This window comes from Brachycentrus maculatus, unplaced genomic scaffold, assembly GCF_059751285.1.
Source record: "Brachycentrus maculatus isolate JH-2025_06_01 unplaced genomic scaffold, ASM5975128v1 h1tg000326l, whole genome shotgun sequence".
In the NCBI taxonomy this organism is placed as follows: Eukaryota; Metazoa; Arthropoda; class Insecta; order Trichoptera; family Brachycentridae; genus Brachycentrus; species Brachycentrus maculatus.
Window position 1 is genome coordinate 872045 of NW_028281075.1, and position 437442 is coordinate 1309486.

Below are 437442 nucleotides of genomic sequence, written 5' to 3' on the forward strand. Positions count from 1 at the left end.
TTTACAAAGAAATACATCAACATTTTCAACTTAATATTTTATTACGATTTTTGTATTATGTTGAAGGGATTTTTTTTTAAATAATACAATCTTGCATTTGCCTGTTAATTCTTGTATTTGTCAAGAGCATACTTTGTATTGGAATTGCAATCGTTCCTTGGAGGCCCCATGTGCTCACTGCCGCTAGTCGCTAGTGTCTATTATTATAGTGCTAGTCAGGTAGGGGTGGCTTGGAGTTAGTAGCCAGTGTCTGGGGGGAGGTCGCCCGACTGCACCCCTCAGGAGACACTATTAGATTTACAGAGGATGGCCTGCGCTGGTTGCCTCAGTACACTGGTGCCTGGTGCCGACAGGGCTGTATTTCTGGCTAGTTTATTACAAAAAAATATGGTAGATTTTTTCACCAACTTAAATTAGCACTTAACATAAAATTACTACAAACATTTTGAGTATGTCCGAATACTTGTTCACAAAATCTGGATTATCTCCAATTACAGGAGTAGTTTTCATATTATTTTTTGACATCTCATCAAAGATGAAGAAGAATATGGAACATAAAACAAGCCTATTCGTCAGTATATGAGTGTATGTACATTGTAATTGGCTTTGCTGTCATGTACATGTAAATTTAAATAAATAAAGCATAATATTATGTTAATATTCAATGTTTTAATTGTTAAAAAAAACAGTGCTTAGTTTATTTTGAACTATAGACAATTATGGTATATATTTGATGATATAAATCTGATACTACGAAATATAATAAAAGCGATGTAAAATAATACATATTTATTCATGATATAAAATTAAATAATACATTATTTTAAATCGCTATCGTGTTTCAAAACGTTATTTTATATATGTAATATGCAGTAATGGATTCAAAATTTTCAAGAACCGGTTCACCCTTTAGGTACTACCCCTACCCAACTCCCTATAAAAAAAAATAGTTTTTACATTTATTCGTTTATTTATTTTTTATTCTGCACATTAACAGAACATTCACAAGACAACTAAGAATGCTCCAAATGCTGAAGCGTATATCTTTTTACTAAATGCAGTAACTTAACTGAATTTTTTCACTTTTTTTTTTCATTTTTCCAATATTTTTTTTCTCCTCGTGAGATTCAAATATTTTTACAACGTGGCGGACCAAGTTATTGCTCCGATACATGATCTCAGTCGGAATATTATGTGACAACAAAGAGTTAAGGACCTGTTCGGCGAACTCAAAAAAAAATAGGCACCGGTTCTAGCTAACCGGTGCGAACAGGCTGAATCCCACCACTGGTAATATGAAACAAAGTGTGGAAATTTAAAAGTATCTCTCAATATTTCCCAAGTACAGCCCTCGTTAGTCCAGTAGATATTCCACATCTGTGCACCACCCATTTCAGGTTGTTAAAAACACTCTTAAAGGAATGGAAATGTATCGCTTTACATGGCAGACATTGCCATCTACAGGGTGCTCACAAAGGGATGTCAAACTGAAAGCAAATTTAAATCTTCATTAGGTACTGTTGATCGATTTCTGTTTTGAATACTTGACTATCACAAAACATTAAAACAAAGTCCTTGTTGATAGTATTTTAGTAGCATAATAATGAACTTCTAAATAATTAATGTGTTTACCATTGGGTAATATTTACATATCAGTAAAAACAATAACTGAAACTGAAACTGTTTATCCCGTCTAATAATGCTGATTTTAATCACAAAAAATATACTACTACAACCATCACGCCGTTTCCTCGCAGGGGCAGGCAGAAAGGATGGAACGCAACATTCTTCTGTCCTGACATACACTCCTCGCCTCCTTCACATCCATACATCTAGTCATACATGCCCTCCAATTACAAAAATATAAATATGAGACTTACCAACTTTTTCGTATTTGAACACTGATCTTAACTGATGTGTTAAAAATAATCTTTGAAATAATTTACCACAAACAAAATGGATTACTTTATAATTTTTATCAGTGCCATAATAATGTGACATTTTCCAGAAACATTATTAATTTTCCTACGTTGGCGTTGTGTTGAAACAACTCGGAACGAAATACTATATTTCAAAGAATCTCACCAATATCGTTTGTTAAAAGCTTCTGAAACATTTATAAAAAAGTTCGTCTACTTACCGCTAGATGTACGACTGACTCCTTAACGCGTCCCGGAATTTGAGGTTTCGTATTATGACGTTATTTATGTAGCTGAATTAGTGAGGTTATGTTGTAGCGTTGTGTCAAAACGTATTAATATAAACATGTAGGGTTGCTTTTGAATTTCATTTATTTTGTTGATTTGTGAAATAAAGAATAATGGCTGTTGTAATTGAGACTACACTCGGAGATTTGACAGTGGATCTTTTTACCGATCAGAAACCTTTGACGTGTCTGAACTTTTTAAAGCTTTGTAAATTAAAATACTACAATTTTAATCTTTTCCATACTGTTCAGCATGGATTCATCGCGCAGACCGGTGATCCTACGGGAGAGGGACTCGGCGGACAATCTATTTGGGGCATTGTCGAGGGTCCGGATAAGAAGTATTTTGAAGGTGAAAAAATGCCCAGGATAAAGCACTCCCAGCCTGGACTGCTATCCATGGTGGCCACGACAGAAGGTATGATAGGATCTCAGTTCTTCTTCACTCTGGCTTCTGATTTGAATTCATTAGACGGACAACATTGCGTAATTGGAGAAGTGACAGAAGGACAAGATGTACTGCGACTTATGAATGAAACCATTTGCGATTCTAGTCACAGGCCCTATCAAGATGTGCGCATCACGCATACCGTCGTATTGGAAGATCCATTCAACGATCCAGGCGGACTCCGAGTGCCCTCCAGGTCTCCGTCTCCCTCGGCAGAGAGGCTCGCAGGAGGGCGGATCGCTCCGGATGAAGAGCTGGATGATACAAAAGGTAAAAGTGAACAAGAAATAGCGGAAATGATTCAAGAAAAAGAAGCCAAAGCGAGAGCGACCATTTTGGAAATTGTCGGTGATCTTCCAGATGCCGATATGGCTCCGCCGGAAAATGTTTTATTCGTTTGTAAACTGAATCCCGTGACAACGGATGATGATCTAGAAATCATTTTCAGTCGATTTGGTAAAATAGTCTGTTGCGAAGTGATACGAGACAAGAAGTCCGGAGATTCCTTACAGTACGCTTTTATAGAATTTGACAATAAAAAGTCTTGCGAAGATGCCTACTTTAAAATGGATAATGTTCTTATCGACGATAGAAGAATTCATGTTGATTTTTCTCAATCTGTATCTAAAATTAAATGGCAAGGAAAAGGGAGAGGCGTTATTATTACTGGCGATGGAAATTACGGACACGACGAAAATAGCACATCCAGAAAACTGCCTCATAAAGGTAATATATCCCGTGAAGAGCATAGAACTAAAACTAGTAACAGATATGGAAGAGAAAACGGACCCGAGAGAAACTCGAGAAATGAAATTCACTCTAGAAATTATAGAGAGGATAATTCTCGCTATAGCAATAATCACAATAGCGACTACAGAAGAACAGATGATAGACGCCGTTCACGAGAGAGAGTTTCTACAAATAAGTACTCGAGAAAATCTCCTAATACTCGGAGAACGTCACCTAATGGAGGTAGAGAACGTGAGAAAACCCCCGATAGATTAAGGGAACGTAGAACGCCCGAAAGATCGAGAGAACGGGTTAGATCTCGCGAAAGATCTAGAGAGAAGCAGGCATCGAAATGTAAGGAACGTGGCCGATCAAGGTCTAGAGAGAGACAGAGATCCCCAGAAAGGCACAGAGAACGAAGAAGATCTCCTTTAATCTCGAGGAGACTAGAAAGATCACCCGAGAAGAATAATAAAACTCCAGATAGGTACAAAAGATCAAATAGGTCTCCGCAAGACTATAAGCAGAAGGAATACAAGAATCACGAGGTTGTATCAAAAAAAAGTTTATCTCGTGATAATTCAGTTGATATCCCAAAATCTACTAAAGCAATTGTAGAAAAACAGTATAGAAATGAACATTCAAATAAAAATTCTTCATTTCATTCAGAATCGGCCAAATTACAAACTGATAGAAGTAATCACACCAAAAATAACAACCAAGCTAATAACGATTCCTTTAATAATAAGGTGAAAATTTCTAGTGAGGCTGACAAACACGTTTCAGAATCAAAAAAATCGACCGTTGATAATTCTCACAATGATCCACAATCCTCTAGAAAGGTCGGAAACGAAACTGAAAGTAAGAAAAGGAAGTCGACAGATATCGATGAAGTTTCTGTTGCAGATGAACCACCTAAAAAGAAAAAGAAAAGGGAAGATAGAGTTGAAAAAAAAGACAGGAAAAAAAAGTCTCAAAAACAGAAAAAATCAAAACAGATTTCTGATTCCTCAGATGATGATAGTGAAGATGAAACTCAAAAATCAAAGGCTAAGACGGCAAAGAAGAAGAAAAATGAGCGAAAGCGGAGAAAGAATCATTCCTCCAGCTCTTCGGATTCATCATCCACTGATAGTTCTGAAAGCAGCGATTCATCAGACAGCTCCTCGGACTCGGATTCCAAGAAGAAACGAAAGAAGAAATCAAAACGTTCTAAAGTGGTAAAAAAGAAGCGAAGCAAGAAGCAGAGCTCGTCTAGTAGCTCATCCGATAGTAGCTCTACAAGCTCCGATGAATCCAGTTCCTCTTCGGACTCTAGTGATAGTGGCCATGAACGCTCTAGAAAGAAATCTAAAAATAAAAAATCTGTTCGAGAAAAATTAGCCAAGAAAAAATCTAAAAAGTAAGCACTTAACAGATGGGGAGTATTTTTAGTACATAAATATAATTTCAATTATGTCTTAAGGTGGAGACTAACCGGAGCATTTCGTCATAACATAACATCGTAACATCGCTTGCGGCGAGCATCAGCGAGCATCCGAAACTATAGATGGAGTGCTCGGCTCGCTGTACTGACTGCCTGAATGCTCGCATCGTAACATGTTACGTATGACGAAATGCTCCGGTCAGTCTCCACCTTTACTGTGTAGAGTACTTATTTTACAATTGTCCAATCATTTCAATGCAAAAAATGTGTTTTTTTACCATTTAAGTTGATTTTTTAAAATAATAGTCGATTGTATTCTTACACATTTTTATAAACTTTTTCTTCCAAAAAACTAATCCATGGATTTTTTTAATAATTTGTAATATTGATCAATATTTACAAGTTAAATAATTTTATTACTTCCTAAAAGCTTACAGCAAAAAATGTCATTACGGAACTCTTGACATTTAGAATCATAAATGTTTCTTCCATATTTCCGATATTGCAATCAGACATTTATAGAAATAAGTTCTTCAGGTAAAGACAGTTGCAGCAGTGGCTTTATATAACCTTTTTTATGGCATGCCGATGTATTGTGTCCCTAAACATACGTGGGCTGTCTGAAAAGTTTCCGACCTAACAATGATCCAAGTGTTTTTTTCATCAATTTTTATGTTATTTTTCTACATAATCTCCTTTTACATAAATACACTTCTCCCAGCGATGCTCCCATCTCTTCAACCCGTCCAAATAGTAGTTGGCGTCTTTCCCTGCAAAATAGTCATTTTCGAAGGTGATGGCCTCCTTATTCGATGAAGATCTCTGTCCTCCGAGCGTAATTTTTAGCTTAGAGAACAAAGAAGAGTCGCTCGGGGCTAGATCCGGTGAGTAAGGAGGATGGTCAAGTAATTCAAACCGTAATTTGTGAATTTTTGCCATAGCAAGCAAGGTGTGAGATGACGCATTTTCTTGTTGAAACATAAAATTTTTCTTCTGCAAATGTGGCCGTTTTTCCGTAACTTCTGTATTCAACTTATCGAGTAATGATGCGTAATAGGCTCCTGTAAAAGTTTTTATCCTTTTTCTAGTTAATCTATGAAAAAAACTCCTTGACTATCCCAGAAAACAGTCGCCATCACTTTGCCAGCTGGAGGAACAGTTTTTGCCTTTTTGGGGCCGATTCCCCCTTCGCAGTCCACTGTTTAGACTGTATTTTTGTTTTTGGAGTTGCATGGTGTATCCAATTTCATACAGTTATTATTTGGTGCCAAAAAGTCTGACCCGTTGCGCCTAAATTGCGTCAACAGAGCGGTGCGAACATTCATTCGAACGTGTTTTTGGTCCGGAGTGAGCAAACGCGGCAGCCACCGCGCGGACAGCATTCTCATCCCTAAATCTTGATTAAGTAAGCAACAAACACGTTTTTTCGACATCTTCATAGACTCTGCTATATTTTTAACCTTAATCTGACGGGTTTCCAACACCGTTTGATAAACTTGAGCGATTTTATGGTCAGTGGTTGCAGTTTTTGCCTTTCCCAAACGTTCATCGTCATTTAGCTGGTACGTCCACGTTTAAATTCTGCTGCCCGAAATTTTACAGTGGTAAATGATGGAAAAGAGTCTCCGTACACAGCGTCTAACTCGCCTTTAATTTGCATAGACATGTTGCCTTTAAAAACAAATATTTAATGACTGCTCGATATGCAATTTTTTCCATTTTGGAAAAAACGCTCACGGCGACTCACTCAAACGACTGTCAAAGAATAACTGTGCGATCAAAGTGGTGGAAATTTTAATGAGTACCTTTTAAAACATGCCCAAACACATGCTCAAATTTTTATTGACAACGAATGCCATCTTCATGTTGAGGTCGGAAACTTTTCAGACAGCCTACATACATAATATATTAAGCTTGGATGTGTCCATTCCAAGAAGTCAATTTATATAATTATTCTGTCCCTAATCTCAATATACGTATGTAATTGAAAGCGAAATCGTAAAACCTCAAACGGCAAAAAATGTCTATAGCAGAGGTACCTTACATAAAAAATGTCTTGTCAGCATATTAAAAGATTTATATCTCTGTAATAAGTATTTAACACAAATATTTTTCCAGAATTAAAATTACCTTTAAATTTTTTAAAAGATTACATTTTTTAGTCGATTCACAGTTATTATCACAATTATTTATCTCTTTTTAAAGATTTGTTTTGCATTTAAAATTTTACATGATCAATTATATCTTCAGTCATAGATTGATGTGATGTATTAATATTATTTCCAAATTCTCAGTCTACACCCGTTGCATAAATAAATATAATAATGGAATTAAACTATTTTTAACTACGGACTTCTTCATCACAATACTTTCCTTCATATCAAAAAAACTATGTAATAAACTCCAAAGTATTTTTACTCTTATGTCATATAACTCAAATTTAAAACTGTTAATTATCCAAAAATACTTTTTATTTCATAGATAAAATTCATCGGAGAACTTGTTAGTTTTAAGTATGTATAAAATAAAATAAAACTTTTTGTAAAAATTATTTTTGCCAAATTTATGAACAAAAATATACATTTATTGGTTATATTTGCTTTTTTTGGACTGAATCTGTTTTAATTCCTGTTTTTACAGATTAGCTATGTGACGATGGATGCTATTTGTGGTTTAGAATTTATTTTACCGTACCCTAAAAAATAATCTTCAATAAAGATTATAGCAAAACCGCTGATAAATGTTGAAATACAAAATTTCATTTTATGATTTATTTTTTATATTGGCAAGTATATGAGCTGTTATAGGACATTTTATTGGCATTCTTATGATGTGGCAAGTCTACTAAGTAAAAAGTATATGCAAGAGATGTAGCACCATATTATTTCAATAAAAGAGATTCCTGTGTGTTAAATACAGTATTTATTATCTGTACTCATTTTAAAAGGGTGAATAAAATCGTTCTAATTTAATCATCAAACTGACTTTACTGATTCCAAAAATACAGTTTATTTGATTCCTACATTATTATGGAAAAGTACGTTTGTAATCATTAAATTCTACTTGATGGTTTAATTTTGTTTTTAATATTGCAGAGTTAGCCATGGTGGAGTTAGTCACTTATCTTATTAATTTTTTAGTTATCAGAAAGAAATATGTATTGTAGAATCTTACAAATCCAGCATTAATATAAAAATCCAATCGTGCCAAAACCTGGAACTATCAAATTTGGTGAGTGTTAAGCGAGAAAACTTTAAAATAAGCTTGAAAATGTACACCTATTTGTACTTTTATTTAATGTTTTCTCTATATTTGAATTTAAACATTCATGCTGCATGGGAAATACCAAAATAATGTTAACCTTCGTTTATCGCAACTCACGAGATATGATAATCCGTTTCTCACCATCTTAGTCTGACTCAGATAGTACCAGATCAGTGGATGCCGTAGACAGTGTTACAGACACTTACTAAAAAGGGAAAGGAACATGCAAGTTTGTAAACTAATACAAGTATTATAATCTCTCCTCCCTTGTAAGCAAGTGCCGAAGCGCCTGTGCCTAATGAACATATGTAGGTGCGACACTGGTCATTTGATTAATTAGATTCTTCTCTAATGAATAGATTCTGAGTAAATAAACCCTTTACCATAGTAATTTCTTCCGTTTAAAGGATGTTAGGATTATTTGTCATCACTTTGTATCACAATTTTTTTTTTTATCATTTGTATCACAAGATTATTTGTATCACAAAAATTACTCAATAAGTTTCGAAAACGTATCATGTAATATTTTCAAGTAGAGAATAACATTGTCACTGAAAATGGATAATATGACAGCAGGTTTTCAATTTACTTGAGTGGATGGTAAATAAATTTAATTGATTTCCCAGCTGACCCAAGAGTGTTGAAAATTGCAATTATTAATCAATTATTTCACTCCGTTTCACCTGAAAAACAACATTAAAGTAACAATAAAAAAAACATCATTTTTAGAACATGACAATAGTTGATGCACTCAATCACATGTTTGACTTGTTTTTATCATTTGGGTACATACTTTCCAGTGATTTTCAAAACTCAAAACATCCTGAATAAAATCTGTCACCTGATTGATACAGTCCAGCGAATGGAGAACATGCTGTACTGCTGAATGAATTTTTAAAGTGAAGTTTTGTAAATTAGTTATGATTTTATTTTTAGTTTCCAAACATACTTTTATTATTGATGTGTTCATTGATAATGTATAAATAATTAATTATTTTTTAATGATATGCTTAAATAAATTGTTTCAGTAAATAGCTTTGTACTTAATTTCCCCGTTTGTAATATCAAAAAAATATTAACAGGTACAAAAACCCCTTTCAAGCACTACATCAGTTTGAATTTTGAAACTAGCTAGCAATTTATTTCTAGCCTACCTGTTCAGAATACAATATATTAAAAGGATATTGAAATAACTTCAAACATACACAGGGAATTAAAAGTAACTACATATGTGTAATACAGAATATGTCAATTGTTAACCTGCCCATTACAAGATCACACTGTTATCAGCCAGATGGACATTACTAAGTTGTCATATCACACAGCATGGGTACTGCAGTCAAAGATATTCGGGGCTTTGTGCTATCTACTGTAAGATATTCAAGAAAAACCATTTACCGATCAAATAAATGATGAATAACATCTGGAAAATTTTATCTTTGAACTTCTTATAATCTATTTGTATTATAATATACAACATGTAAAAAGTATATGATATAGGGTTTAATTTATGCCATATCCAGTAAATATGGCTAAGTATACATATTTCATATTTCACACATATTTCCTACATTTTTCATTTCAATAAATCTTCTTAGATAGGTGCTTAATTTTGTAAGATCCTGGAAAATGGTTATCGCCATAATTTTTTTTATTTATTTAATTTAATATTGAATTTGGGTAAAGAAGCATCCCGATCCATTTGAGACTCCTCAGGTTGAGATGGGCTGGACATGTACAGAGAATTCCGAACACACGCGTCCCTAAAAGAATTATGACTGAACATCCAGGTGGAGGGAGAAAAGTGGGAAGACCCAGGCTGAGGTGGGAGGACCAAGTGAGAAAAGATGAGGCACAGCTTCTGCAGGTTGCTAACTGGAAGTCGGCTGCTGAAGACGGAGGGATTGGAGGCAATTTTCAAAGCTCCACATGGACTGTAGCGTTATCGGAGAGAGAGAAATTTAGGTAAAGAAGAGTTCGGCACATCCCTCCCCCAGCCCAGTTATTTTTGAAATATCGTGATTTTTAATTAATGATGCATTTTTATAAAGTTTTCAACGTTCTATAAACTGGCAAAATACACTAAGTAGTTTGAAATATCATATTTATGTGGTTTTAAAAGTAAATTCAATTTTAAGTTTAATAGCGGGTATTTTATTCAGCTTTAAACAACAGTGATTATTCCAACAGGGATTTTCGAGTAAATGTTTTTTGCCAGTATACCCATGATATTTAATTATTATCTGATTTTATACACATTTCTAATTTTTAATAGCCTTTATTATGCTAAGAAAATTCTGTAAAGCATTGACAATAATTTAGCCCAAATGTTTCTGCTAGGAAGTTGAAATTGTTTTTGGAACTGATTTGGTGATAATCTTGGATATGTTTTTTTTCCAACTGCGTAATTAGTTTTTTTGTTAGTTCAACGTGTTAAAAATTTAAGCTTATAATTAGTTCATATTTAAAATTAAAAAAAGAATGGTAGGTTTATCCAACCAAATAAAAAAGTATTATGTACATATATACGTCAATTGTTATGTTCCAAAATGTAATAATTTTATTATTATTTTTACTTTAAAAGTATTTTTATTATACATTACTTTGTTCTCATAACGCTATTGAATAAATGCATATCTGCAAGATTGCTTGCCATAAAACGCTTGATAGTTTAAAATATTTTTTAATTATCTTATGGGCCCAACTACCATACATACTACCCACAATTACAGCCATTCTCTGGCAAAATTTATAAACTCCGATTATGTAACGATCGTTTTGTTTTGGTCAATTGACTCAAAATAAATATACTGATGATTTGGAAAAAAATCTTACACTTGGAGCTGTCCTTGAAAATCACCTAAGTGTGTGATTCTTTTCCAGATCAGCAAGACTCCAGTAAAATGACGATATTTTGCCGAAAAACAACTACGCCCGTTCTAAGGCAAACCGCTCAACGTATTGTAAACGATTTTATCTACGTGCTGTGAACGTTTTATATTTACTTTTAATTTAAGTTTTACTTGGTAAATACCACATTTCGACATGGTGGTAATCTAGTAAAACTTAATTTAAAAATGGATAAATTTTATCACAAAATTACTGCCGAATCAATTAATGAAGCGTTTTAATTTAGTGCTTAATAAATCTAAACAAGACATTATTTTGCACAATTAGTATTATAACTTAACTTGTATTTACAGACTGTTAAATTCCTGTTAAATCTTGTTACATTATCCCTGCTTGGGGTCGAGTCTTATATGGCGTTTTAAGAAGTTCCGGGGTTAACGAGGTAATTTTATTGCATAAATGCTTAAATCTTAACACGTTTTATAATAATATTAAACCTACCGCGAAACTGCGCGGAAGTATGACCTCAACAAAATAGTGCATGATGTCCAGAAATACTCATATCAGGTGCGATTTTGGGATATCCCAATGTTACCGTGTAATACTAAAACAGCGTTAAATGTATCACTCAATTTTGGGTGCTTTGCCAATAATAATAAAAAACAGCGTTAAACGAAACAGTCTATAGAGAGGTCTTACTGTATAATTTGTATTTCCCCTACATTTCAATCAATAATAATCTATGTATAATTTTGTAATATTCATTTTTCGTCTCGAGTTCATACAATCATATTGAAGTGATATACAAATCTCCCTAATAATTATTCGTATACGTTTCTATCAGCCTTGTAATTTACATTACAGTAATTACAAAGTGTCTGGAGGAAATTTCTTTGTAGCTTGACCTGAATAACAACCGCTTTCGTCACTCAATTCGACACTTAAAAGCTATCGCGCGAATGAGAAAATTGCTTTTTCCATAGCCTGGAGAGAAATTACAATAAATATACATTTCGTCTGTCCATAATAATCTAGGGAAAGACGTCATCCCTCGTTCTTATTTCCCGCCCACGTAGAAGGGGTGATTCACTTGTGCAATCTGGTAGAGTTATTCAAATAAAAATGATATCAAAAGGCTATCAAGTGAGCAAATGGAAACGATTAAACCAAAAATCGAAATGTCTTTGTAATATCAATAACTTATGGGCATTGCATGGATCAAATATTGATAAATTACGACCTGACGCGCCGCTTGCTTCCATGCAATCTACCTTTTTTTTAATATTATAAAAATAAACGTAACAGATAGCAAAATCAGTATCGACAGCCCTACTTTCCCAAAAAGAAGGAATATTATTTAGTAACTCATTTTCATCCGTAAGTTCTAGATACGGTCTTATAATATAGACATAGGCGATCGAATCAAATCACAATTTCTTTTTAAAAAGATTATTCATTACCTTATTATTATATCATAGCTAATATAAAAAGGCATTCAATCACTCCTTATCCAAATATTTACTAATTTTACGTATTTAAATTTTATTTTTATTTTAGTATTTTGTCAATACTGTGTAATGCCTCATACCTTTAGGGTACTAGGCATTACACAGTATTGACAAAATACTATATTTAAAGACTTATATAGATAGTACGGGTGTGCCCTAGATATTGTAATGCCAAATGCCCTAGATATTGTAATTCTCATTAACTTAGAATACTTACCATTCCTCCTCCATTTCCTTTCCCATACCATACAGTATTGTCCTTCACCCTGATCTCCTGCATTTATCAATCTGGAGCGCAGGATTGATCACGGTCGAGTTACTACAGCGTCGATTCTATGCGGTACCTTATGCTCCACTTGAGTGCGGATAGGGTCAGAATTATCTACATTCACGTAAAATGATTGATGTTTTACTTTTTATATTAATGTTCTAGTGATTCATTCTGTCAACAATAAGTCTATAATGCGCAAGCTCAGAAAATATCGACAACCACCTTTGTATCCGTCTCGTTTTCGCGCAGCTTTTTCAGTACGTAAATACAGGGGATGAAACTATGTTTGAGTGGGAAGCTAGCAATCCTCGCGATCTTTCGAGATAATAACACCGGCCCCGGGTGATCAGCAACCTGTAACACAAGGAGCTAGAAAGTCACACGTCGCGGACTTCGCTCGTCCAATATGCATTTTCCCCAAGTGCTTTGGGTCATCTGTTCCGTCGTCGTTCTCGCCAGAGGAGCGCCGAAGCCTCCCGGGGAGATGGCGGAACACGGAAATAAGGGTAAGTTTCGCTGAGAGGCAATTCAAGCCATATTTAGCTGGCGGACACACCTGTTTCGAAAGGTCACGGTTGAAGTATGTATACATATACAATAAGCTATTTATTATGTACCAACTGCGTCATTCCTTTTATGAACACAATATTTCTAGCCTTCACTTTTAGAGGATTTACATTGTTGAAATGTTCAATGATAAATTAATCAATTCTCTTTGCCAAATTATTGAATAATATGTTGTGTATTTTACGCTCATTTAGAATTTTTATATTTTTTCTACGTAAAATGTGGTACTATCAATATTGTTTTGGCAACTGTCTCACAGTAAATTTGCGGTATTTAATTATTAAGTCAATTTAATTTATTAAAAATCGATGGATATTACCACAAAATGACTGCCGAATCAATTCATGAAACTAATAAGTCTATTAGAGTCTTTCGCGACATGTTTCAAATTTTGAAAACTTTGTTTGCAGTTTTAATTTTATTTTCATATTATAATGACGATTTTTTAGAAACATATATATTATCTCTCTCTTTGCTCAAACTTTTATAGTAGAGAGCACAGCTTCCCCATTATGGCTGACAATTCACGTCGGCCATAATCTTAGAGTACCTTCTCTAAGACACTAACGCACACTAAACTGTGGTTTAATTATTGGCATTCAAGTTGGGTATCTGAAAAAAGCTTTGTCTAAGTCTTGTTTTCGATTTCGAAGGTCATAGTAATTTTTCCCTTCATTTGTGGTCGAACATAATTTTTTAGATTATTTGGATCTTGTAAGGATGAAGCTTTTGGTCCAATTTAAAAATTCAGATTTATCGTCGCGGTTATTCTGAATCATCTCATCTATGTTTTCGGGCGATCTGGCGGGTTGTTGTATTGATCCTTGAACTTATTTAGTGCCGTTATCTTTCTGACCACGATTGTTATATTAATAACTAGTTGAATCTCTTATACCACCAGTGCGTAGAAATTATAAGTTGTTCCAAAAAAAATTGGCTGACGTCTTTTTTTTATTTATACGGTATTTTTTCGTGGTCTCCCAAATAATAAAATAATTATGTTTTGTTTCATAAAATCGAATAAATATTTTTTATTCGAAGAACATAATACATACATAAAAGTTCATATATAATATTCTCAATGAGCAATTAGAATCACTCATTTTGGGACAGTGGAATAATAATTATGTTATTGTTAGGCACCAGTTTTATGTTTACAATTTGAATATTATAGATATAGGAGATATAGAGGAGGGACTCAGGAATCGGCTTACAACTCAACAGCCCGAATCACCTCCCAACATGTCGGAGGATGTCACTGTCGAACTTCCAGAAAACTGGGACCAATCTAAGGACGACTCGCAATCCTTGTTCCTTAACAAGAGTGACAAGAACGACTTAGAGCCATATCCTATGGCACTGAGCGATGACGGTATTATGAAGTTTTTTTCCCCATATAATTTTCATTTTATAATTTTTATGTTTTTGACAAGTGTAAAATATACTTCAGTAGTTGTACATAGTACCGTAAAAATATTTTTTCTCCACTGAATAAAATCATATCACTAAAGGGGTCCAAGGGATACTAGTCACCCTAGTGATAGAAGTATGTCTAGGAGTAAGTGAACGAGCCTTTAGGCGTTGGAAAACCACAATAATTCGTCTGATGCTAAAATCAGATATACCTACCTTTCAGTTGGTATTTGATACCGTGAAATCCAACCCTTTTAGATCGTAGTAAAGCAGATAGGGGAGAGCTAATAAACTATTACTGGTTCTAAGAGGCAATGGATCAAAAAAGTTTAGGAACCTCCACCCTAGATTATTGACAAGATAAAATTTCCAATTAATATTCAACACATACATATCTGTAGATATCGCCTACCTAATATTTATCGATTAAGTGTCTGATGAGTATTTTTAGTTGTGAAAAAGTACGTAAGTAGACGCTTCAATAGATACGTGAACATGATATCCGCGTCCTATCTTTATACATATTTTTTTGATTGCAGACACTCATTATACGTACTTACATATACAACATTCATTTTAGAATAATAAATTAACAATCTAGACTGCAGACCTAGATCAGGGGTCGGCAACGTGTGGCTCGCGAGTCACATGTGGCTCTTTAAGCAATTTGTGTCACTCTTTCTTTGTCAAATTCAAGATGATATATTTAAATTCATTTAAAGTTCAGTTGAGTAAGGAGATATGGTAATGTAGCATATATGAGCCCTCATAAAACCTTTATTTTGTTAAAAATGTAATCATTGAAAAAAACAACCTTTGAAAAATCACACTAGTTTCAGACCACGTTCAATATGCCAATAAAAATTTTGTTTGATAGTAATCATACCTATTTATACTATAAGGTAGGGACTGACCGGAGCATTTCGTCGTAACGTAACGTCGTAACATCGCTCGCGGCGAGCATTGGTTACCAATAGACAACCAATCTCATGCTCGGTACATAAAAATACTTGTAGGTTCCATTAAACATTCAATAAATTCGATTAAATTATTATAAATTAAAAATTGGTTCCCCAAAAACCGTTTTACTACTCACGTCTGGCTCTTTTGGTCCAATAGATTGCCGACTTCTGACCTAGACTATACCTTCTTATGCAATGAACTATCAGTAACAGCTAAACATAAGGGTGAAGACTGACTGGAGCATTTGGTCGTAACGTAACATGTTACGATGCGAGCATTCAGGCAGTCACTACACCGAGCCGAGCGCTCCATCCATAGTTTCGGATGCTCGGTGATGCTTGCCGCGAGCGATGTTACGACGTTATGTTACGACGAAATGCTCTGGTCAGTCTCCACCTTAACAATCGTTCATTCAGTTTGACATTATTTCATAATATAATTCATGTTAAAGTTTATGTTTGATTTGTCGAATGTCGCGCAACTTTGCAGCCTACGATGGGCAGCCGATCCGAGCTGATGCGGAGATCCCGATGCCGATCCCGAGGCCGGGAGCCCTCGAGCACGTGATCATGCGCTCCGAGCTGTACGGGGAGCCGCCCTCGGCCAGCCAGGCCCGCCTAGCTCTCCGCAGGAAGAGGGCCGACTCCCGCCCGCTGCGGGCCGACCTTGGCACCACGCTCAGCCGAGTCAGCAAAATGGCTCCTAGGTAGGCAAATCATAGACCATCGAGGTGCATCTCAGTACAGTAAACCCCCCTATAACGTTGAGATAAGTACGTCGTTATCGGAGGGAATGTTATATGGAGTTAATGTTTTTTATTTGTATTTTAATTTTAAATTACTCATTTCAGTTATTTCGGGTGGTTAAAATGTAAAAATACAATTTAAAACATTAACCCCTTTTAACATTCACTCCGATAACGCGGTACCTATCTTAACGTTTTAGGGGGGTTCACTGTTTTCACTTATAGGCAGTGAGAACAAGCTAAACTGGCAGTACACAACGGAATCCTGGTTCCAACCCATATGTATGGAAGCATGGAGTTGGCAAAGGAAGGATGAAAGACTGAATGCAGTCAAAATGCGAGTTCGAATGGTGAAATAAGTAAGGAATGCAAAGCTGAGAAAAGCATTATCGATAAAATTAAGAAAGGTGTGTTGAGATGGTTTGGACACTTGTATCGAATGAGTGAGGAAAGAACAGTAAAACAAATTTATGAGGCGAACGTAGTTGGAAAAAGGAGCAGAAAAAAACCTAGAAAAACTTGTCACGATCAGGTATGTCATACACTTTAAAGAGGTCAAGATAGGAGTCGAAATACCTTTTTAGTTTAAAAAAGGACACTGAATGGGAAAATAATGACTAATTTTAACTCTGATACCTGATACCAACACATTTTTATGACATTCATTAAATTAAACATGTGCTGAATATAATATTGATGTTATGTTTTTAGATATTCTACTATCAATAGATTCAAGAGGGAATCTAACATGAGGTCGGAAGACATATTAGCACTTCTTTCCCTGTGGGAAGCTCAACAAAGACGCAACAACGAAGCCTCTTCTTACAACTACTCTCCTGATAACTATTACGGCATCCCCGACTCGTTCGACGACAATAACTCCGAGGAGAGAGAGGAGTCCGATGAGAGGTGGCTAGACGAACCGGCCATTCCGTCGCACTTCACGCGACCCTACTACGCACTGCACGTGCCCAGGCAGGCCCACTACATGATCCCATCCGAGCCAGCCTACTTGCAGAACTTGGAAGCGCTGCGCAGGAAACGGACGGGCTTCGGCAATAGGAACTACCTAACCAAGAGGTTCATGGTCGCCAAGAAACGCTCCGGATACAACTATCGGCCTCATGACGACCTCTACACCCTCAATGAATTACTTCAGAGGTCTTCGGCGAACAGGGATCCAGCCTACCCGATTTCCCGCCGGATGACTTTGTAAACTAATCGATAGTGAAATATTGTCACGCGCCAAACGAATATAAATGTTTGTAGAGTAATAAGAATTATTGTATATAAACAAATGGGAATTTAAAATAGAAATCCCGGTAGAATGTCATATCAAGTTTTCACGTAATTATACATTTCATTAATTTATATGACCATCTGGGTTACCATGACATTATCCATTACAAATTATTCTAGGCCAATATCTTAAAATTCCTTTATATATTCGCGCATATCGATCGAATACATATTGAGAAAATAGTGCATAAGTTTTTTTAGAAAGAATACATAAAATTTACCTAGTCATAAAAATATATATTAACTATTAACTCACTTACAAATTCGAATTAAAAAATAATAATATTTTGAATATTTTCTATAATATTTACAAAAGGAATGAATCTTTATTGAAATCTTTACTATGTCTTTATTGTTAGGTATCCCTCATACATAAACAAACATAAGGCAGCTCTAAATTTTACTATACCCTGCATAGGTGTGTTTTTCTTCATAATAACGTTGGTACATTTCATCATATTGAGTAAAACGTAGGTATATATTTTTGTTTATGTATTTACCAAACGTCATCGATAATGTTATTCCTGTACAATTTTGAAAATCACTAATAAAACTTAATATTCAGTCACATCGATGTTTTATTATGAAATTCATTACTCAATATTTGAACAACACCGCTCCTAATCCGTTTTTTTTTCGAATACTTGAAATAAGTATTGTATCCAACTGATCGTTGGATTCGCAGTATAATTATCAAAAAACAAAGTTGTAATACGTAAAAAAAAACTTATTACAACGAATTTAATAAAAGTATTAATTAATAATAACCTATCTATGCAATGAATAATATTGTGTAGATAGAAATTTTTCTTGTAAATATTCTAAGCTCTAAGTAGGTACTTCTTCCTCACTTTTGGTTGAAACAAAGACTAACTAATTTGGGTTGAAATAGTAAACACACATGTTTTATTAAACTATTTCTATAATCAAAATTAAAAATAAATATCAGATTGTGATGCTGGGATGTCTTTTTTACAAATTAAAGATCACGGACGACTCGAGCTGCTGCAAAACATGAAATTGGAAAAGATATCTACACACACACAAAATCACAAAAACCTGTATAAACCCGCTGGGCACTTTTAACAATAAATACTCCATTGGCACATTAATACTTCGCGGTTGCTATTTTATTACTTCTGTTTTACAGACGCCTCGGAATACATTTTTTTCAATTCGAATCACTCAGAATAGGGTATTTTCTATATTATTTTGAGAAATAAAAAATTAAAAAGACTTTGTTTTTTTTATCCACTCACATTTTTATTAAAAACCAACTAGTTTCGGCAACAACCTGTTGCTCTCTTCAGTCATAAAATAAACCCTGAAGAGGGCAACAGGTTGTTGCCGAAACTAGTTGGTTTTTAATAAAAATGTGAGTGGATCAAAAAACAAAGTCTTTTTATTTCTCAAAATAAAAAATCACTATGAACCATAAGATTAATGCTTTCAATATTCAAAATAAAGGGTATTTTCTATTTATTACTGAAATGTCTAGGTACATTTATAAATAGAAAATAAGTTTTTTTAAAGATAATTAAAATAAGGTAATTTCGGTAAGCAAATATAAAAAAATAAAATGACGAATGAAATTCCTGACTTTTCGGATTTTTATAAAAACAAAGATAACGTATATACAAATAAAAAAATTCCATCCAATATTCATCGCTCGTGAAAATAGTCTTTCGAATTCAAAATTCTAAAATTCCGAAATTGGAAAACATCCGTGTGCAAAAAGCTTAGGAACGTAATCGCGTGAATGAAAATTCAATCGGTTGCTTTCCAACTTCATCCTGTGTCAAATTGACTAAACCGCCATCTGTTGTTGTACAGAAACATTAAAGTTATCTGTCAACAGATGTCTCTTGCTCGTATACTTCATCCTAAACAATATTCATACCCAAGACATTTCGTATTAACATAACCAAAAAATATCGTGAATTATTGTAATATTTCCTACTTTTTTACTCAGTTTTAATAGAATAAACTATTAATGGAGTTATAAAATTTTATGTGATGGTGCCCATGACTGATGGCTTCGCAAATACAACATGGACCCATCATGCAACAAAAGTTAGAGGAAATTGCCTATGATGAGATACAGAAAATACAAGTGAGTTACAGCTTATTTACGACGATAATATGTCTCATAAACATTTGACACTTTACTCCATACCTTATATTGACATATTCTCGTAAATTAAGTTTATTTCGTTTGCTGTAAGTTAAAGATGTTGTCAAAAATGTACGGCCCGCCTGCTGTAAATAAAGATGAATTAATTTGACATTTACAGGTGGTGGGAAAAGGTGCCTTCGGGGTAGTATGGAAAGCATTATGGAGAGGTACACAAGTAGCTGTGAAACATATTAGTTCAGAGGCCGAGCGAAAAGCCCTTAGTGTAGAAGCCAGACAGCTGTCAAGAGTGTCACATCCAAACATTGTGAAGTTGTATGGAGCTTGCACCAAGGGAAATCATGTCTGCCTCGTCATGGAATTTGCAGAAGGGGGCTCCCTATACAACGTTCTCCACTGCAATCCTAAACCTAGGTATAAAGCCGCCCACGCTATGAGTTGGGCAAGACAGTGTGCAGAGGTATGTAGAGCTGTGTTAATTTCTTTTTAAAAAATTCTCTTCTTTTTCTAAAGCAAATAGAATATTCATCCATCCTGTTTTACTAAACCCTTATTATATTTTTACTTTACAAACAAAATACAAGCAAACAAATATTCAACTTATTGCATTGAAACATTTTCCATTCGATATTCCAGTATGTCATTTTTATTTTTAATTTATTTTAATTTAACTTTATCTATCCCTATTCCATTTTAAGCGATACGGTATACGGATATAAACGATCGCTATTCCACTTCGCAAGCATAGTTTGTAACTGTATTTGAATACTTGTGGAGTGATGTGGAGGACAGTGTTTATTTACATTACGTATCTCTACAATGAAATACAGTAAATAAAAAATAAATGGATTATTGTGAATGTCAAATAAAATAGGAAATTAGATTTCACAACCAATTTATGGAGAGTTTGTAGTCATTTATAGTCTTCCTCATTTGAAAATTATTTGAAAAAATTAAAGGCGTTCAATTGTTTTTTTTTATTCCAATTTTGTTGTAGTGCATAGCTAACATCAAACCGATTACCCGGCAATTTCAATGATCTATTACAATATTTATAGTGAGTTTATTGATGTTACTGAGAAATCAAGTTTTTCTAACTATTAGTAGTTTTTTAATTATCAGCAGATAATTATAATACTTAGGAAATATAACTACAAATTTTAAATTCGCCAGCACACTTTGTTTTCAAAGACAACAGGCATACCGTCTAATTCTATATAGTTTATATATAAATATATTCGTTAATAATTCACAGATATGGAATATTGGACAAAGCACCTGATTCAGACATAGATGATACCCGGATGGTTCATTTGATTTAGAGAATATATATTCAGAAAGCTTAATTATGGACCTGATTTTATGTGTGGAATAATATAGCGACACAACTTTGAATGTAACATTGTGAAAAATCTTTAAAAACTATTCAAGTCCGTTTCAAGAAATCATTATTTTTAAAACTTGTTTTCCATATTAAACTGTGTTCAATTAAAAACTCGACCTTAATTCATTCCATGTGACTAACTCAAAATAATAATTAACATTAGAATTCATTTTAATTAATTAATCCATTCCGGAATCCCAGACAATATATATTCTATATACTTTATGTTCAAAAGCCTAAACAGAGAAAATCTGTAAATCTTTACTAAAATAGTAAAACAATAACAATACGAGCACAAAAAAATTACTTCAACTGGTTTTACAAGTAACAAAAACAATTAATTCGGAAAAAAGTTCGTAACCCGAGTTTCCACTGTAGTTTTTTTCTTCCTATTATTTATTAACTTCTTTTCACATTGATTGTTATATTGTTTTTCTTTTCAGGGCGTAGCATATTTACATTCGATGACTCCAAAACCCTTGATCCACCGAGACCTCAAGCCGCCGAATCTCCTGTTAGTAATGGGCGGACTGAGATTAAAGATTTGTGATTTTGGCACAGCAGCGGATAAGGCTACCAACATGACAAACAATCAAGGAAGTGCGGCTTGGATGGCGCCTGAGGTATACTTCATTCGCAGATTAAAAGTTTTTTTATATCTAATGAAACATGGCACCTTACAAGGGCCCAGAGCAGCCGTGTACTGAGCTTTGAGAATAGGTGTTTGCGAAGAATTTTAGGTGTGCGGTGATTTTACTTTGTGAGGAATGAAGGGATAAGGCGTAGGACGATTCAGTTGGCTTGGCCATGCACTCCGCATGCCTCCCGAGAGCCTTAATCAAGCTTGCCTCTCTTACAAGGCATTAGGTTCGCATCACCCAGGACGACCACTGCCGACAATTCGTCGGCAGTTCTCGCCAGAACTTCGGGACGCAGATCTGACTTGTGAGGATGCAAAGGCGCTGGCAGCCGACAGAAAAGCCTGAAGAGTGTTTGTGGACTCCATATGCTCCACTTAGGGAGCGGATATGGTTTAATTGATTGTATTAATAATATGTTTGATGCCAATTTATTACATTTTCGAAATTGAGGGCATTTTTTATATTACGTTGTAAGATCAAAGAGTAACCTTACACATATATTTCACATGTGACATACATTTCTACTGATTACCTTTTCAGGTTTTTGAAAGTTCATCATATACTGAAAAATGTGACGTGTTTTCATGGGGTATTATACTATGGGAAGTATTATCGAGACAAAAACCATTTGATGACATTGGCGGGACGGCTTATAGTATTTTATGGGCAGTTCATAATGGTAAACCCTCTCTTTTATATTTTTATTTTCCATATAAATTTAACACATCTTTGTTATTTGTATGTATGTATGACAATCAAACTCCAATACAATGACCATTAATATTTGCTTGTACCTTTACTCACTACATCCGCGATAGGGAACTGTTATTAAATAAATACATATATATTATTCTAAAAATAAAATAAACGGAATGTAATTTACTTTAACATTTTTAATCTGATAATGTTTTTTTTTTCACCTTCGTCATCTGCACTACATTTCATTGCATTTTTATATTTTTAAATTATTTGTTACAGCTATCGGTATAACATTTTGTGTCCAATATTACAAACATTCCTTTTTTTATCTCTCTTAAATTTATTTTAAGTGTAGCACTTATTAGGCTTTTTAAACTTTAATGACTTTACATCCATTGGTTGTAAAGCAGAAATGGCATTAGATGGCAGAAATCCGTGTTGAATGTTAAAAAGATTTATGATCTAAGGATGCGTAGGACAGTTTATTTTATTTTATATAAACTTCATGTACAAAAAAGAAATAAGAACATTAGCGGGCTTATTGCTAAAAAGCAATATTTTCCAACCAACCAAAAACAGACTAGTGATATTGGTCAAAACATTTGATACCATATTACCATACAGTTATTTCCCAACAATAAAAAAGTTCTTTTCTTTTTGATAACTCCTCGTTCCAATCATTAATATACTTTTTAGAAATATCCAATATCTTCCAAGCTTTTTGTTTGGCGCATAGCCCGCAAGACATTTCTTTATATTTTGGAAATAAGGAGTTTGTTTATTAACAAGATAAGATTTTCCAAAAACAAACCAGTTTCCATCATGTTAGCGCATAGCATCACTATCAAACGAATCTTTTATTTCGTTCCACTTATCTCTTCTTCTTTGTCTCCTTCAAATTTGAATATGTTTTAAATTATTTCATCCATATATTTTTCACTGAAAATTTTCCTGGGTTCAGCCTAAATATTTTCAATCACTAGCCGTGATTGGATCTATATTGATCTTGATTTTCTGGAAATTTTTGTCTGTTATAAAATCAGTTAGGCCAATCATCGGTGCACACAAAATCATCTCGTCTAAATTGTGCCACTAAGTTTTATTTCTGAGCTTGTAAGAACGGACCGTCTATAGAAAATCTGGCAAGCCTGCATTACCAGCAATCAAAGCAATGCTTTGTCCACATCCATATGCTCGTTTAATTTTTTATTTTAGTTATTTCTTTACCACCTGCGAAATATAGAAATCTTTATTTTTTTATAATGTCAGCACCGTTTTCAATGTTCTAGGCAACTTTGTGCAATATTTTTTTTGTTGCACCACATTTAAATTCTCGAATAATTTCAACTTCTTAAATAGAGAGACATTTTCTTTTATTAGCATACATGATACCAACATATGACTTCGTTTGGCACTGACAGTAATTTTGCCTTTAAATGACTAAAATAATTATTTGAAGTTTTGAATGCAGTATATTGGCCACCAATGCAATTTTAACTACTTCACTCTGAATGAATAATATGAAAGAAACCTAATTTATATCACTAAAGAGGCCTTAATTTTGTATAATTATACACTTTTAGTCATCTTTTGGTATTTTTTATTATTCTGTAAATTGGATCCTTAGCTGCTACAAATCACAAATCATCTGACGTTGCTTAGTATATCCGTGAAGCATCCTCGTTATAACTGAGAAATTCTATACGAATACATATTTCAAAACTAAACCTTTTGAGTTTTTAGCTCATATAACCATGATTTGTCCGCCTCCGTAGTGTAACGGTCAGCGCCGTAATGAAGGTCCCGGGTTCGATTCCCAAGGGGGTTCAAATAAATATTTGTGATTTTTTCACTCTAATATTTATTCAATATTACCCTAGAATCGTACCTGAAGCGGAGGGCTGATCACCTTTAATTCCTTCATGTGTTAAACGATCAAGATAACACTGCGTTTATATGATGCAGTGCCCTATGCACAATCGGGGTGTGGACAAGGGTTTGAAGAATAACCGTGATGAACAAAACCGTGCTCTTTATAAATACGTTAGGCTGTAATATGTATATCATTTTTTGATATGAAATCTTGCATTTATTCATAACTATTAACAAGGTCTTGTATTATATTATGTATTATATTATATTATGTTTCTTATATTGTATTCTTATATTCTAACTTTAATCTAAACTTTTAATTTTATTTTTACATTTTATTATTTTTAGTTTCAGTAACTGCAGGTACACAGGCAATGATATGTATATTTATTTTCAAATTTTCTCTAACCTTTAACAATAGACCAAAATCTCATCAATTTATATACCATAAAGTTTTTTTTTCAAATCATTACAAATAATATATGTATCTGTATAAGTGACTCAATAAAAAAATCACTCTAGATGCATGGGTATATGTATGACATTACCAAATATGTTCACCACTTTGAAGATGTACTCTGTATTTAATTTCAGCATGAAGACAGAAGTTGGCAAGGTGTAATCTGTGATAATAATCACTACCTTTTTATACCTATGTAGATTATGTGTTATGATAATGAATACTATGCGTATAACTTCAGTTATTGGCATCATTTGTAACATGGTAAAAAATCTTTTCTGTACATGCTCATTTGGATTTTAGGAATCCGGCCACCGCTCATAGAGAACTGCCCAAAACCAATTGAAAATCTCATGACTCAATGCTGGAAAAAAGTTCCCGCAGAGCGGCCTAGTATGCATGAGGTAATTATATATAAGTCTTGGGTTGTGGTCCCGTTGTTAGTGTCGCGGACTCTCGAGTCAAAGTTTCCCGGTTTGAACCCACTCTATCACAATTTGATACCTAGTTCTAATAATGAGCCGCTTAGGCTCACAGAAATAGTATGAAATTGTAGTATCTTTGTAAACATTAAAAACATAAATACATCTCTTTTTTTTAAATTCCTAATTCACTACTGGAAACTCCTCCACTAATAAAGTAATACATGATTTTATCATGTCCATAACTTTTTTTAAATGTAGCTTCCGAGAGAAATAAGCCGTTGCAATATATTTTACCTCTTATTTTTTAAACTACAAATCTTATTTATATGGAGAGTTAAATTTGTAAAACTATGTCCTTAAAATAAAAATAAAACTACATTTTTATTGTTTTATGAAAATACTTAAAGGTATACTTCATAAGCGTTTTCCCATTAAGATCAGTACCATGGAGGTGCTGTTTAGAGTTGCCCAAGACAGGAATTCCTTTATTTATATATTAATATTGTTGTTTATTTTATTTTCAGGTAGTGGAGAGTATGAACATTCTATGTGAATTTTTTCCTGGTGCAGATACACCTATAATCTACGAAGGAAGCTACTCCGAAGAGTTGATGAGTGAAGACAGAGAGGGGCAGGACACTCTAGACTACAACAGCTTCCCTTCAGACCGGTCTCTGGATGACACTATTTCTACCCAACAGTCTAACGCGTCACATCCGCTATCGACACAAGCTGTCATGAGAAGAAATCATGTACGTTCACCGATCAGACCTCATAGTTTTGTGGAATCTCAGATTAGTAGATTACAGCAAAGTGGAGCCGCTTCCGCCGCGCCTAGACCCCTAAGTATAGCCTTTATGCCGCACACTAAAACTCCCATCGCTTCCTGCGGATCTAGTCGTATAGGTCAAGTGCAAATTCCAGAACATTTCAAGAAAAATACTCAACCGCAAATGAGTCCCGCAGAAAGTACCCTCTCTAATCAAAACGTTCCTAATAAAAGTCCTCATCGATTACTCAAAAGTCCCCAAAGAAAAGCGCCTTTTCTCTCTCCCGACAAGGTGTCGCAGAGTAACAAGCAATCGCCCTCGGCGAATGCTGCACCTTGTTTTGCATCTTCGAACAAACCGCACGTAAACCAAAACCTATCGGGAGCCAGCACTCCGCAAAGTGGTACACAACAAGAAAGTAGATTTATAAACAAAAGTCCCGTGTACTTCAGCGAGAGCAGTTCACCCAGAAGATCGCCCATGTTAAACTACAACGTGGGCAACATGAACCCGAGGCATGCCGACATGGAGGCGTATTGGAACCGAGAGAACCAGGAGAGCAGCAGTAGATCGCCCATGAGAAATACTTTATCTCCTAATCCAAATGCTTACTTCTATCCTCAGAGTCAAGACAACTGGACTAGTAGCCCGGGAGACCAAAGTGGCGACGGGTATTGGAACAATGTAACTTCGTCCAACGAAGGTGGCGTATACACTCACCCATTTGTGAATGGCAACATGTTTCAAGGTGGATTGTTAGGCGCTCCAGAATCTAGATCCCAGGCACCTTTACAGATTTCTGTGGACCCAGTTAGTATTCTTACCTTGACGCCTTTCTACCTCTGATGAGCTTCACATACATGACACCTATACATATCTCATTACTACAATCATTTCTACATTGTTGCAGACAAACACATACTTCTTTATTTTTTGCATTAATGACAGTAAATATAAAAAAACTTGTTTTGCTTGTTGTTGCTTTGATTTTGATTTTAACACATTTAATCCATAATGGTATCTATATCAACTATCATCCACCATTTAGTAGCAATTTTATTTTTTAACTCAATGCAATATGCTTTTTATTGAGTTGTTACCAAATACTTATTTCATATCTATCTATCTATGTTAATAATATCGGAGCTGTCAATAATTTTTTTTATAGAATAAATTCAACTGTTTCCTATTTTTGGATTTTTTATATTAAATAATATAGAAAAACCTGTACAATAATTTACCAAAAAATTTCTTACATATCTATTTTCTATCATATCTCTTGATATATTTAGGGACAACAGATATAACCGACACAAAAGCTTCATGTTAATTATGATTAAACACTCCGCCATGCAGTGCCTTGTGTTTACATCCATAAACATTTTAATTGGGAAAACTAAATATTTCACAAAAAAATGTATGTGTATAATGTATAGTGGCTGTCCCAATTAATTAACTAACTGCAGTAGACGTGTTAACATATGAGGTGTTCACTAGGAAAATTGCTTTCTCCATTTTTTTCAAAAATTGTTTTGTTTCAATCATGTTTTCTACAAAAATATAGTATTTATAGACTAACCATAGCCGGGTTTGCAAGAAAATGGTTAATTTTACAATATAATATCAAATACCTTAGTTACAGTATTATTTGAATAAATCTCTAACATCATTGTTTTTAAGTCGTTTTAACATCTAATCTAAGCTATATTTAGAGAATTTCGTAAATGTTTAATCAATCTCATTCGCACATTATTCTGAACCAGAAAGATAAATTGCAGTTTATTGATATGATTCTGTAAACATAATGAAATGACATTAATTGCATGAGTGTTAGAAATGCATACTTTTGACAACAAATAATTTGAAGAATCGTTATAAATGTATGCTTTATATATGTATATAAATATATTTATAAATATATATATAAATAAATATATAAATAAATATATAATATATATATATATATATATATATATATATATATATATATATATATATATATATATATATATGTATATATATATATGTATATATATATATATATATATATATATATATATATATATATATATATATATATATATATATATATATATATATATATAATGTAGCTTGTTTATCATCCGACTTGTGATATCTAGTATCTTTAGCATTAGATGGGATAAATAGCACCCACTGGTTTTCCTTTGCCAAATATTTTGTCATCAAAAATGAGTCATTACATAAAATAGCCCAATGTGATTGCTATCACGATTGTATTGGCTCAGGTGCCGACCAGTGCTAGAACAAGGAGCCAGAGTGCTTTGATCCATGAATCAAAATTGGCTTCAGTTTAATATTTTATTGCATAAATTATTTCACAAAGATTATTCACAGTTCTCAGCTGTCATCTTCTTATAGAGTGGCGGGAAAAGGAAAACAATTGCTATTGAAAATCATCTAAAATTATTTTATTTTTCTAAACTATTGTTATCAATATGTAAAATAAGGAATTTATGTGTGGAAAATTATATCAGCCATTTGGTCATCTTCAGCTCCTGTTAATTTTTTAAATAGAGTTATTTATTAATAAACAATATAATTAGATGTCTTTAACATATAACATGTCATTTGAGCATGTGTACATTTAATTTTTGTGTTTACAATAGTATTATAAAACTTATTAAGTCGTAATAAGGGTAACAATAATTAATTTTTGGCATTATTTCATATGAAATCATTTAAGACAACTATATAATGGCACAACGGTATAATAACAAATCTCCTTTTTTGACACATGGAGAAAAATATGCCAAAAGTATGTATTGTAGTTACTTTCTGCATACGCAGTTTTAACGAAATTTCCTAGAGTCACCACAGATCCATTTTAAGTAACGTGATTTATGTATACTTTATATGTTAATGTATTTCTTAAGGCAAACTTACATTTTAATTGATATTAATGACCCAACTGGGAATCGAACCTGGAACCTCAAGCGTAATAACCAATCATGTTAACCATCACGCTACAGAGGCAGATAATAAAATCTAATTATATTTGTGTCATCCATTTACAAAGTCGCATGAGTATTATTTGCACGCTCACAGTTATGTAGGCATATCGCATAACGAGTAATTTATGATTGTGCAGACATCATGTTTGTATTCGAGTTTAACAAATTTGAACAGGCTGCTCTTGTGCTAACCGAATGCCCGTTGATTAGACTACTAATTTACGGCTCTTAAAACTACAATCCCAGAACACTTTACAAATAACACATTACTAGAATGGAATGCTCATGTCCTGATTCGTTTTGTTTGTACGATTTAGAACGCTTGGGATTTAACCAACGACGATGACGATGACGGCGCTGAGAGCCTGGAGATGCGGAATATGGCGGGATTTGACCAGATATTGAAGCAAGCCCTGAAAGGTAGGAAATTGTTACTTTTGTATGAAGTGATGCGTTCTGACTGATCGCCATACCAGAAAATATTAAGCAACGCTTATCGAATCTTCCTCCTAAAGTGATCAAGATTGAACTGATATTTTAATCAAACATATTCTACTATTGTTATTTATTTTTCAGCTAACAATCATCTGTCATTAATCATTAGCCTAGTATACTACAATAGTTGCATTTTCCAAATACGGTACTAGGAATGCAGACTTGATATCTAGAACAGTGACCAATCGGTAAAGAATATGCTACCTCATCGATGTTAACTTGATGGTTCGCCATTACCATCTCTCGAACTTACTGAATCATCTTGTCATCAGACTAGACATCTCAGAGAGCCAAACCTCATTCATTCAAACCAAAACCCATTCATTCAGTCGTATGCGCGTTGAAGCACAGCCCCTGTACTGTATTGACTCTTGTTAAATTTTAACTTCCTTCTGACCTGAACAATTGGATTACTTCTCTTTATGCACACTGCAGTTACCTTAAATTTTCTGCTACCCCCTCGGAACAATTTTAACTAAAATATCAAATTTTATTTGCTGGTTCATAGGAGCAAAAATAAATAATGGAGGGAGATTTTTGCTCAAATGTATGTTTTTATTGATTTTTAGTTTTTTAATTCATAATTTACGCACTTTCCCTATGCTACCGTTTGTTTAAGATACGTCAGTCTGTTTTCCCTGTTGAATTCGATTTTATTCACTTTTTCTCGTTTTCTGACCAATATTGGATGAAAAAAATATAATTTTACTCTCTAAAAAGTACAAACACACGCGATGCATATATTGTAAAAAATTGAGGAAAATTGTAACGATTTTTGTTATTTTGAAAATTAATCATTAAATACAATGCAATATCACAAGGATAAAAAAAATACTATAGACGGTATAAAAATACTGTAGACAGGTTTGCCCACCTACCAAAATTTCACGTCGAAGGGGGGAATAAAATTGCCAGTGTTCCCTTGTAGTCGGAGAAAAAAAATATTTTGCCCACTTCCCTGCCCTCCATTCTGTATCCTGAGTACCGTACTCCCTAGAAGACCTCTCTAGCTTCCACTAGAGAAGCGGTACCGCCCCGTTGGAAATCTGCGGTGTGAACTGTAGATAATAGTTTGAGTATTTAACTCCGGAATTCTTGAGTCGAGACTTGTTTATATGTACGAGTATGGACAATATTATCATAGGTTAATGATCATTATCAAATTTCATCAAAATCCTTAGATAAAATTTTTGAAATTTTAATTAAAATTTTAAAATAATTTTCGCTGTATAGTATAAATAGGATTCGTTACGGAGCTGCGCGGGTTTCTCGGTAAATTGGAACCGCGCTATTTATCCGCGTGCGATCGGTATTTATCGAGTGATTTAATTTGGCGTGCTGCGAAATGGTTCCTTCTGCGAATCGGTGATCTCACCGCAAGCGCGACACAAGATGGCCCCCACTCCTACTATCTCACCTCGCACGCTGACCCTCCACTTCTTAAGGCCTCACTCGCAATAATAGAATTCATTGGGCGTCCGGCTGCGCTGAGAGCCGGTCGTCACTTTACGGCCATTTTTAAAAAATATGTACATATTGAATTTTTGTTTTGTTTTTTAGAATATATATTTTTTTAAATATATAATTTGTTTAAATCCTTACCTTTCAACAACTCTTTTCAAAACCATATATTTTATTTTGAAGAAAAACTGATTTTTTCCTATACGTTTGGAAATAATTGATTTTCAGAAAAGAAAAAATCAATTACGTCAAATGTTACCTGAGTTTAAAGGCAATTAAGTTATTTATCAAATACTAGGCCTTAAATACCTCGGGAACGCCTAATAAAGTGAACAGCGAGTGTTTTTGTCTAGAATTTTCACTCATGAATTACATGAAATTATAGTAACTTTAAACATAAAGAGTAAATCCACTCACGAGTAGGCATAGGCTATAAAACTTAAAAAGTTGAAGCCTGAGTAGGGTCATGATAAGCGGTGTTGCAAAGGTCGTAGCTAGATTTCAGAGTCACTCGGACGTTAGGTAATTTAAAAAAAATGTGAACAGTGAAGGGATCACGGAAAAATTATGCTTATTGATACGACAGATTGATCCTAACAAAAGCGATTTGCATTGATGTGAATTTGGACTGAGACGCTAACTTTATCTCGGTTTTTTTTTTCATATTTTGTCTACGGCATCAAAACGGCTGTCTAATTATTATCCGTATTCGCGATTCCTTTTAAAATTTGACCGTGTAACCAAAAGTCCGAACAAAAAGGGTTATCAGATTGGTATTCTTTTAGTTATAGTAATTACCGCACGCATCACCCTTTTCATCTTCCCCCAGGAATCCAACCCCAAGACCACTACCATGATAAAACGATAACCTTCGATAGTGTCGAAAATCCGTTTAATATTTTTTTCTTGCATTCGCGATCTACATGAATTATATAGCTGTTATTATTTTCGTTCGAGGAATAAAATCTTCACTTAAAAGCATTATTCTTTCAATTATCTAAATGTTTTACTAGGATTTTTAATCAATTTTTTTAAACATACTGCGTACTTATTCCCAGTGATTATTTCGAATAACTCATTTTGGGACAGTTTTAAAATCGGTACAATCAGGCACCCATAAAAACGTCAAAACTAATTTTTAAAGAGCCCTACATAGGATAAATAATTGAATTTAAAATAATTTAATCGATTCAACAATTAAACGTTAACCATAAATATAACAAAATAAAGTAATACTATAAATCTAAGAAAAATTACCGCCATCCTTTAAAATATCATATTTTCCTATCGGAGATAGAAGATTCATATGAAGCATATAAGCCTTAGAAACACGTGCTGACAAAATTGACTTTTTTCTGTGGTTTGAACGTGAATAATGTCAGTTAAATTTGGACGTTGATGAAAAATCGAAAACCGTTTTCCTCTAAAACGTAAAAAAAAATTAAAAAGCAAAAGTTACCTTTTCAGTACCAAAAAAATAAACATTTTCCATATTTTTTGTTCAATGTTGCATATATATATATTTAAAAAAAATTGGTCAATTTCAATAATATTTTGTTTAACCTAAATACCCAACAAAAGCATTGTTTTCTCTTTGAATGCGAAATTCATGCAAAACACCTACTTCCGCTAGGAAATTTTATGATGAAGCTATTCCATTTAAGCCAGTGTTTTTTATGATCACGAAACGATGTTTTACAATTAGTTTTTCTTTTTTTCTCAATAATTAACTCGTTTTTAAACTAAATATATCAATTATTTGAATCGCGGAACATCACAAGTAATCGATTTTCGTTGAACCATCGGTAAAAACATTTACAAGTTTTGACGTTGATTTATCTACTTCTGAATTGGCAATACTGTAAACGAAATCGTGTGTTCCTTTTTAAAAAAAACCGGCATCGGTAAACTAGTTTAATTTTAAACATAAATTTAATACTCTGGGAAAAATAGACGAGCTCACTTTATAGCTTCAAAGATCTGAGACTTAACATGTTCCTCGCTCAGAATATTACGTTACATCAATTTCGGAATAGCTATAAGTTTGCGTTCACACAAAAGGATGAGGCACATCTGTTTGTTCTCCGTATTCCGTACAACTGTCAAGAGCTCGCGAATCCGACGCCCAACAAAGGAACGCACACACTCGCACCGCGCTGCGCGTGACGTCATTTAGAGGAAACCCATCGAACACTTTTCTTTATTCAAATGGCAAATGGATTATCGATCTTATCACGCTAATACATTCAATATTATGATACCCTGAACTGGTACCCGATGCGTAGGACCCATTTACTAGAGACCAAATCCTCTATGCTATAAAAAATAAGGAATGAAGAAGGGAGTTATGGAAATACAACATAATATAGTCAAACTAGGTCCCGTGGTTAGTGTCGCGGACTCTTTCTGTCAGAGTTTCTCGGTTCTAACCCTTTTCTACCACAATTTGATACCTATTTCTAATAGTGAGCCGCTTAGGCTCACAGAAATAGTATGATATTGAAATATTTGTGTAAATAATAAAAACACAAATATTTCTTTTTAATTAAAAAATTATAATAATAAAAAGAGTTTTTCCACTGTTCTGACAATATTATTTAATGCACTCGGTCACGTTTTTGACCATTTTAAAAACGTATTTTTTTTGTACATATAATTTTAAAGCCAGCTTTTTCAGTAATTTTCGAAATTCAGAACATCCTTGATGATCCGATCTCTCTAAATTAAGTTGGTAAGTTAATCTCGGTTTGTTATATGTACCTACTATATTATAAAATATGGATTATCCTGAATAACAACCCGTGCCATCAATCTATCACTCCTGAGGTATTCAGCCACTGTTTACGAATATATCTTACAATATGTATTACTCATGCTTTTATCAATATTTTGTTGACAATGAATGCTCATATTGAAGGGCGTAAAGTTGAGATCTCAAACGTACAAATTCAGAACGCGATTGTCTGAGCGAGAAGCCAGACGTGTTATCTGCGCATTTTATTTTCGAATACATATTTATTGGATTTTGATTTTTTTAGAGAACATGTATTGAAAAAATATTTTTTATAATTTTTTTAACTCCTTACCTTTCAATAACAATTTTCTTTTCAAAACCATATATTTATTCAAATAAAAACTTCAATTACGATTAATGTTACCAGGGTTTGAAGAAAATTAAGTTGCGGGCTATCGAATACCCCGCCTTAACGAATAAAAACAATAAAATTTTATATGCGTCTGTTTTCATATAAATAGAATCGTATTAGTAAAATATTTGTATACAAAAATATACGAATACATTTGGAAATTAAATAAAGGACGGGCAGTGCATCACGTCGTTGGCTAATAGCCCACAATACCGCTAACCAACTCCCAACCTTCCCATTTATTACGAACCCAATAACTCATTACATTATTACTATGTGTATTGGCCTGTGTGAATCGAATAACGCTTTATTTAAACGACAGTTTCGTCGTGCATATTCTCCAGTAAATTACCGGCGCTCTAGACCCCACGTGTTAAAAACCCCGAAGCCTCCGTAGAACATGATTTCCAATGATAATTTATATCCATGCTTACCTGTACAATATTTCGTTCATTTTCTATGGTGTATTAGTCCTTTTATTAGTCGATCAAAAAAATTCTTACTTTACGCACGTTTGGACCATTATTTTATTAGAGTTTGTAATAACTACACGCGACCGAATAAATAGTAGGAAATCCCCTAGTAAAAGATTGCATTTTTCGGTTCCTCGGTGAATCACTGAACCGCGCTATTAAAACAGTGTCATAGCGAATCAGCGTAAATAGGGGTGGCGTTAAGCGGGGTATTACTGTGTTTCTTTACAGATAACAACATAAGAATAACAGCGATAGTTTTTCGATATTCATTTAAACATTCTTTTTTAGTAATGAACCCATCCGCATATCAGTTTTTTTTTAAATAAATTGTATTGTTAATATGAATACTATACCTATTAAATGTATCCTCGAAAGTAAAAAAGATGCCCCGCCTGGAGGGGAGGTGACATGGTTTGTCAAACAATGAAGCGCTAATATTTTGCACATACAAACGTAGAAATAATCTTTAAATGCAGAAAAAAATAGCAATCACTAAACAGATTTATTTTTGTGGTATAAATCAGTCCAACAAATCATAACCCTCACGTGTGACTCATACTTTTTGAAACGCCAAAGTGATCAGAAATCAAAAAGATAATTATATCCTTACGGGGACATCCTTGCTCAAGTGCCGTAAATAAATTTGTAAAAAAATAACAGGAAATAAAGCATTGCCAAAACTTTTCTTTACTGATTGGTAGATATCACACGAAAGTATCTTTATTATACGAACTACCCGCGGACGGAGGTGTGGCTTAAATCGCGACTGATATGCGAATGTAATATTCTTAGCCTCCAAGAAAGACATGGCGACTGGATGCCGATGGGTTAAAAAAAATCCCTAAATATTTTTTTTCAGTATGTAGTTCGCTACTCATGAGTATATTAGATATGTTTGCATTCGCGTGAATCATCGATATCGTCGCACGAGCTAGCGTAGAGCGATCCGCCACTGCCAAGAGATGCGTAAGTCGGCTCGGCATTGTCCCGGCGCGTGTGAGCCGCTCGCGGGCCGCCCTTCCTGCCCCGCCGCCCTGCCCCACCGCCCTGCGCCCCGCCGCCCTGCGCCCTGCACCGCCGCCCTCGCGGGTGCATCTCCGCTGCAGCCGAGCAGTCTGCCGCAGTCGGTGACCGGTGTCCGCCCCAACAAACGAGACCGCTGACAATTCGATACGCGCGTATCCAATAAACAGTTCTCTCGCGCTGCACGCAAAAATAAACATACCCCTATCTTATCTTTAAATAAAAACGTTTTTTTATCAAAATCGCATCTAAAATTGTGTGCCCGTTTTGACAAGTTTGTTTTAAGAAATTTAATATTTTTCTATCTTTAATCTTGATGTTCTTCGAGTAATTTTAATGACCACTCAATGTAATGTAATCATACGAGATGTATTTATCATGAGTAAGTATCGTTTATTCAGCAATAAAATATTATTAATGCATGCGTCGACGTCATCTAATCAAACCAATTAAATAAAATTGTCATGTTTAGTTTGAGACATTTTGTTATCTACTGAATTAAAGTTAATCTTTTGTCTTGAATATTTTGCGGAGATACTTCGTGGCACATTTTATAAACTTTTTAAATAAAACAACTTCGTTTTTAACTACCTTTTATTGATACTTTTTTTCTACAACCGATTCCGACAAGAACCTTGTCATCATCAGGGTTAAACATGTACATGATGACAAGGTTGTTGTCGAAACCGGTTGGAGAAAAAAAGTGGTAAAAAAACAATGTTGTTTTATTTTATAATGTTTATAAAAGCTTAATATAATAGTTACAAATAACTAAAATCTCGTTGATAAATTTAAAAAAGTTTATAGCTATAATAAGAAATTATTTATAAGGGTTTTTTATGACTTCAACTAACTATTTTTAAAATAAATTAAAATTATATAGCTCAATTTGTCTGATTTTTTTAGGCAGTAAATCAGTAAGTCAGTACTACTGACATCCCAAAGGTGGCAGTAAAAGTATCGTATTTAATTTAAATTTTCTGGGGTAATTGTTTCCCAGAGACACATATCGCGTCATACATTAAAAATCGTCAATTTTTAGTTGTGGATGTTTTGGGAATGCCCAGAAAATGTACTATATCCCAGCAAAAGCGGCATATTTTTAACTTGATATTTACCCGCTACAGGGCAGAAAGTGTTGTTTTTGCATTTTGAAGAAAGGGTATTGTGTAATTATTTTTTTTAATATACTTAGTATTTTTCAAATGGAGAAAAAACCTTCAGGTTTTACCTAAAAAGATCTGTTGCGCAATAACAAGTTCAACAAGTGGCTTTATATTTATTTTTAATACATTTCATTATATTCTTAAACATTAAAAACGATCTCATGAAAAATCAAGTTTTTTGATATATGACGATGTTGAAAGGAGTGAGCGATATGTGGCTCCGTATAGGTATGGTGGGAAATTATTCTTCCAGTACCTACCACTTAAAGGGTTAGCCTTTCGGGACCAGCACCCTTTAAAGAGGTTTCTCTCATGTCCAGGTCTCTTATATCCGGGCTCGACTGTATAATTTATTTATTAATTTTCTTCTCAATTTTTCAACGAATTTTTAAAACATACTTAAAGTAGACACTTTTTTTTGGTATTTTAATGTATGTAGGTTAAACAATCGACAAAATAATAAAATCAAACATTCTCATTTATCAATCATGTTTATAAATTTTAAACATCTCTTAAAGAGGCCAAAAAATAAAATTTAAAAAATATAATCCCTTTTCAAACATGCTTCGGATTTATTTATTTTTTAACTAAACTTCATTCTTCATTTTACTTTTCATTTATTTTCCGGCAAATCTATTACCGTTAAAAAAAATACAACCTGATTATTCCCAACCCTCTTTTATTTGGCAACACCACTTCTATTATTCTTTCTTCCCTTTTATAGTGTCATAAATTCCTAATGAATGAGTTTTTAGAGGTAATAGAGGCATGTAACATGTGTCGATTATTATTGATATTAGTATAACATGTGATTAAATACGTGATACATTTATTTCGCTAACATTACAAATGGCATATTACTATATTATTTTATTTGCCCAACTGTATTATAATAAATTAATGTGATATTGTATTATACGAGTAAAAATTTTAAGCGAAACCTATTCGAGGTATAAAATTGTTTTATTTTATTTTAATAGTATTTTTTTTTAAACTATTTTTGTGACAGCTGCTTTCAAATGTATACGTCTTTCTTATTATAACTTTAAAATACAGTTCGTCGCTTACGTTGTGCAGTGACAGCTTCTTTCAGATGTGTCAGTCTTTCTTATTACTACACCAAATTACAGTTCATCGCCTCCGTTGTAAAGTGACAGCTTCTTTCAGACGTGTGTGTGTCTATCTTATTACTACACCAAATTACAATTCATTCCCTCCGTTGTGAAGTGACAGCTTCTTTTAGATGTGTGTCTTTCTTATTACTACACCAAATTACAGTTCATCGCCTCCGTTGTGAAGTGACAGCTTCTTTCAGACGTGTGTGTGTCTTTCTTATTACTACACCAAATTACAGTTCATCGCCTCCGTTGTGAAGTGACAGCTTCTTTCAGACGTGTGTGTGTCTTATCTTATTACTACACCAAATTACAGTACGTCGCCTCCGTTGTGAAGAGGTCAGCACGATTGGGTGTACCTTGTTGAAAGTCCCCGGTTCGACTTCCAGTGCGTTAAAAATAAATAAAAGTGATTTTTCACATGTTTTATGTAATATTATCCTTTACTGGCACTTGATCCTTCTTTTATGCATTGAACGATCAAGATAACACTGCTTATATACGATGCAAGTACCCTATGCACCATTGGACGCGGACAAGAGTTAGTAAAAATAAAACACAAAAGTTTATGACAAAAACTGTAAGTACATGAATCATTCATATACTCTTAATTTAGTTAATACTCTGATATTAAATTTCTTAATACAATTTTATGCACCAGCCTTAAGTAATAATAACACACGATGATATGTAAATGACGTGAATTAATCATACTTGTTATGCTCAAATATTCAAACTTCTTTCCTCTATCTATCCCACAAAGATTTTTAAAATCTGTCTTCTAGTTCATACTGTTTTTTTGTATTCAAATCTTGGAAAAAGTTATTTTTTGACATCTCATCAAAGATGAAGAAGAACACTTTACACACGTGTGTAAAGTGATCACTTAAACCAGCCTATGACGGTCGTAAGCCCCGTAAATGCCCAGACTTCCATATTCTTCTTCATCTTTGATGAGATGTCAAAAAATAATATGAAAATAACTCCTGTAATTGGAGATAATCCAGATTTTGTGAACAAGTATTTGGACACACTCAAAATGTTGGAAAAAGTTGTTTTAAATTAATGACTGAAACTCAATTGTTATTAGTTGGCATTGTTAAACGAGAATTATGAAATTTTACATATGTGATCCTTTTATTTATCTGCTTTTTATTAAATTCTTCAAACCCTTATCCGCACCCGATAGTGCATTAGGCACTGCATCATATAAACGCAATGTTACTTTGATCACACACGAAGGAAAGGTGATCAGTCTTCCGCTTCAGGTACCAGTGCAGGGTAGGTAATATTGAATAAATATTAGAGTGAAAAATCACATGAATAAATTATTTGACCCCCCTCCCTCCCCTGGGAATCGAACCCGGGACCACCAGGACGATAGTCGAGCATGCTGACCATTACACTGCGGAGGCGGACAATTAAGAGCTTTTATAAGCACATTAACAACAATATGTTTTCGCCAGAAACGTTGGTATTCATGTGTTGCAATATTTAAATAATGCCATTATAATTACAGTCGAACCTCTCATAACGAGCATAATTCGTTCCAGAATCTTACTCGTTAAGCGAAAAAAAATTGTTTTGACTACGCGGAAGTCCCGCCGTCCTCACAAGAGAAAGTCGTGAAAAGGACTTGCCCTTTTTCTGTAACTCGTTATGCGAAACGTCGCTCGTTAAGGGTGCAAGCTTTTTTTGCTCGTTATGAGAGGTTTCACTGTATTTAAGTTTTCTTATAATTTAGTACGATCGCAGTTCTGAAATATGTATTTTGTCTTATTTACGTTAGATAAAATAATAAATAACCTCGAGGACAAGATTATGTATTTGCATGCGTCATCATATAGGAGTTGCTAGGATCGTAATATGCATTTACATAAATAGTTCTATAATATCATTAATTACTCGTTGTTCCTCGAATCCATGATGCATTATGGTATGCGTTTTATTACGTACGAACCCTTCATGTCTCGCCTTGAATCAGCATCTCGGTTGCGGTTTTCCGAGAAGGACAATAGGTACCACGTGCGAGATAAAAATATCTCAAACAATATTCGGTAACTTGTGTATAATGCGTTTGGGCTACGCATTTTATCGTTTATTCAAATGTTCGCTTAATAGTATGACGTACCGTTTATTTTGCTTAATCTTCTTCTTCTACTCTAGCCTCTGTCCTCCGATGCTGGATATAGGCCTCTTCCGTATCCTTCCATTTCCTTCAGTTTCTACCCCCCACAGCGGCTATGTCGTCGGACCATCTTTTTTTAAGTCTTCCGTCGCCTCTTTTATTCTCCCACGGTCTCCATCTCAAAATTTTGGGCTCTATCTTTAATAGTAACGCTTTTTTGCTTAATATTATGGAGTTTTTATATAGATCCTTGGTTTTCGTAATAGCCTACCTAATTGCTTCGGGTTATCTAGTATACGCTTCAACTCCCCTAATATTCATTACGCGTTCAAACTAGGTCATTTTAGTATAAAATTATCCTTGTGTTATTGTGTGTATTTCTAAATTAAAACATCTGATTTTATTACTCTTCAATGTTAGTAGTTTCAGTAGCGCAGCTTTTCATGTCTACCTATCCGACGTTTCTTATTGATTCGTTATGTGTGATATATCGTATCATATGCTTTATTTTACATATGCACTCGAGAATGAAGCGATACTCAAAAATGCTTGACGTATTGAAAAATGAGCGAGAAAATTTAAACATATTTGCATGAATTTATATGTATTATCATTTTCCTCTCTTAGTTTCTTAAATACATACGCGTGTGTTTAAAAACATTCGGAAAGTAGACCGTATAAATACGATAGTGCAATAAATTACGTAGCGTATTGCGTCAGACACACACTTATATTATCAAGATATTCAATTTGATGGCCTCCCACGATAGCCTTGTTTGCGTCTCGGATGCACGTGTTTACGTCATTTGTATTTTGTGCATAAAATGCGAAACGCTCTTGTTTTTCGCGATTGATGGGTATCAACCCTCGCGAGCGATTAACGCTCTGATTAATGCCACGCGGAAAGATGCACTTGGCAATTTCCAAAATAGTAAACATCGTCAACTCCGGGGGACAGGGATGAGACGGCGGCGGCGGACCGACGCTCTCCGTCTCAGAGTCTGCGAGTGAATCACCAGTCGGCGCCGCGGCCGCTCGTCCCGAATTAATACGATTTTCCGTATTCCCAGAAGTGCGACAGAAACCCACCGCGTTCATCTCGCTCTGAAAAGCTCAGCTCGCACACACTCACACACACACACACGCACACACGCACACATACACGCTCTCTTTACACTGTATCCCAACCTTTGTTTATTTTCAGATGATCGTGCGTGCCTGTTCATTTTTCTTTTAATCGATTCTATGACCGATTGTACGTGTCGACTGACGCGAATGATTCACGGCCGGTACTAGATTAATAACGATGTCTCCGCTTTATTATCGTCTACTTTTTTGTAACTCTGGTTTGTCGGGAGCCAAAAATTCCGTAATTTCATTGAGTTAGTAAAATGATTAATAGACGTTTTAGTTGTTTTCTATACATGCCTACTCAACGTCACCGTTCGATGTAATCACGTTAGAGCTTTGTAGTACTATGCGGGCATGCCACGATTGGCAAGTTACTCGATTACTCTATATATAATGATACTATTGTTTTTGTTGACATGCCAATGAATAAGCTAAAAGCTTAATAATAGTCAATAGACGTGTAACATTATTTTTAAATTTTCTACTTGAGTCTAGATTATAAAAATGATTTTAAAATTTTCGGAAATCATCGAGTTTTCGAACTTTTCAGTCATTTAGTTTTTGTATGTGTTTTTTTTATAAATCACAATTATTTTTCTTTTTGTAGTTTTTTAGCATTGAATTGTAATAAAAATCAATAACAATGATATTTTAAAAAAAATATCTCTAAACATGATATTTCTATGTCCTTTGATACTCTACTTGAGAATACGTAAAGAAATAAATACTCGAGAAATTTATCATTGTATTGTTAAAACGTATCCAAGGCGGCAAACGTAAATACTGAAAACATAAGAGTAGTAATATGTAAGTATATCTCGTGAGATCCACTTATAATATTGGTTGGCATAGCATAGCGCACTTCTCATTACTTGAGGCGAATTACGCTACTTCAGAGAAGGGTTTTTAACTCGTGTCGCTATTCCATCGTTTTAGAGTAATGCGTTCTTCAGAAAGCCGTAAAAAGCTTTCAGCAATGAGTTTGAACCATAGGTGGCCAACATTTTCAGAAGCCGGACCAGATTTTAGAAATGAGATTTCCTACCGGGCCGTAAAAAAAAAATTATTTTATTATTCAAAGCCAACATGATATTGATATATTTATATTGAAATATATATATATATGATATAATATATATATATATATATATATATATATATATATATATATATATATATATATATATATATATATATATATATATATATATATATATATATATATATATATATATATATATATATATATATATAAAAATATATATATATATATATATATATATATATTTATTTATATTATATATCAACATATTTATTAGTTACTTTATTTGGTACTTTTCAAACTTATTCGCATGTTTAGCCTCGCAATGCCGTTTAATATTATTCTTTTTCAAGATAGAAACAGAATCATTGCATATCTGGCATGTTCAATTAAATTCCACGAAAAATAGTTTATAGTCCACCTGTCATAAAAAGTTTCTCAGTTCTTCTGTTACTCTTCTCTTCTTTAGTCCAACGTCTTTACTACTTGACGCCATTATGGGTCTTAAAATTATCAGTATAGTGAAATACTCCCATGATACGAACTACGTACGATGTAATGTTCTTTTGGTGGTTTTGTGTACATTAAAGGAAAATATGTGTGATTTGCTCCGCGGGCCGCGGGTTGGCCACCCTTGGTTTAAACCTATTACCCACTATACTCTCGGAAAACTACTCACATACTATCAGCCTAGTAACAATAATAATCATAAAACCCTTATCCGCATCCCAATGGTGCATAGGGCACTGGTTCATATAAACGCAGTGTTATCTTGATCGTTTTACACATGAAGGAAAGGTGATCAGCCCTCCGTTTCAGGTACCAGTCCAGGGTAATATTGAATAAACATTACAGTGAAAAAATCACTTATATTTATTTGACCCCCCTGGGAATCAAACCCGGGACCTCCAGAACGGTAGCCGAGCGTGCTGACCATAACACTACGGAGGCGGACATTGACAATGAGAGAATGACTTGAGAATGAGAACGAGGTATAAGAACCTATCGGCCTAAACTTGATGGAAATTTTTAATACCGTATCATTTTTTGTCATCTAAAATAGTTCGAGGAAAAGGTCTATTTTGTGAAATGCAACAGTTTGCCGTCCGAACAACCCTCTCGGCAGAGCGGCGTGAACTCGGGAGAGAATGGCTCGCTTTTAGATTTCCGGGAACTGCCGCGCGTGAGTCACCCGGCGCATCCGTCTGTCAGGCAAACGCACTTTGTTTACTTTATTTGCCTAAACTCCACACGGATACACGCTGTTCACGTAATGTGTAGCACTCGTCTAAGAATATCCGTGTTTATTCCGATTATTAACAATGCGAACGGGAACCTAAACGTTCCGCTATCCGTCGGCTCTTGTGATCGAATAGCTTTATAACTTTGTCTTCTGCTCACACGCTATTTATCAACATCATTCTCTCTTTGGAATTTAATCCACTTACATATTATTCAATAATACCCTGGACTGGTACTCCAAGCAGAGGGCTGATCGATCATCTCTCCTTCATGTGTTAATGATCAAGATATCACTGTATTTATATGATGCAGTGCCCTGTGCATCATTGGGGTGCGGATAAGGGTTTGACTTCAAAACACTATCTACTTCCCTGCCGATTTTGTCCGAACCAACGATGCATAGGACACTGCGTCAGAATGATGCAGGTTAGGTCTTTATCAAATACTTCTTCTTCATCTTCAAACCCTCATCTGCACCCGATGGTGCAAAGGGCACTGCATCATATAAAAGCAGTGTTATCTTGAACGTTAACACATATAAATGTGGAATTGTTTAATTGGCTTGATTATTGTTAATGTAACTGTTTTTTATTTTTTTTTTTTAAATTTAAAGCTGTATAATTCCCGAACAAATAAAATTAAAATTAACAAAATAAAATGAAGGAAAGGTGATCGGCCCTCTGCTTTAGATACCAATTCAGGGTAATATGAATAAATATTAGTGTAAAAAAATCTCTTTTACTTATTTGACCCCCTCTGGGAATCGAACCCGGGACTTTCAGTACGGTAGCCGAGCGTGCTGATCATTACACTGTGGAGGCGGTATTATCAAATACTACCCGAAGGTAAAAAGTCCTGGTCGAGAAAGAAATATATGTAAGAGGGAAAACGAGAGCGTGATTGCAATTAAAACGTTAATAATTAAAAACTTTAATTTCTTAAATGTTTTTCCAACTTATTCCAAATTAAACAACTTTGATTATTAATTATGTAGGATTTAGTTTTTGGTAAGGGAATGTAATTAATTATAAGTTTTAAATGTTTTTAATGTTTTAGAATTTAACAAACCCTGATGATGACAAGGTTATTTTTGAAACCGGTAGGTTAAGGTGTACTAATAATAAAAAAGTGGTTAAAACAAAAAACTTTAATATTGGCACGAATGAAAAATTGTTAACTTGTTTCAGATTATTTTTAAACCCTATCCTTCAGTTTTTTAATAGCCCATTACTATCCTTTGTTCTTTAACCTTTATCCGCCTCTATATTTCTCTTGCCTGAATTTAATTTTACAATACAACGCTACTGTCCAATTTCAAAGCGTCGTGGGGGCTTTTAGGAAAATCGTCCAAGAAACCTACGTGATACAAAAACGCGTTTTTTCTTCTTAAAACTTTTTAGGCTGTGATTCGATAATCGACAATTGAACGAGAATTTCGAGGACGCGTCACGTTTATTAGGCACATTTCGTAACATGAAAGAGAAAGTAGAGAGAAGGAGAAATAAAGTTATACATTTATTTCTGAGATTCAATGTGTGTGTGAGAGAGAGAGTATCTCAAAATACACTACAAACGCACTGTACGGCCAACCCCATGGTAGACGACTTCCGGGCAGACCACCAAAGAGATGGGTCGATAGCTGGGAATCGACTTCGCAGGAGGCTAATTCCTCTTAAAAACAGGCCACAAGGCCTACAACAAGATGAAGAAGAAGAAGAAGATTAATACATTTTTCAATGCGCACATTATGATTTCAATGTCAAAACTTTTGTTGTTGTAATTAAATCTATTGTTGCGAATGCGGATGAGGGGGTGTGCGATGTAGGCAAACAATAGTAATCTCCAGACCAATTATTTTCCAGATAAGTACTTCACTTAATGTCAAATACAAAAACTAGTTGTACGTATGATAAATCGGTATAATTTTTTTTTTCGAATGGGTATTTACTGTAGACTCATTTACATATTTGTCATTGGGTTTGTATCCTAGATCATTATTCTTTTTCTTCTTCTAACCCCTATTCGCACCCGATGGTGCATAGGGCACTGCGTCGTATTGACGCAGATTTATCTCGATCGTTACTTACATGAAGGTAAGGTGATCACTCCTGCACTCCAGTCCAGGGTAATATTAAATTAATATTGGAGTGTAAAATCACTGATATTTATTTTCACCCCCCCCCCCTGGGAATCGAACACGGGACCTCCAGCACTGTAGCTAAACACTGTAGCTAACCATTACACCACGGAGGCGGACGTATTACGAATTAAAGCACCTGATCTCTCTCTGTCTTTCCCATTGAATCTCTATTATTCTGTATTTTTTATTTCAGTTTCATTTCATTTTTTAGTTTCATTTCATTTTTAATTCATGTTTTACTTAGTAAATACCATTATTTCTTGAAATCTACTGTGATACGTGGTTCGATGCATTCTGCATCATTTTCAAACATACTAAGTAAAACATTAATTAAAAATGGATAGATTTTACCACAAACTGACTGCCGAATCAATTAATGAAAGTTTCATTTCTATGACGTGTCCGATACTTCACGCGCAATTTTAAAAAAATACGTCTAGGTTTCAAAATTAGACACCATTGTACAAACCTAGGTTTTTCGTGAATCGTTATGAATGCTGTGGAATTGAAGACACGATTTGACAGGATTGACAGGATTGACAGGCTGTGCAATGGACTGTACAATGAAGCGCCTTCCACCAGCGTCGTGTAGCTGTGCGCGCGTGTAGCTTGTCGGGGCCCGTTTTAGCTCGTGACTCAGCGATGTGCATACGCGAGATGCTAGTATTCCCGTGTGTCAACCGATGGTGCATATACGCGGGGTGCTCCTCCGACCCTCGCTAACATTGCAAACATATATATATATATATATATATATATATATATATATATATATATATATATATATATATATATATATATATATATATATATATATATATATATATATATATATATATATATATATATATATATGTATATATATATATATTTATATATATAATAATGTATAAACATAAATTAATAAAAATAAATATTTACAACAATCACTTTTCAAATTTATGTAATATAATATAATATCGTAGTCATGCAGGAGAAACTGACTAAGTGCATTGTTTTACAAATACGTTATCATTGACTATTTCGCTCACTCTTTTCAAGAACGTCATAAATCAAAAATCGACAATTTTAAGTTGTCCATGTTTTCGGAATGCCAAGAAAATAAACTATATCCCAGCAAAAGCAGCGCATTTTTAACTTAATATTTACCCGCTACAGGGCAGCAAGTGTAGTTTTTTGCATTTTGAAGAAAAGGTATTGTTTAAAAGGTATTTTTTTAAATAAACTTAATATTTTTCAAATGGAGAAAAAACCTTCAGGTTTTACCTAAAAAGATCTGTTGCACAGTTTAAAGTTCAATAAGTGGCTTGATATTTTTAATCCATTGTATTATATTTTTAAACTTTAAAAACGTTCTCCTAAAAATCAAGTTTCTTGGTTTATGACGTTCTTGAAAGGAGTGAGCGATTTGATATCTTACTAGCTTAAATTAGCCTAAAAAAATCCCAAAGGATTTTAAACTTGGAATTATAGTATATTGACTAGTTAAAAACTACTAACTGCATTGGTGTTTATTTTCTTGCCGAGCAATAGTGACTTAAATGGCCCTCCTGAACATTTTACGTTTTGGTAGTTGGTCACTTTCTCCTGTACGACTACGATATTCAAAACGAAACACTTGTATTAGACCACAAATTGAGTCTTATTCCACACGACTAGTTTCGAAAACAACAGATGTTTTCATCGACAAGTGTTCACAAAAACTGAATATGTAATAAGATGCTTTTTCACAAATTCTTCAACATTGTTGTATATGTTCCCATTAAATAAAGTCTCACCCCTTAACTGAATTATTTTGCGCTCGTTAGTTTTTATGATCATCTTTAATATCTATTTTGGAGAAGAAAAAAAAACAATTACATCCCTTCGTAGCTAATCATCCGTCTCTCCGATATGATCTTACTAGTCTTTTAGTTTTTGCAATCGTGAAATATTCCATGCGTTATTGTGCGAGACAAATTAATTCGTAATGCTATATTTCTAATATATATTATTCTCTAGTACATAATTCTCGGTTTAGCCAGTCGCTCGCCGGCCGTAAGTTCTTTACCCCTGGATATCGAGGCTCCGTATCGTTTGTAATCAATCTTGTTTCCTCATCTTCTCTACTCGGTGTTCTCGGTGTATCGATTATTACTCCAGTTTTCCTTATCATTAAAGTGACGAGTCGCTCTCTTGTCCGCCTCATCCGTATCCCCCGGGATGCAGTAGAGCCTACCGCGCCGAGTTGCGAGCTCGTGATGCAATCTTTACGAAATATCGGCTCGTCGTCATAGTGTACACGGGGTTATGTTCCTTTTTAATTTATCACGCGCTCGAGAAGTAAATCGAGCATCCTAAATATCTCGGAGCGGAGTCCCGACACGCCGCGCGCCGCGCCGCTCTCCGCTCGACTCCACACTCCGCACGGCAGCGGCCCAGAGATTGCGACACACAAACAATGGTCGCAGTTTTTCTTCCCGTGACTCAGTCCTTCGGTACAAGTTACGGTTATGGTTCGCTAGATCTTCTAAATGTTCATATTTTCGGCGATTCTTTTTTTTGCATAAATTTTGTGTTTCATCGCATCCGTGCCCTTTGAATCGGTTTATTTCCAATTAACGACCCTAATTACCTATAAATCATATTTGACGATATCGGTAAATCGCCGATGTTTTCTGCGTCGAGAAAAACGTAACGGCATCACCGTCGGTCGATAACTACTCTCGAGGAAGGTCGCTTCTTCCGCGGGATTCTCTATAGAGATGCGACAGAAAACGAGCGTTAGTTATAATTTAGAATCGACACGATTGTTACGCTCGCCGAGATAAGGTACGCTCGGGCGCGACGGGACGGCACGGGGCCCGATATAGCCCGTATGCCGCGTGAGTCAGGAGCCGGGAATAGCTCGGCCGGGCGGGGCGCGGGGGCCGCGGGGCGGCGCCGCGCAGCGCCCCCCGGGGGCAGCGCCCTCGCCTCCGCGACACACTTCTCCGTCCTGCGGGAGGAGCGACAGTCCTCCGACCCGCGCTCCGTGGCGCGCCGCGGCTCGGATCCCGCCCGAAGAGCGACCGCCGTGCCGGCGAGCCGCGGGCCGCAGGACGAGCGGCGGGGGCGCTGCTGGCGGCCGCCCGCCGCGACCATGTGCGACCTGCCCGCCGGCGTCCTCACCACCGTCAGGGACACGGTCACCTGCAGCTGGGTGTTCTACAGTGAGTGCCCCCGATAGTGTACCCCACGCGCCAGTGCGTCGCGCCGCACACGACATTCGGATCGCGGGCTGATTCTCCCCGAACGTCGGATGTGTATCGGGAAGCGTAAACAATGTACTCCAAAAAAACACGGACGCCCTTTCGAGAACTTTTCTTATTTCGTAAAACGCCGTAAATCGAATCGTTACAAACTACTCGACTCCGTAATAATACGCCGTTACTATTTTCCGAGTGATTCCTGCGCAAATTGGTACTTCCCGATTTTAGTTTTTCTTTTCGCTTATGACTGAAAAACACGCGTCGCGTTCTAAATACGGACATCAATATTGACGTTAATATATTTTGGATATCTAACAAAGAATCACCTTTAATATAGTGTGCATACATCTTCGAGTACCTACTGGGTACGGATAACTGCGCTAAATTTAAACCGGAACCGTCATAAATATCATTAATTTTACATTCCTTCTCTTGGAAATGAATTTTCGAAGTACCTACGCTTTTGTATTGATCCTATGCAAATAACATATTTGAGAAGTAGAGAACATTTTTATTCCGCGATGGTTTTTTAATAAACATATTTTTCTGAATTGCGTGTTTATGAATTTCAAAGTTTACTTCACCAAAAATAAATATCGCGCCTAGAAAAAATGTGATTATTTCACCATACATTTGTTTATTGGCGGAAGTTATTGAATAACAGAGACAGCGGGACAGTGAAAATGGAGAACTCGCGGTCCATGCATTCTTCATCCCATTTAACCCTCCTTTACAGATGGGCTGAATTGCCTCATCCGCGTTATGGTAGGTGATCCACATACTAGAATACTGCCTAAACCAGATAATTACCAGCTTTTAATTTAGTAGTCATATAACTAAGTATATTTTTTAAAATATGTAACGACAGTAAGTAGCGGATGACATTTTCAATTTTGCGTATTAAACCAGCATTTTGAGAGTTGCTACTTTGGAATTACCTTTTTTCAAACCCTTATCTGCACCCCAATGGTGCATAGGGCACTGCGTTATACAAACACAGTGTTATCTTGATCGTTAACACATGAAGGAAAGGTGATCAGCCCTCCGCTTCAGGTTACCAGTTCAGGGTAATATTGAATAAATATTACAGTGAAAAAATCACTTATATTTATTTTACCTCCCTTGGGAATCGAACCCGGGACCTCCTGAACGGTAGCCGAACGTGCTGACCATTACACTACGGAGGCGGACAAAATTTAGTTTAGTAGTCATATAACTAAGTATATTTTTAAAAACATGCAATAACAGTAAGTAGCGGATGACATTTTAAATTTGCGTATTAAACCAGCATTTTGAGAGTTGCTACTTTGGAATTACCTTTTTTTTAAACCTTTATCCGCACCCCAATGGTGCATAGGGCACTGCATCATATAAACGCAGTGTTATCTTGATCGATAACACATGAAGGAAAGGTGATCAGCCCTCCGCTTCAGGTTGCCAGTCCAGGGTAATATTGAATAAATATTACAGTGAAGAAATCACTTATATTTATTTTACCTCACTTGGGAATCGAACCCGAACCTCCAGACGGTAGCCGAACGTGCTGACCACGGCTGCACGACGTGCTGACACTACGGAGGCGGACAAAAATAAAAATCGATGGATTCGTGACACATTTGGCTAAGTTTGATAAATCAGTTTTTTAGAGAACGAAATAATATTATTTTTTGACATCTCATCAAAGATCAAGAAGAATATGGAAGTCTGGGCATTTACGGGGCTGACGACCGTCATAGGCTGGTTTAAGTGATCACTTTACACACGTGTAACATTCACCAATTCTACCCATTATTGACAACCAGAAACTCTTATATTAGAAATTAAAAATTAAAAAATAATATGAAAATAACTCCTGTGATTAGAGATAATCAAGATTTTGTGAACAAGTATTAGGACACACTCAAAATGTTGTAACGAAATAATAAATAAAATGCCATCTTTATATTATTCCACTCACTCCTGTACAATAAAAAAAATAAATTGAGTTACTAGTTCGAAAGAAACCTCGTCAATCTTCTTGGCCCGCCCTATAAAATAATATGGGAGGAAAATGTATGCATTTGATTAATTTTTATTAAAACTGTACTAGGATTTTAAGAAGAAAAATAAATTAATGAGTACTAATGCGGTGATCATTTTTTGCTTAGCCAAACAGAAACGGCTTTCCACTAGTGACTAATCACTTATTCTAAAATAAGTATAATCAGTAATTATAAAAAAATTCTTATAAATATGTATGTATAATATATATTATTTTAAAATATACCCCTCTCTTTTAGCAGCTTGACTTTGTATTGTAAATATTTTTTTCAAGTTTATAATTAAAATGAAGCTGCAGATCTTATGAATATTTTATTTCTTTATATCAGAGAAAACCAAGGTTTTTATATAAAACTCAGGTCTGTTCATTATTCGCAATTAGATGCATGTTTTTCGCATCAATATACACACCAACAAACAAGCGATTTTTTCAAATGTTTTTACATACAATGGTGAAGTTATATTTAATTTCCATTTCAGTTGTCTTATCGTTTAAAATAGTTGTATTTATTATTACTATTATTATATACTCTTCTTCAAACTCTTCTCCACACCGGATGGTGCATAGGGCACCGCATCATATAAACTGGGAATCGAAACTGGGACCTCCAGTACGGGAGCTGAGAATGCTTACCATTGCACTATGAAGGCGGATATTATTATTATTATAAAATTTCATCACAATTTATGGCTATCATAGACTTTAAAAGTGAAATTCAAAGTGTTTCTAGTGTATATCATTTATGTCAAATGTAAACTATATAATTTCTGTAGGTAAAGCGAAAGGCACTTTAATCTATAATACTCTCTCCATCTTCTACTTTCTCTACGCAGCATAGTATAAGTTTTTTTTTTCAATTTCTTTTTATGGTTTTAATGTCAAACAATTTTTTTGTATATTGAGTTTACTGGGATTTTTTTTATTAATATTAAATTTTACCATTTCCACATTGTTTCCATGTCATGTCATAACTTAAATGAGTGCTTTAATTGGTACCCCCTTTAAAAAAAAACTTTATTTAATGGATTAGTTAAATGAACATTTAGTTTCTGTTAAAATAACCGGGAAACTATTCCTCAACTTATTCATCGGGGGCTTCAATATTTTTCCATTTCCTTATAATAATGTTTTGCTAATGCTAACATTTGGAATTAGAATAGGCTTTATATATATTTTTTAAACATGCATATTGTGTATGATTATTAAGTATGGTTTTATTACAAAAGTTTTTATCATTTCCATTTAAGAATGAAACACAACATCATTCAAATTATTGTTATGGCTGGCCTTACACCAAGTACCCCATCTGATCACCTCAATTTTTCAGTACATTTTCGATTGTTTGGGCTTTAATCTCATGAATGGCATGGCATCTTTGAATTCAAGTTTATCTATCATCTCTGGATGGTTTGCGTAATACTTATCCTCAATGGCACCCCACAACAAAACAGTTCTTAGGGGTCAAATCACAGCTCCGAAGTGGCCAATTGGCACCAGAATTTCGGCTGATTAATAGATTTTCGAAAACGGTGCGCAAAAGTTCGATTGTTATGTTGGCCGTGACATGTGGTACCGTCCTGTTGAAACCAAATGTCGTCTTTGTCATCCTCTTCAATTTTTGGCAGCAAAAAATCATTGTGCATGGCACGGAATGCTCGCCATTGACTAAAACGGCCGCTCCTTGCTACCACCCTTTATAACGGTATCCCAAAACCCGACTACCATTTGATATTCTTCTTCATCTATAACCCAGATTTGTGAACGAGTATTTGGACACACTCAAAATATTGTGAAGAAATGAATAATTCCCTTTTTCAATCATTTCACATTACTGTGATCTACTAATGCCATGTTCATGTTCATGGTTCAGGTCATGTTTAAGAAAGAATTCGCTTAAGCACATTATAAGGCAGCCTATCAGAATCTATTACATATCGCTCACTCCTTTCAAGAACGTCATAAATCAAAATTCGTCAATTTTCAGTTGTGCGTGTTTTCGGAATGCCCAGAAAATGTACTATATCTCAGCAAAAGAGGCATATTTTTCAGTTAATATTTACCCGCTACAGGGCAGAAAATGTTGTTTTTGCATTTTGAAGAAAAGGTATTGTTTTATTATTTTTTTAAATAAACTAAATATTTTTCAAATGGGGAAAAAACCTTCAGGTTTTACCTAAAAAGATCTGTGGCATAGTAAAAAGTTCAATAAGTGGCTTGATATTTATTTTTAATACATAGTGTTATATTTTTAAACTTTAAAAACGTTCTCCTGAAAAATCAAGTTTTTTGATTTATGACGTTCTTGAAAGGAGTGAGCGATATGTGAGAACCTCTTTAACATGATTTAGGATATAAACTGGAATAATCCCTCGAGCATAGCTATTCTATACCAAGCTGGTTCTATCCAATACTGCATTCTGTTTATCTTCATGAATGAATTGAACTATCTCTTGGAGAAAGTACAAAAAATCAACATACTGTTTCTTTTTCATCAGGTAACAGTAGCCAATCCAATGTGGGCAGTGGGGGGGGCGAGGACCCCTCGCGCTCCCCTCCACCGACGGCGGAGGAGCAGGACCCCGCGCTGGACTCCATGCACATGATGCTGGACCCAGAGTTACGGCCGGTGACCCCGGATCCCACCAATGACGCTTCACTGCGAATATTTGAGGAACACAAGCAACTGGCTCAGGAGTACCTTAAGGTTTGTTTCAGTTTCATGAAATTCAGGGCATCAGGCTTTGATGAGCCACCACTTATATCTATAGTACACTAATCTATTACTTTTAGTGAATTTTTCTCATTTTCACATGATCCATGAAGTTTTACTGGGTAGGGCATAATAACAGGTGATTTTGATATAACTGAAAAATATAAGTATTCTATATTTTTCAAATTTATTATCTCTGCATTAACCTGCTTAGTATATCAGTATATCACACATCCAACTATATATTGTAATAAACCAATGAAAGACAATAATGTCCATTTAAACACAAACACAGTTCAGTGCAGTTGGATTCAGCCATCTTCATCTCGAATCCGGTATTTAACACATTCGGACGGGTGTTTTTACGCATGTAGACCGCTGACGACAGGATTTGATAATTATGTACATATAGTTAAAACCTTAACAAAGAGATCGGTATATAATATTTATATAAAAACATTAAATATGTAATTCCTTCTTTTCTGACTTTGAAATAAGGCCGGTGCAGAAGGTAAAAATATCCTTCCCATCCTTAAGCATCGATTGGCCGAACGGGCAGAAAAACCTTTTCTGTCCATAGTGTCTTAAGAGCCTCGATAGTTCTCGGCTGTTTCTCCCGGTAAACTCTACTCCTTAAATAATCCAACCAGAAATGCTCCTTAATGTGATGACAAGTTAAAACACAATGCTTTATTAATGAACCTACCGATCTCTGTACCATTGTAAATGAACTTATAAAAATAAAAATAAAACCCTTATCCGCACCCCAATGGTGCATAGGGCACTGCGTCATATAAATGCAGTGTTATCTTGATCATTTACACATGAAGGAAAGGTGATCAGCCCTCCGCTTCAGGTACCAGTCCAGGGTAATATTGAATAAATATGACAGTGAAAAAATCACGTATATTTATTTTACCCCCCTTGGGAATCGAACCTGGGACCTCCAGAATGGAAGCCGAGCGTGCTGACCATTACACTACGGAGGCAGACAGAATGAACTTACTAATAAATAAATAAATACAACTTTAGGACCTCGCTGAATTATTTTTGATTTAATATTTTTATTTATATTCTGTTAATTTCTTAACATGAAATTACAGTTTAAATTAAATTATTTGGAAAAAAAAATTTTTGCAAAATAATATTAATTTATGGGAACATCGCAATAATCCTGACTAATAAATAATCATGCTTTCAGGTTCAAACTGAACTTGCCTACTTATCACGATACCGTTCGGAGCTCCTTGATCAGCATATCGACGATGAAGTGTTAAGACAAAAGAGAGAAGCTTTGCAATTACAGGATGAAAAGGTATTTATTATTTCCATGTTTCTTAATGAACTTTTCAAATAAATTATTAATTGTGTATAATACCCAATCAATAATGACATCATAACTGACAGACTTCTATTTCATCTTTCTGCACTGTTATCGTCATTATCATTCGGATTGTGGAAATGCAGTTTTTTTTAGAATGATCTATAATTTAGAGCAAAAGTATATAACAATACATTCCAATAAAGGTAATGTCATTAAAAATAAATATAAAGCACGCTGAAAAATCTTGATAATGTATGGTATCTTGATGTGTTAGGTATAGTTAAAAGTAAATAATAAATTAAACACTTGTGTTAGTAATTCTATAAAATAACTTTGTTCATTTCACACATGTCGCTCACTCCTTTCAAGAACGTCATAAATCAAAAAACTTGATTTTTCAAGAGAACGTTTTTAAAGTTTATAAATATAATACAATGCATTAAAAATAAATATCAAGCCACTTATTGAATTTTTTACTGTGCAACATATCTTTTTAGGTAAAACCTGAGGCTTTTTTCTCCATTTGAAAAATATTTAGGATATTTAAAAATAAAATTAAACAACACCTTTTCTTCAAAATGCAAAAACCACACTTTCTGCCCTGTAGCGGATAAATATTGAGTTAAAAATATGCCGCTTTTGCTGGGATATAGTACATTTTCTGGGCATTCTGAAAACGTGCACAACTAAAAATTGACGATTTTTGATTTATGACGTTCTTGAAAGGAGTGAGCGATGTATGGTTTATTCAAATTCGTTTATTATGTTATGACTTTGTTTTTGCAGGATTCTTTAGTAAAACTCTATTGGAACTTAAAGAAACAGCTGGAACTGATGGGCGCAAGTCCCTTAGACGTAGAAGACGACTGGGTCCTAATTCCGGAAGAATCACCTCCCGAATGAAGCGGTCGCCACTCAACTCTGTGATTGCAAAAGGAGTTCCTTTAATCACTCGCGTCCTCCCTGAAGCACGCGAGGAATCCAGCAGTGTTCGTACATCTATTGTGTCCCATCCATGACTATTTCCACCTAAATCGATGAAATGTCCACAGACCTTAAATTCCACAAATTATACATCCAAAGGGTACAAGAAAGATACATGCATTGTCACTCAAGTACTTTACCTCAAATCTGTTTTGAAGTGTTCAATACCCAGTCTCTTATCTATTTATTGTAATTATCTTCTAAAGTTACCAGAGTAAATATAAATAACTACAATCGAGTTATCTGATTTGAATTCTAATTTGAGTAAATATAAAATTTGTTTCAATAACTAGGGACATATCAGGTTTTGATGAAGAGTTCCATTTGGCATAATCAGATCTTTTTTTGACAACTGGGTGATGATGCGCACTTCTTCCCTGTTCCTTTAACTAGCATAATGTGTGTATAAAAATTTGTTATGGAAAGATAGTGCTGGTTTTGAACGTGTTCATTGCATAAGGAATTTAAGACACATACATGACATTAAAAATTGTATCATTAGAAATAAACGCATCCCTAGTACCTTGCACACACACACTGGGCATTATTCTGTATGGACAGACGAACCATGTTCTCAATAGATGCGATTTTCTTCCAACATACTTTTTTGTATGAATTGTGTAAATAGATAGCATTATTATGAATGTATTTGTATATATAGAGCGTTATTTTACCCTACATTTAATATTTTTAAACATATATATCGTTAATATTACGACCCATCAAAATCAGTTTCAGATTTATAATCACTTTTTATTTAAGGGATAACTCAAAAAGCCTTTATTTTAAGAGCTTGTCTGGAATTAAAACACACATTCTACATATAGAAATGAAAAAATAAATCAGTAACATCCAGACCAATTGAAAATAATTATTTCATTTTCCAACTGGCGGGAATCTAACCCGCAATGCCCATTTTGCAGTTGAGCATCTACCCAACGGCGCCTCTCATTATACAAAGTGATCTGATGCAAGTATGGAAAGTAAATATATTAAGTTACCTATTTTTATAGATATGCTATATAATGAGTACTTTTAAATGTGTAATATTTGCGATCATTAAATTGGAATGATCACTCAATTGGATCATTAAATTGTAATCTGATATTTTTTGCTCAGATTGAACCAATTAGCATTCCTCCCAGAAAACATGACAATTGTTGAATTAATTATTTATTTATGACAAAGTGTGATTATTTATTTTCTCAGCTAATACAGTCACATCACCAGTAAATTTTATTGTATATATATATACTTATATATGTAGTGGAAGACATTTTTATGATTCCATAAGTTCAACAATAAATAAATAAATATTATTTATTTATTATTACTATTATAAAGGAGCGAAAAATCCTGGTTTTATACCTTATTTTAGTGTGATGAAATCATCAAATATCAATGAATGTTAACGCCCTTTTTGTTGTTCTTCTATTCAACATTCAATCAAACCCTTTTTGCATCGACAATTGAAAACTATTGTTTTTTTACTTCACTTTGTCTAACTATACAAAACATTCATAAGTTTATAGATCGATGTCAAATAATTGCCGCTCATGTTTTTTTGGTTATTTTTATACAGCATTCTGTATAAAATATGTCATTACGTAAAATACAATATTGAAGCACTGTATATTTAATTTCCAACCAATTATATTGTGATGTGATGATATTGTAATTGTTTTTGTGTATTTATTTACACCAGTAAAAAATACATCAACTAAAAAATAAAAATAAAATAATTATTTCTTGATTGGTTTTTGTCTCTGTATTTGATCATTTATAATCCGAGAATTACTTGTATATCAATATTATACATGTTCATATTCATTGTCATTTTTCTTATTACCGCATGTTACTGTCAATATTTTTCCAATGCCTTGAAGAAATTATATTTTTTAGTATAGTTACACCAAATATTATAGTCTTAAATAAATAGCGTAATACCTTTCATTATTCGGACTTATTGAATAATTTTAGTATAACTTGCTATCAATTATCAATTTAAATATTTTTATTTGCATTCCCATAACTAACAGTCTTTATTTCTGTGAATATTTAACAATTAGATGACCTTTACTGTAGCTATCAGTGGCAAACCAGTTTATACAATGAAAATGTGTAAGCGGATAAACAGCTTGCATATTATTGTCTTTGGGTGCCTTCTCAAATGTGTGAAATCGATGCGGGTATGTAAAATATTATGTATAGAATATCGCCATGATGCATTATTTTCACCTAAGATTCTTGGTAATTTTACAACATCAATTTCTTACGACAGTTTATACAAAACACTATTTATACAAAACATTCCATTGGTCGAATCTACACATTTGAGCTGTCGGTACTAACAGCACATAAAATAATGCCAATATGCTTTTGTAATTATCAAACTGTGATTATGAATCTATTTATAAATTGAGATAAATCAGCTCTGTACAATGTACAAAAGTACATAGATTTTTAAACCATGTGTACACATTATTTTAAGTTAGATATTTTAAATAGGATTTAGTCGTATTATGATATCATACGTTATATATGCTGTTCTGTCATATTTTTTATCTGGTATGTCTAAAACTATGACATTGTCTACTCTTGTTTTATTTGCATAATAAATCAAACACTACATCACAATTCTAAATATCCCTGAAAATATTAGACATGACTCTATAGACCCACTTCAAGTGAATCTGTTCATCACATAATTATTTATGATGACTACTTAGTTTAGAAAAATTTATTCTGTAGAGTTTATAACATTTATTTGTATGTCAAAAGATACTAAAAGCGTAATTTTTACCCTAAAGCAAACCTCAAATTTTCTTTTCCGGCTTGTTTAAAACTATGTGTTTTTGGCTTATTTTAAAAATATATTTGTATATTCAGAATTTTAAAATGTAGAAATAATAAAAAAAATAATAACGGAAGTTCAATAACCATCAGTTAATTTTTACATTCTGTACTGATTTGCATAATTTCAATTATTGTTTTCTAATGCATAAAATTATTCATTTTTTATATTAAAAATTAAGATTTTCTTCTTTTGTTTTTAATCTTGATTTCATGAATATAATGTAGTATGACTATTTTTCGCAATTAACGTATGCATGAGCTATTATTATTAAATTTTCGTGATTATTTAGGATTACATTTCAATTTTTATTTGAATATCAATAAATACATATTGAAAACCATATTCTTTTCTTTAACCACCTTCCTCTGGGTTATCATTTAAAAAGTAGATTAAAAAAACCCTCGTGTTTTCCCCATAAGATTTCTCAATAACAATACTTTTTTACAATGTACCAGACAATTTTTTTAAAATAAAAGACTTATTTATGATTTTTTGCATGTCAGACGTTCCCAACATAAGACATCACCAGACTTTTACAAATATATCTTAAATGTAATAGATCAATGAACATAATCTCGACATATTCTGCAAAGGAGGTAGCCAGCGATATTGATCTTGAAATACTAAACGCACCATATTACGCATTCATATGCGTAAGACGAGTAGGAATAATTTGACATACTACGAGCTATTCTGTGGTTAAAGTAATACATACATACTTTTTTGTACCTGAACGAACAAGATACGGTTTATTACATTTAAGTGATGAACGCGTACACTCGTATTAGTAGGGCAATTAATAAAAAACAGAACTCATAGCTTTCTCTCTTGTTACAACTCAAATAAGCCTTTTAAACTTGTTCCAGTATGATAAAATGAAATTGTAACTGAAAATAATATATGATAAGTGGGAAAAACTGTTCTGAATAAAGCATATGGCACAAAATAATTTACTACCAAATCCTAAGTCTGAACTCTATCTGCACCTAATGGACATTGCATGAAGGCAAGGTGATAAGCATGTGGGTAACGTTGTTTGCCCGATGGCACTGATCATGGGCCCACACGTCCAGTATCTCCTCAAATAAATTAAAATATCTCATAAAATATTTCATAAAATAAAATTATTATCCTCAGATAAATCATAAAAATGTCATAAAATATCTCATAAATTAAAATTATTACACCTTGTTCCATATAAAGCCCAAATTATGAATTATCTTAAAAATTTAGAAATCCAAAGAAACCTAAATTCTAATCATAATTTATTAAATAATATATTGTTTCAAAATTCTTCACCGTTGCTTTCCATTTTTCCTTTGTTTTCAAAATCCGCCCCTTGACTAACCCTTTCCCTTTACTTTCCCCTCTCCTTATTTATAGAACAATTTTATATTTTATATTTTAGTTATTATACAGACCTGAATGATGGAAGTTTAACTTCTAAAACATGTAGTCCATAATAAAACTCAAGTGGTAAAAAACAAGTGTTTTCTTTAATCATCTCCTCAGAGGTTGCAATTTATTACTAAATAAAAAAACATAAGAAAAGGAATGAATAATCGAACTTACTTGAAAATCTACTACCAAATCCTAGGTCTGACCGAAATGACTGACTGAAATGAAATTCTAACTGAAAATAATATATGATAAGTGGGAAAAACTGTTCTGAATAAAGCATATGGCACAAAATAATTTACTACCAAATCCAAAGTCTGACCTCTATCTGCCCCTAATGGACATTGCATGAAGGCAAGGTGATAAGCACTTCTGATCCAAAGATCTAGGAGAGGAATGTATTCAGGGTACAGATGACAAAATAAAGAAACGCGGATGAAGGATATTGCTGCTCTATAGGAAAGAGAACGGAGGACCAACAGTAGGCAGGAAGAGTATAGCAGTAATGGCTCGGCGTTGCATATCCAGGCTACAATAATCTGTCACTATCTTAAATGATGACAATGACATTTGATTTTAAATTAAAAAGCACATTATATCATAAATGAAACAAATATGTAGAGTTTGTTTTCATTTTCCATTTTGAAATACATACATACATTCAACCAATTTGACTTGGAATGCCAGATTAGTGAAATGCCATCGTACAATCAATTTTCTCTCTTAAGATCTCTCTTATTGTACACTTAAATTTCATAAAACACAGGCCAGTATGTATTTATACAAAAATAATTTTCATAATAATGTTAGTTGAGAAATTAAAATTCTCCAGTCGAGGAGTTCCAGGATATTCATGAAAAAATATGTAATTTTTCATGATATATTATTTTTATGCCGTTGAAATTTTAATTATTATTTAGTGGTTATAAAAACATTTTTTGGAATATAACATACCGTATTTTATTTATTGTTTCGGCATTAACTTTGTGGTAAGACATGTTAAAATGATTAAAGAAAACACTTCGTTTTTTACCACTTGAGTTTCATTATAGACTACATGTTTCAGAAGTTAAACTTCCATCATTCAAGTCCATTATACAGACCTGAATGATGGAAGTTTAACTTCTGAAACATGTATTCTATAATAAAACTCAAGTGGTAAAAAACGAAGTGTTTTCTTTAATCATTATAACATACCATGTAACATAATGTAATATACTTTGTTAACTTTATTTTGGCATCTCAACTCCTTTGGATAAATCTATTATGTTGATTGAATTGTGAACATATTCAATAAGTAGGAAATATTTGGTGAAAAAAAAAAAATTGTTTGAATTGGTAGTAAAATTAAGAATATTCCCATGGTTTTTTTTACTGTAACACGTTGACAATAAAATTGATTTTTGCTGTGAATATACATGTAAGTTTGTTCAGGTGGGTATAAAATTTCAAAGCTTAAGCTATTTTTTGTATACAATGATAACATTACTATTTGTATATTTACATACACAATTGTTCATCTGAATTTGATTAATAGGCATATGGAATTACATAGCAAATATGTAACATTTTTTTTATTTTAAGAAAAAAGCCTTTAGATATTGTTATTAAGTTGATATTTTTTGCTTATATTTTTTAATGGAATTCATTATAATAAAACAATAAGTGAAAAAAATAAAAAACAATGGAAGTATACCAAATATTTTATTTTTATCATAATATCTCAAATTTAATTTTTATAGATGAAAATAGCACCATCGTACAAACAAACAATGCCGTCAGTATAAATATTTAAAATATTATCTACAAATCAAAATGGACCAAACAAATCAAAACATGTAAAAATGAAAGTATTCTTTCCAAATAATAAGTACATTTCAATAAAATTATAACATCATGTTAAAAAAAAACATTATTTATTTACAAGTAATAAATAAATAACTACAATAATAATATATTCGTGAAATAATTTTGCAATAGAGATCAGTAAAAATTATTTTCCATTCTTACTTTTCTTTTTTCTTTATCAATAATTTTTTTAAACGGACGTGATAATTTATGGAATGACAATAATGTATAAAATTGTAGAGATCTGAATGGATAGTGAATGACTAAGTAGCAATAATCACACTTTTTGGCAAAATAACAGACAAACTCAGCCTCCTCCTTCTAACTCTCACCCGCACACAATAGTACAGTGTTATCTTCATCGATACCTACGTGAAGGCAAGGAGATCGGTCATGGGCTTCAGATACCAGTCCAGGGTGACATTAAATAAACATTAGAGGGAATAATTGCATTCTGATCTAACTAAGAAAATATAATGATTAAAATATCAATAATCTCACTGTTCCATACGTTTCTATAGGGACAATTTGTATTCAAATCAAAACAATATGCATTTGAGGATTTTAAATAATTTGAAGGTAAGTCACCCAATTCCATTTTTTTTTTATTAGGATAGATCGAGAGGAACCATGAGCATCACTTCCGAATTTACTAGCTTCAAATGTTATCAAAGCTTTCAAAAATATGATTTTCAAACAGCATATAGAGATTCTTAACTGTTTTCAGAAAATGTGAAAAAATAAAAATTGCAATAATTTTTAAAATTCATTAAAAAATCCACTAATAAGTACATCAAGACCTACTTACTGAACAAAACACATTCCACCAAAATTTATGAATTGAGTAAACAGAAAAAATTAAGTGGAGAGATTAGAAGAGAATATGAATATCTATTGCATCTCCAGAATTTTTATATATATTTAGACATTAATTATTAGTTACAAACAACAATAAAAAATATCTTATATTAAAAATTTACAATCCAACCTGGCACCCAAAAATATTATCCAGAAATTGTATTTAACCCTGTCATTCATTAAAGCTTGTTTTATTTAATATAACGCATTGTATTACTGCGTTTTTTTAATATAAATTTATTTATATATACATATATATATATATATATATATATATATATATATATATATATATATATATATATATATATATATATATATATATATATATATATATATATATATATATATATATATATATATATATATATATATATATACATATATACATATATACATATATACATATATACATATATACATATATACATATATACATATATACATATATACATATATACATATATACATATATACATATATACATATATACATATATACATAGATATATATATATATATATATATATATATATATATATATATATATATATATATATATATATATATATATATATATATATATACATATATACATATATATATATATATATATATATATATATATATATATATATATATAGGGTCCGCCAAATAACTTTTTTTTTTTGAAAAAAGGGCGCAAAACATCGAGTGTAGCTTCGGCTGTGTGGCACGTAGCGCCGTCCTGTTGAAACCAAATGTTGCCAATATCCTCCTCTTCAATTTTTGTGAACAAAAATCCGTTCAAATTGTTGAGAACGACGGTGAATTGATGTTGATGGCGCTTCACGCACACTTTCTGCCACAACATCGATATTCTCGGGTGTAAGCACTGTTTTTGGCTTTTCACGCTTTGGTTTATCGATGAGGATGCCAGTTTCTTTCACTTTTTTCACAAGATAACGAACATACGGAGCTGACGGTGCTTCTCTTCTTCCAAAAACCGTACGCAATTTTCGCACACATTCTGCAACATTACCATGATTTTCAAAGTAATGTCGCAATATTTCCCAGCGTTGTTCAAGCGTATACACATAACCATATTCGCTCAGCGGAAGGATAAAACTAATTATCTGTCAAATCAGACATGAGCTAAGTGTTACCATTCACGAAATAAGCACTAGTTGAAAAAAAAAACTTTAGATGGCGGACCCTTATATATATATATATATATATATATATATATATATATATATATATATATATATATATATATATATATATATATATATATATATATATATATACATATAATAGCGCTCATATGTTGTCCAATACTCAGAGCACAAACCAAATATATATTTTTTTTTTATGGCAACAATGCCAATTGTGTATGTATAGTTCACAAATAAATTAATGCAGAAATGGCATTTTGTTGAGTATATACAGTCTTCTGAACTGAAGATCATATTTTCATATAATAACCACCAAAGCCTCCATTCCAGAGGCTTGTCTGTATGTGGGGGAGGAAAGTATGAAATACTAAGTATATAATAATCAAGAAATAAAAGTAAAAAAATTCCGAAATTTCCAATGCATTAGAATCTTAAAACTATCTTTTTGTACTGAGTGAATTTCCCCTTAACTAAGATGACATTATTTACATATGTAGTAAGTAGATCAATATTAATAAAAATTATTCAATTAACTGAGAAAACAATCATTCAGATCAGGAAAGATATCATACTAAAAGTATATACAATAAAAATTATTACTAATAATTTTAGAGTAAGCAAATACTTTAATAAGTAAGTACTTTCACATAAAAAATTTATGCATATTATAAATGAGAGAGGAAAAAAAATACATGAGCAATAAAATAATACATTTGCTGGTATACATACAGTTCACCACTACCAAATGTAATGGTGAACCTCTGATTACAACATACAGCACCAAAACAAAAGACAATATTAATATTTTTTCCACTCCCAAATAAACTACATGGTACTTGAGCAATAATGTTTGGTGTTGGTTGCAATTGTTACTGATTTATAATAGAACCGAGACATTATTCAAAACAAATACATTTAGAAAAAATAAGTTCATTAATGATTTATTAAAAAATAAAATATACCTTTGTGAACTTTTCATTACGAATGTTATCTCAGGAAATACCCAATATCATTAATAAAAGGTACCTACTATATTAGTAAACCTGTATGTTTAACAAATGTTCAAAGTTCAGATATTACGAATAGAACATGTTATTTTGATATAATTAACCTAGAGGTCGCTGTCCTTTATTTGTTTATGACGAGATACAGTGTATATTACGTAGATACACTATCGCATTCACAATTATGAAAATTATTATATAATGAAGTTTAACTACTATTATCTGTGTAAAAATTGTAAAATTACATGTTTAAATTATATCGCTGGTTAAATGCCAAAGGGCCACAACGCAAAAAAAAATTATCTCTTTATTCCAAAAATGGTATCTATGATTCTAGCGTTAGAAATATCCATTTTGTTTAGAATCATGGGTGTCTTTTTCGAATATGAAAATGTTGACAATATAGATACCATTTTTGGAATAGAGTTTAATTATTTTTTTTGCGTTGTGGTCCTTTGGCATTTAACCAGTGATATATACATGTAACGTGTTCACAATAGATACATATCATATAAGTCCTAATTATATACTTTTGAAACTGGACACCTTGGCAAATCAACAGGTGCAACCTTATAAATCAATAATTATTGCCCGAGTTCTTATTGATGAATGGAGAAATAATCCAACCATATAATTAGTATTTGAAGCACTACTATGATTTAACTAAAAAAACAACTTTCTTTAAAGTCACTCTATAAATGTATGTATCTAAGTTAATACTGTCCAGTTTCAAGCCGTACAGCATCTTCCTCAATATTAATTAATAACCAATTTAGGAAAAATTATTATTAGACAACTTACATGCTCTTTATATATTATTCTAAAAGATTTTCCTATGCAGCTAGAATATGATAATTATTGTAAATAATTAATCCCAGTAACTAATTCGGCAGTCACTTAGTGGTAAAATCTATCCATTTTTAATTTAAGTTTTACTTTTACATTTAGAAAATGATGCGGGATGCATCGAAACACGTGTCACAGTAGATTTTAAGAAATACTGGTATTTACTAAGTAAAGTAACATTATCGTTATTATTAGTATTTTAAAACCAGTCAAAATTACAATTAAGTTATAATAAGATACATAAGTATATAGTGATCTAAAAGAAAGATATTTTGAAAGTTATAATATGGATGTAATCCTTTTAAAAAAAACCTCCAGTACGAAAGCTAAACGCGTTAACCACTACACAGAGAAGGACAAAAATATACACAGTGGGGAATAAAATATCGACATATTTGTTTTAAATAGTCAAAATTAATTTTAAAACTTTTACATTTTTTTCTACGATTTTTTTTCAACGATTCGACAAACAAGCGATAAAATACAAAAAAAATAACATTTGTATTTTACAACAATTACAATATAAAATACCTACTTATATAGATTTTTAAGTATAATAATCTTATATATTGCTTTTAAACAATTTAAAAAGACATAAAATTTGTATAGTTTATAAAACATGATAAATATATGTTTGCTTCTTACAAAACCAAAGGTGATTATTAATTTTATGTATATACATTTTTTTATATACATGCAGTACACATTTCATATTATTAATTCGCAAAACATTTTAAAATTTATCCATTTTGGCTGGCAGCCACTTCCTATGAAAACAATTACATTTTCTGATAAAATGTAAAATATGTTATGATAGGTACTTATTTTATTTAGTAACATAAATTTTAGAAGAACATTTTAAAAACTTCCATATATTTTTTAATTAAATTACATAGTAGTATTATAAATAAGTTGTGGCTTGAGAGTGGAAATGGTTATAAATAATTATGCTTCTCGAAAAGGAGACCTGATAATACAAGGAAACCATGTCCACCGCCCAGGTGCCAATTTTAGGTTTTGAACTCCTAATAAGAAAAAATAATTGGATATGGCATCCTATCATTTTAAGACCTAGATTTGCTACCTCAGTATTTTTATTGTTAATTTTTACAAATAACCTAAAAGTACTCTTTTGACTATATGAATCAGTACGGCACCGTAATTTACCAAAAATATGGCCAAAGTTAAAAATATTAGTACAGGCTGACATTTGCCTAAGAAATACCATTACAAATCTATAAGGCACAAATCACTTTAATGTATTCTGTACTCCGCAAGAGAAAAATATGAATTTTCAAAATTCAACACACTTCGCAATAGACTAGGAACAAAAGTTTTTGGTTTTAAGTAAATAAACTGGCAATATTTTAAAACAAATCACATTATAAATATTTACTTTTGTAATTTTTGCATACTTATGCTATATTTGGATAAGTATTATCAAATTCAATATTTTTTTTAAGTAAATAGTTTTTTCTTTATTTTTAAATTACATTTTAACAATGGTCTCAACACAATGAAAAAGGTTTTTTTCAAAGAAATATTACTTAAATGCTTCAAAGTAATCACATTGACACACCACAGGGGCTTTTTTTTATATTCTTAATTTTATATTGCAATTTAAAAACAATTGACACATAAACTGATTTGAATGAAGTGTTTATTAATCTCCAAGATCACTGTCTTTATCTCCGATAACATACAAAAGTTGAAATGCCAAACCTAAAAATGCAGTTCCTAGAAGGTCTCCGAGAGCTGTGAGGTAAGGAATAGCAGAATTATCGGGATCTATTCCCCACTTCCACATCCAGATAACCAAATAGTGGCCTATAGTGAGTAACAACAGTACTTGAGTGATAGCTGCGCACATGTAAACCACAATGAAGATGGGAGTCAAAGAAGTGTGTCCCGCTTGCAGGTAACTGATGGTGTATGTAAATATTAAGTGTCCGGGCACGACCATCAACAGAAGTAACTTGGAGGTTTTGCCCAGAACAGGACCCACCACTCCTCCCGTGTGAAGACACGTGGACAGGCGGGAGGCATGCACGGCAGCCATATTCCCCCCGACTCCGTTGATTACCAGCTGAAACACCGCAATGCCCTTATAACTGGAAACCGTGTAGTCCAGGATCAGACCTCCCACGCTGCTGATTACCATAGCGGATATCACGGGAGACCATCCTTCCTCCAGAACCTGCTTGGTAAAGGTATTCTTAGATGCTGCGTACCCGCATACCGGAACGATGATAGCTCCGGCCACAATAATCATACCCGGCAACACGATGTTATTTCCCAACGACCTGTACAGTAACGATGCGATCCAGGCGAGAGTTGTCAAATCTCCCAAACTCGCAGCGATCGGGGTGGCAACGTTATCGGGATTGATATTCATCTTCTTAGACAAAATTATGACTAGTATCATAATGCAGCCGAGAACGAAGCTGGCCAGCGAGGCGGTGAGCACGCTCGAAGCGCACAGGAGCATGGCGTGGTGAACGTCGAATTCTCCTTCGGGCACCCAACCCATCACCACAGCAGCCATGGCCGCGAGGAATCCAACGAGAACTCCTTGGCACTGAATCAAACACAGGTTCCCTATGACGAGAGGCGCCATGCTGGTATCCAAGTGGCCCATGTGAGCGTGTGTGGACAGACGCGACGCCAAGGTCATCTCCAAATTCCCCTTCAGCCCCAACAGAGCGGGAACGAGAATATAAACCTCCGACACCTGTATAAATACGGGCCAATGTTGCACTCTGTCCAAGAGTAAACTTGCAGCCACCATCCCGAATCCCGCCAACAAAAATGGGATAAACATTTGAACCGCCACGATCCACCAGTTTTCACCCTCTTGAAGATCGCGACCTTTCATGTTACTAATTAATAAATGCTCTCTGTCAGTATCCGAAGAATCCGAATCACATTTCTTTTCGTTATCTTGAGGCATTTTGTAATTATTGTGGCTTTTCAATCTATGCATATTTTTAAAAAATCTTTACACTCATTCACTTTGTATTAAAAACACTAACAGAACAAAAACTAATGTACTTTCCACGATTATCGAGTGTTAACCGGTATAAAAATAACAGCGCTACCTCAAAACTATAAATAGTCAAACACGAGAGTCACAATTTTATTTTATCTTCAAAATGAAGAAAGCGAAATCATTATAATCCATCAACTGAAAAAACTTAACAAAATGTTCACAAATCGTTTAAGATTCATGTAGACTAGATTTTTTTTAATAAACATAAATATTTCTAGATATATATTTTTAAATATTATATCCACTCGATACTAATATATTTGTATTCAATCGAATCCGAATGATAGTATTTTACATAAAACATAAAAATAAACCTAATACAATAGTCATACCGAATATTCATTAGCGTTCTTCAAAACTACGGACCGACTGACTAACTGACAAATCCACGAAACGTCACAATGTTTAATGTTGACAAGTGGTCCTACAGCTGACTAACCATAGACAAACTGTAAATGCACATAGAAATTAATCATTTAATATCGGTCTGCGTTCAGTATCATTAATTTATTAATTGATCTCTAGTAGCTACCTAGCCACCGATATCACATTTTTATAAATAAAAATAAAAAGTGATTTGGCAATCCAAAATTCAAAAAATTTTATGATGTTCTTTTAGTTTTAGTTATTCAGATAAGTTTGTGGCACTGTATTTATATAAGAAAGAAAAAGAGATTCTCGCACTACTACCTCTGCAATTAGTATCGACATACATTTATGTTCTCAATTGAGCTTCGTGTTTTCGTGGAATTAGTGTGCTTCATTTTAAAATGGAGTTCGTTCAATTTATCACTTAATGTCGAGTGAATCATATAATTTATAGATTGTAGATAGAAGAAACTCCGTACTCATAATAATTCCGTTAATGTTAACAAAAACACTATAAAAACATATTTTTTGGACTAACTTAACGTGTTGTATTTCCTCCAATGACGTTCGTCTGCCATTACAGGGACTTTCAACTTTTTTTTTTAATTACCTAACGTCCAAGTGACTCTGAAATCTAGCTACGGCTTATGCAACACCGTTTATCATGTCCCTACTCAGGCTTCAACTTTATAAGTTTTATAGCCTATGCCTACTTGCCTACTTGTGAGTGGATTTACTCTTTATGTTTAAAGTTACTATAATTTCATGTAATTCATGAGTGAAAATCCTAGGCAAAAACACTCGCAGGACTTTCAACTACAGGTACTATGTAGCTTTTATTCCAAAATCATGTGCGACTGTGACTAACCCATATAACATGAATATGATTTTGACCGTGAATATATACGTGCATATTCAATGACCAAGAATTTTAAATAAAAACAGGTTGACATTTTCCAATGAATACTCAAATTAGCTGTTGATGACCCTTGCAATGGTAGGTGAAACATTGAAAGTGAGAAATATTTTCACGGTAGGTTTGGTATAACCTTATTTGTGTTTGCTCTCTTTCTCTCTCTACACACACACACACACATTTATATATATATATATATATATATATATATATATATATATATATATATATATATATATATATATATAAATATATATATACATATATATTTATATATATATATATATATATATATATATATATATATATATATATATATATATATATATATATATATATATATATATATATATATATATATATATATATATATATATATATATATATATATATATATATATATATATATATATATATATATATATATATATATATATATATATATATATATATATATATATATATATATATATATATATATATATATATATATATATTTATATATATATATATATAAATATTTATATATATATATATATATATATATATATATATAAATATTTATATATATATATATATATATATATATATATATACATATATATATAAATATATATATATATATATTTATATATATATATATATATATATATATATATATATATATATATATATATACATATATATATATAAATATATATATATATATATATATATATATATATATATATATATATATATATATATATATATAAATGTATTTATATTTATATATATATTTATATATATATATATATATATAAATATTTATATATATTTATATATATATATATATATATATATATATATATATATATATATATATATATATATATATATATATATATATATATATATATATATATATATAATATATATATATATATATATATATATATATATATATATTATATATATATATATATATATATATATATATATATATATATATATAAATATATATATATATATATAAATATATATATATATATATATATATATACATATATATATATATATATATATATATATATATATATATATATATATATATATATATATATATATACAAATGTATTTACATAACTATAATTAGTGTCGGATTGTGGTCCTGTGGTTTGTGACTCTCAAGTTAAAGTTTCTCGGTTCGAACCCACTCTACTACAATTTAATACCTATTTCTAATAATGAGCCGCTCAGGCTCACAAGAATAGTATGAATTATTTTTGTAAATAATAAAAACAAAAATATTTCTCTTTTTAAAACAAAAAATAATAGCACTGGTTCAAGCAGAAACGAGCAAAATTTCCTGATTGTACTCTGCCTTTTTTATTAATTGATAAAGTACCTACACGTCAACAAATTTATTAGCGGTCAGCAACATTTAGCTACTAGTAGCTTTTTCTTGGCCTTCACGATGAGTTGTCAGACAAAGATAGAGTATGTGATTTGTAATAAGCACAAAGAGTGAAGCACTAGTAACAAATGAGAAAGTTTTCCAACATACCCGTTTGACGTATGAATTTTGCTTCGATGGCTGCTTTTGCGGGAGGTGCGTTCGTTCGACGTGTTATAAATTAATACAGGTGAATGCAAATTTTATTTCTGAATCGCTATTATGCATTTATACAGTTTGCATAGTATCAAATAATATTTTCGTTTAGTGTGCTTCAGTTTAATTCAGAGTTTAGTTCAGAGTGACGCTGAATACTGGTCCTACCTGGCCCATTAAACCTGTATTATGATCATAAATATCTTATTCTGAATTTGAATTCACTTATTTAGCATCATAAAATCGATTATAAAAGTACCGCGATAATTCATTTAAAATTTTAAGCTTGTGTGTATCCAGATTAATTAACCACTGTTTATTATTTTTCTCACTCAGAATCTTGTTTTAGGTGGACTTCAGTTTTTTTTTTAAATCCGCGTAGTCTTTACAATTAAGATGACTTCGTTGCGGTAACATTGTATCGGATATAGTTTACGAATTACTTAGTTTCTGGTTTGCTAGTAGTGTTGTAATTGATACAAGTTTTTCATGACAGTTAGTAGTAGAACAGTGTCGACCTTACCGCTTACGAAATAACCATGTTTCGAAGTAAAATCAGAATCCATACGTGCCGCATCATCCTCCTCACATCTCTAGTGTGGCTGATGATAGATGTAGTTCTCCTGATGTTCTATGCAGACTGTCTCGGCTCCTGGGATTGTGGGAAGAAGCCGGGGGAATATGATGCCATGGTAAGTTTATATATATATTTCCAGATTAAATATCATATTTATAATTTTCTATTTGATATACGTAGTTGCATCTTTGTTGCTATTCATATTTTGCAAATAATGGCTAACTTGTTGAATCCATTTGACGGCTTTGTAACCATCAAACCTTCTCAAAAAAAAATTCTTAGCTTTTGGAATAAATCTGTTGCATATATATTCGAGGTTTGATTAATATGTTCCCCCTGACCTATTTTGGAGTGGATGAGAAAAAGTTTGGGAAGTTAGCGAAGTAAGGCAACAGCATTTTTCAGTGTTTCTGTTATTTCTTAAAATTGGCTAAATAATGGGAAATATAAAATCATTATTCTGCGAGTTTCAACTGCTTAAAAATATAGGTTGGGGTTTATGTAAGTATGAATATGATAGATGTTGGTATACCTATTGTAGAAATATGCAAGCAGTATTTAATATGCTCCAATTACATTGTCGACAATAAGACATAATAAGAACGGCTCATAATATCTAATACAATACTCCATAAATTTAAGCTAACTGTTGATTCAGAAAATAAGTTTTGTTTTCTCCTTATGTATCTATGATGATTTTACCTGCCTACATTAAGTAATGTCATTTTTAATCAATTGAATTTTTAAATTGGCTGTTTCCCATGGTACACGTGTGGTTTTCACATTTCGACTCTTGTTGCTTAACTATTAATTGTCTGTTGCAAGATGGATTTCAAAAGCTAATGTTTATACACTTCTATAAATATGAGTCACACTTGATCTGAGTGTTGTCAAAAATAATTACTTCAACACCTCCAAGGAGGGTTCTCATTTATCAATTTAGTTTTAAAGTGTTTAAAAATTTAAAAAAAAAGTAAAGGTGCATGTCCACTTTGTTTACCAACAATTAGTTCTTTGCAATTGCTCCTTGTGGATACATTCATGCTTTCTAAGCGTGCAATGGTTCGGGCTCCATCGACAGCGATTCACTTCAATCTGGTCTGACGGCAAACATTGTCAGGTTTTTTGAGAACTCAAAAGGATGTACGTTGCGGGTGTACGTTTCTGCAGTTGTTGCAACTGATAAACAGATCCTTAGCTTAGTAGCCTAATCCTTAGCTTAATTCCCATTTCATTTCTTATAAATAAATAAAAAACGATTGTGGATTTTAAAATTTTGATTGTTATGAACAACAACAAAAAAAACTTATCAGTGTTATTTTTTTTATTCCATCAGCAATGATTTTTGTTGTTTTTATTTGTGAAGAGATTAAGTTTTCTTGTTGGAATTCGCTTTCCAGGTCCAGGCTAGTCACTTGAAGTCCGGAGATGACCACAAGTACAACAGTAATGGGAAACGGGATTCACTGGAACACGGCAAGAAGTATAATGAACACAGTGAAGAGGGAGCCATTTATCATATGGGATTCTATCCTCCCTCCCGACTGAAGAGGTGGGATCCGGCACCCGTAGTCACCGAGCACGCCGGCTCCGCGGGAGAAATGGGTTTTTATTTCTTTTTATTATGACTAAAAAGTAAGCGTAGAATTTCTCTAAAGTGAGAATGTTAGAAACTAAGATAACTACTTTTAATGACAAAGTATATTTATGTATTAATTTTAAATCAAACACAGTTTTTTTGAGTCTACTGAGTTGTATTTTATTAACAAAAACACATAAAAAATTAATATTGTGACAATTGTTTCGCCTTGTTAGGGCACTATCAGACGAATGAACGAAGACATTCGTTTGATAATGCCCTAACAAGGCCAAATAATTGTCAGAATATTAATTTTTTATGTGTTTTTTGTTAATAAAATACAACTTAGTAGACTCAAAAATCTGTGTTTGATTTAAAATTAATACAAAAATTATAATGGAGTTCTACAAATCAAACGCCAAATCAATAAATAAACACAAAGTATACCTTACTTTTATTAGTCTAGTATTTATAAATAGTAATATTTTGGGATTGCACCGTGTAAATATTTATTCTCCTACCAGTATGTCAAAAAACTATTGTAGTATCCTTTATTTTCACTCGTCTCAAATGTTGAAAACTTGATAACTTATTTTTTAGTATTTATATAAGTTCCATAAATCATTTTCTTATTTGTTGTGTGTGTATGGGAAATGGTGTTATTCATAGTAACAGGTGGGCTCTTCTGTAAAGTAAACATACATGCATTATTATAATGTTCTTTCAACTGTTCATCATTATAAAAGATATTATGAAATTTCTTAATATGTATAGTGTTATATTTTATTGTTGCAAATTCACATACATTCCGATACTGGCTAGCTAGTATTGATTAGTATGTCCCTTGTTTTTTTCTGGTTATTTTTTTATGTGAATCTGATGTAAAGCATATGGCTTACAACCGATTCACATGATTATAAAATACATCCATAACTCAGTAGTTTGATATATTTTTATGATCAGACAATAATTACATATCATGAAAAAAGTTTCTTTTTTAATATTGAGATGCAATTTTTCCATGCAACACTAATTTAGCTTCTCATCATGCAACATGGATTGTAGTGACACACTTAACTAGTTGAAGATTTCAGTTAGTGATATGGATAATGCTTATTCTCTTAGGTGATTATCTGTATTTAAATACATACAGTGGTAAAATCAATGCTAAATTAATGACCCATTACATATTCATGATCTACATACAGTTCCTCACCACAATATGTATTATGTTAATTGGGAATATCGCTGACTGCTTCAACAAATGTGCTATGTTTCATGCAACTTTACTCCTAGTGTCTCCAAATCTTTTGTTATATTAAAATAGCTTATCTTATTGTATGTTTATACAATTATTATATCTGCAAAGTGACTGGTGTGAATTTAGTTACGTTCAGACTAAAAGTTACCATACACTTTTTGCCTTGGCAATGTATCACCATCGCCTCAAATCCTATATTTTTTTGTATACTCACTCGAATAATTAATATGGAGTTCCATACAGCGGTACGCACTTATTAGTACCATATCATCAACACCTCTGCTTAAAAAACTGAATGACTCGAGTTGAGGTAATGGTGATATATTGCCGAGTAAATAAGTGTAAAATAACCTCAATGTTCAATAGAATTTCCCCGTGATATTTTTATTATATTTGCAAATTAGAAGTATATATTTTTTTTAATATTATTTATAAGATAGTAACACTATAATATTTATTTTTAAAAACAAATTGAAAAGGCATATGCACAGTTTTGCATATGAAGTATTTTGCTTTGTTTTATTACACTTTAGTATTTTTAAACAAAAACAGTACTTTAATATACATATAAAACTTATCAAAACGCTAAAATAGCTGAAAAAAACTAGATACTGAAAACTAGATACTCATAAATTAAGAAAATGGTGTTAAGAAAAAATTAATTTAATTAAACTTAATTACTTTTCATATTGTATACTATAAAGATGAAGTGTAAAATTTCTTCATTGTTGTGTCTATTTATAGGGAAAGCCGTAAAAATACCTCCTGAAAAAGAAGCCCTTATGAAAGAAAAGTTTAAGGAAAACCAGTTCAATTTAATGGCTAGTGACATGATCTCTCTGAATAGATCCCTCGTAGATGTTAGAATGGATGGGTAAGCTGAAAATAATTTCAAACATTTTATTTTAGCCTTTTAATGTTGAGAAGCATCCATGCTAATATTTGTTGTGCCGATAATTTAAAAAAAAAAAAATGATTGAGTTAAATTTTTTGTAAAGATATCTTCATTACAAGTCCATAAGACAAGGTCCACAGAAAATGTGTTTTTTTTCACTTTATTATGTCAATATACTTTACAAGTTTTTTTTTAATATATTAATTTGTGTATTTTTTTATCTCATAGGTGTAAAAGTAAGAGCTATCCCAAGCTTTTACCTACTACTAGTATAGTGATAGTTTTCCATAATGAGGCGTGGACTACTCTGCTGAGAACAGTCTGGAGTGTCATAAACCGATCGCCGAGACCTTTGCTTAAGGAAATCATTTTAGTTGACGATTCTAGTGAAAAGGGTGAGTTTATCGGAAAGTAGAAAGCGGTTTATCCATACATATTTTAAAGATAATTTTGTTAATTGTCATTTTCTCCATCACAGACCATTTAGGTAGACAGCTGGAAGATTATGTCAACACCCTTCCTGTTCCCACCTATGTGTACAGAACGGAGGTTCGTTCTGGACTTATTCGAGCTCGTTTACTTGGAGCCAAACATGTTACTGGAGACGTTATCACATTTTTAGATGCTCATTGCGAATGCACAGGTAAAAATACATCATAACCCAGATTAGAATACACAATGATACAGATGATAAATATGTAATATTTTTTCATCTATGAATTGCTTAATGTTTTCCATTTACATTAATTTAGGCTCATTCATCAAGAATCGGAAGGATTCTGAGAATTTTGTACATATTAATGAACTTCTTTTACTGAATGTATTTTAAAACTTAATAATTTTTTGATAACGTAACATAATAGAATCATTATTGAAAAAAATGCTGAATAATATCATTTCAGTTATAATGAATGAATTTAGTTTACGCAATGAACCTATTGTGCCATATTTCTGTGTATTTGTAGGAAACAAAATAACATCAGCATTTTTAAAGAAAAAATGTAAATACTAGTTGAATGAATTTGTAACCTTTATAAATATTTTTAATATCTAAAATCATCTTACTGAATGTGTTTTGAATTGTTTATTTTAGAGGGATGGCTGGAACCATTACTGGCTCGTATAGTGGAAGATCGCACAACAGTCGTGTGTCCTATTATTGATGTCATATCCGATGAGTCATTTGAGTACATTACCGCATCAGATATGACATGGGGTGGATTCAACTGGAAATTAAACTTCAGATGGTAATCTTTTACTCGAGTTAGTTATCGGAGTCTGCAATTATTCATTCTTTCAGCATTTCTCTTATTGAGTTACAAGATTGTTGGTTTGCTACTTCCTCCTCCTCAATCAACAAGCTCACCTCCATAATTTATTGCTGTGAAACACGATGCAACTGCATAAGCTCTTTGGTGGTCAGCTCTTGACTATGTTCTTTCTCACATTCCTATACACAGGACCAACCTGCCGATAGTTATGCCTGTAGGAAGAGCTACCGCTATGTTGAACAATATCTTATTGTATATTGATCTGTTCCATGTGTCTGAAGGAGTTTTCCGAAGCGGTATTCTTCTACACTTTAGCAATAGTTCTTGCATATCTTCGATTTTAATGGATTTTAATTTATGCGCTTTAAATTTTTTAGTTTGTAATGTATATATTAGCTGTAAATAAATAAATTGAAAGAGAAATTGAATTGAAATAAAGCTCTTCAATATTGTTTTTATCCACTTCGAATCCCGGCGCGAAAGTCCCGGCAATCAAGTGAATGACGTGAAAAAAGGACTTGCCCTTTCTATGTAACTTGTTATGCGAATCATCGCTCGTTAAGGGGGCATTTTTTCTGATTTTTTTTTCTGAGAGGTGCTCGTTATGAGAAGTTCCATTGTATATTGCTACACCCTGTGGCCTCATTACTAGGATGCACTAAAATATGACACAATCAGGTACCGAGTGCCGGATCGTGAGATGGCCCGGCGGAAGGGAGACCGCACGGCCCCGCTGCGCTCCCCTACGATGGCCGGCGGCCTGTTTGCCATAGACAGAGATTTCTTCTACAAGATCGGATCATATGACCAAGGCATGGACATCTGGGGAGGAGAAAATCTGGAGATGAGCTTTAGGGTAACACTTTCGCATTGGCTTTATTTTATCATACATCATTTCTTTCCAAAAACAAACCTTACAACAAGCAAAAATTCTAGTGTTTTGAATTTTGTCAAGATTTTTAAAATAATGAATTTAAGCCGCTGGAAAAATATCATAGGTGTAAATAAATTTATTATATTAAAACAAAAATGCTTTACTTGTAGGGAGAATTGAAACGTCGTGTCAATTTAGCTCTCAATCACACTTTTGACTTATAGGTTTTGACTAGGGTTGTTGAAATCATATTTTAGTATAATTTTTTACTAATTTTATATATAATGACATAGTTGAGTCAGTCATCATATACAAACTGTATATGCAACCAAATTATTAAACCCTATTTTTTTTATTGTCATTTGTTTTAAATAGCTTATTCAAAACAATATTGCGCTCAATTAGGAACTTGTTGCGCATATCCTAATTTCTTTTGTTAATGAGTATAAATAGACTTGTTACAAATGTTGTAGAAAAATTCATTTAATTTTTCCTTCCATTCTTGGCTGGCTTTCACAAATATAATAATTGTGAAACGACTCACTCTTGGTAGTTTAATCTTATTGATTTCATTAATTTTATATATATTTTTTATTTATTTTGAACAATGTTATCACATTTGTTAATCTAAATTTTTTACGTTGTTGTTAGTAAAGGCACTTTGATCTACTTTGGTGTACATTTGCATAATCTGAATTATAATGCCATTCTAGTGTAATGTTTTACAGAATTATGTATATAAAATACATTAACAAGTTATGTTTTGAAAGATTCTGACTTTAAAGAATTTTCCAACGGGGTGAGTGAAATGGGAACAAGCGGTGGCATTAAAGACAACTATTTTCATATTATGGTATTATCAGGTTTTTTTTTTATCAAAAAAAGTTTTAAAAAATCAAAAAACAATCAAGACTCCTTTTCTGGAAATTAAAATCAGAAATATTGAGGATTAAATTCTATTAATTTAAATTCTAGCCAATACACTAAGTTACACCAATTAAACCACTAGTCTCATCTACTGGTTGACTTGCGATCTGTAGGCTATGTACTGTACATTTGCTGCAGAGTTTGCAGTCTCTGTTCCAAATGGATGATGAAGTGGATTTTTTAACACTTGTTTCAACAGCATTGGTACCACCTTACTGAAAACATGCATCATAATATTACAATATGTCACGAACTTACTAAAATACCATTTTTAAATAAGCAAATTTTGCTAGTGAAAAGATTTTTCAGATTTGTATAAATGCAAAGAGAATGTAATATATTCCTTAATATGTGAATTGTGTCAAATCTGATATTACTTCTGAGAGATAATAGGTTATTTGTGGTAACTGTGACATGTTGATGGCAATAGGTTTGGCAGTGCGGTGGTATTCTGGAAATTATCCCGTGCTCGCACGTGGGCCACGTGTTTAGGGACAAGTCTCCGTACACGTTCCCCGGCGGCGTGAGCCGCATCGTCCTGCACAACGCCGCCCGCGTGGCCGAAGTTTGGATGGACGAATGGAGGGATTTCTATTACGCCATGAACCCAGGTTGGCCAATAGCACTGTGTGGGATATAGCCAAACTAAACACTACCATCCTAACAATACCGAATTCAATTTACTAACATGTTGGAACTTCTCCGAAGAAGTTTCTATGATTAACAAACAGTTTAAAATTATTTAATGGTATTTCATTTCCTTCATGCCTTTTGTTAGTCATTTTTGTTTTCAATATCATTTTTTAATAAATATTCATTTTTTTACAATGTCAGTTTGGAATGTTTTATTATCGAGTTGATATCTTTTTTTTTTTAATTCATGATAATTTACAATATACACAGTATGTTCAATTTCTATTTTCTGGCCTACTTTTTTTGTCTTTTATTTATTGATGTGTTTTTTTTTTATTTCTTTGCTTTCTCTACTTTCTGTATGAATATTTTAACTACATTTCTCCCTTTTTAAGTAATAAATGATGGTGCATGTTTACTTGGAACAAACTCTTTCTTTGACTATATAAAAATATGTTTTCTTCTTTTAAGTGCTTTATAAATATATATGTATTCTAAAGCTCAAAATGTAGAATTACTATCTTAGTACATATATGAAAAAGTAATTATGTATTTGTTTATCCTAAATATATTTATTATTATGCATTTTATAGTATACATACTTAAATTAATCTTTTTCTGCTCTTCCATTATTTGCTTTTTTTACTGACTCCATTCCAAACATATTATTTCATCCATTAAAATTATCATTTGTAATCAACTGATTAAAATAGATTTATTTGAGATTTTGTGGTGTAAACCTTAGTGGGTGTTCATGGCATAATAGAAATAACATTTAACAACCATCCGGAGAAACTAAACAAGTGACTGAATGCTTTATTTAGCTGCAGTGGAGTACCAGTATTCATTTGCGTTATCTTATACATGTGCACCTTGTTTGGCTAACTTTTCGTAATCATCCACATAACACTTCATTCCTAATTTTATTGTGTTTGCAGGTAAACCCTATACTTATAATTAATCCTTTATAACATCAATATATTTTTATATCGGCTTGATAAAACATTTTAACTCTAATCATAAAGATATATTGATGATTACTCACTTCCAAAACAGTGACATTAAAACAGTAACATCGAAACTTGGGATAGATAACTGATAATATAAGACTCTATGTACTTTTATTACTCATATTAATTCCGGAAGATATTTCAAAAGTCATCCTCTTAACTACGGGTGTTTATTATTTTCATTGCTGATTTTTCACTCCGCTTGAAATAGTCTGCCGTTTTCGGATGAATTTATTTTCATATTTATTTTAAAAATTGAACAAAATATACAACATCAAGTACATATAAACTTTTTAAATGGACATGACAGTTCATAAACTTAAAATATTTTTCCTTTTTTTTAATCAGCTCTTAACGCATCTGCATCTCAAGTGGTAACATATATTTGCCAGCTACTTGTATTATTAAAATTAATTGATTATATTTTAACTTCTATTTTAGGGTAAAATTCATTTCACTCACTAATAGTGTTGATTATATCTAGCGACACTAACAAACTCCATGATATTAACCCCAAATGAAGGTATGAGGATGATAACCACATACACACCATCCACCAAGGTCATTTTTCTATTTAAAAAATATTAATCTGCATGGACAAAGGAAATGTGTTTATATTATATCAATGCTGGAAAGCATTTTTGCTGCAGTAATAATTAGTAAATAATAAGTTAATATAAACCACTTAATGTGGATAATTTACACAATAAACTAATTAGGTGAAATAACACTTCTTATCATTCATTGTTCACTTTGTATGATACCACTTAAAAATACTACTTCGTGACTTAGTCATAAAGTAGTGTTTTTAAGTGGTATTACACAAAGTGAACGATGAATGATAAGTAGAGTGTTATATTACCATACCTCAAAGTTAAAATGCTTTTAATATACAAAATAAATTTGGTGAAGCTTGTTGTTTACACCAACATTGCTTTTCAGCTATGTTTATTGAATTATGACTAAGTAAGACTCTTATGTAAATTACAAATAACAATCATACGGAATACCCTCGGGTGTGTGGTGGGTTCACGCGGTTATTATTCTCGTACATTAAAAGGAGAAAGCTAGTGGGGAAATTGAGATGCTGTGAGAATACCTGTGTCATGTGGCATGCTAACTCGGTGTAGGTGTGGATGTGCGGGGGTATTCTGGAGATCGTGCCGTGCTCGCACGTGGGACACGTTTTCAGAAAGTCCACCCCCTATTCCTTCCCCGGGGGCACGAGCCGTATTGTGAATCACAACAATGCACGCCTCGCTGAAGTCTGGCTTGACTCGTGGAAGAATTTCTACTACAGCATAAACCCAGGTTTTTTCACTAATATTCTAACGGATTCATATGTCAGCTGCAATAATCCAAATGCGCATTTTTATTGTTTATTTCCATTGAATTTTTTACTTTTTAATCAGAGATTTTAATGTAAAAATGCGATTTAAAAAAAAACTGCCGTTTTGTTATTGCACCTGGCTATACACTTCATTTATATTTTGATTGAGGGTACAAATATGTCTAAAATATAGCTGTAAAATATATAAAGGTACAACCTGATTTAGTCGAAGCTGGGATATTTTAAATTCATATATCCCTCACTCCTTTCAAGAACGTCATAAATAAAAAAAACTTGATTTTTCAGGAGAACGTTTTTAAAGATTAAAAATATAATACAATGTATCAAAAATAAATATCAAGCCACTTATTGAACTTTTTACTGTGCAACAGATCTTTTTACGTAAAACCTGATGGTTTTTTCTCCATTTGAAAAATATTTAGTTGATTTAAAAAAATTATTAAACAATACCTTTTTCCTTAAAATGCAAAAACAACACTGCCCTGTAGCGGTTAAATATTAAGTTTAAAATATGCCTCTTTTGCTGGGATATAGTACATTTTCTGGGCATTTTGAAAACATGCACAACTGAAAATTTACGATTTTTTATTTATGACGTTCTTGAAAGGAGTGAGCGATATGTTACTGTTTTTACCTAAAGTCACCATGAACTATCTCATTTTTTCATCAAAAAAGCTTTACCTCAATAATTGGAGAAAAATTTTGTGTTTTTATTTATTAAATTTTATATTTGTTCCAGTTACTTTAATTTATCTTCAATGTGATCATTGTTACCTATAAAAATATAATTTTTTTAAAACTCAATAAATAAATCATTTCTCATTGCTGGACTGAAGTATAATAACAATATTCATTTATTGTCTAAGTATAAATGTTTTGATTTCTTCCTTTTTGTTATAGAAAGTATTATCTGGTTGCCTTATTTAACTCCTGCTTTCTATCTATATGTTAAATAATAAATGTCTGACAGCGGGCAGATTTTTACATTTAGTGATTCTAAAAGTTATTTTGTTTTCTGATGTTATTTTGTTTTTTGTGCCAATCAAAATATGAATGTCGAGCTAATTTTATCTATCATTTTAACAATGTATCAATAAAAACTACCAATTTAATCACACCATTATTATATATAACATGTAATAATACATCATAATATTCATGTGAAGTATTTAAATTGTATTAACAGCTCCATGTTATACTAACATATTGAATTTTTTTCCAATAATTTATTCATTTATTTTTAAAACAGCTAGTACACCTTTTAGTAACCAAAAACATTTTTCCTTTTTTCTATGATTTAATTATTTTTTTTAGAATTGTCTAAATATTAATTCACTTAAATCATTGTAATTATTAATATTCAATATACGTAGTTGATATTGAAAACAATAGACAGCTAATCGTCAACTTTATTACATTAATCTTTTTTTTTGTTAAAAATTGTTAGTTACATATATGAATTTCTTTAATTAATTTTGGTAAGAAGTAGTTTTGTCACCTAAAAAATAGATACTGCTGGTCTAATAGCATTTCACGTAGATAACTAATACTATTTATGATTATAATGTGGAAAAATAGTAAGCTACTTATTAAATAATTTATTACTAGGTGTTGATTGTATGGTGTTCATGATTAATATCGAGTATTTGCGACCTTTGTAAGATATTGTGCGGATCGCATAATATCACCTTTAATATTTTTTGCATACTTTGATGGTTTTAGTTTAGACTAACTGGGTAGAAGAATCATGCACCTAAAATATTTTTGCTTATAATTTTAAAGAACGCATTAAAATTTCATCCCCTTTCATATAAATTTTTTCTACTGAATTTTGTATTCCAATATATTAAAACTTTTCAACTTTTAAATGATGTATTTTGAATTGTTTGTAATATTTGTAGAGACCTTAAAGTGTGTAAATTTCATATTAATATTTCTTTTTAAATAGGGGCTCGATTGGTACCGCTAGGAAATATAACTGAAAGACAGGAACTGAGAAAGAATCTCAAATGTAAAAGCTTCCGTTGGTACTTGGAGAATGTTTATCCAGAAAGTCAAATGCCCCTGGATTATTACTATTTGGGAGATGTAAGTATCGATTTAATTTTTTGAAAAGCATAAAGGCTCTACATACTAATTTTACAATATTGTATTTCGCTAATGAAGATGATAGCGCTTCCTAAACATTTTTTTTCTTAAACCCAATTAAAAAATTGGATATTTAAATCAATGTGAAACATGTATGTTAAACAAAAATGCCCGAAAATATTAACAAAAGTCATTGAGAGCTTTTATATGTATAAATAATAAGACTTAATCTCTGAATGCATTAGAGCTGACTTTAGTCATTCCAGATACTTGATTACCTCTTGACACGTGTTGCAGTAGCCACGTGGCAATGAAAATGTATTCTTTACATCATCACCTGATCAATGAACTAAACTAACTTCCTCAACTATTTGACATATTGAATGCCAATAGGATTTTTGTAAAATATTAAAAATGTTACAAAAGTTTTGAAATAATTTTATGGCGAATTATTGAGAAGAAGATTGTTTGTAATATAGGTAAAGCTGGACGAATTTTTGAGTAAATTAATAGAAATGGTATTGATCAATTTTCTTCATTCTCAGATCCGGAACTCCGAGACCCAGTACTGCCTGGACACGATGGGGCACAAGTCAGGAGAGAACCTGGGAATGGCGTTCTGCCACGAGCTGGGCGGGAACCAAGTGTTTGCCTACACTAAGCGGCAGCAGATCATGTCCGATGACAACTGCTTGGATTCGGCGCATCCTCGTGGGCCAGTCCGCCTGGTGCGGTGCCACGGGATGGCCGGTAACCAGGCATGGGTGTACGATTCGCAGGTAACTAAAATCAATTACCTTATTTTCAACCAACCTTACTCGAACAAAAATAGTTTAACCATTTACACTCGAATGGAGACAATATGGTTGACATGGTAAATTCCCAAGTAAATCGGTTGGCCACTATACGTTGCCACTATGTACCGTTATGTTGTTTGAATAATAAAAGGTTGGGATACGTACTAACGCAGGTACAATTCTGTCCCGCCAGTTGCTCAATTTTGCTAATATTTGGGTGTGTTCCTGTTGTAAAAAAAGTTTAAAAAGTAAGCTGTAAAGTCTCGAGTGCAAAGGGTTGAAGGCTTGTGAATTTGAAAATGAAAGTGCTAAAATCCAGAAAATATTTCATATTAGCTTTTTTTTCAAATCAGTTTTTATTATAAACAAAATAATGTTTCGGAAGTGGCTTGTGTTTTTTGTTTACAAATTAATATAGAACATCTGTTTTTTTCAATACAGGATTTTTTTAACATCACCGCACATCATTTTGTATGTGAAAAAAAGTAGAAGTATATTTTTTCCCATGTTTTAATTTGAAATATTTTTAGTGTTGGTCTTTTCCATTCGTAATTAACGAGGTCTTCCTCTTTATTTAGGACTATGTCCTGTCATTCTCCGGTCCGCTCCTGGGAGGTGGAAGACCAGCTATCTCTCCATCGTTTAGGTGGTCTTCCTGGGGGTCTGTTACCTCTTGTCTTATTATTTTTTTTATAAGTTTATATTTTTCCAGAGCAAAACCATAAAACATACAAACACGGGGGCATGTCTGCAGCGGGCGGAGCCGGAGCAACCTGCCATACCGGTCCTGCGGCCGTGCACGGGCAGTGCGGGGCAGCAGTGGCTCATGGACACCAAGTTCAAGTGGCAGGCGGATGGGCCTGCGCCACAAAACGCCCACGCCAGCTAGTCGCCGCCCAGCCCCAGCCATATGTGAGTCTTCTTCCCTTTCTATCATTACTAAAAAGTACCTGATTTTCATGCAAAAAGTCATTTGAAACAACCCCTATTTCAAATTTTTGTAATTAAATAAAAACAGTAATCTAAAAATATATTAAAAATCTTTTTACACCGTTTTATATTTGATTATTTCTGAGCTTTTTTTGAAATGTATTATAGCTGTGTTTGTATTAACTGCCCTGCCTATACGAATGTATGTGATACATTAGCTATATTATTGCCCGAACGCAACAAACCATATACCATACGTTCAGGTGTAAAAAAGTATACCCGCAACCGTAGGAACGTTTGTGATATATCAAATTATTCCTACTTGCGCTACGCATATGAATACGTCATACGGCGTGTTTAGTATTTCGAGGTCAATATATTTAGCTAACTCATTGCAGAATATGTCGAGTTTATGTTGATTGCATTCAATGCAAAATATATTTGTAAAAATAATCAATTTCATAAATAAATATGAAAATTTCTGGCGATATCTTATATTGAGAAACAAAAGACATGAAAAATATATCTTTTATTTTTTTTTCTACCAGTGACCGGGTTCATCGTTAACGACATCCAGTCAGATGATGTCAGTAATGACGAAACCCGGTCAAATAAAATAAATGTGGATAAAACTACAGGTGTTTTTTTTACAATATATATATATTGGCGGAAGATAACCATCAACTTGGGTAGAAACAATTTAAACATTGTCTTATTTTAAATTACTTATTTTTGCAGTGGTGCCGTGCGTCAAGTCTCAAGTCTTCCTTCTGCTGGAGAGATGATATGGGGAGAAATATCCTTAACATGTACTTTTATCCTATTACGTAATAAATCATATTTAAAAGACTTTCTTCCATACATACATATTAATCACACTATATTGTATAAATTCAGGTCAGACTTACTATTGGACATGCTTTCTGCCCTTTACTAAGTCATTTTTATTTTGTATTTCATTTTTTTATATGTGAAATGTATATATACAAAGTAAAAATATTTATAAATACTAACTGTCATTTTATGCCGATTTTAAATGAATCCTTTGTACATATTTCCTATAATAAATTGTAATATAGATGGTTGGAAAGGGAGAACTCCCTTAAGTATAAATAAATCTTCCTTTTTTTACTTTTATCTCTTATTTGCATCTTGTTTTTTTTTTTACAATTATCATCTTACTTGTAAATAAATCAGTCAAGTGTGACGTATGCCTCAAGTATTAAAACATTTTTTTATAATGTACATTCCAATAGTAAAATTTATTATTATAATAATTAATTTGCTTTTAGAATTTTATCAAAAAACCACTTAAAAAAAATACATATGAGCCGGTTGCAGTTGTATAACAAATTCTGTGATAGTTATTTTTATTTACAATATTTTACGAAAACATTTAAAGGAAAAATTGATTTTGAGATATTCTGATCAATTTTACCGTATCATTCAGCAACAGTTTTATAACCGGCTCTTATAATATCTCTTTGTCATATCTTTATTCATTGAATATCTTGTAATGATTTTAATTCAAACTTCCAAACGATAGTTTTTGCATCCATTATGCTGCAATAATGGATAGTAAATTAGGTACAAGATTGAGATGTGTAAATATTGTGTTATAAAATTGACGTTGACATCTATAATTCAACATACATATGTAATTAGATATAGAATCTGCTTTTGATTGTTTTATTTTATTAGGACTGATCCTATATTTTGTACTCAAATAAAAAACTAACCATGAAAGTACTTCATGACAATGGCAATAATTGAGTAGGCGTTTTCCTTCTATGTTTTATCTACAGTCTAGTAAAACCTCACTTTACGAACAATTCTACATTTTGTTTCACTAACCAGTATGAAGTCATTAGCTCTACTCATAGTATTTCTTCGAAGATACCCATGTATTTATGTGTAATTATTGAATATATAATAGTTGTTTCATGCATAAATAGTGCAGTATTATCTCTCCAATAACTGTCTTGTCATAGTTCTAAGAAATGTTCTTTTAATTTTATTCCAAAAACTTATTATTTTTGTGTGTACAGCTAAATGTTCGTAAATCGTGGAATTACTACATAGTTTATACATTCATATCTTTATATATATCGCTCACTCCTTTCAAGAACGTCATAAATCAAAAAACTTGATTTTTCAGGAGAACGTTATTAAACTTTAAAAATATATCACAATGTATTAAAAATAAATATCAAGCCACTTATTGAACTTTTTACTGTGCAACACATATTTTTAGGTAAAACTTGAAGGTTTTTTCTCCATTTGAAAAATATTTAATATATTTAAAAAAAATAATCAAACAATACCTTTTCTTCAAAATGCAAAAAAAAACAATTTTTTTCCTGTAGCGGGTAAATATTAAGTTAAAAATATGCCTCTTTTGCTGGGATATATTACATTTTCTGGGCATTCTGAAAATATGCACAACTGAAAATTGTCAATTTTTGATTTATTACGTTCTTGAAAGGAGTGAGCGATATGTTAAGAAAATATTATGTAAACCATTATTATTTCAGTTGTATTCAACACTGGAACCGCTGAGTGGTAATTTTGTCCATTTCTTAAAATTAAAATCGGGGCCACTACATATGTATATGTTTTCAATGTTCACATAACCAAACGTTCAATAATAAACCAACTGTTTGGTACCTTCAATTAACAACTTTTGTTTTTCAAGCTAACTGCTAACTTAAATTATTTTTTACAACATATTTTTTTTTTTTTTATCATGAAATTACTTGTTAATTTACAAACATACTTGCAATTACTTGTTTAACTGTTGAACGGAAGTATGAATGTTGAGATTTTTACTATTTTACAGTTCTGTATATCGTAATCATACAGGAGAAAGTGACCAAGTGCATTTTTTACAAAAACGTGATCATTGACTATTTAATATCTTACTAGCTTAGTATTGCTCTGAAAAAAATCCCAAAGTTATTTTAAACTTGGAAGTATAATATATTGACTTGTTAAAAATGACTAACTGCATTAATGTTTATTTTCTAGCCAAGCAAAAGTGACTTAAATGGCCCTCCTGAACATTTTACGTTTTGTTAGTTGGTCACTTTCTCCTATACGACTACGATACGTATATACACGTTTCTAGGTGTCGGCGGTTCTTTTGTTGGAAAATGCATTTCATTGTTAATTAACATTGAATTTTTTAACAAGTTACAGATCAAATGTTTTTATTGTTAATGTGTAGAATTTAAAAAATAAATTAAAAATTTATGATACTTTCTTTAGTCAATCTTTTTGTTAATTATAAAATATTTAAGAATGTGTATAAATGTATTTGTAAACGTGTTGAGATACATGCATAAATATGTACATTTGATGGACTAATGAAAACTCATCCCACGACTCCCGTAAGTCCGCTTTCATGAAATGTACTTGTGAAAATGCAATTTTACTTTATACATATTTTACAAATTAACTTCATGAACGGTCCTATTAAATTCTCTTTATCAATACATTACTCGTAAGTACTTATTTTGTCCAGAATCTCAGATGAGGGCAAAGGATCCAAGATCACGACATTAAGGTCTGGTATGTTGCTTTCTTTTGGGCGAGTCACCATTGGTGCCTGAAAGTTTTGTCGCCCATGATCTTTATCGACAATACAACATAAAAATCTTTTCTTATTGCATGTATTCATTTAAAGTTGTTTCAGCAAAGAGTTACTACCGTTATGAAATTAAATTGATTAAATTACTGTAGAACCTCCATTTTCTTCTTCTAACCAACCCTTATCTGCACATATGGCACTGCATCATATCGCCGCAATATTTTCTTGATGGTCTATCGCGTGAGTGCCCTCTGCACCATTGGGTGCGGGATAAGGGTTAAAAGAAAGAATGAATAGAAAATTATTGTTTTCAATGATTTTCGATTAGATATTTGTGTAAAACTAGTTGTCTCTCTGATGCTGCTAAATCATGTATAATTTTGAAACTTAGCTGATCTTTTTATACAACCTGGATAAAATGAAAGTTTAGATTCTACTGTATGTAGCTCTGTAATATGTGGTACAATCTGGACGATCAAATGTCAATTCAAACATAATTCACCATTCAATAATTCCATTACCACTGATCTGTTTTTTTTTATGTCTTGACAGTACACCATTCCATAACCCACTGTATTTTTAAATTTTACACTCCCTTATTTTAATAAAACTTTTTAAAATTCATTTTTTAGAATGTGTGATATTATCAACTGATATTAAATATTTGGAGCGGTTTATTGTCGATGGCCCTTCACTCTATACAAACAAGTCAAGTTTTGTTTGTCAGGCAACAATTCTGAATGCAACCCATTATACAAACATGCCCCGCTAGTCTTTTATCTTTTGTTAATAGAAGTTACAAATATTATCTTATTAGGTTTGAATTTAAAACTTTTATTTTTACCGGATATTTTAGGATAATATTTATGGTACAACGTTAATTGACAAAGAAGTATTGACAGCAAAAAATAATCTCGATAAATAAATGGCGACATAGAAAGTGACAGGTGTGATGTTTGAGTAATTTTCACAAGGCATGGCAATATTGTGATAAGATTGGGATACTGCCTATTCGCTCCATAGTAATTATAAAAAAAAGATAATGGTTACTTAAATTCATATTTCATTAATTCTATAAATATTTTACTCATTTTTGTTATATTTCTGTACATACTATATTTTTAATTATGTTTTAATGTATCGGCTTACATTGGGCTTGCTTGCATTCAATATTGACTTTTAGCTATTATCCTGAGGAATTGGTATTATTGTAATCCTCTAAAATTAAACTTAACTTCTTTTGAAAGCTTCCTTCATCAGTATATTGCAATTATCCATACATACAGAGTTTTTGTAACAAGGAAATTGGTTATAATATTAAGTATTATGTATAAACATATTATATAATGTAATCATAATAAGACTCTTGTCTTTAAAAAAGTTTGTATCGTAAAATTGAAATGAATCTGCCATTCAATGTAAATAATATACATATACATACTTATTCTAAATTGAAATTCTTTTTAAACATAGCAATACAATTATTGTTTGTCGAAAATATTAAATAAAATGCATATCATAATTCTTTATAAGTGTATACATATTTAAAATCTATTAATGCCAGAGATTTTATTTACTATTAATTCAAATAATAAGAAATATTGTTATATTTTTTTAATACTCAAACAAAATGCCTTTACAAAAATTTTAAAGGATGATTGTTTGAAACTCTAATAATAGTTTTGTATTATTGTGTTCGAATGTGCTTACATTGTAATATGAACTCCAATGAACACTGAGATATCAAAATCAAAATGATTAGTTACAAATATATCACATACATATGTCGGCCTGAATAATTCTCCACATATTAACAATACATAAATCAATGTTTATACATACATGTTTCATATATATTTGCTCAAGATTTTTTCTAGTAATAAATTTTTTCCAAAAGTAAACGAGATATTTTTATAAAACCTTATTCTTCCCCCAACTACGTGCAGTAAATTCTGGTATCCATTGTATGGTTTACATTTTAAACATACGAAGTAGACTGAATGCAGTTGAAATGCGTACTCTCAGATGAATGCGCAGCAAAATATTGTATGATAGATGTTCGAATGGTAATATTATATGTATAATGAAAGAATTCAAGGCTGAGATAAGCATTATCCATAAAATTAAGAAAGGTGTGTTGAGATCGTGTGAAAAAATAATAGTAAAACAAATTTATGAGGCGAATGTGGATGGTAATAGAAGCAGAGGTCGACCGAAGAAAACTTGGGGCTTGATCAAGTATTTCAAATACTTAAAAGTGGTCAGGTCTTGAGTCGGAATAATCGGCGGGTATGTATGAGGAGATGCATAAAGGCGGAAGAGGTAAAGATTGTTTACAAAGACAGATTGGTGCGGCATTCTATTCTCATTGCCTACCCCTGTAGAAAATTGGCATGATGGTTAGTCAGTTTTAGTAACTTATTGTATTATGAACAACTTCATATTTCCATTCCCTTTAATATTATGAAAAGTCTTTGATCTAGGACAAATAATATATAAAATAAATTAAACTTAAGTCTAGTTTAAAAAAAAATCCTTGCCATAAAGTAACCTTGCCTCCATAGTGCAGTGGTTAGCGCATTTGTCTACCGAGCTGGAGGTCCTGGGTTAGATTACCAGGCGGTTCAGAATAAATAAAAGCAATTTTTCACCCTGGACTGGTACCTGAAGCATAGGGGGGATTGAACACCTTTCAATAATCGAGGTAACGCCACACATATGAAGTAGTGCCCTTGCACCATTGAGTGTGGGGCTAGAAGAATAAAGTAGCAGGAGTGACCAAACTAAGAACTGGGTGAGACTTTGGTAAAAGTCTGGTATAGGAGTGGACACAGCAGGTGCAGTAAAACACGGATTGGATAGTTAGCCAAGTCAGGATAACCACTATGTACTATATTTGCATCAGAGAAAGGGAAAATTTAAGATCCCTAATATAACTTATACAGACTCTGCTGGTATATCTATCAATCTTTAGGAGCCTACTCAGAGTGTTCTTAAACTTGAGGTAGTATTTTACGAAAATGGCGCTATATAAATTATCCAAAATTATTGTTAAGTGTCAAATTCTAACAAGTTTTAAAGAAATTTAGAGAAGACGTTCTGCTCGGATTATGATCAATTTAGATGGCTTCGTATTTATTTGAGATATATTACCTAATATGTACTTTCATCAATGTTTATTTTGAACTTCTTAAAGAAAATTTAAAAAAAAAACATTAAATGAGCGCATATTGGTTTATATTCGATTTTATGTATGATCAAGCAACTACTTTCATGAAAATGATCTATTTTAATATTTGAAATTAAAATTAGAACCCCTAGAAATTTTTTAAACAAAATGCTAGAAAAATAATGTAACATGTACATTTAATTTTTAGTTTACTATCAAAATTTGCAATGTAAAGTCAAATTAAATTTTTTTATCAATATTTTTTAATTTTATATTTGGTCCAAATTTCTGATTCTATAAATTTATTGTTTATTTTTAATACTACTTTATTAAGAATGGTAAGAATTCTTCTTAATAATTTTAATAATCTTCTTACGCTTTCAACAAACTGCATAATTTGTTCTATTTGCCAGAGGGAATGCATCTCTATCCACATAGGTCAGGCTGGAGTGCAGATGGGTGGTGCATGTTGGCAATTGTACTGCAGAGAGCACTCTGTGGATCCCACAGGGGAATGCCAGGAGCAGACACAGCACACAGCCGACCAGTCAAGTCGCTCCCGGGAGACCTTCTTCTCGGAGACCAAGGCCGGGCGTCTCGTCCCTCGCACCATCATGGTGGATCTGGAACCCACCGTAGTCGGCGAGTAACATAGCATGCACCTGGATCTAAAGACACTCGATCCGATTCTAATTATTTTCTTCTCTTGCAGATGAGATCCGCAACAGTGAGTTTGGCAGCCTGTATCATCCCGAGCAGCTCATCACGGGGAAGGAAGATGCGGCCAACAACTTTGCTAGGGGATTCAACAATATCGGCAGACAGATAGTTTCCCCTACTATGGATCGAATCAGGAAATTAGCTGACCAATGCTCAGGGCTACAAGTAATATATTCTATCATTTTAATTATGATTATAACGAGCATATTGTACAAGTTTTTGTTTGCTTCTAGGGTTTCCTAGTATTCCATTCATTGGGTGGAGGTACTGGATCTGGATTGACTACTCGACTTTTAGAGCAATTATCCGACGAGTTTTCCAAAAAAAGCACTCTAGAAATATCAATTTTTCCATCACCAAAGGTAATGCAAACTCACAATAATATTTTTATATTATCGAATTGCATTTTTAATATATTATTAGATTAAAACCAATATTTTTAGCTTTTCCACTTTATTTTTATTTGACCAGCGACCGGGTTTCGTCGTTACAGACTGGTCTGATGATGTCGGTAACGACGAAACCCGGTCGCTGGTCAAATAAAAATAAAGTGGATAAGCTAAAAATATTGGTTTTAACCTAATAATATATCACAACAATATATTTAAACAGCAAATAAAATGAACAGGATAATGTTCATATCCATTGTTTCAGATGTCTAGTGCAATAGTGGAGCCGTACAACGCTGTACTATCCACCCACGGCTTGTTGCCCCACGCTGACTGTTCCTTCATGCTGGATAATGAAGCCATGTATGGAATTTGTCAGAAGCGCTTGCACATTGAAAGACCGACATATTGTAACCTGAACCGGCTAATCAGCACTGTGGTGTCCTCCATAACCGCCTCACTACGATTCGAGGGAACCCTCAATGCCGACCTGTCTGACTTTCAGACCAATCTCGTACCCTACCCGCGCATCCACTACCCCATCACGGGCCATGCGCCCATAATGCCACCGGAATCCTCTTACCACGAGGGTGTAACCGTTCCGGAGATCACATCGCAACTGTTCGAACCGGAAAGTCAGATGGTGATGTGTAAACCGAGTAGCGGAAAGTACATGGGGTGCTGTTTACTTTACCGAGGTGACGTTATGCCTAAGGATGTAAATGTAGCTATCGCCAATGTAAAACTCAAGTCCAATATCAAGTTTGTGGATTGGTGTCCTACCGGCTTCAAGATCGCCATTAACGACTCCGCTCCATCGTCTACGCCGGGAGCAGATATCACAGCTGCTTCTCGAAGCGCTACTCTTCTGGCCAACACCACGGCCATCCGTCCCGTGTGGGAGGCGCTGGACCACAAATTTGACCTGTTGTTCTCCAAGCGAGCCTTCGTACACTGGTACATCGGTGAGGGCATGGAAGAAGAAGAATTCAAGGATGCCCGATATGATCTCGCTACTTTGGAGATGGATTACCGAGAAATGGAATGTGATACTTAAATTGTCTCGTTTAAAAAGTTTTCTTTTGTAAAATAAACAACTAATGTGTGTGTATTCAGTCTTTAATTTTTATTTAAAATCACCAGAAAATAGGATAATTAACCTGTTAACCGGGCGGTCCGCTGTCCAATTACGCAACTTGTAACGGGCGCGAATACTGATTCACTCCGTGTCTTAAATTCATGTCGAGACATGTATGGATGACTAATACCTTTATTGTTCGAAAAATATACGTCCCGCCCGTTCCGGGGCGCAACATATATTTCAAGGACGTATTCATATGTCCTACCCGTACCCGATATTGTTTACGTTTGACGTATTTATGCATCTCGCCCAGTTAACAGGTTTAAGGCATCCCTCATTATCCATTAGTCGTGTTTCGCCAATGCACCGCTAATGGCAATAGATTCGGAGCGTATACATGGGAGCTCTTCTCATATATGGGAGGGGCAACCTTATCCACCAACATGTCGAGCTTTCCTCTTCCAAGTGACAAAAATAAGTCCAGTTATGTGTTTTTGTCTTAACCTTATGGCGAAGAAGTGACAGTTCTCATTCACCACTCGTTCTATAGTGCGAGCAAATTTGACTTATTCTTTACAATAACTCAACCGGAATTCAACCGAGTATTTCATGCGTGATGTCTGAATCCTCTAACATTAGCACAATAGCAAACATTCACATTTGGTATGCAACACTTACTATGGAAATCTATGGAGTTAAAAGTAAGTTCTTAACACGTTATTTATTAAAACACCCAAATACTTCAGCTAAGGTTTAAGATAAATAAAATACAATAGTGAAGTGCGTGGAAATATTTTATTGTATTAAGTTAAAACAAAATGTGTAGTCGGTAAAATGAGTTTACTGGTCTCGCAACCTCCTCACGGCGGACCGCACCGAGTCTTAACACGTTATTTATTAAAACACCCAAATACTTCAGCTAAGGTTTAAGATAAATAAAATACAATAGTGAAGTGCGTGGAAATATTTTATTGTATTAAGTTAAAACAAAATGTGTAGTCGGTAAAATGAGTTTACTGGTCTCGCAACCTCCTCACGGCGGACCGCACCGAGCTCGCCGCCACGGTGGCGTACACCCAAGCTCCTCCCGCTACTACACGCTTGCAGCGCCTGCACGACCAGATGCCTACGCATGCGCGCTTCATGGCTTCCTGCAAAAAAACAACACTAATTAACAACTTTGAAGCACGACTTGTAGTATAGTATATTTGTTTTTATCATTCAGACAAAAAAATTCAAAGTAATGCTGATAGCTAAGGCTTAAATCGCTAAATCTCATTCCAAACAAATGTAATAAAAATATTACAGGGGGCAAAGCCTGCGTGCCCACAACTCATAAATCGCCAGAAATGGCAATCAACAGCATGATGATGATTCGAATTGTGTCACTTACTATATTCATTTTCAAATGCAAAATCGACAGTAAATAATGCAAATGATTTTGATAAAAAGTAAGCATTATGACAACACAATAATTTTTTCATAACATGACATACATATGATTATTTTAGTTTCTTTTCCTTCACCACCATAAATTATATCACCAAATCAATTGATGTCGTTTGGAACACAACACTGAAATGATAGCTTTTGCCACTGATTTGATTGCACAAAAAACAACAATTTGTATGTTGTTTACGCTCAACAATGATAAATTGATGATACATAACAAGTATTAATTATAAAAAAGATTATTCTTTCACATATACTTATATAAAAGAACAACTAAAATTGATGTGAACACATTACTACAAATAGGTCCTAAAAAACTATAGTCAGATAATTTTAAAACAACTGATCTGACATATGGCACTTAAAAATCCGTCGTTTTCAGAAGTACCTACAATGCTATGATTAATTTGTAAAATTAACACACGAAATGCACAGAACGAGTGGTAAAAAAACAGCACTATCCGGTTTGTAAGGTTATATTGAATACCTTTCCACAGAAGGAACATGTATATTTGGCGTGTTGGGTTATTTCCATCTTCTTCACCATTTTACGGAGAGAGGCACCGTATCTGGTGCCATACTTTCCGGTGATTCCAACCTTCTTGGTACGTTTAGCCTGTAAAACAACAATAAAAGGAATGTAAACTGTCAGTCGCGGGAATCGAATATTGATGGATGAATCTATATTTGTGAAAACGAGCCACAGAATCTTATTTTAAAACATTTGTTTTCACGGGATACACAACTTTTTATTGAAAATCATACACGATTAAAGAGATTTTAACGAAAAACGATCCTCACCATTTTGACAGGCGCTAGTAAAAGAATTTGGTCAGAAAAGGGAAGTTGGCACCATAGATTTTCACGACTACCAATTTAACAATCGCAATCGATCGCAGAAAACACAAACGAACCTACCTACTTCTATCTCTTCTTCTTTTTCTTTTTCATGGCTTTTTACCCTTCTTGAGTATTCTAGCCAGTGTTGAATTATTCAAAAAACCTTTGAATGACGATAATTGTTAGCTCTTGCAACCACAAATAAAATGATATAACACATTTTCTGAAAACTAGGAACGTTATTAAGATGGCAACCAAAATATTTAATAAATGGCTCATAAAATAGAAGAACTGCTCTCAATGTAATTACATCAATAGTATTTATCAATATAAATTCTTAAATATATACAATAAAAGGGAAATATTTTCTTAGTTTGCATCTAGTTTTGATATAATTTGCGAGTTTTATGCTCCCTTTTTCTTTCAGAATTACTATCGCATTAATCCTCTTCGAAAATTCCGAACACAGAATATTTTTTTCAGAAAAAAATGTACTTGCTACGTAGTTTTTGTATGGATTAATACATTTTTAATTCCAATAGAGGAAAATGTCAGCCGAAAACACTGATAAGAAACTCACGTATTCTACTGTAGTATTTTTCTATAAATATTTATTTGAATATGGAATATGGTTTATCACTGAGGAGAATAGAAATGTGTCCACATATAAAAATTCGAAAATTTCCACAAAACAAATATTTTTTAAAATTGTAATAAAAAAAGACTCCACATATTTGTTATCCAAGTGCATATTTGTGTTCTAAAAAAATTTTTTTTTAGTTTTTTTTTTATATTTGTGTTCTCAATTTGAGATCGCTTGGTTGAAGTACGGGTAATGGATAGGAAACAATGTTTACTAATAATACTATGTACTTGTAATTTTGAAACGCACTCCTGGCCATAAACGCGACCAAACGCGACATTGCGTCAGATTGGTAAAACTGTAAGCAAAGATATTGAGTTGTCAGATCAAAATTTGTTTAATGGTTCTCAAACCGAGAAAGTTATTCCGTTTTCTGTGCAATTTGGATTACGCGACCTCAAGACGTGTAGAAGGTCGATCGGGGGATATTTTGATTGGGTTTAGGGTCGTTTATTTTATAACTTATTTAAATTAGTGTATAAGAGATGCTTCGAACGATCGCCGTGCGAAACGAGGTGCTGCGGAGTGGACTGAAAAGGGCTATTAGAGGAAATGTAGTGAGATGCATAAATACCGAATGTATGCGGCGGGCAAATACTCACAGGTGTGATAATTTTAATTTATCATTATGAAACTCATTTTTGACACACCAAGCTGTCAAAGTCAATCCATTTTTATTAATTTCAAGGTTCACAAAATATATTCAAGGTTTAATGATATTAATTTAGCGGAGTTGCAAAATTGCATAACAGTTTGGTTGTCAATTTTCGATATGTTACTTTATATTTACCTTTTACATAATTTTTGTTAGCGCTGACGACTCACCTCATACATAGAAAAATATACGTACGCTTTTTTCTTTCAACTATTTAAGATTTATCGTTTTCAAAAAAAGATTTAAATATTTAAAAAAAATCATAGTTAAAATGGGTATGCTACTTTTTTATGATGACCAGAATCTTATCAGAATCTAAGTAAGAACTCAGGCAGATTGTGTTGATCCCAAATCTTGTAAAAAAGATGTACCTATGTTGTCATTATTTATGGCAGTCAGAGTTAGAGGCAGAAGAAAAGTTATTTAATCAAGACATTTTTCAGAGATGTGTCACTATTACAAAAGAAGAGTCAGTGGTGTGTTTGGAATGGAATTCAGATCCGTCACTATGCCGACCTTCCGCCCAACTCCAAAGTCTTTCTTCCCGCTCTATCTCCCACTATGGAACATGGAACCATTATCAACTGGGAGAAGAAAGAGGGGGACCAACTAAATGATGGTAGGAAACGATTAACGCACTCTGATTTAAATAATTGTCTTCTTCCTTCCTACCATGCTGGAGGTCCTAGGCTCGAATTTTCACTGTAATATTTATTTAATATCTCCCTGGACTTGAAGTTCAGGATCAATCACCTTGCTTTTGCATAATTGACAACCAAGATAACATTGCGACATATGATTCAGTGCCCTACATACACGGCTTGGAAGAAGAAGGAAGCGATTCAAATAATTACTGTAAACAGATTTGTATTTTTGTTTTTTTATTAAACTTGTCCAGAATATATGTACATTCGCGGACTCACTGTTAAGAAACAATATCTTACTAACCAACCATAATTTTGTGTGAATTAAGTTTATGTATCAAATTATTGTGAATAAGTTAATGAAATTTAGTTTTTATAAAAATACTACATATTTAACATATAATATAACACTTTCAAATCTCTTCAAACCCTTATCCCCACCTGATAATGGGGAGGGTATTGCATCATATAAACGCAGGGTTATCTTGATCGTGAACACATGAAGGAAAGGCGATCAGCCCTCCGCTTCAGGTACTAGTCCAGGGTAGTGTAATAAATGTTAGAGTGAAAAATCACTTATATTTATTTGGCCTCCTCCCCGAGAATCGAACCCAGGACCTTCAGTACGGTAGCTGAGCATGCTGACCATTACGCTACGGAGGCGGACTGCCGGATTCGTCACTTTGCGGACCAGATAAAATAATACTTGTGAAATAAAATAATGGAATTAGGAATGCAAATTAAAGGTACTAGTTTAAGTTGCCACATTTTCCTGAGATCCAGCTAGAATATTTTCATATTGGCAACTTACTATTTTTACAAATACTGCTTTTTATTTATTTGTCTAATAAAGTTAGTTTATTTTGTTATATATTTTTTTATGCATCACTTTAATATGTGCATTTATACATTTATTTTCTTTTTTAAACACGAGGAATTCACATGTTTTTTTTACAAATTGTAAATACCATACATTACACGTAAAATGTAGGCACTTTGCCAAGGCGAACAATACAATAATAAAGTGTATTTTGTTGAAATTACAGCATGCTGCATTAAACTATTTGCGTTTTTCTGGATGTCTCTTTAGATTGTTTATTTTCTTTGAAATAATTTCTAGAAATACATCCTCGTTTTGCTACAAGCAAATGTGTAAAATAACAGATTTCATTGTTTATACATTGTGGAGATTTTAAATAAATTGTGTAATCAATGAGGATTAGTGTATTTTGTTAAACAAAGATTTTAGTATATTTAAAATTTGCTGGCATTTCTTATGAAATTGTGTTTGAATGATTTTATTTTCTAATTTTAATTATTATTATAATACAGTAAAAAGCAATTCTTAGCCAGTAGTGCCTGATAGCTTGTTCTTTAACCGCTGTGTGTGCTTTTCTGACCACGGAGCCATGAAATATCCACCCAGGAAGCATATGCCCTCACGGTTACTTACAGGGTTACAACTATAAATGACATTAATGATAGTACATAGTCAAATTTCATAAATTTCAAATTTGAATAAATATAGTATAAAATTGGTATTACACAAAGTGAATGATGAATGATAAGGAAAGTGTTGAATATTTACTAATTATTTGCGTGGAAAAGTTTTTTATGTTGAGAATTTATTTTTTGAAGAATTTTTTTTTTTTTTTTTAATATTTGTAAAATATTCATTCTGTAGTGCTCAATTTTCTCACAACATTTTGAGTGTGTCCAAATACTTGTTCACAAAATCTGGATTATCTCCAATTACAGGAGTTATTTTCATATTATTTTTTGACATCTCATCAAAGATGAAGAAGAATATGGAACATTTACGGTCGTAAGCCCCGTAAATGCCCAGACTTCCATATTCTTCTTCATCTTTGATGAGATGTCAAAAAATAATACTCAATTTTCTCATTAATATCTTACTTGTGTAGGGGTTAATACTAACAGATAATGTAAATATGCAAAGGTCAATCTGTGTTTTGCGTAAACTATTGAATTCTAATGAATTGAAGGATTCAATGGTTTGTTATCTGACCAGAATCTGTTAAGAGATATTAAAGAAACAGTAATGCATTATTTGCAAAACTATTTGATACTGTCTTATTTGTACTTTACCATACCATGAATTGTAAATGGAAGAATGTAAATAAAACTGAAATATAAATAATTATAAAAAAATTGTCCGATGTTGATTTAACTATAAGATATGACAGTATATGATATAATAACCTGTGTATGTTACTTTTTTAACCAGATTAAACTTGGTCTCTAATGCTTCTTATATGCGCTATATTAATACTTAAATGCATAAAAAATAAATGAAACAACCGTTTATGCACCGCTCTAATATTGTCACCGTTAATAATAATTATTTGTATCATTGCAGGTGATCTTCTGTGTGAGATTGAGACTGACAAAGCTACCATGGGCTTTGAGACACCATCCGAAGGATATTTGGCCAAGATCCTGATTCCTGCCGGAACAAAGGGGGTTCCCATCGGGAAATTGATGTGCATTATTGTCGAAGATCAGGCCAGTGTTGCTGCATTCAAGGACTATGTCAGTGATGGATGTTAGTAATTTACTTTCACATTATTTACTAACCACATTTTTTGTTTTAACCTTTGATAAGTTTTAATGAAGATTCTATTTGGAAAATGGCAGTTAAAAAAAAATATCAATATGGTATTAAGATATTGGGCGACAGAGTCCACTACAGTTCATACACATAGAACACCCTGCGAAAATACATACGTTCAACAACCTCATAAAATTAGTTTGAGCTATCAGGTACGGGAAAATCGGGCAAAGGATTAATTTTCACTGAAACAAAAATTAATATAATAATTTTAAAAATTTGTTAATTTTGTGTTACATATATTTTTTTTATAATTTATTGTTCGATCAAAAATGTTATGAGGGATAATGTTTTGGCAGTTTATTTCTAATAAAGTTTAAGGAGAATATTATTTATATACTCTTAGCACTTGAAACCCTAACATCATCATTATGGCTTTGCCTAATTTAATACGTGAATATTTTTCTTAAATTTATTTTTACCCATTTTGTGGTTAGACATTGGGTCATAAAGACACGAATGTCTGACCACGGAAGACTGTGAGGTCCTAAAGCATGTAAACTTCTGTTCTGCAATAAAAACCTTTATATTATTGAAACTGCATCGTGCTTAATAATGCCCATTAATAATTTCTAAATGCGTATACATATACTTCCTCAAACCCTTATCCGCACCCAATGGTGCATAGGTCACTGCATCATATGAACGCATTGTAATTGTCCACCTCCATAGTTTCATGGTCAGCACGCTCGGCTACTGTTCTTGAGGTCTCAGATATAATTCCCAGGGGGGGAGGGGGTTCAAATAAATATAAGTGATTCTTTCACTGTAATATTCATTCAATATTACCCTGGACTGGTACCTGGAGCGGAGGACTCATCACCTTTCCTTCGTGTGTTATAACAATCAAGATAACACTGAGTATACATGTACAGTAAACTGAAATACATTAAGCAGTTACTTATGATTTATGCATTTCAAAAAGAGAAAACTAGATAAAAACATCATTATAAAAATGGCATTTTTCCCCAGCTGAGGGCCCGGGGTCTGCGGCGCCCTCCGCCCCCGCTGCTCCCCCCTCTGCCCCTCCGCCGCCCCCTGCGGCCCCCCCCGCAGCCGCCGCCCCCACCATGACCCACTCGGCCTCGCCGCCCCCGCCCCCCGGTGCCGCCCCCGGCTCCAGGATGTTTGTGAGTCCCATGGCTCGGAGACTAGCGGAGGCGCAAAACCTCAGATTGCAAGGTAAGTGTTTTAATTTTAATATATTTTTAATATATCTTAATATATAAGCATTTTATTCACATGATAAAATAGTTTGATAAGATTCAACATCCATGTTTTACCACTTTTTAATTCTTGTAAATAACAACTTCTTCTTGGCTACATCTCAACTTATCGTCTTTGTAGACTACTGGGGTCAGCTCTCCTCGTCCTCAGTTTGTAGGTTCTTCTGTCATGGACAATGTCACCTAGGCCATGTCTTCAAACCATGTTTTCTCTTTGCAGCATCCATGAATTTTTTGGTCTACCTTTAGATATCTTTCGAGAAAAATCCTTTTCTATTGACTGGTTTACAACTTGCTCGGGTTCTCTGTGTCCTATATGGCCATACTATCTCAATTGTCTTTCCTCTACCTTCATATTTATGTCTGGTAATAACAACTGTCTGTCTTGTAAATAACAACTGCTATCCATTTATAATTTCATAATTTTTTTTAGTATCATTGATAAAAATGTTTTTAAAATAACACTACAGTAAAACCTCTGTGTAAGATACCTCTATTTATCGGATATAATGGACAAAAAAACTGGTCAAATATAAAAATAAAAATAAATGCCCTGTTAATACTATACATGCTTAAGTTCAAGTGTCACCGCAAGTAAACAATTTTTAGCAGCCATGATAATCAAGTCAAGAATAAAAAAATATATACATTTATAAAAAAGTGTATATGGAAAAATTAAATGATTGTTAGAGTAAGAAAGTAAAACAAATTAATATTATTTATATTATACATTTTTGTTGCATTTTTCATTGCAATATATCAATTTGTTTTTTCTTCAATTCTTTGCAGCTCGATTAGCAAGAGAAGGAATTACAATGGGTGAGTGGAATCACTTATATGTTTTAAGAATTGATAAGCAAGTTACAAAGCTATGCAATAGTGACACGGGGGAAATATTTATGCTCGGTAATTTAGCATTTATTTAAGATTCTCAATATGGATCTTAACATGAAGAAATAAATCTGTGTTAGTTGTACTTTTGCATGATGCTTGTAACTTGCTAAATTCCAGCATAAGTGATTCCTCTACCTACACTGTACATACTTCTGATACAATCAAATTAAATTTTATATCACTTCGTAATCTATTGCAATATTAACCTGTTAACCGGGGAGTTCACTTCTTAACTACGCAACATACAACGGGCGCCAACTTTTTCACTAGGACATGTCAGTATGTCACGCCCGGTGGACGACAATTTCATATATTGTATTTATGCTTAAAATAAATGAAAAGACTATGAAATATGTCTTTTTTCATTTATCTATATATAAATTACAAAGGAAAATACAAAATTACAAACAAGTAAAAAATAATTCATGTCGAGACATGTATGGATGACTAATTTACCTTTGTTGTTCGAAAATAAAGGTCACGGCCATTCCAGGGTGCAACATATATTTTAAGGACGTATTAATATATCCCGCCCGTCCCCAATAGTGTTAACGTTTGACGTATTTATGCGTCCCGCCCAGTTAACAGGTTAAAAATATCAACTCTTGAAACCAAAAGGTTTTTTGAAGTGATCACTTAGATATAAAATATACTAGGTCCTGGCAGCGGAATCTACGGATCCATAGTCAGCAGCGATCTCGCAGGAGCCGCGACCGCCGGAGCCTCTATGGGGGCGCCACCACCCCCCGCCCCGGGGGCGAGGTACCAGGACATCCCGCTCTCCAACATGAGGGCAGTCATCGCCAAGCGCCTCCTGCAGTCCAAGACGTCCATCCCTCACTACCAGCTGTCGGTGGACGTGAACGTTGACAGAATCAGCAAGCTGCGTGCGGAGTTCAACAAACAGCTGGAGAAGGAAGGAGTGAAGTTGTCAGTGAACGATTTCATCGTGAAGGCGACGGCTCTTGCATCCAAAAAGGTTCCCGCTGCCAACTCCGCTTGGATGGATACTTTTATTAGACAGTGAGATTTTCTTCCCTTTTTACTTTAATTGTAATTCTTATACCATGTTTTCTTACACCATTTTTTTCCTTTTTTTCTTCAATTCCAATTTCAATTTCAATCAAGTTTTTTGATTTATGATTTTCTTGAAAGGAGTGAGCGATATGTGTAATATTTATTAGCAATTATTACCAATACTTAAAATATACTCTCTGATTTTACCATTTTTGTTTTTTTAGATAAAAAAAAATACTTTTTTCTTTGGGAATGTAAAAAATCATATGTATTTTTATTTCACAAATTTAGATTTGGTTAGAATTACTACATAAATATATTATAATAAATATTATTTCACTCAGTCAGTTGAGTGACCTTGAGCATCAAATGTGTTTGTAATTGAAGTTAAATCATTTTCAATTGACTCATTTATTTGTGTATACGTCACACACATCATACACTCTTACAACCCAAACTCAATTGAATCCCAAATGTATAACTTCTGTGTTGAAGATAACTTTTTTTTTTAATATTTAAAGTTACTATTATGTCTCGTATGTATGAAGCTATTCATCATTTTGGTTTATGTTATATTATAGCTTAAAATAAAAGTGAATATTTTAGTTAAAAAATCTGTTGAATATTAATGGTTAAAGCAAATAACTATTACTCTTTTACCTTATTTCAAATTATAATTAAGCGTATTATATGCTTACAGGTTGTTTGTCATGTTTTTAAAAGAAAAAATATGATAAAGTGGTGTCCTGTAATCTACTTGCATTTGCAAATTGCTGAACAGACAAAAATGATCACCATCCCTTTCAAGTGTAAAGTCTCCCCCTGCTGTTATACCACTCGATCAATAAAATATTTCCTTTGTGTAACGCTGGTGTTGGGAGAAAGACGCTTCAGATTGTGTACAAAATTATCGTATGCACCCTCTGATGGATGATAATATATTAATAAGTGTATGATAATAAGTAAAATCGCTTATTTGCAGGTATGACACAGTGGACGTTTCCATAGCAGTTTCAACAGACAAGGGTCTCATTACTCCGATAGTATTTGGCGCTGAAGGTCGCGGCTTGTCAGATATTTCCAAGACGGTGAAGAGTCTGGCACTCAAGGCCCGAGATGGCAAACTACAGCCCGCTGAGTTCCAGGGTGGCACCATCAGCATCTCCAACCTCGGAATGTTCGGTAAATATACCTGTCTGTTTAATGTTGTTTTGGTTCTTGGAAGAAGATCACAAGTTTCCGTATATTTCTAAATGTGTAACTCTGTTTTGTAAGTTTTTTTTTTCAATGTTATGGTTTGTTTTTCTGATATGCATGCATTGAAAAAGTACTGATTTTATAGAATGGTGTATCATGCATTGAATGCTATTTGAATACACAAATAATGAAGACCCTTTAAATAAATATTTTTATATTTTTAAGTTTTGACGGTAATATTATTTTTGTCAATAATGTTTACAGTATAATTTTTATCATACAGAGGTCATGTGCTTATTCATTCTATATGAGAAAAGTTTTTCACTTTATTTGTTTTAAAAAGTTATGATTGTTATCGTCTGCTACTTTTTAGCCTCACTTAAGTCTATCTTTTTATATCTTCTAACCCCAATACACATTCTCACCCTTTCAGATAAAAAAATGTATCTTCTTTAACTGTAAAAATATGTATCTCGTTTTCGAAGTGTAAGCGGGAATAGAAATGTTAGTTATGTTGGACTTACTTTGGGCTAGAAATTTGATGTCTATATTATTACATTAATTTGTGACTTGTCTATTATTTTCCAAACATGTGTTGGTTTACTAAAATTTCACAAAATTATAGGTGTGACGTCATTCAATGCTATTATTAACCCGCCACAATCGTGCATTCTCGCTGTAGGAACTACGCAACAAAGAATAGTACCTGACAAAGATTCTGAGAAAGGGTAAGAACAATTTTTTTTTTAAATATTATCAGTTGTCATTTTAGAAATGTATTTGCTGACTTCAGAAAAGATGTGGAAGCAGATTCTGGGAAAATGTAAAAGCTTATTTTATCTGATTAATTAAAGACTTATTTACTATTTTATACTATTTTAGATGGAAAAAGAGTGACTATATCTCAGTCACTCTGAGCTGTGACCATCGTGTGGTGGATGGGGCAGTCGGCGCACAATGGCTCATGGCATTCAGGAGTTACATGGAAGATCCTTCCAACATGCTTCTCTGAGATCCAACCAGCCGTGATAATGACGATGATAAAACATACAATTTATCAATAACTGCTATTATTTAATACTAATTAGTTATTAAATGATTTTTATGTGGATTATCATCTTCAATATCCGAGAAAATTTCCTTCGATACTTGTAATATAATTATATAAAATATATATTTAAACGAAACAAGGATAGAAATTTGCCAACTGTTTGAATGCATTAAGTCCAAATTCATTTCAAACTAATAGTTAAACGCACTATTATTATGTCGCCTCAGTTCAATCATATACTCAATTCGCAATATCTGGATGTTTTATTATAAAATAAGTGTGATTTAGATCTTCGCAACTAGAAGACGGTAACTCAATGAATGTATTTTATGCAAAATCAAAAACTTAGAGCCGATCTTATTTATATAGGTTTATTATTTATTTTACTTTCATACTCTAGTACTTCTAGCATGGTAAAATGTTATCAATCGGTGTACATAAAAGGAAAATTATATATTGAATGTTATTAAATAATCGGTGTAAATTGATTGCGATCAATTTCCAAAAGAAAATCTCACTATTATTGTTAGTTCTTACATTTCATGGAAAATAAATTATTATTTGGGACTTATTTTATGATTAGAATGTATTTTATTAGCAAACCTTTTACTATCCGGGTATCATCTGTATATAAAAAAAAAATTCCGGAAATCTAAATATTTGTTTATTTTCCATTAAATGTATGATCGAAATTTTTTGTTAATTTTTTTAAAATCATATTCATTTATGCAAAAGCGAACTACAGAATCATACTCGTGTGTGTGTTGATTTTGAGGGTTGAGATATTTATTTGGTAAACCGCACAAGGGAAAAGACACAAACTTATGTTCAACCTGTTTAAATGTATATGGTAATGAAAATAAATATGCAAATCTGATTAATCTTTATTATCTTTTTTGTCATATTCTTGTGGCCTTGTTACATTTTGATATTTACTTTTACGGGTAAAATTGAAATGTTACGTGTTCTAGAAACATTGTTCTAATATTATTTTTAGGACACAATTTGATTGTGTCAATTGTATAATTTTAGCAATACCTGCACCTGAGTATGCTTGTAAATTTATATGATTAACACGACTATAAAGATGTACATGAATTTTTATTTGTCCCTGTAGATTAGAATACCCACTTGCTACTAAATTAAATTAAAATTACTATTTTATTACTTTCATATTAAGAAGAGATTGATGGATCTTCATCCTTTTCCGGTACTGATTGTGTAAAAGTAAAAATGAATGGATGTTCGTGTCCATACTTTAGTGGTTAGTGCATTTAGCTTCCATACAAGAGGTCCTGGGTTTGCTTCCCAGAGAGTGAAGAAAAAAAATACTCTTAATATTTATTTGATATTACCCTGACTACAGATCGCCTTTCCTTCATCTTAATAATAGGGTTAAGTACGTGTCAATCCGAAAGAAGAAAAATTTTTTTTTTTTAAATTACGTATTTAATAAAAATAAAAATTTAAATAATTATTCTCATTTGTATTATTCCTCTCTAGACCTAATATTGTCCGCCTCCGTAGTGTAATGGTCAGCACGCTCGGCTACCGTTCTGGAGGTCCCGGGTTCGATTCCCAGGGGGGTCAAATAAATATAAGTGATTTTTTCACTCAATTATTTATTCCATATTACCCTGGACTGGTACCTGAAGCGGAAGGCTGATCACCTTTCCTTCATGTGTTAACGATCTAGATAACACTGCGATTATATGATGCAGTGCCCTATGCACCATTGGGGTGCGGATAAGGGGTTTACATATAGGAAAGTAGGAATAAATAGGGTTGTCATAAGCATTTATTAAGGATGCATAACAATTATGAATATGAAATGCTGATAGAATATTGTAAGTATGTATGTATTTATGTATGTACATAGGTATGATATATGTATACATATGTAAATCTGAATCACTTAATCCATCTTTCATGAGTGGGAATGGTGATCACAGCTGCCTCCAAACACAGCTCGCCTGTGAGCGATATCCCTCCATCTGGAACGGTTTGGTGCTGCTTCATAGGCACCTGCCACTGATAATATCTGTTAAAGTTATTATTCTCCAAGCTTTCCAGGATATTTTATTCAGGACTTTTTCTGAAACGTATAAAAAAAACTGGAGGATCCGCCCTTTGAACATAGTTGAGTCTCACTCGAATAATATTTGTACGTACAGGTGTTCATGGAATCCGCATCATTCGTTAGCGACATTTCAAAGGCTTTAATTTTTTTCATTTCAATTTCTCTTGGTCCCCACACAACATGTATTAGCACGGAAAACCAAGGTTTTTATCAGCATTTTTTTTTTGGCAATTATATTTCGACACTGCATTTAAAAGATGAGAAAACCAAGATTCAAGAAACAAAAAAGTATTTGTCTAACTTAGTTTAATTACTCAATCAATAAGTTTAGTTACACGCTGCTGTTGACATTTTTTTATTTCCGAAATGATTTTCTTTTAAGCATAAAAAATGCTTGTCCCGTTTTTTCCCCCTTCTACAGATAAGTTTGCAGAAGTGTAAATTTCGCATTTCAAATAATATTTTTTGAGAATATTGAAATTTTCACCTATGTGTATAGATAGACCTTATTTATAATAATCATTCCAATATTGAACTTCATGTCAGATTTTGACATTTTTTCCAACGCTTGTCTTTTTTAAAGTTTATTTTCATTAGATAGATAATGGATTTGTTACACAATGACGATGGTGATATTACGCAGCCTGAAGTACGCGAACCGCTACCGAACATTGTAAACAGAAATGGCGATTTTCAATTTCCCAATGGGGACAAGTATTCTGGCGGCTATGAAGCTAAAAAAGTCGATTTTACAATAGTGAAGCAAGGTAATCTAGGCGTATTTTTTTTAGTATTTATAGATTGCAAGTTTGAGATATTAATACCTACATCGCTCACCCCTTTCAACATCGTCATGTTTAAAAAACTATATTTTTCTGGAGATCGTTTTTAAAGTTTAAGAATATAATGAAATGTATTAAAAATTAATATCAAGCCACTTTGAATTGAATTTTTTGAATTTTTAACTGTGCAACAGATCTTTTTAGGTAAAACCTGTAGGTTTTTTCCCCATTTGATAAATATTTAGTATATTTAAAAAAAATAATAAAACAATACCTTTTCTTCAAAATGCAAAAACAACACCTTCTGCCCTGTAGCGGGTATATATTAAGTTAAAAATATGCCGCTTTTGCTGGGATATAGTTCATTTTCTGGGCATTCCGAAAACATGCACAACTGAAAATTGACGATTTTTGATATATGACGTTGTTGAAAGGAGTGAACGACATTTCTTAATTTCTACTTATTTATTTTCTTGTCAAGTTACCTTTTTTCAAAAGGAAATATTTTTTCCATGAGAATGAATTTCATGAGATTTAAAAAATTAATTTCCATGATATTTTAAAAGTTATAACGACTTTGTTATAACTTTTAATGTTAAAATCCCGTGCTGAGGGCACATGGTTATGGTAATAGTTTATTTAGCTACCGTAATGGAGGCCCCTGGTTTTACTCCATTGAGTACTGTTAAGGGTTAGAAGAGGAAAAAGTGTGATTGACCGTTTCACAATATCATTATCAGTATTATCTGGAAACATATAATATTAAGGGTAAACAAAAAGAAATCCATTATTTTTATTTGACACATATTTATTAACATAAATCTTGCATAGTATCTACTTTTTGCATTACAAAATATATTCTCCTTTATTATCTTAGACTATCTGTCATCTCTCAGGTAGTTTGGACTTGAAATATAAATCTAAATGATTTTCGACGTCTTAAAATATGTAACTTTTTTCCCGTAATGATTGCTCCATTGATCTAAAAATTAAAAAATCAGAAGGAGTAAGGTCTGGAGAGTATGGGAGATGCTTTAAGACATTAAAATGTAGATCGGTTTTTTTTTCGCGGGTCATTTAAGGATTATGAGGCCGAACGTTATCGTGCAACAGAATCACGCCCTTTCTATTGACCAACATTGGTCGTTTCGTGTTTAATTTTTCATTTTGCCTTGATAGTTGTCGACAGTAGACCTCTGCATTTACCGCATCACTTCCTGAATTGACATAATGTTTTAGACTTGACAGAAAAAAATCGAGAGTCTAGGCCCTATAGTAGAAACAGTTTAAACTAAATAATATTTTCAATAGCATAATTGAGGATTACCGTATACTTCGCCTCCCACCGTTTATCATATTTGTGTCGAATCGAGTTGATCCCATTTTGAAGGCGAGGCGTTGGCGATATGGTACTGATAAGTGATACTTGTCCTTAGGTTACTAGGCCTTAGATGCGCGACAACCTTAACGTATCATACCTACCACTTTAATTCCCCTACTAATCTCGTTTACAGGGTACGGGGAATATACTACATGGGATGGCCACACGTATAAAGGATACTGGATAAATGATCAATTCGACCCGAGCGCTGAATTGACGATAGAGTTCAATGATAGGTCCGGCTACCGGGGATACGTGTTGGACGGGAATTATTCGGGGAATGGGACATACACATTTCCAGATAAAAGCTCTCTAAGTGCGGAGTTTGAGAAAAATGCACCGAAACATGATGCGGTATTCGTAGACAAGGATGGCTTCACATGGGTCGGGGGCGTTAGAAATAACACCATTAAAGTTCTGACTGTAAATCGGTTGTTTACGACTTGTCACAAAAAAATAGAAGAGTCGTATGACGGAGAAGCCAAATCTGACGATGATGCAAATAAATTATAAACGATAGACTCATGCACGTCATATTAATTTGTATAATATTACTTCTTGTAAAATTATTTGTACCTATCTCCGTATCAATTATATCACCCACTTGTGTTTTTCAAATTACTTAACGTCCAGCAATAACCTATAAAATGAAGTAAAAGAGCAAGCAAACGAGGCATCTTCTGTAGCTGGATGCTTAAAAAAAATTATGGAGAAATAAATACATGCTGAAAGAGAGTAAGGTGAGGATCTATAAGACCTGCGTAAGACCGATCTTGACATACGGTACGAAAACAAGAGTCGACACCGCGAGTACAAAAAGCCTTCTTAGGACATCCGAAATGAAGACTCTACGACCCATTGCTGGCCTAACACTTCGCAACAGAGTTAGAAACTCAGAAATAAGAAAGTTGAAGATGTTGTGCGACGGGGAAGAGAAAGAAGAAGTTTCTGGAGAAATCATGTGGGAAGAGCGAGTTCCGATCGAGTGGTGAGGATAGCAGCGGACAGCAGCATAAGCGGGATCAGACCCCCAGGAAGACCACCTAAACGATGGAGGGATAGCTGGTCTTCCACCTCCCAGAAGCGGACCGGAGAATGACAGGACTTAGTCCTAGAAAAAGAAGAAGAAGAACAATAAGACTTAACGTCCAAGTGACTGAATTCTATCATTCCGTTTATTGATTTGGCAGTCATTCTGTGGTAATATGTAATATCTATCCATTTTCGATTTTAGTTTTACTTAGTAAATACCACTATTTCTTAAAATCCATTGTGACACGCCTCCCCCCTATTGTCTGTTTTTTTTCACTGATAAAAAATAAACAAATAAAAATAAGAAATAGCTCCTACCCCCTCTTCATCCTTCAACGTCCCAAGGACACAACTCCTTGTTTATTTACATAGACTAAGCTTCACATGCGGTATTTGAAAATTGTAAGGAATGCACTCAAACACGTGTCACAATGGATTTTAAGAAAAAGTGGTATTTACTAAGTAAAACTTGAATTGAACATGACTAAAATTTAGCTACAGCGTATGCAACATCGCTTATAATGTCCAAACTTAGGCTTTAACTTTGTAAGTTTTGCGGGTTTATACTTTATAATATAAGTTACCTACTATAATTTATTGCAATTATTAGGTTTTTCATATTATTTTTTGATACCTCATCAAAGGTGAAGAAGAATATGGAAGTCTGGGCATTTACGGGGCTGACGACCGTCATAGGCTGGTTTAAGTGATCACTTTACACACGTATAACATTCACCAATTCTACCCATTATTGACAACCACACTACTCAAATTCTTGGAAGTTCTATATATATGAACCAATTAAGAAACCTTGTAGTTGAATCACTAGAACTTCACTAGAGACATCTATTAGTGAGACGAAATGCCCAGACTTCCATATTCTTCTTCATCTTTGATGTCAAAAAATAATATGAAAAACAACTCCTATAATGGGAGATAATCCAGATTTGTGAACAAGTATTTGGACACACTCAAAATGTTGTAATTATTAGGTTAATAATTCTAGGCCAAAACACTCTTGTGTTTGTCAAACGTAGTGTCGATGCTAGTACCTAGGCCAGGGATGGTGAACGAGGGATTTGCATGAAAAATCATCTTACCCGCTTGAATTTTAGATAAGATTTTGATTTTATTTAAACCTTTCATTCAATAAAGAATAATAAACAATAAAAAGTTTATCTACTGCGTTGTTTGGATTGACATAATATTATACCTACAATCAGTTACTTTAATGAATGAATTTAATTAACCTTTGATCTATCGCAAATAAAAACTATCAATAACCACAGTTCTGGGTTCAATGGAACCTTATGTAAAATATGGTACATTCTTTACTTGTAACCCTTGTGTATGTTACACATATATTGCTAACCCCATATAATTTACCTATTTCATTGAAAGTTTTAATAAATCTAACATTAACTTCGGTCCCGCTTGGTAGACAGAGGGCTAAATCTCGGCTATGCAATAGATTTAAGTGAAGAAATGACTATTGCATATGTAAGATGAAACACCGCTAAATACATATGCCGCCTCCGCCTCCGTACTGTAATGGTCAGCACGCTCGGCTACCGTTCTGGAGGTCCCGGGTTCGATTCCCAGGGAGGTCAAATAAATATAAGTGATTTTTTTCATACTAATATTTATTCAATATTACCCTGGACGGGTGCCTGAAGCGGAGAGCTTATGACCTTTCCTTCATGTATTAACGATCAAGGTAAAACTGCGTTTATATGATGCAGTGCCCTATGCACCATTGGGGTGCGGATAAGGGTTTAAAGAAGACCTCGGACTGGTACCTGAAGCGGAGAGCTAATCACCTTTCCTTCATGTGTTAACGATCAAGGTAACACTGCGTTTATATGATGCAGTATCCTATGCACCATTGGGGTTCGGATAAGGGTTTGAAAAAGAAGAAGAAGAAATACATATGAAACATAGAAAAATTGTCGTCAGGGATCCGAAAAAAAAATTGCACCGTAATTGCGTGCCGGCCCTGAATCTTGATACGCACATTATGTAGGTACCTACATAAAATGCACATACTTCTTATTTCGATATGGAAAACTCGTGTCACACCTTGATTCCTGGTAAATAGATAGGTATGTAGTTTGTACAAATTTTAACTGAACACATGGAGGAGATAATCACTATCGTGGTTTAGTATTATCAGTCCCTATCTTATCATTTCGCTATTGATGCATTCATTCGCCCGCAAGTCCGCCAGTCCGCCCAAAATAATTCACTCATGGTATGATGTACACGTAAATTATGTTTTATTGGACGCGAATTAAACGAAACCGAGTTCACTGAACATTAAAAAGATTTTGGTGTTTTTAATATCTATTAGAAAATACATGATATGATAATAGGAGAATCAAATACATTTGTGATACGGAACCTGTTCTGAAAATGGGGAAAATTGCTGGTTATTTAGTTTTTGTGATCGCGATTGGAAATGTTTTTAATGTTTTCGGTCAAGGTAATGTTATTTTGATTACACGACATATTTTTTGGTATTTATTTTGTTCTTGGCTGTTATTTTTTATATATATTTTAAACTCAATTAAAATACAAGAAATTTGCAAGTTTCCTGAGTTCTCAAATTAGACATAGTTTCCTGTTTCTGTAAAATATTTTTATCAGTTTGTATTATTATGCACGCATAGACTAAAAAATTGAAAGATTGCCTTCCGCCAATTTTCTATTTGCTCATGACTGCTACATAATTTATGTTATTGACAGTTGACCACAAGACGTTTTTTTTACATACATATTTTTTCCCGTGTTTATTTTTTAACAATCATAAATATTGAATATGATTCTTTCTGAACCACTGTCTATGATTTTTATATGGTGGACACGTAAATGTTCGATCATCAAATATTACATTTTTCGAAAGTAATAATCGATTATTTTGAAAAAAAATATTGAATGAGTATGTTATAATTTATAATATAACTTATATGCTTAATAATATTCCCCAGATGAGTTGTATAAGCGTCTAGTGTGTGTAAGGATGCAAGACTGTAACAGTTGCCATAGAGCCGCAGAATTCTGTCACTGGTGTGAGGATCTAACATTTAATGACAAAAACTACTCTCCTTCCTGCAATGTGAAGAAAAGGTAATTAAGCACAAGAAAATTGAATATATAATTTACCATTTACGATAGTAATAACTGTTTCTTGTATACAAAATATGATAGCCTTTTAGATGAAGGATGTCCACCTGATTCAATTCTGGCTCCTAAGGTTACACGTTCTTTCATCACCGAAGATGAACCGTTTAGAGACATGACGTCCGAAGATGTCAGCAGCGCCAACCAGATCAAGCCTCAAAGGATGTCTATCGAACTCAAGCCAGGTATTGAACGATGTAATCAAAATGTCTAAATTAATCCTCCTAATCATAGATGCATACATGCGGTTTCATTGATTTTTAGGTCTCTTCCAAAAAATCCCAATTTCAATCTACATAATATTATTTCTACAAGCCAGTCTAGATACAATCGATTCTTATGATGAAACACTCTCCTTACCATCCATTGTTTACTTTGTGTAATACCACTTTTTAATACAGCAATGAAAAAGTGGTATTACACAAAGTAAACAATGGATAGCATCCATGGTACATGATAGTGTTTTATTACCACACCACTAAGTTATCAATGCTTTTAATATACAAAATAGATTCATGTGATATTTCAAAAATCTATGTTATATATATATATATATATATATATATATATATATATATATATATATATATATATATATATATATATATATATATATATATATATGTGTATATATATATATATATATATATATATATATTTATTTATTTATATATATATATATATATATATATATATATATATATATATATATATATATATATATATATATATATATGTATATATATACATATATATATATATATATATATATATATATATATATATATATATATATATATATATATATATATATATATATATATATGTATATATATATATATATATATATATATATATATATATATATATACTTTTATATATATATATATATATATATATATATATATATATATATATATATATATATATATATATATATGTGTATGTGTATATTTTTAATTTAAGGAGAAACTCGATCCATATCATTCGAATACAGATTGGCTAAGAATTATCCTCTTGATCTGTATTATCTGATGGATCTTACTTGGTCTATGAGAGATGATAAAGAAACTTTGGTTGGTTTAAAAATCGATCTTCCAGCTACACTGAAGAATCTCACCGATCATTTCAGGTGAGCGCCTCAACATATTAAGATAAAAGTTGTGTATTTCTAATGATTTCGAATTAAAATTGATTTAAAAATATTATTAATTGAATGATTCTTTGATTTGATCAGACTTGGATTTGGCAGTTTTGCTGATAAGCCACTAATGCCTTACACTGCTATGGACGAACGGCATAGAAGGAATCCTTGCGCAGCTGAATACAGCAATTGCGAATCTACATACACCTTCCGACATGGCCTGTCCCTTACAAACAAGGTTGAGTTTACTTTTAAATGCTCTGTTTCAGGGCATTTAATGTACGATTATTTTTTTAAATAATTATCTTATTACTATAATACCATGATTAATAGGTGCTTTATTGTTATTATTAAATATTATTATTTCGTCAACCGTTTTTTAACTTATTTTAGACGAGAAATTGTTTAACTGAAGTTAACCACCATTCAAATTTAATCGCTTCAAGTGTAAGACATCGTTCAACTTGACATTGAATATATGCATGTAAACTGTCTGCATGTTTCCGGCATGTTACGAATACATATGATGTATATATTCATCAGCCATAAATATAATATATATATAGAGCTTTAACCTTATAACTGCTTTTTTAAATTTATTATTTATAGGTGAGTGATTTTGTCTCTGTGGTGAACAAAACGGAAGTTACGGCCAACCTGGATAATACAGAGGCAGCAATGGAGGCGCTGATGCAAGTTGTCATGTGTAAAGATAGATTGGGTTGGAATACTGATGCCAGGAAGATAGTCATCCTAGCCACAGATGGACTCGTCCATTTTGCGGGATTTGGAAAACTCGGTATGTTTAATAAATCTTTTTTTGTAATACTATATCCACTCTACTAAGTGGCATATTGCTTACCTGCCGCAGTGAATACCCTTATTTAGCGATATTTTTTCAGGTGGCGTTGTAAAACCCAATGACGAAAAATGTCACCTGAACGAATATGGGGAGTACACGGAATCAACGACAATGGATTATCCTTCTCTAGCGCAAATAAACAGAATTTTGAAAGAGAATAAAGTAACTTTTTATAACTTTTATTACACGTTTAAATGTATAATTATCCTAAACATAGTGACTTAATATTAATTTTTCCCTTTAGATCAATGTTATATTCGCAGTAACAGAATCAGTACAAGACAGTTATAAGAGAATAAATGAATTATTACCCGAGACCACGTACGTCGGACGCTTAGCGGAGGACAGTTCTAACATCCTAAATCTAGTGAGGCAGGGATATGAAGATTTTGTGAGTGTGCTTAGTTTCAGAGATAATTCAGAAGGACTCATCAAACTGACCTACTTCTCCGACTGTGGAACAAACGGATCTTTAGTAGAAACGTCAAAATGCGAAAATGTTAAGATCAGTCAAACTTATAAGTTCACCGTCAACATTTCGATGGATGAATGTCCCAAGGATGGCCACGGAAAAGTAAGCACTGAACGATATTTTCATTATGTATTGTTATGATTATGTTTTGTGGACTACGATTTTTTTTTCAGGTAAAGACTATTGATATATCAGAAGCTCAAATTGGAAGGGAAGCTTTAAAACTTGATATAGAATTACACTGCCAGTGCGAATGCAACAAACCAAATCCAACCGAATTAGAGTTCTCGACTAGTTGCCCCAAGAATTCCGAACTAATCTGCGGGAAATGTAAATGTCTCAGTGGTTGGTATGTATGATTTATGTTATTTACAAACGTTTTGTTTAGGTAATTGCTTAGTTTAATATCGATAAAATAAAACTAAACGCATGATGGATATTCCAAAGAATATTTTTTTTATCTTTATATTGAGGTCTCTTCTCGGTTATGTTTTCCCTCGAAGGTCCGGCCCCGACTGCGAATGCAACACGAGGGACTCGGAGTCCGACGGCGCCCTGAGCGGCAGGTGCGTGGGGCCCGAGGGGGGCGCGGCCTGCTCGGGCGCCGGGGACTGCGAGTGCGGGGCCTGCCTGTGCGACCGCGGCTACACGGGGACCTTCTGCGAGTGCAGAGAGTGCGACAAGGACCCGTGAGTGCTCGATCAATTTTCATATACGTCTGTCCGCCTCCGTAGTGTAATGGTCAGCACACTTGACTACCATTCTGGAGGTCCCGCGTTCGATTCCCAGGGGGTTCAAATAAATATTAGTGATGTTTTCACTCCAATATTTATTACCTGAACTGAACCTGGTACCTGAAGTGGAGGGCTGATCACCTTTCCTTCATGTATTAACAACGATCAAAATAACACTGCATTTATATGAGTGCCCTATGCATCATTGGGGTGCGGATAGTGGTTTGAAGAAGAAGATATCCGATATAAATGTCCGAATGGAGATGGCGTAAAAACGAATTTATTTCTGGAATTCTAGTTAGACTTTTAAATTTCGAAGGCGTGAAAGAATGGAAGAAAATTATATTTCTCACTTTCAAAATTTTATTTTTGTATACATGTCAAATCATAATTATTTTATTTTTAATGACCTTATGATGGAATGAATATTCCGAAACCGGTAGTCACGAATAGGTGTTCATAAAAGTGGTACTACACAGAGTAAACGATGAATTTTAATACAACGGGTATTTGCGTTTTCCAGAATAATATTACAGTTCAATTTATCAACACTCGACGTATATATTTTTTAAATCAAAATGACGCATCAATGAAATGGATTGATGAAGAATATCCCACGTTACGATTTTTTTAGATGGGAATTGCATTTATTACTTACCTTGCTTATTATGTACAAGGTTTATAGATCATTAAGTGGGTTTTTGTTTCTTCTAACTGATTAAATATGTTTTTATTTTAATCTGTGTTTGGAATGGGAGGGATAATCTAGTTTGGGCCAATCAGGAACTTCTCAGCATTTGCTCATTGCTGGAAGGAAACCACATTAAACTCCTCAGGAGAAGGCGGACTGTTGACTGTCATCAGCAGACCGTTCCACTAGAAGAGGGTTCGGCATTTTGTGTCCTATCTTGGTTTATGTTACCAATGTCCTTCATTATTTTTATCATGTACCCACGTTACGATTGTAGGAGCAACGGCCTGGAGTGCGGCGGGCCCGGGCATGGTGTGTGCTCGTGCGGCCAGTGCGCGTGCAGCGCCGGGCTGGGCGGCCCCGCGTGCTCGTGCCCGCTCAGCACGGAGCGCTGTGTGCTGCCCGGGGACTCGGTCGTGTGCTCCGGCAGAGGCACCTGCAACTGCGGTACGTATTCCTAGCTCCCAGTCGTAAACACGAACATTTGCGAGATGGCCTGGAAAGGCGGAGAAGGCTTTTGGAGGACAATGGATTAAGACTGAGCAGAAACAAGACTGAGTATTGTAAATGAAAAACACTTGTTTTATACCACTTGAGTTTATTTTATTATGACGACTAGTTTCGGAAGCTATGCTTCCATCTTCATGTCTAAATAAAAACTTATTGAGCTTATATTTAGACCTGAAGATAGAGGCATAGCTTCCGAAACTAGTCGTCATAATAAAATAAACTCAAGTGGTATAAAACAAGTGTTTTTCATTTACAATTTCATCATGTCTTTTCATAATGCCGAAACAATAAATAAAAGACCGAGTATATTACCGTTCGATAATACAAACGCTGTCATCCTCCCAATACAGTCAAATGGAGAAACAATATCTAGGGTCAGTAATACATAAGGATGGAGGGTGTGCAGCAGATGTATTGCATAAAATCAGTGTAGAGTGGATGAAGTTCCGATCCGTGACAGGAGTCCTTTGTGACCCAAAAATGCCAGCCAAGCTTAAGGGAAAAGTCTACCAAACAAATGCTAGACCCGCACTCTTCTATGGCTCCAAATCCTGGACGATGTATAATACCTATTCTAGGCAACTAGAAATTGCTGAAATGCGCTGCTGCAGTCAGCTGGAGTGTCCCCGAGACAACATAAAGAGTTCACGCATTCGTGGAAGCCTGGGTGTAACTGATATCTATAGTAAGGTAGAGGAATGGCGATCCAGATGGTATGGGCACATAGGACGTCGAGGATCTGAAAATATTGTAAACCGGGCGATCGCCATGGATTTTCCTCGAAAGACATCTAGAAGAAGACCAAAAAATTCATAGATGCCACATAAAGATAACGTGATTTGAAGGCATGGGACTAGGTGATGTTATACATGATAGAAGGACCTATACATTAAGAATAATAAAAGCTGACTTCAACAGTCTACAAAGGTGACAAGTTGGTAAAGAGCCTGGAAGAAGAAGATATACCTGTTTTAAAAATAAATATGACCTATGTGACGATGTATGTAATAGTTATTTTTAAACACAATAATATCCGAGATTATCGGATATATCGAAGTTGAACAAAAGAAAGTGACCAACTACCAAAACGTAAAATGTTCAGGAGGGCCATTTAAGTCACCTTTGCTTGGCAAAAAAATAAACATCAATGCAGTTAGTCATTTTTAACTAGTCAATATATTATACTTCCAAGTTTAAATCCTTTGGGATTTTTTTCAAGGTAATATTAAGCTAGTAAGATATCTAATAGTCAATGATCAAGTTTTTGTAAAAAATACACTTGGCCACTTTCTCCTGTATGACTACGATATATCAAATCGAGGAGACGGTTGGCCATTTTATGGGCCGACATTTGTCGGCCGGTGCTGACATCTATCGTCGACATCCCCCGATTAATTTGACGATATTTAGAGGTGATCGCAATAAAGTATCTAGTGGTTGTATTGTGTCCTCAGGCCAGTGTCAGTGCTCCCGGAAGGAGGAGGGCTTGCGCTATTTCGGCCAGTTCTGCGAGACGTGCGTCAACTGTAACAACACGGTCTGCCAGCTGTACGAGGCGTGCGCGCGGGCCGCCGCGATGCGCGCCTCCACGGCCGCGGCCTGCGCGTCCGCCGAGGGCAACCTCTATCTGCCCACGGTGCTGGAAGACTATGTCCGTAAGTCGAGTATCATATTTCTCAAACACCATAGACAGTAATAAGTAATCCGATAAATGATAGCGATAAATACCGATTTGGACATGCCGAGATCAACTGCCAAATAACCCCTCACTTCCTCCAAAAAAACCTGTGCGTTGGGTAAAAATGTGTACTAGTTTTTGCTTTGAAAAAAATGGTCACCTTATAATATAATGTCAATCTTTTTTTTTCTTCTTTTAACCCTTATCCGCACACCATGGTGCATAGGGCACTGTATCGTAGTGATTCAGATCGTTAATCTTGATTGTTAATTACATGAAGGCAAGGTGATCAACCTTGCGATTCCTGTACCAGTCCAGGGTGATATTAAATAAATATGTGAGTGAAAATTATCCATAATTATTTTGACCTTCCCCCCCTGGGAATCGAACGGGCACGGTAGCCATACCCGCTTACCACTACACTGCGGGATGGACATTGTTTTTATTCAAGTTTTTATTCACAAGTACAATGAACTTTTGTCTGCCTCCGTAGTGTAATTAATGATCAGCACCCTCGGCTACCGTTCTGGAGGTCTCGGGTTCGATTCCCAGGGGGGGGTCAAAGTAATTTTTCACTCTAATATTTATTCAATACTTCCCTGGACTGGTACCTGAAGCGGAGGGCTGATCACCTTTCCTTCATATGTTAACGATCAAGATAACACTGCGTTTATATGATGCAGTGCCCTATGCACCATTGGGGTGCGGATGAGGGTTTGAAATATTTATTCCATATGACCCTGAACTGGTATCTGAAGCGGAGGGCTGATCACCTTTCCTTCGTGTGCAAACGATCAAGATAACACTTCGTTTGTATGCTGCAGTGCCCTATGCACCATTGGGGTGCGGATAAGGGTTTGAAAACAATGAACTAGTTTTTCTTTTTTTGTAGCAGACGAATCTCATTTTGTGAATGTTTATTTTTTTTAAATTATGTGAAACAATTTAAATTGAAGAATCAACATTTTGCAGAGCCCCCCGAGGATGCCAGTCTGTGCGTTCTCCGCGTCGCAGAGGACTCAAGGAGCTGCGACTATCCGTTCACGTACGAGGTGCAGAGAGACTGGACGGTCATGATCAAGGTGTACCCCAAGACCTGCACCGACTTCCTGCAGAGGGCCATGTTCCGCGGCCTGTGGACGGCCCTCGCCATCCTGCTCATGGGGCTGCTGGCCGTCTGCATGTGGAAGGTCCACCTGATTGCCAAGGAAAAGAGGATGTACGCCAAGTTTGAAGCCGAACTGGAAATGCACAAGACCAACTTGAATGAATCTCAACAGAACCCGCTTTATAAATCTCCCGTCTCCGAATTCAGGATACCCGAAGACTATAATAGAGCTAAGAAAGATTAATGATATATTACATTAATGGTCAGCACACACGGCTACCGTTCTGGAGGACCCGGGTTCGATTCCCAAGGGGAGTAAAATAAATATAAGTGATTTTTTCACTGTAATATTTATTTAATATTACCCTAGACTGGTACCTGAAGCGGAGGGCTGATCACCTTTCCTTCATGTGTAAAACGATCAAGATAACACTGCGTTTATATGACGCAGTGCCCTATGCACCATTATTATAAAATATTAATATTGGCTTGCGACAAGCTCAAATGAGAGCGCGTTTACGCGCTCATTTTATATGGCCGGCCTGGCGAGCACGGAATTGGAGAGCGTGTTAACCCGCTCGTCGTAGCGAACCGGTTAATTACGTTTTATTTTATAGTAAATTATACTGGCAAAAAGCGATATATCTTATAATCCGTCATTGGAGCGTTTTTGTAATTTTATTTTAACTGGTGCATAGTTCACTGCATCGTAGAGACGCAGTGTTATCTTGATCGTTAATTGCGCTTCTTGTATATACAAGTCCAAGGTGATATTAAATAAATATGAGAGTGAAAATCACACATATATATTTATTTTGAACCCCCCTGGGAATCGAACCCGGGACCTCCAGCACGGTAGCCAAACGCGCTGATCGCTACACTACGGAGTTGGACATTGATGTTTTTATACAAGTACAATGAACTAGTTTCTCTCTTTTTTTGTAGAAGATGAATCTTATTTTATGAAAAAAAAAATTGTGTGAAATAATTTTAAGATTTCATTTCTTGTTTCCCCACGTAATCGAGACGTTTTTTTTTTAAATCTAAGGTGTATCAAGATTTTTTGTGTGTCCGGGTGTATGTTTGAGCAGCGGGTAAAAAATAAAAAGGTACAAAGTCACCGTTCTGGGTATTCACAGGGCTTACAATCTATTATTGACTTTTTCAACTATTTACTGTTTTACTTCATAATATGTAATCCGGTAGACAACTCCATTCTTAAAATAGGTATTGAATCACTTCAAATAAGAGAAACCGTCATATGTTTTATTGTAATCATAACCGGACAGTGTCTGGATTCAATACTAATAATAATTCACCGAATGCAAAACCTCGGCAATGATTTCGCGGACCATATTTGGAATATGTCACATCCTTACTATTATAAAGTAATAATAATTACAATATATCAGGCTGATGCATAATTCCTTGTTTTTTATGTTCATCCTTGTTTATTATTGTTCATACTTTTTGATCGAATAATAAACATAAAAAGAGAAAATATATTATTTTCTCATAAAGTTCCTATACATTATGTAATATTCACTCAAACCCTTATCCGCATACCAATGATGCATAGGGCACTGCATCATATAAACGCAGTTTTATGTTGATTATAAACACATCAGGTACCAGTCCAGGGTAATATTGAATAAATATTACAGTGAAAAAATTACTTATATTTATTTCACCCCCCTGGGAATCGAACCCGGGACCTCCAGAACGGTAGCGTGCTGACCATTACACTACGGAGGCGGACAATATAATATACCATGGTATTTTGTATACATTGGCTACGGTCGTTAATAAAGGTAAAAAATATATATGTTAACGCTTCATATACCTTTGAGCATACAGTCAATAGCGCACGTAAAATGTTTTATTATATGTTAAGTAATAAAGTACAGTATCGAACAGATTAATTGAATCAATTTTTTTTTGTATTTTCAAAAGCCTCTAAAAAAATGTTTTGGGGGTGTTACTACTGGAAAACTGAAACTGTCTACTGGAAAAGATACTACCAGAGATACAAAAACGAAGGTCAAATGGTAATGAAATATTTCAGCAGGATTTAACCCCCTACCACAAATCCAAAAAAATATGAAATTTTTCACACAAAAACGATGAACTGTATTGGAGTGATCAAGAATTTTGACAGACATAAACCTAATTGAAAATCTATCGGCAATCTGTAAGAATCGGCTCTCTAAAATTGATTGCACTAAGGTGGAAGAGCTCATTTTGTCCATAATTCAGGTATGGTTTCAGAGTAAAATCTTTGATTCAGCCCAAATGAGATCATATTCAATATTAATTTGTGATATAACTAATAAACAAAATATTTTACAAATTTTTTAACAAAAATACAACAACAAAAAGTTTTGTTTCAATTAATATGTTCGATGCTGTAGCTATAGAATGCGAAAGTAAATTGAAAAATAACTACTGTAATATTATATATGCTTCAGCAATGAAAAATGTATTATATATTCGGATTCATTACGCTATTATTAGCTAACCAAAATATTTTAGCTCTCTCCAGAAATGTACCAAACGATAATACTATTGGAGTGATAAGGCTTACGAAATTTAAGTAAGTAGCTGTTTTTTAAATTAGACCCTTCGAGAGAAAGTGATGTATTAACGTAATGTAGATTATCAAAAAAATGTATTGTGTTATATGGTAACACCGAGGGAAGCCGTGGCGGCCAAATGGTCAATATTATTTTTTATACTTAATGGCATTAAACTTATTTCAAACAGCAATAAAAAATCATTTTAATACTTCCCTTTTTATTTAATTTTTAAGTTCGAATGCCCAGATAATTAAAACATATTATTTACTCTCTTTTTGGGTCACTTGTTTTGAATAAGTTGTTAATGAGAAATGTTTTGATGGTTGTATTAATTTTATGTTAATTAGATCCAACTTTAAAAAATATAAAATAGTACATAGAGCACCGTATCGAATCAACGCAGTGTCAACTTGATCACTAACGAAGGTAAGTCTTGATATTTGAAGGGATATCTGTTGGGTTGTTACAAAAAATGCAAGGACATTTCTACTATATGGCAAAGAAAATGGAGAAGGAATAGTAGGTAGGGAAAGCAGAATAGCAGCAATGGCTAGGGCACTCGGGGCTGTATACCAGAATTCTTACCAGCTTGTGTGACGTGAAAACTGCTAATGTACGACTTCCTTGAAATATATTACGAACTGCAAAAACAAATTGTATAACGACAAGAAATAATAAATACTGCATTTTAAATACGTAATTTAATTTTCCGAATTATAAATATAAGCTTTTATGTATATACATTGTTGACACACCATTTGAAATTACCAAAAATAAAATAAAGAATCATTTTTACCCTTTATATTACCCTACCTAATTATAATATTTTACAATTACGAAAATTTTGTGCAAAAATGTGAGGTTATAGATTTTGATCATAATTGATAACTAACTTATTACAATCTGTATCAAAACTTTTTATTTTGTTTGAGTTGGTATCTGATAATGGCCATTATTTTTTTACACCAACTGAATTTAACTTAAATTATATTTAGTTTTCATATTTACAATATAATCACAATCCTTAATCACAATATAATTTTTAATTAAATAATCTTTATTTAAAAATAAAAATACAACATTAATTTCTTCTCCTTTTTAATCTGCACGAAATACCTACGCATGAAACTGGGATGCCTTGATCGCAAATTACACGAATGCAAGCAGTTCCTAATTAAATGTAATATTATATAGTAAAATATTGTAGTAAAAATACTTATTTTGCCAACTCAGTAGGTGCATGGTAGACAAACGTGATAAATAGTACTTTTTAAATGTCTAGAAAACAATATGCTAGGAAAATATAATGGTATAATATATATGTTTTACCTAGTAAATTATTACAGTGCGAAAAACAATTTCATGTTGCTTTCTACAATTCTCAATCAGCGACAAAATTTTGCAAACATAATTATGTTTACTTATAATTTTATAAGATTTATAGGTTTAATATAATATACGATATTTATACATGTACGAAACATGACTCTCAGTTTTAAATAAAAAAAACTGCTTTTGAAATGAAAATAAATCTGAAAGAGGTATAAAGGTATATCATTATTTTCACACATTAAAACTGAAGTACCTGCTAAAGCTAAATCAAATGACTAAATATTTGAAAAAAACGTGCCTCAATTATGCAATTAACTCATACAAGGTCACAGGAAAATTTAATATTTGTGTAATCTTTACAGTTAAAAAATGCTATATATACTCAATATGTCTTAAGATATGATTTTACAAGAAAAACTCCTAAAGTCAACTGAGCAAAAAATCATTAATTAAAATAAAATTTGATGTGCTTATTGTGTAAAGTATAAAGATTTTAAATGACCCTTCAAGTTAAGGTCCAGCATTCGTTAAGTCGCATTCATTCCACCGGAGACCACCAGAGAGGACATACGTCTGCTCACGCCCGATTTAAAAAAGTGTATATTGGATTTTTTGTTTTTTATAATATATGAAGATTTTTTTTTAACTCGATAACTTTTTTCTTTTCCAAACCATATAATTATTTCGAAGAATAACTTGTTTTTTCAATGCAAAACAGTGTTTTAAGATAATTACCTGGATTTAGAAAAAAATAAGTTACGACTAAATGAATGCTGGGCCTTAAGATTAAAAATTATTTAAATTTTAACACTTAAGCCTCAAAGCGGATATTTCAACCATTTTCGGATTAAAATGTCATACCTTTTTTGGGTTATTTGTTGAAGCTTTATGGCTTTTATAAACTTATCAAAATTATAACCGTTTTGTAATTTCATGTCCCACCCATAGAACCACCGAGCGGTAATGTTGACATGTGGCACTTAAGATTTAGCGTTTGTTTCGAACTGAATTTCACGTTTAAATTATTTATGATGACAAAAATTATACCTTGGAAATGATAAAAAACACCTTATTAATTATAACCTTGTTAATTAGCTTTTGAATGAAACAGATGTGTTATGATTTGCACGTGAGACCGAAACAATACAACCGTATTTCAAGAAAATATATTACAGAAAAATTAACCAAAAGATTTATTAAAAATTGATTATTTTTTATAATAATAATAAATAATAATAAAACCCTTATCCGCACCCCAATGATGCATAGGGCACTGCTTCATATAAACGCAGTGTTATCTTGATCGTTTACACATGAAGGAAAGGTGATCAGCCCTCCGCTTCAGGTACCAGTCCAGGGTAATAATGTTGAATAAATATTACAGTGAAAAAATCACTTATTTTTATTTTACCCCCTTGGGAATCGAACCCGGGACCTCCAGAACGGTAGCCAAGCGTGCTGACCATTACACTACGGAGGCGGACATTTTTATAAAATATTTAATATCCCATTTACTTATAGAACCTACCAAATTTAAAAATACAAAAATAATTGTAATTTCAATTTACCTTACATAGAAATAATAATGCAGGAAATGTGAGATTTTTTTATACATTCGTCAAAATGACCTCTCTGGCAATTCTAGGTATGGAGCACTTAAAAGTAATAATAATCACTTAATAATGTTGAAAAATATGGTTTTTCGGCGCAACTCAGTCAAATGGTTTTCCTTAAACTTTATTGTCATTAAAAGCATAATGCAAGTAGTAAACTTCTACTTTTTTTATATCACATCATAATAATCTTATCTACACTATTACATACATAAAATAATAAATTCAAAATTATCTTAAAAAAGGCAAAACTTATCGACATTTTATTGCAAAGCAAAATTAAATATGTTTTACGTATTGCTTTGTAATATTCTAATATTTCTTTTTACAAGGGTAACAGTCGATAAAACATCGATAAAAAAAACGTTTTCTATTTTAAGTATTATTTAAATGTATCAATTTTTATCTTTTTAAACACACTACACTTTTTTATATCACCATTACTTTTGAAGTTAGCAAAATATATATTGCAGCATTTAAATATATTATTTCACTATCCATGATACTGCATAATCAAAAATTTACAATATATTAATTTCAAAATTATTACAAATTCAAAAAAGATAATTTCAAATATTGTATAAACACATGGGTATATTGGGTGGTTACGAAAAGTCTTACCTTTTTTAAAAAATATATTCGTTCGTGTAGAACTATCCTTAAAGTTACTGTAATTTGTGTTTAAAGGTAATCATTATATTTCTAAACTCCTCTTAAGTCAATCAATAAAATTCAGAATTTATTATCAATAAAACGTTACTGGTACCTATTTTGTGTGATGTGGAACTCACAAAGTATCATTTTTCTGTCTCCAAGGAGCTTAATGTCCGTCATCTTTGCGATTGTGTATAGTAAATATAATGAGCTAGCTTTAGGAACGAAGATAAAAAAAATTAAAAAAGCATTGTGATTCTCAAATAATAGACAAAAAAAACCTAAGCATATTTTTGCTACAAATATCTAAGAATAAGAATTATACGACTCGGTTACTATGTAAGTTTTTCAGTACCTAACCTAAGTTTATATGATAAAATGCTATAAAATAAATAAGTAATCTTCGGTGCCGTATCGGTTCTCTTACGCAGTTGTAAGGTACCGTAGAACGGGGCTACTGGTGACTTGAGCCCAGTACAAAAAAAGATTGAAATCTGTATTTGGTCTAAAATAATGAACGTATCGACATAATTCATTGTTCCCCTGACAGGTGACACTTATTTTCATCGATACCATGATCTAAATTATTTTTTTTTACTGGGCTCAAGTAACACATCAAAGTTCAAGTAGCCCCGTTCTACGGTAGTCATAAATATTGAAGTCAGTTCAAGTTGTTTAATTCTCACCCCACAATAAGATTTGGGAAATACATCAGTGAATACATAAATAAATACGAGTTTTAAATATTTTATTTCCATTAAACAAATTGCTTAGTTTATAATTTATAATATTACATTTATACAAATTTAATAGTCACTTGTATTGTTTGCTTACGAGTACGTGAGTTCAAAGCTAAATTAGAATGTTATTGGTCAGAGTCAATACCAAGGTAATTCATACGTGTGTAGATACATACGTAACGTTCGGTATATTGAATACGGTTACGCAAGAGAGAGTGTAACCTCTCTTTCTTTCTTTCTCGCTCGGGGAAAGTGCTCGATACGATGTAAAAGTTTGTATAAAACTCAATACTCGTAATTGTATTAAATCGATGTGTAGGAATGGATCTAACATTGGATGTTTCCATTTAGGGTTCTCTTTCAGCGGTGACTGTTCTTCTTACTGGCATTTCATTATTATCCTTCTTCCCCTCGATAGGGGAGGATGGCGGGGAGGGAGCGGGGCTGAGGGAGTCGGGAACTGCGTCCGGTAGTATGCGAGTCATCAATTGTGATACACACCCCCACGGGAACATCCTGAAAATAAAACATACGAATATGAGCCCAAAATATGATATTTTCATATTGCAGAATAATCCCTCATTGTCGTTTATAAATTTAAGTTTCATGTATAAAAAAGGTGTAAAAAATTCCGATATTTACTTACAAATAAGCACAATGTTTATAAATCATACGCGCTGGTTTGTTAAATATACATTTTTTTGCTATCGTATTTGTTGTGCAATAATTTTAATTTTACACCATCTTTTTTTTCAAATTAAAAACGTATCATAGTGCAGAGATTAAACCACAGACATACAGATAGACTAATGAGGTAGGAAAAACCTACATTAAGCGTTGGCTCGTTCTTCTTTTTATGTACATCTTTGCAAATTAATAAAACATGACATTGGCCTTTCGATAGCACTCAAAGTGTTGAACCAATCCAATATATATTTTTCTCTTCTTTTCCCAAAATTATAACTATTAAAATGAATGTATAATTTACCATTTGAGTGTCAACAAAAGTCGCAGATATCCCGGGATAATGACAAACTTCTCGTTGGTTCTGACGGCGTGAATTATTCTGTCGGCCACATCATTTGAGTTTAATTGGGGAACTAATCTGTAAGTAAAAATAAAATAATAAATCAATGTACATACATATCAAAGCATTTGAAAAATACATATTTATAATGAAAGAATTAGGTAACAACCACTCGAATGTTTATATACGTTTACAGTATTCATTTACAAATATTTGTGGCTACCCATTTTTTATTCCATAAGATTATATATGAGTAGTCCACTAGCAAACCACGTCATGTTAAAAAAAAATGTTTTTTAGCCAATGGCACCATTCGGTAGAAAATTAAAAATACTAACGTCCATATTCAACATAATCTGCCAAAACTCGTTAAGTTAGGAATAAAATAGAATAGAAAAATCAATACTTTTGCAAAATTCGCTATGCGGATCGACAGTTCACATTAAAAAATCTCTCAAAAAAGCTCAAATCGGTAATGATTTCATCTTATACCGTTTGTCACCATTGGCTAAAAAACTTAATTTTAACGTAAGGTGATATGCAAGTAGACTACTTATATATTTTCAAAATAATTTTTCGTATTTTGAAGCATATTTTATTACATGTAAGTATAATGTTGTTAAAGACAATTTTAAAGCAATTTTGGAAACATTCGGTAAAAAAAGCTGAAAAAATATTAAAATTGTTATACGCAATTTGCTTTTTTTGAACCATTATATTTTTATGGTTGATGAACTCTCGGGGGCATAAGAAGTGCCATGCGGTCAAAGAAAATGGTGTATTACCGTTTCGCGAGACCCGTTTTTTAACCGATGAGTTCAGTAACACGAACTTGACTACAATATTTTATTTTTAAGAAGATAGGGTCCCAAACGAGTTTCACAGGATATTCTGCATTCTGCTTAAAGATCCTAAAGAGTGTGGACTGCAGATGTGGTTTACATTTGTAAATATATGTAATATGCAAATATATGTTACTAAGGACATGAACCTCAAAGGAGGAATTCTCAGGTATGAAAAGAGGGTTCAGAAATGTAAAACGAACTTTATGAAGAAATTTTGTAAGCATTCAAACCGGTTCACTTATTTAAGTTACTTTCGAAAAAAGCTTTTTTTTATAATTTGGTTTTACAAAAATTTAATTATAGAGAGAAAAATACATATACCTTACAAAGAACTTCTGGCTTTATTTTAAATGTATTTTATTGTATTAAGAATTAGGTTAAATCAAATGATGTTCATCAGAGAAAACCTCCATTAAATTTTTAGCATTAAAATAGTAAATTTAAAAAAATATATCTTGTTAATTTCAGAATTTTATTTATTTTTAATATATATATTTTTTTATTTTGTTGTTAATTATTTGAAATTTAACAGAACATTTACATAAATAAATTTACAATAATGAGTAACAAAAAAAACTTGTAATTGTAACATTCCAATTACAAAATATCATAATTGTTAAAAGAGTTAAAAGCAAAAAGCAAGAATAAAATATGAATAGTAAAAGTTAAGAAGAGCAATAAGCAGACTTAATTTAAGGCTAAAGTAAAAAAAGTAATGAAAGAAAACTAAAGCGATAATTATCTATTCGAGTCCAGTTGCTAGTTTCTCGAGATTTTCAATTTTACAAGTGGTCTACGCACGTAAAAAATCATTTGTGCAAATATTCTGCTTACTCATTAGCCCCTAGAGATGAGTGCCTGTTTCTAGGAAACGATCTTACTTGAATAAGTAGGTACCTACCTGAATTGTTTTCCACTAAAATTGCATGCCAAGCACATATTTTTTTATAAAATCATTTATTATTTTTCTACATTATTTTTTATAACAATAAAGTTAAATAATGTATGAGATGTTTAAGAGTTATTCAAATATTTTCTGAAATAAAGCAAACATCGTCTTGTTGCTTCCCACTTGGTGTGGAACAGTGTCCTTACTTCGACAATGCGCCTTTGTGCAAGCGACGAAGAGACATCGTCACTGTCTACGAAAGAGGCAAATTCCTTCATGATATTTGAGAATAATGCAATGAGTTTTCTATAATTAGGTCTCAATAATTTGTACATTTATATAATTTAGTTGAGTTTCTTAAATAAAATAAATCAAATAAATGTTATCTATCCACAAATTTTAAATTATGTTTTGGTCTTTTATTAATATTTCACTGTTACATTTCCAATAACAATATTATTTTAAAAAATATATTTTAATGTGATTTAACTTCGCAACAAGACTTTTTTTGTATTATCGGCTTGTTGTTTCCATATATCCTTTGTTATGTCAATGTATTTAGTTTCTAATAGCCAAAATCACTCGCAAAGGAGTGAATATATATTTTTTAAATAGGTACATTTTAAAAGTAGTCACTTAAAATTGAAGTAGATATTAAATTTTTGACTCGTTAGTAATCCTAACAATAAATTATTACTCATCGTATTTCATACTAAAAAAACCCATAAAATGTTTTTATTTGAAACAAACTGTGATTTAAAAAAAACTCACAGCATCAAATCATAAACTGTGATAAAATAATTCTCATATTAATGATCCTTAAGGGGGTGAAAAAAATTTGAGTATTTTTTCACTTTAACATTTATTTAATATTGCACTGAACTGGTACTTATCGACTGATCACTTTGAGTTGCTTAAAAAATCAATCAAATTAACATTGCACAAGTTTGATGCAGTGCCTTGTGCAGCATTTGATGCAAAAAGGGGATATTTGAATATTTTCAAAAGAAAAAAAAAGGATTCTAGAAAAAAATATCTCTTGACCAAAACATCGTAAAATCATTTATAAATGTTTTTAAAAACTCCATATATTCCTCTTAAAAACCAATATCCATTGAACATATGATTAATAAATCTTTTTTTAAATTTTGGGATGCATAATGGAAGATTACTGCATAAAAGTATTTTTATGAGGATAGGTTTATTTGATATTTTAAGTGATATGAATTTTCAAAAGAACACTTATCATTTATACAGCGATATATATATGATATATATATAGCGATATATATACTTACATAGAGGTTATCTACGTATGTATGTAGGTAAGTTCCAGAAAAATTAGTTTTTTTATGTATTTCAAAAGCATTATTAACTTAGTGATGTGATCATGGTTTTAGTTTTTAAGAAGTTTTACACAAAATGAACGATGAATGACAAGGAGAGTGTTGAAGTAAGTAAATGTTACAAATAAAAATACGCCGCTCGTAATCTTACCCTAGATGATAAACCCCTCCTAACGTAACTCCCTCTGACGTAACCCATACTAACGTAACCTCTACTAACGTACCTTGAACGGACGTCTTCGAACATTCCGGTGCTGGTGATGAAGAAGGGGCAGATGACAGTCGTGTTGACTCCCTTGGCTCTGATGAACTCCAGCTCGGCCCTGAGAGACTCGTCGAAGCCCACCGCCGCATACTTGCTGGAGCAGTAGTCGACCAGCTTGGCCACTCCCACGTGACCGGCCATGGACGCGATGGTCACCACGTGACCCTCGTCAGCCTCGATCATTTCAGGAAGGAATGCCTTTGTCGTCTAGAAAGATAATCACAGTTTAAAAAAAATCATTCTGTTAGTCTACAATTATTTACATCACTTCATATCTTCTTCAAATCCTTATCCGCACCCTAATGGTGCATAGGACACTTCGTCATATAAAAGCAATGTTATCTTGATCGTTAACACATGAAGAAAAGATAATTAGCCCTCCGCTTCAGGTACCAGTTCAGGGTGATATCGAATAAATTTAGAGTAAAAAAATCTATATATCTCTTCCATCAATTTTTCACATTACTTCAGGAAATTTAATGATATTGTTTTTTAATATTGAAAAACCTGAATTTGATGATATTTTGGCAATAACTTTAAAAATTATCGCAAATGCACATGCTTAATATCTATGTTTATATGCGTTTACTTAAAATCATTTGGTCGGGTTTTAATAATCGGTGACTACTTTTAAAAAATGTGCCTTTGATGACATCAATATACTATACTTTAAAACACGACTCAGATTAATTTAGAAGTAGGTATTATAAATATGCTTTAAAAATGAGAAAATAAAAACAAATAAGCTTCGGATGGAATTTAAATCGGATCGAATACTTATTGTCAAAACTATTTCATTAAATTTCATAACTTATAACAAAAATAAATAAGAGTTTATAATTAAATACCAGTTAGGTCAAATTACCATATAATTGATTATGTTGATTCCAATGTTTATTTAATATTACTCTGAACTTCTACCTCAAGTGAAGGCCTGATACCTTGCCCTTGTGTAACCAACGATCAAGTTAATCAGCGTTGATCTAATGTCTTGTCAGTAAGAAAGATTTTTAAAATAAAATATGTATATTAAAAACAAGTAAACACCAGAAATTAATGACTGTAATTCTGAATAAACAGTTTTCTTTGTATGCCTCGAAAAAACTCATACAACATTCATTTCACTCTTCTTAAAGTTGTCAACATTGAAAGTTATTGTATTTTTAAAATGAGAAATTACATCATACGCCCAGATAGTTAGTAAATACTAATTTTTGAGAATGTTAAATTTTTTGGGTACAAATACTAGACTTAACAAACTAACGACAGATCGCAAGTTCTATAAATACCCATACTTCCATATTACCTTCTCGAGGCTTTATTGAAATATGACCAAACATCCCTAATTTAAAACGAATTTCAATCATCTTTTTGCACTAGAAATATTTTACAAAACAAAGTACATTACATAAAACAAATTTTCTTGACCCTATTTTGTTGAACATTTCTTGGAATTTAATATTTCATAATTCGTGAGAATTATTTGACAAGAATATCTACAATGACGTATACAAAAATCGTTTTTCATTTGACATAAATGCATCGTTATATCCCAACATACACTTTAAATAATCTTATTAACCCGAGCGTGATAATAATAATACTTTAAAATTCTTAATAAAGTGAACAAATTTTCTGCAATTTATTCATAATTTAATATTTTTTGCCATATTAGAGCATCCATCTAAGACCCATTAAATTTTTATGAGGTTTTGAAGGACATTATGCAAATTTATTTATGCGCAAAAAATATGATATGTTCATCTTGTATTCGCGAAACGAGGAACGGAGCACGTAGGAAACTTATTTAAATTTATTATAAATTTACCGTTATCGTCAAAGCTCTTGGATCTACTTGAAAAAAATAAATAAAGCTCACGAATAAAAAATAATGATACCAATTTGTAATGAGAAATAAAGTGAGAACTGGTTTCAAAATGTTTTTGGTGTTTCCTTATAATACTTATTTCTGTGCTGGTTGATACCTATTTATTATTAATTTTACATACATATAAATTATATAAAAAATAGATACAAAAAAGCAAATTGTTTACAGCTCTTGTGGTCCTTAAATTATGTTGAACTCCTAACATACTCATAGGTAACCCACAAATGATTAATTGTCTGATCTTTGATCTATAGACATTCGCGAGATTCACGATTTTATTTGAACTATTAATGATATTATTACAACTGTTGTACCGATAATAAACAACATAACTTTTGTGAGTTATTAAGTAACTAATTCAACTTACCCAGAAATGAGCTAAAATGTTGACATCGAAAGTCCTCTGAATAATATGGTCTGGAGTATTCAGGAACATCGTTCCTGAGGCTACCCCAGCATTATTTATAAGAAGCGATACCTGAAAATAAACGAAGGTGATACTTACATTTTTAAAACTTATAATTTGTTAATTTATTCGAAACAATATCCTCGATCAATCGTATGTATAATATGCATACATCAATAGTATATATAATATTGATACACTAACGATATGCGATATTTATTTTATTTTTGTTTTATTTGTTCGGGAATTATACAGTTTACATAATTTTTTTTAAAAGAATAGTTACATTAACAATAATGAAGCCAATTAAATAATTCAACAATTTATGTTACTAAGTTGAACATTAAGATATAAAAAAAAAGAAGAGAGGGTGTGTGTGTGTGTGTATGTGAGGGTGGGAGTAAACGGGTAAGGGTTTGGTATAAAATGGAATTTGCAGGAAGGAAAAAGAGAGGAGAGGAATTAATGAGAGTGGTTAAAGGATTGATACAATAGGCAAATACAAAATAATATATATTAACAAACAAAAAATTAATTTATATTTAAATTAATTTTTAGTATTATGGTTTTACGTTTATATTAAGTTGTAAAGTAAGCTTATAAAATATTTTTGTATGACTTTTTCATTTGATAAAATATACAATCAAGAATCACAAACATATTTTACTAAAAAAACATTCGTAATTAATTTATTATTTATGGAAAATGTTTATCTCCATCGTGCGTCATTCATAGAAGTCAGATAAAATTAACATACGACGAAATCATTTAATGCATTTGGGATTAACGAATTCATGGTCGTTTCAAATCTACGTAAACACATAAAGTATTTGACGTATTTAAAGTATTTAAGCGTTTTATATTTATTTCTTTGTTCATTTTATTTGGAAACGTACATCTATTACATTGACATCTGTTGAAGTTATCAAAGTAAAAAATGACAAATTTATAAGGCAGCGAGAATATAAAATAATGTAGAGGCAAGCTAAAATTTAGCATTATTTTATGACTACAAAACTTATATAAAGTCATTAAAAATATAAACTAAATTTAAAAGAGCTATTCATTAATTTATAATGGAAGTGAGTAGATCTGAAATAGATCGTATCATTCGGTCATGTCGTATTTGATTGTACAAACAATTTTCTTCCATAACATTGTACATAATTATATAAATAAATATTGTAGAATATACGATCAGTATGGGCACATGATTGTACCATAATTTGTTATTTGCAATTATGTTTATAGTGTAATTAAATAAATAAATAAATATATTGATACGGGTATTGTAATAATTACCAGTATCGCACGACTTAGCAGCAAGAGCAGGCAACACCGAATGCTAACTAACTCAGGTCGCTTCGCCGCAGGTGTAAGCAGATAGAATAGAACGCCACACCAATCTTTCTTTGCAAACAATATTCACCTCTCAATATTCACCTCTTTCACATTCATGCATCTCCTCACACATACCCACCGATTATTCTGTCCCACGCCCAAGTATTTGAAATACTTGATCATACCAAGTTTATCAAATATGAATTGACCAACGCCGAATGCCCTAACTATTTTTGCTGTTTTCCTTTTAAAATCTGCTATGCTTCCTCCGTTTTATTTTTTTAGCCTCAATGTTCTTCACAGTAAGCTCCTACATTTATATCTTAGTATCCCATATAATATTTACACCAAATTCTACACATATGTAGTATATATATATATATATATATATATATATATATATATATATATATATATATATATATATATATATATATATATATATATATATATATATATATATATATATATATATATATATATATATATATATATATATATATATATATATATATATATATATATATATATATATATATATATATATATATATATATATATATATATATATATATATATATATACATATATATATATATATATATATATATATATATATATATATATATATATATATATATATATATATATATATATATATATATTTATATATATATATGTATATATATATATATATATATATATATATATATATATATATATATATATATATATATATATATATATATATATATATATATATATATATATATATATATACATATATATATATTTATATATATATATATATATATATATATATATATATATATATATATATATATATATATATATATATATATATATATATATATATATATATATATATATATTAAAAATGTACCACATTCTACACCTATACCCAAGAATCTAGAGCGCAGGACTGATTATTTTATTACTTTTATTACTTCATTTAAGCGAGTAAAACTGCGTCTATCGGATGTGGTGCCTAATGCACTATCTGGGTACGGATAAGAGCAAAAAAAAGTCTCTTCAAAACTGCACTTCAATATGAATTGACCAACGCCGAATGCCCTAACTATTTTTGCTGTTTTCCTTTTAAAATCTGCTATGCTTCCTCCGTTTTATTTTTTTAGCCTCAATGTTCTTCACAGTAAGCTCCTACATTTATATCTTAGTATCCCATATAATATTTACACCAAATCTTAGTATCCCATATAATATTTACAACCAAATTCTACACATATGTAGTATATATATTATATATATAATATTAATATATATATATATATATACATATATATATATATATATATATATATATATATATATATATATATATATATACATATATATATATTTATATATATATATATATATATATATATATATATATATATATATATATATATATATATATATATATATATATATATATATATATATATATATATATATATATATATATATATATATATATATATATATATATATATATATTAAAAATGTACCACATTCTACACCTATACCCAAGAATCTAGAGCGCAGGACTGATTATTTTATTACTTTTATTACTTCATTTAAGCGAGTAAAACTGCGTCTATCGGATGTGGTGCCTAATGCACTATCTGGGTACGGATAAGAGCAAAAAAAAGTCTCTTCAAAACTGCACTTCCTAAACTTCTGCAATATTTTTTGATAAAGGTTTAATAAGCTGTATAGAAATACTGTGTTGACAGTTTTTCGGGTAATTTGAAAGTCCGAGGCAAGAAATCAAATTAAAATGAAGCTTGTTTGCATCTTTTAATCACAAAGAATGCGTTTGATATAGCGCTATTTACCTTGACACACATCATACATATGTACTATAGCGCGTTTACACACATTATTAAAAAAAATTATATACACCATACACGCACAGATCTGCTTTAGGTAAGTTTGATAATTGAATATTGAAATGTAATATTTGCATATCCTACGTGCGAGATAGCCAGAACTTACTTTTAAAAATATTTATACCCTTTTCATTATGCACATTTGCGCTTTTTTTTAAATACTGATATGAACTATTCTAGTTCCATATATATTTGAATTATTTTATTTAATGTTTCGGCCTTAACTTTGTGGTAAGACATATTACAATGATTAAAGAAAACACTTGTTTTTTACCACTTGAGTTTTATTATAGACTACGTTTCAGAAGTAAAACTTCCATCATTCAGGTCTGTATAGTAACTTTAATTCAGTTATTATAAACGTAGAAACGTAGTCTATAATAAAACTCAAGTGGTAAAAAACAAGTGTTTTCTTTGATCATTGTATTTGAATTATCTTTGTAATCTCCCCGTAAATATGTGTACTTAATTAATTAATTTGTATAAAACATCAGTTATAAATTCAAAATTCCATTAACCAATTCCAAAAAACCTTAAATTCCAATAAACCTCTAATTCCATCAAGTTACAATTTCGGACGCAGTGTGTACGTGCCATAATCAACATCTTTTTTAAATGTTTTTTTTCAACAAACTCATTATTTATCTTCTCAGACACCAGCAACATACTATATCCTGACCAAAGAGTGGTTTTTCCACTTATTACTAACTTATTAAACAAAAAAATATGAGTGCTTACAGTACATAAATGGAATGATGAGTATCTACATTAGAGGAATCTTCAGCTAATCGAGGTAGTAACACATGACGTTAAGCATTTTAAATAAATACTCGTGAATTTTCGTTGAAATGGTATATTCGGATTGAAATATGACCAATGTCTGTGCTAGAATAACAAAGACGCCATCTACAGAGATAAGTTTTAACGTCGGCCAATATTTTTTTTTTAAATAGCCAATTATTTTGGTAATCTCATTAAACCTCGCATTATAGTAAGCTTAATTATATTACAATCGGATTCAGAACGAAAAACTCATCACAAATAAAAATCAAGGGCGTCTATTCTAATAAAAAAGAGAATCCATTAACTTCGATGTGTATGTACATAACTTAAAAACACACTTTTGTGTTTTACATTTTTATGTGAAAACTTTTCTCCAATTCGGCAAAAAGTAGTTTTCACTCCTAAAATTCCAAAATAAAAGAACACAAATACAAATAATAAAAAAAACGTCCAAGTTATTAAAAATAAAAGTAGAATTGCAAACGAAAGTTGGCGTTCTAAAACAAATTAAATATATATTTATATAAATTTTGGTTACTTTAACATCCTGACAATACAAATCATCCTACAAGCCGTTTTAAAACGAAAATATCAATAAAAGGCAAGAAGTATTTTATCTTATCTACACTATGTAGTTAATTTTGTATCTTCCGTATGATCTTCTTGCTCAGGTGTAAAGTTAAATTTATCTACATACTTGTGGATAAAGCGTTTAGAATCCTATCCGTCTTTAGATACAGCAATCTATGTTAAGTATTGAGAGACACGCTAACCATGCGCCGCGTTTAAGTAAGGGTTATCCATAATATGTATAAAATCTTACGAGTATTGATAATTACGTTGAATCATTCGGTTATTTTATTATAAGATAATAAATAGAAGTTGACTGATGTGCATGACTTCTTACATTAAAGGATACAAAGACCTCATGAGTACCTACACAATACAGTGGAATGTGCGAGTAAATAATATAACTAATATTAGTGTTTGCATACAGCGAGCGAACATAAGGTGAATGTCAAATCTTGGCCTCTCTCTATGTACACATTTATGTATACATATACAGTGGAACCTCTTATAACGAGAAGTTTGCATAACGAGTAAAGAAATGTGAAATAGTTGCTCCCTTAACGAGCGACATTTCGCATAACGAGTTACAGAGAAAGGACAATTCCCTTCTTCACAACATTTACTTGTTAGCCGGGACTTCCGCGCCAGTCAGAACAAAAAATGTTTCCATTAACGAGTAAGATTCTCGTTATGAGAGGTTCCACTGTGTATGGTGATACAATATAATGTAAAACGATTTAAGTAGCAGTTAATGTCTGAGTCCTTTGGGTAAATGAAGTGATAATAAAGTTTGTTCCTCAAAGAGAATTACTGCTTGCTTTTGTTGCACAAACAAGCTGAAGATCGTTTAATGCAGGTTATTAAAAGGGGTTTTCAAGAGTAACTTGGGTAGGTACGCACTATTGTTTTTCTTATATTTGCAAATGCGTTCTGAAAAAGAAATCTGAAATACATAAGTACCTATCCAACTAACCAATTATTATTATTATTGTTAAAGTTCTATATTTTAAAAAAAGGGGGTAAAATTAGTCCTAAGCTTTTTCGGCATACTCGGTCGTATTTTTTCGTTAGTTTAGTCAGTTTTTTTCTATCTGCATGTTTATTTAATAAAATCCCTGTAACACACAAATCAAAACTAGGAGTGGCATAAGTTGTTTATAAAGTTTATATCATAAGTAATTAATATCAAAATACTCAAATACATCGATAATATTTTTTTTAAACTACAGCCTCGTTCCACTTACCTTCGACAATGCTTCTGATGGTTAACGATTTTTAAAGTATAAAATGTAGTTATTACGTTATAATATAATTTGTTCAATGATCATAAATAATTTAATACCTGATACTTACTGCAGTGTTTATCTAAGCAAGGTCAGAAATAAATAATTAAAGCACTCACCGATACCTGTAATGCGTAACTTGGTTGCAGAGAAATTTTTTTTAAGACCTTGTTAGCTACCATTTTAATACGTCATGATCACACGTAATATATTTACTTTATTTGTATTGTTCAAAAAAATACATAAACCCATATATTTGTATTATTGTGACATATTTAAAATATTTTATTCGCATTTCATTGTTCAGAATGGACTATAGATATCAACAAATAGAGCCGCCAATAATTTAGCAATGTAACCAATATTAAAATGAGTCCACCGTTTCTATGACGTCATTCATTTTCAACTTACGAAAACAACGTATTTACGAAGGCGAATTTTCCAAAAGAAAATGATGAATGAAAATATTGATTATATCGGCTGTTATAAACACAAAACGAGTCTAATACAATCCTTTATAGGTTGAGTACGTTAAATTAGATATTCCTTCCAACATCTGACAACGTCTGACAACGATTCATTAGGTTCAGAAAGAAGGGTGGATACTTGGGTGGGGAGTTGGATTGGACCCTAATTAGTCTGTGTATCAAGTTGTGATAGAGTGGGGATCGAACCACAAATCTCGTTATCACAGGACCACACCCTAACTCTTTACATTTTTGGTGTGATATTTAACATGTTCCTGAACATTTTTTTAGATATTTAGTACCTATGTGTAATTTATATTTAAGGCAACGATGCATTCATCTGATGCAGTACCCTATGTATCAATGGTCAACATTAAATAAGATCGAATCATAAATTTTCGTATAACAATAAAATAAGAACGATTTTTTGTTCATTAATTTATTTTTCTAAATGATAATTATTTTTTCTAGAGGACAATTAATGATTTTTATAATACTTGCTTATAAACAGATATAATAAGTTTTGTTAGGTTCGTATGTATATATTTCGATTTTTAAATCTTGTAAAATGGTGAATGATTAATTTTATTGTGTGACAATAAATATCTCAATTTTAGTCATATTTAAAACAAACAGCATCAACGCTCGGATAGGCATGAAACCCAACAAAAATTCATGGTAAAATATGATTTTTAAGAAAATTGAGAATTCATTTTGTCATGCGATTTTCTCCATGTTAAGTTAGATTGGTTTCAATATGGTTAGTTAGCTGTTATATCACAAATAATGTCTATCATTATAATAAATAAAATAAAAACTTACTCTTCCAACTTCTTTTCTGACTAGACCTGCTGCTCTGTACACATCGTCTCTTTTGGACACGTCTACTACATATCCCTTACATGTTCCTCCTAAACTCGTCACCAGCTTGCATGTTTCGTCAAGACCTGAAACAATAGAAAATAAAGAATAAATACTAGAATTGTGTAAAGTGATCACTCAAATCAGCCTATGACTATGGTAAGTCTCGTAAATGCCCAGACTTTCTTTATATTCTTCTTCATCTATCTTCAAAAATATAATATCAAAAAAATTATATAATAAATACTAGATTGCACATAGTTCTAACGTTATGTAAACAATCGAAAAAATACTTTGTTTTCCTTTATGCTAGTCAAATGACTACGATTCATAGGTTCTAGGTTCGATTCCCAAGGAATTTTAGTAAATAATATAATCACTCTAGTATTAATTAACCTTTTGGCGTATCACATATCGCTCACTCCTTTCAACCACGTCATATATCAAAAATCGTAAATTTTCAGTTGTGCATATTATCGGAATTTCCAAAAAATGTACTATATTTCAGCGAAAGCAGCATATTTTAACTTAAAATTTACCCGCTACAGGGCAGTAAGTGTTGTTTTTGAATTTTGAAGAGAAGGTATTGTTTAATTATTTTTTTAAATATACTAAATATTTTTCAAGTGGAGAAAAAACATTTAGGTTATACCTATAAAGATCTGTTGCACAGTAAAAAGTTCGATAAGTGGTTTGATATTTATTTTTAATACATTTTATTATATTCTAAAACTTTAAAAACGATCTCTTGAAAAACCGAGTTTTTTTTTATGACGTTGCTGAAAGGAGTGAGCGCTATGTTACCCCTTTTCATTCAAAACTAATAGAATTCACGTTGGTAAATCAAATATGTTACTTTTCTTTTTGTATATGGGTGTATAAAATGTACACTGTGAAATTTCATTACATGTAGTTGATTAAATTTTTGTATTTGAACTCGATTAACTCCAAAATTGTGGGTTGTGAATTTAATTATCATGTTACACAATTCATTTTAAATTAAAAGAGAATGTTTCTAAGACAAAACAGCTGGCTATTACGAACTCGTCGAGGTCATCATTTGTTAATTAATAATTTGATACATTTTTTGTACACATATTTTAAAATATTTATTGAAAACAATTATCCATTTTTTCTTAACTCGGTTTAGAAAAATCTGCTCAGTAAAAAACTTCTCTCACCAATAGATGTCTCTATTGAAATTCTAGTGATTCATGAACAATGTTTCAAAATTGGTTCAAATATATAAAGAAGTTCCGAGAATTTGAGTAGTGTGGTTGTCAATAGTGGGTAGAATTGGTGAATGTTACACATGTGTAAAGTGATTACTCAAACCAGCCTATGACGGTCGTCAGTCCCGTAAATGCCCAGACTTCCATATTCTTCTTCATCGTTGATGATGTGTCAAAAAATAGTGTGAAAAATATACTCCTATAATTGGAGATAATCCAGATTTGTGAACAAGTAATTGGACACACTCAAAATGTTTTAAACTCAGTTTGCTATTCAATTTATTTTTTATATTTGAGTGATTGAAAAATGTCAAAATTCATTTTTTTATTATTTCAACTATTGCTTACTTTATAATAATTTATAGTAAGTAATAATATTTTGTAAATAAAGATTGTAAATAAATAATATTGTTAAGAACGTACTATAATGTCATATTTTAGGAATTTTGTGAACAGAATTTCTTAAATGGGTAGATTTTTATTATCTTCTGTTGATTTAATGTCTATGATCTATCAACCAATCCTAAAAGTTCGCACATTTTTAAACCAATAGTAATGTGAGGTTGAAAACCGAAATATAATTATCACAAGAGGCAATACGAACATAAATTTACACATATATGTAATATGTTTAAACGTCTTAGAAATTATACTATAAAAAACTTATATTTTTATTACATACATATTAAATTATGATTTATAAATTTTTTTTATTCTTTGATGCGAATTTTTCTTTCATCCTGAATATCAATTATTAATGATCTTTTAATATTTTTACTACTGAAAATTAACATTTTATTTGAATATCTATTGACGTCATATAATATATATATATATGAAAATAAAATAATGATTTATAAATATCTTTATTCTTAAATGCCAATATTTCGTTCATCCGGAATATTAATTATTAAAGACCTTTTAATATTTTTATTACTGAAAATCAACATAATATTTGATTATCTATATTGACGTCATAGAATTTGCATTTAGGGGAAATAAGAATTCGTATGATAATTTATAGGCTTTTTATATCGCCTACGTGCAGATTGTAAAAGTCGCTTGGATAAAACAACTGATATAAATTAAACTTGGATCAGACAATATTGGATTAAGAGAGGTCACACGAGCATTAAAATTTAATGCTTCTCTTTAGATTAGTATTCTTTGAATGGTAATGTTGATGATAGTTAAGATAATATCACAAAATAACCTTTTTAAATAAATACCTCGTATGAATTTCAGGAAAATATTTTCTGAAACATAACTTATTTTAACGGTTATTAATTGATTTAAATCACAGAGATCAAGGTATCAACATTTTGAGTGTGTTTAAATACTTGTTCACAGGATTCAGACCTCACATTCTAATATAAGAGTTTCATCTTAGTAAAAAGCTTCTTTTTATCCCACCAATAGATATCTCTAGTGAAGTTCTAGTGATTCAACCATGTTTCGAAATTGGTTCATTATATATAGAACTTCCAAGAATTTGAGTAGTGTTGTTGTCAATAATGGGTAGAATTGGTGAATGTTACACGCGTGTAAAGTGATCACTTAAACCAGCCTATGGCGGTCGTCAGCCCCGTAAATGCCCAGACTTCCGTATTCTTCTTCATCTTCGATGAGATGACAAAAATAATATGCTAATTTCAAATGCAATGATCAGGTTGAATCAACGGTTACCAAGTCTTAATAGTACAAGTACATAATCCAAAGTGTAGACAATAAGTACCTGATGAATGCATTATTATAGCCAAGGTAATAAAATAAATTATACGGAGGGCACAAAGCACTACTGAACTGATCGAATCGTAATTCATCAGACCTTTTACTCGTACGTGGCCTCGCAAAGCTGTCAAGTAACATCTCGGATAGAGAGTTATATTTAGTGTGAAGTTTTATTTAATTTGCATGTCAGTAAATTATAAGTTATAAGCTGAAGGACATTCTTCCGAACGGCTTTTACCGAACCCTTCCAAACGGATGATAAAGAGAATGGTTGCATATCGTTGATACGGGAATATCATATTTTTCGTATGTAATCATCGGCGGGTATGTATGAGGAGATGCATGAACGTGGAAGAGGCGAAGAATGTTTGCAAAGACAAAGTTGTGTGGCGTTCTATTCTCTCTGCCTACCCCTGCGGGGAAGCGGCGTGATTGTTAGATAGTTAGTAAGTTATATTTTTCGTTCATAGGTTCCAAAGAAAAAGGTTGCAAAACACAATATATATATATATATATATATATATATATATATATATATATATATATATATATATATATATATATATATATATATATATATATATATATATATATATATGTATATATATATATATATATATATATATACATATAAATATATATATATATATATATATATATATATATATATGTATATATATATATAAATGTATATATATATATTATATATATATATATATATATATATATATATATATATATATATATATATATATATATATATATATATATATATATATATATATATATATATATATATATATATATATATATATTTCACGTTCATGCATCTCGTCATACATACCCGGCGATTATTTCGACTCCTAACCTGACCGCTTTCAAGTATCTGACATACCTGATCGCGCCAAGTTTTTCTCGGTCTTCCTCTATTCCTTTTTCCAACTACATTCGCCTTGTAAATTTCTTTTACCGTTCTTTCCTCACTTATTCGTTCCACATGTCCAAACCATTTCAACACACCTTTCTTAATTTTATCAACAATACTTATCTTAGCTTTGCATTCCTTCCTTATTTCACCATAAGACCATCTATCATACATCGTTTTGCCGCACATTCGTCTGAGAGATCGCATATTTTCGTTATGAAAATGAATGAGAGAGCCTTGAACTCGATGTTATATCTGTCACTAAACAAAATTTCCAGTATATTGCAGTATACTTACTCATTGAAATATGTATAAATAATGTTGTGTGTTTTTATATATTTTTTGTACACAAACTTTTGTAGCGTTTAACCTTTGAGAAATCATTTCCTCTTTAAAAAAAAGTTGATCGTCTCTATTGAGACATTGATAATAAATCTTGATAAAAATTTCATTGGGTGGTTAAATCGAATATGCGTGTACAAATATTTTGACACATTTAATATATCGTTTGTGAAAACATTAAAAAAACTGAATAAATATTTTCAGTTAAGGTGAAATAATTTTGTTAGATTATTACTTGGATCAATAAAGGTTTTGTTCTATTTTTTTAATGAAATTTTATAGATTTCGGTTGTGAGCTTATCATTAGAAACCTTTTCTGTCACAAAGAACGCAAACATGTTCCATTAATTAAGTACTACGAATGTTGAATCGTTGGTTTAATAATATAAATTTTACAGGGTTTAAAGTGATATGAGAGACAATAATCCATGTAAATGACGATTCCTAAATTTATTATAAAAAACGGTTTTGATCGAAAAAACGAGTTGATTTTTATAACATAAATGATTTAGTCAAATACTGTATTGTTAACATGTCACAATTATCTGTTTCAATATTTTCCATACTTCATTGTGATTATTCCTGACCTTCACATATACATAACTGGATTATGTATTATTTTTACGTCATTGGGAAATAATTCCTACAAAGGTATTTTAACATTCAAATGGGAAATATGAACTTGTGAGTAACTGAGTATACCATAAAAAATATATAAATATTCGCATTATGTAAAAACTTGTTTGGCGACTCTCTCTCTATGGAATGACCAGGATCTTGAAAAATTTACAAAAAATATTGATATTTTTCAAATCTTTTGCTGGCCGGTTAACAAGTCGCTCACTCCTTTCAAGAACGCCATAAATCAAAAAACTTGATTTTTCAGGAGAACGTTTTTAAGGTTTAAAAATATAATACAATGTGTTAAAAATAAATATCCGGCCACTTATTGAACTTTTTACTGTACAACAGATCTTTTTAGGTAAAACCTGATGTTTTTTTCTCCATTTGAAAAATATTTAGTATATTGAAAAAAATAATTAAACAATACCTTTTCTTCAAAATGCAAAAACAACACTTCTGCCCTGTAGCGGGTAAATATTAAGTTAAAAATATGCCGCTTTTGCTGGGATATAGTACATTTTCTGGACATTTTGAATATATATGTATATGTTTATATATATATATATATATATATATATATATATATATATATATATATATATATATATATATATATATATATATATATATATATATATATATATATATATATATGCATATATATTTTTCAAAAGTTGTGTCACAAAGGAAAGTGCGAACAAGTAATATTTTTATTTAATTGAATAACTATTCTTTATTCGATCACGTGTTATATAATGTTGTGACGGAAAACTAAACAAAAAATAAATAAATTGACAAGAAATAAAAATTGAAGGTCACGTTAGCATTCTAATGTGTCAATTCATTTTTAATCTCTAATTTTATTCTTATTTTACACAAAACATTCTATTGGCGGTTTTTGAAGAGTGTTATTTTTTGCAAGTGTTGTTGAAGAAGTGTGGAGGTATCTCTACACGTGACAATACGGATATTATCCTTGGCTCTACCCGACCGAGTTTCTCCAGGGTATGCTTGTCTGCGGTAGTTTAGAGACTAGAAGGAATGTGTATTTGCGTACCCATTTTGATCGATTGTTGCTAATGGTCGATAATCCTAAAATAGTTCGGAGCATTGGTCAGTTTGTGCCTGAAAGTTATATAAGACAGGGTCAGCATAGATTGTTTCACATTCCTACATACAGAACCAACTTGCCGATGGTTATGCCTGTAGGAAGAGCTACCGCTTTGCTGGACAAGATCACGCCAGATATTGAACTATTCCATGTGTCTGAAGGGGTATTCCGAAGCGGGATTCTTTTACAACTTTAACAAGAGTTGTTGGGTAATGTATCCAAAATTAAACACGGTTATTGGATTAAATTCTCCTTTTTTTTAAATATATGGTAATTTGTGACGCGTTTCGTCTTGTTAAGAGATTATCAAACACAATAAATAGTATGATAAAATGCGTAATGTTTACATTACTTTAAATGATCCTTAGCCATATATTTACATTACGTTTACACACAACTTAACACACTTTACAGCTTAACAGTTACTTTTACAACCTTATTGAAATATGTAAATTTTTCGCAATATTTACCATCTTTGAAATCGTTATTCTTCTGTGAGAGACACGTTGTATTCGCACAAAAAATTAAAATAATATATTAATATTATATGAGTAAAGAGATTTTTTGCAATAAAATATGTCAATCGTTTAAATCATGCTTGATAAATATATTTATAACATATATAATATAACATATATAACATATAACAAGTGATGAGAACAATTTTTTTTTAAATATAAACATAGAAAATTAAAAATGTTAACAGAGCAAATATCATTAAACTTTAAGACCTACATACGAGTATATGGGTCTATAGAGTTTCTACTATAAATGTGATCAACGATTAATTTCAGTCAACCTCTTACAAGATAACACAAAACGATTGTATTCTATAAATTATTCTCGAGTCGAATTAAAGACGCCTACCGAGGCAGATCCTTTCCATGCTGGATATTAAATTATTGTGTTTTCCTTATAACGTGTATCATTTCCATTTTATTATATGGGATGTAATATTTAAACATAATTAATATATCGAGTATAAGGAAAATAAGTGCGGATAGCAAAATACCTTATAATAAATGCAACATTATTTAAAAAGCGTATAATTGAATTATCCATCACACAAGTGTGGTCGTGGGTGCTGACTTACTGTATTATTTTTGCATTAATTAGTAAATAGAGAAATTTATGACTTTATCATATTTGATATATATTTGCTATGCATCTGTTGATGCAACATTCTCTCCACCATACACATTACGGAACGCAAATAGAACAGTCTTACAATTTCATTAGAAAGGATAAGCCTGTCCCTACGTACCTACAAATCATTCCCTAAATAAAACCAAGGATGAAACTATTATCCTAAGTTTTCATTGATTCCTTCAAAATTGCTTCACTATACATTTGCTTTTGTTCAACATTGATTTCCCTCATTAATTTTTTATTCTTGTTAAATATAATATTTGAAAAAGTTGAAGATTTCAGGATGAATTTTTGAATAGCACTCTACTGCTCTCATATTGGCCCAATCAATCTCTTTTATATATTTTTCTCATATAATATATTACACACATTTATTTTTTCAAGGGGTTAAAATATAACTATTTGCTGATGATCTTTAAGTATGCCAAACTTTTAGAAATACAAAAAAAATATACTCCAAAAAAGTGTTCGGTGAATGGTCGTCGGCGGCCTTCCGGGGCGCCGGAATCCTCGGGGTTGGATGAAGAGACATGAGGGGTTAATGCTCTCAGGTGGCATTCTTAGGACATATCCTAACCGTGTCCATCTTCTCCTCTTCAGGTCTTACAGTATGAGGGGCTGTTGGGTTCTTCTCCTCACGTCCTCATTCCTGATGAATTCACACCATTTTACACCCAGTATTCGCCTCGGGCGGCTGTTTTCTAAACTTTTTGGTTATTTCTTGTATTATTCTAACAATACTCGTAATGCCGATAAATTTATGTACTTCCCAGCATAATATTTTCACCTGACGCGGTAATTATTCATCTTTGCTATACATATATGCTTAAATGGCCCTAATTTACGTTTTTACCATTTACGCCACAACGCCTTTGTATTTCATTGACTCATCACCATCACGAATGGTATTTTACCTTTATCCTGTTTATCTATTGTTCGACGCAAAACTCCGATGGTTAGTATTTTGCACCTATTAATATGGTTTCAAAACCACTCGCAAACAAAAAAGGCGTAAAAAGTGATAGTTTATTTATAGATACTTAATTATAAATTACTTCAACCTGTAAAATAACGTGTTTACACGTATTTCTGCATCGATCAAAAGTAAACTTGATCAAGTTAGTAATAAACAGATCTGTCATTTACATAATTGCTGTAAAGTGATAGCATTGAATTACTAATCCAGTTGAAGAAATCTCTTATTATGTACATATTCCTACTTACTTATATTATTTATTCTTAATTTTTAATACGCCCGTGAAATATTACAGAAATTTTTATACATTCAAATACGTTTAAAATATACAAATGAATTTTAAACTGAAACCGATTAGTAATGAATTTTGTAAACATCTCATCAAAGATGAAGAAGGAAGTCTGGGCATTTACGGGGCTGACGACCGTCATAGGCTGGTTTAAGTGATCACTTTACACACGTGTAATATTCACCAATTCTACCCATTATTGACAACCACACTACTCAAATTCTTGGAAGTTCTATTCATATGCACCAATTTAGAAACCTTGTTCTTGAATCACATGAACTTCACTAGAGACATCTATTGGTGAGATGTAAACTTAAACCAGCGTATGACGGTTGTCAGCCCCGTAAATGCCCAGACTTCCATATTCTTCTTCATTTTTGATAAGATGTCAAAAAATTATATGAAAATAACTCCTATAATTGAAAATAATCCAGATTTTTGAACAAGTAAAAACTTGTCCAAATGGACACACTCAAAATGTTGTAAAATTTGTAGAGACAATAATTCATCTTTACATTTGCCATTAGCGAGTCTAAGATTACTTGATCAATTTAAAACATCGAGTATATACGTCATCCTGTTTTAATCTCTTTTTTATATTTTTTTAGCTGTTATTTTCAAACAGTTTTTTTTTGTGAAACCATAGCAGTTGCCACAACAGTTTTTTTTTCGTTAAAAAAATTCCAAATCCAGTCCTTATTCTATTTTTTAGCGACATCCTATTATTTATGAAATTCGTTTTGGTTCTCGATAAATACATGTATATGATACTCTACAAATCATTCATCGTTCACTTTGTGTAATACCATTTTTATAAATACTTATTCGTGACTACCATGTATGTTTAATATATGACATGCACATAATTCTATAAAATACCCCTTTTTGCTGTTTACCCTCATTATATTGTTAAGTGATAATTAATTTCCTTTGTGTTTGACATTCGGTTTCCACAAGGCGCGCGGCGGTTAGATTTTCCATTTGGCGTTTAGACGAAGCTTGCCCACGGGCATAGAGTGCGCGAGTGCCGGCCTACCGGTACCAGTATGGAGATAGTGTTTCCAGTTCTGAAGGACGCTGGAAAATGTCCTCATCTCCACTAGGTGGGTCGGCAGGTACCCACTTGCTCCGGCCTGCTTCTAATACCATCGGCTCTCAACATGTGCGGAAAAAGGCAACATGTACCTTTTGACTCACCGACATACAATATATACTCGTATATATTTTTTTTATCTGTTGCGTTATTTTCCATTTATTTGGAAAAATACTTCTTTAGTTTGTAAAATGTGTGTAGGTTCTAATTATATTTTTCATGAAACAATTATAAACAAAAGAACAATTGAAAACAATTCGATTTATTAATATGATATTACTGAATTGTAAAGGTATTTTTAAAATGTTTAATATTTTTAGTCTACTTCATCAAAACTTTATTCCAAACTATGTACTTGTATTGAGAAATTTTATATTGTATTGATAAATAAATAGAAAAGAGAAAAAAATGCTTTTTTATAACCAAAAATATATTTTTTTAAAGGAACATTTATAAAATCCATTGAAGACTAAATGGATATTAAATATGTTATATACGGGGCAATTCCATTATTATTTCCAGTTTGCGTTAATAAGAATTAAAAAAATCATTGGTGTTGCGTTATTATTGGTTTGTATTATATTTTTCCTCAGGTCTACTTGATTAAATTAAATGTTAAATTACATTCCATTGGTATTGGTTACTTGATATACTAAGTTATTAATATGGGAATAGAAAATCTGTGTATTTATAAGTCTAGCGACATGTTATTGGCTACTTTGAGTGACCACTTACATATTTCAAGTGATATGAGCTTTTCATATTGTCCAATTCAAATTTTCGGAAAGTTGACAATTGCAGCTTAAGTAATTATAGCAAAAACCTTTACAATATGCATGAATTTCACGCTTCTAGATTTCTCTATTCTCATTTCAATTATTTATTCATCAACAATGAAATAAAAATAAAAATCTTGATAACTCGATGTATGGGATAAATCTAGCAATTTTTAACAAAAAATTGACAAACTCTAAATATTATTTACGATAAAATTTATCATAATTATAAGTATGAAGCTTGCGTTTGGTAATGATAAAAAAACATTATTTTGTGATTTTTTAACGCATTTGATTTTTTACTAAACGCTACTTGGTGGCATTGAACTAAAAAAGTTTGAGAGCCACTCTCCTAATGCATTGCTAACAGGCCCAACATTTTGTTGCTAAATTGTAGCCGCCGGATTGGGAAATGGGCAGCGGAACCTACTTACACTCGTGCTAGCCTAGTACTTGATACCATATAACTAAACACCAGAGCCGGGATGAGACATTTTGGCATTTTGGGGCACTCATTGAAATAGACCCTTTATTCCCCATTGGTAAAAAAATCTTTAATTAATAAGCAATATAAGTGATAAAAGAAAATGTTTGTGTTTTATACAAACATTTTTATTACTTTCTTTCCTTTGCCTTCCTTATTATCATCAATTTGTAATTTATGTTTTTTTAAATGTTCAAGTAGTACCCTCCGATTGCAAACAGCTATATATGGTATCAAACGTTTCGATCAATATCACTTGTCCGTTTTTGGTTGGTAAGGAAGATATTGCTTTTCAGCAATAAGCTCGCCAATGTAGGTACTTATTTCTTTTCTGTACATCAAATTTAAATAAATAAATAAATAATGTACTAATTTTCTCCATTTCTAATTGATTTTCGATCTTGATTTGACGCCTAAAGCACCGACCCTGCAATGCTGAAATAGCTCAGTGTTCAGTCGGTACCAGCTACCAACTACCCGCGCTAGGCACTGCACTACCGAGCACTGATCAGCTCCAATGGAGAAAGAACGGAAAAGGCATTTCCTCATGAATCGTCCGCTACCAACATTGCTCAAATAGTACACTGCGAGCTGACCTTGTACGGTGCAGGTGGTGAAAAGCCGAACAAGATTCCTTGTCTTTATTTCAACTGTCGATTTTTATTGCTTGAATTGGTGTGAAGGAAATTAGCGGACGCATTAATTAAAAATTAATTCTTAAGTCGAGTTCCATTTTTTGTTTTTTCTTTCTCATTTCTGTGTAAATTAAGATTACTGAATAAGGAAGTAAAGCAAAGTCATCTTATTTACACCGTACATTTTAATATCAATTTAAAAAGATCTTGATTGTAAAAGTTTACTGTGATTCTGATTCTCTAAAAATATGTAAAAAAATAAAGGTAGGTATTTCGTATAATAGAACATTCGAGCGGGGTTTTATGCCACAAAAAGGTAGTCGCTTTTTTTTCATTTTAAGGCCTTACTCGTAATAATAGAATTCATTAATCGTCCGGCTGCGCTAAGAGCCGGTCGTCACTTCACGCCCAATTCTTAAAAAAATGGATTTTTAGAATATACATTAAAAACATTTTTAGAAATATATTTTTAACTTCTTATTTTTCAATAATTCTTTTCGTTTCATACATTTATCTCGAAGAAAAACTATTTTATTTAAATACAAAAAGGGTGTTCTAAGAAAAATCTATTACGTCAAATGTTACCTAGGTTAAAAGAAAATAATGTTGCGATTTATCGTATATTGGGCCGAAAGCCTAGGCTTTCGATGCCAAAGAAAATTTAATTTTATAAATTTTTCCCTTTTTACTTCATAAACAAAAAAGTTATATTTTTTGTTTATTATAATAATCACATAACAAAGATTGTCACATTATATATGAGTAAACGTTTAATTATCAATAGGTACATCATAACATCCAGCGTATCCCAAAAATTACGTAAACAAATACGTTGCATTGCATAATAAAATCAAAACATTACATACTTTGTATGACCTGGAGTTAAAAACATGTCACCATGATTTCTAAATATAATTAATCATACAATTGTTATTTCTTGGAAAATCACAAAATAAAATTATAAAAAAAAGGTTTTACATGTAATACTTATGTGTACGTTTTGAAATTCACGAACTCATATAACTACAACATATCTGACAATATAACCTTTACAGCGATGGGATTATTAAAATAAAACGTAAGTGCGTGATAGATGGAGGCATGTCAAATTACAACATTTTCCAAATATTCTAAACCATAGTACAATTGATTTATGAGATAAAATCTAGCATTAAAAATATAATAAACACGTACTGAATAAATTATCGAATCCGCGAAAAATAATTCAAGAATAAATTAAGAAAGATATGGTTACAATACCAAAACGAATTAAGATTCGGAATTTCTCATCACGAATAATTTTAAAACACCTACTTAAAGGCCGCATAGTATTTTGCTATAACAAAGGTAGGCCTCAAGTAGTGTGTTGCTATGCGTTGGATACGATCGGCAGATAATAATTTACAATTTTTCGTTACTAAGGAAATTATTTTTAGTTGGATGATAATGATGAAATTTATCTAAATTCAAAGTAATGCGGAAGCCACTAGGAAATATTTATACCGTCCAAATGTCATGTGATGTCACAGAAATGGACCCAAAGAATCTTTAAACGCTCTCTGTATTGCGCGCTAATGAACTTGCTACTTTTTCAGTCAAAATTGGAAATTCAAAGTCGTAGTCACATTTGGTTGGAGTAGAATGAGACTAAAGTATTAATAATATATTCAAATTAAAGTGAATTTTTCACTTATTTCAGTATTTCTCCTTACAAGCTGATTATAATCGGCTAGTTCGATATATATTTTTTGCTTTGTCTTCATGAAACCCGTAGGATAACAATAAAGTAATGTCATTAATTTCAGTTAGTTTGACTTTTGAAATTTACGGTTGTAAAAGTATTATAATTGTTACCTTATGATTTTTTGACTTTCAATGGCACACAGCGTATTTTATATTCGTTTAAAGTACAAAAAAATACTAGCAAATACATTTGCACATCACGGAAGTGACGAATTAAGTCGAAACGTTAAACTAAAAATCAAACAAAGAAATGTTTCAGTAAGTTGTCAAATAATAACTGTAGCTAAAAACCGTATCGGTTATGGCACATAAACTTGACATAAGCCTAGGCACTATTTACAAAGTGAAATATTTTCTACACAAAATTGATGAAAAAGAACCATTGATTAAATTTTCACATGTTTTTGATGATTTTCATCTAAAAAAAAGTAAAACCTCTCACACAAACCATTTTTCGTAAGTATAAAGGTGGAGACTGACCGGAGCATTTCGTCGTAACGTAACGTAACGATGCGAGCATTCAGGCAGTCAGTACACCGAGCCGAGCGCTCCATCCATAGTTTCGGATGCTCGGTGATGCTCGCCGCGAGCGATGTTACGACGAAATGCTCCGGTCAGTCTCAACCTTAATAACAAGAAGGAAAATTATATTTGCAAATATGGAGAAGTCTCCAATTAGGTACAGAAACGACCGTGGAACTTATACTCGTATAATATGATATCTATGGTATATTTAAACTACTGTTCGACAGAGGCTCAACATCGAATACTTTGGATGAATTTTCGGAATTTTTAAATACCTTTGCCATAAGAGGAATTAAGCGTTGTGTTGATGAATGATCTATGTATATTGTTCACTTTTCACACATTTCCTTTGAAGAGAATAGTCACCATAAAGAATATAAGGCTTCATTCATTAAAAAATATTTTTTTATAATGCATGTGTACAATTCTAAAGAAATAATCGGTTGTAGGTACCCACAATGGCAGTTTAACTAGTGAGAACGTGAGAATACTGGGCATGTGTGACAGCTAACCCAGTTTTACGCTAATGAACATTATTATTAATGATTAAACACGGGTAAATACAATATGACAAAAACATTAAAAATCTTTTCTTAATTATTTTATTTGTACTATATTCAACAATATTCTCTGTATCAAAAGAACTTGTGTTTTAGTCATAAACTACGTGTAACTATGGGGTAAGAATACCTACCTTAGAAGGAATGAAAAATAATTAAGCATTACATAATATCTGGACTATATTTTGAATGAAAAAAGGTAACGTATGAGTTTCCTCACAAAATGCTTTTTCATACTTAAAACAAAATATCATTACAGTAAAGTCCAAATGATAATTTGCATTATGTGTTTTAATGCATTAAATATCTAAGTCATTTTATTGTTACGATCCATTTATATAGGTACCATATATCGCTTATTCATTCGCAGTTAAAAAATATAGATACCTAAATTTCATCTAGTCTATTATCCTGATATCAACATAAAAAGGCTAAATCTGCATATTTTCTAGTATATCTTGCACAGATACGAATATATATCAAAATTCATATTACAAAAAAACATTAAAAATAATCACAAACATCTATCAAAAATATGAATATTCTAGTATTATAAATATTTATGAGCGTAAATATATTTAATATACTTACAGCAAAACATCTTTATCGATTTGTAATTTATTTCATTTTAACCATACATAACATATAACGTTTTTTGTATATTTTTCCTGCACGCGTACGCGACATTTTATTATTGTTTCCTGTATTGTATTTAACATATTTTTTTCAACTTGTTTATTGGAGCTAAAATAAATCAATTAGATGTAGTGTTTTTTTTATTGTTTTGATTATTAGGTGATACAACAAAAATAATAACGAAATATTGGATTTATCCTTATTATCAAAAAAATATATAAAAAAAAAATTACATATATATTTGTAAGAATGCTAGAAATTGGTCAGCGCAAGAGTATGATAAACAAAGATTCTAACGTATCAACATGCATTTATTTGACAACTTTGAGGAATAACATGATGATTTATATATAAATACTACCCCATCCACCTCAATCAATACTTATTGCTCGTTAGTTTGTATTTTCACGTGTTGATAAAAATATTCTCGAGTCTTATTCTCGTTTATAGTTTCGAAATAAGTTCTCGAGTCTAGTCGTGTTAATAAACTTAAAAGTAATATTATTTTACTATTATTATTTATTGTTATTACTATTTATTATGCAAAGGAAATAAAATAATTGGCTTTTAACAAATTCAATAGACCACAGTTTTGACTATAGACTGTAGCCATTTTTTAATGGAATACGTCGAAAATATATGTCTCTATTTTTATAACTAATATATCTGTTTAAAAAAATATCTAAATTTAAAGAAACATATTTCTCGGGATGATAAAAGCTGAAATTTACCTTAAATAATAATACAAATTGAATGTAAATCAAATATATTCAAATCCAAATTTATAAACAGGATGTTTTCAAAATTTTATACTTATACAATAAAAAGTATTTTGAATTTGATCAGTCAGAATAATAATAAAAAAAAATCATAGCTCAGTCCCAAAAACAATGCAGATGGATTAAAATCATGGTTGCTGTATAGACGCCATTTTCATGGTATAAAAATGGGATACTGAAAATGAAAGAGTGTCAATGACTGATTATTAAATGCTTTATTTTTATATTTTAATTCATTTAAAAAAAATCATAGTGACTCCGGGGAATTAATGGATAGAACATATTCGTAGCCACAATATAAATAACATACATACTCGTATTTATAAGAACTGTCACGAATAGATCTTTGTGAAAGATCACAAAGTGAGAAATACTTTATTATTTCAAAATAATTAGAGCTCGTGTATGTACATACCCGTGTGTGTGCACATATATAGCTACTAATTACTTCCCAATTATAGTTCAAAATCCTGTTCTCAAGAAATTGCAATAAGTATTATTATCACCGTATAGCCATAATTTATAATACTATATAATTTTAAATAATTCACAGATAGATAGTATTAGAAATCGGAGTAATGATATCTCACGCTAATATTCTAGATATAGAAGATAAAGTTCTACAACGTAGTCTAATAATAAATCAGCCAGCAGATTCTTTATTATTGCACCATATACCGTAAGAAAATCAAGCACAAACCACTTATATGGAACATTTTCTTCGTCTTTATTCTAGTCTGTATCTGGGTAAATGTTGATTACCACACTGTATTAATTGCATTACCGACATTTACATTTTTATCACGGTGTCTTAAAAAATATACGCATTGTTATGCTCAGTAAGGATGTTATTTTTCAGTTTTTTAAAGATATTTTGCACTGTTTTTCTCTCATTTTCAGGACCATATCTTCACAAAGTATACAGAAAAAATAACAGATTCAAATTCCAGGTGTCAACTTTGTATGCATTGTCATTGATTTTTTTGTCTATTACAGGTCATTTTAGATTCCTACCCAAGCCCTACTAGTCGTTAAATATATTAATGTTTTTTTAAGAGGTATATTTTATTAATAATTACTTTAAACGAAGTACCTATTTGTTTCGAAACCGGTTGACATTATAATATAGTTTAAATAAGGTATATGTATAGTGATTTTATAACAAAATGATTTGTAATGTTTTAAAATGAAAAATCTCAAAGCAGGTGCTTCAAATATTGATTATGTTAAGGATGTCTTCAAAATTATTATGTTATGAATGTGTTATTATATATTAAATCCATTTATTTCATGCCTAGATTTTTATTAAAATTTTTACGAATTTTTAATTTTTTACCCCGTAAATTATATTACTTGTTCAAAAATGTTATTCCTTTACTGAATTTTTTTACTATCTACCTGATAAATAAATTTTATTCGGCATTCATTTCAAACGTGAAGGTAGAGGAGTTTTGCAACTTTTTCTAAAAAACATATTTGCTTAAAAAATATTGACTATTAAAGATTATACGCGATCGGATATTAACGAATACCCAAACAAACAGTAAATATAATGATATTTATGAAGAAAAATAAACACATTTTTAGTTAGAAAATGTGTTAAGTAGTTCCTAGTCAAAAATGAAGGCCAGAGGTTCCAAGGTTGTTTATTTCATTTTGATAATGAATTGTGCTTTATACAAATTTACACATTTTATTAAATTTGTGATTTCCCGCAAATAATTATGTGCTAAGTAACAATACAAGTTTTTCGCACAATCATTTTCGAAGTAATTTATTCGCAAGATGGAAATAAAAAAAATATACAAAGGAGATAAAATAATTGGCTTTTAACAAATTCAATAGACCACTGTTTCGACTGTAGACTGGAGACATTTTTTTAAACGAATTACGTCGAAAATACATGTCTCTTTTTTTACAACTAATATAATATATGTATATTATTATTATAATTTTTTTTTGACATCTCATCAAAGATGAAGAAGAATATGGAATTCTGGGCATTTACGGGGCTGACGACCGTCATAGGCTGGTTTAAGTGATCACTTTACACACGTGCAACATTCACCAATTCTACCCATTATTGACAACCACACTACTCAAATTCTTGGTTCTATAAGTTCTATATTTATGAACCAATTTAGAAACCTTGTTCTTGAATCACTAGAACTTCACTAGAGACATCTATTGGTGAGATGTAAAGAAGCTTTTTACTAAGCAGAAACTCTTATATTAGTATGTGAGATCCGAATCCTGGATTATAATCACACACATGAGAAACGCCAGAAAATACCATTTTAATTTTTATTATTAAGCTTATAATTTGACCAGATAATTTATTTATAGTATTTGGACACACTCAAAATGTTGTAATAAATTATCTAAATTTATGCATTTATATTTCTCGGGATGATAAAAGCTTAAATTCACACCTTAAATAATAATACAAATTGAATGTTAATCAAATACACTCATATCCAAATTTATAAACAGGATGTTTTGGAAATTTCACACTAATACATTAAAGAAAACAATATATTCAATTCGGTAAGTCATTAAAAAAAACAATCATAAACTCAGTTTCATAAACAATGTAGATAGATGGATTAAGGCAAAAATCATGGTTGCTGTATAGACGCCATTTTCATGGTATAAAAATGGGATACTGAAAATGAAATAGTGTCAATGACTGAGGGCTATCAACAACATACCCCGGTTTACCCTACATGTAAATGAAACTGAGAGTAAACCACGCGTACAGATAATACGAGTATCATAGTTGTTACTTAACTGGTTTTCGGTACATTAACCGCTTTACATTCATTCATATTGATAGTTATGCGTGTAGTACCATAATTCCGGTTTAATACTAGACACGTAGCGCAGGTCAAAAATATTATCATTTTTATTTCAATTTTATCGATTTCAAATTTATCGTTTTGAATAAATAACATTTGCGTTGACCTAGGTCCTAAATAATTACAGCATTTTGTAGCAATCTCATGTAACCATGACACAGTGAGTGAATCTAGAAATAGTAGGTACTGAAGAAATATTTATTAGCATAATTTATAAAACTTTTTATCATCTTTCAACTCTTGTCCCAGGCAAATAGTACATAAGGTACTGCTTTGTATTGACACAGTGTTATCCTGATCGTTAATTATATGACAACATGATGATCAGTCCAGCACTCCTGAGTAATATATTATATATTAAACAAATATAACAGTGATAAATCGAGTGATATTTACCTTAATCCCCTGGAGTCGCATGTGTGTGTATGTGTGTGTGTGTGTGTCTGTGTGTGTGTGTGTGTGTGTGTGTGTGTGTGTGTGTGTGTGTGAGTATACACTGGTGGGGTTATTGTTATTAAAAATATATTTTAACCAACAAACCCAGACTAGTAATAGTGGTCAAGTTTTGTACCTTATGCAGCCTTTTAGTATTAGTAGGAGGTTATCATTAGAGTGTTTGCTTTTGGTAGACTTTATATTAGGCACTTACATCGAGGGAAGTATTTTTTTAATTAAAAGATAATTAAGAAATGTTTCAAGAGTTACTCTTATAAAGTTCTGTTGGATGATACGAAACTCGACAAAAATTTATATTTGTGAAATTCATTTGTAGTTATACCCAGATTTGACATTTACTTGTATCATACCATCAATATTTATGATAATCGAAAAATGTAGCGTTATTTCCGAAGAAGTTTTCTATCTGATCGTGTTCCTAAGAAAAATGTGTGGGTTCCTCCTTACAATCAATTTACATAAATAAGTCACGTGGTAACAGATAAATTAACAACAGGCCTTATGTTTCTATTACAACGCGTGTTATTATTATGATCACATTCTTTTTAATTCTACTTCCGATGTTATAATATACGACTTCGGATATACATATGTATAATAGTTATGTATGAGGCGGTTTGACAACTTGTTATAAAGATTTTAATTTGCTGACCAGTTCGAAAGTTTAACCACTATTATCTAAGAAAGCGTGATTAACGTAGTACCAAAAAGTTAAGAAAGTAGTAATTTAAAGTGTATGTGCCTATTTTCAAAAAATAAAGTGTGTCTAATTTACTGCCGTAAAATAATAAACTATACACCTAAATTTGTCAACTGTCAGCTGATTCGTTTACAAATACGTCATGAAAATCTAATTTGACCATTTAAGGGGATACAACGAAACACAGAATCCAATCAGCGTCCGACCTCCGGAGAGTTTACACGTATTTCCATGCCCGATATTTTTAATGAATGTATATTGTTTAATTTTTTCATTTTTTAGAATATATAGAAAGTAAAAATGTTAATTTTTAACTTCTTTCATTTCAATAAATCTTTTCTTTTCAAAATTGTATGATTATTTCGAAGAAAAACTTATTTTTTTCAATGCAAAAACGGTTTTTAAGAAAAAACATTTTCGTAAAATGTTATCTGGATTTAGACTGTTTCTGAACTTAGAAAAAATTAAGTTGCGACTTATCGAATACTGGGTCTTAATAATTTGTTAGAGTAAAGTTTTGGGAAAACAGCGATGTTTTTATAATCATCATAATTTGAAAGGATTATGATAACATGAATTTTCACAATTACTTTAAACGTGTTTTATTTACCTTTAAAAAAGCTGAAACAATGGGTGTTTAGTATCGAGAACTTGTTAAATTATCCTTCATTCAAACTTGTACCGATTTTATATAAATAAATATTATACAATTATAAAAATAAATTTGAAATGAACGAATCTTTTTAGTGCCAGTAAATTCCTTCACATAAAAATACATATGCACCACATAGTTGTGTATATCTTTACTAAATAATATTTTTTAACCGTCATGAAAAAAAACATTAAAAAGCAAATTTAAAATAGTCTTTTATTTTTCATAAATAACGTAAAGTTAAAATAGCTATATGTGACATACACGAGTGTGTATAATTTTAACACCAGATAAAATCTAAACTATAATTGAATAGCTACCTAAACCAGTTGGTGCTATGTTTCAATAGTGAATCGCTCTAGTTGGCCTGGTATTGACTGTAGTAACACAGTCTGCGGGCTGTTTCCTAATGAAAGTGCAAGTCGAGTGTGCGGCGGAACGGAGATACGCTACTTGGCTACTTGCCAGTGGCGAGCATGTATGACGACCCTAAGAAACCTAAACTAATAAGTGGTGTTTCAAAAAACTTTCATCGACTATTTTTGTATTTTAATCTAGTGAAATACTTTTCCGTGTCTGTCTGTTGTGCTGGTCGGGGTTGTGGGCGTCTGTGTACCGGCCAACGCGGGTCGGAATCGGATCTAGCTGACTAATTGTACTAAATTATAATCCCTTTCATTGCCTACACCGGAGTACCTCTAGAAAATTTGGTGATGGATTTACAAACTTGTATTTATTTAGATTGGCAGTGACAGGTAAATTGAAACCTTTAAATGTAAATTCACAGTAAAATCGGGATACAACTTTGTATTGTTTCACATGTTCAATAAATTTCGCAACTTAGTTCAACAACAAAAAAATGCTTTGCAAGAGCAGATCTGTCAGAAAGCCTAGATACTTCTGTATAAGATCTGAGCATGCGGTTGGACAGCTTTCAATAGTGAAATACTTCATTTTTTTAGTTTTTTATATATAAGTACATTGTATGAACCGTTTGTAAAGTATTATCATATTGACACACCGGTTTTGTAAAATTCATATAGATATTGTTTAATGACAATCCATGTTGCATTATTTTTTAGCCATACTGATTAATTTCAGATTATAATAAATAGATAATGGTACATTGCTTCTATAATATTATATTCACCCAGTATTTAAAAAATCGCAACTTATTTTTCTGTAAACCAAGGTATATTTGACGCAAGTAATTGATTTTTTTTTTAAACACCATTTTTGTATTGAATAAAATACATTTTTCTATGGTTTAAAAATGAAAATGAAAAAAAAGATAAAACACGTCCAACCTCTCACGCGGTCGTCTGCGTTTCAACGTTCGAGATTTAGGCCTTTAAGAGAAAATTGAAATTGTACCCTACCAATTAACGTATCAAATCTATAATACACACTGTATTTCAGTAAGGGATAAACAAAATATCAGGATATGGATGTTATCATATCTTCATGAATTTTATTTTACGTTTTTTAGGGAATCAAGTTTTACATAATTTTTTTTGAATATTTATAACATACATTTTATTTTATTATTTAAGCGGAGGGCTGATCACCTTTCTTTCATGTGTTAAGGATCAAGATAACACTGCGTTTGTATGATGCAGTGCCCTATGCACCATCGGGAGCGGATCAAAGTTCTTCCTAGCAATAAAGCATAATATTTGTAACCTAGCCACATGGTAGTGGTTACATTATTGAATATTTGATCACTAGCGATATGCAATACGTAATTTGTTCAATGGTACGCTCGCGGCTGGTACACGGCAGTTAATAGTGATAGGTACTAGCAGGTAGTCCGTCATGAATAGTCGAGTCAGTCAGTAGGTCACAGTAATGCCTGCAATCTGCTTCTCTATCCATTCTATAGGTGGGATAGTTTAATATCGTGGAAGAGTGAAATTTGCAACATTCCGCGCTGCAGCCTGTTTCTTGAACATTCCTTCACCAATGGCAGGTTGCGGCCTTGTGCGCGCTACTCACATACTTACTATTACTAAGTTTACTATTATACAGTCAAAGGTACCTCGCCGGTCTTTATAAATATATATGTTGTATTCATCTCCAAATATCTTGCTGAAAACTTTATATACCTCTCAGATAATGGTCCTTATAATTAAGCTGTCCCACCGCTTTCCCAGATCTGATACAGAAGCATCTCGGCTTCCTGACAGACCGTCTTTTTAACTAACTTGTGAAATATATTTAAAATGTGAATTAAACGGGAAAAACGGGATACAATTTTGTTTTGTTTGTTTCTGATCATGGTCTATCACTTCGTTCTTCCCAAGAAAAAAACACTTTCCATTCCTCGCCATAACACATCATTCTTCAGTTATTACTTCTCTGTCCAAGCGGCCAGACTATGAATAACTTCTTGTAAAAAATGCACCCTCAGACATTACTATCTATCTATCATCAGAATCCTAACTGTCCATCAAACCTCATCCCTCAGTTTTTTCCTCTACCTCCTTTCCTAAACTCCCTTTGCCTTTCTTCTCATCATCAATTTGTAAATTTTTTTTATGTTTCTATGTCATCTATCCTCTGATTGCAAATAGCCATATAAGGTATCAACCGTTTTGACTAATATGTTTTTGATTGCTTGGAAGATATTGCTTTTTAGCAATAAGCTAGTCAATGTACTTATTTATTTTCTTAAATGAAGTTTAAATAAATTATTTATCGCTTGCTTCATTTTTAAATTGTTGATTTTCTCGTGTATATGTATTGGATATGGGGTTAGAAGAGAAGTAGAAAATGAAATATTTATTTATAAATATATAATTGATACATAAGATTTTTTTTAATACCACGCATCATCGACGTCGATATAACTGCGAGTATACCATATGTACGAGTACATTTGCACAGTTAAATTCTTATATATTACCTTTGAAACTTTTTTTGTTTTTTTTGTTTAGTAGTATTTTTGGACCAATTAGTAATATCATTTAAAGTGTGTATGAATTCTTACCGAAATACATTTTTTCTAAATATTTATAGGAAAATAAGAGTATCGCTAGATTAAATTACATTAGTTGTATGGTTTTCCTTAAAAAGATCGACAGAGCGAAACAGATTAAGAAATACTATCCGCAGAATTTAGTGAAACGTGTTTTGAATTAAATATGAAATCAAGTTCTCACGTAAATTCTCATAATAATTCACCCATGTGCGACCTTCAGATATCACAAAGACAAATAGATTTAACGAATTACCAAAGAACGCGTGGGTAAGTTCTAAGTTCACGCATGTTTTAATCAAATACGTGCACAAATATTAATAAATCCTCTCAATTTGAAATCTCATTCCTCAGGCGTTCATTTGTATGAAAATTAATTGGGAAACTTTGAATAGTAAATGTATTTTTTTAATACGCATTTAAAAGTGATTACGTATTTTTGATTTGTTCTAAATACATAAGTATTTTGGTTTTTTTTTTGTTGTATTAAATAATGGTCTTAGAGATATTCTGGATTTAATTTTACCTCAAGGCTTTAACATATTAGGTATCTTATCTTAGAAAGCAAATATCGTTTTTTTTTTATTGAGCAATAATATCGTCGGGTTGGTGCCTTCGTAAGTATGTTAGAATTCTATATGCACTTGATACGTGTATTTTGATTTATTTTTTAAATTACGATAGACGTAGTTGTGGATAAAAAAAGGTTTTCTTTGGCCTTTATTTTCACCATGAAAGAAAGAAGGAAATTACATCCCTGCCCAGTTAAACTTCAAGTATTTACATACATAAATATACATAAAGTACAAAATCAACTAAACTTTGTAGTGACGGTGTGATCTAAAGATAAATGAAAATGAGAAATTATAAAAAAAAAAAATTAATGCAGTGTTTTTGTAGGTTTTTTGTCATACCAATAAATAATTTTGTCACACAGTAAATGTTCGTATTTAAGTAACCAACTAACTGACCATCACTCCACTTCCCAGCAGGGGTAGGCAGAGAGAATAGAACACCACACCGCTCTGTCTTTGAAAACATACTCCGCTTCTTCCACGTTCCTGCATCTCCTCATATATACCCGCCGATTGTTTCGACTCCCAACCTGACCTACCTTCGTATTTTTGAAAAGGTTTTTTAATTTTATTTATTTCTTTCTGAAGATTTAGAGGAGCATATAAAATCTTAGAAAAAAGAATGTGTTTAAAATACCAGTACAATAATTCTTAAGAAAATTTTACAAAAAATGGTAAACATATGGGTACAACTTCTTAAGAAGTACAAACAAGAACTGAAATGTGAAATTTTTCACGAAGCATTTACTAAATGTTTACTTTATGTTTTATGTATTAAACTCTGTCAGTAAATAAACACTATTTGTACAACACAAATGTGAAATGCATACAAATTTTACATTTTTAATAGAAAAATAATAAATCATTTAAGTATACTCATTCTTTCATATTGTGGTAGAAACGCATAAAATAGAGCAATTCTCTTTTCAATAGAAACGCTCTCGCTGGACTAAATTCGGATTCATTTTCAACAATAAAATTATCTTATAAGAAACTTGACAGTTACAATTTCTAGTAAACTAGTTCATATTTTACAACACTATTACTATGTAATGAAGTAAAATGGATTAGATAGTTTAATACTAAATATTATTATATACATATTCAACAATGATTTATTTGATAATTCTACGTGGTTGTTTGGTAAACAATATATAGCTGACTAAATATTACACTAACCGCTTAGTCAAGCAGGAATGAAATTATAATTAATAAATCCATAGTTAACAATATGACAATGGCTACAGCCTCCCCCCTATTGTCTTTATTCCCACTGATAAGAAATAAAATTAAAAATAGTAATAATTCAAGAAATAAATAAAATAAAAAATAAAAAGCTCCTATCCCCTCTTCAACCTTCAACGTCCCAAGGAATCAACTCTAAAATTTAGAATTAGCTTCACATACGGTGTTTGAAAATGATGCGGAATGCATATGACTCACGTATGAAATGTGTTTTGAAATAAATAAATAATTATTTAATTCAAGAAGAACCATTATTTTTTTATTTCAATAATAATAAATAATAAAACCCTTATCCACACCCCAATGATGCATAGGGCACTGCATCATATAAACGCAGTGTTATCTTGATCGTTTACACATGAAGGAAAGGTGATCATCCCTCCACTTCAGGTCCCAGTCCTGGGTAATATTTAATAAATATAACAGTGAAAAAATCACTTATATTTATTTAACCCCCCTGGGAATCGAACCCGGTACCTCCAGAACGGTAGCCGAGCGTGCTGACCATTACACTAAGGAGGCGGACAATAATATTGTTAATCAAAATTTTTAATAATTGTTAAATCATTAAAAACACAATTATTGTATTTTTTTACAAAGGCGTGATATATCGTTCCAGCATTATAATGTATCGTAATTATTTATTATAATTGCATTTTGTAGTATTGTCATAAAGCTTGTTGCCATAACAAGAAGGATGAATAACACGTTTCTGAGAATGTTGTAAGTGAATTATAATGAAGCAATATCAACGAAGTGACAAGATTAACTGTTAGAAATCATATTTCCGAGTCAGGCTAGGCTTGGCTTCTGCAGACGCCGAGTTGACCTCACGGCAACAAATGATTGCATTACCCATCTAAGAGAATCTACGTAATGTACGTGTTTCAATTAGTAATCAAGTGAGATGATTAGATCCCCACTGGATTATTTTCCTTAACCGCATAATTTGTTTAGCTAACTCGCATTTGCATCCTTCTTGATTCTTCAGTTAAATTATTCTTAAGTAATTTATTTTATATTATTTTTTTGACATCTCATCAAAGATGATGAAGAATATGGAAGTCTGGGCATTTACGGGGCTTACGACCGTCTGGTTTAAGCCAGCCTATGACGGTCGTCAGCCCCGTTAATGCCCAGACTTCCATATTCTTCATCATCTTTGATGAGATGTCAAAAAATAATATGAAAATAACTCCTATAATTGGAGATAATCCAGATTTTGTGAACATGTATTTGGACACACTCAAAATATTGTAATTTATTATTAACATTTTGTCACCGCAAACAAACCGTCTCCGTGGTGTAATGGTTAGCATGTGTAGATACCGTGCTGGAGGTCCCGGGTTTTTATTCCCAGGGGGGTGAAAATAAATTTTAGCGATTGTGCACTGTAATATTTATTTAATAATACACTGGACTGGTCACTGAAGCGCAGGAGTGATCACCTTGCCTTTATATAACGAACGATTAAGATAACACTGCGTCAATACGATACAGTTCCCTATACACCATTGGGTGCGGATAAGGTTAAGAATAAGAATAATAATAATAATAATAGACGTTTTGTAAGTAAACTTTACTTTTAGATTCATTCCAAAAGTTACATATTTAAAAATTATATATTAAATCTGAATTTTTTTGGGAAGTCCTAATTTTCTTTTTATAACCAAAAATGACCTTTATACGCTCCATTATCATTGCTTTGCGATCGCTCTGTTTTTAATTGCAAACATTTTTAATCCTCAGTTCATAGCCTAATCTATATTATAGTTTCGAAGGCATTCGACAAACCTAATTATCCTTTAAAATTTTAAGGTTTTCCCCTGAAATGCTATGTATAGTTTAGGAAAAACCGGGTTAACTTTTATTATAATATTTAGTTGATTGAACTTTGTTGATTGAACTAATTGTAAAAAGAAATCAAAGATTTTTTCCTAAATATATATATTTATTTATGACCCATATTTTTTTTAAATGTTGAATTTCTTTGGGTATGAGGATATTAAATATTACTTTAAGATTAGGGTCTGTTTCATTTCGCTCTATTAGTTCATTGGTATATATTAATCGTACAAAAATTAAACAGTTTTCAATAATTACGTATTAAAACCGAAATATTTCTAAAATATACTTAAAATGTAACCTTGTTTTATATTATTATATATATATTAACCATATCCGCTCCCTAGGTGGAGCATATGGAGTCCACAAACTGTCTCCAGGCTTTTCTGTCGGCTGCCAGCTCCCTTGCATCCTCCCAAGTCAGATCCGCGTCCCAAAGTTCTGACGACAACTGCCAATGAATTGTCAGCAGTGGTCGTCCTGGGCGGCGCGAACCTGATGCCTTGTAAAAGAGGCAAGCTTGATTAAGGCTCTCAGGAGGCATGCGAAGTACATGGCCAAGCCAACTGAATCGCCTTTTCTTGACGACAGTTGTGACCAAGATTTGCTGCGTCCTACGCCTTATCTCTTCATTCCTCACAAAGTCAAACCACCGCACGCCTAAGATTCTCCGCAAACACATATTCTCAAAGCTTAGTACACGGCTGCTCTGGGCCCTTGTACATAAGGTGCCATGTTTCACAGGAAACCTTGTTTTATAGTGATTTTAAAACCAAGTTACATTTTAATTACAAAATGGAAAATCACAAAGTTAGTGCTTAAAATATAAATTATATTTCCAAGATAATTTTCACGTTCCACTCTACCATAGTCCAATTTCCAAACCGTAACTGTAATGTTTGCTCGTATTGTAACACACGGTTTTATCTGTAAATCCATAAATATAATGACATTACTAACTGCAAAAAGGACACTCGTCTATGACGTAGAGTTTGTTGAACGATAGTTGCGTCATGCCGACACGAAGGCGATGTTGCTCAACGAACTTCCAAAGAGTTTTTACAAATATTATGTCATTATTTTGTCCTTGTGTTCCTCTTCATTTTGGATTTATGTTATCATTGTGCTAATATTTCATTTTTAAATAGGTGCTCGTTTCAGTAATTTATGATTCCAATACGTCATTTACACGATACATATAAATGTACAACTAATACACCCAATTATTTCGGGTATAACTCAACAAACAATAAAATGGACCGTGACTAGACACTTGGCCGACGGATATTAAGCCAAATGATTTTTTCACTTTGAATAAAGGGAACGAAGGTGGTCTTCCACCTCCCAGAGCGGACCGGAGAATAACAGGACACAGTCCTAACTAAAGAAGAAGACGAATAACAAAGGGATTTGTAAAATAAATCGAATCCGGGGCCTCCAATACGGTAGCCGAGCTTGCTGACCATTACACTACCTTGGCGGACGTTTAGACGGACTAAATCACATTTAGCCACTATAAAATCTATTCGAAAATCATGTCAACGCATTAATAAACGGTAATCGATACACAATAAACGGTAATGATACATTTGCATAAATGAAATGAATTAAAATTATGATAGAAAATATTACTTACCTTACAAAATAAATCTCGTAATTTAAGCTTATTGTGATTGTGACCAAGAAATGATCACAGCTGTGACCAATTCTCTGCTAACGTTATTATTGTAGGAAGCAAGAGAGCGTGCCTTGAATTCTAATAAAATAAATAATTTAAAGTATTGTCACAGCAAGTCCAAAACATCATCGGAACGCATTCGTTCATTATAAAACAATGCGACAATGCCATAAAAGTCTGCCCAGAAATAATGAACTATTGAAAGCGCAATTATTGATTTATTATTTTATTGTAATCCATGTTTTACAACAGTCGCATTTTTTGTTTTCCAAATGAGTCAAGGTCAAACATTTAAGTTACAATTTAGTTTTTCAAGAGAATATAAATACTTTGCATGGTTAAACAATCATTCAAATAAAACCTTTATTATTTTCCTAACAGTTTGTAAATTATATAACCTACATACAATATAAACTATGTTGTATATCAGTTAGTCCGGGTAAATGCATAAAGAGAGAACACACCTATTGATATAAAATTTTCTCGGAGAATCAAACGCTGGATTTCTATATAAACACATAACATGAACCTGAATTCAATAAATTCAAGTTCTTTAATATATTAACAAATTGTTTTTATATCTTGGTAGTAATTAAATTCGTCACCGTTACTTCAGACTACAACAAACGATATAAATAAATATATATGTATATATGTATGTACATCAAGAAAAATATTCCGCATTTGTTATAGTCTAATTATTTTTAAATAATAGCAGCTAAATTAAATTCACAACATTTTGAGTGTGTCCAAATACTGGTTCACAAAATCTGGATCATCTCCAATACAGGAGAATATCGTCGTTTTTTCTGGCGTTTCTCACTTGTGTGATTATAATCCAGGATTCGGACCTGACATGTAAGAGTTTCTGCTCAATAAAAAGCTTCTTTTCACCTCACCAATAGATGTCTCTAGTGAAGTTCTAGTGATTCAAGAACAATGTTTCAAAATTGGTTCATATATATATATATATAGAACTTCCAAGGATTTGAGTAGTGTGGTTGTCAATAATGGGTAGAATTGGTGAATGTTACACGTGTGTAAAGTGATCACTGAAACCAGCCAATGACGGTCATCAGCCCCGTAAATGCCCAGACCTCCATATTCTTCTTTATCATTGATGAGATGTCAAAAAATAATACTAAATTAAATATATGTTTTATGAATATGTGGACACACGTTTTGTTACTGTACTGTACTTACAGTACAACAAAACTATTTAGTCAAACCACGGTTTCATGGTCACTGTGGTCAGCTAACTTTTTGGGATGGAATTATTATACATACAAAACTGAAAGTACACAATCTTCTCCTACAAACATTGCAACATCGCACAGGACCAATCATTATTATTATATTAACTTAATAAACATCAGAGGTCGTCGTTTATTTGCAAAGATCAGAATGAAAATACCAAAGAGATCTCCTTATCATTCATCGTTTGTGTATACCATTTAAAAACTTCTTCTAACCTTTATCTGCACCCAATGGTGCATAGGGTACTGCATCGTATAGAAGTAGTGTTATCTTGATCGTTAAATACACATTCAGGGAAGGTGATCAGCCTTCCGCTTCAGGTACCAGTCCAGGGTCATACTAAATAAATATTAGACTGAAAAATGAAATTAGCCTAGCGTGCTGAACATTACACTACGGAGGCGGACTGCTTCATTACCACCGGTTTCGGAATAACCATTCCATCAACAGGTCAAATGTAGTCTAAATAAGTGTGAAGATATGGTAGTATTTTACTAGACCTATCACTTCATTATAATGTAGTTATTTCTTATACCGACATAAATTTTACTGCTTTTATTACGGTACGTATGATATTAAGCAATTCGACATGTTTTTTAAATTTATTTTCATGAGTCTTGATTATGTCAAGGTGAGCATAGGCGTTCGGTCAATCTCCTAACTGCTTAGCCAATAAGCAGTAGAGTTATGTGCATGAACAAACTTAGTTTTTTTTATACAATTAAGTAAAGGTGCCCGTTTGTAAAATTGAATTCGTATAAAGAGAATCCCCTCTCTCTATTGAATTATTATTCAAATATTATTCAAATATTCAAACAAGTTGAAATGTGCAATTAATCCATCTACGCATTTTAAAATATACAAAATCACACCTACATTATGCAGGAACATTGGACGATTGAAAGTGGGATTTATATTGTGTAATTACTTTATTTTTTGTCATATATACGCCAAGTTTCCTCTACACAAATGAAGTTACGCAACGATATAATCGAAATAAATGCTAATAGATATGAGTATACTGCGAATACTGCAAAAAGTCATCTCATGCCATGGATAAGTATTTTATTATTTCTGAATTATGATTTCAAACCAAGAAAATAATTTCAAACCTTAAACCATAATATTTCGCTCACTCCTTTCAAGAACGTCATAAATCAAAAATAATCAATTTCAGTTGTGCGTGTTTTTGGAATGCCCAGAAAATATTCTATATCCCAGCAAAAGAGGCATATTTTTAACTATGTATTTACCCGCTACAGGGCAGGAAGTGTTGTTTTTGGATTTTTAAGAAAAGGTATTGTTTAATAATTTTTTTAAATATACCTAATATTTTTCAAATGGAGAAAAAACCTTCAGGTTTTACCAAAAAAGATCTTTTGCACAGTAAACAGTTCAGTAACTGGCTTGATATTTATTTTTAACACATTGTATTATATTTTTAAACTTTAAAAACGTTCTCCTGAAAAATCAAGTTTTTTTTTATTTATGACGTTCTTGAAAGGAGTGAGCGATTTGAGCAAGAGTATGTTATAACTGAATTTTGAGAATTTTTACATAGTGACATTATTGAAGGGTAAAACCAATTCCATTCATAGACTTTTCAGACGATAAATTTTAGTGAAAAATACTTGGGGGAAAAATGAAAAGAAACCGGTATTTGAATATAAACGTAATAAAATTAAATGAGACTAAAATACAATATAAAACTATAAATCGCAATGAGAAAAAAGTAAACCTGCATACGTAATTGAGAGACATTATTATCTTTCTCTGGGTATTAATATTTTAAAAGTTTGTTAATTTATTAGTTAACCTTATTAAACCTTACTGACAGAACACTCTAGCGATGTGAAATTTCAAGGTTAACGCCACAATTTCTCAACTTAAACATGAATTATATCCTTAGATATAATAATTTAATGTTCATTCAATCTAAATTCACGTTTGTCTTGAAATGTCAGTTATACTTGTTTGATAGTAATGCAATTATCGCCTTCTAGAATGTATGTCAAGAAAAATATAATTCAAATAACAGGACTTTGTTTAAAAAAAACGTATGTAGTTTTCAATAAAATGAGTGTGCTCTTCTGCAATGACAATCATAACCTTAAACTTCAACAGAGACTCATGAAATGCTACGAGTATGTGTGGTCGGTACTGCTTTATGGCTCTAAGACCTGGAGCCTAGAGGTGAATACGATAAATCGTATTATTTTTTGACATCTCATCAAAGATGAAGAAGAATATGGAAGTCTGGGGCTGACGACCGTCATAGGCTGATTTAAGTGATCACTTTACACACGTGTAACATTCACCAATTCTACCCATTATTGACAACCACACTACTCAAATTTTTGGAAGTTCTATATATTTTATATGAAACATTATTCTTGAATCACTAGAACTTCACTAGAAACATCTATTAGTGAGATAAAAAGAAGGTTTTTACTAAGTAGAAACTCTTTTATTAGTATGTGAGGTCCGAATCCTGGATTATTAAACAAACGATGAATCGAATTGAAGCGTTTGAAATGTGGCTTCACCGCAGAATGCTTCGTATTCCCTGGGTGGAAACGGTCACAAATCGCTCACTCCTTTCAAGAACGTCATAAATCAAAAATCGTCAATTTTGAGTTGTGCATATTTTCGTAATGCCCAAAAAATGTACCATATCCCAGCAAAAGAGGCATATTTTTAACTTAATGTTTACCCGCTACAGAGCAGAAAGTATTATTTTTGCATTTTGAAGAAAAGGTATTGTTTAATTATTTTTTTTAATTTACTAAATATTTTTCAAATGGAGAAAAAATATTCAGGTTTTACCTAAAAAGATCTGTTGCACAGTAAAAAGCTAAATAAGTGGCTTGATATTTATTTTTAAAACATTGTATTTTATGTTTGAACTTTAAAAACGTTCTCCTGAAAAATCAAGTTTTTTGATTTATGACGTTCTTGAAAGTAGTGAGCGAAACGAACAAGTTCTTAGAAGAGCTAGATCACACAGAGAACTCTTGTCGAATATCAAGGTTCGGAAGATTACATTTCTGTGCGGAGAAATACTAAATTCTGCAAATTATAGTGATGGAATAGATAAAAGGATGCCGAGGACCTGGCAGAAAACAAACATCTTGGCTTCGCAACATTCGCGACTGGACCGGGATAAGAATGGTGGAGTTGTTGTTCCGGACGGCGCAGGACCGCGAAACCTTTGGCATAGTGATCGCTAACGTTGGGGGAGACCTGACAAGGCAAATGCAAAGAAGAGGAAGTTAAAGTTTGAAAAGATTAACCCTTCACTGCATAGTGTATCAAATTTGTTACATACCCAATAGTTAGTGTTAAAAGGTTCTTTAAAAATATAAGCAACCATTTTTTGTTGTTTGCTGTTGTTTGTTGTTGTCTGCCTCCGTAGTTTAATGGTCAGCACGCTCGGCTACCATTCTGGAGGTCCCGGGTTCGATTCCTAGGGGGGTTCAAATAAATATTTGTGATTTTTTCACTGTAATATTTATTCAATATTATCCTGGACTGGTTCCTGAAGCGGAGGGCTGATCACCTTTCCTTCATGTGTAAACGATCAAGATAACACTGCGTTTTATGACGCAGTGCCCTATGCACCATTGAGGTGCGGATAAGGGTTTTATTATTATTTATTATTATTTTTTGTTGTTACTGATTAGATACATTCATAATTCACGTATATAGTTAATAATTTTGCCAAAAGACGCGCTATGAACGCCAAAATAATAACTTCACTTGTCTCTCGAAGACGAACTGTCAATGCAGTCATGGAGTCATGCAAAAAAAAGTCATGCAGTGAAGGGTTAAGTAATATACAATGACTCACCATCTTTGTTGATGTCCCACAGCACTACCGTGCACTTGAGCCTCGCCAGCCTGAGGGCCAGCAGGCGGCCGAGCCCGCTGCCTCCGCCCGTGACGAGCGCCACGCCGCCCTGCAGCTCCTTGCTGGGACGCCCGATCACCACCCACACGAGAGACTGGACTATGAACCCCACACAGGCCACTACGAACATCACGAGGTCCATAAGCTTTTCCGCCATACTGCGCTTCGCACGCCACTTCTTGGGTGGCTCGGCGCATACGTGCCCATTCGACATTCCATTCGCGGAATCCATTTTCGCGGCTTGTAAAAAATATATCTTTAGATCAACAGCCCGCGATTTTTTGTTATTTTTTATATAGCCCGCATTGACGCTAAATTGTGATAAATCCTCGGTTATTTATCGATTATAGATAAATCTCATGTTGCTCGTGGCATTCACGGTGCATTTAGAAAGTTTTTACTATCGGCGAATATTGATAGTACGTGTTGAAGTCGATAATGAGCGAGTCGGTTGTTCAGCCTAGCATGAAGAACTTATTATCGTGTCTTGCCCGTGGATTTAAGCCGTCTGTTGTTCGTTGGACGACTGCGTCGGTTGCAAATCTGGGACGAAAGGGAAAAACTTCAAGATCAAACAAGATGGAGACTGTTCTCACTAGAATGCTTTCGTATTGTTTTTATGCACTCGCAGCGACCGCTTCGTAGAATTGTTTTATGTAACTGTAAAGTAATTCTGATGTTTTCTTCAGACGATTCCGATTGTTTTCTACTTCTTCTATTTAACGCGTGCAACCTGAAAGATAATTAAATTAATTAATAATTAAGAAAATGGCCACACGTTGCAATGAAATAGCATAAAATAAGAAAAAATATCAAGCCGCTTAGCTGAAGCCTCCAAAATACAATTCAAGACATTAGAGATATATCAACAGAGATGAAAATCTTTTTTGAAAAGGGAAAATGAAAGTCTGGGCATCTCAAGAGCTAACGACCTGTCACTGACAAGGGACTAAATCAATTTAAAACATGTTTATTATTACCATTCTGTCTACGATTAAAAACCCATATTTACAATGATTTTTAATATTTTGTGCATTACATAATACTTCCTAGCGCAATCCCTTGAGTTTAAAAACTAATGGAGTTAAAACGTTTAATTATGCAGGTGAAATTATCTTTCAAAGAATCTTTTCTGCGTAAAACCTTTCATTTATAAAGTGCGATTGTTAGGTTAACACTAAATGCGGTAAAAAAAGACGCGCATTACTGTCGCTCGTCAAAATTAGGCCTACCGAATTCTATAAGTTGACATACGAATATCCTCGTTTAACGTAAGACGTCCGGTCGGTTAGTGTTTTTCACATTATTCATATATCCGAATAAAGTTTTTTTTCTTCAATGTATCATTTAGAAAGCAAAAATGACTTTCTTTTTTATCTTAAAAGTATTTGATATTTAAACGTGAGAGATTTATTATAATATTAAATAACTTCCGCCTATCGTTAGGTAACCTTACAAATTGAACGATTTAAAGTACAAATATATTTTTTTTTAAAAACAGCCTAGTATATATGGTGCATTACATATATTTGATACATAAAATGTAGGAAACCTATTTCCATTTTAACCAGTGCAATCAGAGTTTTTTTTCACTACACTTAACCAATCAATTAACATTTATTACACATATTACAGCTATTCAGAATCCCATCCTTTAAGACTACTATAAAAAATTAACTGAGTAAGATGTTTTTTTTTTCGATCAAAGCTGTTTTTAAACAGCAGAGCGTTTAGCTTCTAAATAATATTGGCCGATGGGTAAAATGCAGAATACATAGTATATAACAATGTTGTTATTTTTTCTTTGATAAACCAATTAAGAATCAGTTTAAAATCCGCCTTGATTGAATCCGTATTTTGAATGGGTTTTTAACAGGGTGGTACTGACCCCCAGTAGGTGCTGCAAAATAATTCTAGGGAGTAAAAAAGGTCCTAGGATATAAAAGGGAGGTGTAGGAAATGGAAAATAAATAGTTTTCTCCCTTTCTATTCGTTCTTCCGTCGACAAGATTTTTTCAGTGAGGCGGTAGGTGTTATAGCATTAGTGTATGTTAAAATATAATAAAAATCTTTTTTTTCCAGATGATAGGATATGGGAGGCTATCTATTTAATAGCATTTAAATATAAACATTCAATTATAAATAATGCATTCAGAATTGCATCGTAGGACAGGTACTTTTATCATGTATCCGGTGGAAGTTTAGTTCAAGTCTTCGGAATTAGGAAACGTCTCGATAAATCACGTGGACTGCCAATGTCATATAATGTAATACAAGGTAGTCTGCTTAGATCGGAAGCGAATCATACCCTATTGAGACCTACGAATAATTATTCACTACGTATAATTATTATCCAATAAATATTTAAATACGTAGGATTTACCTTCATAATGTACATATAATCTAGAAACTTCTCTTTTAATAAACCATCACTCTTTTGTGAGTATTTTTTTAAAAACTTCTTAGAAGTCCCTAATATTTAAAAAAAAAAAATATATATATATATATATATATATATATATATATATATATATATATTTATATATATATATATATATATATATATATATATATATATATATATATATATATATATATATATATATATATATATATATATATACATATATATATATGTTTATAAATATATATATATTTATATATTTATATATATATATATATATATATATATAAATATATATATATATATATATATATATATATATATATATATATATATATATATATATATATATATATATATATATATTATATATATATATATATATATATATATATATATATATATATATATATATATATATATATATATATATATATATATGTATATATATATATATATATATATATATATATATATATATATATATATATATATATATATATATATATATATATATATATATATATATATATATATATATATATATATATATATATATATATATATATATATATATATATATATATATATATATATATATATATATATATATATATATATATATATATATTTACATATCGCTCACTCCTTTCAAGAACGTCATAAATCAAAAATCGTCAATTTTCAGTTGTGCATGTTTTCGGAATACCCAGAAAATGTAATATATCTCAGCAAAAGAGGCATATTTTTAACTTAATATTTACCCGCTACAGGGCAGAAAGTGTTGTTTTTGCATTTTGAAGAAAATGTAAAAAAAAAAAACTAACTAACCATCACGCCGCTTCCCCGCAGGGGTAGGCAGAGAGAATAGAGCGCCACACCACTCTGTCCTTGCAAACATTCTTCGCCTCTTCCACGTTCATGCATCTCCTCATACATACCCACCGATTGTTACGACTCCTAACCTGACCATTTTCAAGTATTTGGCATACCTGATCGTGCCATGTTTTTCTCGGTCTTCCTCTGCTTCTTTTCCCGCTAACATTCGCCTCATAAATTTGTTTTACCGTTCTTATCTCACTCATTCGTTCTACATGTCCAAACCATCTCAACACACCTTTAATAATGGTTTTAAATATACTAAATATTTTTCAAATGGAGAAAAAACATTCAGGTTTTATATAAAAAGATCTGTTGCACAGTAAAAAGTTCAATAAGTGGTTTAATATTTATTTTTAATACATGTCATTATATTTTTAAACTTTAAAAACGAACTCCTGAAAAATCAAGTTTTTTTTTTATATATGACGTTGTTGAAAGGAGTCAGCAATATGTAGAAACAATTATTGTATCCCGGTTAAAAGAAGTGTCGTCCGAACCGACAAGACTCCGAAGCGCCGAGTACATTCGGCAAAGATTCCTTTCTAAAATAAAGATGAACTCTTTTTGCTGGAAGTGAATTACACTTTCACGGTCGCCTGTAAACCGATTGACCTTTTTAAAGCACTTTCGCCACAGGTACAACGCTGAATGCTCTCGAGTTCTGCGACACGGTGATGCGTGCTTCATACGTCATCATCGCGTAGCGCAATAGGTTACCTTCTTAGTTATTATTTTTTATATTATTTTTTGACATCTCATTAAAGATGAAGAAGAATATGGAAGTCTGAAAATACCTTTTCTTCAAAATGCAAAAACAACACTTTTTGCCCTGTAGCGGCTAAATATTAAGTTATAAATACGCCGCTTTTGCTGGGATATAGTACATTTTCTGGGCAATTCGAAAACATGCACAACTGAAAATTTAAGATTTTTGATATATGACGTTGTTGAAAGGTGTGAGTGATATTTCATCGAAGACTTTTGTTAATATCTCAACATCCTAACCCTTATCCGCACCCAATGACGCATAGGGCTATGCATCGTATTGACACAGTGTTATCCTGATCTTTACTAACGTGATGGCAAGGATATCACTCCGGCGCTTCAGGGACTAGTCCAGGGTAATATTAAAAATCACGATTATTTATTTTCACCCCCACTTGAGAATCGACCTCGGGACCTCCAGTACGGTAGCCGAGCGCGCTGACCATTACACTACGGAGGCAGATAAAACTATCTAAAAACTATCTAATACCTAACTAATTGATTTCTCAACACAGATCTCAAGACATCAATTGAAACGGGAATATGTAAGTCTGGGCATTTACATGTATTACAATCTGTCCTTGGCTGATTTAAGTGACTTATACAATGTGCAACATGGACCATTTCACCCATGATTTACAACAACAAGAAAAAAAGCATTTCTCGAAAAAAACTTCTTCTACTACATCGAAAGTTTATCATCGTGTATGAATTAAATAACTCGAAACAACAGGAAAATCTACCATTTGTAATAAAACGAAAATCGACCCATTCAAAATACTACTAAACTTACTACTTTATTAAGAGCAATAATTACGTCTCTTATCTGAAAATATTAAAAGTATTGCCTGAAATATAATTATTATTACGACACGTAAGCTTATGAATATCTTATTTGAATGTATGTATCTAACCGAATATTTTTTCAAATGCTTCACAGTACTTACTAAGGATACCATTATTTTAACATAAAAAATAGAATAATACTGGGGGTTGTATATATATATATATATGTATATATATATATATATATATATATATATATATATATATATATATATATATATATATATATGTAAATATATATATATATATATATATATATATATATATATATATATATATATATATATATATATATATATATATATATATATATATATATATATATTATATATATATATATATATATATATATATATATATATATATATATATATATATATATATATATATATATATATATATACATATATATATTTATATATATATATATATAAATATATATATATTATATATATATATATATATATATATATATATATATATATATATATATATATATATATATATATATATATATATATATATATATATATATATATATATATATATATATATATATATATATATAAAATTGAACCATTAGAATTTTCATAATATATCAATTAATTTGATTTATTTGTGAATTTTATTTTATTTTAAATAAAATGTTTGTTATGGGACAAAAACATTTCAAATTATTTCAAGTCAATTGCAGTTAGTAATATCTGTTAAATAAAAATAATATGCATACAACCCGAACGATTTCTCAATGAATAGTCTTCTATTTTTTATTTCAGTTTTACTTAGTATAGTATACTACTATATCTTAAAATCTATTGTGACACGTGCTTCCATGCATTCCGCATCATTTTAGAACACCGTATGTGAAGCTAATTATAAATTTTAGAGTTGTGTCCTTGAGTCATTGAATGGTTAAGAATTTATGAAACAGTGGTATATACAAAATAAAACTTAAATAAAAAATGGATAGATTTTGCGACAAAGTGACTGAACTGTTAAATCTTTTAATGTTTTAATAAATGCATATACCTGTTTTGATTTTTTTTCAAAGCGTAATATATAATAATAAAATATATAATTACTTTTGACACCTTGTTTATAGATTACATTTCTTAATAAAATCAGGTTATTTACAAAATCGAGTTGATAGCTTTATGGAGATAGTAATATATGGAATTAGTCGTAAAAATATTTTATCGGCTTACAGTAGCGACTTAAAAAAATAAAGAGAACATTCAAATTGGTATTGCTAATTTTTATTCTCATAATGACCTCTACAGAAAATATATCAACCATGAGTTAGTAGGACACATGCTTATTTTTAATAAAGTATAATAATTACAGTCCAATTCTTATGTAACTTATTCAGTTATAAAATAATAATAATCAGAATTTTAATTTGTCGTTGGGCTTTTCCAAACAGTGGCGTGCATAGAGTTTTTAATCAGAGTAAGCAGCAGGGTTGGGTAAGGATAAGGCATAGTAGGCACTGGTCGTGTTTCTATATGAAACGCGAGTAATCCAGAGAAGGCACTGCTTTTCTGCCTATTTGAAATGCATGCCTCTGCTTCCAAGGCAACATATCGCTCACTCCTTAAAACAACGTCATTTAATAAAAATGGACGATTTTTCAATTGTGCATGTTTTCGGAATGCCCAGAAAATGTAGTATATCCCAGCAAAAGCAGCATATTTTTAATATTTACCCGCTACAAGGCAGAAAATGTTGTTTTTGCATTTTGAAGAAAAGGTATTAAGTGTTTTTTTTATAAACTAAATATTTTTCAAATGGAGAAAAAACAGTCAGGTTTTACCTAAAAAGAACTGTTGCAAAGTAAAAAGTTCAGTAAGTGGCTTGATATTTATTTTTAATACATTTTATTATATTTTTTAAACATAAACAAAGATCTCCTGAAAAATCAAGTTTTTTTATTTATATATGACGTTGTTGAAAGAAGTGAGCGATGTATGCAACATCCTGCAACAGGTCCACATTTGAATGGCCTCTTTTCCTTTAACAATCAAGAAAGTATTAATACCATTGCAGTTGCCTAGAACCACTAGATGTAGAGAAAGGGTGGAAGAAAAAATATTAAGTTATTAAAATTCTTGGGAATGTATGTATTATGTGTGTATATATATATATATTCATACACACAATACATTCATACAAATCACAAAATATTCATGATTTAAAAAAAAACAATAATGGTTAAATACTCGAAAATGTGTTTCGCCAACCCTAGTGTTGTTCTTTTTCACACAAATAATTCAATACTGTTTTTTCATATTATTTTTTGACATCTCATCAAAGATGAAAAAGAATATGGAAGTCTGGGCATTTACGGGGCTGACGACCGTCATAGGCTGGTTTAAGTGATCACTTTACACACGTGTAACATTCACCAATTCTACCCATTATTGACAACCACACTACTCAAATTCTTGGAAGTTCTGTATATATGAACCAATTTATAAACCTTGTTCTTGAATCACTAGAACTTCACCAGAACATCTATTGGTGAGATGCAAAGAAGCTTTTTACTAAGCAGAAACTCTTATATTAGTATGTGAGGTCCGAATCCTGGATTATAATCACACACATGAGAAACGCCAGAAAATACCATTTTCATTTTTATTATTTAAGCTCACAATTTGACCAAACAATTTATTTACAACATTTTGAGTGTGTCCAAATACTTGTTCACAAAATCTGGATTATCTCCAATTACAGGAGTTATTTTCATATTTTTTTTGACATCTCATCAAAGATGAAGAAGAATATGGAAGTCTGGTCACTTTTCAGCAATTTTTCGAAGTATTTCAATTTTCAAAAGTATTATTTGAAAAAAAGTATCTAATAACGCGATTTAAACAATTAAAATATATTTTAATTACTGATTAAACAATATTTGCAACAAAAATATTGAAAATTTTAAAAAACTGACAAATTAACAGAAAGGATTTAATAGAAAAGCAAATAGATAATCGATTTTCCATCGATAAATTTTATATTACACGTATATATAAAATTTATGCATATTATATTCCTAATAAGAGAAACCACGTACGATTTAAGTACGTGATAAATATAATTTTCTCTAGTAATTCACCCATTTCCAATTTTGTAAGATGTGAAGAAAACCTAATTTCACTTGAACATATAAATATACACACGTGTATGGACAGATAGATAAACGCTTGTTTATATTTTATGCAAGGAGAAATATCACAAAAAATTAAGTAATTTAAAATATTATTATGTATTGAATATTTGAAAAATAATATAAAAATAATTAAGAAATTATTATATCTCGATTCAGTCGGCTGAAAGGAATCATAAAACAAGGATAATATATGAGAAATACAGTGTTAATGTTACCACAGAAAATTTGACTTATATCAGGGAAGAGACTTATTCTTAGCCTAAATTCAGATTTTCGGGGTTACAACATTATCGCAATAGACAATATCTCTTGAAAACGGGCAAAAGCCCGTTTTCAACATTATACTGAAAATGGTAATCACCGAACATGTATGAAATATAATTTACAAATTTGTGTTTCTCTACTAAGGAGCTTTTTTACATTTTGACATGAATAAGAATATGGAAGTTTAGGTATTTACAGGGCTTACGACCCGTCACAAGCTTGTTAAGATATGACTTTACTCACGTGCAACATTCACTATTCTTAGCATAATTGACAACCACATAACTCAATTTTTGGAACTTCTACATATATCGTAAATCTCATGACATTTGAGCTTTACATATGAGTAACTAGAGCCATCTATGGTTGGATTGAGAAAGCTTTTATTTAGCAGAGACTCTTTTATTTAGATGTATGGAAGACCCTAACCTGATCCTAACCTTATTTTACATTATTTTACAGCCTGAAAAGAATATTTTTTCCGGCTTATAATATGAGCTATTATTTTATTCGTAACATTTTGAGTGTGTTCCAAATACTTGTTTTTAAATCTGGGTGTTCACAGCATGTACGTATCTTACGATGTTTAAATAAAAAATAAGCCGTACTAAGCCGTATTAATTCGTAATTTTTATTTTAATGCGGCTGATTTTAGATTTGAATAATATTAGATACATGTACATATGCAGGTATATGTATAGTATGATAATTGGATTTAATATAGGTCATTGCTATCGTCAAACATTCACCGAACCATAACAAGAATTAAAAATGGCAATCTAAAAATGTTACGATTTTACTCTGGTGTAATCCGTGGACGGCATGTACCACATATGCGAGTACTTGTACAACTACGCGCATAACATTGACTTTCATTTTTAATAAACAAATGACCTTTTTTACCACGTGGAGAAGTAAAAGTCACGGGTCGGCCAATATACTATGTATGGTATGTATTCTGTGTTGGTCCCACTTCGCCTTGAACCGGTAGCGTCGCAACAAAATTATTATTCCGATGATGCTGCACTCTTTGGCGACCATTCAAAACAAAATTTTTGGTGAGACCGACGAAGAATAATGTCCGACACCGACGCAGTAAAAACTAAAATCTACAGCCCAATAACTAATAACTCTCCTCATCCATTGTTCACTTTGTGTAATAGCACTTTTATAAACACTTATTTGTCACGAATAACGGTTCATAAAAGTGGTTTTACACAATGTGTAAAATGGATGGTAAGGAGACTGTTTTGTTACAATACCACAAAGTTATCAATGCTTTTAATATACAAAGAATTAACTTATAACTGTTTGAATAAAGCGATTCTTGGTGTCTAGAAAACTGATATTTTAACAGTATTATCCTAATATTTAGGCGCTGGATAGTTTTATGGAGACTTGCAAAGACTATTGACAAGTAAGTTTATGAACTGATCGTGAGCAAGTATGTAGAATAGGCTTTGATTGGTGTCCAAATACTCATTCACAAATCTGGGTTTCTCCTCTTAGGAGTTATTTTTTTCATTTTAGACTCATCTATCTAAACATGGATGAAGAAGAATACGGTGAACTCCCAGACTTTCATATTATTCTTCATTTATGTTGAGATGTCAAAGAAGCTTGTTTGTGTGTATTTCCTTTATTAAGAAAAAAAAATATTTCCCTGTGATAAAATGGCAAATAAAAAGGATGTGAGCTAATTAGTCAATTTTTTTTAAATTAACCAATTTTCTCACTACAATAAAAGTAATTTGTGTAAAGCATGCACTAATTTTCTCGTTTATAGAGATAAAAAGCATGCAGTTATCTATATAGAGATGCAAATTGCAGATGTATTTTTTCTTAATGTTATTTTGCATACAGCGAATGTTGTATTTTTTTATTTTTAACTAAACATTTTTTATACTTTAAAACTATGTCTTTTTTTTTAATCACAATATATTAACGCAGTGATAATATCGATCAGTGAAGAAATCAGCTTAGTCCTTAAGACTTACTAATTATTTAGTCTTCAGTGACAAGCTGATAATATAATAAAGTACTCATAGGATTTTTTAAAAATTTATTCGTTAATCACGGAGTTAGTGCATCAAATATTGATTTAAATGTGGTCGATTTTATTGAAGTTGCCTGCCAGTTTCACAAATCCATAAAATAAAAGAGCCACATCGGTTAAATGAAATATGCAATTACAAATAGTTTCAAGAAAAATAGGCACATACTTTTATGAGTTATTATAGGAGCTATTGTGACAGCTGGTTTTAAATGTCAATTTATTATATCATTTAATTAATTATTTTTATTTTTGCTAAGTAACAGTTTATAATTTATATATAGTAAATAATTTATTAAACGCCCAACTCGTAGTCTGTAAATTTTACCGAGTTTCCTAATATGTTAATATTTCTTCTTCAGCCTAGAATAATAAGATTCAAAGAATTTGACCTTTCGGTCAGTTATTGAGCAATTTTCACTCGGGCGTATTTATAAGCACGACACGTGGTTATGTTCATCATACCATAGATATAATTTATTAGAAGAAGAAAAAAACAATATTTATCAATATATATAACGTTATTTTCGTTCTGTTATTTGGTCCAGGATTATAAATGCATATTTTTCTTTTATATTAGACGCAAACGAAGTTTTTTTGGTTCCTATTTCACGAGAAGTCACGAGATCATTCCATTTCATGTGATGCATATTTTCCTATTCGAATACATTTATCAAACAAATTTGCGCATTTAAAAAACTGAAAAGACCAATATTTTCCTTGGCAGTTATTATTTCGTGATTATGAGTTTAGTGATCACGAAAATCATGGAGTTGATACATGACACAACACACGTAACTAATACTAATAACGGATTTGTACAAAAGTATTCTGTGATTCTGTTAAAAGTGACCTCGGCACGGGAACACTTAGTGAAGATACATTATTTTAAATATGTGTATGATGAAATATATTAATAAATAAATAAATAAACACAAATAAGAGTATAGGCCAATCTTCACTCCCTGTAACCTATCATAATCTATTAAAAATAGTAATTTTCTAGAAAAATACCGTCACTCTTAGCTCCATGTACTTAAAAACAAATAATTATTCATTAGTTTTAAAAAGTTTAAAAAGGATTATTCACGAGTACTTGCTTGTAGTAAAAATGTTTATGATTCTAATATTTGGTTCAAAATTACGTTACTTTACACACGGTGAGCCTTTTGTGTATTTGAAATAATTTTATTTTTTTAAAGATGGATTATTGCAAGGACATATCGAGAAAAGAAATTAGTTTATTCCTTAAAAAATAATTTGAATAATAGTTTCATCTACAACATTTTGAGTGTGTCCAAATACTTGTTCACAAATCTGGATTATCTCCAATCATGGGTAGAATTGGTGTATGTTACACGTGTGTAAAAAGATCACTTAAACCAGCCTATGACGGCCGTTAGCCCCGTAAATGCACAGACTTCCATATTCTTCTTCATCTATGTTGAAATGTCAAAAAATAATATAAAAAATATTTTTATCATAAATTTATTTTGTAATCTCTCAACACATGAAACATTGATAACCATCATGCGACACGTGGAAAAAAATAACAGCTAAACAGCTGTAACACCCAAGATGGGTGAAAAGCCATTAAAAAGAAGAAGAAGACGAAGAAGAAGCTAAACAGCTGACGCAAACAACGCATTAAACTCATGTGTAAAGGCAACTAGCCGTAACTCAACTCAGTTGCGTCTGTTTAGCGTAACACGGCTCAAAGCATTCTTATAACTAGCCTCTATCATATACAATCACAGATTTTGCTCTATCTCTTTCCTTTACCGAGATATTCATTATTCAAATAGCCGCAAAATTGTATTAATTTGATATAAGTTTTGGCAAAAAGCATAATCTTAAGTTAAATTTAAACTCGTTTATCTCAAACTACTGTTTTTAACTTGCGGCTATTTGCCTTGTGTTTTTTCTATTTCTTAATGTGAAAAATCACTCATTAAGCTCGTTTTAATAATTCGCTTAGTGTTAAGCAAAAACACTAATTAAATCCATTATTGAAGCCACAAATCAAATCATTATAAGTCGCTATTATGCCTTGGAAATGTAATATGTACCAAGAAACGATAATTAGTACAACTTATTACATTATATTAAAACTGATTCTATTTTGTAAAATTACATGAGAATTATAATTTCAAAATGTTATTTGAATAAAATGTGAACGCAATATTAAATTAATAAACAAAAGAATGATATTTTTACAACATGCAAGTGTATCCAAATACTTGTTTACAAATCTGATTGTCTCCATTCAAAAGTTATGTTTTATAATGTTAACTTCAATAGAGACTCATGAAATGCTACGAGTATGTGTGGTCCGTACTGCTTTATGGCTCTAAGACCTGGAGCCTAGAGGTGAATACGATAAATCGTATTATTTTTTGACATCTCAACATAGATGAAGAAGAATATGGAAGTCTGGGCATTTACAGGGCTTACGGTCTTCATAGTCTGGTTTAAGTGATCTTGTCACACACATGTAACATTCACCAATTCTACCCTTAACCACATTACTCAAATTCTTGAAACTTCTAGATATATTGATCATACTCATAACACAGTATGGGCGAGTTCACTAGAGACATCTATGTTTAGGTCTCTAGGTAGAATTTGTGAATGTTACACGTGTGTAAATTGATCACTTGATTCTTTTCAATTTTTTGTTGCGATGTAAAAAAATAATAATACGATATAAAAATTATTGTATTAATATTGCTGTCGATATATTACAAAGTATTCACATAAATAAACTATTAAAAATTTGCATATACGTTGATTGAATTCGAAAGTCTTTGAAAAAGCGTGAATCCTCACTTAGATAAGTGTGTACAATATCGCAACAAGTAATGAAAAGGCCGTAAAATAATTATTAAAACACTCGTTTCACTTTTCAACATATGTTTTTACACACTTTTCAACATACAACAGGAACAGTATTTTAATTACCAAACGACATCAAAATATCTTATCACGTATTTATAAGAAATAATGTTTCGGTGATATAGTGACAAAAATTTTTAGATGAACATTGAACTGTTTCGAACTTTATATATATATATATATATATATATATATATATATATATATATATATATATATATATATATATATATATATATATATATATGTGTGTGTGTATATATATATATGTATATACATATATATGCACTTACGTAAGTGACCCTCTTCTTAAAAAGAATCAATTATTAGTTGAGATGCAATGATGAAGCTGTTCTTGACATCTTGAGTATTTTTGCAACCGACGTATATTTGAATCTCACTACCGGGAAATGTTATTACTGCAATCAATGTCTTTATATTTTAATGATCATGAATATGAAATACTGTGTGTATTCATTATTGAATGCACTCTTACTATTTATAACTCAGTAGGTGAAAGCTTGCTGAAGGAATGGAAAAAAATTAAGCCTTTTGACGAGTCGTGAAAAAAATCTATCTAATACCTATTTTTTCTCTTTTTTATCTTTTCTCTTAATATTATTTAGCATTGGTACCTTTGCTTTCATTTTTTTCTTTATTTCCGACTGTAGCCAATTTGTGCTTACTAAATAAAATACATGTAATAATTGTTTACAAAATAATGATCTCTTTTTAAGTATATTAAAGATATCGGTATGGTCCGCGAAATCATTGCCGAGGTTTTGCATTGGGCGAATGGTACTGGAGTATTAAATCCAGACATTGTCCGGTCGATTTTTTTATTTTTAAAAGAGAGTGTTTTTATTATTTACACAAATATTTAAATTCTATACTATTTCTCTGAGCCTAAGCGGCTCATTATTAGAAATAGGTATCAAATTGTGGTACAGTGGGTCCGAACCGAGAATCTCTGACTTAAGAGTCCGCGACACCACGGGACCACAACCCGATAATTTAAAGATTAAGTTGAAACTTAATCAATTCAAGCAGTACCCTATGCAACATTGGTTGGGGATGAAGGTCAAAAAAGCGACCAATATTGTTAGAAATGTGTTATGTTGATATAATATAATTTTTAGTGATTATTCAGACGTTCTGTATCCTGAATATTGTGCAAATTAAGTAATTATATTTTGGTTTTAACATCACGTTTCATAAACATAAATAAAAAAGAAATATAATTAATAAACATACCTGCATAGGCACCTTACACGGAAACTAATAAAATTCCAAGCGCAGCACAAAACAGTCGTTTTAAAACGAATTACGTGCTTATTTTTACGATTGTTAAAATTCTCACTTGTGATTTTAATAATCGGCGGGAAAACAGAAAATGTGCGGGAAAATGTCACCGTGATCGGTCAATTTTTGCGCACGCGCGACTGATTCCTTGCTTACGCGCAGCCGCAACGACAGATCGAAACCGACTGACAGCAGCGAAGTCCTCCCCCCTCTTGATATTAAAACGAAAATCACGGAGATTCTTTGCGACCGCCAAATGAATTGAATAAAAGAAAAAACGTGCTCTTTTCTGTTAATACATTTTCCGTTTTGTGCCTGCGAACGACCGGCGATTATAGAAATGTAATCGTTTCCAGGCATCGCGGTCCCGCGCGTCAGTCATTCCTATACTAGCATCCGATGCTAGGCAGGTACCTACTTCAGTAGAACCACAAGTGCTTGCCTACTTGATGCACATTTTGGGGGGCGACCCTATAATCGGCTGCTAAGGGCATAGATAAATCTATATATCATGTAGGTACCTACTCTATTGGTCGAGTAAAATAACAGTGTTTTTTTTCGTTTGATATCTTGCCTGTTATATTACTTTTTTATATTATTGATAAAAATACTTGAAATATATCAGGTATGAAGTTAATTTGAATATAAAAGTGCTGAATTTGAAATCTTTTTAGAGTACAGTAACATAGGATTGACAAGATGTTTTTAATACATTTAACTAACTAACCATCACACCGCTTCCCGCAGGGGTAGGAAAAGAGAATAGAGGGCCACACCACTCTTCAACAGTCTTCGCCTCTTTCACGTTCATGGATCTGTTCATACATACCTGCTCATTATTTTGACTCCTAATCTGACCGCTTTCAATTTCAAAATTAATATATTCTATGGAGTGAATTGTGCATAAAAATAACTACGTACTTTTCTCACATTTGTTTTTGAGAAAAAAATCACATATGTTCATATGAAACTTTTATTTTTCATCATCTCCAATTATCTTGTACAAAATCATACTAAATACAAATATGATATATTTTTTTATAAAGAAGATTGTTTTTTCATACTTACGTCTAAAGGCTTTTAAAAGTTCAGTTATTATTAAAATAAGTTTCACAAGTTTCTATTTAAGAAGCTTGTCTGCAGGTAGGATACGTGGTTAGGAAAGGAAAGGTATATGTGAAAAATATATTACTAGCACCCAGACCAATTGAAAATAATTCTTTCTTTAATTCATTTTGCAATTGGCGGGAATTGAACCCGCAACGCCAGTTTCGCAGTCAAGCGTCTACCGACTACGCCACGGGGCCTGTATTGTAATATAGTACAACATAATAAAAATGTATAGACAAATATTATAAAAGTATTAAATTTATATGTATATAGAGTAATTGAAAATGGTGATACCGAAAAGAAAATATATTTCACTGTTTTTTACTCGACCAGTAGAGCACCTAGATAATATAGAGATTTATCTATCTCCTTAGCAATTGTTTATAAAGTCGCTCCCTAAAATAATTATGGAAAAGGAATTGAATTGAAATAGTATTTTAAATATCAGTACACAGCGATTCGAGTCTCAAAATACCCTAACAAGTAATACACAATAAATAAAAGTATTATACTTCTGTGCCTTGAATAAGGTAGTGTTAACAGTCAAGATTTTTATAATTAAAAGAGTATTACAATTATCCGCCTCTGTAGTGTAATGGTCAGCACGCTCGGCTACCGTTCTGGAGGTCCCGGGTTCGATTCCCAGGGGGGTCAAATAAATATAAGTGATTTTTTCACTGTAATATTTATTCAATATTACCCTGGACTGGTACCTGAAGCGGAGGGCTGATCACCTTTCCTTCGTGTGTAAACGATCAAGATAACACTGTGTTCATATGAAGCAGTGCCCTATGCACCATTGGGGTGCGGATAAGGGTTTTATTATTATTATTATTATTACAATTATTACAGAATTCGTTAAAAATATTAAGTTTCACAATCAGGATCGACCCAAAACCATTGCAATGTATTAATAAACATAGAATCAAGTAGATTTAATGATGCTATTATCTTTATTTCAAAAATAATGATGATGTGTAAGATCATTCATACCAATCAAAATAGTGTTTGTTAAAAACGTTATTATTATTAACAAAGGTTAATATAGAAAAATATACCTATTAAAATTAATGGTTTCTATTGTATATTAGTTGATTAACATCAACATTGTAAAATACATTGTAATACACAATAATTAACTGGGAAAATTTAACACAATATATTATGATCATTCCAGGAATTTTTATTTGAGTACTGCTTTTTTAAATTTATTTCTTATTTTGTACTCAAATTTAACGTCAATTTAAAGATTTTACCCCATTTTACTTTATATATAAAAATATTCATAAAAGATGCTCGTAAAAAAATAAACAGTCAGGTGAAACATATTAACAGTCTATAAATAATTGTTATTCTTTTTTAGAGATGAAATTATTATTATATCTTGAGTTTTTAATAATCAATATTGGTTACTAATATTCTGTATTTTATATCCTTTCATATAATTTTGAATCTTTTAATCTACATCTCTTTCTTTATTTATAAATTCCCATCCTGAAATAATGTAATACATTAAATAAATGTTAAATTAAAACATTGTTTTTTGATTCACTATACAATATTTCAGTCTTCATTCTTTCTGACATCTCATCATACATTTTAAACCCTCTATACATTAAACTATTTTATCCTTACGATTGTTTTCTTAGGTGTTAATATTTTTCCGGTCATGTTTACTTTTAAATTATACTACTTATTTTGGTTTTCAATTAAATACCATATCTTATTGACCGCTCAATAATAACTAACCACTAAATACGAGTAAAAAATAAAAACCATTTGTAATACGTACCTACTGATTATTTCGATACTTGGAATATATTTAATTTATTTACCATAATATTAAATTATGTGCTGACTGTATATAAAATGAAATATAAAATTTAATTGAAACTATTATTTCATTTAAGAAATTTCTTATCATGGTGAAATCACAAAGCAATGATTCTTTTCAATTGAGTTGGTATCACTAACACCTTCTGATCATAATTTTTTTATTTTTTTATTTTATTTTATTTACGTCGTGAACCATTTTTCAGTTAATAATAATAATAAAATTAGGAAAAAATTATGTTCTGTTTACGATAAACCCACATATTTGGTGCATAGGGCACACCGCATTGGGTCAACTTCATCAGTAATTATATAAAACCAAAAGGATCAAAACTCAACAAGGATCATCCAAACCAAGAGTGCAATATATTTGAAACGATATTTTAAAAAAAAAACAACAAAAAAGCATTTGTTTACCAAATAATTTCAATTTATTTTTTTCTTTTAAATTTAAACACAGCAAAGCGTCCCGTCCTTAAGCTAGTTTTTTAAGAAAATGGCGTTATATTAATCATTCAAAATTATTTTTATAAATAGGTTGTAGAATTTGTGCAAAGTAGTGAATGTACAAGTCCCTTGAGATAGAATAGGTAATATAATAAACACCCATGCAGTACCTTCGCGAAAGCAGGTCTCCAAATAATGTTTACATTGTGTTAGTGGTCAACAGTTTTATTTTGTTATAAGAACTTGAATGGTGTGCATTGTGAATTGTGACATCTTTTGTTCAACTATTGGCACATACAGGTACCTAACTAAACCTTAGTTGTCGATATAGTGTTTACCTGTACATCGTTATTACTCCGTCCAAAATTCCTACGTTTACTTTTTAAAATAATTACTAACTGAACTAAATCACATCTTAGAAAAAAAATTAAGATATAACTTGGTTTTAAAATCATTTTAAATATTTTAATATAACTTAATTATAATGTCTACCGGTTAGCTTCGAAACCCGTAGACATAATAATTCAGGTTTCACTGTATTTTTAATTTTCTACCAATTGGCACCATTGGCTAAAAAACTTATTTTTTTAACATAACGTGGTTTGCAAGTGGACTACTCAACTATAGTCACTCACACTACGCAAACTAAGAGACTTGCGTGCAGCTGCCTACAAAATGACAGTATAATAATATCCAACCTTCACATAGGAGATGGCACCAGGAGAATAATAAATTAATATCAGAAAACATAAGTAATACAGTAACGTCGTTATAAAATACACCATATTGTACCGATGTACCATAGATATGTAGACATTGCGTAAAGATCTTGTAAAATCTTTACATGCTTAATGTCCATTTAGTTAATTTTAATATTATTACGTGTAGCGATCTGGAAAACAGCGATTCATGGAAATTGTGCAAAACACAATTATCTTTTAAACGGGTTATCTTTGTATAATTCAAGCCGTCAATTAGAGAAAAATGAAGGTCGTTATATCCGTAGCCATCTCGAAATATTTCGTGACATCCATCGGAGGTGAGCGAAATACATAATTTTATTGCAAAATAGTTAATGAACACTTTATCCTGCATAAAACGGTTGGCTACAAAAATAATGGGAGTCTGAGATAAGCATTATTGATTAACTGGGCTCAGTATTCGTCAAATAGCAACTTTATTAAAAAACAAATAGTAAAATTTAACGTAATTGTAAAAAAAAAACAAATAGTAAAATTTAACGTAATTGAAAGGAAAGGAATTTTAAAAATGTTTTAAAATATTTTCCCAACATATTTACAAAATTTGTGAATATTTCTGATTTTTTATTGCTGCGTAAATTTCAAGAACTAATACGACGTTAACACATACGTCCCGGTTGTCTATAAAATAGATTTTTTTACTTATTTTTTGTCATTGTATTTTGTAACTAAAAAAATGCTTTTCTGAAATACACAAAAACATCGGTCCAAAGTGATACCTTTATGTTTAAATATTTTTTTTTATGACAATAAAATATGAAACTATTGATCAATCTCATCGAATAATTTAAAGGTTATTTATCATATAAATGAATTTCGTACCATTCGGTAAAAGGTTCACTTAAAACCTTGTACAATACTTTTTTATTTATATTATTTTTGATAATACACAATGACGTCATCAAAACATTTTAATACATACATTTTTTTAAAATATTTTCATGGCCTTTCAGACCCTGGGTTATTATGTTAAGTGTCGTCAGCACTTCCTCGACGACGTTTTGGATAGCATTACAGCATCGCACCTGTTATCGTTATCAGAATAATAATTTCGACTAAAGTGATAACGGAAATACCTAGTAGTTGGCATCATCTTGCTATGACGTGGAGTGTCGTCCTTTGGCATTTTGACTTCAGGCGGAATTTATAGGAAAAAGATTTTTCCTGCAGTTCACTGAATTGGAAACTAAGAGTGTGGAGCCGAACTCTATTCTAGCGGAATGGAAAGCCTGTTGACGACAGTTAACAGTGCGACTTATCCTGGGGAATTTTACGTGGCTTTCTCCCAACAATGAGCAAATGCTGAGAAGTTCCTGATTAGCCCACTCTAGATAATCCCTCCTGTTGCCAACACAGATTGTAATAAAATATGTTTTTAGTTAGAATAAACAAAAATCGACTTAATGATCTATAAACCTTGTACATAATAAGAAAGGTAAATAGGAAATACAGATTCCATCCTGAAAAAAAAACAGTTAAGATAGCCAACAATCCCAATGCAACCAATATTGTTTATCTTTTATCTGAATGTATCACGCTAGAAATCTATGTGGCTGGCAAATTTTCAAACTTACATGTAAAAAAAAAGAGTATAGAAATTTGCCGATCTAAAACTATTAACAAGCTCCGTCAATTTAGGAAATAAGGAAAGACAGAGAGCAATTTATCCCAATCATGCCAGTTATCAACATTTAAAAAGAGTTTCAAGTTTCAACCTGTGTAATCGCCTGTGTTTCAACCTGTGTAATTCAACCTGTGTACAGTTTCAGCCTGTGTAATCGCCTGTGTTTCAACCTATGTAAAGTTTCAACCTGTGTAATCGCCTGTGTTTCAACCTGTGTAATTCAATCTGTGCAAAGTTTCAACCTGTGTAATTCAACCTGTGTTAAGTTTGAACCTCTGTAATCGCACTAAATTGTTGATTACAATATGTCATACACATTCACAACTTTTGCCATAAATTACAAAATATCTGGTAGTGTCTCGAAGTTCCCATTTTAAGGATAATTGAAAGGTGATCATTGTTCCCGAAATTTTTCTTAAGCTCTTACCGTTTTTGTGGAAAATAAAAGTTCTGGGATACGTTTATGGGAGAGGGGAACACCTCCTGGAGACAGGACGGAAGGAACTACTCTACTTATTTACTCTTAAAAAAAATATTAATAAAAAATAAAAAATAAAAATAAAAATTGTCTGCCTCCATAGTGTAGTGGTTAGTGGGCTAGACTACCATGCTGGAGGTCCCGGGTTCGATTCCTAAGAGGGTCAAATTAAATTTTAGTGATTTTTCAATCTAATTTTTATTTAATATGACCCTGAAACACAAGGCTGATCACCTTTCCCTCGTGTATTAAACGATCAAGATAACACTGCTTCTATATGATAGAGTGCCCATGCACCATTAGGTGTGGACAAGGGTTAGAAGAAGATTAATAAAAAATGAGTTTAAATAATATAATATGTTTAATTTTCTAGGTTTATAGGGCGAGTAATAAAAAAGCCTTTTTGATTTTCATGTATAATTTCCTATAGTATATTTTCCTGTAATTATCATCAAAAGGCGCTACATTGGATCATCTGTCGCGATTTCGTAAAACTTAATATCGAAAGTTCTCCCATTGTTTCATAAACAACTAGTCAACTATATAGTTCAACTAAAGAACTGAAGATGGCGCTCATGGAATTAACAAAACATATACTTTCTTTCAAGACAGCAATTCGTTTTGTTATTCGTAAATTTTTAAGACAATATAAAACCAGTTGATAGTATCAACCTACTTCTTGAAACAGATTCTGCAAAGTAAGGAGACTCCGACCTGTCTAATAAGAAAAGTGTACGAATCCTGCGTACTGATTTCATTGACAGTACGCAAGATACATCGCTCACTCCTTTCAACAACGTCATATATCAAAAAACTAGATTTTTCAGGAGATCATTTTTAAAGTTTAAAAATATAATACAATGTATTAAAATAAATATCAAGTCACTTATTGAACTTTTTGTTGTGCAACAGATCTTTTTAGGTAAAACCTGAATGTTTTTTTTTCATTTAAAAAATATTTATTTTATAAAAAAAATACATTTTCTTCAAAATGCAAAAACAACACTTTCTACCCTGTATCGGGTAAATATTAAGTTAAAAATATTCCGCTTTTGCTGGGATATACCTAGTACATTTTATGGGCATTCCAAAAACATGTACAACTGAAAATTTACGATTTTTGATATATGACGTTGTTGAAAGGAGTAAGCGATATGCACTAGAGACTATGGCTCTGATAAAGAGAAATGCAGAAAAGCTCAAGTGCACACAGTGATCCATGTTAAGATTAATGCTTGGTCTAAGCCTAATGGATATAAAAAAATGAAGATACCAGGAAAATAACCAATGTATATGATATCATGAATCAAGTGGCAAAACTCAAATGACAATGGGCAGGACTCATTGCAAGACAGGACTCCACAAGATGGACCCCAAGAATTTTGTAACCTTGGGAGAGCGAAAGAAGTGTCGGAAAACCCAAAAAGAGTTGGTTCGACGACATAATCGCTTTTGGGGGGTGAAAACTGGCTGCAAGCAGCAACCGACCGGAGGAAATGGAAAGAAGGGGAAGAAGTCTATATCCAGCAGTGAAGGTCAGAGGGCTCAAGAAGACCTCTTGAAATCCTACATGAATAGATTGAATAGTTTCTCAAGAACTGTCACAAGACAAGGTAAAATCTTACGTTACTGGTAAAAAAATCTTATTACAATAATTATTGTTTTGGTAATATTTTGAATGTTCATTTGTAAGTATTATTATGTTATCTTTCAACTTTGACCGATATTAAATGGAAAAAAGTTACCTTCGAAAAAATGCAAGTTTGATAGTTATTCGTTTAGTTATGTACATTTCATGAATACGCTTATATAGGCTGCCATTATAAACATTTGAATTCGGTCAATATTTTTAAGTGAAGCGCCTATTTCAGTCAATATGGGTAGCATACGTGTTCTTAAATCTATAATACAAAGGAGTATTAATCCAAATGTCACCATTATAATTTGTTTAAAAAATAGCGTTATTTGATGTTTTCTAGTATTCTTATTTTAAAGACCAGTTCAAATACGATATTATTTTTTAGTGAAGCGCCTATTTCAGTCAAACTGGTTAGCATGCATGTTCATAGATCTATAATATAAAGGAGTTTTAATCCAAATGGCACCAATAAAATAATTTCGGAACTGGCGTTATAAAATGTTTTTTTATTAATTATTAATTTTAAATTTTTATTAATTACTAACTATTAATTTTAAAGACCAGTTTATTTATGTTTAATTAATGATTTTTAAGGAAAGAGGAATATTTTTTAAAAATAATAGAGATGAATAAATGATAATACATTTGATTTACTGAGCAAAATAATTAAAATTATTATTGCACATATATAAAACCAAGACTCTGTGTGGGAGTATGTGCGTGCGTGTATGTGTATGTGTGCATGTGCATGTGTGTGTGTGTGTGTGTGTGTGTGTGTGTGTGTGTGTGTGTGTGTGCGCGCGTGTGTAAGTGTATGTATATGTGTATATATATATATATATACATATATATATATATATATATATATATATATATATATATATATATATATATATATATATATATATATATATATATATATATATATATATATATATATATATATATATATATATATATATATATATATATATTTATATATATATATATATATATATATATATATATATATATATATATATATTTATATATTTATATATATATATGTATATATATATATATATATATATATATATATATATATATATATATATATATATATATATATATATATATATATATATATATATATACTTAGTATTGCTATATTGTTCTATTTGTTTTATTATCTCATCGAAGTAATAAATAAATTAACAGAGTTCCACCGTCATTATACATCTCGGTTTTAGATGTTGAATGTATCCATGTATGTAGGTAACGGTAGATTGTAGTTGGCCACTAACTGTGGTGAAAGTGAATGCTTTATGAAAAACAAACTTGACTCTTTTTTTAACATGTTAACGAAACCGTCTCCGTGTGAAATTGTAAGTTGCACGATTGATATTTAAAAGAATTATTAAAACAAACTTACCATATTCATAATAATACCTAAAGAGTGTGTTTTAATTTGGCGTATGAAATGAAAAGCGATTGAATGAATAAGATAATTATTAATTCCGGTTTTGTACCTACACTATACGAATCTCTACGTTTGTTTGAATCAGATACTTTCGGTTCTTAAGAAAGATTTAGGTTAAAACGTTTTTTGTTTCGCTTCTTATTCTAGCCAAGGTACTGAGTAAGAAAAATGATCGTTAATAACAAATAGAAGACATGACGTCGGATGTATTACGGCTAAATGTATGTATTATGTGTAACCACGACACTACTAACCCGATCAATTTGAAAACATACCTCATAGTATACTTTATATCGTATCAAAGTATCGATAAAATTACATATTCGCGATCCCATTTTATGAAATGAGATAATTTTTATAAAATATATTAAAAGCCAAGTATGTGATTTTAATGTTTGCTATTTTTTGTCTTATTACTTAATAATAAATACAATACAGAAAAAAAACACGGCTCGTGTTCGTATGGTAGGTACAGGTTAAGTGTAATAAATAATAATAATGAGCCGCTTAGGCTCACAGAAATTGAAATACATATTTGGGTAAATAATAAAAAACACAAATATTTCTCCTTAAATTACATTTATACCATTTATTTATATATATATATATATATATATATATATATATATATATATATATATATATATATATATATATATATATATATATATATATATATATATATATATATGTATATATATATATATATGTATATATATTTATAAATATATTTTATGGACCATATCGGTATCTGGAACACTGGTCGTGTGCTCATCCTCATTTTTTTTAATGTGAATTGGATAGTTTTTTTTATGAATATATATGGAAAAAATATGTATTTATGTTTCTTTTAACTCCTTACCTTTCAAAAACTGTTTTCTTTTCAAAACCATGTAATTATTTCGATAAATAATAACTTATTTTTTCAATGCAAAAATGATGTTTTTAAAAATGTTACCTGGATTTAGAGCAAATAAAAGTGCGACTTAACGAATACTTGGCCTTAAGTTCAATCGTATTTTAAACCGTGCCTTACGTGCGTCCACATTAAGTGGAATATTGAATACCAGGTGCGGGAATAGAGAAAAGTACAGGAAAAAGAAAGTTGTCAAACGGTGCGCAGACTCCGCGCGCAGAGGCTTTGCTCTTATTCGGAGCTTGCTCGCCTCTCCGCGGCGCTGGCGGCACCTTCCTATGGCGGCAAAACCATTTCCACATAGTAGTTTCTGCGCCGGGCCGAACCACCGCACCGTCCGTCGCGAGTCTCTCGCTCTTACCGCTATTTAGTTTAAATATTTGGATTTTATCTCTCTTTCGTCTTGTACGAACAGGTGAGTTCACCTTCTCTTTACTTACTTATAGATTTGGCGTTTAATTTGTAGAGCTCCGTTTCAATTTATGTATTAAATGTTAAATCAAATACTAATTTTTTGAGCCTACTAAGTTGTATTTTATTGTTAAAAAACTCTCTTCACTTACTTACACAGTAACAGAACAATTAGTTTTGTACTGACGTTACATAGTGGAACTGCATTTTATAGAATAAAATAATAAATAGTTTTATTTTAGTTTTTAATACCAAATAGTTTTTACCAGATAAATTTTACTTGACTAGGGACCGGGATTCGTCGTAACCGATATCATCATATCATTCGTCGTAACCGATATCATATTTGATGATATCGGTTACGACGAAACCCGGTTTATACTTAATTATTTATGTGATTTTACATTAGGTTTATATTATTTGACCACGACCGGGTTTCGTCGTAACCGATATCATCGGACTAGTTTGATGATATCGGTTACGACGAAACCCGGTTGATATTAAATCTATGTTGAAAAAACTATATGATTATTATTTTATTCTACAGAACAATAAATCGGGCCATTAAAACAAAAAATCAGGTTAAATTTGCAACATTTATAAAAAATTTGTAGTTACATTTGCATTTGAGGGGCTAATTTAATGTTTTAAAAATTATTTCAAGTAATGAATTTCTGCAAGTAAATATCATATTTATATAATTGAAAGAAAAATTGGTATATTTTAATGTTGTATTTATTGGGACTGTTTGCATATGTAAAGTAAGTATACATCGTAAACCTTAAATTACACTACAAAACGCTACAATACTACAACTTCTATGTTTGTACAAATACGAGTATTCCCATCGTCTTCAAATGCCGTCGCCTTTTTATTATTATTGGTGGTTTTTGTTTACTTTTCGTTTCGTAAATAAAACAACCTCTTTGCAATTCTGTTTGTTATTAAAAAAAAACCTAAACACAAAAATAGAAAAATAGATATTTGAAAAGATCCCTCTAAAATTAATTTTAGTTTGCCATTCGATTTTGGTTTTATTTTTCATCTTTTATATTATTTGAAAAATAAACTCGTAATGCATACATATTTCCCATGCTACCCTAAAATTCTAGTCTGTAATATATTATAAACCAGTTGATCGACCTTGAACATTTTACTATTTGCTCTAGGAAGAAGAAAATCTTTAACGATCTTGTTTCTAATAAATATTACCATTTTTTAAGTGTACTTAATCGAAAAATATTATTTTAAGTGTGCATAATCCGTAAATATGCGTATATTATAGGTATATAAGATTATTCATGTTAATACTTTGATATTTACGTTTCATATTAACGAAACGTAGATACGAATTCATTATCATACTAATTTTCGTAAAAATGATATTGTAAAGAAAAAAGTTTTGAGACTTTAGACAAATATCTTACTTTTAGTATTAAATGTTAAAATCAACACATGATTTTTTTAGTATACTAAGTTGTATTTTATTGTTGAAAAACACATCAAAATCAATTTTGTGACAATTCTTTCGCCTAGTTTTAGCATTTTCAAACGAATGATCAGTGTTTGTTATGACATTTAATACATAAATTTTAATGGAATTCTAAAAATTAAACACCAAATCTATAAATAAATATCTTACTGTAAAATGATTACAGAAAATCGTTTTGAGAGTTATTTATAAGTACTTACTAAGAAGTTAGTGAAAATAAATGTTTTCAGTATAATTTTACTTCTTGTACGAGAATATCATGAGATTCAAGCCGCAAGATTTTACGTCTAAATATTATTATTTTTTCAACTAAATAATAATGATAATTTTTATTCCGGCTTGACTATTCGCAGCCAACGATATTTAGTTTACAACAACTACTAAGGAGTATAGTATTTCATAAAATAACAAAATAACCAATGAAATAGAAATAGAAATATAAATAATATAGCGTAATTGAGATGATATGAGAAAATCAGCTCGCTAGCAATTGTAGCACTGCCCTCCATTGCTGCCACATATCCAGATCCCATATCGCTCACTCCTTTCAACCGCTTTAGAAACGTAGATACGACGTTTCATATTTCAAAATTCGTAAATTTTCAGTTGTGCGTGTTTTCGGAATGCCCAGAAAATGTACTATATCCCAGCAAAAGCGGCATATTTTCAACGTAATATGCTACAGGGCAGAAAGTGTTGTTATTGCATTTTGAAGAAAAGGTATTGTTTAATTAATTTTTTTAATATTTTTTAAATGAAGAAAAAACATTATGGTTTTACCTAAAAATATCTGTTGCACAGTAAAAAGTTCAATAAGTGGCTTTTTATTAATTTTTAATACATCTTATTATATTTTTAAACGTTTTTAGACGTTGTTTTAATGAGTGAGCAATTTTTTTTGGAATCTGAGGCCGCCATCCACCCGCAGTAGTTATAGAGTCCTGACGGACTCTGTCACCTGCACATAGAGGATAATCTTCAAAATAATTCTGAATAAATAAATAATGCTCTATTTAATTAATGAGGGGGGGGGAGGATGTACGGACAGAGGCCGACACTTCGGGAGTGAGCGATATGTGCTCCACAAGCATAGAATATTCTTCCGACCCGCGTCCAATGGTATAAAGGGCATTATATAGCAGTATACTGCATTATATAAGCGCAGTGTTATCTTGATAATTGCACGGTGTCGATGTGATCAGTCTACTGTTTTTCACTCTCAAATTGATTTAATATCACCAGTCCAGGGTGATATTGAATATATTTGAGAATGAAAAAGAGTTATGTTTGTTTTGATTCTCCTATGAATCGAACCCTTGACCTCCAGCACGGTAGCCAAACGCGCTTACACTACGGAAGCAAACATTTAATATAATAAAAGCGGAGAAATCTAATAATATTTTGTTTACTGTCGTACCATACAAACCAATGCAAAAAATGAGAAATAAAGTAATAAAGTAATAAAATAGAACAGCTAAGACAAAAGAAAAACAAGACAATAGGCCAACTAAGATGTCGTAAAGTTTAAAAGTTGCTAGTGCGTAAAATAAGAAAACTAAGATATATGAGGAAACTAAAAGATGTTCCCCTTTGTAGTGTAGGCCTCAGGTTCGATTTCCTGGGTGGTTAAAATAAACACAAGTGACTTTTCACCCTCATGTTTATTTAATATTACCCTGGATTAATACCTGAAGCGCAGGACCGATCACATTTCCTTTATGTATTTAACGATTAAGATGACACTGCGTATATACGATGCAGTGCCACACGCACCATTTGCGTGCGGATAATGGTTAGAAAATAATTATGAGAGGAAAATAATCATGACATTTCATTCAAACTATTATCCGCACCCATATGGTGCATAGGGCACTGCATGATATAAGCGCAGTGTTATTTTGATCTAAACACACGAAGGAAAGGTGATCAGCCCTCCGCTTCAGTTACCAGTTCAGTGTAATATTGAATAAATAAAAGAGTGTAAAAAAGACTTATATTTATTTGACCCCCCCCCCTGGGAATTGAACCCGGGACCTCCAAAACGGTAGCCAAGTGTGACCATTAAACTACGGTGGCGGAAAAAATACCAAACAAGATTATTTATTTTCTTTTATGCTTTTCTATAGAGCAGGCTGATTATTACTATTATGATTAAGAAGTAATGCGTTGATGTTAATATTATTGTAGAATATTTGACGATAAGTAATGTATGTACAAGCATTTAAATCCCATTTAAGTATGTTTGTTTGTACACAATGTTCTAGATCTAAGTCAGGTTCGGTACGTATGCATAATGTCATATTTTTGTAAGAAAAACAAAAAAATAGACAGAAGGGAAGAAAAATTAATTCAAAACGAAATAATAAATAAAAGTCAGGTATTTTTTTTTCAATTTGACGGCAGCAAAAAACCGTAGACTTTGCCTCCATTTCGATGGATGAATAATAATATTTTATTGCGCAACAAATAAATGAATATTACATGAAAAAACATTATTTCACTAATATTATTATTAGTGAAGTATTAATTGTATAATACTTCGTGTCTTTTTATCTATTATGTATTTAAATGTTTTATCTACAATAATAAATACTTAATTATATTCAATAATTAAATACGTATTCAGAAAAAAATGGGGGTAAACGTCTTGGGTAGACGCTCGACTGCGAATCTAACGTTGTACGGGTACGATTCCCCCCACTTAACGAACCTATATAGATAAAGGTTCAAGATCACGTCAACCGGTACAGACCAACGTCTGTTTTAATTTTTTTTATAATTCGTGAGTAAATTTTCTTACAAAAAGATTTAAGGCGTTTTCAGCGCAATAAAATCTGCGTCGTCGAATTCAACGGGTTAAATTTGGTCATAAAACCTTTTTGGACACCTTTTCTCTTGATTTGTAAAAGAGAGAAGAAACATTGTTTGGAAAAAACAGATATAAGACCTCTGGCTAGCGTTCCGGCGTCGAAATATTAACATATTTAGATAGTTCGTACTCAAACGATATATCTCAATACCAAATTGTGAGTGTAATTTATTCCAGTTTGTAAGAGAATCGTCAAAATGGTGTTACATATTTGGGTGGAACTAATACGATGTATTTTTAGAAATCTTGTATGCTTGAACTCGTATGTTTGTACATATAAATATGTAGCAATTATTCTTTCGGCAAAGTTTCCCCAAATTCGTGTGGTGATATGAAAGAATACACAAATTTAAATAATAATAAAAAAGTCGTTGACCACAAAAAACATTTTACGTAAAATCTATTTTTGATTAAGAAGATTCACGTTGTTTTGCATAATGAAAATTTGATATACTTACTGAGTATTTTATACATTTTTTGAAACTCATAATGATCCATGTATAAATAATAAAATAATAAAACCCTTATCCGCACCCCAATGGTGCATAGGGCACTGCGTCATATCAACGCAGTGTTATGTTGATCGTTTAGATAGAAGGAAAGGTGATCAGCCCTCCGCTTCAGGTAATAATTATTAGAATAATTAATAATAATTATTGAATAATTATTAGAGTGAAAAAAATCACTTATATTTATTTAACCCCCCTTGGGAATCGAACCCGGGACCTCCAGAACGGTAGCCGAGAGTGCTGACCATTACACTACGGAGGCGGACAAAAATGTATAGTATGTTATATTTCTATGCTCATCACAAAGATCTGTAAGTAGGAAATATTAACACATTTAGTGGATTTTTTGTGTTCACAACATTTTTGTGTGTACTCAAATCCTTGTTCACAAATCGCTAGACCTATATTTTCGATTTCTAGTGGGGTTAAAATAAATTCAAGTGATTTAGCTTAAACTTAACTGAATAACTTTAATCTTTATTAAATTTCAACCTCTACTGGTACAAGATACGCAGGACTGATCAATTTGCAATCCTGCAATTAACGATCAAGATAACACTGCGCTTGTATGATGCAGTGCCCTATACACTATTGGATGCGGATTATGGTTAGAAGAATATTTAATGCTTGTGGAGCACAGATGGGATGATCTTGTATATTTTACCTAAATCGCAGGGGGATGAACTTCATGTGGTTAACGATCAAGATAACACTACTTATATATGCGATGCTGTGCCTTATGCACTATTGGGAGTGGATAAGGATAAAAAGAAGACTTTACGTAGGTGTACTGCGCATTTGATAGCTTATACTTATGATGTAAACTAATTTAAAATTCCTTGGTTCATGCTCCAAAGTTCAATTAATAGATTATATTAAAACCCGTGCAAATACTTTTTTTTATTATTTTTTAATATTTTTCCTTACCCCATGTTTATATTCTAACATTTTGAGTGTGTCCAAATACTTGTTCACAAAATCTGGATTATCTCCAATTACAGGAGTTGTTTTCATATTATTTTTTGACATTTCATCAAAGATGAAGAAGAATATGGAAGTCTGGGCATTTACGGGGCTTACGACCGTCATAGGCTGGTTTGAGTGATCACTTTATATTAGTGATCACTTTATTTTAGTGATCACTTTTTACTTTGATTTATATTCTAATTTTATAAAATGAAATAAATCCTTGACGTAATAATTAAGCTTTATATGAGTAATGTAATAAATGTACATGCGTCAGTTCGGAGCTGATCTGGATTTCGTAAGTAGGGAAGCATCCGCAAAAAGAGCAATTGTGTTTGCCTACTGAGAGAGTCCGTTAAGTGAGTGTTTATTCAACGGGGTCACTTGTACCACACGAAATCGAGTGAGAAAATAAGAATTAAAATTATTCCCAAAGTATGCACAATAAAATGCGTGCCAATAATTTTTGATTATTAATTAATTTACCTTAAAACGTCTAGTAAAACATTGCATGTTTGAACGCCAAAGTATCATACTATTGCATGATTATGTAATAATTTGAATAATATAAATATTTTTAGTATTTATTGTCTCTGGTCCTTGAATTCTTTTTTCTGTTTGTTGTTTCAAGATTACGTCACTTCACGCACGACTAGACCTTTATTTTACTACAGTTTATGATAACTGTAAAAATATAATGTTATGAGTTTCTCGTTGTATCGTGAAAATCGTTTTAACCATAAATATTGTCTTTGTGATACGAGTAGCATGAAAATAATTTTTCTCTTTGTGTTTTCTGTCTATCCTTTTTGTTTGATTTGATGAAAAATATCATTTTATTGACTCATTACACTGAAAATTGACAACCATCAGACAAGATAAGAATGAAAGGATGAGGATCCGTTTGACAGGATTTGAGTATGTTAAATATCAATCGTTCAATACAATTCAGGAATGCAATTGATTACTTAATATAATGTATCAACGTAATATGTATGTACATATATGCGTTAATGGGCCATTTTTCAAAAGTATTTAAGGATAAATTTTTTAAGCAACCAATAAACTCTAATCTTTAAAATAATATAATGTTACTCGCTAAATGGTTTTCGTTATTGTGTCTTTTTTTAGATTATTCATAAATATATCGCATGTGTTTTAAAAAAATATTAGATTAGTGAGAAATCGAAAAATGAGAATAAATAGTAACAATAACTATCACGCTAACGCTTATTGAACGTACAAAACATAGAGAGTGAAGTATTGATATAGTTTTCCAAAATTGTATGCAGTTTTAATATTTCAACTTTGTATCTTTGTGTCATTTTCCTGAACTATTGCGAAAACGATTATATTAAATAAATGAGAGTAGCACACAGGGGATAATGATTAATATTTTTTCATGAACTTTTAACATGTTCATAAAATACAAACATATATGTTTTATATATCAGTAAATATTTCAAAACATATTGGATATTAAAAGAACTACAAAAAATATTCTTTCACTTCCATCATATTGCAAATATGCGAATTGAACTTTCTAAATTTATTTTTGAGTTAAAGATCATTCATTACCTAACAGTAATTAACTAACGTTTATAATTAAATTATTACACATTAAAACTTAAAGTATTGTAATTACGCCATAAATAAATTTACTAGATTATGTAGGTACGATACCTTTTATTTTACTAGGATAATGTTTCGGTTAGTATTTAATATTCCTTGATGCACTTTTAGAATGGCACAAAACACTAGTTCACTCGAATACAGTTTGAACGGAATTATTATAATCTAATTCCATAACCAATGTCTTGCAGCTTTAGATAACAAACTGAAATATCTATTATTTACAATCAATTTAAACGTAAAAAATGATAATTATGTTATTATGTTTTGTCGTCAAGGTACTTTGAATAATTTTATGTATAAAGTTATGTCGGTGTGATAATGACCCATTCGATATAAATACATTATCGGTAAATTATAATAATTGATTTTTCATTTTCTCTTACAAATGTGTTCCAGACAGATTTGGTGACCATATTGAATAATGTTTTCATTTTTCTGTTTATTTGGTATTATTTTAAGTAAAGGTCTAATTTTAGCCCCTTAGCTAAATAATGGAACTAAGCATTTTTTTTAAGATTAGACTTTTTTATTCGTAAATATATTATGTGATATGGCACTGTACTTAATAATTATACAGCAGGTGGCTTCAACTGACTCTTACTTTAATAAAAAATGTTTTAGTTTAAATGAGCATTACCCATGTATTAGTTTATAAGAAAAATAAGGATCTTATAGGATACATAGCCATGAAAAGAGTTTAGTTACAGATTACCATCGAACATTCCTTGAAAGTAATCTCGGGCCCAGATTTAATACAGGTAAGTCTACCTTCATTAAATGTAGACGATTTACTCTGATTATCTGAAAAAAACTTGTGTTATTTTATTGGTTGTCGAAAGGGTTAAGAAATATGTATGTCAAATACACAGATGATCCAATAAGACTAATAATATTATGGCAGAACGCCCTTGATATGATCAACACGAAGCAATCTGGGATGAAATGATTATATTGTGTTGGTAGATACTCGTAAATAAGTACCTATTACCGTCTATCGACGGATCAAAATGATCTTCACCTATCTTTAATATTTACACACTTGATGTCTGCATCTCCTACAATAAAACAACAAAAAAAACACAAGGTACCTCCCTTCGAATGCATAATACAAGTAAAATATATACGTACTCGTATATTATATATTCACTTTAAAAAATATTTTGATAATATGTATTTCAATTCTAACCCATAAGGGTTAACCCTATGCACCATTGAGTGTGGTTATCTGCACCCAATGATGCATAGGGCACTGCATCGTATTTATCCAGTGTTATCTAGATCGTTACTTACATGAAGGCAAGGTGATTACTCCTGCGCTTCCGGGACTAGTCCAGGGTAATATTAATAAATATTGGAGTATTTATCATTAATATTTATTTTTAACCCCACCCCCCATGGGAATCGAACCCGGGACCTCCAGCACGGTAGCTAAACACGCTAACCATTGTACCACGGAGGCGGACAATTATCGATAAAATGTACTTCTATTATTATTATTATATATATATATATATATATATATATATATATATATATATATATATATATATATATATATATATATATATATATATATATATATATATATATATATATATATATATATATATATATATATATATAAAATGTTTTTGTCAAATTATATTTATGCTTCAATTGAAAATATCGCTAATGTGCTTCTTGCGCGAAGTCTATGTATGTATTTATTTTTTTTTATAAAAATATTATTGGATGTATTAACATTTGTTTTTTATGTACTAAAATTAGTTTTTATATTCTTTTTGTTATTTTCTTCGTTATTCGTCAAACTAATAATAAAATGCTAAAAATTGTATCGCTTCGTCTATTGTAAATAATAAATACGCAAAAAAATGCATTTTGTCAATATTTCACAGTGGTTCAGTAGATGTTTTTCCCTGGTTTTTAAAAACTCTTTTGTATTGTTGATACAATAATGATAATATTTTGCGGTGGAGAGAATTTAAAAAATTTTCATTTTTAATTTATGGTGGCCTTCGTATGTTTGTTAAGCTGATAATTTGACCTATTGACCCTTCTTACTGTAAATAGAATTGCAAATACACATGCGAAGACACATTGCTCAGGTCCTAAAAATAATACTTGTATTTACGCATATTAACGAAGTCTTATTTGTCGATTCGTCAAGAATGACAATTTCCCAGTTTCTAACGCTCAAATAAAGGTGTGGGTATATTTCCGGCATGTATATTCTTTTCATTAAATTATCCACATTTATATCCAAATGATATTTATTCGCAATTGGCTTTAAAAATAAGACCGGTCAGTAAAAGTCCATACAACAAAAAAAACAATTAAGTAAATCTGTGCCATCCTTTATCCAACCTACATCCAGTTGAAATCATATTCTCTAGTAATTTCCCTGCTGTTTAAACCATTGTTTAGAAAACCCTAAAACAATGATAATCGCCCTAGTAACAAGGTTATATTAAATAAGGGTATATCAAATAAATAAATAATAAATTCGGGGTTATATTAAATAAGGGTAATAATAATTTATATTCCTTCCCGCCATTGCAAAATTGTATGAATTATCTTTCGTGTATTTCCTTTTCCATTCATATTCGTCATTTTAAGCGTGACTGGACCCTTATTTTATTCGAGGGTGTAAAAAAACGTTTTACTTAAATTATTATTTTGATAGTATTGTGATATTTTAACTGATTTTGATCATTTTACCATTTTTAATCCTTAAGAATATTCGGGGAAAATATCTTCAGACTTTATCAATACATACATACAATAGTTATTTAACCGGTCATACTTTCATAAAAAATAAAAATAAAATAATTTTCAAAACACATTACATACGTTAGTCACATTCCCGATGAGTAATTTCTATTTCTCATTTTGGGACATGGGATTTAGATTAACAAGACTGGAACACAAATAATAAAGTAACAAAAAATATTTTTTAAATAACCAAAACTAATACATGGCAAAATATAAAAACAATAAACATGTATAATAAATAGGCGTAAGAAGCATATTAAAAATAAATACATGAAAAAAACATAAGGTAAGAAGCATATTTAAAATAAACAAATGAAAAAATATAAAGAATGAGAAAAAATAACAAATGAGAAAATATAAAAAAACATAAAGTAAAAACAAAATAAGAAAATATGACTAAACACTACATGTATATCTTTCCATAAAGTACATTTTCAGATCATTCATTTTGGATCCCCGAATGGGTTCTATATACTATAGATGAATTCATCGTTATTTGACTCACCACAGCAGAAAAGTAAATAAAAAAATTCAGTCCCGTTTCTGATTGCGTACCGGTTTAAAGCTGTTAAAATGCAATCTGAAAGTGAACCAAGTATGAAACAAAAAATAAACACAAAATATCCTGTTTAAATTTAATTATTTAAACTTTCAAATTATTTCTGAGAGTGTATTCACTTTAAAGAATTTATTAAGTATTTACTGTAATTTCTTCAGTAATCAGTGAAATTACATGTATCAAATGAAAATGATTTTTCTAATGACATCGATACTTTAGCATTTCCTTGACGTAATAAATATAGAATTCATAATACACCTAAATACATTTTTACTCCTTATCACGACTTTTTAGCTTGTATGTAAATACGAGTGATTATAGCTATTGCGCAAATATCTTATATTTGTATGCGTCCATACACAATTGTTGTACGTATTTTTAAACATTTTTTTGTTATTCAAATAGGTATTCTGATGCTAATTTTACGTTTGTTTGTTACTAGTATTCAGATTATATTTTTAGGTTTCTTTAGTATTCATATTTTGGTATGTTACTTGCAATACTTATTTAAGTATAAGGTATCTCAGAGACAAAATTTAATAAACATTATTTGTATTTTAATACTTATATCCTTCGAACCATAAATTTGATAAAAAGAGTTTATTATTGAGAAAATTATTACAATAATATGAAATCATTATAATGAAAAAAACTATTCCGAAACTCGATGTTTAAATATTTAATCAATATTACTTATGTCTCCTATTTTAAAACCAAAAATCGCTGATTATTATTTGAAAAGGTATCACACATTTCTTATTTCACACGCGTCATTTGATAATAAACAATAACCTAAGCATGTGAGCACCTTTGCATTTATGTATACATAATACAAAGTGTATCAAAAGAAAGTTTACATTTAGTGGTTCGATTAAAAAAAGTTAGATATTTAAAGAGAAAATGTATATTAATTATAAAAATACACAGTTTGGGGATATGTTTCTTTTAAAAATATCGTCCAAATGTAAACCCTCACGTTCGGGGCACTCATTTAACAGTAAAATTTATCATGGCGGCTCGTCAGCTAGACTCCGTGATGTCTGCTATTTCGTGATGAATATTTTTTTCAAATGCGCTAGGGAAGTCTTTTTTTGCCTAAACTTAAAATTTCAGATAGCCCCATAAGGGTTAAATCAGGACTGAGCATATTTATCTCATCTCTCTTGAAGATCAGTTTACCAAGGAAAATTTCACAAACTTGTAGCAGAGACGTATTGAACGTGTGACGTTGCTCCGTCCTTCTAGAACCATATTTTTTGGTTATAACCAAGATAGTTTTGCAATTAGGCACCAATAAGTCTTCTAACATCTCCACATAGCGCTTTGATTTCACTGTAACTACACGTCCCCTTTCATCTTCAAAAATGTAAGTTTCATCGTCTTAAAATGTCTTCAACACTTCTCTTTTCTACCGTTCTTCCCGGATATCAATTTTTCAAGTACCGAGTAGTACCGGTTTCTTCAAACTTTTTGACCCGATTTCGAATGAGAGGTATGCTTGGTGCATCATTTAAGTGGCGAAACCCTTGAATGTCGCATAACCTTTTATGCACACAGTCAATGAATCGTCTTTTTTTTGTAAAACTCATGCGTTCTCTTTAGATAGGGACACTCCGCGCTCCATTGGGATCAAATTCACAAAAACCAGGCACCCATCACGCCTCTCGGATTCTTTGTGTTCACCCATCAAACTAAACAAACATAAAGATTCTTTTGAGACACCTTGTATTTTTGTTTTATTACCTATTAGACGACCTAATGCGATATAACATTATATGTTATAATGAACCGTTAATATTCTTATCAGAATATTATTATTCAAAGACAAGGGAACATTAAATGATAATAATAAACGTACTGAAATAATGTATTGAGTTTGCGTATTAACACGTATACCATATACTGTACACGTACATATATTGTTACATATATATAGGCAATATTCCTTTTCCCCCTTTCTATAAAAATTACTAGCAAATAGAAGCACTTACTATCACTATTTATTTAGCAAAAAAAAAGATTCCATTGATTTAGTTACACTCATACAAGGGATTTGACCCTGAGACTCAAATATCACGGTATATTTGATATCTTAATAGAGACGAGGAATCTTTTTGTACGAAATGAAATGGAAGTCTGACCATTCAAAATCACTAACATTCATTATGCTAGAACGTAAACTCTGTGCATGCCAAATGCACAGGGTTTACGTCTACTAAAAACTTGTAGTCAAATAAGGTGGATGCATGTCTGTTCAATACTTACATGGATGACCTTACGATGTGCTTAAACAATACCTAAATCGGATGCCACATAAGGGCTATTTGAGTCAACAACATCAGTTTCTCTGACGACACAGTACTACTGACGCCATCCATCCAAGCAATGCCAGAACACGACGTGGTATATAATTTAACCAAATCTGTCCTTATATTGTATTTAAGCACTCTTGATAAGCTAGAGAGAATGTGATACTGCCATCGGTATATCTACACAATACTTTGGCAACTTCCTTACCGATGATGCAGAGATATGAAGAGAACTTGGACATCAAAAGGCAACGCAAAGCTATTTACACCAGGGCAAGTACCTGCATATGTTGGCAGGAAGATTCTCTTAATATGGAGATGAAGTCAAGAGAATACTCTTTACAACATACTTGACATCTATGTACAATTCTTAACTGTGGAAAACCGCCACGAAATCTGTTTGGAATAAGATAATGATTGTGTACAAAAATGCGTATTAACAATTATTACTTATTGTTTCGGCATTAACTTTGTGGTAAGACATGTTACAATGATTAAAGAAAACACTTGTTTTTTACCACTTGAGTTTTATTATAGACTACATGTTTCAGAAGTTAAACTTCCATCATTCATTTGCTTTCCATTTTTCCTTTGTTTTCAAACTCCGCCCCTTGACTAACCCCTTCCCCTTACTTTCCCCTCTCCTTATTTATAGAACAATTTTATATTTTATATTTTAGTTATTATACAGACCTGAATGATGGAAGTTTAACTTTTGAAACATGTAGTCTATAATAAAACTCAAGTGGTAAAAAACAAGTGTTTTCTTTAATCATTGTAACAATTATTACGCATGCCTCGATATAGCACTGCTCGGAAGTGTTTGCTGGCTAGACTTGTGAACTTTTACTTGTGAATCCAGAAATATATAATTGACACCATTTGGGTCACAGCACAGTGAATACAGCCTCCAATATACAGTATCTACTCAATGAATTAGGGCCACGCAGAATTTCGCGCATTTTCTCAATTCAAACAGGAAAAACTCAGAGAAAACCTTGAATAAAACAACATTGAATTTTATTTACACATGAACACTTTATTACGCTTAAATTATGCATATATTTTCATATAAATATAGATAGTATTTAGTATTTCCACCTTTGGCAGAAATAACTGCCTCAATTCTTTTTGGCATACTTAAAATGCACTGTTTTATCATTTTTTTATTTCTTCGTCTTCTGACCAAATTTTTTGAATATTTTTTTTAGACAGTCTACTGTCGGATTTGGAAATGAGTATACCTTATTTTTTAACATGCTCCATACGTTTTCTATAGGATTAAGGTCCGGAGAATTTCCAGGCCAGGGGAGCAAAGGCAGATTTTTGTTAGACAAAAATTTTATTATTGATTTAGCCCGGTGGCAAGGTGCCCCATCCTGCATGAAGGTGTATGGACCTTCTGTTGGGTCGAGTGTATGGTAGAAGGGCAATAAAATTCGTTCGAGGACCTGCTTATAGGAATTTTGGTTCATTGTTCCTTCCACGAAAAACAACGGCCCAGGTAAATTGTTAATAATACATGACCATATCATTGTTGCAGGGGGGTGTTTGATAACTTTTACCACACAGGCCTCATTGTAACGTTCCATTGGTGTTCTCCTGACGAATCGACGGCTCTCTGTCACGGCTTCTAACCGGCACTCATCACTAAAGATGACCTGAAAAATAATGAAAATTTAAGTTTAATTCAAATATATAAGTTTATTTACTAAAATGATATGTTGAAAATTCAATTTAAATAAATACCTTTTTCCAATCATCTACCGAGTAATTTCGATGTAGCCTGGCCCATTTTAATCGATCCGCTTTCATTCGTGGTGTCAATTTTGGTACTTTTACAGGGCGCCTGCATTTCAGATTTATTTCGTAAAGACGTCGCCTCAGTGTTGATACCGATATATTTATACCCTCTTCTTCCAATTTTATTTTTAACGTTTTTGCTGATGCACTACGGTTTTCTAAGGCACTTTGAACGATTTTTCGATCAGTCCTCGGTGTTGTTTTTCTAATCCTACGACAGTTCTTTCGCCGATTGCTGGTGGCGGGTGACTGATTTTTTATTGATTTTGAAATTCTGTCCACTGTTTGACGAGAAACGTTTTCTTTTTTTGAAATTTCTCTATTAGATAGTATTCCTAATTTCAGTAGCACTATAACACTAGACTTTTTTTCCTCAGAAATGTCTTTACTTTTTCCCATTTTGCCCTTTTCAAAAAAAACACTTGTGCTTACAAAAAATTTTTATACTTTATGAACTAAAATTAAAAATTAAGTTTTTTTCACAAGACACGATAACTATATAACCTCTCTGAACAAAACAACAACCAGAACTCAAGAAACTTCACTAATAAATGAGATAGGACTATTTTTTGAACTTTCAACTATCTGTCTACCTGTGCTAATTAGGGACCTTTCTCAGAAAAAGGGTTTGAAATTTTGTAAAGGCTTAAATAATCCAGGTATATTTTACATATTATTGAAGGTAATATACATGATATTAGATGTCAATAGAAAACTTAAAGTATTTATGTAAAATAAATATAATAATCCAAAAGATTTCAGAGTATTCAAAAAAATAATGGGTGGCCCTAATTCATTGAGTAGATACTGTATACCCAGTAAACAAGATCATTAACCACTCTTTGCCTTATTGCCTTTTTTCTTTCGAATACCACGAAAGATTGTTATTTTCTAGGAGCCAGCATACTAACGATAATAAAATATACTTATATACATTAAGCTTTCCCAAGCCTCGACATCAAATTGCTGGAAAGCTAATTAACAATTTGCTTTCCAGCCATTGATATATTCGCCGAATGAATAAAAGATTTATGATTTATTTACATAAAACACCAGTGGTTTTTATGGCCAAAGTTAATGACAAAATACATTTCTTAAGCGCATAATGGAATAGAAAACCTTTTGTGGAATTTAACCGTTGACATCTTGAAATTAATTTTCAAAAGTAGTTTCTGAAAATATATAAAAATACAGACGTACACAAACACATCCAACGGACGATGTCGAATCTGCAGAAAAATCACTTTACAGAAAAGCAATATGGTTGGCCTAATCCGTAATGTGACCAGAACTGGAATTACAGTGAAAAGTTAGTGGGTTACCTACGCTGTGAAACCGGTCACATTGATCAGCATTATCATAAAGAGAAGTTAAACTTATAGCTCATGTTCTTCCTCTGAGAACGATTATTATTGGTGATACAACATATTTTTAACTAACTAACTAACTTACCATCACGCCGCTTCCCAGCTGGGGTAGGCAGAGAGAATAGAACGCCACATAACTCTGTCTTTGCAAACATTCTTCGCCTCTTCCACGATCATGCATCTCCGATTTGCACGATTTGCACGATCATGCATCCCCTCACCCGCCATTTTTTTCAAATCCTAACCAGACCGCTTTCAAGTATTTGGCATACCTGAACGTGCCAAGTTTTTCTCGGTCTACCTGTGATCTTTTCCCAACTACATTCGCCTGAAAAAACATATTTCTTGGTGATAAAATTTGTTTGTTTTAGATACCTACCTTAACTCTTACCACTCTGTAGGCTAGACATTTTGGCCCGTATGGTTCTAGTAGGCAGCTCCGTGGGCCACAATGTCTGGCCTGGCGCAGGTATAACTTTAATCACTGATTTCTCTATCACCCAAGTATATTCTTCCAAAAAATATTTCAGATAAATACAGTTAATCTTAATTAACATGGTCATTCGAATTGCCAGACAGAGTGTCCCAAAATTAGCCCAAAATTAAATTGGAACAAAAATATTTATTTTAATGGTAGAAAAACGTCGCATTTTTTTGATCAGAGTAGCTGATCAGTTACGAGAAAAAATGGTCAGAGTGGAAAGGGTTAAGGCCGTCTCGTGATTAGAAATACAGGGAGAATGTGGATTCTTCCTGTATTTCTAATCACGAACGTGATAAAATCACTGGTTCTTCGTGATTACCATAGTTAAGAACGTGAGGTCCCCATTGATAATGATATTTCCATCGCACTGTGGCGAAAACATCGTTAACTGTAAATTCATATTTTTTTTTTACCTAACGTCCAAGTGACTCTGAAATCTAGCTACGGCTTATGCAACACCGTTTATCATGTTTTTCAACACCGTTTATCATGTCATGAGTAGTCAGGCTTCAACTTTATAAGTTTCATAGCCTATGTTTTGAATATTGAAAGCATTAACTTTGTGGATCATATTGATATATTATTTCGAGAAATAAAAATGCTTTGTGTTTTGATCCACTCACATTTTTATTAACCAACTAGTTTCGGCAACAACCTTTTGCCTTCTTCAGGGCTTAATTTTACCCTGAAAAGAAGGCAACAGGTTGTTGCCGAAACTAGTTGGTTTATAAAAATGTGAGTGGATCAAAACACAAAGTATTTTTATTTCTCGAAATAATATATTCATAGCCTATGCCTACTTGTGAGTGGATTTACTCTTTATGTTTATAGTTACTATAATTTCATGTAATTCATGAGTGAAAATTCTAGGCAAAAACACTCGCTGTATTTTCATACTATGCTGACGTGCCCTTTATCCCGATAGGACCAAGGAGATGACCAACTACCTGGAGTTGGAGACGTCGGCCGACATGCCGCGCGCGGTGAGCATGCTGAAGGACGTGGTGGTGTTCCTGGCGCTGATGGTCTACCAGCTGGCGGAGATGGCCGTCACGACCCTGCTGGACGCGCTCGGCTGGCGCACCCTCAAGGAGCTGCGGGGGCAGACGGCCGTGGTGACCGGCGGCGGCTCCGGCGTGGGCCGCCTGCTGTGCGTGCGCCTCGCGCGCCTCGGCTGCCGCGTCGTCGTCTGGGACATCAACAAGGAGGGTGTGTACCGCTATATCAACATTTTATATTACAAAGGGAACTATGCATTGACTCAAATTTTTACGGGTCATGGAGCATTTCGAGAATACCTCTTCCGTTTTAAAATTTGACTAAACTATTCATAAATATGTATAGTTTTCGTTCGCCTCCGTAGTGTAATGGTCAGCACGCTCGGCTACCGTTCTGGAGGTCCCGGGTTCGATTTCCAGGGGGGTCAAATAAATATATGTGATTTTTTTCACTGTTATATTTATTCAATATTACCCTGGACTGGTCCTGAAGCGGGGGGCTGATCACCTTTCCTTCATGTGTAATCGATCAAGATAACACTGCGTTTATATAAAGCAGTGCCCTATGCACCATTGGGGTGCGGATAAGGGTTTTATTATTATTATTATACATAAATATATGATTTTGAAAAAAAAAATATTGAATAGTTAAGGTATTTAATATTTTTTCAATACATATGTATTTTCTAAAAAAAAATCAGGTGTGAAGTGACCTCTGGCTCTCAGCGCAGCCGGACAGTATCAGTCTATACAAAATTATGTTTTACAAAAAACTCTTCAAAAATAGTATGTACTTCTTCTAATGGAGTATTCTTAATGAAATGCATAGGATTTCATAAGAATATACAATAATTTCATAAGTATGTACATAAGATTTTAAGGATATTGGTTACATCAATGAAATTTAATGATTGTTGTATTTGCAGGCATTCATTATAAATGTGGAGGTCTTCACCAAAAAGTTACTTCCAAAAAGTTACTCCAAATTATTTCCAATATTGCACAAAAAATCCTTTAAATGCAAATCTGTTCTGTATACTGTATTCTATCGAAATCTGAATTTAAGTAGCGTCAAAACGTGACCAATCCTGTGTAAAACCAATATGAAATCATTAAATCGTACCAAAACGTAACAATTTTACAGGCTAGAATTCCTGATTACTTAAAATCATTTATAATGGAAATGTAACGTTTTGGTGAGGACCTCCGCAAATATACTATAAATCCTAGTAGGTACAGGCAAGGAGAATTTTCTAAGGCAGATATTTTTTAAGGGGGTCAAGGGATCTTGCATCCTTTGTGTCACTGCGACCATATTAGGTCCATTGTGACCTCCCTTTGTGTCTCAAGACCTACGTGAGTCTCACGTCCTGTCTTGGTGTTGGATCGGTTTTCCTCTCTTTCTCTCTGTCTCTAAGTTTTTTTGGGAAAACTGCAGTTTTCCGAATGATTGGGTTTATATTACCGCGCATTTATGATTGGCTTCGGGTCCCAGATAACAATTTATTACATTCTGTATAAATTTAAGAAGTGATAGTAAGCATATTTTATATTTTACCAGCAATACGAAATAATAGTTGTAATTAATATTTTATTGCATTGTTGTGTTGTAGTACTGAAATAGTCACGTTTATTATACTTTTCTGCGGTTATGTTGCCAGAGAGTCTAATATCTAATATCATAATAATAACATTATTTAGAGGCACGATAGTTGCGCATTTTTGCGCTTTTACCTAAGGAAAGTAAATATGTACATCATCACAGTGTGGTGAAACCAAGCATATTAAAAAAAGAAAATCATTTGAAATATTATATTTTGTATAAATGACTGATTTTCCTTAACATTCAATTTTTTTTGTAAGTATGTAGGTAAGTCGTTAGTACATGCATTTTTTGCGTCTTATATGACGGATTATAATCCCACGTAAGTGGCTAGACATCTATATTTTAAAGAAACCAAATTAACTTATGTTCAAGTTCTGAAATTGTATTTATATTCGCCGAAGTTATATCACACAATTGTTTTCAGTCAATTTGTTTTATTTTTTGATTGAATATAACTTAGCTTGTTATTGTAGAAATCATAGTATTATATTTCACATTAAGCACATAAATGCAATGAACCTTTCCTTACATTATAGTTTTTTTCATACACATAACATTACTCACGATGTTGATTTTACGATTGTCATGTACAGGCGAAGACAAATATTGATGATAGGTATATAAATAGTAAAACAACACTTTTCGTAGCTATTATTCTATGGAATTTGTGTTAGAAGAACTGCGAAAAAACTCTTAATTTGTTTCGCAAGTCCTGACACATCGGCTTTTTATAAATTGTGAAAAATATAAATTGATAAATTAACATCTTTTCTTGAATGTTTTTCGCAGATACTTTGTAACACATTTTATAAACTTTGTAAAATTAAACAACTCTTTTTTAACCACTTTTTTATTATTAGTACACTTTAACCTACCGGTTTTGACAAGATCCTTATCATCATCAGGGTATATTAAGTTCTAACACATTAAAAAACATTAAAATACTCATAATTAATAACATTCCCTTCCCAAAAACTTCCACACACTTCGTAAAAAATCCTAAATGCTATTTTAATAAAATTAACATCTATTTATATTACTGGATGAGTTCGAGCAGAGTGTATAGCGAGTATAATACTCAATACAGTGAAAATAATTTAATTTATTATTTGATGATAAAAATATTTAAATTCTTACATTAATTATAATATTGGTACTTTGTTAAGTGTGGGTGGTCACCATAGAGTATGGATGTAAATAAAAAAAATCGCAATTTTAAACCGAGTTGCGTTTCATGATAAAATATTATAACATTGTTTTCTCTCTTGAACTATACACCTATAAAAAAGACATACATTTGATAGTTTAAAAGTGATAACTCTTTTACACCGGTAAGTTTATAATTTATAGTTAAAAACCCCTTTGAATCTTACAATTCTGTCTACCTATTCAGAACGTGAACTCATTACCATTCAACCAAACTATGGCACAATGCTAATTGGTATCACATCGCAGGAGCGTGGAGTCACTGTAGCATTTATCGTTGCATCTCTGGCATTGTTATTGAAACGTGAACTATGAATGCAGAAACACGCAAGAGGACAATTTTAAAAGTAAACCAACAATTAAATCACTTATGAGAGATATGGGCAAACTATAAAAGTCTTTATTGTTTTACCTTAGTAATATGCTCCTTGCTCTTGTTCGCCTCTGTAGTGTAATGGTCAGCACGCTCGGCTACCGTACTGGAGATCCCGGGTTCAATTTCCAGAGGAGTCAAATAAATATAAGTGATTTTTTCACTCTATTATTTATTCAATATAACACTGGACTGGTACCTGAAGCGGATGGCTGAACACCTTTCCTTCTTGTGTTAAAGATCAATATAACACTGCGTTTATATGATGCAGTGCCCTATGCACCATCGGGTGCGGATAAGAGTTTTTAAAAAAATACGCACCTTGTCTTACCACAGGCACTTGGCGTAAGTCCGTTGGGACTACCCTTAACCCAAAAAGCCAGTCACTATGTATGTTTTTTAAGAGAGTGAGTAGGCTGTTTCTTCCCATTATGATTTTATGCATTTTAAATTAATGATAAATAATTTTTTGATCATTACTGTATTCGTTTGCAGGGGATTTAGGCGGCCATTTTTTTCTAGAATGTACTTGTATATTTAAAATCTTTTTCACTCGCATATTACTCAACAGCAAAACATTGGGTTTAAAATTTTATATGGGATTTTTTGCACGTTTCTTGAAATTATTCGAGAAAATCTGCTAATTCCCGTGAATATTTGAATAAAATTAAAAAAGACTTAAAAGTAAATATTTGATATTCCAACAAATACCTTTTTACATGCAAAATAATATGTACAATATAATGTACCTTGTACATTGTCCATATTATTTAGCTTGCAGAAAAAAATCACAAATCTGATGACAGTGCAGAAAAATTTAAGATGATTACAATTATAATACCTTTTTTTCTTGTTCCTGGGACTGAAGGTGGCTTTCTTACTCATTTGTTTATAATTTATTCCTTTTTACAATACATACTAATGATATTATAAGTAGATAAGTAGAATCAATAATTAGAATCCGTGAAAAGTCATTCATTAACATTATGCACATATGTATCCAGGAATTGCAAATAAAGTATAAACATCTGTAAATAAAGTAGTATATCGTGCAAATAAATTACAAATAAAGTAGAAACAATTTCATATAAAGTAGCAAACAATAGAAAACTGTCGAACGACTGCCGATTTTTGAGCATACTAGCAAAGTGCGTACACACATGATACTAAGTAGCATTTGGTCAATAAATGCATGCTCATGTTATAGTAATAAGCATGTGTATCTAAACCTTACCTCGTACTCATAAATTACCTGGAATTCAGCCAAAAGTGTCCCATCAATTGTTGGCAATAGTGTTTCTTGTTGCACTCCTTCTGTGTAGTAGGAATTCATCTTCGTGACCTTCTTCCCTCGTCTACCAGCACATGTGAATCTTTATTCAGGTTACTGCTCTGCGATGCAGTAGGTACTAACAAATATAATTTTTTTAACCTTTCAAAATAGATGAAGAAAAATATGGGAGTCTGGGTATTTACGGAGCTTACGACCGGCATAGGCTGGTTTATGTGATCACTTTACACACGTGTAACATTTACCAATTTTACTGATGATTGACAACCACACTACTCAAATTCTTGGAAGTTCTATATATATGAACCAATTTAGAAACCTTGTTCTTGAATCACTAGAACTTCACTAGAGACATCTATAAATATATATATATACAGTATATATATATATATATATACAGTATATATATATATATATATATATATATATATATATATATATATATATATATATATGTGTATATATATATGTGTATATATATATATATATATATATATATATATATATATATATATATATATATATATATATATATATATATATATATATATTTATAAATATAAATACACATGATCCAATTTCGAAACATTGTACAAGAATCACTAGAATTTTCACAAGTGACATCTATTGGTGAGACGAAGAAGCTGAAACTCTTATATTTGTAATAATCATGGGTAGAATCGGTGAATGTTACACGTTTGTAAAGTGATCTCTCGGTCGTAAATCCCGTAAATGCTCAGACTTCCATATTCTTCTTCATCTATGTTGAGATGTCAAAAAAATAACGTCAATAACTCCTATAGTTGGAGATAATCCAGATTTATGTATTAACAAGTATTTGGACACACTCAAATGTTGGTAACGAATAGAATGTCTCAAATGTGATTTTGCTCGTGTGGATCTCACTAAGAATAATTTGGTGAACATTCTCGTTGCGTATTTGTGGAGTTCAATCAACTTCCCAATAATACGGAGTTGGAGGAGGATTTTTTTAAGATCAGAATCATTGACATGGTAAAGTTACTTTCACCACGAATTATGTCAGACGTACAACGAGTAACCGAGTTAGTACACCACTACGTCATTTATTTTACTAAGTACACCTATCGCTTTTTTTAAAGTTTTATATGATATTTAGACTCTATTTTAGATTCAAATATTATAGTAACAAAAAATATATTGAAACTTTAATCTTTGCAGTTAAATTATATTATATTAAGAATAAAACGTGTAAAAATGTGTGCCTAGTACAAACATAATTAAATTTTAATATTGATAAATAATATACGAGTAAATACCAGTACGTTATGAAATGGTGTAACATACTCTCCATCTCCAGTCTTGACGTTCTACAAAATATATGCAAAGCATAATTGTAGCTAATTTTTCCGATTTTGCAGAAATTATTATCAAATTCAAGACAAAAATTACCGAAGATCAAAATCTGCATAGTCATACCAACGGTTATAGTAAACTTAGCGAGTTATTCAAGGACAAGGATAAAAGAAAACTGCACTATATATGAAATTAGAATAGCAGTAAGGTGCATAGGGCGTGCATCGAATTGATGCGGTCGATCGTTGATGGTAGTATAGTAGTATAGTAGTATAGTAGATTAGTATAATCTTCTTACGAAGAACAATGCACATAACCACTCTCTTATTAATTCCTCTCCCCTCCTTTGCCTTTCTGCATATTCCATTTTATACCATACCCTTACCCTTTACTCCCACCCTCACACACACACTCACCCTCACACACATCCACCCTCTCTTACAATTTCTTCTTAATATACAACAGTATTCATAACATTTATGTGGAATTATTCAATTGGATTTCAACATTGTCAATCTAACTACATATTTATATTTTTTTCAAGTACCATCTGTATAACTCCCCTATAAAAGTAAGAATCATGTTTATTGTGATTTTTCCTCTAACGATTCACGAATTATTGCATTCGTCTTGAAAATTTATAATACTTGTCAATCAAATACAGTAAACCCCCCGATAACTTTGAGATAGGTACCGCTTTATCGGAAGGAACGTTATAGGGGGATATAAATTTTATTTTTATTTTAAATGACTAATTTCAGTCATTGCTAGTTTTTATTTTAAATGACTCATTACAGTCATTTATGCTGGTTAGATTGTAAAAATACAATATAAAACAATTACTCCTTATAACGTTCCCTCCAATAACGCGGTATCTATCTCAACGTAGGGGGATTTACTGTATTCTAACCGTAACAAACACTCGGGTCGGGTGAACGACTTCAAACCACAGCGAATAATAACAATCTAACCTGACATGACCAAATAATCCTGTAATAGAATATAATATCTTTTCATATTATGGAAACATGCCATTATACCACGACACAACGCGCTACGTTCTGAATTAGCTTTCCCATTTACCTGCTCAAATATTATTATTATAAAGTATTTCTTCTTCTTCATCTTCTTGCTCAATGCTGAGCGTCGTGGTCTTCTGGAATGTCAGGCACTTGGTGCACAAGTCCTCTCCATTCTTCCCGGTCCTGGGCCAACTTGATGGCAGCGTTTAGCGAGGATCCTAAAAGTATAATAAAGTATTTAAGTGTATATATTGTACATGTTAACAAATAATACTCGTATTAAGTACTATCGTATAACAGTACATAGTTGGCTCACTATTTTCAAGAACGTCATAAATCAAAAATTATAAATTTTCAGTTGTGCACGTTTTCGGAATGCCCTGAAAATGTACTACATCCCAGCAAAAGAGGTATATTTAAACTTAATATTTACCCGCTACAGGCCAGAAAGTGTTGTTTTTGCATTTTGAAGAAAAGGTATTGTTTAATTATTTTTTCAAATACACTAAATATTTTTCAAATGGAGAAAAAATCTTCAGGTTTTACCCAAAAAGATCTGTTGCATAGTAAAAAGTTCAATAAGTGACTTGATATTTATTTTAAATACATTATATTATATTTTTTAACTTTAAAAACGTTCTCCTAAAAAATCAAGTTTTTTTATTTATGACATTCTTGAAAGGAGTGAGCGAGTTGTCAAAAACAGTACGAAAAACATTTCACAAATAACGATTTTAGATTGAATTACATATGTGTATTTGTTAAATAACAAATGTATTTACTTCTTTACCTGTTTTTTACAATGTTTACTTAAAAATATTCGTTTTTACAGCCATTAAAATGAATAATTTTTTACTCACTCAAATGAGCATTTATACTATCCGACGCGTGATAATATAGGTACATAAACATAATTTTAAAAGGATTTTTATCATTCAGAAGATCGACCACTTGTCTAGTACGAGCATAATAGGCAGGAATATTGTAACTTTGTGCGTGACTTGAGAATAAATTATTTAAATTCGCTACCAGAATACAAAAGACCGGCGTTTCTCAAATCAAGTTTCAGAATGCAAGAATATTATAGATTCACAAGTAAGTATATTTACGCATATTTTTAATTACGTTTTTATTTTTTATCAGTTATATTACATATTACAAATATAGATAAATGATGAATATAATAATATGAACAATATAAACAATATATAAATAGTATGAATAATATATTTTTTATAAATGTACATAACGTGGTAATATTTTCCTTCGTAAATTGGGTGTAAATAATATGTAAATTGGGTGTTTAATAAAAAAATAAACAATGTGTTGCTTTGTAATTAAAGTTTACAATTAAAGTTTATTCTTAATTTATCTTTAAAATATTTTTCTATCTATCTATCTGATTCTGACAGTTCAGAATATTATATTTTTTCTATCTGATGTCTTTTGTTTTATTCAGTGCGATGCATGCGACATCTGGTGGTAGAACTGTTTTATGTAGGTACTATTTGTAAGTACTTAATAAAATGTATAGGTAGGTACCTAGGTATTTTATTACATGTATATATACGGTTCAACGCAGACTTTATCTAAAGAATCGAATTCATATTATTATAATTATCTAAAAAATAATGAAATAATTTAAGTACGAACATATCTGGCTAACGATAACAGTAAGAAAACAATGGGATTAATCTAATATTATTTTTTGTCTTACATTTATATTTGTAAAAAAAAACGCTAACGTCCCAACCGTTTTATAATGCTAAATTATTGCCTCATAGCAAAATTTCGATTTACATAAAAAAGTATTTTTCGGAATTAATAAAAGTTTTCCCGTTTAAAAAGCGCTGCTTTTCAAAATAACAAAGCACTTCTCGACTAGATTTAATTGAGAAGCGCTGCCTTGGAGGCGGACGCGTATATCATGGAGGATAACGTTCTGTTTATAGGTCACTGTCACAAAAGATGAATCTATTATAATCAACATTATTTGTAACCTCTATTAGCCTGCGATGTCGATTCCCAGCTGTCGATCCATACATTTGGTGGTCTGCCCGGGAGTCGTCTCTCTTGGTGTTGGCCGTACAGTGCGATGTGGGGGAGTCTGGATGGTTCCATTCTCCTCACATGCGTATACCATTGTCTCCTTCGTTGCCTTCCCCACCTAACGACATATTTATTTATATTTTCATAATTATTTATATATTTTAATATATTTATTATTTATAATTATTTTTATGTTTATATTTTTCGATACAACTTATTCTACGTCGTTTTAAAACGCACGGGAATAAAAACATTCATTTCACGTTTTTTTTATAAACGTAAGTACCCACCTACCCTCGCCGATTAAAGGGAACAGAGGTGTGCATTCTATATAGGCAGAAAAGCAGGTCCTACCCTGGATTACTCGCCATCCATATAGAAACACGATCAGTGCCTACTATGCCTTATCCTTACCCTACTGCCTAACTTCATTTAAAACTCGGCTCGGAAATTAATAAAAGTCTCAATTTATTGACATTGTTCCTTTAGTGTTTCAAAGCCACAATCTAGACTAATTGAACAAGTATTTTCAGCAAAATTATATATGCATTAAAAATATTTTTCTGGTGCCTAATTCAAATAACTCAAAATCGACATTGGCTGCAAACACGTAACTAAATTCTCTTAAATAAACATTATTTGTTTGGTCAAATCTCCTTTTGTAACATGTGCGATTTTTTCGCCTTTACATTCACAGTTTTTCACCGACCCAAGGTTAAAAAGGAAATACCAGTATCTGTGTATTTTTAATACGTGGCAGGTGACAAGATGACCCATGACAGTTGGTTGAGCAAGATTAGTAAATAACACTTTATTTGTCACGTTTATGATCATTCCATCAACGTATGTGGAAAAAGTGAAAATACAAGCGTGTGACTGAATGTTTTGTCTGGTATTTTCAAATCAACCATGATAATTAATACACGACGAACCTTTTAATTAGGTTTAAACCTGTTTCGGTTTTAGGTATATTATTTCACTGATAAACCGGTCCATAAATCTATTTTTCACTACGCCTTCCATTCAAATAGTAGTTCCTTGTTCAATAATTTGTATTTTAGTGATAGCGTACTTGAGAAAAACGCTCTGATTTGTAATTTGTAGCATAAACGTATTACCTATTTCAAAATTCGACAATCTCCTTCACATTATATTATTTTTGACATCTCAGCATAGATGAAGGAGAATATGGAAATCTGGGCATTCTTATGACCGTCATTCTTATGTCATTCATGGCTTATGACCGTCATTCACACGTGTAATATTTACCAATTTACCCACGATTGACACTATCTTTATATTTTATAATGTGGTCTGCAAATACAGACATGTAATGTAATAAATAACACACTGCTAATAATAATATGTCTAAATGCAGTTTAATATATTAGATCATGTTGCAAATATATTATCTTTTGATTATACACCGAAAATATTCATTATTTACCCTACTATGCTAATAACTCATCTCTATTTGTCTAAATTTTGTAAGACTTTATTAATGATCTCATTTATTTATTTTCTTTTTTAAAATGTAAAAATTCGAAGACTTATATTGTATTATTAACAACGCTTTTTTATATTTAAAAAAAACTTAATTGAAGGTCTTGGTGACCTTCTCAGATGGATATGCAATGTAATTTAACCGAATATACTAAACGAACGTTGCATTTTATTTAAATTATTGTAATTTAAACTATGGCATTTTATTTAAACTGGTTGTTTTTTAAAATAAATACCTACATACCATAGAAATGTTATTTTTCACGTTACTTTTTTGTGTTTTAAATGTTTGTTTTTTTAAATATAACAACAAAAATAATTCAAAATGATTTACGTATATTTAAAAGCTCTTCGATGGTGGTATTACAATTTAAATATAAAGCGATACTGTGTAGTGTAGATAATTAGTAATTTAATTCTAGTGTTTATTTCTAACGACCGGTCGCCGATCCGTATTATTCTGAGGTAATTTTATAGAAAAAAGGATATTTGTGTTCTACAGAGTGTAAAGTACATACATTGTGTATATTTACTACGTAAAAAAAAACATTTTCCATTATATTAACATCCTGACGATACTGATCAATAACCGGTTTAAAAATGTCAAAGTCGTAAGAAATAAAAATCAAGCCGTAAAGTTAAGTTTATCTTTATTTTACTTACTTCATAGATAAAACCCATCATTATCTATATTTTTTAAAAACATAAAAATATGGCCACAAACGTGATGGTGGTATATATCAATATATTCGCAAAATTCTCACGTTTCTGCTAAACACATTTTTATTAAAACGTGACGTTATTTGGTCGTGCAAGCTCTTAAATTTTCATTAAAGCCAGAACTAATTAGATATTTTTTTTAAATAGCTCTGATAACTATTTATTTGGGTTATTTTAAAATATATATTTTTTAATGTTTATATCTACACTGAAATAACTGTTTGATAAATTTATTTATTTATTTATTAGTCTTTTAATAATCTTACGTTAGTTTCACATGCTAGTAACATTTGTATTTAATACCTACGTAACTAAAGTGGATAATTATACTTGATGATGTTCACTCACATTATCACCATCTATTCAAATCATATAACTTCGACAGTCAGTACATAAGTACATAAGTACATAAGTACAATAATATTACACACTGTAGAAATCTGTGTCAAATTAAGTACAATCTTCAATCTGAAAGTAACACGTTAATCAGTTGATTCAGACAATTTTCAAATTAGAAAATTATAAATTTATTTATCTATTTTTTTTATTTGTATTCATTTTTGTTATTTATATTAAGACTTATCTTACTCAAGTTATTTTTTACTTCAATATAGAGAACGATATTTGTATTCTCTATCGCTCGGAATTAGTTAGGCATTCATTTTTGTTATTTATGTTAAGACTTATCTTACTCAAGTTATTATTTTACTTCAATATAGAGAATGATATTTGTATTCTCTATCGCTCGGAATTAGTTAGGCATTCATTTTTGTTATTTATGTTAAGACTTATCTTACTCAAGTTATTTTTTTACTTCAATATAGAGAACGATATTTGTATTCTCTATCGCTCGGAATTAGTTAGGCATTAAAGACTTAGTTTTTTTGGCGTTAAAGACTTAGTTTTTTTTACGTTAGTAAAAACATATAAACAATGCCAATAACATTATTTCTTTGATATAATAAATTGTTTGATACTTAAAATTAAAATTACAAGAAAGAAGAGTGTGGTGAAAAAAAATGACAAAAACTTTAAAAAATAAAAGGTATCTTATCGGAATTATTTATGTAAAGAGAATATGTAAAAAAAAAAACACATATTAAAGAAATATTGGTACGTACTTGTCTACATATATTGGTAGAATCCAATAAGGACGGTGGTGACAATTTAGTTTTAATCACCACACACTGATTGAATCTTGAATCACTCATACTGTATAAAATGAGACTTTTATTTGGAATCTAATCTACCGACCTGAAAATGTCTATACCTTCAAAAAAAATTACTATAATTTTTATTAGACTCGAAAAATGACAAAAACGATTATAAATTCAGCTGAAAATCTACCCTATTTATTATTAATAAGCAGCTATATTTGTGTGATGTATCATTATGTGGGTTAAAAAAAGACAGGTGAACTATAGTGTTGTATGGTTATAGTTCATAGAACCTTTATGAACTCACCGGGCGCGGAACGGTATATTATATGTACACAATAATACAAAATATCTACGTCCCACTCTCTTAAAATTTGTTCATGTCTCGTCTCTTCAATTAGAGCCTTTACTAAAGGAAAGTACTGTATATTTTTCTTTAAATGCCAATCTATCAAATTGCTTATAATGTCAGAGTGTGAAGTGGGTATGCATGAAGTTAGCTTGGCTTTTATTCTCTTTGAATTAAGATACCCAACTTTCTCGATCCCAAGACGTCAGATGGCGTAATTTAATCGTCTGCAAACCCAAACAATCCACATTTCTGTATTATGTGCATACAAATTTTGGCGGTAAAGGGGGAGAATTTTGGCTGCACTGTTTTCAAATTTTGTTTAACTTTTACGACGTTCCTCTTCCTATGGGACACCAAGGTGTCTAACAGAGCCCTTTCCCCTGCCATCCATTAAGCTGCTTAATCTACCGTTTTAAAGTTTAAAGGTGTATGTGTACTTCTGTGTATGTTAATATGGGAATTCTATACATGTCTGTAGGTTTGTTTTTTTTTTAAAGGAATAACCCGCAAAGCCTCTACTTTTAGAGGTTTGTCTTCAGGTATGATAGTAAGGGTAAGGAAGGTAAATGTGAAAAATACATCACAAACACTCAGACCAATTGAAAATAAATATTTCTCGATTTTATTTATTTATTTTTTTTATTTTTTTTTTGTCTACCCAACTACACCACGGCGACTGTTATAGTATGAATATATTGAAGCAGGCTTTAATTGATTCAATATCCTCTAAGATGTAGATATATAATGTACTCCTGAAGCGACTTTTTAAAATAATATTCCCTTTTAAACGAGCAGCTTAGAAAAACAGCGATGTAAATAAATTTATAGGTATGGGCAAAATTAAAATATATATTATATAAGCAGTCCGTCTCCGTAGTGTAGTGTTCTGCGCGTTTAACTAACGTGCTGGATTCCCAGGAGGTTTAAAATAAATCAAAGTGATTTTTTACTCTAATATTTATTTATTACTACCCTGAAGTGGTACCTGAAGCGCAGGGCTTATCACCTTACCTTCAAATATTTATCGATCAAAAAAACACTCTTGTATACGCTGCTGTGCCCTATGCACTATTTGGTGCGGATAGAGGAATAAATTTCTAGTTATTTACTATTAACTTCTGTTGAGTTGGGTATAAAAAATATTTATTTTCATACGTATGATTTATCCGATTTCGATAAACTCTGCCCTCGAGCGATTTGATATTTTTAACCGCAAAATACGTACGATTTATTACAACTAATTTTAAAAAATATATATAATTAGTAGATATCGCAACTTGCTTTATTTTAATTGTTATTGAATGGTATATTTCCACTTATTTAATATTTTGCAAATTTTCAAGCTCAATTTGGGTTTTATCATCAATATTATCGAATTTATGAAATTATTAACTTTACAAATAATAATAAATGCATTAAAAATCGCTTCACGCCATGTATATTACACTAACGCGGGACTAATAAAGAAATATCTAAGTGGTCATTTCTCTTCCTTTATTGCGGACTACATACGGGATTTGACTTTAGTATGCAAAATGCAACTTGAGTACGAATGATAAATTAATTTCAAAGCATAGTTTATGAGAGCGATGAATGAGGTGACCATGAATCACAATCTCGCTCTAAAATGGTGTCGTTTAGTTCAGCGTATAAACATACAATGTTACTAGCTACTAATAATATTATTCACAACCCCAATGGACCAAAATACATTGTTGAGAACTTTACATACCTTCCTTTCTGACCATGGTCTATTGTCTATTGCTTTACTCCTGTCAGGAAATAACGCTCTCCATTATTTGACACCACACATCATTCTTCACTTATTCTTTTTCTCAACCAACCAGACTATGCAATGAATTATATATCTTTCTGAAAAATCACATCTATGTAATCTAATATAATCTAATTCCCGCTGTAAAGCTTTAAAATTCAGCTACAGCATAATCTTTTATTGTTGCTTATGCAAACTTCTGCATTCCAAATGGCGGTAATACAGACAAATCGTCACGTCTGCGTCTTCAGATGTAACAAAAAAATCTTGAATTCGAATTAGCTAGTAGGCAGGAACTAAAATGAATGCGTTTAATATCATGCAAATGTAATAATTATTATTTCTATAATTTATAAAGCGCAATTTTCGTGAAATACTACCTCATATGATGTAAATGTAAATAATATATTGACACAAATTTATCCGCAAGATATATTGACATGGATTTATCTTATATGTAGCAAATTCACTAACACATTGTTTTTTAACATGCGAATTTATCGAATGAAAATGGCGAACGAAGTACACTTTTGATTGTAGAAATAACAAAATAATTTCTTTATAATGCTTTCATATAATGAATACGCTAAATCCAATAAATAAATGAAATTCACCCTGTTCTTTCATATTTTCAAGTGCTTTTGCGTTAAATGAAACTCCAATATATATTTAAATTTAAAAAAAAATATGCCAAGACCATTAGTCTAAATTATAAGTTACGTTTTTATTAGATACAAATTGATCTTTTATATGTTTATATCTTATTGATACTATTATAATGTTGTTTTTCTTGTTGCAGGACTCATTAAAACGTGTGAAATGGTTAAAGATGAAGGGTTTGAAGCACATGGCTACATATGCGATGTCTCTGATAGGCTAGAAGTTTACAAGATAGCCAAGAAAGTGAAGGAAGAGGTAAGAATACTTTGGTCTAGATGTATCGGAAATAAAATAACGTTTAAAAATAAAAATACTAGCCCTGTTATGGGCGATATTACATTAAACTGTCCACATTTCAATAAGATAAAATTCCTTTCCAGGTTGGAGTGGTCACGCTTCTGGTCAATAATGCAGGAATTGTTTGTGGACGCCCATTCCTGGAGCTTCCTGACAGTGCAATTGAAACTACATACAAAGTCAATACACTGGCACATTACTGGGTAAAAAAAAATTCTATCATCTAATTTATTTGAGGTTGCATATCTGTACTCGCACATGTTGGAAATACAAGTTCAAATTAAAAAAAAATTGTAGATATTTAATAACAGAAGATACTTCTAGAAGCGATTTCTGAATCGCATAAATTTTATTTTACATATGTACAACATTTTGAGTGTGTCCAAATACTTGTTCACAAATTTGGATCATCACCACTCACAGGAGTTATTTTTGTCATTTATTTACATCTCAACATAGATGAAGATGAAGTAGTGTGGTTGTAAATCATGGGTAGGAATACATGTGTAAAGTAAATCATGGGTAGTAATACATGGGTGAATGTAATACACGTGTAAAGTGATTACTTAACAAGCCTATGACAGGTCGTAAGCGTGTAAATGGCTAGACGTCTATATTATTATTCTTCATCTATGTTGAGATGTTTTATTTTGCCTTTATACATATTGTTATAAGAGTTTCCTGAATATTTTTCATAAAGATGTCATCTGGCTTTTAATGAAATTACGTTTAAATAATATGCGTATAAAGATATAAAAACAGTTTTTAATTTTATTTTGTTTAAACGTTGATACCGTCCGAAGTCCCAAGAGTCGTCATTGAATGATACTTATTTTTGTAGATAAAATAAATTAATGTTCAAATACCGTCCAACGGGCTACTAAATTTTAATTTGTTTAAAGAAATATTGAGAATATCATCACTATTTAGCGATACTCAGCGATCTACTTTTATTTCATATAAATATTTATCTTAATTGTTAATAGGTACCAGTAAATTAAAAACTAGGGCCGCTTTTTAGCGAATTTAATTTTCGAACACTTTTTTAAGTGTTCGAAAATTAAATAAAAAAAATGAATGAATAAATAAAAAGTATTTTTTATTATGACTTAAAATCTTATTTTTTATTATAAATACAGCACTCATTTTAAAATAATCAGAAATTGGTAATGAAATGCACAACAAAAAGTATATCATATTAAAAAATAAATGTATATTAATTATATTATTAGAATTTACACATCGCTCACTCCTTTCAAGAACGTCATAAATCAAAAATCGTCAATTTGCAGTTGTGCATGTTTTCGGAATGCCCAGAAAATGTACTATATCCCAGCAAAAAAGGCATATTTTTAACTTAATATTTACCCGCTACAGGGGCAGAAGGTGTTATTTTTGCATTTTGAAGAAAAAGTACTGTTTTAATAATTTTTTTAAAAAAAGGTACTTAATATTTTTCAAATGGAGAAAAAACCTCCAGGTTTTACCTAAAAATATGTGTTGCACAGTAAAAAGTTCAATAAGTGGCTTGATATTTATTTTTAATACATTGTTTTATATTCTCCTGAATAATCAAGTTTTTTGATTTATGACGTTCTTGAAAGGAGTGGGCGACATATACTTTATTATATATAGTGTAGGTATGTGTAAATTCCAATATAACATATTATGTTATAATATATAAATATATGTATGTGTGAGTGAGTGAGTGTGTGAGTGAGTGAGTATGTGAGTGACATTGTTTATTTTTACTTTTATATACTAAGCCTTCTTCTTGTGTCCAATATTAAATTAAGTCCTTCCTTTTGGACTTCTACAGTTCTCTATTGGACGCGACTCTCATCCAGTGCAGGCCCGCCACTCTTTTAATGTCATCGGACCATCTTGTCTGGGGCCTACCCACGCTTCTGCGTCCTATTCTAGGTCTCCAGACAGCACCTTTTTCGTCCATCTATCCTCAGAGATACGTGCCACATAAACTGCCCAGTTCCACTTAAGTTCCGCGATTCTTGAGCCACATCACATTAGGTATTTTATTCTATTTATATTGCAGACGGTGAAGGCATTCCTACCTGACATGATGGCGCGGAAGCAGGGCCACATTGTGACAGTGGGCTCAGTAGCGGGTATACTGGGAACCTACCTCTGCACAGACTACAGCGCATCCAAGGCTGCCAATATTGCTTTCCACGAAGCTCTGCTCACAGAACTTCGGGTAAATATTATCTTGAAAAATTGAGGATCGCACTTAGTTATTTAAGTTTAAATTTAGTCAATTAAAAAAACCTTGTATAACCAATTAGGGTAGAGCAAATGCTGAGAAGTTCCTGATTGGCCCACATAAGATAATTCTTCTGTTCCCAACATAGATTAAAATAAAACATGATATTAGCTAGAAGAAACAAAAATCAATATATTGATCTGTAAACTTTGTAAATAAAAAGCACGGTAAAAATAAATGCAACTCTTACCAGAAAATAAACAGTTTATAAAAAAATTATTATCCATTCTGTTCCCATCACAGATTAAAATAAAACATGATTTTAGCTAGAAGAAACAAAAATCAATATATTAATCTATAAATCTTGTACATAAAAAACAAAGTAAAAATAAATGCAACTCCTGCCTGAAAAAAAAACAGTTACAATAACTAACCATCCCAATGCAACCAATATTGTTTATTTTTTATTTGAATGTATGACGATAGAAATCTATAAAGCAGGCCAAACGACTGTATATATTTGGTTTACAATACACATTATATTTTTAAAATGATAACTTTTGAAAGCTAGTTGGTGCATGAATGAGCACATATTTTTACATTTAAGAATTTTGGTTTTTCCATTTATTCGCACCCAATAACGTGTAAGGAACTAAATTGGTTTCATGTATCGTTATCTTAGCAGTAAATTATGCGAATCTCAGCTAATAATGTAAAATTTATTTTGAGAAGAAGCTTATCGCAATAAGGGATAAGATGAAAATTGTTTTTATTATTATTTCCTCCCATTCACTCCCAGTGGAGTAATGAATTGATGGAATCTTATTTTAAATTTGTGTTATTTAATAAAAAGTTGATCAATGACACGATAATTATATTTAATCTTATTAATCTTTCTTAAAATATTATCATAAAAATGGAATGGTAAAATTAATTATTCACAAAATATAAACTGCAAAGTATAAATTTGGTTTCAGCTTCAAGGGCATCACTTTATAAATTTGACCCTCGTGTGTCCATACTTGATCAACACTGGAATGTTCCACGGGATCAAACCTTGGCTACATCCGATGCTGGAGCCTGAGTATGTTGCTGACAGCATCGTGTACTCCATCCAGACCAATAGAATACAGACCATACTCCCCAACAATATGAGACTGTTCTTCCCCATTAAATAGTATGTTCCTCTTTATTATTTTCATTTGCTAATGTTACATGTGCAAGTTACTTATATTAGAAATAATGCAATAAAATTTAACCATATGGATATTTACTAAATGGGGTATTATATATTTCTAACATACTTTTAAACTAGACTTAATTAGTAGTATCAAAGCAAAAGAGTACTAAGGACTTTATACTCTCTTTTTTACTTTTTTTTTCAAAACAAAAATGATTGTTTTTTGCCGTATAAAAGTAAAGTTAAATTTAATCATCACATTTTTTTATACATGCACTTTGCCAAAATAGTTTTAAGTTTATTTTTTAGAAAACAAAATCTTTTATTTAAGAACTAGGGTTTTCCACCACTTCCCCAATCTTTGTACAATACAATACTTGCCATCTCTTTTACCTGTTTTATATAATTTTTTCTTGGTCTTCTCTCTATACTTAAAAAATAAATTTAGAAAGGAATAATTAATGGAATTTATTTTTTCAGTTGGCTACCATCAAAGAGTGCATATGAATGCATCTTCCGTGTTGTAAAAGGACCCCAAATTATGAGCATGTTCAAAGGGCGCCCCCGTGTAGCAGCAGGATAATCTATAACACTTACTTTAGGATATATTGTATAAATGTATTAAAATAAACTACTATTTACTTTAGAGGGATAATGCGAGGTTTGAGAAATATAAAAACTAAGTAGAATATAATTGTTTATTTATTGGAATTGATCCATGAGTTTTTGTTCCTTCCTTTTTTGTCTTCTATAACTATGTATTGTACTTGTTCATAATAAAGTATTTATATTATAAGCTCCTTTATTTTTACAATAAATCATTATTATTATTAATTTACGCGATATTTTTCATAACATAGACTGTAATAGCATTGACTTGTCTGTCCTCCTCTAGTATTTCAAATAAATATATCGTATTAGTTATTAAATTTTATTCACTTACATAAAGAAATCATTATTTTGGTTCATTCTATCTTAAAGTAAAACCAATTTTTTTATGGGTGTGTAAATACAATGGTCGGGAATATATATACAACATTTTAAATCTAAAGAAATATTGCATGACAGTCCTACCTAATAGTTTATTGGAATCGCAAGTACAGGAGTACATAATAGTTGTATACATGAAACTGCGTTAATTCTTTTCAGGCTTTATATGGCACTTATACAGAGTAAAATATTGAAAATTTTGATGGGAAAATATCTTTTGACAAGAAAAAACATTGCTTTATTTGATATTTGAACTCTAGACCTCGGGCCGTCCCTGGTATAATTTAAGAAGAGCGATTACTATTTGCATTACATATATATCAAGGGGGGGGGGAACAAATTGCTTTGTTTGTAAACCAGACCATTTGGATATACTCTAAAATATCATTGCACTTTATTATGCATAATGCAAAAGAAGTTGGGAAGAGTTTTGAACTAAACTAATAATTATTGTTTAATTAGACCACTAATTGAATTATTGCAAGTACCTACTGGGATGCTATGGCTGAAACAAAAGACAACAATTTTTAGAGTTTAGTGCTGCTGGTCAGATGGAGCTACAATCGGTATATTGATTAAAGGGCATCAAAAGCATGTTAGAAAAAAATATTTTCAGCTTCATACATTTTTTTGTTTTTAATTTGCAAAAAAGGACCATTTTTGAACTTTTTTTTTTAATTACCTAACGTCCAAGTGATTCTGAAATCTGGCTACGGCTTATGAAACACCGTTTATCATGTCCCTACTCAGGCTTCAACTTATGTTTTAAAACATATGCCTACTTGTAAGTGGGTTTACTCTTAATGTTTAAAGTTACTATAATTTCATGTAATTCATGAGTGAAAATTCTAGACAAAAACACTTGCTACTTTTCCATTTGAGTTTCATTTTATACGGCGGTATTTAGCGGTAGGTACTTTCTTACAAAGTAACATTCTTTGAAAATTATTGTCGATGGTTTAAATTTGTCTATGATAACCGATAGATGTCAAAATCGTACTTATTTTCTATCTTCTATGGTCAGACGTCAGACGGTTGCGATTGTTTTTGTAAATTGAATACAATAATAATATTTTTTATATGTTTTACATTACCGAGCGTTCTGAATAAAATTGCAAGCATGGTTTATTTACATTTTCCATCTAATCTTACCGAAGAAGAGTTGATGCTACAGGCTAAATATCAAAAACTGAAGAAAAAGAAAAAAGCTTTAGTTGCATTGAAAGCCCCAAAACCTGAAGTTGAAAAACCCATTCTTCCAAAGCGAGCTGCGGAGGCTCGTGATGCAAGGGAAATAGCTAGAAAATTGCTTAAAAGTGGCGCAATTCAAGCCATCAAAACTCCACCTCCCAGAGCTGATCTTCTCACCTTCAAGAGACCCAGAGGAGGTATTGTAATAATTGTAGTTAATAATGCACTTAAAACATTTATCAAAGAAATGCACTTTCTGTGGAGTGGCGCGTTACTTTTTACTTGAGAAGAAATAGTACATAACCAGGACTAGTCGCAATATAAGCACTTTGCTGGCGTTAAATAAAATATTTAAAAAATCCTATTCTCCAGGGTTCATTCGCTATCTACCAATTTTTATTGTGTTGTTGCGTATTTGCTGCTTAGCCACAATAAAAACAAAGATGTTTTTAATCCGTGATGCAAGCAGGTGAATTTGTGTCATCACAAATTCCCTTCTCATGCAAAGTTTTCGATGGCGACATCTTTGTCCTATCCAGTGGCGTTAGAAGTATTGCCGGTAATTTAGATTTCTCCTCTCCTATACCTTGCTAATGTAGCATCTGGATGACATTTATTGGATCAGTCAGGTTTAGTACATAATCACTAGGGTTAATGTGCGTGATAAAATAATGTAACCGAATGCTTATTTAGTTTTTCTTCTTCAATTTAACAACAACAAAAAAAGCCAAAAACCATTTAATTATTATTTTTATGTATATACTCTACCTATATTTCCTCAAATAATCGTTTTCCCGGATGTGTTGTTTATTTTCTCTGCCCTGAATTAATTTCTTACAAAAATAGATGGCATGAATCATTTCTGTATCATCATTTTACCCCATTCATTGTTTGAATTACGCTGCATATTTGATATATTTTATCTTGTGTCTTTTACATTCTTCTCAATTTTGTTACATTCGATTTAAGTAAAATAAGACCATAAGCCATTTTAAAAAAGTAATAAAAACAATCGCAAATTGTAATATGTACAAGGGTTTGATGAGATGCCTAAATGTATGATGAGATGCCTGAATGTATGAATAATGAAAAGAGTCTGAAAGAATTAAAAAAGAAATGTTTTGTGTACTGTAAGATGTTAACCTTTTAACCGTGTTAACTTTGTTCCTGAAAGACGCCCATGCGCGGCGGTATTTCGCTGTTTTTTAAATGATTACTTTTATCATGTATTTAGTTAAGAAACGATTTATTTTTCTAAACAAAAACCTTTAATTGGATTCATTATGCCTTTTTGGTACTCTATAATACACTTGTGTCACATTTTTCTTGAAATATATCGTAATATAAACAAATAAGATCGTAACATAAATAAATCAAAGCACGCATCATGTGTCACTCTTACCCACTGGCGATGCGTAGCGTTGAGAGTGAGACAGATATAGGGCATGATTATGGCGCGGACTAATTACCGACCGCAAGAAAAATCAGGGATCTGTTCTTTTATTTATCCTTGTGATGTTACAAATTATTAGTCAGATATTTCAACAGATGTCATAAGGCCAAGGATTGACATATTATTTTATCCAAAGTTCCACACCATGAAAAAATCCCTCCAAGTTGAACTGAAGTTCGAAACTTGGAGCAAAGTAAAAACACATACGCTTATGTCAGCCGCGTATGGGGCATGTTTTGTGAAAACACATACGGTTATGCGGGCCGCGTGGATCCGGTTAATATATATGATGTAAATTAAGTGTTAAAAATATTTTGTAATATAAGCTAACTGAAGAAATAAAAAAATTTAATATATATTTTATGTCATAGGACGTGAGCGACCTGTCACGGGTCCAGGGCCAGACCGGGGAGGAGCAGCTTCATACCAGCCCTTCAGCTCCGCCCACGAGCCCCCCGATGAGAAAAGCCCCCCGAGGGTTAATAACCTTTACGAGACATTTGTCGGGGCCAGAGAAAAGTAAGCAACGTATAAAAAAAAATGGGACACCAAATGCTGTCTGTTTTACATAATTTATGTTCATTCACAATCCCATTATAATGTTAAAATTGCATGTTTTCTTACCTCCTTAGAACTTAAGGCCCATCATTCGTTAAGTCGCATTTATTCCACCAGAGACCACCGGAGGGGTCACTTGTCTGCTCATGCCCTTTTTTTTAATGAATGTAGTTTTTTTTTTTTTTTAAAGTATATAGAAAAAATATTTTTATATATTTTTTTAACTCCTTACCTTTCAATGGCTCTTCTCTTTTCAAAACCATATAATTATTTCAAAGAAAAACTTAAATGCAAAAACGGTGTTTTAAGTAAAAAATCAACTACGTAAAATGTTACCTGGATTTTGAGAAAATTATGTTGTGGCTTAACGAATGCTGGGCCTTGGTAGAAATAATTTAGTCTAATATTTGAAAAATTCAAATAAAAGGTTGATGTTTTGTATAAATCGGGTAACTTTCTTGCGAAGATTGTTCAATATTCTATGTAGGTAAAACAACACATAATTTTAAAATTACAATAAAAGATACAATACAACACACAAGATGCCAAAATAACGATAATGTTTCCGAATTAGCCGAACACATTAAATTATAATCATTCTTCTAATTTAAAAAATACCATCAAAATATTACATTCTATTAAAAACTTAAACTCATTGCGTAATTTGGAGATTTAAAAAATTAAAAAAGCAATAAAACAAAAATTGTATATAATTAATATCCAATTGAATTTAAGTAATAGCCATCTTTTTTAATTCACTTTCTCTATTCCTATTTGTAGAAATAATAGTAATAAAAGCTCCACCCTGCTCACTTCAAACCTCACTTAATTACCCACTACTTAATTGGAGAAAAGTACCGAAATAAAAGTGGTTAAAAACAAAATTCTAAAAGATTTTCGATTTAGTTATACGGGCGTTTAACCAGTTTTGCTCTGATTAAAAAGATATAAACAAGGCAATATTTTCCAATCAATATTGGATTTCAAATTTCCAATATATTGCAAAGTAACAAATATTTCCAGCTATATGCAATGCTATGCAAATGTAATAAAATTTGTAATACTTCAAGCAAATATTACAAGAACCATAAATCATTTCTCCTGTTAAATTTTAATACGGAACTGTTCGGCATTGAAAATTAATATGTATATGTTTTCGTTTCAAAATTTTACATAAAATATGGCAAAAAGCAGAACTGATACATTTACCAGAGTAAAAAAAGTTTCATGTACTTGCAATATTGATGTGTTTTTGACCATATAAATTGTTTGAATATTTATATTGAAGGCTTTTAATTCTGTCATGTTTATATTTTATAGGGAAGAACGTGTTGAAACACCTCAGAAACCCAAAACTGTATTTGTTTCGGGACATAAAATAACAGAAGAACATCTCCGAAAATACATGTCATCCATAGGAACTATAGTAAACATTTCAATGGAAATTGAAAAAAATCGGTGGGTCATTTTTACTAAATTTTCAATCAACTTCTACCAATATACTACATATCGCTCACTCCTTTAAAGAACGTCATAAATCAAAAATCGTTGATTTTTACTTGTGCATGTTTTCGGAATGCCCAGAAAATGTACTATATCCCAGCAAAAGAGTCATATTTTTAACTTAATATTTACCCGATACAGGGCAGAAAGTGTTGTTTTTGCATTTTGAAAAAAAGGTATTGTTAAATTATTTTTTTAAATATACTAAATATTTTTCAAATGGAGAAAAAAACCTTCAGGTTTTACCTTAAAAGATCTGTTGCACAGTAAAAAGTTCAATAAGTGGCTTGATATTGATTTTTAATACATTGTATTATATTTTAAAACTTTGAAAACATCTCCTGAGAAATCAAGTTTTTTGATTTATGACGTTCTTGAGAGGAGTGAGCGATATATAGTATTACTACAGATATTATTTTTGGAACACAATTTATTTATTCATCATTATTTTAATGATTTTTCAGGGGTTTTGTTACATACGAACGACCAGAAGCTGCAGCAAGAGCCATTAATGACCTCAATTCAACTTCACCAGGAGGCATCCAACTATCGGTAATTTTTGTTGTTGTTAAAATATATGTACTAACTATACCGGTTTGCAAGAAAAGTAAATTATATCTCAGAAAATATCACACTACACAATTTAAGCGTGTAAAACACAATGCAACTATTATTTCGTATTGCGAGTATAATAATATAAAATGTTTTACTATCACTTACTAAATTTACACAAAGTGTACTAAAATCTGGCACTCAAAGCTAATCATAATGCATGGCAATATAAATTCAATAATAAAAAAACTGAAGTTTTTCCGAAAGCGTAATCTTTAAAATGACAGTAATCTCAGCCACTACCGTATTTTATGAACTATAGCCCGTAAAATGCTGTAGTGGCTGAAAATTAAGAAAAAGAAATGAGGTGGATCACCTTAATTTTTAAGCAATTTTTTTTAAATAACATTTTCATGTTTATTATTAGATTTCAAAGAATAATTTTTTTCTGAAAAAAAAAAACTTTATAAAACCATACTGTCTTTTAAAATTCCCCGAATTTTGAGGGTCTCGCGGAATGCTCGTCGAAGTCGTGGGGTGTTCGCCTCAGAAAACATTGCATTATTGTAGAGTGTTTTTGTGTACTGCAAAATATGTGTGGAGGGCTACATTTTTTATTGTACGATTCCCATTACTGTTGCCAGATGGAGATAGGTTTCCGGGGGGATCAAATATATGACCATTTTTAAGGCTGGCTGGAATTTTAAATCAAACACTGGACATTTTTACATTCATTTTGAGTACAAGATGCACCTGAAATCATCTTATAGTCTGATGCATCTTATAGTCTGTAAAATACGGTACGGAGTACCAACAACCCTTGTACCTTTTATTTTCTTTTAAAACTATAATATAAACTTCTCTTCTTATTTTGCTAGGACTGTGTCCTACAACAGTTCTCGGAGTCCGCTCCTGGGACGTAGACGACCAGCTACCTTTCTACCGTTTACTTGGTCTTCCTGGGGATCTGTTACCTCTTATGCATTGCAATATAACCTTGACTTGTGTTATATAGGTATCCATGGCTCGCCGCCAACCCCAGATGGAACGCATTAATGAAGCCTCCTCATCGTCAGCTTGGTGTACCCTGTCCACTTCACACTCCCAGAAGGGGCACCATCGAGATGGCAGAGAAATAACGGATTATCAAGACATGTTTATTTTTTAGCTTTACTATTTATTGTAAGATATTTATAGGTGAAAATAAATATTATATTACTTCATATACAGGTATATCAACTTAAAATAAAGTGAAAATAAACTTTGTAAAAGCAATTATTTCATGATAATCTTGTTTAAAATGTACTCAAAAATGTTCAATTTTCTTATTCTAGTATAGCTTTGTATTTATATTTAATGTATACCTACATTAATTGACAAAAATGAACACCGATACAATGAATACTAAATAATATTTTCATTAAACCTTCTGGAATAGATAGTATGGAATTTAAAAAAATTATAATACTTAAAAGAGACTATGTTTACAAGTTACATATCTAGTAAAAAAATATATATTGAAACATTGTGTCGAGAAAGAATATGTTAACAGAATTTTTTATTTCAGTACGTTCATGAATTACTTTTTTTTATTAAATATTCTTAGTTTAATTTGCACATTTATGAAAACAATGAATTCAAATTCCAATATACAATAAAATATTTATATCAATGTGGTTTTATTTATTGAAATCTTTTTTGTTATACATACACTGCTGGACACAAAAACCAAAAACCAAATTGAGTATTGGCTATAATTAATTAAAGTTTATGTACAAATTGTTCTTTTTCCAATTAACATATCTGATGAATATTCCTTACATTTCGGTGTAAACAAGATTTTATTCTTCCGAGTTGTAAATAAAAATCATCTTTATATTTCAGGTAACATATTAACATATCCTAAGATCTCTAACTTCATGTAATTAAAAAACTGCATCACTTATGGGATGACCCAATACTTCTGACCTTCGTCTGCGGCCAATAGTGCATACTCCGCTACATTGAATTAGCAACCTAATCATTAATCTCAAGAAGGCGAGGAGATCGATCAGTCCTCCGCTTCAGGTACCACTCCTGGCTAATATTTAACCCTTTGACTGATGAGTGTTAATGAAGGTTTAATTTGGAAAAAGGTCAAGTTTTTTTGCCGGGTGCCCATACCAGCTACAGGCGAACCTGCAAAGGCCTTTTTTTGCCCATATCGCTAAGTTAAGTTTAAAAATATAATACAATTTATTAATAATAAATATCAAGCCACTTATTGAACTTTTTACTGTGTAACAGATCTTTTTAGGTTAAACCTGAAGGTTTTTTCTCTTAAAAAAAATTAAACAATACCTTTTCTTCAAAATGCAAAAACACTTTCTGCCCTGTAGCGGGTAAATATTTAGTTAAAAATATGCCTCCTTTGCTGGGATAAAGTACAATTTTCTGGGCATTCCGCAAACATGCACAACTGAAAATTGGCGACTTTTTATTTATGAAGTTCTTGAAAGGAGTGAGCGATATGTGGTATGCCAAAAGGTTAATTAATATTAGAGTGATTATATTATTTGCTAAAATTCCTTAGGAATCGAACCTAGAACCTCTGAATCGTAGTCAAATGCCCCAACCTATTCACTATGAAGATGGACAGATGCATACATGCAAATAAATGGTAAGATTATCGTCAGGCTTAAATGGATCCTATCCACTACCAAACCTACACATACTAATACAAAGTATGTATTAAGATTTTTTAAAACTTGTTAATCAACATAATTATCCATCTTTTAGAGGTCACAGGTGTGGTATTTATAATAAGTCTGATTGGTCATTTGCTATTCCATTGTAGTTCTCCTTGAATCGAGAAGGATCTAATTATGCAGGAAACAAAATGTCAAATCACTTTAATGCCTTTTATGAAAATCATACATTTTTGACAATACGTTAATGTATATTTCTTGAAAAATAATGATTTTTGACATGAGTCACAGATGAGAAATGTTTAGGAAGCCAACGCTGTGATTTTCATATTGAAAGAACTAAATGTTAAATGATATTGAATAAATAAATCAGATTTAGAAAATTTAGTATTTTTATACTTATTTTCAATTATTTTATCAGACTTTTCCAGATTTTTTCTCAGATTTTTTTAGGTAATTTCATTTCAATATAGAAATTTGTAGAAATTTTCTATGAAACGATTAAATTCTTTACAATTAATAATCCAAAAGTAGGTAAACCATAAGAAAACTGGATGTTTGCATATATTAACTTGTTTATTAATGCAATACCTGAATACCTAACGTTAAAACTGGTCAACTTGTTGTTGTGTTGTTCATATTATATTAAGAATTTCATTGGAAAATACGACATTTGTTTTCATGTAGCGCTGAATTACTGTCCTTTTGGGTATAAATTCTTGGTTTCTAACATGGCACAACTAAAGGTTAGTTATTCTCTATTTATATTTTCATACAATCTGGTATATTATTTATTTGAAAGTAGACTTACAACATTTGGGTAATTTATCAGCAATTAGAAAGAGTTTACAGAAATAATTATATTAGCATTTTTCTAAATATGATTAAATTAATCTGCGTACACAGAAAAATAAAATTATGCTTTGTTTTCCTGTTTTTTTTTTGTGTTCCAAAGATGTTTTACTGCAGTAAATAAAACATCCTCTTCCGCCTCAGTACCGTAATGGTCAGCATGTTCGTCCACCGTTCTGGAGGTCCCGGGTTCGATTCCCAGGAGGGGGGCAAATAAATATAAGTGTTTTTTTCACGGTAATATTTATTCAATATTAACCTGCACTGGTACCTGAAGCGGAGGGCTGATCACCTTTCCTGCATGTGTTAACGATCGAGATAACACCGTGTTTATATGATGCAGTACCCTACGCACCATTGGGGTGCGGATAAGGGTTTGAAGAAGAAAAAGAAACAAAATCTTATTCTTATTACCCTTATTCCGACCCAATCATGCATAGGGCACCACGTCATATCAACACAGTATTACCTTGATTGTTAATTACATAAAAACAAGGTGATGAGCCATGTGAATCAGGTAGCAAGTATGTTTGTTAACAATTTTTCTCTCTACTATATTAATTTAATATAAAGTAGTGTGGAAAAGCACTTATATTTATATTAATCCCCTTTCAAAAGAACCCGAAAATTCCACCGTAGTAGCCAAATCCGTTTAGACAGTACATTTGCCAATAAATCTATGTGGTATCGGTTTTTTTTTTAATATTTATTTAATTTACCAAAACCATTATATTTGTTGAAATTAAACACTCACTTTTATTTCCTTGATTCGCTTTTACATTCATTTAAAGATTTAGTAAGAAGAAACTTATTCACTTCTTATAGGCATGTTTCTTTTATTCAAGTATTTATCTGGTTTCGGCTCTGAATTCCAATCGGAAGCTCCAGGGTACACGGGGGCCCTTCCTCAGGGACAGAACTCACCGCAATGTCCTCCCTTCGGATTGTATGCCGAACAACTATCCGGATCGGCCTTCACTGCTCCTCGGAATGAGAACAAGCGCTCCTGGTTATACAGGTTTTTATTATATGGATATATATATATTTTTTTTAAATGGTAGCTCTGAACAAAAATTACATTTCATTCACCAATTGCATGATCTTTATTTTAGAATTCGTCCATCCGTTATCCATGGTACTTTTTCAAAATATCCGACTGCGACAAATTTATCCCACAACTGGAATGAGCAACATCCAAATCCTAATCAGGTGAACATTATTTATTGATTTATTTTTTCATCAGACATTAATATTTACATTGTATTTTGCGAGCCATTACTAGGTACATTGGAACCTCTCATAATGAGCATAATTTGTTCCAGAATCGTATTTGTTATAGGAAACATTTTTTGTTTTGACTGGGGCACAAGTCCCGGCTCACAAGTGAATGTCGTGAAAAGGGACTTGCCCTTTCTCTGTAATTCTTTATGCGAAATTTCGCTCATTAAGGGAGCCACTTTTTTTTTTGGTTTTTTTTTGTTTGCTTATTATTGAATTACCCGTTATGAGAGGTGCTCATTATGAGAGGTTCCACTGTATTAGGTGCAGAGAATTACATCCAGTTCTCATTGAGTAGATGGAAGAACAGCGCAAATTTGATTTGAAGTCAGTTTCAGTGATTTCAATGAAAATGCACAGAAATATGCTAGAAAGAGAAAGAAATAACTAAATAAACTGCTGTTGTCTTTTACGTCATCCACATATATTTTTATCTTCGCTTTTTTGAATCGGCTTGCTTTATTTGAAAATGGAATTTATTGACCATTTCCTAAACAAATTGAATGAGATTTGTGTAAATTCAACATTTCCAACTTATTTTAGCTGCGATGGTATCCATTTGATATACCAATTGAGGAAAATGATGGGAAAATTGATTTTGTGTCGGGATTAAACACGGTGTGCGGAGCGGGCGATCCTTGTGTGAGAAATGGTATAGCCATCCACATTTACACTTGCAACACCTCCATGGTGGACTCTGCTTTTTATAACAGCGATGGTGATTTCCTAATAGGTGAGATTTGAACGATCACAAGTAAACAGAATATTAAGTCTAAAAAATAGAACTTACTGCAACCATATTTTTTTTTAGTATAAGGTAGGTAATGAATAATTATATTTATTATACCTTACTCATTTTGATGATTTCAGTACCTCAAGAAGGAGACTTGACAATCTCAACAGAATTCGGTTTGCTAACAGCCAAACCTAATGAAATTTGTGTGATACAACAAGGAATGAGATTTAAGGTTGAGGTGAATGGTCCATCTAGGTAGTATTGTAATTTTATTGTAAAATGTGTTACTTTTTAATTATATAGAATGTTATTAATCCCAAAACATGTTATTATATTATTTATTATTAAACCATATCTGCTCCCAAGGTGGAGCATATGGAGTCCACAAACGGTCTCCAGGCTTTTCTGTCGGCTGCCAGCTCCCTTCCATCCTCCCAAGTCAGACCGCGTCCCGAAGTTCTGACGAGAACTGCCGACGAATTGTCAGCAGTGGTCGTCCTGAGCGGTGCAAACTTGATGTCTTGTAAAAGAGGCAATCTTGATTAAGGCTCTCACGAGGCATGCGGAGTACATGGCCAAGCCAACTGAATCGCCTATTCTTGACTGCGTCCTACGCTTTATCTCTTCATTCCTCACAAAGTCAAACCACTGCACGCCTAAAATTCTCCGCAGACACCTATTCTCAAAGCTTAGTAGTACATGGCTGCTCTGGGCCCTTGTAAGGTGCTATGTTTCATAGCCGTATAAGAGAACATGTTATAGTTGCATTTTTTAGTACCTTTCTTGATAGCTCTTACTAAGAATAAGTAATTGTGACACTTAGCTTCACAAACACCATATGTGAACCTATGTCAAAATTTTAGAGTTGTGTCCTTGGGACATTGAAAGTTGAAGAGAGGGTAGGAGCTGCGAATGCATTTAAAGATCTGTCATAACAGATTTCAAAAAATTGTGGTATTTACTAAGTAAAACTTAAATCAAAATTGAATTGATTTTACCACAAAGTGACTGCTGAATCAATTAGCGAAATTACATTTTTTCACTAATTTACTAAGAATAAACAAGGACAATAAAAATTATCATTAATTAAGGACTTATTATTATTATCTTAAAAAAAAAAATTCCAGGGGATACATTTTAGAAGTATTTGATGGACATTTTAAGTTGCCTGATTTGGGTCCTATTGGAGCCAATGGATTAGCTAATCCGAGAGACTTTTTAACTCCTGTGGCTCATTTTGAAGATAAGGATGTTACAGGTACTTAAAAATTAAGGTGTATCCTTACTTGCACTCATCATACCGAAAATTGGAATAATAGAATGTCACAAGACTTAATACTGGTATTATTTTTTTAGGATTTAAAATAATAAACAAATATCAAGGTGCCCTGTTTGTGGCAAAACAAAATCATTCACCTTTTGATGTAGTTGCATGGCATGGAAATTACGTTCCTTACAAATACGACCTTAAGAACTTTATGGTTATCAATTCTGTTTCATTCGACCACTGTGTAAGTTATCAAATATGTACATATCTCATATGCTAAGTCTATTGTTTTTTAAATGTTTTAATCAATATAATCCCCATATTCAGGATCCTTCAATATTCACAGTATTGACATGTCCATCAACAAAGCCGGGAGTAGCAATTGCAGACTTTGTTATATTTCCCCCGAGGTGGTCAGTTCAAGAAGACACATTTAGACCGCCATATTACCATAGTAAGTACACACACATATAAAATTGTAACTAGTTTTGTACATTTATGTATACAGAAATACCTTGTTCATTTGAAAATTATAATTTGAACTTTTTACCACAATTCATAAAAATTCTGAAAATTTTATGCCATATCTATGTTTTCTTATGAAACTTGCAATAAATATACATATTTTTTATATATAATTTATTTCTATTGAAAGAATGATAACAAATTGACATTTTTCAATTATATATAAAGTTGAAAAAGCTAAATGTACAAACAAAACGTATAAATGTTTTTCAAGATTCCTTAATTATCTTAGCTATCGCACTGCGGTATCGGTACGATAGGTACCGTAAATAATAATAATAATGTATTATTAAATATAATAAACGATTTTGATTTTCGAAAAATTCCAATTTTAGATTTTATTCCGTTTTTATTCTTTTTTGTGAAAAACATTTATTCACTCCAAAAAATGCTGCGAAAATAGATGGTTTGCTTTAAAGTACATAGTTTATCAACAAACAAATATATTTTTTTAAATTTTGGTTGCTTCAGATTTAAATAAATGACAATCAACAGCCTTTGCTGTATTTTTCTTTTAAATACCAGCTAACTTTTCATAAAATTTTAAAGAACGGAAATGTACTATTAATGTCTTCATGTCACCATAACGTCTTACTGATGGTGAAATAACTATTATTAGATTATTAATTTTACTGCTTATCTTCCTGATAAAATTATCACTTTACTTTTATAATTACCTAAAAATAAGAAAAGAAAAAATCAGAATCACACTGGTGACAGGTACAACCTATTCTGGTCTACTGATAGCGTTTTTTGTATTGTTCCAAAATCCGATACAAATTTTTTTTTAAAATACTCGTGATATATTATTACAGAAGAATGTTTTCAATATTTGATTGACCATGAAAACTAAGGAATTAATGTAATTGACCACCCTGCAATTTACTGTTTTGCCACCCTTGCTGTGAACTTTTGATCTATTACACCCTTCCAATAATCATAATCATTCTTTTAATTTGCACATTTAATTTCTATTTTGAATGATAGGGAACTGCATGAGTGAGTTCATGGGGCTGATTCTGGGGAGGTATGAGGCCAAGGAAGGCGGGTTCCTTCCCGGGGGAGCTTCTTTGCACTCCATGATGACTCCTCACGGTCCCGATGCAGAGTGCTTTGGAGCGGCCTCCACTGCCGAACTTGTACCGCAGAGGGTAGCGGTAGGAACACAGGTAATTCACGATGTTATCAAAATCTTATAGATATCTTAATAATACTAGATAACATTTTTTTTTTTAAATGGAAAGGGAATATGGAAATCTAAGAACTTATAGGCCTTACGTCCTGTCATAAGCTAGTTTAAGTGACAACTTTATACACTATAACATTCAGCATTCTGATATATTTACATACTTTGTAACGTTAACCTTTCTGGCCACAATTGAAACTCCATTTCTTCTTTGATTTTGAAACAAACACACCATTCCTCAGATCCGTACCCAATTTCAACCTAGCATATCTGAGGATAAACAAAGAAAAAACCATTATTACTTTTTACCAAAATTGTATTTAAAAATTCCCTTTTTTTGTATGTACTTTTTATTAAAATGATCTGACTGTATAAATTCTAAGAAATACAACATCTAAAACTTGGGATGAATCATTTGTATTAGTTCAGTTCCATCCCAGTTTACCATACCTCTTAGAACTGCGTTTTTTGGCTTTTATTGTCAGTTTAGGCAAATGGATTGCTAAAAACGCTGCTTGAGAATGTAATAGAAATAAATTTGCGTGTGATAGTACATGTACTGGGACTGCAAACTGAAGATACTTCAACTGCTTTGTGACAGTTGTCACATAAAGACATCTCAGTATTACCTATTTGGAGGTTGTTTCAAATATATACATATGTCCATCTATTTCATTCTCGTTTAGTACAAGGGCTACTAGATGGAGATTCCATGTTCTTGTCCATGGTTACATAACAATCGAAAAACTAAAATTTATATTTGAAGCAATAACCTCTGTGATTTTCCATTTTATAATTAAAATATAACTTTGTTTTCAAATCACTATAAATATTTTATTCTAACTTAATTATGATGTCTTCCGGTTTCGAAGCTAACAGGTAGATATTATAATTGAGTTATAATAAAATATCTATAATGATTTAAAACAAAACTATATATATTTATTATAAATTTAAAAACCCTTTATTTTGCTGGTAGGATAGCGAGAACCGTCCTGTAAGTGTCCAGATAACCTTCGACTCATTTCAAAATAAATATCTCGTGATATGGCCAAAGAAATTTACTTAAGATTTATAAATTACAGGCTTTCATGTTCGAGTCATCACTAAGTATGGCCGTCACAAAGTGGGGAGAAGAAACGTGCCAGAAACTGGATGCAAACTACAACAAATGTTGGCAAACACTATCTAAACATTTCACCGAGAAGATCACAATGTAGGAAGCGATTGAGATAAAAATTTATATGTTTGGTAAACATGGTAAAAGTTCCTTAATTCAAATCTGAGGGGGGAAAGAACATTAAAATATTTTAGCAAATACACAGGCTTTGTCCGCCTCCGTAGTGTAATGGTCAGCGCGCTCGGATACCGTTCTGGAGGTCCCGGGTTCAACTCCCAGAGGGGGGTCTAATAAATATAATTATTCAATATTAACCCTGGACTCGTACCTGAAGCGGAGGGCTGATCACCTTTCCTTCGTGTGTTCGATCAAGATAACACTGCGTTTATATGATGCAGTGCCCTATGCACCATTGGGGTGCGAATAAGGGTTCAAATTAATAATTCACTAATCCGCCGTACTGGCCCTTTTAGTTACCATTTTGAATTGAATTTTTCTATCATAATTTTAACTTAACAAAATATTTTTTGAAACTTACAAAAGTTTGATATAAAAATATTGGAGAGGACATTTTTTTAGTATTTTCATATACTAGTGAAATTAAAATTATTGTTTGAATTAATGAACTTTTACATTGTGCTTTTACTTTTATTAATAGTTAACCCAGTGCTAAGAGTAACGCCATAGAGGCGGCACGCATGGCAAACCATGAGACCAAGAAAATAAAGTCTAAATACTTAATATTCTTAGTACACATATTATTTTTTTAACTTTTTAATAGAATCAAACAAGAATTATATAACTACAAATAAATACATAGTAATAAGTCTCACTTTTTTCACTGTAATATTTATTCAATATTACCCTGGACTGGTACCTGAAGCGGAGGGCTGATCACCTTTCCTTCATGTGTAAACGATCAAGATAACACTGCGTTTATACGACGCAATGCCCTATGCACCATTGGGGTGCGGATAAGGGTTTATTATTATTATTATTTAATAAGTCTCAGAATTATGTATGTCTCAGAGTATGCATATATGGAAAAACTTAGGTTAATATAAAAATTAAGGGATATCTGGTGTAAAGTTTTCAAATTAAATAAACACTATTCTTTTATGGTTTTATATTATTTATTCCATCCAATTTGTGATGTAGGTACAGACAACATTGAAACAAACAAAAATAAAGTACATCAGATTATTTTAGCAGCGATCACCAGTTCACTCACGAATAACTATTTAGTATGATTTTATTTATTCGGATATGAGGAGAATGATTATATAATAACAGAGTACGAAAATCCAACAAAGATATTATGTCGTTCGTAAACCACTATCAGATTTGCAGCTTATAAGTTTTATAAATTTGACACAGGTACGATACAAATGGAAATGAATTTTGTAAACAATTAATATCTAGTATTTTAACGTAACAAAATTAAATAATAATCCTATTGCTTCTACACATGTCTCATACGATAAGACGTTACATAAATATAAAAATATATTACAGAATAAGATACTTGTTAAAGACTGGTGTTGTTTATTAAAATACACACTTATTCTTTTTATATTAAGATAAATCTAAATGCTAGCTGTATCGGAATATTAAACATTTTTGTTTGAAAAAAAAAATTAATCAACTTAAGGAAAGGAATTACTTTGTATGACTATGCAATATATATAATAATATGCCAAATCACGGGTTATTCAGCATAAACTTAATATCTCCAGTTTCTTAAACATACGATTGAAATTAAAGTAATTAGGACATCTTGATTCTCTTAGCCGTGGTTCACGACACTCGGTTCTAGTTCTGAAGCAGGCGTCTCGGGTTCTTCGTCGTTGTAAATATTTTCCGCCATTTGCCAAACCTAAAACAACACATTTAAGTATTCGAGCCAAACGAATAGCAATATAAAAGAAATTGCGTTTATAAAGAGACAAGTGGGCGATAGGTAGAAAGAAATTTGCGATACAGCCTCTCGGCTCTGGTTTCTCCCACCATAAAAACAAGAATGCTTTTGTAAAGTGACACGAGCATGCACTACGCAGTAACAAATTTATTAGAATAGCTAGTAAATTACTTTTTAATGTTGGTAATTAAGGTGGGCCTAGAGCGCTGAGAAAAAGAGGCCCGTATGGCCCATCGATATTGGTTTGAAGGGTCAATCGATAAATACCCAAAGAGCCTATCAATGTCTTACCTGCATGATGTTGTCTTCGGAAACAGAACATATGACCCAAGGCTCGTTGGGGTTCCAGGAGAAGTCGGAGATCTTGGCAGTGTGGCCGCCGTGGATGAACAGCAGCTCGGGGGGACCATCCTCCGCATCTTCCATGCTCTGCTCCTCCCCAATCTTGGATAGGTCCCACACGTGGAGTCTGGAATCACACCATGCACAGTATGAAAAAGCTTGAACCTCAATGCAAAAATACTCCGAAAGCCACATGGATGAGTGTTGCATTCGCACTTATAATTTGAAGTCCATTTTTTTCATCGATATTTTTAAACAAGACTTGTCGATATTTGTGGATTTGACAGTCAGCGACACTGACCACAGGACCACAACCCGACACTCAAAAAAGTACCTTTTTTTCACAGCACTGCCAACAATTTTATATATTTTTACTAACCCTACATAACTGAACTATATTTGTAGATACAATGCCATTTGTGGATCGCACAATATTGACATATGTAGTAGCTGTGTGGAATAGTGATTTATTGTTAAGTGTCTCTTACATTAATTCCTAATAAACCAAACTTAAGTGCCATGTAACCGGTTCCTATTTTTGATAAATACGTTTAAGTTTCACGTTTTTAATTGCGTAGTCCGCCAGACGAATGTTTAGTTATTAAGAACCCTTAATAATCATGATGATATTTTTATTAAATACTGAATTAATTACTGAAGATAATTACTGAATGTTGGTAAATCTATCATGAGATTTTTTTTTAAACTTTTAAGATAGTAATTTGCATATAGGTTTATTTGCAAGAACTCACTGGCTGACAGACTTAAGTCCAAAGGGGAGTTTCTTTTCGATTAGATTAAAAATAAAAAATGACGGGTTTCACTTATTTTTATAAGCGACAAAAAAAGCTGGATTCATGAGGAGCAATTCACGTATACTGTTATAAATAATGTGAAAGTACCTGCGATCGGTGCCACTGGAAGCGAGGATTGTCTCATTATGCGGAGACCACTGTACTTGGAATATTTCATCTTTATGAGATTCAAAGGAATGTAATTTCAGTTTAAGATTTCTCAAGTCCCACAGCGCAACCTGAAAACACACAAATTGACATTATATATGTACTAAAAATAAACCATAATTGAATGCACATTTTTCTATTTACACAATGATCAATGCTACATAAATCATGTAAAAAAAGAATGCAGTGCATTTGGAGAATACACATATGAATCAAACAGATATGAATTCATAGAATAATATAACTATGTAGTTTTTTCCACATGAATTATATTTGACCAGTGACCAGGTTTCGTCATAACCGATATCAGTGATGTTGGTTATGACGTAACTCGGTCACTGGTCAAATGAAATTCATGAGGAAAAAACTACTTAGTTGTTATTTTATTCTATAAAATTCTGTTCCTCCAAGAAATGTCCATACAAAACTTGAATATAAATTCAAATACATTTTTTTAATAAGTCTTTTTGGAGTGGAATGGATGAAAGTCAAAATATATTTTTGTGACTTTTTTAATCGAGAAGCTTTTCCTGTAGGGATGTTTCCTCGGTATGATTTAATAAATGATTTTTTTAAATAGACTTACAGTTTTGTCAGCACTGCCCGTGGCGAGAATAAATTCAGAGTACGGATTGAAACTCAGGCAGTTGACTTCAGCTGTGTGTGCATCCACTGTATGAGAGGGTTTCGATGTGTTGTTGCATCTGAAAGATAAAGCAGTATGTATAATATAAGGTATATTAACACATTTTAAACGGGTAATTTTCACACTTGTGGACCGCTGCCGACAGAATTTGATAATTGTGTACATATAATTTAGACCAAGGGTGGCCAACTCGCGGCCCGCGGTCATGTATGATGAATATATTTTTAAATCGGTAATATAAATGTGATGTCTGATACATCAACAAAATTTATGCGCTTAATTTCTTTTCATTATTTTTATTTTTATTTCATTTTATAAAAAACAAAATGTTGTAAAACATATATGGCTGACTAAGTATTGCACCCACCACTTAGTCAAGCTGGAATAAAGATTTATTATTATTGATTATTATCTATGAGCCAAGTCATGCATGTTGTTATAAAAACAGTGAACTATATCCGTTCGCACGCTCTTCAGCGTCGCCAATTTAAGGCAATTTGGATAACCAGTTAAGGTGTACAACTTGTACAACTATTGAAATAGATTTACTATAGAAAAGGAGAGGTGTACTCGCACTAGCTATTTCCTACCTGGTGTCCCAAATCATCAGCTTCTGGTCATCGGCCACGGAGCCGAAGAGAGACTCGTGCAGCAGGTGCCACGCCACGTCCTCCACCACGGCCGTGTGGCCGGTGAACACGGACTTGGCGTCTATCACTCTGTTCTCGCGAGGGGGCGCGTTTATGTCCCACAGGCAGATGGTGTGATCGTCACTGCAATTCCAATTCAGAATTCACATTACAATGGATAATACATTTGTAAATTAAAGTGGCTCAGTATGTGTGTAATACATTATAGGGAGACAAAATCAAGAAATCCATTAAAAAAGTTGTTTAATTATTTATTAATTAAGCCATAACAGGGAATTATTGATATTAACCTGTCTGGGAGTATGGCCGTACATGTACAGCCCATACAAAACATGATTTATGACATGATTCATATCAAAACATGATTTATATCAAAATTATCGAAACATCGATAAATTTTATATAAATCATGTTTACTTGTGTAATTTTTTTTTTATTCAAGAAAATATATTGTTTATAGCGTCAACTATGTTATCAAATTATAAAAAATAAAATAAACAGCAAAAAAATTCACTCCCCAGATACAGTTTTGTCCGCAGAAACTCGCTCCCGGACAGATTAAGAAAGACGTCTAAGCCCATTTTTTTTCAAATTTATTTATATTTTTAGATTCACAATTATTTACCCCATACCTACCGAATTTATGATAGAATACAATCAACCTTGTGGGAAGCTAATTAATAGATACAGAGATAATGAGAAAGACAAGAATAAGCCCTTGTAAAACCCAAGACTCTTAAATTTTAATAAACATTGTTAAAGAATCATACCTGGCAGATAATAAATATCCATTTAAATTGGGATTCCATGAGAGTCCGTAACCCTCCTTCTGGTGTCCTCGTAATCTAGAATGAGAAGAAAGATAATCGTTGAAAAAATTGGCAAAAAAGGCCTGTTTCGTCTTTTTGGTTCTTTCACCAGCGAATTTTCTTGCACATTCGACTGTTAAGTATCCATCTCCGTGGTGTAATGGTTAACGTGTTTAGCTACCGTGCTGGAGGTCCCGGGATCGTTTCCCAGGGGGGGGATGAAAATAAACATTAGTGATTATACACTTTAATATCTGAATCCGTAGTGTAATGGTCAGCACGCTCGGCTACCGTTCTGGAGGTCCCGAGTTCGATTCCCAGGGGGGTCAAATAAATATAAGTGATTTTTCACTCTAATGCTTATTCCATTTTACCCTGGACTGGTACCTGAAGCGGAGGGCTGATCACCTTTCCTTCATGTGTTAACGATCAAGAAAACACTGCGTCTGTATGATGCAGTGCCCTATGCACCATTGGGGTGCGGATAAGGGTTTGAATGAATTGAATGATTATTTATTTAATATTATCCTGGACTGGTCCCTGAAGCGCAGGAGCGCATCACCTTGCCGTCATCAAGATAACGTCAGTACGATGCAGTGCCTTGTGCACCATTGGGTGCGGATAAGGATTAGAAGAAGTGGATAACAAACCTGAGATCCGGGTGGCACTCCCCATTGGGCTCGGGCTTGCTGGGATGCTTGGTGTAGTCGAACACCAGCACGTCCGAAGAGGGGGTCTTAGTGGCGATGACGCACGGGTTCTGGGGCATGTAGCGCGCCCTGTTCACCTCCCCCTCGTGATTGATCTTGATCTCTATTTCAATCTTGCCGGAAACTGAACCAAATCCCCCGAATTCTGGACAAAATAAACAATGTTACAACATTTTGAGTGCGTTCAAATACTTACACAAAATCTGGATTATCTCCAATTACAGGAGTTATTTTCATATTATTTTTGACATTTTATCAAAGATGAAGAAGAATATGGAAGTCTGGGCATTTACAGGGCTGACGACCGTCATAGGCTGGTTTAAGTGATTACTTTACACACATGTAACATTCACCAATTCTACCTATTATTGACAACCACACTAATCAAATTCTTGGAAGTTCTATATGCATGAACCAATTTAGAAACCTTGTACTTGAATCACTAGAACTTCACTAGAGACATCTATTGGTGAGATGTAAAGAAGCTTTTTATTAAGCATTCTTCATCTTTGATGAGATGTCAAAAATAATATAAACAATGTTAGTTTTATATTAACATTTTATATGCCGAGGTATGGTTTATTCTTTTGAAAACAAACTTCTTAGTTTTTTTTCATTTTTTTTCCAGTGAAAAACATTTTTCAAGTTTTACTTTCGAAATTATTTGCGGGAAATGCCTTAAAGCGTCTTTTACACGCTGTTGGTAGAGCGGGAGAGGCTTATAAGCGTTATATTTGCTTACTTTTAGGTAGAGCGCGAGACGCCAAAACACATGGTACACATCGAAATTAAGTTAGAGGTTATTCGGAATAAGTATATGACCCGTATTAGTAAGCTAATTAGGGTTGGGGATGAAGAAAATCAACGAAGAAACTGCCCGGCAAAAATCATGTTAATATAAAAATAAATAAAAAATTCATAAATTGGTTACACACTAAGGACGGGAAAGGTATTTCTACCCGTTTAATCGATTGATACTTAATTGATACACTGCAGTTTCAAATTCAAAGTCAGAAAAGAAGTTAGAATTATTTAAGGTTTTTATATGAATATTATGTACCAATCTCTATTTAAAGTCCTTAAATATGTATACAATTATCAAATCCCATCGCCAGCGGTCCGCAGGCGCAAAAAACACCCGTCCTAAATGTGTTGACAACACCCTTGATGTTTAAAAAAAATTATGCTACATAAATTTTTGTTAAATACTGAATAAAGACCATATGGACTTGAGAGGTAACATAATGATTATCTTACCGCCTTTTTCATTATCGTAATGGCTGGCATCGAACTGGGCATCCTCATTAGGTAGCTGAACACTGGCAATGAGAAGATGGTTCTGCTCATCTGACGTGTGTGTTCCCAATATCAATCTGAAATTACATTTTCCATCTTTAAGATCAAAACAAATGAGGTTGGTAATAAATAGAAGTAGAGGAAGACCGAGGAAAACTTGGCATAATCAAGCACTTCAAATACTTGCAAGTCGTTGGGTCAGTGAATAATCGGCGGGTATGTACGAGATGCTTGAATGTGGAAGAGGCGAAGATTGTTTGCAAAGACAGATTGGTGTGGCATTCTATTGATGAGAGATATTCTAGGCAGAGATGCTTACCCCTGCGGTGAAGCGTTGTGAAGGTTAGTTTTAGGATCAGAACACACTGCGATGTTTCAATGTTAATGTCACATTGTAATTAGAATAGAAAATCCAAGCAGAAAAAGGATGACAATTTGTATATTTGACGGAGTATTGAAGCGTGTAATTGAGGAATACCTGTGAACGGAATAATCCTTGCCTTCGGGCCTGGTCACATCTGGCAGCCACTGAGCAGTCAAGGAAGGCCATTCCAAAGCGTGGGTCATCACCAGATCGTACAGAAACGGTGTGTTCTTCTTCCATATCTTATATTCTTCATTTATCACTCTTTCCTCCACAGCATCGTCGAAAGTTTCTTAAAATCAGAATGAAATCGTCAAGGACGTATTTTGTAAAGAAGAAAAAAAAACAAAACAGTGATTGAAAAATGCATAATAACGCCGATTTCAATACGTTTGACATTAACGCCAAGTCGCTGACCTGCAAGCCGCGAGCGAAATAATCGCAATTTAATAATAATAAATTGGTTAAAAATAGTTTAAAATGTTGTTGTCTTACCCCCATCGCCTTTGTCGCCCATTTTAATAGTAAATATACGAAAGAAACGACGAAAAACGAGCGAATTGAGAGCGAGGCACGAATTCTGCCCGCCAAACTGCGAAAAAACCGGCCAGCTTCTCACTTGACTTCTCGACTAAACAGGAAATAGTATTAAAAAAGGTGGCGGGAATGGATAAATGAACTGTTTTTATAAAAAGCGTATACAATTTAGACACTAAATTATGTCGAACGCTGTATGCATTTTTCTATTGATCCTATTTTGTTTTTATTCCCAAACGTAGATAAAATTAACAATCGGATATAATATTAATTCAAATGAGCGATTATATCAATAACAGTGTTACCAACTGAATTTAAGCGTCATTCTTGGCAATTCTTGATTCGACTATTGCTTGACGTGTAACGTGAACATAAGCAAATAAGTAAAATATCACAATAAGGGTTATTGTAAAAGTGTGTCGTTATTATTTAAAATGTCTGATGCAGCTCGCGCAGAAGCGAGGAAACGTAAAATATTACAGAATTCGCGAAACAGACTCCAAATAATTACTGGAAAAATTGACAATTCACTTCCAGAGAATGGTTAGTAGAATATCAACAAGTAAACAAAACGTGCCGACAACTCAATATTTTGACATACGGATAAAATGTTGTTTTTTTATCATTCAAAACCAAATTTAAATCATAAGAGAAGTATGAAAATGCTAGCTCTGCAGTATCTCAACATAGATTAAGAGTATGGAAGTCTGGATATTTACAGATTAAATACCCGCACTCCATATTCTACATCTATGTTGAGATGTCAAAATGTATAAATAACTCCTACGTGGAGAAACCCAGATTTTTGAATAAAACGGGCATACCCAAAATCAGAGTATAACTATATTGTCTTCAAAAAAATTAAGCTGAGATAAGCATTATTGATAAAATTAAGAAAGGTATGTTGAGATGGTTCGGACATATGGAACACATGAGCGAGGAAAGAATGGTAAAACAAATTTATGAGGCGATTGTAGTTGGAAAAAGAAACAAAGAAAAACTTGGCACGATCGTGTATAACAAATACTTAAAAGTGGTTGGGTCAGGAGTCATATTCAACGGGTACATATGAGGAGATGCATGAATGTGGAAGAGTTAAGAAGAATGAAAAATTCTCTCTCCCTACCCCTGCAGAAGCAGCGTGATGGTTAGTTAGTTAAATTGTATTGTGTGTTATATTCCACCATAAATATATCTACTGTCATTCTTATACGACGAATGTGAAATTGAGCATTTTGTAAAATTACAATGATTTGTATTTTTAGGAATCGTTGATGAAAACTTCGAAACACATTCTGAAAGTGTGCTAACTAGAGATCTTCCAGATGACGCATCCATATTTAACAAGGATGAAAGCACAATCTTTAGCCATGCAAACATTTCACCAAATATATCAGAAGATACAGCAGTCCCACAAAAAGAAAACAAAAATTTCAGAATTGTAATGCTCGCAGCTACTGTATACATTATAAGCATATTTAGTTCCTCCGTTTATAACATTTATTTTTTTCTACCTCTTTCATTGTTTGAAGTGTCAGAATATTTTTTTGGGAGTCCTGTTAAATCGAATTCAGTTATCACATCACTCTTAGCACTAAGTGGTATCGCACCTCACAAAGCTTCGTGGGTTATTCAAGCAATACAGATTCTTCGTAAATGCTTTGAAGATGCGTGTTTATATTTATTTGTGTTTGTAATCTTACACTCTGTGAAAACAAGCATTTGGTAAAAAATACAACGAACTCTTTACATAGATTTATCCTGTGAAAAAACCAAACAGTTTTGTGATTGTTGTCATTTTTTTCTAAAGAAACTACCTATTGAATCTCGATTATGTTACGAAATCGTGCCCTTATTCAATACCCTCAATTGGCACAAACATTCGAACTACTTAAAGTATTACGAGATTTTCTATATTTTTCCATACTATGTAAGTTATTCAAGGGTTTTATGTAAAGAAATTGAAAAAAATTACTATTATTAAAAGATAAATATGTTATTTCTGCAAGAACATTACCACTTTCATTTTTACCTGTCTTCAAACACTGTTCAGAAATGTATTTTTTTCTACGAATGACATCAAGGATAAGCAGCAAACGTTTTTCGACATTAAGAAGTATGTATTTTAAATCAACTGCAATGGGGAAGTGAGGATAAATGTATATTTTATTTAGTTTGTGTCATGAACTAGGAATGTTTAATAACATTTTATTAAAGACAGCTATGAATTTATTTATTTTATTCTACAGTACTTTCTTCAGCTAATGAAAAGCTGTTGTGGTTTTAAAATTTAAAATATTTTATTTTAACTTACCAATGTAATAATTTGGATATTACAAAAAATATTCTTCAAAGAGAAAATAAAAATATTTAAAAAATATAATTCTGCAAAGAAGGCATTTTTACTAATTATTAAAAAAAACTTACAGTACAGTTTGGAAGCAACAGGCCCACTTATTGACTCAACAGGGACGTAAAATAATTGTATTGTAGGAAATATAAAAGTTTTTCTTTTGTATCTGTAACCTTTAAGGCATGAAAATGAGACTGCATATTTTGCCTCCAAGATACAGATTTATCTATGTACATTTATTTACTTCCTTTATAAATTGCATTTCTTAAAACTTACATGAAGAAGAAAAATAAAAATACTGATAACAAAAAAAAATGTAGGTAACAGTATTCCATTTAAAGCTAAGTGAGAAGCAATAAAAGTTTTTTTTTTTTCAAATATATATTTTGCACACCTCGCGCTCGTTAGAAAAACAGTACCTTATTACATGACATGGTACATGTACATTTGTATAAACTACAGGTATCTTTTACACACTAGGCTATCTTTTACTATCAACTATGTTATTCGAGACCAGAAATCATTTTATTAGAGCTTCACTTTTAAATCAGCTGGCGCAACTAATAAAGGAAATGACAATAAAAAAAAGTAAACATGAAATTCCTGACATAAGAAAAACAATACAAAAAAATTACATATCCAGATTTAAATGTTTTGTGGAACAGCATATTAGTAGACTCCAGCAACTATTCAATTGTAAATTTAAAGTAAACGCCTGTTGTTTATTTTATTTAAAGGCGCCATGTAAAAAAAACATATTACACACATTGGCAAATGGGAGTTGTGATACACAACATCACGAAAACCCAGGAAAAAAATAAGAATAAACTTATTCTTAATTACTTAACAAAAAACTTTTTCAAAAATGATAATACACTATTAGATTCACGTTTTTGACTTTCGGAAGTCTTAAGTATGTCAACATTTTCATCCCTTTGCAATGCTGGATTATTGGCAGGAGATGAAATGCGCTTTTCACTCGTGCCCCAACTCTCTGACACTTTATCAAAATGTTCTTCTTTTATAGATTTATGACCATTCATACTTTCATACTTTAAGTGGATATTTCCATTTACAGAATCATCAATTAGTAACCTCTCGGTTTTCAATGGTATTACTCTATCGGTACTAGGAGAATTACTCTCTTCACTACATTCTGAGTTGGGACACCAATTTTCCTATTCTGATTTGGAAGCCGAATTCTGGCGTTGCTGTACTAAAGTTTTCTTAGAAATTAAGCTGATGTTTCCCATTCTTAACATCTTCTGTTCCCATTGAGATAATTCCTTCCTGAAATCAAATGGCAACATAATTATTTTACTGTTAACAAGTTAGAAGTGACCCCTGTAATGGAGTATATGACGTAATGGAGAAATAGTAATGTCCCTCTTCATGTAACACTTACACATATTTATCTCTCAAGGACTGAGATTTAGCATCCCAAACAGCTTTCTCTTCGTTGGTCATCTTCTTCCATTTTTCAGCTACAAGAGTTTGGTATTTACTAAATTCGACGGTCTTCATTTTTTCTTTTTCAGCTTGACCAAACAAGATGTATCCATTCACTGGTCGCTTGGGCCGTCCTAAATCTTTGTATTCCTTTAAAAAAATAATTAAAAAAATCAACATATTATAAGAAACTACGCTTCTGTCAAAACTTCCAACTAATTTCAGTGTTTTGACCGAGTGAGAGCATTTGCAAGTAATTCAGTTTCACGAAATGATATTTGAAAGCCGAAAATGTGTGTTTACCGCTTTTAGTTTCCGCTTTTCTTTAGCCACTGCCATATCTTTCCGAACATTACTGATTTCATCCTTCTGTTGAGGTGTTAGGGAAGCTTCGTAAACCACCATTTTTTTCTTGTATTCTCCAAATTCTTTTTCAAATTCCTGATAAACTTTTTTCTTTGCCTAAATACATTTAAAAAATATATAAAGCGCACAATATTATAAAAATAAACGCTACAATGCTGTTTACATTTAGGGTGCCTTCAAAATATTTCCATATGACAATTTGTGATGCCACAAAATCACCTCCTTACCAAAACACATTATTGTTTAATGGTGTTTTATTTTCCCCCGCATAGGGAAATATTAAAAAAAAAACTCACTAAATGTACTGATTGATAGCATTGTAACCATAATGAAATGTTGGAAGAATTAATTAATTTAATTTAATATATTTAGTGTTTATAAAAATTATACACGGCTGTCTTATTATCTAAAATAAACACAAGCCGCTAAGACATACCTGAAAATAGTTTTGAGAAATTGGAATGCTTAAATAGTTTATAGTACATCATAAGAATTTGAGCGTTTATTTCTATATAATAAAAAGTTAAGGAAATACAAAATTTTCGAAGGTAGTTATTTCTTATTTCTGTGCTTCCATGATTTCTTAGCGTTAATATGGTTACAACCATTTGGAAATTGCCTCATGTGTTTCTAATACTCTTCATATATTTTTATTTTAATAGCTTTGAATTTTTTTTCAATTGAAAATTTTAAACGAACTTTGTAATTAAATATCAATTAATAAACATTGTAAATATACTTACATCTTCGCCAAGTTGCTGCCAAAGTTTCGCTGCCAATTTTAATAATTCGGAATTTTCGACGTCAGGGTTTTTGGCTTTCAAAGTGGGGCGTACTTGATTAACAAATCTTAAAAATACTGACATTGGCTTTTTTGGTTTTTCAATTCCCAATTTGTCCTCAGCCGACTGAGCATAATTAACAGTACAAGACCATTGTGGAAGAACCAATCTGTAAAAAATGTTTGAATTGGATAATTTCCCAACGCCGTTATAACCTAAAAAACCTTGCGATAAATATAAAAATTGCAATTTACTTACCGATTACGATAACCATTAAAAAATAAATTTGTAGAGAGTCGATAAATGGATCCTAATTTAGCCATCTTGTTGAAAATTATTTTTTTAACAAGCAGAAATACCCCGCTCAAAAAATAGCATCTGACATAAATTTACAAACAACAAAACCAGAGACGAAAAGGCAGATAGACCATAAAATACGGACATGCAATAAGCCTTGCAAATCGACGTTTACCTCTCGGAATTCCATACAAAAATTCCGAACGCGCAACTTCGTATTTTTTGTATAGGATTCGTGGATTCAGGAGAATTCTAAAAGAGGAAAAGGCGCACGGAAAACTTGCGGCTGTCTGAAAACGATCAGAGCCTCGGTAAGTAGGTAGGATAATAAGTGCTTATATTTCTCGGAACATAATATTTACATATAATATGGTGGCTTCACTTCCCCCCCAGACTCAGCTCACCCGTTGCTCCTAGACGACGATTTTTTAAAAAGATTTATTTGTCATCATTGCCTGGGAAAGCGCCGTTGAGGTAGTATTTTACAAAAATGGCGCTTTATTATTATCCAAAATTATTGTTATTATTAATTCTAAATTTACTAGTCATTGAAAGGATGGGAGATTTAAAAAAGACAAGTCTCCAGTTGTGATCGAAACAGTTTGGGATTATGGATTATCCCCAAATGAAGGCAAACGGTTGCAGCCAGCAAGGCCTGCCATTCCAAAGGCTGAAACTGGCATAAGTATGGATTGTCTAGAATCAATATCCGATCAAAGGTCCGATAGATGTTTCGGAAACTTTTGCATAAGGATTTTAACACTGTCCAGAGCAATTAAATTGAATTCGTTCCAGGCTCTTCACCCAGTAAATATCTCGGAGGTGTTGCAAGATGCGGAAAAAAATTGACATCCTCGTGATGACTCTCGCTGCTGCATTGGAGACATTGTAGTTTGTCGTTTGATATAAATAAAACTTGCATACATTCCATCGCGATTCAATAGTCTAGGCGCGACACGACGTAACCATTCACTAAAGCTTTAGTTGTATATATGGGGATATTTCTCCTAATGCAGTGGTCCCAAACCTTTTAATGGCCGCATACCGGTCGACCTTTGATCATTTTACCGCGGCCCGCTGAAAGTGAGACGTTGATTGCTTATATTTGATGATTTTATTTTATTTAGGAATTTAATAGATCGGGAACGTCAAGTTATACACATATACATATTATTTAAAAAAAAAAAAGTTCTTGTTAGTACAAGTTACAAAATCTCACATTTGTAAAAATACCTAGAAGAGGGACGGGAGGGAGGCAAAGAGGAAATATCAAAGCTCAAGTCAAAGGCATATTGTACGAAACGAGGGACATGCCACGATATCAATGTTGACTGACAATGTTAAATGATTTCAGTGCTGACAATGTCGAGTTGAACAGCAAAATACCCATATTCACCGTTAACCAATTTTATGAACGATATTTTATTTATTAAGTCATGTTTTTTTTCTTCAAAGGTGTGTCGGCGGTAACTTGGCTTGAAGGAGTTCTCGACTGAATATATATTTTTGTCGATAATATTTAAAAAAAATATTGGGTATGTTCGATTTTTAAGGCAATTTTGATTTTTTTACTACTGTCTTGGGCGGCCCAGCACCATTTGATCCACAGACTGGTATCGGTCCGTAGCCCGGGGGTTGGGGACCACTGTCCTGATGGATTATGTGTAAAATGGAAGAAACCAGTAGGTACCTTACATGCCTGAGATTGCAGAGTCGGAATATAAATGGGCGCTAATCTAGTAAACACTCCTCTAAATTTGTTTTAATTTACAAATGCTCACTTATCATGTAATTTAACTAACTAACTAACCATCACGCCGCTTCTCCACAGGGGTAGGCAGAGAGAATAGAACATTCTTTGCCTCTTCCACGTTTATGCATCTAATTTATATGCGTCTTATCAATATGCGAACATTGTATATAAATTAGTTGAATTGTATTTATTCATTTCATTGATTGATTTGGCAGTCACTTTGTGGTAAAATCTATTCATTTTTAATTTGAGTTTTTCTTAGTAAATACCACTATTTCTTAAAATCAATCGTGACACGTGTTTCGATGCATTCCGCATCATTTTAAAACACGTGTAAGGACACATAGCCTTACTTATCCTATTATTAGACTTAGCCTTACTTATCTAGGTACTACAAATTTCTTTTTATGCGGGAAAATAATAAAACTGAATAATATTAATATTTTAAAAATTTATTATTGAAGAATAATAATTATTGTACAATTTAATACAAAGGCACTTAATACATTATTTATGGACAGGTGGCACCATCAATTATAAAATCTACAGTATAAAATTAGCATATATTAACAATTGTTGTGTGAAAATTTTAAGTACATAATATAAACATTTAGTTGCCAAAAAATCAAACTATGGAGATATATATATATATATATATATATATATATATATATATATATATATATATATATATATATATATATATATATATATATATATATATATATATATATATATATATATATATATATATATATATATATATATATATTAATTATAAAATTTTAAGTACATAATATAAACATTTAGTTGCCAAAAAATCAAACTATGGAGATATATATATATATATATATATATATATATATATATATATATATATATATATATATATATATATATATATATATATATATATATAAATATATGTATATGAAATATAATTAGTTAGACACAATTTCAATTGTATACATACACAAAGCCATCAATTTACATTTTATAATACTATTACTGAAATGGCACATAGAACAAACATTAAATTAATAATACTAGACAATTTTGTACATACTACAGTATTCACTGGTTTTATAAAGAAACAATTCAATATGAACTATTTCATTTCAATTATTATATAAAATAAACATCGCCAAAAGAGACAATTCATTCTTAGGATACATTTATGTACAACTAACGTTAGGTATATTACAATTTTATTTATGGAGGTCCTCACCAAAAAGTTGCATTTCCAATATTGCATAAAAAAATCCTTTAAATGCAAATCCTTTCTGTATTCAATCGAAATCTTAATTAAAGTTGCGACATACTGTATGTCGCATACATGACCAATCCTGTGCTAAACCAATATGAAATCATTAAATCGCACCAAAACGTAACAATTTTACAAGGTAGAATTCCTGATTACGTAAAATCATTTATAATGGATATGTAACGTTTTGGCGAGGACCTCCACGTTTATAAGTCTCATTTATTTAAGGAACTCGTATATCGGCAGAATATCGGCTTTGTCACAATTCACTATTGGAAATCACTCGCGAGAGTTTTACGAAGACGAGATATTGGTAGTTTTGGAGGGAAATCATAGCATGGTTTCGCCACCCGTGTGAGGAAGCGGCACCGGGTAGGCGTGGTGGGGCCGGGGCTTCCGGTGGCTGTGCGCGGTGGAGTACACGGAGTGCGAGGGCGCGGGCGCGCGGTGCGGCGCGTAGTAGCGCACGGGCAGCGGCTGCGCGGGGCACTTGAGCGGCGCCGCCTTGTAGGCCGGGGGGCCCATGCGGCCGCACAGGCGCCGCCACGCCGGGGCCGCCTTGGCGGACAGGATCCACGCGGAGGCCACCACGCCGAGCGCCTGCAGCATGAGCACGCGCAGCAGGAACACCCAGACGGGCGGGCGCGGCGCCGCGCTGGGCGCGGGCGAGGGTCGCGCGGCCGCGAGCCACGCGTCACGGTGCGCGTACTCGTACAGCCAGCTGGCCAGCACGCACGACGCGGGGATGAGGTACAGCAGCGCGAACACGCCGAGGCGGCGCGTGCTGGCGCGCTCGGGCTCCGGTGCGGCTGGCGCGCTCGGCGCGTGCAGCAGCGCGCGCAGCCCCAGCAGCAGCAGCACGCAGCCCACCCCCAGATAGATCACCTGCGGGACTATCACGAGCGCCATGAGGGAGCGGCTCGACTGGTTCCCCACGAAGCAGGTTCCTGTAACGAGAGACAACTACATTATTACACTGTCTCTTTCTCACTACGAACCGTTTTTAACAACAATAAGAAGAAAAAACATCAAATTTAAATGGACATTTGTATCAACACGTGTTAAAATTTGAACTTGTAACGAAAACTCCGCAAAAAGTTAAAATCTGCTATCGCTATTGGTTTTTTGTACACAGGTCTAGAACGCCGGTAGATTATTAGAGAATTATGATCGGATGAGGGTGGGATACAAGGAGATAAAGACCAACGTAGAATTTTTTTGTTATTTGGACTTTTCAATACAATATATTTTTTAAGAAATTAAATTCGATGTGTTCAAAAATATTTATCACAAACAATGGAGATATTTGGTATGCTGTCCATGATAAAAGCAGCATCCTTAGCCCGTCTATTTTCTGTCGTTCACTCTTATTTATGATCCATTTTTCCGCGTAGTACAAAAATATGGGAAGTACTAAAGCTCTCCTCAGCAAGCCTTTGTGTTTTGTTGATATATTTCGGTCTCTCCATATTTCGGACAGTTTGTTCATGGCCGTTCTCGTTACCACAATATGCCGCTTGATCTCATCCTCCGAGGCTCTGTCGCTGGTAACTAATGATTACAGAACGTACGATTGGACTACTTGCCAGTGGACAATCTTAGTTATATCTGGAGCTACATCGCGACTGTGGTCTACAATCATCATTTTTGTTTTCTGTCTTTAGACAATATATACTCTAGGCTGATTCTAGACTATACTCTAGGATGTTCACTTGTTGCCAGTAGCGTCACCAGTGGGTATACCTTCTGTAAAATCATTAACAGAAAGGGTGACAAAATACATCATTGGCGGACACCATAAGGTATTCTCTGAATGTGAAAGAGATGCTTTGGAACATTTCAACGAAATTATTATTTTTATATTTATTTCTTATTATTTTTATCATCATTATACCATGTATAATGAATGATTTAAAAAAATATATTATTCTTCATAATTTTATACTTGATGACGAGAATATAATTGAAGAAACTATTAGAAACTCAAAATCTATCTAGAATATAAGTTGCATAGTATTCTCACCATTAAAATATTGTAGTTAAAATCGAGCCTTTATTTCGTTATTTTTTTTGTTTCCCTTTTTTCAAAGAACTTTTTACTTTTTTTCACAGAGTTTTACTTTGAAATAATAATTAGTAAGCGAAAATAATGAGCATTTCATACAACTGAAATTAAATTGGCGCTTGTGAAACACTTCCTGCCCTCTTGATGCGCGTAAATGCACATTTCAATGCGCCTATTGTTTTGACTTGAAATAAATGAATTCCATCCACAGTGTTGGCTCATGCACCCGGTTCCTTTGATCCATTCTTCAATTCGAAGCAATAAGAGAAGTGCCTTTAGAAATAATTTGTTGGTCTTACAAACGGTTTATTTCGCTGCATACCTCGCTGTTCGTTGATATACGTATCTGATCGGACGTTATGTTATTATAATGCAAAGCCTACTCGAGCTAGAATATCTCAAACGGCGCGAAGCAGCCCCATGGCGAAATTTAAGATGGCGATTACCATAAATTAAATTGATTTTTGAGCACGAGAAGGTTGTGATGTAGCCCGCCACGTTTCATCTATCTGCCTGTAATAAAATTCATACATTGTGTCGACAGCGAAAAGTGGTTTGATTTATCGCCGAGAAATTACAAGAAAATTAAAGCCCGCGTCTGAGATGATTCATTCCTCGTTAAGCGATAGAATGTGTTGTATTTGTGAATTACTATTGGCATATACCGAAAAATTATCTATTCACACTCAACGTAAAAGATATATTAGTTATTCCAGCTAACAGGTTATGCATTGTTATTTATGATAAAAGGTGAGATACAAATATGGTATATACGAGTTAATATAAAAATTATTATTGTCAAAATCATTAGGAACCATTAAGTTATTTATTAGTTTCTAAGAGTTTTAGTGTGGTCAGTGACCAGTGTTAAAGATTGCAGAGCAGATCGAGTCCAGGTAGCCAGGAGTGACGCGGGTACTGAGCTATTGTGCACACGTAACGAGTTCGTGGAGGTGGACGAATAAATGCATTCATTGCTTTACGCTTTCAAATAACAAAACCCTCATACTAAAGCTTCCACAACTTCCTACACGGTGGAGAAACCGAATACAGCGTCAAAATACTGCCATATAAAATATTTTTAAGAATTGTAGGCAGTACTTCGAAATAAAGACTTACGATTGTGTGACGTAGCTGGTAATTATTAATTAATGTCGAGCTTTTGAGTAAGTTCTCGCAAAAAATTATAGTATTCAGATGTATAAACAGTTGACTACGTATTTTATTTTTCTAAACTGAGAAAATTGAGAGGTATTCCGAACTCCAAAAAGGTGATTTTATTTATTTATTTATTTTGGAATTGAAATTGTAAATGCCGCTCAATGTCATCATCGGTGTTTTACTAATAAAATGAATTATGTTGTAGTGATTGTCCTGACGAAGAGCCGGGTACGACTCAAAACCGGTATACAAAAATCTCGGTGAGTGGTTTTGTACTAACAGAACTAACATTTTAGTTAAAAATATAAAAGTAAAATGGCCTACCACAAAATAAATGCTTTGAATAATAATATTGCGAATAAAACTAATTGTGTTTAGATGCAATCGGTAATGGAAAAATGCCATAATATATTTATTAATATTCATCGCATTTGCATGAATATAAAAATGTTTGGGAGTTTCTACTGCACAGATCCACACACCTTGAATGTCCCTTAAATGTATAGGTTTATGGTTTCGAGTCGCGGCTTTGTCACCGGGATTTGTAAAGAATTCCGAGACGGAGGTGGCGTAGCTGTCGACTTACGTTTCTCTTATTCCATTCTGTCCCTTGACGGAGAAAATTCAAGCCGAGCACAAAGGGCTTCCCGGAGTACGGTTGCCTTTTCACACTGCACTTCTGGGGGCTAGCGACTGAACGCGATCGGCGAAAAGTGATTACCAACGCCGAGAGGTGGATAATATAATACCAATTGTGAATGGTTATTAGAACACCTTGGGATATTGTTGAAAGCACACAGCAATCTAAAAACGAATATGAGCTATATCGCGTACAGTTACCTAAACTAAAATAGACGGTAGACTGCATCGGTGAATTTTCATTCGGTAACCACAGTGGATAGAGAACTGCTAACCACTGTCATAAGACGAAAAGCCACATACTTTGGTCTCATATTCCGTGGAGAAAAATATGCCCTTTTACAGCTTTTGGCAAACGGAAAGATAGAGGGCAGACTTGGGGCGTAAAAGAACATCATGGCAGTGGTTTGGAATACCGGATGCAGCAACCCTCATCGGGGGTGCCCAGGATCGTGTGGATGGATCTTAAGGAGATGGTCGCCAACCTCTGATAGGAGTGCTATGAAAAAGAACCCACAGTGGGCATTTTTTATCTTCTGATCACTTCCACACCCAACGGTCCATAGAGCACCGCGTCGGATCGACAGGGTGTTTACTCGATCTCTAACTACTCGAAGGTTAGATTATTAGTACTGTGCTTCAGATTTTTGGATATGGGAGTGGAATATCTTTTGGATATAGATGATACGAGTGTAAGAGCTCAGTGAGGACATTAATTATATTTGGGAAAGGAAATGGGGGAGGAATAGTGGTGGCAAAGGCAGAATAGAAGCAATAGCTAGGGCGCTAACCGTACCCGTATAAGGTTGAGTACAAGGCACTAGGATTTTGTATGAGTCTCTTAATAAAAGTGAATATTCTAAATTAATTTAGATTTTCATTGAAATTCGAGTTGAAATGTTATTGTCATAATGGATAATATAACAAAAATTTGCATGCATAAAACAATTTAAATTTAAAGCCATACATAACATGTGGAGAATTTTCAATTCCAAAAAAATAATAGGGCAATGGACCCCAAATATAAGTTACGGAGACTGAATCTCGCTTCAACAGTCACATCATTATTATTTCTCGACCGCAAATATCCATTTGAGTTCAGATGGCATTTTCAAATGGGAATTATGATCTATTTCAATATTCTACACTATTTACCCATCATCGATAAAATAATATTTCCCAGTGTGTATTCGACCATTACTACTAACTTGTTTTCAATGCTATTCATTGATCTTGTATTTTTCCACTATAAGTTAACGTTTTTGTACAAGTTGCTATTCTAAGTTGAATGGCCACCGATGTAAAGCCATATAATGGTTTTATTAAAAGTTACAGTGGTTGACAACGTTTGCGCCACACTAAAATCGAATTCTGCTGTTTGTAAAAACCTTCGTCAAATATTTAATGAAAACATTAAAAAAACATTAAACCATACTGTGTTTTATTTATTGTTTCGGCATTAACTTTGTGGTAAGACATGTTACAATGATTAAAGAAAACACTTCGTTTTTTACCACTTGAGTTTTGTTATAGACTACATGTTTCAGAAGTTAAACTTCCATCATTCAGGTCAGTTATAATACAGACCTGAATGATGGAAGTTTAACTTCTGAAACATGTAGTCTATAATAAAACTCAAGTGGTAAAAAACGAAGTGTTTTCTTTAATCATTTAAACCATACTGTGTATTCGATTGTGCTTTTTTAAAAATGGTTGATAAGCACGTTTTACTCTTAACGTTAACTTTAAGTAAGATTAATCACGCAGCATATTATTTACAGGCCGAAATATATTCATTATAATGAAATTTATAAATATAAATTATAATAATCGTCTCACTATTATAATTATAAAATATAACAGCGTGACAATCACGAATGTAGTGGAAATGCAGACGAGATAATTGTTATTGAGATAGCTGTTTATAATTGTTGTTTGTACATCAAAAGCATTGTTTGTATGCATTAAAAGCAAAGGATGATCACCTTGCCTTCATGTAAGCAACCATAACACACGTCAATACGATTCAGTGCCCTATGCACCATTGGATGCGGATAAGGTTTAGAATAAAAGCATTTTTAACTTTGTGGAATGGTTATGTAACACTCTCCTTATCATTCATCGTTCACTGTGTGTAATACTACTTAAAAACACTACTTATTATTATTATTAAATTCAAATCATTTATTTTTATTTTTATTCTTTGAAAGATAACTTTTTTTGTTTATTATTGTTTATTTCATAGTTAGAAAAACTAAAGTAGAATGAACCAAATAATGGACTGGCACATTTTATTTATTTTTTTAGTCCGGAACGCGGCATATAGCAATCGTGATAAATGCCTCCTTGCTCCCTCACGCTCTCTACTTGCCCTTCGCTATGCCCATTCTCCTTGAGAATTCAAATGGTAGCCACTGCCTACTGCCCACTGCCTACTAACTGCCCTCGCAGATATTGTTGAAAACCAGACACATTTGTTGGGATGCGAGGGCGAATTAGGATTCAGAATATCCAGGTTCATTCAACAAGGGATTCGTGGATTTCGGGTCGTATCAAACGAAGCATGTCATTATTCATGTAAATATCACAGTTACAATTTATCATACATTTTTGTTGTTTCGCTACATTGCCAAACTTTTTTTGTAAAGGTATCATTGTGTCGTTGCATAATAAAAAATAGCATAGACAATTTATAAAAAAAAAAAATTCTATTGAACGTTAATAAGGATCTCTCTTTGCCTATCACTACTCCATACGTCCATGTATACAAACTACATTTTGTGCATAGTAATAAGAGTGAAATAGTCAACCTCCGTAGTGTAATGGTCAGCACGCTCGGCTACCGTTCTGGAGGTCCCGGGTTCGATTCCCAGGGGGGGGTCAAATAAATACAAGTGATTTTTCACTCTGATATTTATTTATTACACTGGACTGGTACCTGAGACGGAGGGCTGACCAGCTTTCCTTCACGTGTTAACGATCAAGATAACACCGCGTTTATATTATGCAGTGCCCTATGCACCATTGGGGTGCGGATAAGGGTTCGAATGATTGAAGAAGATGAAGAACAAGTGTAGCGATTGAACCACTAAATAAAATAATTATTCTCGAGGCTTAATTTTAAATTTTTGGACAGAAATAGAGGACAGAAAACCCTCCTCTGCTAAGCTGTCAGTCTATCAGTCTTGCTTCTATCAGTCTGCTATCAGTCTTGTAAGACTACGAGACTGGGGAACAGGGACTGCCAGGGTGCTGTTCGTGGCCCACGTCGAACAGCATTTGCATATTCCGCTTACTGCGCTGTCTACTGTGTAATACTTGTTCCTTTTATTGTACCCTGTTACAACCAAAAGAGCTCGAGGCCTACAAAATGCCTTCTGAATAGAGTAAACATGTCTTCTCTGTTAAGTAAACAGGGGTAGCGACAATTCCTCACGAATATAGAAACGGCCATTATTATCGATAAGTTGCGAACGTTTCGCCATATTTACCCTTCGCACACCTTACTTCAAATATTTACAGAACTACAACAAGCGAGAATTCTGCACAATGAGTTCTCTATGCGTTCGATAAGGGGATCAAACAAGCTCGTGATTTGAAGAAGTCGTGTCTTCGATAAAATTGGTTTTGTGCGAACACCTTTGGAGGATAATTTGGGCAAAATTTTAGTAACGTTAACCATTATCTAAAGTCAACAAGATAGCGGCCACAACATATGAATTATCAGTATTGATTCACCAGACAACCCGGGCCACACGTGGGGGACTGGAAATAACAAATTGGAAGTCACACGTTAGAAACATCGCCAACAAAATCAGTCACCGTTGCACATCCTTGGATTATAGTGTTCATTATTTGAGTGCCGGTATGTTGTGTTGATTATGGCCATGAAAATTTCATTGATTCGAATTGATATGGTAAATAAAGAGAAAATTTATGTATTCCTACATTTTACACAATGATATTTACAACAACCGCAGTGACTTTGAGCGGTGGAAAACGTAAAATACCCGAATTAAACAAATACATATTTCTAGTGTCGGTCGATAACTCGATTAAAGTAGCCATCGTTTTGTATACAAATAATTTCGATGCAAAGACCTAGCAACCGTTTTAGTACAGAGTTAGGGCGTTTGTCCACTACAGTCGTAGTCATTTTCGTTTTTCAAAACCGGACTGCCGGACGGTGAAATCCCGTGTAGTGGACAAACGCCCTTATGGTATGAAATACCGAAAATAAAATAATACTATTCGTTGGCCCATAAGCCAATAATCGCTAAGTTTTTTAACCCACACAAACTACGTAAAATCTTCTAAAATATTGACACGGTTACTAAGCTTGAAGGTATCTAGTAAACTACATTATTTAAACAAGTTTACATAATTCATATAATAGATTAAGGATTTATCTCAACTGATATAATCAGTCAACACAAAGACTATTATTTCAGTGGAGATAGTAGCGCGGCGTTAAAATAAAGTTCTATCGTTTGCAATGTATTATATGCAAATATGAGAGAATTCCCGTACAAAAACAAAGGAGCCGCTGTTTCTTCTCTCCGGCATGTTTGGGAGAAAAGCGAGGACCGACGTGAGGCAGCGAGCACGAAATGGCGGACACGACAAACATGGCGGCGAGATGAAAAAATAGATAACCGGGACAAACAGGAGAGGATTATTGTATGTACATACATATTGTTTAGAACGGTTGCATGAAAGCTGTGTTCGCGGCTTGCAGAGCTTACGGGAGATTAGATATCATATGCATATGTGTACCTATTCCTACTGCAGTTATGCGGAGATACGCGTGCCTTTTATCCCAAATATGTACATATTCCTTTATAAACATACCGTATGTACATTTATAATTTAATAAAACAGAGATTGCTCATAAAAACAATAATAATAGAAAACTCGTATGGAAAATGTGCGGTATCTTTATACACACATATGTATTTAAAGCCCATTATAGCTTATCGTATGACAAGTGACGATACACAAAGTAAAAAATTGAAAGAAAAAAAAGGTCGCTAGCCAAAGATCGGATAAGTTAGGACAAGGGACAACACAGTAGTGGGAGAACAATGATATTGCCGCTACTGATTCATCAACTCAAGCAAATCTTCGAGTCTTATATTCTTCAGATATTCGTATCAGATGAAATCATCATAGATGAAATAATGTGAATCTAATCCAGACATTGGAGAAAACATAGGTGGTAACTATCAGACAATAATAGGTGTAGAAGAAGAGTTCTTCAGGAATCAATTCGACCTTGAGTGGCTACAGGCTGCTGCGGATAACGGATTGTAGACTGAAAAGTACCCTTTTAGTATACTAGATTACTAAGTAGATTACCAATCTATGCCAACACTGGGCCTATAAGTATTGAATAATAATACAATTAATAAAGGCAGCAGAAAGGAGAAAAATTGACGCATTCGAAATGTGGTGCTGGAGGCGCATGCTCCGATTTCAATGGACAGCTAGACGCACCAACGAGTCCATTCGCCAGGAGTTACACTTAGATGGCTTGACCCTGGCCAATGTCTGTACCCGACGGATTCCCCAGTTCTTTGGACACGTTGCGCGTGGCAACGAGGATAGCCTGGAACAACTGGTTGTGATCGATAGCCTGGAGGGGAAGAGAGGGAGAGGAAGATCCCCACACGATGGACCGATCAAATTGAGTCAGCAGCAGGCACCTCGATGCTTGGAGCGCTACGTGCAGCGCAGTCAAGGGATAACTGGAGAAAAGTCATTGCATCAGTAATGAGGAAAGGACAGAGAAGAAGAATAATAATGAACCTACCAGTAAGTTCGTCTCCGTCGACGTCTCTAAGCACCAACACTGCGACTGTCTGGGCAGCGGGCAGCCCCCAGGCCGCGATCTGCAGAGGAGAACTGCCCTTGCTGGCTCCCGAAACTGTTGCCACACCATTTGCCGGAGTGGCGATGGTGGCCCTCGTCCTCGCCAGCACCCGTGCCCTCCACGTGCCAGCCAACACGACCCACCTGAGGAAAATAACACGCAGAAGTTAGAAAATAGAAAATAACACGCAGGAGTTAGAAATTTAAAAAAAATTCTTTCAAAATTCTTAAATAACCATGTAGATTACCCGTAGCTTTTATCACTTATTAATTTTGAAGTTCCGGTGGCACAGACCAGAAACAAAACATTCAAAATCCATTCAATGCATACCAAATCCTACCAAAATTTATTTTTAAATAGAGCCTGCCGTATGTGCAATGAAATGCTTAATCAAATAGACATCATGACATTTATATTAAAACGTTTAAGAGAAATATTGTTGATGTCTATTTGACTATTTGATTTAGAAATATAAGTTTTAATATTATGTAGTTATACTTATGTATGTACATGACAGTTTTTTTTTTGTAAAAACGTGTAATCGGATTATAATTTTATTATTTATTTATTACATTTTGTATATTTTGTTGATGTAAATATTCTGTTGGTTTTCAAATAAATAAATAAATAATGCATTATATATAACACCTTATTTATACTATGTCAGCCGAACCATGCGCCACTCAGATAAGCACTTCCGACTCTTAGTGAGGAAGAACAACAAGCTAAAGTTTTTTTTGTTCCGTTTAATATTTTCATCCGTTAAGTATTAAGAAAAATAGATTCTGTACCATACACTATGAATTCCATTCAAAATATTGAAACGTCGCATACCATATATGAGCATTTTAATCTTCGAATATAACCTTTGATTTCTATATTTTACGACAGAATGAAAATAATATCAGAGTCAATATCTTCAATGTACGAATTATTCTCAATTTCGCTTTCAGAGATCCAATCTTCTTATCTTGGAATCATTTCTACTTCGTTAAAATTCACATAATTTGTAATGAAATAATAAATGAAAAAACGATCAAATAAACATATAAATAATATCCCTTAGTACCAAGGATCGCCTGATAGGCAATCGAAGTAACTCACAAATAGTAAATCACAACGCAATGTGAGTGCACTTCCTAGCGTGGCTCGAGTCAAGTCCCAGTAATGTATGTCGCGATATTTGCATAGATTTCTAAATAATCAGAATAAAATGGCTTTAAGCGATCTCCCAGCCGGATCTCAGTATTCCAGGGTGAAATATGTAGTTCTGATTGTAAGTTATCTAGCATAAGCCAGCCAGTATTGTTCTAGCAGCGACGCATTCAAAATGTGTTTTTTAATGTACATAATTTCGATCCATCAAACAAAAGAACCGAGTTTTCTGGTACAAGTGTACAAGATAAACTAAAACACCGATGTTTTGAATGTACGTATAATGCATGGTGGTTACTGGTTACTAGTCAATGTGTAGTAACATCACGAGTACGATGACCGAGCTGGCAGTTGGAAGCGAAATATGACTCAATAGCAGCTTTGTATATTTGGTTGTCCGCACGGCTCTGACAGTCGATGCATTATTTATTTACAAGTGTCGCATTCGAGTAAACACACCACTAAAACACGCGGTACTGGATTGGGAACGCATGCGAGCTGGAATCGTAACCATTACTATTTGGGAGGGTAAACAACAGCTCTGTTCCTGGATATTATTGACTTCCAAAAATAAAACAAGTCAGAATATTGGTAAACACATGGGCGTGCGCCTACCGCCAAACAAACCGCGCTGGTTGACTCGAATCATCGAGTCCACTCAACAATATTCAAAAAAATCCTTTTACCATTACCCTCATCATCATGTTCGAACCCTTATCCGCACCCCAATGGTGCATAGGGCACTGCATCATATAAACGCAGTGTTATCTTGATCGTTAACACACGAAGGAAAGGTGATCAGCCCTCCGCTTCCGGCACCAGTCCAGGGTAATTTTGAATAAATATTGGAGTTAAAAATCACTTACATTTATTAGACCCCCCTCTGGGAATCGAACCCGGGACCTCCAGAAAGGTAGCCGAGCATGCTGACCATTACACACCGGAGGCGGACTCATCATCATAGGAGGTATTAAAGAATCAGGCACATCATCAGTCGAACGATTCGCGAAATATGAAATTAAGATAATTTAAGCGCAAACTGGGCATCAGTTTTCTAATGCTGTAGACCTCGGTCGAAGTATGCAAGAATCTGCAATAACGAGAGCAGTTTATTGACTAATCATTTCTACCTTACACAATAAGTGGTCAACGGGCGTGAGTCTATCGTGTAGAGCAGTGGACCGACACAAACCCACGGGCTGTGCAAGTTATCCGAGAAGGACTCGTGGGAGCGAGAGTAAATAGAGACCGTCAACATTTGTACTGCGCTCATGGTGTTTACAAATTGTTAGCTAGCTCCTCACTCTCCGCTAACGTGTTTGAGTTGACATGTCGTAAGTTTGTGTTCTCAGAACTATTTTTACGAATACATTCAAATATCACTATTTGTTTATGCATAGAAAACACTTGTTAAAACTAGTTTCTTACTATTTATCCTTCGGGAGAATGCCGTTATGGTTGCCAGTTGCTATCGAACAAACGCAGCAGTCTAACATTCAACACCCAGAAGGTTGTATTTTGTTTTTAAAAATATCTATTCACTACTACAATATTTCGCAAAAGTATTAAAAAAACAGTTTTATAGGTTTTGAAACACATTGCATTTTGGAAAAAACATAGGCAAAAAATTACAAAAGGCGTCTTGTTACTTTTTTAATTAAAAAAATGTCCGTTTTGAGAATTGAGACAAATTTTGTTAATAATATTAGTATTACATAATTTTTTGCTTTGGATGCTATATACTTTACAAAATCTCTAAATATGGATCCAACACAATTAGTTTAATTCTCATTTTAGTTTTTTTTAATATAACTAACTAACTAACTAACCATCACGCCGCGTGTACTGCCAGTTTAGCTTCCGCTGATAGATTTTTATTTGCTAAAACTGATTTTAGTGCACCATTCACTCTGTTCCCAGCATTCACTCTCCTTTCTATGTCTTTGTCAATCTTTCAAGTATCAAAAAAAAAAAAGTTTGATACTTTTTAAATATCAGTTTCAAATATTAGCATTTAGCAAAATGGCTTTGTAAATGGTATTTTTATATTAATTCTCATTGCTTTTTAGACGGTATTTGAAGTTTTTCGAAGGTAGATTTGAGATCTAAGAAAGCTCGAAGAAATTATATTAATATTAATTCAATTTATAAGAAAGCATTAATTTTCAAAACTTTTAATTTTCATATTGGTGCAAGGAGTTAGGGGAACTAGCCATATTACTTGAATGACTCGCGGATTTTACAAATCTTTAGAATAGCGAGATAAAAATAATTGCAAACATGACGCGCGTAGTATCCAGCACCGGATCAGTACCATTCATCTTTTCATCAAATCGTATCCGCGACCATCTGCAGCAGATATACATACTTCCTATCCGCGGTATAATTTAATTAGCGAGTATTTTGGTGGTATAATTTACCGAAATACGAAGACGCAAATCATCCAGGATTTAATGAGACGAAAGGAAACAGATTATTTATTTAGTCGTGAATATAAATAAAAACAGATTTTTACAGTCCGCAGCCGGAAAGTAATGAATCTCGCGTGTGGTCGGCGTCCGTGTTCCGACATTCCTTCATTCGTGTTAAACGGCTCCAGTCCAAACATTTAATAACAAGACATAATGTTTACATTAATAGCTAATTACGAGTTAGGCTCGGTGGATGGAGATTTAATCGATCTAATATTTTTTCGCGTTTCTTTTCAGATGCAGTGGGGTATAAAGCTCGCCGTTTGTACTTTTACACGATACTTTTACGGATGCGTACTGGAACATCGTAGTGTAGGCGAATGGGCATTATGTTTTCAACGCTCCGATGTGAGCGGATGCGTAATATCAAAGTGATAATGGAAGACGCAGTGCGAAAGCATCCAGATATTATGATTCGCAGGTAAAGTTGGTGTACCGAGGCGAGGCGAGGGCGAGGCTATAACGAGGTGAAGAGTATCGGCGCGGCGGAGGCTGGAGTCGCGCTGGAGTCGGCTGCAGCCTGTCCCGCAGCACCGGCTCCTAACGAGAAACATGTTTATGGCAGCTATAAACAAATAAACAAATGCTCGATCGCTCCTCCCGTTCCTTCCCTCGCGCCAGAAGAGGCAGACCGATCGCCGGCAGGTCGTTGATACCGAATACCTCCGCGGTCTGACAGCTCGTGTTTATACCTATTAAGGTCAAGACACGCGGCGGCCTCTGGGCGTTTGCCCTGATCTTCGTGAATAAGTCGGGCCAATTAGTCCGGAGTCCGGAATAATCGGGCGTTTTCACGCCCGGCTCGCATCTTATCGCAGGGTACCTATTACCTATCGAGTCAAGTGGGAACACTTCTTCCGCGCTACGCACTCCACCTGTAAATATCGTATCGCGAACCGAGAGTCCGCCAAATGTGACTCTAGATTATTAATCAGCGCATAATAGACAGGAAACAAACGAGGTACGAATGTTTGAAACCTACGAATATATTCGAAGTTAGTCATAAAGCGGAGCGTCTGATTATTTTGAAAGAAAAAGTACAAACAGAGAACACGTGTTTCGTGTTACGAATGTCGGCTGGCTTTCTGAAAATACTACAACAGCGGAGATTTAAATCGCGAAATAAATTAGATTTAAAACTACCAGTAGGCATCTAGTTCGAGTGCATCTGTATCCGATATTGTGTTCTGCGGAATGTCGATTGCTTTATCTCTCACTTCCTTCCCGGAACATGAAAACTCTCATTATGTTTACGCCTTTCATATTTTTAGATGCAATATACATTGCATTACACTCGCGCCTATTTAATAATATATATCCGTACTGTTTTATTGTGAGATAATAGAATATTTGAAGGGCACACGGCCATCCCGTAGCCGATACATTAAAAAATAAAAAATGTGTGACGTGTAATTGATTAAATTCATGTAAATGAATATGGCGATTTTTGAAAGCGGACCAGAAGAAGGAGCAAAAAAGAGGATATATGTGATCCCAAAAGTATTCAAATTGATTCCACGAGTTTTATATCAGATAATAATGTGTATTGATTGATAGGTGCCTGTTGGCTGACTAGAGGTAAGTACGGAGCCAAGTCCATATAATATGCAGTGGATGTCTAGTAAGTAGGTACTCAGAACCTATATTGTTGCGCTTCGAAGATAAAAGTACGGAGAATGTTACGCCGAACCGGAAAGCCGTTCTGACTCGTAACGAGCCTCGCAGGAGATAATTGCCGATCGAGGAAGATAAATAAATAATAATTTAGGATGATGATAGGGCGGACACGGCCTGCGAACGGGATGCTGCGACCGTGGTCCGTGGAGTGGAGGAATGTGACGGAACCTCTTCACGACGATTCTCTAACTTGGGCGCGCCACGTATAGAATTTTTTTTTCTGTGTACCGTATTTAATGTGTGTTAACAGGAAAGCAATATACAAAATGTTGAAATTCCACGGCGATATTATATTTTAGTGAAATATCAAGAATAATCTAATTTAAATTTCAATCGCTCAAGAAACTTAAAAATGATTTTATTGATAAGTGTTCTTGTTTTTATGCAATAAAAAAAACATAAAAATATATACCATCCACCTCAAATTCTTCCAATTATGGTGTTCGACAAATAATTACCATCACGAGTCGCCCAAAAGTCACCGTCACTATTTTGTTTAAATTTAAAGAAACTGCAAGAAACGATGCTCCTGATTAATTCCATAAAATTAAGTTACGTGTTTTTTTCATACAGCTTGAATGAAATGAATTAATCCTTTTAAATACAAGGGTTGATTGATATGCTACACTCCTGGCCTTATTTCGGAGTTTCGGGAAAAGGCAGTAGCTACTGAGAACTTGATCAGGTCGTTTCGAACCCAGCTTCGAGAATAGTAGCTATTCGAAGTGACACATGTGTGCTAGAGATCCTGGTGAAAAAGCGCTCCTTCCCCGGTTTGCCTGTTTTTTGTTGTTGTTGTTTTTTTTATCGCCTCCCGCAATTTTGGTATCAGCTTAGCGTATAAGAGCCTGTTACTGTACCTTTGAGAGGTAGTCAACAAGCAAACATCGCGCAGTATTCTAAAACACTGAGGCCTTAGCGAATGACATTTTGAACTCGAAAGTTGAGGGGTGGTGGAGATCCTCTATAGTCTCAGGGTTTTAGATATGTAATAATCGAGCTCATTACTTTGCTGGTAGATTGAAAAAGCTTCCTACAAGGTCCAGACAAACTTTCTTTCTCTCAACCCATCACATTTTCACTATGTTACATAATGACGCAGCAGAATCCTCCAAGGTGCTTAACTACAAGTGGATTTGAGTAGAAGACGACCCTTTTAAAATTTAAAACTTAATAACACACGTTGCTCACGCGCGTCCATTTCAACACTGTTCAGCATTTTGCGGTGATCAGCGGCCTATTGTAGCTAAACTGTTGCATTTTTTAACTTGTCACGTACATAATGCATATGTACACATTAGTTCGACTAATAAATTCGGAGCAAGTCAGGAACGGAGAATAAAAATCGACCCTCGTAATTGAAAATTTTATCCATTTATTTAACTATGAAAAACTATTAGGTAAAATTGACAAAAATGCACATTCGGTTTTAATATTTTTCTGTAAGAAGTACGAATATTAGAGTAAATTAGAAAGCGATGAATATTGTGGAGGTGCATATTTTTTAATAGCACCTGGGTTAATGTGTCGTATTTTGGCGACGTGAAATAACTCCTCGAAAATCATACGCAGGAATATCATACATCGGTTTTATAAGATTATCAAGAGGAAAAACATATTATAATACAATACGAATTCCGTTTTTCGTTATGAGTTATAACTGGATACCTTTGGGCACTCCGAAAAAAGGACACGCCGTATAAACCAGTAATTATAAACATGGGGTCCACGATAATGTCGAATCCCGAAAGCAATATTCGGAAACTTCAATATAATTAAATGTACGTGATCAAAATCTAGAGTATTTTCACATAGGAAACGAAAAGCCGTATTCCGTTTATATTGTATATTATTTATTATTTTGGTGGGTAGGTAATTTATTCTGACAACTACGCCCCCTTTCGGCCGAACAAATACGACCGCATATTGTGACCGATAAATCAACCAGCGCATGGGTATAGGGATCCTTTATACAAGGTGGATAGAAGATGGATGCACGCATTCCAACGGGAAACACATGTTGCTCGGGACTCGGGACCGATCCCCCATTATAACTCCTAGCGCTGACAACGGGAATACGAGACTACGATCACCCTCACATCCCAGTTATTCATACCGATGAGAGTACTTTTCTTGTCCTATAGAAGAGTGCACTGAAGGAACCCATGTGCGGCGTGTCGAGCAAAAAAATCATAATGTTCTCGCAAGCCAAAACAGCTGCCACAAAAATGTGTACATATACATACTCATAATCGTGTTTTGATTGACTTTAATAAAATGTAAAAGTAAATACAATAAAAAAATGAATAAAAATGTTTAACATAATATCATTTATTGTTTCGGTATTCACTTTGTGATTATAAACTATGTTTATATTTAGACCTGATGATAGAAGCATAGCCGTTATAATAAAATAAACAAGTGGTAAAAAACAAGTATTTTTCTTTTACAACTACATAATAACTCATCTAAAAAACTAATATCGAATCCGAATCACCCTGTACGTTATAATTTTACCTGATCAACGCAACGTAGAGAGTGGGATACTTCGAGGGCTCTCGGCACAGGTAGTTAGTTACACGGCTACAGGTATCCAACACCCAACACACACCTTCACACTGTTCTTTTCATACAAGTATGCTATACACTTATCACCCATCAGAATCGATCATTGCTTCGCCCGTTGTTGTAGGGTCATCATCAACGATGCTAAAGTCGTGTTGTATCGTCTAAAGATTATCTGTTGCATTGGGAAATAATCCCTTGGGTAATAATTGGATCGAGACTTTTTATACGCGGATTTTTTGTTGCTGTTGTTGAAATAAACGATTAATTTTAACAAGTATCGAATGAAAAACAAGTCACGGTAATTGACGACGATCGCATGGTGCAGGTTTTATATAGCACCAAGAATCCAGCGTAATACATCCTTGTTTCCTACTGATCAATTGCCTTATTACAGTATTTACTGTCAAAAATAACTAATTCAATTTTCGACATATCGATTTTATCCCACCGAGTCTTTTACCTTGATGAGTTAGGATTTGTAATATAATACTAAAAGTAAAACGAAAAATAGGACAACTTGCAATATTTTTTTATAAAGCAGAATTAAAAAAAAAACTATATACTACTTAAGACTTGAAATATTCTCGAAGACAAATCTGTACTTACATGGTTTTAAATGGTAGTCGTAAGTATCAAGTCTCCCGAGAGAATACATTCCTCGGACGATTAAATACTATACCTTGGGTGGTATCTGGTGTCACATATAATGACAAAAAAGACGACGACGATGTTTTGTTGTGGTCTTGTCATAAAAGGTAACAAGAAACATTTGAAACACAACCTTTGTCGACAAAATGGCTACAAACCTAAGATATGCATATTGCGGTGAAGATGGCGAGACATTCGGAAATGATTGTTCCAGAAACCGCGGGCAGGGCGATTGGCCACGTATTCGGTTGGATATTCCGAGGCTACGGGATGTCTGGATGCAGAATTAGGGATTTCTGGGTCCTGGGTTCCTTTCTGCGGGTCGCAGAGGGCAGGGACCGCCATGTGTGGCTCTGGGAACGGCCGCGCCGGTTTGGGGTGCCCGAGGCAGTCTTGTTTGTTTAACTAAATTACCCGCGAAGCACTGACGACTCAAATTGGATACATCGTTGGGAAGATGGAAATCGACTACGTTACCGCGAGCGTAATGCATGATAATCTTCTGCAATAATTGAACAATCTAAATAATTACACATTTCGGAACAGCCAACCAGAACAGTGCAGGTTATACATATATACAGCATTCCAAATTAAGTGGTTGATTTATTTTTATAAAAAAATGCATAAACATATACACATACAGAAGAGGGATGGACCCAGGAAGAAGAAGAAGAATATATATTTATATATATATATATATACATGAATATGTATATATATATATATATATATATATATATATATATATATATATATATATATATATATATATATATATATATATATATATTCAATTTTTTCAAACCCCTATCCGCACCCCAATGGTGCATAGGGCACTGCAATATATAAACACAGTGTTATCTTGATCGTTAACACACGAAGGAAAGGTGATCAGCCCTCCGCTTCAGATACCAGTCCAGGGTAGTATTGAATGAATATTATATCTCTTCTTCTTCCCTAGGTGGAAAATATGCCAACATGAGAGAGTCTCCAAGTCACTCTGTCACGCGCCATCTCATTTTGCGTCATTTAATTTTTTTTATAAAAAAAATATCTATCATTTCCATAGCATAATTCACGTCTGTGTAAGCGCCCTTGAGATAGTATTCTACGAAAACGAAAATATATAAAAATATCCAAAATTATTATGATTATTATCTCTTTGGCTTCCTCTCATGTAAGAATATAGAATTTCATAAAAATATGATATGAGATCAATGAACAATTATAATAATACGTATGGTAGAATAAAAATAAAATAAAAAGCAAAAGATACTTTGGTATATTAATGTATGATTATCGAAATAATGAACGATGTATTAAATGTAGTAAGTACCTGCTGAAGAATGCGACTTTATAAAACCAGTCGACACCGGCAAACGTGTGCCTGTTTAATATTATGTAAAGTAGTTGCTAATTAACAACACCTGATATGGACGCAAACATATAAACCAAAATGTTTATTGACTTTAATATTAAAATCTGAGGTTTTGGACAAATTGTCCGCTCATAAAAGTTAAGTAGACGCAAATGCCGCAATGTCGGACGATCTGATCTGTTTTTACGATCATGAGATTCTGGAAAATATACAATTTTAACACTTTTCAATCTCGATCCACATTATAAATTATACATTTTTAGGTGACTGTCGGTTGTTTTGTAAGAAACGTGTATTTGAGGGTTATAACAGAAATATTTAACTACTTTTTAAATGACATTATAACAAACAACTTTTTATCACATATTTTTTTTCTTTCAGACATTGGAATGTTCACCCAGCAGAAAAAAAATGTTGTTTCATTGCAGTTTAGACACCTATAATATATATCGTCATTATCACGCTTAAGGACTTGCTCGCAATAAAATAATTCATTTTGTGTCTGACTGCGCTGAGAGCCGGTCGTCCCTTCTCCCCCCCCCCCTATTTAAAAAATTGTATATATTGGTTTTTTTGTTTTTATGAATATACATTGAAAACATTTTTTTTTGCTCCTTACCCTTCAATAACGCCTTTTTCTCAAAACCATATACTGTATTTATTATTTTTTTATTTGACAAATTTGATTATAATATAGTATATTTATATTAAGATCTAAATTATATCTGAAATATTATTTACTAGAAAAAAAAACAAGAATGAGTAAAAAACTGAGTGCATGAAAATAATAACCATTCCAACGCCATCCGTAAAAAAACACTGGAACTACTCCTATTTATCGGTTTTATTATACAATTCTTAACTCCACAGGCCGAAAGACTTGGTGGGATAAAAAATCAATATATCGAGAATTGAATTGATTAATTTCGATGATAAATAACAAGGCAATTGATTGATTGGTTCCTTGGATTTCGCGGGATTCCTGAAATATACGCATGTATACATAATTTTTAAATTCGATAGTTGAAAATAGAAGTGAATACCTACTCTTGTAAACATTGTATATAGAAACCAAAGCGCTAAAGTAAGCATGACGTGCATCACGGTTGGCAGTTCGGTAATGGGTATAGTAACTAACTGGATGTATTCACGGATGTAAATTATAACCCAAGCTGCATTCCACGGTCACAAGGGAACTTTACGACTCCCTCTCCTGCAATGGGTACAAATTAGAAACAGCAAGAGCATTCTGGTTGAGCGCAAAAAGCCATTTCACATTAATACGCCCTGGCTCGGTCTATAAAGAGCTTACACGACGTTTTTGAGAACGGATTTACTAACGTTTATGTGTTTGGTTCTCATGTACCACGTTCCCCATAAACCATAACGACTCTCCCCTGCTATAAAAAGTCCTCGGAGAGACTAATGGGAGATTTTCGTCGCTGCGGCGACAATTATTGTCACCTCGTCTCTTCGCCAAGAAATGGGCACTGAGATAAATGTTTCAACAGTAAATTACTAGAGTAAAAGTGGATAGGTCTCCTAAATTCTATGCATTGAATAGGTGTGGTTACTTTCATTTAGAAGCAATACATATTTTCTAATCAACAATATGGATTAAGTGGGAAAAGCCTGGATCGCACCTAACCCAATCCTAATTGTATAAAATGCAGGGAAATGGTGCTGATAAACTGTATCATTTTAACACGACTCATTGACAAATCATAAAAAAAGTAAATGGAATTGCAGGAGATGTTTCAGACGTTTCTCGATGGATTCCATAGAGAGATAAATCGTTTTAGTCTAACAGCATCCTCAACAACAAAAAATACATCGGTGTATTACTCTTAAGTCAGATCTCCTAAGATAGTTTTAATTGACCCGCAACATTTAATCAAATGAGACGGAATGGATCTGCTGAAAGAAAAGCTATTTAAAAATAATGAGACTAACATAATAATAAGACATAGCGATGAACGAAAAGAAGACGAGGATATTCACCTCTCCCGTTAATGATTTTCCAATGAGAGCTGGCCGAGAAGCTAAAATATGTTCATTTATCATAACTAAACATCCATCAGTATTTATCTAAACGTTTCCATCAAAATGGAATCAGTATAAAAAGCTCGGCAACTCGTAAAGACGGTACGTGGAGTGTATAGATGCTTCAATCTAACATAATAACCATTATTTTAGTGTTCTTATTTTAGTGTTCGTTTACTGAATTTACGTTTAATTTAATTCAATTAATTAATTTCCGTACTGGGACACATGCGTTTAACCTGTCCGATATATCGAAAAAGCTCACTATCGTGATAGTGAGTTTCCGGGAACAAAACAATCCCACGGGAGAGACTATTTTCCACAAATTATACATTTGTTTTTCAAACCAAATTGTAGTATGTTGTAATGTTTTCGATAATAACCGTTCATCACAAAACAATATAAAAATAGCTCCTACAATTGGAGATAATGCAGATTTGTGAACAAGTATTTGCACAAATTCAAAATGTTATTATAATGCTTGTTTATAATTTATATCTATTTATTAAACTTTATAAAATGAAATAACTTTGTTATAACCACTTTTCTATTGATATAATTTAACCTAGCGGTTTCTACAAGAACCTTGTCATCATCAGGGTTTATATTAATTAAAAAACATTAAAATGCTCATACCAAAAAACTTCCACTCACTCCGTAAAAATCCTAAATGTTATTTTATTTCATATTTTATTTTTTAATTAAATAAAATATACTAGGTTAAATTGCATTAATAAAAAAGTGGTTATAACAAAGTTATTTCATTTTATAAAGTTTATAAAATGTGCCACAAAGTATCTGCGGAAAACACATTCAAGAAAATATATCTATTTTACTAGATTCATCAATTCTTCTGCCTATCTACGTTGTCGCCTTCTTAAATACTTTTTTCCAAATCCTACACACCGTATAGGTAGAAATCTTAAATAAAATCCATTATTTAGGATTTCCCACGATATTGTTGATATTCGATTTGTGCATAAAGGAATTTATTTACCAGGATGACTACATTTTGATGTTCCAACTTGATTTTTTGATAGCGTGGCCATTCTTCCTCGGCCACCACTGGCAGATATTAGTCGAGATGTAAACTGTCCATCTGACTCACAACACAAAATAATAATTGGATGGAATAAACCTTCCGACACGACTTACGTATATTCAAATTGTGTGGAGATCAAATGGAGCGATGCCGGCCATTATGTATGCATACTAGGCTGTCTCGCTCTATGTTCCTTAGATATCCCACATCAACACTAACACCAGCGAGCAGGTGGCCCGTACCTCCGACTATAAATCACATTTTAAGTTGGTTCCCAATTATTTTTGATTTGTTGATTTATAGCCGAATATTTTTCATTAAAGACTTTCAATTCATTAGCATCGAGGAACGCTAAATCGCTGTAGCCAAATAAAGCACATACTGAAGTGACGAAATATTGTAATTCATGTCGTGAGTAATGCTTTCAGTATAGAATTGGGAAATGCATCCATAACGGAAATATTTACATAATAATAATGGAAGTTTGAATACTTTGATGCGCACAAAACCATGTGACAGGTTTCATTTGACTTTGTGAGGAATAAAGAGATAAGGGCGTAGGACGCGGCAAATATTGGTCACAACTGTCAGGACGACCACTGCTGACAATTCGTCGACAGTTCTCGTCTGAACTTCGTGACGTAGGCCTGTTTTTTTCACCTGGAAAGACAGTTTGTGACTCCATATGCTCGACATAGGGAGCGGATATGGTAAAAGAAGAAGAATGAAGATCGATCAATTTATGAAATTATTTGACAGCCAATGTGTCCCGATTTTTAGTTGTAAGTATGTAGTTGTGGTTTATCGCGTTGCAACGTGATTAACATACATGACACACGTGTGTCGGGACAAAGCGTAGGACGTATGTAGTCAAAGTGGGTATGTAAAGTTTATAGACAAAGCTAAACGTGGCATTCCAGAATCGAACAAAATAGAGTCAATACCAAACGAGGATCAGCCCAAACAATCGGTAACGAGCAAACTTGAATGTGTAATATCATTTATCATAAAAGCAGCGAGCACTGGAACAAGATGGCGAAGGGTGCAGCCGGTCAAACTGTTCCCATTATTTATTTGAAACGAAATATAATTGGATGGAGCAGAGCGGTAGTCAGGACCGAACCAGTTTACAAATGGATCTCGTTACAGATGTAAATTAAACAACAATAAAAGTAAGGCTTAGTAAATTAATACTCGCACCGAAAGGGTCGGTAACAACTTCTGCGGAGATGGAAAAGTGGATAAGATAGAAACTATGTACGCACCAACTTACAACAATCCACTACAAAAAAAGTGGATCTAAAAAATAAATACCTACTGACAATATTATAATACCCCGATCGAGTCGAAGAGATCCTGTTCTAGAATGAGTATAAGAGTGAAGGTACAGCCAATAACTATTATCACTACCGCCTAGAGTACTTGTTTAGGAGGTTATACCATTATGCTAGCAGTAAGTAGGTACTAGGTACTTACAAGTACAATTTTAATCATTAATCGTCCATTTTATATTGACTTTATTATTAGACAAGAGTTAGGCAGTACAGGTACAGTGTAGGTTCGAAATTCGCATACACATATTTTTATGAATAGGGTAGGCAGTAGGTTCGCTATTCGCATACACATATTTTTATGCATAGGGAACCAGAATTGTTATTAGTATTAATTCATGTATTAATTTATAAATCAAACACAGATTTTTTGAGTCTAATAATTTGTGTGTTATTAAAAAAACACATCAAAATTAATATTGTGACAATTGTTTCGGCTAGTTATGGCATTTTCAAACGAATGTGAAGATGAAATGGACTGACGGTCCTAAAATTCTAGGTCAGTGATAGTTTTAACTTAAGTACCTAGAATTGTATAGCTACATAAGGACCATCAGTCCATTTAATCTTCACATTCGTTTGAAAATGCCATAACTATGCGAAACAATGTCACAATAATAATTTTTATGTGTTTTTTTTTAATAAAATACAAATTAGTAGACTCAAAAATCTGCGTTTGTTTTAAAAATTAATACATAAATTAAAATGGAGTTCTACAAATTAAACGCCATCTCAATAAATAAATAGTATTAATTACTTAGATTTTTTTACTACTTTTACCATTTACCGAATTTCGGCAATACCTCTTCCGTTTTGGAATTAGACAAGATGCTGCTTGTGAATGAGATGACACGTTATCACAGGATGTGCCTCATTTGGTGTGGGTATGTCCAATTTTTTAAAGGGAGAAAACAGAATGTGCAAAAGAGGGTATTCAGTTGACAAAAAATGATGAGGCAATGGGACGTAAGGATCTATCGGATTTGGTGGTGTGTTGTTTGGAAAATGTGAAAAGATGAATAAGACAAATAAATGAACTAAATATGCTATTTGTCCGCCTCCGCGGTGTAATGGTCAGCGTGTTTAGCTACCGTGCTGGAGGTCCCGGGATCGATTCCCAGGGGGGGGGGTGAAAATAAATATTAGTGATTTAACACTGTAATATTTATTTAATATTACCCTGGACTGGTTCCTGAAGCGCAAGAGTGATCACATGCCTTCATGTAAGTAATGATAAAGATAACACTGCGTCAATTTGTTGCAGTGCCCTATGCACCATTAGGTGCGGATAAGGGTTATAATAAATAAAAATATGCTATAAATCCTTGTACATAATAGGCAAGGAAAATTTTCTAAGGCAACTAACAAATATAAAAATTAAAAACAAAACATTTACCCATCCAAACCGTAAGTAGATTTATCATTTTCAAGTACATATATCTATTTCGATAACACTATTCTGGTATATGTATCTGCATTAATTCAGACAACACATGTATTTACTTAGTATTGAAAAAAACGATATATTTATGCATATAAATTGTAATAAAATAAAACCTTATAGTAAAAGTATTCGCCAGAAAAAACGAACCCAATGTAAGATATTCGTAAAATTATTATTCCTTTTCGGGCGACACAGCTGGAAACTGTTAAACGCAGTTACATATTAATTTAACCTTTAAAATATACGGTGTGGATAATTATTTTCTTTTACCAGTTGTCTTGACTTGTCACATATCTTAGAGTTTCTACCAGAGTTATGTGTGGAAACATAAACTGAACTGTGAGACTTTTGTTATTTAAATATCAGGATGATTTCCATACCGCGAAGCAAATGTGACAATGTGCACAGTGCATAGAAACAAGCTTCTGGACGTCCAATTACTATGCCGATCAACATGCACGTGGAACCGAACCGTTTCGAGGCAAAGCTCGGAGATGACGGGTTTGTAATAACGGCTGTCCAAACTCAAAACACAGTAAGGGACATTTTTTTGTAGAAGTTTTTTTTTTGCATTTTTGGAGTACCTAAGTAGATTCTACTTAGTCCAAAAATGCAAAAAAATGTCCCTACTGTGTTTTAAGTTTGGACAGCCGATAAGGTGTATGTTTATGGTACAGTTATACTAACCAACTAAGCAACATGCCGCTTCTCCGCAGGGGTAGGTGGAGAGAATAGAACGCCATACTACCCTGTCTTTTCAAACATTCTTTACCCCTTCCACTCTCATGCATCTCCTCATACATACCCGACGATTATTTCGACTCCTGACCCGGCCGATTTCAAGTATTTGACATACCTGATTGTGCCAAGTTTTCCTCGGTTTTCTCCTGCTTCTTTTTCTTTTACTACATTTGCCTCATAAATTTGTTTAACCGTTCTTTCCTCACTCATACGTTCCACATGTCCAAACCATCTCAACACACCTTTCTTTATTTTATCGATAATGCTTATCTCAGCTTCGCATTCTTTCCTTATTTCACCAATCGGACGATTTTTGATTTATGACGTTCTTGAAAGGAGTGAGCGATATATCAAACATCGTTTTGCCGCACATTCGTCTGAGGGATCGCATTTCGTACAGTTATACAATACATTATAACGGAGTAGCACCCACGAGGGGCACTGGTTCTCGTAGCGTAGGTAATTACGGCTAAGCAACCTGTTGACGCCTCGTAAACAAGGAGAGGCAGCTTCACAATGCCCGGCCCTGCCTGGCCCAGCTCTTAGTAGATTGCGAAACCAAACAACACGCTCGTCCGCGGAGAGATGCTGTAGGCAGGCCTATGGGCAAATCCAAAAAGGAGATGGACGAGAATACCAATGGAGGGTACAAGGCTACAGCCACATTGCAGCGAGAAGGTTTACGCTCCCAGCGCGGTATGTAATTGCTAGCCCTTGTAGATATCGCTCACTCCTTTCAAGAACGCAATAAATCAAAAAACTTGATTTTTCAGGAGAACGTTTTTAAAGTATAAAAATATAATACAATGTATTAAAAATACATATCAAGCCACTTACTGATCTTTTTACTGTAAAACAGATCTTTTTAGGTTAAACCTGAAGATTTTTCCACTATTTGAAAAATGTTAAATATATTTAAAAAGATAATTAAACAATACCTTTTATTCAAAATGCAAAAACAACACTTTCTGCCCTGTAGCGGGTAAATATTAAGTTAAAAAATTGCCTCTTTTGCTGGGATATAGTACATTTTCTGGGCATTCCAAAAACATGCACAACTGAAAATTGACGATTTTTGATTTATGACGTTCTTGAAAGGAGTGAGCGATATCCGGAGAACAACCAATTATCTACATTGTGCTTCAACTGATATCGATCTAGATAAAGAGTGATATTTGAGTAGGAATTATGCCGCTACGAGCGAATTTATAGTCGGCTGGTGAGCTAAAAGTGTAACATTGTGTTATGTTTTACTACTACCACTATTACCATCACGCCGTATCCCCGCAGGGATAGACAGATATAATGGAATGCCACACTCTTCTGTCCTGACATACACTCCTCGCTTACTACTACTCGCATACATCCCGCCCGGGTTATGACGCAACAAACAAGTAAATATAGTGGCAACATTTTGAGTGTGTCCAAATACATCTGGATTATCTCCAATTACAGGAGTTATTTTCGCATTATTTTTTGACATCTCATCAAAGATGAAGCAGAATATAATATGAATAAGAAGAATCTCACCAAAAGATGTCTCTAGTGAAGTTCTAGTGATCCAAGAACAAGGTTTCTAAATTGGTTCATATATATAGAACTTTCAAGAATTTGAGTAGTGTGGTTGTCAATAATGGGTAAAATTGGTGAATGTGACACGTGTGTCAAGTGATCACTTATACCAGCCTATGACGGTCGTCAGCCCCGTAAATGCCCAGACTTCCATATTCTTCTTCATCTTTGATGAGATGTCAAAAATAATATAATATAGTGGCGTTTGCGGACAAAAAGAGACGAGATGAATAAGGATTAATCAAATTTCATACTAAAGTGAGAAACTAAACCCGATGCAAAATACTTGTTGATGTTCTTTAAAAAAAGTTATATATATATATATATATATATATATATATATATATATATATATATATATATATATATATATATATATATATATATATATATATATATATATATATATATATATATATATATATATATATATATATATATATATATATATATATATATATATATATATATATATATATATATATATATATATATATATATATATATATATATATATATATATATATATATATATAATATATATATATATATATATATAAATATATATATATATATATATATATATATATATATATATATATATATATATATATATATATATATATATATATATATATATATTTATAACGTGGTAATATTTTTCTTTGTAAATTGGGTGTAAATAATATGTAAAGTGGGTGTATAATAATAAAATAAACAATGTGTTGCTTTGTTATTAAAGAAACGACAATAAAAGTTTATTCTCAATTAATCTTTAGAATAATTTTTATATCTATCTGATTCTGACAGTTCAGAATATTCTATTTTTTCTATCGGATCTCTTTTGATTTATTCTGTGCGACGCATGCGACATCTGATGGTAGAACTGTTTTATGTAGGTACTATTTGTAAGTACTTAATAAAATGTATAGGTAGGTACATAGTTATTTTATTACATATATATATATATATATATATATATATATATATATATATGTATATATATATATATATATATATATATATATATATATATATATATATATATATATATATATATATATATATATATATATATACATACATACATACATACATATATATATATATATATATATATATATATATATATATATATATATATATATATATATATATATATATATATATATATATATATATATATATACATACATACATACATACATACATACATATATATATATATATATATATATATATATATATATATATATATATATATATATATATATATATATATATATATATATATATATATATTTATATATATATTTATATATTTTATGAATAAAATTTAAAACTACATAACACGAAGAGCAGGTACGTAAATTTCAATATTCCTCGGCAACGAAAACAAATAAATTATAAATAGGTACCCTTTCGATTCGTGCCCTGTCGAGAACTACATATTTCGACACCTGTCAGATTCGGCGTTTAAAAAAAACCTACCGGAGTTTACCTGTTGCGAGCTCTATCACGCTCGTCAGAGAGATAATAAGGCGAGCGGAAACTGTTTCAAGAGGTTTTGGGGAACGAAGCAATAACGAGCCGTAGAAAACATGGCAGCTTCGCAGGTGGGCCGTGACCCTCGTCAGGGCCTTGATGGACGGGCCCCGGCAGCCGGAGCCCCCCGCCCGTCTGGGGGCAGGGCTACAGATCGACACAGATCGCTCTGGGACCACGGATAGCTGCTAAGCCCACGGAGAAACAATCAATGTTACACTTTTCGACATTAAACCAATCAATAGGTATTAAAAAACTAACTAACTAACCAACCATCACGCCGCTTCACCGCAGGGGTAGGCAGAGAGAGTAGAACGCAAACATTCTTCGCCTCTTCCACGTTCATGCATCTCCTCACCTCAGATACCATCATGGTTAGATTAACGCAGAGAACATCATAGTCTAAGCTTAACTCGAAGGTGCACAGTTTACACCCGCGCTGTGCCAGGCGGGTTTCCCGCAAGGTATCGGACCCTCCCTCCCGGAAGGTATCGGACCTCAGATACTCTAATATTTGATCTATGATGACTCAAAACATCATATTGCGTTAATATTTGAAGCGCCCTTGAGGTAGTATTTTACAAATATGGCGCTATATAACATATCCAAATATATTCTTATTTTTATAAAGATATTGGTACATTGTTCGATCACAAATTTCCCTAGTCCGCGAGTGAAGAAATAAACACCCAGACCGACCCTACATATCCTTGAAACGTCCTAACAAGGAGAATACTGCAGAGCGGAGTGCAGAGAATAGATTCTAGATACCTACGCCCGTTTCGTGTTAATTGGATTACTATCGATAATCCAATCGTGAATTGGCGGTCATCTTTTGAGGAAATAAGAACTATTCATTTAAAAAACATTTTGCCATTTCACAATCTTCGACGAATATTAAAGAAAACGAAGAAAAGTAAAGCGGAGTTTGTATTATTTTCATTTTATTCATTTAATAAATCTGCATTTTTTTAATAAAATTGAATATAATTTCTTTACATTTCTACAAAAATACAGTTGCGCTGAGCCACTCTAAAAAATAGATTGAGCTCTTATGCTTGGAGAGATACTTTTTTTCTTATTTTTTGTTGTTATTGATGGTATCATGTTATAGGTATATTTAAAAAAAATCATTACTGGGCAACATATATTTTTATGCTGTATGAGGGAGTTATCTTGTTTAGTTTTCTATTGTATAGTCTGTATAATGTACAGACTATACAATAGAAAACTAAACAAGACAACACTTTAAACATATTATGTTTAAAGTGTTCGTTAAGGTTGTTTTTTAGAGTGTTAGAATCACTTATATTTTTAATTTGTAAAGGGTGTTTTCATGTTTGACACTTAAAACGTATTATGGCACAATATTTTTTTTTCTTACTGTATTTCGTTTCAGGTATATCAACTCATTACAATACAACTCAAGTATTTATTAGCTTGTTAGTACAGAAATAACATTTAAAAAAATAAACAAAAGAAAAAACATAATCCAGCTCCTCCACGTCTGCATTTTGTAACGGCATCCCAAACAATAAATTTAAGTATTGTACATACAAGTATCGGGTTAACATATTAATTAGTAAACATGATAATGTATTAAGCGATGCTATTAGAGACTTATTTTCATTAGCGCGTAGGTGTTAAATAACACTGTCAAGAAAACAGGAATTAATTAAAATTAAATAATATTTTTTAGAATATCTCTGTGCCACACTTTGCTAGAACTTTGAATTGATATAACATTCGGAGAGGTAACTGCTCAATATATTGAATTTTTCCAATGCCGTTTTTATAAATTATAAATCAATAATGTTATGATAATTATGAAGCAGTAAAAGGCCGAAAAGGGGTTCAACAACGAACATTAACAGTCAACAAGACAGGTGTATTGGGGTAGGTAGCAAAACAAGGATTTAGTTGCCCAAAAATAAACCAACAGGTAGGAATATTGGATTTGACCAGACCTGCGGTTTGTTCAAATGAGCTAGATTTCGTAAATATGTAATTAGGTATTCCCAACAACTATAAGAGCGAAATAACGCACCTGTTTCTACTTTAGGTTATTTTATGTATCGTACATAATCTGATAAAAAAAAAAACAAATATATAGTAATAACATAAAAATAATATGAAATATTAATACACAATTTTTCTACAACATTTTGAGTGTGTCCAAATACTTGTTCACAAATTTGGATTATCTCTATTAGGAGTTATTTTTCATATTATTTTTTGACACCTCAACATACATGAAAAAGAAGAAGAATATGGAAGTCTGGGCATTTACGGGGCAGCTCCGTAAATGCCCGAATTCCATACTATAGTGAACTATCGCATACTGTGTTTCAAGTTTGATCAATATATCTAGAAGTTTCAAGAATTTGAGTATTGTGGTTGCCAATCATAGGTAGAATTGGTGAATGTTTCACGTTGTTTAAAAAGATCACTTAAACCAGCATGACGGTCGTAAGCCCCGTAAATAGACAGTCTTCCATATTGATATGTCAAATATAGTATGTATATAATTTTTCATTCATATCTTATTTCAGCAAATGAAACAATACGAAAACTGAATTTTAGAAATAGAAATTGCACATAACAATAGGTTGCAGGATGTTGTAAAAAAATATAGTTAACTGGATGGAAAGAGGAGAGCTCAGATGTGTCAGATTACGATAAGTCGATCCAGTTGTTGGTTGCGAGCACCCTGTTATTTCTCGGAAGACCTTTATATGGGGACTGAAGACATGCGAACAAAAACTATCGGGTTACTGTACTGCTGGACTCCACCAACCATATTGGGACGTAAACATGTTGGCTTACTAAAAAACTACTACGGAATTTCAAAAGAACTGGATTATCTGCAATGTGTGTACCTACTTATTGCAAGAGTTACAAGAACCTATAGACTAAAGAAGAGAAACGGTTCTCCAGTTCCCTTATCGCTATCGTTTATCTTTAAACTAAATATAATCTTGAAACTAAATATAATAGTTTATTACTATACATACCATATTTCATCATTTTGACGAATAATATAAATATAGATTGTAATTACGTAAACGTAAAACATTGGTTTGTTTCATCAATTTTGAAAATTAAAAAATATATATCCGTGAAAAAGGGTGCCGGAACGCTGTTCCACCGCGTTACACGGAAAAAACCCTGAATCTTATAATAAATCAATAAAAAAAAAATAATAAAACAAATGCTCTACCCCCTAACACATGTACAGCGAGCCGTTTTTGTCAAAAAGCTTAAACGAATTCCAATTCATTATTTATATCACAAATTGACAACGAAATGATACTTAGCATGAAAGCTATGGGGGCCGGCTTGGAAGCTTCAATTAGATGACTCAATCCATCAATGATAAATTGCTTACCTTTCTATGAACTTGTATGTAAAGAATACAGTGCCTTGTGTGCTAAGTTTAAATATATATATGTTTATATATATTTATATATATATATATATATATATATATATATATATATATATATATATATATATATATATATATATACCTAAATAAATAAAATACCTAAGAACATATTTTATTAAATATTGCCGAAAATCACAATTGTGACAGTCGGTAAGGCAGATCGCGCAAATCTACCACCAAACATCGCACAGGGCATAACAAGAGACGTCAGATGAAAAAAGATGGTGCTTGGTGAAAGTGTCATATATATATATATATATATATATATATATATATATATATATATATATATATATATATATATATATACATATATATATATATATATATATATATATATATATATATATATACATATATATATATATATATATATATATATATATATATATATATATATATATATATATATATATCGGGCCGAAAAGGTCGAGCGTTCGAGTAATTGGAGGTGAAATAGAAAACAGCTCGATGGCAATGGCGGGGAGGGGTGTGGGTGGTGGGTGGTGCATCGGGGTGTAGAAGGAACATAAATCGTCGGCCATTCAAGTCATGGCTTCGGCAACAGGGTTGCCACCTGCCACCGCCTTGGCCCTTGTGCCCTCGCTTCAACGCCGCGGCAGCCAACAAACCGTACAAGGACATAAAAATCAAACAATAACATTGTTTTAAACAATCGATCGAAGACCCTATACAACTATTAAGTCCAGATTACTTGTTTTTTTTTTAATAAAAAAGATAAATATTTGTGTTTTTTTATTATTAGCAAAAATACTTCAATTTCTGTGAGCATAAGCGGCTCGTTATTAGAAAAAGGTATCAAATTGTGGTGGAGCGGGTTCGAGCCGAGAAACTCTAACTCGAGAGTCCGCAACACTAACCACGGGACCATAACCCGACACTCTTGGATAAATAACGTTTATAGGTTTGTTTCAATCCTAGAACTGTAACCAAATAAAATAAGTTAAGATTACTTACACATGAATGTTACTAAAAACAACTAAATTAATTTTAAATAGATTAAACAAATGGACTTATTAACTGGTTAAACTTTCTATTCCACGTAATTTTAATGTTTCCGCTTTGATTTCCAATCTACCAAACAATGAAATGTGTTACCTGTCAAATATAGGTACTTGTACCTATGAAAATGTACCTGTGCCTGTAATAATGGTCCATTTCTGATAATCTTCAAGAATCAAAATCAAAAATCAAGTCTGAAACAAAAACCTTTAGAAAACTAACTGTCCAACAAATCATTCCCTCCTTTTGGTTCTTCGCCCTCTTGCCTTACCTACTTAGCTAATACTACTCTCTATGCCTTACTATATGTATATCATTAATAAACAACATATTCTAAAAATCATTCCTACTACAATAGAATGTGCAAGTGAAACAAGCACTAACCGCTAACTAATTTAAAACATCGCTCACTCCTTTCAAGAACGTCATAAATCAAAAAACTTGATTTATTAGGAGAACGCTTTTAAAGTTTAAAAATATTATACAATGCATTAAAAATAAATATGAAGCCACTTATTGAACTTTTTACTGTGCAACAGATCTTTTTAGGTAAAACCTGAAGGTTTATTCTAACTTTGAAAAATATTTAGGATATTAAAAAAATTATTAAACAATACATTTTCTTCAAAATGCAAAAACAACACTTTCTGCTCTCTAGCGGGTAAATATTAAGTTTAAAATATGCCTCTTTTGCTGGGATATAGTACATTTTCTGGGCATTCCAAAAACATGCACAACTGAAAATTGAGGATTTTTGATTTATGACGTTCTTGAAAGGAGTGAGCGACATGTGTTTAAGGTACAAATCTTCACCAAATTCATATGTTTTTGGTTGGATGAAAGATTTTGCTTTATCGCAATAAGCTCGCCAATGTACAGGTGTATTATCAGTATGTATGTACATATCTACATATATAACAAAAGTTAAAAAATAAATAAATAGTTTGGGTACTCGAAGAAAAGCATGTGATAACCCTGGAGTTTTCACGAGTTGTTCACAAACGAGATGGCCAGAAGAAGTGTTGCGACGCATTCCAAACCAAACAGAACGGCGTACATTTCACTCGGAGGTGATAATAAAATATGCTAACGTCCAATAATTTTATAAAGCCTTTGGTTTACATCGGCGAGATACTAACGAGGTAGTAAAAAAAGCTGCCGATTTCATTAAATGGGCATCGATAATGATTATCTACTATTAAATTAATATTACCAAGGATTTTTTACCGTTGATTCCCAGATTTTTTCAGCGACAGTTTAATATTATCACATCGTTGGTTCCGCCATATTATACTGGCGATAAGAAAAAACATTTTAAAGAACGAAAAGTTATGTTTTATAACGTCTTCTCCAACACTGTTTTAACCTTTTGGCTATAATCGAAAATTTAATTTAATTACTACTAACACCAGGTTTATTCCCAATGAAAGTATAGATAATGTTCTGAACTTCTGGACATTTATTTCTAACCACTTTTGAAACTGGTTCTCTTTACCTATTGTCAGAAGTTAAAGTTACCGAGTTAATTGAACTAACTAACCAACCATAACATCGCTTCTCCGTGGGGCTAGGCAGAGAGAATAGAACGCCACTCGAATCTGTCTTTACAAACAATCTTCGTTTCTATAATCATGCATCTCATCATATATACACGCCGATTATTCCGACTCTGGACCTGACCACTTTCAATTATTTTCACTTATTTGAAATAATTAATCATTCTAAGTTTTCCTCGGTTTTCCTCTGCTTCTATTACCAACCACATTCGTCTCATAAATTTGTTTTACTATCCTTTATTCACTCATTCGATTCACATGCGCGAAATCATCTCAACACACCATTCTTAATTTTATCGATAATGCTCATCTCAGCCTTAATATGATTTTATAAATAATCATTTGGTTTTTTACCCGGTAGATTCCGGTCAATTTAATGTTATCTACAGAAATATTTTATAAACTTAAAGTTTCAGAATACCTGGGGAGGTCATCCGGCTGTGTGTACGTCGAAAAGTAAAATTATGAAGGTATTAAAAACACCCGAGGAAACGTGAAATCATTTCACATGGCTAATAAGCTTTCAAAATTCCTTCCATATATTCATTATAAGTACCTACATATTATTGTAATGACTAATAACTAATCACAAAATATGTAAATACATACAATGGCGTTGATATTGACTTGCGCTAATTGCCTATTGCCCAAGTTAAATTGAAATACCCGTACATTTCCACTTATTTATTTAGCCAATTGCTTTCACCTGTTAATGGATATCTTCAGATTGGTACTGTTAATCAGTAAAAATACGAATTATTACCTTCACAAATGACAATAGAAATATAGTAAATCTCATGGCAATGGAAAAACGTTTAAAAAATATTTAACTCTTTGATTACTTATTAATTTACAAGAGTGTAAATATAGAACAAGGGATAGTTGAAAAGATTAAGAAGAGTTCTTTAAGATGGTATGGACATGTGGAGCGAATGGATAACGAGTGAACGACTAAGAAAATATATGTGGCGAATGTGAGCGGGAGAACAGAACGAGCACGGCCGAAAAAGACTCAACACGACAAGATCGATCAGAACCTAAAATCTGGTGGTGTCAAAAGTCTGCCAATTGGAGGGCATGTATGACTAGATGTATGGATGTGAAGGAAGAGAGGAGTGTACACAACGTATGTCAGGACAGAAGAGTGTGGCGTTTCATCCTCTATGCCTACTCCTGCAAGGAAAAGGCGTGATGGTAGTAGTAGTAAATAAGAGTCTTTGCGTTTCAAGTATTTCTTTTTTCCGAATATTCCGGATAAGTTAAACTTATACCTACCGACGGGATTTGTCAATATTATGTACATCGTCTTTCAATATGTAATGTATTCGCTTTCAATTCAACCCGAATTTGATTAACTTCAAAGATAGTAATTTTAAAATTACCTCAAGTAAAACTGGTAGTGGAATTAAAATCATTTTCAATATCATGCCACATCTACCAATATATTCAAAAGGGCCAATCGATTCAAGTAGGTACCTAATTTGTGACACTCCTTGATATTGGCCAATTAAGAAGTGTGGCAACACCTCTCCAATCCGTGTTTGAAGATAAAAAAAATAATATGTGTCCACGAAATAATTGCCGAGATTAAAGGCATTCCTTGGCTAACTCGATGGGCCCGAATCGAGAACCAGTGGCATGTTGGTCAATTCCGTATTCCGATTATAATTTCGTAATGCGGTATTATTTATGTAAATCTCTCAGCCCGGTTGGACCTTGTTAGGAATTAATATAACGTAGGTAAAGTATAATATACTCGATCGAATATAGAAAGGTTGAGAGCTACTGGAAAACTTGTTTTCATCCGAAGCTTGTTAGACAAGCACGGGGCAAAACGAGAAGGAAGGTATTGTGTTAGGTGCCAGAAAGAGACGAAGGTCGAGGAATGGAAATAAAAAGCAAACGAAATATTGTTACTAAGGGTATGAAAGGAGAAGACGCTATTTTGTATCCCGCAGAGGAAACGCGGAGAGAAACCAATAGAAAAAGGTAACCGCGGAGAAAAGTACAGAAAAATGCTAAAAGGTGCGCGCTACCAATTCAATAAAAATTCTGACAAATTTGAACGATATTCATAAAAAAATAAGAAAAGGTTCGTGTGTACCTGCTTAGTTAAACAAGGAAAATACTAAAATTTCATACGATTTCCGGGTATTTCGTTTTGAATATTTATTATGGGTTATTGATTTACGAATCTTATATCGCTCACTCCTTTCAAGAACGTCATACATAAAAAAATGGATTTTTCAGGAGAACGTTTTTAAAGTTTAAAAATATAACACAATGTATTAAAAATAAATATCAAGCCACTTATTGAACTTTTTACTGTACAACACATATTTTTAGGTAAAACCTGAAGGTTTTTTCTCCATTTGAAAAATATTTAGTATATTTAAAAAATAATTAAACAATACCTTTTCTTCAAAATAATTAAACAATACCTTTTCTTCAAAATGCAAAAACAACATTTTCTGCCCTGTAGCGGGTAAATATTGAGTTAAAAATATGCCTCTTTTGCTGGGATGTAGTACATTTTCTGGGCATTTCGAAAACATGCACAACTGAAAATTGTCGATTTTTGATGACGTTCTTGAAAGGAGTGAGAGATATGGAATGCACGCTCCTGAATGTATGTATATACCAGAGAAGTATCGACTATTGGTTTAGTCGACTACCGACTAGTCAGCATTTTTTAAACCTATTTTAAAACGGCTTTTCTTAAAAGCTGGGTTTATTTATGAAGAAAATAGAAACCGTTTAATACCACAAGGAAAATTATAAAAATTATTTAAAAATATATACTTATATAAATATTATAGATTATATTAGACAGATAATATAAATTAGATATTTATTTAGAGACTCCATTTTAATATATGTATTAAATGTTGAATCAAACACTGATTTTTTGAGTTTACTAGGTTGTATTATATTATTTTAGACACATGTGACAGTTGTTTTGCCTAGTTATGGCATTTTCAAACGAATGACATGTGTTTAAAAATGCCATAACTAGGCGAAACAATTGTCACAAAATTTATGTGTTTTTTTTTTCTTTAACACTAAAATACAACTCGGTACACTAAAAAAATCAGTGTTTGATTTAAAATACAATAGATTTATTAGATATATCGTAGTCATACAGGAGAAAGTGACCAAATGCATTGTTTTACAAAAATGTAATCATTGACTATTTGATATCTTACTAGCTTAATATTGCCCTGAAAAAATCCCAAAGGATTTTAAACTTGGAAGTATAATATATTGACTTATTAAAAATGACTGACTGCATTGGTGTTTATTTTCTTGCCAAGCAAAAGTGACTTAAATGGCCCTCCTGAACATTATACGTTTTGGTAGTTGGTCACTTTCTCGTGTACGACTACGATACATGTATTTGAATTTAAGTCTTCCTACAGCCCTGCAAAAAGGAGTCTCCATTTATCCAAATTATCACAAGCGAGTAGGGCCGCTATTTTCAGTGCTCGGCTCCATACTATACACGGGGACTGGTTCTAGCGGCGGGGAGGGCGGGGGAAGTGGCAACAGCGGGGGAGGAAGGTCGGATCTGATTAGCATCCCGATCCGGCGGGTGAGGGGCGGAGGGGAGGGGATCACGAGAGGACTGCGCATGCGCTCGTTTATCACACTGACCAATCAGCGAACAGAACCGAAGCGGGAATAAAAACGAACTGTCATTTTTTTATCAAATTGAAATATTGTATTTTCATTGAAATATTGTATTTAATCCTTTCCGGTCCTATGTGGAATGTCATTCGACATTTTTTTCTTCATCAGTTTAGTATTAAAATACAAGCAAACATATTTTTTCTCACTCGTATTAAGTGTAAAATGTAAAAATAAGAGACAATATTGTATTCATTCAAAATAATAATAAATTTTTAACACAAGTTTAGTTTTATTAAAAAAAAACTTGGATGTATTGTTTAACCCTGTAATGTTATAAATCTATTGTGGACCTGGTGGATTTTTTTACATTTTTTTATGGAAAAGTAAAGGGTTAAGAGTATCTCTAAGTTCGACACAGCTTAGGTGAGACAATATTTGGTACATATTTTAAGGATTAATATATCCTTTCTTAATGAAGTGTAGAATTGCGAAGATACATGTATTAGTTCGACTGTAGCTGCTCTCCGGGGTGACCATCGCTCAGGGAGGCATCCTGCCCAACATTTTGGCCATGCTCCAACTCACGAAGAGCAAGGACAAGGAACAATAATATGACTGCTCTCCTTTCCCCTACCCCAGAGTAAGCTGATTGACAATTTTAAAAAAAATTGTCAATCAATATAATTTTTATATAATTCACGCCTGTGTAAGCGCCCTCGAGGGGATAAATTATCCAAAATTATTATTATATTTTTACTATAGAAATTACTCTTTTCACAGGACCATAGATGCGATACTTAAATATAATTTCCAGCAAGGGAATGAATTTTTCGTTGCTCTTTATCATTATTTATTATTATGCTTATTGGTGGTGCCGACCAGTATATATGTATAATTCAGCTTCTATGTTCGAAGTACATTACACGAGTGCTGATTAAGCGCCACAAACCGCGTTTATTTTGGGGCGTTCAATGTGCCAAAAAAATCACTAGGATGTTTTTGTAAAGTGACGAGAGCAGGCACTACGCAAGGGCGAATTTCGTGTGGATCATTATAAAGACGTGAGCAACTCGAGGTAACCTCCGTGAATTCAGCACCTTTTGTAGCTAAATGTTGCGTTACAAAAGCGTAATTGTTTTAAATACCTTTCAATGAACACGCGAACAGTTGGATATCGAACCTGGGACTTATTGCAAACCAAAAAACCATAATGCAGTAAACACTGGCTTACGAGGATGGAAAAATCTGAAAAGTAAACTAGAAATAAAACGGAAAAAAACGAGCTATAATATCGACCTTGATGTAGTATTTTACGAAAATAACGCTAAATAAATCATAAAATTATTATTCTTATTATTATCATCATAGTAATTATCAGCCTCAGTGCAACAATCCGAGCGAAACACTGTCTTAATTAGTACCACATGTAGTAAGATAAGTTCATCCTGTGAAAGTGACAAAAATATGACACGACTTGCGGAAACAGTTATTTATAAACGAACGCGGGTGACTTCCCTTAAAATCTCAAAAAAGATTTTAAAAATATATATATTATAATTGCACTAAAAAGGCACTTTGATTATTAGCGCTGACTGAGAAATGATTTGTACGATATCTGCTCAAAACGAAAATTTAATTTGAAAATTAAAATCATTCAAACATGAAATAAAAATACATCAATTTCTCAACTATCGTTTTTTTTAAACTCGTTTATCGCGTCAGTGTCGAGTGTTATTTAAATATCAGTTTCAAGTCATGGTTTGTATATGTTATAACAAAATATATTTAAAAAAGGGAACTAGGTTATAAAAAATCGGCGATTTGACCAGAGTTTAAAAAATCAAAGATTATTATGCAAACCGTTAAAATATAAATAAAACATATTTTACTTACTGTTTACAGTTTATTCACATTGTTAGACGTTTAAAATCCTAATATGTAAATCTTTCATATAAAAAATGTTGAAAATCCTTCTGAAAGCTGAAATTCTTCTTACTCGAAATTAGGACCAGTTTTTGGGACCCCGGGAGTTTTTTTTGTAATTCTGAAAACCCGGTATTGCACAAGAATTCCATAGTCAAGAGATTCATTCTCCTAGGCGGGGGAAAGGCGGCGCAGACATGGAGTTACGAATTGTGCGTTATAAGTAGCTACACCGATGTTCACTTAGGGTGCCTTCATTGTAACAACATAAACATCGGAATAGAGAGGCACTCGACCAATTTTAAAAGGGGAAAGTTTTTATTAAAATCGCGGAAGTGTGTACTTACAACATGGTAATTGTTGCATACATTAGCGCGTGCTACTGAAGTACGTGCGTAGGTTTACCATAAATATATGTACATATACCGATAAAAAGACCAGCCCAAAAATTACTGGAATCAAGGTACATATATAGGCAGGGATATGCATTCTATATAGGCAAAAAAGCAGCGCCTATTCTAACTTACCCGCGTGACATATAAAAATGCAACCTACCTACCCTAACTTACTAAGTAGTATCTAGCTTACCATAGTGCCTACATCTACTGCCTTACCTAGTAAGTAGTACCTTGCTTACCTTACTACGTACTGCCTTACTGCCTAACTTAATAAATTTTATGTGCACGCCACTATATAAAGTATACGTAAAAATTATTTTGATACAGTTACGATCACACTAAGTAGATTCTACTCAGTCCAAAAATGCAAAGAAAATGTACAACAAAAAATGTCCCTTACTGTGTTTTGAATTTGGACAGCCGACTTGTCGGTGGAACCGCCAGTCATCTCACGAAATCACGGTAAGTGCGGCGTAGCTGAAAGTTTTGTTAATACGCAGTTAAATTAAAACTCTCAGTTAACTAACTACAAGCGATCACGCGACTAAATGAAATTTAAAATCCTCGGAGCTATTTTCCAGACAGCCTCGTTTGTGCGAACGATCGTTTTGCAGTTTGTAGGCGAGAGGTGCGGTGGCCGATTTTTTCAGGAGTAAGTAGCCGAAGCTCGTCGATTCACGCGAAATAATTATCGCGGCAATGAGTTTTCCATCAGAGCGGGAACCTTCAAACGAGAGCACTCGTGGTATTCTCACAGTATTTACAGTGAGATAGCATCTCGGCGGCTCCATAAATAAGGTTATAATACTCGGTCCGTATGCTGTGAATAACAATAATGGCGGAGTTTAACAAGAGCCTCCTCTCGGAGGGCGGAGGACAATAAATCCTCGGATAACGACTTGAGCCGAGATCTCTCTCCTCTGGGCGACGCGGACGCGAGGCTCGCCGCTCGCCGCTGTCCGCTCCGCGCGCCACCAGGGGGATGCAAACGCGAACGATCAAAATACTCTACACAGTACTTAACTAGATTGATTTGGTGGGACAGGCTGCTGTTCCTGTGGGATGCTGATACGGCCAGGACTGTGCTTCCTTCCGAGCGGAACGCACACGTTCTTTTGTGTTTTGTCCTCCCCTTACGGGGGTGGTATTTGGATCCTCTGCCTTTGTTAACCCAGGAAGTCCTTCTTTATTAATGGTTTTTTTTTCTTCTCTTAATGTATATAACGGTGTTTTTTTTTGTTTTTAAATATTAGTTACTAGTTCTCTATTACTTTAGTCTTAAAGTCATTGTTTGTGTTCGTCTTAAATTGTATTGTTTTTTTTTATTTTTGGAAACATTGTTATTTTTTTTTTTGCTGTTGTGTTCTTATCGTTTTTATTTTATTAAAATTAAAAGAGGTAATGAGGGGATCCCGAGGGGTGGGGACGAAGTGTCGGCCTCTGTCCGTACATCCTCCTCCCCCCTCATTAATTGAATAGAGCAATATTTATTTCTTCAGAAATATTTTGAAGATTTTTTTTTCCTCTATGTGTAGCTGACAGAGAGTCCCTCAGGACTCTATAACTGCTGCGGGTGGATGGTGGGCTCAGATTCCAAAAAAAAAAAAGTACTTAACTAGAAATATGCACTTTTACTTTGAGGGTTTTGCAAAATAGGCCGGAGTGGCGAATGTGGTATCATTTGTTGCTGCAGACCAATCTACAGGATTGAGATAAAATAAGAGGGCTTTTGGAATGGGATTAGTTGTTTCCTATTTCTCACCTTGTCTTAAAATACCTCTTTGAATGCTAGAATTATTTAACTAGTTTCCCTTTATCCCGAATTATCGAATCAACGTAACACAAGTACGTACATATGTACGTAATAAAAATATTACATATAGTACATATCGGTTGACCTGTAGAAATATCATCCCTAATGCTAAAAATGTCCGCCTCCGTAGTGTAATGGTCAGCATGCTCGCCTATCGTTCTGGAGGTCCCGGGTTCGATTCCCAGGGGGTTTTAGTAAATATAAGTGATTTTTTCACTCTAATATTAATTCAATATTACACTGGACTGGTACCTGAAGTGGAGGGCTGATCACCTTTCCTTCATGTGTAATTGATCGAGATAACACTGCGTTTATATGAAGCAGTGCCCTATGCACCATTGGGGTGCGGTAAGGGATTTATTATTATTATTAATGCTAAAAAACACAAATCATCTAAACACAGATACTCTGTAGTTTACATAATATGGCTCCTGAGTATCTAAAAGAGCTGTGTATTCCAGACGAATTGGTTCATAGACGTCTCACGCTTCGATCGGCTACAACTGCTATGGGCAAAGTGATCTTACCAGGTCGCTAACAGCGCACTAAATTTGGCGTGCGTTGCTTTTGCTGTTGCGGACCGATGGCGTGGAATGCTTTTCCACCACTAGTTAGAAATAGTGACAGTGAAATGATCTTTACAAAAAACTAAAAACGCATTTGTTTGCTGAATAATTTCCATTTTCTTCTTTTCCCCAATTGATTCGCAGTGAAGCGCCCTTGAGGTAGTATATTACGAAAATGGCGCAATGTAAATTATCCTGATTTATTATTATTATTAGGTATTATTTAAACAACAAGGCACGCACTATTAGGTACAGAGGACATCACGGTTGACTCTGGAGGAATGCTCCTCGTTCCTCACGACCTGAAATCGAATTTTACACGACGACAAAAAGAAAACGCGAAAGACGCGTCCCGCAGAGTCCTTTACATAGTCGGGAGACCGAAGTCTACATAATCGGGGATGGCATCTACACACTGAGAACTGAGAAGGTGATCGCGGGATGCAGATTGTAGTTCGCATAATGATAGACTCTTAACAAAATATGTACGTAACTAGTAAAATATTTAAAAACTTAATTCAAGGATAATGAAAACGGTAATACTAATATTTATTATGATACATACCGATGAATTCGTTTAATTAAATTAATACTTATCAGAAATGCACAAAACCCATATTTGATAGTGCCTACACAATTAATAATCCTTCTACCATTTTTAAAAACGACTAATGTACAAATAAATCTTATTTTTCCTGTATCCCAGCTTATCGTCTTTGTAGACTGTGGGGTCAGCTCTCCCCGTCCTAGGATTGTGAGTCCTTTTTTCATATACTACGTCACCTTCGAAACATGTTATCTTTCTGTAGCATCCATGAGTTTTTTTGGTATTTTTCTAGATGTCTTTCGAGGAAAATCCATGGCAATCGCCTAGTTTACAATATGTTCAGGTTCTCTACGTACTATGTGCCCATACCATCTCAATTGTCATTGATCTGCCTTACTATTGATGTTACACCCAGGCTTTCATGAATGCGTAGACTCTGTATTTTGTCTCTAAGGGACACTCCATCTAAGCATTTGCATAAACTACTGTACAAATAAATAATAAAAATAGATCAAAATTTTAACGAAATTTTCTGGTAATATCAATTTTTAACGTTGATACTTAGAATATTCGTAGTATCAGTAATATACGCATAGTTGGTAATACAAACATTTGCAGAGATTTTTTTAGCAAAAGAATACCGAACGAGACAGTATTGTTATTCTGCTGCAGACAATAATGGAAGCATATTTTAGACTTTTGGCCGAATCCCGCAAGACATTCAGACAAGCGTGCGCCCGGCGACTGTCCCGAATCCCCAAAACTGGAGGTAATAAATTACTAGGGGTGACATAAATCCATGAAAATATATGGCCGCCTTGTTCCACCATAGTGCCCTTTACAGTCAGAATGAATAGGGAAAATATTTCGTATTTTAAATATCTCTATTCCGGTAATGTTTCGAGATTTTTGATGTGATAAAATATTACTACAAAAATGTGATGTTTTGAGTAACCATAGATCAAATAGTATCTGAGATAATCAAATTTAAAAAATCAAAATGATACATTAATCGATTCCGGGTATGATGAGGAACTGTCTATGTAACAATAATTATAAATTTGAATAATTTATATAGCGCCATTTTCGTAAAATACTAATGGCACTTCACCGTGGTTGAATTGGGGAAAGGGAGATAGTGGAAATGATTTAGAAAACAAATGAGTTTAACTCAATCCTTTCGGGCAAGTGTAACCAGGCCTTGGCCAGTACTTTCCTTCTTTCTTTTCTAGGAAAGTGCTGAAAATAATCCGCAGAAAAACGTTTTCTTCAGCATCCTAAGTGATTATTTAAAGTTTTTTGTTTTTCAGTAAATATTTCTACACTGCTTCTGGATCTAGATTTAGATTCAACTAAAATAGTATTTTATTTCACACCCCTTTAGCCTAATTTTAACTACCATTTCAATTTATATTCGTGCGTAAAGGCGATATTTTTGCCTTGGCGTCATGTCCGGTTAAAAAAAGTAATTTTACGACAGTTTTATTAGACACTGCATCAACGATGACTTCCTCTCCTGTTCCTGTTAAATTCGTCTATTAAACTCGTCTATTTTAAAAACGAATTGAAAAAAAACATGAAAATCTAATGCTGTCGGTGATCGTTTTCTGCTCTCAAAATAAGCTAATAAGACTTAATTTTATTTTTCGAGTATTTATTACGAATCCCATACCTATTTTGCGCAACATATCTAAGAATCACCTTTCTCGAAATAAAGCATTGCTTTGGTAAGTTGGCGATAAAACAAAAATGACTTAATATTTTGGTTTTATCACATAGTAAATAATTTAAGCAGTTTTTGTATACAAAAACTTTATACCATAACTTGTGGGAAAAACAGGTGACCCCATAAATTTAAACAGTAGTGTATATGGAAAAATTCTATGACCTGTAAATACATTTATTACATTTTATAAATAAATTAAATTAAATAGTATTATGAGAATAATTTCATTGATTGATTCAGCAGTAACTTTGTGGTAAAATCTATCCATTTTTAATTTAAGTTTTACGTAGTAAATACATATATTTCTTAAAATCTATTGTGACACGTGTTTCGATGCAATGCATTCCGCATACTTTTCACAGTGTTTGAAAATGATATAAAGACATGGTGATATTTATTAAGTAAAACTTAAATTTAAAATATTTTGAGAATCTTCGGAAATTTTGGTCGAATAATTATGACACTATCGTATATTTACAAAACCTATAAAACAATTAATAATGTTTTTTTTAAAAGTGCTATATTCGTGTGTTGTGTCCTACTTACGAGTGTGTAGATGTAGTTATTATGGCAGACAAAAGTTTTGTCACTGTCACTCAAAGATATAACTGAATAGGAGCTATATCGCACTTGATAAAGTTAATCTTGTCGAAGATTATGAAGTAGTCAACGACGTAATCGGACAATCGATATAGTAATATGGCGAGCGATACGAATAAAAAATTGATCTAATCCTTTATCGACAATAAAAAAAATGCGTACATAGATAAATCTAGTAAAAAATACATACTACATAAAACTAAGTTAACATTTTTACAGGCCGTGTAATAAAGAAAATAAGTAGTTTTGAAATTATTTTTTTTGACATTTCAACATCGATGATGGAGAATATGGAAGTCTGGGCATTTACGGGGCCTACGACTTCCATATTCTTCCTTATCTACATTGAGATGTCAAAAAATAATATAAAAATAACTCCCATAATTGGAGATAATCCAGATTTGTGAACAAGTATTTGGACACACTCAAAATGTAGTAAAATAAATACTTTTTAAGAGAAAAATATAAAACAATTTTACCCTCCACACGCACATCTCAACTGAATTCTCCTTGGCGGTGGCCACATACATAGGTATACAATACTACTACTACCATCACGCTGTCTCCCCGCAGGGGTAGGCAGAGAGGATGGAATGTCACACTCTTCTGTCCAGACATACACTTTGTAGGTATGTATGTACAGTATCGAACAGATTAATTGAAACAAAACTGTTTGGTGTTGTATTTTCTCGAGTTTTGTATTTTTTTGTTTGTTTATTAGTTATATCACAAATTAATATTTAATGTGATCTCGTTAGGGCTCAATCAAAGATTTTACTCTTCTTGGAATATATTATATAAGGTTTTGGCACGTGGATGCCATTTTTTCGTCTCGAAACCATACCTGAATTATGGACAAAATGAGCTTTTCCACCGTAGTGCAATCAATTTTGAAGGACCGATTCTTACAGATTGCCGATAGATTTTCAATTAGGTTTATGTCTGGCAAAATTCTTGTCCAGTCCATCACAGTTCATTATTTTTGTGTGAAAAATTTCATCATTTTTTTGGATTTGTGGCAGGGGGTTAAATCCTGCTGAAATATTCCATTACCATTTGACCTTCATTTTTGTATCTCTGGTAGTATCTTTTCCAGTAGAATTGGGTGATACTTCTCGCTATTCATCATCTCAGTCACTGAAAGAAGCAGCCCTGGTCCATAATATGAGGAACACCCCCAAAAAAATTTTTTTAGAGGGTGTTAAAAATACAAAAAAAAGTTTTGTTTCAATTAATCTGTTCGATACTGTATATTAAATAGTGCTCGTTGACAAACGCGAAAAGCTGCCCAAAGGAACTCTCTCTAATCTGGTAGTATCGGCATCTACGTGCAGAAAGAAAATGAAAAGGAGGAATATGAGAAGTTTAAATTAACTCTTTTAATAAATACTTCAGATTGAAAACCTTCATTAGTCTCGCATCGTTACTCTCGCGTAGAGTGGCGAAATATTTAGTGATCGAAGCTAAGCCGTAGGAGTTTTATGTCGAGTAATTTTAGAAGTTATCTAATAGTTTTACTATTTTTCTAATAAAAAGGACTCTATTCGAAATAATAAGTTAAATTCATATTTCTGGGGCATATACTTTACCACAAACTCCTTACGAATGATATAATATACAATATATCGCTCACTCCTTTCAACAACGTCAAATATAAAAAAAAAACGATTTTTCTGGAGATCGTTTTTGAAGTTTAAAAATATTAAAAAATGCATTAAAAATAAATATCAAGCCACTTATTGAACATTTTATTGTGCAACAGATCTTTTGAAGTAAAACCTGAATGTTTTTTCTTCATTTGAAAAATATTTGGTATATTTAAAAAAAAAAAACCTTTTCTTCAAAATTTAAAACAACACTTTCTGTCCTGTAGCGGGTAAATATTAAGTTAAAAATATGCCGCTTTTGCTGGGATAAAGTACATTTTTTGGGCATTCCGAAAACATGGACAAATGAAAATTGAAGATTTTTGATGTATGACGTTTTTGAAAGGAGTGAGCGATATGTATTAATTAATGAATAACGTGGGATTTTTTAAAGGTAATATGGTTTAATAGCATTTTTTTTTATAAAAGGATGATTGGGTACCCATTCATTGCACTAGCTTTTGTCTTTATTAAAAGCAAGGCGTTGGCAGAATGTGTCCAAGGGTAAAGCTTATCCATAAGTCGAGGTGTAACAAATCCCCTTACAGCTTGAAACGCAGACCAGGGGTCTAGTCAGTAGCTCGAAACATTAAAATATGGACCCATTTTCTTAGAACCAGCATTCCTAACGACCATAAAAATATAATGGAAATCGATCCAAGAAACATGCACCATTGTTTGAACGCAAAGAAAAACAGAATGCGATGCTTAAAATAGGTACTTAATAATTTTTTTCAAGTATACGTAAGAGAAAGGATAATAATAATAGGTAATGTCAGTTTGGTAAGCATAATTGTTTGAAATGCATAAATACTTTTAAAGAAAACACTAAATTATATTTAGAGGAAAGGAAGTACATAATCTAAATCAGGGAATTAGGCATTTGGTATCTATTTGAAGTAGGTAGGTACATACCTACCTAAGAGTTTTTGTTTTTGAAATGGTGCGGTGCGTTCTTGAGATAATAATAATTTATGACCAATAACTCACAGAATTCTCCCAAATATCTATCGAACAAAAACTGAACGAAGAATTTCCGTAAAATAAGCCAGAATCGAAGAAGTACCTTTTTAAGTAAAAGAACGAACACGTATTTTATTTATTTATTTACAATAAAAAGTAATTTTGCCATCATAACCGTTTATCTTCAAGTAGTCGGCTGTCCAAACTCGAAACACAGTAAAGGACATTTTTTTGTAGCACGTTTTTTTTTGCATTTTTGGACTAATTAGATTTTACTTCATCCAAAAATGCAAAAAAAACGTACTACAAAAAAATGTCCCTTACTGTGTTTTAAGTTTGCACAGCCGTAGTGCTCAAGTGGGTATAATAAGCATTCGCTCAGGTTCGAGCAGTCGACGCGAAGTAAAGGTTAGGGGACTCACCATACGGTCGCGGCCATGCCGAAGTAGTAGAGCAGCAAGAAGACCACGGCGCAGTTGGGGTTGGCCAGGCCGTCTTGCGACAGGATGGGGCGCGAGGGAGTCTGCGCGTCGCGGGCGCAGGCCACGGCCGCGTGGCCCGCCGCCGCGCGCACGCCCCAGCCCACGGCGGCCAGCGCGTGGCACAGCGCAAGCATGAGCAGCGGCCGCTCCGAGGGGCCGGCGCGCGGCGCGCCCGCGTGCGCCAGCCCGGCCGCCAGCGCGCTCAGGAAGCACAGCGCGGCCCACACGCTCAGCCAGACCTCGGCCAGGCGGCGCTCGGCCGCGTCCCACAGGATCTCGGCGTCGCAGAACTGCGCGCAGCGGCCCGACCGGTTGAGGAACACGTAGCCTGCGGCGCGCGCCAGGCGCTGGCAGGCCGGGCTGGGCGCGAGCTGGCGCGGCGGCAGCGCGGGCCCGTCGGCCGTCTCGCCGGGCCCCTCCATGCACATGGTCTCGTGGTTGTTCTCGGCCGGGAAGCGCGAGCACTCGAACTCGGCGGGCCACGGGAAGCCGAAGCCGCGCAGCACGGGGTAGCAGCGCGCGTGCACGCTCTCGCACAGGCCGCGGCACGGCCCGATGGGCAGAGCCACCTTGTCCGTGCACATGGGGACGTACACCGAGCACAGGAACAGGTGCAGCTGGGAAGAGCAGCCGTACTGCAGCAGGGGGTTGAAGGTCTGCATCGTGGTGTCGGCGTCCGCCTGCATCGTGTGGCGGGCCAGGTTGGGCATGCCCGTGGCGTTGTACCCGATATCCTTGCACATTTCCACGCGTATCGGTTCGCAACTCCTCGGGGGAGGTTCAGCAGCGAAAGTCACCAGCAGCATTGTTAAGGGGAAAAATATAGATATTTTGGAACACATTTTTCGCCGTCGTTTATTTAAATAAACAAATTACAGAAAACAAACTTAATTACATTTAAAAATAATTTTGAAATCTCGAATAAGTTTACAAACAAAACATTTCACAACTGTCAAAATCGTACAGCGCGCGACGACACCACCCCGCTGAACGTATCTCTTAAACTAATGTGAAGTTAGTAAAGTTGGTTTAAAATTTGAGCATGCCGCGTGCAAGATTAACGTTCGGAAATCATCGGAAATAAAATAAGGCAACGGAGAAACCCGAACACTATCATGACCAATCGGCACTCCACAAGGTAAGAAAGGTGCTAGAATTTGAGGATTCTTTAGTAAGTGACAATAAACATACAAAAAATCGCTACTTAATTTTTTGTAACATTTGGCATCCTTGATTTTTTTTCTTAAAACACTGTTTTTAATTGAAAAAAGTTTTTTTTTAAATAAAAACATGTATGATTTTGAAAAAAAAAATAGTATTGAATAGTTAAGGTATTGAAAGAACATGGAAAATATTTTTTCAATATATTTGTTTATTCTAAAAAAAATCCAATATATATTCTGAACAAAATCAGGTGTGAAGTGACCTCTGGCTCTCAACGCAGCCGGACAGTATCAGTCTTATACTATACAAAATTATGTTACACAAAAAACTCTTCAAAAATATTATGTACTTCTTCTAATGGAGTGTTCTGAATAAAATACATAGAATTTCATAAGAATATAGTACATAAGATTTTAAGGATATTGGTTACGTCCATGAAATTTTATGATTGTTGTATTTGCAGGCATCTATTATAAATGACCATCCACCGACTATACTCAGCGGAACTTCGAGACACCGGACTGACCTGGGAGGAAGCCAAGGAGATGGCGCGTGACAAAGTGACTTGGAGACGTCTCGTGTTGGCCATATGCTCCACCTAGGGAGCGAACATGGAAAGAAGAAGAAGAAGATTATAAATGTGGAGGTCCTCACCAAAAAGTTACATTTCCAATATTGCACAAAAAATCTTTTAAATGTAAATCTGTTCTGTTTACTGTATTCTATCGAAATCTTAATTAAAGTTGCGACAAAACGTGACCAATCCTGTGTTAAACCAATATGGAATCATTAAATCACACCAAAACGTAACAATTTTACAAACTAGAATTCCTGATTACTTAAAATCATTTATAATGGAAATGTAACGATTTGGTGAGGACCTCCACAAATACATTTGTCACTGTTTCACGCTTTCATTTAGAAATATTTTTCTCTACATCCGCTACAAATAAATATTCAAGCCGAAATACCGCACAAACCATGGCACTAAAACTTATTTCTTTCTACATAGATCTTCCATCTCGATGTTATGCCGCCTAAGGTCTGGTCACTGCTTACTGCCTGTGCATCTCTTTATGGTAAAATTCAACTTCTTGTTTCTAATCCTAATTCTAGAAAGGTTGTCGTAATCTTTAAAATGTTAAAGTCGAATGCATTTAAACTATGATTCTTTTGTATTTTTTTATTTTTAAATAAAAATAAGACTTGACAATGGCAGAAACATCCTTTCTTTGGGTGACTGCCAAATGAAACAACTAAAAATACTCAGAAAACATGTATATAGTATATTTTATTGACTTTCCAAATGATAAGATGCGTTGATTTTTCTTCAGTCGATTTTTATAATTTTATTGCAGGGATGAACATGCTCTAAAAATTTAATTTTGTTGCAATAGATTCTTTTCCTGAGATTCCATTCAGACAGGGATTTATATTATCAGCACTTACATTTATTTGACTGCCTCTGTAGTGTTTAGCTACCATGCCGGAGGTCTCGGGTTTGATTCCCAGGGAGGAGGGAAAATAAATATTGGTGGTTTTACACTCTAATGTTTATTTGAAATATCAGTCTGGACTAGTCCCTGAAGAGGAGTGATCACCTTGCCTTCGTGTTATTAACGATTAAGATAACATTGCGTCAATACGATGCAGTGCCCTATGCACCATTAGGTGTGGACAAGGGTTAGAAGGAGAAGGAACATTTATATCATGTTAAATAAAATTCTTAAATGAGTAAATTAAATAAAATTTCCATGTGTTTTTATTTTATTTTATTGAAATATACACACTGAAGAAGATACCAATTCAATTTATCGATCAATTTGATAAATAAACATTGACATCATATATTGAGAACCATAAAATAAACATAGAAAGCAAATATTATTACAAGTATGCACAATTTATCAGCCTAAATTTAATACATAGTACAAAATATAGTACAATTTTATACAAATATGTTTAGCGAATCACAATATGTAGAGAAACAAAATGTTACTATATACATGTTTATTATTGGAATATGTGCATCTATTGAATAAACAAAACAAGAATGAATAATTTACAGTTGTAATGAAAGTGAAAGCAGTATTCGTTGTGATTTTTGTAAAAAATACATATTTCATTATCATCGACGAAAATTATCTTTTAAAAAATATTAATATGCGATATACTTCTTACTATATTTACTTCTTAATAAGTATAGAACATAATTAATTAACCATTTACTGAACAGAAAATAAAAATTATTAAATATGCATTAAGATCTATAAATATTAATAAAGAACTGAATAATTGTTACATTTGGAGACAAGTAAATTATAATCCATTGTGCGAATCAGCTCTGCTTATTTGGCAATGATACAACTTCTTTTACCTGCACAATATTCACAAGAAAAAGTTTTTTCTTCTAAGTTTGATATTGAAGGACGGTCAATATTCTACACATTGGAAATAGCATTTTTTGAACATAATAAAATTTAAATAGTGGTATTTTGATATTAATTCAACTTCAGAGGTAACATTATAACTCTGTTAAATAAATTCTCTACAGCAGTTCTCTTATATCTTCCAAATACAACACTTTTAAATTCTTCTAATATCTCCCTCTTAACACACTAAGGATGGATATTTCTTACGCCTGCGGACTGCTAGTGACAGGATTTGATAATTATATGTATACATATAGTAAAGACCTTAATAAAGAGTTTGGTATACAATATTCATATAAAAACAATAGTATAATTTCTTCTTTTCTGCCTTTGAAAAGAGACCAGCGCAGAAGGTAAAAATACCCTTCCCGTTCTTAAGCATCAATCGACTGAACGGGTAGAAATACCTCTCCCGTCTTTAGTGTGTTAATAACAAAAAGTGTAGTTTTTATGTACAATAATAAAAGTAACATGGATCTTACATAATATATATTGAATGTAATATTCATTACAAGATTCCAACAGAATGTAAGTAGAGATGCACCGTCTACAGGTCGGTCATTTATTTACTGATGATTACATATATTATTTCTCTATAAAGGATTAATTTTTATAAATAATTTTGTGCTTTTGCGTGGAAAATATTTACAGTAACCTTCATTATAATATTTCAGTTAAACTAAGTAAATAGTTGCCAAGTTGGCGCATCTCCAATTAGAGTTTTTTTATATGTATTCCTCTGAAGTAAGCCCATAATTCATACCACCCCAAAACATTTTGGTTACTACAAAAAAGTTTTACAACACCACAAACAAGTACTTACAATAGTAATGGTGACATTTAAAAAAAATGTGTGCAAAATTATACGATAAAAGTATGCAAATACACAATGCAAAGTTTTCACAACTATTGTTAAGTATTATGTATTAAAATTCAAATAAATATAATTGTGTTAGTGTTTTTTTAATCAAATTGTATACAAATGATTGCAGTGACAAAAGTTAATTTCTATGTTTCCATATGAAAATGTTTAAGAAAAATATATCAACAAAAAGTAAAAAGTGGTTGTTTTTTTTTTAACAGATGAGAGCATTGGTGACAAATATTGAAATAATTATCTAAAATTGACACCTAGTCTCAAACAATACGTTAATAGTGAACATCAAAGAATAAAATAGTTTTCTGTCTATATTATCAATCCTCTTCTAAATTGAGATGAATTTACTTTTGGACTAGACTTCATATTGTTTAAAGATTAGGCATTAGACATCCCAAGCCAAGTGCCATAAAATATACCTTTTGAATATCATGTTTTTTAACAATGCCTTCAAATGAGAAATTGATTGATCTTCAATATTTGGAAAATAAATCTTAAATTTGCGTACAAACCTCAATTGTTAATTACTCATATGCAGTAAATATTGATACGTAAAGCCGTAGTATTATCATTGTACGATTTAGACTTAGATGGTACATATAGCAAAAACCATGGATGTTACAAACAAGTGGTAAAATAAACCTAAATGATTAGATGCCATGAATGTGTGAGTGAAGCATGGTTAAGTTGGAAGATGATTTAAATAAAAAAAAGAGATATTTGAAGTCTGATTACTACTACATATATACTACAGACAAAATATGTAATTGAACATTGTCAATTCCACTTTCACCATTCATATTTTAGACTTTAGGATCACCATTTACGGGTCACCGAGTATAATTATTTGTAAAGCTGCAAAATTATCATAGGTACATTAGTTTAGAATCAGTTCTGTGATAAATATTTTATTAATATTATACACAAATACCAGCATTTTATTTTTTGTCCATAAAATGCTGTAGCTATTTTCTGACCAAAATTATTAACGATAATATAACTTATAGTACAGTATAACCAAGGTTAAGAAGTTAATTTATTCAGAAAGATATTTTTAAAGCGACACAAGTATTCCCATAAAAATGGTTCCTGTTAGGTAAATTAATCGATTTTGTGCCCTAGAAAATGGCCGTTTATAACAGAAATGTGCAATGAAGATTAAATTTTAACAAAAAGGGAAAAATTATTTTGAATAATAAAACAAAACGATAAACACAAAAACAACTTTTATTTATACTTATCTTACAAAAAAAGTTGTAGTTTCTGTCCAACAAGGTTTAATTCTTTTCTGGATTGATACGTGTTGCAGGGTAGGTTTGTAATGTGAAAGGCATCACTCTACAAAACCTTGCACTTCACTTTATTTACTACGCCAAGAACTAGGAACTTCCTCCCTTTCACCACCCGTCTCTGAAGGAAGCGTTTTCTTCGTCAACATAATATGTATTACGAATCTGTACTGGCTCTTCTGTAGGAATCCCAACAGGATTACCAGACTCCCATAATTGTATATGCAAACCGAGTCATTTCTTCAACCAGAGGATACACCGTATAGCAATGAAGGGATAGTTTATTTTGCTACTCTTTAATGAATTATTCATACTCAACGATTGAGACTAAATTAATGAGAGAACATTTTGTTATTGTGTTAAGAATAAAAAATGATTCTAGTTAATTCCGTTTTGAAGAATCAGATACAATCAATGCTAAATGAAAAATAAGTTCTTAAAAATTGTAAAATAAAATATAAAATTGGAAAACTCTTATCAAATGCGTTGAAAGTATAATGAGTGTTAAAAACATATTAACATCTATTTGACAAAAGAATGAAGCAGAAATGACACAAAACTGAAAGTACATATTGCAGGTATGATAATAATTTTCAAGTATTAAAATATATTCATATGTATGTTTTCATATAACTACACAACAAAGTAATCTATATATCATAAAAATATATTACATATGTATTATTGACTTTTAGTGAAAGAGCATTTAAAAAAAACTTAAAATATAATTAATTTAATTTTAGGCAAATTACAATGCCCTTAACAATAATAAAATAACATTAACAAATTACATAATGAGAAAAACTTCAACGAACTTAGTTTAAAAAGCTAATCAAATGAGCTCATTTTTAATATACATATGTGAATATTATATTTTCTGGGGAATATGAAAAACAGATCATTATAATTGATAAATGATAATAGACCTTTCAAGGTGAATATAACCACTGCATATCACTCTTATTTATATTTCATTACATTAATTTTGGATTACATTATACATATTATGATCTATTTTTAATATTTGAGATTATGTAATTTACAATACAAATAAATTTAATTGATATTATTTTCCATTCCGTGTCACAACAATTCTACATGATCACTCGTATAGCATAAGAGGTCAACCTTCAATTCTCGAGTCCTGTTATGGGAAGCAGTGAACAGCCGACAGGCAACAGGCGTGGAGGGCGAGACACACCACCGGGGATGAGAGAAATCAGGGTCACAACACCCGAGTGATACAACTGGAGATACATACAAATAACCTTTCTCTTTCTACATTTTCCATTCTTATATACATAAAATATATGCAACACAATAAACAATAAATTATTTACTATCGTTTTTATAGCTGGGATAAAACCTAAAATTTCAAACAATTAAAAAAATAGATAATCCCATTTTCAGTCCATAATGAAAACGACTTAGATCACATTTAAGAAATCGTATAAATTAATATTTAAAAAAGCCAAGTAACTCTAAATGAGACAAAGAGTAAGGTGATGAAGCGGTAGGTACTCGTACGTTAGCAATAACAGAAGTGATCATACGCCAGTAGAGGTGGACTCTAGTCTCGAACGAAGTGTTTCCCGTTCTCTCTGGACATCGGCGAGCTCCAGGCTGAGCTCCTGACACAATCGGCACAGCAGAGCGTTCTGCTCCTGCAGCCTCTTGAGCGGGTCGCCGCCTCCGGGGCACGCCTCGCCCAGTGCATCCGGACTTTCGCTACTTCGCGGCGTAGGCTTTCTATAAATTTCAAAAGCTCCGTGTTTTCTAGGGGCCGAATCGTTATCCTCAAAACTGGCGCGACTCTTGGGCAAGTTGATAGCCGAGTTCTCCGAGAGAGGTAAGGGAAAGATATTTTGGAACTGAGCAAAATTTGCAAATGTTTCGGTGGATGGGTCTTCCGGCCGACGATTACCGGATTGATTCAGAGGGTTCTGGCCGAAGGCGTCGCAAGGATCGAGCGCCGGATCGCCGAGAAGGCCTAGAACATCTCCCTCGCTGCGTTGGTTGATCAGCTTCTTACTTTGAGGACTAGTTATGGAGGGAGATATTCGAGGAGGCACCTGGGGAGGCATTCCAGTGGCAGCGTGAGAACTTTTGAGCTTGTTGAGATCCAGACTGCTGGAACGCGTGTGAGTACGCAGGGGACGCGGAGGGGGTGGAGGGGGAGGTTCTTTCTTAGGAGCGTATTGTAAAGACATCGGGCCCGAATTCTCTTCGGCAATATTAGTCGTATCTTTTGTAGGAGGAGGTGGTATGGCTCCTATATTTTTAAGCGCAGGTTTTTTCGCTTGGGGTCTTTGAATCGGTTTGATTTCCGCTCCGCAAGTCTGAGAGGCAGGAAGACAGATCGCTTCGATGGAGAGCTGAGCGCCGAGTTTCTTCGGACTGGATATGTCGTGCGAGTCTTGATAATTTAAAACCAGATCATCTATTTTCCTGGGTGACGTTCCTCCGGAATCCGACGATTGCACGGGGAGAGATGAAGCCTCCGGAGTAACTCTCAGGGGAACGGGGTGAAATATTTTAGGATCTCTTTCTACAGAAGCTTTATGGAAATCGAAGTTTACAGGTTTGGGTCCGGGGCTGGCTATACTAGATGTAGGAGAGTCGATGAACTTGGTCCATTCCTTGTTCCCCGATAACGGCTCCAGTTTGCTTCTGTGAGGTACCTCTCCAACAACAGGCGGGCTTAAAGACGGAGAACTATCTTCTATGTTTAAAGGTTTTACAATTTTACTCTCAAAACCATCCACGTCGTTTATAGAGGTTTTCGGAATAGGGGCAGGTATAGTAGGCATTTTAGAATTAAATTCTCCGACTAAGTTGATTTGAGTGTCAGAACCCAGATCGACAAGGTTAGAAGTGACAACTTGCCCCGGGTTGGAGAGAGTAGATAGTTTCCTCACTTTAGGAACCAGGCACTGAGGCAATACATCCGGAACTGGGATCTCGTTGCGCCTCAGAACCACCAAATGCATCGCCGTCGTAAATTCTTCCAAGCAAAGGGCTCCATCTTTAGTCACATCGGACAGCAACCAAATTTTCCGAAGGTCTATAACAGGTAGTCGAGACTTTTCAAAGAAGTGTCTGCAAAAAATAGTAAATATTCAGTATTGCATTTTTAACAAACACGTCATAATTTCATGGTCTCCATCATCGATTCAGCGTAATTTAAAAAAAAAAACATTAATTTGCTGCTTGTGATATTAGAATCTCAAAACAACATATTGTCACATTTTAAAGAAGTTGGCAAGTACCGCTTTTTAGTACAAACAAGAAGATATTATTTGGTTTGAATTGATTATTCACAAATGAAATAAAACTAAATAACGTCTTCTTGTTATGCTTCGTAATAGGAGCAGTGCTTCATGGTTTATTTCAAATGTGAATTTTTAAATACTGTTTGAAACCATTTCATTTTTAGAGAAAGGGTGTGTTCATCAGACTTTAGGGAATGTGAATACGTCCATAGAAACACTAAGGTTTACTATTTGGTGATCTCTACTTTGACTTCCAGTATGAACCAGACCATAATGATGAAAGCACATTCACTTAGTAGATCTTCTAGACTGAAGGTTATTTCCTTTATTGACTACTTCTACTTAATGACTTTGAATGCGACCGATGCGTTTCAATTTGTTCAACTGATAAAATTTGTATTGTTAGTCAAAGCCTAAAACGCTCACAGGCTACGCCGCTGGTTTACAAAAAAAAACGAGGTGAATTATTTTATTAAGCAAAAATTTGCCTGCAGTTGCATTCGGAAGTTTTTTCTTCTTTTTATTTCATAATTGTTGTTGTTTTTGTATATCTAACATATTATGTAAATAGAATATTTATATACACATTTTTTAATAAATGTTTCCATTGAAAGTTGAGGGTAAAAACACAAAATAAAAATATTTTGAATACTCAAAAAATAAATTAAAAAACATACGTCGTTAATAATAAGCATATACATAGTTATCATGTCTCCACTGCTGACATAATTCACAATGCTTTTACTACCTCACTGATTGAACTATCGCCACAACACAAATAGGGATATGCTTTTGTGTTTTAAAACAATTATGAAGACTTTCTGTATTAAATGTCAAAATAGAGAACTCACCTAGCTACAGTACCAGGCAGAAGTCCCCTGGCGTCAGGCTGCAGTTGTTCAAATTGCAGGGCGTAATGTCTGCGCTGGTCCGGGGCCACTCTCCACACCGAGCTTCCTCCTCCACCCACCTCAACCCCTTCCCCGCCTCCCTCTTCTTCCGATGAATGACGGTCTGATGATTCTTCCTCAGTACCTGTGACAAATTTATTCATATAATACATTTTTACATACCACCTTGATCAAAAAGTTTCCGGGATGAGTGAAGAAGATGAGTGTGCGAAGCCGGGCTTACCCAGCAGCTGCGTGTGCTCCTCTCCCATATGCGGCCAGTGGTGCGGTGGGGGCGGAGCCCCGGCCTGCGCCCCGCGAGCTGCCCGCTCCGCCACCGAGTTGGTGGGTGTGGGACTTTCGCTGCCCGTACTCCACGGAGACCCATTGTTAGCTCGCATCTGAAATATATACATATTTGTTTACCTCTTCCATCATGATACTCATTGCCAGCCAGGTGTTGCCAGCCTGCTGAAAGATTTGAGTTGGAAGACCCCAAAAGAGATGGTCTGACGATATTGTCGCTGTGGGGGGTAAAAACTGGCTGCAAGCAGCAACCAACCGGAGGAAATGGAAAGAAGGAGAAGAAGCCTATATCCAGCAATGGAGGTCAGAGGGCTCATAAAGAAGAAGACTATGTTTGAAGATGATGCGGAATGCATGGAAACACGTGTCATAATATATTTGAATAAAATAAATTATAATTAATTCATAAGATGTCTTTATATGGTCATGGTTTACGGAGGTTCATGATATTTAATTTATAACTTTTTGTTAACTATTCATTTTTGATTATGTGAATACATGTCGCTCACTCCTTTCAAGAACGTCATAAATCAAAAATCATCAATTTTCACTTGTGCGTGTATTCGGAATGCCCAGAAAATGTACTATATACCAGCAAAAGAGGCATATTTTTAACTTAATATTTACCGCTACAGGGCAGAAAGTGTTGTTTTTGCATTTTGAAGAAAAGGTATAGTTTAATTATTTTTTTAAATAAACTAAATATTGTTCAAATGAAAAAAAAACCTTCTGGTTTTACCTTAAAAGATCTATTACACAGTAAAAAGTTCAATAAGTGGCTTAATATATATTTTTGATACATTGTGTTATATATTTAAGCTTTAAAAACGTTCTCCTGAAAAATCAAGTTTTTTGATTTATGACGTTCTTGAAAGGAGTGAGCGATGTGTTTGTAAATAATATAAACATCAAAAATCCCACGAAGGCATAGCCAATATAAACAATATACAATATAGTACTAAGCTAATAGTAAAAAATTATAACAGAAAAAAGAAACCCTCTCTATAATTTTGACCTTAGGGCTTCCTTTTTGGGCTATTTTCATTTTATTTCATTCTGTATTAGTATAGTCTGACCTATTTCCTTTTTTTTTACTATTTAGTTGTCTGTTTTGTACTTAGGTCTCAGCTGTAAACAGATCTCTTAACTTCTATTAACTCTTTAGGTCTTAGAATGATTTTAGCATCATCGCCATATACTACGTTGATAACGCCTGGCTATTACATTTAAGTATTACCCTAGTCGCACTCCCAGTCAATTCATCCGTAATTAAGTAACTGTTTTGAAGATATTAGCTTGTGGGCTATCTCTTTGGAAGAGCGTATTGAGGTATTTACTGACTTGCTAATTTGAGGAGATCATCGTGTTTTATTCTTGGATTAGTTTTGTTACGATTTTAATCTATGGACACTTTCAGTAGTTAACCTAATAAGAAAGGACACGTAATGTATTGTTTTGTCTGTCTGTACGAAACCAATTTCATCTTTAGTATAATTATTCAGCGAATAAAAGTACATTTTCACAGAGTATTTTTTAAAAAAAAGTATATATTACATAGAAGCTATGTAATGGATACTTTCTTTTACGTGTTTTTTTTTTAATAGAATACAACTGAGTAGACTCAAAAAATCTGTGTTTGATTTAAAATTAATACATAAATTAAAATGGAGTTCTACAAATTTAACGCCAAATCAATAAATAAATATGTATAAACTATTCCAAAATTTCTAATAATAATAAATTTGGAAAATTTATATAGCGCCATTTTCGTAAAATACTACCTCAAGGGCGCAAAGGGTGTAATCTCTTTTGAGTTTTTTATAAAAAAATTGCATTCAAGTCATTCATTTCAAAAGGGTGATGTGTCTTAGATTCAATTCAAACTTTAGAGACCTCATCGTAGAAGGGTTCTAAGTCATCATTATTGCGTGGTATTGTTGATACATAGACCCAAATATTACTATTTACGTTTTTAGATTAATTAATTTGTTTTTATATATTACTGCATCAATATATTTGCACTACGTATATTTTTAAATAAATAATATAAAAAAATAGTGTCATGTAACAGATTAAAAAATTACAATCAAAGCTACATAAAAGAAAAATATCAACAATGAACAATGTTTTACACACTTTCACATCAGCATTAGACGGTATTAATATCATGTTAAATGGTTAAAAATAGCTTGTTTTGTAGCGGACGGATCACTCTTTCATACGCATACATAAGAATATGCCACATTATCAGTTTGTTTATTAGAAGTGATAACAGAAGTACTAACATTAGAGTGATATCATTTGTAAAATTTGGCAATCGTAGTTAAAATTATGTTTACTTTATAAAACAAAAACATTAAGTAAATAATATCAATGGTTTAAAGTATTATTTCAGGAGACGAAAACAAAAGAAATTTACTAGCAAAAAAAAATATCTAAATAAAATATGTAATAATTGAACAATATTCAACATATTATTTGACATCTCAACATAGATGAAGAAGAATATCTGAAGTCTGGGAATTTACGGGGCTTACGACCGTCTTAGGCTGGTTTTAGTGATCACTTTACACACGTGTAACATTCACCAATTCTACCCATGATTGACAACCACTCTACTCAAATTCTTGAAGAATTTGAGTGTGTTCAAAGATTTGTGAACAAGTATTTGGACACACTTAAAATTTGGAAATATTCAACGAAATTGCAAACTACCATATTTTGATAACTTATAAAATGTAAATTCACATTAATTATTTAACATAATTTTCAATAATTTTCCAGACACCAGTGCTCAAGCATTATTGTACTCAAGAACTAACCAAAAAATGAAAAAAAATGTGTTTTGTTTTAGATTATATCAATGCTTGACAATCACAATTTTTTCCTCTAATAAACCACGAGTGGTCATTCAATTGATTATGCCAACTTATCAACCACATACTCTCATGTACATATTCTATTCTCTCCATCTATAGAGAGTAAAATAGTCAGAATCAAAACTGATAAGAATTTTATCAAAAACAGAAATTTAAAACATTTGACTTTCAATCTTAATCCCAATTGTTGATGGGTGAGGAGTCACAATTATCTCACAAATCCAGGACCATTCTATGCAGATTTCAAAAAAAATTAAAACTGTATAAGTAACTCAAGAGCATTCTTTCAAGGCTTGAAAAGCCTTTCCAGCATTGATGTGTCAACATGTCAACATGTCAACACTTAAATAAATACTTAATATCAAATAACACTATATCGCTCACTCCTTTCAAAAACGTCATAAATCAAAAAACTTGATTTTTCAGGAGAATGTTTTTAAACCTTAAAAATATAACACAATGTATGAAAAATAAATATCAAGCCACTTATTGAACTTTTTACTGTGCAAAAGATCTTTTAAGGTAAAACCTAAAGTTTTTTTCTCCATTAGAAAAATATTTAGTATATATAAAAAAATAATTAAACAACACATTTTCTTCAAAATGCAAAAACAACATTTTCTGCCCTGTAGCGGGTAAATATTAAGTTAAAAATATGCCTCTTTTGCTGGGATAAAGTACATTTTCTGGGCATTCCGAAAACATGTACAGCTGAAAATTGACGAATTTTTATTTATGACGTTCTTGAATGGAGTGAGCGATATCTACACTAACCCTGAACAAGTGGGTAACTTGAAAAATTAGTTAGGAGAGAAGAATTTCTAAAATTAATTTATCATATTCATTTGTATTACTGTACTTCTATTTTACTGCTTCTAAGTACTTTAATTCTCACCATTGGTGAATATTGAATTTCGTTATTTATTTATCTTGTGCACTATAAATTTAAAAAAATTATCGATTGCATTTTTTATTTCAAGATTATCCTATGTTATGTTAAGAATCTGAAAAACTGTATATAATGCAGTTCATTAGAATTTCATATATTTTGATATTTCTAAGCTTGTATTTCTGCAAAATAAATAAACGAAAATAAGAATAAATAAAATTACATAGAAAGACAATAAAACTTTTTTTTAAATAACATAACGTCCAAGTGACTCTGAAATCTAGCTACGGCTTATGCAACACCGTTTATCATGGCCCTACTCAGGCTTCAACTTCATAAGTTTCATAGCCTATGCCTACTCGTGAGTGGATTTACTCTTTATGCTTAAAGTTACTATAATTTCATGTAATTCATGAGCGAAAATTCTAGGCAAAAACACTCGCGACAATAAAACTTGTCTACTGCTTTGTGGTGGGTGCAGATTGAACTTGTGAAATTGAGTGTTAACATGTTCACGGTTACGAATGCTACAGCAGCCATATTCACATCCCTCATTAGGAAAAGACAAATGTATTATGCATCAGCTTAGCAAAATTCTGTATGAGAATTTTGGTTATGACTGATGCAAAACTTGAGCAAGCGTATGATATGAAATTAATTATGTTTCTATATAAAATATGTGATGTACTAGAATCAGGCATGGGGAACCTTTCTATTTCAAAAGGCCACATTCACTTATCTGATTCAACATGAGGCCGCAGTAAAGAAAACTTTGACACCCCCCCTATTAACTAAATATGTTAATTATATCACAATTTAAATTGTTAAAGATGCAATTTTAAAAAAATATAGAAAAAATGCATATTTACAAATCAATTCATTAATCATCAAGCCGCGTATCTATAAGAAACATACTAAATACATAAAAAAGTATGTACATCATTAAAAATATTTGCAATGTTACTTTTAAAATAAATTGGCATTAGTCAAAAGGTCGCACTAGAATAACCAATAGGCCGCAGGTTCCCCATGACTGTACTAGAACATTTTTTTTGTATGGGAATTGTACAGCTTTATATATAAAAAAATTATATAATAAACAATAGTTACATTAACAATAATAAACATTACATTACATTAAGAAAATAGTTTAAAAAAAGTCAATTAAACAATTCCACATTTATGTTATAATAACTATTGAAAAACATTCAGAGATTTAAAAAAAAAGGTTAAAAAAAACATTGGCACTAACTGTATGGGAGTGATCCGATCTCTGGGATATAGTCTCGGATTCCACTTCCGAGTCCGTGCTCTGGGCCTCTAGGTGGTCGTGAGAGTTAGCGGTCTGCGGAATGTCTACATCCGAGGAGTTGCAGGAGAGCCTCATGGGCTCGTAGGAACCGAACGACTTGTCTCTCTTGTGGATGTGCTGCTCTTTGGGCACAGAGGACGTCGGGGAGGCGGATAGCTGGATGAGGTCGGGATCTGTCTCGCAATTCAGAGTCCAAGTGAATCTCGGTAGGGGTAGATCCACAAAGGTATTCAATAAATCACCTCTTAAAGACATATTTGCTTGATGTGCGGCTATCAGTTTCAATGCCGAATAAAATTGCTTTCTATTTATATGAGTAATTATATTAGAACTAGTTTGAGGAAAACTAAGGTCCGTTATCTGAAGAAGAAAAAAACACATTAATAGAAAGAATAACATAGTAGAACAATATGTCACTATATATTATTTGCGAGAAGAACTTACTTGTTTTAAAATATCGTTTGGTATATTCGAGGATCTAAATAATTCCGTCGCCTTGAGGACAGGAACTTTACCGTTTGATTCTTCATCACAACACAGGAACAAATCACCAAAATACCTAAGCTCTGTTTCTGTCAAATTTAATTCCTCCATTATAACCAAAAACCCTACTCGAAAGTAAATAACAGTCTATACAACGTATGAAAATACATTTAGGAAACATGAATATTCTATCTATTTTTTGACATTATAATAAAATAATACGCCAATTAAACTCACTCAAACTGCCAGAAATGATCACGCGATGGTGAAAATATAAAATATGACAGATGCGGCCATTATTGAACCAAACCCAGAAGACCAACAGAAGACCACAGACAATGGTACTTCTGTTGACCTTGAATATGACATTCCTAATTGATGTGCTCCTATGTTCACATTGATCACGAAATTTAAATGGACAAGCAAATACTGTCTAGAATGCATTTTGGTCAAAATGTATTTAATTTCAACTCTATCCGTAAAAGAGACGTCTGGCAAAAATTTTAGTGCGTTTATTTTTTTATTTATTTTTTATCAATTCGTCATTTATCAGAAAAGCCTGTCCTGCATTAGCAGAATATCGTTCTATGTGTATTTTTAAATTGCTTAAATGGTCGTAAATCAGCAGTATTTTGAGACTACGTGATTGCAGATTGTCGAGTGAAGTGGAAGATTGTCATGAAGAATTCATTATGGTTAAGAGCATGGACATGAGGGGCCAACATAGATTTTTTATAAAAAACTATGTTTATGATGATTCCCACAGACATAATAAAATAAAATAAATTTTAGTAATGATTTTAGATTATTTTGAAAGTTATCACAAATCTTAATTAACTATCAAAAAAATATTAGAAAAATGTGAATAAAAACATAGCTATTAAATGAAATTAAAGGAAATTTGATAACCTTTAAAAAAACTGATATCCTTATCTAGCATTTATATATATATATATATATATATATATATATATATATATATACAATATATAAATATATATATACAATACATATATATATATATATATATATATATATATATATATATATATATATATATATATATATATATATATATATATATATATATATATATATATATATATGTATAACACTCCAAACCACTGCGCCTGTGGCACAATAATGGTCAATGAAACGATGCTTTGGTTACTGTGACACATTTTTCATAGCGCATAAAAAAATCACCTGGAATTTTTAAGGAAAAATTAAGGTTTTATGGTAGCTAAAATTCCTGGTGAATTTTGAAATATGCTGAGGAAGGTTGTAATATGCCATAGAACCGTAGAAGATAAAAGGTTGCGGAGTATTGCTCTCAAGAATATTTTTAGGAAAGAAATAAAAAAGAAACTGTGATTAATTATGTTTATTAATCATTTATCAGCAATGTCCACTTATGATCAGATTAAAATTATTAGCATAGATACAATAGATTGAACAGAAGCTATTTAGCGCCATAAAGGTAGCAATAACATTTTCCGCTAAAACACCTATTAGAACTTAGGATGTGTTGGGTGACTGAGAGAATAATACTAAATAAATGCTTAATCCTTGGTCTGCATGTACTTGATCAGATCGATCACTCTGCTGGAGTATCCATACTCATTGTCGTACCAGGTGATGAGTTTTACAAAGTTATCATTCAGGGGAATGCCAGCGGAGGCATCGAAGATCGAGGAATGGGTATCACCGATGAAGTCAGACGAGACTACCTCATCTTCTGTGTAGCCAAGAATGCCCTTCAAAGGTCCTTCCGCAGCTTCCTTCACCTTCTGCTTGATGACATCATAGCTGGCGGGTTTTCCCAGGCGAACGGTGAGATCTACCACCGATACGTTAGCAACCGGAACCCTGAAGGCCATGCCGGTGAGCTTTCCGTTGAGGGAAGGAATGACCTTGCCTACGGCCTTAGCGGCTCCAGTGGAGGCAGGGATGATGTTCTGGGCTGCGCCACGACCGTCACGCCACAGTTTGCCTGAGGGACCGTCAACAGTCTTCTGGGTGGCTGTCGTAGCGTGAACAGTTGTCATCAAGCCCTCTACAATTTCAAAGTTGTCATGGATGACCTTCGCCAATGGGGCGAGGCAGTTGGTGGTGCAGGAAGCGTTTGAAACGATCTTCATCGACGGATCATAGGCTTCGAGGTTGACCCCGTAGACAAACATGGGGGCATCTGCGCTGGGGGCAGAGATGATAACTTTCTTGGCTCCGCCTTCCAAGTGAGCTCCGGCCTTTTCGATGGTGGTGAACACTCCGGTGGACTCCACTACGTATTCCGCTCCAGCCTTACCCCACGGGATTGCCTTGGGGTCACGCTCGCAGAAGACCTGGATCTTATTACCGTTGACAACCAGGCACCCACCCTCGGCGGTGACAGTTCCCTTGAAGCGACCATGTGTGGAGTCATACTTGAACATGTAGACCATATAGTCCAGTCCGATGAAGGGGTCATTGACGGCTACGACATTTCCTCCGCGCTCCAAGGATGCTCTGAGTACTAGGCGCCCAATGCGTCCAAAACCGTTGATTCCAATCTTAGACATGATTTTTTATATCTGTAAAAACAAAAACGAAATTTAAGTAGTATAATTACGATGCCATCAAACTAATAATCCTTATAACTTCTGGGTTTTTTTACTGATCGATTTGAAATAAATAAAATTGAAATCCAAATTTGACGACATTGAACTTATCTCAATGTCAAAAACTTAAATGAATATATTTATATATATGTATATATATATATATATATATATATATATATATATATATATATATATATATATATATATATATATATATATATATATATATATATATATATATATATATATATATATATATATATATATATATATATATATATATATATATATATATATATATATATATATATATATATATATATATATATATATATATATATATATATATATATATATATATATATATATATATATATATATATATATATATATATATATATATATATATATATATATGTATATATATATATATATATATATATATATATATATATATATATATATATATATATATTTATATATATGTATATATCCTCAAGGGTAATTTTTAATAAATATTAGAATGAAATTCTAATATTTTAATAAATATCTCAATGTCAAAAACTTAAATGAATATATTTATATATATGTATATATTTATATATATGTATATATATATATATATATATATATATATATATATATATATATATATATATATATATATATATATATATATATATATATATATATATATATATATACATATATATATATATATATATATATATATATATATATATATATATATATATATATATATATATATATATATATATATATATATATATATATATATATATATATATATATATATATATATATATATATATATATATATATACATATATTTATATATATATATATATATATATATATATATATATATATATATATATATATATATATATATATATATATATATATATATATATATATATATATATATATATATATATATATTAATATATATATTTTATGATAAAACGTAAAAATAACGATGGAAATACGATAAAAAACGCAATGCGGTAAAAATTAATTGTCCACATTGAATCCTACTAGGATTCTACTTGATATCTGACGGCCATATTAGGCGCGCCTCACAACTTTAATAGCGTACATTGCGTACGTATTATATTTTATTTCCTGTGTAATTGTTGTGTAAAAACACATTCTTTAAAAAATTAAGTGGATAAAACGATCAATAAACAGTACAAACCTATGTCCGCAATCACTTACGACCACGTACCCTAGTGATATAATTTTCGAGGTCATATAAAGGTCACGCGGCACAAAACTTTAAAATATCGCATTTGAAATAAAAAAAAGCGAAATAATTTAAGAGCTGCATTAAAAAATGTTATTTAAGTTTAACATTAGTAAAAAATAGTCTATAAACGGAAAAGTCCATAAATTGAAAATATAATCTAATAACTTCTAAAATATATCATCTGAATATTAAAATTATAAAGAAATTCCTATGACCGATGTTGCTTTGATGGTTAACTATATATGTTTTGTTAAAATTACAAATTATTAATAAAATAATACATACTGGCAAAGACGCTGCGAGAACACCCGGGAGCTGACTGTAAATTGACCGGCGCCGAAAGACGAAGTGTCAGATGAAGGGCAAATTTCACAAATTTCCATCGACTACCATAGAGATGGGCCTTCACGATATTAATCACAACCTGTGATTTTAGTAATCGAATACGCTGTAAACGTTTTTTTGTAAAGTATGTTTTTAATCATTAAGTCTTTATTTATTTACGTATATCTTAAGTTAAATTAATAAAATTCAATAAGTACTACACTAAACAGCACGATGTAGGTTATAAATTACACGATGGATCACGACAAACACACGAATATTATGTATGTTCTTTCTAATAAAAATGAAAAAAGCGTATGAATCAAATTATAATTATAGGATACTGAGAAGAGATAGATATTTTTTTACAATATTTGTAAAAAAAATGTATTTAAATTTGCATTTTTTAATTGATAAATAGAGAAATTTAATAAATATTCTTTTAACCTGGATACTAAACTGAATTGGTCTTTGATTATTAAATGATGCCTACATATTTATATTTGACCACAATAATATAACTACCCAGTACCACGTGCGTGCGTGCGTGCGTCTGTTTGTGTTTGTGTGTGTGTGTGTGTGTGTGTGTGTGTGTGTGTATGTGTGTGTGTGTGTATGTGTGTGTGAGAGTGTGAGAGTGTGTGTGTAAACAGCTTACCCTTTAAATTTTTACTGTATTAGCCAAGCAATAGTTCTGTTGAAATTTAATATATACAACTAAAAGTAATATTTCAAGTACCCAAAGTAAATTTCATTTACCCATAGTAAATATTTCTAATGGATATATTGACATTTTATGAAATGTATAAAATCATTTTTTATAGCAAATTACTTCAAACAATCTAAATGATTTAGATTATTTAAATATTATTTCATAGAGTTGGTCTAGATTATTTTTGATTGGTTATAAAGCCTCCACGACTAAATTTTGTTTCTGTCTGAAATCAAGAAGATTATTCTATACTATTATTTACAATAATTATAACAATACCCACAGAAGATGTAAATTAATAGCAAATACCCACCGTCCAGTACTACTGCACTAAACACTAGACTCAAGAATGACTACCACAATAGGTATCCATCCTATAACATCCAGAAATCTAGAAAATATAACTTTTTAACTTGTCGTCACTATTTTGTATATCTAGGATCATTATTTTGAATAGACTGCGTTCAACTAACATTGTTTTAATCCAATATAATAATGGGTTCGGGAAATATTTGAATGATTTATTTGATTTTGTTCGACGTTTTGGAACCTCCCACCACGTCGGTAGGTACTTAATATTTTTTACCTTGAATGCAAGCTAGATATGTATATACATATTTTTCAAATAATACTTCGCTAATATACAAACTATGTACATTGGCGTCTTAGCCTTTTTACACAAACAAGTTCTCCACTGGCGTTTTCTTTTTTCGGAATTCTATAAGCATAAACGTCACACCTACATTTCGTTTTTTTCACAAGCCTAAAACATTCCAGACTGGGAATTTTCGTACAAGTTTAATTTATTTGGAATTCTGAAAAGGAATACGCCAGCCAGAAACGCCGGCGGAAAACTAACGTGTGCTGGCTGCCTTAATTTGACATTTGCTCTTCCAATCTCTTCTCCGATTACTCTTTATCATATATTCCGCGGATCTCTACGTATTTAATCGGCGACATAAACATCTTTTACTGTAAACACTGGGTTTTAGATCGCATAAAAAAACCGGCTAAGAAATATTCAATTATTAAAACAGTACAAATCGTATTTAATATTTTATTTTTATTTATTAACTGTTGTCTCATATGTATTGTACAATATTTTAAAGTATTGTATAATGAAAAATGATACGCTTTTTGATAAGGTTTTGTTGATGGTTGGTGTTATTGTATTGTAATTTTTAATAAATAATAAAATGTTCTGCAACAAGACACCCGATGTAAGTATTCGATAAATGATATGAATGTTACGTTAGATAGATATTGGATCAAGATAGTTTCTACAGGAGCTTCTAGCTCAGTGTTATCAAAATAGTTTACCAAATATTGGCGCAAATGGATGAACGAACAGAGAATTGTCGTATTTGTAATCCATATAAGCATATGTTTATGTCTTCTAAAACAAAAATAAATATTGAACAGCTGTCAAATGTTTGCAAATACCTCTTGAAATTGCAGCTGTGTGCAAATAACTCGAATTAGTTGCTTTTGAAATTCGCTACAATTTTTTTATTATTCCTCATGAACATTACTCTTCTTCTTCCTGGCTTATCATCTGTGTAGACTTATCCCAGCTTATCATTTGTGTAGACTGCTGGGGTCAGCTCTCGTCCTCAAGTTATAGGTCCTTCTGTCCTGGATAACGTCAACTAGGCCATGACTTCGAATCATGTTATCTTTCTGCAGCACCCATATATTTTTTGGTCTTCCTCTAGATAACTTTCGAGAATGATCCATTTCTATTTCCATTCCTAATCAACTGTACTCATATTAATTAAAATAAGGAATAAGTCAATGAGTATTTTTGGAACAAAGCTTTTCTTCCTCAGGATGCTGGGGAACCGTCTTTACCTGGCTTGAACAATTTGGATTCGGCTCTCCACGAACTGGGAATGCTCAGCACGATAACGAATTCGAGAAATCAGTACATGCAAGAGATGAGGAGAAAGAGTTTTGGCAGCAAACCCAGTACTTGTTTCCGAAGGGATGTGTCGAGCCACCCTGATGTGGGCATCATACAAATGAACACGAGGTACGTTTCAAATGTGACAATCGGCCTGCGGATGAAAAGAGCCACCAACAACCGGACAATTCCTTATTCTGTTCCCGAAAGGCACCGAACCAAAAGTGAGAATTCCGAAGGACGGAATACTGAACTTAAAGGGGTTTTAGATATTCCACTTCCGCACTCGCAAGACATAAGGATGGATGATTCTCCTTACGTCTCTGTCCTAGATCCCAAGATCGGTCATACCCTGACGACTGCCAAACAGCCTTTTTTGAAGAAATCTCGTTCCTTAGAAAATATTCGAGTTGAGAATATCGACGCCTCTCAACCTTCTCACGAGATGGAATTTGTTTCCAGTCGGATACAAAAGTTGAAAGTTATGGAATAAACTATGTGATACCCAGTGCTAGGACTTATTTAAGATCTAAATATCTTATTAAGGTTTTAAAAATATTATTATTAGCAAAAACTTTATTATAAAGGAGTTAGGTAACATAAACAACAATCCATAAACAAATTTCTAACCTAAAGTTCATTCTGATTGACAAGACCAGTCTACACCTAGTTTAATATTAAACGCTTAAACTACGCTAACATAAAGACAGTTTTATGTTAGCGTACAAAAGTGTTAACCCAATTTTTTTATTATTTTATAAAGTAAATTAAAAGTTGTTTTTCCAAAAAGAAACTTTTCTTCTTGGTGCAGGCCTTGTGACCTATTTTTAAGAGGGATAAGCCTCCTGCGATATCGATACCCAGCTGTCAATTCATCTCCTTGGTGGTCTGCCCGGGAGTTGTTTACCTTGGGGTTGGCCGTGCAGTGCAATGTGGGGAAGTTTGGATGGTTCCATTCTCTTCACATGTCTATAGAATTATAACATGTCAAAAAAATGGGTTTCATAAACATGATTGTATATAAAGTACCATGTACGAATGTAAATATTTTTAATACTTTTCCCTATTGTGATGATTTATCGCCGTAAACCTATTTTCATATTTGACATTGAGGTTAACAGTTCAATTAAAGATTGCTGCTGTGTTACCAATACCTTCAAATATTTTAAATGCTAATAAATGTTTTGTTATGTTTTGTATGACATATCTTTATATAATATATAAAAATGTAATATATATTAAAATTTATTTAGTATGTGATATCAGTTATGTTCACTGTAAGAGCATATGTGTTTTTAAATGTTATCCAATAAAATTAATTTAAAAAAAACCTCTATATATTTTTAAAAATAAAACTGTAATTACTGGATATATATAAAGGTATGAATATGTAATTATTATTAAACCATATCCGCTCCCTAGGTGGAGCATATGGAGTCTACAAACTGTCTCCAGGCTTTTCTGTCGGCTGGCAGCTCCCTTGCATCCTCCCAAGTCAGATCCGCGTCCCGAAGTTCTGACGAGAACTGCCGACGAATTGTCTGCAGTGGTCGTCCTGGGCGGCGCGAACCTGATGCTTTGTTAAAGAGGCAAGCTTGATTAAGGCTCTCAGGTGGCATGCGGAGTACATGGCCAAGCCAACTGAATCGCCTTTTCTTGATGACAGTTGTGACCACGATTTTCTGCGATGATGCTGATGAATACGTAATGAATATTAAAATAAATAGAAGGTCGGTGAGGTATGGGTAGAAGACAGATCTCTTGGCTTCGGAATATATGAGATTGGATGGGGATCAGAACCGTAGAGGGGCCGTTAGAGCTGCCCAAGACAGAAACAATTTCTCTAGTGATGGTCGACATCTAGGGAACCTGAAATGACCGACAAATAATAAAGGATATCTGTATCAGTGGAGAGAAAAAAAAACCTTTAAGATTTCGGTTTTCCTTTAACTACACAGGTTAATGCTGTCAACTAGTTCTAGCAGAGTTAAATGGTCCATTCACTCAAATTACTAATCATGCTCAAAAGTTTGATATATATAGAGGAAGGTAATTTGATTGGACCTATTTCAGTATATGCTGCTGGACTTTATTGCGCCATTTTTTAAATTTTGGTTATTGTAACAGATAAGTCAAACAACATTTGTTTCAAAGTTAATAGAGGTAGCCTTTACTTAATGAATTACATCAGGGGTTCCCAAAGTGTGCACCGCGGGGCCCTGGTGCGCCGTAGAAAGTCAAGAGGGGCGCCGTGAGTCGATCCTCTATCATTATCCGAAACCACAAACATTCTCGGGTACCTATAAAGCAACAATTTCTATTTCGAGAGCTAGCATCTTTCTACCAAACTACTGTTATTGTAGGTACCTATTTCTTTCGACTATAATATATATACATATGTATATAGTCACATTATCTATTCCAAATAGCTTACTAAAGTAGGGCGCCGTGACAAAATACTAAACTTGTAAGTGCGCTGCAGGCTAAAAAAGATTGGGAACCCCTGATTTACATGTTTAAATACCGCTCCGAATTACGACAGGCTATTTCATACGGGGATGCACTGAACCTGCAGACTGCCTGTAAAACTCTCGTTTAACAACAGAACCTTACTTAAGAACAGAACAAGGCATAAACGTCAAATTTGTATACTTATTCTAGTGGATTCAGAAATCAGCCGAGTTCTAACTGCGCATGATGGAATACCAAGTTTCAGTTTTTAAATCCCCATGCATGGTTCAGTTTTATTTACGCAGTCGGTTGCCCTATAAAAATGTTGGTGATCGCCAAGATGTGTATTTGATTTACATATTTTTATTGTTCACTCTATAGATATATAGTCATAGGAACATGACAAGTCAGAAGTAGAAGTACCTGTGTTTATTTTATGCAATAATTTGATTGTAAATTGTAATTTTTGATCTTGTTTCCTTCAAAGCATTTAAACTTTACTCCTTCTCGTCAAAGGGTCAACAATAGCTACTAGTAAAATGAAGAAAGTTTAAAGTTCAACCGCCATCTATTGGACATGGTGACGGATTCATGTGTCCAATTAAATAAAAATGATTGGAATAGGTTGTTAAAAATGCAATGGAGGTGCAATAGAGTGATTGCATTTTACAGGGAATAATTAATTTCTCAACGGGGTAACAGACTTCTTAGTTCAATTAGTAGAGTAGTGGACGAGATAGTCGAAGGTCCCGTGTTCGAGTTACTTTTTTTGGGAATATTGTTATAATCATTTCTTCAATGAATAACTTGTCTTTTCCTTTTCGTTTGTGGGGCATTGCATTGGACAGAAACAAATTGAAGCTAATTATAATTGTTAAATTAATCTTAAATTACTTGAAGGAAAGGTGATCAGTCCTCCACTTCAGGTGTACAGGCTTTAGACTCGGTCATGTATATCAGGACTAAAAAAAATGAAAACCTTATTTTTATAAATTGAAATAAAATAGGTGTTTTGCATTTCTGGTCAGTGGATACATAGTATACCTGTATGTATATATTTGCAGGTTTATTTTACAAGTTATGTTATGTTTTGTTTTTATACCAGTAAAACTATTTTTCCAATTTGTATTATGTGAGATGATTGTGGTTCCTACTGAGTAAAACTATTCCGTTTTCAAGTTTTGTATCATGGATTGTAAATAAATAAAGTGTCATTTCGATTTTCCAAATTGTAAAATGACTTTGATTTTGAGAAAATGGCTCTCTATGAGACTCGGTGCATCTTTTAACTGGAAACCGGAAGAATTTGGCACAGCTGTTTGTGATGGAGTAATAATATCGCAATTACTTAGAAGCTACAATATAATATCCGCCGAACAGAAGAATGCTATAGTATGTTCCGATGATGTAAAAAACATAAAAATAAACTTACTTACGATAAAAGATTGGCTGAAAGAAATCAACATAGACCTTAATTTGGATGATATAGATTCATTGGCAGAAGGTGCGGGTTCTGTGGCTCTCAAACTATTTTACCAAATATTCTTAGAACTAGATAGTAAAGATAGATTGTACTTCATTACAAAAAAAATGAAGATCGACAATTTTCCACATACAGCTACACCAGTACAATCTAGTAATCCGGTGGAAAAAAATACAAATAAAAAAAGGAATTGTAAACTATCACAAGCCTCTTTAGAAGTATCGAATAATAGTGGAATCCAAATTAAAAAAACCATTTCTGAAAGTTCAAAAAAACCAACTTGTGAAGCTTTCAATTATACATATGAAGAATTAAGAAAATTGGAAGAAAATGCAAAACAGAATATGAAAAATGTACAATTTATAAATAAAGACCGTGTCCAACAGTACAAAAATAAAATTAAGGGAATAAAAGCAAATGAAAATAAGTCGGAAAACTTTGCACCCAACATAGAAAATAATATTTTAGAAAAAATGCTATATCAATGTAAATTAAAAGAAGATGCTAAGCGCAATGATAAAAAGTTAGTCGCCTTAGCTGCTGCAGAAAAGGAAATGTCACAAAATTTACTAAAAGCTAAGCACGAGATGACACTTATTATGAAAAAGAGAATTTTAGAACAGGAGGAAAGAGACAGATTACGTCAAATAGAATTTTCGATGGCTTTGGATGAGTTAAAACACCAAATTAAGCTAAAATCCAAGCAGCTAGAACTTGAAAAGGAAATAATGCTATTGTTTAGTGAAAAACTTCATTTTTCCCAAACTCAAAAGAATTTCTGCGAGACTTTGAAAATTTGCAAGGATACACTTTTTTCTATTTTATATTTTACATTTAAGTGTATCGAGTTTAAGCAGATGTCACCGAGTGCTGAAATACCGACACTTTATTTAGATGAATGGAAAACAATGTTTATAAATGGTAATATTGAAGATTTGTCAATATTTACGGAAGATATACAACAAGTAACAAAAGAGGAAAGAGAAATATTAGATGAAGAAGAGTTTTCCAATTATCAAGACAAATTTGGACTGTGGAATGTAGAATTATTATCTGAGGATAGCGATCAGTGCGAATGTCTTGAATCTCAAGCGTTTAATATTTTGGGGTGCATTTTACACAAAATATTGACTACTAAATATCCAGGATCTCAGGCTCAAAATCAAGATCCATTACCTTCCAAAAAAGTTGCCTCAATTTTATTGAATGCTAAAGATGTATCTGGAAATCAAACTTTCCAAGATCTTCTTTCTGATAAAAATATACTGATCATCCATATGAGTGAAGCTATTACCTTTTGTTTAGAAGCGTACAAGAGAGAACTAATCGAGTTTGATGAAATGAATACAGATTTTAAAAACTTTGAAATATCGCTAAAAAGATCAGAAGGTGATGGAGATACTCAAATTGTTGGTTCGTTAGAATCTGAATCAGTAATAGTGGAAAACATAACTGCCAATAAACATTCGCAAACTCCGGGTAAATTACCTTCTGTGGATAAATATTCACTGCTTGCCCAGTTAGGAAATGCAGCTTACGAATGTCTGAACAAAGGTAATTGTATATCCGATGAATTATTGGCTTCTATCATTGTTGAGTTTTTAGGATACAATGCACACTTTGATGGTTGGGTTTTGATTGATTATCCTAAAACGTTCACACAAGCGATGATATTAGAGGAAAGAATTTCCGGTGTGCCTGTATATACAAAACCAGAGTATGATAGCGAAATAAAATATACCAGGCTTCAAGAGAAAAATAAAGAATCTCTTGAAAACGCGAGCAGCGAAATTAGAAAGTCATTTCAGTCAAGAATTATTCCGAAAGCTGAAAATAAAGTAGAGGTAATAACATTTTTCACAGCATTTTTAAAATTAAAACAATCTATATGTATTGCTAATGAGGATTTTATTTGGAAACTAACTGACCAAAATTCCACATTGATTGAAAGGTTTTATGCGGATCAAGGTATCAATTATAGCCTATATTATGAAACATTTGATGAAACAACTATAAAATTGATTGTAGAGTATGTAACTGGAGATATAGGAAAATATGCTGAAATATCTCAAAGTAATTCAAAGTCTAATATCGAAAGTATCCCAGAGGAGAATTCTAAAATTAGGCTTCTAAAAAATGAAAGAATCGGAAATATAATATCAAACATTTCAGTACATACCGAAAGTCAGAATTTGTTCTCTTCTCAATCTTTTATTACGAAAGATTCAGAAATTGAACCGGTAAACACATCAAATGACATTTCTTCTAAAAAATTAATTAAAAGCAGCAGCAATGCAGGAAATAAAACTTCGATATATATTAATTTCACATTGCCTGATAATATTTTAATAGATATAGCATCATTTTGGGAAGAAATTGAACTTGCTTATATTAAAAATCTAAAAGAATTATTCTTTGCCAAGAGAGTTGTGTTTGCTGAATTGATACCATATGCTTCATATATCCGTGAATATCTGGAATATCCTCCACAACTTGATAATACAGCAAATGATATAGTGATTTGTTTGCAAAGAGAATTAAATTCTCTAGAAGCTACCGAGCTCAATAACCCGATTGTAAAATCGAAGATGTATTGCAAAATTGATGAAATGCAAAATGAACTGTTGCATTTTAGCGAGGTGAAAATGATTGAATATAAAGAGAAAACACAAAAACTTGTGGGAGAGGATTGGCTTACTAATAATTTATCATTACTAACAAATTATTTTGTGAGTATGATGCAAGTAGAACTAAATAGAACACAGGAAACATTGAAATTACTATCAATTTATTACAATGAATACTTTGGAAATGAAATCTATAAAGAAGAGTTACAAGCTTTTAAACTCGTAAAATTATCAACCAAAAATGCAGAAGAGCAAACTAATTTTATTGAAAGTGAGTTGAAGGAAAACAAGTCTAGTAATGTAAAAGAGAATACTTCACTTACCTCTATGTCGGAATATGTACAGGCAACTTTATTGGCTGAAGAGGATTTAACAAATGATGGAAATCCATTCGATGCATTTCTCGAATCGACAAAATTTTCAGTGGAAACATATATAGGGTATCTTTATTCATTTTATAAGACATTAATAGACAGAGAAAAAACAAAGCCACCTAAAAATACCAAAACAAAAACTGATTCCGTTAAAGAAAAATCCACCTCTTCAGTGGAAATAAACTCATCAGATGTGATAGAAGAATGGGAGATCATTTTGAATGGGGAAGTTTGTCGTTGTAAAAACCGTTTGAAAATAATAAACTCAACAGGAGTACAGCTGTTAATGCAATGCATGAGATTTGTAAGAGATGCTTTCTTTCACGGGAACCAGAATGCAGAAAGGATTCGTAATCGAGAGATAAATAAAATAACTATGGTTTATGGTTTGTTCAATTTAGCTATAGAAAAGGAATGTATAATCCCCAGAGATTTAGATTTTCAATCTGCAGATTTTGAGCATGAAGTGGAGAAGTTGTGGAACTTAATTATTGAAAAGAGTTCTCTCAGATTTTTGAAAAAATGCGACTTTCCCATAGGGCAATTGGCCAAGTTACAACATAAATTGATGTTTGTTGCTAAAAATTGTAGCATCCCAAAAAAAGCACTGATTATAATTTTGCAAGACTTTTTCATCGCAAAAAATGTATGTTTGTCATCCGACTTTTCATGCGATTGGAATTCCCTTGAACCCGATGACTTCGAAATCATTATTAATTGTGTATATGGAGATATAAATTATGTGGATTGGAGAGATTTCTTAATATTATGCTTAGATATAAATTTTCCTGATCAGTCTCAACTTTTAGATTTACGAAATAAATTTATGGAGTATGATGGTGACAAAAATGAAACTATTGAACGTGAAAATTACTACTCGGTAAGGTTATGGTTTGAACCAGAAGACGGATGCCAGAATAACCATTTTATTTTACGTTGTTGTTTGGTAAAGGAATTTTTATTTTTATTATTTCAAGTTTCTACGGATGTCCTAAATTATTCCGCATTCTTATTAGCATTTTGTAAAATGGAACAGCCCGAAGGTGGTTTCGTAGAATCTTTAAGTGTGGCATTAGGAAAACCTGTTTGCTACAATTTAGAAAAATGTAAATCATATGAACAGAAATGGCTACTTGATTTAGAATTAAAAATTGCATCACACAATGATGCCATTTCATGCGCCGAAAGTTTACTGACCGCTATTGTCGATCATACAATAAGAAAATGCAGTGATGTGAATATTTCTGACATAATAACTCCGAAACCTTCGTTAGAATGTTTTAATAAAAACTTTCTCGGTTCAATTAAAACCAAACAAATCAAACAACAGAAATCATCGAACACTTCCTACTCGGCAGTTATACCAGAATCAAGAAGAAATTCTTCATCTCAGTCGGTGAAAGGTAAAAATAAGATATCGCAGAGTAGTATAAAAATCAGAAAGAGTGCAGAAGAAAGTGAAATAACCAGCTCGACACCTGATGAAGTTTACCTTATATCAGAAGACACAGTGAAGAGGGTGTTGTTAGCTTCTCTTCCTTGGAACTGTAGAATGGAATTCGCAGATCCTTATTCGGATATTGTCATCGGCCTGAGTCAAACATTTACCCAATTGAAATGTGGCGTTAAATCTGACAGTGTATTTATTCACAAGTTGCTTAACCACCAATTTATAAAAACATTGCTTCATACTATTCACAAATTTAAATTGAGTAAACCTTGCTGTATTGCTACAGAAATAATTTTAGATAGAAAGAATGCAGTTTAATCAATTGTTAAATTAATAATTAATTAAAGACTCCTGATGTATATATAAATGGAAGATTATTTGTTGAAGCACCCATAGTCGAGTATACTACAAAGTGTTAAAGTGTTCTTGCAAAAAAAAAACTTAAAATACAGCTTTAAAAAAAAAGAAACTTTACTCCAACTCTTTAATTGGTACATCAAAAAAAATCTTTTGTTGAGGAGATTAATTGTGTTTTTTTTAAACAACCCAGAGAGTTTACCTCGTAAAAATGTTATTTCTAATTCGCTAAAATCTTATTATAAAAAGGAGTTATCAAAACAAATCAAATTTCATTTTATGTCGGTTTATTTTCACTTTACAAATAATATTTTTATAAAAACAAGAATACAACATAGTACATATGTATAGTGAATTTACACTTATTATTTTATATGGTACTCATGATGATTGATTCCTTTTATTTATGTATTTATATTTTAATAGATAAATCCACAATGTATCGGGTATTTGGCCGGACTGTTAACAAGATTATGAAAAATAGATTGTGATAATTTTTACTCTTTAACGGTCAAATGATAAAATCATATTACTTAAGAAATTTACAGACACCATTTTTATATGTCAATTCAATAACTAAAACAGATTTAAAATAAAATACTTGAGGTGTTACTGCTAACCATATTTTTTTGGATTCAAGGCATACAGCAATTACATTTTACCCAAGTTACAAGAGAAAATGCTTTGCATTTATGTGATCATATGTTTTTGTTTGTTAGTGTTAAAGGTATTCAACAAAGTTGATATATGAACCTCAGGTATATGTATATGACAAGCCCATCGACAATGAATTTCGATGGCGGGTCATTTAATGGTAATTTTTAAAATCAATAAAAATGAGATTTTTTCAGTAATCTTTACTAAATTTAAAAATATTAGCAAATGTAAAATGAATTGTGTATGGATTTAACAGACGTGTTAATATTTAGTTCATAAATAAATAATAATAGTTGAATTTGAGATACGGTACTAATAATAACTTTAAAAGTTAACAACTTTCTAAACATATTACATATTTTAAATACACTAAGACCTCACTTTGCGTCATAGATACGTTCCAAAAGATTCCCCGAAATTTAAACAAAATTTAAATTTACAAAATGGGAAATTGCTTTTTAGAAAATTTAAAAATGATTCTCTGAATAATAATTTTAAAAAACAATGCATTTCGAAAAAACAACGACACACAGCGAAAATGAGTCTTAATTCGGTAACGATCCAAAGCGAGGTCTGAGTGTACTAAAAAAAAAACTGAAATCCAAGAACAAAATCTTCAATGAACAAATAAAATCTTAACAGCTAAAAGAATTTTAATTACAAACAAAATAACAAACAATGAATAAACCTAAAAATAGGCATATGTTGGAGACTTTTTAAATTTACACACATACATGTATCACATTTGACTAAGTACACATTATATGGAATAACAATTTAAAGGTAACGCATTTGGTCACAGCCGATTCTAATGTATTGATACTTGTATCAAATACTGAACATTTTTAGGAATATAAGTAGAATGTATACTACATATCTTTGTATAATTTCTGCACTGTAACCGCTCAACAAAAAAACAATTATTATTTTACTTTAAAAAATTTAAAAAACCAGAGCAAGTTTTAGTGAACCGGTGCAGTCTACAACATGTTAACGTAGACCGCTTCGGTTTCCATCAGGTAGATACATATCGCACCCCTAGATCAAAAGAGTATCAACTAAAAAAAACTGTTTTTTCAGGAGACACGAAAAACATATCTCTTACTACTCTGTAGGCCAGACATTCTGGCCCGTATGATTCTAGTAGGCAGCCCGTGGGCCACAATATCTGGCCCGGCGCAGGTATAACTTTAATCACTGATTTCTCTATAACCCAAGTATATTCTACCAAAAAATATTTCAGATAAATACAGTTAATCTTAATTAATATGGTCATACGAATTGCCAGACAGAATGTCCCAAAATTAGGGAACCAAAATACTTATTTTAATGGTAGAAAAACGTCGCATTTTTTTGATCAGAGTAGCTGATCAGTTATGAGAAAAAATGGTCAGTGGAAAAGGATATAGTGATGTCACCTTATGTAATATAAGTTTCCTGTTTTCTTTTATGAATAATGGACAATGCATATTAAAGAATATTTACTGACCATCACGCCGCTTACCAAAGGGGTAGGCAGAGAGAATCAAACTCTTTTATTCACCAAAAGGAACATATAGTGCTATATTCAGAAGAATATTTAAGATATTGACAAATCAAATGAATTGATATATGCGTCTTCGTTTGTAGAATCCGAATAAATGATTATCTAAAAAAATCATAATTTTTGAGTTGATACAGTTTTGATCTAGGTGTGCGATATTTGCAATAATTTTTACAAACTGTAGCTTTTCTCATCAGAGCTCAGAGCGGTGTTGTTTTACAATCTTTTACTGTGCCGAACTTATACTATGATACTGTCCCATTTAGCAAAATTAGCTTAATGCACTATTCGAAGAAGAAAATATTTTATAAAGAAAAAGATTTCTTCTAAAGCATTTAGATCCAATTCAAAAGGGTTTTTTGCATTAGATTTTTAAATATTTTTACCATTTTGCAAAATACATTTTAAAACTATGTATAAAATATGATAGTTTATTGTCTTATTGATAAAAATATTTCACATGTTTTCATTTCAGCGATGGGTGATTTTCGTTTGCTTTATGGTCCTTGCTTTGCAAGGGCATTTTCTAATGCTGGGGAACTCATTGCTAAACCTTCCCTTCCCGGTGTTGTGTACCTTGTACACATTGCTTCTAATAACCATTAATATCTCTATAAATATAATAAATACAAGGCTAAGATTTTAGGTATTCATCCATAACATATTTACGCATTGATTTAAAAAATAATAATCAGAATTTATCAGGTACATCGGAGTTATTTTGTGAATATCGGAAACTAATCCGCGTATAAACAGTGCGGGAAGAGTGTGCGGGAACCGCGACACTATATTCGCATCTCACTCTTGCATACTTGCACAGTGCAAGCGTGAGGAGCTCAAAGCTCAATGTTCTCTGGCTAGTGGCAGTATCTCTTGGGCTTCCGACAAGAGTGGACCTTTGCTTGTTCCGTGAGCGTTGCCAGATCGTTTTTATGTTTTAAGCAAATAATTAAGGGGATTAGCTATGAATGTCCATATTTTTCCGATTTTAAATTGCTAATTTTTTATTGTGTAGTGACTACCCAACACCGGGACGCGCGTTTTTATTTTAGCACCGGAAGGGAAAGGTTAACAATGATAAAATATAATGACTATTACATCTAATTAATCATATGTTAACAAATTTCTGGACTAATAATTATTATATTATTCAAATGATACTTTGCTGAATATTATTTATCACTGTGTTTATTAATGAAATTAAATATTTATGCAGAAAATACATTGGTACGTTTATTGTTGAATAAATAAATAAATTTTTAATATTTTAGGGCTATATAAATCATGGGACAACAAACTGAGATTCAAAATGAGAATAAATTATACATAGATTATACATATCAACTGTTTTTCTTTGAGAATAATTTGCATTTCGTCCTTTACAGCTATTAAAATTTCTGCTGCCGATATTTATCATTATAAATAATAGAATAACATGATTTACAAGAAATATTTTATTTTGAGACATGCATATTGTTAAGAATGCCAAATTAATATCAATAATACTGTTTAAAAATTAAAATATCTGATTTCAAAAACTACATTTTTATTGTTTGTCCTCGTTCAAAATAATGTTCAAATATCAAATTCATAAAGTTATATAGATTCATAGCTCCGAACAATACTACAACAAGGCTTCATCGGTCAAATTTGAAATAGTAAAAAAAACAACATAATACATGCATCAGCCATTAAATATTGATGAAACAAACACTCATAAAACTTTGGAAGAAAATACTTTAAACTAATTAAAGCCAAAGTAAATAAATATGTGAATTAGTAACACACCCAGGATTAGAAACCATATGGCATAGAAAAGATCATTCTTTCCTTTCCCCGACCCCTGCAATTCCCAATAGGATATAATACTAATAACCATTTTAATATTATTTACAAGATCTAATAAGTTATTATGGCCACCTGCTTATAAAGGAATAGTTTTACAGAATTCCAAAGGACTAATCTTGCAAAATATACTAAATCATAAAATAGGAAGCAAATTTAACCTTGAGAATAAGACTTGTAATACATTCTATATTAAGTATTATTAGTAGGTATAGTACAAAATGTACATAAAAAGAAGTACTAAAAACCGAGTACTTTTGGTATAATGATTTTATTTTCTGTATATTGAGATTCTAAATCTACCGATCACCGATTGAGGACTACAGATTTCTTATATCATTATTGAAGAGTTTAAGGAACTAGGAGAATCATTTTTTACTTTTTTCAACAAACTAATAAATTCTCGTAATGCAAATACATACAGTTTATTCTTGAGTGGTTCCTTTTACTGTGTTAACCTTCGATACCATTGTAACGAAATGTCTATGTAGATTGGCACAATAGTTTCGTATTATTCTGTCCTTTAAAATTTGCCGTATAAATTTGTGTATGTTCCTTATTAACACCACTAAATCTTAAATAAGGCATTCATATATATATTTTCGTACAAAATTTAGCATAAAGATAATAGTTTTACCGTGGAATGATATTTTTGCATTGTGAAATACCATGAGGATATCAGTGAATAAAGTAATTCACAACTTCAAACTACCGCAATTGATTAGATTATGAATCCGTTAAGGTAGGTTTTTAGTGTGTAAGTTCACATTATCACTGTTAGGAGAGGGTTGGGGTTGGGGGGCCAAGGTGGTTAGCCTAACCACAGCTTGGCCAGAACCCCCCATCAGCTGGGAGGGTGGAGTTCCACCAGGAGCTGCGTGTAGAGGCGATGCAAGTTGGTCTCTACCAACTTGTACTGGAGACTGTTCAGTCCGTCCGTGTTGAAGAGCCGCTTTCCCTTCACCAGAAGATTATATCTGAAAGATCCGCGATGCACATACTTAATTCTTAATACCTATTGCCAGAGAAAATCTCAATTATGGGATTTTTTCATTCTAAATTTAGCATCACATGTTAACAGTCAGATGACACTACTTTATTTTAAAACTAACTAACTAACTAACAAACTAACCATCACGCCGCTTCCCCGCAGGAGTAGGCAGAGAGAATAGAATGCCACACCACTCTGTCTTTGCAAACATTCTTCGCCCCTTCCACGTTCATGCATCTCCTCATACATACCCGCCGATTGTTACGACTCCTAACCTGACCACTTTCAAGTATTTGGCATACCTGATCGTGCCATGTTTTTCTCGGTCTTCCTCTGCTCCTTTTTCCACTTACATTCGCCTAATAAATTTGTTTTACCGTTCTTTCCTCACCCATTCGTTCTGCATGTCCAAACCATCTCAACACACCTTTCTTGATTTTATCGATAGTGCTTATCTCAGCTTTGCATTCCTTCTTTTTTTCACTATTCGCACATCTATCATCTATCGTATTAGCGGTAGGGGCAAGTAAAGATTTAGCTAATATAACATACCTTTCTTGGTTCGGTTTTTCCTTCTCATGATCCAACATCGTGTACCTGGCGATACTCATTGGGTATCTTGAAATGTGGTATTTGTGATAAATTATTCTGCAAATATAAAAACAACGTAAGTGTGTATATATTATATAGTGGGTATACTGGCAAAAAACATTAACTCGAAAATATGTAATTTTAACTTAATGATGCAAATTACAAAGTTTTCAATGTTCTATAAACTGGCAAAATACACCAACTAGTTTGAATGTCACAATTATGCGGTTTTAAAAGTAAATTCAACTTTAAGTTTAATAGCGGGTATTTTATTCGGGCTAAAAGCTTTGAATAACAGGGATTATTCAAACAGGGATTTTAGAGTCAACGTTTTTTGTCGGTATACCCACAATATATTCCTAGCACATGTAAATATTTGCCAATAAAGATATAAATACGTTAATTGAGAATCTCAAAGAATCACAAACCAAATCCAAGACAAGGGGTAAAACAGGATCGTACTTGAATCATTGTCAAGATAATAGGTAAGTTTGGTACAAATTAATATTATTTAAGATTCTCAATGTGTTCATTTTCTACACTGGTCTAATGTGCAAATTATAACTAAGCATGCCCAAATTGTTGAGGAGATATTCCAAGCAAAGCTCACCTATTCGCCATATCATCATCTTCACCTCCCCACCCCCAGAAGCTGTTTGAGAAGCCATTTACTTTTTGAAACTGTTCGGTTGAAAGTGCAGAAACTCCTCCAAATATGGTTCTATATGGCAACCTTAAAGTAAAAAAGAATTGTCATTTGTATTAACAACGTAATGTTCATACTTCAGGAAGTTGTGTCATAAATAAAAGGTTTCTAAAAAGCAATGAGATTGTTTTTTAAAAAATCTAAGTTCTATTTTTACAAAAATACAACAAAAATGTTAATTTTGCATAACTAAAAAAATTAAAAAATATTTTTTTTGTTTATTACACGCATCCCTACGCTATTTCTTTCAACGCCAGATGTCGGCAATTATGTCTGCGATTCGTTTGATCTCCAGTGTTACGCGTATGGCGTAAAAATGAGGTGGACATTAAGCAAGCAGCATTTACTTGTGAGTGATTTTTCATAACGTTGCATGCAATAAGTTAAATAAAATCCAAGTGATATTTTCATCGCACCAATGAAAAAACGATGGCACAAAGTGTTTACAAATTTTTGAACACATTTTACTTTTGAATTATTTATGATTAAATTTTGTTTTTCTTCCTTCATAGTAACTTCGAAAGCCTTGTAAATCAAATAGTTAAGTATACTATCCCTAATTTACTGCACCAACATATTTATAGATCATATTCGAGCGTAAATGGACTCGACAGTGTATTTAAAAAAAAACATGTCAACATATTTCTTCAAAATAGGTTTCGAAAATGAATGCAAGACACATACTTGAATTCAAATTTGTCAATGGCAGCGGAGAGGTGACGGGGTTGCTGCGGACATGTGTACAGATTCCTGTCATCCAGCGGAATCAGATCAACATCGTGGAACACAAAGCAATCCCATCGTCGCATCCTCATGCTCTCCACAAATCCCACGTTCATTAACGTCGCTCTATTGAATTTGGCTTCACCTACAATCATAAAAAAGAATAACATACCATGCACTTTAATTTGATGTGAACAAAGAGCAAACATCAAAAATTTGTATTTCAATAAAATAAAAAATTGTTTTTACATTGAAGCATTACCTTACATATTTTACAGTGCCAAAAATAATCAAATTAACAAATAGATAATAAGTGCATAAATAATTGTTAAAAAAAAAAAAAATAGATATTACAAAAAAATAAACATCTGTTCATTTAACCCATTTATTACGATGACTCCATTCAGTAATAAATGTCAGTTACTGTTATGTATTATTATAAATATAATTAAGACAGTTTTGGTAAACTTCAAGCATACCTTATGTATGACAAAAAAATAAGTTGTATATTTTATACAACTACTTGTTTGTATGTTCATCGTATCACATGCGTATACCTTCTATGTAATTTAAAAATATATAAATATGTTGTCAGTGAAGATAAACAAAAATTAAAAAGTTTGTTATATATATGTATTGATTTTTTAAAAATTCACAAAACAAAATTATGCATAAAATAAGAATAAATATACTACAATGTTGTAGGTATGGATACTAATAAAGGAGCTACTTCTTACTCTAATTTGACGTCAAAATAAGCTTTAATTAAATACACTATGTATTTTTTCAAACAGTGGCAGTTTTACAAATATAAACAAAAGAGTTCAGTGCCCTTATTACTTCATTTGAAAGATTTTTTTGCTTTATTTATAAGTTGACAAGAAGAGTCATTTCTCAATTCAGCCAAAGATTGCCAGCTTTATGATTAAATGAATACTTTATTTTATAATCTTATAAAATCTTTTTCAACATGTTTATACTGAAGAATAAAACATCAGTTCCATTTATTTGTGTGCTGTGCAACTTGTGCTAGAACATCATTCAAAATATATCAAACTACATAAATGTGTTTGACCCTCGATTATTCAGGGTAAAAGAAAAAAATATGCTTTTAAAAAATCTAGGATTTTCCGCTATAAAGTAGGGTCAAACATCTTTCACAAAAAATCTTTAATCCCAGATAATGGGTACCCAAATAATCGAGAGTCCGATTATAACTATTACAAAAAATACCTTTTTGCTCCACTATAAATATTTGATAGTCAATTTGCTGCTTCATTAAGAATGGATGTAAATTATTCAGAAAGATTGCAAGATGAGATTCTCGGTCTCTGAAAAAAGATCGGTATGATATTTAGTCAAAAGGGATTATGCAAGTTATTAACAAATACAGTAGAAGTCTGTTATAACGCATTTTGTATAACACTCATTCAGATATACAGCAAGTCATTTTTTGTTCTTCGTTTCTGAAAAAAAATCTATAAAAAAACAGAGGAGATAACTGACTTTTGTTTAAGTGATTGTGTTATGATTTTTAGTGATATTTTATAAATATATTATAAATATATTTTATATTTATTTCCCGGGTTCGATTCCCAAGGGGGGTAAATAAATATTAGTGATTTTTTCACTGTCATATTTATTCAATATTACCCTGGACTGGTACCTGAAGCGGAGGGCTGATCACCTTTCCTTCATGTGTAAACGATCAAGATAACACTGCGTTTATATGACGCAGTGCCCTATGCACCATTGGGGTGCGGATAAGGGTTTTATTATTATTTATTATTTTTTTTATAAAAATAAAGAAAATTAAAATTTGTTTTGTTCTTCATGGAAAAATCCTAATTTTGGACAGTTCGTTTATCATGTTACGTGGGTCAGAAACGCAGCCCGCAAACCTGTGTTATAATCGACTTCCACTGTAAACAGAAGTTAGTTGGTAATATTTACCTGTAGGGTATTATGATGGCTACTTTGTAGCGTGGTCTGCAGTTTCGAGGAGCGAAACGCCCCCCTTCTTCAATATCCATGTGACTGAACTCAAGGTCCTTCAGGGATATCTCTGTCAAATTAACAGAGATTGGGCCCACTACAACAAGATACATTAATAAACTAACAATTCGGTATATTTACCAAATATCAATATAACAAAATTAGCATAACATCACCGATCTTCGAAACCTCAATAACAAAAATTATACACAAATCGCTCACTCCTTTCAAGAACGTCATAAATGAAAAATAGTCAATTATAATTGTGCATGTTTTCGGAATGCCCAGAAAACGTACTATATCCCAGCAATAGAGGCATATTTTTAACTTAATATTTACCCGCTACAGGGCAGAAAGTGTTATTTTTGCGTTTTGATGAAAAATTATTGTTTAATTATTTTTTTATATATCAAACCCTTACCCGCACCCCAATGGTACATAGGGCACTGCTTCATATAAACGCAGTGTTATCTTGATCGTTTACACATGAAGGAAAGGTGATCAGCCCTCCGCTTCAGGTACCAGTCCAGGGTAATATTGAATAAATATTGCAGTGAAAAAATCACTTATATTTATTTGAACCCCCTGGGAATCGAACCCGGGACCTCCAGAACGGTAGCCGAGCGTGCTGACCATTACACTACGGAGGCGGACGACTGGATTTTAAAAAAATAAACTTAATATTTTTCAAATGGAGAAAAAAACCTTCAGGTTTTACCTAAAAAGATCTGTTGCACAGTAAAAAGTTCAATAAGTGGCTTAATATTTATTTTTAATAAATTGTATTATTTTCAAAAACTCAAAAAACGTTCTCCTCAAAACTCAAGATTTTTGATTTATGACGTTCTTGAAAGGAGTGAGCGAAATGTTAACAGCACACAGAGGGATGTAGAATAAACCTCTTCTATTCTGCTCAAATTTGTCTATATTACAAAGGTTATTCAACTTTCTTCAACTCTTCTACAAAGTTTACAATGAACACAATTGTAGGCGGGTAGCCACTACTACTACCAAGTTGGCAACACTGAACTACTGCTACTACCAAGTTGGCAACCCGAACGGATTCAACAAAAGCGGCCAACCGGAGCGCGGGGGCCAAGATTTGCCTGTATCGCTTGGTTGCTAAAGGACGTATATTTTAGCTTCATATTTAATTCAAAGTTCAATAATCAATTAGATAAATTATAATAAGTTAATATCAAATCATAATCAAAGTGTAATAATTTATATCAATAAACAAACTGTAAGTACGCATTTCTTTAAATATCCTATTCTGGCTCCCGCACAATAACACACGCACGAGGTGCCTAAACAATCTCAATATTGATTCAACATTGACTGAATCACAAGCTCGATATTGTTTCTGTAAGAATCATGTGTTCTATCCATCGGGAAATATACAGGATTGAACAAATTCTATATATAAAGGGATTATAAATATTTATCTTTTTATATCAACAATTTCAATCATCAGTTTCATTTGCAAAATTTGCTTATCGAAAAACGTACTGAAAAGTTTTTACAAGGCGGTGGTCAATTAGACCGTGTTGATATTTATTTATATGTCACTGCTATAGAGACTAAAATAATTATTTTCTCTATTTTGTATATTAAAAGCATTGTTAACATTGTTTTATGGTAATATAACACTCTCCTTATCATTCATTGTTCACTTTGTGTAATACCACTTTAATAAACACTAATCCGTGACTTCCGGTTTCGGAATCATTATTCCATCATTAGGTCATTAAAATGAAATTGTTACGGTATGACATTTTTACAAAAATAAAATTTTGATACAGAAAAAGAAGACAAAAGAGAATTTTTTGTCTTCTTTCTCTCTGTAAAAATTTTATTTTTGTATAAATGTCAGACCGTAACAATTTCATTTTAATGACCTGATGATGGAATGATTACTCCGAAACCTTTTTCGAACCTTTATCCGTACCCTAATGGTGCATAGGGCACTGCATCATATAAATGCAGTGTTATCTTGATTATTAACACATGTAGGAAAGGTGATCAGCCCTCCACTTCAGGTACTAGTCCAGGAGAAAAAAATCACTTACATTTATTTGACCCCCCCCTGGGAATCGAACCCGGGACCTCCAGAACGGTAGCCGAGCGTGCTGGCCATCACACTACGGAGGCGGACACGTTTAGTGTTTATTAAAGTGGTATTACACAAAGTGAACGATAAATGATAAGGACAGTTTTAATTATTTTCTCGGATATATCTTTGCGTGCAGTTCACGATTTGTATGATACAAGTTCAGCGAGACTTACCGAGTCCTGGTGGGAACGGTGGACAGGGCACATCACATCCCGTCTCCGGCGGAGTCTCAGTGGAACTTCTAGAGAAATCACTCTCCGATCGAGAGGAGGAACTGTTTGTGACATCACTAACACTGCTAATTGTTCTGTTCACACCGTCATTAACATCCGTTTCAACAGTTTTGTCAGTTTTCGTATCTAAAAACACTTTGGCTCTCAAGGAAGAGTTGTGAACGTTGATGATGAGATTCCTTTCTTCCGGAACGTTCTCAATTAATTGAAGTTGCGATGTCGGCGTGATATCGGTGGCAGAGAAGACTGCCTGTTGGGAACTAGGGTTTGTGATGTGATCGTCGAAGCAGTGCCGACCGTGTGTTCTCTTCGGCCATTGCAGGCCTTGGGGGGTCCTGAAACACATTTTATTTTAGAACTACAAAACTATAATCGTAAAATTATTTTGAGCGCAATCACATCAAACATATCGCTCACTTCTTTCAACAACGTCATGTATCAAAAAACTTGATTTTTCAGGAGATCATTTTTAAAGTTTAAGAACATAATAAATTGTATTAAAAATAAATATCAAGCCACTTATTGAACTTTTTACTGTGCATCAGATCTTTTTAGGTAAAGCCTGAAGGTTTTTTCTCCATTTGAAAAATATTTAGTTTATTTGAAAAAAAAAAAACAATACCTTTTCTTCAAAATGCAAAAACAGCACTTTCTGCACTGTAGCAGGTAAATATTAATTTTTAATTAATGTTTTACTTAGTAAACACCACTATTTCTTAAAATCTACTCTGACACGTGTTTCGATGCATTCCGCATCATTTTCAATCACCGTATGTGGTAAATATTAAGTTAAAAATATGCCGCTTTTGCTGGGATATAGTACATTTTCTGGTCATTCCGAAAACATGCCCAACTGAAAATTGACCATTTTTGATTTATGATGTTGTTAAAGGAGTGAGCGATATGTAAAACATAACATTCATTTTATATTTATTTAAGCATTGTATTCACTGTTTACTTCTGCAGAAAATTGTCTCAATGATTAAATCTCTTATTTTTAAGATGCCATATAATGTGTGTACATGTAATTGTATCATAAATATTATCAACCAAATAGTTAATAAGTCTGTTTATCAACAATGATATTTTAAAGTCTTTTTTTTTCATTGGTATATAAAAACTTTTTTGGTGTTTACTTCTGAAATTATCTTGGAAAAAAAGAACTATTGTGTATTTAACCAGTCCAAGGTTGGCAAAAGTTTAAACTTTGTCTTATTTCATTTTTACTATTTATTTCCAAGGCTATAATTACAAAAACAACGCTGATAAGTAAGGTGCAGATAACTTTTTTTTCTTTTCTGTTTAGTAAAAAGAAATACCTTTAATTAGTAATTTCATGAAAATACGGACCGACAACCGGTTTGAACATATAAAACTCTTTAGAAATAAAAGTCTAGAAGTAAAGTTGATTTGACTTGACGTGTTTGTGTAGATAATGCCTTTGTTATTCCAGCTCAGGTGTTTACCTTATTCTTGAACATGTTTACTTTGATAACGTTATGTGAGTATTTATTTGATAGTGTTTTATATACATGAGTATATAAAACATACATATTAAAGAACATCAAAGCGGTCTTGTTAGTAATTATTTGATAGTGTTTTATATACATGAGTATATAAAACATACATATTAAAGAACATCAAAGCGGTCTTGTTAGTAATTATTTGATAGTGTTTTATATACATGAGTATATAAAACATACATATTAAAGAACATCAAAGCGGTCTTGTTAGTAATTATTTGATAGTGTTTTATATACATGAGTATATAAAACATACATATTAAAGAACATCAAAGCGGTCTTGTTAGTAATTATTTGATAGTGTTTTATATACATGAGTATATAAAACATACATATTAAAGAACATCAAAGCGGTCTTGTTAGTAATTATTTGATAGTGTTTTATATACATGAGTATATAAAACATACATATTAAAGAACATCAAAGCGGTCTTGTTAGTAATTATTTGATAGTGTTTTATATACATGAGTATATAAAACATACATATTAAAGAACATCAAAGCGGTCTTGTTAGTAATTATTTGATAGTGTTTTATATACATGAGTATATAAAACATACATATTAAAGAACATCAAAGCGGTCTTGTTAGTAATTATTTGATAGTGTTTTATATACATGAGTATATAAAACATACATATTAAAGAACATCAAAGCGGTCTTGTTAGTAATTATTTGATAGTGTTTTATATACATGAGTATATAAAACATACATATTAAAGAACATCAAAGCGGTCTTGTTAGTAATTATTTTTCGGAATTCGCAAATCATATAATAGATACTAATCACTCATTTCACTCCCATAAATTAAAATTATTACACCTTGTTCCATATAAAGGCCAAATTATGAATTATCTTGAAAATTTAGAAATACAAAAAAACCTGAATTCTAATAATAATTTAGTAAATAATATATATTTTCAAAATTCTTCGCCATTGCTTTCAATTTTTCCTCTGTTTTCAAACTCCGTTCCTTGACTAAGCCCTTCCCCTTACTTTCCCCTCTCCTTATTTATAGAACAATTTTATATTTTATATTTTAGTTATTATACAGACCTGAATGATGGAAGTTTAGCTTCTGAAACATGTAGTCTATAATAAAACTCAAGTGGTAAAAAACGAAGTGTTTTCTTTAATTATTATTCATACATATACATGTATATTTTTAATTCATAAAATGTGTGTTCAGAGATATAAAATAGATATTCAAATATTTATATTCATAAAATATAAATTGTAAATTTTTTTATACTTTGTTTTGCACAAGGGCTCTCTGAACCAGGGGTTGGCAACATTTTTTCGTAAAATTGGGAGAAATAATATCTGATATATCTCATAATTTTAGGTCAACAAAGCTATTTTCAGCTTACAGTTAAAGAGCTTTTCCAAAATATGGACATTTATAATTTTTCTACTTTTAAAGTGGGTTTATCCCATCATAAGACGTTACGATGCGAGCATTCGTATAGTCAGTACAGCGAGGCGAGGTCGTACCGAGTACTTCATCCGATGTTCGGATGCTCACCACGAATGTTACGTTGAAATGCTCCTGTCAGTCCCCACCTTAAAAGGAATAAGCCGCAAAGCTTTAATGGGTGGCCAACCTTTTTAGCAGCCGGGCCAAATTTTAGAAATGAGATTTCCTACCGGGCCGTAACACAAAATTTCTTTTATTGATTCAAAGCAAACGAGAAATATGTATATTTATTGTTTTTTTAAGAAGATATAACAAAAATGAGAATTAAACATATTTATTAGATTAGAGTTAGGCAATATTAAAAATAATATAAAAAATAAACAAAATAAAATATATTTTGGTGAGAAGTCTGATTTTGTTCGTCAGAACTAAGTGCATCAATGTTGATAACGATTGATCTTGTTGCTTCACGCAAACAGTTTTCCTAATGTTTCAAATCAAACAATTTTGGCACGGGTCGTGATTGTCAACACCAATATTGGTATATGGAAGAAATTGTCACGATAGTGAGATACTTCCATTTATGGGATATGATTTTTTTTGGGGTCAAGGGATCTTGCATCCCTTATGTCACTGCGACCATATTAGGACTATTATGACCTCCCTCTGTATTACAGCTCACTGCCAAAACCTACATGAGTCATGTAACTCACGACCTGTCTTGGTGGTAGGAGCTTCACCTTCTCGGAGTCCAGTAGAGGTCCTGGGATATGATACAAACTACGCATGATGGAATGGGATACACTTAAAGAAAAAATGTGTGATATGCTCCGCCAGCTACAAGAAGACACCCAGCGGGCCGCATGCGGCCTGCGGGCTGCGGTATGGCCACTCTTGCTTTAGGGGCTTGTCTGCAGGTAGGATAGCAGTGGTATTAAGTCTTTGTTTGCCTGTCTTCAGGCAACCACCTTCCACCTTAACCGATCGCACGAGAATGCATCGAGAGTGGACGCTCACCGTGCGGCCGCCGCAGACGCGTTGGAGGCGTAGAGCGTGACGGTGCGGCCGCCCTCCATGAGCAGGCCGGACACGTACTCCAGGAACACGACCGCCGCCAGCACGAGCAGCAGCGCCTTGAGCAGGCGCGCGCGCGAGCAGCCCGCCGCGCCGCCGCCGCCCGCCATGCTAGCGCGCCGCGCAGCGCCGCCACGCCGCCCGCGCCGCCCACGCCGCCCCCGCCGCACTCATGGACCGCTGTAACACGAAACGCCATCATCATCCGTGATCATCATCCTGCCGACTGGTACGGTATCACCTACAGTATCAGACTCCGGATGTTATACTGACATCACTTGAGAAGAAATTATCCATTTAGGAATTTTTACCTATACTCACAAATTCTTCTTTTTCTAAACCTTATCCACACCCAATGGTGTATAGGGCACTGCATCGTATTCTCCTAAACACTTTTTTATATTTCATAGGTATTTTTTTCATTTTTATTACGAGGTCAAGGGATCTTGCATCCCTTATGTCACTGCGACCATATTAGGTCTATTGTGATCTTATTTAAGTATTACTTGATCTTCTTCAAATCTTTAACCGCACCCAATGATGCATAGGGCACTGTATCATATAAACGCAGTGTTATCATGATCAATCGACACATGAATGAAAGGTGATCAGCCCTTAGCTTCGGTGACCAACCAGTCCAGGGTAATATTAAATAAATAAAAAAGTGTAAAACCACTAATATTTATTTTCATCAACCCCCCGGAAATCGAACCCGGGACCTCCAGTACGGTAGCTTAACACCCTAACTATTAATCACATCACGGAGGCGAGATTTTTTTTTAAATATGCACATATGTATGTCAAAAAATAATACAACTGACTATAGTATTAAAATAAAATATTAAATGATTTTCAAAATACATAATTTTTTCGTCTCCTATATGGCTACAAAAATAATAAGAATTATTAATTGATTAATATTATTATTGAAAAAGGGGAAAATGGGCCGGATTTCTGAAATACCCGGGTAATGTAAAAAAATGCCTGAGATTTGAACTGGTTTCTTCTGTTGAAGATGTTTTGCAAAGTACCCCTATCAAATTCCGATAGCAATACATAGTACAGATAATGACGATAAAATATGTAAGATTTTTTTTCTAAGGTTTCCCATATTTTTTCTTTCTATAAGAAGCTGTGTTTATTTTTAAATATTACTAATTTTACGTAACGCCTTTTTGTTAAAGCCATGATAGTATGACCACAAAAGAACAGATCATTATTTCAAGGTGGTTTGTGATTTATTTACGTCAAAGAATTTTACCGCAATCGCACCGGTAGGAAATATATATCAAAGTTCATTCGAGAAGAAAAAAACAAGCTGCCTAACTAAAATAAATGTTTTGAAAAGCTTAACATTTCTTCGATAAGAATAACAACGCAGTTGTGTGTATTTTGTTCCATGTCGGCAATAAGTTCAAAGTAATGGACTTCGTTAAAGGTTCGATTTAGAGGGACGATTAATAGCAGGCGGGAAAAGCGGACGCATGGCACGCGACACATTTTCCTCGAGATAACTCGCCTATACCCAATATCAGAGCCTATTTAGAATCACACTAATGTGTAAAGGCAACTACCCGTAACTCAAGTTGCGACTGTTTAGCGTAATACAGCTTCAATCATTATTATAACTGGCCTCTATCATATACAATCACAGATTTTGCTCTATCTCTTTCCTTTACCGAGATATTCATTATACAAGTAACAGCAAAATTGTATTAATTTGATACATGTGTTGGCGAAAAGCACCATTTTAAGTTTACTATAAACGCGTTTATCTCAAAACTACTGTTTTTAACTTGCGGCTATTTGCCTTTGCAAATTAGTACATCCGTTAATACCGATATCCTATTTTGACGACGCCCCTCAACTCAAAATAAACGGCTTTGAGAATTGCACCGTACCTACGGCCCGAGACCAGCCAACAATCGTGATTGAAAACAATAATATTATTTACATATACTTGCAAAATTAGACGAGTAAATCATTTTCATCGTCGATGTTAACGAAAGTTAAAGTTTGAAGTTTGTCACGCGACGTCCAGCTATTATTTTTAACATATATATTCGACCTATCGTTCACCAATACATTACGTTTGAGTAAAAAATAAAATAAATACCAAGGTAGCGTGTATACCTGATAACAGCTTGGGTCATTAAGTGTTTTCGTGTTTATTGGATTTTTTTAATTGTCACTTGCTATATCCACAGTCAATTACAGGTCTAAATAAAATATGGAACGAAGGCAAAATAAAGGAATGGGTAAATGATCAAGAGGTTATTCGATGAAAATTGTAAAATAGTTTATATTCTTAATGTTTTCTCTCTTTTTTGTGTGTATATTAGGTTTAAATGGATAAAAACAATAAAAATTGTATGTAAAAAGAACTCCACCGACAAGACACACAAGGTGGCTTGGTGGGTCTATGCAAAAAATATTTTTAATACGTTAAAAATTGTTTTTTAAATAAATGTATACAATTTATGTAAATAAAAAAAATGTATTATAATTATTTATAAGTACCTATTTGCTTCAAAATTTAAATATGGCTGGAAAAAGTATCGGCTACATATCTGTAATAGGAAATATACGAGTGTTGGAACAAGACGTCATTTAAAAAATTAATCAGCTACCATTTCACAAAAATAACAATTCAGAGCCGCGCAACTGTTTCCCTCAGTCGTATTACCGTTTTGAACAATTTTTCAGAAGCTGCTGATGATAAAAAATGACCGAATCGACGTCGATAACTTAAAATAATTTTTTTTAAAGTTTTGCTTATCCGTAACAAATTTAAAAAAAAAGTCTTCAACAAAACAGCTGCTGTGAAAACTACAGCTGTTTTGAGTTACAAATTGTTTACAAATGACAGTTTCAGGTTTCTTTATACTATGCGTATTTAGAAAACAATTTCAAAATAAATTTCAACTTTTTAGACATCATTACGGAAATATTCTTGCAGAATAATAAAAGGAGTATAGCGGACCACCTTAGGTAAAAAAAAGTGTTCAATGCAGTTCTACGACGTCTTTCGATGGCCACCTAAAAATTGTTTACCATTTAAGTTTTGGAGGTTTTAACGTTTTTTTTTCTAAATTTGTCGGTCAGAAATTATCCTTAACGGCATTATTTATTTTGAAATAGTTACATATAATGATGACATGAAGACTTTCGAAGTGTTTTTTCTCACTTCATATAAGACGCACTTATAACTTCTGCGAAGTTCTAGGAATAAGTGTAATGGTATGTATTTTCCCAGAAGGTATGAGAGAATCCGTCGAGTTGGGGAATCGCTCGTAACATTTTCTTTAAATAAAACAGTGCATGCGTTAGTAGACGCGAGTAGTGATAAATCATAATAGAATACGGAAGCATCCGCCACTCGGCAGAAAAGCTTTCAGTAAGTTGTTATAAGCTCGCATGCTCTGCGCTGAACGAAATTCACAACACGATGGTACGCTTAAATCAGTCAAATGCCTGCTACGTAATATACTTTTATTTCAATAGACGAAATATGTATTTAAGAAAAAGCGTGTAATGTCTTAATATTACAAGAAAATATATCATAAATCTGTTGATATTAGTGTATTTGTAATGTAGAAATGAGTACACATTATGCATATCCCTCAGTATTAGGCCAAATTTATATTAAACTGACTGACATCAAACACAAGGCAAGTCAGTGTCGACTCGGTATTGCTATCGTATAAATTGTTTTTATTTTTAATTTTATTGTATTTGACTTTATTTGGGAATTTTACAGAAAAGTTACATCAATCGAGTCATTTACATAAATGAGTTACACAAAATAAGTGCTTGTACTATTTCAGTTACAAATTTCAACATTTGCAACTTTGTAAAAATACCTGGAAGAGGTACGGGAGGGAGGAAAAGGGGAAAAAGGATTTGTATGAAACTAGGGACACAAAGATATAAATGTCGAGTTGCAGTGTAGGCGATCTCATCGCTGATAAGGACGAGTAGAACGTATCGAAACCCCATATTCCTCGTTAACCAATTTAGATGAACAATGAATAAAGGAACTCTGTTTAAAATTTGTTCTACTCATGGGAAGCGCTTAGGTGTCAGTTGTCCTGGTGATCCGACCGTACATCGATGTCGCGTTATTTCTTACTTCTATATTCCTGGTGTATACGGTGTAAGAGCGCTTGTGCACGATACGGAATTTTACTGTCCGGTTTTTTACGGTCCAGTGTAGCAATAAAAAAAAACGGATGATTGGCTTGTGCACTTGTCCGTCTTTCTCCGGATAGATGCGCTATAACGGTGCGCGTGAAGGCGATCACGCTAAACTGTCAGTCAAATTCTGCCGGACAGTAAAATTCCGTGTAGTCCACAAGCGCTCTAAGCCAGTTCTCGGTGCCAGTACTAACGTCAGTAACTGACTCAAAACCATATATACATATATGGCCTTACACGTATAGAATGCATGTCCACGCGTCGCAAACAATATTCCACGAATAGGAGTTTACCGATAATCGCCGGAGAATCCCAGTAAATGCGTCTCAGGACATTACGCGACACGATAACGAAGTAGAAGCTAGTCACGACTCACGACCGGCGGTGGCGATAGGCGATACAGAGCGGGAAGAGCACCTGACACACACTATACCAGAGGTGGCGAACTCACGGCACGCTTGCCATAGGCGGCACGCTTGCCATAGGCATACGAGACGATTTTTCATGGCACGCGAATCATAAGAAAAAAATTAAAGTAACTAAGCAAAAAAATATACTAACGTGCATTTTAACAATATGGTATTACCACTCGGGAGAAGTATCTAATTGAACATACTCAAATATAATGGATTGTGTAAGACTCGTTTTTGTTTATAACAGCCGATTTAATCAACATTTTTCAATCATTTTCTTTTGCAAAATTAGCCTTCGTAAAAACGTTGTTTTCGTAAGTTGGTAACGAATGAAGTCATATTAAACGAATCCACGCTACTTCTATTACAGCTTTATAAAGCAGACACATAAAGGAATACGCCCCAGAACACAACCGATGAAGTGAAATTTAATGACGTATAACGGTGTCCGTTTTTCGTTTTATTCAAATATCTAAAATTTTAAGCTTAATATCTCCCTTACTTCTCTACAGATTTCAATAAGAATGTTACTGATAGTCTTGTGATTTTTCATATTAATTTAATAGCTAATAATAACACATTATGAGAATGATCCATTTTTGTCGACTTATTCCTGTGAATCATTATTTTCTTCAATGAACTTAATTTAATCAGACATAGGAAGTAGACTAACAGACGAAAGTACTACCTACTTCTTGTATTCTATTAAAAGCTACCAGCTATGAACCCGATATAAAAAAATGGCATCTAGCATCCAAAAAAATCTCAATCATAATGAAGCTTTAAGGGTTCTACATTTTTTGTTTTTTTTATTTAATTTCGCCATTAAAAAGTACTTAATTATTTTTTTCGGTGTATTAATGCTGTGTTTATATTTAAAATATGAAGTTACACAAACATTTGATGCATTTTTATTTCCATTGCATGTGGCACGCGACATATTATATTGAAAAAATTTTTTTTTTGGCACTCAGGCTAAAAAAGGTTCTCCATCCCTGCACTATACTATAGGCAAGTACCATTATCCTTGAAGAATTATTACGATTGCGTTTAGAAAGTGACGAGTGAGTTGAACGGATGTCTATAAATCACGCCCTATGGTCGATTATCACATTAGCGCGATCTTACTACGGGTCAACTCTTGAACAGTGACATAATTTCACTTTGCGATAAAAGGAATATGTTTTAAGTTGTAGAATGGCGGTTAAAATGCAATTTATTTATTATTCGTGTGGATTTTAGCTATCACATCACATCAATCCAAATTATAAAAATAATGGGTCAAAAAATCAAAGGTAAAAATAATAAAAAATCGTCTTCCCTACCATTTTGCTACTCACGTTTGCCTTTTTTGGTCCAAGAGGTTGCCGAGTCCTGGTGTAAGGCAAGCATTCTTAAAAAAAAACAATGGATCATTTTCAGACCGGAGGAATATCTAATTTAACATACTCAACCTATAAAGGATTGTATTAGACTCGTTTTGTGTTTATAACAGCCGATATAATCAATATTTTCATTAATCTTTTCTTCTTTCTTTTCTTTTGCAAAATTCGCATTCGTAAAAACGTTGTTTTCATAAGTTGGCAACGCATGATGTCACAGAAACGAATCCACACTACTACTATTACAGCTTTATAACGCAGATACATAAAGGGATACGCCCCATAACACACCCGACGACGTTAAATTTTATGACGTATAGCGGTGTCCGTTTTTCGTTTTATTAAAATATCTAAAGTTTAAACCTTCATATCTCCCTTATTTATCTTCAGATTTCAATAAGAATCGCACCGATAGTCTTGTGGTTTTCAAACTAATTTAGTAGCCAATAATAACACATCATGAGAAAAATCCATTGATTCGACACTCACAGATCCTTCAAGTTTTATTAAAATATGAAATAAGATGAATGTTTCGGACTAAATTTCCTATCTCATAATAAAAACTGAAGTCTTGATATCTCGAAAGCTTCGTAATTTAATCCGCACGGGAAAAGCGATAGCTTGCTTAGTGCGAAAATCATATTTATGAAAAGACTTACCGACGTACCTACCTACGGGCCCCAGAAATGAAAATCCTAAAGGGAAGATTGTTTCCATGAAAAGTTTTACTTCGGAGAAAAGCTTTTTACAAAGGAGGATGTTTGAAACGAGGAACGGGGGGGAGGGAAGGGGGGTTCGTTCAAACAAGGAAATTACTTTTAGTGAATCATGTAAATAAGCGATTTGTCCGCGCTGTAGGTAGCTATTCAAAGAAATTATATTCGAAATATATCTGAGAATACTAAGCAGGTATTAATTATAAAGATCAAAGACTGTTTTTATTCCTTTTGTACAGGTACTTTACTTTCGCGAGACAAAAACGAATGTTTTCGGTGATTGAAGATTTTTGCCATTTTAAGAAAATTATTGATTTTTTAAAATTATTTATGCTTACTGTACCCGGCCACGCATTCATGTGGCTCAGTCTAGTTAAATGGCAATAAAGAAAATAGAAAACAGACATTTCCAATATGTTTCATTTCACAATTCTTGAGAAGCAATCGCTTTATTTTATTTTAAATCAATGAAACAACAACGCAATCGAAACTATTGAAAATGCAAAATGACAGCAGCACCTGTTAAGCAGCATGTTATCTGCCATAAGCAATGTTAAACAGATGGCGCTGCCATTGGGGTAAAAAAGCTGTTTAAAAGTAAGAAGAAAAAAACACAATTTTATCTGTCCAAAGGTAAGAACTACAAAAATTCGTGGATGCAACGTTGTGTCGAAATTTCAAAGCAATCGGTAAATTGCCTTAGGAGATTTAAGAGCTTGAATAAACTAAGATATATGTATGTACATTTTTTTTATATAGATTAAATGCAATAATTAGTAATATTATTAGCATATCATATATATATATATATATATATATATATATATATATATATATATATATATATATATATATATATATATATATATATATATATATATATATATATATATATATATATATATATATATATATATATATATATAGATACGGGAGAAGCCTATATCCAGCAGAGGAGAAGAGAAGGCTAGAGAAGAAGAAGAAGAAGAAGAAGAAGAAGAAGAAGAAGAAGATGAACGTATCTGGGTAAAAAAATATTTAGGCGTCGTAACTACAAAACGGTCAAAGAAGCACTGCTATGGAATATGATACGATTTAGTGATTTATAAGTAGGCTTTTTATATACGTACAAAACGAACAGAAAATTGGACCTGAGAGATTCCCAAATAATTGAATTTGTTATACGCTCGTAAAAGCTTCTTTCCATCAACAGTCACCCGAGATACGAAAAAGAAGATACGGATTTGGCGTTTAATTTGTAGAGCTCCATTTTAATTGTTGAATCAAATACCGATTTTTTGAGTCTACTAAGTTGTATTATATTGTTAACAAAACATATAAAAATTAATATCGTGACAATTGTTTCGCCTAGTTATGCCCTTTTTAAAACGAATGTTTCATATTAATGTTTCATTCTATTTTTTGACATCTCATCAAAGATGAAGAAGAATATGGAAGTCTGGGAATTTACGGGGCTGACGACCGTCATAGGCTGGTTTAAGTGATCACTTTACACACGTGTAAAATTCACCAATTCTACCCATTATTGACAAAAAAATATGAAAATAATATGAAAATAACTCCTGTAATTGGAGATAATCCAGATTTTGTGAACAAGTATTTGGACACACTCAAAATGTTGTAAATGTTTCATTCGTTTAAAAATGCCATAACTAGGTGGTGATACAATTATAACGATACAATTTTTTTACTTGTTTTTTACCAATAAAATACAATGTTTGATTCAACAATTAATACATAAACTCTCCTTTTCATTCATCGCTCACTTTCATAAATCCAAATTACAGCAAAGTACTATCGTTTCCGATATAATGTGATGACCTGGCGGAAAACCGGTTCGCTGAAAATTCAAATGAAAACTATGTAGATTCAATATTCGGTGCATTTCCTTTGCAGGGGAGATAATAAACAGGAACAGGTACCTGCCTGCCTGAACTAAGTGAGCACCACTTATCGCATTAATACAGGGTGGCGCAAAATTAATCACCCATAACACATATACATATTTAAAATATATAGATAGCCTGGAGGGGAAGAGAAGGAGAGAAAGATCCCCACACGATGGACCGATTAAGATAAGGCATCAGCAGACACCTCGGTGGTTGGAGCGCTAAGTGTAGCGCGGTCAAGATATTACTGGAGGAGAGTCATTGCTTCGACAACGGTCACAACCCTCAGTAATGAGGACTAAGACGGAGAAGAAGATTAAAAGACGGGCATATTAAAATAAAGTGTTGTGTCAACATTTAAAAGCTTTATATAGATCATGATCTATCACTTCGTTCTTCCCAAGAAAGAACACTTTCCATTCCTCGCCATAACACATCATTCTAAAGTAATTCCTTCTCTGTCCAAGCGGCCAGACTATGGAATGAATTACCTTTCCTTGTAAAAAATGCACCCTCTCCAATAACTTTTAAGAAACGTCTGAGACAATCAAAATCTATCATTAGAATCCTAACTATCCATCATACCTCATCCCTTAGTTTTTCCCTCTACATCCTTCCTTAAACTCCGTTTTTCCTTTGCCTTCCTTATTATCATCAAGTTGTAATTAATGTTTTTTTTCAAATGTTCAAGTATGTACTATTTACCCTCTGATTGCAAACAGCTAGACCAATATCACTAGTCTGTTTTTGGTAGGTAGGAAGATATTGCTTTTTAGCAATAAGCCCGCCAATTTAATTGTTTCTTTTCTGTACATGAAGTTTAATAAAAGTAAAAATGTAATAATTTTTGCAAGTGGCGTCGTACGTCAATCATATTTAGCATTTATGAACTAGACAGCTGCAGTATGCAAACAAATTGACAAAAACGGGCACAAATGTATATCAACACTGGCGGCGGCCACTTGACGGATATCATATTTTACACTTTACAAAAAAAATAGTAAAGATCTGAATAATGATTACCTACCATCACTCAAAATCTTTCTTTTTTTGATTTACCAAAAAAGGTATTAAAGAAATAGATGATTAATTTTGCGCCAACCTTAATTTGTTTGTATACTGCAACTGTCTAGTTCACAAATTTTAAATATAATTGATGTACGACGCCATTTGCAAAAATTATGACATCTTCCGATTGGGTGATTAATTTTGCGCCACCCTGTATGAATGTGTGTGGAAGCTCTAAAGGTAAGTGATAGGAGGTAATATCACGGTTTGTGCTAACACCTGCTGCTCGCTAGGTAGATTGCTTGATGCAATATAAAGCCGACATAATGATAAGAATTTAGATTTATATTTACCATATTTAAAAATAAAATAAAAAAAAACATAAAGACCGGTTCCATCAACATGATGAATCAGCTAATTAGTCTAAAAAATACTCCTCATATCGCTCATTGGTGCAACAATGGCGTAATTACACTTTTAGAAATATTACAGGAGATATTCAGACGATTTAAAAAAAAACATTTATTTTTTGTCTTCTTTCTCTCTTTCAAATTTAATCATACCGTAACAATTTCATTTCAATCTACATTTGACCTTATGACGGAATGGTTATTCCGAATCCGACAGTCACGGAGCAGTGTTTTTTAAAGTGGTATTACACAAACTGAACGATGAATGATAAGGGGAGTGTTAACAAATTATATTGTATTTTTTTTTTGGAATCTGAGCCCACCATCCACCTGCAGCAGTTATAGAGTCCTGAAGGACTCTCTGTCAGCTGCACATAGAGGAAAATCTTCAAAATATTTCTGAAGAAATAAATATTGCTCTATTCAATTAATGAGGGGGGAGGAGGATGTACGGACAGAGGCCGACACTTCGTCCCCACCCCTCGGGATCCCCTCATTACCTCTTTTAATTTTAATAAAAATAAAAACAATAAGAACACAACAAAAAATAAATAAAATAACAATGTTTCCAAGAATAAAAAAAAAGCACACGTTCTTTTGTGTTTTGTCCTCCCCTTACGGGGGTGGTATTTGGATCCTCTGCCTTTGTTAACCCAGGAAGTCCTTCTTTATTAATGGTTTTTTTTTCTTCTCTTAATGTATATAACGGTGTTTTTTGTTTTTAAATATTAGTTACTAGTTCTCTACTTTAGTCTTTAAGTCATTGTTTGTGTTCGTCTTAAATTGTATTCTGTTTTTTTTTTATTATATTGTATTTGAAAATCATATCAACGTCTTAGAACAGTGTTCCGCAATGTGTGTGCCCGGCACACTGGTGTACCTTGGTGATTAGTTGGTGTGCCGCGGAAAAAGTCTAGTTTTTTTTTTTAAAGATAACATCCTTATAAACAATTGCTCCAAATTTTGATCGCCTGCGCTCAGTTAAACAGGCTCATTATTTTGGATTAAACATAATATGTTATATATCGCTCACTCCTTTCAACAACGTCGTATATCAAAAATCGTCAATTTTAAGTTGTGTATGTTTTCGGAATGACCAGAAAATGTACTATGTTCCAGCAAAAGCGGATTTTTTTAAACTTTATATTTACCCGCTACAGGGCAGAAAGTGTTGTTTTTGTATTTTGAAGAAAACGTTTTTTAAATATACTAAATATTTTTCAAATGGAGACAAAACATTCAGGTTTTACCTAAAAAGATTTGTTGCACAGTAAAAAGTTCAGTTAGTGGCTTGATATTTATTTTTAATACATTTTATAACATTTTTAAACTTTAAAAACGATCTCCTGAAAAATCAGTTTTTTAATACTTATATGACGTTGTTGAAAGGAGTGAGCGATATGTTTTCGCTACATATTAATTATTATAATAAATCAATTAAATAAACGTTGTTTTTTCTTTGGTGTACCTCTTTTTTTTTGATTTGGCAGGTGTATCTTGAACAGAAAAAAATTGCGGAACACTGTCCTAGAACACAGTTCATTACATATACGAACTATAAACAAAACACGTCCATGTATCAAAAACATTGTGTAATTACGTAATATTGCTTTGAATATTTGCACACACATATGCATTCTTCGCGTGTGCATACTAGGGGTATACTGATTCCATCCTCCACCTTGAATGTGGAAGTAGCCAATTATTAGATTATTAACGACCCTGTGCTAATTCTCCGATGGCGGTTATTAATTTGCCGACAAATAAACATTCATAATTGCGACTAATATAGGATGTCCTGTTTTACGTTTTATACTATGTGTATATGTATATATATATATATATATATATATATATATATATATATATATATATATATATATATATATATATACAATATATATATAAATTATTGGTTTGAGAAATTGTTCCAATTAATTAGAAAATCTAACATTTCTTCGAGTTTAGTACGGATATGTATTTTTTTTCTAATAATAATTTCTGCCAATTTTACACTCGTATATTGTAGTATTGGCAAAAAGATATACTTACACATATTATTTATTGTTTAAAAAAATATGTTCGATTAAGGGTTCAAATATAATTTACTCATTAAATTCATCATCATTGTACCCTTAAGGATGGAATATAGTTGTAATTATATTACAACATTTTCAGTGTGTTCAAATACTTGTTCACAAAATCTGGATTATCTCCAATTATAGGAAATATTTTCATATTATTTTCAAATAATAAAATCAAAATATCTCCTATAATTGGAGATAATCCAGATTTTGTGTACAAGTATTTGGACACACTCAAAATGTTGTAAATAAATAACCTGGTCAAATTATAAGCTAAAATAAAAAAAATGAAAATGATATTTTCTGGCGTTTCTCATGGATTTTAATCCCAGACTTCCATATTTTTCCCGACTGTACGAGATTACAAGCCCAGACTTCCATAATCTTCATCATCTTTGACGAAATGTCAAAAAAAAGTAATTATATTACACGTGAATATTCAGCCGTTTCCCAGATTGTTAAATAATTCAGAAAGATAACCTCACACGCGTTGATGAAGATTTTCCGCTAACTAATTTCTAGTATAGATATCTTTGACAAAGTTTTACCTGAAATATACGAACGATGTCATCAAACGAAACATATATATGCAACTCTCCGAAGTTTGAGCAATGTGTATGTCATTCGTGCGTACAATATTAAATGTAACACGGTCCTTAAAGTGATCACTTAAACCAGACATGACGCAAGCCATGTAAATACTCGGACCTCCATATTCTCACCCGAATCGGCTTCATCATCTATGTTGAGATATCAAGAAAAATCTTGATTGTGGAGGAAATCCAACAGTTGTTGAACAAAAAATTGTACAGATAAAAAATATGACTATTAACATGACAGTAAGTATAAGGAAATTTATTTAATATAATTCATATTTGAAGCACTAACTTGGTGATTTTCTATTTTATAATAAAAATGTACTTTGTTTTAAAATCACTATAATTTATAGTGATTTTAAAACAAAGTTACATTTTAATTATAAATTTCTTCAAGACATTTTAGAATAATACGAAGCATTTTAAAAAGCTGTACAGCAAATGTAGAGAAGATACTTATGGTAAGACGGAATTAACGGTTCTATTTTGTAAAATATAGGAAGATGTGCAAGAAGGTGGCGGTGGTGGGTGGCGATGGTGGTGGCGGGTGGTGGGTTTGACGAGGGACCACAGTGGATTTGCTGCAGGACCTTTCTGTCTCAACACAACCATACTACCCTACCATACACACTACACACCCCAGCTCCCGTGCAACGACCCTTTTGTTTTGTATCCCAGCTCAAACTACTCTACCCTTCAACTATTATTGTATTATCCGATACGCGAATTAAATAAAGGTCGTCAGATACAAATTGGAGATTTACTTTAAAAAAGAGTTAGAAATTCGAAGTGAAAAAAAAATACAGTGGAACCTCAGATTGCGAACTTATAGCAATTCGTTAGTGAGTCTATTCGTAGGCGAATGTAGTTGGAAAAAAAAAACAGAAGAAGACCGAGAAAAAATTGGCACAATCAGGTATCTCAAACACTTGAAAGCGGTTAGGTTAGGAGTCGAAATAATCAGCGGGTATGTATGAGGAGATACATGAACGTGGAAGAGGCGAAGAATGTATACATATACAGAGTGGTGTGGCGTTCTATTTTCTCTTCTACCCCTGCAAGAGCGTGATAGTCAGTTAGTTACTTAGTCTATTCGTAACCTGAATTGTTTTGTAAAATGGATTATTCCATTTCGGCCCCCCAGAAAACATCAAATGACAGCACTTTGTGATTGAAATCGTACATAAAACAATTGCAGTATTGAATAAATATTAGTAATAAAACGCTAAATACACTTTACATTAAATTTTAAGCGCCCTTGAGGAAGTATTGTGCGAAAATGGCGGTATATGAATTATCCAAATTTATTATTATTTTTATTAACTTGTCACGCAAAGATAATTATAATCGTTTGGAAAGGGATTCTTCCGTGGCATCAGACGTTTGAAGCTTATCAACTTTCTATCTCGCTTTTCAGGAAGCAAATGAGAAATGACATTTCACTGAACAGAGATTTATATATAACGCGACAAGATCAAATTTGCGAGGTGGCATATTTTCACGAAACTTAGCACATCTACTAGGAACATCCACAATTTATTCACGAGTCTAAAGTTAGTATTTTCTTTATGACCGTTTTTATCTGCTCATCATAAAGCCGTTCCAGTTCTACCGTAGTGATCCTGTTAAATTTCAGTTTGCGGACTTCCCGTTTACAACTTGAAATTCCGTTCGCAAACCGAGGTTTTTTGTTGTTGTTCGTATCTCGAGATTCCAATGCATATATTTATTGATTTACTTGTAACGTTTTGCGACAAATACTCGGTAAAATATCCCGACATTTCGTCATCATACTAAATAAAACATAATTTAAAAAAAAGAGAATAAAACACAGTAACACAAAGAGACTAGAAGACGTTGAAATAAAAAAGATCTTTTTAAAATGATTTTTTTCAACTTTGTATGTATATGCGTAATAAATAAAATATGCAAATACCGATATTACTGTGATTTTTAACAATAAAACAATGTATATTGTAAACGACTCCTAGATTATTTTATCGTGGAATATTAAAATAAATTTAGTGATACCATTCTACAACACAGAGAGGTCTCCAAACTTCACATTTTGGGTTGAAATTGTAGTGTAATTATGTAAATGTATCTCCTGCGAAGGCTTGCCAGAAATGTATTATAATACGTAAAAGCGGTTAAATGTGTCGTCAAAAATTGATTTCAATGTCCGCATTTAACAACCGACCTATGACTAAGATATGTCACACTTATCGAAAGTCAATATCCGTGCGACTTATGAAAATGGTGATTATTATAAAGGAATACAGTAGAACCTCTCATAACGAGCACAATTCGTTCCAGAATCTTACTCGTTAAGCGATTTTTTTATTGTTTTTACTGGCACGTAAGTCCCGGTTCGTGAAAGTGAATGTCATGAAAAAAGGGTCTTGCCCTTTCCCTGTAACCTGTTAAATAAATAATGGCGAAATATCGCTAGTTAAGGGAGCAAGTTTTTTTCCTTTTTTTCTCGTTATGTGAAGTACTCGTTATGAGAGGTTTCACTGTAATTAATTAACACTAATTGAAGAAACGAAATTGCAAATGTATAAAGTTCACGGAACACGGAACACTCAATGCCGTAGTCGGAGCCAATAATACTCTACCTATAAATTCCAGGAAAAACAAAGTGCTCAGTCCATGAACGATCAAAATTGAAAAAAAAAACACGATTGAGCTCCAGCACACGGCCACTGAGCACGACCCTGGTCGGCGGTATTGCGAAGGTAACTTTATAACTCCCTTTCCCGATCCCAATGGCGGAGAAAATCCTGAGCATGCCATAGAATTAGTTCGGAGTTAGGTGTAATCGGATTTTGGGATTTGGACGACTGAAATGGGCGAGTTATGGCCGCCTTACGTACGCGGGGTACCCGACCTAATACGGTAAGTCGATTGAGGAATGTTTGCGTTAAGAATTAGGCAGTGCATCACATAAAAGGGTATTTTACTATGGGATTATTGGAAATCGATGTGTAGCTTTATTACACATTTCAACAAAAAAGAGCGGAAAGTAATCCGACATAATATAAGACGATTTTTTTTAAAAACTGATACAAAGCCATGAAATAACCGACTAATGGAAAGTGTTTGAAAATCGCAAAAGTTGAAATCAATAAGCATTCAATTATATATTAGAAATAAAGATCGATTCAAGGCATTACACATAAATAATATATTATATTTCATATTGTTGATGAAGTGCATCGGAAAAAGCAAGAAGTTGAATTCGTACAATGAAACAATACATATATGTATCTCTGGGAAAAAGCTAAATATTTAATCGATTTAATGTGTTATTTATTTACTTATCATTGCATCCCTCGTGACTAAATATTGCATTACTCAGTTTGAAAATCAAATGTTCTAATGGACGGAGAACTTATGTCACGTATGTATGATTCGATGCGAAATTGCAAGAAACCGCAAGGATGAGTAAAAATTCGTAGTGAGGTACCGACTAATTATTCAAATGGAAATAAGTTACGGTTATGCTACACTACCAAGTATGTCCACTGAACACAGCAATATGCAATAATTACATAAGTAACTAGGTATAGCGTTACGCGGAAACAAAACATCATGCAAAGAAGGCCAAAGATCGAGGTTTCTTTTTTCGTAAAAATAAAAACATAAAATCGATAAAACGATTCAATATGAATAGAATCGCTAAGTAGGTACAGAGTGCTCTAATTGCGCTTTGAGGGAAAATTCGCTAACACAGAACTCATTCCACCGGGGACCACCGGAGAGGTCACATGTCTGTTCACGCCCGATGTTTTTAAAGAATGTATATACCATACAGTAGCGAGCAGTGAATTGTTTCCAGACTAGAAATATCAGCTGTTTTTTAATTATATTTTTTGGTGTTGTGATTTCTTGATTGCTTTTCAGGCCAAATTATTAAACAACACTGATTAAAGATGATATACCAAAAAAAAGTGCCTATTAAGTGAACCAATTATTTTCTTCATAATTTTATAGAATTTGTAGATTTTTAGATTGTGCGAAAAAATCGAGTATCTACAAATTAACTTTAAAATTATTAGGCACTTTTCTGGTATATCATTTTAATCGGTGTTATTTAATAATTCGGACTGAAAAGCAATCAAGAAATCACAACAAAAAAATATATAAAAAAAACTGATATTTTCAGTTTGGAAACATTTTACTGCTCGCTACTGTATGTAGAAAAAAAATATTTATATTTATTTTTTAAACTCTTTACCTTTCAATGACTCCTTTATTTTTAAAATCATATATTTATTTCGAAGAAAAACTTATTTTTTCACTGCAAATACGGTGTTTCAAGAAAAAAATCAATTACTTAATATGTTACCTGGATTTAGAGAAAATTAAGTTGCGACTTGCTGGGCCTTAAGATATATAATTTGTTTTGACATCTCATCAAAAATGAAGAAAAATATGGAATTCTGGGCATTTACGGGGCTGACGACCGTCATAGGCTGGTTTAAGTGATCACTTTACACACGTGTAACATTCACCAATCCTATCCATTATTGACAACCATGACGGTTGTCAGCCCCGTAAATAGATTTTTCCAGACTTCCATATTCTTCTTCGTTTTTGATATGTAAAAAAAACTCCAATAATTGGAGATAATCCAGTATTTGTGAACAAGTATTTTGAGACACTCAAAATGTTGTACTTAAGTATTTTCACTATCCAGCAACGATGTTGTGTCCTATTGCGTAAGTTATTATCCGCATTACACTTGCCCGGGTAACAGAAAATGTTATTTTTGAGTAAACATTTGACAGTGCTTCCATCGAATCGAGAATTGGGTAACCGATGCGTGCATACTGCAAACCAATAATGGGTATTGTGTACGGTATATACAAATGTTTTTTTTTAAACCGAGGCACAATAAAGCTCGTCGTGTTTATAATTATTGCGAAAGTAGGTACATGGATATTTGAAACATTATCGCTGGAAGAGGCGACAAATGTCATCGAATTTCATTCTATTATCTGTATTCTATTAGAGGTTTTAGCAGCTGGTGATACAGAATACAACAGATTGACGCGGAACAGCGTCGACCCATTAGGAATTTTTTATTTCATTCATTAAGCTCACACCACTTTATTTGTTGGGTTCCATTATCAAATTGGATAGACGTGGGCGTTAGTTTTCCGACTAAATCAATAAACATTTGGGTAAATACCAAGTATTTATATCTACAATATAAACTTAAGGTTGTATCTAAATTGTACGCGTGAAATAAATTTGAAATAAATTTATATTTTAGCTACACACTCCTGATCTGACTGTCCAGTGTTCAGATTGTAGCTCGATCAAAGTTTTATTATTGTTTTTTTTTTTTTTAATAACATATTTTCACTTTGACAGCTCCGTAGTGTAATGGTCAGCACGCTCGGCTACCGTTCTGGAGGTTCTGGGTTCGATTCCCAAGGGGGGTAAAATAAATATAAGTGATTTTTTTTCACTGTAATATTTATTCAAAATCACCTTGGACTGGTGTACCTGAAGCGGATGGCTGATCACCTTTCCTTCATGTGTAAACGATCAAGATAACACTGCGTTTATATGACGCAGTGCCCTATGCACCATTGGGGTGCGGATAAGGGTTTTATTATTATTATTATATTCACTTTAAATAATAAAACCAACTCGTGTCTTAAGACCCGCGAGTGTTTTTGCCTAGAATTTTCACTCATGAATTACATGAAAATATGGTAACTTTAAACATAAAGAGTAAATCCACTCACGAGTAGGCATAGACTATGAAACATAAAAAGTTGAAGCCTGAGTAGGGTCATGATAATCGGTGTTGCATAAGCCGTAGCTAGATTTCAGAGTCACTTGGACGTTAGATGACTAAAAAAATGTCTTAAGGCCCAGTATTCGTCAAGACGCAACATAATTTTCTCTAAATCCAGGTAACATTTTACGTAATTGATTTTTTTCTTAGAAAACCGTTCTCGCATTATTTTTTTTTCGAAATAATTATATAATTTTGAAAAAAGAGTTGTTGAAAGGTAAATAAAGTAAAAAATGTATAAAAAGTTTTTTTTTCTTTATACATATATTCTTCTAAAAGAACAAAAAATATCAAAAAACCATTATTTAAAATAAATCGGGCGTGAAGAGGCGTGTGACCTCTGCAGTGGTCGGCCAGGGATTAAATTTTGATTTTGCGAATATCCCCTTAAACGTAGCATCGATATGAGGAATGAGCAGTATGAGTAGTATTTTTTAAAAATTAAAGTAAAAGAGAAATTTTTGTGTTTTTATTATCAACACAAATATTTCAATTTCATACTATTTCTGTGAAATTAAGTGGCTCATTATTAGAAATAGGTATCAAATTGTGGTAGAGTGGGTTCGAACCGAGAAACTCTGACTTAAGAGCCCGCGACACTTACCACGGGACCACGGCCCGACACAATATCGTATCAATGTCGCAGTTGGCAAAAGTCTCTTTTGACTATCAGTGTCTGTAGATCAGTTCTGTACTAGATTAATATACAGGTCGGTAGTATGATATCACGGGTTTACTTCCAATATCCACCATCTCTGTTCATAATAAATTTAAACTAAAAGTTTTTATTTAAAGGTAAATTGTGCGTAAAAAAAAACAACAAAAAACATATTTATATAAGGTATTGTGAAATATATATATATATATATATATATATATATATATATATATATATATATATATATATATATATATGTATATATACATATATATATATATATATATATATATATATATATATATATATATATATATATATATATATATATTAAGTGCATAAAAAAACTAATAATATAACATGTGGCAATAATTTTTATTATTTATTTGTAATTTCCGGGCTGCACATTTTTTTTCTCTAGACGATGTACGATACGATGCCAGGTTTATGATATTCGGTTTAAGGCCGAGATCCCGAAGGTGAAATACATAACGCGGACGACCGCGCGTGTGGTCCGGCGTGTTTTCGCGCACGTTTTTTTTTAGAACTTATATTGGAATTTGACTTTATTCTAGCATATAAACGAGTGCATTGAAAATATATTTTTTTACATATTTTTTAACTCTTTACCTTTCAATGGCTCTTTTCTTTTCCAAACCACATATTTATTTCGAATAAATCACTTATTTTTTCAATACAAAAACGGCGATTCGTAGGAAAAAACCAATTACGTCAAATGTTACCTTGGTTTAGAGAAAAAAAAGTTGTGATTTATCGGGTATTAAGGAAGCTATTTTCTAATCTTAACAAATCTTGAATGGCGAAAAAATTATATTAAATATGTAATTGACATAAAATTGTAATTGAAATAAAAATTATTTTAGCACATATAATATGTATTGAACATACATCTCGACTCTTTGAGAACATATTATACATAAAAAATACAGGAGAGGGGTTAACGACCATCTATTGTTAATTTTGAAGTCTGGAAACTAAGGAGTGATTACTAATGAGCATTGTTTAGTCATCATTGCCACTATAGCGCTATATGTGCGATACAGTGTAAGGCATTACAGATCTTCGGATATGCTCCTATTACGGCGCCAGACTAGAGTTACCATATTTTTCCGAGATTAAGTCGGAACTTTTTCATTAAAAGGTCAGTAGCAACAACAGCAAAAATTATGCGTGCACCACCGTACACGATCATTTATACGTTGTGTGATTATAGAGGTTAAACTTCTTAAAAAATAAAGAATAAAAGAGATTCAATGTGAGAGGCAGAGGGAGATCATCTTAAACGAAATACAACAATCAAAATTTACAAAGAAAAATATTCTGTTTATTTCATATGTACACTATCATTGATTGGTAATAGGATTCAATAGGTAATATTGATATTAATGGTTTGTGATAACTAAAATAAGATATATATATATATATATATATATATATATATATATATATATATATATATATATATATATATATATATATATATATATATATATATATATATTCGCGATTCAATATTTTCGTTAAGTATAACGAGAATAAATTGCATCCATTGTAGTTCCGGAGTTTGTTGTTGATTCGTTGTAGTTTTTAAAAAAAAATGATAAATATTACTTACACAACGCGTGGTACCTCACTGTTTATATATAGCGTCTGACGTGTACATCTACAACGCGTACATGCACGACATTATCTTATTCTATCGCTTTATATCGTTGTGTATACATCACTCAAGTTTAACTTTCAAAAATCATAGGCTTAAATAATAAATATTTTTACGTATATATAAATATTTTCCGGTATTTTTCAGGTCTTTTTCAGGATAATGGGTACCGGGACATATCAGGAAGAATGGTGACCCTGCGCTAGACGCTACAATCACTTCCGAACCGATAAGGAAGGCGCTATATACGTTACTTGCGACGATTCAAGTAAAATAATAATTAACAAGGTCGCTGAAAGGACGGGGCATTGCGGCTTGCAACCTTTGGCACCGCCGTTGCATCGTATCGATCCGACGGTTTAGAGGTTTTTACAGAAGACAAGGAAGAGGAACCCAATATTTATTTTTATTTGTAATATTTTGATAAAATATTACGTTGAGATAACAGAAACAGCGCAACACCTCAAAAATGAAAATGGTGTATGAATACAGATATACAGTAGACGCTCTCTTAACCGGCCCAGATTAAACCGTTCCGCCGCTTTAACCGGCCTCTTTTACGAATCCCTCGCGCCCAAAATACACGCTGACAGGTAGCAACTTGAATTTGTGAAATGTTAATTTTTAATGTGTGAGTTTCTTATTTAGAATAAAATTTCTATTAGTCTTCAAAAAAATAAGCTTTTTCCTTGCGAAAGTGATGTTTAAATGTATTTTTCACAACCTTCTCTTTAACCGGCTTTTTCGTAATCCGGCCCTGGGTCAGTCCCGTCAAAGGCCGGTTAAGAGAGCGTTTACTGTATTTTGAAATCTTTATTTACAAAAAATATTTCGCAAAAGGAAAAAAGAAATTATCACAAATACACATACACAGACGTCAAAGAGTAATTGATATAAATTTTACAAGTCGTTTTGATGCATTGAGGAGATATTGTACAATATGTTTGTTGGCAACCATAATTCAAAATGTATTATGCATACACTTTTTTTTTAATAAAAATATAAAAATACAGATTATATTTTATCATAAACAAGTTCTTCTTACAGAATCATTTATTCATGAATAAAAAGAAGGTTGAACAAAGCAAAGCACGCTCATAATATCACAAAAAATAATGTAATGTCTAAACCACATTTCGCTCACTCCTTTCAAGAACGTCGTAAATCGAAAAACTTGATTTTTCAGGAGAACGTTTTTAAAGTTTAAAAATATAATACAATGTATTAAAAATACGTATCAAGCCACTGATTGAGCTTTTTACTGTGCAATAGATCTTTTCAGGTAAAACCTGAAGGTTTTTTTCTCCATTTTAAAAATATTTAGTTTATTAAAAAAAAATTTTAAACAATACCTTTTTTTCAAAATGCAAAAACAACACTTTCTCCCCTGTAGCGGGTAAATATTAAGTTAAAAATATGCCTCTTTGCTGGGATGTAGTACATTTTCTGGGCATTCCGAAAACATGCATAACTGAAAATTGACGATTTTTTATTTATGACGTTCTTGAAAGGAGTGAGCGATTTACAAAATAACAAAACCACTCGACAAAGTTATTCAAAGGACAAACTTCTGATAATGGGAAGCGGTGATGCAAAGTCCTATTTTAATGCAAAAAGTAAATGAAAGCACGTGCGTCCAGGAGGCACCAATTAGCACAACAGGATTTTAATTTCCTTGAATAAATACAAAATAACATTTTCGTATTAATACCGGAGTATGTAAATCAGATTTCCAGCTCAAAATGCTTAGTTGTCGCATTGAAAATAACAACCAGGCAATTAGGGAAACTCCGCTCAAGCCCGTTAATGTTGAAAGTATACTAAAAATAAGCGCTAAAAAGGCCATTCGACCAACTCCCTACAGAGCTAAAAAGTAATTATTTTCCTACAAATTTATTCTAGTGGCTGCTTAAAAACAATGTAGATAAAATTTATAAATTCAATATGGCGATTTTGGTAACAAATGCAAATTAATAAATGCAATATGTCGGGTTGTGGTCCCGTGTTTAGTGTCGCGGACAGAGTTTCTCGGTTCGAATCTACTCCTATTAATCCACCACTATTCCTAATAATGAGCCGCTTAGGCTCACAGAAATAGTATGAAATTGAAATACTTGTGTGTATAATAAAAACACAAATATTTTTCTTTAAAAAAAAATATATCCCCGAATTAATTAGTAATAATTCAAGCGCCTCTCCACGGCGGATCGGTCGCTATAATGCGCAATAGTGCCCAACGTCCAACTCATAATTCGTTGTGGTTCAATCGGTATAAGATAATACTAACGTAATTGCATAATAAATTGTAAATATGGGTAGATAGTAGATACCTGTGTAATAGAGTATGTTCGTATAACCCACATTCGATTACTCGCATTGTAATACTTTCAAATTACCAATAGCGACCTACTAATTATAACACTATCACAACAATTATTCTTATACATACAATGTGGGTGGCTGATTAATGAGAATGATTTATTCAAAGGTTATATTAGAAAAAATAATGATATTAAAAACAAATCAGGCAGTCTACAATCGATTCATTTTTTAACTTTTTGAACCCTAGAGGCCGGTATATCGGCTTTATTTAGTAACGATATACCCTAATGGCCGAAATACCGGCCCCAACATCTATCCTCATTACCCTACGGCCTGGAATACCGGCCTGCGAAGAAGACACCGAGATGATACTTTTGACCTATTGCAACGTCATCGCGAGTGTGGGAGGGGGGAGAACTTGTTTGAACATGAACTCAGATTAATTTTGAGGAATTTTGGATCGAAATTTCATTTTTAGTAAAACATAATTTTTTGGTAAAAAATTACTCAGGAGCTCGGGGTTAGGGTACTTGTACAATGAGCGCTTCAGGCTTCAAAAGGTTAAGCTAAGAGTATGTGCCAATGTGAATGAATCTTCAGTGTAATAGTCCATGCAAAGAAATCGTAATAATGTTATGTTTTTCAACATATATAACTATCATCTCTTATTTGTTATGGACCAGAAGAGGCCTCTGCTTCCATAATGTAATGATCAGCACGCTCAGCTACCGTACTGGAGGTCCCGAGCTCGATTCTCAGGAGGGGTCAAATAAATATAAGTGATTTTCTAACTATATTTATTAAATATTACCATTGGACTGGTACCTGAAGCGGAGGGCTGATTACCTTTCCTTCATGCGTTAACGATCAAGATGATGCTGCGTTTATATGATGCAGTGCCCTATGCACCATCGGGTGCGAATGAGGGTTCGAAGAAGAAGAAGACGCACACTTCAGTAAAAAAATATTTGATATCTTGGAATTTTATCATAACATTTACATTGAAATCTTACAAAAACGAACAAAAATAACAAAAATTGGTGTTGGTAGCGTCCAAATTTATATTATATCTTACATAGAGCATAGGTTCATGAAATTTTGGCGACACGGTTTTAATGCTTTTGTGTTTCTGTTGTTAACAGGAAAAATCATGTATTTTTGTTTTATTTTATTTATTTATTTATTTCATAGATACATACATTTTTTTTACTATATGTACTACGGCTCTTTAGGCATGGCCTGTGTTGAGCCGAAATACATGTTAATGCATTTTTTTTAACTATTAGATTATATACATTACATACAATAGATACAATGATAATTTACAGTAAAATAACTTTAAAATATAACATTCTTGTTTTACATGAAATCCTTATGAATTAAAAATAAATTACGTGGCAACCTTGAGGTTGAAAATAAGGTTTAAAAATTAAAACAACAAAACTTTATGGTCTTATTATGTCAGTAGACGGAGGGAATACTTCAAACGAAATTGAATCTGAATTTTCAATACGAAACGGTCGTTTGAAACGCAGCAATTTTTCAGACAAAGAATTCTCACAATTGAATTTCCGGCAGTACTTTTGAGCGAAATGGTTCATGTTTTAAGTTTTACTGGATGACCCAATTGCTTTAGAAAACTCGTTTCCGGTTCCCAGGATGTTCAACAATTTGGAAATTATTTCTCCAAACCTAGCGAACACGGGTTCATTATATAACAGCCTAGTTCGCTCTTGATATAAGAATCAGAATAATGATATAAAAAAGGAAAACGAATTCAGAATACATTGAGCACACAGGGATATATCACAATATTTATGAGGTTGGTGAACTGGAAGAAAAGTATTAGAATGCTCGGTACATAAAAAAGGTTAGAATAAAACTTCAAAAGCAATAATATCCGGAGAAAAATGAGAAAGCGATGGAAAGATGTAAAAATGTATTCGGAATTTATAGGAAAAGAATAAAATATATTGAGAAGAAATGTGAAGATACGGTTGAAGTACCTACTTCTATTATGACGCGTGTGAGGGTTTATAAATAAAATTCGTGAAAGAATGTCATACGGAGAATACTTTATTTAGAAGCAGCATACCTTTAAATGATTATTGTGAATCTAGAATTTAGTATTTTTTTTGACATCTCATCAAAGACGAAGAAGAATGTGAAAGTCTGGGCTGATTTTGTGAACAAGTATTTGGACACACTCAAAATGTTGTAAATAAATTATCTGGTCACATTATAAGCTTAATAATAAACATGAAACTGGTATTTTCTGGCGTTTCTCATGTGTGTGATTATAATCCAGGATTCGGACCTCACATACTAATATAAGAGTTTCTGCTTAGTAAACAGCTTCTTTACATCTCACCAATAGATGTTTCTAGTGAAGTTCTAGTGATTCAAGAACAAGGTTTCTAAATTGGTTCATATATATAGAACTTCCAAGAATTTGAGCAGTGTGGTTGTCAATAATGGGTAGAATTGGTGAAAAGTGATCACTTAAACCAGCCTATGACGGTCGTCAGCCCCGTAAATGCCCAGACTTCCATATTCTTCTTCATCTTTGATGAGATGTCAAAAAATAATATGAAAATAACTCCTGTAATTGGAGATAATCCAGATTTTGTGAAGAAGTATTTGGACACACTCAAAATGTTCTAGAATTTAGTCTCTCAGGCTTCATTACGCGTGCGATCGATAAATTTAAAACATTTTAAAGATACGAATTTGTATCGGAAAATCTGCTCTTAAATCCCGTATTTATTGCATAACATAAGTCACAAGTGAAAAAAATTCATAAACTATTGATTAAACAAATAAACGTAATTACGTTTAAAAAATATCATTAGTGAATTAATTGAAATTAAATTACACACGCGTGTACATTTAGATATGTACGCAAATTTTATGAACGCTATTGTTCTGATCATCCTTATGTGAAAAAGTGCTAGATGAATTTCAAATAATGGAAAAATTAAACCCACCCTTAGCTGCCAAAATCATAAAAGAATCTCAATGAAAAACAAATAAAGGCCCGAGATAAAAATCAATAAAAAAATCATTGGTGGCGTTAAGCAGGATAACAAAATGTTTTACAATTTCTTCATTTGGCTGAATGTTTAAACAAACCTTAATTTAATCATTAATAGTTTTCTACCAGATTAGCCACTATTCCGTGTCTGTCTGCTGTACTGGTCGGGGTTGTGAGCGTCTGTGTACCGGCCAACGTCGGGTCGAAATCGGATCTAGCTGACTAAATGAACTAAATATTAATCCCTTTCACTGCCTACACCGGGGTACTTTTAGAAAATTTGGTGATGGATTTACAAACTTGTATTTATTTAGATTGGCAGTGACAGGTTCAGTGACAGGTTCAGTGAAAGCTTTTAAATGTAAATTCACAGTAAAATCGGGATACAATTTTATGTTGTTTCACATTTTCAATCGATTTCGCAACTAAGTTTTAAAAAACAATTGCTTTGCAAGAGCAGATCTGTCAGGAAGCCTAGATGCTTCTGTATCAGATCTGGGCATGCGGTGGGACAGCTTTCAATCATATCAGATTAGCCAGAAACCACCGTATGTATGTGTAATTTCACATTGTAAATATACCATATTTATATACACGTACTTATAAAAACATATCTAAAAAACTGCTGTTCTTCAATGTCGAGGATTCTGCAGATCCAACTTGATACTACGCCGGGGGTATCAATTGGTAGTCATGAGGCACCTTCTGATGTGTAAGGAACTTACTAATGAGTCATCATGAATCAATATGTTATCAGAGTAGAATTTTAAGTATACTTTCAGTAGAATTGTTTTCATGAAAATGCAAAGTGCAAACACACAATAAATACAGACATCATCTTTTTAAACGTCACAATCAGAGTAATGAGGAACATGTACGCACATATTACACATGTCGAAGAAAAACCTCGTATCCTACAAACATTTAAAAAAAAAGTGTTTTATGGTGCAGCATTAAAAAGTACGAAATCAGTAAAGGAAATCAAGGAAAAGACCTAAGAACAACAACTAATGAGTTAGAATAAATGGAAACGTAGTTATACATAATTCACGTGTTTCTGAAAGTTATTAATTTTATGAGGGCGCATGTTTTACACGCAGAGGTGTTTCAAAGTTTAGAAACGAAAGTGAATTATAAAAAAAAACATAATAATGTATGGAATGGAAAAGCTTCAATTTTTATATATATATCGTAGTCATACAGGAGAAAGTGACTAACTAACAAAACGTAAAATGTTCAGAAGGGCCATTTAAGTCACTTTTGCTTGGGAAGAAAATAAACATCAATGCAGTTAGTCATTTTTAACAAGTCAATGTATTATACTTCCAAGTTAAAAATTCTTTGGATTTTTTTCAGGGCAATATTAAGCTAGTAACATAGTCAAATAGTCAATGATCACGTTTTTGTAAAACAATGCACTTGGTCACTTTCTCCTGTATGACTACGATATATATATATATATATATATATATATATATATATATATATATATATATATATATATATATATATATATATATATATATATATATATATATATATATACACATATATATATATATACATAAATATATATATATATATATATATATATATATATATATATATATATATATATATATATATATATATATATATATATACACATATTTAGAAGCTTCCAGAGAATATTAAACGTAAATTGTCCTCGACAGTATAATTCCCTTAACGTTGTCTCATAGATATTGTGATATTCATCTCATCTCACCTGTGGATATTAATAGACAACAATTTACCCCTAGGTCTAATCCGGCTTATGTAGAGAAAGGCTATCAGAGCTCCGATATTAAACACTGAAGGTGACTGACTACACGTTGTAGCCTATTTAGTAACATCATTTATTTATAAAAGAAAATCACAAGCATTATTGGTAAAACCGTTATTAGAAAAATAATATGCTAAAAAGATTTAACACTTAAAAAAATATTCCTGTACTGTATTCCAGTATAAATTAATAGTATAATGCGAAATATTGTTTTCTACGTACAATTACAACTTTTAAAAGACAAATGGAAGGAAAAGTATAATGTACAGTAAATAAATAAGCAAAGAGTATTTAGCACAACGCGTGTAAATTTTACATTTAACGTTAAAAAAAATAGTGACTTTTTCCCTGACATTTTCGGCGACATGTACCGACGTATTGGGACGAATGTACCCTTGCTCAGTAAAATAAGGTAATTTAATTGAGTACGTGTGTATTTAAAAAAATATATCTTTACATCTTCCCTCAATCTTGTTTAAATGTGGATGTTTCCCATTGTTTGATCGGACGAGAATAGGTCGGAATGTGTATTCAGGTGACAAGTAATAATAATATTATTATTATTCCGTTCGGATATGTAATGTTAAAGTAGATCATTTTCAGTGTGAACAACTGTTTAATAAATATGGCGAATTCGCTTCCCTGTAAAGTAACGATGTTTGCGGTGAATACACTCCAATAATGCTTCTCGTTTTATTTCCTTTATTAGGAATAGGTTACGGCTATAGATGCATGGCCATAGATAGATACACCGATAAATTCCCATAGGCACATCTTTGTAGTTAGGCCAGGCGCAGGCGAAGGAAAATCTGATGTAGTTACCAGTATCAAATGTAAAAAAATAATTAAACTCGTATTTGACCTCCATATTCCCTTATTGTATAGATAGACTAGGCAGTCTCTATTGAGATACTTTTGATACATAAAGAAAATGAAGAAATTAAGGTTCAAATTTAACCCATAATTTCGCAGTTTGGTATTATAGCACCGACTCGATTGGCACAAGGTTTCCCTGAATTTTCCACTCACACTGAAAACACATCATTATACCATATATCGAGCGAGAAACGTACCCGATATAACATACTTTCGCGAAAAACTTTACAAAATAGCTAGTTGAAGATAAGAATGATATTATTTCAATTGTAACAAATACTTCAGTATTGATTTTCAGGTGGGGTATCGAAATACCAATAAAAAATAAATATCACAGCATTTATAGATATGCGGCTGCAAATATATAAATAATTTTACGACACTGTTACTAACAAAATACTTAACTGTTTTATTATTTAGTACGGTTACGAGTTCTAGCAACTATTCATTAGTATAACATACTTTCGAATGTAAACCACGAATAAATCAATTTAAAAGTTTACTGGAACAGTTAACTGAACAAGTAACAAATATCCATTCGAAGACGCGTATTCGCGGAACGATGAGATTGCCTACCGGATACGCTGTCATGTAATGTTAAATATAACTAAATCAATACGTTTTATTCACCATTATCACTTTTTCTCGCGTAAAAAGAATTAGGCACGTAACCATGAGGTTACGCGTACTTCCGGTCGGGAACGATCGGAATAATACTTTAACCTTCCCGGGAGTACAATAATTGATGTCCGGCTTTCTCTGGGGAGTGGGTTCTATTTAAACGATATTTTTTTCACAAAATCGATGTATTACGAAAATAGAAATTATGTAAATAAAAAAAAATAAAACACCTATTCGAAATATTTTTACATTATGACAAAATTACATACAAATATCCACACATGTAATTGCCATACAAATTACATCATACCAACTGACAGACGGACTTCGACGTTCATTAACGTCGATATTCGTTTTAGGAAAATTCGCATCGACGTTAATTTACGTCCACGCTTCCGAAAAGGTTAAGATAAATTAATAATGAAAGGTTAAGATAAGTTGTTAATATTAATAGTTAATTACTTAAAATAACTACTATATATTGTATTTTTTCACTTACATTTACTATCAAGAAAAAAAGACGTTCCACACCTTCACTGTTACAGGAGAAGAAAATGTATATTACTCGTACCTACTGCACATTGTGCGATATATAAGTATATGAATTTTTCTTACTTTCCACAAAGCTATTTTTTCATTGTTGTTTAAGATAAGTAAAGGAAATATTGACGCACGATTTAAGTGCAGGTACTAAAATGACACAGTGACACAGAAATCAGAGAACAAGCAACGAATAAACGACTTGCCACAAATGTACATAATTATGTCTTTTACAACAAACAAGAAACATATTTACCTTAAACAAGACTTCTACAATTTTACACACGGATATATGAATATAAATATATGATTTATAAAAAAAACAAAGACGTTTTCCAGCACCGAGCTGATGAACGAATGAGTTTATTTATGAAATGGCTAAAGATTGTGAAATACAAAATAAGAAAACATAACAATGTTTGAACATAACATAAACCTATGACAAACCGAAAAAGTAAAGAATTTTAAAATGAAGAAGGTATATTTAAATAAAATCAGATGCAGACGATGATTTTCTGAAAACATATAAATACATATAAATTTATGTAATAAATTATGAACAATGCAGTAAAACCCACTAAAACGCTGAGATAGGTTCTACGCTATCGTTATAAGAGGGTTAATGTTTTTAATTTTATTATTACATTTTAATTAGAGGAAAATTACTGAAATGAGTCAATATTAAATTTTAATAAATTTAAAAACATTTACCCCCTATACCGTTCCTCCGATAATACGATATTTTTAGTCTCAAAAAAATTGAAATACAAACGTGTAAATATTTAGTGTCTCGGTGTTTTTTTGTTTACTATATAGTAGACACAAAATAATACAAAGTAGTGAATACAGTAAAACCTCGATATAAAAAAGACCTCTATTTAACGAACTTCGGATAAAAAAAATGTTTTAAAAAAATAAAAACGTCCCGTTAATATTATAGATGCTTAAATTCAAGTGTCGCCGTATGTGAACATTTTTTAACGGTCATGATAATCACAAATTATGTCTAAAAAACTTTAAAAGTGCAAACAATACTTGATCACTTTTTCAAAGCAGGATTACCGAAAGCAAGCGCATCGATTTCAAACAGGAACGTCACTTCACGAAGAGTATCCGAAGACAATAATTAGAATTTTGTTTGTGTTTTGAATTATTTATTTATATCTAAAAATATAGTGTTCATATTTTCAAAAAAGCTTTTTGATTTATTTAAAACTTTTTTTGTATAAATGACTTTCGGGTTTAACCTTTACCTTCGGGTTATTTTTCAGGCATAATTTTATAAACAAGCAAAAAAAATCACAACGTTTGTTGTCCCAAAATATTGTCAGGTATGAAACCTGACAAAAATTTGTCGGTGTATCCGGTACGCATTAAATACTTTTGGAACAGAGATCTTTTCTCGTGTGTGTAGGTCATACGGGTTAGTGCGGAATGGTGAAGAAAAACCGCGCGTATCACGTACGTTCGTGTGTGTAGGGCGGTTAATGGACACCCCCTCCCCCAAATTAGTCCGTTATATCGAGGTTTTACTGTATGTTAATAGCAAACAGGGTAAGATGAAACAAAGAAGAAAATCAATAACTTAGTCCGTAAATTATATCCTACAAATGATGAATTTGGTAGAATAAAAGAATGACCATGTGGATTCGTTTCATGGTACAAAAGAATAGGAGAAAAACACGATTTATTGTACATATTGTAATATACTAAACATACATATGTTTAGGAAGCAAATTTATTTGACAAACAAGAGTGTGTTGTAAAGTAAGACAAAATGTAGACTTACGTTCCTCAATGCCATCGTAAAAAGTAGGATTTCTCTACGTATATTTATAGTCAGTATTCATAAATATTGATACATAACCATAAATAGTAGGAATACAATGTAATAAATATTTATTAACATGCGGTTATTTATACATATTAATAAGTATTTTTATTACAAAAATGACCGGCTGCGCGAGAGGCCACACGTCTGTCTCTCCGCGTTCAATATTTTTTTACAACATTTTGAGTGTGTCCAAATACTTGTTCACAAAATCTGGATTATCTCCAATTACAGGAGTTATTTTCATATTATTTTTTGACATCTCATCAAAGATGAAGAAGAATATGGAAGTCTGGGCATTTACGGGGCTGACGACCGTCATCGGCTGGTTTAAGTGATCACTTTACACACGTGTAACATTCACCAATTCTACCCATTATTGACAACCACACTACTCAAATTCTTGGAAGTTCTATATATATGAACCAATTTAGAAACCTTGTTCTTGAATCACTAGAACTTCACTAGAGACATCTATTGGTGAGATGTAAAGAAGCTTTTTATTAAGCAGAAACTCTTTTATTAGTGTGTGAGGTCCGAATCCTGGATTATAATCACACACATGAGAAACGCCAGAATATACCATTTTAATTTTTATTATTTAAGCTTATAATTTGACCAGATAATTTATTTACAACATTTTGAGTGTGTCCAAATAATATTTTTGGACTAAGTAGAATCTACTTAGTCCAAAAATATTATTTGTCCAAAAACGTCCTACAAAAAAATGTCCCTTACTGTGTTTTAAGTTTGGACAGCCGATTAATTACTGGGCCGTAAATGGAATATAAAAGAATAGAGCATATGGAAACACGCGCGTATTCGAACGTTGTGTCGAAATTTCAAACCAATCGGTGAATAACTTTAGAGATTTTAGAACTTTAGAACTAAAAGTTAGTTAAAACTCAAAAAAAGGTAAAAAAAAAATCCTTTTTTCAGTTTTCCCTATTACAAATTCTGAATATTTGATATACTTATGTACTGATGTTTTTCCGTGCACATAAATGGTATCTTCAATTTTTCAACAAAAAAACTCTTTACTCGTAAACAGGAAAATATTATAATACAATTACAGAAACACGTAAAAAACATACATCATTTTACATAAATATTGATTTTTAAACGTTGGACTTTATAAACGTTTTGTAAAACACAGTAAAACTCGATATACGGACGTTAAAAATATCTAAAGACATATTTTATAAAAAAATGATGATCAACAATACAAAGGGGATATTCGCAAAGACAGAACTCATTCGCCGGCCAACCGCCGAAGAGGTGACATGTGTTTCCATGCCCGATTTTTTTAAAATAATGTATATTGGATATTGTTTTGCTTTTTAGAATATTCATATATAGAAAAAATATTTTTCCACGTTTTTTTAACTTCTTGTATATTGGATGTTTTTTTTTTGCTTTTTAGAATATTCATTTGTAGAAAAAATATTTTTACACATTTTTTTAACTTCTTGTCTTTCAATCACTATTTTCTTTTCAAAAACATATAATTATTTCGAAGAAAAACTTATTTTTCCAATCCGAAAACTGCGTTTTAATAAAAAAATCAATTACGTAAAATGTTACCTGGGTTTAGAGAAAATTAGTTGCGACTTATCGAATACTGGGGCCTTAAGTAAAATTATCGCGAATGATTCGAGCTCCTCTAATTGAAAATCTCGGTACCCAAGAAAATTGACTGCATCGTTTGACCCCGGGATATTAAATTAATATACTTGCTTATGGGTGTAGATTGATCCATAGCTATAAAAGATGTAAAGAATGATCGGTAGCACCGATCTGTGAAGATAATTGAACGTTTTACATACACATATAGAACTAAAAAGTAATTTATGACGGAGAAAAAGTGAATGAATAATTTGTCGCTTGAATTCCATTGGTATTCAGTGATGTTCTAAGCAGTGAGTCGAGTTAAGCAGAAACGAGACAGAGATCTTGAAATGCAATACGTAGTTATGCAATGGTTGGTAATTTTTACTTTTATTATTTAAAAAAAATTATTAACATAAATTGTTGTCATTTATTTAAATCACAATTTTAAACATTTTTTTTGCAGAGACCCACCAAGCTACCTTGTGTTTCTTGTCGGTGGAGTTCTTTTTTAATACATTTTTTATTGTTTTTAACCATTTTAACCTAATATAAACACAAAAAAGACAGAAAAATTAAGAACATAAACATTTAACAATTTTCATAAAATTAACTCTTCATCTCTGAGTTAAATTTTGGAATACTGGTGTCAGTTGCAAATACTATTTTTTTAGTTGGTATGAAACCGAAAGATCTCGGGTTGTAATAAGAAAATATAAATACTACTATCTTATGTCCTCAAACCTGGCAAATCAAATATTTACGCTATACAAACACTCAAGCCGTTAACTCCTTATCTTTTACCGACGACGAGCTTAGAAAAAATACACTGTTTATCAAGGGTTAATATGTTAACAAAGCTTATCGTCAACAGCGAGCGAATCTTAACATGAAGTGATGGAATTAGATAATAACAAGTAAGATTAGCACATGTAAAACGTAAATATTTAAATCAATGTATCAACTAACAATCCATATACAATATCGTCAAGTCCCATTCTGTCCCTCAAGTGGTTGGTAATTTTTGGGAAACCGATAGAAAATAAAATAACAACTTTTGTAGTTTTTTCCACATTAATTTTATTTGACCAGCAACCGGGTTTAGTCGTAACCGACATCATTAGACTGGTCTGTATTTCATGTAGAAAAAACTACATGTTTTTTTTATTATAAAATGCAGTTCCACCGAGAAATGTCAGTACAAAACTTAAATCTAATAGAATAATAGATTTAAGTTTTGTACTGACATTTCTTGGTATAGAATAGTCTCGGTTCATAATAGAATAGAAAAATAATGTTTATTTTAAACTAAAATAGCGTTTACGCCCTTTTCGCTTTTCGGTGTCGATGTTATAAAACGCTAATATTTTATTTATCCATTTAATTAAGTAAAAAAAGATGGTTCTACTAACGCGTTTTTCCTTAATGTTAAAAAAACTGACGTGCTGTCAAAATGTATGTTACAAGTACAATACGTTTACGCGGTGGAATATAAAAATCAATTTTTATAGCTATTGACGTGTTACTCGTGTTGTATGTGGTAATCAACGCAAAAAAACAATATGTTAAGTACCATCATTATTCTTATTAAACACTTTTTGTGTTTGAAGCAAAAATATCGAATAAAATGACCCTGTATCAAGACACCAATAAATTAATATCCGATAATAAAAACATGTTTATTACGTAAATACAAAAGTTATATGAAATCTTGGAAATTTTACATTATAATTGCAATTTAACATTGAATATCCACTGAATGTAAACAATTGACAATACAGATTATTTCTTATTCTTAAAGGTACAGTTATTATTATTAAAAAAAAAATAGATGAATCTTTCAAAACCAGCAAACATTCCATTTGGTCGAAAGAGATTAGAGATTAGGTCGGAATCAAATTAGAATCAGTTTATAAAATAAAATAAAATAAAAAACAAAAAATATAGTGAGATTTAAACAAATAATGTCAAAAACAAAAGTATGAAGAAAAAAATTGTTGTTGAATTATGAAAATTTCATAAACATGTCAAATTAGCATGCATTTTGTTATTGATTCAGACATTTTGACTAAAAATTATTATAACACGTATTTACAAGTATAATTTTACAAAATTAAGCTTATATACCTGTATTTTTGCAATTTCCCAATAATCTGATAAGAAAAACGTGTTTTTGTTTGACTTTTCGTGCTCAAATATATTATTTATCGTAGTATGAAAATTGTGTCAATGATAAAAATACAACACCAAAAACCAAACGATGTCGTTGTTTGTCCATAATGATTTACATTTCCTCATTGGAGTGGATTTATAGGAACTAGCATACAATATAGAAGTAAAAACGACAAAATAGTGCACAATCGGCAAAAAGGTATATTGTACATAGGCAATTGTATTATGTAAACGTATTTATAAACAGAACTGAAATATAAACAAAAATAACTTAATAAACAAGGAAGTTAGTATTTTAAGAGACATTTAAAATGCAATTGTCACGTGTAAAACATTGCATGTAGATCATATACATAATATAATATGGATCAAAGAAAGAAGTCACCAAATCATTATTGACATGAATTGAGATAAAAATAAAGTGAAATAAGGTAGTTACAAATATTAGGGTAAAACTTCAGTTACTGTCCCTCTGACAGTCAATATTTGCGCGGGAATATTGAAAACCCCGTCTTCTTGCTGCATTTTTTTTAAATACGTATTCTAAATATCGTTATCTATTTTCGATAGTAAAAATGTTTAAAAAAATCATTTTTCCAGTGCTAAAAAACGTCTGAACATTTAAAGCAAATTTTAATATTTGCCAATAAATCGTGGATTTTGTTTGTTGCGTTCCATAAGGAAGGATGCATTTTAATTCAAAATTACTCTCATCAAATATATTTTTAGATGTATGTATATAATATTGGGAATTTTACGCATTTTTTTTTCAAATGAATATTGTTTTCGATAAATTTTCTTTATTAGTCTATTCTAAGAAACAAAAATATTTGAAAAAAAATGCTAATTAATATTTGTATTGACTACTGACGGACGAATAATATAGTTTCAAGTAAATGGTAAGTAGGTACTGTTACCCTGTTACGTCTGTTTATTCAAGGGTTCGTTCGAAATGTTCGTTTCATGAGGAATTTATGCGGGTATAGAAAAACCATTAAATCGAATTAATATCAATAATTTAATTCAATTACTCGAGTCTTTCACGAAAAACTATTTATATGAATTGCTAAACGTCAAAATTATGTAAAAACAATTTTTTTATGAATATTAGGCCGAAAAATCGTATATTAAAACCATTTTTACACAAGAATGATACTTATCTAATTATATCATACAAGACATGAAGAATTCATTCAATACACAAAATTTTATAGCCTCAAATTTTATTTGCAGTACCTATCGTTTTGTCATTAATCAGTTGACATATTCACGATGCTGTATCATAGATTTTTAGGATGTAAAAATAAATACATTTACTGCAATCATAAAATATTGTATTTTAGTTATCCCCGAGCGTTTGTATCCACGGTGCAGTGTAGTGATTTGTACCTATATACACAAGGTCGCAGGTTCGATGTTCGATTTCCAATTGAATACATAATCATAAAAACCGTGTATTTCCAATATGAAAATTTAGTACGTCATTAATTTATTATTATTATTAATTGATTGCACATAAGCACTGGATTTAATTAATGAGGGCCATAAATCGATGTATATTAGATGTTTTAACAGAATGGTGAACGGTACACCTTGTATTAAATGATCGCTTCAGCTGGCCAGTGACAGGATGTAAACCCTGTAAATACTCAAACTTCTATATTCCTTTCGTATGCAGATATATTTCGTCTCTGTTAAGACCACTAGTCTATTATATCTTAAAACGTTACCTCCATCCTACATTGGCACTAGCAAGATTTGTTCCTCCCTAATATACAAATATTATCAGAAAAATACAAGTATATTGAACTTCAAAAACGCTCATAAAACATGTATTTTATTATTTTTATTTGTTTTGTATAATATTACAATAAAAGTAAGAGTTATGAAGGAAAACAAATTACAGTTCATGAATTCAATTCGGGTCTATTTGACAGCAGTATTCAACATACATTCACCTGTCATTATTATTTCTCGTATATTTTTTTACTATTTTACGACACGAATTTCACAATAATTGCATGTTTTACATGTGTGATTATTAATCAGGAAGTAAAAATACATCATGTTATTATAGACAAAACCGTTGACAGATATTGGGAGAACATAACATTACATCTGCATAGTAAAACATAGTGTGTAATATTATATTATATTTTAGATGCTTAATTACTGTGTAGAATAATAAAATAATTCGAAATTGACTTACCTATCCTGAATAATGAACAGCGCACTATTAAGTTTATTTTTTATATCAGGTTTTAAAAACACGTCGAATTGCACACAGTGATAATATAAATGTTGCGGTATTTCATAAAAACTCCGAATGCGTTAGAATAATCATAACCATAAAACTCAAGGAAAATGAACAAAGATTATAATATCAAACGTGAGATTCATTAGAATTCGACTTCTTAACCTTACAAAAAATACAGCCGCCCGACGTCGGCTCACTAAACAAACTATTGAAACAAATTATTGGAATTTAGAGTCAGCCGTTCTTTGCCAAATTATTAGAATCTAGCGAGATATTTGGAATTGTTGTTAATTTATAATAAACACAAGTGTAAACAAGCCCGACGATTAGACGCGCGTTGAAATCTTTCCACTTCGCCTCGCCAATCGCCACTCGCTACAGAACCGCAGCAAGCGCAAGTGCAAATCAATGCAAATAGCTGTAGAGAACATGTATCTATAGGCAACTGAACAGCTGACTGTTCTACAGGGGTGTAGCGTGTAGCACAGAATGACCAAATCGTAGTGCTGTGAAAAATATAATTACAATAAAAAATGATAATCACAAATAATCCGATTTTGAAAAAATCCTAAATATAACTAAGAATCGCCACACCTATCACCTAGTTAGTATTTATCATGAAAGAGGCATGTTGAGTGGTGACAGAGGCGGTGTTATTCTTGCTTTTGGATGAAATACCAAATTAAATTAATATTACTTGATGACAGTCGGTTATCGCCGACAGTCACATTAATTGAACACTTTTAGAAGATAATCAGGGCTTTATGACTATATTATTTAACGTCTCATTATGTATTTTATGTAAACATTAATTTCATAAATTGGAAGAACTTAAACCATTTTTAGTGAATAATTTTACTAGTGTTATTAAATATATTTTTTAATCCATAAAATCTCAATTTTTTATAAAATTTTGATTTATCACCGATGTAAATTTTGGTTAATGCAGTTTTTAAACAACCAAAAAAATATTTTTATTTCCTAGAATGCACACCTGATAGCTTATTGATTTTACCTAAAAACACCATCTCTTTATCAAACAAAATACTTCAACGGAATAATATACATTTTATAAATTTCTCATAGATGTCGCTAGTGCAGCTTGACGCATTGGTGGAATTATTGGCTAAGCTATCGATAAAGCAGAGTTCTGCATGACAAAGAATATTCTTACTCTCACTGTTTTGACAGCGGTTTGCTGTCAAAAATATTAAAATATTTCTTTTTGTTGTTTAGAAATAAGCAATTTAATTATTTACGGTCAAAAATGTCATTTGAGTAAACGTGGTATTTTTCTTTTTTGAAATAATGGCTTTTTTAGAGGTTAGTACCATTTTCAATTATTACTGCATACCTATGCCAATGAATAAAATAAATACTTAAAAAATTAAATGAATACTTTATTTAAGACACTTGACATGAAACACCTACATTCAGTATTATAATGATCAAAGGAATCTATTTAGTTTTGTTCACTGTGTGATGAGTCAAGTGTCATTTTCGCCATTGCAAACATAGTTTAAGTAGAATTAATTAGGGAATTGTGAGACACTTCCCTAAAAAAAAACAGTATAAATTATTAAACAATTATTAATGCTTTCCATCTTTCATAGCAAGAAATTCATAAAATATTTCATAACATTTAAAGTAATATTCTACATGTTTTATGGTTATGAATAAAATACAGTCACGCCTCCTTAATAATTGATAAATTTATTGGATTATCTTTTATTTTGTAATATTTATGAGGTATTTTGGATGCGTTCTGGGTACTTATATCATAAACATTACTCATTAAGAATAGGTTACCAAGGGAATGGGCAAAATTCATACTTTTTATTTATCAGCAAGCATTGATCAAAAATCACTTTTTAACTGTAGGCAAAAAAAGAAACAATACTTGGCATTTTTTTCTATAAACCATGTCGGATGCATGATAATGAATTTTGTAGTTGGAGGGAGAATGTAGAAAAAAATACTTGCACTAATTTTAACCCATATATCTCAGATCTGACTTTGTTTAGAGATTTTTAAAAAAAGGAATAACCCGCAAGGTCTCTATTAGAAGCTTGTCTGCAGGTAGAATAGTAAAGAAAGGGAAGGTAAATGTGAAAAATACATTACAAATACTCAGACCAATTGAAAATAAATCTTTCTTGAATTTATTTTGCACTTGGCGGGAATCGAACCTGCGACTTCAGTTTTACAGTCAATGATTAATGAGTGTAGAAATATCCAAGATCTGTATTAAGATTCGTTATACGCTAGAAGAGGTTTGGAAAAAAAAGGCCATACACACCCTATGCTACCTTACAGCCCGTTGGCTTTATATATACAGTGAAACCTCTATCTATCGTTCCTCGAATAATCGTTTTCCCAGATGTAACATTTATTTCTTCTACCCCAAATTAATTTCATACAAAAATAGATTGCATTGATCGTTTCTGTCCACCATTTTACCGCATTCATCGTTTGAATCACGCTGCATATTTGATATAATTTGTCTGTTTTCTTAAACTTTTTTTAAATTTTTCTCAATTTTGCTACATTCGATGACAATATTTCAACGTGAAACAATAAATGACATTCGACAACAATATTCGACAATATTTCAATGTTTCAACGGGATACAGACTATCAAAATCTTGTGTGATGGATACAGAAAAAGAGGTCTGAAGATCTTTGGGTTCTGTTCAACTTTGTATTTATTTTTTTAAATAAATACATTTATTTACATCTAAAACTTGTATTCTTAACATTTCAACATACCAATGGTTATGCAGATTGGGAGGACGGTATTTTTACTCGATCGTTTATCCTTGTGTATTGACTTCTTTATCCCGCATTCATTGTTTTCCCGCATTCATAGTTTATTTCAATAGGTCCCTTTAAAAACGATAGATAGGTTTCACTGTATATATATATATAGATAATATTTTATGACACCCACTTCAGCAATTTCAGTCCAGCGTGCCAGTAGTTGCCTCCTTCTTACACTGTGTTTTGTAATATTTATATTTATTTCGTTTTCAGTGGAGACGATTCAATTTCTTTGATCTCAATAGAAATGTGGATGAAGGCAAAGTTGCTGAAGCATTGCAGGTAATTACGGAAAAAAATGTATGAAATTCTGTGTGTATAATTTTATTGATGCATGGGTTTCAATTTGTTCCTCTAAAATTATACCTGAGTAAATAATTTACAATCAAGATTATTATGATACAGTGATCTAGGCATCAATATGTGTGTATAAAGAGCAGAAGAATTAAGAAAGATAATTTAATAATGACATATTTGGATATTGTTTCCTTTTTTACCTATTTCTGTAATTAAATTTTACTGAATAATCCACAAATTGGCATTGCTGATAGTTTACATAGGATATGATGATGTTATTGATAAGTTTAAAATAATTTTAAAAATCTGGAATCTGGAAACGTTGCTTGAAGAGGTCGTCAACCAATGTTTTCCAGATTTACCCACATATTATCTAAATTTACATATAAAATCCATTTCTAAAAATAAATTTTATCAAATCTTACTTAAAACCTTTACCATAACTTACATGTAATTATTATTATAATGCAATCTTAAAATCATTCAATTTAAATTCATTTTGTCAGAAAAAAATATATAAAGTCATGTCTTGTGTATATAACATAGAATTTTGTCCAGCTTCACAACAGTCTGATGATGTCAGTTACGATGAAACCCGGTCGCTGGTAAATAAAATTTATGTGGAATAAAAAACTATACATTCCTCCAAGAAATATCAGTACAAAACTTAAATACATAGATTAACGTTAAAGTACATCTTACTCTTTTTTTTTAACGGAGTAAATCACATAAATTTTCTTCTGTCATGTAATATGTTTTCCAGGATACAACCATACAAGTGTGTACGAGTGGAAATTCGTATTTGGTAATAGGAGATACTAACGGATGGATTAGACTAATATCTCGCGCGTGGACGGTAACGGCCTTTAAGGCTTATGAAGTTAGCATCGCTCTAGCCGTTCAGTTGAAGCATGATCCCTGTTTGATTACTATCGGGGTAAGTTATTTGATATTTAAATTTTTACACTTGTATAGGGTGTACAAATAATACAAATTCAAATTTCCCACAGTAAATTGATGGTGCCACCTGCCTTGTGGCATTTTGCGCCATCTTGTTGAAACCACAGATCTGTCACATCAATGCCATTCATCTGAGGTACTAAGAAGTCAGTCATCATGATTCTGTAGCGCTCTCCATTGATCGTAACATTCTAGCCGGCATTATTGTCTTTAAAAAAAATATGGGCCAGTGATTCCACCTGCCCATAAAGCACACCAAACAGTGACTTTTAATGGATGTAAGGGCGTCTCGAAAAAGGCGTCTGGATTTTCTCCACTCCAAATTCAGCAATTCTGTTAATTGACATAGCCATTTAACCAAAAAAGTGCCTCATCGGTGAACAAAATTTTGCATTGAAAAAGAGGATCAAGCTGAATATTGTTTTCGGCCCATTCACTGAACCTACGACTCGCATAATGATCATTCAGTCTATTTATTGTGAAATGGCAAAACGTACTGACTACAAATCTGTCAACTATCAAATTGACAGTCTGTAGAAACAAGATGGCCAGTTTAAAAACCAAACCTCTAAAAAAAACACTACATAACTATTACTTTTTTGTATGTAGAATGTAAACAAACATTACAGATTGGAATGAAGGGCAGTGTTTATTTATATTTTTTATCTTATTCGAATATACAGTTAATTTTTTACAAAAAAATATAGCCGCTAATAAATTTGACTATCACACACAAGTCCAGCATTTAATTTCTCTGAAAAATAAAGAAAAATAGTTTTCTTTTATTCTTAAAAGCAGTTTTGTGGACACGGCGGAATATACAGATGTATTTTACGATAAAATGTTTGTTAACATATTACTGTTATATTATGGTGTGTGAGTGACTCCCACTGTGTTTTACTATAATCTGTTTCAAATAATACATTTGATATTTAAGTTGACTACCCTTTAATTAAATAACATTGTTTACAATTCCACTACTTGTCATCAGAACAGATTGCCACAGTTGCTTCAGATAATTTTCAAATAAAGATTTATTATGGCTACTTGGATATGTATATGTAAAATCAAGACAATAAAATTGATTATGTATTCTAAATATGTTAGTCAATATTTGAAAACAGTTAATGATAAGCTCTGCATTGTTGGTAGTACCCACTATTGTTTCGATTAGTTAATCAGTACAGATGCTAATATGTAGTTCTTTTTTTATTTAATTTATTCAGGGCTTTTTTCCATGTAACGCTGTGGAACGGCGTTGTGGCACCTTTTTTACGAAAATATATATATTTTTTATAATTTACAAAATCGACAAAATAATGTTCGCATTTACGTAATTACAATCTATATTATTAAAATTCGTCAAAACGATAAAATATGGTATTTTAATGAATATTTAAATGATATTTAAATGATATTTGAATATATTTTTTTTAGTAAAAAGCTTGACATCAAGTGAGTTCCGGGACCTTTTTTGTTTTAAAAAAAAACCCTGAATTTATTACTTGCTATGCTTAAATATGTCTACATAATGTTAAGGCAGATGTATCTGTATACATAGCAAGTAATTACAAATTAAAATATTTTTTTCACTAATAATAATTTTTGTTTATTTATCAAAATAAATACAGTCTAACTTTCATGTAACTGAGGTTTGAAAATCACAGCAAAATCTTGCATACAGAAAATTCGTAATGCGGAGGAATTTTATTATTAAATGTAACTATATCACACAATTTTATATAAAAAATGTTTTTCAAGGTTTTCTACTGTAATGCACACTGACGTGAAAGGTTTACCATTATACATCTGGAAATTTGGGAATTCCTTAAATAATAATGCACATCTGCTTATTGACGTAAAAATAGTTAAATTGGTACAGCTGTCACATTCATAGGCACAATTTTTTCATAGCATGCTACTAGAGGATATTCTAAGTTGGCATCATGGGAGATTAAACTTAAAAGAACAGGTATCACCCAAAATAGGGTGCTTTGCCAGTAAATAAAAAAAAACTTAAAAGAAACTTTATCAAAATAAAGAAGTTGGTGTTGGTTATATGTTTAATACAAGGTAAAATACATGAAGGGGATTTTTTTAATTCCACGTTTAGTCAAACTAAATTGCTCACGATAAAATAATACTTTGCAAGTCATTTGCTGGTTTTTCCATAAATTCCATAATGTCTATGTCATAATGAAATGTACGATTTTTGTGTTAGTATAATTCTTTTTATAATTAAAATATAAAGAGTTTAGTTATTTGGTTGTGAATTCCCAGCAGCTATATTTCATAGTTAAAATACAAGTGTGTTTTAAAATCACTGTAAATATTTTATTATAACTAAATTACAATGTCTACTGGTTTCGAAGCTAACCGCTTCTCGTATTAATCAGTCTTGATAAAGAAGCGGTTAGCTTTGAAACCGGTAGACATTATAATTAAGTTATAATAAAATATTCTTCTCATATTAATCAGTCTTGATAAAGAAGCGGTTAGCTTCGAAACCGGTAGACATTATAATTAAGTTAAAATAAAATATTTATAGTGATTTTAAAACAAAGTTATAATTTATTATAAAATGGAAAATCACAAAGTTATTGCTTGAAATATAAATTATATAATTCTTTTGTTAATAAATTTGTTCGTCAGCGTCTCTTATATTTCTCGTATATTTCCATTTTAGGAAGATGAAGCAGGTATAAATCCCATACTGAAGGTCTGGGACGGAGCTCGTCAGAACCAACAAGGTAATCCTTTGTGTGTGAGGATCGCTCGAGCTGCTCCATCTCACCTCAGTCCTACTCCGGCCACCGCTCTCGCTGTACATGACAATAAGGTACTAACTCTATTTACATTATTTATATAATAAAATACATTCAAGCCTAGACTGTTTTTATTTTATTTTTTTATTTTTTATATTTAGAAGTGAAATAATTGTGTTTTTCTTATTTTCACAAATATTTCAATCTCATACTATTTCTGTGAGCCGAAGCAGCTCATTATTAGAAATAGATATCAAATTGCGGTAGAGGGGTTCAAACCGAGAAACTCTGACTTAAGAGTCCGCGACACTAACCACGGGACCACAACCCGATACGATTGAATTTTACACGCATAGTTCTAATAGTTTAATGTAAGTAGGTAATATAGCAATACTTTGTAACATAAGTGCAATATACCATTGGTCTACATTATATATTCAAACCCTTATCTGCACCCCAGTGGTGCATAGGGCACTGCATCATAAAAAGGCAGTGTTATCTTGATGGTTAACACATGAAGGAAAGGTGATCAGCCCTCAGCCTCAGGTATCAGTTCAGGGTAGTATTGAATAAATATTAGAGTGAAAAAATCACTTACATTTATTTGACCCCCCCTGGGAATTGAACCCGCGACCTCCAGAACGTTAGCCGAGCGTGCTGACCATTAAACTACTAATGCGGATTTGTAGCATAGTGCAGAATATTGAATGTGATAAAATGAATAAGTACATATGTAATAACTATTTGTAGGCAACTAAAATACATGTTCTAAAGAATCAAAGTGAAAAACGATCATATCTCTTGACACATGTAGGTCTTGAGGGTGAGCTGTGATACTGAGGGAGGTCACAATAGACCTAAATGGTTGCAGTGACATAAAGGATGCATGCTCCCTTGACCTCACAAAAAAATCATTTTTCTTACAAAATATTCAATTTTCACAGTCAAAATTTGAATTTATTTGCTGTCCGTTTTAGTTACTAATTTGTGATGTTATAATCTCATGATCCCTGTAATCATGGGCGTGACTGACTAGCCGATGACTAGTAATGTTAGATTGCAATTTAACAAAACAAATAATTAAATAAGTATCGGAGTCAATACACCCTCTGTCATAATTTATTCCTATCTGATGAATACCCAAGTTCATTAATGCAAACTATAGTGAATGATATGTCCGCCTCCGTAGTGTAATGGTCAGCATGCTCGCCTACCGTTCTGGAGGACCCGGGTTCGATTCCCAGGGGGGGTAAGAATAAATATGAGTGATTTTTTCACTGTAATATTTATTCAATATTACCCTGGACTGGTACTTGAAGCGGAGGGCTGATCACCTTTCCTTCATGTGTGTAATCAAGATAACACTGCGTTTATATGACGCAGTGCCCTATGCACCATTGGGGTGCGGATAAGGGTTTTATTATTATTATTATAGTGAATGATATATTATATAATTTTTTATTTTTTTATTGAATATTGCAAATGTAATGGGTATGAAAGGCTTAGCACTTACCTATTACACTTTGTTGATACTTACATTGATATAAAATGGCACATAAACAAATTATTATTGAATTTTAATATAATATATGAGATGCTAACCACTCACTATAAAAATCTTTAATTTCATAGCACTTAATGTATACATATTTGATGATTTTCTTTCTTTTAGTATGAAAGTGCATAATCCACAAAGTTAGATATTCTCTTGGTCTTAACTGCAGTAATAATGCCTACTTAGTTTGTCTCAAACACTGTATTATTATTTGGTCGGTAATGTTAGATTGTTATTATTACAGAATTTGATGGCTGTTGGTTTCGGAGATGGCTCAGTCACACTCTTTAGAGGAGATATTACGAGACAAAGAAGCAGTAAGATGAAAACATTGCCAGATACTGGTAACACAGCGATTACAGGATTAGCATTCAAGTCAGTAAATGTTACGAGTATATGTATTACAGGAATATAACTTATGCCTTTTAAACAATGTTGTCCTTATCGTTTTAGGGGAACCAGCTACTTGTTCGTGGCCAGTAGATCATCTGTGATGGTTTACAGTGTAGGAAGCAGCGGGAAGGAACGGGGAGTCGCGATGGATGAAGGTTGCAAGCCTAATTGTGCAGTTATGGCTGATCAGCAATTTGTCGTTGCTAGAAATGATGTTTGTACACTTTTAATACCTTTTCTGTATCTTGTTATATCGCTTACTCCTTTCAAGAACGTCATAAATCAAAAATCGTCAATTTTCAGTTGTACATGTTTTCGGAATGCCAAGAAAATGTATTATTTACCAGCAAAAGAGGCATATTTTTTACTTAATATTTACCTGCTACAGGGCAGAAATTGTTGTTTTTGCATTTTGAAGAAAAGGTATTGTTTAATTATTTTTTTAAATATGCTTAATATTTTTCAAATGTAGAAAAAACCTTCAGGTTTTACCTAAAAAGATCTGTTGCACAGTAAAAAGTTCAATAAGTGGCTTGATATTTATTTTTAACAAATTGTATTATATTTTAAAACTTTAAAAATGTTTTCCTGAGAAATCAAGTTTTTTGATTTATGACGTTCTTGAAAGGAGTGAGCGATATGTGTATTTTTATTTTAAGAGCACTCGTTATTCTACTCCGCAGGCAATCTATTGTTACACCAACGACGGCAGAGGACCGTGTTATGCTCTGGAGGGTGAAAAGAAGAGAATCGATTGGTTTAGGAGTTATCTAGTCACTATATCTACAGACCCTAAAACTATTCGAGCTTCATCTTCAAATACCGAAGCTCCAATCACAAATCAAATAACCATCCTAGACATTCAGAATAAGTTTATCGTCTTCTCGATGCCGCTCGAAGAAATACAAGCGATCATAACGGAGTGGGGAGCATTTTATATTGTCACAAAAGATAAACAAATTCATCACTTGGATGAGAAAGATCTTCAATCTAAATTGACTTTATTGTTCAAGAAGAATTTGTACGATGTTGCTATAAGAATTGCGAGCAGCCAACAGTACGACACGGAAGGCCTGATTGATATCTATACTCAGTATGGAGATCATTTATACATGAAGGTATTTTTTGTTTTTATTTGATGCTTATTTTAGGTATCTAAAAATTTACCTCGGGATGCATATTATGTTTTCTGCGTTTCCAGGGTGATCCTAAAGGAGCGATTGAGCAATATGTAAAAACCATAGGAAGATTAGAGACCTCGTATGTAATCAGAAAATATTTAGATTCGAGGCATTTGGAGCCCTTGACATTTTACCTGCAGGAGTTACACAAGAAAGGTTTGGCTACCGAGGACCACACCACTCTTCTGCTAACATGCTTTGTTAAACTTGACCAACACGATCAACATGGAAAACTTAAGGAATTTATTAACGCCAAAGATCGAGTCATGGATTTTGATGTTGAAATCGCTATTAAGGTAGGAAATGAATATTTTTGTGCATTTTTCCATATTTATATTTTAAATTAGATGTATTTTATAATTATTTAACTCGGTTGCAGGTCTGTCGTCAAGTAAGTTCCGACGATGCACTCTACTTGGCCAAGAAGCACAAGCAACACGACTGGTACTTGAGAATAGTGACGGAAGATAAAAAAGATTACTTGGCTGCCTTGGATTACATTGCCGACTTAGAATTTGACGATGCCGATGTTTACATGAAAAAATATGGGAATGTTCTCATACACCATGTTCCTGCCGAGAGCACACAATTCCTGAAAGGTATGCGTAACTTATTCAATTGGGACATTCACACAACTTGGGGCATCTTACTCCACATTTTCAATAGCATCAGAGCTAGGTAATTCACTGGTTTCTTCTGATTAGTTGTACATTATATGTAGTGCCCTACAAATGCTTTGAGAATTAATTAACGATTATCATTAAAAGCATAATGGAATTTCCTTTTTTTGCATTGCACTTTTAAGAATATCCTTTTATAAAGTAAGTAGGTATCTCATACCACATGTTCGGTTAGAACAGTTGTCTCCAACCTCAATAAGGATTTGAGCTACTTTCAGAAACTGAACTTGTCTGGTGAGCTACCTATACAAATCCCCTCTTTATAGTTTTTTTTTAATATCAGCCCTTATTGTACCTTATACAATATGAGTTTAAATAAATAAGAACACCAGATTAACCTTAAAGGCAACCTTTTAAGCATTTGTTGAAATTTGGTACATTTTTTTTATTTATTTTCGGAGTTCAATAATTAAATTTACTAGGCAAATTTAACATCCTAAGCGAGCCACCAAAAAAGCTTCCGCAAGCTAACGGTAGCGCACAAGCTACCGTGTGGCGATCATTGGGTTAGAACATCAGATATTAAAACATCAACAATAATATCTCTGCCGTAACTGTAACTGTGTTTAATTGAATATGTATGCTTATGTACTAGCCTTTTCCATCTTTTCAGGTCTCTGTATTGACTATAAACCAAAAAATAAGCTACTGATAGATGAAGATATGATGGCTGGTGTGATTTCTCGTAACCAAGCGGACAGAGCTCGTCCCGAGGAATACATCCATCTTTTTCTAAATAATTCAGAGCGTCTCGTAGAATTCCTGGAACACCTAGTTCAGAACGAGGTCAACTGGTCCACGCTAGTCTATAACACTCTCATAGAACACCATCTACACGTCTGGTCGGGATTGAAAGATAAACCCGCCCTAAAAATTGCTTACGAGCAAAAAGTTGTCAGACTTTTACAAAATACGGAAGCTAATTATGATAAAGATCAGACTTTGATAATTTGTCAAATGCTCAATTTTAAGCCTGGAATTTTATATTTATATGAAGAGAGCAAACTGTAAGTTAACATTCCTGATACATGGATCTATATATTTTTCTTTTTTAATGTTTTATTTTTTTATATATATCGCTCACTCCTTTCAAGAACGTCATAAATGAAAAATTGCCAATTTTCAGTTGTGCGTATTTTCAGAATGCCCAAAAAAATGTACTACATCCCAGCAAAAGCGGCATATTTTTAACTTAATATTTACCCGTACAGGGCAGAAAATGTTGTTTTTGCATTTTGAAGAAAAGGTATTGTTTAATTATTATTTCAAATACACTAAATATTTTTCAAATGGAGGAAAAACTTTCAGGTTTTACCTAAAAAGATCTGTTGCACAGTAAAAAGCTCAATAAGTGACTTGATATTTATTTTTAGTACATTGTGTTATATTTTTAAACTTTAAAAACATTCTCCTGAAAAATCAATGTTTTTTGATTAGTGACGTTCTTGGAAGGAGTGAGCGATATGTTTATAAATACAATTATCTGCCTCTGTATGTTATGGTTAGCGCACTTAGCTACTATGCCGGAAGTTCCGGGTTCGATTCCCAGAGGGAGTCCAAATAAACATTAGTGATTTTTCATTCTTATATTACCCTGGACTGGTACGTAAAGCGTAGGATTGATCACCTCGCTGTCATTTTAGTAATAATCAAGATAGTTCTGCATTAATATGCTGCTGTGCCCTATGGACCATTGGGTGCGGATGAGGGCAAAAAGAAGAAAAATTATAAATACAATCATATTTAAAATAACTTGAAATACGTGTACGTCATTGGACTGATACGAAAATTACATTCTGCAGGAAATTCAATTTCAGTTATAATTAATGTACCTATGTGAATTTTTTGTAAACAATTATTTTTTTACTCAAGTTTCACTTACACTGGTTGTTTTTTTCTGCAGTGATATACCAATCTTTAGTTTAGCGTTTAACCACCTCAATCTTAATTTTTCTTATTATATGTACTAAAAATAATCAGGTTTTTTAAAAATATTTATACTAAGACAGAACAAATAATTGTTATCATAGTAATATTTTTGTTGTTTGGCAAAGCATATGCAATACGGATTAGTGTTATCCGGTATGTACTCTGTATTGCGTATGTTCAACGAGGTAGGGCAGTTAATATATAATTAAATAAAGTTTTGCTTCTCGAAAAAGTGGTTGAAAATAGGTAAATACAAAAGTTAATCTTTTATGGAAACAAACATTGATTTCTATATTATTACCTTTTAGGTACCAGCAGATTTTGCGCTACCATATGTCACAAGGAGATGTGGAGTCCGCTCTGGACTGCTGTCGCAAGTTCGGGGGACAGGAGCCCCACCTCTGGGTGCAGCTCCTGTGGGGTCCTCCCCCTCCGCAGCACTTGCCCGAAGTACTCAATGTAATAGGTAATGAAGTAGATATTAACACCTTATAATTTCATATTATTTCTTGACATCTCAACATAGATCCCCCAAGGAAATACAAAATACAGTGTGTATGCCTATATTATCTTTAAAGAAAGCACAATTATTTTTTTTGCTTTATATTTTTTTACAGATTTGAGTGATCCCACACTGTTAAATCTATATATGTCAGATAAATGACAATCTGTACTATACAATGTGTGTATATTAAACCAAAAAAAATCAAAAGCATATTTTTTTTTACATTACATCAGATGATGAATGGACTAGAAATATTGTTTGTTAAATGTTTTCTATAAAACGACCATTTATTATTTTCGTTTTGTGTATTTTTGTGTTCATGTACCATCTGTAAGTTCTGATTTCAGGTATTAATAATTTTATAATTTTTTTCTTTGTAGCCAATCAGCGCTTACTTTCACCGCTTCTAGTTATCGACTGCCTGTCAAACTCTCCAATGTGCACATTAGGAGACGTCAGAAAGTAAGGATATAATTTTTAAAAATAAACTCTCACATTTCTTTCTATTACATTATGTAAAGATGTTAAAATTCCAAAAATTTGGGCCTGTGTATTTTAACTGATCACACATGCCCGTAGATATTATCATAGTTGCACATATTTTATCATTTGAATTGCGCAAAATGAAAGTTTGTGTGATCATCGTAGTAGTTTGTGTCAGATATACTGCGTGTTCAACCTTAGGGCAATCACAGATGTGTATGTCGCCAAAGTTTATTTATTTTAATTTTATTGAAGGGATAACCCGCAAGCCTCTATTTTCAGAAGCTTGTCTTCAGGTAGGATAGTAAGGATAGGGAAGGTAAATGTGAAAAATACATCGCAATCACCAAGACTAATTGAAAATATTTTTTTCTTGAATTTATTTTGCAATTGGCGGGAATCGAACTCCCAATGCCAATTTTGCAGTCAAGCATCTACCCAACTATGCCACGGCGCCGCTGTTAAAAGACGAATTTATTTTGCAGATACCTGATGGACGTGGTGTCAGGCGAAAGTGAGTTGATGGGTAGGGAGGTGTCGCTAGCAGACAAGTACTATGGAGAAGCCGAGAAAGGTCGCGCTGCCTTGAAACTGGCGGCCGAGTGCCCGAGCACCTGTCAGGCCTCGCGATGCGCCGCCTGCAGTCGGCCCCTGGACCTCCCGGCGCGACACTTCCTCTGCAGCCACAGCTACCACCAGCAGTGAGTACAGCACCGATACCTTACATTCATATATATATACTGAGAAATGATAATACTTCAATAAATTCATTTGTAGTTACTTTGTGGTGAAATCTATTCATTTTTTTTCATGTTGGTAAATACCACAATGTATGGAAATGATGCAGAATGTATAAGGATCGAGATAATTATTTGTCTATGTCATGCAGTGCCCTATGCACTTTTGAGTGTGAATATGGGTTATAAGAAAAGAAAAATTGAAGTAATGTTCAATTATCAAAATGATCTTCAAATATTTTCTATTTCCAACATTGATAAGTGAACTGGAGACTAAATATGTAGATTTATTCTATTAGTAGTGTAAAAATTGTATGAATAGTCCATAAGAAATAAATCTATTTCTTTCTTCGTGATTAATAATCGTGACAATCTACAGCAGTAAACTGGTTAAAACATTAAAGTCGTATAAACTGCCAGGTTAACTTTTATGATATCATTGTATGCGTTGGATATTTAACGTAAAAATATGTATTTTAGTTGTTTCCAGAGCTTCTCGGAGAATGAAGCTGAATGTCCTGCGTGTGTTCCCAACACCAAAAAACTACTAGAAGTGTTGAAGAGCCAGGGAGCTAGTGCACATACTATTGAAGCATTCCATGCTCAGCTAGAAAGAGCAGCTGATGGGTAAGAATTGATCACACAAATCATTAAGATGTTACTACAAAAAACGGGAAAATAAATTGAAAAACCATGCATGAACATAAACTTACAAGTCAATGCATCCACAGATTTTATATTACAATAACAATTTTCTATTTGTAAAATTATCATTTCTCAAATATTTTCTTTTTTTAGTTTTACAGTTGTGGCGGATTATTTTGGGCGAGGCGTATTCAACAAGCTGACAGTTATTTCAACCGATCGTATTTCTGGTGATTCTAAAGATTCAGTTACCTCTCTGAACGAGTCAGCAAAACCGGCTGTTAAAGCGATGCCTAAAGTTGAAAATCCTAGTTACGGGCCCGGGGCAGAAGCGAGGTTGCGTTTAGAAGAAGGCAACAGTGCTAGGCAGGGTGAGGAATATGATTACATATTCAATAATTGAACATTATTTAAGCATTTCGCTATTAACAATTTTCTCCTCTTTGCTTTAGAGTTGTGGCATTTCCATTGAGGCACTTAGTCACAACGCAATTCCATCTTAATATGGCCAATTCATTGTAACCTTCATGACTTGGACAATTTTTATATTAATTTATTTTCTACATCCTTCTCGAGTTCATAATTCATTATGACCCCATTTTCTAATGTATTTCTATATTCCTTTATATAAATGGAAGATTTTCCCAAATATAATTACTTTTTATTTTGCAAGTGTAGTTTTTGAGGGGATTAAATTTTTGTACCGTGATTTAATTTTTCTTTTTTTTTTCTCAATGGCTATTTTCACCTTTCCATACCTGTTGGTCACGTTGCAAATATGGAATAGACTTGTGATAACATGAAGTTAATGTTAAAAAATATATGAAAATCGAAAAGTAATTATTATTACTCAATTTGTAAACCGAACACATTGAATATTATTGTTTTGTGTATAAGTGGGATAGCAGTTGAGGAAAAAACATCACACTAGAAAGGATTGGTTAGCAATCATAAAAGCTACAAACTTCCTCTTCAAATTTATAACAATATTTCACTATTATGTCAGAAATGCTTACAACTTACAGGGGTATGGGAAGTAATATTTCTACAAATCCACTTGCAGTCCTACCCGAAAAATTATGGTGTTTTCAGCGATGAGCTTCTATCAGTTTATTACAACTATGGAGTAGTGATACTGTGCTACTACAAAAACACTATCGCTGCATATAATAGAGATTAAAATTATGCACAAGCATAAATTAACAGCAAAATAATAAAATCAAAAGTTGATTTTAAAGCTAATATATAGTTTATGAACAAATCCTTGTAAAATATAAACAAAACTTAAAAACAAATTAAATGTTGAAATGCATTAAATGAAGAAAACATTCCCTAAAACTGCTTCGATCTAAAGGCACAGGACTTTTGTTTAATTTTATTATCAGTGTCGACTAATTACAACCTATCACCATTGGCATTTCATGTAATTTTATCAAACAATTTTTTTTAAAGTTTTTGATTTCATATTTTTTTAAATACTTTTATTTCAGTAAATACATCTGACTCCAGCAAACCAGTTCCATCTAAGAGTTCAATCATCATTCCGGCTTCAGAAGGTCGCATGCGATTGATGGAACAGAGACAAAGAGTAACCCAATACAGCTCCAGCTTGGAAGCTAACCTCAACCGGCACAATCCAGAACCTGCACCTCCCCGACCACCCTTGGGCGTTACATACATGAACACTTCCAGTGATTACCTCGACAGGGATTCCAAGAACAGCACCCCGAGAAGAGGTTCCCCACTATCCCTTAGACACAAAGCAACTGTCCAATCAGAAAACTTAGAGAGTGTGAGCTCAGGATTGAACAAATTGCAAATATCCAAACCGGCTAATAATCCTTTTCAAGAAGACGATTACGATGAAAAGAAAAATCCGTTTGCTGATGAAAAGGATGATAGCCCAATGAATCCGTTTGAAGATGACGAAGATGAAGATTATGATAAGAATTTAAATCCATTTGCTTAAGTAATAATTTAAAAGCAAACTTAAATTATAAAAATCATTCTCTACATATTGGTTTATGTAATTTAATATAAACATTATAGTAACTATGATAATTTTTTAAAAATCAAACTTTGTATTCAAATATTTATACTATTTAAGTTTATAACTAAGTTTGTTAATTACATAACATAATATTACAATAAAAAATGTATGCATACCTAATCTTGATTCAATTTCACAATATTCTTTTGCATGTATTTATATATATATATATATATATATATATATATATATATATATATATATATATATATATATATATATTTATATATTTATATATAAATATATATATATATATATATATATATATATATAATATATATATATATATATATATATATATATATATATATATATATATATATATATATATATATATATATAAGAAAGAAATAAGAAAGGAATGTAAGGCTGAACGAGGAATAGTTGAAAAGATTAGGAAGAGTTCTTTGCGATGGTATGGACATGTGGAGCGAATGGATAGCGAAAGGATGACTAAGAAAATATATGTGGCGAATGTGAGATGGAAAACAGAACGACGACGACCGAAAAAGACTTGGCACGATCAGATCAATCAGAACCTAAAATCTGGCGGTGTCAAAAGTCTGCGTAATCGGAGGGCATGTATGACTAGATGTATGGTTGTGAAGGAGGCGAGGAGTGTATGTCAGGACAGAAGAGTGTGGCATTCCATCCTCTCTGCCTACCTCTGCAGGGAAATGGCGTGATGGTAGTAGTAGTAGTAGTAGTAGTACTATATATATATATATATATATATATATATATATATATATATATATATATAATATATATATATATATATATATATATATATATATATATATATATATATATATATATATATATATAAATATATATATAAATAAATAAGTTTATTTTCAGCAACCCATTTTTATATATGAAGTAATTTTTATTTAATTTGGCCCTTTGCAATTTATTTCAACTAGTTTAAAAATACAATATCAATCAAGTAGCTACTTTTATTGGCCAAAGCAAAATGTGCCTTTTTTGCTACATTTTCCATCACTTTTTCAAGCATCTCGAGGGGTATAAGGATTAATTCGGCTCAAATGTTTGCCTTGAGCTATTCAATGATCCGAGGTTTACCGGCGTATACTTTATTTTTCAAATAACCCCACGATGAAGTCTGAAAAGATCAAATCTGGGGAAAATGGAAATACCAAAAAGTTTAATTTGCTCAATATCAGGACACTTTAAAAAACACAGGTGAAAGGTAAAAAGATTTTAAAGTAGCAGAAGGCAGGTAAAAATATGAGATAAGCAAGTAAACTTAGTTCATGTCATCTATGAATGCGGAAGAAGTAAAAATGTACATTTGCAAATGGGTAATTTTCATCAGCGCGGTAGCAAAGAGTTTTTCTTCGCCAAAGAAATTCCATAAAGATTTTCTGTGAAAAGGTACAAAAATCTGGCCTTTGGCTGATTTTTACCTCTAAGTACATAAAAAATAACAAATTGGTACTGTTGACGCCAGTACAAAAAGCCATCGTTAGACCAAAAATTTATTAATTATCCCTAGTTTTAACGAAATAGTAAGTACTTTTTACGAATTTTTTGTTTGTCTGTTGGTAATATTGAAATGGCTGTCAAAGTTGAACTGTCAAAATTGAAGTGGTTTGAAGGTCACTGAATCTAAATAATGTAGTAAACTTTAGAAGCAAATATCTTCAAAATGAAAGAAATTCATGTTCTTTGACATTGTTTTTAAACAGATGTATAAAAAAATGCTTTCAGAAATGGTTAAGTTTACGTCGCAACACCGGGCATTATATTGTTATCTTATAATGAGTGTTTGGATTTTTTTGATTATAGCAGGTACAGTTTGAATTGTTTTGTTCAATAAATTCAAATAAATAACCCCAGCACAAGTTAACCTTATGTTTAACGGCGTTTTATTATTATTTTCAAGGAATGTACAAATACATTGCAACTGAAGAAGGAGTAAATGTTCCCAAGCAATCTATGTACCGAAGAGAACATAAACACAGTATTAAAGCAGATAAATACAAAAAAATAACCAATAAGTATTGTAATTCTGCCGAAAATATTAACCTCGGTTCTGAGGGTATGTATTTTATTGTTTATTATTGCTGAAGACGCAACCAATAATAAAATAAACTCATATTGGATTATCCGATCGCTTATTTTTTATTATTGATTTGTATAGGTTTAGCAGATGAGTCCTGGGCACTTCAAGGCGTCATGATAGTGATCAGGCATGGAGACAGAGGACCACTAACTCATGTGAAAGGAATTGAAAGTGTTGACTGTAATGTTCCCCATCCTTCTAAATTACTCCACCGGTAAAAAACATTTGGTTTTTTAACACTTGTCACAGCAACAATTTCAAAATACATTATTCATTTAAAAAGGATATTTACTAAGAACAAAAAAAATGCATTCTTATTTGTCAAAAATTAATATGCTGAAGACAATATTTTTGCTTTTGAAATTATGAGCAAAAAATGTAGTATTGTGATACATTCTAGACACATTTTGTATTTATTAAAAACATAGGCATTCTTATTTATTTTTTAAAATTTTTATTTCCTACTTAATACCATTCTTAAATGAACAGTTAAAATTTGAAATCTTTGAAGTGATATACATCGTTGTGAGAATTATTTCCAGTACGTAGGGTGGAAAAACTGACTATTCGGTGTTTGGTCGTATACTGTTGGCAGCGAAAAGCTGAATAGTTGGCTTTTGGTAGTTATTATAATAAAAATCATAATAATCACGATTAGTACAGAAATTGAGAATGTATTTATTAATTGCGTGCATTTTCTGCTACTAGACAAGTTGGCTTGGTTTTTAAAGTAAGTCTTTAAAAAAATTGTTGGTAAATAAAGTGTCCGCTATTTTGGCTTTTTTTTTAACATAAGAAATTTACAATATTAATTTGCATAAATTCTTACTTTGGCACTTGCAACTTGTAAATAAAGATATTAAATTTTTATAAGTACCGTAATTTCATAAATAATCTAATTTAATTTTGGTTATGTGCAAAGTATCTTTATCTTTTTAGCATTGATATTTGTGTGACAGGTATCAGGAGTACATAACAAACATGACGGCGTTAGGGAAGGCTCCGTGGTCCCAATCCCCCGGCCCGTTTCACAACCTTCCCCTGCTGCCTGGCGCCCCCGAGGGCGCGTGTCGACTTGGCCAGCTCACGCCGCGCGGCTTGCTGCAGCTCCTCGTGACTGGGAATCTCTTGGGACAGGTTTACACCAATAAGCTTGGTTGGGACTTTTACGGAAACAAAACAGGAAATGGTAATTTCAAAAGTCTTTGCTCAATGCACATTATGGCAAAATCCTTAGACAGAACATTAAGTGAAACTGACTTTTAGACTTTTATCTAAAACTTATATGATATGGCTCCTTTGTAATAGGGTTTTTAAAAAAAAAATTGTCAATTAACCAGTTGCCAGTTTATTCCAAGCGTGATTCCGGCAAAGAGTTTGTGTTGCATTGATGAGTCCGAGTGCTCCTCGGGCAAATCGTATTCCAACTTGGTGTTATTGATTTGCCCGACCCAAATACCATATATTTATATATTTGTTTTCATTGACTAACACAAGCAGTGTTTGGGTAGTCTTATTTCGAATTGTTTGGTGATGATTTCCTGCACCGACATATTTTTTCGCCATAATTCGACTGTTAAGTGGTTAATATAAAAAACATCACAATCAGTATCTGCTATTCTTATCAAAACATGTAATGGAATATAGGTAATATAAAGGATTATAATTTGCTTATTTTGAATAGTGGAAAAATGCTGGAAATAAGCAACGTCATTGTGTGATATTGTTTAATTTTTCACATAGCTTAAACTATGTAGTATACTGTATGCCAGCCGCGGAACATGCGATCCCGGTTTTAAGTATGTATTTGCTAGTTTTGACTATTTTTTAATAGCATCAGTACCAACTTTTCTCATGTACACTTGTAATATGTCAACTACTGGATTACTGTTTTTGATGAGCAAATTTTACATAAGAAAATGATTTATTTTAATGGTTTTTATATTTGTATCGAGATCTCTAAAAGTTCCACTGTACAAAATATGTGTGTAGAGTACCTATACATATGTTAAATCAGATATTTTTCTTGAGTGATAATACAATGCATAAATATTTGTATTCAGTAAGCAAAAACTTACATATAATGTAAATATGTAGTTTAGTTTTTGGTTTTTTGTATGTAATGATGATTATTACAAATAAATTCAGGGAAAAAAATGGATGAAACATTTATTTTTAAATGTTGATAGTCAGATTATTTTAATTGTTGATAGTCTTGTACCAGACGAGTGATTAATTCAATTGTCTTTATTATATTTTCAGATATTAACACTTTCAATACCCTCTTAAAATCTACTGGGGATGCAAATATAAAAAAGGATCAAGATGCGACAAAGAAAACAATCAATCTTTTTAACTTTCCAGTGAAAGCTCAAACGAATGATTTCGTTCTATCTGGGAAACCAAAAGATGGTAATTTTATTGTTGCTTTAAAAAAATAATTGTCGCCGCAAATCCATCACTTTCAACAACTTTAAAAGTTATTTTTGGCAACTTCCCAGGGCAGACAAAAAACCGGGAGAAACAAGATGTCGAGTGATATGTACTGTTATTCCTACAGTAATAACAAGTATAAGTGTTCTTATACTCTAGAAACATCTAAAATTTATTTTATAGTACTTATGTGAAGTAATTATCTCTATCGACTGCCATTTCTGAATGAGTTACAAAGCGATGGATTTGCATCTACAACATGCAGTTGTAAATCCCATATTTTTAATGCAATTTGAGAATTCTTTTATAGTATTTCAAACAAGTTTTTTTTTGCCATTCATTAGTGGAAATATACAAATTATGATTCTCATTTTAATAGTTTTAAATAATTTTAATAAGTGTCTTAATTTTTTGTCAACAATTATTATTAAAATTTATATGTATATGTTAAGGAGACATCGTGGTGCACAGTACTCGGTACAGACGAGCCCTGCAATCCGCCCTGGCCCTTCTGTGGGCCGCTCTGGGCGGGGGGAATGCTGCAGGAGTGGGGGCGGCGGTGGCCAAGGAGAGCCCCAGTCTGACTTTCTGCTCCGAGGACTGCGCTTGTCCCGCCGCAGAATACTACGCCAGGTCACTTCAATTTTACACTTTTATATTTAAAATATCAAAAGAAATATATCAATTAAGCTAGTTATTTATTTTCTTTTAAATTTGTTTTACAGAAGAGTATCTCAAGAATCGAAAAAGCGACTCCAATCTCACTTTACCATCGGAGATCTCGTGTCGCAGTTATCCAATATTGTCTTTCAATCTCCCTCTCAGTCTTCTAAAGATCCCCATATTCTAGAAGATGCGTTTCTCGCTTACTTGTGTCATGCGGCGTCATTACCGTGCATAGAAAAACCTTCCGATGATGATGATTCAAAAGTTGAAGATTCTTTGAAAGTTGGTAATCGAAGAGCGTCATTTGCTAATTCCCAGTTAGAGGGTCGACTAAGAGGTCTCTTACAAGTAAAAGAACCTGATTTTCATCATGTAAACACCTTAAGCCGATCACCTTCTAGATACTTTCATAAATTTTTTTCTTTGGATGATTTGAAGAGCTCCCTCCGAGGCCGTGGATTTAAGAGACATACTCGCGATACTAAATTGAGGCTAGAAGAATCTCCCGGGATTCGGAAATCTCCAGCTCTAGACTTCGATAGTCAAATGGAAAAGGAAAAACTCGGTTACTATCAACAAAAAATGATGGACAATGCGGATATGAATTACGAGGATGTCATTCTTATCAAGAGAAATATGGACGGAGATTTCAATTTCAACGGAGATAATCTAAATAATCCTGTTGTAGAAGTGGAAGATGAAGATTCGGAAGATTATGATGATAAAGAGGAAAGTGAGAAGGATCTTTCTAAAAAGGGTAACATGGAGACTACGTGCGTAAAGAAAGAACAGGTGACAAATCTTTTTGCATATACAGATTGGGAAATGAAGCAATACGCTAAGAGTACCAATTTGAAAAAAGCATCGTTGCTTCGAGCATTTGGTATGATTCGACAGATAGTAAAATATGTATTGAAAATGATATCAGAAGGCAAGCCGAAGTTTGTCTTGTTCTCCGGTCACGATAAGACTCTACAGTTCTTAAGTCTAGCTTTAGGTCTGGCGGATGAACATTTTCTAAACATTCACTATGCCTCCAGAATGGTTATAGAGATCTATAAGAATGAAGACAAAGGGTATATGAAAAATAAGAAATCTTCAAACGCCAGATTGGATAATAGAAAACCAAAATCGGTGGCTCCTTTAGATTTTTTCCTACGAGTTGTGATGAACGGCCAAGATGTTACGCGACAACTAAGTTTCTGCAGAGGCAGCCGGAGTATACCAGCGGAGAATTTGATGAAAGTCAACAGTAGTTCCTCAGAGAGAAAAAACAAAGCCTACTTGTGTAGAATTGAAAATATCATTCGGTTTACTCATGAGGATTATTTTAGTATATTTAATGCGTCTAATTTTAAAGACGCTTGTGCGATCCCAAAGTGAGAAATTTACCTGAGATTTATGTTGAAGTTTTAGAACAAAGTAGTAGATTGGAGATAAATATGGTTAAAAACGTATCAGTTATATTAGCAAAATTTAATTTTTATGGTTCCTTAGAACCCGTCTTGGTTGCATTTATTTACTCAAGGTGATATTTGTTTGTAATTTAGTTTTGTTGAGGTGGATTGACTTAAATTGATCTATAGGTATAAAATATATGTTATGTTCCCAAATGAACAAATTAATTATGAACTTTAAAAAAAACATAAATTGTATATAATCTTAACAAAATATGGTAATTTTGTGTTGTGGTTGGTACATAATGCTTTGCAATACTGCACTGGGTTAGTGATATTTTTCTTTGGTTTTTCCACATAAAAGTAAGTACTGTTTAGAAATACATTCCGTTTTCTAGTCTATTATAGTTTCTATTGTGAATATAAACCTGTGATATTTTACAACAAAAAACATTGGTAATCTGTTAGTCGTTCCTTAATTGAAAGATTTAAAAAAGTATAAAGTTATTATAATTTATAAGCAGTTCCCAGTTTATATAAAAGAAGAACCTATTTTTTAAAGAATGTGACCGTTATAATTTTTTTTAGAAAAGGTGGTATTGAATATATCATTCACTTTATAAATGAACACATGTTGGAAAATGCTGTTTTAGGGTATCTTTCTTAGAGTACGTATGTACTGAATCTCTATATGACTTTTTATATAAACCTTGTTTTCTTTTCCACCGCACTTGCACTATGATAAGCGATAGAGCACCATATAATTTGTTTATTTTGTTCTTGTTGTCGTTTTTTATTTTAATTTTTTAAATTTGGCAATGTTTGCACATATCGTTCACTCCTTTAAACAATGTCATATATCAAAAATCGTCAATTTTCAGTTGTGCATGTTTTTGGAATGCCCAGAATATGTACTACATATGTATATCCCAGCAAAAGAGGCATATTTTTACCAAAATATTTACCCACTACAGAAGAAGAAAAGATATTGTTTAATTATTTAAAAAAAAAACTAAATATTTTTCAAATGGAGAAAAAACCTTCAGGTTTTACCCTAAAAGATCTGTTGCACAGTAAAAAGTTCAATAAGTGGCTTGATATTTATTTTTAATAGCTTTTATTATATTTTTCAACTTTCAAAATGATATCCTGAAAAATCAATTTTTTTGATATATGACATTGTTGAAAGGTGTAATCCACAAAAAAATTATCATCTAACCTTTCACTACCAGAAGTCTTTAATGATTGCAAATTTTAAAACAATTGTTAAGTTTTTTTAGGCAATTTTTTTTTAGTGCCGTATTTACTTCTTTACATACTTAAAAAAAAAATTCAATTCATTAAAAAAGATGACAAAATTTTTCCCATTAAAATCATTTTATTTTACAAGACTTAAAGTATATTATTTATATATATAAATTTTAAAATGTTTACTATGTATTTACCGAATAATTTATTTTAATAATATTATATGCATATTGTGTAATGTGTTAAGTCTAGGAAGAATGTAGAATACACCCCTTTTTGTAAATTAGTAGTGATCAAATATTGAATTTTAAAGGACAGGTCCATTTTTAATTTTAATATACATACAAAATAGTGTTTTGTTTTCTTCACATACTTGAGGTATGATACTAGTAGTGAAAGAGTTAATTAATTTGATAGGATAAATGTCTATGTTTAGGTACTAATTCAGTAATACACAGTACACATATGTATATGGTATTATGTTCTCTTTCACTAATGATGGAGTTTTGTGTAAAATTATGTATACCAAATAATATATCTGTATAAATAATGCTTACTTTATACATAGTTGAATTGGACCTATAAATAATTTTATTACTTTTCTAATTAAAAGAAACCATTCATTGATTGAAATGTTTATTGTATTTGTGTGTTGCAAACTCGCAATGTTGTACATATAAATAATTTTAATTTATGATCATGATTAATATAATATGTACCTACCATATTTACATAAATGTTAGAAAAAATATATTTAATTTTGTTGTTAAAAAATAATCAGAGAAATATATTAACACACTTCGGACGGGTGTTTTTTACGCCTGCGGACCGCTGGCGACGGGATTTGATAATTATGTACATATAGTTAAGACCTTAACCATATGTACATAATTATGTAACAAAGAGATTGGTACATATGTAATATCTTATAAAAATATTAAATATGTAATTTCTTCTTCTCTGATTTTGAAATGAGGACAGCGCAGAAGGTAAAAATACCTTTCCCGTCCTTAAGCATCAATCGATCAAACGGGTAGTAATACCTTTCCATTCCGTAGTGTGCTAAATTAATGTATAAAGATTTTCGGAAAGGGTGAGGAAAAGTTTTTGTACCTTATTTTCAACGTAGTCACCTGGATTTGTGTGTATGTGATGATTCAACATTTCTATAGCTTCGTGGTAGAAGATATTTCCAACCCCTGCCAATCACGGCATGTGATCTCATTGTTTTGGAAATAGCTGATAGTCATTAGAAAAGGTGAACATGGGGGGTTATTAAACCAACTTAAACCCAGATTAAATCTAATACCTTATGAGCTGGAGTATTGTACTGTGAATATTAAACCCTGCTTGAATTTAACGCCTTGTGAGCTGAAGCATTGTACTGTGAATATGGGGGAAAGTTATTAAAACCCAGCTTGAATCTAACGCCTTATGAGCTGGAGCATTGTACTGTGAATATGGGGGAATTAACTAATTTAAACCCTGCTTAAATCTAACGCTTTGTGAGCTGGAGCCTTGTACTGTGAATATGGGGGGTGTTAAAACAATCAAAACTCTAATTGCATCTAACGCCTTATGAGCTGGAGCATTGTACTGTAAATATGGCGGGAGTTAAACCAATTTAAACCCAGCTTGAATCTAACGCCCTACGAGCTGGAGCATTGTGCTGTGAATATGGGGGGAGTTAAATTAATCAAAACCCAACTTGAATCTAACGCCTTATGAGCTGGAACATTGTACTGTAAATATGGCGGGAGTTATATAAATTTAAACCCAGCTTAAATCTAACGCCCTATGAGCTGGAGCATTGTACTGTGAATATGGGCGGAGCTAAACCAATTTAAACTCAGCTTGAATATATGCCTTATGAGCTGGAGTATTTTACTGTGAAAATGTGGGGTGTTAAACCCAGCTTGAAGATTTGTTTCTACTGCTTACTTTGATGTTTGGTAAACCCATGCTTCGTCTAGCGTTACTTACAATCGAGGAAGCCCTGTTTTCCTGTCAGTAGATTTCAAAACAGTCCGTCTCCGTAGTATAATGATCAGCACACTTGGCTACTGTTCTGGAGGTCCCGGGTTCGATATCCAGGGTCAAATAAATATAAGTGATTTTTTCACTCTATTATTTATTTACTACTATGGAGTGGTACCTGAAGCGGAGGACTGATCACCTTCTTTCATGAGTTATTGATCAAGATAACACTGCGTTTATATAATGCAGCGCTCTTTGCACCATCAGGTGCGGATGAGGGTTTGAAGATGAAGAGAATTACAAGAATCTCCCTGCAAGTGTCAACTGCATTTGAAATTCAAATTCAAGGAACCTATCTCGACGAATTTCTTCCATCTGTGAAACTTCCCATATTATATTTAGGAAAACCAGATACAACATCCACTTCTTCAATTTTTAAGGTTCTTGGTTGGTTGGGAGATATTGCACATAACTATTGTACATAACTATTGTATAGGATGTTTTAAATAAGATGAGTCGGAAATAATACAACTCAACATTTTTTGGAATTTCTCTTCGGTATTGTTTTATAAAATTACATTCCATTTTTTAACTGTTAATTTATTTCAATACTATACTCATTGTATGTAGTGTATTCAAATGTATATTAATTGAATAAAAACTTTCTCATTTGATAATATAACTATGATTGTTGTTACTATTATTATAATTTCAAAGGAATATTTGTTGAAATATTTTTAAAGACAATATTATTATAATTTCAAAGAAATATAACGTTTTTCGGAGAGATTTATGTTTAAAAGTTTTTTTTCAACAAGAAAAATTCCGCATTTGCATTATGACAGATATCCCTGCTGCCTAAAGTAGTATGATTACGGGTATGCAACCCCGAGTGCCCTTGACATAGCTTTTATTCTCCTTTTCCTACCTGAAATTACTTCTTCATTTCCTTTATTATAAAGCAGTTTAGTTTTCACCCAGCTCCTTCACTCACATCATCTGAACCCTTTCAAATAAATACACTCTTTGATCTGCAGAGCACAGGACTGATCACCTTGCCGACATAAAATTAGCTATTTAGTAAGAACCGCATTGACCCGATCCGGTGCCCCATGCACCATTTCGGTGCAAATAAGAGTCATAGAAAGATCCTCTATTTAAAATTGCGATGTGTATCAAGAGGTAAGGTCTCCATTTTACTGTTCATTTTGATTTTTTTTACCTGACTTTATTTTTTTAAATCCTCTTCCGTAGTATAATGGTTAGCAGGTTTAGCTACTGTACTGGAGGTCCCAGGTTCGATTCCCAGGGCAGGGTGAAAATAAAAGTTTTCTTATCCGCCTCCGTGGTGTATTGGTTAGCGTATTTAGCTACCGTGCTGGAGGTCCTGGGTTCGATTCCCAGGGGGAGGGGGTGAAAATAAATATTTGTGATTTTACACTAATATTTATTTCATATTACCCTGGACTAGTCCCTAAATGGCAGGAGTGATCACCTTGCCTTCATATAAGTAACGATCAAGATAACACTACGTCAATACGATACAGTGCCCTATGCACCATTGGGCGCGGATAAGGGTAAGTAGTAGTAAGTTTGTAATTTTAAACAAGATATTGGCATTTTAATAGCTTTGTTTTTTTGGCAGAACTTGCGCGCCATTTTTTCAGCGACCAAACCGATTATTTATTATTCGCGCTGTTTAAAGAAATAGGTCATGGCAACATTTGTCAGCTTTACGAGCAGAATGGCGGAATGCCCATCAGCGTGTTTGCAGTTGGGAGTAAACATCGTCCGGATGAGTGCCATTAATATTGATTTTGTTCGCGCGGCTCGCCGGTTGGTCACCTTCGCGGCGAGCGCAAAAATTATAACATCACATGTACATACACACGCACGCACATCACACACACACATAAATTTATATATATTTATATATATATATATATATATATATATATATATATATATATATATATATATATATATATATATATATATATATATATATATATATATATATATATATATATATATATATATATATATATATATGTGTGTGTGTGCTTGTCCGCCTCCGTAGTGTAATGGTCAACACGTTCGGCTACCATGGAGGTCCCGGGTTCGATGCCTAGGGGGAGGGGAGGGTCAAATGAATATATCCCAACATAGATGTCTCTAGTAAACTCTCGCACACTGTGTTTCGAGTTTGAGTAGTGTGGTTATCAATCATGGGTAGAATTGTTGAATTGGTGAGAAATAAAGGGTCCTTTATTTAGTTTTTTTTTAACTTTAACCAGTTTAAAAACGCGAAAGTCGTTCTAAATAATAGCTCAAAATAAATTGAGAGTTAGAAGTAGGAACTCCAGGGTTATAATTATAGTGAAAAGTTATGCCTTACTCGCAAACACAGAATTCAATCGCCGGAGAGGTTAAACGTCTCTTCACGCCCGATTTTTTTTAATGTATATGGGTATTTTTTAATTTTAAGAATAAATATAGAAAAATATTTTTATATATTTTTTAAATCTTTACATTTCAATAACTCGTTTCTTTTCAAAACCATATAATTATCTCGAAGAAAAACTTATTTTTTTAATACAATAACGGTGTTTTAAGAAAAAAATCAATTCCGTAAAATGTTACCTGGATTTAGAGATAATTATGTTGGGACTTTACTGACGAATTCTGGACCTTGTCGACGTAGTGTAGATAAGTTTGACTTTTGGACCTTTATTTGTTTTTACGATTTTGTTATTTTTAAACCAGTTGTTGATCAGTATTGTCAGAAGTTAACAATACCGAAAAAAACGATAAATACTTTTATGTTTTTTACCGAATAGACATAAAGGTTAGGTTAGGTTACACTAGTTATCTACCTTATACGAAGTCATAACGTTAATTTACGTATGTAATAGGTGCCCAAGATAATCTAGGAAGAAGAATAATGTGCGTAGGTACGCGCACACATTCAAAATAACCTCAAATTATTGAAAATGTTAATTTATACCGTTAAAACCATGGTCGCACATTCGCATCCAGACAAGGCTAGATACGTTTCATCAATTCACCAGAGAACTCAACTCAGTTGATCATGATTTGAATACCATTATTATCAGTTTTATTTTATTGTTTTATCAGTTAGGTACCCGCGTAATCTTTACCAATATAATCCACGCGTACAACCAACACGTCCATACGATTTATTTTTTTACAATTCTAATCAGTTCTAATATGGTGGGTACTACGTATGTATGTGTTATTTATTTATTTTTTATAAATGTGACTTGTTTACCGTTCAGGAAGTTAAAAATCAACGCTCGTGACTTTTTTATACTGCGTAGATATACAAATCAAATATATCGTATCCACCTACATGACAATATTTATATTAGAGAAAACCTCTTGAATAAAAACAGATTTCTTTACCTACATATCGTATCGCTCGTTCAAAATACTCGATAAATAACATATTTAGATGTGCGTCATATTTTCAAGGGCTTTATTTGGCTCCGTACATTTTTTAAATGGCACTGTATCGTATAGAAACAGTAATTTCTTAATAGTTAATTATTTAAAAGTAGGTTCCTTCATTTAATTTCATATCGATTCATCACGAATTTTTTTCCGGGTCCGTGGGCAAAAAGAGTTTTGGGAACCACTGCTCAAAAGATTCGCACTATTTATTTATTTATTTCAAAACATATTACATACATAAATCATATATACATAAAATATTCCCGATGAGTAATTTCTATTTCTCATTTTGGGATATGGGATTAAGGTTAATAAGACTGGAACACAAATAATAAAGCAACAAAAAACATATTTTTTTAAATAACCAAAACTAATACTAATACATGGCAAAATATAAAAACAATAAACAGGTATAATAAATAGGTACAAGAAGCATATTCAAAAGAAATAAATGAGAAAACACAAGGTAAGAAGCATATTTAAAATAAACAAATGAGAAAATATAACAAATGAGAAAATATAAAAAACATAAAGTACAAAACAAAATAAGAAAATATGACTAATCACAACATATCTTTCCATAAAGTAGCTTCTCATATAATTTATTTTGGATCCCCGATTGGGTTTTATTTTAAATATTTCTTTACTTGTCTTTTTCTCCATTTCACTCGTCGCATAATGGAAATTATAAACTAATAAATATTAAAACGTGTTCAGTAAATGTACATTAGCTGAACTAAGTAAATGTACATTGTGAAACATTTATGAGTTAAGTTGAATGTGTCACACCAAATATGGCGTATATTTTTTAAACTGGAATTGATCAAATTCTTGTTAAAGTATTTCAATATGCAAATACGTGTTGAGTCGTTAACGTTCATTAACATTTATACATAAAATTATTGAAAAATAGACAATTGTGGGATGTGATTTATTGTAGACGATAAAAGTATGGGTGTATGTGTTTGTCAACAATGGATTGGTACCGATACATTATGCAGATGCAACGTAATGCAACGCCGACACAAACCAGAATTAAGAAGGCCATACCAAAAGCGAATATTAGTACAGTATTTGGTCAATACCACCTTGCGAAATCCTCAAATAAAACTGTTTTGAAAATAAAACTCAAAAATATATTTTTGAGTTTTTTGCCAAGAATTTTAATATTACCAACCGAAGTACGAAAATGTTGGAAAATCCAAATG

The 437442-nt window shown here is 32.5% G+C and overlaps 23 protein-coding genes and 1 long non-coding RNA gene across 31 annotated transcripts; 15 read left to right on the forward strand and 9 right to left on the reverse strand.

The window, feature by feature from the left end:
- The first annotated feature begins 2210 nt into the window (after positions 1 to 2210).
- LOC148304200 (uncharacterized) lies at positions 2211 to 7402 on the forward strand. The gene has a single exon (XM_088268592.1). The coding sequence runs from the start codon at positions 2321 to 2323 to the stop codon at positions 4787 to 4789; it is 2469 nt and encodes an 822-aa protein (XP_088124718.1). The 5' UTR covers positions 2211 to 2320; the 3' UTR covers positions 4790 to 7402.
- A 5663-nt stretch (positions 7403 to 13065) lies between these two features.
- On the forward strand, positions 13066 to 18257 carry LOC148304201 (putative neuropeptide precursor protein). Its single transcript, XM_088268525.1, has 4 exons — positions 13066 to 13208; positions 14444 to 14641; positions 16135 to 16351; positions 17102 to 18257. The coding sequence occupies exons 1-4, from the start codon at positions 13109 to 13111 to the stop codon at positions 17604 to 17606; spliced, it is 1020 nt and encodes a 339-aa protein (XP_088124651.1). The 5' UTR covers positions 13066 to 13108; the 3' UTR covers positions 17607 to 18257.
- Positions 18258 to 19520: 1263 nt separating this feature from the next.
- On the forward strand, positions 19521 to 56763 carry Tak1 (TGF-beta activated kinase 1). Its single transcript, XM_088268529.1, has 11 exons — positions 19521 to 19802; positions 19984 to 20283; positions 21651 to 21830; positions 22389 to 22527; positions 25183 to 25283; positions 25829 to 26056; positions 26699 to 26884; positions 29385 to 29487; positions 53399 to 53607; positions 54815 to 54928; positions 55724 to 56763. The coding sequence occupies exons 1-11, from the start codon at positions 19722 to 19724 to the stop codon at positions 55838 to 55840; spliced, it is 1758 nt and encodes a 585-aa protein (XP_088124655.1). The 5' UTR covers positions 19521 to 19721; the 3' UTR covers positions 55841 to 56763.
- A 7401-nt stretch (positions 56764 to 64164) lies between these two features.
- On the reverse strand, positions 64165 to 69367 carry LOC148304203 (solute carrier family 41 member 1-like). The gene has a single exon (XM_088268675.1). It carries the CDS (start codon positions 68869 to 68871, stop codon positions 67552 to 67554), a length of 1320 nt encoding a protein of 439 aa, XP_088124801.1. The 5' UTR covers positions 68872 to 69367; the 3' UTR covers positions 64165 to 67551.
- Positions 69368 to 71770: 2403 nt separating this feature from the next.
- On the forward strand, positions 71771 to 87148 carry Pgant5 (polypeptide N-acetylgalactosaminyltransferase 5). 2 transcript variants are annotated; one of them, XM_088268502.1, is made up of 13 exons: positions 71771 to 71847; positions 72163 to 72505; positions 73791 to 73995; positions 75975 to 76104; positions 76354 to 76520; positions 76604 to 76768; positions 77219 to 77372; positions 78075 to 78252; positions 79628 to 79808; positions 84140 to 84279; positions 84825 to 85058; positions 85789 to 85988; positions 86745 to 87148. In XM_088268502.1, the coding sequence occupies exons 2-12, from the start codon at positions 72353 to 72355 to the stop codon at positions 85963 to 85965; spliced, it is 1884 nt and encodes a 627-aa protein (XP_088124628.1). In that variant the 5' UTR covers positions 71771 to 71847; positions 72163 to 72352; the 3' UTR covers positions 85966 to 85988; positions 86745 to 87148. The 2 variants fall into 2 exon arrangements, with proteins under 2 accessions (XP_088124628.1, XP_088124629.1); XM_088268503.1 differs by lacking the exon at positions 79628 to 79808 and adding an exon at positions 81971 to 82151.
- Positions 87149 to 92961: 5813 nt separating this feature from the next.
- On the forward strand, positions 92962 to 94984 carry LOC148304205 (tubulin alpha chain-like). The gene is made up of 5 exons (XM_088268711.1): positions 92962 to 93102; positions 93178 to 93406; positions 93477 to 93649; positions 93718 to 93846; positions 94139 to 94984. The coding sequence occupies exons 1-5, from the start codon at positions 93100 to 93102 to the stop codon at positions 94928 to 94930; spliced, it is 1326 nt and encodes a 441-aa protein (XP_088124837.1). The 5' UTR covers positions 92962 to 93099; the 3' UTR covers positions 94931 to 94984.
- A 919-nt stretch (positions 94985 to 95903) lies between these two features.
- RpL37A (ribosomal protein L37A) lies at positions 95904 to 97249 on the reverse strand. The gene is made up of 3 exons (XM_088268712.1): positions 97208 to 97249; positions 96894 to 97022; positions 95904 to 96105 (listed from the first exon to the last, which is right to left on the reverse strand). Exons 1-3 carry the CDS (start codon positions 97208 to 97210, stop codon positions 95968 to 95970), a joined length of 270 nt encoding a protein of 89 aa, XP_088124838.1. The 5' UTR covers positions 97211 to 97249; the 3' UTR covers positions 95904 to 95967.
- Positions 97250 to 98264: 1015 nt separating this feature from the next.
- On the forward strand, positions 98265 to 108297 carry muc (dihydrolipoamide S-acetyltransferase muc). 4 transcript variants are annotated; one of them, XM_088268706.1, is made up of 9 exons: positions 98265 to 98493; positions 98988 to 99163; positions 101569 to 101754; positions 102793 to 103002; positions 103836 to 103865; positions 104597 to 104963; positions 105940 to 106139; positions 106780 to 106882; positions 107037 to 108297. In XM_088268706.1, the coding sequence occupies exons 1-9, from the start codon at positions 98375 to 98377 to the stop codon at positions 107164 to 107166; spliced, it is 1521 nt and encodes a 506-aa protein (XP_088124832.1). In that variant the 5' UTR covers positions 98265 to 98374; the 3' UTR covers positions 107167 to 108297. The 4 variants fall into 4 exon arrangements, with proteins under 4 accessions (XP_088124832.1, XP_088124835.1, XP_088124834.1 ...); XM_088268709.1 differs by lacking the exon at positions 106780 to 106882; XM_088268708.1 differs by lacking the exon at positions 103836 to 103865.
- A 1549-nt stretch (positions 108298 to 109846) lies between these two features.
- LOC148304208 (integrin beta-nu-like) lies at positions 109847 to 125638 on the forward strand. Of its 4 annotated transcripts, none has more exons than XM_088268575.1 (13): positions 109847 to 110052; positions 115468 to 115606; positions 115688 to 115845; positions 116627 to 116792; positions 116898 to 117042; positions 117414 to 117603; positions 117707 to 117828; positions 117911 to 118240; positions 118312 to 118487; positions 118642 to 118827; positions 119841 to 120010; positions 121528 to 121728; positions 122724 to 125638. In XM_088268575.1, exons 1-13 carry the CDS (start codon positions 109890 to 109892, stop codon positions 123101 to 123103), a joined length of 2526 nt encoding a protein of 841 aa, XP_088124701.1. In that variant the 5' UTR covers positions 109847 to 109889; the 3' UTR covers positions 123104 to 125638. The 4 variants fall into 4 exon arrangements, with proteins under 4 accessions (XP_088124701.1, XP_088124703.1, XP_088124704.1 ...); XM_088268577.1 differs by lacking the exon at positions 109847 to 110052 and adding an exon at positions 111963 to 112648; XM_088268578.1 differs by lacking the exon at positions 109847 to 110052 and adding an exon at positions 114224 to 114326.
- Positions 125639 to 126053: 415 nt separating this feature from the next.
- Positions 126054 to 192191, reverse strand: LOC148304209 (estradiol 17-beta-dehydrogenase 11-like). The gene is made up of 7 exons (XM_088268580.1): positions 191954 to 192191; positions 177365 to 178157; positions 143623 to 143747; positions 136402 to 136512; positions 134106 to 134353; positions 130763 to 130879; positions 126054 to 130290 (listed from the first exon to the last, which is right to left on the reverse strand). Exons 2-7 carry the CDS (start codon positions 177654 to 177656, stop codon positions 130122 to 130124), a joined length of 1062 nt encoding a protein of 353 aa, XP_088124706.1. The 5' UTR covers positions 177657 to 178157; positions 191954 to 192191; the 3' UTR covers positions 126054 to 130121.
- Positions 192192 to 202568: 10377 nt separating this feature from the next.
- LOC148304210 (epidermal retinol dehydrogenase 2) lies at positions 202569 to 239981 on the forward strand. Its single transcript, XM_088268501.1, has 7 exons — positions 202569 to 202683; positions 220370 to 220653; positions 235630 to 235745; positions 235871 to 235990; positions 237841 to 238002; positions 238986 to 239185; positions 239669 to 239981. The coding sequence occupies exons 2-7, from the start codon at positions 220380 to 220382 to the stop codon at positions 239769 to 239771; spliced, it is 975 nt and encodes a 324-aa protein (XP_088124627.1). The 5' UTR covers positions 202569 to 202683; positions 220370 to 220379; the 3' UTR covers positions 239772 to 239981.
- Positions 239982 to 241189: 1208 nt separating this feature from the next.
- Nelf-E (negative elongation factor E) lies at positions 241190 to 247107 on the forward strand. The gene is made up of 5 exons (XM_088268526.1): positions 241190 to 241566; positions 243194 to 243341; positions 244701 to 244838; positions 245348 to 245435; positions 246451 to 247107. Exons 1-5 carry the CDS (start codon positions 241299 to 241301, stop codon positions 246601 to 246603), a joined length of 795 nt encoding a protein of 264 aa, XP_088124652.1. The 5' UTR covers positions 241190 to 241298; the 3' UTR covers positions 246604 to 247107.
- A 1607-nt stretch (positions 247108 to 248714) lies between these two features.
- On the forward strand, positions 248715 to 256205 carry hgo (homogentisate 1,2-dioxygenase). Its single transcript, XM_088268728.1, has 11 exons — positions 248715 to 248868; positions 249820 to 249992; positions 250087 to 250183; positions 250796 to 250985; positions 251123 to 251243; positions 252116 to 252246; positions 252345 to 252499; positions 252583 to 252709; positions 253768 to 253949; positions 255052 to 255296; positions 255460 to 256205. Exons 1-10 carry the CDS (start codon positions 248854 to 248856, stop codon positions 255184 to 255186), a joined length of 1326 nt encoding a protein of 441 aa, XP_088124854.1. The 5' UTR covers positions 248715 to 248853; the 3' UTR covers positions 255187 to 255296; positions 255460 to 256205.
- Positions 256206 to 256713: 508 nt separating this feature from the next.
- Positions 256714 to 263400, reverse strand: Caf1-55 (chromatin assembly factor 1 p55 subunit). The gene is made up of 10 exons (XM_088268729.1): positions 263279 to 263400; positions 262898 to 263075; positions 262381 to 262496; positions 261064 to 261268; positions 260375 to 260449; positions 259545 to 259727; positions 258895 to 259012; positions 258249 to 258379; positions 257296 to 257473; positions 256714 to 256962 (listed from the first exon to the last, which is right to left on the reverse strand). The coding sequence occupies exons 1-10, from the start codon at positions 263298 to 263300 to the stop codon at positions 256873 to 256875; spliced, it is 1296 nt and encodes a 431-aa protein (XP_088124855.1). The 5' UTR covers positions 263301 to 263400; the 3' UTR covers positions 256714 to 256872.
- A 268-nt stretch (positions 263401 to 263668) lies between these two features.
- Positions 263669 to 265712, forward strand: LOC148304214 (uncharacterized). Its single transcript, XR_015838378.1, has 2 exons — positions 263669 to 263863; positions 264586 to 265712. It is a non-coding gene; the product is annotated as an uncharacterized LOC148304214 (long non-coding RNA).
- Positions 265713 to 265845: 133 nt separating this feature from the next.
- Positions 265846 to 268676, reverse strand: TFAM (mitochondrial transcription factor A). The gene is made up of 5 exons (XM_088268730.1): positions 268529 to 268676; positions 268232 to 268439; positions 267426 to 267584; positions 267079 to 267272; positions 265846 to 266963 (listed from the first exon to the last, which is right to left on the reverse strand). The coding sequence occupies exons 1-5, from the start codon at positions 268591 to 268593 to the stop codon at positions 266852 to 266854; spliced, it is 738 nt and encodes a 245-aa protein (XP_088124856.1). The 5' UTR covers positions 268594 to 268676; the 3' UTR covers positions 265846 to 266851.
- Positions 268677 to 271266: 2590 nt separating this feature from the next.
- Positions 271267 to 322379, reverse strand: fz4 (frizzled 4). Its single transcript, XM_088268528.1, has 3 exons — positions 321198 to 322379; positions 281262 to 281464; positions 271267 to 272531 (listed from the first exon to the last, which is right to left on the reverse strand). The coding sequence occupies exons 1-3, from the start codon at positions 322097 to 322099 to the stop codon at positions 271915 to 271917; spliced, it is 1722 nt and encodes a 573-aa protein (XP_088124654.1). The 5' UTR covers positions 322100 to 322379; the 3' UTR covers positions 271267 to 271914.
- Positions 322380 to 324152: 1773 nt separating this feature from the next.
- Positions 324153 to 337373, reverse strand: Reps (RALBP1 associated Eps domain containing). Its single transcript, XM_088268527.1, has 5 exons — positions 337012 to 337373; positions 336508 to 336927; positions 331426 to 331582; positions 331143 to 331326; positions 324153 to 330118 (listed from the first exon to the last, which is right to left on the reverse strand). Exons 1-5 carry the CDS (start codon positions 337159 to 337161, stop codon positions 328567 to 328569), a joined length of 2463 nt encoding a protein of 820 aa, XP_088124653.1. The 5' UTR covers positions 337162 to 337373; the 3' UTR covers positions 324153 to 328566.
- Positions 337374 to 338419: 1046 nt separating this feature from the next.
- Positions 338420 to 341273, reverse strand: LOC148304218 (glyceraldehyde-3-phosphate dehydrogenase). Its single transcript, XM_088268634.1, has 2 exons — positions 341209 to 341273; positions 338420 to 339623 (listed from the first exon to the last, which is right to left on the reverse strand). Exon 2 carries the CDS (start codon positions 339609 to 339611, stop codon positions 338613 to 338615), a length of 999 nt encoding a protein of 332 aa, XP_088124760.1. The 5' UTR covers positions 339612 to 339623; positions 341209 to 341273; the 3' UTR covers positions 338420 to 338612.
- A 1528-nt stretch (positions 341274 to 342801) lies between these two features.
- On the forward strand, positions 342802 to 344655 carry LOC148304219 (uncharacterized). Its single transcript, XM_088268636.1, has 2 exons — positions 342802 to 343179; positions 343789 to 344655. The coding sequence occupies exons 1-2, from the start codon at positions 343156 to 343158 to the stop codon at positions 344353 to 344355; spliced, it is 591 nt and encodes a 196-aa protein (XP_088124762.1). The 5' UTR covers positions 342802 to 343155; the 3' UTR covers positions 344356 to 344655.
- Positions 344656 to 345286: 631 nt separating this feature from the next.
- On the forward strand, positions 345287 to 352599 carry LOC148304220 (sperm flagella and cilia-associated protein 2-like). The gene has a single exon (XM_088268637.1). The coding sequence runs from the start codon at positions 347550 to 347552 to the stop codon at positions 352563 to 352565; it is 5016 nt and encodes a 1671-aa protein (XP_088124763.1). The 5' UTR covers positions 345287 to 347549; the 3' UTR covers positions 352566 to 352599.
- A 277-nt stretch (positions 352600 to 352876) lies between these two features.
- On the reverse strand, positions 352877 to 406362 carry beta4GalNAcTA (beta1,4-N-acetylgalactosaminyltransferase A). Its single transcript, XM_088268638.1, has 9 exons — positions 405903 to 406362; positions 367959 to 368195; positions 363942 to 364336; positions 361614 to 361752; positions 360894 to 360991; positions 359622 to 359805; positions 358842 to 358964; positions 358193 to 358288; positions 352877 to 357626 (listed from the first exon to the last, which is right to left on the reverse strand). The coding sequence occupies exons 2-9, from the start codon at positions 368123 to 368125 to the stop codon at positions 357494 to 357496; spliced, it is 1335 nt and encodes a 444-aa protein (XP_088124764.1). The 5' UTR covers positions 368126 to 368195; positions 405903 to 406362; the 3' UTR covers positions 352877 to 357493.
- A 742-nt stretch (positions 406363 to 407104) lies between these two features.
- On the forward strand, positions 407105 to 423070 carry Vps11 (vacuolar protein sorting 11). Its single transcript, XM_088268522.1, has 16 exons — positions 407105 to 407273; positions 408984 to 409052; positions 409831 to 410004; positions 412714 to 412866; positions 414592 to 414722; positions 414801 to 414954; positions 415424 to 415858; positions 415942 to 416217; positions 416301 to 416520; positions 417215 to 417608; positions 418839 to 418996; positions 419416 to 419497; positions 420004 to 420219; positions 420736 to 420882; positions 421054 to 421271; positions 422391 to 423070. The coding sequence occupies exons 1-16, from the start codon at positions 407259 to 407261 to the stop codon at positions 422867 to 422869; spliced, it is 3321 nt and encodes a 1106-aa protein (XP_088124648.1). The 5' UTR covers positions 407105 to 407258; the 3' UTR covers positions 422870 to 423070.
- Positions 423071 to 424544: 1474 nt separating this feature from the next.
- On the forward strand, positions 424545 to 430519 carry LOC148304223 (uncharacterized). Its single transcript, XM_088268698.1, has 7 exons — positions 424545 to 424765; positions 424860 to 425015; positions 425118 to 425253; positions 425999 to 426228; positions 427302 to 427451; positions 427925 to 428105; positions 428198 to 430519. The coding sequence occupies exons 1-7, from the start codon at positions 424636 to 424638 to the stop codon at positions 429519 to 429521; spliced, it is 2307 nt and encodes a 768-aa protein (XP_088124824.1). The 5' UTR covers positions 424545 to 424635; the 3' UTR covers positions 429522 to 430519.
- The last annotated feature ends 6923 nt before the right edge of the window (positions 430520 to 437442 follow it).

Excerpts from the sequence above, each read along its gene's own strand:
- Reps (XM_088268527.1), bottom strand. The coding sequence starts at position 337,161 with ATGGAGGAATTAAATTTGACAGAAACAGAGCTTAGGTATTTTGGTGAT. Across the intron at positions 336,928-337,011 it reads CAAACGATATTTTAAAACAA|ATAACGGACCTTAGTTTTCC; the intron begins GTAAGTTCTTCT and ends TTTCTTCTTCAG. Across the intron at positions 331,583-336,507 it reads GATCGGATCACTCCCATACA|ATGCGAGCTAACAATGGGTC; the intron begins GTTAGTGCCAAT and ends TATATATTTCAG.
- LOC148304218 (XM_088268634.1), bottom strand. The coding sequence starts at position 339,611 with ATGTCTAAGATTGGAATCAACGGTTTTGGACGCATTGGGCGCCTAGTA.
- TFAM (XM_088268730.1), bottom strand. The coding sequence starts at position 268,593 with ATGGCTAAATTAGGATCCATTTATCGACTCTCTACAAATTTATTTTTT. Across the intron at positions 268,440-268,528 it reads TTTAATGGTTATCGTAATCG|ATTGGTTCTTCCACAATGGT; the intron begins GTAAGTAAATTG and ends CATTTTTTACAG. Across the intron at positions 266,964-267,078 it reads TCCTTGAGAGATAAATATGT|GAAGGAATTATCTCAATGGG; the intron begins GTAAGTGTTACA and ends ATTTGATTTCAG.
- LOC148304219 (XM_088268636.1), top strand. The coding sequence starts at position 343,156 with ATGTTCTGCAACAAGACACCCGAT. Across the intron at positions 343,180-343,788 it reads TCTGCAACAAGACACCCGAT|GATGCTGGGGAACCGTCTTT; the intron begins GTAAGTATTCGA and ends TTTCTTCCTCAG.
- Caf1-55 (XM_088268729.1), bottom strand. The coding sequence starts at position 263,300 with ATGGGCGACAAAGGCGATGGGG. Across the intron at positions 260,450-261,063 it reads GAGTGCCACCCGGATCTCAG|ATTACGAGGACACCAGAAGG; the intron begins GTTTGTTATCCA and ends TTCTCATTCTAG. Across the intron at positions 257,474-258,248 it reads TCCAGTGGCACCGATCGCAG|ACTCCACGTGTGGGACCTAT; the intron begins GTACTTTCACAT and ends GTGTGATTCCAG.
- LOC148304201 (XM_088268525.1), top strand. The coding sequence starts at position 13,109 with ATGCATTTTCCCCAAGTGCTTTGGGTCATCTGTTCCGTCGTCGTTCTC. Across the intron at positions 13,209-14,443 it reads GGCGGAACACGGAAATAAGG|ATATAGGAGATATAGAGGAG; the intron begins GTAAGTTTCGCT and ends TGAATATTATAG. Across the intron at positions 14,642-16,134 it reads TATGGCACTGAGCGATGACG|CCTACGATGGGCAGCCGATC; the intron begins GTATTATGAAGT and ends GCAACTTTGCAG.
- beta4GalNAcTA (XM_088268638.1), bottom strand. The coding sequence starts at position 368,125 with ATGGCGGGCGGCGGCGGCGCGGCGGGCTGCTCGCGCGCGCGCCTGCTC. Across the intron at positions 360,992-361,613 it reads GCCATCATAATACCCTACAG|AGACCGAGAATCTCATCTTG; the intron begins GTAAATATTACC and ends ATCTTTTTTCAG. Across the intron at positions 358,289-358,841 it reads GATGATGATATGGCGAATAG|AATAATTTATCACAAATACC; the intron begins GTGAGCTTTGCT and ends TTATATTTGCAG.
- Nelf-E (XM_088268526.1), top strand. The coding sequence starts at position 241,299 with ATGGTTTATTTACATTTTCCATCTAATCTTACCGAAGAAGAGTTGATG. Across the intron at positions 244,839-245,347 it reads ATGGAAATTGAAAAAAATCG|GGGTTTTGTTACATACGAAC; the intron begins GTGGGTCATTTT and ends ATGATTTTTCAG. Across the intron at positions 245,436-246,450 it reads CAGGAGGCATCCAACTATCG|GTATCCATGGCTCGCCGCCA; the intron begins GTAATTTTTGTT and ends TGTGTTATATAG.
- Tak1 (XM_088268529.1), top strand. The coding sequence starts at position 19,722 with ATGGCTTCGCAAATACAACATGGACCCATCATGCAACAAAAGTTAGAG. Across the intron at positions 21,831-22,388 it reads CGGCTTGGATGGCGCCTGAG|GTTTTTGAAAGTTCATCATA; the intron begins GTATACTTCATT and ends TTACCTTTTCAG. Across the intron at positions 25,284-25,828 it reads AGCGGCCTAGTATGCATGAG|GTAGTGGAGAGTATGAACAT; the intron begins GTAATTATATAT and ends TTTTATTTTCAG.
- RpL37A (XM_088268712.1), bottom strand. Across the intron at positions 96,106-96,893 it reads CATGTTCCTTCTGTGGAAAG|GAAGCCATGAAGCGCGCATG; the intron begins GTATTCAATATA and ends GTTTTTTTGCAG.
- LOC148304200 (XM_088268592.1), top strand. The coding sequence starts at position 2,321 with ATGGCTGTTGTAATTGAGACTACACTCGGAGATTTGACAGTGGATCTT.
- fz4 (XM_088268528.1), bottom strand. The coding sequence starts at position 322,099 with ATGTGTTCCAAAATATCTATATTTTTCCCCTTAACAATGCTGCTGGTG. Across the intron at positions 281,465-321,197 it reads GGCATGGCCGCGACCGTATG|GTGGGTCGTGTTGGCTGGCA; the intron begins GTGAGTCCCCTA and ends TATTTTCCTCAG. Across the intron at positions 272,532-281,261 it reads CGACGGAGACGAACTTACTG|GAACCTGCTTCGTGGGGAAC; the intron begins GTAGGTTCATTA and ends CTCTCGTTACAG.
- LOC148304220 (XM_088268637.1), top strand. The coding sequence starts at position 347,550 with ATGACTTTGATTTTGAGAAAATGGCTCTCTATGAGACTCGGTGCATCT.
- muc (XM_088268706.1), top strand. The coding sequence starts at position 98,375 with ATGCTTCGAACGATCGCCGTGCGAAACGAGGTGCTGCGGAGTGGACTG. Across the intron at positions 103,003-103,835 it reads GCAAAACCTCAGATTGCAAG|CTCGATTAGCAAGAGAAGGA; the intron begins GTAAGTGTTTTA and ends AATTCTTTGCAG. Across the intron at positions 104,964-105,939 it reads ATGGATACTTTTATTAGACA|GTATGACACAGTGGACGTTT; the intron begins GTGAGATTTTCT and ends GCTTATTTGCAG.
- LOC148304205 (XM_088268711.1), top strand. Across the intron at positions 93,650-93,717 it reads ACCAATGCTCAGGGCTACAA|GGTTTCCTAGTATTCCATTC; the intron begins GTAATATATTCT and ends GTTTGCTTCTAG. Across the intron at positions 93,847-94,138 it reads CAATTTTTCCATCACCAAAG|ATGTCTAGTGCAATAGTGGA; the intron begins GTAATGCAAACT and ends CCATTGTTTCAG.
- Vps11 (XM_088268522.1), top strand. Across the intron at positions 409,053-409,830 it reads AAGTTGCTGAAGCATTGCAG|GATACAACCATACAAGTGTG; the intron begins GTAATTACGGAA and ends TATGTTTTCCAG. Across the intron at positions 420,220-420,735 it reads AGCCACAGCTACCACCAGCA|TTGTTTCCAGAGCTTCTCGG; the intron begins GTGAGTACAGCA and ends TATGTATTTTAG.
- LOC148304208 (XM_088268575.1), top strand. The coding sequence starts at position 109,890 with ATGGATTTGTTACACAATGACGATGGTGATATTACGCAGCCTGAAGTA. Across the intron at positions 110,053-115,467 it reads TTTTACAATAGTGAAGCAAG|ATGAGTTGTATAAGCGTCTA; the intron begins GTAATCTAGGCG and ends AATATTCCCCAG. Across the intron at positions 115,846-116,626 it reads GTCTATCGAACTCAAGCCAG|GAGAAACTCGATCCATATCA; the intron begins GTATTGAACGAT and ends TTTTAATTTAAG.
- LOC148304203 (XM_088268675.1), bottom strand. The coding sequence starts at position 68,871 with ATGCATAGATTGAAAAGCCACAATAATTACAAAATGCCTCAAGATAAC.
- LOC148304223 (XM_088268698.1), top strand. The coding sequence starts at position 424,636 with ATGTTCTTTGACATTGTTTTTAAACAGATGTATAAAAAAATGCTTTCA. Across the intron at positions 425,016-425,117 it reads TATTAACCTCGGTTCTGAGG|GTTTAGCAGATGAGTCCTGG; the intron begins GTATGTATTTTA and ends TGATTTGTATAG. Across the intron at positions 428,106-428,197 it reads GCCGCAGAATACTACGCCAG|AAGAGTATCTCAAGAATCGA; the intron begins GTCACTTCAATT and ends TTTGTTTTACAG.
- Pgant5 (XM_088268502.1), top strand. The coding sequence starts at position 72,353 with ATGTTTCGAAGTAAAATCAGAATCCATACGTGCCGCATCATCCTCCTC. Across the intron at positions 76,521-76,603 it reads TGACGATTCTAGTGAAAAGG|ACCATTTAGGTAGACAGCTG; the intron begins GTGAGTTTATCG and ends TCTCCATCACAG. Across the intron at positions 77,373-78,074 it reads TGGAAATTAAACTTCAGATG|GTACCGAGTGCCGGATCGTG; the intron begins GTAATCTTTTAC and ends TGACACAATCAG.
- LOC148304209 (XM_088268580.1), bottom strand. The coding sequence starts at position 177,656 with ATGGATTCCGCGAATGGAATGTCGAATGGGCACGTATGCGCCGAGCCA. Across the intron at positions 134,354-136,401 it reads ACATTTTAGCTCATTTCTGG|ACGACAAAGGCATTCCTTCC; the intron begins GTAAGTTGAATT and ends TTATCTTTCTAG. Across the intron at positions 130,291-130,762 it reads CTTTTGTTGACACTCAAATG|GATGTTCCCGTGGGGGTGTG; the intron begins GTAAATTATACA and ends TTTTATTTTCAG.
- hgo (XM_088268728.1), top strand. Across the intron at positions 250,184-250,795 it reads AACATCCAAATCCTAATCAG|CTGCGATGGTATCCATTTGA; the intron begins GTGAACATTATT and ends AACTTATTTTAG. Across the intron at positions 252,247-252,344 it reads TGAAGATAAGGATGTTACAG|GATTTAAAATAATAAACAAA; the intron begins GTACTTAAAAAT and ends TTATTTTTTTAG.
- LOC148304210 (XM_088268501.1), top strand. The coding sequence starts at position 220,380 with ATGACCAACTACCTGGAGTTGGAGACGTCGGCCGACATGCCGCGCGCG. Across the intron at positions 220,654-235,629 it reads CTGGGACATCAACAAGGAGG|GACTCATTAAAACGTGTGAA; the intron begins GTGTGTACCGCT and ends TTCTTGTTGCAG. Across the intron at positions 235,746-235,870 it reads CCAAGAAAGTGAAGGAAGAG|GTTGGAGTGGTCACGCTTCT; the intron begins GTAAGAATACTT and ends ATTCCTTTCCAG.